General features: G+C 44.1%; 9 protein-coding genes and 2 pseudogenes across 12 annotated transcripts; 6 read left to right on the forward strand and 5 right to left on the reverse strand.

Annotated features, from left to right (window-relative positions):
• Positions 1-19,657: 19,657 nt before the first annotated feature.
• Positions 19,658-42,848, forward strand: LOC311143766 (uncharacterized protein; the record flags this gene model as incomplete). Its single annotated transcript, XM_084179645.1, has 6 exons — positions 19,658-21,522; positions 34,486-34,675; positions 36,752-36,950; positions 40,203-40,801; positions 40,967-41,112; positions 42,029-42,848. 6 exons carry the CDS (start codon positions 19,658-19,660, stop codon positions 42,846-42,848), a joined length of 3,819 nt encoding a protein of 1,272 aa, XP_084035771.1.
• An 8,193-nt stretch (positions 42,849-51,041) lies between these two features.
• On the reverse strand, positions 51,042-54,635 carry LOC311143981 (translin-like). Its single transcript, XM_084179890.1, has 6 exons — positions 54,469-54,635; positions 54,038-54,131; positions 53,574-53,670; positions 53,249-53,364; positions 52,912-52,991; positions 51,042-52,743 (listed from the first exon to the last, which is right to left on the reverse strand). The coding sequence occupies exons 1-6, from the start codon at positions 54,532-54,534 to the stop codon at positions 52,513-52,515; spliced, it is 684 nt and encodes a 227-aa protein (XP_084036016.1). The 5' UTR covers positions 54,535-54,635; the 3' UTR covers positions 51,042-52,512.
• A 5,980-nt stretch (positions 54,636-60,615) lies between these two features.
• Positions 60,616-73,234, reverse strand: LOC311143767 (high affinity cGMP-specific 3',5'-cyclic phosphodiesterase 9A; the record flags this gene model as incomplete). The annotated part of the gene is made up of 14 exons (XM_084179646.1): positions 60,616-60,816; positions 61,105-61,251; positions 61,429-61,533; positions 61,800-61,902; positions 62,014-62,081; positions 62,175-62,267; positions 62,386-62,508; positions 62,864-63,041; positions 63,899-63,958; positions 69,407-69,549; positions 69,674-69,776; positions 71,360-71,411; positions 71,569-71,718; positions 73,147-73,234. The coding sequence occupies 14 exons, from the start codon at positions 73,232-73,234 to the stop codon at positions 60,616-60,618; spliced, it is 1,614 nt and encodes a 537-aa protein (XP_084035772.1).
• A 2,311-nt stretch (positions 73,235-75,545) lies between these two features.
• On the forward strand, positions 75,546-91,220 carry LOC311143929 (MKI67 FHA domain-interacting nucleolar phosphoprotein-like; annotated as a pseudogene). Its single transcript, XR_014615554.1, has 6 exons — positions 75,546-75,747; positions 80,600-80,725; positions 84,953-85,061; positions 89,273-89,484; positions 89,625-89,687; positions 90,568-91,220. The product of XR_014615554.1 is annotated as an MKI67 FHA domain-interacting nucleolar phosphoprotein-like (transcript).
• A 15,591-nt stretch (positions 91,221-106,811) lies between these two features.
• Positions 106,812-212,200, forward strand: LOC311143315 (CLIP-associating protein 1-B-like). Its single transcript, XM_084179145.1, has 38 exons — positions 106,812-106,898; positions 108,428-109,128; positions 142,708-142,786; positions 143,040-143,143; positions 143,463-143,554; positions 150,552-150,627; positions 151,054-151,151; positions 155,937-156,007; positions 179,943-180,166; positions 180,263-180,355; positions 180,481-180,626; positions 181,098-181,233; positions 181,462-181,532; positions 181,645-181,704; positions 182,415-182,492; positions 183,915-184,082; positions 184,615-184,661; positions 184,776-184,949; positions 187,528-187,635; positions 189,068-189,232; positions 194,308-194,411; positions 194,886-194,909; positions 195,355-195,466; positions 195,625-195,757; positions 196,200-196,263; positions 196,572-196,735; positions 196,999-197,077; positions 197,422-197,565; positions 200,018-200,164; positions 201,878-201,984; positions 202,824-202,962; positions 203,269-203,518; positions 203,841-203,900; positions 204,100-204,290; positions 204,593-204,721; positions 204,901-205,107; positions 207,829-207,945; positions 209,767-212,200. Exons 2-38 carry the CDS (start codon positions 108,934-108,936, stop codon positions 209,851-209,853), a joined length of 4,443 nt encoding a protein of 1,480 aa, XP_084035271.1. The 5' UTR covers positions 106,812-106,898; positions 108,428-108,933; the 3' UTR covers positions 209,854-212,200.
• An 11,379-nt stretch (positions 212,201-223,579) lies between these two features.
• On the forward strand, positions 223,580-273,108 carry LOC311143769 (transcription factor CP2-like protein 1; annotated as a pseudogene). Its single transcript has 6 exons — positions 223,580-223,679; positions 226,018-226,144; positions 226,292-226,401; positions 226,538-226,680; positions 227,366-227,415; positions 273,071-273,108. The product of its transcript is annotated as a transcription factor CP2-like protein 1 (transcript).
• Positions 235,249-269,669, forward strand: LOC311143753 (sterile alpha motif domain-containing protein 9-like). Its single transcript, XM_084179629.1, has 4 exons — positions 235,249-235,339; positions 264,524-264,577; positions 264,682-264,764; positions 265,023-269,669. Exons 3-4 carry the CDS (start codon positions 264,741-264,743, stop codon positions 269,559-269,561), a joined length of 4,563 nt encoding a protein of 1,520 aa, XP_084035755.1. The 5' UTR covers positions 235,249-235,339; positions 264,524-264,577; positions 264,682-264,740; the 3' UTR covers positions 269,562-269,669.
• A 2,260-nt stretch (positions 273,109-275,368) lies between the features above and the next one.
• On the reverse strand, positions 275,369-299,389 carry LOC311143752 (sterile alpha motif domain-containing protein 9-like). Its single transcript, XM_084179628.1, has 4 exons — positions 299,109-299,389; positions 286,289-286,343; positions 286,112-286,182; positions 275,369-281,014 (listed from the first exon to the last, which is right to left on the reverse strand). Exons 3-4 carry the CDS (start codon positions 286,133-286,135, stop codon positions 276,473-276,475), a joined length of 4,566 nt encoding a protein of 1,521 aa, XP_084035754.1. The 5' UTR covers positions 286,136-286,182; positions 286,289-286,343; positions 299,109-299,389; the 3' UTR covers positions 275,369-276,472.
• A 77,417-nt stretch (positions 299,390-376,806) lies between these two features.
• Positions 376,807-382,277, forward strand: LOC311143447 (sterile alpha motif domain-containing protein 9-like). The gene is made up of 2 exons (XM_084179263.1): positions 376,807-376,890; positions 377,149-382,277. The coding sequence occupies exons 1-2, from the start codon at positions 376,867-376,869 to the stop codon at positions 381,691-381,693; spliced, it is 4,569 nt and encodes a 1,522-aa protein (XP_084035389.1). The 5' UTR covers positions 376,807-376,866; the 3' UTR covers positions 381,694-382,277.
• A 4,949-nt stretch (positions 382,278-387,226) lies between these two features.
• On the reverse strand, positions 387,227-407,684 carry LOC311143996 (sterile alpha motif domain-containing protein 9-like). 2 transcript variants are annotated; one of them, XR_014614461.1, is made up of 5 exons: positions 407,417-407,684; positions 400,202-400,256; positions 400,013-400,083; positions 387,429-387,510; positions 387,227-387,289 (listed from the first exon to the last, which is right to left on the reverse strand). XR_014614461.1 is itself a non-coding variant. In XM_084179908.1 (4 exons), the coding sequence occupies exons 3-4, from the start codon at positions 400,034-400,036 to the stop codon at positions 389,572-389,574; spliced, it is 4,566 nt and encodes a 1,521-aa protein (XP_084036034.1). In that variant the 5' UTR covers positions 400,037-400,083; positions 400,202-400,256; positions 407,417-407,684; the 3' UTR covers positions 388,537-389,571. The 2 variants fall into 2 exon arrangements, 1 of the variants encoding a protein (XP_084036034.1); XM_084179908.1 differs by lacking the exons at positions 387,227-387,289; positions 387,429-387,510 and adding an exon at positions 388,537-394,113.
• Positions 407,685-434,760: 27,076 nt separating this feature from the next.
• gli2a (GLI family zinc finger 2a) lies at positions 434,761-522,011 on the reverse strand (the record flags this gene model as incomplete). Its single annotated transcript, XM_084179188.1, has 13 exons — positions 434,761-439,301; positions 439,499-439,853; positions 441,500-441,778; positions 444,520-444,684; positions 445,700-445,849; positions 448,749-448,874; positions 449,095-449,205; positions 450,706-450,907; positions 453,950-454,151; positions 464,769-464,948; positions 469,747-469,952; positions 479,037-479,142; positions 521,897-522,011. The coding sequence occupies 13 exons, from the start codon at positions 522,009-522,011 to the stop codon at positions 436,948-436,950; spliced, it is 4,551 nt and encodes a 1,516-aa protein (XP_084035314.1). The 3' UTR covers positions 434,761-436,947.
• Positions 522,012-576,716: the final 54,705 nt, after the last annotated feature.

Consider the following 576,716-nt stretch of genomic DNA (forward strand, 5'->3'; position numbering starts at 1 on the left):
GAAGAGAGCCTTTGAAACAGGAGGTTTATTAATAAGCAGACTAACATCGGTAGAATTTATATTCATATTTTTTTCTCGTGTGAAGTCAAGGACAGAGCAGTCAGATACACCAAGGGTGGTGATGTGATGGAAGACATGAATGATATTAATCACTCTAGACAGGATCTACTGTAGGCCCCCCTTCTCCCTCCTCTCCTTCTCCCTCACTGCCCCTATCTCTCTCCATCTTTCTCTCCTTTCTCCACTCTCTCTCTCCATTCCCGTCAGTGATATGAGTGAGTAATTCTGCCATCTGTTCCTGAGTAAATTTTCCCTTATTACCCTCTCTTTGTTTATCGACAACACTCCTGGGATTAACTCTCTCGTTCTCTCTCTTTATCTCTTGCTCCCTCATTCTCTCTCCTATCTCTCTCTCAATCTCTCTCTCTCACACTCTTGCTGTGTCTCTCTGTCTCGCTCTCTCCATCTCACTCTCTCCGATTCACCCTGTCTCTCTTTCTCGATCTCTCTCCGCCCTCTCTCTCTCCCTCTATCGCTCTCTCTTTTTCTCTCTTTCATGCTTCCTCTCCCATGCTACCTACCATCTTTCGTTCATGCTCCATCATTATTTGTTTTCTCTCTACCTCTCTCGCTTTCTCTGTTATCCCATTTCCCATGCCACCCTCCTCTTCCTCCTCCTGCTCCTCCTCCTCCTCCTCCTCCTGCTGCTCCTCCTCCTCCTGCTCCTCTGTTTCCTCAACACATATTCTTTCCACAAAGCTTTTATGTTCCCCCCTTCCCCTCTCCCTCTCCACCTCTCTCTCTCTCACTCTACCCCCGGCTCTCTCTCCTACTCTCTCTCTCTCTCTCTCTCTCTTTTTCTCTCTCTCAGGAGATTTATCGTGTAGGAATGGTCACACTCATCTCACAGAGGTCCCTAGATTGTTTTTGTTATTGTTACCGTTGCCGCGGTGGTGTCGGTGTTGATGTCATTACCCCCTGTAGCAGTAACAACAACAAAAATAGGAAAACACTGTAGAGGCGACAGCCGAGCCAAGAAGCCTCACTACTACACTACACTACTGCCTGGGCTTACAGAGACATCTACCTGAACCCAAATACTGTACTATACTGGATCAGATCAGGTTGTTTTGTTTTCATCAGCCTGGAAAACAACAAGGTTTTGATTCCATTGCATTATACATTTCTATAAGGCATAAGGCATATTTAAATGAGACAGCAAACATACATATTTGATTTCAAGTAGTTTATCAACAACAAGAAACATACAGATGTAGGATCGTATTTGATCACCCTGTTGCAGGAGAACTTTCCTGCAATGCCGTGTATTTTAGGTTTAAAAAGGCTTCTGAAGTTTGTAATTTCCACTTTGAAATTTCAGACTTGATTTTCCCTCATGAAAAATGTATCAACCCCTACAAAAATGTCCATGAATTATAATCCACATAATAATTCACATTTCCTGTTGCTGCAGGATTATTTTCCTGCTGTAGCAAACTGGCTCAAATTAAGATCCTATATCTGTAGTTCCCAACGCCGGTCCCTGAGTACACCCAACAGTACACATTTTCCGGGGTTACAACAAAAATGTGTGCTGTTGGGGGTACTCGAGGACTGGAGTTGTCCATTGCATTAAATATTTCTATAGGGCTTATTATTTAAATGAGACAGGAAACATATTTGATTTGAGGTAGTTATCAACAATCAGGTCCTGTGTTTATACAACGAGCCATTGAATTGTGATACTCTTGCATATAAACTAGGAATTAAATGCCTCATTGACAGAGCGCCCCAAGCCCTGAGCTAGGATAGTGTGCTTCATTTAAAAAATGGTGCAGCTCTTTGTCACAGAAATGCCAAAAGTGTCCGAAGACGAGGGACGGGAGCGCGGCCACCATCTCTGCCTCCTGTTGTCCATGCAGCTGAACAGACCTGGGTCCAAAAAGTGAACACTATCCGAAATCGTTCAAATACTTTGAGCGATTGGTTTAGCCTGTCTGGAATGCCTGATGGGCGTGTGTATAATTTCATGACAATTCTATTGTTTCCATTTCGCCAGGCAAGCTCAATAAAACACAGCTGAAGCATTTCAAATGATGTCAAATAGTATTTGAACCCAGGTGTGCAACGGACAGAGCCCAGGGTTTTATATTCTGTAATCTAATCAGGGTGATCACAGGAGAAGAAGAACAGCCTTCAGGGATGGAAGAGAGAGAGGACTGCTGCCTGCATGGCCAACATTGATTCATAAGTCTATGTTTTCATTCAGAGTCCCGGCGAGGAAATCAGCTTACTATTGGCTTATGTTACATGATATACTGTACAGCAGCCATGCTCCCTGCATGCCTACTGCACTGTCACATGTGGATAGGAATGATTATATTACCAACAAGACAGTAGCATCTTCATCTCACTAAGGGCTGTCTGACTGTCTGCCTGCCTCTCTCCAGGCCTACTGTACTGTATTCATCAGCTTATGCACTGTCACATGTGGTTAGCAATTATTAGGCTACTGTACAGTACAGTACCATGTCATTAAGGGCTGTCTGTCTGGAACTCGATGGACTGTTTGATTGCGTAAGAGGGGAGAGCAGTCTGCAAATGGGAAAAAGGGCCCATAGGGCTCTGGTCAAAAGTAGTGCACTATTTACAGAATAGGGTGCCATTTGGGACACAGACACTGTTATTGGGTTGGCTGCTATTTACAGTGGGGAAAAAAAGTATTTAGTCAGCCACCAATTGTGCAACTTCTCCCACTTAAAAAGATGAGAGAGGCCTGTAATTTTCATCATAGGTACACGTCAACTATGACAGACAAAATGAGAAAAAAAAATCTCCAGAAAATCACATTGTAGGATTTTTTATGAATTTATTTGCAAATTATGGTGGAAAATAAGTATTTGGTCAATAACAAAAGTTTCTCAATACTTTGTTATATACCCTTTGTTGGCAATGACACAGGTCAAACGTTTTCTGTAAGGTTTTCACACACTGTTGCTGGTATTTTGGCCCATTCCTCCATGCAGATCTCCTCTAGAGCAGTGATGTTTTGGGGCTGTCGCTGGGCAACACGGACTTTCAACTCCCTCCAAAGATTTTCTATGGGGTTGAGATCTGGAGACTGGCTAGGCCACTCCAGGACCTTGAAATGCTTCTTACGAAGCCACTCCTTCATTGCCCGGGCGGTGTGTTTGGGATCATTGTCATGCTGAAAGACCCAGCCACGTTTTATCTTCAATGCCCTTGCTGATGGAAGGAGGTTTTCACTCAAAATCTCACGATACATGGACCCTATTCATTCTTTCCTTTACACGGATCAGTCGTCCTGGTCCCTTTGCAGAAAAACAGCCCCAAAGCATGATTTTTCCACCCCCATGCTTCACAGTAGGTATGGTGTTCTTTGGATGCAACTCAGCATTCTTTGTCCTCCAAACACGACGAGTTGAGTTTTTACCAAAAAGTTCTATTTTGGTTTCATCTGACCATATGACATTCTCCCAATCCTCTTCTGGATCATCCAAATGCACTCTAGCAAACTTCAGACGGGCCTGGACATGTACTGGCTTAAGCAGGGGGACACGTCTGGCACTGCAGGATTTGAGTCCCTGGCGGCGTAGTGTGTTACTGATGGTAGGCTTTGTTACTTTGGTCCCAGCTCTCTGCAGGTCATTCACTAGGTCCCCCCGTGTGGTTCTGGTATTTTTGCTCACCGTTCTTGTGATCATTTTGACCCCACGGGGTGAGATCTTGCATGGAGCCCCAGATCGAGGGAGATTATCAGTGGTCTTGTATGTCTTCCATTTCCTAATAATTGCTCCCACAGTTGATTTCTTCAAACCAAGCTGCTTACCTATTGCAGATTCAGTCTTCCCAGCCTGGTGCAGGTCTACAATTTTGTTACTGGTTTCCTTTGACAGCTCTTTGGTCTTGGCCATAGTGGAGTTTGGAGTGTGACTGTTTGAGGTTGTGGACATGTGTCTTTTATACTGATAACAAGTTCAAACAGGTGCCATTAATACAGGTAACGAGTGGAGGACAGAGGAGCCTCTTAAAGAAGAAGTTACAGGTCTGTGAGAGCCAGAAATCTTGCTTGTTTGTAGGTGACCAAATACTTATTTTCCACCATAATTTGCAAATAAATTCATAAAAAATTTGATTTTCTGGGGAAAAAAATCTCAATTTGTCTGTCATAGTTGACGTGTACCTATGATGAAAATTACAGGCCTCTCTCATCTTTTTAAGTGGGAGAACTTGCACAATTGGTGGCTGACTAAATACTTTTTTCCCCCACTGTATATAGCATTTGGCTACTCTGTGCTCATGGAAAAAAATCATACAAAATAAGAAAGGTGGCAGTGGCTGTGCTATCTATGAGTGCCCAAATGGCAGTTGCACCCTATTCCCTATATAGTGCACTACTTTTGACCAGAGCCCTATGGGCCCTGGTCCAAAATAGTGCACTATATAAGAAAAAGGGTGCCATTTGCAAGGTAACCTACATATCACCTCATTCCCTGTCTGTATTATTCATAGAGTCAGTTAACAACTCAGACTGGTGAAATATTCATGGCAAAGTAATGAATGGCCTCCGCCCACTTACCGTCCAGGAAGAGAACAGAGACATGCCCAGCCTTCACCTGAGGTGTAATCAGTGATGTGAAACGTTCTGCACAACGCAGATAGAAATAAAATGAATAGAGCCGACACGATTCCGTATTATATCAATCATAAAATCATATCTGTTCTACACAATACATTTGTATGTGATCGTTCTGTAACGTTACATTCTCCTGAACAGGCCTGTGCACTACTACACAGATAACCTTTTCACACTGACCCGTACTGTGCTGTTCTGGCTCATATATTTTTCTTTCACATTGTCCTTTCCAGCACGGTTCAAGCAACTATGGTGGATTCGTAACCAGACAAGCACAGCACTTGACTTGGCTCAACTCAGCACAATAATGAGAAAAGGGTAACACAGTATACTCTTTGAAAAAAAGGTGCTATCTAGAACCTTAAAGGGTTATTTGGCTTTCCCCATAGGAGAACCCTTTGAAGAACCCTTTTTGGTTCCATGTAGACCCCTTTCCATGTAGAACCCTTTCTACAGAGGGTTCTACCTGGAACCAAAAAGGGTTCTCATATGGGGACAGCCGAATAACCCTTTTGGAACCCTTTTTTCTAAGAATGTAGAGTGCCCTTCTCTGTGCTCTGAGTCTAAACTACACCCCCTCTACACAGCCTCTCCTCCCCATGGCCTTGTAGTTCACACATATCCCAGGGACATGTTTCCTAATTAACTTCAGACTTCCACATTAGACCTTTGATGTTGCCAGAACGCTACTATGCTAGTCGTATATATACCCTGGTGGTGCTCGGTAGAGAGACTCTGTAGATAGTTGTAGTAGGTGTTGATGACTGCTGAGCCTGGGATGATTCTTATTAACCCACATTTCTCTGATTGATGAGAGGGGAGAGAGGTGGGGAAATGGAGGTTATTCCTTATTTTTTGTCTCCTGGCATCTCGCTCTTGCTCTCGCTCAGGCTCTCTCTCTCTCATCTGGTTGAGTATTCTGTCTCCTCCTACTTTGAAGAGTGTTCATCTGTCTGCACCTACAGTAAGGATGGCTTGTCAGGATCCACTCACCCCTTCCCTCCACTTCTCTCTCTGTACCCTCTCATCTCTCCTACTTTTCCCCTCCCTCCTCTCCTCTCCAATCCACGCTCTAATTTCCTCTCATTCCCTTGCCTTCCCTCCTCTCTCTCTCTCCCCATCCACCTCTTTCCCTCCCCTCCTCTACTTTCAACTCCCCTCTGTCTACCCTCTCCTTCCCTCCTTCCTCCCTCCTCCCCCCTCCCCTCCTCCCCCCTCTCCTCTGCTCTACGGCTGACAGGAGACTGACAGGTACTCCACTTCATCAGGATCCCAGGATCTTATTACCCTGCCTGAACCTATATCAGCCTCCTGTGTTTGACTATTTAATCAGCCTCTCCTGTTTACATGTTAGTCATTTAGCAACCGCTCTTATCCAGAGCTACGTACAGTTAGCCATTATACTCAGTGTACTTAGTGTCTGTGAAGGCGTTGTGTCCTATGTGCTCGTATTAGAAAAAGAGAGGCCGGAAGAATCAGCCATTTAATAAACCTGTGTAATTTCAGTGCTTTCCAAGGGCAATTAATGTTATTTCATATATAGACCTACATCAAGCTCACCATTTCATTGGTGTAAGTTCAGCTATGCAAGGCCTACAATTAAGCAATAAGCCCCGAGGAGGTGTGGTATATGGCCAATATACCACGGCTAAGGGCTGTTCTTATGCACAGCGCAATGCGGAGTGCCTGGACACAGCCCTTACCCGTGGTATATTGGCCATATACCACAAAACAAACCTCAGAGGTGCCTTATTGCTATTATAAACTGGTTACCAACGTAATTAGAGCAGTAAAAATAAATGTTTTGTCGTACCCGTGGTATACGTTCTGATATACCACGTCTGTCAGCCAATCAGCATTCTAGAACCACCCAGTTTATAATGCGTTTTAAATTATTAGATTCCATCAGTAACTGTTTAGTGCATATGGTTTGTTTTAGTGAAATTATCTGGAAATTGATTCCCTCAGTGAGACCAGTATTCCATTGAAGGGTCATGTGAATGAATGGTCGTGTTACATGGTGTCCAAGGCTTCCAGCCTATCGGATTTCTACAGGATCAGATCAGATGCAATCTCTGGGATTAATATTCACCGCTGGATCCTTACCCTCAGCCCGCAAGACAGACAGTTTGTAGAATCGAACGCCACCATGGCCACTCTGTTGTTAGCCTAGCGGTTAACAGTGTTGTGCCAGTAACTGAAAGGTTGCTGGTTCGGATCCCAGAGCTGACTAGGTGAAAAGTCTGTTGATGTGCCCTTGAGCAATGCACTTAACCCTAATTGCTCCTGTAATTTGCTCTGGAGAAGAGTGTCTGCTAAATGACTAAAATATAAATGCATGTGTTTTTAAGAAGAGTGGTATTCCACCCTGCTTTTGTAGTATTAGAGCTTTATTCAGACTGTATGGAAATAGAGGCAGGAGACAGATCAGGAGGAAGCAGAACATGTGGAAGTAGGGATTGAACCCACGACTATATCGGGGCTCTAATAATGTGCTAACTGTCAGGAGTGTTCCCACTTGACCATACATGCTCTCTAAGATAGAGCTTGTCTTACTGACTGACTGACTATCTGACTGACTGACTGACTGAATGTCTGTCTGACTGACTTTCTGACTGTCTGACTGACTGCCAGTCTGCCACATACCAGCAGATCAGATCAGTCATCACAGGAACCTGGTCTGAGTGAGTTAATTCCTAGTGGAGCAAAGGGCCTCAACAGTGCATCTCCAGTGAACCTTGTTCTGGCATTTTTTTTTACTTCAGTCCTGGTAGATTACTAGCCTCATTTACTGAAGGACACTGCTGGTACTGGTGCTCCAGTGACCTAGGAATGTTACTGCACCTGTATAATGGCAACTTCCCCGTACGTCTGTCTCTGCTTATTGTAAAGCACATCATGAAAATACCGTTTATGGTATAGGTGACACACCAGTGGATAGACCTAGATCACATGTCAAACTCATTCCACGGTGGGCCGAGTGTCTGCGGATCTTCGCTTCACCCTTGTACTTGATTGATCAATTAAGGTCACTAATTAGTAAGGAACTCCCCTCACCTGGTTGTCTAGGTCTTAATTGAAAGGAAAAACCAAAAACCCACAGACACTCGGCCCTCTGTGGAATGAGTTTGACACCCCTGGCCTAGATGATACATGTATTTGTACTGTTATCCAATGCCCAATATATTGCATTCACTGACGGTAGGACAATCTGGATAAGAGATTTTGCTGAATTATCAAATGCAGGTCTAAAAGTTTAAACATGTCTCATAGTCCAGTTACCTCTCAACCTTTTAACCATCCACATAGCTGTCCTACTTCCTAACTCTTGTCTTGACCATACATTTGTCATCAGAAGTCAATGTTATTATGGCAGCAGTGACACATGACACAGTCATTGAGAATCAAATCAAATCAAATTATATTTGTCACATGCGCCGAATACAACAGGTGTAGACCTTACAGTGAAATGCTTACTTACAAGCCCTTAACCAACAATGCCGTTTTAAGAAAAATACGTGTTAAGTAAAACATTTATAAGTAAAAAATAAAAAAATAAGACAAATAGAAAAATAATAAATAATTAAAGAGCAGCAGTAAAATAACAGTAGCGTGGCTACTTTGAGTGCCTTGCAAAAGTATTCATCCCCTTTGGCGTTTTTCCTATTTTGTTACATTACAACATGTAATTTAAATGGATTTTTATTTGGATTTCATGTAATGGACATACACAAAATAGTCAAAATTGCTGAAGTGAAATGAAAAAAATAACTTGTTTAAAGAAATTCTAAAAAATAAATAACGGAAAAGTGGTGCGTGCATATGTATTCACCCCCTTTGCTATGAAGCCCCTAAATAAGATCTGGTGCAAACAATTACCTTCAGAAGTCACATAATTAGTTAAATAAAGTCCACCTGTGTGCAATCTAAGTGTCACATGATCTGTCACAAGATCTCAGTATATACAGTGGGGAGGACAAGTATTTGATACACTGCCGATTTTGCAGGTTTTCCTACTTACAAAGCATGTAGAGGTCTGTAATTTTTATCATAGGTACACTTCAACTGTGAGAGACGGAATCTAAAACAAAAATCCAGAAAATCACATTGTATGATTTTTAAGTAATTAATTTACATTTTATTGCATGACATAAGTATTTCATACATCAGAAAAGCAGAACTTAATATTTGGTACAGAAACCTTTATTTGCAATTACAGAGATCATACGTTTCCTGTAGGTCTTGACCAGGTTTGCACACACTGCAGCAGGGATTTTGACCCACTCCTCCATACAGACCTTCTCCAGATCCTTCAGGTTTCGGGGCTGTCGCTGGGCAATACGGACTTTCAGCTCCCTCCAAAGATTTTCTATTGGGTTCAGGTCTGGAGACTGGCTAGGCCACTCCAGGACCTTGAGATGCTTCTTACGGAGCCACTCCTTAGTTGCTCTGGCTGTGTGATTCGTGTCGTTGTCATGCTGGAAGACCCAGCCACGACCCATCTTCAATGCTCTTACTGATGGAAGGAGGTTGTTGGCCAAGATCTCGTGAAACATGGCCCCATCCATCCTCCCCTCAATACGGTGCAGTCGTCCTGTCCCCTTTGCAGAAAAGCATCCCCAAAGAATGATGTTTACACCTCCATGCTTCACGGTTGGGATGGTGTTCTTGGGGTTGTACTCATCCTTCTTCTTCCTCCAAACACGGCGAGTGGAGTTTAGACCAAAAAGCTATATTTTTGTCTCATCAGACCACATGACCTTCTCCCATTCCTCCTCTGGATCATCCAGATGGTCATTGGCAAACTTCAGACGGGCCTGGACATGCGCTGGCTTGAGCAGGGGGACCTTGCGTGCGCTGCAGGATTTTAATCCATGACGGCGTAGTGTGTTACTAATGGTTTTCTTTGAGACTGTGGTCCCAGCTCTCTTCAGGTCATTGACCAGGTCCTGCCATGTAGTTCTGGGCTGATCCCTCACCTTCCTCATGATCATTGATGCCCCACGAGGTGAGATCTTGCATGGAGCCCCAGACCGAGGGTGATTGACCGTCATCTTGAACTTCTTCCATTTTCTAATAATTGCGCCAACAGTTGTTGCCTTCTCACCAAGCTGCTTGCCTGTTGTCCTGTAGCCCATCCCAGCCTTGTGCAGGTCTACAATTCTATCCCTGATGTCCTTACACAGCTCTCTGGTCGTGGCCATTGTGGAGAGGTTGGAGTCTGTTTGATTGAGTGTGTGGACAGGTGTCTTTTATACAGGTAACCTGTTCAAACAGGTGCAGTTAATACAGGTAATGAGTGGAGAACAGGAGGGCTTCTTAAAGAAAAACTAACAGGTCTGTGAGAGACGGAATTCTTACTGGTTGGTAGGTGATCAAATACTGATGTCATGCAATAAAATGCAAATGTATTACTTAAAAATCATACAATGTGATTTTCTGGATTTTTTCGTCTCTCACAGTTGAATTGTACCTATGATAAAAATTACAGACCTCTACATGCTTTGTAAGTCAAATACTTGTTCTCCCCGCTGTATACACCTGTTCTGAAAGGCCCCAGAGTCTGCAACACCACTAAGCAAGGGGCACCACCAAGCAAGCGGCACCATGAAGACCAAGGAGCTCTCCAAACAGGTCAAAGACAAAGTTGTGGAGAAGTACAGATCAGGGTTGGGTTATAAAAAAATATCAGAAACTTTGAACATCCCACGGAGCACAATTAAATCCATTATTAAAAAATTGAAAGAATATGGCACCACAACGAACCTGCCAAGAGAGGGCCACCCACCAAAACTCATGGACCAGGCAAGCAGGGCATTAATCAGAGAGGCAACAAAGAGACCAAAGATAACCCTGAAGGAGCTGCAAAGCTCCACAACGGAGATTGGCGTATCTGTCCATAGGACCACTTTAAGCTGTACACGCCACAGAGCTGGGCTTTACTAAAGAGTGGCCAGAAAAAAGCCATTGCTTAAAGAAAAAAATAAGCAAGCAAGTTTGGTGTTCGCCAAAAGCCATGTGGGAGACTCCCCAAACATATGGAAGAAGGTACTCTGGTCAGATGAGACTAAAATTGAGCTTTTTGGCCATCAAGGACAACGCTATGTCTGGTGCAAACCCAACACCTCTCATCACCCAGCATCATGCTGTGGGGATGTTTTTCATCGGCAGGGAATGGGAAACTGTTCAGAATTGAAGGAATGATGGATGGCGCTAAATACAGGGAAATTCTTGAGGGAAACCTGTTTCAGTCTTCCAGAGATTTGAAACTGGGACGGAGGTTCACCTTCCAGCAGGAGAATGACCCTAAGCATACTGCTAAAGCAACACTCGAGTGGTTTAAGGGGAAACATTTAAATGTCTTGGAATGGCCTAGTCAAAGCCAAGACCTCAATCCAATTGAGAATCTGTGGTATGACTTAAAGATTGCTGTACACCAGCGGAACCCATCCAACTTGAAGGAGGTGGAGCAGTTTTGCCTTGAAGAATGGGCAAAAATCCCAGTGGCTAGATGTGCCAAGCTTATAGAGACATACTGTCACGGTTTCGGCCGAGGCTGCTCCTCCTCCTTGTTCGGGCAGGTTTCGGCGGTCGTCGTCCCCGGAGTACTAGCTGCCACCGATCTATGTTTCATGTTCGTTTGGTTTTGTCTTGATGTTGTACACCTGTGTCTAGTTAGTCCTCATTAGTGTCCTATTTAGTTCTCGTTGTGTGTGTTGGTGTTGTGTGTGATTGCTCTTCTGTTTTGGTGTTCTGAGCTACGTACTTCCCTCCGTTGTGTGGAGAGGTTTTCGCACATGTTAGTGCGCCTTTTGTTTGACGCCTGTGTGCGCCTTTATTTCGCCTCCGGGCTGATTGTGCTCGTTTACTACGTGAATAATTCACTAAAGTCTTTTTGACTTAGCTTCTGCGTCCTGCGCTTGATTCCTGCACCACACCCACCTTCAGCACCCCTTGACACATACCCCAAGAGACTTGCAGCTGTAATTGCTGCTAAAGGTGGCTCTACAAAGTATTGACTTTGGGAGGGGGGTGAATAGTTATGCACGCTCAAGTTTTCTTTTTTTTTTGTCTTATTTGTTGTTTGTTTCACAATAAAAAATATTTTGCATCTTCAAAGTGGTAGGCATGTTGTGTAAATCAAATGAAACAAACCCCCCAGGTTGTAAGGCAACAAAATAGGAAAAATGCCAAGGGGGGTGAATACAAAAAAATACAAATAAAAAATACGTTCACAAGCCACTGTACAGGGGGGAAGGGTACCGAATCAATGTGCGAGGGCACAGGTTAGTCGAGGTAAATGAGGTAATATGTACATGTGGGTAGAGGTAAAGTGACTATGCATAGATAATAAACAGAGCGTAGCAGCAGCGTAAAAATAGGGGGTGGGGGGGACAATGCAAATAGTCCGGGTAGCCATTTGATTAGCTGTTCAGGAGTCTTATGGCTTGGGGGTAGAAGCTGTTAAGAAGCCTTTTGGACCTAGACTTGGCGCTCCGGTACCGCTTGCCTTGCGGTAGCAGAGAGAACAGTATGACTAGGGTGGCTGGAGTCTTTGGCAATTTTTAGGGCCTTCCTCTGACACCGCCTGGTATAGAGGTCCTATGATGGCAGGAAGCTTGGCCCCAGTGATGTACTGGGCCGGACGCATTACCCTCTGTAGTGCCTTGCGGTCGGAGGCCGAGCAGTTGCCATACCTGGCGGTGATGCAATCAGTCAGGATGCTCTTGATGGTGCAGCTGTATAACTTTTTGAGGATTTGAGGACCCCATGCCAAATCTTTTCAGTCTCCTGAGGGGGAATAGGCATGGTGGTGGTGGAAGAACCAAGACATTTTCCTGTGTGTGGATATTGTCTAGTTTCTAGCCACTTCATCTTAGTGCAGAGTGACTGAGGCTGAGCCTTCAAATCTCCAACTGGCCAGGTTTTGTCTGTGTTTTCAGGCTCAATGCCACCTACTGTCACAGGCTGTTGCATACTGTACAGAGCTTGGCTTGCACATACACCACCACAGATCCCACCCAAGTCTGGTACTGAGAAGTCAGTGAGGGGAACACTGAACACATCACCTTACTTCACGTCACACCAGTCCACACCTCACCAGTAGCACTGTGACCATCCCATGGTGTCCCAGAGTGAGGGACGGCCATTCCCTGCTCTCCAGCTGGGTTTGGCTGGTGCTTCCTGTCACTCACACAGTAGTCACACAGTATGGAGAATTAGCCTAAAAACACCTGCTGGGCCATCATAGTGGTCCATGATGTGTAGACCGACAGACACAGAGTATACACATGAGCACACATGCACATGTGCGAGCATGCACTCACAAGGGCAAGTATACACATACAATCACACACACACACGCTAGTACAAAAGCACATACAAAGACAGGCATTTTCAGACACACAGACACACACACACACATACACATACACACACACACACACACACACACAGAGAGAGACAGTCCCTGAGCCATTATTCCTGACAAAGTGGTTTTCTCCTTCTTGGTTGTCCTCCAGGGCAGGGAGATGATGTGAGACAGGCAGACTCACGTGTGTGTGTGTGTGTGTGTGTGTGTGTGTGTGTGTGTGTGTGTGTGTGTGTGTGTGTGTGTGTGTGTGTGTGTGTGTGTGTGTGTGTGTGTGTGTGTGTGTGTGTGTGTGTGTGTGTGTGTGTGTGTGTGTGTGTGTGTGTGCGTGCGTGCGCGTGTGTTTCTGGTCTCCTGGATAGGAACGGCTGGAGGAGGTGTCACAACTATCTGGCATGTTATTATCACATAATTATAGACTGGGTAAGAGTGCTCAGTGGGTTAATGCTCAGTGGGATACTGATACACACAGACAGACACACACACGAAAAGTAATTCATACACTATAGTCAACTCAATGGGGCAGTGGCATCCTGTCATATGGTACAGTGATGTGATCTCCAGAGCAGCGTAGTGAAAGCGTCCTCAATATCACATGAGATAAGAGGAGAAGGGGGAAACTGCAGGGGATGAGGGATTTATACCCTTACTGGATAAAAAAAGACTTTCTGACGCCTGTCCAAAGAGACTACACACACAGCTGCAATATTTCAGATGAGGATATTCTTAGTGTGGTTAGCAGGAGGTGAAGTGAGCAGTACCACCGTGGTTCTAAAGATAGATGAAAGAAGCTACTGGGCTTCAGCTCCTTTGTGTGTGTGTGTGTGTGTGTGTGTGTGTGTCAGCTCCTCTGACGCTGCTGCTGCCTCACGTCCTACAATCTATAGGGGGAGGGTCCGCAGGGGGCGGGACTACAGGGGACCTGTCACTTATACCAGGGGGTGGGGCCAGGCACTTGGCTATCACAAGCACTTGGCTTGTCAAACCTCAGGCTTTCGCTACTCCCTTCTCCACCCTCCCCACTACCTACCAATGGGGTTGTCACAAATTGAAACTGGCTGGCTTCTAAAAAAAGTAACATGTGCCGTCAGTGACTGTGCTGTGCTGCTTTTAGACTCCCTGTCTCTCCCAGGTAGCTAGGATGATTGAGGATGCAGAGATGTGTGTGCCAAGGATGGGATAGGGTCCTTTGGAATGGAAGTCATAGGAATATATTCTAGAGGCTTGAAGCAAGATTAGAACTGGGTAAGCTTCTGTGATATTTCTGCTACTATTTGGGTGATCCTTTCAGTTCTTTAGAGTTGTCTGTTAGATGTAGTTTGACAAGAGATGTGTGGTTTCGACTGTCCTGGTTTGTCTTGTATTTGTGCAGTTTTATCATGGTGGAAAATGTTGTGTTATGTTGTTTAATTATTCAGCTTTGAATCTCAGTGGTTGAATTGCAGTGATGAGAGTTGGATGTGTGAACATCAATGTGTGTGTGTTTCCCTGAACTAGTAATCAAACTCTAATGATGTTACTCACTTACGGCTAATTCAGTAAAGTTCGGCTTGTTTTACAGTATCAAATACATCTAGAAGTATCTCTATCGCTCGATTTCTCTCTCTCTCTCTCTCTCTCTCTCTCTCTCTCTCTCTCTCTCTCTCTCTCTCTCTCTCTCTCTCTCTCTCTCTCGCTCGCTCTCCCCCGCACTCCCCCACCCCCACCCACTTGTGCTGTGAATTGCCAGGGACCTCACGGTACGGTTTTATCATGATACGATATGTACTGTGATTCTCAAGATTCTATATGTATTGCTGAAAACAAATTGGCTTCCTATTGAAAAAGAAGATGGAGAAGAAGCTATAAAGGAAAATACTGGTGTTTTGGTGCAGGTACAGCCAACTAGCGCAAAAAGAATATTGCGATATTGTCAAAATGATACAATACGATATATCATCAAAAATAATATCCCAATATGTAACTATACATTTTTTCCCCCATCACTACCTCATAGAAGACAGAAATACTAGTTTCAGCTGTTTCTGCTGGTTTGTTTATTTGACTCTATTGAGTCCACTTATTGATGGACTTGTATCTCTCTCTTCTTGCTCCAGGCCAAGACTGTCTGGGTATCTGGATGATGTCATCTCTAGACTAGACACACTGGTGTTCTTCACTGAAGACAGACTGTGAAGAAGCCAAAGAGGCTGTGTGTTTGGGATAGAGCCAATGACCAGGAGGCTAAACTGAAGGAGAACAAGGCCACAGAGACTTGATTAAAATGGGGTAAGTTTAGACTGCTACTGGGCTTAACTGGTGGTGATTGGAGGATTGGGTTACCAACCTGATAGATCACTGGAGTATGATGCTTGAGGTTGTTGTGTAACCTCCTGAGAGCTAGACACACACACTGACTCACCTAGGTGATCATACACACACACACACACACACACACACACAGAGATGCACACACACACTGAGACACACATACACACACAGACACACTGAGGAGTGCTAAGAAGAGATCAATTACTATCTTGACCTGATATTATCAAATGCGACTAATAAAACTTGAAACTTGGTGTGACGCAGTAGTATTTGGAGAATTACTTCAACCATCATTGAAAGGAAGTCACCTTCCAGAAAAAAACTAAATATTCCCATATAGTGCCTTGCAAAAGTATTCATCCCCCTTGGCATTTTTCCTATTTTGTTGCATTACAACCTGTAATTTAAATTGATTTTTATTTGGATTTCATGTAATGGACATACACAAAATAGTCCAAATTGGTGAAGTGAAATGAAAAAAATAACTTGTTTCAAAAAATTCAAAAGAATAAATAACGGAAAAGTGGTGCGTGCATATGTATTCACCCCCTTTGTTATGAAGCCCCTAAATAAGATCTGGTGCAACCAATTACCTTCAGAAGTCACATAATTAGTTAAATAAAGTCCACCTGTGTGCAATCTAAGTGTCACATGATCTGTCACATGATCTCAGTATATATACACGTGTTCTGAAAGGCCCCCCACCACCAAGCAAGCGGCACCATGAAGACCAACGAGCTCTCCAAACAGGTCAAAGACAAAGTTGTGGAGAAGTACAGATCAGGGTTGGGTTATAAACAAATATCAGAAACTTTGAACATCCCACGGAGCACAATTAAATCCATTATTAAAAAATTGAAATAATATGGCACCACAACAAACCTGCCAAGAGAGGGCCGCCCACCAAAACCCACGGACCAGGCAAGGAGGGCAGTAATCAGAGAGGCAACAAAGAGACCAAAGATAACCCTGAAGAAGCTGCAAAGCTCCACAGCGGAAATTTGAGTATCTGTCCGTAGGACCACTTTAAGACGTACAATCCACAGAGCTGGGCTTTACAGAAGAGTGGCCAGAAAAAAGCCATTGCTTAAAGAAAAAAATAAGCAAACACGTTTGGTGTTCGCCAAAAGCCATGTGGGAGACTCCCCAAACATATGGAAGAAGGTACTCTGGTCGGATGAGACTAAAATTGAACTTGTTGGCCATCAAGGAAAACGCTATGTCTGGCGCAAACCCAACACCTCTCATCACCCCGAGAACACCATCCCCACAGTGAAGCATGGTGGTGGCAGCATCATGCTGTGGGGATGTTTTTCATCGGCAGGGACTGGGAAACTGTTCAGAATTGAAGGAATGATTGATGGCGCTAAATACAGGGAAATTCTTGAGGGAAACGTGTTTCAGTCTTCCAGAGATTTGAGACTGGGATGGAGGTTCACCTTCCAGCAGGACAATGACCCTAAGCATACTGCTAAAGCAACACTTGAGTGGTTTAAGGGGAAACATTTAAATGTCTTGGAATGGCCTAGTCAAAGCCAAGACCTCAATCCAATTGAGAATCTGTGGTATGACTTAAAGATTGCTGTACACCAGCGGAACCCATCCAACTTGAAGGAGCTGGAGCAGTTTTACCTTGAAGAATGGGCAAAAATCCCAATGGCTAGATGTGCCAAGCTTATAGAGACATACCCCTAATAGACTTGCAGCTGTAATTGCTGCAAAAGGTGGCTCTACAATGTATTGACTTTGGGGGGGGGGTGGGGGGGGGGGGGGTGAATAGTAATGCACGCTCAAGTTCTGTTTTTTTGTCTTATTTCTTGTTTGTTTCACAAATAAAAAATATTTTGCATCTTCAAAGTGGTAGGCATGTTGTAAATCAAATGATACTAACCCCCCAAAAATCTATTTTAATTCCAGGTTGTAAGGCAACTAAATAGGAAAAATGCCAAGGGGGGTGAATACTTTCGCAAGCCACTGTATCATTTACGGACTAGCTCCTCTCCTCTATCATATTAACTGGGGCCCTCTTCTCCTCACAGAGTATCAGTATGACTGATTTACTATGGAGCCGGAGGAGATTAAATACACCCTGGTTAGTGGCAGTGACAGTAGGAGCAGAGAGAGCAGGGAGAGTCGAGGCCCCTAATAAAGCCTGCCTCACTGTGTGCCTTTAGATTAGCAGTAATTCAATCAGAAAGGGAGAGTAAAGCTTCAGAGACATTGGTTCTTACACACACGTACGCCACGCATGTACACACACACATACACACACACACACACACCTAGGAGCCGCTCGCACGCTTATCAGACATACGCAAATGAAGTCTGTTTATTCACATCAGCGCTTTTTTCTAAGAAAAGCGAGAGATACACACAGGCGAGAACACACACAACACGGGGCAAAAAGTGCTTTCACAAGAATGATTGACAACGACAGCCTCTAGCGCTGAAAGGATCCACTTGCCTGCATACATTTAGATGCAGAGATAAATAACAGAGCCTTTGTCAAGGCACGTAGCTCATTCAATCCAGCCTAACAAATTATATTGGAGGACGCCTGATGTTTTTCCAGGAGCAGAGTTTTCAATTAAACCTGAATATCATCCTTTTACCTCCAGCATGTTAGGAATATTAATACACTTATTATCTACCATCAGCTATTGTTTTTCTCTAGCGCCATAGAGCATTGGTAAATAAACCTAATCTTATTGCATTCATCTATGCATCAGGGAGGGATGACGATTCTGCCTAACGCAGCACTGTTTCAGTGACCCTGATTTGTGTTGAAGATTACAGAGAGGTAGCTAGCTACCTATATGGATGGCCCTGTCCTGGCCCCCAGCCATGCAATTTGTACTAATTACAGCGAGAGAGAGAGGAGTTAGTCCACTACGCAGCACTATTGCTCTCTTTCATTCTTTCTCTTCTCTCTCTCTCTCTCTCTCTACCTCTCTCTGTCTCTCTCTGTCTCTCTCTCTCTCCCTGTCTCTCCCTCTCTTTCTCTCTCCTCTCTCTGTCTTTGTGTCTACTCTTTCCTCTCTCTCTCTTTCTCTCGCCCTCTCCCTATCTCCTCTCCTCCTAATCCACTGCTCCTCTGATTAGTAGAATGGGTGCCGAAGGCGAACTGCAAAGTGGCAGTCTTTATTACTGTCCGTTCAGCTTCATGTTTTATTTTCCTCCTCTTGTTTTTCATCATGGCCTGAGCGGAGAGAGAAGGGAAATAAATCCGTTATTTTATTCATTGCTGCGGAGCGAAGACATTTTTAGATAATTCATGCGATTATTCAAGTTAAGGGAAGGAACCACGCATCAGGGACAATGAGATTGTGTGGAGGAGGGGACAGTGGTTATCCACATGGCCAAAACCACAGTATCAACATCAGTGTTGTAGTACTCGAGTCCTGTCTCGAGACCACATATTGAGTGTCTTGGTGTCAGATAACTTTTTACTCGGTCTCAGACAATGAGGACACATAATTTCTTCCCTAGACCAGCCAAGACCAGTGAAAAACTCATAATTATCAGCTTCCATTCAGTCAGCGCATAAGAATTTCCTTGATTCGCTGGTAGGGAAGAGTGGGGAAAATTGTTAGAAAGTTGCACGCTCACTATTAGTAATGGGAGACCGGGGGAAGTTGTAACATATTTTGTCTATTATAGACCTGTTTGGGTTAGTAATCATTTGTAGAGTGGCTCTCTATTTGCCATCAGCATGCATTTTTTCGTCATTCTGAATGTCTAAAGAATCTACATGTTCTTCTGAACTATCAACACAGAAATACTGGACATTTTGAACTGTTATTATGGTATCGATTTGACACAATTACAATTGACACAATTACAATCATGGTCTTGAATTTGACTTTTTCTGGTCTCAGTCTTGACTCGGTCTCGGACCCCTCGCCCCCCTCCCGGTCACGGTCTTGACTCGGTCTCACCACCTCTCCGGTCTTGGTTTTGACTCGGACTCTATTTGCTCCGGTGTTGATCTTGAATCGGTCTCGAACACAACACTGATCAACATGTTTTTGAAAATAATATTTATCTCATTCATAACATGTACTGTATGTACATTATGGAATGTATTTGCCATTTCAAGGATTATCTCAACAACCCTCAGTGTCTGTCCTTCAAATGAAATTCCTGAAATGTATTAGTACAGCTCACGTACAGATGCACTGTGGCAGTGTGTGTGTGTGTGTGTGTGTGTGTGTGTGTGTGTGTGCATCTCCCAGCTCATTCCCCTGTGTCTCCTCTCTGTCCTTTAGGGCCAGTTTCCCGGAGCCTCTCTCTGAAGTATGGTGGCTCATACTGCAGCCATGCCGGACGTGAAGGCCCCTTCACCATGTGATTACTCCTCAGCGGGCTTCTCCCCCGGCCACGGCCCCGCGGGCTACACCTGCACCGCTGGTCTCACCATGGACCTGGAGCCCTGCCTCAGCCTCACCGACCTGCCCCTTCCCCAACCCCTTTCTGGCTTCAGAGGCCACAGCGTACCCCCCTACCCTCCTTACCCAGGCCAGTTCCCCATCATACCCCGGTGTAACAGCAGTGCCCTGTTGACTAACCTTGGCCTCCGTTACTGCTCCACCAACAGTGTGCAGCACCCACCCAGAGGTCCTGACTCTGGGCTGGGGTTGGGGTCAGGGTTAGGCCTGGGGCCAGACCACGCAGGGCCCTGTGGGAACATGAACCCAGGCAGCGGGACTAGACTCTACCGCAGCATGGAGAACCTGAACTGGAGTCATTCTGTGTCTGAACCAGGCCTCTACTCTTCCCCCTATAGCGCCCCCTACAGGGGCAGCATGGACAGTGAGTTCATCTTCCGCTGCACTGCCACCAGACACTGGTACAATGGGCCTCCAGTGGGGACAGGGCCCCAGGGCTACAGTCCTGAGAGCCTGGCCTTCTACCCCAACGCTCGCCTGGGGGGAGGTCTGGGAGGTCTGGGGAGGAAGGAGCTGCCCCTCTTCCACCAGTGGCTGTTCCCTGTCGTGGATGACTGGGGGGTGAACGCTACCACCAACGCCAGGAAGGGGTTAAGGGAGAAGCTCCGCCTCCAGAGTGCCCGGGCAGCGGCGGAACCCCTGAAGCCTCTTCGACCTCAGATAACCCCAGGCAGTACCACTCCCATCCTGGGGGGGTGCTCAGAGAGGGACTTGTCACCCTACCAGGGGTACGTTGAGAGACACCTGTGTGTCCGGCGCCTCACCAGCCCTGAGGAAATCAAGAAAGAGGTTCTGAGACGCCTGCAGCTCCACCGGCAGAACAGCACCCCGAACCTGGCCCTCCACGCCTCCCATGAGACCCCTCAGACCCCGGACATGACCAAGTCCTACACCACCGATTCCATCTCTGTCACTGGGAGTAGTGCAGAGATAATAGCCGAACGCAAGAAACCCCCCATGGGCCGCCTGCACATCCCCACCTTTGAGGAGTTTAAGAGGATGCGGCAGAGAGAGGGAGACAGTGGACAGACAGAGAGCCAGGGTAATTCTACTACAGTAACAGCTTCAATAGACCAACAGCCAGAGCCTGGTACTGGCAGTCAGACCCCAGGAACAGGCAGAGACTGTAAGACTCAGACAGCTAGATTGGGATGGCGAGACTCTCAGTCTCCCAGTGTGGGAGAGAAGGAGGAGGAGAGGGGGAGCGGAGGGAGGACAGGTAGTGGAGAGATGGAAGAGAGGGGGAGCGGGAGGAGGACAGGCAGTGGAGAGGCCAGGCAGAGTGACAGCTCCCCTGGGGCTCCCCCACCACCACCCTGTCATCCAGACATAAGAGCAGAGGAGAGTGTGATGGTGGTTGCTCCAGCTCCCACAGCCAGTACTACCAACTCAGCCACTCCCATCTTTACCGGCCCTACTCCCCAGCCAACAGCCAGCATTCAGACCACAGTCTCTACAATGGCTATATGTACCGGCCCTACTCCCCGCTCTCCCCTCCAGCCCTCCAGTCAGACCCGGGGGGAGGGGACCATGGACCATACCCAGGCCCAGAACAGCAGGCCCAGTGTGGAGCTCACTGTCCCCTTCCCTCCTCCACGCAGGGAGAGTGCTGAGGGCCCCTCCAGCTGCTGCCCAGCCCTGCTCCTGGACAGGACTGATCTCTCCAGCTACGGAGCCAAGATTTACAAGATGAAGGATGGCTTTATCGGATCAGCCTTGGACCTCATTAAGAAGAGGTTAGTAAGAAGGTGGAGTTAGGGGTAGTTGTCATCATCAATATGATCATCAATGGGTAATATTGTACAGTAATGAGCTGTTTATCTAACTCAGTTTGACTCCTTATCTTGTGCTACTTACTTTGTGGAAGTTATGCATACTCAGATGAAAGGTACAATTCTAAATGAAATGCAATATTGAACCTTAGCCATGTAAAGAAATCATTAACTAGAAAACCCATTTATTTACTAGTTTGTCAATCTGTGTAGTCTTCATTTAAGATGAACACATGCTTTTGATAAAAAGCTTGTTTTGAAATCTTGTAATGCTCTTTGATGGCTAAGTTGAAACTCATGGGTTCCCAGCAAACATGACCCCATTGACCCATGTGGGTATTCGGTGGGCACGGGTTAGCCCACACCAAGCCCACATCAGAGCCCAACACAGGCTAGCCCACACCAGCCCGACACTGGGTAGCCCACAACAAGCCCAAAGCAGGCTAGCCCACACCAAGCCCAACACTGGCCAGCCCACACCAAGCCCAACACAGGCAAGCCTACACCAGCCCAACACAGGCTAGCCCACAACAAGTCCACACCAGCCAAACACAGGCTAGCCCACACCAGCCCAACACAGGCTAGCCCACACCAGCCCAACACAGGCTAGCCCACACCAGCCCAACACAGGCCAGGCCACACCAGCCCACCACAGGCCAGACCACACCAAGCCCAACAGGGGCTAGCCCAGACCAAGCCCAGCTAGAGGCGGGGGCTCATTAGAATATTTGGGAGCGTGGTTTGCACACAGTTCTTTTTGTGCAAACGTTACTGAGTGTCACGATCGTTATGAGATGAAGCGGACCAAGGCGCAGCGTGATAAGCGTACATTCTTTATTGCGTACACAACACGAACAAAAACAACAAAACGATACGTGAAGTCCTAGGTTATACACAAAACCTTACGGAACAAGATCCCACAATAAACTGGTGAAAACAGGCTGCCTAAGTATGGTTCCCAATCAGAGACAACGAGCTACAGCTGTCTCTGATTGGGAACCACCCTGGCCAACATAGAAATAAACGATCTAGAACAAAACCCATAGGAAACTAAACATAACAAGTCCACACCCTGGCTCAACATTTAAGAGTCCCCAGAGCCAGGGCGTGACAGTACCCCCCCCCCCCCCCCCCCCCCCCCAAAGGCGCGGACTGCGACCGCGCCAACCAAACACAACAGGGGAGGGGCCGGGTGGGCATTCCGCCTCGGAGATGGATCCGGCTCCGGGCGTGACCACCACTCTCCCTCTACCCCCCCGTAGCACCCCTGGTCTGGTCTGGCCCCGCTGGCCGGAGCTGGACTGGACACCGGAGGAGCGGATTGCTCTGGCTCCGGCGTGGAGCAGGCACCGGTGGAACAGGCACGGACCGTGCCGGACTGACGACGCGCACCACTGGCTTGGTGCGGGGAGCAGGAACGGGCCGGACCGAGCTGGCGACGCGCACCACTGGCTTGGTGCGGGGAGCAGGAACGGGCCGGACCGGGCTGACGACGCGCACCATTGGCTTGGTGCGGGGAGCAGGAACAGGCCGGACCGGGCTGGCGACGCGCACCACAGGCTTAGTGCGGGGAGCAGGGACGGACCGTACTGGGAACACACACCACTGGCCTTGTGCGGGAATCAGGAACGGGCCGGACCGGACTGGTGACACACACCACTTGCTTGGTGCGAGGAGCGGGACTGGGTTTCCTCATAAACCTCCGCTCCCTCTGCTGCCTAACCAGTTCCTCTCGCCGTGTCTCCACACTCTCCTTCTCCCTCGTGACCAGTGGCCCCCGTAACCTGGCGGCCTCCTCTGCTAACCTGCTGAACCGCTCTATCGCGGCCTCCTGCTGCCTCGTCGTCCACGGCGTGAGCCCCCCCCTAAAAAAATTTTGGGCTTGTCTCTCCCCTGTGAACATGGCCTCCATGGCTCTCGCCAGACTCTCACTCCTCTCCTCCCAAGTCCATCCTCTCTCCTCTTCACGCTGCTTGATCCAGTCGTGGTGGGATCTTCTGTCACGATCGTTATGAGATGAAGCGGACCAAGGCGCAGCGTGATAAGCATACATTCTTTATTGCGTACACAACACGAACAAAAACAACAAAACGATACGTGAAGTCCTAGGTTATACACAAAACCTTACGGAACAAGATCCCACAATAAACTGGTGAAAACAGGCTGCCTAAGTATGGTCCCCAATCAGAGACAACGAGCTACAGCTGTCTCTGATTGGGAACCACCCTGGCCAACATAGAAATAAACGATCTAGAAGAAAACCCATAGAAAACTAAACATAACAAGTCCACACCCTGGCTCAACATTTAAGAGTCCCCAGAGCCAGGGCGTGACACTGAGTTTGCTGTTCCTGTTTAAGTGTTCCGTTGTGTGATGCCCAATTTTTCTTTATCTTGTACACTGCCAATGATAAAGTCTTTAAAAATACTTAAATAAGTGCATGTGATATATGACAAACTTAAAATGTTATCTTGTAAAAAATATTAACACAACATGCAACAATTTCAATGATTTTACTGAGTTACAGTTCATATAAGGAAATCAGTCAATTGAAATAAATAAATTAGGCCGTAATCTATGGATTTCACATGACTGGGCAGAGGTGCAGCCATGGGTGGGCCAGGGAGGGCATAGGCCGACCCACTTGGGAGCCAGGCCCACCCACTGGGGAGCCAGGCCCAGCCAATCAGAATGAGTTTTCCCCACAAAATAGCATTATTACAGACAGAAAGACTCCTCAGTTTCATCAGCTGTCCGGGTGGCTGGTCTCAGACGATCCCACAGGTGAAGAAGCCGGATGTGGAGGTCCTGGGCTGGCGTGGTTACACGTGGTCTGCGTTTGTGAGGCCGGTTGGACGTACAGCCAAATTCTCTAGAACAACGTTGGAGGCGGCTTATGGTAGAGAAATGAACATTCAATTATCTGGCAACAGCTCTGGTGGACATTCCCACAGTCAGCATGCCAATTGCACTCTCCCTCAAAACTTGAGACATCTGTGGCATTGTGTTGTGTCACAAAACTGCACATTTTAGAGTGGCCTTTTATTGTCCCCAGCACAAGGTGCACCTGTGTAATGATCATGCTGTTTAATCAGCTTCTTGATATGCCACACGTGTCAGGTGGATGGATTATCTTGGCAATGGAGAAATGCTCACTAACAGGGATGTAAAAAAATGTTTGCACAAAATTTGAGAGAAATAAGCTTTTTGTGCCTATGGAACATTTCTGGGATCTTTTATTTCAGCTCATGAAACATAGGACCAACACTTTACATGTTGCGTTTATATATTTTTTCAGTATACAGTGGGGAAAAAAAGTATTTAGTCAGCCACCAATTGTGCAAGTTCTCCCACTTAAAAAGATGAGAGAGGCCTGTAATTTTCATCATAGGAACACGTCAACTATGACAGACAAAATGAGAAAATAAAATCCAGAAAATCACATTGTAGGATTTTTAATGAATTTATTTGCAAATTATGGTGGAAAATAAGTATTTGGTCATTAACAAAAGTTTCTCAATACTTTGTTATATACCCTTTGTTGGCAATGACACAGGTCAAACGTTTTCTGTAAGTCTTCACAAGGTTTTCACACACTGTTGCTGGTATTTTGGCCCATTCCTCCATGCAGATCTCCTCTAGAGCAGTGATGTTTTGGGGCTGTCGCTGGGCAACACGGACTTTCAACTCCCTCCAAAGATTTTATATGGGGTTGAGATCTGGAGACTGGCTAGGCTACTCCAGGACCTTGAAATGCTTCTTACGAAGCCACTCCTTCGTTGCCCGGGCGGTGTGTTTGGGATCATTGTCATGCTGAAAGACCCAGCCACGTTTCATCTTCAATGCCCTTGCTGATGGAAGGAGGTTTTCACTCAAAATCTCACGATACATGGCCCCATTCATTCTTTCCTTTACACGGATCAGTCGACCTGGTCCCTTTGCAGAAAAACAGCCCCAAAGCATGATGTTTCCACCCCCATGCTTCACAGTAGGTATGGTGTTCTTTGGATGCAACTCAGCATTCTTTGTCCTCCAAACACGACGAGTTGAGTTTTGGTTTCATCTGACCTTATGACATTCTCCCAATCTTCTTCTGGATCATCCAAATGCACTCTAGCAAACTTCAGATGGGCCTGGACATGTACTGGCTTAAGCAGGGGGACACGTCTGGCAATGCAGGATTTGAGTCCCTGGCGGCGTAGTGTGTTACTGATGGTAGGCTTTGTTACTTTGGTCCCAACTCTCTGCAGGTCATTCACTAGGTCCCCCTGTGTGGTTCTAGGATTTTTGCTCACCGCTCTTGTGATCATTTTGACCCCACGGGGTGAGATCTTGCGTGGAGCCCCAGATCGAGGGAGATTATCAGTGGTATTGTATGTCTTCCATTTCCTAATAATTGCTCCCACAGTTGATTTCTTCAAACCAAGCTGCTTACCTATTGCAGATTCAGTCTTCCCAGCCTGGTGCAGGTCTACAATTTTGTTTCTGGTGTCCTTTGACAGCTCTTTGGTCTTGGCCATAGTGGAGTTTGGAGTGTGACTGTTTGAGGTTGTGGACAGGTGTCTTTTATACTGATAACAAGTTCAAACAGGTGCCATTAATACAGGTAACGAGTGGAGGACAGAGGAGCCTCTTAAAGAAGAAGTTACAGGTCTGTGAGAGCCAGAAATCTTGCTTGTTTGTAGGTGACCAAATACTTATTTTCCACCATAATTTGCAAATAAATTCATAAAAAATCCTACAATGTAATTTTCTGGATTTTTTTTCTCAATTTGTCTGTCATAGTTGACGTGTACCTATGATGAAAATGACAGGCCTCTCTCATCTTTTTAAGTGGGAGAACTTGCACAATTGGTGGCTGACTAAATACTTTTTTCCCCCACTGTATATGTATGATAGTAACAACTTTGTTGTCTTTCTGATACAATCTATCAAGTTCCCTTAATACCTTTAAGGCTTGAAAATAATCAAATTTATGCATTGAATTAAATTGTAATAAATACATTCTAATAAAATTAATTCCTATTAAATTGAAAAAGCGCATCGGCCCAATGTGGGCAGCCTACATGGGGCCAATGTTTTTGCTGGGAAAAGATGGCCATATTTCAGGCAAAGTGAGTGCTGCCTTCACCAGATATGGGCTGGCAACACTGGGTAAATGTCTTGGGGGCCGATGTGGAGCCGATGAGCAAAGGCGCATTGGCCCAATGTTGGCAGCCTACATTGGGCCAATATTTTAGCCCGCATTGGGCCCACATCGTGCTGGGGTGTGCTGTAGTGTTTTTCTGCAGGGGCGACATTAGAGTTAGTGTTGGCATTGATTAATCACAGCTTATTGTGAACAGATGTTGGAGCAGACAGGTTTGGCTACCAGAGGAGACTGTTGTGGCTGTGCCAGGGTCTCCCATTTCCAGTCTGACACATCATCTCCATAGCAGACCTACCTGGGTTCAAGTAGGATTTGTAATCTTTCACATACTTTGAGGGTTTGTCTTGAGCCTGATGGATAGGGTATGCACTTTTGGGACTATTGCATTGGTTCCATTGCACTAGGGTAGTTCCAACAAGAACGTCTTAATACCGTTTGAACCCAGGTCTGAGAAGAGTTAAACTAGAGAAGAGTTAAAGGAGTGTAAGTGTCAGTGGTGACTATGAGAGAAATGGATAGCCTTGTATTCTTCTTTCTCTCATGTCATAAATGGCCCTCTCCCTGACAGTCAAAGTCAGGGTGCTCCACTGTGCTTGTTCTCACCCATAGATATCACTGTGTCTCTCACCTCTCTCAGACAGTGCTATAGAGGTGATGATGGATGATACAGACTGCAGACTGAACTGCATGATACCACAGAAGATATACAGTGCCTTGCAAAAGTATTCATCCCCCTTGGCGTTTTTCCTATTTTGTTGCATTTACAACCTGTAATGGATTTTTATTTGGATTTCATGTAATGGACATACACAAAATAGTCAAAATGTCTGAAGTGAAATGAAAAAAATAACTTGTTTCAAAAAATTCTAAAAAATAAATAACGGAAAAGTGGTGCGTGCATATGTATTCACCCCCTTTGCTATGAAGCCCCTAAATAAGATCTGGTGCAAACAATTACCTTCAGAAGTCACATAATTAGTTAAATAAAGTCCACCTGTGTGCAATCTAAGTGTCACATGATCTGTCACATGATCTCAGTATATATACACCTGTTCTGAAAGGCCCCAGAGTCTGCAACACCACTAAGCAAGGGGCACCACCAAGCAAGCGGCACCATGAAGACCAAGGAGCACTCCAAACAGGTCAGGGACAAAGTTGTGGAGAAGTACAGATCAGGGTTGGGTTATAAAAAACTATCAGAAACTTTGAACATCCCATGGAGCACAATTAAATCCATTATTAAAAAATTTAAAGAATATGGCACCACAACAAACATGCAAAGAGAGGGCCGCCCACCAAAACTCACGGACCAGGCAAGGAGGGCATTAATAAGAGAGGCAACAAAGAGACCAAAGATAACCCTGAAGGAGCTGCAAAGCTCCACAACGGAGATTGGAGTATCTGTCCATAGGACCACTTTAAGCCGTACACGCCACAGAGCTGGGCTTTACGGAAGAGTGGCCAGAAAAGCCAAAAGCCACGTGGGAGACTCCCCAAACATATGGAAGAAGGTACTCTGGTCAAATGAGACTAAAATTTAACTTGTTGGCCATCAAGGAAAACGCTATGTCTGGCACAAACCCAACACCTCTCATCACCCCGAGAACACCATCCCCACAGTGAAGTGAAGGATGTTTTTCATCGGCAGGAACTGGGAAACTGTTCAGAATTGAAGGAATGATGGATGGCGCTAAATACAAATAAAGGAAATTCTTGAGGGAAACCTGTTTCAGTCTTCCAGAGATTTGAGACTGAGACGGAGGTTCACCTTCCAGCAGGACAATGACCCTAAGCATACTGCTAAAGCAACACTCGAGTGGTTTAAGGGGAAACATTTAAATGTCTTGGAATGGCCTAGTCAAAGCCCAGACCTCAATCCAATTGAGAATCTGTGGTATGACTTAAAGATTGCTGTACACCAGCGGAACCCATCCAACTTGAAGGAGCTGGAGCAGTTTTGCCTTGAAGAATGGGCAAAAATCCCAGTGGCTAGATGTGCCAAGCTTATAGAGACATACCCCAAGAGACTTGCAGCTGTAATTGCTGCAAAAGGTGGATCTACAAAGTATTGACTTTGGGGGGGTGAATAGTTATGCACGCTCAAGTTTTCTGTTTTTTGGTCTTATGTCTTGTTTGTTTCACAAGAAAAAATATTTTGCATCTTCAAAGTGGTAGGCATGTTGTGTAAATCAAATGATACAAACCATTTTAATTCCAGGTTGTAAGTTAACAAAATAGGAAAAATGCCAAGGGGGGTGAATACTTTCGCAAGCCACTGTACTATATAGGTGGTGTGTTTGCCAGATAGGAAAGCTATGTGACATTCTGTACATTCAAATATTACACTCCTCACACATGTTGGACATGGGGCATAGGGGACAAGGGACAGGTGGAGGTTTAATCGTTTTTCATCCTCATGCTTAGGAATTGCTAGAATTTATGAGGTAGCTTTTACCAAGTGTATTATTACATGTATGTAGGCAATTTTGCTAATATACAGTATGTATATATTCGAACACTACATTTATTCTTAATGGGTTTTAATTTGACCTCCGTTACGTAGCCGTGATCTTTGTGAATATTTTATTAGTATAAAGTTGGTAATTAAAAATGAATCATTTTCTAATGTTATGCGTGTACCCCAAGGGTCTAGTTTTAACCACTGTTTCTCTCGACTCCACTAAACAAGTCTTGTGTTAGCGCTCCTCTGTGTCCCATACAGACTTACGATCACAATGGCTATCGAACTGTGGCTAGTCTGATGGGTTTTTCACAATGCTTTTCCCATGTATTATACTGGAGTGTACACCTGATGGGATGGTGGAGCAGGAATCTATTAACGGTGGGAAGTTCTAGAACAGTGCTCTTGGGTGTGCTTAGTGTGCATTAAGATGTGGTCGCTCTCGCTCTCTCCTATTGACAAATACACAGGTTAGGTTTGGGTGTGTTTTTCTTTATCCTAACAGGGCCTTTAATATTTAAAGACATTAACAGAGAGATTACAGAGAGAGTCACCATCCATGTTTAGAATATACAGTATGGATTCCTTATGAACAAACATGATATGGCTATATGGCGACTATATACTAATTTCAACATCACATTATGCCGCAGGCAGAGACAGTGCCTTCGGAAAGTATTCAGACCACTTGACTTTTTCCACATTTTGTTACGTTACAGCCTTATTCTAAAATTGATTAAATTGTTTTTTTCCCTCATCAATCTACACACAATACCCGATAATGACAAAGCAAAAACAGGTTTTTAGAAATGTTTGCTAATTTATACAAATAACAAAAACGGAAATATCACATTCACATACGTATTAAAACCCTTTACTCAGTACTTTGTTGAAGCACCTTTGGCAGCGATTACAGCATCGAGTCTTCTTGAGTATGATGCTACAAGCTTGGCACACCTGTATTTGGGGAGTTTCGCCCATTATTTTCTGCAGATCCTCTCAAGCTCTGTCAGGTTGGATGGGGAGCGTTGCTGCACAGCTATTTTCAGGTCTCTCCAGAGATGTTCGATCGGGTTCAAGTCCGGGCTCTGGCTGGGCCACTCAAGGACATTCAGAGACTTGTCCCGAAGCCACTCCTGCGTTGTCTTGGCTGTGTGCTTAGGGTCATTGTCCTGTTGGAAGGTGAACCTTTGACCCAGTCTGAGGTCCTGAGCGCTCTGGAGCAGGTTTTCATCAAGGATCTCCGTTCATCTTTCCCTCATTCCAGACTAGTCTCCCAGTCCCTGCCGCTGAAAAACATCCCCACAGCATGATGCTGCCACCACCATGCTTCACCGTAGGGATGGTGCCAGGTTTCCTCCAGACGTGATGCTTGGCATTCATAATGGCCAAATAGTTCAATCTTGGTTTCATCAGACCAGAGAATGTTGTTTCTCATGGTCTGAGAGTGTTTAGGTGCCTTTTGGCAAACTCCAAGGGGGCTGTCATGTGCCTTTTACTGAGGAGTGGCTTCCGTCTGGTCACTCTACCATAAAGGCCTGATTGGTGGAGTGCTGCAGAGATGGTTGTCCTTCTGGGAGGTTCTCCCATCTCCACAGAGGAACTCTAGAGCTCTGTCAGAGTGACCAGAGTGACCAGAGTGACCATCGGGTTCTTGATTTCTTTCCTGACCAAGGCCCTTCTCCCCCGATTGCTCAGTTTGGCCGGGCGGCCAGCTCTAGGAAGAGTCTGGGTGGTTCCAAACTTCTTCCATTTAAGAATGATGGAGGCCAATGTGTTCTTTGGGACCTTCAATGCTGCAGAAATGTTTTGCTACCCTTCCCCAGATCTGTGCCTCGACACAATCCTGTCTCGGAGCTCTACGGACAATTGCTTCAACCTCATTGCTTGTTTTTTTCTCTGACATGCACTGTCAACTGTGGGACCTTTATATAGACAGGTGTGTACCTTTCCAAATCATGTCCAATCAATTGAATTTCCCACAGTTGGACTCCAATCAATTTTTTGTAACAATCCATTTTAGAATAAGGCTGTAATGTAACAAAATGTGAAAAAAGTCAAGGGGTCTGAATACTTTCCTAAGGCTCTGTATCATACACAGTCCATGAGCTAATAAATTAAGTTTCAGGTTATTACCCCACATGCATCATCTACAGGCTGACAGGTAATATCTGGAAGGAAAGGTTTTATTGACAGTTATTCCAACTGGAAGGAAGGATACGCACCAGTGTCTGGTTTTATTGCCTCTTTCTAGGCTATATCCAAATGGCACCCTATTCCCTGCATCAGGGTTCCCTAATAGGCATCCCGCATACCAAATTCAACCCGCAGGTGATTTTATTGGGCCCACCAATTTTTCAGAGCAAAAATAAATCAAATAAAAAATAATGATAATTTATATAATTTTTGTTGTTGGGCAGAAAAGACTGTAAAATCACCAGGAAATCACCTCAAAGTGATTTTAATTTAGGAAATCTGTTCCCACGTATTCCCACACATAAATAGAGATGCATATGTGATCCTATTCAAATGTAATCAAGGTTTGAAATGTCAAATACTATATCTGTTTGGGATTCTTGAGGTCAGTTTGCAGTGTACAAATTATTTATAACTATGTTCCGGCCCCCTCGACCATCCACTCAATAAAAAATCGGGCCACGGATTAATGTAATTGGGGACCCATGCCCCACATAGTGCACTACTTTTGACCAGAGCCAAATGGGAATAGGGTGCTATATAGGGAATAGGGTGCCATTTGGGATGCAGTCCTAAAGAAGGGCCATATTAATTATTCCTGTTATGCCCATGGCACCTGCACCATCTGAAGATTAAGGGTTCGCTTTGTTGTTGCTTTGTTGCATTTTAAAGACTTCAAAACATTAGCAAATGCTAGTGACTGTTGCTAGTGTGTAGGTCAGTTGGTGTGTGTTTGTGTGTGTGTGCATACGTATGTGTGTATGTGTGTGCGTGCGTGTGCGTGTGTGTGTGTTACTAATGGGAAGTTCGGCTCTTTTTACTGACTCTGATCTTTTCAACTCGTTCAGTCAAAAGATTGAATCTTTCGACTCATTTCGTTAATTTGAGTCAGTAATGCCCAGAGCATGCAAGACCCTCTACCGGCGAACGATGAACTGAAAACTCGAAACAGTGATGATTCTACACGCCTCTCGTTCACGTCATTCAACATGTTCAATCCGACCTGCTTCACCGAGCAGCGCAGAGCTGTTGAGCAGAGTTGTTGTGAAGGAAGTTGTCAAGGAAGTGAGTTGGTGTTTATACAGGACCTCCCGCCCCCACCTACCGTCAACCAATCATGTCAATGCGGAGCTATACGGAGCTATACGGAGCCTTCCGCATTGTTACAACATTTGAGAGGCGCACTGTGATGTGGTACAGAGCTTGATTTGGCCTCTGCATGCCTCAAGAGGCTCCGCAATTGCGTCACACCCTCCATACAAAGCATAAATTGGCTTTTAATCCTGCTGTAGAACTCATTGCAGCCAGCAGGTCAAACGAACGACTCAAATTAACGAGTCACTCCGAAAAACGAATCATGAGCATTGAGTCAGTAAAAAAAAAATATTTAAAAAATAACAAATCGTTCGCGAACTGAAGATCACTAGTTCGTGTGTCTGCTTGTGATCGTGTGGGTCTCTGCAGGTGTGTGTATTTTCTCTGATTGTGTTTTCTCTGATTAGTGTGTAACGGCAGCGCAGTCAGATTTTACTCTGGTTTGAGACGTCAGCAGTAGGAGATCTCTGGATTATTTGTATGCTAATGACGGGTCCATGACGAGTTGAGTACTAATGAGTTAGAGAGGGAGGCTTCAGACAGGGGGTCTCAATGTACTGTTTAGAATTAGAATAATAGAATACACAAGGTGCAATTTTGAAATTTGGTTGTGCATCAGCAGTCACTCAATTGGCTGATGTAAAAAAAAAAAAATGGATTGGTAAATTAGTCTAGTGGCCAGCTATCTAAACTTGTAGTAAGCATGGTCTAATTACCGACCGGCCTGGGGCCCATTGATCATCAGTTATCATATTAAAAACTGCAAACATTTGCCTCCACCCAGTGGAAAAATGAGTAGAATTGCATGAAATTAGTTATACAATTGCAAAATCTTCTCTCCACACCATGGCATAATCTGTAGAATTGCAGTAAACTTGCTTTAAAACTGCAAAATATTCTGTATGACCCATGGCAAAATGGGCAGAATTCCAAGAAATTAACTTTAAAATGTAATTTGCTTGCAAGGTGGGGAGGGGGTATGGATGTGGGTACGCATACCCAAGAGCCACTGCGGCCCCTCATGATGACTTACGTCAAAGTTGCCCATCCCTGAAATACACAAACAAACATGATGTAAATAATGACTTTCACGCATTGATGATTGACAGAAATGAATAAAATGTAGAATATTGCAAATGATTAGAGTACAATTTACATCCCTGGCCAAATTGCTAGGCTATTTTCTTGCCAGCAGAGATACAATTAAATGGAGCTTTGGGAAGGAAATTGTGATTTTCCTTCTCCATTGTCTGTGTAGTGCAGTCAATCACAATGTGACATGTGAACGGACGGCATGATTGTGGCAGGCAGACTGATCTGTTCTCATGTTCATTCAGCAGTTAGCTCATACTGTGTGTGCGTGTGTGTGCATGTGTGTGTATGTGTGTGTATGTGTGTGTGCATGCGCACATACATGCATGTCTGTATGGAGAGAGCTCAGGAGCAGGCAATGTCCTTGGGTGCGTACACACACAAGGCTGATACATGCTCAGAGCATGGCTGGTCAGCACTCAAAGGAACCAGAGGCAGACAGAGAGGCAGATGTGTGATGCATGTAGAGAGCTGTAGAGTGAGGGAGGTAGCATCCTGCCATCCTGCCCAGTGGTCCAGGAGTTCAGGTGTTAATGGGAATTGATGCGTCAAATTACCCAGCCCCTGAGCCCCTCTGCTGGGGAGAGAAGAAGGAGAGGAGGGGGAGAGGTCCCTGGAGAGGGAGAGAGGGAAGGGAGGAGGTGGGGGGAGGTCTGATAAAACTGAATGATTTGGATGGTGGGAGGAGAGGAGAGAGGTGCCAGGAATCATAATTCTATCCTCTGCCATTCTGCCGTCTCTAACACCCCTCATCTCTTCCCCTCGCTCCCTCTCTCTCTCTCTCTCTCTCTCTCTCTCTCTCTCTCTCTCTCTCTCTCTCTCGCTCTCTCTCTCTCGCTCTCTCTCCCCTCTCTTCTTTCCCTCTTTCTCTCCCCTCTCCCCATCTCTCTCCACCCCCCCCCCCCCCCCTCTCCCTCTCTCTCTCTGTCTCCAGCTGCAGTGCAGAGATTGCAGCGGCGGAGGCCCCCGTCAGGCTGTCAGGTGACCAGGACGACAGCACTGACATCACCGCTCCCCCGCCGGACTGTCACTCCTCTGCTGTTTCCATGACAACCACGACGGCCTGCGGAGCGGAGTCTTGCGATGAGCCTGTAGCAGAAAGAGAGGAACTAGCTGCAGAATGTGTAAGGAGAATCTCTCGCTCTCTCTCTCCCTCCCCCTCTACCTCTCTCTCTCTCTCTCTCTCTCTCTCTCTCTCTCTCTCTCTCTCTCTCTCTCTCTCTCTCTCTCTCTCTCTCTCTCTCTCTCTCTCTCACTCACTCCATATGCTGGGGATAGTGGTGGGCTGTAGCACACACACAGACAGGGGCATGTGAGAATGGTTAGGGAAGAACAGAACAGAATAGAGGGATTGCGTATCTAGGCAGGCAGGCGGACTACATACACACACACACAGCCAGGCAGGCAGAGGTATGTGATGAGCCCCTGACAACTGCAGGCATGCAGGCATGCAGCTACTGCCTCAGTCTCAGCGTCTTCCTCCCAGCTCAGCTCTGCATCTGCCTGGGAACAGGACTCCGCAGAGAGAGAGGATTGAAGAGCAGGTTCATGGTGGTAACTAACTGGGCTTCTTCATCTAATCTTTGTGCTGTGCTGCTCTGCTGGCTCGGCTGTCTGTCTGGTCCTCTCTGTGTGAAACGCAGCTACCCAGCCGCTAGCCGTCCGTCAGTAGCTGTCGGTGCATTGTGTTAATTTGTGCTATAATCCGAGCAACACGTCTTAGCCTCTGCTGGGGTTGAGGTTACAGCAGCATCATCGACAGCCAGGGTCGTTGGGTTTATGGCCGTCATGTATTTTGTATGAGGAAGGATGCTATAGGTGAGAACGAATGCTAACGTTGTATATTCCAACCTTGCTTTTTGCTCATAGTCATTGTTGCTGTTGCATGCACTGGTTTATTAAATGCATGGAGAATGGCTGTGCATGTTTCCAGTAATGGCCAACTGCAATTCATTAGTACCCGCATTGAACTGCGTCATTAATTGTTCTGTGCGATACTAGAGCCTTAGCTACATGTCTTATTTCCCATCCTCATCTTGTTGGATATGAAAACTTACCCCAATGCCCTTCAGTTTTATCCACAGTCATGTTGTTTATCATGTAACGGTCTGCAGCTATCTGTTGTTTATCAAGCTGATGCTAGGAACCACAGAATCTAGACATTAGCAGTTTGGGGGCCGATCAATGATGACCTGTCAATCAATGAGCTGCTATCACTCAATGCTGTCAATCCCCTAATGATGCTGAATGTGCGTCTGTAGAGAGTTGAGGGGTAAGGGGTGAAGGTTCAGGGGTTACGAGTCAGTCTGATGACCTTTCACCCGATCCATAGTTCCATAATGAGGCCCACCATGATGTATGCAGGAATAATTTGACAGACACCAACGCAATCCACCCAATCCATCCTTGAACAGCACCTAGCATTGGTGCCATTGTGTCAAGCTGTTATGCGTTGTTGGGAAATTCCATTGTTTATCTAAAAAGGATAGACTCTTCCTGTTGTCTCTGCTATTTGGGATATTTTCTGCAATCTCAAAGGCTTCCCTTGCATTCCTATTCCCTAGAATTCCCATTCCATTCCATTCCAAGGCTTCCCAAGTCATTCTGTGAAGGAAACAGATACAGATATGTGCCCTTAGTCTGTCTGTCTGTCTGTCTGTCTGTCTGTCTGTCTGTCTGTCTGTCTGTCTGTCTGTCTGTCTGTCTGTCTGTCTGTCTGTCTGTCTGTCTGTCTGTCTGTCTGTCTGTCTGTCTGTCTGTCGGTATGTCTATCTCAGTACATTCAACAATGAGAGCCTCTCAGAGTCAAGAGTGTCATGTTTAAAGTACAGTCTGTGTCTCAGGATATTAAACACAATTTCATTAGTCAAACCTACCAGGTTCAGAATGGATTAATATCTGTTGCAATTCAGCCCATGATGGCACCATTAACACGGGTAGTCTATGCTACAGAGAATGCTCTCTCAGGCCCCTGAGTGTATGATACAGTGAACCCACTTCCTATAGCCTCTCACATGACGCTTACATCTCTCTTTATTTCTCTCTCTCTCTCTCTCTCTCTCTCTCTCTCTCTCTCTCTCTCTCTCTCTCTCTCTCTCTCTCTCTGTCAACCTCTCTCTATCAACACTGACCATGCCTCTTTCAGCCAATAGCAGATGACATGTACAGTTGATTGACAGGTGTGTCTCTCCAATCAGCATTACTCTGGCCTGGGCTGCAGGCGCTCCAGCTCAGACGCAGCCTATGAGCCGGCCGAGTCGGTGAGGGCCCAGCGCGAGTGCCGCCTCCGGCCCCACTACAGCGACCCCATGCCAGCCGATGCCACCAAGCGCAAACATCTGGAGATGAAGATCGCTGCAGCTGCACGCCTCCACAGCCAGCGTCGGGACAGGGACAGTGGTGAGGGGAGCTACATATCAAAGATCCCTATTCAGCCCATATCAAGCATCCCTGTTCAGCCCATATCAAACATCCCTGTCTAGCCCATATCAAACGTCCCTGTCTAGCCCATATCAAGCATCCCTGTTCAGCCCATATCAAGCATCCCTGTCTAGCCCATATCAAGCATCCCTGTCTAGCCCATATCAAGCATCCCTGTTCAGCCCATATCAAGCATCCCTGTCTAGCCCATATCAAGCATCCCTGTCTAGCCCATATCAAGCATCCCTGTTCAGCCCATATCAAGCATCCCTGTTCAGCCTATATCAAACATCCCTGTTCAGCCCATATCAAACATCCCCGTTCAGCCCATATCAAGCATCCCTGTTCAGCCCATATCAAGCATCCCTGTTCAGCCCATATCAAACATCCCCGTTCAGCCCATATCAAGCATCCCTGTTCAGCCCATATCAAGCATCCCTGTTCAGCCCATATCAAACATCCCTGTCCAACCCATATCAAATCAACAGTCTAACTTAATCATAATCACACATTATCCTCAGGAATAGTATTTCCTAACACAAGTCTCTCTTCGTGTGTTAATTCCCCTTGACCAATCCTGACAACGCACCATTCCACAAAACTACCCACACGAGTCATCACACTCATCCTTCTCATCCTACTTACCGTTTGGGCAGTCTTCCCAGCGGCCTTGTCTGGCATGGAGCCCATGTTGTGCAGTCTAACAATGAGCCAGGTTAAGAAACCAACACCCACATGAACCCAACCTCAGTTCTACTGCCACAAACGTTATTATTCTTGAATGTGACCTCACTTACTCTCTCTAAAGTGCTGTCCTCATCTTTACATTATGGACCTCAACACTGCAGTGTGACTGTCTCTTTGCTATTGAAACATTCTGAATCACTTATTTAGAGCCTCAGCCCCCTCTCTGTTTTCCTCAGATTGTGTTCAGGGCAGCCAGCTGAATCACTGTAAAGGAGCTAGCTATCAAGTAGGATTTTAAATGGCAATCTTCAGAGGCCCTTACACTAACATACCCTGCAATTTTAAGATTGGGTCTGTTTTGAAGAGTAGGAGCCTATTAGTATTGTCTCTTCAGGATAGGGCTGCTGTGTCGAGTTATATAACAACATATTGTAGTTTTCTCAGAATGTTTGTGACCTTTCACTCCTCAATTCCCTTATTGATAACAGGGTAACACCCTGCACCCTCAACACAAAACTATCTGGCATGTTAGGGCATGTAAGTCTATATGCTATATGACAGGTTTTGGCATAAGGTCAAAACTGGCTCACAAGTGATTTTTTATTTTACCCCTATATACAGTACCAGTCAAAAGTTTGGACACACCTACTCATTCCAGGTTTTTATTTTATTTTACTATTTTCTACATTGTAGAATAATAGTGAAGACATCAAAACTATGCAATAACACATATGGAATCATGTAGTAACCAAAAAAGTGTTAAACAAATCAAAATATATTTTATATTTGAGATTCTTCAAAGTAGCCACCCTTTGCCTTGATGACAGCTTTGCACACTCTTGGCATTCACTCAACTAGCTTCATGAGGTAGTCACCTGGAATGCATTTCAATTAACAGGTGTGCCTTGTTAAAGGTTAATTTGTGGAATTTCTTTCCTTCATAATGCGTTTGAGCCAATCAGTTGTGTTGTGACAAGGTAGGGGTGTTATACAGAAGATAGCCCTATTTGGTAAAAGACCAAGTCCATATTATGGCAAGAACAGCTCAAATAAGCAAAGAGAAACGACAGTCCATCATTACTTTAAGACATGAAGGTCAGTCAATCCGGAACATTTCAAGAACTTTGAAAGTTTCTTCAGGTGCAGTCGCAAAAACCATCAAGCGCTATGATGAAACTGGGTCTCATGAGGACCGCCACAGGAATGGAAGACTGCTGCAAAGATTGCTGCAAAGAAAACACTACGAAAGGACACCAATAATAAGAAGAGACTTGCTTGGGCCAAGAAACACGTGCAATGGACATTAGACCAGTGGAAATATGTCCTTTGGTTTGGTCCAAATTTGAGATTTATGGTTCCAACCACCGTGTCTTTGTGAGACGCAGAGTAGGTGAACGGATGATCTCCGCATGTGTGGTTCCCACCATGAAGCATGGAGGAGGAGGTGTGATGGTGTGGGGGTGCTTTGCTGGTGACATTGTCTGTGATTTATTTAGAATTCAAGGCACACTTAACCAGCATGGCTACCACAGCATTCTGCAGCGATACGCCATCCCATCTGGTTTGCGCTTAGTGGGACTATCATTCGTTTTTCAACAGGACAATGAACCAACACACCTCCAGGCTGAGAAAGGGCTATTTGACCAAGAAGGAGAGTGATGGAGTGCTGCATCAGATGATCTGGCCTCCACAATCACCCGACCTCAACCCAATTGAGATGGTCTGGGATGAGTTGGACCGCAGAGTGAAGGAAAAGCAGCCAACAAGTGCTCAGCATATCTGGGAACTCCTTCAAGACTGTTGGAAAAGCATTCCAGGTGAAGCTGGTTGAGAGAATGCCAAGAGTGTGCAAAGCTGTCATCAAGGCAAAGGGTGGCTATTTGAAGAATCTCAAATATAACATATATTTTGATTTGTTGAACACTTTTTTGGTTACTACATGATTCCATATGTGTTATTTCATAGTTTTGATATCTTCACTATTATTCTACAATGTAAAAATAAAGAAAAACCCTGGAATGAGTATGTGTCCAAACTATTGACTGGTACTGTTTATTTTAGGAAATGTGTTTCTAAGTATTCCCACAAATAAAAAAATATGTGTGATTGTGTCTCAATGTAATCAAGGTATGAAATGATAGTTATCTTCAAATTCAATCTCTTTTTGGGCTTACTTGTATTCAATTTGCAGTGTACAAATTATTATAATTACTGTATGTTCCGACAAAAATCGGGCTGCGGCTGAATCTAGTTGCCTACCCCTGCCATATGGTAATGTTGACCTTATACTATTGACATTATTGCCAGAACAGGGGTCAAACCTTAGAGGTGAGGGGATGGTGTGGGGGTAAGATAGTTTTTTACATATCTGACCATGTTATCCATTTATATAATTTTGCGTTACAACAATGCGGGATTGATTGGAGACAGGGAGGTCTCTTGTACACCTGTTAACAATGACGTGTGACTTGAATCTAGCCCATAGGCATATTGTGTGTTTATAAACATTGGTTGGTCTAACCTGTGTGTGTGTGTGTCCCATAGCACCTGCCTCGGTGCGGGTGCGCTCTGAGCCCCGCGGTGAGGAGCGTCTTGGGGTTCTGGGCGTGACAAGTGCTGGGCATAACCGCTGGAGCACTGTGAGCAGCCTCAGTGCCGACAGCGGTGTGGTGGGCCTGTGTGATGACCGCGACGATGACGATGAACCCCGGAGAGTACATCGCAGTGGAGGGGCAGAGGTAGAACGGGTGGACAGTGGGATTGGACCCTGCCTGGCCCGCGGCTGGAAGAGACCCTCTAACTCCCTCCGGGCCTGGGAGGCCCAAAGACCCTGCCCAGACTGTGGCCAGAGAGACGGGCATGGGGTGGCCCGGACGGACGGGGAGGGTACCAGTATGTGTGAGCGCTGCTCCAAGTTGAGGACGGAGAGGAAGGAAGCCATCTTGGAGTTCCTGAACACTGAGTCAAGCTACGGGGAGGACCTGAGGATCATCAAGGAGGAGTTCTACTGTCCCATGCAGAGTGCCGGGCTGCTGACCTCAGAACAACTGACTGTGGTGTTCAGCAACGTTCAGGAGCTCATAGACGTCAATGAACGCTTCACTGAACATCTGCAGGACAGCATCGATCAGGCCTTCGACCAGGTGAGGTGACACTTTTGAACCTAGACCACCAGTCAGCTCAACAAATGTTTAAAATTATCATGCCAATCTCATAGGCAGCAAATCGTTACATCCATGGCTCTGAATTTGAGTTGTGGTTACACAGTGATCAATGTAATCATTGTCATTGTTGTTGTTCCCTTTCAGGGAGATGAGGACCTCCTAACAGTGTGCATTGGAGAGATTTTCCTGGAGTTTGTCAACATGCTGCCAGCCTTCCAGACATACTGCCTGCAGCAGTCCATCTCTGTCAACATGCTCAACACCTTGGAGAAGGAGAAGGAACTGCTCAGGTAAAGACTGTGTAAAAGTGCACTTCAAAGACAAATAAGGGAACTTTGGTTTTTATTTTTCCTAATTCAAGATTGAGATCAAGATAACATTTACACCAAATGTATTGTATAGAACATTTCCACTGACCAGAATTCTCTGCGCTCTTGCCCTCTTCTGTCCTCCGAGGACTGGAACAATAACTTTGAACCCTAAGTTCCCACTACGCTGTGTGGAACTTAGTGGAAGAGACGGAAAGTTATCATTAATTCATAACTAGTCCTATTTTGAGAACGGTGCTGAAGTCAATACTTTTTTTAGATCCAGCCAACTACATCACATCTCACCCATAATGACTCAGCCTGCCTTGTCTTCCCACTGGGCACAGATATCAGTTCAACGTCTAGCTTTGATTTACATATGGTTGAATTGTCAACTAACGTGAATTCAACATGAAATCAACAAAAAATGTCACCATGTCATTGGATTTAGATTTAAAAAATATGAATTTCCCTTACGTTGATGACTTTCTTTTAAATCACATTGAATTGTTTTGTTGAAATGACGTGGAAACAACGTTGATTCAACCAGTTTTTGCCCAGTGGGTTGTGATTCCCACTTCTCTCAAATTTTGAATTAGGTCTGAGACTCTCTGGCCTACCATTGCAATTAAACAGTATGCTAATATCATTCTCTGTCTCTTTATTTCTCTTTCTCTTTCTCTCTCTCTCTCCCTCTCTTTCTCTCTCTTTCGCTTTCTCTCTCACTCTTTCTCCCTCTCCCTCCCTCCCTCCCTCCCTCTCTCTCTCTCTCTCTCTCTCTCTCTCTCTCTCTCTCTCTCTCTCTCTCTCTCTCTCTCTCTCTCTCTCTCTCTCCCTCTCTCTTTCTCTCGCTCTCTCTTTCTCTCTCTCTCCCTCTCTCTCGCTCCTCGCCTCCCAGGATCTTCCTGGATGTCTCCCAGAATGACAATACAGCCCTGCGGCGTATGAACCTGCGGTCCTTCCTCATGGCCCCCCTCCAGAGGGTCACCAAGTACCCCCTCCTGCTGAGCCGCATCAGCAAGGCCACCACAGAGTGCCACCCGGACCACGCCCGGCTCCGAGAGGCCAAGAGCCGTGTAGAGTCACACCTGGAGCACATCAACATGAAGACCAAGCAGGAAGGAACCCTTACCTGGTCGCTGCGTTCCTTCCGCCGTGACAGCCGCAAGAACCGCGAGGTCATCAACATTGAGATGCGAGAGATGTCCATGAAGACGGTGGGCTGGGCCAGGGAAAACACACGCTTCGTCATGGAGGGGCCCCTGCAGCTCTCCCAGCCCGCAGACGGACAGTGGGTGAAGAAGGGCAGTAAAGGCCTCAAGTTCCAGAACGTCCAGAGCCTGCTGATGGTTCGTACGCAGCGGCCTGGGGAGGGGCTGTCTCCGACGGACGGCGGGGCTATGGTGGAGCAGCAGGAGCACGGTGTGTGGGATGGTGTGATGGTGCTCATCAAAGACAAGAGCAGCGGCAAGTTCACTGTGCTCAGAGAGCCCATCCGCCTAGCCAACTGTGTGGTGTCGGCCGACCCTGACTGTGAGGACACCTTTGAGGTGCTGGATATACGGAAGGAGGCCTTTGTTTTCAGGGCATCTGACAAATCCCGCACGCAGCAGTGGTTCCGGCAGATCAAGAGGTATACCCGTGACCTGGGACCATGGAGGAAGAGGCGTAACGCGCTCCCCAATATCATGATAAACACAAACCAGGGCAGGTCCTGAGACTGAACCCTGGGGAACACTGTTTTACTCTTTGGCTGGATACCAGTGTAAATAGACGTACTACTCCTGCAAAAAGAACTGACCATGCTTCTGGATGGTGGACCAATTGTTTCTGAAGTTTTAGTGTGGGGCTTGTCTGAGACTTGTGAGGTTCCATGTTATGATGAGGATAGCACTTTTTTCTAAGAAAAACTACAAGTGCACCATATTGTAACGAAACGTATGAAGATATACACTGGACAAAAATATAAACGCAACATGCAACAATTTCAAAGATTTTACTGAGTTACAGTTCATATAAGGAAATCAGTCAATTGAAATGAATTAATTAGGCCCTAATCTATGGATTTCACATGACTGGGAATACAGATATGCATCTGTTGGTCACAGATACCTTTAAAAAAAAGGAAGGGGTGTGGATCAGAAAACCAGTATCTGATGTGACCACTATTTGCATCATGCAGCGCGACACATCTCCTTCGTATAGAGTTGATCAGGCTGTTGATTGTGGCCTGTGGAATGTTATCCCACTCCTCTTCAATGGCTGTGTGAAGTTCATCAAAAAGAAAGGAGGACCAAGACACTCTTCATATAATTAATTAAAATGCCTTTATTTGTATGGCATGTTCAATGGAAACAAAGTTTAAAAACTCAGATGCGAAGTTGCTGGATATTGGCGGGAACTGGAACACACTGTCGTACATGTCGATCCAGAGCATCCCAAACATGCTCAATGGGTGACATGTCTGGTGAGTATGCAGGCCATGGAAGAACTGGTACATATTCAGCTGAATTGTGTACGGATCCTTGCGACATGGGGCCATGCATTATCATGCTGAAACATGAGGTGATGGCGGCGGATGAATGGCACGACAATGGGCCTCAGGATCTCGTCACGGTATGTCTGTGCATTCAAATTGCCATCGATAAAATGCAATTGTGTTCGTTGTCCGTAGCTTATGCCTGTCCATACCATAACCCCACCGTCACCATGGGGCACTCTGTTCACAACGTTGACATCAGCAAACCGCTCTCCCACACGTCTGCCATCTGCCATCTGCCATCTGCCCAGCACAGTTGAAACCTGGATTCATCTGTGAAGAGCACACTTCTCCAGCGTGCCAGTGGCCATCGAAGGTAAGCGTTTTCCCACTGAAGTCAGTTACGACACCGAACTGCAGTCAGGTCAAGACCCTGGTGAGGACAAGCACGCAGATGAGCTTCCCTGAGACAGTTTCTGACAGTTTGTGCAGAAATTATTCGGTTATGCAGACCCACAGTTTCATCAGCTGTCCGGGTGGCTGGTCTCTGACGATCCCGCAGGTGAAGAAGCCGGATGTGGAGGTCCTGATCTGACATGTGGTTTGCGGTTGTGATACTGCCAAATTCTCTAAAATGATGTTGGAGGTGGCTTATGGTAGAGAAATGAACATTCAATTCTCTGGCAACAGCTCTGGTGGACATTCCTGCAGTCAGCATGCCAATTGCATGCTCCCTCAAAACGTGAGACATCTGTTGCTTTGTGTTGTGTCACAAAACTGCACATTTTAGAGTGGACTTTTATTGTCCCCAGCACAAGGTGCACCTGTGTAATGATCATACTGTTTAATCAGCTTCTTGATATGCCACACGTGTCAGGTGGATGGATTATCTTGGCAAAGGAGAAATGCTCACTAACAGGGATGTAAACAAATTTGTGCAAAAATTTGAGAGAAATAAGGTTTTTGTGCGTATGGAAAATATCTGGAATCTTTTATTTGAGCTCATGAAACATTGGACCAACACTTTACATGTTGCGTTTATATTTTTGTTCAGTGTAGTTCTTAGCTTCTGTCAAAAAAACGATCAGCCACTTGGATAACCAAAAAGGAGACTTGGTTGGTTGGGAACACTGCCGGCCTTGATTGTCAAAACGGTTTGCTCTTGAAGAAAGATAAGTGTTTTCATATACTGACTAACAAGGTGTCTGTGTTGAAAAGCATGGTTGAAGTTGATGATTGAAAAACAATTAAAATGATTACTCTGTAGTGTTCATGAAAATGCACAAATGAGTGAAAAACTATGTTAAGTTATACAATGGAGACGTGGACTACAGCTCAGTAAAAAAAAGACAGGAACTTTAGTTTTCATTTACCTGACCAAGGTAAGTCAAAAGCACTGGGCTCCTCCCTCTTTTATTTTTTGCCCTCTGTGTCAGTAGCACTGTCCACTGCCAGGAGAGAAGAGCAGCTATACGGCATCCATATAAGAAAGTCACTCAGTTGTCAGACAAAACTCCCTAATACCCCATGAGACTTCCTACTATGGATGCCAGGCAGACAGTGTCTGTCAGACACATTGGGTGGACATACTTATATCACTGGGCTGGGTTCAAGTCACAAAGCAGCAATAATTTGTGCAATTTTTGCTATTTATTTTTGTTTCTTCACATCTGGTCAGACTTTGTAATTGTGGTAAATCGAGAGCTTATTATCCCACCTATGAGTGGCAGTGATGTTATAGACACAAATGCGCTACAGAGGTTAAGACCCTAGAATAATGTGCACTTTAACTTCAATTCTAGGCCTGGTTTTGCCCGTACCAGTATTTTCAACTGCTTATTCAAACTCTCAAAGCCTTTACCTGATACTGAATGTGGTAGTAGAGCATGGCCAAAGTGGAGGTGGAAAGGCCTCAAACACTGGTTGGTCAACCTGGACCATGAGTTAAGTAGCTAAAGCGAACAGTAGCTCCACTCAAATGTCCCCACAGTGCGCTGTTCCACGACAAGCAGATGGGGAAATTATGAGCTTTTGTGCCTTGGGTATTTATTTCACTCTAAATTAACAAAAAGTATTTGTTCTGTTGTCAGTCACAGTAATGTTAATAAAATGTTGAGGATCTGGAAATGGTCACAGAGTCAGACTGCCCTCTGCCCCTAGGTAGCAGAAGTTACATATAGCCTGGTTATACCAGTCTGAACACTGCATTTACCAATCTGGATGCCAGAATAGACCTTACAGGCAATACTTATCACTCCATCTGGCTACTAGTGTTACTACATTATTACATCATAGTTTACCTGAGCCCTTATCTCAAGTGTGACTTCCCTACTTCTAACATGTGTTTTTGTGTCGGATGTTTTTGAATCTGATGGTTCTTCTTTCTGTTTGATGCACTTTATAATTAAGACTACAAACTAGATCCAGAGAATGGTGTGACTGTCACTCTCCAACAACGCTACAATGGCTTGCGAAAGTATTCACCCCCCTTGGCATTTTTTATATTTTGTTGCCTTACAACCTGGAATTAAAATTGATTTTGGGGGGGGTTGTATCATTTCATTTACACAAGATGCCTACCACTTTGAAGGATGCAAAATATATTTTTTTGTGAAACAAACAAGAAATAAGACAAAAAAACAGAACTTGAGCGTGCATAACTATTCACTCCCCCGAAGTCAATACTTTGTAGAGCCAGCTTTTGCAGCAATTACAGCTGCAAGTCTCTTGTGGTATGTCTCTATAAGCTTGGCACATCTAGCCACTGGGATTTTTGCCCATTCTTCAAGGCAAAACTGTTCCAGTTCCTTCAAGTTGGATGGGTTCCGCTGGTGTACAGCAATCTTTAAGTCATACCACAGATTCTTAATTGGATTGAGGTCTGGGCTTTGACTAAACCATTCCAAGACATTTAAATGTTTCCCTTAAACCACTCAAGTGTTGCTTTAGCAGTATGCTTAGGGTCATTGTCCTGTTGGAAGGTGAACCTCCGTCCCAGTCTCAAATCTCTGGAAGACTGAAACAGGTTTCCCTCAAGAATTTCCCTGTATTTAGCGGCATCCATCATTCCTTCAATTCTGACTAGTTTCCCAGTTCCTGCCATTGAAAAACATCCCCACAGCATGATGCTGCCACCACCATGCTTCACTGTGGGGATGGTGTTCTCGGGGTGATGAGAGGTGTTGGGTTTGCGCCACACATAGCGTTTTCCTTGATAGCCAAAAAGCTAAATTTTTGTCTCATTTGACCAGAGTACCTTCTTCCATATGTTTGGGGAGTCTCCCACATGGCTTTTGGCCAACACCAAACGTGTTTGCTTATTTTTATCTTTAAGCAATGGCTTTTTTTCTGGCCACTCTTCCGTAAAGCCCAGCTCTGTGGAGTGTACGGCTTAAAGTGTTCCTATGGACAGATACTCCAATCTCCGCTGTGGAGCTTTGCAGCTCCTTCAGGGTTATCTTTGGTCTCTTTGTTGCCTCTGATTAATGCCCTCCTTGCCTGGTCTGTGAGTTTTGGTGGGCGGCCCTCTCTTGGCAGGCTTGTTGTGGTGCCATATTCTTTCCATTTTTTTATAATAGATTTAATGGTGCTCTGTGGTATGTTCAAAGTTTCTGATATTTTTTTATAACCCAACCCTGATCTGTACTTCTCCACAACTTTGTCCCTGACCTGTTTGGAGAGCTCCTTGATCTTCATGGTGCCCCTTGCTTAGTGGTGTTGCAGACTCTTGGGCCTTTCAGAACAGGTGTATATATACTGAGATCATGTGACAGATCATGTGACACTTAGATTGCACACAGGTGGACTTTATTTAACTAATTAGGTGACTTCTGAAGGTAATTGGTTGCACCAGATCTTATTTAGGGGCTTCATAGCAAAGGGGGTGAATACACATGCATGCACCACTTTTCCGTAATGTATTTTTTTGCATTTTTTGAAACAAATTATTTTTTGCATTTCACTTCAGCAATTTGGACTATTTTGTGTATGTCCATTACATGAAATCCAAATAAAAATCCATTTAAATTACAGATTGTAATGCAACAAAATAGGAAAAACGCCAAGGGGGATGAATACTTTTGCAAGGCATTGTATCTGCAGTTCATGAATTCAAAAGCTTTATTCTGTCTGTTGTATTGTTTATTTAAAGAACTCTTTATGTTAGGGAAACGTATAAGACCCCAGCTGACTACATACAGCAGGTCAAGGCAATACTTATCAACCAAATCTAACCTATGTATACTGTTCAGTCTGATTAGGTTTAGTCCAGGAGTAGCACAGGTCAATGAGGTAGTTAATCTACTTTGGGGCAGAGAATGGTGTACAGAGTAGACTACTGCCTATCTCGTACTGTTCATCACCTTCCAATGGCGTTACCACTGTTACAATCATAGAATTAGAATCTCATTATATTTCTAGAACCCCAATCTATTACTATGGTTAGAATTCTTTCAGCTTCCATCTTGTTTCACTAAATTATTACTACCGTACAGTATATGAGAAGACTGATGCTGTGTAACAGTTTGAAAATACCCTTTTCAATATCCTAGACCTGCTGAACTGTCAAATGTTTTTCCTCTGTATTTTAAAGACCTAATGTAATATTTCCTTTATGTAAGATATTGTGAATTATATTAAAAAATGACATGTTAAATACATATGTCATTGTACATAACCCATTTCCACTTATTGCTATCCATTGGCATCCACTGTGTCTTGAGGTAAGTGATATTCTGAAATACTGAACAAGGTGTTCTCTTATGCAAATGAGGCTTGGTTCATTCAGGAAAGGTACATGGCAATTGCAATTACAGTGGCTTGCAAAAGTATTCATCCCCCTTGATATTTTTCCTATTTTGTTGCCTTACAACCTGGAATTAAAGTGGATTTTTTGGGGGGGTTGTATCATTTGATTTACACAACATGCCTACCACTTTGAAGATGCAAAATATTTATTCTTGTGAAACAAACAAGAAATAAGACAAAAAAACAGAACTTGAGCGTGCATAACTATTCACCCCCCCAAAGTCAATACTTTGTAGAGGCACCTTTTGCAGCAATCACAGCTGCAAGTCTCTTGGGGTATGTCTCTATAAGCTTGGCACATCTAGCCACTGGGATTTTTACCCATTCTTCAAGGCAAAACTGCTCCAGCTCCTTCAAGTTGGATGGGTTCCACTGGTGTACAGCAATCTTTAAGTCATACCACAGATTCTCAATTGGATTGAGGTCTGGGCTTTGACTAGTTTCAGATCTTTTTTTATAACCCAACCCTGATCTGTACTTCTCCACAACTTTGTCCCTGACCTGTTTGGAGAGCTCCTTGGTCTTCAAGGCGCTGCTTCCTTGGTGGTGCCCCTTGCCTAGTGGTGTTGCAGACTCTGAGGCCTTTCAGAACAGGTGTATATATACTGAGATCATGTGACACGTAGATTGCACACAGGTGGACATTATTTATCTAATTATGTGACTTCTGAAGGTAATTGGTTGCACCAGATCTTATTTAGGGGCTTCATACAAAGTGGGTGAATACATATGCACGCACCACTTTTCCGTTATTTACAGTGAGGGAAAAAAGTATTTGATCCCCTGCTGATTTTGTACGTTTGCCCACTGACGAAGAAATTATCAGTCTATCATTTTAATGGTAGGTTTATTTGAACAGTGAGAGACAGAATAACAACAACAAAATCCAGAACAACACATGTAAAAAATGTTATAAATTGATTAGCATTTTAACGAGGGAAATAAGTATTTGACCCCCTCTCAATCAGAAAGATGTCTGGCTCCCAGGGGTCTTTTATACAGTTAACGAGCTGAGATTAGGAGCACACTCTTAAAGGGAGTGCTCCTAATCTCAGTTTGTTACCTGTATAAAAGACACCTGTCCACAGAAGCAATCAATCAATCAGATTCCAAACTCTCCACCATGTCCAAGACCAAAGAGCTCTCCAAGGATGTCAGGGACAAGATTGTAGACCTACACAAGGCTGGAATGGGCTACAAGACCATTGCAAAGCAGCTTGGTGAGAAGGTGACAACAGTTGTTGCGATTATTCGCAAATGGAAGAACAACAAAAGAACTGTCAATCTCCCTCGGCCTGGGGCTCCATGCAAGATCTCACCTCGTGGAGTTGAAATGATCATGAGAACAGTGAGGAATCAGCCCAGAACTACACAGGAGGATCTTGTCAATGATCTCAAGGCAGCTGGGACCATAGTCACCAAGAAAACAAAAGGTAACACACTACGCCGTGAAGGACTGAAATCCTGCAGCGCCCGCAAGGTCCCCCTGCTCAAGAAAGCACATATACAGGGCCGTCTGAAGTTTGCCAATGAACATCTGAATGATTCAGAGGAGAACTGGGTGAAAGTGTTGTGGTCAGATGAGACCAAAATCGAGCTCTTTGGCATCAACTTAACTCGCCATGTTTGGAGGAGGAGGAATGCTGCCTATGACCCCAAGAACACCATCCCCACCGTCAAACATGGAGGTGGAAACATTATGATTTGGGGGTGTTTTTCTGCTAAGGGGACAGGACAACTTCACCGCATCAAAGGGACGATGGACGGGGCCATGTACCGTCAATTCTTGGGTGAGAACCTCCTTCCCTCAGCCAGGGCATTGAAAATGGGTCATGGATGGGTATTCCAGCATGACAATGACCCAAAACACACGGCCAAGGCAACAAAGGAGTGGCTCAAGAAGAAGCACATTAAGGTCCTGGAGTGGCCTAGCCAGTCTCCAGACCTTAATCCCATAGAAAATCTGTGGAGGGAGCTGAAGGTTCGAGTTGCCAAACGTCAGCCTCGAAACCTTAATGACTTGGAGAAGATCTGCAAAGAGGAGTGGAACAAAATCCCTCCTGAGATGTGTGCAAACCTGGTGGCCAACTACAAGAAACGTCTGACCTCTGTGATTGACAACAAGGGATTTGCCACCAAGTACTAAGTCATGTTTTGCAGAGGGGTCAAATACTTATTTCCCTCATTAAAATGCAAATCAATTTATAACATTTTTGACATGCGTTTTTCTGATTTTTTTTGTTGTTATTCTGTCTCTCACTGTTCAAATAAACCTACCATTAAAATCATAGATTGATCATGTCTTTGTCAGTGGGCAAACGTACAAAATCAGCAGGGGATCAAATACTTTTTTCCCTCACTGTATTTTTTAGAATTTTTTGAAACAAGTAATTTTTTTCATTTCACTTCACCAATTTGGACTATTTTGTGTATGTCCATTACATGAGATCCAAATAAAAATCAATTTAAATTACAGGTTGTAATGCAACAAAATAGGAAAAACACCAAGGGGGATGAATACTTTTGCAAGGCACTGTAGCATGTTGTTTGGACAGAAGTCTCCCTTTTCAGTGAAAAGTGCTTCTTGGACATCAACTAGGACAAAAAAAATAATATATACATAGTAGTATGTAGAAATATTTATTTGTAACATTTTCTAATTCATCAAAAATACACAATATTCCTTTAAATCAGGTGGAATTGTTTGTAAGGAGTCACAAATAAAAAAAAGAACAAAGTACAACAATACAAAAAATTATATTTACTATAATTCAACTACAGTAAGGTACATATGCAGTAGATGCATGGAGTGGCCCTAACAATGTATCAAAATCTATATTTTAAGACAGAAAGCTTTTCCATGAATGAAGTACAGTATTTTCCTCCGTCTCTAGCTGACACTGCCATGTCTGCTTTGAGGAGAATGCCGTTCTAACCTGAATGGGGATAGATCTCAATTGTATTTCCTTGATTCCTCATATCCTTTCTCCTCACCTTCTCACATGCAACGAATACAACAGGCATAGACTTTACTGTGAAATGCTTACTTACGAGGGGGTGTGGCAGATATCCAATTTGTAAGTCGCTCTGGATAAGAGCGTCTGCTAAATGATGTAAATGTAAATATCAAAACTCTTCCGAGAACGACTCAGGTAGGATAGACATGACTATCTTCAACGAAAGGTGGCTATCGATGAGGGGAGGACACTTCCGTTCGCTTACTAACGAATTGACACCCTCCTCGACCACTTATTGGTTTCCGGGTCACGCAGAGGACGGAGGAGTCGAGGAGAGGATGGTCTTTCGCCCAAAAGAGAATCTCACTGTGATTAGTCTTGTCCTCTCCTCCTAGGAAGAACCTAAATTGCCCACTCCTCAAAACCCATTGGATGAGAAAGCCAGAGGTGTCGTCCCTCTGACCTTCTCCAATGGGTTTTGAGAAGGAGGCGAGGAGAAGGCAATTGAGCTTCTCCCCTAGTCTCCTTGCATCCCTCTGATGTTTTGTTTATTGGTTGTTTGAACATTTTGAGATATCAACCCTGAACAGAACAATCAGAGACCAAACTAGCTAAACGCAAATTACTGTCATATCAGGTGGCTTATGGCAGACAAATGGCACAAAATCATTATTTATTTGCTCATGAACTAAAAACAAAAACGTTTTAAACATGGTAGTTAACGCGTTCTCTTTTCTTCTGGGTGGAGATTTACACCCAGTCAGCACCCCCTTAAATGAAATTAACAACAATAATTCATACAGCAGTACAACATTTATGAACAGCAAAAAACACTGAAACATAATAACAGGCATATTACAGTATGATGTTGGACATTAAAGTGAACATTTCCAAACGCCAGTAATCAAAATGGAACAACCACTCCCCTTCAAACTGTGCCTCTATATCAAAGGCTTTCCAACCCCACTGACAAGACTGTCATTCATCACATGCACTTCTCCACACGCGCAAGTCTAACCTCCTAATTCTGCCATTCAGCAGGTCAAGACTCCACTGTCCCAGTTATGGAGAGGTCAGGTGCCAGCCTAGGGTTGAGCCCCAGTCCAACACCCTCCATCTCCACCACCACCCCCCTCAGCTCTACTTGTCGCCCCCAGCCTCCTGCTCTTTGGTCAGGCCGCGGATAGACAGGTCGTAGACCACCTCCTCTATCTTCTTCACGTCGTACTTGAGACCATCGTAGCGCTTCCTCAGGGGGTCGTTCTTGAGGTTGAGCAGGCGGAAGCCAGAGTCCAGCTCGTTGATGAAGTTGGAGATGCGGAGGGGGCGGCCATAGTCCCCTGCTGTGACGCTGTTCACCGCCAGGCGAGACTAGAGAGGACAGACACAGATGATTTTATACATGTAAATAATCCATCCAAAAAGTAATCATATATTAGCGAAAAAAAACATGTACATTTTGCATAAACCAATGTATTGATATATTAAAATGGTATTGTCTGATGTAATATAATTTAAGAAGCCACAATTCATTCTCACCAGTTCACTGGCCATGATCAGCACACCTGCCAGGTAATCCTCAACATCCAGGTGGAATCCCTTCTCTCTCACCACCTCGACTGCAAGAAATAGGGAAAATGTATGACCACCACAGCACACTACCTGACGGCTGATTGACTGTCTGAGAGGACAGTCTGCGAATGCACCCATTGCCTTGAAAAAAGTTAAACTCAAGGCAATGGGTGCATTCGTATTAGCTTGCCTAGTGCACATGGTGGGCAGAGATTTACCAATGGAATGGTCTAAAATATTCAAACTCCATCCACCGGGGCACCAGGAAAGCTAAAAAAAGGCACCGAAATGAACTGATACCTACTTCCTAGTATTTGTGCCACTTCATCACGTGTCACCAGAGACTCACTCTCCAGGTAGACCACGAACGCTGCCAGGAAGGCCAGGCGCTGCAGAACAAACCTCCAGTGCTCATGGAACCTAGAAGCAGAGTGGAGGATGGAAAATGACGTGTTAGTTTGTCCTTTCAATAACAAGGAGAGAAGACACAGACAATATCACTCCATAACTTCACGTGGTAATACAGATACTTGAAATGTCCCTTGAATTTCATTCTGTTGACCGGAAACTGTGAATAAGTAGTTGCGAATAAGTAGCCAACTTCAGATTCACCCATGTGTAGGGCCTACCTGTAGTACTGCTCCACTGGGAACTTGGTTTTGAGTTCTCCAAGGTGCGTCCTGACTGTACAAAACAGTTCCTTGGCCTTTGCGCACTTACTGGGAACTTGTGTGACAGACAGGGGGACAAGAAAGAGATGTTTATGTAGCTACCTGTAGTACTGTTCCAGGGGGAATTTGGTTTTGAGCTCTACAAAGTACATCTGGACTGTGCTTAACAGTTCAAGAGCAATTACACACTTACTGGGAACTAGTGTGACAGGACAAAACAGAAACAGTTATGTCAAGGTGATGGAGACCTGCAAAGCAATGAGTCAGTCAGGAAGGTAAGCAATCATTTGTGATAGTCCAGCCTCGTATTCACTGCTTTAAACAGAAGAAAACAGTGAGGACTACCTTAACTGGTTACAAAACGTTTAGCTACGGTGCACTAATTAATAACTAACTTACACCCCATGTGATTGGGCACTCACTCTCTTTGAAGCCAGATGGTTGATGGACACTTTGGAGCAGGGTCAGGATCTCCCTCGCCGTCTGTTCCAGAACCTGTACCACTTTTTTTATGTCCTGCAAGAGAACATCCGCCGTTAGTTAGCAAGACATCTGTATTAGTTATGATTTTGAAAAAACGAAATGCATGCATGTGTGTCCTATCAGCGGCCCTGACGTTAGTTAGCTAGCTAACTTATATATCAAATGTCTGCAAAACATACATCGTGCACAGTGTTTTCCATACAGTGCATTTCTAAATGGATATTTTGTTAAATTCCTCACGTTCAATGCAAACCTTACTGACTGTATAACTGACTGCGAGTCAATTGCTAGCTTTGCAGTTAGCTAGTTGCGGTTCGGTGCTAGCTCGATTTACAAAAACATTAGCAGTTTGTTGATTGATTAACATTACCTCTCTTATTTCTTGATCCGCACTCAGAAAAGCCTGAATGTAGCTGAACATTTCCGTGACAGACATATTACACAAATTATTGTATTTTGCAAAACGATATGCTAGTTTGCTTCTTTCTGCACAATGAATCAAAATAGTTGGTAGTTAAATCCCAGAGGCGCAACATCGCGAGACTTCTGGGAACGCTTGCGAAACAGACCAAGCAGACCAGGTCCGGATTTGGGGTTTGAGCAGTCAATGAGAGAAGTGAAAAAGTATTCCTTAGTTGTTCATTTCTCGAAATCTAAAGGTACGATCTAGATTCGAGCCAATGTCTTAAGTAGTTTAGCATGTTATTACCCCAGCCTCGTGAAAGTGACACGTTTTAATTTGTCAAAAACATATTTAGTGCCTGACTTGACGGCTTGCACATGCGCAGTTTGGCGCGAGACGACTGTTGCCAAAGATAATGGACATACTCCGCGTTAACAATTTTTTTATTTTTTTATTTCACCTTTATTTAACCAGGTAAGCCAGTTGAGAACAAGTTCTCATTTACAACTGCGACCTGGCCAAGATAAAGCAAAGCAGTGCGATAAAAACAACAACACATAGTTACATATGAGGTAAAACATAAAGTCAAAAATACAACAGAAAATATATAAACAGTGTGTGCAAATGTAGCAAGATATGGAGGTAAGGCAATAAATAGGCTATAGTGCAAAATAAATACAATTAGTATTAACACTGGAATGATAGATGTGCAAGAGATGATGTGCAAATAGAGATACTGGGGTGCAAAATAGCAAAATAAATAACAATATGGGGATGAGGTAGTTGGGTGGGCTAATTTCAGAAGGGCTGTGTACAGGTGCAGTGATCGGTAAGGTGCTCTGACAACTGATGCTTAAAGTTAGTGAGGGAGATAAGAGTCTCCAGCTTCAGAGATTTTTGCAAATCGTTCCAGTCATTGGCAGCAGAGAACTGGAAGGAATAGCGGCCAAAGGAGGTGTTGGCTTTGGGAATGACCAGTGAGATATACCTGCTGGAGCGCATACTACGGGTGGGTGTTGCTATGGTGACCAATGAGCTAAGATAAGGCGGGGATTTGCCTAGCAGTGATTTATAGATGGCCTGGAGCCAGTGGGTTTGGCGACGAATATGTATTGAGGACCAGCCAACAAGAGCGTACAGGTCACAGTGGTGGGTAGTATATGGGGCTTTGGTGACAAAACGGATGGCACTGTGATAGACTACATCCAATTTGTAGTCTATTTGTAGAGTGTTGGAGGCTATTTTGTAAATGACATCGCCGAAGTCAAGGATCGGTAGGATAGTCAGTTTTACGAGGGCATGTTTGGCAGCATGAGTGAAGGAGGCTTTGTTGCGAAATAGGAAGCAGATTCTAGATTTAGTTTTGGATTGGAGATTCTTAATGTGAGTCTGGAAGGAGAGTTTACGGTCTAACCAGACACCTAGGTATTTGTAGTTGTCCACATACTCTAGGTCAGACCCGTCCAGAGTAGTGATTCTAGTCGGGTGGGCGGGTGCCAGCAGCGTTTGATTGAAGAGCATGCATTTAGTTTTACTAGTGTTTAAGAGCAGTTGGAGGCTACTGAAGGAGTGTTGTATGGCATTGAAGCTTGTTTGGAGGTTTGTTAACACAGTGTCCAATGAAGTTCCAGATGTATATAAAATGGTGTCGTCTGCGTAGAGGTGGATCTGAGAGTCACCAGCAGCAAGAGCGACATCATTGATATACACAAAAAAAAGAGTCGGCCCAAGAATTGAACCATGTGGCACCCCCATAGAGACTGCCATAGGTCCAGACAACAGGCCCTCCGATTTGACACATTGAACTCTATCTGAGAAGTAGATGGTGAACCAGGCGAGGCAGTCATTTGAGAAACCAAGGCTATTTAGTCTGCCAATAAGAATGCGGTGGTTGACAGAGTCGAAAGCCTTGGCCAGGTCGATGAAGACGGCTGCACAGTACTGTCTATTATCGATCGCGGTTATAATATCGTTGGAAATCGTTTTCCACAAAGCGAGAATGCGGTCTGCCTATCCTTTCTTGGGATTGGTGGATACATCTCATTATTGTAATCCTGGTTTGAATATTCGATGAGGGTTGTTAACCGCCTGTATTCAATGGAGAGAGACGCTATGATACTAGCCTCATGTCATGAATATGCATAGCCATCTCGAGACAACTCCGATATAAAGTGTTTTTTCTCAAAATTGCCAAGATGTCTACTTATATCAGTACACTCGTAACAATTTAAGCATTACGAAACTTATATTAGATCAAATAAACATCACATAGCAAATAAGCCATTCATTTTTGTGTTTAACAAATTCGACACTCATTGACCTCCATACAAAAACTCCTTGCTTGGTGGGCGAAAAAATGCCACCTGATCTCTGCCATTACCCAATGCGTGCGCATGGGTCCTTCGTAAATGTGTCGCATTGAGATGTCATAATTTTTCTACATCATCGATTGTTCACCCGTTCTTATTATTGCCGCATTCACGTTCTAGTCGGAACTAGGAAAGTCATACATTCCGAGTTTCCTAGTTCCGACTAGCACATGAACGCGGCATATAGAATATAGAATTGGCATATAGAATTTCTCCTTTGCCAAGATAATCCATCTACCTGACAGGTGTGGCATATCAAGAAGCTGATTGAACAGCATGCTCATTACACAGGTGCACCTTGTGCAGGGAACAATAAGGCCACTCTAAAATGTGCAGTTTTGTCACACAACACAATGCCACAGAGGTGTCTCAAGTTTTGAGGGAGCGTGTAATTGCCATGCTGACTGCAGGAATGTCCACCAGAGCTGTTGCCAGAGAATTGAATGTTAATTTCTCTACCATAAGCCGCCTCCAACGTCGTTTTAGAGAATTTGGCAGTACATCCAACCGGCCTCACAACTGCAAACCACGTGTATGGCGTCGTGTGGACGAGTGGTTTGCTGACGTCAACGTTGTGAACAGAGTGCCCCATGGTGGCGGTTGGGTTATGGTATGGGCAGGTAGCTTAGTGGTTAAGAGCGTTGTGCCAGTAACCGAAAGGTCGCTGGTTGTAATCCCCGAGCCAACTAGGTGAAAAATCTGTCGATGTGCCCTTGAGCAAGGCACTTAACCCTAATTGCTCCTGTAAGTCGCTCTGGATAAGAGCGTCTGCTAAATGACTAAAATCTAAATCTAAAATCATATAGCACAATGTTTTTTTTACTGCAGTTCCAAATGTCGTCACTAGTTACCACAGCCACAAAGTCATAAACCTCGCCTATTTCTACAATTTATCTTCTTAAAATTTGATTTTAAACCTAAACCTAACCCTAACCTCAACCACACTGCTAACCTTATGCCTAACCTTAAATTAAGACAAACATATTTTTGGGGGGTTTTCATGAATTTGTAGCCAATTTTGACGTTCAAATCAAATCAAATCAAATTATATTTGCCACATGCGCCGAATACAACAGGTGTAGACATTACCATGAAATGCTTACTTACAGCCCTTAAACCAACAATACATTTATTTCTTAATTAAAAAAGTAAAATAAAACAACAACAACAAAAAAGTGTTGAGAAAAAAAGAGCAGAAGTAAAATAAAATAACAGTAGGGAGGCTATATACAGGGGGGTACCGGTGCAGAGTCAATGTGCGGGGGCACCGGCTAGTTGAGGTAGTTGAGGTAATATGTACATGTGGGTAGAGTTAAAGTGACTATGCATAAATAATTAACAGAGTAGCAGCAGCGTAAAAAGATGGGGTGGGGTTGCAATAGTCCGGGTAGCCATGATTAGCTGTTCAGGAGTCTTATGGCTTGGGGGTAGAAGCTGTTGAGAAGCCTTTTGGACCTAGACTTGGCACTCCGGTACCGCTTGCCGTGCGGTAGCAGAGAGAACAGTCTATGACTAGGGTGGCTGTAGTCTTTGACAATTTTGAGGGCCTTCCTCTGACACCGCCTGGTATAGAGGTCCTGGATGGCAGGAAGGTTGGCCCTAGTGATGTACTGGGCCGTACGCACTACCCCTCTGTAGTGCCTTGCGGTCGGAGGCCGAGCAGTTGCCATACCAGTCGGTGATGCAACCAGTCAGGATGCTCTCGATGGTGCAGCTGTAGAACTTTTTGAGGATCTGAGGACCCATGCCAAATCTTTTCAGTCTCCTGAGGGGGAATAGGCTTTGTCGTGCCCTCTTCACGACAGTCTTGGTGTGTTTGGACCATGTTAGTTCGTTGGTGATGTGGACAACAAGGAACTTGAAGCCCTCAACCTGTTCCACTACAGCCCCGTCGATGAGAATGGGGGCGTGCTCAGTCCTCTTTTTTTTCCTGTAGTCCACAATCATCTCCTTTGTCTTGGTCACGTTGAGGGAGAGGTTGTTATCCTGGCACCACACGGCCAGGTCTCTGACCTCCTCCCTATAGGCTGTCTCATCGTTGTCAGTGATCAGGCCTACCACTGTTGTGGATCCAGTTGCAGAGGGAGGCGTTTAGTCCCAGGATCCTTAGCTTAGTGATGAGCTTTGAGGGCACTATGGTGTTGAACGCTGAGCTGTAGTCAATGAATAGCATTCTCACGTAGGTGTTCCTCTTGTCCAGGTGGGAAAGGGCAGTGTGGAGTGCAATAGAGATTGCATCATCTGTGGATCTGTTGGGGCGGTGTGCAAATTGGAGTGGGTCTAGGGTTTCTGGGATAATGGTGTTGATGTGAGCCATGACCAGCCTTTCAAAGCAAGTCATGGCTACAGACGTCAGTGCTACGGGTCGGTAGTCATTTAGGCAGGTTATCTTAGTGTCCTTGGGCACGGGGACTATGGTGGTCTGCTTGAAACATGTTGGTATTACAGACTCAGTCAGGGACATGTTGAAAATGTCAGTGAAGACACTTGCCAGTTGGTCAGTACATGCTTGGAGTACACGTCCTGGTAATCCGTCAGGCCCTGCGGCCTTGTGAATGTTGACCTGCTTAAAAGTCTTACTCACATCGGCTACGGAGAGCGTGATCACATAGTCATCCGGAACAGCTGGTACTCTCATGCATGCTTCAGTGTTGCTTGCCTCGAAGCGAGCATAGAAGTGGTTTAGCTCGTCTGGTAGGCTTTTGTCACTGGGCAGCTCGCGGTTGTGATTCCCTTTGTAGTCTGTAATAGTTTTCAAGCCCTGCCACATCCGACGAGCGTCAGAGCCGGTGTAGTACGATTCAATCTTAGTCCTGTATTGACTCTTTGCCTGTTTGATGGTTCGTTGGAGGGCATAGCGGGATTTCTTATAAGCGTCCAGGTTAGAGTCCCGCTCCTTGAAAGTGACAGCTCTACCCTTTAACTCAGTGCGGATGTTGCCTGTAATCCATGGCTTCTGGTTGGGGTATGTACGTACGGTCACTGTGGGGACGACGTCATCGATGCACTTATTGATGAAGCCAGTGACTGATGTGGTGTACTATTTGTGGCTGTGTGCTATTTAGTGGAAACCAGTTTCCAAATTATCAAGATAATTAAAATGTATACATTGTACAATGTACATAAATTGCGGAATAATATGAAATATGAATATAACGAGAGGAAATATTTGTTGTGTTCATTTATTTGTCTCGAAGTAGAACACCTAAAAATCTAAAAGTACAATAGAAGCAAAAACATATTTCATATAATATCTCTGTTATTTCTGACCTTTTTATACATTATCAATATGAAAAACATCCATATCCACTAGATGGCAACCATAGTCCAGATTTTCAGTGAAGACAAATCCACTCAGCTTTATCCCCATTTTTCAGTTAGACAATAGCACCTCTGGTCTTTCGTTTAAGCATACCACTAATAAAAAAACATAACTGAACACTGATTCTTCGTATGTCTTGAATGTGATATTGTGTATTTAACCATTATTCATATACAAATATTTTTGAAAAACTGAATACATGCAGTGAAAAACATTTATGTAGCAAAACACAGCAGACAACTCTTGTAATACGACATAGTGAATACCTTGTTTCTACAAAGACCAAAGGAACCATATAAGTGCTTCAATTCACACAACACAAAGCCCTATTTGTGACACAGTCAGTAATGTTACAGCAATGTCTTTTCCATTGTTTGGTTGGTTACTCCTGGTTATTCTGTAGACTAGCCTATTAGCAGGCCATCACAGTGTGGCTGGATTCAAGGCATTCCCAGCCTCTGACAGACTATCTGCTGTTTTTTGAGGGTTCTGAGGTGTAGTATCCTTGTTCTTGGCTGCGGCTGCCTTGTCGCTCTGTGCTCGGATCAGTTTCTCTCTCTCTAAGGCTTTCTCCATCTCTGTGTAGTAGTCCAGGGCCTTACGCACCGGGTCTATGATGTGCTGCTGCAGGGGCACAGAGAGATAAGGGTTCTGGATATGTTTACACAAATATGGCAGCTAGGCAGTGCTTGAGTTGTGCAAGTGCCAACCAGTACAGAATACCGGCACGGCTGCACCTTGCATTTTCTACTGCTTGAGTAACGGCACCCTTTTTCACTCTATAATATTCACTCTCAAATATGAATGAGTACCAGTACCTTTTGATTCCACTTCATGCACAGCAGCTAGGGGATGAAGTTGCATTACAGTGAAGCTACATTAGTGTAGTGGTTGTAGACCGGGAGCTCTTACCTCCAGGCAGGGGAAAAGGTTAGCCAGCTCAATGAAGAGGGGTAAGAGGACAAAGCCGATGAAGCCTGTCTGAGAGGACGGCTTGGTCACCTTGTCCCTGTCCATGAACGGGGTGACAGGAAGACCCTCCAGCTTCTCCATGTCACTCTGAGGGAGGACAGTTGAGAGCAGGACTTAATTAGTATTACATTGTAGTAGGCTATTTCTATGATACACTGTAGCATACCATTTAGAATGAAGCAGTGTTTTAGCCACGCATTCTATGTTGTATGCTAGTAGTTATATTGGAACATAACCAATATCTGTGTTGTGGTGCTTAGTTACCTGGTTGTAGAACTCCTGCAGGAGGCAGTCCAACCAGGGCTCAGCCACGTCCATAGGACGTGCTTCGTTGGAGATGTCACTCACTTTGATCATGATCATCATCAGCTGGAGGGAGACAGGGGGATATACATTTCACTTTAATCCAGTCGGGAAGAGCCCCAGGCTGGTTCCCTATCAGCACTAGTAGATACCAAGATTCTCTCATCTGATGTTGCTAGGCAACATGGCTGTAGACTCCTATGGTACCATGGCAACATCTGACTAAAAAGGGACAGGGAGTACCAGGATGACATTTACGTGACACCTCATAAACACTGGGCTAAACATAGGACTATTTCATAAACATACTGTTTATTCATACTCTTTCTTACCACGTCTCTGTGGTCCTTGTTGCTGAAGTCGAAGACAGGCAGGATGGACTTGAACTTGTTCAGGATCTCGTTATGTCTCGTCATGTCAGTGGCCAGGATGCATCTAAGAATAAATGAAATGCCTTGAGTTGATGCACTCTCCACACATTACGGTTAGATCAAAGTAAACATATATTTGTGGTGGTGAAGAGAATGCGAATAAATACATTCTTACTTGATTATGCCCTCTCTTATCCGTTTATACTGTTCAGTTGTCAGATTTCTGAAAATGTTGTTTTCATTCTGTAAAAAGATAAACACTTTACTGTCATCTAAAAAGTTGACCCACACACACCATAGCCCAACTCCAGTTACCCATGCCAATACCACCCATACCTTCTCCAGGATCTCAAAAGCCACAGCACAGTGGTGGTTCTCAAGGGGGGAGATGTCATTGTAGCGCAGGGCCAGTTCAGTACGAGCATTTATCTGAAAGATAGAGCTGATAGTGAGCTATCAATTCACGAATGCAGGCACACACACACACACACACACACACACACACACACACACAACTGTATCTGTGGTGGTCAGATAGATAGGTCACCTGGTAAGCGTTGTTGTATCCCGTGTGGTCAAGGTCGTGACAGACTGCAGAGGTCAGCATGGTGAGCAGGTCAATGCTGTCAATCTTACTTTTCAGGTCCGTCAGCCAGATCAGCCCGTACATCTATCAGAGAATAAAGAATCGCAAGAGGAGCAGTCCAGAGAGAACACAGCTCAATGATGGATAATTGCTATAACATGAATCCACACAAATTATATTAATACAAAACATTGACATTTGTTTTTGTTTAATGCAATGTCTTAACCGGCAAACCTCTGAATGATTATATTGAGTCTATTTCTTAAATCGGTTGAGGGGCCTGGATGTGCTAACCAATCAGGGTTTAGGGTGATTGGATAATTTGATGATTGCACAAAGGAATGGGACTCTACATGATTGCCCCTGACGACCCTCTTTTTCTCTCTCTTTCACACACACACACACACACACACACACACACACACACACACACACCCACCATCTGGGTGACACAGAAGCAGTGTTTGAAGTTGTGGAAGGGGATGTTGTTGTAGCGTTTGTACACCTCATACAGGAACTGGTGCAGCACCTCAGGCTCAATGTTAAAGGTGGCGATGAAGTCCAGGTCTGTGTACATGACCTGCAGTAGAACCATGATCTCTGCATCCTCCCACTGCCTGCACACACATAGCAGGACAAGTCAAGGGTCAAGGGTCAAATCATTAATTTTTAGGAGGTCATAGCGGTACTAAGTGTAACCTACTGTATGTTTCATATGTAGCAATAACCACTTTCATGTGCCCTTTAGTGCCCTGGCCAAGGGTTGATAAATATGCTAAAGTGATGGATTAATAGATTTCTGGACGCAGTAGCTGCAGATAAACTGCCATTTTGACTAATCTCTGTACGGGTCTAACAAACAGTTACCTGGAATAATTAATCATGTTCGCTCAAAGAACAGTTTTGAAAGTGGTCCTAGTGTAAATGTCACAAAAATATGGGTTCTTGTATGGTAGCTTTAGTTTTTTCCCCAAGTGGCCAATATATATTCCCTTTTTTGAAGTGAGGCCTCCATCTTGTTATGTTAGTTCTAAAAGGCCCTGAAGTAATACTTAACCAAACTGGACTGAAAGCTGTGACGTGCATGTCGTCCACATAATGCATCCTTCAAAAGCGCCTGTGTTAATGAAGCTTGTTATGAAGACCTCCTTTTGATTGGCAAACCCATAGCAGACAGCCATTCATATTGATATGAGCCTGTAGGACAGATGAAAGGGGTGAATAACCCCATCCTCTTCAGAGGTGCTGGCCGCCCGGCTCCCTGTCTCTCCCTGTCTCTCTTTTGAAGCAGCAGGTGCAGATGCTGTTTGTTTATCACACCACAGAGACATTGCTCAACCCTCTCACCTCCCACGCACAACCAGCACTCACAGGACCCTGTCTGTAGTCTCTCTGTAACTCCTACTGTGTAAGAAAGTCCATTAGTACATTTTCTAAGGAAAGTGGAAAAAAGGCAAATAGATGGGGAACTCACCAGTTGTCAAAAGTTGGGGTCTTGAGGTACTGTCTGACTTCCTCTGATACCTCCAGGGAACTATGGAGAATAGAAAATTACTATTCTGTTATTTTCATCTCAAATTTTTAGAACATGATATCCAAATTGTGATCTCAATTGCAACACCACTTTCACGACTTCCGCCGAGGCTGCCTCCCCTCCTTGTTCGGGCAGGCTTCGGCGTTCGTCGTCACCGGCTTACTAGCCACTGCCACTCCATATATCATCATTCCATTTGTCTTGTCTTGTTAATTACACACACCTGGTTCTTATCCCCTCATTAGTCCATGTATAAGTGTTCCCTCTGCCCCCCTTGTCCTTGTGGGTGATTTGTTATTTGTGAGAGTAGTGTAGCTCGGTAGAGCTCCTCACACTTTGCATTGCCGGGGTAGATATGTCCCCTGTGCCTGTATATTATTGGAGTATCCCTTTCCGTGTTTTGCCAGGGTAGATAGTTTCCCCTGTGCCTGTTTTCGTGTGTCGCTATCCAGCGCTATTTGTGTACGATGGAATAAACTCTGATTTCAGTGATTACCCTCCTGCGCCTGACTCCTTCTATAATATGCCATTTAGCAGACGCTTTTATCCAAAGCGACTTACAGTCATGTGTGCATACACAGGTATGGGTGGTCCCGGGGATCGAACCCACTACCCTGGCGTTACAAGCACCATGCTCTACCACCCGCTATGGAGTCAGCGGGAGAAGAGTGCATGCCTGGAGTCGTGGCACGGGTCCAGGAGCATTCCACGATGCTGGCCAGCTTCGAGACCAGCTGGCCAACCGGATCCAGTCACCTACACCCCAGCACCCGGAGAGATCCAGATATCCCAACCATGGGCGTTCGACGGGACGGCGGCGCTCTGCCAAGGATTCCTCCTCCAACTGGAGCTTTACTTCTCCAGCATCAGGCCGGCGCCATCGGAGCGGGAGAAGGTGTCCGTCCTCATTTCCTGCCTCTCTGGGAAAGCCCTGGAGTGGGCCAACGCGGTTTGGAATGAAGGAGGAGCCACGTTGGAGGACAACGGGGAGTTCGCTCGCCTCTTTCGGGCAGTCTTCGATCACTGCCCGAGGGTCAAGAGGCGGTCGAGCGGCTGATCCACCTGAGGCAGGGGATGAGGACCGCAAAGGACTTCGCGTTGGAGTTTCGGACTCTGGCAGCGGGGTCCGGGTGGAACGAGCGGGCCCTAATCAACCATTTCCGGTGCCATCTGCGGGAGGACGTCCGACGGGAGCTAGCCTGCCGGGACACCATGTTGTCTTTCACAAAACTGGTGGACATGGCCATCCGTTTGGACAACCTGCTGGCAGCCAGAGGACGTCCTGGTAGGGGTCTGCCCGTTTCCACCCCGGATGACTCGGATCCTGAGCTGATGGAGCTGGGTGGAGCCGCCGTCCGAGAGAGTGGAGGACGACAGCGACAGTGCCACTCTGGTGGCACGAAGGGACAGTACACCACACGTCGTAGTCAACGCTCTTTTGGGCCTGGAGGCGGCAGGCAGGGCACTCTCGCATCACCCCAGGTATCGAACACCCACACTCGTTCAGAGCCTGCTGCACACTGTACCCTACCTATCCACTTTCCCGATCACATGGTAGTTCCCCAGTGTAAGGCGCTAGTCGATTCAGGCGCAGCTGGGAACTTTATGGACAGGGCATTCTCACGCCGTCAAGGCATTTAATTGGTTCCCCTATCCATTCCACTCCCCATCAGAGCACTTGATAGTCGACTATTAGGGTCCGGGTTTGTAAAGGAAGTCACTGTACCAGTCACCATGATCACCCAGGAGACTCATTGTGAGCAGGTAACTTTTTCGATTATTGAGTCTCCTGCTTTCCCTGTGGTATTAGGTATCCCTTGGCTAGCACTCCACAACCCCACCTTCTCATGGCCGCAGAGGGTTCTCACGGGGTGGTCGCGAGAGTGTCAGGGTAGGTGTCTAGGTGTTTCCGTTGGTGCAACCACTGTGGAAAGTCCAGACGGTACCTCCACCATGCACATTCCCCCCAAATACCATGATCTGGCGCACACGTTTTCTAAGACACAGGCAACAAAATTACCACCTCATCGGGCGGGGGATTGCGCGATAAACCTTCGGGTAGACGCTGTACCTCCCAGGAGTCATGTGTACCCCCTGTCGCAGGCTGAAACGGAGGCTATGGAAACATACGTCACTGAGTCCCTGGGCCAGGGCTATATACGTCCCTCCACTTCACCCGCCTCCTCGAGTTTCTTCTTTGTGAAGAAGAAAGACGGCGGTCTGCGACCGTGTATTGATTATCAATCACTGAACAAGGAGACTATAAGATTTAGTTATCCTCTCCCCCTCATTCCTTCAGTGATTGAGTCAATGCATGGGGCACGCTTCTTCACCAAATTAGATCTCAGGAGTGCATACAACCTGGGGCGTGTTCGGGAGGGGGATGAGTGGAAGACAGCATTCAGCACAACCACGGGGCATTATGAATACCTGGTGATGCCCTACGGTTTGATGAATGCTCCATCCGTCTTCTAGTCCTTTGTGAACGAGGAGTTTCGGGACATGCTTGGTCGCGGTGTGGTGGTCTACATCGATGACATCCTGGTGTATTCCACTACGCGCGCCGAGCATGTGTCCCTGGTTCGCAAAGTGCTGGCCCGACTGTTGGAAAATGACCTTTATGCCAAGGCAGAGAAGTGTATGTTTTTCCAGCAGTCCGTCTCCTTCATCGGATACCGCATTACCACCTCAGGTGTGGAGATGGAGGGAGATCGCATTTCAACCGTGCGTAATTGGCCGACTCCAACCACGGTTAAGGAGGTGCAGCGCTTCCTTTGCTTTGCCAACTACTATCGGAGGTTTATCCGGGGCTTTGGCAAGGTCACAGCTCCCATTACCTCCCTATTGAATGGTGGGCCGTCCCGGCTCTGCTGGTCTGCTGAGGCTGACCTGGCCTTCAGGAGACTGCGGGGTCTGTTCACCTCAGCCCCGGTACTGGCCCACCCCGATCCATCACTACCGTTCGTAGTGAAGGTGGATGCGTCCGAGGTAGGGATAGGCACTGTCCTATCCCAATGCTCGGGCACGCCACCCAAGCTCCGCCCCTGTGCCTTCTTCTCTAAGAAGCTCAGCCCGGCGGAGCAGAAATACGACGTTGGTGATCGGGAGCTGTTGGCTGTTGTCCACCCTTTCCTCATCTGGACGGACCACCGTAACCTGGAGTACATTCGGGCAGTGAGGAGGCTGAATCCTCGCCAGGCCAGGTGGGCCCTATTCTTCACCCGGTTTGATTTTACACTGTCATACATTCCGGATACGAAGAACGTGAAGGCAGATGCACTGTCCCGGCTGTATGACACAGAGGAGAGGCTCAGAGACCACACCCCCATACTCCCGGCCTCCTGCATTGTGGTGCCGGTAGTATGGGCAATGGACGCGGATATAGAGCAGGCATTACGCACAGATCCATCTCCACCTCAGTGTCCAGCTGGGCTGCGGTACGTGCCTGCTCTTATCCGTGATCGTCTGATCTTCTGGGCACACATGTCACCCTCCTCTGGTCACCCAGGTATGGGTCATAGTGTGCTGCCTGATCGGAAGTACTGGTGGCCTACCTTGGCTAAGGACGTGAGGGTGTATGTCTCCTCCTGCTCGGTGTGCGCCCAGAGTAAGGCACCTAGGCACCTCCCAGCAGGTAAGTTACAACTTTTACCAATTCCACAACGACCATGGTCTCACCTGAGTGTTGATTTCTTGACTGATCTTCCCCTCTCCCAAGGTAACACCACCATCCTGGTCGTTGTGGACTGCTTTTCCAAGTCCTGCCGCCTCCTTCCTCTGCCCGGTCTCCCCACGGCCCTGCAGACTGCGGAGGCCCTGTTTACTCACGTCTTCCGGCACTACGGGGTGCCAAAGGATATAGTGTACGACCGAGGTCCCCAGTTCACGTCCAAGGTTTGGAAGGCGTTCATGGAACGTCTGGGGGTCTCAGTCAGCCTGGCCTCTGGGTTCCACCCCGAGTCAAATGGGCAGGTGGAACGGGTAAATCAGGATGTGGGTAGGTTCCTGCGGTCCTACTGCCAGGACCGGCCGGGGGAGTGGTCGGTGTTCTTGCCATGGGCAGAATATGCCCAGAACTTTCTCCGCCACTCCTCTACTAACCTAACGCCATTTCAATGTGTTTTAGGTTACCAACCGGTTCTGGCACCGTGGCACCAGAGCCAGACCAAGGCTCCTGCGGTGGATGACTGGTTTTGGCGCGCGGAGGAGACGTGGGACGCTGCCCACGTTCACCTCCAGTGCGCTGTGCGTTGTCAGAAGGCCAACGCTGACCGCCACCGCAGTGAGGCCCCAGTCTTCGTACCGGGGGATCGGGTCTGGCTCTCGACCCAGAATCTGCGCCTCCGCCTGCCCTGCCGGAAGCGGTTTGTGTGGCCGTTCATAGTCCTGAGGAGACTCAACGAGGTCACTTATAGGTTATTACTTCCACCTGATTACCGTATTAACCCCTCGTTTCATGTGTCTCTCCTCAGGCCGGTGGTGGTTGGTCCGCTCCAGGAGTCTGAGGTGCGGGAGGTCCCTCCTCCTCCTCTGGACATCGAGGGGGCCCCGGCGTACTCTGTCCGTTCCATCCTGGATTCGAGGCGTCGGGTGGTGGCCTTCAGTACCTCGTGGAGTGGGAGGGGTACGGTCAGGAGGAACGGTGCTGGGTCCCGGTGAAGGATATCCTCGATCCCTCCCTGTTGCGGGATTTCCACCGTCGCCATCCGGCTCGCCCTGCTCCGCGTCCTCCTGGCTGTCCCCGAGGCCGGGGTCGGCGCGCTGATGGAGCTGCGCGTCAAGGGGGGGGTATTGTCACGACTTCCGCCGAGGCTGCCTCCCCTCCTTGTTCGGGCAGGCTTTGGCGTTCGTTGTCACCGGCTTACTAGCCACTGCCGCTCCATATATCATCATTCCATTTGTCTTGTCTTGTTAATTACACACACCTGGTTCTTATCCCCTCATTAGTCTGTGTATAAGTGTTCCCTCTGCCCCCCTTGTCCTTGTGGGTGATTTGTTATTTGTGAGAGTAGTGTAGCTCGGTGGAGCTACTCGCACTTTGGATTTATTTTTCTCATTTTGTCTGTCACAGTTGACGTGTACCTATGATGAAAATTACAGGCCTCTCTCATCTTTTTAAGTGGGAGAACTTGCACAATTGGTGGCTGACTAAATATTTTTTTTCCCCACTGTATGTCCCCTGTGCCTGTATATTATTGGAGTATCCCGTACCGTGTTTTGCCAGGGTAGATAGTTTCCCCTGTGCCTGTTTTCGTGTGTCGCTATCCAGCGTTATTTGTGTACGATGGAATAAACTCTGATTTCGGTGATTACCCTCCTGCGCCTGACTCCTTCTATCACACTCATCACAACCACTATTCAAGTCCAATGGAGTCTGGATAAGAGTGGCACAGCCTATTCATCTGATGTCACATGGTCTCTATCAACAGTGAGTGTAAGTAAACCTGCCTCATCTGCAGGAACTTTTCCCGTACATGTTCACATTCCTCTCTGGTCTTGCGCAGCGATCTCTTGTGGTAGAAAGGAGAGGGCTTCTGTGTTCCCTCAGATAGCTCTTTGAATAGGCCCAGCCAGCTGAGATGTTCAACACTCTGTGGAGACACAGATACACTAGGCTAGGCAGACACAGTGAACTTACATGATACTGGTATATGAATGAGCCTTTACACATAATTTATCAAATGATATCTGTACAGCATCAATAACACAACCTACCTCAAGTTTCTCCCGGAATGACTCCACCTGTCTCTTCATCTCATACACGACTGCAGGAGTCTCACCAGCCTCAATCAGGATCTTCTTCTCCAAGCCCTGCAGTCTGGGGTACAGGACATATGGCCTTCCTGACTCACACAGCCCTGCAGTCTGGGGTACAGAACATATGGCCCTCCTGACTCACACAGTCCTGCAGTCTGGGGCAATGTTCCCTCTAAGCTGCGGGTGTGCACGGGCACACAGCTCCCGGGACTGCCGCAGAAGAAATATCAGCCCGCGCAGAGAAGCACAAGATTGAACTTCACTCAACTTTCTAGAGTTTTCACCGTTACTCTGGGAATTGTGATTTAATCAATGCAATATTAGCCACTTTCAAGGCAATATACCGAAACAAAACTAACTATGCAAGACTTAGTATGCAAAACGAACTATTATTATCAGGATGTGGGTAGGTTCCTGCGGTCCTACTGCCAGGACCGGCCGGGGGAGTGGTCGGTGTTCTTGCCATGGGCAGAATATACCCAGAACTCTCTCCGCCACTCCTCTACTAACCTAACGCCATTCCAATGTGTTTTAGGTTACCAACCGGTTATTGCATTGACAGGCATGACTCAGGCCCGTACTCTACACAGACCGGTGCGCCATAACCAATCAGAGCTGCAGTAGGCCTAAATGCAAATAGACCATTGCCATACAGTATATGGATCTGTACCATTCACTTTGAACTGGACTGTTTTTACAGCATGAGCAGTCGTGAGTAGATGCACTTGTTTTGAGATCAAAGCGAGAGCCTTATGTAGCGACGTGTGGACATTTGTACATTTGTTCATGTCATTTTCTAGTTAGTGAGTTATTAGCCCAGTTATATATCATTTGTAGTCAGCAATGGGGGAGTGACTGCTTCCTACAAGAGCACAAAACGTGTGCATTTCTAGACATCTTTGAAAAGCGAGTCACATAAAGAGCCTTTTTTTGTCTTAAGGGGCAGTGTTGTATTTTAAGACAGGCTTGAATAAGCTAAGTAGCCAATAGGCAGAGTACCCCATAATTTGTCTGATTCTCTGTAATAATGGTATAGGAATAATGATGCATTTTATTTTGTAAAGTGGTTTCTTGCATCAAACAACACAACAACATTTTCAGTCACCTCCTTCTCTGAAGGACAAGTGGATAAACAGGTTAATGTCAAGCCCTGCATGTTTTCTTTTCAAAAAGTCTGATGGAATGTAGGCCTACATTGAACACCACACATTGGCTGCTACTGTAGGCTGAATGATACAACAGATATTTCCATGGTCAAATGTTATGGGATGCATTTTCTCCATTGTTTTTGATGGTATGCCACTCTGGTAGGCCTACATTATGATCAAATAGCCACAGTAGCCTACTTGACCACTGTTAAAACTAACTTAAAGCGGGTACAGCCTCAGTGTTCACACTAAAGGTGCGCCGGAAGTTGCACAGAATTTTCACAACGTTGCAGTTTGCGCTCAGCAGACCTGAGATTTGCTCAGTGACTAAAAAAATTAGAGGGAACATTGGTCTGGGGTACAGAACATATGGTCTTCCTGACTCACACAGCCCTGCAGTCTGGGGTACAGCTTGGTCCCTTACGTGGTATGACAGTTTCAGAACGGGCCCCAACCTTGAGAATGGTCACTCCTGTATACACCATGTCAGCCTTACCTTTTCTCCATGGAGGAGAGATCAAATCCTAGTGCCACAGCAAGCTCCACACCTGCAACATGAGGTACACAATTAAAATATGAACATCAATATACACAGTACACAGGCCCTAATGAAACAAAAAATAGTTACAACACAATAACAATGTAAGTAGGCCCACTGTCAGCCAATGTCTCTGGCGCCATGGCAGAGAATACCTAATGGCTCACTGTTGCAGTCAGCAGCCACCACCTCTAGCTTATAACAGGAGTTAGGACTGTTGGGCTCCAGGCGCGGGGAGATGTTGATGATGTTGCCCTTAGGGTTGTACAGCTTCAGAATGTCATGGGGTCCTGCCTCAGCTGCAGAGCAGAACAGATCTGGAAAGTAACAAACACACACACATGCATACAAACACAGACAACATTTTAAATTGTTCTCCTGTGAAAATAGCTCAGGCAACCAAGAGCTATTTTTGCCAATACTCAACACTTCAATCAATACTAGTTTTTCAGAGTCGAGTTTTGCAATCAAACACCCAATCAAAACACACACACATACCGCCTAGAGCTCTCTCTGTACAGCAGGTGAACAAAATACTACAAGGTTTTTATGGCCAAGCTTTTGTCAATGCCATTCATACACACAAAGATTAGAAGAGAGGGAATATTATTGCCCGAGGCAGCTCTGTAAAGGGGTAATCTAAAGCTATCAATCACACTGTGTCTGTGCCTAAATAGATGGGCAAAACATCTACTAAAGGAAGAACAGGGAGATGAAAATAAGAGGCGAAATGAGACGGTAAAGGATTCGAGAGATATGCTCGGTCAATTTCAAACCCACAATCAATTGCATTTTATAATTGCATTTTATATCAATGCTATGTTTGTGAGCTCCAAAGAGGTTTATAGGCAGTCAAATCTATAGGCAATAGGCAGAATCTTTGAAAGAAAATTAATTCTCATTACATTAGCATATATGAGATGTATCTCAAGCTATTTGATCACTGAATTCAATTACAGCCCTTTATGCCTGTCCTTGGTACTATTTGGAAAATAATATTATTGAAATGTTATGTATTTATTTATTTGAATAGACTTTCAATAGCCCCTTCCCTATATCTCATTAGAGTAACAACCCACAACAACTGTGACATAATGTAGTACTCTCAACAACCCTCACATCAATACGTCACATCTCTAGACTCAGTTCTAAAGATGCCATATGTACACCATATGTTAGCTTTGACGCAAATGCAAGTGCAAAGTGTTGTTGTCAGCTGCACCTGTGTCTGTCTCTACCCTGCTGAAGCATCAATCATGCACTATTTCTCTCTATCGATACAGAGACTGTCTGCTTATTATGCAATGGATCTCTCTTGTTGAAGACATGGATTGCATGTCTTTGCATCTTCTGATGGATTACACTTACATAACTATTTTAGGTCTCAGTGCTTTACTTGAGTTTTGATCCATTGTTTGATCTGGTAGAGAAGCAATGAAAGTGCTATTAACCTTTCCCTTTATGTACTTTTTTCTTTCAAATCAAAATCAAAGTTTGTTGGACGTGTACACAGTATAGCAGATGTTATAGTGGGTGCAGCGAAATGCTTGTGTTACTAGCTCCTAACAGTGCAATAGAATGTCAAACAAGTACACAAATCATAAATAATTCAGAGGTTTTGAGAGGTTTCTCATATCAGAGTAATGAGTTCAAAAACAAAATCATGCTCCAGACAAAAAAAATATAATTTTTATGACATTTCAAAGATACCAAAATAATAAGGTGATATTATTTGAATTGCCTACCTTTGACATCCTGGGCAGGGCAATCAACTGGAAACTCTGCCTGCTCTGGTCTCCCATTCACAGTAAAGTAGATGATTTTTGTTGCCATATCAGTGTTTTAAAGCCACTGCCCTCACTGTTCAATTATGTTCTGAATTTCAATTTAGTAGAGATCTATTCCACCTCCCCCTCCCTCCCTTTCTCCCTCTCCCTCTCTCGCTCTCTCACACACATCCTCCTCCTTCTGCTCTATACCGCTTCTCCTTCACACAAATTCAGACAGCTGATGTTCTGAAAGAGCTGAAGAATCTGGACCCCTACAAATCAGCTGGGCTAGACAATCTGGACCCTTTCTTTCTAAAATTAGCCGCCGAAATTGTCGCAACCCCTATTACTAGCCTGTTCAACCTCTCTTTCTTAACGTCTGAGATCCCCAGAGATTGGAAAGCTGCCGCGATCATCCCCCTCTTCAAAGGGGGTGACACTCTAGATCCAAACTGTTACAGACCTATATCCATCCTGCCCTGCCTTTCGAAAGTATTTGAAAGCCAAGTTAACAAACAGATCACCGACCATTTCGAATCCCACCGTATCTTCTCCGCTATGCAATCTGGTTTCCGAGCTGGTCATGGGTGCACCTCAGCCACGCTCAAGGTCCTAAACGATATAATAACCGTGATCTATAAAAGACAGTCCTGTGCAGCCGTCTTCATCGACCTGGCCAAGACTCTGTCAACCACCGCATTCTTATTGGCAGACTAAATAGCCTTGGTTTCTCTAATGACTGTCTCTCCTGGTTCACCAACTACTTCTCAGATAGAGTTCAATGTGTCAAATCGGAGGGCCTGTTGTCTGGACCTCTGGTCGTCTCTATGGGGGTGCCACAGGGTTCAATTCTCGGGCCGACTCTATTCTCTGTGTATATCAATGATGTCGCTCTTGCTGCTGGTGACGCTCCGATCCACCTCTACGCAGACGACACCATTTTGTATACATCTGGCCCTTCATTGAACACTGTGTTAACAAACCTCCAAACGAGCTTCAACGCCATACAACACTCCTTCCGTAGCCTCCAACTGCTCTTAAACACTAGTAAAACTAAATGCATGCTCTTCAACCGAACGCTGCTTGCACCCGCCCACCCGACTAGAATCACTACTCTCGGCGGGTCTGACCTAGAGTATGTGGACAACTACAAATACCTAGGTGTCTGGTTAGACTGTAAACTCTCCTTCCAGACTCACATTAAGCATCTCCAATCAAAAGTTAGATCTAGAATCGGCTTCCTATTTCGCAACAAAGCCTCCTTCACTCATGCTGCCAAACATGCCCTCGTAAAACTGACTATCCTACCGATTCTTGACTTCGGCGATGTCATTTACAAAATAGCCTCCAACACTCTACTCATCAAATTGGATGTAGTCTATCACAGTGCCATCCGTTTTGTCACCAAAGCCCCATATACTACCCACCATTGTGACCTGTACGCTCTTGTTGGCTGGCCCTCACTACATATTCGTCGCCAAACCCACTGGCTCCAGGTCATCTATAAATCACTGATAGGCAAATCCCTGTTTTATCTTAGCTCACTGGTCACCATAGCAACACCCACCCGTAGTATGCGCTCCAGCAGGTATATCTCACTGGTCATCCCCAAAGCCAAAACCTCCTTTGGCCGCCATTCCTTCCAGTTCTCTGCTGCCAATGACTGGAACGAACTGCAAAAATCTCTGAAGCTGGAGACTCTTATCTCCCTCACTAACTAGTTGTCAAAGTGGCTTACCGATCACTGCACCTGTACACAGCCATTCTGAAATTAGCCCACCCAACTACCTCATCCCCATATTGTTTTTTTGTTGTTGCTAATTTGCACCCCAGTATCTCTATTTGCACATCATCTTTTGCACATCTATCATTCCAGTGTTAATACGAAATTGTAACTATTTTGCACTATGGCCTATTTATTGCCTTACCTCCATAACTTACTACATTTGCACACACTGTATATATATTTTCTGTTGTATTTTTGACTTTATGTTTTGTTTACCCCATATGTAACTCTGTGTTGTTGTTTTTATCGCACTGCTTTGCTTTAGCTTGGCCAGGTCGCAGTTGTAAATGAGAACTTTTTCTCAACTGGCTTACCTGGTTAAATAAAGGTTAAATAAATAAATAAAATACCCTCCCTTTGCAACAGTTGAATCTGATGATGCTATGGATTTCCATAAACATTACACTTCTCATATGATATACATTTTATTCAAAGTGATATTGCAACTATTTTTCGGTACTCACTATTTTCCAAAATGTCATAGTTATTGTGAATACATTTGTTGTGGTCAAGAAAAGTATTGCTGTCTTGATACCTCCAATACGATAGATGGCGCTGTCTCACATTTATTTGTTGAGTCTAGTCACGTGGGTTAAGGAAGTCTGGAAGAAGAAAACATGTTTTCTGTCTCGCGAGTCGTTTTATTTCTGTAAAATAATCAAATAAGTGCCATGACAGAAATTAAGGCACCGGCGGCTACTAAGCAGGCTAAAGCTTTGTTGGCTTTGAACCCGAAAGAGGAGGCTGAATTCAAGAAGAAAGTCCAGGAGGTGAAGAAGCGACCCAACAAGGTTGGTTTGCCCAAATTGCACGCGACAGTGCCACTGGCCTAAAATCCACATCATGCACGTGGGACCAAGCTCTATACATGTTATTCTAGACAATATATGTGTTAGTTTATCCAACCACATTGTTTCTATAAGAGATGTGATTTCCTCATTAGCCTGGTAGCTAGCTAACAGTAGCTAACTCCTGGCTAGCTAACTAAACTAGTTAAACATCACCCAAAGTTCACTCGCGAGACTTCCGGGAACGCTTGCGAAGCAGTCCGGGGTTTGGGGTTTGAGATGTAAATGAGAGAAGTAAAACATTCTTCCTTAGTTGTTAATTTTCTTGAAATCTAAAGGCACAACCTAAATTCGAGACTGTCTTAACATTTACATTTTAGTCATTTAGCAGACTCTCTTATCCAGAGCGACTTACAGTTAGTGAGTGAATACATTATTCGTTTATTTTGCTAAAAAACATTTCATACAATTTTTCATACCCCCGTGGGAATCGAACCCACAACCCTGGAGTTGCAAACGCCATGCTCTACCAACTGAGCTACATCCCTGCCGGCCATTCCCTCCCCTACCCTAGACGACGCTGGGCCAATTGTGCGCTGCCCCATGGGTCTCCCGGTCACGGCCGGCTACGACAGAACCTGGATTCGAACCAGGATCTCTAGTGGCACAGCTAGCACTGCGATGCAGGGAGGTCTGAACGAACATGTTTATTACACCAACCTCGTGAAAGTGACAAACTGACACGTTTTCGTCAAAAACTACTTTATATAATTTGGAAGTCGCTCTGGATAATTTGTAAGTCGCTCTGGATAAGAGCGTCTGCTAAATGATGTAAATGTAATATAAGGAGTGCCTTTGACTTGAAGGCATGCGCAGTTCGGCGCGAGGCGACCACTAGACCTGATGACGTGTTTCTGCACATGAGCTTAGCTAACCAATGTCGCCATGACATCGCCTACAAGCGTGATCAGGGATTTCTATAGGAGAAGCAGTTTTAGCCTATCTTCATACTGTACTGTCTGGCTCACGCTCTGTGGCGTCGCCAGAATGCAGATGTTTCAGGGATACAGTATTTTCAACCTAACTTCTGTTTCCCCTGAAAAACGGTTGTGGAGACTCCGCTCATATGTATTTTTACGCCTGCTACGTTAGGTTACCCAACATTCCAAATCAAATGTTATTTGCCACATGCGCCGAATACAACAGGTGTAGACATTACCGTGAAATGCTTACTTACAGCCCTTAACCAACAATGCATTTTATTTTTAATAAAACGTTTAAAAAAACAACAAAAAATTGTTGAGAAAAATAGGGCAGAAGTAAAATAAAATAACAGTAGGGGCGGCAGGTAGCTTAGTGGTTAAGAGCGTTGTGCCAGTAACCGAAAGGTCGCTGGTTCTAATCCCCGAGCCGACTAGGTGAAAGATCTGTCGATGTGCCCTTGAGCAAGGCACTTAACCCTAATTGCTCATGTAAGTCGCTCTGGATAAGAGCGTCTGCTAAATGACTTAAAAAAAAAAAAAAAAAAAAAAAAAAAAATACTATATACACTGGGGTACAGGTGCAGAGTCAATGTGCGGGGGCACCGGCTAGTTGAGGTAATATGTACATGTGGGTAGAGTTAAAGTGACTATGCATAAATAATAAACAGAGTAGCAGCAGCGTAAAAATATGGGATGGGGGGGCAGTGCAAATAGTCCGGGTAGCCATGATTAGCTGTTCAGGAATCTTATGGCTTGGGAGTAGAAGCTGTTGAGAAGCCTTCTGGACCTAAACTTGGCGCTCCAGTACCCCTTGTCGTGCGGTAGCAGAGAGAACAGTTAATGACTAGGGTGGCTGGAGTCTTTGACAATTTTGAGGGCCTTCCTCTGACACTGCCTGGTATAGAGGTCCTGGATGGCAGGAAGCTTGGCTCCAGTGATGTACTGGGCCGTACGCACTACTCTCTGTAGTGCCTTGCGGTCGGAGGCCGAGCTGTTGCCATACCGGGCGGTGATGCAACCAGTCAGGATGCTCTCGATGGTGCAGCTGTAGAACTTTTTGAGGATCTGAGGACCCATGCCAAATCTTTTCAGTCCCCTGAGGGGGAATAGGCTTTGTCGTGCCCTCTTCACTCTCTTGGTGTGTTTGGACCATGATAGTTTGTTGGTGATGTGGACACCAAGGAACTTGAAGCTCTCGACCTGTTCCACTACAGCCCTGTCGATGAGAATGGGGGCGTGCTCAGTCCTCTTTTTTTTCCTGTAGTCCACAATCATCTCCTTTGTCTTGGTCACGTTGAGGGAGAGGTTGTTATCCTGGCACCACACGGCCAGGTCTCTGACCTCCTCCCTATAGGCTGTCTCATCGTTGTCGGTGATCAGGCCTACCACTGTTGTGTCGTCGGCAAACTTAATGATGGTGTTGGCGTCGTGCCTGGCCATGCAGTCATGGGTGAACAGGGAGTACAGGAGGGGACTGCGCACACACCCCTGAGGGGCCCCTGTGTTGAGGATCAGCGTGGCAGATGTGTTGTTACCTACCCTTACCACCTGGGGACGGGCCATCATGAAGTCCAGGATCCAGTTGTAGAGGGAGGTGTTTAGTCCCAGGATCCTTAGCTTAGTGATGAGCTTTGAGGGCACTATGGTGTTGAATGCTGAGCTGTAGTCAATTAATAGCATTCTCACGTAGGTGTTCCTCTTGTCCAGATGGGAAAGGGCAGTGTGGAGTGCAATAGAGATTGCATCATCTGTGGATCTGTTGAGGCGGTATGCAAATTGGAGTGGGTCTAGGGTTTCTGGGATAATGGTGTTGATGTGAGCCATGACCAGCCTTTCAAAGCACTTCATGGCTACAGACGTCAGTGCTACAGGTCGGTAGTCATTTAGGCAGGTTATCTTAGTGTCCTTGGGGACAGGGACTATGGTGTTGCCTGTAATCCATGGCTTCTGGTTGGGGTATGTACGTACGGTCACTGTGGGGACGACGTCATCGATGCACTTATTGATGAAGCCGGTGACTGATGTGGTGTACTCCTCAATGCTATCTGAAGAATCCCGGAACATGTTCCAGTCTGTTCTAGCAAAACAGTCCTGTAGCTTAGCATCTGCGTCATCTGACCACTTTTCTTATTAACCCAGTCACTGGTGCTTCCTGCTTTAGTTTTTGCTTATAAGCAGGAATCAGGAGGATAGAGTTATGGTCAGATTTGCCAAATGGAGGGCGAGGGAGAGCTTTGTATGTGTCTCTGTGTGTGGAGTAAAGGTGGTCTAGAGTTTTCTTCCCTCTGGTTGCACATTTAATATGCTGGTAAGTTTCCCTGCATTAAAGTCCCTGGCCACTAGGAGCGCTGCCTCTGGATGAGTGTTTTCCTGTTTACTTATGGCCTTATACAGCTCATTGAGTGCAATCTTAATGCCAGCATTGGTTTGTGGTGGTAAATAGACAGCTATGAAAAATATAGATGAAAACTCTGTTGGTAAATAGTGTGGTCTACAGCTTATCATAAGATACTCTACCTCAGGTGAGCAAAACCTTGAGACTTCCTTTGAGTGATAGCATTGATCTAACTTAATGGTAGTATTTATTTATTTATTTAGTTAGTTAGCTAACTACTACCCAGCAGGTCCGACCCGGTTGCTTACAACTGCACTAGGATCGGATAGCATTCCTGTGTATTCATGGTTTGCATGTTTCGTCACAATATTGTTTTGAATGTTCGTTAAGGACATCCCTGACTGAGCATTCTACTCCATGCATTGTCAATGAGCGCTGATGAAGATTTCATCAAAAGTGCATTACTGTGGCTTGGAAATACAATGATATTCAAAATGAGGCACATAACTAGTAGGGAAACCTTTTGTCATCATTTTGATGTCGCCAGATTGACTTAAGATGCAGTATAACAGTAGCTAGCTAGCTAAGACTGAGGGGTGGCTTCCGGATTTCAGCTAGCTAACGTTAGCATTGCTAGCTTTTTTTGACTAACTTTTCTAGCTGATGACAACATTTCCATCTGTCTCAAGTAAATTTGATGACAATGGTGGCAAAGTTATTTCCTACTAAATATTTGACTACTTTAACAATGTCATTGTATTTCCAGGCACTATAGTGTAATTTAGACAACAGTAGTTAGCCTCCAGCCAGAATGGCTGGGTTTATCACCACTTTAGGGCACCACTATGGCACCACCGGTAAAGGGCAGCTTGAGAACGTTCTTAACAATGGCATGAGGTGACAGAGGTGCAACCTAAGAATATTAATCCTTAAGTCTATTGATGCACCCATGCAACAATCTAATTAACATGATTTTAAAAATCGCCATCAAAATCCAACAATTTAAGATGGATCTTTTTTTGCATGGGCTGCGTCTCAATCCACTGCATCCACCTATGTCTGCCTTCGGCATCTGCAGTGGAAAGTGAAGTCGGTACAGCCGATGTGCCAACTTCTGTCTGAACCGTTTGGGCTATAAACTAATATGATCTGCTCTACAACCCCCACAAGTGTCACAAGACTCATCTGATAGTAACCCATACAAATTAATGGAAGTTTTGAGGTAGTTTTGTGCGACCCCCGCGGAGAGGCTATAGCACATCCCTTGTGGAAACAATGTGGTTGGATAAACTAACAAATCTATTGTAGGAAAACGGCAGTATACTTAAACTAGCAGTCGTTCAATTTATTCGGTTTAACAGTTGGGGGATAATGAGACAATTAGTAGTATTCTCATCCCTGGATTGAGGTACGTTTTCCGAGCCATATCTCATGCCGGATCCGCTCTAGTGCAGCTGTAAGCAAGCGGGTTCTGCTGGCTAGCTAACTACATTTTACATAATGTTCTGCCTTACCCACATTTCCTCTTTTTTTACAGGGACAACAAAGTCCAGGTGTGATTTATGTTGGCCATCTTCCCACTGGGTTGTTCGAGCCTCAGCTCAAATCCTACTTTGAACAGTTTGGAAAAGTTGTCAGGTTACGACTGGCCAGGAGTAAAAAGGTACAAAAATTGAAATCCATTATCTTGAAAATGTAAGAATGGGATGTGTTGTGTGATGCTCAGGTGTGAAGAATGGCACCGTCTGAAAATTACCTCAGATGTACCAGTTGTCTGTGGTGAGAGAACTGTGCTGACAGTATTGTGGTACGTTAAGCTTATTGCCTGCTTTGTATAGCAGTGTGATTAAACCAATGTCCCCACATTAGTGTCGTGACGTGACTTACTTTAATGTATGACTTATTTATCGAATCACCTAACTATGTTTAATTGTCACTCGATTAAATTAATAATGTAACAATTAACTCATTAGGAATTTGGGGCACCACGGATAAGTCGTTTAACGAGTTACCATCTCCCGAATTAAACTCTTAGAAGGTAAATGTTTTATATCGATAAGTCACTTATTAAATAATTACCTCTTATCAGTCTCATTCTGAGCGTCGCATAATCCTTGAACCTGCAAGAACCCTAACCTTATTGATGAATCAGCAATACACAAATTGGCTTAATTATTTATTTACTAACTAAATAATAACACAATGCAAACACACACACAGGTTATTGATAACTAACGTAATACAATGAAAACAGGTCCCTAGTGGACTGGACTAACAATAGCATGAATGCTTGGGTAGAAGGAGGGTCAGAGTGGAAGGGAGAGACACAGATTCAAACGATTGTGGTTACTTTGTAAACTACGCTACACGGAAATACAAATGCTGAAAACCCCACTAAACGCTAATTCGGATTAGAAACGCAACATGTATTTACGTGTAGCTGTCATCGATAGTTGAGTTGATGATGTAGGACTCTGGTTTGCCCGCCAGAGATCCCAATGTACTTTGTAGAGTTTCTGGTCATAGTGGTGGTTAGAATGGATACTTCAGATGTACCAGTGGTTGTCTGAGAGGGATTGTCCTCTCGTGTCTTTAGTTAAGTTCTCTAGACGACTATACATGCCAGCTGCAGACTGAAATAAGGTCTAGTGCATTGTCTTCTTCTTCACCTTGTGTAGAGGTTGAGAGTTTGAGTTTCTCAATTTAAAACGTGTGAACTAACATCTCACGTTTTCTGGTCTAACCATTTTGTAACGTGTAGCTTCAGCTTCACGCTTCTTGGTCTTGTAGAAATTCAACCATTTGCAACATTTGGCTTATACCGTAGTATGCTTGGTCTTCCTTTGGTAATGGAGTTGTAGTTTTAAACCATTTTGTAACGTGTAGCTTCAGCTTCATGCTTCTTGGTCTTGTAGAAATTCAACCATTTGCAACATCCGGCTTATACCGTAGTATGCTTGGTCTTCCTTTGGTAATGGAGTTGTAGTTTTAAACAATTTTGTAACGTTTAGCTCACGCTTCACGTCTGCTGGTCTGAGGTTAATTTCGTCACAAGGCTTATTATGCACTCGGGGTGTTTGTGCTCATCTGGGTGTGGCCACTGACTGAGAACAAATCAATATGGAAAACAATGATTTCATCTAGAATGCTAAAATCACATTGTTATCGTCACAAAAGTATTATTATACTTAATCATTCGTTTTATACAACAATTAGATGCAAACCTCGTAACTGTGAAGTGTACCCCCCCAGATATAGTTATGTTGTTCCATCATCTTTAATGACATCACAACATAGTAACAAATTTGACATGATTGTTCTTTAAGTCCCCACCAACCATTTCCCACATTCTTTTAAGTAGTAATATTGTTTCATTATCCACTTTTGGATGTTGGAGTCTTGGCGGGAAGACTTCCTTTGTTAACAAAGGGGTCCTTTCTCCCAATACTTCATGGCAAGGAAGAGAAAGTCTGCACGGTATTTACGACCGGTCATAAAACTGGCCCCCAGGAAAGGGGGTGTTCAAACCTTTGCCCAGCCGGCATGTTTAATCCTCAACCCATGAGGGCAAGTCATGACAACAGCCATTGACTCATGGAAACAGCCATGCGCCAATCAGATGTGGAGACCATTGTTAGAGTTCATATTGGGAGGTGATACAGGCTAAATTATTTGATGTTATACCACAGCATTGTTGAATACAAGTTTCTGATTGGCTAGAATGGGCATTTAAACCAGATATTGGGACAGTTGGATGTCCTGATTTAGAGAACGACAGATATGGATTTTTTTAAGGCTGATGCCGATACCGATTTTTGGGGGTCAAGGAGGCCGATGGACGATATTTAATATTAAATTGGAAGAATTGACCAAATTTCCCAACATCCATGTATGCATTAATGCATCAGTTTTAAAATCAAACAAATGTGACTTTGTTTTTACCAATCTAACTATGTAACATAATGGTAATGCTTTTATTTGAATGGTAAATCTCTTAATAAACTGGGTAAATTAAGATGGCATATGCCTACTCACAATACAGGTGAATGCATATTCAATAGGAGTGTGTGCATACATTGAGTCATTGAGCTTGTTTTGGCTGATCAGTGGAGTCTATGGTGCCACAGATGACAAACAATCTGTTTGCCTTCCATTTGGGGCTTCTATTAGCCTACTGATTAACAACATTTGCAAAGAAGAGTCACTCCAGCATGTCACGCGTGTACGCCTGTATGGAAGGACATCATATAGGCACTATCTATCAAGAAATGGGTGGGTTGTAACTTGATCCTACTGCTACGATTGGATAGAGCGAGGATTTAACTCCGCTCCCTTTAACGTCTCCTCACATCTCCCTCATCGCTCATATCACTTGCTGCTGTTTACTGCTACTATGAGAACTAGCTCAATGACGATGACATTTGCTACGAAGCCATAAATATGCATAATATCTAACAAGGAGAGCGAGGGTAGGAAAAAAGATGAAACGACGATGCACCTTCTGTCTGAATGACTCAAATCTGCCCATAGTTTGAGAAGTTAGAACGCACACTGCTCTACAGCTTTCTTGGTACATAAACATGCAGGAAGATTCTTAGGTAGCTAAACCTATTGGCAACCTTTATTTAGGCGTTTTAAAACATTTCCTTCTTTAACTATTACGACAATCATCTAATCCGAATATCAACTAGATTTATGGATACGATTGTGGCTGGTCAGATCAGCACACCAGTAAACTAGCAAGTCAGATGGCTCGTTGCTGAAAATGGTGCATGTTCAAAATCATAACCAGCTAATGTTAGCTAGCTACGTTGGCTATTAGCACCTATCTGATATCTTAGAACCATGCTTATCTAGGCAGCTAGCTAGCATAGTAGCTAATATAGCTAGCTACCTAACACCACAGTTAGTTAGCTATGTGACCCATTAACAAAGATTACGCTATCTTCTTAGGTAGCTTGCGTATTGCATGCATGTCTGGGCACATCGACAGAAGCCTTATTATTAGTCAATTAACTAAACGAATATTTGTAACAGGAGTTTGATATGTCAATTAATCAATTTCTCAATACTGCACCTTTCTGTTGGAGAATGAGCTAGCTTGCTGCTGCTGATTTTCCCTGCAAGACATTTCTCTGCATTTTGCAGTGCTCGTGGCTCAGGTGGTGAGTGGTGGCTGGCATAGCAGTAGCTTTGCTATGTAGAGGGACTATCGGCAAAGCTGATAGAGAAGGGCCAATAGACTAGAAAATGCCAATATCAGCCCGATTTATATCGGCTCGGCCGATTATCGGTCGTTCTCTGGTCCTGATATCTGAATATAACGGGACACCTAATCATGATGCAATATAAAGCACTGCATACAGACCATACTTGTTACAAAAAGCTAAACCAACAACCACACAAACTGAAATTGGATACATTGGAACTCCGGTCCAACAAGGAAAGACTTAGCTAACTGATTTGTTTTTGAAGAGACTTATTTCTCCGGTCCTTCAATGTTGCAGTCATGTCGCAAGTGGTGATCTGCTGTCAAATCCTCCTACATGTTCCTAGTTTGACCAGCTGTTTTCAGCAACTGATATTTTTTTTGATTTGGTTGTTATATTGTCAGGTTTGCTAACAAAAACTATTTAGTTAGCTTCTAGCCTAGTGTCTCTAGCAACCAAAATATGCTTTAAAAAAATAGAATTTCTACTGGTAAATGTGTGCTTTAGTATTGTTTTCTTTGTCAACTCTGGTATAAGCTGGATAAACGCCTCCGTTTTGTACATTACCTTAGAAAAATGAACTCCGCAAAGGGACTCGGCGCTGCGTCGTCCATTATTTCCAAGGTAATGCTTAGAACGTTGGCGTTTAACCCTTACATAACAACATTCTCCTCTCACAGACAGGTGGAAGCAAAGGCTATGTATTTGTGGAGTTCGACTATGATGATGTCGCCCAGATCGTTGCTGAGACCATGAACAACTACCTGATGGGCGAGAGACTGATCAAATGTAAGTTAGGGACTATGTTATTATTAATAATGAGAAATACCTGGAGAAAGTCGGACCTCTCTGAAATGAAAATGGATGGCCCTCCCTTCTGCATTTTTTTTTTTTTAAGAAGCATTTGACTCGCATCCTGAAGTGCCACTGTAAACAGCAGTCATTGGTTAGGCAGCACAAAAGGGTTTACATCAGCAAGAGCAGTACAGGCTGGGGCTCATGATTGAGAACGCCTATCTATTGCATTTTATAATGCAGTTTAGCCTAGTTTTATATTCACCATCCCAGCAGCACAAAAACTCGAAGGAAGTACATTTTCTTAGAAATATAACTTTGCCCATGCATGCTCTTCGTATAGCCTAAGCCTATTGCCTATAGTTTAGGCTATGGGGAATTTTTTAAAGACCACACTAGGCACACTTGATATAGCGTGCCCAGCAGAGAATCAGGGATGAGGGCACACATCGAGATACTATAATAAACAACAAATTCTCAAACCCTGAGCAATATGACATTTAATCAATTACAAATTACATGACCCGCCCCTGGACTAAATTAAAAAATACTAAACCCTCCCCCTGACTGAAATTGAAAAAGCATGACCCGCCCCCATTTTCCTCAGGGTAACAATTATGCACACTTCGACCGCTCCCTTATCTGAAGAAATAAGCCACCTTTTCACTCATTTAAACCTAGAATCATATGTTCAGGTTTAACATTTGCCCCTAGCTCTTGATGTCTTGTAGTGTGTGTGCATGCATGTTGTGGGAGGAGAGCAGCAGACACATTTCCGTTTCACCAGAGCTGGACAGTGGCGGCTCCTGAAAAAATTCTCAGGAGGGGCAATTTTTCTGATGATTTAGGTGACCTACACACATTTAAAAAAAAGATATGTCCAGCAACAACATGAAGACAGGGGCAGCATATAAGTCAATACCAGAAGCATTTATTGACTGATCTCAAAAGTGTTGGCTTACCAGGGTTGGTGGAGCCCTCAGTTTCATCTTTGCCTCGCAAAGCTAACTCAAACACTCCGCAAAACTTCACACACTGGATTAGCCGGCTGAGGATGTGGCGGTTCTTGCTAATGTCGTAGTAAATATATTTGTTATAGTGAATATGGAATATGATATGTTGAGTAAAATGTTGTGCTAAGATCTATTTAGGTCAGGAGCTGGTTATAAGTTCTGTTCCTATCCAATAACAATGGACAAAAGGGTCCTATCTTGTCAGCCTTGTCAGCAGGTGGCCAAGGACAACACCCACGCCATAGGCCTCTCAGTTCTTCCAACTCACGAGTTCTTGCTCTGAGGACACACACACACACAAACACACACACACACACACACACATCATCACTGTTAAACACACACACACACACACACACATCATCACTGTTAAACACACACACACACACACACACACACACAAAAATCCCCTCTCTTAGGCTGAACATTTGAAGACAGAGAACCCGACTCAGAGCCAATGCAACAGTGACAGTAGCCTGGAGGTGACCTCGCCCAACTCATCAGGACCAATCAGAAGATCAGAACTACTAGATTGAACCTACTTCATTTATTGCATAAAATGTCTGCACACAATGTTTCGGGGCTCTCTTCAGATAATAATAATAATAATAATAATAATATGCCATTTAGCAGACGCTTTTATCCAAAGCGACTTACAGTCATGCGTGCATACATTTTTGTGTATGGGTGGTCCCGGGGATCGAACCCACTACCTTGGCGTTACAAGCACCATGCTCTACCAGCTGAGCTACAGAAAGTGGATACTCATGGATGCGCATTGCAATTGTAAAATGTCAACACAATTGGAGACACCACGTCATTTTTGGAGACATGTTATTGACAGTAAACTATTGTAGATGCGACTGCTAACTAAATAAAACATTTTAGCTGGCTAGCTAATCATCTTAGCTAAATGTGGGGCAAACAATTCAGTTATTTACCGTTAATTTGAGGGATTGGGGTGAAAGAAATCGAGTTACATAGTGATACTTTACGATATACTGTATTGACAATATCGCAATATTTTAGCGCTAGTTGGCTGTACCTGCACCAAAACACCATTATTGTTCCTTCATAGCTTGTTCTCAATCTTTTCACATTGGGAGCCAATTAGTTTTCAGCACTTTTATTTCCATGACTGATCAAAACTCGTTCTCATGGCTTTCTGATCCCTCTGCAACAGACATATGGTGCGCAATAAAATCACAGTATCGAATCGCAATACGTATAGAATCATGAGACTCGCAATGCTGATGCATATATCTTATCGTGAGGTTCCTGGCAATTCCCAGGCCAAGTTCATTTGCCACAACAAATCTCTTCGCTAGCAAACGCGATGTCTTCTCCAAAACGACAATGTGTCTCCAGCAATGTTTACTTTTTTGACGTTCTATGGCATCTCCACTTTCCAAGCATATATGACCACATGTAATATTTTGGTAAGTGATGCAAATAGTGAACTATGTAGGGCCAGGATGTAAAATATATGTAGCTGCAGCAATTTCTCTTATCTGATATGGTAAGTAATGGGGCTTAATTTATAGCTCCCTAAGAGTTTGACGAACGGGTCCGTGAACGCGATTCCAGATATATTTACCTCTGAATAAACTGCCTTTATTACACCATATCCACATCCAGTAAACTTGTGATTATCAACACTAACCTCATCGTTGTGGCGGCGGACAGCTAGCCTGTATCCCTCGTCATCCAGTTGAGTGAGTGGCAATGTCTTTTTTCGTTCGTACCAATTTTTGGAAAATCCTCGGGTGTAGGACTTTCCGCCTTTAGTAGAAACCTGTTGAATTATTAAATTTGGTCTGGGAGGTCCTAATTGTTTCGTTGCCAATTTATCTTAATTTGTTCGCCGACAAAAAGGAACTTCTTTCAAAGACACAATCGAGTTGGACTGAAGCCTAGCCATTTTGATAGTAGTAGTGAATTGATTGAGGCTGCTACCTGGTCTTTTCTTAGTTACGTTCATTCGTGGTTACGTTATGTATGACGAAAGCGCGTAAGTGCAAGCCCACAGACACCCATAGAGAATGTATTGAAAGCTTTGAAATGTGAAAAAAATAGATTTTACATGACAGGCTATGAGAGACTTCTGGGCGATTTTCAACCTGACTGAAATCGCCCAAAAAACGGGCGGGGCCATTTGAAGCACGACTTTAGCCTGATTTGACATTTAGTGGCTGTCAGATCAGACGTGAACACTGATAACTGCTGTTGCCGTGATATAATTTTTTATAAATTTATAAAAAAAAATTATATATATTTTTTTTTTTTTTTTTTTTTTATAATTGATTAGAAAAAAAATCCCTTCCTTTTCCCGTTTGGCAGTGCGTCGCCCATATCGCCCTATTGAACAAGCCGTCCCTGGAATAAACTGCCTTTATTACACCATATCCACATCCAGTAAACTTGTGATTATCAACACTAACCTCATCGTTGTGGCGGCGGACAGCTAGCCTGTATCCCTCGTCATCCAGTTGAGTGAGTGGCAATGTCTTTTTTCGTTCGTACCAATTTTTGGAAAATCCTCGGGTGTAGGACTTTCCGCCTTTAGTAGAAACCTGTTGAATTATTAAATTTGGTCTGGGAGGTCCTAATTGTTTCGTTGCCAATTTATCTTAATTTGTTCGCCGACAAAAAGGAACTTCTTTCAAAGACACAATCGAGTTGGACTGAAGCCTAGCCATTTTGATAGTAGTAGTGAATTGATTGAGGCTGCTACCTGGTCTTTTCTTAGTTACGTTCATTCGTGGTTACGTTATTTATGACGAAAGCGCGTAAGTGCAAGCCCACAGACACCCATAGAGAATGTATTGAAAGCTTTGAAATGTGAAAAAAATAGATTTTACATGACAGGCTATGAGAGACTTCTGGGCGATTTTCAACCTGACTGAAATCGCCCAAAAAACGGGCGGGGCCATTTGAAGCACGACTTTAGCCTGATTTGACATTTAGTGGCTGTCAGATCAGACGTGAACACTGATAACTGCTGTTGCCGTGATATAATTTTTTATAAATTTATAAAAAAAAATTATATATATATTTTTATTTTTTATTTTTTTATAATTGATTAGAAAAAAAATCCCTTCCTTTTCCCGTTTGGCAGTGCGTCGCCCATATCGCCCTATTGAACAAGCCGTCCCTGGAGCTGGACTAATAAAGTTCTATTGCATTCTCCAGGTCATCTGGTTCCTGCTGAGAAGGTGCATGAGAAGCTGTTTGTGGGATCACAGAGAGCATTTAAGAAGCCCATGCAGCCTGCTGTGGCTCGCTACAACAAGAGACACACACCAGAGGAGGTCAAGGAGATGACCGGACGACTCCTACATAAAGAGTCCAAGCTCCGCAAAAGGCTGTCAGAGAAGGGAATAGACTATGACTTCCCAGGGTTTGTAAGTGTTGAATTTGAATCATCATCGGTTCAATATATATTTATTTTTAGTATATTCCTGACTTTTTAAACAATTTGAATGTATTGAATTTTAACTTGCATTATTTTCTTGTAGCATAATTGTAAACTCTCTTTTTGAAGGCTTCTCAAGTGCCACAGAAGAAAATGTTAGATGACACTGTGAATGAATCCACGTGTAGTGAGGTAAGGACAATTCATCTGAACTAGGCAACACTTTTGTAAATGCCTACATCAAAGTACAAGATTGTATTTTTGCTGCATATAGCTATGATTTTGGCACAGTCTGAAAATCTGGCGGCAGGTAGCTTAGTGGTTAAGAGCGTTGTGCCAGTAACCGAAAGGTCGCTGGTTCTATTCCCCGAGCCGACTAGGTGAAAAATCTGTCGATGTGCCCTTGAGCAAGGCACTTAACCCTAATTGCTCCTGTAAGTTGCTCTGGATAAGAGCGTCTGCTAAATGACTAAAATGTAAATGTAAAATTACCTTTGATGTACCAGTTGTCTGGGGTGAGATAACTGTGCCGACAGTATTGTGGTATGTTAAGCTTATTGCCTGCTCTGTATAGCAAGGTGATTAAACCCATGTGCCCACATTCACTAAGCAAAGTAAAGTATTCTTGCACTCCGTAAGAATTAACATCAAATCAAATCAAATTTTATGTGCCACATGCGCCGAATACAACAGGTGTAGACATTACCGTGAAATGCTTACTTACAGCCCTTAACCAACAATGCATTTATTTCTTAATAAAAAAGTAAAATAAAACAACAACCAAAAAGTGTTGAGAGATAAAAAGAGCAGAAGTAAAATAAAATAACAGTAGGGAGGCTATATACAGGGGGCACCGGCTAGTTGAGGTAGCTCCTCACTTCCTTCTAGGAAGGACTCCTCCGTCTCCTCTTCCTCAGAGGATAAATCTTCGTCTGACTCTGCTCCTTCTTCATGTTTGCCTTTAGAATTTTTTTAGGGCGGGGAATCATTGGAGATGCTAATAGCGAAATGGAAAACGTTGTTTCTCTGTGTTGTAAGGTTCTCTGTGTTAATGATGTCTGTTTCTCCTCAGGATGTGACTCCAGTGTGCACCCCCTCAGTCCTGGACAAGAGGAGGTCCATGAAGATCAACGATGATGACAGCGATGACGAAATCATCATCAAGAATACCCCCGCCCTAAAAAAAGTCTAAAGGCAAACGTGAAGAAGGAGCAGAGTCAGACAAAGATTTATCCTCTGAGGAAGAGGAGACTGAGGAGGAGTCCTTTCTAGAAGGGAGTGAGGAGCCCACAATGTGTGAAGAGCGCTCAGGGGACGTAGAGACTGTCGTATAAGAAGGAGGAGCAGAGTGAACGAACGTCAACGCCTGTCGTTTAAAGGACAATAACTCCATTAAATTGCCTTGCTTGTAAAGCAGATACATTTTTACAAGGTGGTTGGTTGGTCCTATACAATTGCCCAGAGGAGAATGGCTAGAGAGCCAATGACTGTTTGACAGTGTTAGAACCTATGCACCTGTATAGCACCTCCTAAAGTCCCACAGCCAGGGCCTAAAATTAACACCTGCCAAATGTGGGTAGATTTTGGCATTGGCTTGTAAGAGTTCTATTTCACCAGCCCGGTTGGGGGTGGTCAGGGCTCCACAGTGCAAGCATTTCACTCGCATTTGTGAATTAAAATAGTAATTTATATAAAATAAATGCCACAGTAGCTGTTTTCAAAGTATTTCCACCGTTTTGTTTCATAGCTGTTAAATTAATTCACAAAGTCAAAGAACTAGCTACGAATCCAGGGTTTCACCGCTGTCACTCGGTTGCGTCATTGCCATTAACGTTATCAACGTTCTACAGATGTCGCAGCTTATTGATGTCTGACTGATGGTTAATGCCATGTCTTTCTGAACAGGAGCTAGTGACTTTTTTGTCAAATTTACGCTATAGTGGCCTGGAAATACGATGACATTGCTAAAGTAGACAAATAATTAGTCAAAAACAACTTTGCCATCATTATGTCAAGTAGTTATTTTTTTTTAAATGGGCTGATATGCTTGATCCATTTTTGCAACAGCTCTACCCCCCAGATTGCTGAATCATATTGAATCACCTGACGATTATATCTGGTACTATCCCCAAGGTTTGGAAGGCGGCCCATGTACTCCCCCTTCACAAAGGTGGTGACCCTTGTGACCTAAATAATTATCGCCCTATTTCTAAACTTTCTTGCCTAGCTAAAATATTAAAATCCTTGATTAATTCTCAACTAAGATCTTTCTTATCTTTGAAATGTATTCTAAATGGACATCAGTCGGGTTTTAGACCAGGTCATAGCACTATCTCTGCTGCATCCCTAGTTATAAACGATGTGTTTAACTGTATGGATAAAAGGCAACATTGGGCTGCCCTCTTCATTGACCTGTCAAAGGTGGTCCTCTGTAGCTCAGCTGGTAGAGCACGGCGCTTGTAACGCCAAGGTAGTGGGTTCGATCCCCGGGACCACCCATACACAAAAATGTATGCACGCATGACTGTAAGTCGCTTTGGATAAAAGCGTCTGCTAAATGGCATATTATATTATTATTATTATATTATAAAGGCTTTCAATACTGTTGATCACTCACTGCTATTTCAGAGGCTTTCATCAATTGGCCTAGACCAGCCTGCATGTAACTAGTTTAAAAAGTACTTGACAGGTGGACCTCAATGTGTATCTACTGATGGTGTTAAATCAGGTTTCCTGGATATTACGAAAGGTGTCCCACAGGGGTCGATACTGGGTCCTGTACTTTTTACTGTTTACATTAACAATATCGACTTGTCTGTAAGAAACTGTAACCTGCACTTGTATGCCAATGATACTGTTGTGTATGCTATTGCCCCCACGGTTGACCAGCCTCTATCTGAACTACAGTCTGTCTTCATTGTATTACAGAAAATCTTTATTGGCCTGAAATTAGTATTGAATGCAGGTAAAACTATTGCGCAAGTTCTCCCACTTAAAAAGATGAGGGAGGCCTGTAATTTTCATCATAGGTACACGTCAACTATGACAGACAAATTGAGAATAAAGAATCCAGAAAATCACATTGTAAGATTTTTTATGAATTTATTTGCAAATTATGGTGGAAAATAAGAATTTGGTCACCTACAAACAAGCAAGATTTCTGGCTCTCACAGACCTGTAACTTCTTCTTTAAGAGGCTCCTCTGACCTCCACTCGTTACCTGTATTAATGGCACCTGTTTGAACTTGTTATCAGTATAAAAGACACATGTCCACAACCTCAAACAGTCACACTCCAAACTCCACTATGGCCAAGACCAAAGAGCTGTCAAAGGACATCAGAAACAAAATTGTAGATCTGCACCAGGCTGGGAAGACTGAATCTGCAATAGGTAAGCAGTTTGGTTTGAAGAAATCAACTGTGGGAGCAATTATTAGGAAATGGAAGACATACAAGACCACTGATAATCTCCCTCGATCTGGGGCTCCACGCAAGATCTCACCCCGTGGGGTCAAAATGATCACAAGAACGGTGAGCAAAAATCCCAGAACCACACCGGGGGACCTAGTGAATGACCTGCAGAGAGCTGGGACCAAAGTAACAAAGCCTACCATCAGTAACACACTACGCTGCCATGGACTCAAATCCTGCAGTGCCAGATGTGTCCCCCTGCTTAAGCCAGTACATGTCCAGGCCCGTCTGAAGTTTGCTAGAGTGCATTTGGATGATCCAGAAGAGGATTGGGAGAATGTCATATGGTCAGATGAGACCAAAATAGAATTTTTTGGTAAAAACTCAACTCGTCGTGTTTGGAGGACAAAAAATGCTGAGTTGCATCCAAAGAACACCATACCTACTGTGAAGCATGGGGGTGGAAACATGCTTTGGGGCTGTTTTTATGTAAAGGGACCAGGATGACTGATCTGTGTAAAGGAAAGAATGAATGGGGCCATGTATCGTGAGATTTTGAGTGAAAACCTCCTTCCATCAGCAAGGGCATTGAAGATGAAACGTGGCTGGGTCTTTCAGCATGACGATGATCCCAAACACACCGCCCGGGCAATGAAGGAGTGGCTTCGTAAGAAGCATTTCAAGGTCCTGGAGTGGCCTAGCCAGTCTCCAGATCTCAACCCCATATAAAATCTTTGGAGGGAGTTGAAAGTCCGTGTTGCCCAGCGACAGCCCAAAACATCACTGCTCTAGAGGAGATCTGCATGGAGGAATGGGCCAAAATACCAGCAACAGTGTGTGAAAACCTTGTGAAGACTTACAGAAAACGTTTGACCTGTGTCATTGCCAACAAAGGGTATATAACAAAGTATTGAGAAACTTTTGTTATTGACCAAATACTTATTTTCCACCATAATTTGCAAATAAATTCATTAAAAATCCTACAATGTGATTTTCTGGATTTTTTTTCTTCTCATTTTGTCTGTCATAGTTGACGTGTACCTATGATGAAAATTCAAATCAAATCAAATCAAATTTTATTGGTCACATGCGCCGAATACAACAGGTGCAGACATCACAGTGAAATGCTTACTTACAGCCCTTAACCAACAGTGCATTTATTTTAAAAAAAAATAAATAAAATAAAACAACAACAAAAAAAGTGTTGAGAAAAAAAGAGCAGAAGTAAAAATAAAGTGACAGTAGGGAGGCTATATATACAGGAGGGTACCGTTGCAGAGTCAATGTGCGGGGGGCACCGGCTAGTTGAGGTAGTTACAGGCCTCTCTCATCTTTTTAAGTGGGAGAACTTGCACAATTGGTGGCTGACTAAATACTTTTTTCCCCCACTGTATATTTGTTCTCTAGAGCGCATAAAAATAACTGATTTAAGCATATGTTCTTTGGATGGTGTCCATATTGATGATCGTGTCCCTGCTTACAAATATCTGGGCATCTGGATAGATGAAAAGCTGTCTTTTAAAAAGCATATTGATGAGTTTAGTAAAAAACCTGAGAATAAAAATGGGCTTCTTCTATAGAAATAGGACCTGCCTCACTAAACAGTGGAAAGCAGATTTTTCAGTCGACGTTGCTATCGGTCCTAGACTATGGCGATGTCTATATGAATGCATGAATATAATTTTTGTACTCATCACTGCATTCTCTCAGAATGTTGGTTGGCCCTCTTTGATGTCATGAAGGTTGATACATTGCTATGTTGTCATTTATAAAGCCCTTTTACAAAAAGTCCCACTGTACCTAACATTTTTACTTAACTTTAGACGTACAAGTTACCACACCCGGTCTCAGGGATGGTTAACCCTGGAAATTACTTTGGTCTCTACGGAGTTAGGTAAATCAGTTTTTAGTTTTCTTGCACCATATTTGTGGAACAATCTTCAAAATGTTCTTAAATTTGATGTTTTGGTGCCTCTAGGGCAATTCAGAAGGCTGATTGAGGACCTTATTTTTGATGAGTGTGTTTGTTTTTTATGACAATGTTTTTCTTTCTACTTGCATTTTGTATTCATATTGATGTGTATAATTTATGTAATTCAGTGCTCATCTGTAAAAGAGACCTTGGTCTCAGTATGACTTTAGCTAGCAAAGCTCGTCAGAAATACAGTAGCTAACATTAGCTAGCGATGCTAACGTTAGCTAGCTAAAATGTCGGTGCTCCCCACTCAATCTTAGCTAGCTAAAGTTATACTGCATCTAAAGTCAATCTGGAGACATCACAATGATTACAAGCTTTTCCTACTAGTTATTTGCCTCCTTTTGAAATGTCATCGTGTTTCCAAGCCAAAGGAATGCACTTTCGACTAAATCTTCATCAGCACCAATTGAGACTGCATTGAGTAGAATGCTCAGCTAGGCATCAATCCTAAAACGAACGTTCAAAACAATATTGTGACGAAACGTGCATCCATGAATATAGCCTATTCCACCTCACGCTGCAACACTGCTTGGATGGGGCTCTAGTATGGTCATATATTTGGCAGGAGGTTAGGAAGTGCAGCTCAGTTTTCACCTCATTTTGTGGGCAGTGTGCACATAGCCTGTCTTCTCTTGAGAGCCAGGTCTGCCTACGGCGGCCTTTCTCAATAGCAAGGCTATGCTCACTGAGTCTGTACATAGTCAAAGCATTCCTTAATTTTGGGTCAGTCACAGTGGTCAGGTATTCTGCCACTGTGTACACTCTGTTTAGGGCCAAATAGCATTCTAGTTTGCTCTGTTTTTTTGTAAATTCTTTCCAATGTGTCAAGCACTTATCTTTTTGTTTTCTCATGATTTGGTTGGGTCTAATTGTGTTGCTGTCCTGGGGCTCTGTGGGTTCTGTTTGAGTTTGTGAACAGAGCCCCAGGACCAGCTTGCTTAGGGGACTCTTCTCCAGGTTCATCTCAGTAGGTGATGGCTTTGTTATGGAAGGTTTGGGAATCGCTTCCTTTTAGGTGGTTGTAGAATTTAACGTCTCTTGTCTGGATTTGGATAATTAGCGGGTATCGGCCTAATTCTGCTCTGCATACAGTGGGGAGAACAAGTATTTGATACACTGCCGATTTTGCAGGTTTTCCTACTGACAGAGCATGTAGAGGTCTGTAATTTTTATCATAGGTACACTTCAACTGTGAGAGACGGAATCTAAAACAAAAATCCAGAAAATCACATTGTATGATTTTTAAGTAATTAATTTGCATTTTATTGCATGACATAAGTATTTGATACATCAGAAAAGTAGAACTTAATATTTGGTACAGAAACCTTTGTTTGCAATTACAGAGATCATACGTTTCCTGTAGGTCTTGACCAGGTTTGCACACACTGCAGCAGGGATTTTGGCCCACTCCTCCATACAGACCTTCTCCAGATCCTTCAGGTTTCGGGGCTGTCGCTGGGCAATACAGACTTTCAGCTCCCTCCAAAGATTTTATATTGGGTTCAGGTCTGGAGACTGGCTAGGCCACTCCAGGACCTTGAGATGCTTCTTACGGAGTCACTCCTTAGTTGCCCTGGCTGTGTGTTTCGGGTCGTTGTCATGCTGGAAGACCCAGCCACGACCCATCTTCAATGCTCTTACTGAGGGAAGGAGGTTGTTGGCCAAGATCTCGCGATACATGGCCCCATCCATCCTCCCCTCAATACGGTGCAGTCGTCCTGTCCCCTTTGCAGAAAAGCATCCCCAAAGAATGATGTTTCCACCTCCATGTTCTTGGGGTTGTACTCATCCTTCTTCTTCCTCCAAACACGGCGAGTGGAGTTTAGACCAAAAAGCTATATTTTTGTCTCATCAGACCACATGACCTTCTCCCATTCCTCCTCTGGATCATCCAGATGGTCATTGGCAAACTTCAGACGGGCCTAGACATGCGCTGGCTTGAGCAGGGGGACCTTGCGTGCTCTGCAGGATTTTAATCCATGACGGCGTAGTGTGTTACTAATGGTTTTCTTTGAGACTATGGTCCCAGCTCTCTTCAGGTCATTGACCAGGTCCTGCCGTGTAGTTCTGGGCTGATCCCTCACCTTCCTCATGATCGTTGATGCCCCACGAGGTGAGATCTTGCATGGAGCCCCAGACCGAGGGTGATTGACCGTCATCTTGAACTTCTTCCATTTTCTAATAATTGTGCCAACAGTTGTTGCCTTCTCACCAAGCTGCTTGCCTATTGTCCTGTAGCCCATCCCAGCCTTGTGCAGGTCTACAATTTTATCCCTGATGTCCTTACACAGCTCTCTGGTCTTGGCCATTGTGGAGAGGTTGGAGTCTGTTTGATTGAGTGTGTGGACAGGTGTCTTTTATACAGGTAACGAGTTCAAACAGGTGCAGTTAATACAGGTAATGAGTAGAGAACAGGAGGGCTTCTTAAAGAAAAACTAACAGGTCTGTGAGAGCCGGAATTCTTAATGGTTGGTAGGTGATCAAATACTTATGTCATGCAATAAAATGCAAATTAATTACTTAAAAATCATACAATGTGATTTTCTGGATTTTTGTTTTAGATTCCTTCTCTCACAGTTGATGTGTACCTATGATAAAAATTACAGACCTCTACATGCTTTGTAAGTAGGAAAACCTGCAAAATCGGCAGTGTATCAAATACTTGTTCTCCCCACTGTATATGTTTTTGCTGTTGTTCTTTGTTATAGAGCCAAAAAGATTGGAGAAGTGGTTTATCCACACATCTCCGTTTTGGATAGATAACTCTTTGTGTTGTTTTAGTGATTCACCATAGTGAAGGCGTAGACTCAGGTTTTCTGGGTCTCTATGTTTTTGGTTGGATAGGTTTCTCAATTTCTTTCTGAGGTTTTTTCATTCTTCAAAGCATTTCTCATTGTTAATTTTCTAAGGTTTTCTGCTTGAAATATTTTGATTTGATAGGGAAGCTGATAGGTCAAATTTTCTACTGCCAAGTTTACACCTTCACTATTAAAGTGAAATGTTTTGTCCAGGAAGTTGTCTGAAAGGGATTGAATTTGTTGTTGCCTAATTGTTTTTTGGTAGGTTTCTACACTGCTCTCCTTCAATCTATAGCATTTCTTAATATTGTGCAGTTCCTTTGTTCAGGTAGACTGTGATTTTGCTGTGATCTGATGGGGGTGTTAGTGGACTGACTGTGAACGCTCTGAGAGACTCTGGGTTGAGGTCAGTGATAAAGTAATCTGCAGTGCTACTGCCAAGGGATGAGCTGTAGGTGTACCTACAGTGCCTTTGGAAAGTATTCAGACCCCTTGACTTTTTCCACATTTTGGTAGGTTACAGCCTTATTCTAAAATGGATTAAATTGTTTTTTTTCGCCTCATCAATCTACATACATACCCCATAATGACAAAGCAATAACAGGATTTTAGACATTTGAAATGAAAAACTGATATCACATTTACATCAGTATTCAGACCCTTTTCTCAGTACTTTGTTGAAGCACCTTTGGCAGCGATTACAGCCTGGAGTCTTCTTGGGTATGACGCTACAAGCTTGGCACACCTGTATTTGTGGAGTTCCTCCCAATTTTCTCTGCAGATCCTTTCAAGCTCTGTCAGGTTGGATGGGGAGCGTTGCTGCCCAGCTATTTTCAGGTCTCTCCAGAGATGTTCGATCGGGTTCATGCCCGGGCTCTGGCTGGGCCACTCAAGGACATTCAGAGACTTGTCCCGAAGCCACTCCTGCGTTGTCTTAGCTGTGTGCTCAGGGTCGTTGTCCTGTTGGAAGATGAACCTTCGCCCCAGTCTGAGGTCCTGAGCGCTCTGGAGCAGGTTTTCATCAAGGATCTCTCTGTACTTTGCTCCGTTCATCTTTGCCTCGATCCTGACTAGTCTCCCAGTCCCTGCCGCTGAAAGACATCCCCACAACCATGCTTCACCGTAGGGATGGTGCCAGGTTTCCTCCAGAAGTGACGCTTGGCATTCAGGCCAAAGAGTTCAATCTTGGTTTCATCAGACCAGAGAATCTTATTTCTCATGGTCTGAGAGTCCTTTAGGTGCCTTTTGGCAAACTCCAAGAGGGCTGTCATGTGCCTTTTACTGAGGAGTGGCTTCCGTCTGGCCACTCAACCATAAAGTCCTGATTGGTGGAGTGCTCCAGAGATGGTTGTCCTTCTGGAAGGTTCTCCCATCTCCACAGAGGAACTCTAGAGCTCTGTCAGAGTGACCATCGGGTTCTTGGTCACCTCCCTGACCAAGGCCCTTCTTCCCCTATTGCTCAGATTGGCCGGGCGGCCAGCTCTAGAAAGAGTCTTGGTGGTTCCAAACTTCTTCAATTTAAGAATGATGGAGGCCACTGTGTTGTTGTGGACCTTCCATGCTGCAGAAATGTTTTGGTACCCTTCCCCAGATCTGTGCCTCGACACAATCCTGTCTCGGAGCTCTACGGACAATTCCTTCGACCTCATGGTTTGGTTTTTGCTCTGACATGCACTGTCAACTGTGGGACCTTATGTAGCCTTATTCCAAAATGTCTGTGTAGCTCAGTTGGTAGAGCATGGCGCTTGCAACGCCAGGGTTGTGGGTTCGATTTCCACGGGGGGCCAGTATGAAAAAAATAAAAAATAATGTATGCACTCACTAACTGTGAGTGTGCTAGCTGTGCCACTAGAGATCCTGGTTTGAATCCAGGCTCTGTCGTAGCCGGCCGCGACCGGGAGACCCATAGGGCGGCGCACAATTGGCCCAGCGTCGTCCAGGGTAGGGGAGGGAATGGCCGGCAGGGATGTAGCTCAGTTGGTAGAGCATGGCGTTTGCAACGCCAGGGTTGTGGGTTCGATTCCCACGGGGGGCCAGTATGAAAAAATAAAAAAAATAATGTATGCACTCACTAACTGTAAGTCGCTCTGGATAAGAGCGTCTGCTAAATGACTAAAATGTCAATGTAAAATGTAGACCGGTGTGTGGCTTTCCAAATAATGTCCAATCAATTGAATTTACCACAGGTGGACTCCAAGTTGTAGAAACATCTCAAGGATAATCAATGGAAACAGGATGCACCTGAGCTCAATTTCGAGTCTCATAGCAAAGGGTCTGAATACTTAGAAAAAGTCAAGGGGTCTGAATACTTTCTGAAGGCACTGTACCATAAGAGTATCCTCGAAGCCTACCATTGACTATGTACAGACCCAGCATGCGACAGAGCTGCAGGAGTTGTGACCCATTTTTGTTATTTTGTCATAGTTGTGTCTAGGGGGGCATATTTGGGAGGGAATACTGTCACCTCCAGTTAGGTCTTTTTCCCCCTGTGTGCTGAGAGTGTCAGGTTCTTGTCCAGTTCTGGCATTTAGGTTGCCACAAACTAGTACATGTCCTCTAGGATGGAGAAGCTGTCATCTTTAAAGTATTCGGATTCTATTGGGGGGATATAGGTAGCACACATGAGGATCATTTCCTTATTAATTTCTAGCCAGATGTAAAATGTTTCTGTTTTGACTAATTTAATAGTGGGTTGGGTCTGCTCTATACCAAATGACCATACCCCCTGAGTCTCTTCCCTGCTTCACACCAGGTAGTTTGGTGGATGGGACTACCAGCTCTCTGTAACCTAGAGGGCAACCAGTGGGTCCGTCTCCTCTATACTATATTTCCTGTAGGATGACAATGTCTGTATTTCCAATTTCTTTGATGAAGTCTGGGTTCCTGCTCTTTAGGCCAAAGGCAGATTACCTAAGACCTTGTATATTCCAGGATGAGATAGTAAAAGCTTTGTGTTCCATAGTGTCTAGTGTTGTTTTTGTTTGCTTTAGGCCCGGACCATTACAGTAGGTGTGAGCAGAGCATGTTGAGCATCTGATACATAACTCTTAGGTCGCAGGATGGGGCTTGAGGGGGTGCATTAGTGGGGGTTGGGCCTGTTGCTCTGCTCACGGCCTGGGCATATGTGTGGCTGTCATGTTAAGGTCTTTGCTGCAGGGGCAGGGAGCATGGGGGGGCAGAAGGGGCTTAGGTCTGATCTGGGGGGGCCTATATAGGGTGTGTTCAGGGTTTGTTTGGGGTGGTCTCAGCTGGTTGTAGTGTGGCTGGTGAAGCTGTGGTCTGGGTGTAGATCCTCTTGGCGTGGTTTCTCTTGGTGCAGGTCCTTCGGGAGGGGTTCTTGCAGGTTGTTACGGATACAGGTATCCTGTGTCTTTTTGTGTTTCCTCTCCTTCTGCCCTAATAACAGGTGTCCTGTATGTTCCTGATTGGTGGTCGTTGAGGTGTCTGCTGATTGCTAAGGTGGACCAATCAGTGAACATTCCTCTGCATTGCACCACCTGTTGCTGGTTTTTCAATCACACATCCCATTGTATAAAAGCCGGTCAGTTGTGTTTGTTGTGAGAGAGAGAGACTATTTCTGTATGTGAGTATGGATACTGTGGTGTCCTGTTTTTTGTTTACTCACTAAGTTGCTGGTTACTCTGTTTGGTAATTTTGTTAGAGACTAATTTCTGTATGTGAGTATGGATACTGTGATGTCCTGTGTTTAGAGTACTCACTAATTTGCTGGTTACTCTGTTTGGTAACTTTGTGTGTTTCTGGGAAAAGGGGAAGTTAAGCAAGCTGCCCTTGGGCCTACATTACCCGTAGAAAGAACTGTCTATAAACACTAGTTAGACCTGAGCGGACCACCCCCTGTACTTTTGTATGATTAGCAGTAGCTTAGCGGTTCTTGAGGCAGGCAAGATCAGTTTAGGTTTTTTTTACACTATTGTTTCATTTCTTGGGTCCTGCTCAGCCCTTTTTCCCAAACCTTTACCGTGTGTTCACAAATAAACATTTTATGTTTGACGGTAGTTTATGGTTGTCGTGTAGTTTTTCGTTCTCACTGTTCCATGTCATCATCCTAATTTGCATGAATTATGTTACGGGTCTCATGTCCATCCACCCTAGACGTTTAAAGCCACGGGGTTCGTAACACAGGTCTTGGAGGGTGTCTCTCTGGGCGGGGTGTCTGTTGCTCCTGTGTGAGGTGCTGGGGCTGCGGTTGAGGGTGATGTACTTCAGGGTCCTGGCAAAAGTTGGGATTGCTGCCTTGTAGAGGTGGACCTGGTCGTAAAGGCTGTTCAAGTCCAGGGTGGAGTGATGGGCAAGGTAGACATTAGGTTTTGAGGCACAATCCTGGGAAATGCTTGCGTTCACCCGCTGAGTGGTGGCAAGGTACATTTATTTTCGTGGTAGCAGGGTGGAGATAACCACTTGTGCGTTGGGGAAAGTGGAATACGCTTTTTCAATCACTCCCTTGAGTGCTGTGGCCACCCTTTCCTGCTTGGCCCTCAGCTCGTTTGTGCCCGTGTGAATTATAATATGGCTGGGGACCCTAGTCTGTCCTCTGACAACAGCTCCAGGGCATGCCTAGTGTTTGGGCACCAGAGTTTAGCCACTTTGTGTTTGGGAAAAGGTTTATTCTCTTGAATGTATTTGCCATTTGAGTCAATGAGGAGCACAATTTCTGGCATTTGTGTGTCCCTAGTGGATGTGTGGGGGTTGTCAGGAGAGCTATCTGGGGAGCTGACAGGGGGGCTGTTAGGAGTGGATGGGGTCTGTTGGGTTGGTGGGTCCTGTGTTCTCTGTCCCATTGTGGTGTTGAGGTTGTGATCCGGGTCTGAGGTGGGCTGTTCTGCTGGCTTCTCAATCTCACAAGCACAAACATGAATCGAGTCGTGACCACGGTAACCTCCCGCCCTTAAAGGGGCAGGTGAACATTTTTGTATCATCTGATATTTTGATTAAAAGACTCGGGTCACAAAAAATGAAATTAAACAATATACCACATGACTTCTTACTAGTAATACATTTATTGTTTTAAAAACGTTACGAAGCATGCTCATCAGTTTTCTTTTTTTTTTTGTGTGTAATTTGAGCGAAAAATATATTTTGGCTTGTAAGAAAAATCTGAGTGGCTGGTACTGTAGATTTTTTTATCTACCTGCCACAGTGGCTGGTGGACCAAAAAGTAAATTTGATGCCCTGCTCACAGTTTTACCATAAGGTGAAATGAATTCTCAACAACAAAGCATCATTTTTACTTGTGTCCTGCCTGAGGTGACTCTTAAGTGAGCCTCACCTTTTTATAAATATAACAAACCATGAGAAAATACCCATTCTCAATATTGGTCATGTCACATTTGACATTACATGGACTCTAGCCATACCGACTAAAAGTAATACTATTTTTAGTCCGTATGGAAACTTGGACTCTTGCTGCTCTTATTCATCTGCAGTTATGTTTGATAAGGTTTATTTGTCAATGTGCTTTGATATTTTGGGTTTTCAAATCAAAATGTATTTGTCGCATACGCAGTTTAGCAGATGTTATAGCGGGCGCAGCAAAAGGCTTATGTGACTAGCTCCAAACAATGCAGTAAATGTCAAAGAAGTACACATCTTTTGATAGGCTATATATTATTTTACAAGAAATCAAGAAATGTCAGAACGAATCCAATTAACAACCAAAATAGCACTGTAACAGTAAACCAAATGCAATTTATACACACTGGATCAATTTACACGAGATATACTAAGAATATGTACAGCAGTAGACACTGTATATTAGTGCGCTATGTCAATAATCCAGTATATAAATAAATGCGGTGTGTATAAAGTGTAACTAAAATGCAATTTCGAATACGGTGTTTTAATACACAGTACAAAACCCCATGGCATCTGGATAGGATTGCAGGAAATTAGCTTCCGGACCAGAGTCCGGAATATAAATATATGTGAATGTTGTGTAGACAGCATGTGAATAGAAAAGTTGTGTACAGTCGTGGTCAAAAGTTTTAAGAATGACACAAATACTAATTTTCACAGTCTGCTGCCTCAGTTTTGATGATGGCAATTTGCATATACTCCAGAATGTCATGAAGAGTGATCAGATGAATTGCAATTAATTGCAAAGTCCCTCTTTGCCATGAAAATTAACTTAATCCCAAAAAAACATTTCCACTGCATTTCAGCCCTGCCACAAAAGGACCAGCTGCCATCATGTCAGTGATTCTCTCGTTAACACAGGTGAGAGTGTTGACGAGGACAAGGCTGGAGATCACTCTGTCATGCTGATTGAGTTAGAATAACAGACTGGAAGCTTTACAGGAGGGTGGTGCTTGAAATCATTGTTCTTCCTCTGTTAACCATGGTTACCTGCAAGGAAACACGTGCCGTCATCATTGCTTTGCACAAAAAGGGCTTCACAGGCAAGGATATTGCTGCTAGTAAGATTGCTCCTAAATCAACCATTTATCGGATCATCAAGAACTTCAAGGAGAGAGGTTCAATTGTTGTGAAGAAGGCGTCAGGGCGCCCAAGAAAGTTCAGCAAGCGCCAGGACCGTCTCCTAAAGTTGATTCAGCTGCGGGATCGGGGCACCACCAGTGCAGAGCTTGCTCAGGAATGGCAGCAGGCAGGTGTGAGTGCATCTGCATGCACAGTGAGGCGAAGACTTTTGGAGGATGGCCTGGTGTCAAGAAGGGCAGCAAAGAAGCCACTTCTCTCCAGGAAAAACATCAGGGAAAGACTGATATTCTGCAAAAGGTACAGGGGACTGCTGAGGACTGGGGAAAAGTCATTTTCTCTGATGAATCCCCTTTCCGATTGTTTGGGGCATCCGGAAAAAAGCTTGTCCGGAGAAGACAAGGTGAGCACTACCATCAGTCCTATGTCATGCCAACAGTAAAGCATCCTGAGACCATTGATGTGTGGGGTTGCTTCTCAGCCAAGGGAGTGGGCTCACTCACAATTTTGCCTAAGAACACAGCCATGAATAAAGAATGGTACCAACACATCCTCCGAGAGCAACTTCTCCCAACCATCCAAGAACAGTTTGGTGACGACCAATGCCTTTTCCAGCACGATGGAGCACCTTGCCATAAGGCAAAAGTGATAACTAAGTGGCTCGGGGGAAAAAAACATCTGAATTTTAGGTCCATGGCCAGGAAACTCCCCAGACCTTAATCCCATTGAGAACTTGTGGTCGATCCTCAAGAGGCGGGTCGACAAACAAAAACCCACAAATTCTGACAAACTCCAAGCATTGATTATGAAAGAATGGGCTGCCATCAGTCAGGATGTGGCCCAGAAGTTAATTGACAGCATGCCAGGGCGGATTGCAGAGGTCTTGAAAAAGAAGGGTCAACACTGCAAATATTGACTCTTTGCATAAACTTAATGTAATTGGCAATAAAAGCCTTTGACACTTATGGAATGCTTGTAATTATACTTCAGTATACCATAGTAACATCTGACAAAAATATCTCATAACACTGAAGCAGCGAACTTTGTGAAGACCAATACTTGTGTCATTCTCAAAACTTTTGACCACGACTGTACAGCAGTAGTTCTAGGATGAGCCATGACTAGAATACAGTATACACATATAAAGTAGGTAAAACAGTATGTAAACACTATTAAAGTGACTAGAGTTCAACTAATCTATGTACAGCCCTCTCTAAGATTCAGGACAGGGTACTGGCCGGAGGATTGCTAGTGATGACTGCTTAAGAGTCTGATGGCCTGGAGATAGAAGCTGTTTATCAGTCATCTGTACAGTCTCTGTCTTCTAGATGGTAGCTGGGTGAACAGGCTGTGGCTGAGGTCCTTGATGATCTCCTTGGTCTTCCTGTGACACCGGGTGCTGTAGATGTCCCACTGCCCAATGATGCGTTGGGCAGTGGTGGAAAAAGTATGCAGTTGTCACACTTTAGTAAAAGTATAGATACCTTAATAGAAAATTACTCAAGTAAAAGTAAAAGTCACCCAGTAAAATACAACCTGAGTAAAAGTCTAAAAGTATTTGGTTATAAATATACTTAAGTATCAAAAGTAAATGTAATTGCTAATATATACTTAAGTATCAAATGTAAAAGTATAAATCATTTAAAATTCCTTATATTAAGCAAAGCAGACACAACCATTTTCTTGTTTTTAAAATGTACAGATAGCCAGGGGCACACTCCAACACTCAGACATCTATACTTTTACAAACAATGCATTTGTGTTTAGTGAGTCTGCCAGATCATAGGCACGACCACGAGTTCTCTTGTGTGACCATTTTCCTGTCCTGCTAAGCATTCAAAATGTAATGAGTACTTTTGGGTGTCAGGGAAAAATGTATGCAGTAAAAAGTACATTATTTTCTTTAGGAATGTAGTGAAGTAAAAGTAAAAGTTGTCAAAAATATAAATTGTAAAGTACAGATCCCCCAAAAACGACTTAAGTAGTACTTTAAAGATTTCTACTTAAGTACTTTACGCCACTGGCGTTGGGAAGATCTCGCCACCCTCTGGTGAGCCCTGCAGTTGCGGGCAGTGCAGTTGCCGTACCAGCATCTAGAAGTTTGTGAGGGTCTTAGGGGCCAAGGCAAATTTCTTCAGCCTCCTGAAGTTGAAGAGGCGCTGGTCCTCAGTGATGTGCACGCCGAGGAACTTTACGCTTTTTAGCCTTCGATGTGGATGGGCGATCTGTATATAACATATGATTTGTAATAAATATAAAGCTTCAATATTGGGTTTGGTCACATCCATAGTAATGCCACGACAGCCATCAATACTATGTCAAACTATTCTCTGTTTAGGCCACACGATGTCGCTGTAGACTCGTGGCATACTGGCTTGACAGGTTTCAGAGCAACGGAGTGGGAGTCAAATGGGTGGCACCATTTCGCCTCCCTTTAGTTATAAAGCTGCTGAGTTGCTGTAGCACTCTCTTCAAATGAAGAAATGGTGCATTCACGCAAGTAGTAGCTACATCGATCGCCATATAATCCAGGAAAGGAAATATATTTATCTAGTAGTGAACAACAGAAATGTGCATGCGTCAATTTCCAAGTGCCAAAATCCTCAGATTGACGCGTGCGCATGACAATCCCATTCTTTGTCCACCAAACGGCATTCCGGGGTGGAGACTGAGGTGCCTCGATGCTACTGTCATAACCCGAAAATATTTACAAAGCTGTCAAAGACTTCATATATTTGTGTTGCTCTTTCTGAACAGGGTATGGTAAGTACGAAGATAAACCTTTTCAAATGTATAATATATGCATGCTTTCATTCAGAGTAGTTGCTCACATTGTGTGTTGTGGTAGCTGAACTAGCTTTGTGTGATTGGACGTTTAGCTAGATAATCAATGAAAAAGGGCTAGCGCCATCTAGCTTGCTTGCTAGCTAGCTAGTTCAAATAAAGGGTATCTACTGTAGCGGTTGACTCCGGTCCATAGCTACACTTGTCAAAATATGCGGTTGTTTTGAATGTGTTTCCATTGAACTATTGCATTTTTGTTTTATTTGAACCAGATAGCACCTGACTAAGTAATAGTTAACTGTTTAACAATACGAGCGAGACAAATGGATACGGCTGCTGTTAGCTAGCTGTCAGCCAAGCAGATAAAACAACTATCTAGGCAACTGTACAAGGCTACTGTACAAAGATTCAAGCACAAGGATGTGTGTCAGAATTGTATCTGTTCATTCATTCTAGCTAAACGTTTGCTTTCTCTGACGTGCATTCAGACAGTGTAAATAACAAAACAAAATAATGGTGCCTTACATGTCTTACATTTGTTGTATGACTGCTTAGGTTGTGGGTAGCTTTAGGACAACTACGTTGTGTCCCAGAGCTAGGTTGTGGGTCTGACAGTCTTTGTTTGAATAATCCTTTGTGAGTGTGCTCTGTCTATTCATGCATCTGACACTACCCACAAACTGAGAATCATGATAATAAAACCGTACAGTTTACATGAAATGAGTTGCTATTGCCAGGTCCCAAAACTCCCATTGCTTAACAACTACCATAGGAGTTAGCAAAACAACACAGACTCACCGCTACATTTACAGATATCTATTTTACAGTTATTTCATTTAAGATAAACTTCATGGTTCTTAGTATGTGGGTAATGTCAGACTTTCTGGCAGTCAAATCTTTAGCCCCTTACCAGTTGGGCATATCTGACCACACAAATGTATTGTCCAGACAGAGACATATTCTATATTCTATGTACTATTTAATTTTTTAATTTTTTATTTAACCATTATTTAACTAGGCAGGTCAGTTAAGAACAAATTATTATTTACAATGACGGCCTACACCGGCCAAATCTGGGTGACGCTGGGCCAATTGTGCGCTGCCCTATGGGACTCCCAATCACGGCCGGTTGTGATACAGCCTGGAATCGATTGCGCCACTCGGGAGCCCAATTTTAGGAGAAGTAGGCATTCCTTGCTGGCAGGTCACGTCATACACAAACAAAGCCATCTTATTTGCAGTGAACAAGCTGTCAGCATGTCAAAGAGAGAGCAAGTGGTGTGAAAACAAAGCCATCTTATTTGCAGTGAACAAGCTGTCAGCATGTCAAAGAGAGAGCAAGTGGTGTGAATGTTTTTCAAATGACGTGTCAACGGGTTGGGGGCTCCCGTGAACTCTTCACTGACCCCAGTTGCCATGGCGGCAGGTTGTGTAGCATTTACTATTTTGAAGACAGGAGGGTGGGATTGTGTTAACGGTCTCCACTTCTCTATTCTTGACCCCTGTAGGGCTTCCTGGGAACCAGGGACCACTAAGTTATGAAGCTCTTCCCTTCCAGACCTTCCCTGCTCTCCATCTCCAGTTACTGCCTGAGCCTTACCCACTGCTGCTCTCACATCCACCATCTCTGCTCAGCCTGGTACTAGCAGCTTGGCTCAGACTCACTTCATCACAAAGAATAAAAAAAGAGAAAGAGAGCGGGAGAAGAGAAGAAAACCCTTCCCAGCTGCCATCCAGACACACATGGTGCATAGTTGCCATTCTCTAGAATCCATCTATCCCCGTGGCCCAGCCTCCAGCACACATCACATAGCCTAGCCTAGCCCAGTGCCTGCCCAAGGGATATAAATAGGCTGCACCAGCTAGTGTGTGGAGTGTGCGCTTGTGTTTCCTTTTTTCTCTGGGTCATACATACGACCAGGAGGGGTCACACCCATTTGTTTTCTGTCTTCCCACTGCCTGGAGCAGTGTTAGTTAGTGGTGGGACCGAGGAGAGAGTGACGAGGCAGAGACCATGGAGGTCAATATGGAGTATTGTCTGGCCCAGGTGGTGCAGAAAGACCTGGGGCGGAAGGTGCAGGTGGGACAGGAGCTCATAGATTACATTGTGGATAAGGAGAAGTCCCAGGACCTGGAGCAAGACCAGACGGCTCTGGACAGGATGGTGGACGGCATCGCTACCACCTGGGTCAACTCCTCCAACTTCAAGGTAAGAAGGGTATTCATACCCTTTGACGTATTCCTTATTTTGTTGTGTTACAGCCTGAATTCAAAATGGATTAAATTGATTTTTTTTGTCACCCATCTACACACAATACCCCATAATGACAAAGTGAAAACATGTTTTTAGCAAATTTATTGACAATGAAATGCAGAAATATCTCATTTACATAAGTATTCACACCCCTGAGTCAATACATGTTAGAATCACCTTTGGCGACGACTATAATTGTGAGTCTTTCTGGGTACATTTCTAAGAGCTTTGCACACCTTGATTGAACAATATTTGCACATTATTTTAAAAAAAAATCTTGGTTGGTTGTTGATCATTGCTAGACAGCCATTTCCAAGTCTTGCCATAGATATTCAAGCCGATTCAAAACTGTAACTAGGACATTCAGGAACATTCAATGTCGTATTGGTAAGCAACTGCAGTGTATATTTGGCCTTGTGAATTTGTCTCCCAGTGTCTGTTGGAAAGCAGACTGAACCAGGTTTTCCTCTAGGATTTTGCCTGTGCTTAGCTCTATTCTGTTTATTTTTATCCTGAAAAACTCTCTAGTCCTTGCCGATGACAAGCATACTTGAAAATATGGAGAGTGGTACTCAGTAATGTGTTGTATTGGATTTGCCCCCAACATAAGACTTTGTATTCAGGACATGAAGTTCATTTCTTTGCCACATTTTTGCAGTTTTACTTTCGTGCCTTATTTCAAACAGGATGCATGTATTCCTTCTTTTCACTCTAATTTAGGTTAGTATTGTGGAGCAACTATAATGTTGTTGAACTTCAGTTTACTCCTATCACAGCCATTAAACTCTAACTGTTTTAAAGTCACCATTGGCCTCATGGTGAAATCCCTGAGCGGTTTCTTCCTCTCTGGCAACTGAGTTAGGAAGGACGCCTGTATCTTTGTAGTGACTGGGTGTATTGATACACCATCCAAAGTGTAGTTAATAACTTAACCATGCTCAAAGGGCTATTAATGTCTGCTTTTATTTATGTATTATTATTACCCATCTACCAATAGGTTCCCTTCTTTGCAAGGCATTGGAAAACCTCCCTGGTCTTTGTAGTTGAATCTGTGTTTGAAATTCACTGCTCGACTGAGGGACCTTACAAATATTTGTATGTTTGGGGTACAGAAATCAGGTAGTCATTCAAAAATCATGTTAAACACTATTATTGCAGGGGCCTCCCGAGTGGAGCAGCGGTCTAAGGCACTGCATCACAGTGCTTGAGGTGTCAATACAGACCCAGGTTCGATCACAGGCTGTTCACAACCGGCCGTGACCGGGAGTCCCATAGTGTGGCGCACAATTGGCCCAGCGTCGTGTGTCCAAACTTTTGTCTGGTACTGTATGTAGCCTATGTTATGTGCCTGGGACAAGCGGAATTAGAATGGCAGTACGGCGTTTTACCTTAATCCTTCCTTCCAAATTCTAGAAGAATCACTTCTCCTGAATAACGTGAGATGCATTGCACCTTAACATAAACTTAATTGTTTTCCTTAAAAAACAGATATTCATGCAAAAAGATTGCTAATATTTTGGAATTCTTTCATAGGCCTATGACTTATCTATCCCAATTGTGAGGACATCAGCAGTCCAATTTGTCAATGCGCCTTTTCTTTCCCAACTGTCTGTGTGGATATTTCCTTGTTTTATTTACAAAGCTGGTGATTTCTTGTTGTGATACGTAGTTTATTTTATGCTGGTACCTCTGAGATCTCAATCTAAACAAAGCCATACTTGCCCTGGCCTACATAGTTTAGTGGGTCTCAGACCTTTGTGTCTGCCCTGTTTTGCCTCCTTGCAGTCTCTGTGTTTAGCTGTTTCTGCCCCAAGCCTCAGGCCCTCTGACCTGGTAAACTAAGGCAAAGCACTCCCAGGCTCTCCACCCTCCCCGCCTGCTGTTTCTGGCACGGCTAGGAGGTGGTCTTTAGGACCTGAAAGCTGTGTTGCTACAGAGAGAGAAAGAGAGAGAGGCCTAATTGGAGCTGCCCTGGCCTGGTTACTGCTCAGATGAAGGAGCTCTATAGAGGTTGAGTGATGACTAAGTGAGAGGGGTTCAGGCATGGGGTTCCACAGGGCCAAAGAAGGTTGTAATCACTTTTTGATTGCAGCCCAGATGGTCCGCAATACATATTGATCCTTCACAGTGATGACACTAGTGCTGTGTCACAGGTTAAAGGGATGTGCTTCCAAATGTCCTCCTTTTCTCCACATCCTTGTTTTGGTGAAATGTTGTATGTTTTAGTGTGCTTCAAAAAGCTTCAGGGTGGTCACATCAGCTGATGTATTCCTTGTCAAGGTCATATGGAGAAGTTGGAAGTCTCCATTGTCTGGTAGTGTAATGATTTCTCTGCTGTGCCTCTGAAAAGCATGCAGTGGCTGGACCTCAGAGCGACGCTTGCCTGGATGCAGACTGTGGCTGATGGGCAGAGTAATGTGAAAGTATTTGGGTAGAGCCAGAGGGAGAGAGTGTGTGTGTGTGGGGCATTCTCCGTAAATGGTGGATTGGGGGACATGCCTGAGAACATTTTAAGGTCAGACTAAGTAGTGCAGGCTTTATGGTCACTGACATCTCCCAATACATTGCTCTGTAGCCTAACCAAAGGATAACCACAGCTTTTCACTTGAACCTAGAACTAGGCCTATATCTGGTCCTGTCATCACTACAGGCCTGTTGTTTTTCTCAATTGAATGGAAAAATATCATATGTAATGGATTGAACAAGGGGTCCTATAGGCATACCTTCCAATCCCTAACAGAAGAATAGTGAATCTCTCCTCCTGCTCTTCTACATGTTGCCTAGTCCTAACCTGCCAACATAGTAACTGACACTGCTCTAGCTTAGCTGGTAATGTGTGATGTGTGCGGAATTAATGTAGTAGTACAGTAGTATTTAGTCAAAGATTTTTATAACTAAACCAAGAGACCACAGCTTGTCATTTCCAATGGGAACAAATTAGTCATGGTGGGCAGAGCCAAGCACATGCTAGCGAGATCCTATTGGCGCGTTCTAGTATGCGTCTGCATATTTCCGTTAGGGAACGCCTACTCTGTGAAGTGCGAGTGTGTCATAACTCAATTCGCCATTGCACTCCTTCTAAACAGCACTATAAAAAAAAAAAAAACTTTTGCAAAGGGTAAAGTCTACAAAATGTAGTCCACTCTGTTCATAACAGATTGTAGTTTTGGGAACAGAAAACTGTATTGAGATAAAATGTTTAATTGCTGAGAACATTTGCAGAATGTCGGCCAAAATCCATCTTGTTCCGTCTTCTCTCACTGCCCGCCAGTGGGCTCCTCTCACTACCATATTTGGTATTGAGTGGAAACGCCAACCGGATGCTTCACATTTATACATCCAGTGAAATATCTGTCTCATTGTTCTCTCTGTGATTTAGTCCTTCATTTGGCAGACTGTCCCATTAAGACTTAGAGGGAGGGCAGGGATAACAACAGTACATGTCTGTCCTCTCAGCTCACAGTGGACTTCATCATGATTTATACATATGTAATGACGACCTACAGGCTAACAACCGAGGGAGAGCTGTGATCAGTGTGGTAGTAGTTGACATTTCCTTTCTCACAATGGTTTCTCTGCTGCAGTCTTTTTTTTTTATGTCTCTGCCGTACAAGGGTGTGTCTGTGTAGACCCAGCAGCCTTGCCTCACTTCAACGCTAAAACAACATTTAACATGTAATGGTAGACCTAATGATAGTTTGATGCAGGTGCGTCAGATGTTGAAAAAAAGATCACAAAAATGGGAGCAGTATTTTCAAAGGCATATTACACTGTCATTATAGCAGCTAATCCTGAGGCTACTCCAGGCAAGATTAATGTATGTGTGTGTCTGATGTCTGTGCACTGTGGCCTGTCAGAACATAGGCCTGCTTGCGGTACTGTGTGTTTACGTTTGGTACAGTGCTTGCTGGCCCTGCTCTCCTGCTTGTCTGGCGCTGCAGTATCCAAACTCAGGATCACGTCTTCTTCAGCAATCGGCACCTGACACTGCTAAGGCTTTTCTGCCCTGCTCCAATCCACCAATCCACCAAAACACTGTAAACCCCTCCACTAAAACACACTAATAATCTCCTTTACCAATCCACACCAAACTCCTGTTGCTCTATTTATATCCGTTTTGCTACCCAAAGCAGATTCAATAGCTCTGGGAAAAATACTCAACCCCAAGCTCAGCAAAATAAAATATAAGCTCTAGCCCTTGTCTCACATTTTTATCATTTTTAAATCTAAGCAGGATAGGGCTCCAGTCTGTATTACTTTTCTCAGCCATCAATCTGCCACTTGCACTGTGTAGCACACTGTAGCCCTGGGCAACCAGGTAAGCTGGGCCGTCTCTCTGACCAAATCAATGACCTCACAGAATCAGCTGTTTGATGAGGCATGAAGAAACCAGTCAGACAACACCGGCTCAATGTCTCCACTCAGCCTCCCTACCTCCCCTACCCTCCCTATCTCAGTGGATGGTTCAGCCGTCCTCTCTCTCTCTAGCCTCACTCTCTCCCTCTAGCCTCTCTCTCTCTCTCCCTTTAGCTTCTCTCTCCTTCTAGTCTCTCTCTCTCTTCCTCTAGCCTCTCTCCCTCTCTTTCTCTGACTCTCACTCCCACTCTCTCACTCCCCTCTCTCTTCCCCCATACTTCCCTCTCTGTCTCCCTCTTTCGCTCTCGCTCCCTCACTCTTTCTCTGCCTCTCTCTTACTCTCTCTCTCTTACCCATACGTCTCTCTCTCTCTCTCTCTCTCTCTCTGTCTCTCTCTCTGTCTCTCTGTCTCTGTCTCTGTCTCTCTCTGTCTTGTTCAGAGACACCCCAGCAGGAACCCTGTCTCTCTCTAGATTTGGGCTGAAGCATTGTCACCCTGTGCCAGGGTGTTTGAAGTCTCTGTCTGCACTGTGACACTGAGCTGCCCTGTGGGCCCTGGTCAAAAGTAGTGCACTATAGGGAATAGGGTGCCATTTGGGACAAATACCCTGTGTCTTACAGGCTGCAGCAGCGAGAGAGATGTTGGCTTGCTAGCTGGTGTAGTCCTGTCCTCTGGCTGGAGGAGTCCTGTGTGTCACCCCCCACTGTACCTCTCTCTGAGGATGATCTGCCAGAAGAGAAGAGGACAGAGGACACAAATGTCACAAAACCATTATAGTGGCTGGCTGATATTGGCCTTGTAGCTGTACTGACATGATATACAGTATGCACTGTCAAAATCGGGATAAGCCAATAAGCCCTGTGGCTACATTTTGAAGGTGTATTCGCATTAAGTTGTCACTCTGAAGAGACCTCTTAAATCATACAAACCTGAGGCAAACTCTTCATCTGGCACTGGTCCAACGCACCCTCAAACCATGTTCTATCTTGGCCAGGTCGCAGTTGTAAATGAGAACTTGTTCTCAACTGGTTTACCTGGTTAAATAAAGGTGAAATAAATAAAATAAATAAAAATGTATTCTACAAACTAGTTCCTCAATAATAATAATCATGCAATGCTGCTTGTCCAATGTTCTGCATTGCTAATGCTAATCCAGTACTGCTACTTGTCTTTCCCCTCGGGATGTTATTTTATGATGGATGGCATTTGTCATGGAAAGCTGCTCCTTCGTTTAGCTCAGCTGCTGTGGTTCACAGTTCCACTTGGCTTCAGGTGGTGAGGCAAGGAGATGAACATGTCCCTTGTTTGAGTGACGGGAGCAGTCCAGTAGGCCTCTAACCTTTCCCCAAAGCCTGTACTAATGCTCTGGTCTTAATTGACCTTGTATGATATGTACTGTAGAGAGCAACACAGACCTATGTGTGGCTTACTGGCTTTTTTGTCACTGTAATATGATGCACTCTGTACAGCACAGCAGCAAGCCCAGCCTTTTCTTCTTGGAAACCTGACTAGCAGACTGACTGACTGACTGACTGACTGAAGCTAGCACATGCTGACTACTGTGGGACAGGGACAGGTAGGACTGTAGGGTTCAGTACTGAAACCTCTCTGGGGTCATGTCAACCCACTGAGGAGGACTTTGTGCCGGTAGAACCAAGACAAACATAAGCCTGTGTTTAAAAGTTAATCCAAAATATTTCCTTGTTATGTTTTGCGAAACCATAGGAATGCACAGAGCACCAGTGTAAGAATTAGGCAGAGGAAGGCTGAGTGGACACAGTCCCTCTCTGTGTTCTTCTTGTAATGTAGTGTAGCTATTTATTTGGTGCAAACAGGCATTACACTGTAAATACTGATGTGTGGTTGGAGGGAGCACAAGGCTGCAGTCAATGATGTTTACATCCACGGTCATCGCGGGGGGGGGGGGATTTAGGTGCTCTATCTTAGCCTCCTGTCCTCTGCTCTGGGCCTCCACACAGCAAGCACACACTGACAGTCTGTCTTTCTGTCTCTACCCCCCATCTGAGCCAATGCACTATTTGAAGACTGCCATCCACCTCCATCTTCTCTTGTGAGATTCCTCTTAACCCTGTCGGATGCCTAGCCCCCCTATGGCAGTCCTTCTGAATCATATTTAATTTCTTTAGCTAGCTACATTCTGTCCTTGTTCTCTGAACTGAAGTTATTGGATGGATGATCATATTGTATCTTGCTGCAGTGTGTTTGTCTGCATCCATGATCATATGTGTGAGTGTGTAGTACAGTGCCTTTGGAAAGTATTCAGACCCCTTGACTTTTACAGCCTTTTTCTAAAATGGATTTTTTTGAAACAATCCTCAGCAATCTACACCCAATACCCCATAATGACAAAGCGAAAACAGGTTTTTAGAAATGTTTTGCAAATTAAAAAAACAAGAACTGAAATACCTTATTTACATAAGTATTCAGACCCTTTGCTATGAGACTCGAAATTGAGCTCAGGTGCATCCTGTTTCCATTGATCATCCTTGATGTTTCTACAACTTGATTGGAGTCCACCTGTGGTAAATTCAATTGATTGGACATGATTTGGAAAGGCACACACCTGTCTATATAAGGTCCCACAGTTGACAGTGCATGTCAGAGCAAAAACCAAGTCATGAGGTCGAAGGAATTGTTCGTAGAGCTCCAACACAGGATTGTGTCGAGGCACAGATCTGGGGATGGGTACAAAACATTTCTGCAGCATTGAAGGTCTCCAAGAACACAGTGGCCTCCATCATTCTTAAATGGAAGAAGTTTGGAACCCCCAAGACTCTTCCTAGAGCTGGCCGCCCGGCCAAAACTGAGCAATCGGGGGAGAAGGGCCTTGGTCGGGGAGGTGACCAAGCACCCGATGGTCACTCTGACAGAGCTCTAGAGTTCCTCTGTGGAGATGGGAGAACTTTCCAGAAGGACAACCATCTCTGCAGCACTCCACCAATCAGGCCTTTATGGAAGAGTGGCCAGACGGAAGCCACTCCTCAGTAAAAAGGCACATGACAGCCCGCTTGGAGTTTGCCAAAAGGCACCTAAAGACTCTCAGACGATTCTCTGGTCTGATGAAACCAAGATTGAACTTTTTGGCCTGAATGCCAAGCATCACGTCTGGAGGAAACCTGGCACCATCCCTATGGTGAAGCATGGTGGTGGCAGCATCATGCTGTGGGGATGTTTTTCAGTGGCAGGGACTGGGAGACTAGTCTGGAATGAGGCAAAGATGAACGGCGCAAAGTATAGAGAGATCCTTAATGAAAACCTGCTCCAGAGAGCTCAGGATCTCAGACTGGGGTGAAGGTTCACCTTCCAACACGACAATGACCCTAAGCACACAGCCAAGACAACGCAGGAGTGTCTTTGGGACAAGTCTCTGAATGTCCTTGAGTGACCCAGCCAGAGCCCGGACTTGAACCTGATTCGAACATCTCCGGAGAGACCTGAAAATAGCTGTGCAGCGACGCTCCCCATCCAACCTGACAGAGCTTGAGAGGATCTGCAGAGAAGAGTGGGAGAAACTCCCCAAATACAGGTGTGCCAAGCTTGTAGCGTCATACCCAAGAAGACTCAAGGCTGTAATCGCTGCCAAAGGTGCTTCAACAAAGTACTGAGTAAAGAGTCTGAATACTTATGTAAATGTGATATTTCAGTTTTTTATTTTTAATAAATTAGCAAAAATGTCTAAACTTTTGCTTTGTCATTATGGGGTATTGTGTGTAGACTGATGAGGGAAAAATATGATTGAATCAATTTTAGAACAAGGCTGTAACGTAACAAAATGTGGAAAAAGTCAAGGGGTCTGAATACTTTCCGAAGGCACTGTATCTAGCCTAAGTGCCTGTTTGTGTGCTGTGCAGCAGGTTTTAATGCCGGTGCTGCTGCGGTAGTGGTGTTTAAGGCGGCAGCGCTGTACTGTGGTGATGTGGAACTCCAGCGAGAGCACAGTCAGGCTGGCAGCAGGACAGCGCCATGATGGGGAAGACACAGAGGGGAGGAGGGGATAGCATGGGGATGAGGATGGAGAACGGATGAGGAGAAAGGGGACTGGAGTATGTCTTAATGAACATGCTGCTGGACTGCTAGTGTGTCTCTCTCTGGCAGCCTGCCAGTCTTTCTCTCTCACTCGCTCGCTTCCCCCCCACCCACCCTCCCCTTTTTAACCCTGTCAAGGCATCATCTCTAGGCTAAACACAACCCAGAGTCATGACAAGCTCTTTGTTGTCAGAGTATCCCTGCTGCGGTCTCATCTGTGTCCTGTTGTGCTGCATCTCTGCTTTGTCTGTCACTCCTCTTTGTACTGTTAATATTTAATTTGGGCTGTTATTTAGTCTGTGGGGTAGTTTATTTGCTGAGTTAAGCAGCATTGCACATCTCAATCCCAGGCATGCTTACATTTTCCTTATCCATTGCATTTTTAGGGTATTTGGTGGCTGTGTCAAAGCATTATGCTGGAGGGGAAGAAAACCAATTTTGAAAAGTAAGCAACCATTCAATGTTACCACAGCAGGCGAATATGGTATCTCCTTGGCAACCAGACAAAAGAGATGGGAAAGGATAGGCATTAACTCACTCAGTCCTGCCCTCAGATGCTCATTATAGCCCATTCAGAGATGATTGGGGAACATTTTATCATATTATTCATCAGGCCAATTAGAGAAAGGTTTGGTTTCCCGTGAGATTAATCTAAGAAGATAAATCTCTATTAAAGGGTAGGTAAGATAAATGTAACCAAATGTAACATATGGATTTGCATTAGTAGACACATTAAAGTCCCAATGCAAAGTTAGACCTGACTTTACTATTTCTCAAGTTAATACATAACAACGATCAGAATGCCCGAAAATGTTTTTGTGGCGTGTGACATAAAATGATGGCGTACCCGGCAACTTCAAATACAGTGCATTTGGAAAGTATTCAGCCCCCTTGACTTTTTCCACATTTTGTTACGTTACAGACTTATTCTAAAATGGATTAAATCGTTTTATCCCCTCATCAATCTACACACAATACCCTATAATGACAAAGTAAAAAAAGGTTTTTAGAAATGTTAGCAAATGTATTCAAAATAAAAAACTGAAATCGCAGTTACATAAGTGTTCAGACCTTTACTCAGTACTTTGTTGAAGCGCCTTTGGCAGCTATTACAGCCTTGAGTCTTCTTGGGTATGACGCTACAAGCTTGGCACACCTGTATTTGGGGAGTTTCTCTCATTCTTCTCTGCAGATCCTCTCAAGCTCTGTCAGGTTGGATGGGGAGCGTCGCTGCAGAGATGTTCAATCAGGTTCAAGTCCGGGCTCTTGCTGGGCCACTCAAGGACATTCAGAGACTTGTCCCGAAGGCACTCCTGCGTTGTCTTGGCTGTGTGCTTAGGGTCATTGTCCTGTTGGAAGGTAAAGATCGTCTGTCCTCTGTTGCAACACTCACTACCGAGTTCCAAACTGCCTCTGGAAGCAACGTCAGCACAAGAACTGTTAGTCGGGAGATTCATGAAATTGGTTTCCATGGCCGAACAGCCGCACACAAGCCTAAGATCACCATGCTCAATGCCAAGCGTCGGCTGGAGTGGTGTAAAGCTCGCCCCCATTGGACTCTGGACCAGTGGAAACGCGTTCTCTGGAGTGATGAATCCCGCTTCAACATCTGGCAGTCCGATGTTTGGCGGATGCCAGGAGAACGCTACCTGCCCCAATGCATAGTGCCAACTGTACAGTTTGGTGGAGGAGGAATAATGGTCTGGGGCTGTTTTTCATAATTCAGGCTAGGCCCCTTAGTTCCAGTGAAGGGAAATCTTAACGCTACAGCATACAATGACATTCTAGACGATTCTGTGCTAATCAACTTTATGGCAACAGTTTGGGGAAGGCCCTTTCCTGTTTCAGCATGACAATTCCCCCGTGAACAAGGTGAGGTCCACACAGAAATGGTTTGTCAAGATCGGTGTGGAAGAACTTGACTGGCCTGCACAGAGCCCTGACCTCAACCCCATCGAACACCTTTGGGATTAATTGGAATGCTGACTGCGAGCCAGGCCTAATCGCCCAACATCAGTGCCCGACCTCACTAATACTATTGTGGCTGAATGGAAGCAAGACCCCGCAGCAATGTTCCAACATCTGACCAACTCCATATTAATGCCTATGATTTTGGAATAAGTTGCTCGCACAGGCAGGAACGCACAGAACATAAAGAAAGGAAATATCAGCAGATATGAAGTAGAGAGGGCGGATACTTACCGATTGACGGCAGAGTTGGCTACCAAAGAAGAGCCAAGAAGAGGCAGGAGAGGCCGTTTCACCGGCCGAGATAGTCAGCTAATCTAATAGCGATATAGTGAGGCAAATCCAAAGGAGATAGAATCCAAAGGCAATTGGGCACAGGCGACGAGGGGAAAAGTCAACAATAAGACAGCGATCGGAGGAAGGCTCCAGCAGATGGAAATGATCAAAACAGCACAGTCCGCTAGCTACTTTAGTGCGCTAGTACTAAACCAAGGTTGAAAAACTCCAGAAATAACTTAATAAAAATGTAAAAATCCCAAAACATAACTCTGTTTGTAGTTATAGGTAACCAGATCGTGACTGCACACTGTGTTGTTACTTTGGTGAGTAAAAACGTATGCTTCTAAAAGGAAAGGCGGCAGGTAGCCTAGCAGTTAGAGTATTGGACCAGTAACCAAAAGGTTGGTAGTTTGAATCCCTGAGCCGACAATGTGAAAAATATGTTGATGCGCCCTTGAGCAACCATATACTACACACTTGTACATGTGTGAAACAGGACAAATAAAAGCACACACCAAATTACTATTATTATTAAAATGTAGAGCATTTGATTGCTAAATCTGGGAGTGAGTGAAGTGATAGTAATGTGAAATGGGTTGAATTTCCAATGTGTTTTGTTTGTCAGTGAGGCTTCTTACCGTACTGTACAGTACAGTTCTCCATCTCCATCAGGCCCTTTGTTGATTAGAGAGAGAACCTTTGAGTGTAGCTACTGTAGTGCTGCAGTCCGTCACGACTCAATATGACTCAAGCACAGCTGAACGTGCCCTTTGACTATCTAATAGCATTTTCTACCCCTCTGTATCAGAGATGTATAAATTCTGACACTGTACAATATAATCCCTGTTTATATGAGATGTACTGTACCTTCTGTTTTATAATAATTGGAAACCGTTGGAAACATTTATTCATAAACTCCTCTCTGCTCTAAGCCTACTCCCTGGCCTACAGGCTCCATTTCTGGAGAGCTGAACAAGAATTGAAAAGTTGAGAACTGTTTGTAATCTGAGAACAGCAAGAGGAACTGCCCCACCCTACCTTCAGGCTATGCTCAAACCCTACACCCCAACCCGAGCACTCTGTTCTGCCACCTCAGGTCTCTTGGTCCTCCCACTCCTACGGGAGGGCAGCTCTCGCTCAGCCCAGTTCGAACTCTTCTCTGTCCTGGCACCCCAGAATCCCTGCCCATCTATGCCTGTGATATGTGGTTGTCCCACCTAGCTATCTTAAGATGAATGCACTATCTGTAAGTTGCGCTGGATAAGAGCGTCTGCTAAATGACTAAAATGTATACATGTAAATGAATGCACTGTGAATTGCAGGGTGTCTGTGGCCTGAAAGAGGGGCCTAGCTTGAGGCCCTGAGTGGCTGATCAGATGAGTGTCAATAAGCATGGCCCCTCTCCTATCCTAAACAACAGGTCCCTGTGTGTAGGCCCCCCTGTCATGGACCCTATCTAAAGGCTGTCTTTCCATCTTTGTTCCTCTGTTGTGTTGTCTTGTTTTGCTGTAACCCAGTGTTTGCCAAATCCCTTCCTCTCAACTCAATTCAATTAGGGTATACAAGCTATCACTTGATTACAACCGCAGTTGATTCATGTAGCATATGTTTTTTTCGTGTGAATGATTTATCATGCATGAAATCAAATCAAATCAAGCTTTATTTATACAGCACATTTCAGACATTGAATGCAACGTAATGTGCTTTATAGAGGGAAAAAAACAAATTAAAAACAATGAAAATAAAAGCTGGAATATTACTACATAAAAAACTAAACAAAGACACAAACCGAACAACTAAAAAGCAGAGATGTTTTAAGATCTCTTTAAAATATGTACACAGTTTCGGCCCCACCTCAGGTTCTCTGGCAGGCTATTCTAGAGGCTGTGGGAAAAATAATTTAAGGCTGCCTCTCCATGCCTCTTGGTCCTAGGCTTTGGTGTAGTTAAAAGGCCGGTGCTAGAGAACCTGAGGGACCTACTGGGTACATAACTTTAAAAGCATGTCTGACATGTATTGGGGTGAACAATTGTGGATTGATTTAAAAACCAATAGAAGAATCTTAAAATTAACTCTAAAACTCACAGGCAGTCAGTGCAGAGACCTTAAAACCAGTGTAATGTGTGCTCTCCGTTTGGTCTCGGTCAGTACCCGTGCTGCAGCATTCTGTATGGCTTTCTTAGGTAGACCAGACAGAAGAACATTACAGTAGTCAAGCCTGCTTGTAATCAAAGCATGGATGAGTCTCTCTGTATCAGCCTGAGAGAGAAACGGCCGCACCATGGCAATGTTCCTCAGGTGGTGAAAAGCTATTTTGGTCACATTCCTAATGTGTGATTCGAAATTTAATTCAGAATCTAAAATAAGACCTAGGGTTTTTGCCTGGTGTTTTATCTTTATTGCCTGTGAATTAAAATGTTCGGCTGGATTCTCTATATGTGCTTTTGCTCCAACAATAAGTACCTCGGTCTTGTCTTGATTTAGCTGGAGGAAGTTGTGAGCCATCCAAGTATTTAAGTCACTAATACAGTCTAATAATTTATCCGTGGAGCTAAAATCCTCTGGTGACACGAATGTAAAATTATGTATCGTCTACGTAGCAGTGAAAATCAATGCTGTGCTTTCTGATAACGCTGCCAAGGGGTAACATATATAAACTGAACAGTACCGGACCCAAAATTTAACCTTGTGGAATGCCACGTGATATGTACAGTGGGGAGAACAAGTATTTGATACACTGCCGATTTTGCAGGTTTTCCTACTTACAAAGCATGTAGAGGTCTGTAATTGTTATCATAGGTACACTTCAACTGTGAGAGATGGAATCTAAAACAAAAATCCAGAAAATCACATTGTATGATTTTTAAGTAATTAATTTGCATTTTATTGCATGACATAAGTATTTGATCACCTACCAACCAGTAAGAATTCCAGCTCTCACAGACCTGTTAGTTTTTCTTTAAGAAGCCCTCCTTTTCTCCACTCATTACCTGTATTAACTGCACCTGTTTGAACTTGTTACCTGTATAAAAGACACCTGTCCACACACTCAATCAAACAGACTCCAACCTCTCCACAATGGCCAAGACCAGAGAGCTGTGTAAGGACATCAGGGATAAAATTGTAGACCTGCACAAGGTTGGGATGCGCTACAGGACAATAGGCAAGCAGCTTGGTGAGAAGGCAACAACTGTTGGTGCAATTATTAGAAAATGGAAGAAGTTCAAGATGACGGTCAATCACCCTCGGTCTGGGGCTCCATGCAAGATCTCACCTCGTGGGGCATCAAAGATCATGAGGAAGGTGAGGGATCAGCCCAGAACTACACGGTAGGACCTGGTCAATGAACTGAAGAGAGCTGGGACCACAGTCTCAATGAAAACCATTAGTAACACACTACGCCGTCATGGATTAAAATCCTGCAGCGCACGCAAGGTCCCCCTGCTCAAGACAGCGCATGTCCAGGCCCGTCTGAAGTTTGCCAATGACCATCTGGATGATCCAGAGGAGGAATGGGAGAAGGTCATGTGGTCTGATGAGACAAAAATAGAGCTTTTTGGTCTAAACTCCACTCGCCATGTTTGGAGGAAGAAGAAGGATGAGTACAACCCCAAGAACACCATCCCAACCGTGAAGCATGGAGGTGGGGATGCTTTTCTGCAAAGGGGACAGGACGACTGCACCGTATTGAGGGGAGGATGGATGGGGCCATGTATCGCGAGATCTTGGCCAACAACCTCCTTCCCTCAGTAAGAGCATTGAAGATGGGTCGTTGCTGGGTCTTCCAGCATGACAATGACCCGAAACACACAGCCAGGGCAACTAAGGAGTGGCTCTGTAAGAAGCATCTCAAGGTCCTGGAGTGGCCTAGCCAGTCTCCAGACCTGAACCCAATAGAACATCTTTGGAGGGAGCTGAAAGTCCGTATTGCCCAGCGACAGCCCCGAAACCTGAAGGATCTGGAGAAGGTCTGTATGGAGGAGTGGGCCAAAATCCCTGCTGCAGTGTGTGCAAACCTGGTCAAGACCTACAGGAAACGTATGATCTCTGTAATTGCAAATAAAGGTTTCTGTACCAAATATTAAGTTCTTCTTTTCTGATGTATCAAATACTTATGTCATGCAATAAAATACAAATGAATTACTTAAAAATCATACAATGTGATTTTCTCTCACAGTTGAAGTGTACCTATGATAAAAATTACAGACCTCTACATGCTTTGTAAGTAGGAAAACCTGCAAAATCGGCAGTGTATCAAATACTTGTTCTCCCCACTGTATTTTCTCTGAGTTATGTTCACCAAGGGTGACAAACTCTTGACCGGTTAAATAGGTCCTAAACCAATTTAGAACTGGACCGGAGAGGCCAACCCACCTCTCCAGTCTGTCCAGAAGGACATCATGGTCAACATTGTCGAATGCAGCACTTAAATCTAAGAGTACAAGGACAGAGAGCTGTACAAGGACAGAGAGCTGTACAAGGACAGAGAGCTACAAGGGCAGAGAGCTACAAGGACAGAGAGCTACAAGGACAGAGAGCTACAAGGACAGAGAGCTACAAGGACAGAGAGCTGTGTTGGTTCTAAGATCATTTACCACTTTAACTAAGGCTGTCTATTATACTTACATCCGAACTGGTTCTCTAGCAAATTAGTAAGATTGTCTCACCCAATGTTCAAGAATGGCCTTTTTCCCTTTATTCAGATTACAACCTCTCACTTTCAGTTATTTGAAAAGGAAATCATCTCCCAAATATCACTATTTCTAAAACAAGCCATAGAAAGTTGGTTGCAATTTCAATTTAATCCTCCAGAAATGACAGAACAAATAATGCAACAAATATTGTGGTTAAACTCAAATATACTAATAAAAAAAAAAAAACATTATAGATTGCAAAATAGTTTGGAAGAGATTTTTGACGTACCGATTCCATGGCATAGTGTTTATGAACTGATATGCAAAACGACGCCGGATTCAAAACTTAGAATTTTTCAATTTAAATTATTATACAAAATTCCTGCTACCAATAGAATGTTATTTATATGGGGGATACAATCTTCCCAGCTCTGCAGATTTTGCTGCGAAGAAACAGGAATCATTAGTTCATATGTTTTGGTACTGTCCATTTGTAGCTTGTTTTTGGACACAGGTCCAGGAATGGCTAGTGGATTGCAATATTTACCTGGAGCTAACCCTGCAGATAGCACTACTGGGTGATCTGAAAAGTCAGTCAATTGATCAATAATATAATAATACTTTTAGCAAAAATGTTTATTTACAATCTGTAGAAACAATGAGAATAGAAGGGTTCAGAACTTTTGTAAAACAGTACAGTTGAAAAATATATGGCAAATAGAAATCCAATATGGATGGGTGGTGTTGAATGGAGTTGAAGGATGGGACTAATAACAACTAACAACAACTAATAACAAGGTAACTAATGTAAAGCATACTGTGTCCATAATAAGTATATAGGTTATAGGTTGAGAGCTTTTGTGAAAGAGCACAGTTAGAAAGATATGGCATATAGAAACAAACCGGATGGACATCATGAAAATGATCTGAGAGGTTGAGGGTAGAGGAAGTTCAGGAGTAAAAGCAAACAAAATATAATTATTGTAAAATTGACTGTGTCCATAAAATGTATATAGTATGTATAAGCTGGAAGTAGAGGCATAAGCATTGTTGTTCACGAGTTTACTCCATTTAGGGAAGGGGTGGTGGGGTTGGAAAGTAATAAAGGGAAATATATTCTTAAAAAGGATATGTATGTATGTGTGTGTGTGTGTGTGTGTGTGTGTGTGTGTTTGTACAGTGAGGGGAAAAAAGTATTTGATCCCCTGCTGATTTTGTACGTTTGCCCACTGACAAAGAAATTATCAGTCTATAATTTTTGTCTCTCACTGTTCAAATAAACCTACCATTAAAATTATAGACTGATCATTTCTTTGTCAGTGGGCAAACGTACAAAATCAGCAGGGGATCAAATACTTTTTTTCCCTCACTGTATGTATATGTGTATTTGCGAGAAAAGACAGAGGATGGGGGATTGGAAGTGATGCAGATAATTACATTGATGGAAGTTACAATCTATCTGCAATATTAAAGCTGATCTATCCCCTAAAGGGAAAAAAAAGGAAAAAAGGCTGTCTCTGTGCTGTGGTGGGCACAAAAATCAGATTGGAATTTAAAAAGAATACAGTTGGCACTTAAAAAACCATTTAGCTGTTTAAACACCAATTTCTCCAGAATTTTGCTTAAGAATGGAAGGTTAGAGATTGACCGAACATTGCTAAGCGCTGAAGAATCTAGATTACTTTTCTTCCTTTTCTTTTAAAAGTGCTGGTTGCTCCCACAGCAAACCAAAGTTGTCACAAAAAGAGCCATTCCTGTTTGCCTCGTTCAGGGCAAACAGTTGGCTGAAATGTTCCGAACCCCTTCGGTAGCACGTGATGGGGCCTGAGATAATTATTCTCTTCCCTGTGCTAGGGAGGGTGTTTCAAAAATGTTTGTAGTCTTCCCTTAGTACCTCAGATCACTTAAAATGAAGGTTGTTAAAACCTACGTGCGTGACGATGGTGTCAGTATTGGAGTAGTTGTCCAGAACCGTGGACAGGGGGGAGGTGATGTCATGGACACAGGCCCCTGGGTGACAGAGGACCTTGGTCGGTCCACAGATCGTAGGCAGGCCAACATCTCTCACCATCGATCTGCCCACAATGATGGTGGTCGTGCTGGAATCCGATGGGGAAGCGACCTGCTAAACTGTGGTGGCCGTGGGGGAGGGTGACACTGGGCGGCCGCCGGCTGGTGGTATACACCCAGGATTCGTGCTGACTCCCGGGGCTGGTAGGTCCGTCTCAAGCGGTGCAAAGCTGTTTGATAGCTGAATCCGATCTTCTCGAATAGATAAGGGGTGGCCAGACTGCCTCCCCGATTTCCTATGCCTTGCGAGTGTCCTGTCTCCCATGGGCCACGGAGTTGAATTTAACATCTGTCCGTTGGATTGGGACAGATCAACGCCGCCCGACTCAGACTCATCGACAGCTTTCCTACACGAGCCATTTAAAATTAGATTTGGTTTGCCTGGGTTACAGTAAGGTCGGTGTACTTAGAAAGCAGGTTATCCTTTTCTCGCAGCCGAGCTAACAGCTAGAGGATCTCTTCCCTAAGCTGCATGATGGTGGTGCATGTAGGGCAGACAAATCCATGTCCATTTTCCAGTTCCACCTTACCTTCATCTTGTGATTGTGTGGAAATCATTAGCCTGCTCCGTTTTCATGATGGCTAGCAGCTAACTGCTACTAAACAGGAATCCGGGACACAAACTTGCGGTCCCAGCCGTAAAGGCTGACCGCGTCGCAGAATCCGTAGCAATACAAACTTTAGCTATGATTTTAAAAACAATTTTAATTAAAACAATTTCATAAAAACATCATACAGAGTGTTCTGTTGCACGCTTTGATGACGTCTGTTGGTTTTCTTAGGGAAGATCTATATCTTCTTCCCTTGTCTAGGTCATCGGTATTCAAACTCTGCTACAGTACAGAACAGGTGACACTCCCTGACATTCTGCTTCTCCGTTGTTGTTTGAGTGACAAGAGGATCTGTCAGTGTCAATCAATCACTCCAGCCAAACTTTGATATTTTATTTTCTCTCTGTCCTCCCTTCTTGTGATGAACAATACATCTGTCTGACTTGAGTGCTCAGCACACTCCACTGTGTTTTCTTAGGCTTTGTGGCAGCCTCTCCTTTAGCAATTGGATTACCACAGCATTGCAAAGGGCCAGGTTGGTCTGCTTTGAAGTAGAAACCAGGCCCTAACTGACTCAATAGGCAGACTGGCTGTCTCTGAACCTGCTCTGCCACTGATAAACAGGGCTATAGTGGAGAAGGGCCTGTCAAGGCTGCACTTCCTGAGATACTGATTCTACTGAAGACCAATGCAAATAGTTATTGACCCTTTGTGCAGATTAGATGTTTCTGTTCAAATGGCTTTTAGGAGAACACCTTCCGTTAATCTTCTGGATTCAGTCCTTCTCCCTATAATTTTCCTCTGTATCTATTCGATCTATATCACATTGTCAGAGAGTTGTTCCGTTTTTCCCAGTCAGCCTTACTGAGGAAGTGAGTATCGGTTAGGCTAGAGCTGCTGTGTCATGGCAGCTCAACACAGCTGGCACCACTGTCCTGCTGATCAACAACAATATGATACTGTAACTGTACCACCATTCTACTGATCGACTCACATCTGTCTGTATAGCACAAGGTGTCTTCATCCCAGAAGAGATGGAGGGAGGAGAGGGATAGAAGACAGTTTATAGGCCTAAGGATAAAACGTTCCAAAATTGACGCTTGTCATCATTGGCATCCTTCCATCAGTCGGGGATGTTTGGGAATACAGCAGCAAGGTGACCGCTGTAGTTATGATGCTAGATGTGGATGGGCTTTACAGTACATTGTGAGAGAATCTGTGCTCAATTTGAGCCGTATCCTGCCGGAACAGGATCTGGTACCTCTCAGTTTTGGACTGTTTCGTTCCGGAACCCATTTGCCAGGATCCGGTACCTCTCTTGGCATGAACAATTCACTGTTTGCAATGTAAAAATTCGAATACAACCTATCAGAGTTAATTCAAGTTACCTCCTCTGTAATTCTCCTGCCCCCTAAAAAATTGTAATGTGAAAATGTGTGTGATAGTCTAAGAATTGATTCGAGCCTGCAACTCTCATCTCTCCAGCGTTGCACTTCATCATTTATTTCCTTATAGGATTATAGGGGAAGGGAAGGGTGCTGGAGGTTCCGCAGCACCCCTGATAAATGTAAATACATTTGCCAAAGTTATAGAATTACTGTTGTCTGTTCAGAAAGAAATTAAATAATTCAGGATACTACACCAGGAGTAGGCCTATAATTTAGCCACAGAGGACCAATAGCTTGTTTTAAAAAAATTGCCTAGCTGTGGATTGTATGTAGCCCAATCACAAGGCATATAGCCTTGGAACGCACTGCAAATCTGTCAGTGAACAGCATGCAGCCAAAACAGGCCTTTCGCAAGGTTAGTGCGTATGGCCCAGTACATCTCTGGGGCCAAGCTTCCTGCCATCCAGGACCTCTATACCAGGCGGTGTCAGAGGAAGGCCCTAAAAAAAAGACTCCAGCCACCCTAGTCATAGACTGTTGTCTCTGCTTCCGCGCGGCAAGCGGTACCGGAGCGCCAAGTCTAGGTCCAAAAAGTTTCTTAACAGCTTCTACCCCCAAGCCATAAGACTCATGAACAGCTAATCATGGCTACCCGGACTATTTGCATTAATTATTTGCTATTTTTATTTTTTTCTTAACTGCATTGTTGCTTAAGGGCTTGTAAGTAAGCATTTCACTGTAATGTCTACATCTGTTGTATTTGGCGCATGTGGCAAATACAATTTGATTTGATGTCAAATACAATCGCGGGTAAACAGACTGGAAAGCAAATGGCTCCTGCTGAAAATAGAAGACTAATATGCCTGTAGCCTACCAAATATGTTATCAACTTCCAAATAGGCCTATTAAGCGAACAGCATTGTTTTACAAAGTAAAACAAGAGAGAGGCTTGCATCATTGAAGGAGTCAGTGGAACTGGAAAGTTTTTTAAAGACTAATTTCCTCCTCATATTGTACAATATGTGTGTCTCCACACAATTAGGCCTAGGCTATTGATGGCTAAATTCTTCAAATAGACACCCTTTGCCTTGATTACAGCTTTGCACACTCTTGGCATTCTCTCAACCAGCTTCACCTGGAATGCTTTTCCAACGGTCTTGAAGGAATTCCCACATATGCTTAGCACTTGTTGGCTGCTTTTCCTTTACTCTGCCGTCCGACTCATCCCAAACCATCTCAATTGGGTTGAGGTTGGGGATTGTGGAGGCCAGGTCATCTGATGCAGCACTCCATCACTCTCCTTCTTGGTAAAATAGCCCTTACATAGCCTGGAGGTGTGTTGAGTCATTGTCCTGTTGAAGAACAACTCATAGTCCCACTAAGCCCAAACCAGATGGGATGGCGTATCGCTGCAGAATGCTGTGGTAGCCATGCTGGTTAAGTGTGCCTTGAATTCTAAATAAATCACAGACAGTGTCACCAGCAAAGCACCCCCACACCATAACACCTCCTCCTCCATGCTTTACGGTGGGAACTACACATGCGGAGATATTCCGTTCACCCACTCCGCGTCTCACAAAGACACGGCGGTTGGAACCAAAAATCTCACATTTGGACTCCAGACCAAAGGACACATTTACACCGGTCTAATGTCCATTGCTCGTGTTTCTTGGCCCAAGCAGGTCTCTTCTTCTTATTGGTGTCCTTTAGTAATGGTTTCTTTGCAGCAATTCGACCATGAAGGCCTGATTCACACAGTCTGAACAGTTGATGTTGAGGTGTGTCTGTGACTTAAACTCTGAAGCATTTATTTGGGCTGCAATTTCTGAGGCTGGTAACTAATGAACTTGTCCTCTGCAGCAGAGGTAACTCTGGGTCTTCCATTCCTGTGGTGGTCCACATGAGAGCCAGTTTCATCATAGTGCTTGATGGAACTTTCAAAGTTCTTGAAATGTTCCGTATTGACTGTCCTTCATGTCTTAAAGTAATGATGGACTGTCATTTCTCTTTGCTTATTTGAGCTGTTCTTGCAATAATATGGACTTGATCTATTACCAAATAGGGCTATCTTCTGTTAGCTGGACCTGAGGGACAGGCTGTGTGTTATAGACACTGGACTCAACCATTTTATCATCAAAGTGTGAATTCATGGTTTGAAGATACATAACAGTATGAGTGTGTACTGTAGCTCCTAGCTAGCATATTTGCAATGGTCTCAACGACTATGGTTAAATGAGCTGGGGCTTCATGCGCTAACACTAACACCTAAACTCCGTTATCAACAATACACGTGATAGGCGGCTAAGAGCTAACTGTCCTAACCAGGGTTGGGGAGTAACGGATTACATGTAATGGATTTTTTTTTAACTAACTGTAATCCGTTACATTACCAGCAGAAATATCGTAATCAGATTACCGATACTTTTGAAAAAGTAGATAATTACTTCTAGGATTACTTTCAAATTTAGAAGGGATGTTTGCAGAAAAAGAAAATGTCCATGAAACAATTGTGTGTTTTCTTAATTACCTTTCATATTAACGTCAGTCATTAACCGAAAAAGTGCTACTTTGATCTTCCCGCCTGAGCAACATACATGGTCACAAAATAAAAAGGTATGGCGTTTCAAATAACTATTTGTGTTCAAAGAAGAAAAGGGCAGGAATGTACCAGTTCAATGCAAACTATGTTTGCCCACGGTAAAGCTGCTATCGACGTCCAAAGACTCGACTTCGAACCTGAAGAAACACTTGGAGGTAAGGATGACGATTGGCAGGTTTGACGAGTTAGCTTGCTTAGCTAGCTAGTCTCTAGGGACAGACAGGTTGTCTTCAATGTTACCAATGTTCCAGCATAGGTCAGAGATTTCAGAGAGGACTAGCTAGTTAGTCAGATTTCTAGGTAGCTAGCCTGTTTAGTTTGCTAATTTGCTTGCCAACTCTCCTACACTATGTGGTATGGTGCTCACTTAAGGTTGCTCTGTCGGTTGCTAGCTACTGTAGTTAGCAAGATATCATATCAAGTATGCTATTGTGCTAATTTAACAATTTCGCTAATTATATCTATTTTAACTAAGAAATCAGTTGTAGATAGTTAAAAGCCTGTATTATTCAATCATAACTCAAAGTATAATACTGTATTAGTCCATCTATTTAAAAAAATTTTTAGACAAACAATATAAACCACCATAGACATCCTTGCATCCACAGCTTTGTCCATGTGTGAGTGGTTACATGGTCCAACCCCAGCCCTGTGTTTATCAGACGGGCAGGCTATAGAAAGTGAAACATATGTTTCAAAAGGGTCGACAAAAGTTGGGTAAAGCTACAATCCTTAATTGAAACAATAACAAGGTGCTCACTCCACTGTTATTTTACTTATACTGTAGTGTCATAGTTAAGTAGTTACATTTTGTTTTTTCAGAGGATGCAAAACAATCAATGGAAGACCCTGAGCAGGAAAAGGCAGCCATATGACATGGAGGAGTGCAGAGATGCACAGCCATCTACAGATGGCCAAAAAGGGACATCTTGTACACCATTGAAACAAGCAAAACTACAGCCAGGAGGACCACACACCTCACAAAGCCGTGTTAAAGCACCTGGTATTTGACTTCATCATAGAGGATGTGCAACCCCTTTCACTAGTAGAGGTGACTTCATTCCGCAAGCTAGTAGAAGGAATCAGTGGTGGGAGAATGGTCATGTGTATAAGGTAATGTGTGGAGTATAATTGAAAATGGCGCCGGAGAGGATGGCTGCTGTTTTATGGACTCTTAACCAACCGTGCTATTTTGTGTGTTTTTTCGCATTGGGTTGTAATTTATTTTGTACATAATGTTGCTGCTGATGTCTCTTATGGCCGAAAAGAGCTTCTGGACATCAGAACAGCGATTACTCACCTTGAGCTGGACCCAAAAAAAAAAAATTATGAGTCGGACGAGAAGGATTTGCTCCAGACACCCGACAGGGCCCTCATCCCCATCATTCGCAGTAGAAAGAAAGGGAGATATATTGCGGAAGGAGATCGGGGTGCTTGCTAAGGAGCCGGCGACGAGTGGCTAATCTGCCTTTGCCATTGATACTATTGGCCAATTTACAATCTCTTGATAATAAAGTGGACGAACTACAGGCACGAATATCCTACCAACGGGACATTAACTGTAATATCTTATGTTTCACTGAGTCGTGGCTGAACGAAGACATGAATAACATACAGCTGGCAGGTTTTACACTGTATCGGCAGGATAGAACAGCAGCCTCTGGTAAGACAAGGGGTGGCGGTTTATGTATATTTGTAAACAACAGCTGGTGCACGATATCGAAGGAAGTCTCAAGGTTTTGCTCGCCTGAGGTAGAGTATCTCATGATAAGCTGTAGACCACACTATCTACCAAGAGAGTTTTCATCTATATTCTTCGTAGCTGTCTATTTACCACCACAAACTGATGCTGGTACTAAGACCGCACTCAATGAACTGTATAAGGCCATAAGCAAACAGGAAAACGCTCATCCAGAGGCGACGCTCCTAGTGGCCGGGGACTTTAATGCAGGGAAACTTAAATCAGTTTTACCTCATTTCTACCAGCATGGTAAATGTGCAACCAGAGGGGGAAAAAAACTCTAGACCACCTTTACTCCACACACAGATTGGCCGGGATAAAAAGCTCTCCCTCGCCCTCCATTTGGCAAATCTGACCATAATTCTATCCTCCTGATTCCTGCTTACATGCAAAAACTAAAGCAGGAAGCACCAGTGATGAAGCAGATGCTAAGCTACAGGATTGTTTTGCTAGCACAGACTGGAATATGTTCTGGGATTCTTCCGATGGCATTGAGGAGTACACCACATCAGTCACTGGCTTCATCAATAAGTGCATCGATGACGTCATCCCCACAGTGACTGTACATACATACCTCAACCAGAAGCCATGGATTACAGGCAACATCCGCACTGAGCAAAGGGTAGAGCTGCCACTTTCAAGGAGCGGGACTCTAACCCGGAAGCTAATAAGAAATCCCGCAATGCCCTCCAACGAACCATCAAACAGGCAAAGCGTCAATACAGGACTATGATCTAATCGTACTACACCGGCTTCGACGCTCGTCAGATGTGGCAGGGCTTGCAAACTATTACAGACTACAAAGGGAAGGACAGCCGCGAACTGCCCAGTGACACGAGCCTACCAGACAAGCTAAATTACTTCTATGCTATCTTCAATTACTTAACTCCAACACCATCATTTAAGTTTGCCGATGACACAACAGTGGTAGGCCTGTTCACGACAACGGCGAGACAGCCTATAGGGAGGAGGTCAGGAAAACAACCTCTCCCCCAACGTGATCAAGACAAAGGAGATGATTGTGGACTACAGGAAAAAGAAGAGGACCGAGCACCACCCCATTCTCATTAACGGGGCTGTAGTGGAACAGGTTGAGAGCTTCAAGTTCCTAGGTGTCCACATCACCAACAAACTAACATGGTCCAAGCACACCAAGACAGTTGTGAAGAGGGCATGACAAAACCTATTCCCCCTCAAGAGACTGAAAAGATTTGGCATGGGTCCTCAGATCCTCAAAAGGTTCTACAGCTGCACCATCAAGAGCATCCTGACTGGTTGCATCACTGCCTGGTATGGCAACTGCTCGGCCTCCGACCGCAAGGCACTACAGAGGGTAGTGCGTACGGCCCAGTACATCACTGGGGCCAAGCTTCCTGACATCCAGGACCTCTATACCAGGCGGTGTCAGAGGAAGGCCCTCAAAATTGTCAAAGACTCGAGCCACCCATAAGACTCCTGAACATCTAATCAAATGGCTACCCAGACTATTTGCATTGCCCCCCCCCACCCCTCTTTTAAGCTGCTGCTACTCTCTGTTTATTATCTATGCATAGTCACTTTAATAACTCTACCTACATGTACATATTACCTCAATTACCTCGACTAACCAGTGCCCCCACACATTGACTCTGTACCGATACCCCTTGTATATAGCCTCGCTATTGTTATTTTTACTGCTGCTCTTTAATTATTTGTTACTTTTATTTCATATTATTTTATATTGTATTTTTTTTTTTTTTTTTTCTTAAAACTGCACTGTTCTATTCGGCGCATGTGACATAACATTTTATTTTATTTGTAGAAAGACTTTGATGCAACGAATTGAAAGGGAATTTGAATCCATGAAAGAAGCTCTCTCCACCAAACTCCAGAGCGTAAAGTCAGTCTGTACAACAGCAGACATCTGGTCTGCCCATAACAGAAGCTTCTTCGGCATTACATGGCACTGAATCGAGGAGGACACCTTGGAGAGGAAGTCAGCTGCTTTAGCTTGTGCGAGACTGATAGGACGTCATACCTACGATGTGATTGCTGCCAAGTTAAGTGAAATAAATACATGCAGACTTTAAAATTCAGCACAAAGTGAGGGCCACAGTGACAGACAGTGGAAGCAACTTTGTAAAGGCATTCCGGGAGTTCAGTGGAAATGAAGAGGAGCCAGATGGGACGGATGATGGAGTGAGGTTTGATGTGGGTGCCGTTCTTGAGGAGATTGAGCAAGAACCAAACGTTTTTCTCCTTCCACATCAACGTTGTGAGGCACACGAAAATTGTACAGAAGTGCAACGTCTAAATGTTCCAGCATTTGGAACAAAGCACACAGGTCCATATTAGCTTCAGAGGCAATAGAGGACATTGCAAGCATGAAAGTAACTGTGCCATGTGTGACAAGATGGAGCTCAGAGTACCGTGCCATCTCCAAACTCATAGCCCTCACAGATGACCAGCTGGGGCAAATCTGTGAAGATCTGGGTGTTAGCAGCAAACTACATCCTTGTGAGATTGCTTTTCTCAAGGAGTACAATACAGTCCTACAGTCATTCTCTATTGATCTTCTTCAGGGAGAGAATAAGTGTTTTCTTGGCTTTCTTATCCCAACAATCCTAAACTTGAAGTCTAAGCTCTCAGAGAAAATGCCTCTTGCGACATTCTCTGCACACATCATCACTGCGGTCATTGAGGCTATAGAACGCCGGTTTGGACCTATGCTAAGCAGCCATGAAGCAAAAATGGCAACTGCTACTGTGCCAAGGTTTTGACTGTGTTCGCTCAACCCTGGAAAGAGAGAGGAGATGCAGAGCACATTAGTTCAGTGCCCCAGTTGAGTGCCTTTTCAGCTATGGTGGAAACCTGTTTACCCCTCAGCGAAACAGGATGTCTGATGCTCATCTAGAGTATGTCCTCTTGCTGTGATACAACAGCAATTTCTGCCTTTAATCATCTGAGTAGGCTAGCTTCAGAATAGGCCTACTGCAATGCCATGTCTGATATGTGGTTTTATTGCACCTAGCTGCACTTTTTTTGCTTAAACTTAAAAAACTACTTGGTGGACTAAATGTGTGATTTACACTGCATGTTGTCAAAAATAAATAAAAACGTTTTTTAAATATTTATATTTCTCATTTTAGTCATTTAGCAGACGCTCTTATCCAGAGCGACTTACACTAGTGAGTGCATGCATTTTTATACTTTTTTGTACTGGTGTCCCGTGGGATAAGTGTTTAGCACCATCCATGTTGCTGTGTTACTTAAGCCCTTACTTATACCTGGTTTTAACATGTATCCTTTGTCCTTCACATTGTGTTTGTGCCCACATTTTTAGACAGGTGTACATGATTAAAAGTCGCATTGTAGTCTGACTGTGATCAGATCTTATAGGTGTAAATGGACAAGATCAGGATGAAGGATGCATGTTAGAGGCAGGGATACAGGGCTTCAATAAATTTTTGTCACAATGTTTTGTGATGTTCTAATGTGGCTCTGCTTTGTGGCTCAAAAATCCTGCAATAAATGTTGTGAAATTGTTGCTAATACTCTTTTTTTTAAATTTATTTTAACGTGTTTTACGAGTGAAGTAATCCAAAATTAACTGAAAGTAATCAGATTATGTTACTGAGTTTAGGTAATCCAAAAGTTACGTTACTGATTACAATTTTAGACGGGTAGCTAGTAACTGTAACGGATTACATTTAAAAAGTAACCTACCCAACCCTGGTCCAAACCCAACAAGCAGGTCCCAGCTCCAACATCTTCTAGCACTGCAATTTGCACACTGATTAGGCCAACACAACAACTGATTGTCCTGTCAGCGGTTGGAATTCCAATCTTCTATCTCAGATGCCCCACCATGACCTCTTTATGAGTGACCTTTAACCCTGAGGTCAGTGGCTATCTATTATCAGCCTTTAGACTTGGGATTCCCCCAAATGTTTGCCCTTTACCACCTAACCCCACTGACCTCAGACATAAGTGAAACTGTTTCTTACAAGGCAGGGTATTTTGGCTATTTCGGGAAACACAGACAGGTGCCCGAGGTCCCTTCCCTTGTCTCTCTCAAAGTGAAAGCCCCCCGCTGCCACTTGCCATCCTGACCTACAGAGACCACACACTGAGGAAACTCACGAACACATGGACATACTTGACACACACACGGGTAAGTCTACGTCAGAGAAAAGGAAATGGTCTGCCTCGTCTATAGGGACTGGTTGTGGATGTTTGTGGTAATTCTGCCTGCCCCCCTGACTTCTGTTATGGGTTGGTCTTAGCTAGTCAGGGCTTCATTCCTGTCCTTCTGTCTCAACAGGTAGCCACACTTCCACTACCTCATTCTTTACCTTCTAATAGTATTCTCAAAGGTTTCCTCTAGCTACCAAACACATGATACCAGCAAGACCCAAACTGTTAGGCTACAACAGTTAGCCCATCTTCTCCATAAAAGAGACTTCTTTGTTCGAAAACATGAATGGTGTTTGTTTGTGAAAGGTTGACCAAATATATCCCCTGTTCTTCTTGTTTGGTTCGAAGGTTCATTGGCTTTCCATGGGCTCGCCAATGCTTAGCCTATTTAATGGCTTGGGCCAAACTTGAGTGAGTCTGTTTTGTCCAATTTTTACCTGCAAAACTAGTCACTTTAAGACAAGTTCTCCCAGAGTAGAGGCAGTCAGATCAGGCTGTAGCACCCAGATTTCTGTCATGTAGTGTCAAACATCCTGAATGAGCTGCTGCCTGGTTGTGTTTGGAGGCCATGTTTGTTGCCTTCACTTCCAGCAGAACATTTGTCATAATGTTGCAGACTGTTGCCTTTTTCTATCCTGTAGGACCGGTCTGTCCCGTTGCTGGAGCTGTGCTTCCGCTGTTCATGTGTGTGTGTATCTATCCCTGTGCATGTGTGTGAGGGGAATGTGTGTTGTCACTCTGTCCTCAGCCCCAGTCGACCCAGCCTGGTCCTACCCTACCCTGCCCCGCCTGGTGATGGTGTGTCAGTTTCAGTCACTGACTCTGCCTCTGCCCAAAGATTAGGCTTGGAGCAGGGAGGGGGAGAAGACGAAGGGCTTCTGCTGCCACCGTTGTGTGTGTGTGTGTGTGTGTGTGTGTGTGTGCATGTGTGCTTATGTGTGTGTGTGAGAGTTGTGTTTGCCGTGTTGTCAGAGGCTACCCTCTAACTCAGCTTTTCATTTATCCTGCGCTCGTACACCGACAGATTGTCACAGAGGAGCATAATACTTGTTATGCAATGATGTTATTGTTTGTTGGCCTGCAAACCCTCTCTATCGTCCCTTCATCATAACAGTGTGTTTTTACATAGTGTCAGTGTGTTGTGTGTTTGTGTTCATCATGGGCTATCATGCTCACGTTGCTACGGATCCTGCCTGCAGTAACTGGTCCCATGAGCACCTCCAGAACATCAGAACACTGGTCTCTTACACACTGTTTGCCTAGAAACACCAAACTAGCAGAACATTGATGTCCCATGGTTTGGGCCTGATACATAAAAAAAGATATAGCGTTTATATGAATCTCTATGGCCTCTCTCTGAAACCGCTACCTCTGCCTCCAGCACCCATCTCTCTACTAAATTATGTGAAATGGAGGAGGTGTGGTGAATGTAACTGGTGGATGGTAGTGACCTGTCTAACAGGCTAGTGTTTGTTCTGTAGGGATGTTCTAGGGATGGTTGTACAGCCTCAGGCAGGAGCAGGGATGTGGCTTTTACTAGCTGCAGTAGTGTGGATGTGTGGAGAGGCACAGAGCCAGGGCTAAAGCCTCTCTGCACACACGCAGATACACACCGCTTATCTGGAAGCCCCTGTCCCATGTAATATCTCATCTCGATCTGAGATGTGACCACAACACAGCACTGGGGAATGGCTGAGTCTAGTGCATATGCATATAGGGCCTAAGCATTAAGAAGACACATTGGAGCTTAAGTTCAAGCAGAACCGTCAACCTTTAGATAAGACTTCTATGTCCAGTAAACAAGCAATACTAGAGCTATAGCCGTAGTATCTCTCTGTAGTGCTGCATTCAGCAGAGGGAGGATATGATAGGTAGGCTACTCAGCTAGGATTCTATATAGCTGGAGGAGGAGGCTCTTATTTCACTGTTTTCACTTCAGGAATTCAAGCATTAACAGGAGGAGGCAGGGAGCATCGTATGTGTGAAGTGGACTGGAAATACTGCCGTCTGTGTGCATTTTCCTATCTGTGTGTGTTTTCCTTTATTTTTTTGTCATTTAGCAGACACTCTTATCCAGAGCGACTTACAGGAGCAATTAGGGTTAAGTGCCTTGCTCAAGGGCACATCAGCAGATTTTTCACCTAGTCGGCTCAGGGATTAGAACCAGCGACCTTTCGGTTACTGGCACAACGCTCTTAACCACTAAGCTACCTGCTGTCTGTCTGTCTGTCTCTGTCTCTGTCTCTGTCTGTGTGGGGTGTGTTTATATGTTTTGTTAATGCGTGTTTACTAGTTTTTCCTTGACACTGCTTTAGGACTGCTCTCCCTCAGGCTCCTGAGTACTGCCTGCTGACTAGCCTAGCTATCGCTGAGTCACTGTGCTGGGCTGCTGGGAACAACACACACAGTAGCTGTAGGATAATATTATCAGCATCACTCACTACAGCCCCCGGCCCCAAGCACTGGTCTAGGATCAGACCAGTCAACCCTCAGCTCTGACTCCAACCAGGGTTGTGCTAAGAACACAAAACTGATCCAGAATCAGCTGATAAATATTTGATGTGAGGGAGAGAAGGAGGGTCAGGCATCCAGAGTAATGACAGGGTGCTATGTGTTAGGTAACTACCATGTAGCTCTGCCTCTAGGCTCTGTCTGTCTGGAAAGGGACAGGTTGTCGAACTGGCTGGCTGTCCTCTCCTCTCCTCCAGCCATTCAACCACTCAGCCCAGCTGTTTCCCTGACTCATGGAAAATCACTGCAGTGAGAGCCCACAGTGTGTGTGGGGTGGGAGGGGGGTACGTGCGTATGAATCTGCATTACGTCCTGTCTGATCTAATGTGCTTCCTACTGTCTCAGCAGACACTGTGTGTGTGTAGTGTGTGTGCGTGCGTGTGTGTGTGTGTGTGTGTGTAGTGTGTCAAGCCACTGGAAGTAAAATAAAAGAGAATGGGCTTTGCCTGGTCCAGCCACATCAGAGGAGAGTGGAGGGGGAATCCTTATTTTCCATGACTCACAGGGATGAATAGCAGACATGTTTGAGTGAATGCGATGTCATTAAGTGTCCATTGTAATACAGATGGCTGATGGATTTTGGCAGAAGAGGAAACCACCCATCTCCCTCTACTAATGGAGAACACATCTAGCTGGCTATACCAAGCTAGCACTACTGGCTGGGGCCGCTTGCGTTGTGTGGCATGTCTTCATGCTATTAGGATGGGCATGGACTCCTCTGATGTCCCCTTCCTTGTTTATCTCTGACATATAAAGATCTACTGTGTGTAGGACTGTAGGTGCTGCTTGTCATATAATTGTATGAGTCATTTGTCCTCTTATCCAGTTGATGGCAGTGATGCCAACTCTGTGTTGTTGTTTTTACCGCACTGCTTTGCTTTATATTGGCCAGGTCGCAGTTGGAAATGAGAACTTGTTCTCAACTGGCTTACCTGGTTAAATAAAGGTGAAATAAATAAAATAAAAAGCCAATGTATGCTAGAGATGGCTACAGCATACAGTGGTGGAGAGAGAGCTGCAAGTTTAATGGGGACGAGGGTCCCACAGGGACTGAGATGACCTTATTTTACCAGTGTGTCATCAGATAGGATGGCCACCAGCCTCAATATATCATGTAGCATATTTCTCTGGGTGGGGATCCATACTCTGCTCCTTGCTAGTTAGCCAAGGTGGGACAGACAGTTCTGGGAATTGTCTAATTGTATTGTAGGTCAGAATTGATTTGGGCTGACGGGAGAGGGGAGAGTGTACATTCTGCTCCTATTCTGTCTTTATTCTTCATCCCCACCTCCTGTGAACTTTTAAAACAAACAAGAGAAATAAAATAAATAGGGTAAAGCAAATTAACCTGAATGCAGGGAAAGTAGAACAATAGTCCCAGTCAGTCTGCCAACTTGTCTCAGAACATCAACATCCTCCTGGTGAAAGTCATTGAGAGGGTAAATAACAGAGAAGGCCATGTTGAAATGAAGTGTAGAGCATTCATGATGATGGAACAAATCCCTTCTATGTTTACCAGCCCTGAGCCAGGGGGAGACTGGGGGAGACAGGAGGGGGGAGGGGGTAGCCATCTGTCTGTCTGCAGGGACCAGTGAGTAGGAGGGGTCTGTCTCTCAAACTCAGGGTGGAGACTAGAGAGAGGACGCACACACGCACACACGCTCATACACATACACACGCTCATACACACACACACACACTCATACCCACACACACTACCAACAGGCAGGAAGGGGGCACTGCAGCAGCCATCCTTCATCTGCCTCTCCCCATGATGACCCTGCCTCCCGGCACTATTGGCAGACACCCAAGTCTGACATTGTGTGTGTCTATGTGTGTAGATGAATACAGGGAGAGGGTGTGTGTGTGTGTGTGTGTGCATGTGAGTGTAATCATACGCTTATGACAGCAATGGGGTAAGCAGATTCTGGGGTGAGTAGTTTCTGTCCATAGAGGGAATCTAAATTCTGCTCTGAGAAGAGACTGAATGTGGTTGAAATCAGAGATGCAGTTTGGGGCTCTCTTAAAGGTCTGACTCTCTGTACTGTTGTCCTCCCCTCTGGCAGTCCAGTTTTAGTTCTCTCCTCCAGGCCTTTTGTTTCAGGCTTGTCATCAGTATAATTACTGTAATTCCGTTTTGTCTGCGTCTGAGAACAAAGGATCAGGATTATGCCCCCAGAGCAGACATGCCTGCTGCTGGTAGTGTTCAAGTAAACCTTAACCAGTCTCTAGCCTAAATTAAGGAAAGGATATCTGTTAAAGTTGTGCAGCATAAGGAAGCTGACTGTTTACTGTTAAATTTGATAACATGGACCAGGGTTCCCCAATATTTGTTGTGTTTTTATTTTATTATTGGACATAAAAAACTAAAAACACCAGTAAATCAGCTCCAAATGATTTACATTTTTAAAATATTTTCCTAAGTATTCCCACGCGTAATAAAGAGATATTATTGTATACAAATGTAAGCTAGGTTGAAAATTATTGTTTTAGTCTAAATCTGTTTGGGCTTCTTGTGCTCAATTTGCAGTCTACAAATTATTTATAATTAAATTCCGGCCCCCTGACCATCTGCTGAAGAAAAATATCATCCCATGGCTGAATGTAGTTGATGATCCCTGTTTCTGTATTGATGGCTGGTACATTCCACATACCAGTAGATGGCAGTGTTCTTCAACGCAGTTCGGATCTTTCTCAGTGTGACATGTTATTTACAAGATTAGGTTCCAAAAATTGCACCATGGACTGAGCAAGCTCAGGTGATGCTTATGTGTCGTTATGGTGTTAGCAGGGCTACTCTCACTAGACGTTCATTGAGCAGCTCTCTCACCCCATGACAAGGAAAGTTAAATAAATTGGGGGGGCAGTGCACTTAGCTTACATCAGCCATGGTTTTTCCCATGGTGGGTGGCAATTTTTAAAATGATTTTTCAATGGCAGTGCTGTCCTAAAGTTTAATAGGTCAACATTACAAAAGTTTCAGAGTGGCAGCATCATCCATTGTCCTTTTATGAGCAGATAAAGTGAGAATATTTCAGTTTACCCACAATCCTTTGCAACAAGCATTTGCATATTGAACTCAATCAGAAGGAAGAGGGTTTTAGGATAATAATTTTGGTAAAAAATGATGATGTTATTGTAATTTCGATGTAGTTTATTTCATATTTTGTATTTTTATATTTATTCAAAATTCCCTCCTTTTGTGTTTTCCAGGTGGCTTTGCTAGGAATAGACCTTTTATCTGCCTTAGTGACACGGTTACAGGACCGATTTAGGAACCATGTGGGAACAGGTAAGATTGTGTCATTTTATTATCTTAAAAAAGATAACTTTCTTCATGGTTAAATTAGTTCAAATAAAAATAGGTTTAGGTTTCTAGACAAAATGTCTGACAAAAAAACACTGTATTGGATTCCTGCATAGACTAGGCTATTGAGCTGCATTGGATTTTAACTCCTCGTTCACACCTTTAGATAACAATGCTACCTCTTCCCTGTCTTCTCTTCTCTCCTCTGTGTCTCCATCTCTCTCTCCTGTGTCTCCAGTACTGGCCAGTCTGATAGATCGTCTGGGTGATTCCAAAGACCAAGTCAGAGACCAAGATCAAATCCTGCTGCTGAAAATCATGGAGCAGGCTGCCTCCCCACAGGTACGTACACACACACACACACACACACACACACAGCCTCCCCACAAGTGGAGCTTTCCTGGGCTAACCTGTACACACAGACGAGCTATTGACAAACCATGATCATAGGATTACCCAGCTTTCTCGTGGTGATACTACAGTACTGTCAAAGGTCAATCCCACAATCTCAAATTAATAAATTCCTAGTTTATTGATTTCTGAATCCCTAGTACCCTTTGATTCCTGACTCGATTGTATGTTAATTTATATGATCCTGATCCATGATAAAAAAGTGATTGATTGTTGACCTGGTACAAATATCCTGTCCTCTCCTCCCCAGTACGTGTGGGACAGAATGCTGGGAGGCTTCAAACACAAGAACAACAGGACCAGAGAGGGAGTGTGCCTTTGTCTCATCTCAACTCTCAACATGTAAGACTGCCTGGCCTCTCAATCACACATCTTTAAATCTGTCTTTCCTTACTATACAACGGATGGGTATTAGAGCGATTAGTTACCGGAGTGTAACTCCAGTTCTATGAGTGGAGCGGAGCCCCATAGGGGAGCTATGCTCCTAGTGGTTTACCCTCTGCCCTAGGGCAGAACAGCCTGAAGCAAATTTATGCACACACCTACAGCCAATAGGAGTACAGGTGTCCCTATATAAGGAACCCGGTTCCCTCAATCTGCCTCCCGAGATATTATCTTCAGCGAGACTAGAGAGGGTCGGTAGGGCCTTAAGTCCTATGGGGCTCCGCTCCACTCATAGAACTGGAGTTACACTCCGGTAACTAATCGTTCTATATCGTGGAGCTCCGCCCCATAGGGGAGCTATGCTCCTAGTGGTTTAAGGCGGAGCGAAACGCTCCAAAATGTACTCCCTGCCGAGCCTAACACTTCCCATTAAAAAATGAAAAAATGTCAAGCCCAGCAATGGCTGCAACCAATTCCCGCAGTACTGCGACTAAGAACCCATTAAGGCGTCACAATATACCGCGTCATTGGTTATAGACCCGCCCCATCTATCTCAATGGCAATGCCAATGGCTAGTGGGCAGATCATCAGAATAGACGCCATGCTAAACTGTACCAGCAGCTAGCCGTGCCTCAATATTCTGTGTTCAATACATGTCTCTATGTACTAACCCTGAGTCAAGAGACATGCTGACATAACACGTTTTCCTAACCAAGGCGGACCTGATTGGAACCTGTCCAAGGTCCTGCTCTGTCCTCTCTTTTTTAGCTCAAAATCGCCTTTCAGCTCTGCTGAAAGCCGACCGAGCTAAAGAGTTGGAAAACCGTGCCATAATATGTTCCTTCTAATAAAAGCGGATTTATGAACATGGTCACAATCCTGCTTTCTTTCTCTGTTCCTTCTCAAGATCTCCCTTCAGCCACGCTGAGTACAGATCGAGCCAAAGAGTTAGAAGACATATCCAACAGATAGAAACGAATAAAAGGAGACGGTGTTGACCAAGACGCCGCTCTACAAATATCCACTACCTCTGTACCTCTGAAGAGGGCAGTAGAAGCTGCTACTCCACGAGTGGAATGCGCTTTAATACCCTGAGGCGGTTGTTGCCCCGCCGCCTCGTACGCCGTCTCAATGCCTTCACAAAGCCAATGAGACAATCGCTGTTTTGAAAGTGGTCTACCCAATGCAGCCGCACCGTGACACACAAACAGCTGAGGCGATGACCTAATCGCTGCTGTGCGCTCAACGTAACACGCCAAAGCGCGTACTGGGCACAGACAATGAAGCTTTTTCTCACTCCTCTCCCCATGGGGAGGGGGATAAAAAGCCCACAGTTCCACGGTCTGTGATCTATATGCACTGTTAATAACCTTCGGCACAAATGCCGGGTTGGGACGTAACACCGCTCTGCTCAAATCGCCATTAATGGCAAGGCAGTCGTGTCTCGTCGACAGTGCACTCAAATCACTGACCCGCTTAGCGGTAGTCAAGGCGAGCAACAGCGCCGTCTTGATAGACAGCATTTTGAGGGGTATTTGATTCAATGGCTCGAACGGCGACTTACATAGCGCTTCGAGAACCAAAGCCAAATCCCATCGGGGCAGCGTAGCTCTAGGCATTGGCCTAAGCCGTCGCGTTCCCAATAAAAAACGTTTCACCAATGGATGACTAAACAGGTTCTTCCCGTTAAACCCTTCATGACCAGCTGAAATTGCCGCTGCAAACACTCGAATGGTGGAGGGCGATTTCTGCTTATCAAACATAAACTGCAGGAATGAGAGCACACTCTCTACCTGACAGCTCATGGGGTCTACGTCCTGTGTGTTACACCACTGTGAGAAAACATTCCATCTGCTCGTGTACATCCTGGAAGTGGAACTGGCCCTAGCGCTCTGTATGGTTCTGATCACTGCATCAGATAACCCACGGCGCTTTAACCTGTCCCGTTCAGGAACCAAGCCCTCAGTGGTTGGCCGATTATGGGCCACTGCCCTATCGAGCCTCCCGCCTGGCTCAACGCGTCTCGTCGATGTAGAATTGTCCAAGGTGGCACAATCAACATCTGACTCATCTCTGCAAACCACGGAGCCCCCGGGCGATCGGGCGCTATCAGTATCACTGTTAGCTCCTCTGATCTCACCCTGGCCAGCAGTGGGAGAATGCAAGACAGCGGAGGGAATGCATACAGGAGAACTTTCGGCCACGGGCAGTGCGCGAATGCGTCTCTTCCCAATGGCGGCTCGTCCTGTTGTCTCAGGGAGAACCATAGGGGACACTGTGCGTTCACACGTGACGCGAACAGATCCACCTCGGCTCTCCCGAATTGTTCCCAAATTTGGAGAACAATGTCTGGGTGCAGACACCACTCGTCGTCTCGAGGACCCCCTCTTGACATGAGATCTGCCCCTACGTTCAAGTAGCCCGGAATGTGCGCTGCTCTCAACGAGCGAAGGTGCTTGTGAGCCCACAGCCACAATTCCTCTGCCGCCCTGTGGAGGGCAGGAGACCTGACCCCTCCCTGGCGATTTATGTGAGCTACTGTGGTCCGGTTGTCTGACCAAACCAGCACATCGCGACCCCGAAGGGTAGACGCGAAGTGGTTCAGAACCAGTCGAACCGTTTCCAACTCCAATAGGTTTATGTGCCGACCTGATTGAGGCCATGCACCACCTATCGCTTGAGACTGACATGTCCCTCCCCATCCAGTCAGACAGGCATCTGTATACACTGGAATGTAGGATGACACCCTGCCCATCGGGACTCCGTGCGTGAGAACGCACGGGTTCCTCCAATAGTCCAGGTCTGCTCTTAGCGAGAGAGGAACCACCACCAACCGATGACGTTGACGCACTGGGTCTAGTCTTAGTTGGGCGAACCACCGCTGTGTTCTGCGCATGTGCAGAAGCCCCAGCGGTACCACAGAGTGGGCTGCCGACATGAGACCCCAAAAGTGACATGATCGATAGCGCCGTTACTGTGTGATTCGGACGACACTTCCTCAGGGCTAGTACCAATGCTGCCCTTCGAGGGTCCGAAATTCGCGCCCTCATCATTACAGTGTCTAGCTGTAGTCCCAGGTAGACTATCTGATGACTGGGCCAGGGTGCGCTCTTTTTCCAATTCACAGCGAACCCCAGACGCGTGAGATGAATCACTGTCTGTGTCGTGTGCATGAACGCCAGCTCTGCTGACGGGGCGAGAACTAGCAGGTCGTCTAGGTAGGCTAATATCCTTATCCCTTGACGACGCAGCGGTTCCAATGCCGCCTCCACACATTTGGAAAAAGTTCGAGGTGCCAGGGCGTACCCAAACGGCATCCTCGTGAACTCGTACGCCACCCCTTGAAAGGCGAACCGCAGAAACTTTCTGTGGCGAGATTGAATCGGCACATGAAAGTACGCGTCCTTTAGGTCTATGCTTGTACAAAAGTCTCCCTTCTGGACACATTCCAGTAGACGTTTTGTCGTCAGCATTCGGAAGGGCCGTTTGGTTATGCTTTCGTTTAGAATGCGTAAATCCAAAATCGGCCTCACTCCCCCCGTCTTTTTGGGCACTAGGAAATAAGGCGAATAGAGCCCTTTGTTCCTCTGCTCTCGGGGAACTACTGTGACCGCCTCCTTCGCCAAAAGTTCCGTGATCTCTGACATCAGAGCGGCTACTTTGTCCGGCGTTTTCATCACCGTTTCCACTACTCCCCGAAACGGGGGTGGGGTTCGGCGGAATTGGAGGGCATAACCCTTCTCTAACGTCAGTTCTAGCCAGCGTGAGAGGGTACAGCTTTGTCGCCACTGCCAACAATGCAGAGAGAGCGGGCGTGCACGAAGCTGTGGTACATTCAGTAGGAAGGACCTGTATTCCTCTATGGCCCTCGCCGCCGCTATTCCCCAGCACTGAGTTGGTGGAATAGCCCAGGGTGGGCCCCCCTCGAAAGGGAGAGGAAACATCAGCTGGTTCTGTGTGAGTCGGAGGCCTTGATACGATAGTTACGCCTGTAACTCCAGTAATCCGGCCCTCCGTGAACGCAGCACGGTTCTGAACTGCGCTGTCTGAGGCATTAACCTGAGACGGCGCGCTCTCCCCGAATAGCGATTGCATCATCACGTCATTGTCTGACTGAGACTGTCGCTTGCCTTGAGACCCATCCATTACAGCACTCATCTGAGTCTGAAAGGTGTGATCTCCGACTGGTACCACACGGTGGTGCCATAATACCTCTTTACTGGTCTCATGCGTCTGCTCTACAACACACTCAGTGAGTGGTGGGCTGCGCTCAGAGCCATGGGTATTGATACGTTCATGATAGACCGGAGGCGTCCATACCTTGGTTACACCTGTAACTCTGGTAATCCCGCTCCCCGTGAACGTCGCACGGGTCTGAACTGCGCCGGCTGAGGCATTAGCCTGCAGCAAGGCGTTCTTCCCGGCTAGCGGCTGCGCCTTCATGTCACATTGGGACATAGGCAGCTGCCTGCTATGTGAGACCTTTACTACAGAGCTCCTAGGAGTCTGTAGTAAGTGATCTTTATTAGGTAAGCTAAGGCTGCGCCCTGCTACCTCTTCCCTTTTCCTCTCCTGAGCGCGCTCAGCAACGCACTCTAGGTGGGTTGAGCTACACTCAGGATGGTGGGGGGATACCATAGAACGTGAAGTGTTCTGTACCTTATGGAATAAATGTCTTTCATTGACAATGTCAGTGAGACTCCGCTCTTTATTCACATAAAATAAAACGCCCTCCACGCCCTGAACAGTGGGGTGGGGGGGAACAGTAGGCTCTTGAGCGTCGTACGCCGGGCCATCTCCCGTTCTCGCCCCCTCGCCCCGTCACAAGTGCCGTCTCTTCTGGGAGGCCTTTCGGTGCTGCCAGTCCGGCTTCGTGACAACCTCTCTGGTCGGCGGGACCGCTGCTGCCACCTTCGCTGCCGGAGGGGCCGAGCCCGCTCTCTTGCCGCCTTCGGTGGGCGCCTGCCGCCTGGCCCGTCGCCTCCCTGCTCTGCTGGGGGCGTTCGAGGTGGACGGAGCTGTCGGGGCTCTGCCGGCTTTCATCGCCAGTGGCAGATGTCTAGCCAGATGCCTCCTCTCCTCGTCCAGCTTGGCAATCCTTTCCGTGGCGTCTTTCACAGCGAGGCCAAATAGCCCTTCGCTGGAGACGGGGGCGTTGAGCAATGAAGCTCTATCAGTCTCCTTCATAGCTGTCATGGACAGCCAGAGGTGTCTTTCCATGACCACCGAAGTGGCCATGGTCCTGCCCGCACAGATGGCTACCGCCTGTGTCAGGTGGAGAATGGCTCCAGAAATCCTGGAGGCCTCCTCCACCTCCTCGCTAGTCAACTCAGACCTTCCTGTCGTAAGACGGGATAGGGAGGCTGCGAGGATGGCGATGTTGTTTGCCGCCGCTACGCTCTGAGCTCCCAGCGTGAAGGATTTCTCAGCCAAAGTGGCTGTGAACCTGTCCTTCTGCGCTGGCAGAGTGGCCTTCTTGGAGGCGGCCCAGGGACTCGAACCCGGCACTAAGAACGCCGTCATGGCGCCTTCGAGCCTGGGGATTCCCCTAGCTGCCCACTCGTATCCGTTCACTCTGGTGAATGGGGTGTACGCCCTGGCCGGCGAACGCGCCGCCAGGGGTGTCCCCCACGAGCCCTCGACATATTTACCAAGGGAGGGCAATGCTGGAGCCATTGGCTCCGCTGCTCTCCTTGGCTTAGAGTAAGGGCCGCCCTCCATCAGATCCACCTCCATAGGGAGGGGAGCTGGGGGTAGCGCAATCTCCAGTCGTTTGGTCGCCTTCTCAATGAGTTCCGGAAAGTCGGAACGCAGAGAGGCTGCTGCGAAGGACAGGGCTTCTGACCTAACAGAGCCCATGACGTCATCGCACAAGGATCCCTCAGACCTCACGCTCTCTGCTAGAGAGGGGGTCTTGAAGGCAGGTGCCGGAGTATGAGATTGTCCCACTGGAACATCCCTCTCGGCGCCCTCCTTGTCATCCTCCGATTCTGCACTGTCCTCAGATATCTCCGAAGCGGAGGCGAGTGTGGACAGGGCATCATCCAGAGGGACGTCCTCTCTAAAAAACGCCCAGCGCTGCTTCCTCTCCTTCACAGGAAGGAGGGCGCAGGAGGCGCAATTAGGAGGGATGTCGAGACCTTCCTTGGCGTGTTGCGGTCCCAAGCACACGAAACATAGGTCGTGGGGGTCCGTAACGGCCATGGTAGTACATCGACAAAGGGCCCTGAAAAGGGCCTTTGGGGGTGGATATGATGGTGTGCTCATTTTAGGAAGACGTTGATGGCTGGATATCAACGACAAAAATCTTCCTGAGTCTTCTAGGCTTCTTCTCTAGTCCAGTCGCTGAAGATAATGGGAGGCAGATTGAGGGAACCGGGTTCCTTATATAGGGACACCTGTACTCCTATTGGCTGTAGGTGTGTGCATAAATTTGCTTCAGGCTGTTCTGCCCTAGGGCAGAGGGTAAACCACTAGGAGCATAGCTCCCCTATGGGGCGGAGCTCCACGATATAGAACTGTCAGCTGATTTATTTTAACATTGCTAATGTTTTTTATCATTAGTGCGTAATGGACAGGGTAGAATTCAATATTCATTTTTAGATTTCTGGTTTCTAATACTCTGGTAGCAATGGACATTTTGCTAACTGCCAAGAAAATGGATGAGCCTAGATTTGATTTAAAATATGACAATATTATCTGATGTGTATCATAGTGAATTATACAATTATATTATGGTAAGGTCTTTACTGTCAGGAGTCTTAATTTTTTTGTGATGCTATAGCTAATGCTTACCTATGATGTCATTGACATCCTGTCTTTTTATTTTTAATTTTGTTTTTAAAAAATGTTTAGGGGGTAGATCAGCTTTAATATTGCTGATAGATTGTAACTTCCATCAATGTAATTGTCTGCATCACTTCCAATCCCCCATCCTCTGTCTTTGTTCTTCCAGGTACGGAGCCCAAGGCTTAACCCTCAGTAAAATAGTCCCTCACATATGTAATCTTCTAGGAGATCCCACCAGTCAGGTATGTACAGCCTGTTTGTGTCCCACTCTGTTTGCTGTGTCATGAATGAGTTTATTAAGTTGCTGGCCAGCGAGAGAGAGAGCTCTAGCACAGACAAAGGAGTCGACTGCAGCAGCATTTTACCATAGGGACATGGAGCCCCCTAGTGGCTGTACAGAGATGTACAACCACAACATAACAGTGCCATCTGCTGGTGGAGGCTGGCGTAGTGTTTCTCTACACAAACTGTATTTTAAGAGCAGTAAACATATCAAACTAGTGGGCGCATAAACATCTATAAAGCGTTTTCAAGTAATGTGGCTGAAACAGGGTTTATATAAGTTACTGATAATTGCATTCTCCAGCTAGTTGTTACAGACAGTTCTGTCATGATCCAGTCTAAGAACGCTAAAATGACCTTTGAACGTTACCCCCTGTTGTCCTCAGGTGAGAGACGCAGCTATGGGCTGCCTAGTGGAGATCTACAGACACGTGGGGGAGAGGGTGAGGATGGACCTTAGCAAGAAGGGCCTACCACAGTCACGGTACGATGGACCTTCTACCTCTGTCTGTCTGTCTGTGTGTCTCTTTCTCCTCTCTCTCTCTCTCTCTCTCTCTCTCTCACTCTCTCACTCTCCCTCTCTCGCATTCTCCCCCCTCACTATTCATATTTCTTTCTCCCTCTTCCTCCCCCTCTCTTACTGTACCGAATGTGTAAATGGGTCAGGTATAGTGCTGATTCAGCAGCCTTCCCAGCACAAGGCTGTGTATTAGGAAGTTAGGTTGTGATCATAGTGAAAAACACAGAAGTAGAATAAAGCAATTCTGTTTCTTTGGTATAAAGGCCTATACCATTACCATTTTGTATATGCAGAATCTTTCATATTGAAGTGCTTATTGTACACTTTCTCTGATTCTTTCAACAGCCTACAGAACACTGTAGACCAGAACACTGTAGACCAGAACACTGTAGACCAGAACACTGTAGACCAGAACACTGTAGACCAGAACACTGTAGACCAGAACAATGTGAAAGAGGTGTTGGTCTCATGTAAAGGAAACCACCTAGGCTAAATTATCTGTTAATGTCAAGTGTTAGATGTGTTTCATTCAAGCTTACTGTATAACACTGACAATGCAGATTCTTTAAATCAAAAGTGAATGTCTCACTTTTCTGCAGTGTCTCCCTGAAAACTGATAATTTCAACAGGCCATTAGTCCCTAGTGTCCAGCTATCCACATAAAGCCTCATAGCCTCTGGCAGCCTCAGACCATAACCCCAGAATGGCTGTCTAGTGTCTTCTATCAGTGGTCATAATCTACTGATCGCTCTCATCCAGCTCTGCCCTGGCCTGCAGTGTTTAATAAAGAACACTCCACCATAACCACTAGCTAGCTAGCTGCCCTTTCACTGTGGCTGTCAGACCTCCAATTACCTTTCCCCTGTGAGAAGTGAAGCACCATGGGTAATATATAACGTTACCGCTGCCGCACCAGCCTGCCTGTGTCTGTGGAGTGGATGTAGGGGAGGGATTGAGTACATGGTAGCCAGACGTCAGTCTTTATTGAATGAATCCATACACCAATACACTTGTTATTGGATTAGACCGTCCGCTGTACTGTGATGCCTCATTGGAGAACAGCTGCTGAGGAGAGCTTGGACGCAGGCCTGCGATAGGCTAATCTTGGCCACAGAGGCTCTTGGGTTGCCCTTGAAGTCTCTCAGTGATATGATACTAAGTGATACCACAGTATTTAATCATGATGGTAGTGGGAGTGACCGGGACAATTTTGATGACTCAGCCTGGCCTCCAGCTAAGTGCCTGCATTGTTGAGTGGGGAAGGGAAGCAGATTGATTCATTCCCATTTGTCTCTGTGGTTTGAGAATTAAAGGGGAACATCTGTTCTGACCGGGCCATCTGTCTCTCTGATCGTCCCCCCATTTAGTTTACTGCTGCCATTTTTGGTCCTGGTATTGGTTATCCTACCCACTCTTCATTGTTTTTTAGCTGGTATCACAAAACTATTTCCCAGACCCAAAGGGAAGAGATGCCTCTTTATAAAGGGAACTTGAAGGGGCAGGGTTGGAAGAGGGGTAAGCTCATTTGGTCTCCCTTTAGGAGTGCTTCCTCTGCTCATGATTAGATTTGGGCTGGGGTGTAGGCCAGGGAGGGTGCTGAGGCTCTCTAGTGCCCACCTGTGCCCTCCTTCTGTCTATAGGCACACTCTTAATCCAGTTACTCCAAGAGATCCATGAGCAATTAAAATGGAGATTAGTTAGATCCAGTTAAATACTAACTAAGCCTTCATCTCCTTATGTTCAGAGGAGATTCCACCGGCCAAAAACCTTGTTTTTACATTTTAGTCATTTAGCAGACGCTCTTATCCAGAGCGACTTACAGTTAGTGAGTACATACATATATATTTTTTCATACTGGCCCCCCGTGGGATTCGAACCCACAACCCTGCCGTTGCAAGCGCCATGCTCTACCAACTGAGCTTTGAATACGTCAAAGTCTTCCACAGTTAGATAAAATGAATGTGATTTAAATTAACTGTCCAGTAAAAATCTCACTTTTAAAATTGAAATAAGGTTTTACTCGGATGAATATTTTTTATGATCGCTATACGTCCACACCATTCTGTTGGGGTACGACCACACCAGGGTTTCCGTTAGCCGGTAATTGTCGTCTTTTGGCCGTAAAAAAAATATAATGAAAAGCCGATAAATACAATTGTTGCCGGCCAAATTGACCGGGAGAAAAAACAAAGCACTTCAAACAAAAGACAATAAAAAAATGTATACTCGTAAATGATGGTTATGAAATAAACCAAAACTTGTTTCTCAGAATTGTAGCAGGTTGGGAACTCTACAAACAATGTTTCTCTCAGAGAATGAGAACGGTAAATGACTATATGCCTAATTAGTAATACAATGCACTAACAGAAATTAATGTAACCAAATGATGGGTATTAACGGTTACGGTACATTTACTACTTGTGACATATGTAATGTGGAATTTGTAAAAATAAACAATCAAAGAACAAACAATTCACATGAAACAATGAATGCGCAAAATTGGCAGGAGACAGCTGAGTGGATTCTGGAGCGCTGAGTGCATGCATTCTGGAGAGAGACAGGCCTCTGGGCTATTTTCGCCACACACCCCTCCCTTTCTTCTTGTCTCAACATTTTAAATTATACACAAGACACATTAACTTCACACATATTTCAGATGCTTTTAAAAAAAACTGACAGCCTCAACTCAATAATCAGCTAGGCCTTTTGCCACACACGCTGCCTATGAAAGACTACCTCAAATGCCATTTCTCTCCTGTTCTATTGGTTTTCATATCAACTTTCTTTCATTGTCCAGAAGACAAATGCACAATCCTAGTCATTAGCAACCCATCCTAGTTGTTACATCTTTAAATTCACCCTCTTTCTAAGTTTCTAGCTGAGATTTTCATCTGTCATATACCGCTTGCATCAGGTGTTCTGTTTAGAAATATGTTTTCCCTTTTGCGAATTGCATTTTGGCAAATGTTTGAAAATTACATTTTATTGGCTGCTTCATTACAGGAGTTGCATGTTTTGTTAAGATTAATTACCGTAATCTAATTGTGATTTCGGTCATGCTGAGAACCGTGGGTGGACGCCCTAATGTGTTACACACGCAATGCATGAGTGTCCGGTAAATTTCTGAAATGGCCGATAAATTAAAATCTTCCCGGTTGTCTGGCGCCACATGTTACTAACGGAAACCCTGGACCACACCATTCCAACACAGAAAAGCTGCTTTTTAAGGTACTTAATAAATAAAAATAGGAAGGAAAACTATTTCATTTATATTGTAATTAATTATAGGTTATATTTCATAGAAATCTGGAAACACTGGACAGTTACTTTAAATAACCTATGTTGCGTACAGTGTGAGTGTCATTCTAATTCCGTCAATTTAACGAACTGCCGTCTGTGGGAAAAGGGCTGGGGATATTGGCTTAGAACTGCTTGCGATGCCCCTTTATACTATTCCAAGTATACCAAACATTAGGAACACCTTCCTAATATTGAGTTGCACCCCCCCCCCCCACCCCCCCCCCCCCCCTTTTGCCCTCAGAACAGCCTCAATTTGTCAGGGCTTGGACTCCACAAGGTGTCGAAAGCGTTCCACCGGGATGCTGGCCCATATTGACTCCAATGCTTCCCACAGTTGTGTCAAGTTGGCTGGATGTCTTTTGGGTGGAAAAACCCAGATGCGTTGCAGTTCTTGACACAAACCGGTGCGCCTGGCATACCATACCCCGTTCAAAGACACTTAAATATTTTGTCTTGCCCATTCACCTTCTGAATGGCACACATACACAATCCATGTCTCAATTGTCTCAAGGCTTAAAAGTACTTATTTAACTTGTCTCGTCCCCTTCATCTACGCTGATTGAAGTGGATTTAACAAGTGACATCAATAAAGGATCATAGCATTCACCTGGGCAGTATGTTATGGAAAGAGCAGGTGTTCTTAATGTTTGGTATACTCAGTATATGTGTATGTGAATATAATGAGAGATGCAAATTGTGTAAAATTGCATTAGAATGTAAAAGGATTTAGCTGCCTACTAGACAAGTTCTTGTTAACTGTGTCTACGCAGCATTTTCACTAATTGACACCACAAGTTCCTGGCTCATTTTATCAGTGTAATGCAGTGATAATAAACCCTACATCTTTAGTACATCATACAGTACATCTATACATTTTGTTGATTTGAGTTTGCAGAGAACTCTAGCTTAGAAATGTGTGTGTTGTTAACATTTGTTAGTTAAAGACCGCTTTCAACACAGCAGCTGAGCCAGTCCTGACATATTGAAGTTCTTCAGTCACTCTTCCTGTTTGAATTGATGTCTCTGGGATATTTAGATATTGTCAACGTGATACGATACGATATATCGTCATAAATAACATCCCGATATGTAACTGTATCGAGTTTCTTCCCCCCATCCCTAGTCTATTATTGGTCTAGTTTGGCTCGCCATTCTTCTGAACAGGCCAGGGGGAAATGTTCTCTCTGACAGGTAGAGATCGATACAGTCAGTTGAATCAGCGAGTTTCAGCGATTCATCTTCCTGTCGCTCTCTGTTTCCTGACCTGTTTTCTCTCTTTTCTCTTCTCTTCCTTCCTTTCCTCTCCTCTTTAGGTTGAGTATAACCTTCTGTAACTCTCCTCTTTAGGTTGAGTATAACCTTCTGTAACTCTCCTCTTTAGGTTGAATATAACCTTATGTAACTCTCCTCTGCAGGTTGAATATAACCTTCTGTAACTCTCCTCTGCAGGTTGAATGTAATCTTCAGCAGATTTGATGAAGTCCAAAGATCTGGGAACATGATCCCATCCTCAGGTTCAGGTGAGTGATGCAGCTGCTGCTTCTGGACCCCTGTTCTGTTGATTCATGGTTATTACCATGGCTTCTCGGGGTGGTTGTGTCTGTCTATGTTTGCTTCCTGTGTTCCTCTCTCTTTCCTGTTCCTGTGTATTTTGTATGCACTTCTAGTTTCTGGAACCTTTTGAAGGATTCCAAATACGGTCTTATTGACTGATGTTGACTAAGCTGAAAGTCGTTTTTCATGAAGCTATAGGGCTCTGTAGTGATGGCTATGAGGAGATCTACCCCATCTTACACACGACTTTGTGTCTCTCTAGGCAGGATATTTAGGCACATTTCTATTTGGGGCAAGGGAATTAAACACAACACAACTGGAGCTCATTCTTTACATTTCTCTTTCTCTTTTTAAGTTGAGGCTTTTTTCTACCAAAAGCAGGCAGTGATATGGCAAAACAAGACAATATCAGTCTCTAATGTGCTTTTGTACAGATATTGCACCACTTCTGTTTGTTTGTTGTTGTTGTTTTCTCATCTGTGTGAGAGAACTAGGCCAGCAACTATGCTTAGAAACTGAGTTCCTCTCTCCCACGTTTGTATTCTCACTCACTCCTCAATCTTTCCCCAGCTTTCTCTCTTCCCCCCCTCTCTCACCACTTGTTTTCCATCCTCTCCTTCCTCCCCACTTGCTGTTCGCACCATTGTGGCCTGGCTGTCTCCTGCCCATGTTAGGTCCACTCTCCACAGCCGTCATGCCAGTGTGTGGGTTAGTGTGTTGGCGAGAGGAGGCCTGAGGGCCAGGCGGACAGCCTGGGGCTTGAGTAGAGGAGTTTCCCCACAGGAGGGCAGCCTCCTCTGGGCCTCAGATGTCGCATTCCCTCAGTGTAGCCAAGCCAGATCCTATCAGCCTCACTGTAATCCCTTCGTGTCTGTGTGTGTGTGTGTGTGTGTGACTGTCCTTGTGTGTGTCTCAATGTGTGTTTCGTACAATTTCAGTGTTCACTGTCAGTGTGTAAGTGGAGCTGTGAGTTCTCTTTGCAGTGTCGTGGGCAATGGCTCGCTGACTCCATCACATTCTAGCTGACTGGGTATAGTGTTTGTTTGCAGGACAGGTAGAATGGCTGAGCTGAGGAGAACTGTGGAAACTGCTCAGCATTTAGGAACTGTTTTCCATGCCCTCTGTAACTTCTCCCTCAAGGACAATTACTATAGACTTTACTGAGAGAGACAACAGATCTATCATGGCAATCAAACCACCCTGAGAGGTAGCACAGTAAATATATTCTATTTAAGTTAACCATAACTTTTCTGTTTTATTGTGCATCATAGCATTAACAACCCACTCTGTCTGATTTTGCTCAATGTTGATCAGAGTCCAACTGTTCAAAGAGAGGAAACAGCTCTCTCTGTGTAAGGGCTTTGTTGCTTCCACCCCCTCACTATTTAAACTCATATTTCCAGATTACGTTCAGGCTCACATGGTTTTGATGATGTTTTCATTGGAAAGGGAAAAGTAATAGATGATTCATTACATGACAGTTATTAAACTATTCATTATGCACTTGGCGCTGTCGTTTTGTTCTCCCCTAACGCTTCAACTCAAATTAGGCGATGACTAAGATTGCCCCCTTAGCTTGCAACAAGGAGCTCCGCTCTCGACTCTGAGGGAAATAGTTTCTGTGTGTACATAAACAGCAGAGGACAGGAGTGCAGTCAACAGAACACAACATGGTAATGAGGGCCTTTCATTGTAGAGACATGGGTCATATTCATTAGGCACCAAACAGACTGAAACCGGGAGGGACTACCTGAACTTGACCAATAAGAAATGCTTGTTGTTGCAAAACATTTTACTACAATGTGTTCTAATGAATACTACCCTGGCCCTGTGCTGTGCAGAGATGTGTGGGCCCGCTAGCCGTTGCCTGGAGACACAGATTGGGGTCAAAATGCTCTCTGCTAGTCGGTGAAGTGAAGGAGTAGCTGTTCCTTTCCTTCTGACGAGATTAACCTCAGCCTCTCCTCAACAATCTGTATTACCCCAAAGGAACACAGTAGAAATGTCGCTAACGGGCTGAAACCAAAGGAAAAGGCATTGATTGTTTGTTAGGGTCATTATAAATAGTGTTCTGAATTGCAAGCCCAAACATTTGTCTCCCTCTCCCTGGGCCAGTTTGGTTAGAGCAAGGAGATAGACTGAGTACTTCTTCTACTGTCGGGAAGAAAACGTATACAGCATCTCCCTCCACAAGAGTACACTTCAGAAAATGATTGAATTTCATCTCTAACTGCAGTTGTAATCTGTATTCCCCAAAAGGGCATACATATGCTGCAAGTAGACCATGCTCCAGTTCAGTTGACGTGAAATAGGAGCATTAGCAGTTAATCATCCTGGGATAGAGATATGATGGAATATGATGTTGGACTGTCCTGACTCCTGAGGTGTCAGCACTGGACTTTCCTCCTGGAGAGGTGAAAGGTTGTGGTATGTAGGGTGCTTGGCTGCTGTCTGATTGTGGCTGTGAATCTCATAAAGACTTACTGTAAATGTCACATTTGCTGCAACATTGTGATTTGGCCTAAATCTCCAGATTACTCTTGCAGAAGGCTTATAGGTACTGTTGAGATGATACACGTATGAGATAAAGATACAGACAGAGAAGCCATCCATTGACTCCGTTTGTGCTGCTTGTCTCACTGTATGTTCACCCTCAATGATGTCCCTTTGTTAAATCTCATGCCAAAGTTACATGGTAGGAGTAATGTTTTTCAGCTGAAAGCCCAAATGTTACTCCTCTGCAAAATGAGGGGGCCACTGCAGCCTGAGCCTCTTGTTCTGGAGAGGGAGAGGGATGCCAGCGGTATCGGGTGCAGTAGTCACAAGACTAGAACTGGAGGAAGGAAAGAGAAGGGAGGGAGGGGATGGAGAGAGGAGAACAGGGAGAGAGAGAGAGGCACATGCAGACGTAAAGCAACATTCTCCCTGCCTGTTCACTCACTCTCTTCTCTCTGCTCTGCGTGGAAGGAAGGCTTTGCACTATGACAACCGGGGAAGGTAAGAGCATGAATGGAATGGACTCTTTAATGTGAAGGGCAGAACACACAGGACTCAGGGGCTCAGAGGCTAATGGTTGTAGCACTCTTCTCTCTCTCTCGCCTGGCCTATTTAGAGGTGCTACAGGGGGGTGGGGGGGCATAGGGCAGGCAGGCAGGCAGTGTTTTGCAAGGGAGAGAATCATATGAACCCTTTCATGATTTTTCTACTTAATTTGTATCTTTCTTGTAAGACAATGTACCAATTTGAGATTGTAGGCGCAGTTCATATTGCCCAGACAGTGAACAGTGGGTTGTTGTATTCCAACACTCTTAATAGAGAAGGATTGTTGTTGTTTACTATGTGATTCATTCTGACTCTGGGAGTTGTTATTATGATAAAACAGACCACTGTTTTGGTGTGTAGTTTATATAGCCTATATCACACTGCTAACATTTCAAACATTAAACATTGTATTTCACGCCTCTTTGCCTCCCTGCAGTTTAATGTGAGAAATGTTTCGCCCCCTCAGCCTGCTGCTTAATGAGTCTGTTTTGGGTTCTACTGTTCTGATGATAAGATGCTGCGTGGTCGGTCACTGTTCGCTCAATCTCACTGTACCTGTGTCTAACTTCAGATCATCCTGTACAACAAGCAGTATTGAGGGCACTTTAAGTAAAACGTATTTTACTTAATAGCCTACCTAGGGTAAATATCTCTTATTGAGGTCTCCTCCAAGATGTCTCTCTCCCTCTTCACAACAGGAGGCTGCAGTGCCCCCAACACTTTGTGACGTCTGTGTCATTTTTTTTGTTGCAGGATCATTTATAGAAGTCATATACATAATGCAGTGAGAGGACTGAAGGATGGCTCTCATAGGAGTGTTATTACTAACTCTGCCTAGGTGATGGGTCCTAGCCAAGTCACAGTGAATTATGCTGTAATTATAATGTGTCAGCTGGTGCTTTGGTTAGAAAGCATCTTTGTTGTGTTAAATCCTGGGGGTTCCATGGTACGTTAGCTCATGTTAAGACTGTTTATCTCCTACAAGGTCCTGTGGGTGTGTGTGGGTGTGGCATGCGTGCGTGTGTGTTATGTAAACACTGCATACTAGAGATGGCCTACTTGTCTTTTCCACAAGGCTCGGCTCTGATGAAGCAGAAGAAAGGTTGTTACCTTCCCTTGATTTCACAGCTAAGACCATGTACCTGTTATAATAGGTTATGAGTCACACCTCACCTGCTACTGCTAGTCTCGTGGTGCCGACTGGGAGCGCAGTGTGTGAGCTGCCTTAAGTGGGGGTGTGTGTGTGTGTGTGTGTGTGTGTGTGTGTGTGTGTGTAAGGTTCTTGAAAGGGACATTAAAGGAGAAGGGGGAGCGATGGTTAACACAGACCAGAGAGGGAATTCAGATTCAAAAGAAAGCCTTTTAATCACATCACACACTCAGTGGATCGCACGGTGCAAGCTGCGACACACACAATGGATGCTGCAGCTCTGTACAGCATAAAGAGATCATGGATGGTGGTGTGTGTTAAGGGCTCCACACAGTCAACGCAACGGATTCGATTGAGCTTAGTTTGTGTAGCTCTCTACGTACTTTTGTGCGGTGGAATTTTTGGAATGCGACGCAGACTGTGAAATCACTGTGGCGAGACCTTTGAAGAGAGTCTGTTAATGGCTGTACTGTTATGTAAACACTAGAGTTCAGTCAGTTTTGTGCTGAGTCTGACGGTGTTGGACCCTGGTGCATTGACCTGCTCAGGTAAGATGGCCCACCCCTGTCTCTGTCTTTCCTCCCTGTGGTGACTGACGACGGCAGGTTGGATTTAGTGCTGTTTTCTGCTCTCTTAAAATGGCACAACCACCCAATGGCCCAAACAGCTCTGCACTTAACACTGGTCAGTGACTCATAAGCTGTTTGTTGTGTGTGTTTGTGTGACTGAGGAACTTCATGGGGCTGGCTGTCATGCATCAGGTCAAGCTGCTTTTTGCCCTGTCATGAAAGCTTTGTGTTTGTTCCCTGAGGCAGAAGACATTTGGAAGGAAAAGCTTAGCACATATTATTATCCAGCAGCTTTTTGATGAAAGCTATCTCTGTCAGACAAGCTAGGCTACGGCCGGGCAATAGATAATCACACAGTTGATCCTGGGTCCTCCCTGGAAGACTCCATCTTGTCTGTTGTGAAAGAGAGCTGAAAGCTCAGATGGGGTTGGTCAATATTATGGTGATATTATCTTGGCTAAGATTAGAAACTCTTCTCGAAGTGTGTCTCACACACACACACACACACACACACACACACACACATACACACACACAGGCTACGATTTACTCAAGCAATCTGTTCTTTTGACTTCCGATTAATACCACCACCATATGTGGATCTGAATCCTAATACAAACCCGATCCTTCATATGCGACCTCTGTCTGGACGCTTGGATCAGATTCTATTCCTCTGAAGTGGTTTTTATGCACATGACCTGCCGTTACCATGACAATCAAATCAATCAAATGTTATTTGTCACATGCTTTGTAAACAACAGGTGTAGACTAAAAGTTAAATGCTTACGGTTTGCTACATCAAGAGGCTACATCAGAGTGAATGCGCACATTTTATATGGGTCACATTCCAGTCACTGTGGCAGAGTACCATTCCAGTGCTGGTCACTGGGGCAGAGTTGGGGTGGTGGCAGGGTGTACTTAACTTAGAGCCTAGACAGCTGTGTGTGTGTGTGTGAAGGGTGGACGTAACACCAGAGGCCTGGTGAGAATAACCTGTACCCATTCATTGACTTCCAAACATGTAGGCCAAATGCCAGAGCTAGTATGCAAGCATAAGTAGCCTAATTGTCCACGGGGATAGTCGAGAGAGTTCAAGGACAGAGTGATGCATTCAAAGCTCTGTTTATTCAAACCAACCATTTGTTATGGCTTTTATTCTCTCAAAGACTCCCTATCACATCCCCATCACTGTTGTTGGGAAATGTGATACATAAATATGGACATGCATGTGGTTCATTAGATAAGAGATAAAACTGTTTGTTTTGATAAGATGGATCTTGAATTATGTAATATTTTTTTGATTACAGAGACCGAGCAAGAGAGACTGAAATCACTTACAATAAACAAACTGTCTGAATGTCCCTTTTGTCCACTTCATACTCTGTCCATGAGGGTGCCAACCAAGTGGATTCTGTGAATAGCCATCTGCCCACATGGACCTTGTAATGAATGGATGTCTTTGAGGTCTGTGTAAGGGTGTGCAGGACCTTCTTGCGAGGGCATGGGCGGCTCTGCCAAAGCTTAACTAAAGGTTTTTGCCACCCATCAGGGAAAACAGTCAGTGCATGTTACCAGCTGGGTTTTTACATGTCCTACTAATCTGCTCTTCAGACAGTTTTCATCAAGTACGTGTGTTGTTGTCTGATGTAAAAGTGTTGATCTTCTAAATTTCTCCCAGCTTCAGCACAGTTTTCATTTGATCTGTGTGTGTGATGTGACACGTGCGTGTGTGTGGGCCGACGCAGGCCCGGCTCGTGTTCCACATTCCTCAGCCCACGTGTGAGAAAACGTCTCAAATGCAAAACAAGCAGTTGCTACTTGCACAGTTTTAACAGTAGCAGTCAAAGCACTGTGACTCTGCCTCTGTCCCTCTCTCTCTGCTCATCCCTCTGCTGCCTGCTCAGAGGAAATGGCTTCTGATATGTAACATACGGCTTCATTGCCTTCGTATCACTACTTTTCTGCTCTCTGTCATCAGAAAGAAATGAAGTCTTTGAGTCAGTTACACATTAACTATTGGAGCCCTAAGACAGACAGTCACATTAACTAGCTGTTGAATGTCATTACCTCCCTAGTGGCGCATGCGATGCAGTGCTAGCTGTGCCACTAGAGATCCTGGTTCGAATCCATACTCTGTCGTAGCCGGCCGCGACCGGGAGACCCATAGGGCGGCGCACAATTGGCCCAGCAACGTCCAGGGTAGGGGAGGGAATGGCCGGATGTAGCTCAGTTGGTAGAGCATGGTGTTTGCAACGCCAGGGTTGTGGGTTCGATTCCCACGGGGGCCAGTATGAAAAAATAAATAAAATAATGTATGCACTCACTAACTGTAAGTCGCTCTGGATAAGAGTGTCTGCTAAATGACTAAAATGTAAAATGTAATTAGCTGAACTCTGCCCTGCTCTACTGCCACTACAGTCATGTTTATGCTTCCTACAGGGAGATAACAGGAAATGAATGCTGTTGACAGTAGGGGGGTGCACAAGAGACAAATTATGTATAAGATACAGTGGGGAGAACAAGTATTTGATACACTGCCGATTTTGCAGGTTTTCCAACTTACAAAGCATGTAGAGGTCTGTAATTTTTATCAACTGTGAGAGACGGAATCTAAAACAAAAATCCAGAAAATCACATTGTATTATTTTTAAGTAATTAATTTGCATTTTATTGCATGACATAAGTATTTGATACATCAGAAAAGCAGAACTTAATATTTGGTACAGAAACCTTTGTTTGCAATTACAGAGATCATACGTTTCCTGTAGGTCTTGACCTGATTTGCATACACTGCAGCAGGGATTTTGGCCCACTCCTCCATACAGACCTTCTCCAGATCCTTCAGGTTTCGGGGCTGTCGCTGGGCAATACGGACTTTCAGCTCCCTCTAAAGATTTTCTATTGGGTTCAGGTCTGGAGACTGGCTAGGCCACTCCAGGACCTTGAGATGCTTCTTACGGAGCCACTCCTTAGTTGCCCTGGCTGTGTGTTTCGGGTCATTGTCATGCTGGAAGACCCAGCCACGACCCATCTTCAATGCTCTTACTGAGGGAAGGAGGTTGTTGGCCAAGATCTCGCGATACATGGCCCCATCCATCCTCCCCTCAATATGGTGCAGTCGTCCTGTCCCCTTTGCAGAAAAGCATCCCCAAAGAATTATGTTTCCACCTTCATGCTTCACGGTTGGGATGGTGTTCTTGGGGTTGTACTCATCCTTCTTCTTCCTCCAAACACGGCGAGTGGAGTTTAGACCAAAAAGCTCTATTTTTGTCTCATCAGACCACATGACCTTCTCCCATTCCTCCTCTGGATCATCCAGATGGTCATTGGCAAACTTCAGACGGGCCTGGACATGCGCTGGCTTGAGCAGGGGGACCTTGCGTGCGCTGCAGGATTTTAATCCATGACGGCGTAGTGTGTTACTAATGTTTTTTTTTGAGACTGCGGTCCCAGCTCTCTTCAGGTCATTGACCAGGTCCTGCCGTGTAGTTCTGGGCTGATCCCTCACCTTCCTCATGATCATTGATGCCCCACGAGGTGAGATCTTGCACGGAGCCCCAGACCGAGGGTGATTGACCGTCATCTTGAACTTCTTCCATTTTCTAATAATTGCCCCAACAGTTGTTGCCTTCTCACCAAGCTGCTTGCCTATTGTCCTGTAGCCCATCCCAGCCTTGTGCAGGTCTACAATTTTATCCCTGATGTCCTTACACAGCTCTCTGGTCTTGGCCATTGTGGAGAGGTTGGAGTCTGTTTGATTGAGTGTGTGGACAGGTGTTTTTTATACAGGTAATGAGTTCAAATAGGTGCAGTTAATACAGGTAATGAGTGGAGAACAGGAGGGCTTCATAAAGAAAAACTAACAGGTCTGTGAGAGCCGGAATTCTTACTGGTTGGTAGGTGATCAAATACTTATGTCATGCAATAAAATGCAAATTAATTACTTAAAAATCATACAATGTGATTTTCTGGATTTTTGTTTTAGATACCGTCTCTCACAGTTGAAGTGTACCTATGATAAAAATGACAGACCTCTACATGCTTTGTAAGTAGGAAAATCTGCAAAATCGGCAGTGTATCAAATACTTGTTCTCCCCACTGTATATAGCCGGCCGCAGCCTAACACATGAGACAAAACATAGAAGGGTATTATACAAAGAACGGTAGGACTATAATTTCACTAAGTTATGTTGCTGAAGCTATGGCTGTGCCACTCAGACCCCTAGGTGAAAAGTTGATGCACTGACCCCTCTTACTGCCCATGTTACAACCATAGGAGTACCAGTGAGAGAATATCCAATATCCATCATCTGTCTTGCCATATACCCAGGGGATATCTCAAAGTTCTATCAGTGTTCAATTAACCGACGTTGTCCTTCAGCCTGATGTATGGCCTTCCTCACTGACAGATAGATGGCTGCTGTCTTTCATTTCAACCTTTTGAGTGACACTTCATTAGAACTATATGCTCCTCTGTAGACAGACAGACAGGCAGGCAGACAGCGAGATAGAGTAAAAGGGAGAGAGAGAAGGGGGAGAGAGAGAAAGGCAAAGAGAACGAGGGAGAGAGTGAAGCAGAGAGATCAAGAGAGAGACTGGCTACTGTGAAGTTTGACCTCTGTGTGTTTAGTTATATTGAGGTCATATATAGGGCTGTTGCCGTGACCGTATTACCGTCACACCGGCGGTCACGAGTCATGAAGGTAGTCAAATTCCATTTGAACATTTAGTCACAGTAATTAGGCTTCTCCAAGCTCTGATGCTGCTGATGGTCATTAGTAGCCTACCAAACTTGCTAATTGTCTGGTACTCAGCACTCTATTGTCCCTCTAATCACTCTGACATCAATGAAAATCTAATCGAAAATCTAGTCAAAAACTTAATGAAAGCCAATGAGCTCATTTCTATAGGCTATGCAATTGTGTGAGAAAATATAGTGATGTCCTTTGTTAAAAAGAGGATGATCCCATCAGCTTTCTGTAGGCTTACTATATTTATTTCTCAACTTTCCTAATATTAAGCACATTGCTTATCTTTACAACATGAGTATAGACTACCTGGCTGGCATGAAAATGAACCACGGGAAAAGCGTCCTCCATTCACTATTTAAGTGCATAGATGACATGTATTTTTTCCCGCTGCCCCTGTTTCGAGACAGGTGCATGATAATGGTCCATTCTAAATCCAAACAAATTTCACACATATTATTTAGTATATGTGAAGACAAGATTAAATCAAGAATAGTCTGATGGGTGACAATATGTCTATCACTTGTGAATGATGCCCAGCTTAAGGCAAGAAACAACACCTCATGTAGCCTAGCCCATAGGTCTATATCAGGGGTGTCAAACTCATTTTAGCTCGATGTGGCCCACATGGAGGAAAATCTATTCCCAAGTGGGCCGGACCGGAAAAATCATGGTATATATATATATAACTTAAAAACAACAACTTCAGATTGTTTTCTTTGTTTTAATACGATCAACATACAACATAAAGCTGGAACCTGAGGACAGTGTGTCCAAAATAGTACAAGCACAACATCACTATTAATCATAAAACACGTCAAGTTTATTTGAAAATTCTAAAGAAAAAGAACACACAAACACACAATGCCTCAGTGATTAACAGAACTGTTTCACAGATCACAGAACTATATCAGGGTGTCATTTCTCAGGCAGAAATGTAGATAAAAATAATGAAATCCTGTTCCCCAAACAAGTGCAAGAACCACAGAGTCAAGAATAGGTTAAATATACAAATAAAATAAAATCAATTAAAAACAATAGCACATCAACATAAAAACATATAAACATAAAGCTGGAGCCTGAGGACAGTGTCCAAAAGCACAACATCACTATTAATCATAAAACACCTCAAGTTATTTGAAAGTTCTGAGGACAAAGAACACACAAACACACAATGCCTCAGTGATTCACAGAAGTATATCACAGATCACAGAACTATATCAGGGTGTCATTTCTCAGGCAGAAATGTAGATAAAAATAATGAAATCCTGTTCCCCAAACAAGTGCAAGAACCACAGAGTCAAGAATAGGTTAAATATACAAATAAAATAAAATCAATTAAAAACAATAGCACATCAACATAAAAACATATAAACATAAATCTGAAAGCGTTGCTCAAACTCCCGTAACAGTCCCGTTATTTTATCTTTGAACCGCTTCATGTCTGCCACATGTTGGGTCGCGCACACATTTTTCAGACAGGGGAAGTGAGCTGCATCACCACCGGCAAGTTGTGTCTCCCACAATGACAGCTTCAACTTGAAAGAACGTATGCTGTCATAATACTGCGTGACAACTTTGTTGTGCCCTTGCAGCTGTTTGTTCAAGTTATTCAGGTGCTCTGTAACATCCACCATAAATGCAAGGTCCTGCATCCATTCTGCGGAATGAAATTCTAACACTGGTTTGCCCTTTTCTTCCATGAACTGTTCAATTTCTTCTCGTAAATCAAAGAAACGCCTCAGCACAGCACCTTGGCTTAACCATCTTACCTCAGTGTGGTATGGCAGGCCATAGATGTGGTCTTTCTCTCTGAGAAGGCTGTCAAACTGACGGTGATTCAGGCTTCTGGATCGGATGAAATTAACAGTTTGGATGACCACCTTCATGACGTTATCCATCTTTAATGACTTGCAACACAAAGCCTCCTGGTGTAAAATACAGTGAAAAGTCAAAAAATCACGTCCTCCATTTGCAGATTGCACTTTCTCTCTGAACTTTGTCACAACGCCTGCTTTTTTCCCGATCATTGAGGGCGCACCATCTGTAGCCAGGCTGACAGCGCGGGACCAGTCCACTCCGACCCTGTCCAGCGCGCCGACGAGTGCGGTAAAAATATCAGCTGCTGTCGTTGTATCTGTCATCGGCACCAACTCCACGAACTCCTCGGTGACGGTCAATGTGTCATCAACTCCGCGGATGAAAATGGCCAGTTGTGCAACATCTGTAATGTCCGTGCTTTCATCAATTGCAACCGAAAACGCAATAAATGACTTTACTTTTTGCTTCAACTGGCTGTCCAAATCCACTGAAAGATCTGAAATCCTGTCTGCAACTGTGTTTCTTGTCAGGCTGATATTTGCAAAAGCCTGCCGCTTTTCAGGGCACACAATCTCCGCTGCCTTCATCATGCATGTTTTTACAAATTCACCCTCACTAAATGGTTTTGAAGCCACTGCGATTTCATTAGCAATGAGGTAGCTAGCTTTCACTGCAGCGTCACTGATGTCTCGGCTGTGAGTAAACACAGACTGCTGTTTCTTCAGACCCGCCAACAGTTCATTCACCTTCTCTCATCTCCGCTGTCCTTGAAAGTTGTCATATTTGTCGGCATGAAGACTCACATAGTGGCGACGAAGGTTATATTCTTTCAGCACTGCATCATGCTCTGAACACACCAAACATACAGCTTTCCCATTCAATTCCGTGAATAAATAGGATGACCATTTTTCTTGGAACACTCTGCACTCTGCGTCCACTTTTCTCTTTTTTGACAGAGACATATTGGGGCAATGAGGGTGCCAAAGCACATAATGTTAAAAGTAGAAGCCGTAATAAATATCGCGGGCAAAACAAAGTAGCTCATTGGCTGCACGTGCTTGACCTACTTGCTCTGCCCCGGTATAAACAGTTTGCTTGCTTAACACAATTGCTATTGCGCCATCCAGTGGACGCAATTGGAACAGCAGTTTATTTAATTGAAAAATTGCAGCGCATTTTTATACTTTACATTTTTAATATATTTTTTTAATCATCTCGCGGGCCGGATTAAACCCGTTTGCGGGCCTGATCCGGCCCGCGGGCCGGACGTTTGACACCCCTGGTCTATATGTTTTGATAAGGTTTGTATCACAACTAAAGTGGCCAAATATTTTCTTAAAATGAAGCACATTAATCCGCTTTACAAGGGGTGTAGAGCCTAACTGGCATAAGCAGCGCGTGAGTTTCAAGTTTAGGGAAGGTAATTTTCACCATAAAAATGCACCTTTATAATAAAAGCATTACATGCATAATCGCATTTGTGGTCACTTTTGATAATGGTGTTTTCCCGCTAATGGAACGTTCATGCTTATAGCCTACTGCCGTGTGCGCATTGCTGCGCTTATAATGTGAAGAAATGGCCTAGTAGTTTATCAACATTTAAAGCTAAACGTTCTGATCTGTTGCGTCAGCCACATTGCGTAAAAAATGTTGTTGTTTTTATGCTAGTGATTGTATTCATTTGGGATCTATCGCATCCCACAACTGTCCCAGACTGTTTGGAATATTTATTTCTCGAACAGAATAGAATAGGTCAACTTTTGTACTATGGGGGATAGTAGATTGACATAGGCTAGTGCTTTTGCTGTTCGTTAGGCCTACTCATCTTGTTGGCTGACGAAAAGTAAATGTGGACAGTTCTTCCAATATCTTCAATATGCACCTCAGAATTGGATAAGGACGCGCTCAGTTGCATCCCCGATGTGTCTGTCTTCACTTGTAGCCTGTGAGAAAGACCCTATCACGTGATGGACAGCCATTTGAATGAGAGGTGCTTCGGAGCACGCAGCACTCAGGGAGAAGGGCACAACACAGCACTTTGGGCCAAGGACGCAACGGCCACTGGCCACAAAAAGCATGGATTTCTTTAGGGTGCTGCTGTGAAATTCAAGGTATTATCAAGTGCTTGTCAAATTGTGAATGAGAGACTAATGAAGTGTGTACAGCCTGCGCAAAAAACAAAGCAGAGCTCATGCCTTTCAAGCGACTTTTTTCAAATCATCATTAGTCGCGTCATGCAGCCTTACAATGTATTAAAAATCTAAACATACAGTGAGGGGGAAAAAAGTATTTGATCCCCTGCTGATTTTGTACGTTTGCCCACTGACAAAGAAATGATCAGTCTATAATTTTAATGGTAGGTTTATTTGAACAGTGAGAGACAGAATAACAACAAAAAAATCCAGAAAAACGCATGTCAAAAATGAATCAGAAGGTTTCTGGCTCCCAGGTGTCTTTTATACAGGTAACGAGCTGAGATTAGGAGCACACTCTTAAAGGGAGTGCTCCTAATCTCAGCTTGTTACCTGTATAAAAGACACCTGTCCACAGAAGCAATCAATCAATCATATTCCAAACTCTCCACCATGGCCAAGACCAAAGAGCTCTCCAAGGATGTCAGGGACCAGATTGTAGACCTACACAAGGCTGGAATGGGCTACAAGACCATCGCCAAGCAGCTTGGTGAGAAGGTGACAACAGTTGGTGCGATTATTTGCAAATGGAAGAAACACAAAAGGTACTGTCAATCTCCCTCGGCCTGGGGCTCCATGCAAGATCTCACCTTGTGGAGTTGCAATGATCATGAGAACGGTGAGGAATCAGCCCAGAACTACACGGGAGGATCTTGTCAATGATCTCAAGGCAGCTGGGACCATAGTCACCAAGAAAACAATTGTTAACACACTACGCCGTGAAGGACTGAAATCCTGCAGCGCCCGCAAGGTCCCCCTGCTCAAGAAAGCACATATACAGGCCCGTCTGAAAATGTTGTCCCACTCCTCTTTGCAGATCTTCTCCAAGTCATTAAGGTTTCGAGGCTGACGTTTGGCAACTCGAACCTTCAGCTCCCTCCACAGATTTTCTGTGGGATTAAGGTCTGGAGACTGTTTCAGTCTTCCAGAGATTTGAGACTGGGACGGAGGTTCACCTTCCAGCAGGACAATGACCCTAAGCAAACTGCTAAAGCAACACTCGAATGGCCTAGTCAAAGCCCAGACTTCAATCCAATTGAGAATCTGTGGTATGACTTAAAGATTGCTTTACACCAGCGGAACCCATTCAACTTGAAGGAGCTGGAGCAGTTTTGCCTTTGATGAATGGGCAAAAATCCCAGTGGTTAGATGTGCCAAGCTTATAGACACATACCACAAGAGATTTGCAGCTGTAATTGCTGCATAAGGTGGCTCTGCAAAGTATTGACTTTTGGGGAGTGAATAGTTATGCACACTCAAGTTTTCTGTTTTTTTGTCATTTCTTGTTTGATTCACAAGAAAAAATATTTTGCGTCTTCAAAGTGGTAGGCATGTTGTGTAAATCAAATGATACAAACTCCAAAAAAATCTATTTTTATTCCAAGTTGTAAGGCAACAAAATAAGAAAAATGCCAAGGGGGGTGAATACTTTCGCAAGCCACTGGAGTGTAGCCCACAGCCATTAGGCATAGCCAGATCAGGACCTAACATAAGGATAACTCAGAGTATGCTATTCTGTAATAGACTAAATTTTTTTCATATCATGCTTCTTTAGACCTGTCTAAAATAAATAATGGATTTATTGTGAAGGTGTAGGCTATATTACATGGATTTATTATACTTTTTTAAATGTAGATGTTCCAAAGGTCTGCATCAGTGGCTTGTAGGCTATGTGTGGAAGCCAGGAGATGCTAAATGTGTTCATTTTAATTAATGTCAATTACCGTGAGACCGACAGTTATTTGCTTGACAATCACCGGCTGACAAAATGTTGTGACCGCCACAGCTCTAGTCATATAACCCAGGCCATTGAAATGGCTGCAGTGTGTCCCACATTACAAATGTGTCTCTGTGCTGTGATAACATTTCCCAAAAAGAATGGCCTTTGTTTGTTCTCTGTCCACGGTATTTTAGAGCCTGTGTGTGTTTTTCCCCTTTCAGATCTGCCCTTTTAGTGTCCCTTTTGTCGTAGCAGAGTCTGAACCCAAGCATTTAGTGTACTGCCCGGGTCTGAACTAGGCCTGGGATTATATCTTGTTTGTTAAATGGTTTTCACCAATGTCATGGCTCAGAATAAATTCTATGTTGTCTGAACTTGAAGACATAACTAAATGTCTGGAGCATTTCCACTAACCCTGACTGTTATGATGATGTTGCTTGCTCTGTAGCCCCAGTCAGTCTGTCCACCACTATGATGTCTTTTTTGTCCAACTGTTACATTGGAAATTCATCTTCTGCTCGGCTCTCAACTCCCCCATACAACCCTAAAACACACATATTTGAGAGGAGTACAGTTAAGCTAGTTTTGCCTTGCTTTAAGAGTACAACGGTAGAATTAATAGGTGAACTCATGAATCATCACAACATGCTAATCAAATCAATCAAATTGTATTTATCACAAGAGAAATAATACAAAAATAATAACACAAGGAATAAATATGCAATGATTAACGATAACTTGGCTATATACACAGGGTACCAGTACCGAGTCGATGTGCAGGGGTACGAGGTAATTGAGGTAGATATGTACATATAGGTAGGGATAAAGTGACTAGGCAACAGGATAGATAATTAACATTAACAGCAGCGTATGTGATGAGTCAAAAGAGTTGGTGCAAAAAGGGTCAATGCAGATAGTCTGGGTAGCTATTGGTTAACTATTTTAAAAAATGCACACATGTATGTAAAATGTGTGTATAAATACATATAAAAAGCTGTAAAAAACATGTTTATTTTTGTCCTCCGAAGAGGAGTGGTGGATGGGCCTTAATTTATATACAGTGGGGAGAACAAGTATTTGATACACTGCCAATTTTGCAGGTTTTCCTACTTACAAAGCATGTAGAGGCCTGTAATTTTTATCAACTGTGAGAGACGGAATCTGAAACAAAAATCCAGAAAATCACATTGTATGATTTTTAAGTAATTAATTTGCATTTTATTGCATGACATAAGTATTTGATACATCAGAAAAGCAGAACTTAATATTTGGTACAGAAACCTTTGTTTGCAATTACAGAGATCATACGTTTCCTGTAGGTCTTGACCAGGTTTGCACACACTGCAGCAGGGATTTTGGCCCACTCCTCCATACAGACCTTCTCCAGATCCTTCAGGTTTCGGGGCTGTCACTGGGCAATACGGACTTTCAGCTCCCTCCAAAGATGTTCTATTGTGTTCAGGTCTGGAGACTGGCTAGGCCACTCCAGGACCTTGTGATGCTTCTTACGGAGCCACTCCTTAGTTTCCCTGGCTGTGTGTTTCGGGTCGTTGTCATGCTGGAAGACCCAGCCACGACCCATCTTCAATGCTCTTACTGAGGGAAGGAGGTTGTTGGCCAAGATCTCGCGATACATGGCCCCATCCATCCTCCCCTCAATACGGTGCAGTCGTCCTGTCCCCTTTGCAGAAAAGCATCCCCAAAGAATGATGTTTCCACCTCCATGCTTCACGGTTGGGATGGTGTTCTTGGGGTTGTACTCATCCTTCTTCTTCCTCCAAACACGCCGAGTGGAGTTTAGACCAAAAAGCTCTATTTTGGTCTCATCAGACCACATGACCTTCTCCCATTCCTCCTCTGGATCATCCACATTGGCAAACTTCAGACGGGACATGCGCTGGCTTGAGCAGGGGGACCTTGCGTGCGCTGCAGGATTTTAATCCATGACGGCGTAGTGTGTTACTAATGGTTTTCTTTGAGACTGCGGTCCCAGCTCTCTTCAGGTCATTGACCAGGTCCTGCCGTGTAGTTCTGGGCTGATCCCTCACCTTCCTCATGATCATTGATGCCCCACGAGGTGAGATCTTGCATGGAGCCCCAGACCGAGGGTGATTGAAAGTCATCTTGAACTTCTTCCATTTTCTAATAATTGCGCCAACAGTTGTTGCCTTCTCACCAAGCTGCTTGCCTATTGTCCTGTAGCCCATCCCAGCCTTGTGCAGGTCTACAATTTTATCCCTGATGTCCTTACACAGCTCTTTGGTCTTGGCCATTGTGGAGAGGTTGGAGTCTGTTTGATTGAGTGTGTGGACAGGTGTCTTTTATACAGGTAACGAGTTCAAACAGGTGCAGTTAATACAGGTAATGAGTGGAGAACAGGAGGCCTTCTTAAAGAAAAACTAACAGGTCTGTGAGAGCCGGAATTCTTACTGGTTGGTAGGTGATCAAATACTTATGTCATGCAATGAAATGCAAATGAATTACTTAAAAATCATACAATGTGATTTTCTGGATTTTTGTTTTAGATTCCGTCTCTCACAGTTGAAGTGTACCTATGATAAAAATCACAGACCTCTACATGCTTTGTAAGTAGGAAAACCTGCAAAATCGGCAGTGTATCAAATACTTGTTCTCCCCACTGTATATAAAGCTGTCATCACGGCGAAGGGTGGCTATTTGAAGAATCTCAAATATAAAATATATTTTGAATTGTTGAACACTTTTTTGTTTACTACATGATTTGTATATTTTTTAACTAACTATTTAGCAGTCTTATGGCTTGGGGGTAGAAGCTGTTCAGTGTGCTGTTGGTTCCAGACTTGGTGCATCGGTACCGCTTGCTGTGCAGTAGCAGAGAGAACAGTCTTTGACCATTTTTAGGGCCTTCCTCTGACACCACCTGGTATCGAGGTTATGGATGGCAGGGAGCTCAGCCCCAGTGATGTACTGGGCTGTACGCACTACCCTCTAGCGCCTTGCGGTCAGATGCCAAGCAGTAGCCATACCAAGCGGTGATGCAGCCAGTCAAGATGCTCTAAATGGTGCAGCTGTATAACCTTTTGAGGATCTAAGGGCCCTTGCCGAATCTTTTCAGACTCCTGAGGGGGAAGAGGCGTTGTCGTGCCCTCGTCACAACTATGTTGATGTGTGTGGACCATGATAATTCCTTAGTGATGTGGACACCAAGGAACTTGAAGCTCTCGATCTGCTCTGTTACAGGCCTGTCGATGTGGTTGGGGGCGTGCTCAGGTTGTTGAGGTTGTTGTCCTGGCACCACACTGCTAGGTCTCTGACCTCCTCCCTATAGGCTGTCTCATCGTCGTCGGTGATCAGGCCTACCACCGTTGTGTCGTCTGCAAACTTAATGATGGCGTTGGAGTCGTGCGCTGCCACGCAGTCGTGGGTGAACAGGGAGTACAGGAGGGTGTCTGGGATGATGGTGTTGACGTGAGCCAGCCTTTCAAAGCATTTCATGGCTACAGATGTTAGTGCAACGGGGCGATAGTCATTTAGACAGGTTACCTTGGCGTTGTTGGGCACAGGGACAATGGTGGTCTGCTTGAAATATGTAGGTATTACAGACTGGGTCAGGAAGAGGTTGAAAATGTCAGAGGCCCTTACTTGCTTTTCTTAACCAGAGGAGATTAACTTTACGATGAGAGCCAGCACTCTGTTGACTTTACCACAGTCTTGTCTACAACACTCTGAACATTTACCCTTTACTTGGCCACACTTTAGGATGAATACTTTGCCTCTGCTCTTTTTCAGTGGTTGCTCATTCCTGTCTGCTCACCCTGGCAACCATGTAGCCAATCATCTATCATGGCCCTTAAGTAGGAGAGACCCCACTGGTACGGTAGCTCCTTAGGGACACACTTAGTTCCACCTCCCAGAGGAAAGCATTTTTACTTTGTTGGCTGTCTAATACGCAGGCAGGCTCAAATTAATTAATAGATCCTTTCAAGCACAGAAGGATCTTCATTAATGATCAGTGTTTTCTTATTGAAAGGAGTGGAGAGTTTTTGTGATCTCTTATCATTGTCTGACCAGGCAGAAGAACTCTGGTCCTCTGTGACACAGGATCAACCAAGAGTCTCAGTCACAGCTGTACTATGGTTACTTTACCAACAGAGTGGATGCGAGCTCCTCCCATAGCGGGCTATCCTAGTCCCAACATTAGATTCACATGGATTTTAAATTGTCAAACGCTTTAGTCATGGTTATTATTATTCAGTGCTGCATGAGGTATATAGGCGTGTGTGTGTGTCTATGCGTGTGTCTAAGAGTGCGAGGGATGGGGGAGAGTGTTTTGGCTGAGCGGTCCCTGTTGACTCTTTATAGTCGTTCCCATATTGAGATATCACTGTAATGATATTGTGCAATTTGTGCTGAACCATTAGCCTCTAGCCCTCATACTTCTGTAAACTGCTGGCTAGAGTGTCAGGTTCGTAGACTGAGAGACTGACATACCAATCTTGGGGAATGAGTTGTTGAAATCACAATGACACTTTCCCCTAGCCTGGTCCCAGATCTGTTTGTGCTGTTTAGCGAACTCCTATGGTCATTGCCATGCCAAGACAGCACAAACATATTTGGGACCAGGCTAACTCCCCACAGATTAGCTGAGTTCTCAGAGTACCTGGAGCCTGACACAGTCAGAACCGGACAGGAGCAGCTTTCCTGGAAGGAACTAAAGAAAAGCCCTTGTGTCAGGGTGCCTTTAGTCTGTCCCTGCAGCTTAGGACAGACAGGAGAAAAGCATCTCCTGAGCTTCAAAAATCCCCCAAATAGAAATCTGTGGCCCAGGGATTACCAGTGCTGCCTGCCATGCAGTTAGGATGCTGGGTGGGGAGTGAAATTAGGATTCTCATCTGCTTCTGCAGTCACTGGAGCCTGCAGCTAGTGGACACATTATTTAGTGTGCTGTATGTATTCTGTGCTTATGGCAGTCTCCCTCAGTGAGTTCTTATGACAGTTTGTTTTGTCATGCTGTCCTTTTAGTAATCATAACATGAGAATGGCCCACCAGTACCTCATTATTCCTCTCAGAGAATGCCGTAATAACCAGTTTATCTTGGCAGGGCAATCACTTGACCCCCTCTCTACCTTCAAATCAAATGTTATTTGCCACACGCGCCGAATACAACAGGTGTAGACAATGCAAATAGTCTGGGTAGCCATGATTAGCAGTTCAGGAGTCTTCATCATCCTATCTTTGTTTCTTCATTCTCTCTGTTCTCTCTATTTCCTCCGTCTCCTCTCTCTATCTTTAGAACTCTGTTCAGAACAGTACATTGTCAAGAACAGTACATTGTCAACCAATTTTCAGTAACATTCCTGAAGTCTGAGAACTGTGAGCTATTTTGGTCCTCCTGAACTGTCTCGTCTGGCTTCTTTTCTCTTCCATGTAGTTGTCTGGCTAGCTAGTAGTTTCCTGCACAATATTGTTTTCTAGCTAGCAGTCAGAATGGGGTCTGTGCTGTTAGGGAGGTTTAACAGTGGAAGAGAGAGGATGCATCCCAAATGACACCCTATTCCCTATGTAGTGCACTACCTTTGACCAGGGCCCATAGTGCACTACATAGGAAATAGGGTGCCATTTGGGACCTAGTCAGAGACTGTTGCAGTGCGGCGGACACTTGAACCGTTGAACTTCCTGAAGGATACAGACTGCAGTCAGACAACTTCCTGTGAAGATGGATAGGGCCGTACAATGATGTGAATGTGTCTCTGTGGGGAGACAATGCAGTGTTTCACCTCAACCAGCGGAGGGAGCCAGAGAGGACAACCTATCTCCATGACATCACCTGTTATACCTCCTCTATCATCAATGACACTTATGAACTTACCTGTCTGCTACCCCACTCTCTTCCTTTGAGAATTCAGCCTAGGAAATAGGTAATACTCTGCACATTAATACAGGAAGCCTACATACAGGACTGTCCAGCTTACAGTAATCATATCACTGGGCAGAGCAGGCATGATCTCATCGAGGCATGTGGATTACTAACACGACCCCTGCTCTGCCACAGGCACAGCTAACGACCAAGCTACTGCCCCCAGAGATGGCAGACGCGTGTGTGTGTGTGTGTGTGTGCGTGAATATGCGTGTGTGTGTGCATATGCGTGTGTGGGTGTGTTCCCGTAGGGCGTGTGAGTCAGTCGCGTGTCTCTGCAGGCTGTGTTAATTGGTCCCTATGTGTGTATAAATCAGCTCGACATTTGTGTCAGCGTTTGATCAAGTGCTGCTGTGACTGCTCTGATCAATAAACTAAATGCATCATCGTGTTTTGCTCTTTCGCTAAAGGTGTTTCGGTAAATTGCCTTGCTGTTTAAAGCTGGTATTTACATGGGTTATCTCAAACGTCTTGTGCTCAAATTCTGTGAAATTCGTCATGGATCTTGTCTCAAGGAATGTTTCTATTTCAGCTATCTAAAAACTCTCTGCAGATAATTTAACGATCAGTTAAAAACGGATGGAAGATGTTCACTCAATGAGATGTTGTTGAATAAAGCTGACATTACTGCTAGAAAATGATTGATCCATCCCACATGCTGCAGTCCCCTGTTTTCTCTCTGGTATCGTAATGTTACTAGACTCAGTGGAAAGCAAATGGAAGGTGTGCCGTCAATGAGATAGATGTTGTTGGATGAAGCTGACATCAGGATTGAGCCTTTTCACATGCTTTTTACAAGCTGCTGTCTCCTCCTGATCTCTTTCATACAATAATGCTAATCTCAGTCCTTACTGTATTGACTATTTTCTCATAACGATAATGCTAGCCCCCACACTCAACACATTAACTGGAGAGCCAGGGGGTCAATAACTAGTGTCTACTCACTGTTTTATCTCTGGGTGGGTGAGATGGTGACAGTGTGACTACTGCGTTTCACAGCATGCTAACCAGGCTTCAGGGGAAAATAAAGCCAACATAATGTTGAGCTACCATAGTGTTATGGTGTGGCGTGCGGTGCCGTACACAGTACAAATAATTAATTTACATCATATTCATACATTCATACAGTCATTCATATGCATTATGCAGTGTAAATAGCGGTGGGACTATAAACAGTGTTTATGTCCTTGGCCAATGACCACCAGGCTAGGTTTCTTTGTTTTTTCCTCACCCAACGGCCTGAATAAACAATGATTGGTCTGAGATGACATCACAGGTGCTGGCCCCTCCTCTCCTCTCTGTGGTCGAGAGTCAGTGTCCCTATGGACATGTCACATCATGCTGCCAGCATCCTCCTGCTACACACACACACTGCTGTTTTTGACAGCTAACCCTTGACCAGAAGGGCTTAAGGGGGAAGCTGGTCTAGCACTGTGTCATCACAGAGCTGCACATGCACCCTCACACAGGCACGCGTCATGCAGACACACACACACACACACACACACACACACTGTTAATCCAGAAGCCTGGTGAGGAAAATGCTTTAGTGAATGTGCCATAAATCATGCTGCTGAGGAAGCTGGTGTGTAAGAAGATCTGTGCCTGTAAGAACCTGCTGCTATTATCTCTTCTCTTCCTGTGGTGTGTCTCTCTCTCTCTCTCTCTCTCTCTCTCTCTCTTTCTCTCGCCCTCTCTCTCCATCCATTCCTCTCACACTACCTACTGTCATTTCAGCAAATGTTTTCCTCCTCTTTCCCCCAATTTATCTGCCTTTCTCAAATGTATCTCTCTCTCTCTCTCTCTCTCTCTCTCTCTGTGTCTCTCTCTCTCTCTGTGTGTCTGTCTCTTAGACTTAATAGATATATCAGTTTCATGGTAATTACAGGTTAGCAGTCTAGTGGAGGGATGGAGCGTTGTGAGAGGAGGATGAGTGGGAGATGGATCAAAATCAAAGTGGTGAATGGGCGTTTCTCTCTGTGTGCCTGTTGCTTTGTTTATGGAGCTATTGTCTTTTAGTGTGAGTGGTGTCTTGTTTTGCTATCTTTCAGAATGATCACTACTATTGTGATCTGTACAGACTAGCATACATTAGTTAATGGCCTACTGTGTGTTTGGATTGTTCCTAAAAATGGTTTATTATTGTCTGTTGTGGGCATTTGTCTTACGTGCTGAGAAGAATAGCTTTGGGATTATTTTCTGTAATGAAAAGCGCTACACAAGTTAAATAAAAAATAAAATAATAATGATAATAATTATTATTATTATATTGCTGCCGGCTCTAAAATAATGCTGGCTTGGCTCGAGGCATCTCTCCAGGATCATATTGTCCCTGTATTCATAATCCCTTGTGTAAACTGGAAAACTGGAGAGGTGACAGAACGGCTTGTATTTGTGTAACAGTGACAATCCAGGCTAGCTACACTCAACACTGCAGATGGGTGGGTTCAGGCAATCACACTCTCAGCCAAAAGAACAGTGTCATCTTCAGTAGGGTTGCAAAATTCTGGGAACCTTCAATAAATTCCCTGGTTTTCCAGAATTCCTAGTCTTCAGTAGGCATGACTTCAGTAGGCACAAAACATAAGAAAACTGTCAGAAAACCGAGTGAAACTGGGACGTACTGGGGTAGCTGTCCATTATAAAATGTTTGTTTTCGTTTCCCTATGGTGTGTCCTAATGAACATGGTGGTCACAAATGCAGAGAGGATATGACTTCAACCTGGATTAACACCACTGTTCTTCTCACTCTACCTTGGCAGATAAGAACTTTGAAGATGAGGACTCTGTGGACGGGGGCCGGTCCTCCTCCTCCGCATCGTCCTCCAAGGCGCCCCCCAGTGGGAGGAAGACTGTAGCTGCAGCTTCTGTCCGGAGACCCAGCTCTGCCACTGGACCCGGCAAGATCTCAGCTAAAGATGCTGCTGCAGGTGCTGTTGACGAGGAGGACTTCATCAAGGCTTTTGAAGAGGTTCCTACTATCCAGGTAACCTGCACAGATAGGGGCGACGTGTGTGTTTACAGTATAAATTGCCATCAACCCCAGTCTGACTCCTGTCCTTGTCTCTTCTCTCCTCTCCAGATCCACTCCAACAGAGAGATGGAAGACAACCTCTCCAAGGTCCGGGAGGTTCTGTCTGATGACAAAAACGACTGGGAGCACAGAGTTGTCGCTGTAAGGACCAAACACACAAATGATCAGTCTCTAAATGAACATTTCAGCACCTCATACTGTGTATTCTTGCAGTCAGAAACGATGGTTGTAGCGTAATATTGTTATTTGTGTTTCCTTTTTTCTAGCTGAAGAAGGTGCGTTCTCTGCTCCTGGCTGGAGCACTGGATTATGATAGTTTCCCTCAGCAGCTCCGTCTTCTGGAGGCCCCTCTGAAGCTGTCGGCTAAAGACCTGAGGTCCCAGGTGGTACGAGAGGCCTGCATCACACTGGGGTAAGGACCTGCAGACAAAACAGCTTTCAACCTCTGTCTTCCACTTCTATACCAAGTGGAGTTAACTACACTGTTAAACCTATCTGTTCCAAGAGCTGCTGTCTCAGACTCGGGTTGAGTATGGTTGACCTGGAGATGTAGACCGTGATTAGAGATGTAGCAGCTCAGTGAAACTGGTGGAAAGCGCCTGGTCTCGCCTGGCCTGGTTTGTCAATCCATCAACCTGATGCTCTTTATATGTGTATCTTGACTCTCTGCTCTGTTGCATGTCATCACTACCACATTAGGAGCACATCACTGACTGACAATTAACAACTCTGAGTCTGGAAAACGTGTAGGCTGCTACTACTACTGCTCCATATCTAAGTACGGGTACACTAGTCTAGAACCTCAAATCAAATGTTTCTGTGGAGATTTGAAAACTGATTGATATTGATTTGATGTCTTGAATCTCTCCCCTCTCCTCTTCAGATACCTGTCCACGTTGCTGGGCAACAAGTTTGACCACTGTGCAGAGACCCTGATGCCCACACTGCTCAACCTGGTGCCCAACAGTGCCAAGGTCATGGCCACGTCTGGGGTGGCAGCCATACGCCTCATCCTCAGGGTGAGTACTGTACACACACATATGCACAGGCAATCATAAATGTCAGGGGTTGACCAACAGTAGATGAGTGTGATTCATGCATTTGCCACTGTAAAAAAACATTTTGTTATGTATTTATACTCAGTCGGAATGATATCTGGTTGCAAGATGATGTGTTGTTAAGACACTGGGAGGTGTGAAATAAACTGTATTGGAAGATCTCTGGGACCTCCTCCTCTTCTCTTCCAGCACACACACTACTCACGGCTCATCCCCATCATCACTAGTAACTGCACGTCCAAATCAGTGGCCGTCAGAAGGTAACGACTCAAGGATCTTCTGTGTGATATATTATTTTGTGTGAAAATCTTCTAGCTTTTCCTGAGGTTTCCCTTATAATGTGTTAACTCTCATCATGTCTTCTCTCTCCAGGCGCAGTTATGAGTTCTTAGAGCTGTTATTACTAGAGTGGCAGACGCACACACTGGAGAGGTAAGCACACACCCTTTCAGCATCCACGCTGCATGCTAATACTATTTATCCAGGACATAAACACTAACAACAGACTGTAGCATGCTTGTCTGCTTTTCTGCTCAGGATCCAACCAGTGTTTGTGTACGGATGTAGAATCTTAATTTTATCTCCCTGTTGCAGGAGAACTGCAATGCAGGATATTTAAAACGTGTAGTGTATTTGAGGTTTAAAAAGGCTTCTGAAGTTTTTCACTTAGAAATTTCCCTTACGAAAAACATATCAACCCCTAAAACAATTTCCATTCATTATAATCCACATAATAATTCATATTTCCTGTTGCTGCTGCACTTTAGATTTCCCCCTCTCCTCTCCTCCTCTTCTCCTCTCTCCTCACTTCTCTTCTCCTCTCTGGCGTGTGACATTTACTTTAAGTAGTTGGGTGTTGGTTGACTGGGCGACTGATGATCCCTAGTTAAATTTATGATGCTGGAGGGCTGGAGCGAGCCACGACAACCCTGCTGAGATTTTAAAACGCATGTAGAAAGCGTGCTGTGTGGTCACTTTCCCCCTGTGGAGAAGGAGAGTGGAGAATAGAAAAAGAGAGGAGTGTATACTGAAGTCTCAGGGGAAATGAGGAAGTCTGTGTGTCCTCTCCATTGGTGTAGTTGTGGTTTCCTGGCTGCTGTACCTGAAGTTGTCTCTGTCATGTTTCCCTACTATCCCACCAGGCACGTGACTGTTCTGACTGAAACCATCAAGAAAGGGATCCATGATGCTGACTCAGAGGCCAGATCTGTCGCGAGAAAGTAAGTTCTTTGGTTGTTTATTTTTGTAAATTAGTCAGAATTTGTCCTCAATTAATTAATCTTAGCAGTTCTGTAACAAGTAATATATTGCTTTATGACTGCATGACCGACAGAAGTGGATGACGATATGGAATAATATGCTATCTGTCTGTGTCTCTGATTTTACTACTAGTGATCATTTGAAAAAGTATTCATTCTTCTGGATTTTTTATTACATAGCATTGTCTCATATGTCACTTTCTCCGGCGATGATGTACACTATATATACAAAAGTATGTGGACACCCCTTCAAATGAGTGGATTTGGCTATTTCAGCCACACCCGTTGCTGACAGGTGTATAAAAAAAAATTAAACGTGGCACCGTCATAGGATGCCACCTTTCCAACAAGCCAGTTCGTCAAATTTCGGCCCTGCTAGAGCTGCCCCGGTCAACTGTAAGTGCTGTTATTGTGAAGTGGAAACGTCTAGGAGCAACAACGGCTCAGCCGCGAAGTGGTAGGCCACACAAGCACACAGAACGGGACCACTGAAGTGTGTAGCGCGGAAAACTCATCTGTCCTCGGTTGCAACACTCACCATGCGCAATGCCAAGCGTTGGTGGAAGTGGTGTAAAGCTTGCCACCATTGGACTCTGGAGCAGTGGAAACGTGTTCTCTGGAGTGATTAATCACGCTTCACCATCTGGCTGTCCGACGGAAGAATCTGGGTTTGGGCGGATGCCAGGAGAACGCTACCTGCCTGAATGCATAGTACAAACTGTAAAGTTTGGTGGAGGAGGAATAATGGTCTGGGGCTGTTTTTCATGGTTCGGGCTAGGCCACTTAGTTCCTGTGAAGGGAAATCTAAACGCTACAGCATACAATTACATTTTAGACGATTCTGTGCTTCCAACTTTGTGGCAACAGTTTGGGGAAGGTCCTTTCCTGTTTCAGCATGACAAGGCCCCCGTGCACAAAGCGAGGTCCATACAGAAATGGTTTTGGTTGAGATCGGTGTGGAAGAACTTGACTGGCCTGCACAGAGCCCTGACCTTAACCCCATCGAACACCTTTGGGATAAATTGGAACGCCGACTGTGAGCCAGGCCTGGTCGCCCAACATCAGTGCCCGACCTCACTAATGATCTTGTGGCTGAATCGAAGCATGACCCCGCAGCAATGTTCCAACATCTAGTGGAAAGCCAGAAGAGTGGAGGCTGTTATAGCAGCAAAGGGGGGACCAACTCCATATTAATGCCCATGATTTTGGAATGAGATGTTCGACAAGCAGGTGTCCACATACTTTTGATATGTTGTTTATTCAGAGTCAGGTGTGCTGTCATATGAGTCATTTGCTGACAGTTATGTTAATCTACTGATACAAGGGGCTGTGACCTTCATGTGACCTCTGACCTTGTCTCCCCCCTCCCTCCCTCACCCATAGGTGTTATTGGGGTTTCCATGGCCACTACAGCCGGGAGGCGGAGCATCTGTTCCAGGCCCTAGAGTCGACCTATCAGAAGGCTCTACAGTCCCACCTGAAGAGTTCTGACAGTGTCGTGTCCCTCCCCCAATCAGACCGCTCATCCTCCTCCTCACAGGAGAGCCTCAAGTAAGATATCCCTTCTCCTTCCTCCTCCCTTCATCCGTCCACACTTTCCTCCATCCCTTCCACAGCATAATATTTCTGAGAAATGTTGCCATGATTCATGATGATGTGTTGAAAGAGATTTAAAAGCGTAATTAACATTGATTTGAAGACTGCACTAATGGATATGTCTGCCTCATGGACAGCAATCATAATCAGATTAGGAAAACACTGGGAGTGATTTTATTGGTTGATCCAGTTTAACAATCCCCCACTGAGTGTTGACCATTGATCTCATATACCATGATTCACCAGCACAGTGTTTGTTATGATGAGTCTGGAGTTGGGATTTGGACAGAGTGATGTCATTTTCCTCTAAGACTGAGGATGGTTTTCCTGCATCATCATCAGATGGGTCCGAGCCCTGTACTGATGTCCAGACCTAGGCCTATGACTTTGTCTTGTTTTGATAGTTTGATACACAGTGATGCTGGGCTGTTTGTCAAAAATCTGTTGTTTGTTAACCTCATAGTGGTGTGTCCTCCTGTCTCTTCAGCCGGCCCCTGTCTGTCAAGAGTGCCATAGGAGGCAGCATGACAAGGGGTAAGAGTACTACTAAAAGTATTTGTAATTTCTCAAAGTGTGTGGTGTATTCCATGCCAACTCTTTTATATGTATTTATAATCTGTTGTTATTTCAACCTCTCCCCCATGGCAGGTAAGATGGTGAGTTCCAGGGTGAACTCCAACTCCGGCGGTTCTCTTCAGCACTCCCGTAGTGATATCGACGTGAACGCTGCGGCCAGCGCCAAGTCACGCCTGGTCACCGTGCCCTCCGCTTCTCCCTTCAGCTCAGCAGCTGCCCTGCCCCCAGGCTCCTACGCCTCACTAGGTAAAACACACACACACACACACTACCCCACTCCCCAGGGCCATCTATGCCAGGCCCTAACAACCCCACACACACCAAACAGCATTTCAAAATATAATGGTCACTGGATGTCAGTTCTGTATCAGTCATTTCTCAAAGTCTCCACAATGTCTTAATTACGTTATTTAGAAGAAATGTTAATCTGAAAACCACTGGCTTTTATGGCCAGAGTGGATATGTTAATTAATGTGATGGTTGTTAGTAAGACATCGTTAAGCTGTGCTCTGAAGAGAAACATACAAAAAGGCCAAAAGTTTTGTCTGTAAACTAATTAAACCCAACATGACAAATGGCTGCCTATAATCACTCAAAGATATGGCTACTGACCTTTAGATAAATATTCAAGACTTTGATAACTAATGATGAACAACTCTCCACGTACCCCCCCCCCAATTTGATACTGAAGCGTGCTGCAATCCAGATGCTGTCCCTCTGTTCTTGCCCTAACACTTCCCTGTGGAGTTTACTGCTTGCTGTCCATTACAAATTAGACCTCTTTCTCCCACCCACTCACTCACCTCTCTCTCTCTCTCTCTCTCTCTCTCTCTCTCTCTCTCTCTCTCTCTCTCTCTCTCTCACTCACCACTATCTCTCTCTCTCTTTCTCTCTCTCTCTCTCTCTCTCTCTCTCTCTCTCTCTCTTTCTCTCTCTCTCTCTCTCTCTCTCTTTCTTTCTCCTCTCTCTCTCCTCTCTCTCTCTCACTCACCACTCTCTCTCTCTCTCTCTCTCTCTCTCTCTCTCTCTCCTCTCTCTTTTTCTCTTTCTCTCTCTCTCTCTCTCTCTCTCTCTCTCTCTCTCTCTCTCTCTCTCTCTCTCACTCTCACTCACCACTATCTCTCTCTCTCTCTCTTTCTCTCTCCTCTCTCTTTTTCTCTTTCTCCTCTCTCTCTCCTCTCTCTCTCTCCTCTCCTCTCGCTCGCTCGCTCCTGCCTAACTGGTACTAATGTCTAACTCTATACCTCTTCTTCCACTCGCTCCCCTCAACCGCCGCCCCCTGCTTTGCTTTATGCTCAAAAGATGGCACACCCGGTAAAATTGATACTGGTAAGATTGTGTGTGTTCTGCGTCTGTCGGGGACAGTCAACTGCTCGACTGGCCCCCCTCCCTCCTGTCTGTCCTCTTTTCCGTGTTGTCTAAACACCAACGTTCCCCCCCGCTGGCCATCTGTGGAACTCTGCATGAATGGACTGTCTGCATGGTCCTTCTGTCCCCTACTAAACACCTTACTGTTAGTGTCCCCTGGAAGTCACTTTCCAGAGGTTGTTAATCAACCTTTAGGTACTGATTTGTAGACCTCATATTGCCTGGAAACTCTTAACTTAACCGATAGTGCACTACTACATCATTCTGACCTATTTAGTATGGTATATCTGGTAGGTCTGCATGTTTGACCAACATGGTGATAATTATTGATTACTGACGACAGACCGGGTTAGATAGCTATCAGCAGTCTACACAGCACACCATAACACCTCTCCTCTCCCGCACGTTGTACACAACTCATTTTGTTATCCTCCTTACTCGTTATTCTTTACGTTTTGTACTGTTTATTAGTGATTTGCGAAGGGAAAGGAACCTGTGATGTGCGTGTAAAGGTTAATGTTGCATGCAGTGAAACTCGCCCACCCTGTGGTCTCTGTCTGTGTGTGAGTGGTCTGAGTTAGGGGTCAGAGGTCGCTGAGGTTTAGTCTTGCCTGCCTCTCAAGGTGATCGTCTCCCTCTTGGTTTTCTACTTTTAGTCCCCGGTATCTACATGTACTCTTATTATTATCTACATGTCACTGAGACTTTCTAGACCCAAAGTGTATTTGTTTAAAGAAAGGGCTGTCCCCTATCCTGTTGTGTAATGCGGTTGTTCTAGAATCTAGTGCAACGTTTTCTGACTAAGGAGGACCTCGCCTATCAAACATCTTCCGCCCACATTCTATCAAAGAGCTTGTGAAGACTGTCTGATAATAGGAGTTATTATTGGCGAAGGTGTTCCTTAATCTAGGGCCAAGTTCCAGCTGTGTAGCGTTTGTGTGTCTGTACTTGGTGAAAATTAGAGGCTGGGTGGAAAAAATTTAAAGCTGCTTCTTTTTTTTTTTACACAGTCCAAAATTAGCAGACATTTGAACACCCCAATCAGTTTCTCAGCGTCAGTCTGTGTTGTCCTAGCTTTTAGGAACATTACTTGGTTGGATTGCAAGTATGACAATACTAGAGACATTTTATTTGGGATTTTGCAAATTAATATCTTACATTGTGTATAATATGCACAATTTGACATACTCCAAAGCAAGGTGTGTTGGGTCATGATGTTGCTAGTTGCATCTGTGTTTCAGAACACTCTCTCCTCTCAGTCAGGTCTTTTGTCACCATCTGTTTATAGTCGTTTCTTTCAGTGTTGTGTTTTGTGTTGTGGTGAACTGTGGTGCACAGCTGCCTGGATACAGTATCATTTGTAATGTAGTGTCTTCAACACTCTCACTAACTCCCTGTGTTTGTCCATCTCTCCCTGTGTTTGTCCATCTCTCCCTGTGTGTGTTGTTGTCTCCAGGTCGTGTGCGTACGAGGAGAACAAGCTCCGGCAGTGCTGTCGGAGCCAGCGCTACTGTGACTGACAGCAGGGGTCGCAGCCGAGCCAAAATGGTGTCCCAGTCCCAGCGTGAGTACACACACACACACACACACACACACTGTCAGCAAAATTTCTCCCTCACTGCACACTGTCTGAACTCAGGGAAGCCAGTCCACATTTTCATCTCCAGTCTCTTTCATGTAAACCCTCAGTATGACGTTTAACCTGCCTGCTGTGAGGTCATACTAGGTTCCCCTTCAGTTTCTCTCGTCAGTCTGTGTGATGTTTTACCTCATAAACGTAGCATCCTGAAGGGACTTGGAGCCACTGTTATTTACTGCACCCTTTCACAAGATGTATTTGTGTCGTGTGTGTGGTTTTTCTCTCTTTGCGTCTGTGAAGCCTTGATGAGGGGCTTCAATGATTATTGCACGTGTAACATGACATGCACAGTTAACATCTGGCCCAGTGCATGCTGGGTAAACACTACTTCCTGTCACATTGACCGTTTAATTTTCATGCCCTGTTCTGCCGCTCGCTACCATAACAACCACAGGATCCAGATCTGCTAACCCCATTGGGGGTGGTAAGGCCCGAACTTCATCCAATCAGAGTAAAGCGTCCAGTCCTTAGTCCCGCCCCTTCCTCCTCTGCAGATCTCTGCATGTCAATCAACTCATTCTTTTAGTTTTTAGACTCATAATGTCATACCAGCATGCTCCATTCAACTCAAGTGTCTGTATTATAATACCTTATTTTATAGTCTCACAAGCTGTTTGGAGTTTGCGTTGTCTAATACGTGGTTCCTTCCGTATTGCCTTATTATCTTAAATTGTTGATTGTTACATTTCGTCGTTAATATTGGTTGTTGTCCAATGTCGTTAATATTGGTTGTTGTCTATGTCCTCTGAACTGTTTTCGTTGTTGTTGTAATCACTGGTTTGTTTTCCCAAAGCCCAGTTACACCCTGGATTCAACCCCATCTTGTTTGTTAGCTGTTTGTCTGTCTCTATTTATCTCATCAAAGCTGAAATCCCATATCTATGTTATCCACCTAGTAGGATATACAGAGAATGTCATTGTCCCATTATCTCAAGTGTTGGTTAGACATTCTGTGGTTATTCCCCTCAGAATCACCAACCCACTCTAAACACACAGAGACACTGTATGTGCCCAGTTGGTGTGTGGCGCTAGCAAAGCCAAGGTCGTGGGTTCAATTCTCACTGGGATCACATACACTTATTATGCACTCAATGTACTAGAAGTCGCTTTAGATAAGTGTCTGCTAAGTGTTATTACTACAATAAAAGCAACATATGCAATTAGAAACATTGAAGTAATTAAATATTTCCCCAAAAAGAGGGAGAGAGTATGAGGGAATTCAGCTTTGAGCCGTGACAGAACCTTCCCAGCATGCCATGGAGAGGTGCGTCGCTTGCTGTGACCCATCATATCTTCTCTGAAAGAGTGTAACGTCTCACTCTAAGACTGTGGGTCCTGTGTGTTATCCTTCCTGCAGCTGGCAGTCGCTCCAGTTCCCCTGGCAAGCTGCTGGGCCACTCGTCTGGGTACGGGAGGATCAGCAGGCCCCCCTCAGCCTCCAGAACCCCTGCAGACAAGAGGAGCAAGGTCCCCCGCAGCCAGGGCTGCAGTAGAGATTCCTCGCCCAACAGACTGGGCCTAGGTAAGGGACATTTACATGACATCACAATATCCGCATCATGCAAGTAAACACAACATAGAGCATGCATGCACTCTATACACTAGGAAAAATACATTTGTCATTTGCTAGCAACGCACTTAGTAACTAAGTAACTGCTTTATTAAACAGTGCATAGTATAACTGACACACCGGATGCACGTACATACAGTGGGGAGAACAATTATTTGATACACTGCCGATTTTGCAGGTTTTCCTACTTACAAAGCATGTAGAGGTCTGTAATTTTATCATAGGTACACTTCAACTGTGAGAGACGGAATCTAAAACAAAAATCCAGAAAATCACATTGTATGATTTTTAAGTAATTCATTTGCATTTTATCGCATGACATAAGTATTTGATACATCAGAAAAGCAGAACTTAATATTTGGTACAGAAACCTTTGTTTGCAATTACATAGATCATACGTTTCCTGTAGGTCTTGACCAGGTTTGCACACACTGCAGCAGGGATTTTGGCCCACTCCTCCATACAGACCTTCTCCAGATCCTTCAGGTTTCGGGGCTGTCGCTGGGCAATACGGACTTTCAGCTCCCTCCAAAGATTTTCTATTGGGTTCAGGTCTGGAGACTGGCTAGGCCACTCCAGGACCTTGAGATGCTTCTTACGGAGCCACTCCTTAGTTGCCCTGGCTGTGTGTTTCGGGTCGTTGTCATGCAGGAAGACCCAGCCACGACCCATCTTCAATGCTCTTACTGAGGGAAGGAGGTTGTTGGCCAAGATCTCGCGATACATGGCCCCATCCATCCTCCCCTCAATACGGTGCAGTCGTCCTGTCCCCTTTGCAGAAAAGCATCCCCAAAGAATGATGTTTCAACCTCCATGCTTCACGGTTGGGATGGTGTTCTTGGGGTTGTACTCATCCTTCTTCTTCCTCCAAACACGGCGAGTGGAGTTTAGACCAAAAAGCTCTATTTTTGTCTCATCAGACCACATGACCTTCTCCCATTCCTCCTCTGGATCATCCAGATGGTCATTGGCAAACTTCAGACGGGCCTGGACATGCGCTGGCTTGAGCAGGGGGACCTTGCGTGCGCTGCAGGATTTTAATCCATGACGGCGTAGTGTGTTACTAATGGTTTTCTTTGAGACTGTGGTCCCAGCTCTCTTCAGGTCATTGACCAGGTCCTGCCGTGTAGTTCTGGGCTGATCCCTCACCTTCCTCATGATCATTGATGCCCCACGAGGTGAGATCTTGCATGGAGCCCCAGACCGAGGGTGATTGACCGTCATCTTGAACTTCTTCCATTTTCTAATAATTGCGCCAACAGTTGTTGCCTTCTCACCAAGCTGCTTGCCTATTGTCCTGTAGCCCATCCCAGCCTTGTGCAGGTCTACAATTTTATCCCTGATATCCTTACACAGCTCTCTGGTCTTGGCCATTGTGGAGAGGTTGGAGTCTGTTTGATTGAGTGTGTGGACAGGTGTCTTTTATACAGGTAACGAGTTCAAACAGGTGCAGTTAATACAGGTAATGAGTGGAGAACAGGAGGGCTTCTTAAAGAAAAACTAACAGGTCTGTGAGAGCCGGAATTCTTACTGGTTGGTAGGTGATCAAATACTTATGTCATGCAATAAAATGCAAATAAACTATTTAAAAATCATACAATGTGATTTTCTGGGTTTTTGTTTTAGATTCCGTCTCTCACAGTTGAAGTGTACCTATGATAAAAATGACAGACCTCTACATGCTTTGTAAGTAGGAAAACCTGCAAAATCGGCAGTGTATCAAATACTTGTTCTCCCCACTGTAGCATACAGCACATGCTGATAAATAATACCACACTGATGAGGGCCATGTATGTGTCAAAACATACCGATATGCCCAACGTCGTCATTGCACACTCCCATCTATCTAGTGATAAACGTAGATACAGTACACCAAGTCTGTCCTTTTGAAGCTCAGATATACATGGTCTTGGTTTCCTGTTCATAAACACAAAACAAGGAAACACAATGAACACAAAAGATAAGTCTTGAAAGCAATGGACCTTTTGCACTCAAATACTGGATGATAATGCTGAATGGCAAAGAACTGAATGGCAAAAGGCAAGGAGGGTGAATGGGAAGAGCTTGTCTTTCAGCTTCTACAGACTATAACTGTCTCTCAGGGTTAGCAGCTAAGTAGAACTGTGTTGTTTTGGTAGAGGTCTCTCATCTTGGTAGTATTTCTATCTTCCAGGCATGTCACATCATTGGGGTGGTACATCCTCTTTCAGGAAAGTGGATGAGCCTCTGTAGGGCTAGTCTGGTCATCAGCAGCCCAGCTTATGTCCTTCCAGTCAGTCTGAGTCACTGGCTCTTCTCTGACTCTGTCCTATCGCTGTGATTGATTGGTCTGTGTATTTCTTAAATGCCAGGACTGACCAACCAGCTCTCTCCATCTTGGCTTGCTATCAGTGTGCTGTCTGAGGTCACCCTCTTGTCTGTCAGTCTGTTGTAAATAATACCATCATCTCTGAGTTGGGAAAGGTGCCTTTTTTACATCTGTCCATGGATGAGATTTAAAAATGATGGATACACAAAATTAACAATTACATGTAATGAAAGTTTCCCATTGATATGTAGTTGGTTTTCTTCTTGTCTTTTTTCATCATTTGTTTTGTCTTTTTATTATAACAATAACTGAATATAACGGTTTGTCTTTAATTTCCTTTGGTGATATTACCATATATTTCTATACCCTCTTAAATTTTTGTTCTTTTTTTTCTTTCTGTTTTTCTTTTGTATGTTAACTCTGTATATCTGTTGTAAGCTACGGTCATACCAATCATATTTTCACAGACAACCTTGTGAAATAAGAAAAACATTTAAAAACTGACTTGCGCTAACGTAGGTGTCTAAAATCTAACCTGATGTCCAGCGTACTCCAACCCACCACCACGCTCCAGAGTCCTCCTACCCCTCTCCCCCCAGTCCCCAACCCCAGCCCCAACCCAGGCCTCACCTCACTAACCCCAAACCTGTGTTCTACCGTCCTACTGACAGCCAGGCTGTGTGGTAAAGCTCTTGTTCCTGGTACTCCTCTCTCCTCCTACAACACGCTAGCAAGGAGCCGTATCCCCCGGCCCAGCATGAGTCAGGGCTGCAGCAGGGACACATCTAGGGAAAGCAGCCGAGACACCAGCCCTGCTCGGGGCTTCAAGCCTCTTGGTGAGTACCACGACCAACCGGACACCAGGAGGCCTCTTGGAAGCAGCAAGGCCCACTAGTACACACCCCTCAGTCTCTTAGTCCCCCTCCTCTAGACCCCTACTCTCTGTCCCAGCCTCTCTCTACACCCCAGGACATCTAGATAGAAGATCCCCCTCTAGAACGAATGGGTATAGACCTCTTCTTTTGCCTGTTCTGATCTAGTCTGCATGCACTAACCCTCTCAAAGGTTCAGGAATATAATCACTGCACTGTCTTCTGTCTGTCTTGTTGGGAATGCTCCAAATGTTATCCTATATCAGTATGTTTCTGTGTCTTTGTATGTGTAATAAATTACCACCAAAATGTAAAGATCACAAAAATCTCTGGATGTTCAAGATTCTGTTTGAACTTTTTGCTCCAATGACTTATGTACGATAACTTATTCGGCACATCTCATAATAAATCCACATCAAGAGGCAGAGAAAAAAGGCAGTGACTACAGTAAACATTGTACTGTATGCATCATCGTATTCAATGTCCATAGCTGACCTGCTTCTCCGCTCTTTCCTGTGCTGCTGTCATATCACAGGAAATGACACAACTTTGTCACTGCTTTGTCATGGGGGACAGAGGGGGAAAAAAGCAACAAAATAGTGGGACAAAGTGTGAAACCCCCCCCTACCCTATGATTGTTGTAGATGTGGGCAGCAGGTAGCCTAGCAGTTAGAGCGTTGGGCCAGTAACTGAAAGGTTGCTAGTTTGAATCCCCGAGCTGACTAGATTAAATCTGCCCTTGAGCAAGGCACTTAACCATAATTGCTCCAGGGTAGCCGTCAATAATGGCTGATCCCTGGCCATGACCCCACTCTCCGAAGGTGTCTCAGTGGGAGTGGGATATGCAAAAAACACACTTGCATTTTACAACACACACACGTACATGTGTGAAACAGGACAAATATAAGCACCCCCTGTTTGGCTGGTTGGTCATAGCCATAGTAGATGAATGCAGCGAGGCGCTGAGCCTTAGTCGTCTACAGAGGACGGTATCTGTCGTGTATGTGTCACTAACGCCCCGGGTGTCACCCACCTGTCCTGTCCCTTGCAGCCTCCCGACGTACCTCCCGCTCTACCAGCGCCTTATCCACAGCTGACCCCCACAGCCAGTCAGGTGACCTGCATGCCCCACCCCTTTCCCCGTCCCCCATATTAGCGACAATGCCAGCATGTGTCCATACGTTGTACTGTGAGGGCTGTGCCCACCCTGCTGTGCCCACCCTGAGGCAACATTTATTCAAACTTTTGAAGCTTGTAATGGTCTTTACTTTTCATTGAGGAGAAGATTTGTCATATTATGTGTTGTGATCATCTGCTTCAATATTATGTTTTGTGATTTTATTTTACAAAGCTTGTGTTGTCTCATACTGCATAATCATGATATCCCCATCCATATGATTTTCTCCTTGTTAGTGACTTTTTGGATGTTGTATAATGTATTTGTACTATTGTGTATTAAGTATCTCATATCAGATTTGTTTTATTTTCCCGTCTGCAAGTGTCAGCTTATTTTTTCTTCATTTTTCATGAGGTGTTTCAAACAAGCACCAGTCATTCTGTGGTGATTTCTGTTGGTGGTTGGCACCTCTTCATCTTTATTTCAGCATTCTTTTTTTTTCATTTATCAGTCAAGCTTTTTGGCGTTTTCGTTTTCAAGCTTTTTGGTGTTTCAGTTTCAAGCTTTTTGGTGTTTTCATGCCAAACTCTTTAATTTCTTTACCCCGCAAACCCCATCATGTCTTACATGGGATTTGATTACCATATTCTGAGGTAAGTCCATGTCATCCATTCCAATGGCTTTCTCCTCTGTTTCCTCTCTCACCCCTCTACCCTCTCTTTCCCCCCAGACCGATTTGGTTTGATCCACCAGGCCCGCATTTCTGCCTCGGTGAACGCCATGAGAGTCCTCAACACTGGCACTGAGGTGGAGGCTGCTGTGGCTGATGCACTGGTAAGTCACCAATCAACTCTTGCCAGTTCTGAAGACATCACTACCGTTTGTCTCAAGGTAGAGTGACAGTTAGTCAGCCCCTCATTTACAGAATGTTAGTTAATGGCCGAGGGATTGATGTGGAAGCTGTATGCAGTGTTTGGATATTTGCTGTCGGCCTTATTCAATCTAATGATTCCCAGGGGTTTTTGCCTGTTTAGCATTTGACAGAAAATAACTTCATTAAGAAGTCAAATGTAATGACATGACATTATCAAGAGTGCTCGCGTTTGTTTGTGTATGACTATCAGAATATATATGGGGGATAAACTTAGACAGCAAGTAATTCAACATTGCTAATGTGTAGAGAAATTCATTTAAAAATGTATTGTCTTACTCCCAAGCAGGACAGCACTCATGTTTTCCCTTGACAGTTTACACCCCATTTAAAATATACCTATTTTCTTCTTCCTCCTTGGTTGTCTGTATCTTCAGCTATTAGGAGACTCCAGAAATAAGGTAATTGTCCAATTTGTGTACAGTTTGTTGATTAGTGAATAGAATGAATATAATTTACAAAGATCATACAGGCCACATTTTATCACTAAATGTTACCGTTAGGCCAAAAGCTTAACCTGCAGATTTGATTTATTATTCAATTAAATATCCCATATTATGATTAACAGTATGCATTCTTATAACATAATTTAATAATCTCATTGCATGTCCATATCAATCATGATAAATCAAGAGTTGGAACAAATTGCATCGCTATACCTCATTCATTGCGAATGGCAACCTAATAGAAATTGTGCATCGTAGCTCATCAAATCCTACATCATGGCTGAGTTTGAGTGACCAAGCTTTTCCTACAGAGTTTTAGTCTGTCTGTCCCACTTCGCTCCTGGTCCTATGACCTATGAACTCACCATTAACCCATCCCTCCCCATTCCCTTCCCAACAGCGGAAGCCTATGAGGCGGCGCTATGAGTCTCCTGGTATCTATTCTGATGATGATGCTAACAGCGATGCGTCCAGCGCCTGCTCGGAACGCTCGTACGGCTCCCGGAACGGAGGTATGTGGTCCTGTGTTACTCAGTTGGTAAGAACATCGCACTAGCAACACAAAGGTAGTAGGTTCAATTCCCACTAGATTTACATATATACTAAAATGTACGCACTCACTTTGGATAAAAGCGTCTGCTAAATGGTATATATTATTATCATGATCTAGGTATCCCTCACTACCTACGTCAGACAGAGGATGTGGCGGAGGTACTCAACCACTGTGCCAGCTCCAACTGGTCTGAGAGGAAGGAGGGACTGCTGGGACTGCAGAACCTGCTCAAGAGTCAAAGAATACTCAGGTCAGCCCAGGGCAGGGGGGGTGGACCTTTTACAAAGGAATCTATAAGGATAAAGTAAAGGTTTGTGTTTAGAAGGTAGAGTTTGGAGAAGGTAGAGTTTGTGTTTAGACTGTTGTGCCAGCTGTGTTCTTTCATATTTCATGGTCATTTCCTTTTTGAAAACTTCCACCAACTTTTAAAGAGGCCAGCATATCAAGAGTCCTGCAGGGTGTTTCTTTTTATAGCTTTACTTAATTGAGGGAGAAATGACTTTGTGAGCAGCCTGCAGGTATAAATCCGCCCGTCAGATGGTGCAGTTAAAAATGAATTTCAGACAAAGCAGTTTGTCTGCTATCTGTGAGTTTCCCTGTCAGGCCTCCAGCGGTTTACGTCAAGCCTCGCTGTCTGTTATGTGTGTCTATGTTTATTAATGTGTTCCGGCGGATGCTGTTGTGTGTTGCAGCCGAGTGGAGCTGAAGAGACTATGTGAAATCTTCACCAGGATGTTCGCAGATCCACACAGCAAGGTAGGTGACAGGATGTTCAGCTGTGTTGTTTGAACGTTTCATATCAATACAATTATACACTCATAACTTTTACTTTTGAAATTCAAAAACCAATTGCTTAGCAGTGATTTGTCTGAAAACTAATTGAGTGTGTTTTGTTGCATGGCCTGCTTTGGTGTGGATGTTAACAACAGCGAGTAAGTGTGTGTTTTTATTCTCTCAAATATCTACTATGCTATATACTATTATATTGCCTGTGTTATTACTTATAAAGATGCTATGTTTTCAGGTGTTGATGGTAGCTCTGTGTGTGTGTGTGTGTTCCTCAGGTGTTCAGTATGTTTCTAGAGACTCTGGTAGACTTTATCCTGGTGCACAGAGAGGACCTGCAGGACTGGCTGTTCGTCCTGCTCACCCAGCTACTGAAGAAGATGGGAGCTGACCTGCTGGGATCCGTACAGGCCAAGGTCCAGAAGGCTCTGGACATCACCAGGTATGGACTTCTAAATCCCCCCTCCGATAACATCTCTAACCATTTTCACACTATCATGCCGACCCAAACCAAACTGTGTTGACTTGGATATTTTATTTTTTATACAGTCCTTTTCAGCACTGTTCCAGCAACTTTGGTGGATTAGTAACTAGGCCAGCTCATTACAGCTGTTTTTGGCTCAGTCATGTGAAAATACCATTTTGAGTGTAATTTCGCTCATTCAATTTAGTAACTAATATTGTTTTCTATTTTGTTCTCCTCAGGGAGTCTTTTCCGTTTGATCAGCAGTTTAACATCCTGATGAGGTTCATTGTGGACCAGACACAGACACCCAACCTCAAGGTACAGTATGCAGAGAATGTCACATAACTAGATTATTCTCTGTTTGTTTTGGGGGTTGGCTCTGGGTCTAAGAATTTATGATTTCAAATACCAGTAATCTACAGTACAATGGTGATATTGTCAAACATTTTAAAAGTAAACTTGCTGAATGCTAAATGCCTGTGTGTATCGTGAAGCTAAACCATGTGTGTATCGTGAAGCTAAACCATGTGTGTATCGTGAAGCTAAACCATGTGTGTATCGTGAAGCTAAACCATGTGTGTATCGTGAAGCTAAACCATGTATGTATCGTGAAGCTAAACCATGTGTGTATCGTGAAGCTAAACCATGTGTGTATCACACAGGTGAAGGTGGCCATCCTGAAGTACATAGAGTCACTGGGAAGACAGATGGATCCTACAGACTTTGTCAACTCCAGTGAAACTCGACTGGCTGTATCTCGCATCATTACGTGGACCACAGAACCCAAGAGCTCTGACGTCAGGAAGGTATGTCTCAGTGGGAAGTAGGAACTACTACTTACTGTAGGTATCTGCTGCAATAGGTCCTGTAGTCCCTATGGTCTGCTCAATAAGGACTAGCTGAACCACATGCTGTCTAGGCAGATTGCTATGCTAATACTTTATTGTTAATAGTACAGCAGCTGGATTAGCCTACTTCCTCAATCAAATTCAGTTTGAACTGTTTTTAGGATATATTCACTTGGATTAAGTCTGTTATCATTTGCTGTTAAATCTTAGCAAACTCAGAAACCATCCTTTAGAGGAAATGCATTCAATAGTTTTTCAATGTTATCCATATTACGATCTAATTATGTACTGTAGCTATCTATCCACTGGGTTTTACCTCCTTTGAATTACTACAGATTTTCTGTTTGTATTTGTTGATGTTCTAAACGGTTGTCAACGATGCCATGTGCCACCAGGAATGACCTTGGGTTAACAGACTCTATCTCCCTGTGCTGTGGCTGGACGTGTATACTGTTGGGCTGTTTGTTTTTCCCACTACTAGTTCCAAATTAAGTCCTCAACTAGCTAGTTTTTTAACCCAGTAGGGTACTAAAAACGGTAGACAAAAAATTATCTTTGATGGGAGGGGGAAATAAATACTTTTTTCATGCTTTTTATTGTTTTATAATAGAAACAAACGTTATATACCTCAACTGCATCCCACAGGAGGACCCGGCTTACAGCTATAACCATGTCTAGGTTTATAGTAGTGTACTACTATAAACATCTGCTTTCCTTTGTCAAAACTACAATACCCATAATTCTACCCCCCTGCCACTGTGCCCCAGACCCTTCATAACTGGGTGGTGGAGGAGCTATCAGGCAGGTCCGGTACTGCAGCCTTACTGTCCCAGCAGGCCGGGGAGGGGCACCTGGAAGAGAGGTGTAAGCAGGTAGTGCCTCATCAACCAATCACTGTCCAACACCAAGCACGCACCGCCCGCCAAGCCACACCGACACCTAACTGCCTCAACGAGTGGGAAACGATCTCAAGTGTGGCCTTGCCTCTCCACCTCACCTTTACGCTCTCTAGCCCTTTCTATCGCTCGCTCTAACCTACAGTAGCTATTCCTTGCGACTTTGATTGCAGATAAATGGACTGGTTTGAGAGTGAAAATACTTTTGTTGGCCAACAAAACACTACTACAACACAACACAGTATTTATGTAAGGATTATGAGAATGGATTGTTGCTTTGTTTTTTCAAAGTGAGAGTTCTACCGACCGATGTCATTGCTAAATAACAATGTGAAAACTTGAATGCTGTTTTTCCCTCTTCTGTTCTGTGTGCCTAACACATCTTGTCTGTTTTGAACCACATTAACGCCCTCTCCATATGCATGCTAACATGGTAGTTTGTAGTAGAATGAATGACTTGATTTAACATTGTGTTTATTAAGGGAATGTCTCAGTCCTTGTTAGATGCAATATCTTACCTGCCAGAAGTTAGATTTTCAGAATGTAATATTTTGTTTTAAAAGCATGATGTCTCTTACCACAAACATATAATGGACTATATTAAAGCTATAGTTGCAAAAACTTGTTTGATAATGTGATCAACGGTTTTTCTGTACTGTTTTAGTCAGTATATAACACTACTCACTGTGTACATCCAAGTCTCTCCACTGGTAGGGGTACCTGACAAACTGACATAGCTCCTAGTGGAGCAAAGGGCTTCACTGTAGGAGTACATAAATACATAACCCCACCTAACACACGGTTTACTGTACCTGTCCCCTCTGTCCTCCAGGCATCCCACCTAACACACTGTTTACTGTACCTGTCCCCTCTGTCCTCCAGGCATCCCACCTAACACACTGTTTACTGTACGTCTGTCCTCTGTCCCCCAGGCGGCCCATAACCCACTATTGACTACTGTATGACCCTCTGTCCTCTGCCCCCCAGGCGACCCATAACCCACTATTGACTACTGTATGTACCTCTGTCCTCTGTCCCCCAGGCGGCCCATAACCCACTATTGACGACTGTATGTCCCTCTGTTCTCTGCCTCCCAGGCGACCCATAATCCACTATTGACTACTGTATGTACCTCTGTCCTCTGCCCCCCAGGCGACCCATAACCCACTATTGACTACTGTATGTCCCTCTGTCCTCTGTCCCCCAGGCGACCCACAACCCACTATTGACTACTGTATGTCCCTCTGTCCTCTGCCCCCCAGGCTACCCATAACCCACTATTGACTACTGTATGTCCCTCTGTCCTCTTCGGCCCATAACCCACTATTGACTACTGTATGTCCCTCTGTCCTCTGCCCCCCAGGCGGCCCATAACCCACTATTGACTACTGTATGTCCATCTGTCCTCCAGGCGACCCATAACCCACTATTGACTACTGTATGTCCCTTTGTCCTCTGCCCCCCAGGCTACCCATAACCCACTATTGACTACTGTATGTCCCTCTGTCCCCCAGGCGGCCCAGGTGGTGCTGATATCTCTGTTTGAGCTGAACACCCCAGAGTTCACCATGCTGCTGGGAGCCCTGCCCAAGACCTTCCAGGACGGGGCCACCAAGCTGCTCCACAACCACCTCAAGAACTCCAGCAACACCAGCAGCGTGGTAAATGAATACAACCAGGGATAAGATCTGTTTTACACTAGCAGCCATGTCTATTTTGGTGGGGTGATTTGAAAGATTTAGCTTTTTAACCTACAGTGCCTTGCAAAAGTATTCATCCCCCTTGGCGTTTTTCCTATTTTGTTGCATTACAACCTGTAATTTAAATTGATTTTTATTTGGATTTCATGTAATGGAAAAGTGGTGCGTGCATATATATTCACCCCCTTTGCTATGAAGCCCCTAAATAAGATCTGGTGCAACCAATTATCTTCAGAAGTCACATAATTAGTTAAATAAAGTCCACCTGTGTGCAATCTAAGTGTCACATGATCTCAGTATATATTCACCTGTTCTGAAAGGCCCCAGAGTCTGCAACACCACTAAGCAAGGGGCACCATGAAGACCAAGGAGCTCTCCAAACAGGTTAGGGACAAAGTTGTGGAGTACAGATCAGGGTTGGGTTATAAAAAAATATCCGAAACTTTGAACATCCCACGGAGCATCATTAAATCCATTATTAAAAAATGGAAAGAATATGGCACCACAATAAACCTGCCAAGAGAGGGCCGCCCACCAACATTCACGGACCAGGCAAGGAGGGCATTAATCAGAGCGGCAACAAAGAGACCAAAGGTAACCCTGAAGGAGCTGCAAAGCTCCACAGCGGAGATTGGAGTATCTGTCCATAGGACCACTTTAAGCCGTACACGCCACAGAGCTGGGCTTTACGGAAGAGTGGCCAGAAAAAAGCAAACACGTTTGGTGTTTGCCAAAAGGCATGTGGGAGACTCCCCAAACATATGAAAGAAGGTACTCTGGTCAGATGAGACTAAAATTGAGCTTTTTGGCCATCAAGGAAAACGCTATGTCTGGCGCAAACCCAACACCTCTCATCACCCCGAGAACAGTGAAGCATGGTGGTGGCAGCATCATGCTGTGGGGATATTTTTCATCGGCAGGGACTGGGAAACTGGTCAGAATTTAAGGAATGATGGATGGCGCTAAATACAGGGAAATCCTTGTGGGAAACCTGTTTCAGTCTTCCAGAGATTTGAGACTGGGACGGAGGTTCACCTTCCAGCAGGACAATGACCCTAAACATACTGCTAAAGCAACACTCGAGTGGTTTAAGGGGAAACATTTAAATGTCTTGGAATGGCCTAGTCAAAGCCCAGACCTCAATCCAATTGAGAATCTGTGGTATGACTTAAAGATTGTTGTACACCTGCGGAACCCATCCAACTTGAAGGAGCTGGAGCAGTTTTGCCTTGAAGAATGGGCAAAAATCCCAGTGGCTAGATGTGCCAAGCTTATAGAGACATACCCCAAGAGACTTGCAGCTGTAATTGCTGCAAAAGGTGGCTCTACAAAGTATTGACTTTGGGGGGGTGAATAGTTATGCACATTCAAGTTTTCAGTTTTTTTGTCTTATTTCTTGTTTGTTTCACAAGAAAAAATATTTTGCATCTTCAAAATGGTAGGCATTTTGTGTAAATCAAATGATACAAACCCCCCAAAAATCTATTTGAATTCCAGGTTGTAAGGCAACAAAATAGGAAAAATGCCAAGGGGGGTGAATACTTTCGCAAGCCACTGTATTTCTGGGGTAGACTAGTTAATTCACTTGTATCTGATCCAATGGTTTCATTCCATTTGGTCATGATCTTCGATATTAAGTTTTGTCATTCCTCAACTTGTTTTTCTGTTTCTCAGAGTTCTCCCAGCAACACTATTGGGCGGACCCCACCCCGCCACACCCCCAGCCGGACCAGCCCCCTCACCTCCCCGACCAACTGCTCCCATGGTGGGCTGTCTCCCAGGTACGTACCTCCCTTCTGTCAGACCTTTATCTACAGTGATTGTGTCATTGTGTCTCCTAATGCATGGCTAAACCACAGAGCGCTGGTTGAAGTCTTGTTCTTCTTTACCGTGCATTCGAATACTCTTCTCTTATTAATGCATGCCGACCTCTAACCTAACCTCAACTCAGATCAGACTGTAGTTTCTTTTTCTCTTTTCTCCTCCCTCTGCTGCACTCTTCTCTTTTTCTTTCTCTCTTTTTCCTTCTTTCTCTCTCTCTTCTCTGTGTGTGTGATCCCTTGTGTTGTTGCCCCTGCCCCGTTCTCTCCCTCCTCCTTCTGTCCGTCCTTCCCTCGTGGCCGTGCTGTGCTGTGACCACAGTCGGTTGTGGGGTGGGTGTTGGAGTGGCGATGGGCTGTCTAAGCACCCCCCTCCCCCTCATCCTCCTCCGCCTCCCTCCACCCCCTCCGGCCCCGCCCTCAGGGTCCTCCGCAGAGCGTACTCTCCCAGGTAACACTCCTAGGGACGGGGCCTCAGGGTCCCAGGAGGGGCGGGACAGGAAGTCCTCCCAATTTCCCTCGACCAATAGGGATTCCTTGCTTCAAGTCACAGGACGCGTTATGGCATCCAGTCTTCTCTGGATAGTTATCTCTCCCTTCTTAGTTATAGCATCATGCCAATCATCAATTGTCAGAGCTGCATCCAAAATACATATTTTACCTACAGCAATGAATATGAGCCCTGGCATGGTGTAAGACTAATACAACTAGTCTCTTCGTGTGAGTATTTGTCTCTGTTTGTTTTTGTCCTGACCACCCTGTATATAACCCATCTCCCCTGTCGTCCTGTGTCTCCTCAGTATGTTGGAGTATGACACAGAGAACATGAACTCTGATGAGATCTACAACTCCCTGCGAGGAGTCACAGAGGCCATCCAGAGTTTCAGCTATCGCAGCCAGGAGGACCTCAACGAACCAAGAGGGAAGAGGGACGATGCTGTGAGTCATTACCTCAGCTCTGGAAATGAAACTGACTGACTGATTAATTGACTGATGTTGGGGAAGGAAACGGACGTCAGCGAGAAGCACAATACAAAATGGCTAATTGTTAAATCAAGAGCAGGATTTAGGCTAATGTGTTCCTTCCTGTTTCTTCCTCGCTGGTTATCACAGCCATTTTCACATGCAGAGTAACAATCAATCATTCACGTTAATCTATAAAGCTCTTTTTACATCAACAGTTGTCACATCCTTAAGACATCAAAACTGACTACCGCTATGTTTCTTTTCTATCTCTCTCTTCAGGTGGGGCGTGAAGTTGTGGCGTCCTCCCCAGGCTCTGATGCCCGTTTGGGGCTGGATGTGGTGGAGGGTGGGCGTACAGCCCTGGATAACAAGACCTCCCTCCTCAACACCCCGTCTCCCCGCTCCTTCTCCGGGCCGCGGGCCAGGGAGTTCGCCCCCTACGGGTATGGGGACACCATCACCTCATCCTACGACAAGAGTGCCCTAAAGGAGGCCGTGTTCGACGATGACGTGGAACAGTTCAGAGACTGTGAGTCACCTTTGACCTCTGCTTGACCCTTAACCCTGTGACGCCACCTCCATGTTGACCACCTCTGATCCATCCTGTAATGTCATGACATGATGGTGTGACATCTTCAGGTTTTGGCAACACAAAGAAATAATAGATTTGGCCCATTCTAGTGTTACATGGTGGCTGAAACGAGATTGATAGAATGAATGTTAAGACCAAAAACATTGGGAATAGAATAGCCCTTTATCTGCAGTGAATAGTGAGTCTGCTGGCTATAGTCAGTCCTCCTCCCTCCTGATTGTCCTCCTTCCTCCTCTCCCCCTCCCTCCCTCCTCTACAGGCCGTCGGCAGGACGGCAGTGGTGAAAACAAGATGGTGCTGCCTAAGGGCTTTGCTCCTGGTAAAGACGCACTACTCCATGACTGTTGTTTTTTCCTTTCGAAAGTTTTTCATTGCTGTTTCCATTGCCATCCATTTCAATGTCTTGAGTGATTCCCTGTCACTTTTCCTTTTGCTTTCGTGGGGATACTAGCTCGCTAAGTATGGCTGAGGCGGTATATGGGCCGTACCACTCACCCAGTCTGCTGTCCTTTCCTCAGGTTCCCAGGACCACTCAGACCTTGTGGCAGACCTTCTAAAGGAGCTGTCAAATCACAACGAGCGTGTGGATGAGCGTAAGGGGGCCTTGGTGGAGCTGCTGAAGATCACACGAGAGGACAGCCTGGCCGTGTGGGACGAACACTTCAAGACCATCCTCCTACTGCTCCTGGAGACACTGGGGGATAAAGACGTAGGGATCCTATACTCCTATAGCTCTGATTATGCAGATCGCTGCTATTTCGAAGGTTTTACTTGCAATGATTGTGATTGTGGCAAACACATGCGTACAGAATAACTAGACAGCAGCTGTACTACCAAATAGATTATTTATTAAACTGCTAACTTGAAAGCCTCTCTAAGGCTTAAAGGTTTTGGTTTGGGTGTAGATGTGGGTGGGTGGTGGGCATGCATGCATGGTTGCAAGAAGGCTGTACAGTATGCGTATGTTTGGAGGTTTAATGGACACTCATTCTTCGTCTTCCCTCCATGTAGCACACCATCCGGGCCCTGGCTCTGCGGGTTCTGAAGGAGATACTGAGAAACCAACCGGCCCGCTTCAAGAACTATGCTGAACTCACCATCATGAAGACCCTGGAGGCACACAAAGACTCACACAAGGAGGTACAACTCCTGATATTCCTTACATTTATATTGCTCTATGGTCTTTTACGCAATAGGCATCTGAAAAAACAATGATGTCCCCCAAGCCTCAGTACTAGGACCTCTCCTGTTCTGTCCTGTTCTCTCTGTACACACCATATACAAAGGCATCATGAGTGATCTCTTCCCTTTCTGTCCAGGTGGTGCAGGCAGCGGAGGAGGCAGCCTCCACCCTAGCCGGCTCCATCCACCCAGAGCAGTGTATCAAGGTGCTGTGTCCCATCGTCCAGACGGCTGACTACCCCATCAACCTGGCTGCCATCAAGATGCAGACCAAGGTGATAGAACGCATCACCAAGGAGTCCCTCCACCAGCTGCTTCCTGATATCATACCAGGACTACTGCAGGTGAGAATCTGGTCCTGTTTGGCATTATGTGAGTGTTTGGTAACACAGTGCAGTCAAAACATGATTTTCCTGTGTTTTATATATATTGCCACACTATGAGGTTGGAATAATACTGTCAAATTGTGAAAATTATGATAATGTCCTTTTAGTGTAAGAGCTGTTTGAAAATACTGCCTGAAATGTCAGCCTGTTTTGGTGGGATAGAATGTTTGCCTGCATGGTGACCTCACCAGGTGGTAAATGAGTTAATAGACAAATAAGAAAGAGAGTTCCAAACCTCTCTGCCAATAACAGCTAGTTTTCCCCTCCCCACCCAGACCACTTCCTGACAGTCCTAGCAAAATTCTTGCTTGAGAAATTGCTCTTTGCTAAGAAGCTATTTTTGTATATTTTTTACCATTTTAATAGAAAACAATCACAGTAAGGTTCTTAATTGTTACCCAGAAATGATTTGATATTGAGATAAAAACGGCTGCATTGGACCTTTAACACCAAGGTTGTGGGTTCAATTTCAGCATGGATCAATAAAAGTGTCTACTAAGTGGCATATACACTGCTCAAAAAAATTAAGGGAACACTAAAATAACATCCTAGATCTGAATGAATGAAATAATCTTATTAAATACTTTTTTCTTTACATAGTTGAATGTGCTGACAACAAAATCACACAAAAATTATCAATGGAAATCAAATTTATCAACCCATGGAGGTCTGGATTTGGAGTCACCCTCAAAATTAAAGTGGAAAACCACACTACAGGCTGATCCAACTTTGATGTAATGTCCTTAAAACAAGTCAAATTGAGGCTCAGTAGTGTGTGTGGCCTCCACGTGCCTGTATGACCTCCCTACAATGCCTGGGCATGCTCCTGATGAGGTGGCGGATGGTCTCCTGAGGGATCTCCTCCCAGACCTGGACTAAAGCATCCGCCAACTCCTGGACAGTCTGTGGTGCAACGTGGCGTTGGTGGATGGAGCGAGACATGATGTCCCAGATGTGCTCAATTGGATTCAGGTCTGGGGAACGGGCGGGCCAGTCCATAGCATCAATGCCTTCCTCTTGCAGGAACTGCTGACACACTCCAGCCACATGAGGTCTAGCATTGTCTTGCATTAGGAGGAACCCAGGGCCAACCGCACCAGCATATGGTCTCACAAGGGGTCTGAGGATCTCATCTCGGTACCTAATGGCAGTCAGGCTACCTCTGGCGAGCACATGGAGGGCTGTGTGGCCCCCCAAAGAAATGCCACCCCACACCATGACTGACCCACCGCCAAACCGGTCATGCTGGAGGATGTTGCAGGCAGCAGAACGTTCTCCACGGCGTCTCCAGACTCTGTCACGTCTCTCACATGTGCTCAGTGTGAACCTGCTTTCATCTGTGAAGAGCACAGGGCGCCAGTGGCGAATTTGCCAATCTTGGTGTTCTCTGGCAAATGCCAAACGTCCTGCACGGTGTTGGGCTGTAAGCACAACCCCCACCTGTGGACGTCGGGCCCTCATACCACCCTCATGGAGTCTGTTTCTGACCGTTTGAGCAGACACATGCACATTTGTGGCCTGCTGGAGGTCATTTTGCAGGGCTCTGGCAGTGCTCCTCCTGCTCCTCCTTGCACAAAGGTGGAGGTAGCAGTCCTGCTACTGGGTTGTTGCCCTCCTACGGCCTCCTCCACGTCTCCTGATGTACTGGCCTGTCTCCTGGTAGCGCCTCCATGCTCTGGACACTACGCTGACAGACACAGCAAACCTTCTTGCCACAGCTCGCATTGATGTGCCATCCTGGATGAGCTGCACTACCTGAGCCACTTGTGTGGGTTGTAGACTCTGTCTCATGCTACCACTAGAGTGAAAGCACCGCCAGCATTCAAAAGTGACCAAAACATCAGCCAGGAAGCATAGGAACTGAGAAGTGGTCTGTGGTCACCACCTGCAAAACCAGTCCTTTATTGGGGGTGTCTTGCTAATTGCCTATAATTTCCACCTGTTGTCTATTCCATTTGCACAACAGCATGTGAAATGTATTGTCAATCAGTGTTGCTTCCTAAGTGGACAGTTTGATTTCACAGAAGTGTGATTGACTTGGAGTTACATTGTGTTGTTTAAGTGTTCCCTTTATTTTTTTGAGCAGTGTATTATGTTATTATATAGAATGCGGGTGGAGGGGGCATTGCGGGGGGAAAGTAGAAACATCCTTACAGTATCTGCACATATATCTGTTCATGTTGATATTTGGACTGTGGGAACAGTTATTTGTACCTGGAAATGTTTCTATGTAGGTGTGGAGTTGTGTATGGAGTGGTGGACAGACGGCAAAAGCCTCAATCATATTATGACTGCATAGCAAAATAAGTGTTTCTCTGTTTTCTTAGATCTAAATTTGTTTTAGTTCTGCAGATGACTTTGTTTAGAACTGTGAATGCAGGATTAGGGAATTTAAAGAAAATAAAGTTGAAAAATCCTTGGTAGTTTCTAGGCCTACACCATATTTGTTCATGTTCATATTTGGACAGTGGGAACAGTTTGCTTTATTTATACCTGGAAATGTTTGCCTGTACTCGGCCCCTGAGCACACACCTCTGCCACTCCTCCCACGTTCCCAATGACCTGTGGGCCACTCAGTGTGTATACGTGTGTGTGTGTTCACTCTTGTTTCTCCGTCTGTGTCTCCTGCTGGCAGCCTGTCCATTAATACTGATCATCGGTCTATCTATCTGTTCCCAGGGCTATGACAACACGGAGAGTAGTGTTCGCAAGGCTAGTGTGTTCTGTCTGGTGGCCATCTACTCCGTGATTGGAGAAGAGCTAAAACCACACCTGCAGCTACTCACGGGCAGCAAGGTACACTATCCACCACTGTCATGTGCTCGATCGCCATCTCAAAGTCCTGACAGACAGACCGACAGACAGACAGACACTACACCACACACTACACACACACACCAGTGTTAATTTTGGCAGCTATTTTAGATTTAGCTTTAGTCTTAGTCACATTTAGGTCATTTCATCATTCTTAGTTTTAGTTATTATCAGTCGAGTAAAACTCTGGATAATTTTTGTCTAGTTTCAGTCAATCATTTTTGTCATGATTTAGTCAATGCATTTTCCATAAGGTTTTGCATTTAGGCCAAGAAGTTTATTCCTTTGCTGTTTTTTTTTGCAGTATTACTTTAGTGCCTTTTTGCATACACAGGATAGGATGCATGTTTTGGAATATTTTTATTCTGTATTTTTTTATTCTACTTTTCACTCTGTCATTTAGGTCCTTATTGTGGAGTAACTACAATGCTGTTGATCCATCCTTAGTTTTCTCCCTTCACAACTATTGAACTCTGTAGCTGTTTTAAAATCACCAATGGCTTTATGGTGACATCCCTGAGCAGTTTCCTTCTGTCCTGCAGCTCAGTTCAGAAGGACAACTGAGTGTACAAAACATTAGGAACACCTGCTCTTTCCATGACATAGACTGACCAGGTGAATCCAGGTGAAAGCTATGAACCCTTATAGATGTCACCTGTTAAATCCACTCCAAGGATTTGTTAAGCCTTGAGACAATTGAGACATGGATTGTGTATGTGTGCCATTCAGAGGGTGAATGGGCAAGACAAAAGATTTAAGTGCCTTTGAACGGGGTATGGTAGTAGGTGCCAGGCACACTGGTTTGAGTTTGTCAAGAACTGCAACGCTTCTGGCATTTTCAAGCTCAACAGTTTCCCGTCTGTATCAAGAATGGTCCACCACCCAAAGGACATCCAGCCAACTTGACACAACTGCGGGAAGCATTGGGGTCAACATGGGCCAGCATCCCTGTGGAATGCTTTCGACACCTTCTAGTCCGTGCCCCGACGAATTGAGGCTGTTCTGAGGGCAAAAGGGGGTGCAACTCAATATTAGGAAAGTGTTCCTAATGTTTTGTACACTCCGTGTATATTTGTTGTGTCTGGGTGGTTTAATACATCATCCACAGCATAATTATTTACTTGACCATGAGATATTCAATTTCTGATTTGTTATTGTTACCCATCTACCAATCACTGCCCTTCTTTATGAAGCTTTCGAAAAGCTCCCTGGTCCTTGTAGTTGAATCTGTGCTTGAAATTCAATACTTGACTGAGGGACCTTACAGATGTTGTATTTCATGTCAACCGCTATTTTCTGAGTCCATGTAATTTAGTAAGTGATTTGTTAAGCCAAATGTTACTCCTGAACTAATTTAGGCTTGCCTAAACAAAAGGGGTGAATAATTTTGAGACAACTATATTTTAGTTATTTAATTTGTATTAATTTGTTAACATTTGTAGAATAATCTTTTCACTTTGACATTATGGAATATTTTGTGTAGATCAATGGGAAAAAAGATTGACTAAATCCATAGCAATCCCGCTTTGTCACGCAACAAAATGTGAAAAAATCCAAAGGGGTTGAATACTTACAATACCCACTGTAGCTCCAATCTGATTGGTCTAGATCAGGGGTGGGGTCAATTCCAGAGAAAGCAAACTGAAAATCCTGGTATTGGAATTTGACTGATTTGAAATGGAATTGACCCCAACCCTGGTCTAGACAACAGTGCCATTATTACCTCTCTTACCACTTCTCCTTGCTCCACCATGATAATAACAATGTTTTAACATACAATATAATATAATGTTCTTCTTGCAGATGAAGCTGCTGAACTTGTACATCAAGAGGGCCCAGACGACCAACAGCAACAGCAGCAGTTCCTCGGATGTGTCCTCACACAGCTAACTGTAGGAGGGATCGGCCTGTCTGTACTTTGCATCTGAATTAGGGGATATAGGTTCTGTCCCAAATGGCACCCTATTCCCTGTATAGGCCACTACGTTTGGGCCCTGGTCAAAAGTAGTGTACTATATTGGGAATAGGGTGCCATTTGGGACAGAGACATAGTTGTGCCTCTTCCAGACCTCTCCATTCCTGAGATTCTCTTCTCTCCTTCACCACGCTGGACTCCTCTTTTGCTCCCAGCTTTTTCTTTATTTTCTCTCCAGTGAATTTGTCCTTTCATTTGTCATCAGATTTCTTTCTCCCCGTTTTGTAGATTTTTTGTTATTTTAAAAGAGGTCTGGGTATAGGGTGGTTTAACGCTTTTTGACTTCTCTATAAGAGTGAATGGGAGTCAAGCTACTGTACATATGCGTCAACCCTCTATTTTGCTGTCATTTTTTATAATCTAACTTTGGATGCTTATTTGGTTGAGCATTCAAAAAGTAACTGGAGGAGATAGGCGAAACCAGGAGTTATGATATGGTCCAATAACAATGATATGGTCCAATAGCAAATAACACCCTGAAATTGATTCAGAAGAAGAAGAAAAACACATCCCTTCAAAATGCAGTTGTACTGTAGTTGAACGAATGAATTCCTTCACATTTAACAAGGAAGGCCCATTGAGGTCAGAATACCTCTTTCCCATGGGGACCACATGGCATTCAGTTTGTGATAAACTAAGAATCATATGGCTGGCCCAGTGATGATACAAAGCCCTGATATAAACCAGGCTGAAGACTTGGGTTTGGGAACATTGAAAACCAAATATGGCAGCAATTGAAATTAGTAGAATGAGTAGTAATCTCACTGTTTTTCTTTATAAACTGAAGGATGGTGTCATAAAATCCTATAAACATTTTAATTTGAACATTTTAATTTGAACATTTTAAGTTAGCCAATTATGAAGCCTCACTTACGCCCAGGTAGGCTAACACTATGTTTTATTATTATTATTATCTATTAGTTTGGGAGAATTTACGGCGGAAACATTGTCAGAGGCCAACTTGCAGCTAATAGCTTGTCTCTAACCTGAGAAAAATCCCCTGAATCAATGAAGTGAAATTGAATGGATCCCTCCCAACTCATAAAATTAGAATGAGTGTTCTCAACCTACTCAATGACCATGTTGCTAATGATGTCAGACACTGAATGGATGGGCCATTATCAGTCATGACAACAAACAACGTTGTCAGTAAAAACACTAAACAAATCCAAAGTGTCACATTTATTTATTCCCCCCCTTTTTCCACCTGTGTAGCCAGATTATGGCATTTTACTTGTTAACTATGATGCTGCTGCTTATAACGTGTACTTGTCTGATAAGTAAAAACCCTACACTTGTAGATAATGCAAACGCTACAGGCTCGGTTTCGGAAGGAGATCAGTGCATTCATTGAGACAGAATCTAAAGAAACTACAGGCTGGTTTCCCGGACACAGATTAATCCTAGTCCTGGATTAGAAACTATTCTCAATGGAGAATATCAATTGAAAGTGTGTTTTAGTCCAAATCTTAATCTGTGTCCAGGAAACCGGCCCTACCAGGCCTTATGTTCATTTTCCACAGTAATATTTGGATCACTTGTACTGTTGAAAGGAGAGGATGGATGTACATACAGAAGCTCTCAGATCTTAAAAATGTGAAACCATTACCCCATGAACTACACTAAACAAGCTTGCAAACAGATACAAAAATATTCACCATGATGATGCGAATATAAGTTGTTTATAATAATACAGTATTACACACTTCTTCTCGTCACCTTCCCTTCACGTAACTACAGCTTTTGCAATAAAGAAAATACCATGATGAGCAAACTTAAGTATTTTGTACATAACTTTTGATCAATCACTGCTTCGCAACTTTCATGAAATGAAATAAAAAGATTGGCTATCACTTTTTTGCTCATTAGCGAATTAGCTTGCATGTTTTTGGGCAGCACATCCACTTGGTGCTGCCTTAAATCGATGGGTCCTGTTTTGGCTATTGAAGTGCACTTGTAACCTCATCAGTTTGGTCAGCCTTTACAACAATTAAGTTATTATTTTGGTAGGGGAGGAAGACACCTAGCCGCAATACACTCACGGAGCTCTGTAAGTTGACCAAAACTTAACAATGTCTCTGTCTGCCCTAGAAAATTATGTACACTGTACAGGGCATAACCGTCTCAAGATGCCAAGCAGACATGTACAGTACTGTAAAAGCATCCTAGTTCTCCTTTAGTACAGTACTACATATTTGGGCATGTGGCTTTGTAAGGTACACTGTGTGTGTGCCTTGGTACTTAACCCTCCCGTTGTCCTAGGGTCAAAATGACCCGCCACTGTGTTGAACCAACTTTATTTAATTTTTATATTTTTGGGATCATTTGTGAGAAGGAGGCAGTGAGACTTTAAAGAAAGTATCACTGCCTCCTTCTCACAAATGATCCAAAAAATATAAAAATTAAATAAAGTTGGTTCAACACAGTGGCGGGTCATTTTGACCCTAGGACAACGGGAGGGTTAAGTACAGTATCTGGCAACTATTCCCATCTGCTGAACAGTTTCAAATCACTTTTTTTAGTTTTTTTAGTTATTCTTATCAAATGGGGCCATCATCCTTTTACAAGTATGTTAGTTTTATTTTATTGCGTGTGAGGGAGAAGCCAGTAATTTTGGAACAGGCATAAAGTACTGTATTGGCTGATGACCCATGAAGATCTGGCTCATTTACTGTCCACATTATCTACTGATGATGATCACTAAGAGAAGGTATTCCTAGCAATCTGTTCACTATGCATGTCATTATTTGTGTTTGTTTTGTCATGTAAGATTCATATCTGTATTTATATAATTGTTTTTTTGTTTTTCATGACAACTTGTACAGAAGGGTTTCGTTAACATCCACCTGTGATAGATGATTTGCAACAATGTAAATTTGTTTGCTCTAGAAATAAACAACCATGAAAGTTGATTCACTTGTTATAATATACTTTATATAAGTTGGTCTTTCTAGATTTAGTTGATCCACTTTGACTCAAGTGGCAGCAGTATCAGTAGCATTGTTTGCAGGTGGATTGCTCAGTCTCCCATTCATTTACAGAGTTGAGTGCCGAGGTGTGCTTAGTTCTTCTGTCTAAATATTAACATTAACCCACCGTTTTAGCCAAATTATTTTACATGAAGATAGTTCTGACTGTGCTTGTCATCAGACTGTTATTCAATAAACTCCAGAAAAATAAGATTAGATTTTAGGCTACCACTACTACGGGGCAGGGGAGGTGTGTCAGACTGTGGCACCCTAATCCCTATATAGTGCACTACATTTGACCACAGCCATATGGGTCCGGGTCAAAAGTAGTGCACTATATTGGGAATAGGGTGCCATTTGGGACATATTCAGTGAGTCCCAGTCTGCTTCTCAAAGGTCATGTAAGGTATGCTAATAAGTTGAAAGTGATGTCATACCGGGTATATACAGTGGGGGAAAAAAGTATTTAGTCAGCCACCAATTGTGCAAGTTCTCCCACTTAAAAAGATTAGAGAGGCCTGTAATTTTCATCATAGGTACACGTCAACTATGACAGACAAATTGAGAAAAGAAAATCCAGAAAATCACATTGTAGGATGTCTTCTTAAACACAACATAGAGCATGCATGCACTCTATACACTAGGAAAAATACATTTGTCATTTGCTAGCAACGCACTTAGTAACTAAGTAACTGCTTTATTAAACAGTGCATAGTATAACTGACACACCGGATGCACGTACATACAGTGGGGAGAACAAGTATTTGATACACTGCCGATATTGCAGGTTTTCCTACTTACAAAGCATGTAGCGGTCTGTAATTTTTATCATAGGTACACTTCAACTGTGAGAGACGGAATCTGAAACAAAAATCCAGAAAATCACATTGTATGATTTTTAAGTAATTAATTTGCATTTTATTGCATGACATACGTATTTGATACATCAGAAAAGCAGAACTTAATATTTGGTACAGAAACCTTTGTTTGCAATTACAGAGATCATACGTTTCCTGTAGGTCTTGACCAGGTTTGCACACACTGCAGCAGGGATTTTGGCCCACTCCTCCATACAGACCTTCTCCAGATCCTTCAGGTTTCGGGGCTGTCGCTGGGCAATACGGACTTTCAGCTCCCTCCAAAGATTTTCTATTGGGTTCAGGTCTGGAGACTGGCTAGGCCACTCCAGGACCTTGAGATGCTTCTTACGGAGCCACTCCTTAGTTTCCCTGGCTGTGTGTTTCGGGTCGTTGTCATGCTGGAAGACCCAGCCACGACCCATCTTCAATGCTCTTACTGAGGGAAGGAGGTTGTTGGCCAAGATCTCGCGATACATGGCCCCATCCGTCCTCCCCTCAATACGGTGCAGTCGTCCTGTCCTCTTTGCAGAAAAGCATCCCCAAAGAATTATGTTTCCACCTCCATGCTTCACAGTTGGGATAGTGTTCTTGGGGTTGTACTCATCCTTCTTCTTCCTCCAAACACGGTGAGTGGAGTTTAGACCAAAAAGCTATATTTTTGTCTCATCAGACTACATGACCTTCTCCCATTCCTCCTCTGGATCATCCAGATGGTCATTGGCAAACTTCAGACGGGCCTGGACATGCACTGGCTTGAGCAGGGGGACCTTGCGTGCGCTGCAGGATTTTAATCCATGACGGCGTAGTGTGTTACTAATGGTTTTCTTTGAGACTGTGGTCCCAGCTCTCTTCAGGTCATTGACCAGGTCCTGCCATGTAGTTCTGGGCTGATCCCTCACCTTCCTCATGATCATTGATGCCCCACGAGGTGAGATCTTGCATGGAGCCCCAGACCGAGGGTGATTGACCGTCATCTTGAACTTCTTCCATTTTCTAATAATTGCACCAACAGTTGTTGCCTTCTCACCAAATAAAATCCAACTAAAATCAAATAAAATTTTATTGGCCACATGCGCCGAATACAACAGGTGCAGACATTACAGTGAAATGCTTACTTACAGCCCTTAACCAACAGTGCATTTATTTTCAACAAAAAAGTGTTGAGAAAAAAAGAGCAGAAGTAAAATAACAGTAGGGAGGCTATATATACAGGGGGGTACCGGTGCAGAGTCAATGTGCGGGGGCACCGGTTAGTTGAGGTAGTTGAAGTAATATGTACATGTGGGTAGAGTTAAAGTGACTATGCATAAATAATTAACAGAGTAGCAGCAGCATAAAAAGATGGGGTGGGGGGGCAGTGCAAATAGTCTGGGTAGCCATGATTAGCTGTTCAGGAGTCTAATGGCTTGGGGGTAGAAGCTGTTGAGAAGTCTTTTGGACCTAGACTTGGCACTCCGGCACCGCTTGCCGTGCGGTAACAGAGAGAACAGTCTATGACTAGGGTGGCTGGAGTCTTTGACAATTTTGAGGGCCTTCCTCTGACACCGCCTGGTATAGAGGTCCTGGATGGCAGGACGCTTGGCCCCAGTGATGTACTGGGCCGTACGCACTACCCTCTGTAGTGCCTTGCGGTCGGAGGCCAAGCAGTTGCCATACCAGGCGGTGATGCAACCAGTCAGGATGCTCTCGATGGTGCAGCTGTAGAATTTTTTGAGGATCTGAGGACCCATGCCAAATCTTTTCAGTCTCCTGAGGGGGAATAGGCTTTGTCGTGCCCTCTTCACGACTGTCTTGGTGTGTTTGGACCATGATAGTTCGTTGGTGATGTGGACACCAAGGAACTTGAAGCTCTCAACCTGTTCCACTACAGCCCTGTCGATGAGAATGGGGGCATGCTCAGTCCTCTTTTTTTTCCTGTAGTCCACAATCATCTCCTTTGTCTTGGTCACGTTGAGGGAGAGGTTGTTATCCTGGCACCACACGGCCAGGTCTCTGACCTCCTCCCTATAGGCTGTCTCATCGTTGTCGGTGATCAGGCCTACCACTGTTGTGTCGTCGGCAAACGTAATGATGGCGTTGGAGTCGTGCCTGGCCATGCAGTCACGGGTGAACAGGGAGTACAGGAGGGGACTGAGCATGCACCACTGAGGGGCCCCCGTGTTGAGGATTAGTGTGGCAGATGTGTTGTTACCTACCCTTACCACGTGGGGACGGCCCGTCAGGAAGTCCAGGATCCAGTTGCAGAGGGAGGTGTTTAGTCCCAGGATCCTTAGCTTAGTGATGAGCTTTGAGGGCATGCGCTTTGAGGGCACCAAGCTGGTTGCCTATTGTCCTGTAGCCCATCCCAGCCTTGTGCAGGTCTACAATTTTATCCCTGATGTCCTTACACAGCTCTCTGGTCTTGGCCATTGTGGAGAGGTTGGAGTCTGTTTGATTGAGTGTGTGGAAAGGTGTCTTTTATACAGGTAACGAGTTCAAACAGGTGCAGTTAATACAGGTAATGAGTGGAGAACAGGAGGGCTTCTTAAAGAAAAACTAACAGGTCTGTGAGAGCCTGAATTCTTACTGGTTGGTAGGTGATCAAATACTTATGTCATGCAATAAAATGCAAATTAATTAATTAAAAATCATACAATGTGATTTTCTGGATTTTTGCGTCTCTCACAGTTGAAGTGTACCTATGATAAAAAATTACAGACCTCTACATGCTTTGTAAGTAGGAAAACCTGCAAAATCGGCAGTGTATCAAATACTTGTTCTCCCCACTGTAAGCCTGTAGCAGGGTGCTGGCCAGCAAACTTATGAGAGAGCTAGCAGACCTACCTGTGGAAGTGACAGACCAGAGTGCCGTACCCAACTCCCATTATCTGTTTCTTGTTATACCATAAACGCCGCACTGGAAAACATGTTGTTTTGGCACAACCAGCCCGAGCCCTACCATCAGCATTCAACTGCAAGTTATATTCGGTAAGTGGACATCTCCAATCAGGAAACGTTTGTATTTTTTGAAGACATTTTTATCATCAGAAAGGTTTGGTGCAATGGAGAAAAACGTGACTTTTTTTTCTTAAATTCTTAATTTCAAGGGGACTGAAAGTAACAATAATTGTTTATTAGCGCACTAAGGCCATGACATCCTCAATTTATTAAACTTCTTTGACTATTTTCATCATTGTCACACTTGAGTCTTGCTTGCATGATCTTAGGCCAAGGCCTTGCAAATGAACCTATTCCAATGCACTTCGGATATAAATATAACGTGCAATGTGATTATGCACCTTGGCCAAGAGGTGCTGATAAGATAGAAAGCTCTGGCTGACCATTGAGAAGCCTCTGACTTATTTGTGCTTTGATAAATCTTCTAATAATCAACCACACCTTTCCCTCCCCTCTTTCTCTGCTCTCTCTAGAGATACTTTGGCACCTTTCCTCAAACACGATGAGGAACGACACTCAACAGAAAATAGCGCCAAACTGTCTCCTTTTCAATATGTTCTATGTGCAGCCACCTCGCCCGCTGTAAAACTGCAAGAAACTCTGACTTATCTAAGCCAAGGTAACTGTCTGTCTGTCTTTCTTACTAAATGCATATGTTGTTGGATGGGATTGAAGAACTCATGTCATGTCATTGAGTGTAGGCCCACTCAGAAGAACATTCTCCCTCAGCACAGATAAAATGTGGGGGAAACATCACTATTAAACAAAGCAACAGCATCACATACAACTTCAAGCTCATCTTTAGGAAAAGGAAGTGAATGTATTGGTCATTCGCTCCTTGTTTTTTTTGTTTTTTTTACTACCCACACAAGATGACACATTTCTGTAAATCTTTTTCAGCTTATTTATGCAGACACACAATTCCCCTTTAAATAGTCCCACATTAAGAATCTTACATTTCTAAATATTCAATTTTTGATATTCCACTTTAGTTATTCCACTTTAGTTTATGAAATCTTTAACTGCGTTTTCCCACCTTGTTCTCATCTTCCTATTCTCTCTTGTGGTCTAATTTACCATCATCCATTGGATTTTTGTATTATATATTTATTGGTTCAGTATATATTGCCTATTAGATGGCCATTTACCCAAAGTTACTAGATTAGTTACACATTTCAGTTAATGGAATTGGAAACTATTGGTACACTAGAAACAAATAATTCAAACACATTTTTTAGAAGTTAGTAGTCTACTATGTAAACCTACCTGACTAAAAGATAACTATATGTTTATATGATATGATTATTGCGCAGAAGCACTTGCTTGCTAGGATGGATATTGTAACAGTAAATTGCAAAGTAAAGATTAGCAGCTTACAATTGGCGGGCTCAATGTGGTTGAAAACTTGTAGGGGTACTGCAAGAGCTCTCCAGGGGCTCCGCCTGACTTTTAAAGTGTTTTAAAAAGAAAAGGTGTTTCCTTGAATACATTCCTATTCCTACACTGCCCATTCCCTGATTAATTGATTTAAAATTTTTCAATTTTAATCAGGTTTGTTTTAATGTTTTAAAATGTAGGTCAGTCCTACAAAATCTGTATGCTTAACAGAAAACTAGTGGAGTATAAAGATATAAGCAGCAAATGTGTAAAGGTAGGTTAATTGTATTGTGTATGTATTTTTGACTTTCATGTGACATATTCCCTGACCTTTTCTTCTTTATCTGTTTATATGTATTCTCCATTTCCTGAAACTGTCAACACACAGGTGACTCCTCAACCCTCTTCTTTCCACTTCGGGGGTTGGGCGGTTGCCATCTTTGAAAACTTCTGAACTTAGACACCACTACACACGCAACTCAGTTCAGCTCACCCTACAACACACCAGCTTTGTCACACAACACATCACTTACCTTCAAGTTGTCTTTCTTGTTTTCTCTTTTTACATACGTTTATCTTACGTACAATTCTGCTTTCTGGGACTTATTCATAAAGTTTTGACATCTTTTTACACTGTTGAAATGTATTTATTTTATTTTTCAAATGTGAAATGTAAATCAAGAATGTTTATCTTATAGCAAGGAAATTAGGACAATCCTTTGTTTTATATCTTCAGTAAGACACTTTTTGTTTGTTGTAAAGGAAACCTTGTTTAACTTTATTTCATTATTTGAAAAAGAACAAGTGGTATATTGAAGATGCCATTGGTTTATGAATAACACCCATTAGTACAACTCAAGTTGCCACTGTATGCACATTTTGTTGCAGGTTGTTATAATATGTTGGATCTACAGTGAGGGAAAAAAGTTTTTGATCCCCTGCTGATTTTGTATGTTTGCCCACTGACAAAGAAATTATCAGTCTATAATTTTAATGGTAGGTTTATTTGAACAGTGAGAGACAGAATAACAACAAAAAAATCCAGAAAAACGCATGTCAAAAATGTTATAAATTGATTTGCATTTGAATGAGGGAAATAAGTATTTGACCCCCTCTCAATCAGAAAGATTTCTGGCTCCCAGGTGTCTTTTATACAGGTAACGAGCTGAGATTAGGAGCACACTCTTAATACACATAGTATACACCATCCAACGAAATGCTTACTTTCAGGTTCCTTCTCTACAATGCAACAACAATAAGAAGTAATAAAATATAAGAATACGAACATAAAGTAAATGGCTCAGTAGAATAGAACATGTCAGCGTTCCAAACGGGACATTATTTGTCTTTTTACCTAAACATGCAAAGGCCATCAGATAGAATTCATAGCAAGCAGCCTCTATAGCAAAATGTGTAGAATAGCATGAGATTAGATATAAAACGGCACATTTTTCTCTCTGCCCCATGGCAAAATGTGTAGAATTGCAGGAAATTTACTTTAAAACAGCTACATTTTCTCTCAGCCTCATGGCAAAATATGTAAAATATCATGAAGATTTGCTTTAAAACTGCAATGTTTTCTCTTTGCCCCATGGCAATTTTTTTTTATTGCGGGAAGTTAGCATAAGTATAATACAGGAAGGCACAATTTATAGTCCAATATTTACGTGTTTTGAGGAAGGGAGGATTGGGGGGCAAGTTTTTAAATTGTGCACTATTTAATTAGCTATTATAATAAGAGTCTGGTTGCAGCAGGTAAGTGTGTGTGTGTGTGTGTGTGTGTGTGTACACGTTTTACTATACTTGTGAGTGCCAGAAGTAGTCACAAGAATAGTAAACTAACTAGAATTCAGAGAAGTGAGGAGGCTATTTTAGGCTTAGGGGTTAGGTTTAGGCTTAGTGGATGTGGGTTGTGTTTGTGCATGTGTGCTAACTCCTCACCTATCTGGATGAATTGAACTATTTCATAGACTTGAATTGTTGATCTTGAGGCAAATATAGGACATATCTATATATACACTACCAGTCAAAGGTTTGGACACACCTACTCATTCAAGGGTTTTTCTTTATTTTTACAATTTTTTACATTGTAGAAAAATAGTGAAGACATCAAAACTATGAAATAACACATATGGAATCATGTAGTAACCAAAAAAGTGTTAAACAAATCAAAATATATTTTATATTTGAGATTCTTCAAATAGCCACCCTTTGCCTTGATGACAGCTTTGCACACTCTTGGCATTCTCTCAACCAGCTTCATGAGGTAGTCACCTGGAATGGATTTCAATTAACAGGTGTGCCTTCTTAAAAGTTAATTTGTGCAATTTCTTTCCTTCTTAATGCGTTTGAACCAGTCAATTGTGTTGTGACAAGGTAGGGGGGGTATACAGAAGATAGCACTATTTGATAAAAGACCAAGTCCATATTATGGCAAGAATAGCTCATATAAGCAAAGAGAAAACAACAGTCCATCATTACTTTAAGACATGAAGGTCAGTCAATACTGAAAATGTCAAGAACTTTGAAAGTTTCTTCAAGTGCAGTCGCAAAAACCATCAAGCGCTATGATGAAACTGGCTCTCATGAGGACCGCCACAGGATTGGAAGACCCAGAGTTACCTCTGCTGCAGAGGAGAAGTTCATTCGAGTTACCAGCCTCAGAAATTGCAGCCCAAATAAATGCATCACAGAGTTCAAATAACAGACACATCTCAACATCAACTGTTCAGAGGGGACTGTGTGAATCAGGCCTTCATGGTCGAATTGTTGCAAAGAAACCAATACTAAAGGACACCAATAATAAGAAGAGACCTGCTTGGGCAAAGAAACATGAGCAATGGACATTAGACCGGTGGAAATGTGTCCTTTGGTCTTGAGTCCAAATTCAAGATTTTTGGTTTAAACCGCTGTGTCTTGAGACACGGTGTGGGGGAATGGATGATCTCTGCATGTGTATTTCCCACCGTAAAGCATGGAGGAGGAGGTGTTATGGTGGGGGGTGCTTTGCTGGTGACACTGTCTGTGATTTATTTAGAATTCAAGGCACACTTAACCAGCATGGCTACCACAGCATTCTGCAGCGATACGCCATCCCATCTGGTTTGGGCTTAGTGGGACTATCATTTGTTTTTCAACAGGACAATGACCCAACACACCTCCAGGCTGTGTAAGGGCTATTTGACCAAGAAGGAGAGTGATGGAGTGCTGCATCAGATTACTTGGCCTACACAATCCCAGATCTCATCCCAATTGAGATGGTTTGGGATGAGTCGGACGGCAGAGTGAAGGAAAAGCAGCCAACAAGTGCTCAGTATACAGTTGAAGTCGGAAGTTTACATACAGCTTAGCCAAATACATTTAAACTCAGTTTTTCACAATTCCTGACATTTAATCCTAGTAAAAATTCCCTATCTTAGGTCAGTTAGGATCACCACTTTATTTTAAGAATGTGAAATGTCAGAATAATAGTAGAGAGAACGATTTATTTCAGCTTTTATTTATTTCATCACATTCCCAGTGGGTCAGAAGTTTACATACACTCAATTAGTATTTGGTAGCATTGCCTTTAAATTGTTTCACTTGGGTCAAACGTTTCAGGTAGCCTTCCACAAGCTTCCCACAATAAGTTGGGTGAATTTTGGCCCATTCCTCCTGACAGAGCTGGTGTAACTGAGTCAGGTTTGTAGGCCTCCTTGCTCGCACACGCTTTTTCAGTTCTGCCCACAAATGTTCTATAGGCTTGAGGTCAGGGCTTTGTGATAGCCACTCAAATACCTTGACTTTGTTGTACTTAAGCCATTTTGCCACAACTTTGGAAGTATGCTTGGGGTCATTGTCTATTTGGAAGACCCATTTGCAACCAAGCTTTAACTTCCTGACTGATTTCTTGAGATGTTGCTTCAATATATCCACATAATTTTCCTTCCTCATGATACCATCTATTTTGTGAAGTGCACCAGTCCCTCCTGCAGCAAAGCACCCCCACAGCATGATGCTGTCACCCCCGTACTTCACGGTTTGGATGGTGTTCTTCGGCTTGCAAGCTAACCCCTTTTTCCTCCAAACATAACGATGGTCATTATGGCCAAACAGTTCTATTTTTGTTTCATCAGACCAGAAGACATTTCCCCCAAAAGTACGATCTTTGTCCCCATGTGCAGTTGCAAACCGTAGTCTGGCTTTTTTATGGCGGTTTTGGAGCAGTGGCTCCTTCCTTGCTGAGAGACCTTTCAGGTTATGTTGATATAGGACTGGTTTACTGTGGATATAGATACTTTGTACCTTTTTCCTCCAGCATCTTCACAAGGTCTTTTGCTGTTGTTCTGGGATTGATTTGCACTTTTCGCACCAAAGTACGTTCATTTCTAGGAGACAGAACGCATCTCCTTCCTGAGCGGAATGACGGCTGCGTGGTCCCATGGTGTTTATACTTGCGTACTATTGTTTGTGTAGATGAACGTGGTACCTTCAGGCGTTTGGAAATTGCTCCCAAGGATGAACCAGACTTGTGGAGATCTTGGCTGATTTCTTTTGATTTACCCATGATGTCAAGCAAAGAGGCACTGAGTTTGAAGGTAGGCCTTGAAATACATCCACAGGTACACCTCCAATTGACTAAATTTATGTCAATTAGCCTATCAGAAGCTTCTAAAGCCATGACATCTTCTGGAATTTTTCAAGCTGTTTAAAGGCACAGTCAACTTAGTTTATATAAACTTCTGACCCACTGGAATTGTGATACAGTGAAATATAGGTGAAATAATCTGTCTGTAAACAATTGTTGGAAAGATTACTTGTGTCATGCACAAAGTAGATGTCCTATCCGACTTGCCAAAACTATAGTTTGTTAACAAGAAATTTGCGGAGTGGTTGAAAAACGAGTTTTAATGACTCCAACCTAAGTGTATGTAGACTTCCGACTTCAACTGTATGTGTGAACTCCTTCAAGACTGTTGGAAAAGCATTCCAGGTGAAGCTGGTTGAGAGAATGCCAAGAGTGTGCAAAGTTGTAATCAAGGCAAAGGGTGGCTATTTGCAGAATCTGAAATATAAAATATATTTTGATTTGTTTAACACTTTTTTGTGTTATTTCATAGTTTTGATGTCTTCACTATTATTCTACAATGTAAAAATAAAGAAAAACCCTTGAATGAGTAGGTGTGTCCAAACTTTTAACTGGTACTGTAGGTAGGTAGATAGAGCAGCGGAATTAAATTCAGTATGAGTCGTCAGGCAAATGTAGGACGAGGTCTCAGGTCAGCCAAATTGAATCATTATCTACAGTCCAATCCCATTGGAAATCCTTATTTGCACTAGTCTTATCAGCACAAATCATTACTAAATGACCCAACTCTTGTTCTCTTCCACGTTTGTGTGACACTTTAGTATTAAGGCTGTTACTCTCATCTCTTATCTTTTTAGGCGATTGTTTGGAGGCAGTGGGCAGTCAGTGGGTGCTATAGCTACTCATTTCAAGGGCTGTTCTTCTTTTTGACATGTTGCACCTTGTGCCATCGTCCTCACCGCAGGACACGCTGCAGTGGCTTCAGCGTCACAGGTTCTCGCCTTTCTGTAGGATCTTCTCCAGCTTCTCAGGTACTCTATAGTGTGTGAGCTCATTTTCTAAGTGGGCTGCTCATTTGACGACTACACAGAGCAGGTCTTTGCCGAGAAGCTGCTTAAGTACCAGTCCCTCGTGGTACGCTTGGACAGCTTTGTGTGTAGGTGCAAGCTGGTGGCACTGATATTCAGCAGTCTCGGCCAGGTACACAGGCTTGCAGTGCTTGGACTCCAGATTGCGGGCCTGACAAAAACTAGGGCAAAGCAGTTAGCTAGGTACCTCTCTGTTTCAGCTGTCGTGGGCAGCCTAGTTGTTTGGAGAAGTAGGTGCTTTCTGTACCCTTGAGTGCCATGCATACAGGGACCTTTGAAATGTTTGGATCCTTTTTTTGTAAATTTGATTGGTGGATTCAAATAAAGTATTTAAAGTGTGTGTGATTCATCTAATGTAAGACTTAACCTATTGTTTGTTTGTTCCTGTACATTGTTGCCAGAACATCCATTTGCTTGAGAATGTTAGGCCTGTTTCTAAAAGTATCAGCTGTCTTTGTATCTTTTTGTTTTGATGCCTAGGGGTTGATGTCTGAAGGACTTTTCTAGTGAAAATGAAAGATATAGGTTAGAAAATGTACACTGCTCAAAAAAATAAAGGGAACACTTAAACAACACAATGTAACTCCAAGTCAATCACACTTCTGTGAAATGAAACTGTCCACTTAGGAAGCAACACTGATTGACAATACATTTCGCATGCTGTTGTGCAAATGGAATAGACAACAGGTGGAAATTATAGGCAATTAGCAAGACACCCCCAATAAAGGACTGGTTTTGCAGGTGGTGACCACAGACCACTTCTCAGTTCCTATGCTTCCTGGCTGATGTTTTGGTCACTTTTGAATGCTGGCGGTGCTTTCACTCTAGTGGTAGCATGAGACAGAGTCTACAACCCACACAAGTGGCTCAGGTAGTGTAGCTCATCCAGGATGGCACATCAATGCGAGCTGTGGCAAGAAGGTTTGCTGTGTCTGTCAGCGTAGTGTCCAGAGCATGGAGGCGCTACCAGGAGACAGGCCAGTACATCAGGAGATGTGGAGGAGGCCGTAGGAGGGCAACAACCCAGTAGCAGGACTGCTACCTCCACCTTTGTGCAAGGAGGAGCAGGAGGAGCACTGCCAGAGCCCTGCAAAATGACCTCCAGCAGGCCACAAATGTGCATGTGTCTGCTCAAACGGTCAGAAACAGACTCCATGAGGGTGGTATGAGGGCCCGACCTCCACAGGTGGGGGTTGTGCTTACAGCCCAACACCGTGCAGGACGTTTGGCATTTGCCAGAGAACACCAAGATTGGCAAATTCGCCACTGGCGCCCTGTGCTCTTCACAGATGAAAGCAGGTTCACACTGAATACATGTGACAGACGTGACAGAGTCTGGAGACGCCGTGGAGAACGTTCTGCTGCCTGCAACATCCTCCAGCATGACCGGTTTGGCGGTGGGTCAGTCATGGTGTGGGGTGGCATTTCTTTGGGGGGCCGCACAGCCCTCCATGTGCTCGCCAGAGGTAGCCTGACTGCCATTAGGTACGGAGATGAGATCCTCAGACCCCATGTGAGACCATATGCTGGTGCGGTTGGCCCTGGGTTCCTCCTAATGCAAGACAATGCTATACCTCATGTGGCTGGAGTGTGTCAGCAGTTCCTGCAAGAGGAAGGCATTGATGCTATGGACTGACCCGCCCGTTCCCCAGACCTGAATCCAATTGAGCACATCTGGGACATCATGTCTCGCTCCATCCACCAACGCCACGTTGCACCACAGACTGTCCAGGAGTTGGCGGATGCTTTAGTCCAGGTCTGGGAGGAGATCCCTCAGGAGACCATCCGCCACCTCATCAGGAGCATGCCCAGGCGTTGTAGGGAGGTCATACAGGCACGTGGAGGCCACACACACTACTGAGCCTAATTTTGACTTGTTTTAAGGACATTACATCAAAGTTGGATCAGCCTGTAGTGTGGTTTTCCACTTTAATTTTGAGTGTGACTCCAAATCCAGACCTCCATGGGTTGATAAATTTGATTTCCATTGATAATTTTTGTGTGATTTTGTTGTCAGCACATTCAACTATGTAAAGAAAAAAGTATTTAATAAGATTATTTCATTCATTCAGATCTAGGATGTGTCATTTTAGTGTTCCCTTTCTTTTTTTGAGCAGTGTATTTTAAATGTGAAATCACCCATGAATGGCACTCAGATGACTGTCAGACACATCTACAAATCTATAATTGTTTCTCACTTTCTAATGCCAAAGGCCTTTGGAGAGAATAACCCAATAATTTTCTCTCTTTGTGTGTCTTTGTTCCTCCAAAACGTCATCAGACCAGTTTGGAAGTGACTGTGGATCTTCTGTGAATGGTACTGACCTGTTGAAGATGAGCAGAGAGGACCTGATCCAAATCTGTGGTCTGGCAGCTGGCATCTGACTGTTCAACGCCATCAAAGGAAGATGAGACTAGACTATAGTTACAGGAAAGGTACCTATAACAGACCAACAAAATGGCAACACTTGACATCTTCACATGTTTAGTGCTTTGTTCAAGTGTATAGCTCTATATCTAAAAAAAGGACAATTCCTGTGGCATCCACTGTGCAGGTGTATAAAGCCCCACCTCACCATCTATGTGTGTCAGCAACAGGCCAAGAATCAACCACAGACCAGGAATCAACCACAGACCAAGCCAGGGGGGGAGAGGGTAGGTCTCCGTATTACATCCCACAGAATCTCTGTTGAACATTCCTCTTAGTCCAGGACTAGGCTGGAAAAAATCTGTCTCTCTGTTTGGGAAACCAGCCCCATATTTTTTAACTGATTATGATCTCTTCCCTCCCATGTCCACAGTATACCACACTCTCTATCTAGAGGACCTGACACTGTGGGACCTCTCAGAGAAGATGGCTCTCCTTTACAATATAACTCCCCAGCAGATCAGCCACATCTACAGACAAGGACCTACTGGGATCCACGTGCTGGTCTCTGATGAGGTGAGAAAGTGTGGAAGCAGAGTTGGATTGGTTTTAATTTATGAGACCATTTTTGTGTGTTTCTATCAGTGAGTAGTGGTAAGGGCGGGGAACAGTGAGGAGTGCTAGCTAGGGTTTATCTCCTCCAGTTGTTAGGTTATCTCCTCCAGAGGCCCTGGGTTGGTTGTTTGTCCCCCTGTGCCCTGGGCTGGCTTAGGTCAGGATGGGCCCACGAATCTCACTAATGGCCCTGTGTAAAAGGCAATTGCAGGGAACATCACTCATTAACGACTGGTAGGGAACAGGGGAATGTAGGCCTATGGATGCAGGATCAACTCTCGCTCAGGTCTGGCTGTTATGGCCATGGCTGTTTCCATGCACTTGATGATGATGTCTAGTTACTGATTGACTGATAGATATTTGGGGCCTCTAGTCTCTAAGCTCTGGGGCAACATAGCAAGAAGGGCCCTTGAATACATAACACTGGTCATAATACTGTGAAGTAGATGATACTACCAGCATCAACCGAAACCCAGATGAAGGCAGCCATCTGTCGAAACGTTGGTTAATTAATTAATTAATCAATTGGATCGGAGCAATAGAATGTGGGGACCTTCTTTTTCTTTCTAACTACCAGAATCATACCAATAGAGAGAAAGATACAGTATGTCATTTTAATATCACATAACAAACTAATCTTTCTCAGATGGTGCAGAACTTCACTGAGGAAACAAGCTTTGTTATTAGCACTGAAAGGTAATATATTTCCCTCACTTAAATGCACATAATCTCATCATGTAGATATTCAATTTTGATATATATATATATATATATATATATATATATATATATATATATATATATATAAAGCCTAATAGTTTGTCCTGTTTGCCTTCTATTTGCAGATGAAATTTATGACGGCTACCATGTTGTGTTGAAGTGACTAGAGGAAAGGTCTGGAGTGGAGTGGATGGTTTCAGATCACTGTCCAAGTGTCTGGAACCTATAGGGCTTGTTGAGGAGCATTAGACTTTGTAACATTAAACGGTGCAATTGTATAGATTGTTCATAGCTCACCCTATATCTAATTTTTCTGTCCAAACACTGCAATAACAGTAAAAATCCCCTTGAGACAGCTATTTAGTTTACATTTGTATTTTTTTGTATTTTCTAAATTAAGTTATTGATTAATTTTGATGAGATGTATAATTAGTTTTTAAAATATGGTTTATTTAAAATACCTTTATTACTCCTGCAAAATTGACATGTTTTTTAAATCAATACCATGAAAGTCAATATAAAGTCATGTTTGTGAAATGTATCATAAAGTGCTGTTCAAAGAAATCCAAAATACTGTATACTACGTTGGCCTTCCTTTGGTACAATCTGTAGTTGTTGATTTGTTTGATGTTACATATTAGAAGGCTAACATTAGTTTCTGCGGTATCAGTACATATGGTATTATAAATTGAGTGGGGACCAACTGTTTTGTTGGGGTCACACTAAAGTATTCACTCTTTGTTTGCTTCGTACCACAATTGCTTTAACGATTTAAATATTTGAGCTAAAAGAATCCAGACAAATATTTAAACCCCCAATACAGACTTACAGATAAGGCAAATGAACAGATAATATAGATGTCATAGCTGTATGATGTTTAGCTAATGATTCTATTCTGCTTCTGTTATTTATCTCCCATTTTATGTAACATTTTATGTACAGCATATCAGTTCTTCCAGATCCCTGTCCTGAAATGTAAATGGCTTAATATTGTCCAACATGTTAAGGAAAGTATTACTGCCCCAATGTTTCAATTTCAATGAAAGACAATCGTACATTTGGACTTGACTGCGATGATGTGATTTCACTCAACATAAAGTATTTTGCACTGCTCTGTACTATTCTTCTGAGTTCAGTTTCTTATTCAATTAAAAACAAAAAACAATGTATTAAGTGAGAAGTAGGTCATTGGTCTGAAGCCGAAAAAGATTAGATAATAAATTCACATGAGCACCACCATGCCTACTCCACCCATGCTCTACCAAGGTTTTACAGCACACATATTTGGCCTACTACAGTAGCTATGTTGGTCTATTGTACTTTAAACAATGTATATGTAGGTTGATTAGGATTCAAACCTTCTCAAACAGCCTAATTTATACTCTTAGAGGAGGTGCTCCCACAATAATGTGATTTGTACTGCATACAAGTTAAAGTATTGGAATCTTGACACACGACACCAATCCCGTTCCACTACCTTTTCATGTTTTGTTTTTGTATTATAGGAACGCAAGCTTAGACCATCAAGACCATCATGCCACTGTAGTAATGTACTGCCTGACTGTATTTCCTTCACCTTTATTTTAGCAATACATGAAATTGAGAAAAAATTATATTTCATAACATCTTTTTTTGGTCAGTAGGGGCCAACATAACAACAGGTGATGGTTTGTTGGAGACTGACACTCATATAGTGCCTTCGGAAAGTATTCAGACCCCTTGACTTTTTCCACATTTTGTTACGTTACAGCCATATTCTAAAATTGATTAAATTGTTTTTTCCCCTCATCATACTACACATAATACCCCATAATGACAAAGCAAAAACAGTTTATTTTTATATTTTAAATTGACATATACATTTACATAAGTATTCAGACCCTTTACTCAGTACTTGGTTGAAGCACCTTTGGCAGCGATTACAGCATTGAGTCATCTTGGGTATGATGCTACAAGCTTGGCACACCTGTATTTGGGGAGTTTCTCCCATTCTTCTCTGCAGATCCTCTCAAGCTCTGCCAGGTTGGATGGGGAGCGTTGCTGCACAACTATTTTCAGGTCTCTCCAGAGATGTTAGATCGGGTTCAAGTCCGGGCTCTGGCTGGGCCACTCAAAGACATTCAGAGACTTGTCACGAAGCCACTCCTGCGTTGTCTTGGCTGTGTGCTTAGAGTCGTTGTCCTGTTGGAAGGTGAACCGTCGCCCCATTCTGTGGTCCTAAGTGCTCTGGAGCAAGTTTTCATCAAGGATCTCTCTGTACTTTGCTCTGTTCATCTTCCCCTCAATCCTGACTAGTCTCCCAGTCCCTGCCGCTGAAACACATCCCCACAGCATGATGCTGCCACTACCATGCTTCACCGTAGGGATGGTGCCAGGTTTCCTCCAGACGTGACGCTTGGCATTCAGGTCAAAGAGTTCAATCTTGGTTTCATCAGACCAGAGAATCTTGTTTCTCATGGTCTGAGAGTCTATAGGTGCCTTTTGGCAAACTCCAAGCGGGCTGTCATGTGCCTTTTTACTGAGGAGTGGCTTCCGTCTGGCCACTCTACCATAAAGGCCTGATTGGTGGAGTGCTGCAGAGATGGTTTTCCTTCTGGAAGGTTCTCCCATCTCCACAGAGGAACTCTAGAGCTCTGTCAGAGTGACCATTCGGTTCTTGGTCACCTCCCTGACCAAGGCCCTTCTCCCCCGACTGCTCAGTTTGGCCGGGTGGCCAGCTCTAGGAAGAGTCTTGGTGGTTCCAAACTTCTTCCATTTAAGAATGATGGAGGCCACTGTGTTCTTGGGGACCTTCAATGCTGCAGACATTTTTTGATACCCTTTCCCATATCTGTGCCTCGACACAATCCTGTCTCTGAGCTCTACGGACAATTCCTTCAACCTCATGGCTTGGTTTTTGTTCTGACATGCACTGTCAACTGTGGGACCTTATATAGACAGGTGTGTGCCTTTCCAAATCATGTTCAATCAATTGAATTTACCACAGGTGGACTCCAATCAAGTTGTAGAAACATCTCAAGGATGCTCAATGGAAACAGGATGCACCTGTTTCCAAACAGGATGCACCGATCAATTTCGAGTCTCATAGCAAAGGGTCTGAATACTTATGTAAATTCAAAAATCTCTACAAACCTGTTTTCGTTTAGTCATTTGTGTGTAGATTGCTGTGTTTTTTTTTTTTAATTAATCAATTTTAGAGTAAGGCTGTAACGTAACAAAATGTGGAAAAAGTCAAGGGGTCTGAATATTTTCTGAAGGTCTATAGAGGCTGTCTGCATTCCTGATTTCTGTAACTGTCAGTTTACCTGTGTAATATTGACATGAGTGCAGAAACACTTGTTTTGCAAACATGGTCCTGTTTTATCAAATGCTGTGCTGATCAATGGGCAGTTCATTACCTCTGTCAAATGAACATGTACACTGAACAAAAATGCAACATGTAATGTTTTACAAGATCCCAGAAATGTTCCATAGGCACAAAAAGCTTATTTTTCTCAAATGTTGTGCACAATCCCTGTTAGTGAGCATTTGTCCTTTGCCAAGATAATCCATCCACCTGACAGGTGTTGCATATCAAGATGCTGATTAAACTGCATGATCATCACACAGGTTCACCTTGTGCTGGGGACAAGAAAAGGCCACTCTGTGCAGTTTTGTCACATGACTACATTAAAAGATAAATACAGTAGGCTACATAGGCCTATATATTTAAATCATATTGAAATCAATTTCATGTTCAATAAATGTAGATTTGTTTAGCTAATTGTAGGCTACTGTATCAAATGTCTGCCTCAATTTCATGATGTGTAGGCCTAACAACATGTGCGCAATGATGCGCCAAATATTTGATTTAGTGCATAGCCTAAGCATTAGAATAATCAGCCTCAATATTTGCAGCCATAGGTGATAATTTATTTCTAGCAGCTGATCCGTCGTCAGTATCTAATGTTAAGGTAAGATTTGAATGGAGAACACTGATCCGAGAGCAGCGCTGTTCTTTCGATCCTATCAGTATCGACACATGCTTTAAAGACGCACTCATTTAAAGTTCTCTGTACGTGGTGTTTTGAGAAACGTGAGTTCTTCGACTGTTATAGAAACAACAAATCGTTACAACACTTGTAAGCTTAAGTTCCATCGCTATCGGGAAAATGGGCCTTGGCTATTACGTCATAGACATGGCTATTTGTATTCATGCAAAACATATGGATTCTCCCTTTGAAGAGGGGAGGGGGGTGAAGTTCACAACAATTTCTTATTGTTTTACACTAATTCAGTTAAGTCAGATGTTTGCCATCAGACCGCCCTCCCCTTGAGTTTAGCTATGTGTATGTCTTCTGTATCCTTCCAGATCTTTCTCCTCCTTTTGACAAAATATTTTCAGCACCGACCATTATAAACGTCATTTTGCTTACTGGGTTCAGATCGTAGGGAACACACTGAAAAGTAACTTGACACTGTAGGTCAGTCAGCATTAAAATGGCATGAAGCCAGCTACAGTATCTAGCCAGTTTGACTGTCAAAAATCTGGTATGGTGGTGTGGTTCTCGGTAACGGCTGGACGGATCATAACGAGAGGAGGGGAGTGTAATAATCTCAATGTATTTAATATAGATGAGATTTACAACAAACTGCAGCTCCAACTACTAAAAGCACAGGTCAGGGTGCACTGTATAACACAGGAGCTGTGAAAGAGTAGGTGGATGGTCTAAGGCAGGGATGGGCAACTGTTGGCCCGCAGGCCGCAGGCGGACCAATAAAACAAATATATACACTACTGGTCAAAAGTTTTAGAACACCTACTCATTCCAGGGTTTTTCTTAATTTTTACTATTTTCTACATTGTAAAATATTGGTGAAGACATCAAAACTATGAAATAATATATGGAATCATGTAGTAAACAGAAAAGTGTTAAACAAATCTACATTTATTTTATATTTGAGAATCTTGAAATAGCCACCCTTTGCCTTGATGACAGCTTTGCACACTCTTGGCATTCTCTCAACCAGCTTCACCTGGAATGCTTTTCCAACAGTCTTGAAGGAGTTCCCACATATGCTGAGCACTTATTGGCTGCTTTTCCTTCACTCTGCCATCCGACTCATCCCAAACCATCTCAATTGGGTTGAGGTCGGGGGATTGTGGAGGCCAGGTCATCTGATGCAGCACTCCATCACTCTCCTTCTTGGTAAAATAGCCCTTACACAGCCTGAAGGTGTGTTGGTCATTGTCCTGTTGAAAAACAAATGATAGTCCCACTAAGCCCAAACCAGATGGGATGGCGTATCGCTGCAGAATGCTGTGGTAGTCATGCTGGTTAAGTGTGCCTTGAATTCTAAATAAATCACAGACAGTGTCACCAGCAAAGCACCATAACACCTCCTCCTCCATGCTTTACAGTGGGAAATACACATGCGGCGATCATCCGTTCCCCCACACCGTGTCTCACAAAGACACAGCGGTTGGAACCAAAAATCTCCAATTTGGACTCTAGACAAAAGGACATTTCCACCGGTCGAATGTCCATTGCTCGTGTTTTTTGGCCCAAGCAAGTCTTTTTTTATTATTGGTGTCCTTTAGTAGTGGTTTCTTTGCAGCAATTCGACCATGAAGGCCTAATTCACACAGTCTCCTCTGAACAGTTGATGTTGAGATGTGTCTGTTACTTGAACTCTGTGAAGCATTTATTTGGGCTGCAATTTCTAAGGCTGGTAACTCTAATGAACTTATCCTCTGCAGCATAGGTAACTCTGGGTCTTCCATACCTGTGGCGGTCCTCATGAGAGCCAGTTTCATCATAGCGCTTGATGGTTTTTGCGACTGCACTTGACGTTCAAAGTTCTTGATATTTTCCGTATTGACTTAATGTCTTAAAGTAATGATGGACTGTCGTTTCTCTTTGCTTATTTGAGCTGTTCTTGCCATAATATGGACTTTTAGCAAATAGGGCTATCTTCTTTATACAACCCCTACCTTGTCACAACACAACTGATTGGCTCAAACGCATTAAGAAGGAAAGAAATTCCACAAATTAACTTTTAAGAAGGCACACCTGTTAATTGAAATGCATTCCAGGTGACTACCTCATGAAGCTGGTTGAGAGAGTGCCACAAGTGTGCAAAGCTGTCATCAAGGCAAAGGGTGGCTATTTGAAGAATCTCAAATATAAAATATATTTTGATTTGTTTAACACTTTTCTGGTTACTACATGATTCCATATGTGTTATTTCATAGTTTTGATGTCTTCGCTATTATTCTACAATGTAGAAAATAATAAAAATTAAGAAAAACCTTTGATCATCAGTTATCATATTAAAAACTGCAAACATTTGCCTCCACCCTATGGCAAAATGTGTAGAATTTGCAGACCCACAAGCCACTGCGGCCCCTCATGATGAGTTCTGTTTTTTGGTGGCCCCCACCCCCATCAAAGATGCCCATCCCTGGTCTAAGGGCACTCGTTAGGTATCGTGATGTTGACTATTCACTGTTTTCTTCACACCTGACACAACCTCACAGTTCCTCTGTAGCAGTGAGGTCATTCTGGTCACAAGGGGTACAGAGAAAGGGAGTACCAGAACCAGACAACTTGGTAACAATGCCACTTCATGTAGGACCGGCCAGCGGTTCTCAACCTTTTCTGTTCCGGGGACCACCAAATCACTGTCAAAAGCTCTTGAGGACCACCATTCGGTATTTCTTAGCATAAAATATCTTGTCTGTCAAATTTTGTCAATTTTATCAGTGAAAGTTAACAGATTAAAGGCCTACTATTATTATTATAATAAACAATTTACATTGTGAAAAGCAACGTAAAATTGCTTATAATACCGTTAATACTCCCAGCTGTTTTTAAAAATATATATATATAAATTCGCTGGGCTACAGTATCACAATTTGATCTATGGTTATTACAGAGTATTCCAGGATTGCATTTGTCATCGCAAAACAATATAGTTCAAATTAGTCATACAATCAGGTTTCATGGTACATTATTGAGCAGCATACAGTAGGCTATCCTCTCACCAATGTCCCAAACTTGGCTTTCAGCTTCGTCCAGCATGCCTGTCCTGTAGCTGGTTAGGATCCTGTGGCCAGCTTATGAGGACAAAGAATGATCTGCAATGATGGTCTGAGCTTTCAGCTTCAAGGTTGTAGGCTGTTTGCTGGGTTAGTCTTCATTTGAATAAATTCAAAGTAGATTCATAGTCTGGATTTCCATATAATTTGTGTAGAGAAAAGGGATAGGGCACAGTACAAGTTTCAAGTTCTTTAGTCTTATGTATGGGATAGGCATGGTATACATTGTAAACGAAATGCTTACTTGCAGGTTCCTTCTGGACAATGCAACAACAATAAGAAATAGTAAAAAATAAGTATATTAACATACAGGTCTACAACATGGGCGCATATCCCCTCCTTTCAACACAGATGAAAAAGAGAAGACGGAGAGAGAGTACCACTGGGATGATTGAGATACACCCCAAGTTAAATTTCGGTTCAACTGAAAGGTTCCGAATTTGTAAGGAGGAAGCTGAGGAAAGGGATTGCCCAGAGAAGACAGACAGCTAAAGCCGCCACCCGAACGCAGTTTCAGTATAACGGATGATCCTTTAAAATAACTATTTTAACAGTCTTTGAAAATCTTTCATATTTCTAATTATAGTGTTACATTGAACTTGGCCACAACAACTTCTTATTGTTTTACACTAATTCAGTGAAGTCAGATGTTTGCCATCAGACCGCCCTCTCCGTGATATTATTTGTGTCTTCCGCATCCTTCCAGATCTTTCTCCTTTCGACAAAATCTTTTCAGCACCTACCGTCGTTTCTTCTCACCACAGAGACCAGCAAACTATTTCATGTTGGAATCTGTCAGCAAAGCTATGATCATGAGTGGTACGTTTGCATGACGTTTTACATTATAATATAGCCTCTGATATAATTATAATTTACATAAAATATGTTTTATGTTCAGTCTGATATCTATCCTCATTTGACATCGACGAGCCCTCGCAATTATGTTGTCCATTATCTGGATGTGACATTTCTATAAGCCTATTATTATTAATGACATTAAAACGTCTATTTGAACCGATTTTCATGTATTATGGAAATCAAGGACATGTTGCAGATTGAACTACTGTAGCCAAACATATACATTTACGTTTTAGTCATTAAGAAGACGCTCTTATCCAGAGCGACTTACAGTTAGTGAGTGCATACATTTTTCTACAAGAAAAGTGTTACACTACACTCTTAGAAAAAAAGGTGCTATCTAGAACCTTAAAGGGTTCCTCGGCTGTCCCCATAGAGAACACTTTGAAGAACCCTTTTTGGTTCCAGGTAGAACCCTTTCTACAGAGGGTTCTACAAGGAGTGTTCTTTTTAAATAGTTAAAGCCACAACCCTTAATTCGTGTTTCAGCCAAAATGCAGCCCCACCACTTGTTTACTCCAGGTATTAAATTAACCCAGGTGGAGCTAAAACCCAGTACCTAGTTTTTTTTAAAAGTAGGCCTATGTAATGAAACATTTTTGTCCACATTACATTTTCCACAGCCAACAACACCTGTAAGCAACAGCAAAATCCGACAACCCCATAGTAGAATAGTTTACCAATTCACTTATTCAGCCTGTTGCATTCTATGCAGGGGAGGCCCTAGCCTTTTTGGGGCCCTAAGCGAGATTTTGTTGGCGTGCAAAACCTTGCTTGCAAAACATCTTAGTGGCCTCCCCTTTTGACGGGAGAGAAAAATGTAAGTTCTAAGGTTAATTTCCTGCAATTCTACCGATTTTGCCATGGGGTGTATAGAAATTGTAGAAGTTTTAAAGCTAATTTCCTGCAATTCTACAAATGTTTCCACAAATTATTCCATGTTAATAATATCTTTGTGAGAGTGACTAACAAAATCAATGGGGGCCCCCTGGAGGTTAGGGCCCCTGGGCACGTGCCTTGCATGCCCGGTCGGTAGTTGGCTATGATTATTACAAGTTTAGATAGCTGGCTAGACTAATTTATCAATCTAAAAATTGTTAGCTGACATGGCTTATTGAGGGACTGTCAGTGACTGACACAACCAAATGTCGAACTTGCACCTTGTGTATTCTACTATTCTAACTCTCAACAGTAAATTGAGACCCCAAGAATTTAGTCAAAAATTGCTTTATTTTGAAGGAATGCCGTTGATTTGACAGCATGCATATGGGCAGTTCGGCATGACCCGACCATTAAACCCGATGACGTGTTTCTGCACATGAGCTTCGCTAGCTAACGTTGCCATGACAACTCCTACAGGCGTGATCGAAGATTTCTAATGGAAAAACTGTTGTGTATGGATATTCTAGTTTTTCCCTTTAGGGCACCTGTAACGCCCACCTGCTTACATACATTGGAATGCTTGGAATGTTTTATCCTGTGAAACGCATTAAACAATGCCGACGTTAGTTTTTACTCCCGTCTCATGTCCTGTCCTTATATTAGTTGTATAAGTAATACAGTGTGCTATACAACAAAACTGGCGACGAGGAAGAAACGTTCTCACGTTTGTGTTCATTATTTTTGGTAGAAAGTCTGAGTTTAATTCGTTTTTTTACTGTAGAAAGACGCAAAGTAAACGTGGAGCTAGCCAGTCGAGTGATGCTAGCTAGCTTCTGATGTCACAGCAATGAGAGCCTCGAGGAAGAGGAAGAGGAAGAGTTTCGCTGTGGGAGAAAGTGGAATCACTGCGAGTAAAAAACAAGCCAAAAAAAGGGTCTGGGAGTAAGGGACCGTCTAAAAAGTGTGACAAAGAAAAATAATAAGCTAAATGTCTGCACTGGTTGGAAATATAAGAACATTTGATGAATCTGTCATGTTCAATGGAGTTCTTACACAGAATGTTTTGAGTACTTTGTGTTGGCAAATGGAATTAAAGCAGATGTAGTTGTGCCAACATTTTTGACTGTTATGTGAGGAAAAACATTAAATCTACTGCACAGCCTAGTAACGCCTGAAAAACCTGGTGATAAATCATATGATGAAATTGTTTCCGGTCACTAATTCTAACTGGCTGAACCAGTAGAACCGGGGCGCAGGTACCTACCCACCCTTTTGGCCTTGTCTGCCTTATACGGTGAGGGAAAAAAGTATTTGATCCACTGCTGATTTTGTACGTTTGCCCACTGACAAAGACATGATGGGGCGGCAGGTAGCTTAGTGGGTAAGAGCGTTGTGCCAGTAACCGAAAGGTCGCTGGTTCTAATCCCCGAGCTGACTAGGTGAAAAATCTGTCGATGTGCCCTTAAGCAAGGCACTTAACCCTAATTGCTCCTGTAAGTCGCTCTGGATAAGAGCGTCTGCTAAATGACTAAAATGTAAATGTAAATGATCAGTCTATCATTTTAATGGTAGTTTTATTTGAACAGTGAGAGACAGAATAACAACAAAAAAATCCAGAAAAACGCATGTCAAAAATGTTATAAATTGATTTGCATTTTAATGAGGGAAATAAGTATTTGACCCCTCTGCAAAACATGACTTAGTACTTAGTGTCAAAACCCTTGTTGGTAATCACAGATGTCAGACGTTTCTTGTAGTTGGCCACCAGGTTTGCACACATCTCAGGAGGGATTTTGTCCCACTCCTCTTTGCAGATCTTCTCCAAGTCATTAAGGTTTCGAGGCTGACGTTTGGCAACTCGAACCTTCAGCTCCCTCCACAGATTTTCTATGGGATTAAGGTCTGGAGACTGGCTAGGCCACTCCAGGACCTTAATGTGCTTCTTCTTGAGCCACTCCTTTGTTGCCTTGGCCGTGTGTTTTGGGTCATTGTCATGCTGGAATACCCATCCACCAGGTTGTACGCGCTCCTGAGATCCAATTTTGTGAAGAATCGCGCCCCGTGTAATGACTCCGTCATACTAGCAATCAGAGGGAGTGGATAGCTGTATTTGATTGTGATCTGATTGAGACCACGGTAGTCAATGCACGGGCATAAACCACCATCCTTCTTCTTCACAACAAATTAACTTGATGACGCAGGGGAAGTGGCTGTCTCAGAGATTCGGTGACATATGTCTCCATAGCCGCCATCTCCTCCTGAGACAGAGGATACACATGACTTCGAGGAAGCGCAGCGCCTACTTGGAGGTTTATCGCACAATCCCCCTGTCGATGGGGTGGTAATTGAGTCGCCTTCTTTTTACAGAAGGCGAGAGCCAAATCGGCATATTCAGGTGGAATGTGCATGGTGGGAACTTGGTTCGGACTTTCCACCGTCGTTGCCCCTACGGAAATACCTACACACCTCCCCAAGCACTGATCAGACCATCACTTGAGAGCCCTCTGTTGCCATGAAATGTTGGGGTCATGAGAAGTTAACCAGGGAAGCCCCAACACCATGGGAAACGCAGGAGAATCGATCAGATACAAACTAATTTTCTCCTCATGGCCCTCCTGCGTTTTCATCCTGAGAGGCGCTGTGACCTCCCTAATCAACCCTGACCCCAAACGGCGGCTATCTAGGGCATGGATAGGGAACGGCACATCAACTGGAACAATAGGAATCCCTAACTTATAAAATTCCCAGCTGCGCCTGAATCTACTAGCGCCTTATGCTGGGAATGAGGAGAAACCTCGGGAAACACAACTTTAATACACATATGCGCAACAGGGAGCTCTGGTTGAGTTGGGTGCCTACTCACCTGGAATGGCTCATCAGTGCGCTGCCTACTGCCTCGACTCCTAGGAGACCCTCCCCAGCACCGACCAGCAGTGTGTCCTCTGCGGCCACAGTTGGTGCAGGGGACGGCCCCTCTCCTGGTCTCCCTCATACCAGCACCTCAGAGCTCCATAGGGGTCGGCTCGGAAGTGCTGGGGGATGGAATGGACGGCCCCGGATCCGGACGTCCGCGGGTAGCCAACAGGGTATCCAGGCGAATCGACATGTCCACCAGTTGGTCCAGGCTTAGGTTGGTGTCCCTGCAGGCCAATTCCCGACGCACGTCCTCCCTCAAGCTACATCGGTAGTGGTCGATGAGGGCTCTCTCATTCCATCCCGCGTTGGCAGCCAGCGTCCGGAAGTCCAGTGCGAACTCCTGCGCGCTCCTCCTCCCCTGTCTGAGGTGGAATAGATGCTCACCCGCTGCTTTACCTTCTGGTGGATGATTGAATATCGCCCTAAAGCAGCGGGTGAACTCCGCATAGTTGACAGTAGTGGCGTCTATTCCCCCCCCACTCGGCGTTGGCCCACTCCAGCGCCTTGACGGACAGACAGGAGATGAGGGCGGACACGCTCTCGTATCCCGAGGGTACCGGGTGGATGGTTGCCAGGTAGAGTTCGACCTGGAGCAGGAAACCCTGACACCTGGCAGCTGTGCCATCATAAGCCCTCGGGAGCGAGAGCCGAATCCCACTGGACCCCGGAGGTGAAGCGATGGGTATCGATGATGGTGGTGGTGTAATCGGAGGAGGTGTAGGCAGACCTCCTCTCTCCCATCGCTCCATGGTGTTCACTACACGTTCCATGGCGGTGCCGAGAGCCTGGATCATGGCCGCTTGTTGTTGCACGCGTTCTTCCATTGATCCTGCTGGCACCGCTGCTCCTGCTGACTCCATGTCACTGGTGTGTGATTCTGTCATAAGCATCAGTGAATGCGGGGGGTGAAGTCAAATGCAGGACACAGAGCTTACTGGAAATGTACTTTACTCGAAAGTAACCAGAGTATAAACAACCTCCAAAACAGGGAGGAAAATAACCTGCACAATAAACTACTGCCGATGACGAAAACAATCACACACAAAACACAATGAAAGACAGAGGGTTATATAGGGAATACAATGCAACATAATTGGAAACAGGTGTACACAATCAAGACCAAACAAGTCAAACACAGAAACATAGATCGGTAGCAGCTAGTACTCCGGGGACGACGAACGCCGAAGCCTGCCCGAGCAAGGAGGAGGGGCAGCCTCGGCTGAATCTGTGACATCTATGGTCAGATTAGGCATATTTAACAGGATTATCATACAAGATAAATGTCTAGCGGGTGACATGTAGGCCATTTTATGCTCCAATAATAGTATGGATACTGCATGTGGAACTCTTAGGGTTAAATCATGGTACAAAACTATTGATGCCGAATCCTGCACCGCCTGAGCTGCAGCTACCACAGACTGTAAACATAGAGGCATTGCTACCTGGTCTAACCTAGATGAATAATATGCAATGGGTTTGTTTTTCTCACCATGTTTCTGAGTCAAGACCGATGTCATATATCCCTCCCTACAGTCCACCGTTTGAGTAAAAGGCCTGTCATATCTAGGAAAAGCTAAGACTGTTTGGGAAGTTAGCAACTCTTTTATCTCTATAAATTGTTCCTCCGCTTCGGAGTTCCAAATGATTTTATCATGGCCTGCCATTGCCTTCCCATAGATAAGATCACTTAATTTACCAGTATGCAGTGCATAATGTGGTACCCAAGCTCTACAGTAGTTTATCATTCCCAAAAAGCTCATCATTTGTTTCTTGTTTAACGGTTTTGGCGCTTCAAGTATAGCAGTTTTCCTGGATGAGTTTAATGTTCGCCCCTCCTGAATTATGGTATGTCCTAAGTAAATTACCTCGCTCTGCCAGAGTTGAAGTTTCTTTTTGCTTACTTTGTGTCCCTGCTCTGCCAGAAAGGTCAACAATTGGATTGTATCTGTTTTACATCCCTCTTGAGTGGGATTAGCCAATAGAATATAATCTACCTAAATTAACATTTGGCTTCCTTCCTGAGGTTCAAACTTTCCCAAATTCCTGGTTATAGCCTTGCTCTCCCTCCCCGCTCACTACCATGTTATCCCGTACCACATACAGTGGGGAAAAAAAGTATTTAGTCAGCCACCAATTGTGCAAGTTCTCCCACTTAAAAAGATGAGAGAGGCCTGTAATTTTCATCATAGGGACACGTCAACTATGACAGACAAAATGAGGAAAAAAAATCCAGAAAATCACATTGTAGGATTTTTAATGAATTTATTTGCAAATTATGGTGGAAAATAAGTATTTGGTCAATAACAAAAGTTTCTCAATACTTTGTTATATACCCTTTGTTGGCAATGACACAGGTCAAACATTTTCTGTAAATCTTCACAAGGTTTTCACACACTGTTGCTGGTATTTTGGCCCATTCCTCCATGCAGATCTCCTCTAGATCAGTGATGTTTTGGGGCTGTCGCTGGGCAACACGGACTTTCAACTCCCTCCAAAGATTTTCTATGGGGTTGAGATCTGGAGACTGGCTAGGCCACTCCAGGACCTTGAAATGCTTCTTACGAAGCCACTCCTTCGTTGCCCGGGCGGTGTGTTTGGGATCATTGTCATGCTGAAAGACCCAGCCACGTTTCATCTTCAATGCCCTTGCTGATGGAAGGAGGTTTTCACTCAAAATCTCACGATACATGGCCCCATTCATTCTTTCCTTTACACGGATCAGTCGTCCTGGTCCCTTTGCAGAAAAAAAGCCCCAAAGCATGATGTTTCCACCCCCATGCTTCACAGTAGGTATGGTGTTATTTGGATGCAACTCAGCATTCTTTGTCCTCCAAACACGACGAGTTGAGTTTTTACCAAAAAGTTCTATTTTGGTTTCATCTGACCATATGACATTCTCCCAATCCTCTTCTGGATCATCCAAATGCATTCTAGCAAACTTCAGACGGGCCTGGACATGTACTGGCTTAAGCAGGGGGACACGTCTGGCACTGCAGGATTTGAGTCCCTGGCGGCGTAGTGTGTTACTGATGGTAGGCTTTGTTACTTTGGTCCCAGCTCTCTGCAGGTCATTCACTAGGTCCCCCCGTGTGGTTCTGGGATTTTTGCTCACCGTTCTTGTGATCATTTTGACCCCACGGGGTGAGATCTTGCGTGGAGCCCCAGATTGAGGGAGATTATCAGTGGTCTTGTATGTCTTCCATTTCCTAATAATTGCTCCCACAGTTGATTTCTTCAAACCAAGCTGCTTACCTATTGCAGATTCAGTCTTCCCAGCCTGGTGCAGGTCTACAATTTTGTTTCTGGTGTCCTTTGACAGCTCTTTGGTCTTGGCCATAGTGGAGTTTGGAGTGTGACTGTTTGAGGTTGTGGACAGGTGTCTTTTATACTGATAACAAGTTCAAACAGGTGCCATTAATACAGGTAACGAGTGGAGGACAGAGGAGCCTCTTAGAGAAGAAGTTACAGGTCTGTGAGAGCCAGAAATCTTGCTTGTTTGTAGGTGACCAAATACTTATTTTCCACCATAATTTGCAAATAAATTCATAAAAAATCCTACAATGTGATTTTCTGGAGAAAAAAAATCTCAATTTGTCTGTCATAGTTGACGTGTACCTATGATGAAAATTACAGGCCTCTCTCATCTTTTTAAGTGGGAGAACTTGCACAATTGGTGGCTGACTAAATACTTTTTAGTCGGTGTTTCAGCTACGTTCAACTGAGTCATAGCGTCTCTTCCTAGCAGATTAACTGGACATAGGCTTGATATCAGTACAGGTTTGCATGCTCCTCCTCCTGAATTTTCATGTTTTAAAGTCACAGGAGCTGATAATCGCTCTATAAATTGATGACCTGAGGCAGATCGTACTAGGATTTTTTCCCCCATTAATCCTAATCCCTTCGGGCCTGTCGACTGCACAGATCGCTGTGCGACAGGCCCCTGTGTCACACAAGAATGTAATCTCTTTTCCCAATACTGTTAAGGTGAGGTATGGTTTCTGTTCTTGCTGCAGAGCTAATTCAATTGTTGCCAATTCAAAAACTTCACACGTATCGTTCTGTATTTCGTCTTGGCATTTATTCCTTAACTCATCCTTTTTTGTCTATATCTGTACAGCTAGTCCCTATCTTAAATTCTTCTACCTAGATTTCTATTATTATTATCATCCTGGTCTCATTACTGAATCCATGACCTAGGTAATAGCTGTTTCACATTAGATTGTGCCTTTTTCTGATTACTGCAGCCCATTGCATTAAGTTAGTTTCAAATATCAACTTGTTGTTTAACAAATCTAGAACCTACATAAAGTTGGTGCTATCACGTCAGCATAATATTTAAAACTACCTACACTTCACTTAACATAATACTATAGGAGACTTCCATCAATCCTGGAAAAAAACTCCCACTCAGAAGACACTAGATAATACCATGTTTCATTAAGTTCTCTACACCTTCTACTATAAACCTATAACCCCTTTCTAGTACTTTAATCATCACAACCTATTGTTTAATAACTTCATAACATACCAAAAATATCTACTTCTTCATAAGCCTAATAGTAACAACTATCTCCCATTGTTCAACATATCATAAACAGATTATCGTTTTTAGAATTAATGAACTGTCTGCATAACTCACTGTTGTTTAATCAAACAATATAATGTAATAATAATAATTACCAATTATCAAAAAACGTTCCATATTCAACTATCTAGACATGTTCTTCATATCATCCCAATACGTCCTACATATCTCAATATAGCCCAACCATCACTACTTTCTTTCACCCTGAAATCATGTCATTAGTAAATTGTCTCCACAAAATTTGCGATCCTTGCAAAGCAAGGTAAACAACTACTTCCATGTCGCATAGCAAGTTACGTCACCACTCTAAACGTCACTAGTTCGCAACACTAACTAGCTAGCCCTTTCATACCAACCATTCAACCTCCTATGACTTCCTTTTCCACAGCAACCATTGATCCTCGTACACCTAACGTAACCCATAATATCCCTTACAGCGCTCTATCATAAGGTTTAAAAACTAACGTAACAACATTAACCATCCTAAATTGCTGTAGTAACCTTATGTTTGGTTCAGTTTATCACCAATCCTCCATTATTAGAATACATCAGATCTAGGTAAATATCCTTTCTAAGTAGGCTAGAAGTAACACCAAACACTTGCTGTATTTTACCATCATATATTGAATTCATATCCATATTCAATTCGATAGTCCACATTACAACTATTTTCTCAGTAGTTTTTAAACTATCAACTCATTCAGCAACACAAAAATAATTATTTTACTCCCCCCACTATTCTTGTTGAATAAGTGAGTCGTTACTAAAATTCCCTTACTATATTACCTCTGCTTCCGAAATGATAGATAGTCCTCTGTAGCTCAATTGGTATAGCATGGCGCTTGTAACGCCAGGGTAGTGGGTTCGATCCCCGGGACCACCCATACATAAAAATGTATGCACACATGACTGTAAGTCGCTTTGGATAAAAGCGTCTGCGAAATGGCATTTTATATTATATTATTATTATAATGATTGATCTTATTTCTATCACATGATCTATGTACTGTCTTCCACCCTCCACGTACGTCTACGTGTTTTGGCGCGCAAGCCAGCACTTATATATTCTTCCACTTTTACCTAATCTCTAGTAATCAATTACCCACACATAACATTCATCATATTTTAGTATATTCATATCAACTAAACCATTTGTATTTCTAGTGATTCTTTATTGCCACAAGTTAGTTTACCATAATCTAGTTCCAATCGGAACAACAACGTTAATTACCTAGACCCTGCCCCCTCAGTCATAAAATCCTCCCAGAATCCTATAGACTGGTCACTATTCCCTGAACTAACATCTCACACTATTTTATGACAAGCAGTGTTTTTACAAACCCCAAGATATCATTATATCAACCACTTATTGTCCAAACTTCAGATTAACTCATTCCCATATTCACACGACTTTCATATCACATTCACACAACGTTATTTCCCAACACTCAATCAATATTTGCACAACCTACAGGAATATTTTCTTCTATAATAGTGCCCAAATTTGAAATGTTAACCATATCAACATTTGACATTTCACTTATGGTCAATTTTACCATAATCTCAATTTCCCAAATGTACCGAAAAACAATGTGTTGACGTCATATGATCAACCCCGTACGTACACGTGACCTTTTTCTCCAACCAGGATACCCCTATAACTATCTCATACATTAAAGAGTCTTCTTTCTACTGAGTAATCTTGATATTTCTAGAAAATCTAATACATGAAGGGGTTTACCCTTTACGGTTTACTGTCGATAATTCTAGAAAATCTCATACATTAAGAATTCTTCCTCTTATACATTAGAGAGTCTACAGTAACAAGTATCCCCCTTATAGTTTCTATTGGTAATGGCCTCTACTACCCTGAATCATTTTGGACCCACTTCTTAATCGGATCTCACACCCGGCGCCGTTTTATATTTATCCAGAATACTGGCGCATGGTTTTCTCTAGATAAACGTCTAAAAACTGTGTACCTGATGAATCCCTTTCGGATTATCGACGGATTACTACCCTCACTACAGCAGATTTAAACTGTTAATTTTTTCCTACTGCAGTTTCAAGATATCAATCCCCCCAAAATTCATGAATAAAAATCACTGACCTTATCCTTGCAGCTGGGATATCAATCTCAATTTTTATGATCTCGTCACAGTTTCTGTCGTCCACCAGTTTTGCCACCGGCCTGTAAAGAACCCCCAATCACAGAGGCCAGGTTTTAGTCTATACGGATGTATTATCCGTCTGTGCACGGTTTTCGGTGTCCCCCGGAACGACAGAAAACGGATTTTGAGATCCGGCTCGAAGGACCAATTGTCATGAGAATTTCTATCTCTAATAGTTACTAAAGCTTTGAATAATTCCCAGAGGGTGTAAGGCTCTGGTTTAATAATGAATTAAACAAATTCTCCAGTCTGCAAGGGATCAGCCATTTTTATTTCAGAGAGCGCTCTGGCGCCAAAAACACACAAAACAAACAGCAGTTTCTAGGTCCCCCTTACTATGGAATGCTCATCTTCAACAGTTTCTAACATCTTCCCTGTTAGTGGTTCTATTTTCTTATAACTCTAACACAGTTTACACATTTATACACTATCGGGGTGGAACACTTTAGTCATTAAAATAAACATACAAATTCATCTATCAATCCACCCTTTGACAAAAATGTTACACCCTCAGGATAAATGTATTTACATCTATCAGTACCAGATTCAGCAATACCATCTTCAGGTGACAAGGTAGGGGTGGCTTCCGGTAGAGGGCAGGTATACAAGATGGCATATTGAATACACAGCGATAAAAATCACCTCAAGATAAAAACATAATATTCAATATCAGTAAGTTATACTAAATATTAACATTTCATATATTCGAGGGTAATAACATTCAATCTGGATAATAACACAAAACAAATTATAAGGCTAGAGAAATTTATCGACAAATATTGCAACAACACTAGAGATCCACTAGAGATCCAAATATTGCTGTGCCACTAGAGATCCTGGTTAGAATCCAGGCTCTGTCGTAGCCGGCCGTGACCGGGAGACCCATGGGGCGGCGCACAATTGGCCCAGCGTCGTCCAGGGTAGGGGAGGGAATGGCCGGCAGGGATGTAGCTCAGTTGGTAGAGCATGGCGTTTGCAACATCAGGGTTGTGGGTTCGATTCCCACGTCGGGCCAGTATGAAAAAATTAAAATAATGTATGCACTCATAAGAGCGTCTGCTAAATGACGTAAATGTAAATGTAAGAACAGATAGATAGCAATAAAAACTGTAACATAGTGGCTCAGAATAAATTAGAGGAAAAACTAAAAGAAATTGAGAAACTTATTCAAGAAAGATCAAGTGTAATATATTATAAAAATAAAGCAAACTGGATGGAATATGGGAAAAATGCACCAAATTCTTTTTTAATCTTCAGCATAGGAATGCTACCAAAAATAATTTACTGAAACTGGTTACAAATGACAGTCACCCATGATTCACCAAATTATATTTTGAAGGAGGAAACAAAGTACTTTAAGCATGTGTTTTGTTTCAGTCGCCTCCATCTCCTCTAACTGAAGCTAATTGTAGAGATTTTTTTCTATTGATAATGTAAAATTAACAGCCAAGACTTATGTGAAGGTGAAATCACAGAGGATGCAATTAAAGACTTTAAGTCCTAGAAAACTCCAGGGTTGGATGGCATACCAGTCGAGGTATACCAAACCTTTTTTTATATACTCAGAGGACCGTTATTAGCATGTTTTAACCACTCCTATGTAAATGGTAGATTATCAGACACTCAAGAAGAAGGTCTGATTTCATTATTACTGAAACAGGATACAAGTGGAAAATACAAAGATCCAGTCCATTTAAAAAACTGGAGGCCCCTTACACTTCAGTGTTGTGATGCAAAAATTCTAGCAAAATGTATAGCTCATAGAATTAAAAAGGTATTGTCGGACATTATTAATTCTAATCAGACAGGTTTTTTACATGGAAGATACATTGGAGATTATATAAGGCAAGTACTGGAAACAACAGAACACTATGAAAAATCTGGGAAACCAGGCCTGCTATTCATAGCAGACTTTGAAAAGGCATTTGATAAAGTACGACTGGGGTTTATATATAAATGCCTGGAGCATTTCAATTTTGGAGAATCTCTTATAAAATGGGTTAAAATCATGTATAGTAACCCTAGGTGTAAAACAGTAAATATTGTCTATTTCTCAGAAAGTTTTAAACTGTCAAGAGGAGTGAAACAAGGTTGTCCACTATCAGCATATCTATTTATTATGGCTAATAAATGATCTCACTCCAATAAATGTTAATAGAAAGTTAGCAAAAATAGATAAGATCTTGCTACCATGGAAAGGTAAATACCTGTCAATTTGTGGAAAAATCACCTTGATTAACTCTTTAGTACTATCCCAGTTTACCGATTTTCTTATGGTCTTGCCTACGCCTAGCGAACAGTTTTTTAAAAATTATATGAGAAAACAATATTCCATTTTATTTGGAACGGCAAGCCAGACAAAATTAAACGGGCCTATTTATATAATGAATATGAATTCGGAGGACATCAATTATTAAATATTAAAGCATTAGACCTATCACTAAAAGCTTCAGTCATACAAAAGTTATACTTAAATCCGAACTGGTTCTCTGGCAAATTAGTAAGATTGTCTCACCCAATGTTCAAGAATGGCCTTTTTCCCTTTATTCAGATTACAACCTCACACTTTCAGTTATTTGAAAAGGAAATAATCTCCCAAATATCACTATTTCTAAAACAAGCCATAGAAAGTTGGTTGCAATTTCAATTTAATCCTCCAGAAACGACAGAACAAATAATGCAACAATTATTGTGGTTAAACTCAAATATACTAATTGATAAAAAACCTTTGTAAATTATATCATCGGTAGGACTGGTGGAATTATGTCGCACATGCAGCTAACAAAAGCATATGGAAATGTCTGCTCTACCCAAAATTACAACCAAATAATTGCAGCATTACCGCAAAAAAAGTGGAAGGGGGAAAATGTAAGGAACTTGTCTGTCGGCCTTGCATTAAAGAACATAATTGGTTAAAGAAAACTGTGATAAATAACAAAGTATACTAGTTTCATTTAAGGACCAAAGGATTGACAGCCGTCCCATATATATTGCAAAAATAGTTGGGAAGAGATTTTTGACGTACCGATCCCATGGCATAGTGTTTATGAACTGATACGCAAAACGACGCCGGATTCAAAACTTAGAATTTTTCAATTTAAATTATTATATACAATTCTTGCTACCAATAGAGTGTTATTTATATGGGGGATACAATCTTCCCAGCTCTGCAGATTTTGCTGCGAAGAGACAGAATCATTAGATCATTTGTTTTGGTACTGTCCATTTGTAGCTTGTTTTTGGACACAGGTCCAGGAATGGCTAAAGGATTGCAATATTTACCTGGAGCTAACCCTGCAGATAGCATTACTGGGTGATCTGAAAAGTCATAGTCAATCGATCAATAATATAATAATACTTTTAACAAAAATGTTTATTTTCACAGTACAATTGAAAAATATATGGCAAATAGAAATCCAATATGGATGGTGTTAAGAGATAGATGGGTGGTGTTGAATGGAGTTGAAGGATGGGACTAATAACAACTAACAACAACTAATAACAACAAGATAACTAATAATGTAAGCATACTGTGTCCATAATAAGTATATAGGTTATAGGTTGAGAGCTTTTGTGAAAGAGCACAGTTAGAAAGATATGGCATATAGAAGCAAACCGGATGGACATCATGAAAATGATCGGAGAGGTTGAGGGTAGAGGATGTTCAGGAGTAAAAACAAACAAAATATAATTATTGTAAAATGTATATAGTATGTATAAGCTGGAAGTAGAGGCCTAAGCATTGTTGTTCACTAGTTTACTCCAATTAGGGAAGGGGTGGTGGGGTTGGAAAGTAATAAAGGGAAATATATTTTTAAAAAGGAAATGTATATGTATGTGTATATATGTATGTATGTATGTATGTGTAAATATATATGTATATATATACAGTGAGGGAAAAAAGTATTTGATCCCCTGCTGATTTTGTACGTTTGCCCACTGACAAAGAAATGATAAGTCTATAATTTTAATGATGGTTTATTTGAACAGTGAGACAGAATAACAACAAAAAAATCCAGAAAAACGGATGTCAAAAAATGTATACATTGATTTGCATTTTAATGAGGGAAATAAGTATTTGACCCCCTCTCAATCAGAAAGATTTCTGGCTCCCAGGTATCTTTTATACAGGTAACGAGCTGAGATTAGGAGCACACTCTTAAAGGGAGTGCTCCTAATCTCAGCCTTTTACCTGTATAAAAGACACCTGTCCACAGAAGCAATCAATCAATCAGATTCCAAACTCTCCACCATGGCCAAGACCGAAGAGCTCTCCAAGGATGTCAGGGACATGATTGTAGACCTACACAAGGCTGGAATGGGCTACAAGTCCATCGCCAAGCAGCTTGGTGGGAAGGTGACAACAGTTGGTGCAATTATTCGCAAATGGAAGAAACACAAAAGAACTGTCAATCTCCCTCGGCCTAGGGCTCCATGCAAGATCTCACCTCGTGGAGTTGCAATGAGGAATCAGCCCAGAACTACACGGGAGGATCTTGTCAATGATCTCAAGGCAGCTGGGACCATAGTCACCAAGAAAACAATTGGTAACACACTACGCCGTGAAGGACTGAAATCCTGCAGCGCCCGCAGGGACCCTTGCTCAAGAAAGCACATACAGTGGGGAAAAAAAGTATTTAGTCAGCCACCAATTGTGCAAGTTCTCCCACTTAAAAAGATGAGAGAGGCCTGTAATTTTCATCATAGGTACACGTCAACTATGACAGACAAATTGAGAAAAAAGAATCCAGAAAATCATATTGTAGGATTTTTAATGAATTTATTTGCAAATTATGGTGGAAAATAAGTATTTGGTCACCTACAAACAAGCAACCAGAAACAAAATTGTAGACCTGCACCAGGCTGGGAAGACTGAATCTGCAATAGGTAAGCAGCTTGGTTTGAAGAAATCAACTGTGGGAGCAATTATTAGGAAATGGAAGACATACAAGACCACTGATAATCTACCTCGATCTGGGGCTCCACGCAAGATCTCACCCCGTGGGGTCAAAATGATCACAAGAATGGTGAGCAAAAATCCCAGAACCACACGGGGGGACCTAGTGAATGACCTGCAGAGAGCTGGGACCAAAGTAACAAAGCCTACCATCAGTAACACACTACGCCGCCAGGGACTCAAATCCTGCAGTGCCAGACGTGTCCCCCTGCTTAAGCCAGTACATGTCCAGGCCCGTCTGAAGTTTGCTAGAGTGCATTTGGATGATCCAGAAGAGGATTGGGAGAATGTCATATGGTCAGATGAAACCAAAATAGAACTTTTTGGTAAAAACTCAACTCGTCGTGTTTGGAGGACAAAGAATGCTGAGTTGCATCCAAAGAACACCATACCTACTGTGAAGCATGGGGGTAGAAACATCATGCTTTGGGGCTGTTTTTCTGCAAAGGGACCAGGACGACTGATCCGTGTAAAGGAAAGAATGAATGGGGCCATGTATCGTGAGATTTTGAGTGAAAACCTCCTTCCATCAGCAAGGGCATTGAAGATGAAATGTGGCTGGGTCTTTCAGCATGACAATGATCCCAAACACACCGCCCGGGCAACGAAGGAGTGGCTTCGTAAGAAGCATTTCAAGGGTCCTGGAGTGGCCTAGCCAGTCTCCAGATCTCAACCCCATAGAAAATCTTTGGAGGGAGTTGAAAGTCCGTTTTGCCCAGCGACAGCCCCAAAACATCACTTCTCTAGAGGAGATCTGCATGGAGGAATGGGCCAAAATACCAGCAACAGTGTGTGAAAACCTTGTGAAGACTTACAGAAAACGTTTGACCTGTGTCATTGCCAACAAAGGGTATATAACAAAGTATTGAGAAACTTTTGTTATTGACCAAATACTTATTTTCCACCATAATTTGCAAATAAATTCATAAAAAATCCTACAATCTGATTTTCTGGAATTTTTTTCTCTAATTTTGTCTGTCATAGTTGACGTGTACCTATGATGAAAATTACAGGCCTCTCTCATCTTTTTAAATGGGAGAACTTGCACAATTGGTGGCTGACTAAATACTTTTTTCCCCCACTGTATACAGGCCCGTCTGAAGTTTGCCAATGAACATCTGAATGATTCAGGAGAACTGAGTGAAAGTATTGTGGTCAGATGAGACCAAAATCGAGCTCTTTGGCATCAACTCAACTCGCCGTGTATGGAGGAGGAGGAATGCTGCCTATGACCCCAAGAACACCATCCCCACCGTCAAACATGGAGGTGGAAACATTATGCTTTGGGGGTGTTTTTCTGCTAAGGGGACAGGACAACTTCACCGCATCAAAGGGACGATGGACGGGGCCATGTACCGTCAAATCTTGGGTGAGAACCTCCTTCCCTCAGCCAGGGCATTGAAAATGGGTCGTGGATGGTTATTCCAGCATGACAATGACCCAAAACACACGGCCAAGGCAACAAAGGAGTGGCTCAAGAAGCAGCACATTAAGGTCCTGGAGTGGCCTAGCCAGTCTCCAGACCTTAATCCCATAGAAAATCTGTGGAGGGAGCTGAAGGTTCGAGTTGCCAAATGTCAGCCTCGAAACCTTAATGACTTGGAGAAGATCTGCAAAGCGGAGTGGGACAAAATCCCTCCTGAGATGTGTGCAAACCTGGTGGCCAACTACAAGAAACGTCTGACCTCTGTGATTGCCAACAAGGGTTTTGCCACCAAGTACTAAGTCATGTTTTGCAGAGGGGTCAAATACTTTTTTCCTTCATTAAAATGCAAATCAATTTATAACATTTTGACATGCGTTTTTCTGGATTTTTTTGTTGTTATTCTGTCTCTCACTGTTCAAATAAACCTACCATTAAAATTATAGACTGATCATGTCTTTGTCAGTGGGCAAACGTACAAAATCAGCAGGGGATCAAATACTTTTTTCCTTCACAGTATATATATATATATATATATATATATATATATATATATATATATTTGCGAGAAGAAAAAAAACATATGGGGGAATGGAAGTGATGCAGACAATTACATTGATGGAAGTTACAATCTATCTGCAATATTAAAGATGATCTACCCATCCCCCCCCCCCAAAAAAAAAGTAACAGCGACTTCAGGAAGTACAAAAGGAAAGTGCATATAATGGAGCACACAGAGGATTAACAAAGTGATACCCTGTCTGAAGGGGAAGAATCTTTTCAGGTTTTGTCTCTTTCAGACAATGGACACGGATACTGGGTAACACCGCTACTGGATGGAAAAGCAGTACGGATGCAAGTGGACACTGGAGCAGTCATATCTTTGCTGTCTGAGGCTGTATACAAGGAGAAACTACACCACCTCACACCACAGCCCACGAAGATGATGCTGAAAACATGCACTGGTGAGACTGTTCCAGTAAGAGGAAGCGTGATTGTTACAGTGGAGAAGGTAAAGCTACCACTCTAAATCGTGAAAGGCAACCATCCAGCTTTGCTAGGATGCACATGGCTGGAAAATATCAAACTAAACTGGCAGAAAATTCACAAAGAGGACACAAACCTACAAGGAATATTGAGGAAACACGCGGATGTGTTCAATGGAGAACTTGGCAGTATGAAGGACATAACAGTTAAGCTGACCGTGAAACCAGACAGCAAGCCAAAATGCATCAAAGCATGTCCCATACACCATAAAACCAAAAGTTGAAACTGAGCTAAACAGACTAGTCGAAGTAGAGGATTGGATCCAGTGAATGTTAGTGAATGGGCTACACCCGTTGTTCCAGTCATAAAAAAAAGATGGATCACAGACTCTGTGGCGATTTCAAAGTCACCGTTAACCACGTCTTGACTGCTGAAAAATATCCACTACCCCTCATTGACGACCTCTTTTCTGGTTTAGCTGGAGGACAGAAATTCAGTAAGATAGACTTATGTCAAGCCTATCTACAGATTTATGTGGACCAAGGTTCACAAGAACTGTTGACCATAGTGACTCACAAAGGATTGTACAGGTACCGGAGGCTTCCTTTTGGAATCACCTCAGCTCTGGCCTTGTTTCAGAGAGCTATGGACCAGATACTGAGCGGGCTCACTGGGTTCCAATGTTACCTCGATGATCTACTCATCACCGGCAAAGACGAGCAGGAGCACCTGAGAAACCTGAACGCTACACTACAGAGACTGGAGGAGTACGGTCTGAGGGTCCAGAAGGACAATGCACGTTTTTCCGGCCTTCTGTTGAGTACCTGGGCCACGTCATCAACAGTTCGGGGCTCAACACGGCACCTTCAGAGGTGAAGGCCGTCGCGGAAGCTCCATCCCCACAGAATGTGAGTCAGCTGCGATCATTCTTAGGACCACTAACGAACTACGCAAAGTTTTTGCCGAACCTAGCTAACATGTTAAAGCCACTGAACAAAACCAAACCGTGGAAGTGGACAGACAGATGTGAGGAGGCCTTCAAGAAAGTTAAAACAGCCTTAGCTCAGTCAGAGGCCCTCACCCACTTCAACCCCAACTTGCCATTACAGTTGGCATCTGACACATCGCCTTATAGCATTGGTGCTGTTGTCTCACACATCATGCCATCAGGTGAAGAAAGGCCAATTGCTTTCTCATCGCAGACCTTAAGTAAAGCCGAGAGCAATTATGCACAGATAGAGCGTGAAGCACTCGCCATCGTGTTCGGAGTTAAGAAATTTCATCAGTTTCTGTTTGGCCGACAATTCACACTGCTGACGGACCATAGACCCCTCACCTCCATCTTTGGTCCCAACACTGGCAATCCGTCACTCACAGCCAGCGCATGTAGCGATGGGCATTACTGTTATCTGCTCACCAGTACGATATCAAGTACAGAAGGTCTGAGCAGCACTGCAATGCAGACGGCCTCTCAAGGCTTCCCTTACCTGTCATCATACCGCCGCCACTGAGAAGGCAGGTGCTTGCAGAGCTCCATTCAGGGCACTGGGGCATGGTGCGAATGAAGGAGATTGCACACAGCTACTTTTAGTGGCCTTGTTTGGAAGCAGCTATCGAAGAAAAGGCTGAGTCATGTTCTGCATGTGAAAAGATGAGGAACATGCCTCAGCTAGCGCCACTACACCCATTGGACTTTCCAGAGGAGCCTTGGCAGCGAACCCACAGACTATGCAGGCCCACTGGAGGATCGTATGTTCTTAGTCGTAGTTGACGCACACAGCAAATGGCCTGAGGTCACAGTGATGAAGAGCACCTCAGCGGAGAGAACCATCGAAGTGCTACAGTCAATCTTCAGTCGCTTCGGATTGCCAATGCAACTTGTTAGCGATAATGGCCCCCAACTGGTGTCTGAAGAGTTCCAGTCATTCATGGAAGCAAATGGAATTCAACACATCAAGTCAGTGCCGTATCACCCTGCAACGAACGGCCTCACTGAAAGATTTGTCCAGACGATGAAGCAAGCTTTAAAATCATCAGAAGGGAATGGGTCCCTCAATAGGCGCCTAAACACCTTCCTGTTGACCTACAGAAACACACCCCATGCTACAACCAAAGTGGTACCCGCGTCAGCCATGATGAAAAGACAGCTTCACACTTCCTGAGACCTCCAAAGACTAAACAGGTTGTACAGACACAACAGAGAGCACAGGTGGAGAGATAGAGCAAAGCAAAAGACAGAAGCTTCAGAGTTGGAGAGGGAGTTCTTGCTCGGAACTACTGCAAAGGGCCAAAGTGGATGCCAGCAACAGTGGTCGCACAAACAGGCCCTGTGTCCTACACAGTTCACACACCGGAGAAGATCATCTGGAGGAGACACGTGGATCAATTGTTGCCAGGAACCAACCTCAGAGATGACTCATGTCAAGTGACAAACCAAGATCAGCTACTGGAGACCTACCATGACTACGAGCCATCACCTGAACATCCGCTGCAGCAACCTACAAATTTGGAAAGTGCTCCAGACTCACCTGAACCAGCCAGAGTGCCTAGTCTGGGTAATGTTGAACCCCAGTCTGGGCATACACCATCACCACTCAGACTCAGAGACAATGCGACTGTAGACTCACCTGTATGTCGTCATTACCCTGCAAGAGAAAGACGACCCCCTGAAAGGTTGAACATTTTGTTCATACTAACCTCCGACATTGGGGCAGTTCAGAAAAGGTTATTCTGAAAAGTTCCTTTATTTACATTAAGATAACTGTTATGTTAAAAATAAAATAATATGCAAAACAGTGAATATTTACTTTTTCCTTATGAGGCATCAAAAGTAAAGGGGGAGGAATATGTTGTGTATTGATATTCTATTTTGTTCCTTTAGGGCACCTGTAACGCCCCCCTGCTTATGTACATTGTAATGCTTGGAATGTTTTGTCCTGTGAAACGCGTTAAACAATGCCCACGTTAGTTTCTACTCCCGTCTCATGTCCTGTCCTTATATTAGTTGTATAAGTAATACAGTGTGCTATACAACAAAAGGAGTTTCTACATACAGTGTCTTCAGAACGTATTCATAATCCTTGACTTATTCCATATTTTGTTGTGGTACAGCCTGAATTCAAAATGGATTAATTCCAAAAAAATTCTCACCCATCTACACACAATACCGCATAATGACAAAGTGAAAACATGTTTTTAGAAAGGTTTGCAAATTTATTGAAGTCAAAACTGTAACCCGGCCACTCATGAACATTCACTGTCTTCTTCGTAAGCAACTCCAGTGTAGATTTGGCCTTGTGTTTTAGGTTATTGTCCTACTGAAAGGTGAATTAATCTCCCAGTGTCTGGTGGAAAGCAGACTGAACCAGATTTTTCTCTAGGATTTTGCCTCCATTCCATTTCTGAAAAACTCCCCTGTCCTTCACGATTACAAGCATACCCATAACATGATGCAGCCACCACTATGCTTGAAAATATGGAGAGTGGTACTCAGTAATGTGTGGTATTGGATTTCTCACAAGAAAACACTTTGTATTCAGAATTAAAAGTGATTTGCTTTGGCACATTTTTAGCAGTATTACTTTTGTGCCTCGTTGCAAACAGGATACATGTTTTGGAATATTTTTATTTTCTACAGGCATCCCTCTTTTCCCTCTGTCCATTAGGTTAGTATTATGGAGTAACTACAATATTGTTGATCCATCCTCATTTTCTCCTATCACAGCCATTAAACTCTGTAACTGTTTTAAAGTCACAATTGGCCTCATGGTGATATCCCTTGAGTGGTTTCCTTCCTCTATGGCAACTTAGTTAGGAAGGACGCCTGTATCTTTGTAGTAACTTCACCATGCTTAAAGGGATATTCAATGTCTGCTTTTTTTTTACCCATCTACCAATAAGTGCCCTTCTTTGCAAGGCATTGGAAAACCTGGTCTTTGAAGTTAAATCTGTGTTTGAAATTCACTGCTCGACTGAGAGACCTTACAGATAATTGTGTGTGGGGTACAGAGATGGGGTAGTCATTCAAAAATCATGTTAACACTAGGCCAATGGCCACTGACGTTTGATTTTGTAACCTGCTCCTTCCCTGACTTTTCCTAAATGTTTGTATTTTACATTGCTCATTTGTCAGAATTTTAAAATCACAAACAGAAAAGTATTGAGCCTTTTTACCTGTTGTTTTCCACACCTATTCCCAATTTAACCCGCCAAGACAATGCGCTGTAGGACATTGATACCCAGCCAGGTGCTAATGTGTCTCTCTGGCCTCACTGAATGAATGACAAATGGATGAATGGGTGTTAATTGTGCGTTACTTCACAATTGAATTTAAATTAGGCCTAACTGAATGATAAGAAGGGTGAAGAGGTTGATTTAATTTAGAAAGACAATAGTGTAATGGTAAGTTTGTGTTATGCCTATTTATCAGCGTTGGCGCTCATGTTTATAGCAAATAATTTGACCGCGCACCTTGCAGGTTGATACCATTCTCTTTTTCGTTTTACTTAAAAGAGAATGGTAATGATTGTTTTATTTACTAAAACGCTATTACTAATCACATTTATTATAATGGAAACGAAAACATGCTACATGTTGCAGTAGGCCTTTAGAATAATGCAAAACAAATCGTTGACTCTATCCAAGTTGATGAGCAAGGGAAACAAATGATGCCAGTCAGCCGGCCCATCGAAACTACACCTAAACTGTACCGAAACTCATTTCACATATAATAATAAGAGTTAGCGTATTGACACGATTAAATTAACAATAGTCTGATGAGTGACAGTATTATCAGTTGTCAAATTGTACATGAAGAGATGGGCGCATCTTGTAATTGACAGATGCAGGGAAAGGAGCATCACTTTATCAAATCCTCCTTCAGTCACATGCAGGTAAAACGTTTTGATTTCTATATAGTATCAGAAAGAACATATTCTGCAGTTTCTATGACAGTTACCTTTGTCAAATAACTCTCAAAATTAAAGAGGTGCAGCTCTATTTTCAAATGTCACTTTTTCCAAGAATATCTGCGCTGTCGATGCGTTCAGCACATGACCACTAGCAGTGGCAGCAATGCTCTGGCTACTAAGCAGACTAGTAACATAATAAACGGAAAATTTGCTATTCTGTTTTCTTTTAAATACATTTTCTTATTTCCACAATGTTTGCTTTAAACCCGGCAAAACAAAATGATAATGGACTTCTTTGTGATGGACTTAAACTAGTGGTTTTTTGTTTTTACTTCTAGCATAGAGCAGGGCTATTCAACTGTTACCCTACGAGGTCCAGAGCCTGCTGGTTTATTGTTCTACCTGATAATTAATTGCACACCCCTGGTGTCCCAGGTCTTAAATCAGTCCCTGATTAGAGGGGAACAATGAAAAAACGCAGTGGACCAGAGTTGAGTTTGAGGGGCCTAGAGTAACATAAACTAATGAAAATGCTATTATGTTACCTAAGACCTTTATAAAGACAACCAAATTATTATTCTTCCAATAGCATATATGAAACGTTATTATTAGACTGTTAGAATGTTGATGTGTCATTGGCTGGAAGTGTGGAAAATTGGCTTTAGGCCTACATTTCTCTCTAGGACTTTGTAGAATTATACAAAACATATCCTTGTCTTTATCTAAAAAAAAATATATATATATTTCCACTAATATTTCTTCATGCAATTCATGCTTTACAATAGTTTATGCACTATTTATCAAGCCTAGGTGCTTATGTTTGCGTACCTTGCGGGTTGATATGCATCTAACGCGTACAGTGGGGAAAAGTATTTAGTCAGCCACCAATTGTGCAAGTTCTTCCACTTAAAAAGATGAGAGAGGCCTGTAATTTTCATCATAGGTACACGTCAACTATGACAGACAAATTGAGAAATAAAAATCCAGAAAATCACATTGTAGGATTTTTAATAAATTTATTTGCATATTATGGTGGAAAATAAGTATTTAGTCACCTACAAACAAGCAAGATTTCTGGCTCTCACAGACCTGTAACTTCTTCTTTAAGAGGCTCCTCTGTCCTCCACTCGTTACCTGTATTAATGGCACCTGTTTGAACTTGTTATCAGTATAAAAGACACCTGTCCACAACCTCAAACAGTCACACTCCAAACTCCACTATGGCCAAGACCAAAGAGCTGTCAAAGGACACCAGAAACAAAATTGTAGACCTGCACCAGGCTGGGAAGACTGAATCTGCAATAGGTAAGCAGCTTGGTTTGAAGAAATCAACTGTGGGAGCAATTATTAGGAAATGGAAGACATACAAGACCACTGATAATCTCCCTCAAAAATCCCAGAACCACACGGGGGGACCTAGTGAATGACCTGCAGAGAGCTGGGACCAAAGTAACAAAGCCTACCATCAGTAACACACTACGCCACCAGGGACTCAAATCCTGCAGTGCCAGACGTGTCCCCCTGCTTATGTCCAGGCCCGTCTGAAGTTTGCTAGAGTGCATTTGGATGATCCAGAAGAGGATTGGGAGAATGTCATATGGTCAGATGAAACCAAAATATAACTTTTTGGTAAAAACTCAACTCGTCGTGTTTGGAGGACAAAGAATGCTGAGTTGCATCCAAAGAACACCATACCTACTGTGAAGCATGGGGGTGGAAACATCATGCTTTGGGGCTGTTTTTCTGCAAAGGGACCAGGACGACTGATCCGTGTAAAGGAAAGAATGAATGGGGCCATGTATCGTGAGATTTTGAGTGAAAACCTCCTTCCATCAGCAAGGGCATTGAAGATGAAACGTGGCTGGGTCTTTCAGCATGACAATGATCCCAAACACACCGCCCGGGCAACAAAGGAGTGGCTTCGTAAGAAGCATTTCAAGGTCCTGGAGTGGCCTAGCCAGTCTCCAGATCTCAACCCCATAGAAAATCTTTGGAGGGAGTTGAAAGTCCATGTTGCCCAGCGACAGCCCCAAAACATCACTGCTCTAGAGATCTGCATGGAGGAATGGGCCAAAATACCAGCAACAGTGTGTGAAAACCTTGTGAAGACTTACAGAAAACGTTTGACCTGTGTCATTGCCAACAAAGGGTATATAACAAAGTATTGAGAAACTTTTGTTATTGACCAAATACTTATTTTCCACCATAATTTGCAAATAAATTCATTAAAAATCCTACAATGTGATTTTCTGGATTTCTTTTTCTAATTTTGTCTGTCAGAGTTGACGTGTACCTATGATGAAAATTACAGGCCTCTCTCATCTTTTTAAGTGGGAGAACTTGCACAATTGGTGGCTGACTAAATACTTTTTTTCCCCACTGTATGCTAAATGGGACACCTGGTAACCTTCTCAACGTTCTCTAGTGGGCACTTATAGGCTAAAAGGCCTGGCAGTTCTAATGTTAAGCGCTATTATTGCACACAGAGTCCATGCAATTGTTAAGCAAATTTTTACTCCTGAACTTATTGCTATAAAAAAGGGGTTGAATACTTATTGACTCAAGACATTTCAGCTTTTCATTTTAAAACGTTTCCAAAAACATAATTCCACAATTTAATTATGTGCTTTAGCGATTGCCAATGGTGTTGAATGCATAGGGAAGACCGGGGCTATGTAACTGGGGCTAAGTGTAGCCTATTCACAGTACATAATGCTTGGTTGGCTGGATGCCAGTGGAATGTTTTTGTTAGACATTCAAGTCATCAATATGTTGCTAACTTATGTTTAGACTTCAGAGTTTGTGATCTAGCTAATGATTAGCCCAATGGGGTAAATGTAGATGGGAAACCCTCAGCCTATTTATTTATAGCCACTATGCTGCATCAGGTGAAAGTGCTTATTGCTAAATAGCACACCTGCCTGATAATATGGACAAATATGTTATTGGGATCATTTTATATTTTAGATGTCAGCATCATTTAATTTTCATTTATTTTGGAGTAGAATGTCCTTTTAAAAAGTCACCAAAACTGACCTTCTCACAGTCATTCTCCCCCCAAAATGACATAATTAATTGAAATGTCCATTGAACAGAAGTAGGGATTGTACCATTATTACCTGGTATTTACTCAGAAATGATATGGTCAAATGGTAATTACAGTACGTATTTTATAAGCTATTCATTATTTGTTTATTTGGGATTCATTACAACTGCATATTTGTACCATTTTGGTTTTTTTCTTAGACGCCCAGCTCCCTTCTTTTGTGATTTGCAGACCGCGTGTCACACCCTGGTTCTGGGACTCATTATGTTGAGCCAGGGTGTGTGCAGTCTATGTGGTTTTGTTCTATGTTGGGTGTCAAAGTGTTGTATTTCTAGGTTTGGTCATTGACTCCCAATCGGAGGTAACGAGTGTCAGCTGTCGGCTCGTTATCTCTGATTGGGAGCCATATTTATTCTGTATGTTTTCTTGTGGGCATTGTGGGTTATTGTTCCGTGTTTCAGTCGTTGTACTGTGGACTTCACGAGTCGTCTTTTGTTTTGTATTTCGGTGCTTTTTTCAATTAAAGTCATGTTCGTTCAACGCGCTGCGCTTTGGTCTCCTTCACTCCTAGACGATCGTGACAGAATAACCCACCATAAAGGGACCAAGCAGCGCGTCCAGGAGCAAAGGGTCTGGACATGGATGGAACTGTTGGACGGTAAAGGGTCCTGGACTTGGGAGGAGATCCTGGATGGTATGGATCGCCGACCATGGAACGAGACGGTGGAGAGGCGACGGCGAGAGGAGCAACGGCATCGGCAGGGCCATCGTCGGAAGGACGAGAGGCAACCCCAAAAAGTTTTTTGGGGGGGGCACATGGCTTGGGCGACTGAGCAGCAGGAGGCTGCCACAAGGCAGATTCAGAAGGCTACCAGGTTAAGGGGGCTGACGGAGGCAGAGAAGGGACGGATTCAGGAGGCTACCAGGTTAAGGGGGCGACTGGGAAAGGCAGGGAAGGAAGGTGTAGAGGCACGGCGAGAGGTACTGGGGTGTGTAACCAGTCCGGTCCGGCCCGTTCCTAATCCCGAGGTACAGCCAGTAGTGTGTGTCCCCAGTACGGTACGGCCTGTTCCGGCCCCTCGCACTAAGTGTACGGTGCGCGTCGCCAGCCCAGCCCGGCCTGTTCCTGAGCCTCATACGAAGCCTACGGTGCGCGTCGCCAGCCCAGCCCGGCCTGTTCCGGCCACTCGCACCAGGGATACGGTGCGCGTCGCCAGCCCAGCCCGGCCTGTTCCTACTCCACGCACCAGGGATACGGTGCGCTTCGCCAGCCCGGCCCGGCCTGTTCCGGCCACTCGCACCAGGGATACGGTGCGCGTCGCCAGCCCAGCCCGGCCTGTTCCTACTCCACGCACCGGGGATACGGTGCGCTTCGCCAGCCCGGCCCGGCCTGTTCCGGCCTCTCGCACCAGAGATACGGTGCGCGTCGCCAGCCCAGCCCGGCCTGTTCCTGCTCTCCGCACTAGGCCTTATGTGCGTCCCCAGGGTCCAGCATGCCCTGTAGCTGCTCTCCGCACTAGGCCTTATGTGCGTCCCCAGGGCCAAGCATGCCCTGTTGCTTCTCCCCGCACTAGCCCTGAGATGCGTGTCCTCAGCCCGGTACCTCCAGTTCCGGCACCACGCATCAGGCCTACGGTGCGTCCCCAGGGCCAAGCATGCCCTGTTGCTTCTCCCCGCACTAGCCCTGAGATGCGTGTCCTCAGCCCGGTACCTCCAGTTCCGGCACCACGCACCAGGCCTACGGTGCGCCTCAGACGGCCAGAGTCTGCCGTCTGCCCAACGGGGCCTGAACTGTCCGTCTGCCCAACGCCGCCTGAACTGCCCGTCTGCCTAAAGCCTGCAAAGCCGCCCGTCTGCCATGAGCCATCAGAGCCGTCCGCCAGACCAGAGCCGCTAGAGCCTTCCGCCAGACAGGATCAGCCAGAGCCTTCTGCCAGACAGGATCAGCCAGAGCCTTCTGCCAGACAGGATCAGCCAGAGCCTTCTGCCAGACAGGATCAGCCAGAGCCTTCCGCCAGACAGGATCAGCCAGAGCCTTCCGCCAGACAGGATCAGCCAGAGCCTTCCGCCAGACCGGATCAGCCAGAGCCTTCCGCCAGACCGGGTCAGCCAGAGCCTTCGGCCAGACAGGATCAGCCAGATCCGTCAGCCTGCCATGAGCAGCCAGATCCGTCAGCCAGCCATGAGCAGCCAGATCCGTCGGCCAGCCATGAGCAGCCAGATCCGTCGGCCAGCCATGAGCAGCCAGATCCGTCGGCCAGCCATGAGCAGCCAGATCCGTCGGCCAGCCATGAGCAGCCAGATCCTTCAGCCCGCCATGAGCCGTTCAGCCAGGATCCGCCAGAGCCGTCCAGCCAGGATCCGCCAGAGCCAGCCAGCCAGGATCCGACATTGAGTCAGGTACTGCCCCTTAGTCCGGTGCTGCCCCTTAGTCTGGTGCTGCCCCTTAGTCCGGTGCTGCCCCTTAGTCCGGTGCTGCCCCTTAAACCGGTGGGGGTCATTTGGAGGAACCTACGTAAGCGGGTAGTGACGATGGTGGGGTGGTGGTCTAGGCCGGAGCCAGAACCGCCACCGAGGAGGTATGCCCGCCCAGCCCTCCCCTGTTTGGGGGTTTTGAGGCGCGGTCGCAGTCCGCGCCTTTAGGGGGGGGTACTGTCACACCCTGGTTCTGGGACTCATTATGTTGAGCCAGGGTGTGTGCAGTCTATGTGGTTTTGTTCTATGTTGGGTGTCAAAGTGTTGTATTTCTAGGTTTGGTCATTGACTCCCAATCGGAGGTAACGAGTGTCAGCTGTCGGCTCGTTATCTCTGATTGGGAGCCATATTTATTCTGTATGTTTTCTTGTGGGCATTGTGGGTTATTGTTCCGTGTTTCAGTCGTTGTACTGTGGACTTCACGAGTCGTCTTTTGTTTTGTATTTCGGTGCTTTTTTCAATTAAAGTCATGTTCGTTCAACGCGCTGCGCTTTGGTCTCCTTCACTCCTAGACGATCGTGACACCGCGGCTACATCTTGTCTTACACAGAGTAGCTGCTAGGGGGCCTACATTCATAGCCTGAATCGGAACTGAATTGTTTCATTTCACTTTAATTTGACTTTGCGATTTAATCTGTTCATTGAAATTGTTTGTGCCTCGGGCATTATTCAAAACAAATTTGGAAGCGATTGGATCAGTGAGTGTGCAACACCTTGGTTACAATGTTTGTGGTGGGATCCTTTCACAGTTTCACAATAATATAGTCTTCCCCTCCTTGTTTTATGTTTACAGCAACACGGCAGCACAGCCTTTATGCGGGCATGGTGAAGACAGAAATCAAATTGGGTAAATCAAGTTTTGTTGGTTTAACTGCGTATGTCTCTGGCCTATTCAATGGGTGACTATATTGAATTTCATGTAATGGAATATAATGTTGAACTGTTTTTCAGCTTCTCTATAAGTTTGACTGAGGAACCACTTCAGTGAAAAGGATCCAAAGGATTTCAGTATGGCTGAACAAGTCCAAATCAAGGTATATAACAAAGAATAAATAAACTCTCCACAATATGCTGTCTTCTCAGAAACACCATAGACTACATTCAGAATCTGGGGTTGTCTTTCACATTTTTTTCTGCTTGGTTTATACAGTATACACATCGGTTATGCTCTGCTTGTGGTCATAGCTTTAGATGGGATAAAACACTGTTAAATCAGCTGTGAATAATCTTATTGTTAACATCTATATACAGTGGCATATACATTTGAATGAAATCAGACTATTTTATTTCAGAATGAAGATGACAAACCAACTGACCTGCCAGCTGAGATCAAGGATTGGAATAAACATCAAGTGAAACAATGGGCTCTCAACGAGGCTTGTATAGACAGTGAATCTGCAAATATCTTGCTTCAGCAGAACATTAATGGGCCCAGTCTTTTACTTTTAGAGAAATCTGATTTACTAGAGGTGGGTGTCACACTGGGGCCTGCAAAGTTGATCATTCACAAGAGAGATGAGCTTTTGAAACTTAAGAAAGTGCAGTTGAGTAACCCAACAACAAATCAGTCTGGTAGACCGTGCAAGCCGTACCCTTTTCATCGACACCATGATGCCTACCGATACAAGGCGAACAGGATTCTTGATGTACCAGAATCAGGTGCATCAGACTATATTGAACCCTGTCATGAATATAAAGGATACATCCATATGTCAGAGGCAGCTGTGGAGAGCAAAATGAACAAGTTCACTGATGAGGTTATTCGATTTGCAGCAGCCTGCATGAATAGTCGCACTAATGGCACCATACATTTTGGAGTTGGTGACAAGCCAGACTTTGTTCATGGACAAGTTTTGGGAGTTAGCGTCCAGGACAAAGAGGCATATGTCAATGCTCTGCCACAAGCCATTGAGGGTCATTTTGAGTATAAACATATCCAGGCAGCCAAGATGTGCATCAAACCACCTCGATTTGTTGAGGTTCTCAATCCCGATATGACATCATCAGAGAAGTATGTGATAGAAGTGGACATCGTGCCAGACTTTGTGATCTGTCAAGAGAACATCTATCATGTTTTCAGCTTGGATACAAGGAAATCAAAGAGGAAGTCCAAAAGCAAAGAAATGGAGAAAGAAGAGAAAAAACTATTCTTCATTTGTGATAGTAGCAGCAGCAGCGATATCCTTGCACTAACCACTTTTGCCAAGACGATGGAAGAATACAATAGATTTGTCTGCAATGTGTCACAGCTATCACAGCTAAGAAAACAAGCGGAGGTAAATCGCCTTAGTGTGGTTAAGAGTAGTGTCCAGGGCTCCAGACTAAGTGAAATTATAACAGGTGGATCCCAATCCTTAGACAAATCCCACTTCGAGCGGTATGTGATAGTGACCAACAAATCACATTTAGTTCAATTGGAATCCCTGGGATTTCTTCTTGAACTGAACCCAACTGCTGTTTTGGACTTTGACCCAGAGTCGACAAAAAATGGATTGATGAAGCACTTTGAAGACCAGAGTACAATAAATGTCCACTTGCCAGTACAATATAAAATCACAGAGGCTGTCGAAGACATTGCTAGCAAGCTAAAACTGACTCGAAACACCAGCTGGATCCTCTGCAATGGGGGTATCGAAGGAGAGGTCCCCTCAGATGTAGATGACTGGTTGATAGAGAAAGGAGCGTCTGTACGAAATGTGATTTCATTCCTGTGCCGGAAAGATGTGCTACCACACAAGAGATTCCTGGTTATTTTCATATTGTTCTCTACTGTGAGTGAGAAAATGGACCCTCTACTTGAGACTTTCAGCACATTCTGGCAGGAGCTCAAAGGAATAGAGCAAATACTTTGCATCTGTGAAAATGAAGAAGCATTCACCTGCTGGAGGGACCTGATTGAATCACGCTATGTATTAGACATTAAAACAAGATCAATCTATGAGCTCAGTTTTGCTGAGGTTAACGGCACCGTCCTCAGCCTGTGGTCAGACAACCGGAAATCCAGCCGTTTCCTACCCTGTGGAGGAGGAAGCAAAGTGCTGTTCAAAAAGAAAGAGGAGAGCAGCCTGGACACCCTGAATGTTCTGTGTGTAAACCAGTGTGAGGGTGGAAATGAAGACAAGGCCCTTATCCAGGAGAAGTTCTACAAAGGAGGAAAGGTGTCATGGTGGAACTTCTATTTCTCTGAGCAGCCAGGATCCATGCCATTCATCAAACGGGACAAGTTCGACTTAATCATGAACACTGTCCTACCAGCTTTGAGTTCTTTGAGAAAATCTTGTGTGTCCTTCAACCTTTTCCATGTTCCAGGATGTGGTGGAACTACACTAGCCATGCATATATTATGGGCACTGAAAGACAAGTTCCGTTGTGCTGTTCTGAAGGACAGAACTGCTGATCATGCTGTTGTTGCCGAGCAAGTGGTCAAGTTACTGATGTATGACACAACAGAGCAATCGTCCCGGATTCCTGTGTTGCTCATGCTAGATGACTTTGAGGAGATGGATGACGCGTATGATTTGCAGCAGCTCATTGAGAAGGAATGTGTCAAGAGGGACATTGGATCTCGGTCCCCACAGGTCATTCTACTCAATTGCATGAGGGCTGAGTCTTGGGAGAAGACTGAATCAACTGAAGACACTGTGTTCATTGGCAATAACCTCTCTGAAATGGAGCAGAGGCAGTTCGAGAAAAAACTGGAGGAGATTGAGAAGACCTACAAGAATGCAGACACATTCTACGCTTTCATGATCATGAAGAAGAACTTTTCACCCGAGTATATACAAGGTGTGGCTCGCAACACCCTAAAGAGCTTCAACATAAATCACAAACATGGACAACTCATTGCTGTTCTGGTCTTGTTGAATGTCTACTGCAAGGGTGCAACGCTCTCAGTCTCTCTCTGTGAAGAGTTTCTTGGGCTCCAGACCAAGCCACATAGTGGATCCTCCGATGTTAAGGCTGGATTTGGGAAGTTTTCCACTCTAGTGACCTGCTGCACAGAGGAGGCTAAGGTTGTATTTGAGGCAGTGAGAATGATCCACTCAAGCATGGCCATGCACTGTTTGCAGGAGCTTACGACCAACAGTGTAACCAAAGCTGAGATTACCGATCTACTGCTCACCACAGACAAGCTTTATGAGTGCGTACAGGGCAAAGACAAACTCATGAAGGATGTTCACACCATGTTAGTGAAAAGACATCACTCAGTCAAGGGTGAAGATTCTCAGTTCTCACCTCTCATCCAGGATATTGCAAAGGAGACACCAGGTGTTGAAGAAAATGTGCTATTCAATGCAGCCAAGCGCTTTGAAAAAGATGCCGTCATCTCTCAGCTTCTTGCCAGATACCAATACCTGAAGAAAAGGGATTTCAGGGAGGCGAAGGACTGGGCAAAGAATGCGAAAGATCTTTCCAGGGATAACTCCTACATTTCTGACACATCTGCGCAAGTTATCAAGCATGAGCTAAAGAGTGCCATACAAAGTGACAAAGAAGATCCCATAAAACCTGAAAAGCTGAAAGGCTATCTCAGAATGGCCCAGTCAGCAACAGAGGCCTTCAGGGAAACGCAGGAAATTGCAAAGAAGGAGGCTACTCTGAGAGTACAAAACAAGAGAGACAACAGCCCTTTCAACACTGCAGGGTGCCTTGGAGAAATTCAGGTTGCAGTCATCATTATCGAAATACTGGAAAAAAGTCCAGTGTTTTCTTCAGGCAATGTCCATCATGATTTTCTGAGTGAGGTTCTCTCTGGCAGGATTACAATCCAAGATGTTGCAAGGAACGATTCCAAACATCACAAACATGCCTCGTATTACTGCGTTCTCCATGAATTTGAAGATCTTCTGTACAACCTCAGACATAACATGAAGAAGCACTTTGATTTTCTTGACAGCTTTTATGTCAACTTGGGTCCCAGGTTCACCCTGAAAGACAGTCGAGAGGAAAGAACTCGACAGGAGCTCTTCCGGTGCTTTAATCGATACAGTGACCTCTTTTGCAAGATGGATTCCAAAGAATTGATTAAAAACAAGAACCTGAGCATCATGCTCCAGATTCACAAGGGAAGGCAATTTTTGGAGATGAGAAAAGCTGATACTCATTCTGGGATTCTAAATTGTCTCTCTAATGGTACCCCAACTGACGTGATGGTAAAGATAGTCCGGCAGTATGCCTTCATTCTGAGTAATACTCCTGAAAGGAGTGTTAGAGATAAGGTCAACCTCATCTATGCCAATGTTGTGCTAAGCTGTGTCAAACCTGAATCTCAACACCTTCGCCCGTATAAGATCCTCATTGATCTTCTTTGCCAAGTTCTTCAAGGTCAAATTCCATATGGTGAAAGTTTGGCATTGCACTTCATTGCTGTAGCTCTGTTGTGGCCACAACATATATTTATGTCACAAACTGTGGAGTCTCAGAAGTTGGGAAGCTATGTGTCACAGATGAGGACATCATTCTGGAACGAGATGAAATCAGTGTTGAATGGAAAGTCGCCTGTTGTCCATTTCTTCTTGGGGAAGAAGCAGGGCTATGACCGTTTTATCCACCTTGGAGAAATTGAGAGGTGTGTAAGCCCACAAGAAAACTTTGCTTCGCTCTGGGAAAATGGCAAAATATGGAAGCACGAGAGGGTCAAGGAGCTCCTTTGCAGGGTGACAGGACGGGTACAAAGAAAATTCATTTTGGCAGATACCAGGAACTCAGGCTCAAAGATTGAAGTCATTCCAATGTTCAAAACCCAGCTTTGTGGAATATTGGAGGGAGCAAAAGTGTCATTTGTAATTGGTTTCTCAATGAAGGGCCCACTGGCTTATGACATCGATTGAACATCCAGAACAGCCTAATTGATGCAAAGTCAGACACAAATGACCAAATGATCATAAAAAATGTGTCATCTAGAAATTATTCTGAAGAGATTCTATAAAAATCACAAAACTGGTTTACTTTTGAAATGACGTTTTATGGTCTAATTGAGCTGCCATCTGCAGCGTTTATCTTGAATGTGATCTCCGCGAACGCGTTAACATTGCTTTGAAAATATGTGTTGTCTACAAGCGTGATTGGATTGAATCCCGGCCTAAGTCTTAAAAATTGGTTCAACATTCAAACCTACTGTTAACTTGAACTAACACTCACACTTTACTCCCCCCCCCCCCCATTAGCTCTGACTTTGCTGATAGCTACTTTGAGGAAAAATGGACATACTACGACTGTGATATGTGGTTGTCTTACCTAGCTATCTTAAGATGAATGCACTAACTGTAAGTCACTCTGGATAAGTGAGTCTGCTAAATGTACTGTATACATGATCTAATCTGGGTTTTTGTCACATTGTTGCAATGTAATATCTCTAGCAAAGACTCCAGGATGAATTTCTTTCAAGCACAGAATATTTAGTTTTAAAATTGAGTAAGGAAATATTACTATTTTACCATTTACTATTACTACTACTGTATAGGTGTTCCACTTTTATTTTACTGATGTACTGTTTTACAGTTTTTATTTGGTTTTACCATTGATTTTACCATTTACTGTTAGTACTATATCCATTCCAATTTTGATTTACTGTTTGTACTGTGTTACTGTTTATATTTACTTTTACATTTGGTTTTACCATTTAGTATTACTGTTATATGCATTCCAACTTTATTTGACTGTTTTACTGTTTGTTTTTAAAGTGTTATTGAAATCATTATTTGATGTTTATATGTGCAGTGCAGCTATCCACCAAAACATTTTCATTCATGCACTGATGTTTTTAAAACTATTATTTGTTAAAATAACTCCAAAGCACTCAATATAATAACCATGTAGTAAATACTCCAATTATGTTTCCTGAATAAAAATTATATTGACTTATTTGTTCTGTATTAAATGCCAAGATTATGGTGTGTTACAGTAACCATATAATCAGTAAGGTGACCATCACTGCCATAAAAAGGTGTAAAGTTCAAGCATACTAGAACTCTAATAATATATTGATGCAATAACTCAGCTACAATAACATTCAAATAGCTTAATGGTGTGACAGATTCTCCAGACCGAACTTCCACCTGTTAGTCTTACTCTCATATCAACCCTCCTATACTGTATCTTCTATTTGCTTCAGGTTTGGCTGATTTTGGGGTTTGTTCATGTACTATGGCCTTTCTACATTTGATATTACAGATTCTATATATTCAACAATGCAAGAAGACACATTGATGCAGTGACTATAATCAAAGATCCAGCTTATCATGGTGACATGAGGATTTTTCAAATATTTCACAGTATCTAAAATTGGTGTTCCAATTTATCTACAGTACTGCAATAAGGTTACAGCCACTGAGCCACATAATGTTATTTGTAGTGAATGGCTGTCCCACTACATTGAATGAAGTGAGTCAAATCTGACTCTCAAATTTCCCAAACTAGCCTACTGATCAAATGTGTGCATTGATTAATTCTGTCAATAATTTGCAGACATCACGTTGCGGTCATGTTCATTCAGAGCAAAATAATGAGGCGTCCTTCTTTCTTTGAATAAGGAAGCACTGCCCAAGTCTGACACATGATGGCACCTTGAGCAAAATAGAAGATTACTTTATTGTCCAATTAAATGTAAATTAATTCCCCTTCTGCCTTTAGAACCAGGGGTTTTGTGTGCGTGTTCAAAACTGCAGTGGCAGGAAATGTACCTATAACACACCAACAAAATGGCAACACTTCACATTTTCACATGTTTAGTGCTTTGTTCTAGTTTATAGCTCTATATCTTAACAAGCCAATTCCCATGGTGTCCTCTGTACAGGTGTATACAGCCCCGCCTCACCATCTATGTGTGTCAGCAACAAGCAAGGAATCAACCACAGACCAAGCCAATGGGGGACAGGGTAGGTTACATCCCTTGTTACATCCCACAGAATCTCCATTGAACATGCCTCTTAGTCCAGGACTAGGCTGGAAAAAATCTGTCTGTCTGTTTGAAAAATATGTTTTGCTGATGAGGATCTCTTCCGCCCATGTCCACAGTATACCACACTCTCTATCTAGAGGACCTGACACTGGGAGACCTCTCAGAGAAGATACATCTCCTTTACAATATAACTCCCTAGCAGATCGGCCACATCTACGGACAAGGACCTACTGGGATCCACATGCTGGTCTCTGATGTAGTGAGAAAGTCTGGAAGCAGAGTTTGATTGGTTTTTATTTATTTATGAGACCATTTTTTAAAACAAACACAGCAAAAGACATGTAGAGTTCAGATTAAGGATATTCATATGAGGATTTGCTTTAGAACCTCAGATTGGGCTGTTACAGTATGGCCCTCTCCTTGGACCTTCTCTTCCAATGCATTTTGAGGAGGAGGGGAAGAAAGCGGATGCAAGGAATCAAGGAAAATTGGGAAAGAGCCATGGAGAAGTACTAGGGGTTGCGGTCATGGGTAGTGTGTTTCTATCAGTGAGGAGTGCTAGCTAGGGTTTAAGGTCGTCATGTTGTTAGGTTATCTCCTCCAGAGGCCCTGGGTTGGTTGTTTGTCCCCCTGTGCCCTTGGCTGGCTTAGGTCAGGATGGGCCCACGAATCTCACTAATGGCCCTGTGTAAAAGGCAATTGCATGGAAACTCACTTATTAATGGCTGGTAGAGAACACAGGAATGTAGGCCTATTATTTTATCATTTAGCAGATGCTCTTATCCAGAGCGACTTACAGTTAGTGAGTGCATACATTTTTCATACTGGCCCCCCGTGGAAATAGAACCCACAACCCTGGTGTTACAAGTGCCATGCTCTACCAACTGAGCTACAGGAGGCCTATGGATGCAGATGCGAACTACAACAGGATCAACTCTCACTCAGGCCTGGCTGTTATGGCCATGGCTGTTTCCATGCACTTCATTATGATGTCTAGTTACTGATTGACTGATAGACTGATAGCTCTGGGGCAACATAGCAAGAAGGGCCCTTGAATACATAACACTGGTCATAATACTGTGAAGTAGATGATACTACCAGCATCAACCGAAACCCAGACCGAAACCCATCTGTCGAAACGTTGGTTAATTCATTAATAAATAAATTGGATCGGAGCAATAAAATGTGTGGTGACCTTCTTTTTCTTTCTAACTACCAGAATCATACCAATAGAGAGAAAGATACAGTATGTCATTTTAATATCACATAACAAATACATATTTCTCAGATGGTGCAGAACTTCACTGAGGCAACAAGCTTTGTTATTAGCACTGAAAGGTAATATATTTCCCTCACTTAAATGCACAGAACCTCATCATGTAGATATGCAATATATTTAAAAAAGTAAAATAATATGTCCTGTTTGCCTTCTATTTGCAGATGAAATTAATGACGGCTACCATGTTGTGTTGAAGTGACTAGAGGAAAGGTCTGGAGTGGAGTGGATGGTTTCAGATCACTGTCCAAGTGTCTGGAACCTATAGGGCTTGTTGAGGAGCATTATACTTTGTAACATTAAATGGTGCAATTGTATAGATTGTTCATAGCTCACCCTATATCTAATGTTTCTGTCCAAACATGGTTCTGTCTGTTTTACTTTTTGGTATTTTTATTTTTGTATTAAGTTATTGATACATTTTGATGAGATGTGTAATTCATTTATAAAACATGGTTCATTTTAAATACCTTTATTACTCCTGCAAAATTGACATGTTTTTTTTAAGTCAGTACCATGAAAATCTATATAAAATCACTCAAGTTTGTCAAATGTATCATAAAGTGTTGTTCAAAGAATATACTACATTATTGGCCTTCCTTTGGTACAATCTGTAGTTGTTGATTTGTTTGATGTTACATATTAGAAGGCTAACATTAGTTTCTGCGGTATCAGTACATATGGTATTATAAATTGAGTGGGGACCAACTGTTTTGTAGGGGTCACACTAAAGTATTCATTCTTATACTTACTTTGATTTCATCTTCAAATTATCATATCTTTCCTATCCACATGGTTTCTGTTTATTCAAAAGTGGCTTGTTTTGCAATACTACAGTGTTTCAAAAGTGATGCAAACTCTTTGTTTGCTTCGTACCACAATTGCTTTACCTATTTAAACACATTAATTAAAATAATCCAGACAAATATTTCAACCCCCAATACAGACTTACAGATAAGGCAAATGAACAGATAATATAGATGTAATAGCTGTATGATGTTTAGCTAATGATTCTATTCTGCTTCTGTTATTTATCTCCCATTTTATGTAACATTTTATGTACAGCATATCAGTTCTTCCACATACCTGTCCTGAAATTGAAATAGCTTGATATTGTCCAATATGTTAAGGAAAGTATTACATTTTAATGAAAGACAATCTTAAATTTAGACTTGACTGCCATGACAGTGATGATGTGATTTCATTCAACATCAAGTATTTTGCACTGCTCTGCACTATTCTTCTGAGTTCAATTTATTATTCAATGGCATGTGTTATAAACAAAATAAACTCTGTCACTCTGTTCCAACTAAAGAAAGCACAGGTCAGGGCCCAGAGAACACTTGTATGACACAGGAGTTGTGAAACAGTATGTGGTTGGTCCAAGGGCACTTGTTAGGTATCATATTGTTGTTTTCGTTTCTGTTCACCCCTGACACATCCCCTCAGTTCCTCTGTAGTAATAAGGCTAAGTCTTATACTAAACTTGTAGGCTATCCTCACACCAATCTGTCCTCAACTTGGGCTTCAGCTTTGTCCAGATTGCCTGTAGCTTAGGATGGGGCCAGTCCAGGTACAGTAGGTCCTGGTGGTTGTCAGTCACCAGCCTGGCCAGCCCCAAGGTCAGACTTGACAACATGATTGGACATCTCACTCTAGTGCATTTCTTTTTATGTACTCTGTTCATTTTTGTACACTTTATATCTTGTCAAAAAGTATGTTGTACATTGATAAATAGCAATAGAGTCAGATACACATTTTGGTAAATGTATGACAAAATGTATCTTTCTCTGTTTAGTATTAAGCTTATGGCACTTCCTGCGACAAACATCTCAAAAAAGTTTTTCTTATAGACATAGCAAGGCATCCTACATCGTTGGCCTGAAGGGAGAGTGTGGATGGAAAGAAGGTCCGTGATGATGGCCTGAGCCAAGGTTGTTCCTGTGTATTTAGGCTTTCCTTACACCAATCTCTCCCTAACTTGGTCTCTAGTTTACCCAGCATGCCTGTAGCTGGTTAGGATCCTGGGGCCAGTCCAGGTAGATCCTGCTGGTGGTTGTCAGTCACCAGCCTGGCCAGCCTCAAGGTCAGACTTGACAACATGATTGGACATCTCCCTCTAGCACATTTCCTGTGAAGTACTATGTTCACTTTTGTACCACAACACAAAAGGTGTGGTGAAAGTATGTTGTACATTGATAAATAACAAAAGAATCAGGAACATATTTTGATCAATGTTTGACAAAATGTCTCTTTAGTGTTATCATTAATAAGCTATTTGTATTTTATTGTAACAGAGTTATTGCATCAATATATTATTATATTTTGCACATGCTTGAACTTTACACCTTTCTATGGCACTTGTTGATAATGGGGTACCTCACCCTACTTCATCTAAAATAAGGGACACCCCAGGAGACAAATTATTACTATAACACACCATGTTATTTTACATGTGGCATTTAATAGAACAAATACATCATTTTTATTCAGGAAACATCATTGGAGTATTTACTACATGTTATGATATTGAGTGCTTTGGAGTTTTTTGAACAAACAATAATTTTTACAAACATCAGTGCATTTAGAAACACATGTTGGAAATATGTTTAAGTGGAAAGCTGCACTGCACATATGAACATCAAAGATTGATATCGATATCACTTAAACAAACATATATACAAAATATTAAACAAACATATATACAAAATACAAACAGTAAAACAAAATTGGAATGCATATAGTAGTAATACTAAAACCAAATACAATAGAAGTAATATTTCCTAACTACATTTTAAACCTAATTGTGCTTTAAATAAATACATCCTGGAATCTTTGCTAGAGATATAACATTGCAACAATGTAAAAAATAAATCCAGGTCAGATAATGTATAATGTTGAACAAATTGTTAAGACTTAGAATTTAGCAATATTTACCTGGAACTAACCTTGCAGATAGCATTACTGGGTGATCTGAAAAGTCATAGTCAATCAATCAATAATATAATAATACTTTTAGCAAAAATGTTTATTTTTAATTCACAATCTGTAGAAGCAATGAGAATAGAAATGTTCAGCACTTTTGTAAAACATCACAGTACGGTTGAAATATATATGGCAAATAGAAATCCTATATGGATGGTGTTAAGAGATAGATGGGAGGTATTGAATAGAGTTGAAGGATGGGACTAATAACAAATAACAACAAATAATAACAAAGATAGCTAATAATGTAAGCATACTGTGTCCATAATAAGTATATAGGTTGTATGTTGGGAGCTTTTGGGAAAGAGCACAGTTAGAAAGTTAGAAGAAGTTCAGGAGCAAAAAAAAATAAGAAATTTAAAATTAATAATAAATATATATATATAATAGAATTATTGTAAAATTAACTCTGTCCATAAGGTGTAGATAGTAAGTATAGACCGGAAGTAGAGGCCTGGGCATTGTTGTTCACTAATTTATTTTTTGTGTGATTTATACAGAATCTCTACAGAATATTTTCAAGATGACAGTGACTGATATCGCATAATTTGTGTCTGACTTCATATCAATTGGGCTCTTCTTCAATCGATGTCAAAAGCCAGTGGGCCTTTCATTGAGAAACCAATGAAAAATGATACTTTTGATCCCTGCGATTTTCCACAGAGTTGACTTTTGTACATTGCATTGACTTCTATCTTTAAGCCTGCGGTCCTGGTATCTGCCAGAATGAATTTCCTTTGTACCTCTCCTGTCACCCTGCAAAGGAGCTCCTTGACTCTCTCGTGCTTCCATATTTTTCCATTTTCCCAAAGTGAATCAAAGTCTTCTGGTCTTACACACCACTTGATTTCCCTAAGGCAAACTAGGCGACCATAGCCCAGCTTCTTCCCCAAGAAGAAATGGACAACAGGCAACTTTCCATTGATCACAGATTTCATCTCATTCCAGAATGATGTCTTCATCTGTGACACATAGCTTCCCAACTTCTGAGACGCCACAGGTTGTGACATAAGGATATGTTGTGGCCACAGCAGTGCCACGGCAATGAAGTGCAATGCCAAACTTTCACCATATGGGATTTGACCTTGAAGAACTTGGCAAAGAAGATCAATGAGGATCGTGTAAGGGCGAAGCTGTTGAGATTCCGGTTTGATAATGTTTAGCACAACATTAGCATAGATGAAGTTGACCGTTTCTCTAACATTCCTTTCAGGATTTTTACTCAGAATGAAGTCATACTGCTGGACTATCTTTTGCATCATGTCAGTTGGGGTATCATTGGAGAGGCAATTTAGAATCCCAGAATGAGTATCAGCTTTTCTCATCTCCAAAAATTGCCTTCCCTTGTGAATCTGGAGCATGATGCTCAGGTTCTTGTTTTTCATCAATTCTGTGGAATCCGTCTTGCAAAAGAGGTCACTGTATCGATGAAAGCACCGGAAGAGCTCCTGTCGAGTTCTTTCCTCTCGACTGTCTTTCAGGGTGAACCTGGGACCCAAGTTGACATAAATGCTGTCAAGAAAATCAAAGTGCTTCTTCATGTTATGTCTGAGGTTGTACAAAATATCTTCAAAATCCCGGAGAATGTAGTAATACGAGGCATGTTTGTGATGTCTGGAATCGTTCCTCGCAACATCTTGGATTGGAATTCCGCCAGAGAGAACCTCACTCAGAATGTCATGACGGACATTGCCTGAAGAAAACACTGGAATCTTTTCCAGTATTTCGATAATGATGACTGCAACCTGAATTTCTCCAAGGCAACCTGCAGTGTTGAAAGGGCTGTTGTCTCTCTTGTTTTGTACTCTCAGAGTAGCCTCCTTCTTTGCAATCTCCTGTGTTTCTCTGAAGGCCTCTGTTGCTGACTGGGCCATTCTGAGATAGCCTTTCAGCTTTTCAGGTTTTATGGGATCTTCTTTGTCACTTTGTATGGCACTCTTTAGCTCATGCTTGATCACTTGTGCAGATGTGTCAGAAATGTAAGAGCTATCTCTGGAAAGATCTTTCGCATTCTTTGCCCAGTCCTTCGCCTCCCTGAAATCCCTTTTCTTCAGGTATTGGTATCTGGCAAGAAGCTGAGAGATGACAGCATCTTTTTCAAAGCGCTTGGCTGCATTGAATAGCACATTTTCTTCAACACCTGGTGTCTCCTTTGCAATATCCTGGATGAGAGGTGAGAACTGAGAATCTTCACCCTTGACTGAGTGATGTCTTTTCACTAACATGGTGTGAACATCCTTCATGAGTTTGTCTTTGCCCTGTATGCACTCATAAAGCTTGTCTGTGGTGAGCAGTAGATCGGTAATCTCAGCTTTGGTTACACTGTATGTGGTTGTAAGCTCCTGCAAACAGTGCACGGCCATGCTTGAGTGGATCATTCTCACTGCCTCGAATACAACCTTAGCCTCCTCTGTGCAGCAGGTCACTAGAGTGGAAAACTTCCCAAATCCAGCCTTAACATCGGAGGATCCACTATGTGGCTTGGTCTGGAGCCCAAGAAACTCTTCACAGAGAGATACTGAGAGCGTTGCACCCTTGCAGTAGACATTCAACAAGACCAGAACAGCAATGAGTTGTCCATGTTTGTGATTTATGTTGAAGCTCTTTAGGGTGTTGCGAGCCACACCCTGTATATACTCGGGTGAAAAGTTCTTCTTCATGATCATGAAAGCGTAGAATGTATCTGCATTCTTGTAGGTCTTCTCAATCTCCTCGAGTTTTTTCTCGAACTGCCACTGCTCCATTTCAGAGAGGTTATTGCCAATGTACACAGTGTCTTCAGTTGATTCAGTCTTCTCCCAAGACTCAGCCCTCGTGCAATTGAGTAGAATAACCTGCGGGGACCAAGATCCAATGTCCCTCTTGACAAATTTTTTCTCAATGAGCTGCTGCAAATCATACACGTCATCCATTTCCTCAAAGTCATCTAGCATGAGCAAAACAGGAATCCGGGGCGACTGCTCTGTTGTCTCATACATCAGCAGCTTGACCACTTGCTCGGCAACAACAGCATGATCAGCAGTTCTGTCCTTCAGAACAGCACAACGGAACTTGTCTTTCAGTGCCCATAATATATGCATGGCTAGTGTAGTTCCACCACATCCTGGAACATGGAAAAGGTTGAAGGACACACAAGATTTTCTCAAAGAGCTCAAAGCTGGTAGGACAGTGTTCGTGATGAAGTCGAACTTGTCCCGTTTGATGAATGGCATGGATCCTGGCTGCTCAGAGAAATAGAAGTTCCACCATGACACCTTTCCTCCTTTGTAGAACTTCTCCTGGATAAGGGCCTTGTCTTCATTTCCACCCTCACACTGGTTTACACACAGAACATTCAGGGTGTCCAGGCTGCTCTCCTCTTTCTTTTTGAACAGCACTTTGCTTCCTCCTCCACAGGGTAGGAAACGGCTGGATTTCCGGTTGTCTGACCACAGGCTGAGGACGGTGCCGTTAACCTCAGCAAAACTGAGCTCATAGATTGACCTTGCTTTAATGTCTAATCCATAGCGGGTTTCAATCAGGTCCCTCCAGCAGGTGAATGCTTCTTCATTTTCACAGATGCAAAGTATTTGCTCTATTCCTTTGAGCTCCTGCCAGAATGTGCTGAAAGTCTCAAGTAGAGGGTCCATTTTCTCACTCACAGTAGAGAACAATATGAAAATAACCAGGAATCTCTTGTGTGGTAGCACATCTTTCCGGCACAGGAATGAAATCACATTTCGTACAGACGCTCCTTTCTCTATCAACCAGTCATCTACATCTGAGGGGACCTCTCCTTCGATACCCCCATTGCAGAGGATCCAGCTGGTGTTTCGAGTCAGTTTTAGCTTGCTAGCAATGTCTTCGACAGCCTCTGTGATTTTATATTGTACTGGCAAGTGGACATTTATTGTACTCTGGTCTTCAAAGTGCTTCATCAATCCATTTTTTGTCGACTCTGGGTCAAAGTCCAAAACAGCAGTTGGGTTCAGTTCAGGAAGAAATCCCAGGGAGTCCAATTGAACTAAATGTGATTTGTTGGTCACTATCACATACCGCTCAAAGTGGGATTTGTCTAAGGATTGGGATCCACCTGTTATCATTTCACTTAGTCTGGAGCCCTGGACACTACTCTTAACCACACTAAGGCGCTTTTCCTCCGCTTGTTTTCTTAGCTGTGATAGCTGTGACACATTGCAGACAAATCTATTGTATTCTTCCATCGGCTTGGCAAAAGTGGTTAGTGCAAGGAGATCCCTGCTGCTGCTACTATCACGAATGAAGAATAGTTTTTTCTCTTCTTTCTCCATTTCTTTGCTTTTGGACTTCCTCTTTGATTTCCTTGTATCCAAGCTGAAAACATGATAGATGTTCTCTTGACAGATCACAAAGTCTGGCACGATGTCCACTTCTATCACATACTTCTCTGATGATGTCATATCGGGATTGAGAACCTCAACAAATCGAGGTGGTTTGATGCACATCTTGGCTGCCTGGATATGTTTATACTCAAAATGACCCTCAATGGCTTGTGGCAGAGCATTGACATATGCCTCTTTGTCCTGGACGCTAACTCCCAAAACTTGTCCATGAACAAAGTCTGGCTTGTCGCCAACTCCAAAATGTATGGTGCCATTAGTGCGACTATTCATGCAGGCTGCTGCAAATCGAATAACCTCATCAGTGAACTTGTTCATTTTGCTCTCCACAGCTGCCTCTGACATATGGATGTATCCTTTATATTCATGACAGGGTTCAATATAGTCTGATGCACCTGATTCTGTTACATCAAGAATGCTGTTCGCCTTGTATCGGCAGGCATCATGGTGTCGATGAAAAGGGTACGGCTTGCACGGTCTACCAGACTGATTTGTTGTTGGGTTACTCAACTGCACTTTCTTAAGTTTCAAAAGCTCATCCCTCTTGTGAATGATCAACTTTGCTGGCCCCAGTGTGACACCCACCTCTAGTAAATCAGATTTCTCTAAAAGTAAAAGACTGGGCCCATTAATGTTCTGCTGAAGCAAGATATTTGCAGATTCACTGTCCACACAAGCCTCGTTGAGAGCCCATTGTTTCACGTGATGTTTATTCCAATCCTTGATCTCAGCTGGCAGGTCAGTTGGTTTGCCTTCCTCTTCATTCTGAAATAAAATAGGCTGATTTGATTGAAATTCATATGCCGTATAGATGTTAACAACAAAATCATTCACCATTGAGCAGGTTTACTCAACATTTGGTGGTGTTTTAGCCCATATTCAGCTATCACCACAAGCCAAACATAACAGATGTGTATACTGCACAAAGCAAGCATGAAAAATCTTTAGAAAATCATCAGATTCACATAATACATATGTGGTCTCTGGTGTTTCTGAGAAGGCAGCATATTTTGAGGATATTATACAAATTGATGATTGCAAAGTGCGTTTTATATACAGTAACAGTCAAAGGTTTGGACACACCTACTCATTCCAGGGTTTTTCTTTATTTTTACTATTTTCTACATTGTAGAATAATAGTGAAGACATCAAAACTATGAAATAACACATATGGAATCATGTAGTAACCAAAAAAGTGTTAAACAAATCAAAATATATTTTATATTTGAGATTCTTCAAAGTAGCCACCCCTTTGCCTTGATGACAGCTTTGCACACTCTTGGCATTCTCTCAAACAGCTTCACGAGGTAGTCACCTGGAATGCATTTCAATTAACAGGTGTGCCTTGTTAAAAGTTAATTTGTGAAATGTATTTCCTTCTTAATGCGTTTCAGCCAGTCAGTTGTGTGGTGACAAGGTAGGGGTGGTATACAGAAGATCGCCCTATTTGGTAAAAGACCAAGACCATATTAAGGCAAGAACAGCTCAAACAGCCCTGCAGATAACATTACTGGGTGATCTGAAAAGTCATAGTCAATCGATCAATAATATAATAATACTTTATTTTATATTTATAATCTGTAGAAACAATGAGAATAGAAAGGTTCAGAACCTTTGTAAAACAATAGAAATCCAATATGGATGGTGTTAAGAGATAGATGGGTGGTGTTGAAGGATGGTACTAATAACAACTAACAACAACTAATAACAACAAGATAACTAATAATGTAAGCATACTGTGTCCATAATAAGTATATAGGTTATATAATTGAGAGCTTTTGTGAAAGAGCACAGTTAGAAAGATATGGCATATAGAAGCAAACCGGATGGACATCATGAAAATGATTGGAGAGGTTGAGGGTAGAGGAAGTTCAGGAATAAAAACAAACAAAATATAATTATTGTAAAATTGACTGTGTCCATAAAATGTATATAGTATGTATAAGCTGGAAGTAGAGGCCTAAGCATTGTTGTTCACTAGTTTACTCCAATTAGGGAAGGGGTGGTGGGGTTGGAAAGTAATAAAGGGAAATATATTTTTAAAAAGGAAATGTATATGTATGTGTATATATGTATGTATATATGTATGTATGTGTATGTACAGTTGAAGTCGGAAGTTTACATACACTTAGGTTGGAGTCATTAAAACTCGTTTTTCAACCACTCCACAAATTTCTTGTTAACAAACTAGTTTTGCAAGTCGGTTAGGACATCTACTTTGTGCATGACACAAGTAATTTTTCCAACAATTGTTTACAGACAGATTATTTCACTTATAATTCACTGTATCACAATTCCCGTGGGTCAGAAATTTACATACACTAAGTTGACTGTGCCTTTAAACAGCTTGGGAAATTCTAGAAAATGATGTCATGGCTTTAGAGGGTTAAGGACAACAAAGTCAAGGTATTGGAGTGGCCATCACAAAGCCCTGAACTCAATCCTATACAAAAGTCGTGGGCAGAACTGAAAAAGCGTGTGCGAGCAAGGAGGCCTACAAACCTGACTCAGTTACACCAGCTCTGTCAGGAGGAATGGGCCAAAATTCACCCAACATATTGTGGGAAGCTTGTGGAAGGCTACCCGAAACGTTTCACCCAAGTTAAACCATTTAAAGGCAATGCTACCAAATACTAATTGAGTGTATGTAAACTTCTGACCCACTGGGAATGTGATGAAATAAATAAAAGCTGAAATAAATCATTCTCTCTACTATTATTCTGACATTTCACATTCATAAAATAAAGTGGTGATCCTAACTGACCTAAGACAGGGAATTTTTACTAGGATTAAATGTCAGGAATTGTGAAAAACTGAGTTTAAATGTATTTGGCTAAGGTGTATGTAAACTTCCGACTTGAACTGTATGTATATACAGTGGGGAGAACAAGTATTTGATACACTGCCAATTTTGCAGGTTTTCCTACTTACAAAGCATGTAGAGGTCTGTAATTTTTATCATAGGTACACTTCAACTGTGAGAGACGGAATCTAAAACAAAAATCCAGTACATCACATTGTTTGATTTTTAAGTAATTAATTTGCATTTTATTGCATGACATAAGTATTTGATACATCAGAAAAGCAGAACTTAATATTTGGTACAGAAACCTTTGTTTGCAGTTACAGAGATCATACGTTTCCTGTAGGTCTTGACCAGGTTTGCACACACTGCAGCAGGGATTTTGGCCCACTCCTCCATACAGACCTTCTTCAGATCCTTCAGGTTTCGGGGCTGTCGCTGGGCAATACGGACTTTCAGCTCCCTCCAAAGATTTTCTATTGGGTTCAGGTCTGGAGACTGGCTAGGCCACTCCAGGACCTTGAGATGCTTCTTACGGAGCCACTCCTTAGTTGCCCTGGCTGTGTGTTTCGGGTCGTTGTCATACTGGAAGACCCAGCCACGACCTATCTTCAATGCTCTTACTGAGGGAAGGAGGTTTTTGGCCAAGATCTTGCGATACATGGCCCCATCCATCCTCCCCTCAATACGGTGCAGTCGTCCTGTCCCCTTTGCAGAAAAGCATCCCCAAAGACTGATGTTTCCACCTCCATGCTTCACGGTTGGGATGGTGTTCTTGGGGTTGTACTCATCCTTCTTCTTCCTCCAAACACGGCAAAATGGAGTTTAGACCAAAAAGCTCTATTTTTGTCTCTTCAGACCACATGACCTTCTCCCATTCCTCCTCTGGATCATCCAGATGGTAATTGGCAAACTTCAGACGGGCCTGGACATGCGCTGGCTTGAGCAGGGGGACCTTGCGTGCGCTGCAGGATTTTAATCCATGACGGCGTAGTGTGTTTCTAATGGTTTTCTTTGAGACTGTGGTCCCAGCTCTCTTCAGGTCATTGACTAGGTCATGCCGTGTAGTTCTGGGCTGATCCCTCACCTTCCTCATGATCATTGATGCCCCACGAGGTGAGATCTTGCATGGAGCCCCAGACCGAAGGTGATTGACCGTCATCTTGAACTTCTTCCATTTTCTAATAATTGCGCCAACAGTTGTTGCCTTCTCACCAAGCTGCTTGCCTATTGTCCTGTAGCCCATCCCAGCCTTGTGCAGGTCTACAATTTTATCCCTGATGTCCTTACACAGCTCTCTGGTCTTGGCCATTGTGGGGAGGTTGGAGTCTGTTTGATTGAGTGTGTGGACAGGTGTCTTTTATACAGGTAACGAGTTCAAACAGGTGCAGTTAATACAGGTAATGAGTGGAGAACAGGAGGGCTTCTTAAAGAAAAACTAACAGGTCTGTGAGAGCCGGAATTCTTACTGGTTGGTAGGTGATCAAATACTTATGTCATGCAATAAAATGCAAATTAATTACTTTAAAATCATACAATGTGATTTTCTGGATTGTTGTTTTAGATTCCGTCTCTCACCGTTGAAGTGTACCTATGATAAAAATGACAGACCTCTACATGCTTTGTAAGTAGGAAAACCTGCAAAATCGGTAGTGTATCAAATACTTGTTCTCCCCACTGTATATATATATATATTTGCGAGAAAAAACAAACATATGGGGGATTGGAAGTGATGCAGACAATTACATTGATGGAAGTTACAATCTATCTGCAATATTAAAGCTGATCTACCCCCTAAAAAAAATAAAAAAAAATAATAATAAAGAACAGCTCAAATAAGGAAAGAGAAACGATAGTCCATCATTACTTTAAGACATGAAGGGCAGTCAATCCGGAACATTTCAAGAACTTTGAAAGTTTCTTCAAGTACAGTCACAAAAACCATCAAGCGCTATGATGAAACTGGCTCTCATGAGGACCGCCACAGGAAAGGAAGACCCAGAGTTACCTCTGCTGCAGAGGACAAGTTCATTAGAGTTACCAGCCTCAGAAATTGCAGCCCAGATAAATGCTTCACAGAGTTCAAGTAACAGACACATCTCAACATCAACTGTTCAGAGGAGACTGCGTGAATCAGGCCTTCATGGTCGAATTGCTGCAAAGAAACCACTACTAAAGGACACTAATAATAAGAAGAGACTTGCTTGGGCCAAGACACACGAGCAATAGACATTAGACTGGTGGAAATCTGTCCTTTGGTCTGATGAGTAAAACATTTGAGATTTTTGGTTCCAACAGCCGTGTCTTTGTGAGACGCAGAGTAGGTGAACGGATGATCTCCACATGTGTGGTTCCCACTGTGAAGCATGTAGGAGATGGTGTGATGGTATGGGGGTGCATTGCTGGTGACACTGTCGGTGATTTATTTAGAATTCAAGGCACACTTAACCAGCATGGCTACAGCAATACGCCATTCCATCTGGTTTGCGCTTAGTGGGACTATCATTTGTTTTTCAACAGGACAATGACCCAAAACACACCTCCAGGCTGTGTAAAGGCTATTTGACCAAGAAGGAGAGTGATGGTGCTGCATCAGATGACCTGGCCTCCACAATCACCCGACCTCAACCCATTTGAGATGGTTTGGGATGAGTTGGACCGCAGAGTGAAGGAAAAGCAGCCAACAAGTGCTCAGCATATGTGGGAACTCCTTCAAGACTGTTGGAAAAGCATTCCTCATGAAGCTGTTTGAGAGAATGCCAAAAGTGTGCAAAGCTGTCATCAAGGCACAGGGTGGCTATTTGAAGAATATACAATATATTTTGATTTGTTTAAGACTTTTTTGGTTACTACATGATTCCATATGTGTTATTTCATAGTTTGGATGTCTTCACTATTATTCTACTGGTACCAGTCAAAAGTTTGGACACACCTACTCATTCAAGGGTTTTTCTTTATTTTTTACTATTTTCTACATTGTAGAATAATAGTGAAGACATCAAAACTATGAAATAACACATATTATTATTCTTTTTTAAAATTAATTCCTTGTTAAATACCTCCATTTGGCCTTGTTCAGCCATACTGAAATCTTTTGGATCCTTGTCACTGAACTGGTTTCTCAGTCAAACTGAAGGAAAAGTTCAACATTATATTCCATACATGAAATGCAATATAGTCACCCATTGAATAAGCCAGAGAGAAATACAATAAAAAATGTTAAAAAAGTGATTTACCACTTTGTTTTCCGTCTTCACCATTTCCGAATTGCTGCTGTGTTGCTGCAACATGCTGTAAAACATAAAACCAGGAGAGGAAGACTATATTATTGTGAAACTGTCAAAGGACACCACCACAAACATTGTAACCAAGGTGTGGTGCACTCGCTGATCCAATCGATTTAATGCCCCTCATTACAGACACAACCAGTTTCAATTAAAATATTAAATCATGAAGTGAAACAAAAGTGAAATGAAGCAATTCAGTTTGGATTCAGGCTCTGAATGCCTACTATAGCAGCCACTCTGTATAAGGCAAGATGTAGCCGTGGTTGTGAAAATCTGGTTGGTGCAGGAGAGAACAGACAAAACCGCAAATGTATATCTGATTTAAAAAATGCATTACTTTTACCATGTCATTTCTAAGTACCAAGTAAATACAATATTTACTGCTGTTCAGTAGTCATTTCAATTAAGATTAATAGACCTTTTGCACAACGTAGCAACACCCACTTCCGCTCAACTTCCTACCTGATACATAGCTTCCTTTTTTTTTTAGTCATTTAGCAGACGCTCTTATCCAGAGCGACTTACAGGAGCAATTAGGGTTAAGTGCCTTGCTCAAGGGCACATCAACAGATTTTTCACCTAGTCGGCTCGGGGATTAGAACCAGCGACCTTTCGGTTACTGGCACTATGCTCTTAACCACTACGCTACCTGCCGCCCTTCCTCTCCTGAATGTAGCCATACTAGCCTCGAAGTCGCTTGTTTTATCATTAATATACTGAGGTAATCAGTATATTAATATAATCATATTTCTATCATACAGTGAGGGAAAAAAGTATTTGATCCCCTGCTGATTTTGTACGTTTGCCCACTGACAAAGAAATGATCAGTCTATAATTTTAATGGTAGGTTTATTTGAACAGTGAGAGACAGAATAACAACAAAAAAATCCAGAAAAACGCATGTCAAAAATGTTATAAATTGATTTGCATTTTAATGAGGGAAATAAGTATTTGACCCCCTCTCAATCAGAAAGATTTCTGGCTCCCAGGTGTCTTTTATACAGGTAACGAGCTGAGATTAGGAGCACACTCTTAAAGGGAGTGCTCCTAATCTCAGCTTGTTATCTGTATAAAAGACACCTGTCAACAGAAGCAATCAATCAATCAGATTCCAAACTGTCCACCATGGCCAAGACCAAAGAGCTCTCCAAGGATGTCAGGGACATGATTGTAGACCTACACAAGGCTGGAATGGGCTACAAGACCATCGCCAAGCAGCTTGGTGAGAAGGTGACAACAGTTGGTGCGATTATTCGCAAATGGAAGAAACACAAAATAACTGTCAATCTCCCTCGGCCTGGGGCTCCATGCAAGATCTCACCTCGTGGCGTTGCAATGATCATGAGAACGGTGAGGAATCAGCCCAGAACTACACGGGAGGATCTTGTCAATGATCTCAAGGCAGCTGGGACCATAGTCACCAAGAAAACAATTGGTAACACACTACGAAACCTTAATCACTTGGAGAAGATCTGCAAAGAGGAGTGGAACAAAATCCCTCCTGAGATGTGTGCAAACCCGGTGGCCAACTACAAGAAACGTCTGACCTCTGTGATTGCCAACAAGGGTTTTGCCACCAAGTACTAAGTCATGTTTTGCAGAGGGGTCAAATACTTATTTCCCTCATTAAAATGCAAATCAATTTATAACATTTTTGCATGCGTTTTTCTGGATTTTTTTTGTTGTTATTCTGTCTCTCACTGTTCAAATAAACCTACCATTAAAATTATAGACTGATCATGTCTTTGTCAGTGGGCAAATGTACAAAATCAGCAGGGGATCAAATACTTTTTTTCCCTCACTGTATTTCTGTTTATTGTGTCTCTTAGCTAACTAGCTATTAACGCGCTAACTAGTAAGGTGGCTAGCAAATAGCCAACACCCCCCTCCCTTACCAACCATGGCACTGTTTTACACAAGGTGCTTGCAAGAGCTGCCAAAGATAACAGTGACGGATGTACATCATCTGGCCAAGACAAGTAGCAAAGCACCGACCTCCAAGTCCACTCTGCCAACCCTGATGTTCTAGCAGTGTCTGAATCTTGGCTTAGGAAGGCCACCAAAAATTCAGAAATGTCCATTCCGAACTACAACATTTTCTGTCTAGATAGAACTGCCAAAGGGGGCGGAGTTGCAATCTACTGTAGAGATAACCTGCAGAGCTCTATCATACTATCCAGGTCTGTGCCCAAACAGTTTGAGCTTCTACTTCTAAAAATCCACCTTTCCAGAAATAAGTCTCTCACTGTTGCCGCTTGCTACAGCCCCCCCTCAGCCCCCAGTTGTGCCCTGGACACCATATGTGAATTGCTTGCCCCTCATCTATCCTCAGAGATTGTACTGCTTGGTGACCTAAACTGGGATATGCTTAACACCCTGGCCGTCCTACAATCTAAACTAGATGCCCTCAATCTCACACAAATTATCAAGGAACCTACCAGGTACAACCCTAAATCCGTAAACATGGGCACCCTCATAGATATCATCCTGACTAATTTACCCTCTAAATACACCTCCATTGTCTTCAACCAGGATCTCAGCGATCACTGCCTCATTGCCTGCGTCCATAATGGGTCCGCGGTCAAACGACCACCCCTCATCACTGTCAAACACTCCCTAAAACACTTCAGCGAGCAGGCCTTTCTAATTGACCTGGCCCGGGTATCCTGGATGGATATTGACCTTATACCGTCAGTAGAGGATGCCTGGATGTTCTTCAAAAGTGCTTTCCTCTCCATCTTAAATAAGCATGCCCCATTCAAAAAATTCAGAACTAAGAACAGATATAGCCCCTGGTTCACCCCAGACTTGACTGCCCTTGACCAGCATAAAAACATCCTGTAGCGTACTGCATTAGCATCGAACAGCCCCCGCGATATGCAACTTTTCAGGAAAGTCAGGAACCAATATACACAATCAGTTAGGAAAGCAAAGGCTAGCTTTTTCAAACAGAAATTTGCATCCTGTAGCACTAACTCCAAAAAGTTTTGGGACACTGTAAAGTCCATGGAGAATAAGAGCACCTCCTCCCAGCTACCCACTGCACTGAGGCTAGGAAACACTGTCACCACCGATAAATCTACGATAATTGAGAATTTCAATAAGCATTTTGCTACGGCTGGCCATGCTTTCCACCTGGCTACCCCTACCCCGGCCACCAGCTCTGCACTCTCCGCTGCAACTTGCCAATGATCCATTCTTATTGGCAGGTCAATGTGTCAGATCGGAAGGCCTGTTGTCTGGACCTCTGGCAGTCTCTATGGAGGTGCCACAGGGTTCAATTCTCGGGCCAATATCAATGATGTCGCTCTTGCTGCTGGTGACTCTCAGATCCACCTCTACGCAGACGACACCATTTTGTATACATCTGGCCCTTCATTGGATACTGTGTTAACAAACCTCCAAACGAGCTTCAATGCCATACAACACTCCTTCCGTGGCCTCCAACGGCTCTTAAACGCTAGTAAAACTAAATGCATGCTCTTCAATCGAACGCTGCTTGCACCCGCCCGCCCGACTAGAATCACTACTCTCGGCGGGTCTGACTTAGAATATGTGGACAACTACAAATACCTAGGTGTCTGGTTAGACCGTAAACTCTCCTTCCAGACTCACATTAAGCATCTCCAATCCAAAGTTAAATATAGAATCGGCTTCCTATTTCACAACAAAGCCTCCTTCACTCATGCTGCCAAACATGCCCTCGTAAAACTGACTATCCTACCGATCCTTGACTTCGGCGATGTCATTTACAAAATAGCTTCCAACACTCTACTCAGCAAATTGGATGTAGTCTTTCACAGTGCCATCCGTTTTGTCACCAAAGCCCCATATATTACCCACCATTGTGACCTGTACGCTCTCGTTGGCTGGCCCTCACTACATATTCGTCGCCAAACCCACTGGCTCCAGGTCATCTATAAATCACTTCTAGGCAAATCCCTGCCTTATCTTAGATCATTGGTCACCATAGCAACACCCACCCGTAGTATGCGTTCCAGAAGGTATATCTCACTGGTCATCCCCAAAGCCAACACCTCCTTTGGCTGCCATTCCTTCCAGTTCTCTGCTGCAAATGACTGGAACGAACTGCAAAAATCTCTGAAGCTGGAGACACTTATCTCCCTCACTAACTTTAAGCATCAGTTGTCAGAGCAGCTTACCGATCACTGCACCTGTACACAGCCCATCTGTAATTAGCCCACCCAACTACCTCATCCCCATATTGTTATTTATTTTGCTCATTTGCACCCCAGTATCTCTATTTGCACATCATCTTCTGCACATCTATCACTCCAGTGTTAATACTAAATTGTAATTATTTTGCACTATGGCCTATTTATTGCCTTACCTCCATAACTTACTACATTTGCACACACTGTATATAGATTTTATATTGTGTTATTGACTGTACGTTTTGTTTTATCCCATATGTAACTCTGTGTTGTTGTTGTTTTTAATCGCACTGCTTTGCTTTATCTTGGCCAGGTCGCAGTTGTAAATGAGAACTTGTTCTCAACTGGCTTACCTGGTTAAATAAAGGTGAAATAAAATAAATAAATAAAAAAGTCATCTTCCTTGCTGTTTCTGTAAACTCTGTTATGTTGGACGCGTTAGATTAAATTTAAACAAGGCCATATACCCTTAATAGAAAAGTTTAAACCCATATTGCTGTAATGAATTTAGTGGCTGTTGCATGTTGCGCCAGTCACTTCTGTTTGCTGGTCGTGACATATGTTGAGTTATTTTATAGTCTAATCATTTTATTTTTATATCCCCACGTAGGTTGTCCTGAAGCCCTCTGAGCCAGTAACAATGACACAACATCACTGTTCATGTGTTGCTGGCACTGCATTATGCAACCACACAGTTACATTACTATTCCAGTCTGCACACTATTCCCAGATGGGAACACCAGTCGTCCCACCTGTGCACAGCTGCACAGAGGCTGAGCAGCAGTGGCATAAGCCAAGGACTATGGTATGTTTTAATAGCTATACCACATATCAACATCATATGGTTATAATCACATCATAATGCTAAGAAATGATTTAATGAAAACTTAAATCGTCTCATGATTAGATTTAGAATAGTGCCCTTGTACTGTCTTTTTACAGGGTCTGAAACATGGGCCCATAGGCAAAATGACCATCACCAAGCCCACCAAAAAGCGCATGGCAGAAGGAGGGATGAGGTGAGTATTCCCTAATAGACAGTATAGTAGGTAGTAGCTGGTCATGTCCTATTACACTTTGACTATATAACATTTCAGGTGGTTTCAAGTACATTGTTTAGATTGGCTAACCACAGTGGCTGCTTTGCTTTGCAGAAGTACACTCTACAGCCCCCTTCATGGACCGCTCCCTGACCTCTTAGTTCTCCAGGTAGAAGAGGCATACAAGAACTTTAACCCTCTATCCAAGCCATTAATCTGCAGCATGGGGATGTCTGCTGAAAAGCTTTTAGTCGACTCCCACTTTGGAAAGGTACAAGTGGGGAGCCTCCTGTCTGACCAGCAGCCTCCACACACAACGCGACACATAGTTCCCCATAAGTTCAAGGTCAGCTCTACATCACTGGGTTGGAGTGGTGTGACTTTGTTGTCTGTGCACATGAGGACATTCTGGTCGAGAGAATACATAGAGACCCAGTGGTGTTCTCACTAATTAGAGAGAAGGGTGATTGGTACTACTTATATGTGTACATGCAAAGGTTCTTAGGCAAGAAAGACTAAATAACTACGGACAGGCTCCTTTATCTTTCAATTAATGAAAGAGAAACAAACCAACAAATCTGTCTGTGCAATTCATTAATTAATAAATAATTTAAAATAATTCAGTTACATTTTTTCTGTTCTCTTGTCACTGTAAATAAAACCTTTGTGTTTGGAGTATAAGCAGTGGTGTTTATTATCAATAAATGGACTACGGGGTGTTAGACAATGTGGATGGTCACAGCATAAAAAGGAAAGATGCATTGGAGTAGTAGCTCATTGCTCCTTGGCCCATGCCTTCACAAGAGGCCCACACTGGTAGTTTGTGAGAAGGCAAGCCACAGCCCAGATGTTGATGTTGCTCTTCTTCATTTCCTAACTTTCAATGAAGAACTAATAACGTTAACATTAGCACTAATGTTTGCAAGCTAAAGAGACAAAAAAAAGACACAGAACACAAGAATAGAATTACAAAAATCACTAACTGAACGGATAAACACAATTTTCAACAAGAATGATAAAAAAACGCTATAGAAATTTGATTATATTGTGATGACCTGACTAGATCATAAAAGAACAACTGTCCAGACAGAGGATTGAGTTTACGAATGGACGGTTTATTAAACCAACTTTACACAGGCTACTGTTTGGCCGTAGCCCACGCCAAATAAATGAAAGATAACCCACAAGCCAATCGTCACCTTCTCTTGTCAAGCCCAGACGTAAAGAGAGAGAGAACAAAGGCTAAACCTGGTCTTAACTTCCAATGCTCCATCCCCCTGCCCAACCCCCCTCCACGCCACTCCGCCAACCGCCAGGATGCCCGGCATCAGAACATTCCAGGCATTCCCGTGATTGGCAGATAGCAGGTTGATTGACATGTCGGACCCCGCGAACACTGGGTACTGGTAGGTACAACACAACCATCTACTAGTCTAACACATAACACACAGCTGTCTGTGCGGGTCTCTACACAGCCCCCCCACCACAAAGTCCCTCGTCCCCGAGGGAACAAACAAAGTCTCTGAAGCGACCCGGAGGTCTCCTTTGCCTGCGTGGCTGTGATGGCCGCAGAGTGCCCCTCTGGGAACCAGGGGATGAAGGCAAGGACATGGGGGACAAGGAAGCGGGAACGGGTAATACAGTCCGTGGCTCTGGGGAACCACGCGGTGACACAGGGGGAGTGGGCTGTCTGGAGCCTTGTCTGCGGCACCTGGGGGTGGGTGCCTGGAGAATGTCATTGCCAGAGAGGGGAATTGTGGGGGTTCCTGGGGTTTGGGGAGAAGAGGCCCCTCTATATGGGGCTAACCTGTCCCGGTGCAGTGTCACCTTTCTCCCCCTGGGAGGAAGCTGCACCCGGTAAACAACCTCCCCTACCTTCTCCAGGACACTGCAGGGTCCCACCCAGTGACTGTCCAACTTGGGGCATCTGCCTTTTTTCCTTAGCGGGCTGTAGACCCAGACCAGCTCCCCAGCCACAAAGTGCCTTCCCCGGGTGTACACGTCATAGTTCCTCTTCTGCCTCACACCTGCATTCAGCAGCTGCTCTCTGGCGAAGGTGTGGGCTGTCTCCAGGCGGTCCTGGAGTCTCCGGGCATACTCCGGCCCCGGGGAAACATGAGGGCTATCCAGGGGCCGACCAAACGCCATCTCCGCAGGGGTACGGATCTCTCTCCCCAGCATGAGGAGGGCAGGCGTGCAGGAGGTGGAGTCTTGGACAGCGGAGCGGCATGCCATGAGGACCATAGGCAGGTGCTTGTCCCAGTCACGCTGGTGTTTGGAAGAGACGATGGCCAGCTGCTGTCCAAGCGTTTTGTTGAAGCGCTCCACAAGGCCATCACTTTGAGGATGGAGAGGAGTAGTGCGGGTCTTGTGCATACCCAGCCTCTCACACATGGTGGCGAACACACGGGAATCAAAGTTTCTGCCTTGGTCGCTGTGGATGGACTCTGCAGCTCCAAACCTGCTGAACATCCCCGCTGTCAGGGCGTCGACGATGGTCTCTGCCTCCTGGTCAGGCAGAGCATAGGCCTCGGGCCATTTTGTGAAATAGTCCATGGCCGTGAGCACCCAGCGGTTTCCACTGTCTGTGGTGGGGAACGGCCCAACTACATCCACTCCCACCCTCTCCATGGGAGCCCCCACTGGGAACTGTTGGAGCTGAGCATGAGAGCGGCCTGGGGGGCCCTTTCTCGCTGTGCAGTTGTCACAGCGGCGGCAAAAGTCTTCCACATCCCTCTTGTGCTGCCCCCAGTAAAAGCCCTGACGGAGGCGGTGCAGTGTTTTTGTGACCCCAAAGTGTCCAGTCCCCACCCCCCCATGAGTACTCTGGAGCACAGCCTCCCGCAATGCTTTTGGGACCACCACCTGCCACCTCTCCTCCCCCGTAGCTGACTCCTACCATGCCCGCTGTAACACGCCATCAGCCAGCCGCAGTCGCTCAAACTTTGACCACAACCCTTTGGTCGCGAGTGAGAGCGCTGTCACCTCTTCCCATGGTGGCCTCACCTGCGCCTCTACCCAGTGTAGCACTGGCTGTAGGTCTGTGTCCCGTCCCTGCTGCTGCCCCCATTCAGCCACGTCGACAGTCTGCAGCTCACAGCAGACAGGCCCGCTCGCCCGACACACTGTGGCACAGACCCCCTCCTCTGCACACAGCTCTCTCTCCCGTCCCTCTCTCCGTTCACAGTGGCGGCAGCCGTCTGCAGTACAGGGCCGACGGGACATGGCGTCGGCGTTGGAGTGGCGTGCCCCTGCCCTCTGCACCACCGTGAAGTCATACGGCTGAAGCTCCTCCAACCAGCGTGCCACCTGCCCCTCTGGCTCTCTGAAAGACATGAGCCACTGGAGAGCAGAGTGGTCAGTCCTTACAGTAAAGGGCAGACCACCCAGGTAGTACTTGAAGTGTTTGACGGAAGCCACAACAGCCAAGAGCTCCCGCCGGGTGACACAGTAGCGGCGCTCATGTTTGTCAAATGTTTTGCTGAAGTACGCCACCGCTCTCTCCCCCTCTGGCCCCACCTGGGCCAGCACCCCACCCATGCCCACATTGCTCGCGTCTGTGTCCAGGATAAAGGACAATGTGAGGTCAGGGGGGGCGAGCACGGGGGCCTCGATCAGTGCACGTTTGAGGGTGTTGAACGCCTCCTCACACTCCACTGTCCAAGTGAAAGCCTTGTCCTTCGGCAGCAGGCGGTTCAGTGGAGCAGCAACGCTTGAGAAGCCCCGTACAAACCTCCTGTAGTACGAGGCCAGGCCCAGGAAGCTCTTCAGCTGACGCTGGTCGGTGGGGGTGGGCCAGTCTCTGACAGCCGCTACCTTGTCCTCCATGGTGCTGATCCCCTCCTTCCCCACTCGGTGGCCCAAGAAGGACACCTCTCTCCTCATGAAGTGGCACTTCTCGGGGTGGAGCTTCAGACCTGCGGCAGCCACCCTCTCCAGCACACACCGTAGCGCCCCCAGGGCTGACTGGAAGGAGCTGCCATGGGCCAGGATGTCATCGAGGTATACCAGACACTGCTGTCGGGGGATGCCATCCAGCACCCTGTCCATCAAACGCTCAAAAGTAGCTGGAGCGTTGCACAGGCCAAAGCACAGGACCTTGAACTGCCAGTGTCCTCTGTTAGTGGAGAACGCAGTTTTGGCTCTGGCCTCTGGGGAGAGGGGCACCTGCCAGTAGCCACTGCAGAGGTCTAGTGAGGAGAACCAGGAGGACCCCCTAACCAGGTCCAGCGACTCATCGATACGTGGTATGGGGTATGAGTCCTTCCTGGTTACCTCATTCAGCCGCCTGTAGTCCGCACAGAACCTCAGCTTGCCCCCCTTCTTCGGAACCATGACGACTGGCGCCGCCCAGGGGCTGTCTGAGGGCTCAATGAAGTCTGCCCGCTGCATCTCCAACACAGCCTTGTCTGCCGCCTCCTGGCGTGCCAGCGGGATACGGCGGGGACGCATCTTGATAGGTCGAGCATCACCTGTGTCGATCTCATGCTGCACCAGATGAGTCTGACCCACCTCTTCCTCACTCAGCGCAAAGCTGTCTCTGAATTCAAACAGCAACTGCCTCAACCGTTCCTGCTGCTCGGGGTCAAGACCAACACAGTTCCTCCCCCATATCTCCCTCACTGCAGACAGTGTCCTCTCCCCTCCCATCTGGGGTAGCTGGGCTGGGGGGGCGCGGCCCGGGCTCACAGAGGACTGTGTCGTGGAGGTAGCTGGGGGAATGTAACGCAACGCCGTAGGTGACAGGGGGGCTGGGGAAAAGTCACACCCAGATGTGGGGGAGGGGGGGCAGCCATGAGTCTCTGCTGCTTTAACTGTTGGAGTAAAGGGTTTGTTGGGTTGAGTGAATGTGACATTAGGGGCCATGGTGACCTCTGGCCCTCCCTGGAAGCTCAGTGTGCCCCTATTTAGGTCTAACTGGCAGCCTGTGCTCCTAAGAAAGTCCAACCCCAGGATACAAGGGTCCTGCACAGCCGCCACCCACACAGGATGACGCACAGTCCTGCCCCCTACTGTCAGAGTCATTATTCCCTTCCCTTTCATGGGTGCCAGCTCACCTGTGACTGTGCGGAGCTGCACAGTTGTAGGCTCACACTGAGTCCAACCTGGCACAATATCTGGCCTCACCAGTGTTACTGTGGACCCAGTGTCCACCAGGGCGGAGCAGGGCACCCCCTCCACAGTGACAGGGACATGACAAAAGTCCCCAACACAGGTCCGGCCCACCACAACAACAGGCTCCATCCGCTTGCCCTCGTCTGCTTCTGGGGGAAGTGGAGCCTTGCTTCCCCGTCTGTGCCGGTGGGCTCCTCCTGAAGAAGATGGTGGTTGGGATAGAAAGCCAGGGGTCCGCACTACCCGGTCTATGCGGACCCCGAGCCGTTTCCCTGAGCTCTGGGGGACATGGGGCAATCTCGGCGCAGATGGCCTGGCTGGCCACAACCCCAGCAGACCCTGGGACCAGGGCGTGTGTTTCGTGCCGCCTGTAGCGACACAGCACGAATGAGTTCTGTCATTTCAGCCACCCATGCAGGCTTTTCCGGCTCCGGGCTGCTCTGCCCCCCAGCTCGCACAGAGGGTCTGTCTCCCTGCACCCCCACCAAAGCCCCAGCTGAAGCCCCAGCCCACACCAGCTCCCTCTCCAAAGCCATCTCCAAGGCTACCTGCAATGACTCAGGATGAGCCAGCTGGGTCTGTATGCGCAGCTCCGTAGGAGAGAGCGCCTGTATGAACTGGTCCCGTGCTAGCTCGCTCTGCACGGAGGGGGGCATGTGAGCATATGCCCGCCGAGAGAGGCTCTCAATGTCATTAGCTAGCATCCGTAGAGGCTCTTCAGGCTGCCTGCGTCTATTACTCAGTTCGGAGCGCAGTAGCCCGGGCTGTACACACTGTCCATAGCGCCTCCTCAGTGCTCCCACTAAAGCACCATAATCACGTCTGTCCTCGGGGCTAATCAATATCAAACAGGCCAGAGCTTCATCCGTGAGGCATAAAGCCAACTGCAGTGCCCTATCTTCATCCGACCACCCCCTAAAATGAGCTAACAGTTCAAACTGAGCATGAAAAGCTTCCCAATCCGCCTTACCGGAATACTTCGGGGTCTTAACGGATACGGACGCAGCCGGGAACTGGGCGCCGCCATGTTTGTTTACATCCTGAGCCCCAGATTCCTCGTCCCGTCCCGCCGCGTCGACGTCACCCCTTCGGTCCGCCCACCAGAATCCGCGCGAAACACAGTCGACGAAGCACTCATGCCCGCTTCAGCCGCCATCACTCTAACGTCCTCCCTCAAGCGGCCTCTGGGCTCCGATGCCCTGGCGATCTCCTCAGCCAGAACCCCCGACGTCCATGCACACGCACCTCCTTGGCCATAATCGTCCCCTACCTCCACCTTCACTTTCGGATTCCCTCGAAGCATCTTCAACCCCCGTTCTCACCTACGGTAGCTAGCCACAGAAGTCAGCTAGCTAGCTGGCTAACTTTTATCAACGTTTTTACTTCTGACACCCATGTGATGACCTGACTAGATCATAAAAGAACAACTGTCCAGACAGAGGATTGAGTTTACGAATGGACGGTTTATTAAACCAACTTTACACAGGCTACTGTTTGGCCGTAGCCCACGCCAAATAAATGAAAGATAACCCACAAGCCAATCGTCACCTTCTCTTGTCAAACCCAGACGTAAAGAGAGAGAGAACAAATGCTAAACCTGGTCTTAACTTCCAATGCTCCATCCCCCTGCCCAACCCCCCTCCACGCCACTCCGCCAACCGCCAGGATGCCCGGCATCAGAACATTCCAGGCATTCCCGTGATTGGCAGATAGCAGGTTGATTGACATGTCGGACCCCGCGAACACTGGGTACTGGTAGGTACAACACAACCATCTACTAGCCTAACACATAACACACAGCTGTCTGTGCGGGTCGCTACAATATTAATATACTGAGGTAATGATAAAACGAGCGACTTCGAGGCTAGTATGGCTACAATCAGGCTGACAGGACGCGATCGCGAGAGGAAGCAGGCGTTGCTACGTTGTGCAAAAGGATTCTTAAGAAATATAACGTAAGCCCACGTAAAACAAACTGCCTTTTAGTTCAAATATGTTTAAACATGTTGATCTCATGGACTGTCCATCCTTACATCCATACCAGCTCTATCGATCAATTTGAGAGTGGTTACATTTCTCCAGACCCATTTCTCAGCTTTAAAGCAAGTGTGGCAGGACTGCATCTTGGCTGCAACACGAATTAAAGAGGGTTGAGGCATTAATTATTAAAAAACTAGTGTAGGTCACCACTTTTCTTATAGTTTAGGCATAATATGTTATGGTTCTCAACTTTAATCTGTATCATGTCATTGATTTTCATAATGCACGAAAATCGGTTCAAATAGGCGTTTTAATGTCATTAACTATATAAATGTATGTAATATCCGGATAATGTATAGCCTAACTGCGAGAGATATTCGATACATCAGACTGAACATATTTTATAATGTAAAACGTTGTCTATGTTGCCTATAACGTTATGTAAAACTGCAAACTTACCTTTCATTATTATAGCTTTCCTGACAGCAACATTAAATAGTTTTCCAGTCTCAGTGGTAAACAGAAACGATGGTCGGTGTGGAAAGGGTTCGATTATGTCGAAAGGAGAAGAGACATAAGAATGCGGAAAATGGGGAGGCGGTCTGTTGGCAATTTGACAAGCATCTGACTTCGCTGAATTATAGTGTAAAACAATAGCAAATCGTTGCAAACCAATTAAATTGAACACTAGTATAGAAATATTAAAGATTTCCAAAGACTTAGTTGAAATAGGTATTTTAAACGAGTATGTGATAACTGAAAAAAACAGAATGCGGGGGTGTGCTTTAGCTGTCCATCTCTTCTGGACAAGATTAACCTTTCCCACAATTCGGCGCGTTTCAGTTGAAACGAAACTTAATTTGGGGTGTATCTCATTCTTCTCCTCATCGCTACTGATCTGAAAAGTGAGGATATGCACTCTTGATGTAGACCTGTATTGTGTCTTATCCCCTGTTCTCTACATTTTAGTCATTTAGCAGACGCGCTTATCCAGAGCGATTTACAGTTAGGGAATGCATACATCTTTCATACTGCCCCCCCGTGGGAATCGAACCCACAACCCTGGCGTTGCAAGCACCATGCTCTACCAACTGAGCTACAGGAGGCCAGTACACAAATGATATGGAAATCCAGACTAGACATCTACTTTGCAAACATATAAGCTTGATATTTGCTGATATATTTCACTCATGCTGAAAGCGCAGACTTTTATTTGCAGACCATTCTTACCCTCCACACTCCCTTCAGGCCAACACTCAATGCCTTGCTACTGTATGGCTAGACATTTTTTGATATTTGTCCCAAGCAAGTGCCATAATAAATATATGACAGATTCTCAGGTAACTCCCAAATCAACCCTGTATCTTTTATTTGCCTCAGGTTTTAGGAGATTTTCTTTTGGTTTGGTTATATATGTAGGCTACTATGGCCTTTCTGCATTTGATAGGCAGATTCTGTATTTTCAACATTGATGCAGTGACTATAATCGAAGAACCAGTTTATCATGGTGACGAGGATTTTTGAAATACGTCACAGTATCCAACATTGGTGCTCCAGTTTACCTATAGTACAGCAGTAAGATTGCAGCCAGCGATCAATTGTTCTTTGTGGTCCCATTTAATAAAGTGAGTCAAATCTGACTTGTACATTTCCAAAACTTCTGATCAAATGTGTTCATTGTTGGATTCTATCAATAATTAATGTTGGCCTCAGAGGCATAATTTTTTCTTTGAATAAGGACGCACTGCCCAAGTCTGACAGATGATGGCGCCTCAAGCACAAGAGGAGAATAACAGGTACCCTAAAAGAAGAAGACCGGAAGTGACTTTTTCATAGGAGGTTAGGATAATTTAGGCATAAGGTTAGGAGAATGAATGTAGCAGGTTAGGAGAATTAGGTTAAGGCTAGGAAAAGTGTTAGGGTTTAGGGTTAGCTAAAATACTCACCTAAACTGTTAGGAAAATCACTTCCAGTAGTAGCTGTATCCAAGTGCCGTGAAAAGAGTGTGCCCCTTATATGCAAGGTCCAGCCATAGAGATAGATAGAGGACTCATCTTCATATATGTGCCATTATAACATCTGTGACAGCATGAGCAGCGCCATTGAGGCGACAACCCATAGCAATCCCCACACAATTGACTACTTTAAAATGGTGGGTGATGGCAATGTCCAATAGCAATGGCAATGTCAATGCTAAAACTAGTTATATCCATGAAGAGTCCTTTATCTATCTCTATGGGTCCAAGATAAATTCAAACACCCTTTTCATGCCACTTCGATACAGCTACAACCGGAAATGGCTTTTTTGTAGCAGGTTATAGGACAATTAGGTTAAGGTTAGGAAAAGGGTTAGTGTTAGGGTTAGCAAAAAAATGCTCTCCTAACCTGCCACGAAAATCACTTCGTGTCATAGCTGTATCGATGTGGCATGAAAAGAGTGTGTCCCGTTTTGTGTGAGTGTTCAAAAAGGATTGTATATGCATTATTCCTTTGCGTTTTACAACATGTAAGTCACCTATGACAAGTAACTACTCATCTATACAAATAGACAATAACTAAGTGCCCTCGGTCATTACTGAACCAAGATATTTCTAGACCAAAATTAAATACTACTGAGAGCCAATCTCCCAAATATGGACAATATATAGTTGGAGGCTTTGAGAGGGTGGTAAGACTTTTGATGGTAGCCTAAGGGACTCAAAGGTGTGGTGACCTGATGATTAGCAGTGATATATAGTCCATACATTACGGTGGCAGATGGCTGCAATCGGAGAACCTCATGGGAGGTGGCATCTCCCTGTGCATGCTGGGACATTGTAGACTGTGGCAGACTTTTGAGGACCGCAGGGTCACTGCACAGAATATGTTGGCTGATCAGACACAAAGAGATACAAAGGCCAGATTTCCTTAGCATTTGCACCAATTGGGGACAAAACACCTGTTAAATTCCCTTTTGAAAATAGGTGCAAACATAGGGGAAAGCTTAGTAAATCTGGCCCATATTCTTCTACCTGTGTCCTCTTCCCTCCTCTCAGTACCTGACTGGATGGATGACAGAAAGGCGTGTGGTTGGTCCTCCTGGGAACCCTGTCACCTGCTAGGTCTCCCTGTTTATGGAGGTCTGGAGACACCTGCTCAATATGGATGTGGTGGTAATGGCCAACAATGTAAATATGTATGTCTATGGTCATGACTGAGGTCTCCATCATGCTCAGGAGATTGAGAGCTGTCAGAATGATATTAAGATATCAAATGTGTCTGTGAATGACAGTATTCTCTAGTACAGGGTTTCCCGAACTTGTAGCTGGTAGGCTGTAGGCTGTGTGAGTCTGAATCAGAGAGTACTTAACACATGATAGAGCTATTATTTAAGATTCCTCTAGATTGATCAAAATGACAAGTAAAAATAGTTTGGGATTTGTAAGTCTTTATTTCACTGACTTCAAATTGAATTATCAGATTTTCTAGCAACAAGACTCCTGAGATATTGTCTTTTTTAGGGAAATCTCTTGTTTGTGACAGACTGTTCGGTTCCGAGATTCGTTCTAGGGTCTAAAACAAATATGTCCAGCTGCGTCTTACAATATATGCCACTGAAAAACGACACATCACAGCAGCTCTAAAGCATTCCAGAGATGATCCATCTCCTCTTACACCAGCATAACTCACAGATCTTCATCTGACACTGCTTAGGTCGTACTACAGTGGCTTGCAAAAGTATTCACCCCCCTTGGCATTTTTCCTATTTTGTTGCATTACAACCTGGAATTAAAATTGATTTTTTGGGGGTTTGTATCTTTTGATTTACACAACATGCCCACCACTTTGAAGATGCAAAATATTTTTTCTTGTAAAACAAACAAGAAATAAGATAAAAAAACAGAAAACGTAAGCGTGCATAACTGTTCACCCCCCATTGGATTGAGGTCTGGGCTTTGACGAGGCCATTCCAAGACATTTAAATGTTTCCCCTTAAACCACTCAAGTGTTGCTTTAGCAGTATGCTTAGGGTCATTGTCCTGCTGGAAGGTGAACCTCCGTCTCAGTCTCAAATCTCTGGAAGACTGAAACAGGTTTCCCTCAAGAATTTCCCTGTATTTAGCGCCATCCATCATTCCTTCAATTCTGACCAGTTTCCCAGTCCCTGCCGATGAAAAACATCCCCACAGCATGATGCTGCCACCACCATGCTTCACTTTGGGGATGGTGTTCTCGGGGTGATGAGAGGTGTTGGGTTTGCGCCAGACATAGTGTTTTCCTTGATGGCCGAAAAGCTCAATTTTAGTGTCATCTGACCAGAGTACCTTCTTCCATATGTTTGGGGAGTCTCCCACATGCCTTTTGGCGAACACCAAACGTGTTTGCTTATTTTTTTCTTTAAGCAATGTCTTTTTTCTGGCCACTCTTCCATAAAGCCCAGCCCTGTGGAGTGTATGGCTTAAAGTGGTTCTATGGACAGATACTCCAATCTCCGCTGTGGAGCTTTGCAGCTCCTTCAGGGTTATCTTTGGTCTCTTTGTTGTCTCTCTGATTAATGCCCTCCTTGCCTGGTTCGTGAGTTTTGGTGGGCGGCCCTCTCTTGGCAGGTTTGTTGTGGTGCCATATTCTTTCAATTTTTTAATAATGGATTTAATGGTGCTCCGTGAGATGTTCAAAATATCAGATATTTTTTTATAACCCAACCCTGATCTGTACTTCTCCACAAATGTGTCCCTAACCTGTTTGGAGAGCTCCTTGGTCTTCATGGTGCCGCTTGCTTGGTGGTGCCCCTTGGTTAGTGGTGTTGCAGACTCTTGGGCCTTTCAGAACAGGTGTATATATACTGAGATCATGTGACAGATCATGTGACACTTAGATTGCACACAGGTGGACTTTATTTAACTAATTATGTGACTTCTGATGGTATGCTTCAGAGAGTAATTTCTCATGTGGAAAGGGAACTCATATACATACTGTCCATGATGATAATGGCAGATATTCAGTAAAAAATTGGATCTGCAATGACTGATCTTAGCTTCACATGCTTATTCTTTGAAATGATTGATTGGATGTTCTATATGTATTTTTCAGAGATACTTGGTGTCTGTATCTACTCTTTGTAACTCATGGGTTGTATCTGAACAAAACCCCAATCTGCTTTTTCCTCCAGTTTCTCATTTAAATAGAAACATTCTACTCCTTCACCACTAGAGGGCATATCAGAGCTGCTCTACAGTGAAGTACCCTGGCTATCTTTGGCTGGCACATGAACGAGCACTCAAGTTGGCCTGAGCTGTTGTAGAGTGAAAGAAAACCATTTTCCCTTCTTCACACTCTTTCTCAGCCATTGTTTGCCGTCCTGCTTAACGTTTTTACATGCAGAATTGAAAGGCGCGTGTGTGTTCTCTCAAGGGCCAAGCCATGAAAATGACCCTGATCGTCTTGCATCATTTCTGCCTTAAACTGCAGCTGTCCACTCAGTGTTAAAAAATTTCTGTATGGCTGGCTGGCTGAACGCATGAATGACAGGCTGGCTGAACAAATGAGTGACTGGCTGGCTGAAGGAATGAATGACTGGCTGGCTGAAAATAGGAAGAATAACTATTTCATTCTGGGATTTTCCCCGGAGACCGTTGTTTGTTTATTTTCTATCATGCACATATTTTTTTGGTACAGTGATTTAGGGGGCATTTAATATGATACTGTTCTCATGGCAGTCTACTTGAATTTTTAAAATCCTAATTGATTGAAATATGGCATTTTTATGTTTGTAATATGCAGCATTTGTAGAGTAATTACTCACATAAAATGTCCCAATTTATGCTGTATTCACCATTACAGAGTGCATGCACTGTTCTCTCAGTTTAAATCCAAATAAAGTCCAGGCCAGTTTCCCACAACCCTTCAGTCACCCAGAGAGCAGCCAGCAACACAATGCTCCTCAAACGCTCTTAAAATACATGACCTCATTGACCTCTTTGAATTATAACCGCTAAGATGCCTGGCCCTGGCTGTAGCACAATGTGAGGCGTGTGATTGTGTTTTAATTCTAATGGCAAACTAAAAGATGGCTTCCTCTAAGAGAGAGAGGGGAGCTGAGATGGGTGGATTTATGGGCCTTGTCCTGGCCGCCGGCCTCACATCCTCTCTGATCTGCTTTTACTCCGACGACCCCTGACCTCCAGAGTCATTAGTGTAAGGGTTGGGGTGAGGTGTGAACCAGGTGCGGTGCAGGATATACAGTAGGCAGTAGGCAGAGATGGTGAAACAAGGATCTTTACTGGTGGTCCCGAAGCCAAAATACAAAATAACGGACTTATCACGATAAAAGAAAGGCGGAGCAAATAAGTCTCCAAAAACCGGCTGACAGCCAAAATACGAAATACTACCTAAGACTGAAACAAATAATGAAACAGGGAGAACACTTCTCAAGTACCTGTACATAGATCTCCGATCAGACACTGAGTAGTACTGTCAGAGTGGTGTAGGTGGATGAGTAGGAATCAGGCGCAGGAAACCAGGAGGACTTCAACAGAACTTTACTAAAGTCCAAACACAAATATCAGTCGCCAACCCAACCGGGTGGCGCGAACAATTACGCACGAAAACACAGTGCGGAAACAACAAGAAAAGCGCACACAGTGCGAGCTCTCGAAAATACACAATAACGAGAGAACAAACTCGTAGAAGCAGGCTGACATAAACAATCACGCATAACACCTGACCCAAACACACGAAACTAAATAAGGGAACAATTAAGACACAAATAAGGGACAGGTGTTATGAACAGACAAAACCAAATGAACATGAAACATAGAACGGTGGCAGCTAGTACTCCGGAGACGACGACCGCCGAAGCCTGCCCGAACAAGGAAGAGGAGCAGCCTCGGCCGAAACCGTGACAGTACCCCCCCCTTGACGCGCGGCTCCAGCCGTGCGCCGACCCGGAGCTCGGGGACGACCCGGACGACGCGGAGCAGGGCGCGCAGGATGACCCCGATGGAAATCGGTCAGTAGGGACTGGTCTAATACGTCCCTCCTTGGCACCCAGCACCGCTCCTCCGGGCCGTACCCCTCCCACTCCACGAGATATTGAAGACCCCCCATCCGGCGTCTAGAATCCAGGATGGACCTCACGGTATACGCCGGAGCCCCCTCGATGTCCAACGGGGGCGGAGGAGTCTCCTCAATCTCAAAGTCCTGGAGTGGACCAGCTACCACCGGCCTGAGGAGAGACACATGGAACGAGGGGTTAATATTTTTGTAATCAACAGGTAGTTCTAACCTATAACTCACCTCGTTCAATCTCCTCAGGACTTTAAATGGCCCCACAAACCGCCGACCCAGCTTCCGGCAGGGCAGGCGGAGGGGCAGGTTTCTGGTTGAGAGCCAGACTCGATCTCCAGGTGCGTACACTGGCCCCTCACTGCGGTGTAGGTCGGCGCTCGTCTTCTGTCGACGTATGGCACGCTGCAGATGGACGTGTGCAGCGTCCCACGTCTCCTCCGAGCGCCGCACCCACTCATCCACAGCGGGGGCCTCGATCTGGCTCTCATGCCATGGTGCCAGAACCGGCTGGTACCCTAACACACACTGAAAAGGGGTTAGTTGGGTGGAGGAGTGGCGAAGAGAGTTCTGTGCCATCTCGGCCCAGGGCACATATCTCGCCCACTCCTCCGGCCGGCCCTGACAGTATGACCTCAGAAACCTACCCACATCCTGGTTGACACGTTCAACCTGCCCATTACTCTCCGGGTGGTAACCCGAGGTAAGGCTTACCGAAACCCCCAACCGTTCCATAAATGCTCTCCACACTCTAGAGGTGAACTGGGGGCCTCGGTCAGACACTATATCCTCGGGTACCCCGTAATGCCGGAAGACATGGGTGAACAGAGCCTCTGCGGTCTGTAGGGCAGTGGGTAGACCCGGCATGGGAAGGAGACGACAGGCCTTAGAGAACCGATCCACAACGACCAGGATGGTAGTATTCCCCTGTGAGGGGGGAAGGTCGGTAACAAAATCCACCGAGAGGTGGGACCAGGGTCGTTGTGGAATAGGCAGGGGTTGTAACTTACCCCTGGGCAAATGTCTGGGTGCCTTACACTGGGCACACACCGAACAGGAGGAGACATAAATCCTCACATCCCTAGCTAACGTTGGCCACCAGTACTTCGTGCTAAGGCAGTGCACTGTCCGGCCGATACCCGGATGGCCAGAGGAGGGGGACGTATGAGCCCAACAAATGAGGCGATCGCGTACCTCGAGCGGAACGTACGTCCGACCCACAGGACACTGTGGAGGACTCGGGTCGGTGCGTAACGCCCGCTCGATCTCACCATCAACCTCCCACACCACCGGAGCAACCAGACAAGACTCCGGTAGTATGGGCGTGGACTCAACTGACCTCTCCTCTGCGTCATACCGCCGAGACAGAGCATCTGCCTTCCCGTTCTGGGACCCAGGGATGTATGTGATTTTAAACACAAACCGGGCTAGGAACATAGTCCAGCGAGCCTGGCGAGGATTCAGTCTCCTAGCTGCCCGGATGTACTCCAGGTTACGATGGTCAGTTAGAATGAGGAAAGGGTGTTGAGCCCCCTCGAGCCAATGCCGCCACACCTTTAGGGCCTGTACCACGGCTAACAGCTCCCTGTCTCCTACGTCATAATTCCGCTCCGCCGGACTGAGCTTCTTTGAGTAAAACGCACAGGGACGGAGTTTAGGTGGAGTGCCAGAACGCTGGGAAAGAACGGCCCCTATCCCGGCCTCTGACGCGTCCACCTCTACTTGGAACGGTAAAGAGGGATCCGGATGCGCCAACACCGGCGCCGAGGTAAACAGGTCCTTCAGTCTCCCAAATGCCCTGTCCGCCTCAGCTGACCACCGCAAGCGCACCGGACCCCCCTTTAACAGAGACGTTATGGGAGCTGCCACCTGTCCAAAACCCCGGATAAACCTCCGGTAATAATTCGCAAAACCCAAGAACCGTTGCACCTCCTTCACAGTGGTTGGGGTCTGCCAATTACGCACAGCTGACACCCGGTCTACCTCCATCTTCACCCCTGACGCAGATAACTGGTAACCCAGAAAGGAGACCGACTTCTGAAAAAACAGACATTTCTCTGCCTTGACATATAGGTCATGCTCCAACAGCCTCCTCAATACTCGGCGCACCAGGGCTACATGCTCAGCACGGGTAGGACTATACACCAGAATGTCGTCGATGTACACAACTACTCCCTGTCCCTGCATGTCCCGGAAGATCTCATCGACGAAGGATTGGAAGACTGAGGGAGCATTCATCAACCCATATGGCATGACTAGATACTCGTAGTGTCCGGAAGTCGTGCTAAACGCTGTCTTCCATTCATCGCCCTCTCGAATGCGCACCAAGTTATATGCGCTCCTAAGATCCAATTTTGTAAAGAACTGCGCACCGTGCAGTGACTCCGTCATAGTCGCAATCAGAGGAAGTGGATAGCTGTACTTCACTGTGATCTGATTGAGACCGCGGTAATCAATACACGGGCGCAGACCTCCATCCTTTTTCTTCACAAAAAAGAAACTTGAGGAAGCGGGTGAAACGGAGGCCCGTATGTATCCCTGTCTAAGAGACTCAGAGATGTATGTCTCCATAGCCTTTCTCTCCTCTTGAGACAAAGGATACACATGGCTCCGCGGGAGAGCTGCTCCTGACTGGAGATCTATCGCACAATCCCCCCGTCTATGAGGCGGCAGCTGCGCCGCCCTAGTCTTACTGAACGCTAATGCCAAATCCTCATACTCGGGGGGAATCTGCAGTGCTGGCATTAGATTCGGACTCTCCACCGAGGTCGCCCCTATGGAAACACCCAGACACCGCCCCTCACATTGAGCAGACCACCCTTTAAGAGCTTTCTCTCGCCACCTAATAATAGGGTCATGAGTCATCAACCAGGGAAGACCCAGCACTACCGGATACGCAGGAGAGTCAATCAGATAGAGCTGAATTCTCTCCTCATGACCCTCCTGCGCCATCATCTGAAGGGGTGCTGTGACTTCCCTAATCAACCCAGACCCTAACGGACGGCTATCTAGGGCATGGACGGGGAAAGGCTTATCCACTGGAAGGAGGGGAATCCCTAACTCTATACAGAACTGGCGATCTACAAAATTCCCAGCTGCGCCTGAATCTACCAGCGCCTTATGCTGGGAACGAGGTGCAACCTGTGGGAAACAAACAGGCAAGGTTAGGTGCACGACAGAAAGCTCTGGGTAAGCAGGGCGCCTACTCACCTGGGGGGACCCCCCAATGCGTGACCTGCCATCTCCCTCACTGGAGGACCCGCCCCAACACCTAGCCGCGGTGTGCCCTCCACGACCACAGTTGGTGCAAGGGCCGGGTCCCCTCGGGCTCCTCCTCCTCCGTTCCCTAGCGCCAGCACCTCCGAGCTCCATAGGGCTCGGCTCGGAGGTGCTGGAGAGTGGAATGGGCGAACCCCCCCCTCCGGGACGCCCACGGGTGGCGAGCAGGGTATCCAGCCGGATGGCCATGTCGACCAGCTGGTCGAACATCAACGACGTGTCCCTGCACGCCAACTCTCGCTGGACGTCCTCCCGGAGGCTGCAGCGGAAATGGTCGATATGGGCCCGCTCATTCCACCCTGCATCAGCCGCTAGGGTCCGAAACTCCAAGGCAAAGTCATGGGCGCTCCTCATCCCCTGTCGGAGGTAGAATAGACGTTCCCCCGCCGCCTTCCCCTCTGGTGGATGGTCGAACACAGCACGGAAGCGGCGGGAGAACTCCGCATAGTTCGTGGTAGCGGCGTCCATTCTCCTCCACTCGGCGTTGGCCCACTCCAACGCCTTGCCGGTGAGACAGGAGATGAGGGCTGAGACGCTCTCGTGTCCCGAGGGCGCCGGGTGTACGGTGGCGAGGTAGAGCTCCACCTGCAGCAGGAACCCTTGACACCCGGCAGTGGAGCCGTCGTACGCCCTCGGGAGCGAGAGCCGAATCCCACTAGGTTCCGGAGATGAGACAGGAGGGCTGACCGATGGGGCTGGTTCGGTTCGTGGAGGTGTGGGAACCCCGCTGGTCTCCCATCGGTGCAGCGTATTCATCACCCCCTCCAGGGCATGACAGACCTTGTTGATGCGGTCCTCCTGACCACGAAGACGTTCAGCCATCTCGGCTGTCGGCGCGGTCGCTCCTGCTGATTCCATGGAAGTGATGCGTGATTCTGTCAGAGTGGTGTAGGTGGATGAGTAGGAATCAGGCGCAGGAAACCAGGAGGACTTCAACAGAACTTTACTAAAGTCCAAACACAAATATCAGTCGCCAACCCAACCGGGTGGCGTGAACAATTACGCACGAAAACACAGTGCGGAAACAACAAGAAAAGCGCACACAGTGCGAGCTCTCGAAAATACACAATAACGAGAGAACAAACTCGTAGAAGCAGGCTGACATAAACAATCACGCATAACACCTGACCCAAACACACGAAACTAAATAAGGGAACAATTAAGACACAAATAAGGGACAGGTGTTATGAACAGACAAAACCAAATGAACATGAAACATAGAACGGTGGCAGCTAGTACTCCGGAGACGACGACCGCCGAAGCCTGCCCGAACAAGGAAGAGGAGCAGCCTCGGCCGAAACCGTGACAAGTACAGTCGTGGTCAAAAGCTTTGAGAATGACAAGTATTGGTCTTCACAAAGTTCGCTGCTTCAGTGTTATGAGATATTTTTGTCAGATGTTACTATGGTATACTGAAGTATAATTACAAGCATTCCATAAGTGTCAAATAAGTTTATTGACAATTACATTAAGTTTATGCAAAGAGTCAATATTTGCAGTGTTGACCCTTCTTTTTCAAGACCTCTGCAATCCGCCCTGGCATGCTGTCAATTAACTTCTGGGCCACATCCTGACTGATGACAGCCCATTCTTGCATAATCAATGTTTGGAGTTTGTCAGAATTTGTGGGGTTTTGTTTGTCCACCCACCTCTTGAGGATCGACCACAAGTTCTCAATGGGATTAAGGTATGGGGAGTTTCCTGGCCATGGCCCCAAAATGTCGATGTTTTGTTCCCCGAGCCACTTAGTTATCACTTTTGCCTTATGGCAAGGTGCTCCATCATACTGGAAAAGGCATTGGTCGTCACCAAACTGTTCTTGGATGGTTGGGAGAAGTTGCTCTCGGAGGATGTGTTTGTACCAATCTTTATTCATGGCTGTGTTCTTAGGCAAAATTGCGAGTGAGCCCACTCCCTTGGCTGAGAAGCAACCCCACACATGAATGGTCTCAGGATGCTTTACTGTTGGCATGACACAGGGCTGATGGTAGCGATCACCTTATCTTCTCCGGACAAGGTGTTTTCCGAATGCCCCAAACAATCGGAAAGGGGATTCATCAGCAGTCCAATCCCTGTACCTTTTGCAGAATATCAGCCTGTCCCTGATGTTTTTCCTGGAGAGAAGTGGCTTCTTTGCTGCCCTTCTTGACACCAGGCCATCCTCCAAAAGTCTTCGCCTCTCTGTGCGTGCAGATGCACTCACACCTGCCTGCTGCCATTCCTGAGCAAGCTCTGCACTGGTGGTGCCCCGGTCCAACAGCTGAATCAACTTTAGAAGACGGTGCTGGCGCTTGCTGGATTTTCTTGGGCGCCCTGACGCCTTCTTCACAACAATTGAACCTCTCTCCTTGAAGTTCTTGATGATCCGATAAATGGTTGATTTAGGTGCAATCTTACTAGCAGCAATATCCTTGCCTGTGAAGCCCTTTTTGTGCAAAGCAATGATGACGGCACGTGTTTCCTTGCAGGTAACCATGGTTAACAGAGGAAGAACAATGATTTCAAGCACCACCCTCCTTTTAAAGCTTCCAGTCTGTTATTCTAACTCAATCTGCATGACAGAGTGTTCTCCAGCCTTGTCCTCGTCAACACTCTTACCCGTGTTAACGAGAGAATCACTGACATGATGCCAGCTGGTCCTTTTGTGGCAGGGCTGAAATGCAGTGGAATTCTTTGGGGGGGATTAAGTTCATTTTCATGGCAAAGAGGGACTTTGCAATTAATTGCAATTCATCTGATCACTCTTCATGACATTCTGGAGTATATGCAAATTGCCATCATCAAAACTGAGGCAGCAGACTCTGTGAAAATTAGTATTTGTGTCATTCTCAAAACTTTTGACCACGACTGTACTGCTAGACATAGAGAAACTAGCAGAGAAAACTGAGCAAGGGAACACAGGGAAGTGAGGGCATAAATACACAGGTGAACCAATAGACACAGGTGACACCAATAGGATGATGATTAGTCCCTACTGTGAGTTTATTTCACCTTTATTTAATCAGGTAAGCCAGTTGAGAACAAGTTCTCATTTACAACTGCGACCTGGCCAAGATAAAGCAAAGCAGTGCGATAAAAACAACAACAACACAGAGTTACACATGGGATAAAACAAAACATAGAGTCAATAACACAATAGAAAATCTATATATAGTGTGTGCAAATGTAGTAAGTTATGGAGGTAAGGCAATAAATAGGCCATAGTGCAAAATAATTACAATTTAGTATTAACACTGGAGTGATAGATGTGCAGAAGACGATGTGCAAATAGAGATACTGGGGTGCAAATGAGCAAAATAAATAGCAATATGGGGATGAGGTAATTGGGTGGGCTAATTACAGATGGGCTGTGTACAGGTGCAGTGGTCGGTAAGCTGCTCTGACAACTGATGCTTAAAGTTAGTGAGGGAGATAAGTGTCTCCAGCTTCATAGATTTTTGCAGTTCGTTCCAGTCATTTGCAGCAGAGAACTGGAAGGAATGGCGGCCAAAGGAGGTGTTGGCTTTGGGGATGACCAGTGAGATATACCTTCTGGAACGCATACTACGGGTGGGTGTTGCTATGGTGACCAATGATCTAAGATAAGGCAGGGATTTGCCTAGAAGTGATTTATAGATGACCTGGAGCCAGTGGGTTTGGCGACGAATATGTAGTGAGGGCCAGCCAACGAGAGCGTACAGGTCACAATGGTGGATAATATATGGGGCTTTGGTGACAAAACGGATGGCACTGTGATAGACTACATCCAATTTGCTGAGTAGAGTGTTGGAAGCTATTTTGTAAATGACATTGCCGAAGTCAAGGATCGGTAGGATAGTCAGTTTTACGAGGGCATGTTTGGCAGCATGAGTGAAGGAGGCTTTGTTGCGAAAATAGGAAGCCGATTCTACATTTAACTTTGGATTGGAGATGCTTAATGTGAGTCTGGAAGGAGAGTTTATGGTCTAACCAGACACCTAGGTATTTGTAGTTGTCCACATATTCTAAGTCAGACCCGCAGAGAGTAGTGATTCTAGTCGGGCGGGCAGGTGCAAGCAGCGTTCGATTGAAGAGCATGCATTCAGTTTTACTAGCGTTTAAGAGCAGTTGGAGGCTACGGAAGGAGTGTTGTATGGCATTGAAGCTCGTTTGGAGGTTTGTTAACACAGTGTCCAATGAAGGGCCAGATGTATACAAAATGGTGTCGTCTGCGTAGAGGTGGATCTGAGAGTCACCAGCAGCAAGAGCGACATCATTGATATACACAGAGAATAGAGTCGGCCCGAGAATTGAACCTTTTGGCACCCCCATAGAGACTGCCAGAGGTCCAGACAACAGGCCCTCCGATTTGACACATTGAACTCTATCTGAGAAGTAGTTGGTGAACCAGGCGAGGCAGTCATTTGAGAAACCAAGGCTATTTAGTCTGCCAATAAGAATGTGGTGATTGACAGAGTCGAAAGCCTTGGCCAGGTCGATGAAGACGGCTGCACAGTACTGTCTTTTATCGATCGCGGTTATAATATCATTTAGGACCTTTAGCGTGGCTGAGGTGCACCCATGACCAGCTCGGAAACCAGATTGCATAGCGGAGAAGGTACGGTGGGATTCGAAATGGACAGTGATCTGTTTGTTAACTTGGCTTTCAAATACTTTCGAAAGGCAGGGCAGGATGGATATAGGTCTGTAACAGTTTGGATCTAGAATGTCACCACCTTTGAAGAGGGGGATGATGCGGCAGCTTTCCAATCTCTGGGGATCTCAGATGATACGAAAGAGAGGTTGAACAGGCTAGTAATAGGGGTTGCTACAATTTCGGTGGCTAATTTTAGAAAGAAAAGGTCCAGATTGTCTAGCCCAGCTGATTTGTAGGTGTCCAGATTTTGCAGCTCTTTCAGAACATCAGCTATCTGAATTTGGGTGAAGGAGAAGCGGGAGAGGGGGGGCATGGGCAAGTTGCAGCGGGGGGGGGGGGGCGGGGGCTATATCTGTTTTTGTGCTGGTAAAGGGCAGTCAAGTCTGGGGTGAACCAGGGGCTATATCTGTTCTTAGTTTGGAATTTTTTGAATGGGCCATGCTTATTTAAGATGGAGAGGAAAGCACTTTTATAGGACAACCAGGCATCCTCTACTGACGGAATGAGGTCAATATCCATCCAGGATACCCGGGCCAGGTCAATTAGAAAGGCCTGCTCGCTGAAGTGTTTTAGGGAGCGTTTGACATTGATGAGGGGTGGTCGTTTGACCGCGGACCCATTACGGGCGCAGGCAATGAGGCAGTGATCGCTGAGATCCTGGTTGAAGACAGCGGAGGTGTATTTAGAGGGTAGATTAGTCAGGATGATATCTATGAGGGTGCCCATGTTTACGGATTTAGGGTTGTACCTGGTAGGTTCCTTGATAATTTGTGTGAGATTGAGGGCATCTAGTTTAGATTGTAGGACGGCCGGGGTGTTAAGCATATCCCAGTTTAGGTCACCAAACAGTACGAACTCTGAGGATAGATGGGGGGCAATCAATTCACATATGGTGTCCAGGGCACAGCTGGGGGCTGAGGGGGGTCTGTAGCAAGCGGCAACAGTGATATACTTATTTCTGGAGAGGTGGATTTTTAGAAGTAGAAGCTTAAACTGTTTGGGAACAGACCTGGATAGTATGATAGAGCTCTGCAGGCTATCTCTACAGTAGATTGCAACTCCGCCCCCTTTGGCAGTTCTATCTAGACGGAAAATGTTGTAGTTGGGGATGGACATTTCAGAGTTTTTGGTGGTCTTCCTAAGCCAGGATTCAGACACTGCTAGAACATCAGGGTTGGCGGAGTGTGCTAACGCAGTGAGTCACTCAAAATTAGGGAGGAGACTTCTGATGTTAACATGCAAAAAACCAAGGCTTTTACGGTTACAGAAGTCAACAAATGATAGCGCCTGGGGAGTAGGAGTGATACTGGGGTCTACAGGGTTAACCTCTACATCACCAGAGGAACAGAGGAGGAGTAGAATAAGGATACGGCTAAAAGCTTTAAGAACTGGTCTTCTAGTGCGTTGGGTACAGAGAATTAAAGGGGCAGATTTCCGGGCGTTGTAGAATAGATTCAGGGCATTATGTACAGACAAGGATATGGAAGGATATGAGTACAGTGGAGGTAAACCTAAGCATTGGGTAACGATGAACGAGATAGCATCACTGGAGGTACCGATTGAGCCGGTCTCCGCGTGTATGGGGGGTGGGACAAAGGAGCTCTCTGAGGCTGGTTGAGCGGGACTGGGGGCTCTACAGTGAAATTGTATAATAAGAACTAACCGGAACAGCAATAGGCAAGGCATAGTGACATGGGAGAGAGGCATAAAGCAATCACAGGTGTTAATTCGAGAGAGCTAAGACAACAACTGGTAATGGCAACGAAAGTTCGGGCTGAGGCTAAACAGATAAACAGGACAGATAAACAGGATGGGGGTACCGTGTAAAGGAACAGTCCAGCAGGCATCAGCTGTGCAGCTGAGTGATCATAAGTTCCAGTGAACAGCAATAGGTGAAACCGGGAGAAGTTCGAATGGCTGCTACAGCACAGGCGAGCAGGAAGCACGGCTGTTGATTGCGTGTGCTAGCGGGCCAGGGCTAGCAGATGGATCTTCGTGGTCGTCGCAACGGGAAGCCTGTTGAAACCACATCAGACGATTATGTCGGCAGACCAGTCGTGATGGATCGGCGGGGCTCCGTGTCGACACTAGGAGGTCCCGTCCGGTTGACAGAGAGGTAAATAGCCGGGAGATGGGCCTGGCTCGAGGCTAGCTCAAGGCTAACTGGTGCTTGCTTCGGGGGCGGTGGTGGTTAGCCAACAACATCCATTCGGTTGCAGCTAGCTAGTTGCGATGATCCGGTGTTAAGGTCCAGTGATTCAGTGATTCCAGCAGAAAATCCGATATGTTCTTGGTCGATAGCGCGCTGTGCAGACAGTGCAGACTGGCCGATAATAGTCCAGGCTAGAGCTGGCTGGTAGGTAGTGCAGGCCACAGACAATGGTGAAAACCGCTAACGGTGGCTAATAGCAAGTAGCTAGTTAGCTGGCTAGCTGGCTAGTTTCAACTGGAGGTTCTGGATAAAAAGGTACAATAAATAATAGAATCCGTTCCACATTGGGTGAGGCGGGTGGCAGGAAAGTATATTTAGTTGAAGGATGAAAAGTGTGATTGAGAAATATATACAAAAGGGACAAAAAACAAAAAACAGGCTATTTACACGGACACACTACAGAGTACACGACCGCACTGCTACGCCATCTTGGATTTCAAGGTGAGTTAGGAGGTGCCTAAGGTTGTCGGAGGATCACACCTAGTGGGTCGCTCCGGAAAATCGACCACGTCCTGTAACACATTAGAATGCTCTCTGAATGGTCTCATTGGCCCACAGCCCATCTCACACTGCTTGTTTTTCGAATCAAATTACTATATTTAACAGGGACACTAGCCACCGAGCCGCCTGGCCTGGCCGGGCCAACTCCAACCAAACACACATCTGTTTGAAATTGTGACTGGCAATTATTTTATATCATGTGGAAGTTTGTTTTTGTCCCCCAGCTCACTTTTGTTTGTTGTTGTTTGTTTTTCAGTAAATGTCTCTCTCTCTGGATCGCTGATGGCCAATACGTAGCGGGGATTCTGGCTCCTGGAACTGTGCTGTCACAAAGGCTAGTGGCAGGGCCGGACTACCGCATTTGGGGCCCCGGTCCCCGGGCCACCGACCTCCCAACCCCCCCTCAGCTAACTTACTGCGTTTCAAGAGAAAATGATGCAGTTTTAATTCAACACTTTTTGCAGACAGTCAGTAAGTCAGAGAGAGCCCTGGTCTGTATCGCTGCCAGATCACATGATGTCTTCATCTTGTCTGTCTGTCATTCATGGGTTTTAAAACATGGTCTGGTGGGAGAGGAGATGTATAGACTACACTGATATAAAATGAAATGTTTTATTGTTTTAGTCCACATTTGAATTTAAACAAGTTTATGTATAAAGCTACAGTCATGGCCAAAATTGTTGGCACCCCTGAAATTTTTCCAGAAAATGAAGTATTTCTCACAGAAAAGGATTGAAATTACACATGTTTTGCTATGCACATGTTTATTTCCTTTGTGTGTATTGGAATAACACAAAAAAAACAGGAAAAAAGCAAATTTGACATAATTTCACACAAAACTCAAAAAATGGGCCGGACAAAATGATTGGCACCCTTAACTTAATATTTAGTTGCACACCCTTTGGAAAAAATAACTGAAATCAGTCGCTTCCTATAACCATCAATAAGCTTCTTACACCTCTCACCCGGAATTTTGGACCACTCTTCTTTTGCAAACTGCTCCAGGTCTCTCATATTGGATGGGTGCCTTTTCCCAACAGCAATTTTAAGATCTCTCCACAGGTGTTCAATGGGATTAAGATCTGGACTCATTGCTGGCCACTTCAGAACTCTCCAGCGCTTTGTTGCCATCCATTTCTGGGTGCTTTTTGAAGTATGTTTGGGGTCATTGTCCTGCTGGAAGACCCATGATCTCGGACGCAAACCCAGCTTTCTGACACTGGGCCCTACATTGCGACCCAAAATCCTTTGGTAATCCTCAGATTTCATGATGCCTTGCACACAGTCAAGGCACCCAGTGCCAGAGGCAGCAAAACAACCCCAAAACATCTTTGAACCTCCACCATATTTGACTGTAGGTACTGTGTTCTTTTCTTTGAAGGCTTCATTACATTTTCGGTAAACAGTAGAACGATGTGCTTTACCAAAAAGCTCTATCTTGGTCTCATCTGTCCATAAGACGTTCTCCCAGAAGGAATTTGGCTTACTCATGTACATTTTGGCAAACTGTAGTCTTGCTTTTTTATGTCTCTGTGTCAGCAGTGGGGTCCTCCTGGGTCTCCTGCCATAGCGTTTCATTTCATTCAAATTTCGACGTATAGTTCGCGCTGACACTGATGCACCCTGAGCCTGCAGGACAGCTTGAATTTCTTTGGAACTTGTTTGGGGCTGCTTATCCACCATCCGGACTATCCTGCGTTGCAACCTTTCATCAATTTTTCTCTTCCGTCCACGTCCAGGGAGATTAGCTACAGTGCCATGGGTTGCAAACTTCTTGATCATGTTGCGCACTGTGGACAAAGGAACATCTAGATCTCTGGAGATGGACTTGTAACCTTGAGATTGTTGATATTTTTCCACAATTTTGGTTCTCAAGTCCTCAGACAGTTCTCTTTTCCTCTTTCTGTTCTCCATGCTTAGTGTGGCACACACAGAAACACAATGCAAAGACTGAGTCAACTTATCTCCTTTTTATCTGCTTTCAGGTGTGATTTTTAGATTGCCCACACCTGTTACTTGCCCCAGGTGAGTTTAAAGGAGCATCACATGCTCAAGCCAGCGCATGTCCAGGCCCGTCTGAAGTTTGCCAATGACCATCTGGATGATCCAGAGGAGGAATGGGAGAAGGTCATGTGGTCTGATGAGACAAAAATATAGCTTTTTGGTCTAAACTCCACTCGCCGTGTTTGGAGGAAGAAGAAGGATGAGTACAACCCCAAGAACACCATCCCAACTGTGAAGCATGGAGGTGGAAACATAATTCTTTGGGGATGCTTTTCTGCAAAGGGGACAGGATGACTGCACCGTATTGAGGGGAGGACGGATGGGGCCATGTATCGCGAGATCTTGGCCAACAACCTCCTTCCCTCAGTAAGAGCATTGAAGATGGGTCGTGGCTGGGTCTTCCAGCATGACAACGACCCGAAACACACAGCCAGGGAAACTAAGGAGTGGCTCCGTAAGAAGCATCTCAAGGTCCTGGAGTGGCCTAGCCAGTCTCCAGACCTGAACCCAATAGAAAATCTTTGGAGGGCGCTGAAAGTCCGTATTGCCCAGCGACAGCCCCGAAACCTGAAGGATCTGGAGAAGGTCTGTATGGAGGAGTGGGCCAAAATCCCTGCTGCAGTGTGTGCAAACCTGGTCAAGACCTACAGGAAACGTATGATCTCTGTAATTGCAAACAAAGGTTTCTGTACCAAATATTAAGTTCTGCTTTTCTGATGTATCAAATACTTATGTCATGCAATAAAATGCAAATTAATTACTTAAAACTCACACAATGTGATTTTCTGGATTTTTGTTTTAGATTCCGTCTCTCACAGTTGAAGTGTACCTATGATAAAAATTACAGACCTCTACATGCTTTGTAAGTAGGAAAACCTGCAATATCGGCAGTGTATCAAATACTTGTTCTCCCCACTGTACAGTGGGGGAAAAAAGTATTTAGTCAAATCAAATCAAATCAAATTGTATTGGTCACATGCGCCGAATACAACAGGTGCAGACATTACAGTGAAATGCTTACTTACAGCCCTTAACCAACAGTGCATTTATTTTAAACAAAAAAAAGTAAGAATAAAACAACAACAAAAAAAGTGTTGAGAAAAAAAGAGCAGAAGTAAAATAAAGTGACAGTAGGGAGGCTATATATACAGTAAAATAAAGTGACAGTAGGGAGGCTATATATACAGGGGGGTACCGTTGCAGAGTCAATGTGCGGGGGCACCGGCTAGTTGAGGTAGTTGAGGTAATATGTACATGTGGGTAGAGTTAAAGTGACTATGCATAAATACTTAACAGAGTAGCAGCAGCGTAAAAAGGATGGGGTGGGGGGGCAGTGCAAATAGTCCGGGTAGCCATGATTAGCTGTTCAGGAGTCTTATGGCTTGGGGGTAGAAGCTGTTGAGAAGTCTTTTGGACCTAGACTTGGCACTCCGGTACCGCTTGCCGTGCGGTAGCAGAAAGAACAGTCTATGACTAGGGTGGCTGGAGTCTTTGACAATTTTGAGTGCCTTCCTCTGACACCGCCTGGTATAGAGGTCCTGGATGGCAGGGAGCTTTGCCCCAGTGATGTACTGGGCCGTACGCACTACCCTCTGTAGTGCCTTGCGGTCAGCCACCAATTGTGCAAGTTCTCCCACTTAAAAAGATGAGAGAGGCCTGTAATTTTCATCATAGGTACACGTCAACTATGACAGACAAATTGAGAAAAGAAAATCCAGAAAATCACATTGTAGGATTTTTAATGAATTTATTTGCAAATTATGGTGGAAAATAAGTATTTGGTCACCTACAAACATGCAAGATTTCTGGCTCTCACAGACCTGTAACTTCTTCTTTAAGAGGCTCCTCTGTCCTCCACTCGTTACCTGTATTAATGGCACCTGTTTGAACTTGTTATCAGTATAAAAGACACCTGTCCACAACCTCAAACAGTCACACTCCAAACTCCACTATGGCCAAGACCAAAGAGCTGTCAAAGGACACCAGAAACAGAATTGTAGACCTGCACCAGGCTGGGAAGACTGAATCTGCAATAGGTAAGCAGCTTGGTTTGAAGAAATCAACTGTGGGAGCAATTATTAGGAAATGGAAGACATACAAGACCACTGATAATCTCCCTCGATCTGGGGCTCCACGCAAGATCTCACCCCGTGGGGTCAAAATGATCACAAGAACGGTGAGCAAAAATCCCAGAACCACACGGGGGGACCTAGTGAATGACCTGCAGAGAGCTGGGACCAAAGTAACAAAGCCTACCGTCAGTAACACTCTACGCCGCCAGGGACTCAAATCCTGCAGTGCCAGACGTGTCCCCCAGCTTAAGCCAGTACATGTCCAGGCCCGTCTGAAGTTTGCTAGAGTGCATTTGGATGATCCAGAAGAGGATTGGGAGAATGTCATATGGTCAGATGAAACCAAAATAGAACTTTTTGGTAAAAACTCAACTCGTCGTGTTTGGAGTACAAAGAATGCTGAGTTGCATCCAAAGAACACCATACCTACTGTGAAGCATGGGGGTGGAAACATCATGCTTTGGGGCTGTTTTTCTGCAAAGGGACCAGGACGACTGATCCGTGTAAAGGAAAGAATGAATGGGGCCATGTATCTTGAGATTTTGAGTGAAAACCTCCTTCCATCAGCAAGGGCATTGAAGATGAAACGTGGCTGGGTCTTTCAGCATGACAATGATCCCAAACACACCGTCCGGGCAACGAAGGAGTGTCTTCGTAAGAAGCATTTCAAGGTCCTGGAGTGGCCTAGCCAGTCTCCAGATCTCAACCCCATAGAAAATCTTTGGAGGGAGTTGAAAGTCCGTGTTGCCCAGCGACAGCCCCAAAACATCACTGCTCTAGAGATCTGCATGGAGGAATGGGCCAAAATACCAGCAACAGTGTGTGAACACCTTGTGAAGACTTACAGAAAACGTTTGACCTGTGTCATTGCCAACAAAGGGTATATAACAAAGTATTGAGAAACTTTTGTTATTGACCAAATACCTATTTTCCACCATAATTTGCAAATCAATACATAAAAAATCCTACAATGTGATTTTCTGGAGAAAACAATTCTCATTTTGTCTGTCATAGTTGACGTGTACCTATGATGAAAATTACAGGCCTCTCTAATCTTTTTAAGTGGGAGAACTTGCACAATTGGTGGCTGACTAAATACTTTTTCCCCCCACTGTATATACCCGGTATGACATCACTTTCAACTTATTAGCATACCTTACATGACCTTTGAGAAGCAGACTGGGACTCACTGAATATGTCCCAAATGGCACCCTATTCCCAATATAGTGCACTACTTTTGACCCGGACCCATATGGCTGTGGTCAAATGTAGTGCACTATATAGGGATTAGGGTGCCACAGCCTGACACACCTCCCCTGCCCCGTAGTAGTGGTAGCCTAAAATCTAATCTTATTTTTCTGGAGTTTATTGAATAACAGTCTGATGACAAGCACAGTCAGAACTATCTTCATGTAAAATAATTTGGCTAAAACGGTGGGTTAATGTTAATATTTAGACAGAAGAACTAAGCACACCTCGGCACTCAACTCTGTAAATGAATGGGAGACTGAGCAATCCACCTGCAAACAATGCTACTGATACTGCTGCCACTTGAGTCAAAGTGGATCAACTAAATATAGAAAGACCAACTTATATAAAGTATATTATAACAAATGAATCAACTTTCATGGTTGTTTATTTCTAGAGCAAACAAATTTACATTGTTGCAAATCATCTATCACAGGTGGATGTTAACGAAACCCTTCTGTACAAGTTGTCATGAAAAACAAAAAAACACAATTATATAAATACAGATATGAATCTTACATGACAAAACAAACACAAATAATGACATGCATAGTGAACAGATTGCTAGGAATACCTTCTCTTAGTGATCATCATCAGTAGATAATGTGGACAGTAAATGAGCCAGATCTTCATGGGTCATCAGCCAATATAGTACTTTATGTCTGTTCCAAAATTACTGGCTTCTCCCTCACACGCAATTAAATAAAACTAACATACTTGTAAAAGGATGATGGCCCCATTTGATAAGAATAACTAAAACAACTAAAAAAAGTGATTTGAAACTGTTCAGCAGATGGGAATAGTTGCCAGATACTGTACTTAACCCTCCTGTTGTCCTAGGGTCAAAATGACCCGCCACTGTGTTGAACCAACTTTATTTAATTTTTATATTTTTTGGATCATTTGTGAGAAGGAGGCTGTGATACTTTAAAGAAAGTCTCACTGCCTCCTTCTCACAAATGATCCCAAAAATATAAAAATTAAATAAAGTTGGTTCAACACAGTGGCGGGTCATTTTGACCCTAGGACAACGGGAGGGTTAAGTACCAAGGCACACACACAGTGTACCTTACAAAGCCACATGCCCAAATATGTAGTACTGTACTAAAGGAGAACTAGGATGCTTTTACAGTACTGTACATGTCTGCTTGGCATCTTGAGACGGTTATGCCCTGTACAGTGTACATAATTTTCTAGGGCAGACAGAGACATTGTTAAGTTTTGGTCAACTTACAGAGCTCCGTGAGTGTATTGCGGCTAGGTGTCTTCCTCCCCTACCAAAATAATAACTTAATTGTTGTAAAGGCTGACCAAACTGATGAGGTTACAAGTGCACTTCAACAGCCAAAACAGGACCCATTGATTTAAGGCAGCACCAAGTGGATGTGCTGCCCAAAAACATGCAAGCTAATTCGCTAATGAGCAAAAAAGTGATAGCCAATCTTTTTATTTCATTTCATGAAAGTTGCGAAGCAGTGATTGATCAAAAGTTATGTACAAAATACTTAAGTTTGCTCATCATGGTATTTTCTTTATTGCAAAAGCTGTAGTTACGTGAAGGGAAGGTGACGAGAAGAAGTGTGTAATACTGTATTATTATAAACAACTTATATTCGCATCATCATGGTGAATATTTTTGTATCTGTTTGCAAGCTTGTTTAGTGTAGTTCATGGGGTAATGGTTTCACATTTTTAAGATCTGAGAGCTTCTGTATGTACATCCATCCTCTCCTTTCAACAGTACAAGTGATCCAAATATTACTGTGGAAAATGAACATAAGGCCTGGTAGGGCCGGTTTCCTGGACACAGATTAAGATTTGGACTAAAACACACTTTCAATTGATATTCTCCATTGAGAATAGTTTCTAATCCAGGACTAGGATTAATCTGTGTCCGGGAAACCAGCCTGTAGTTTCTTTAGATTCTGTCTCAATAAATGCACTGATCTCCTTCCGAAACCGAGCCTGTAGCGTTTGCATTATCTACAAGTGTAGGGTTTTTACTTATCAGACAAGTACACGTTATAAGCAGCAGCATCATAGTTAACAAGTAAAATGCCATAATCTGGCTACACAGGTGGAAAAAGGGGGGGAATAAATAAATGTGACACTTTGGATTTGTTTAGTGTTTTTACTGACAACGTTGTTTGTTGTCATGACTGATAATGGCCCATCCATTCAGTGTCTGACATCATTAGCAACATGGTCATTGAGTAGGTTGAGAACACTCATTCTAATTTTATGAGTTGGGAGGGATCCATTCAATTTCACTTCATTGATTCAGGGGATTTTTCTCAGGTTAGAGACAAGCTATTAGCTGCAAGTTGGCCTCTGACAATGTTTCCGCCGTAAATTCTCCCAAACTAATAGATAATAATAATAATAAAACATAGTGTTAGCCTACCTGGGCGTAAGTGAGGCTTCATAATTGGCTAACTTAAAATGTTCAAATTAAAATGTTCAAATTAAAATGTTTATAGGATTTTATGACACCATCCTTCAGTTTATAAAGAAAAACAGTGAGATTACTACTCATTCTACTAATTTCAATTGCTGCCATATTTGGTTTTCAATGTTCCCAAACCCAAGTCTTCAGCCTGGTTTATATCAGGGCTTTGTATCATCACTGGGCCAGCCATATGATTCTTAGTTTATCACAAACTGAATGCCATGTGGTCCCCATGGGAAAGAGGTATTCTGACCTCAATGGGCCTTCCTTGTTAAATGTGAAGGAATTCATTCGTTCAACTACAGTACAACTGCATTTTGAAGGGATGTGTTTTTCTTCTTCTTCTGAATCAATTTCAGGGTGTTATTTGCTATTGGACCATATCATTGTTATTGGACCATATCATAACTCCTGGTTTCGCCTTTCTCCTCCAGTTACTTTTTGAATGCTCAACCAAATAAGCATCCAAAGTGTCACACCCTGGCTCTGGGACTCATTATGTTGAGCCAGGGTGTGTTCATTCTATGTGTTCTGTTTCTATGTTGGGTGTTCTAGTTCGTCATTTTCTATGTTTGACTGAGTGACTCCCAATCAGAGGCAACGAGTGTCAGCTGTTTGCTGGTTGTCTCTGATTGGGAGCCATATTTAACTGTCTGTGTTTCACTTTGGGTTTGTGGGTTTTTGTTCCGTGTTCGGTCATTGTCACCGTGGACTTCACGAGTCGTGTTTTGTTTTGTTTAGAAACTTTAACTAATTAAAGTCATGTTTGTTTCTCACGCTGCGCCTTGGTCTACTCATTACTACGACGATCGTGACACAAAGTTAGATTATAAAAAATGACAGCAAAATAGAGGGTTGACGCATATGTACAGTAGCTTGACTCCCATTCAGTCTTATAGAGAAGTCAAAAAGCGTTAAACCACCCTATACCCAGACCTCTTTTAAAATAACAAAAAATCAACAAAACGGGGAGAAAGAAATCTGATGACAAATGAAAGGACAAGTTCACTGGAGAGAAAATAAAGAAAAAGCTGGGAGCAAAAGAGGAGTCCAGCGTGGTGAAGGAGAGAAGAGAATCTCAGGAATGGAGAGGTCTGGAAGAGGCACAACTATGTCTCTGTCCCAAATGGCACCCTATTCCCAATATAGTACACTACTTTTGACCAGGGCCCAAACGTAGTGGCCTATACAGGGAATAGGGTGCCATTTGGGACAGAACCTATATCCCCTAATTCAGATGCAAAGTACAGACAGGCCGATCCCTCCTACAGCTAGCTGTGTGAGGACACATCCGAGGAACTGCTGCTGTTGCTGTTGGTCGTCTGGGCCCTCTTGATGTACAAGTTCAGCAGCTTCATCTGCAAGAAGAACATTATATTATATTGTATGTTAAAACATTGTTATTATCATGGTGGAGCAAGGAGAAGTGGTAAGAGAGGTAATAATGGCACTGTTGTCTAGACCAGGGTTGGGGTCAATTCCATTTCAAATCAGTCAAATTCCAATACCAGGATTTTCAGTTTGCTTTCTCTGGAATTGACCCCACCCCTGATATAGACCAATCAGATTGGAGCTACAGTGGGTATTGTAAGTATTCAACCCCTTTGGATTTTTTCACATTTTGTTGCGTGACAAAGCGGGATTGCTATGGATTTAGTCAATCTTTTTTCCCATTGATCTACACAAAATACTCCATAATGTCAAAGTGAAAAGATTATTCTACAAGTGTTAACAAATTAATACAAATTAAATAACTAAAATATAGTTGTCTCAAAATTATTCACCCCTTTTGTTTAGGCAAGCCTAAATTAGTTCAGGAGTAACATTTGGCTTAACAAATCACTTACTAAATTACATGGACTCAGAAAATAGCGGTTGACATGAAATACAACATCTGTAAGGTCCCTCAGTCAAGTATTGAATTTCAAGCACAGATTCAACTACAAGGACCAGGGAGCTTTTCGAAAGCTTCATAAAGAAGGGCAGTGATTGGTAGATGGGTAACAATAACAAATCAGAAATGGAATATCTCATGGTCAAGTAAATAATTATGCTGTGGATGATGTATTAAACCACCCAGACACAACAAATATACACGGAGTGTACAAAACATTAGGAACACTTTCCTAATATTGAGTTGCACCCCCTTTTGCCCTCAGAACAGCCTCAATTCGTCGGGGCACGGACTAGAAGGTGTCGAAAGCATTCCACAGGGATGCTGGCCCATGTTGACCCCAATGCTTCCCGCAGTTGTGTCAAGTTGGCTGGATGTCCTTTGGGTGGTGGACCATTCTTGATACAGACGGGAAACTGTTGAGCTTGAAAATGACAGAAGCGTTGCAGTTCTTGACAAACTCAAACCAGTGTGCCTGGCACCTACTACCATACCCCGTTCAAAGGCACTTAAATATTTTGTCTTGCCCATTCACCCTCTGAATGGCACACATACACAATCCATGTCTCAATTGTCTCAAGGCTTAACAAATCCTTGGAGTGGATTTAACAGGTGACATCTATAAGGGTTCATAGCTTTCACCTGGATTCACCTGGTCAGTCTATGTCATGGAAAGAGCAGGTGTTCCTAATGTTTTGTACACTCAGTCGTCCTTCTGAACTGAGCTGCAGGACAGAAGGAAACTGCTCAGGGATGTCACCATAAAGCCATTGGTGATTTTAAAACAGCTACAGAGTTCAATAGTTGTGAAGGGAGAAAACTAAGGATGGATCAACAGCATTGTAGTTACTCCACAATAAGGACCTAAATGACAGAGTGAAAAGTAGAATAAAAATATACAGAATAAAAATATTCCAAAACATGCATCCTATCCTGTGTATGCAAAAAGGCACTAAAGTAATACTGCAAAAAAAACAACAGCAAAGGAATAAACTTCTTGGCCTAAATGCAAAACCTTATGGAAAATGCATTGACTAAATCATGACAAAAATGATTGACTGAAACTAGACAAAAATTATCCAGAGTTTTACTCGACTGATAATAACTAAAACTAAGAATGATGAAATGACCTAAATGTGACTAAGACTAAAGCTAAATCTTTAGACTAAAGCTGTATATATAGCCTCCCTACTGTCACTTTATTTTACTTCTGCTCTTTTTTTCTCAACACTTTTTTGTTGTTGTTGTTTTATTCTTACTTTTTTTGTTTAAAATAAATGCACAGTTGGTTAAGGGCTGTAAGTAAGCATTTCACTGCAATGTCTGCACCTGTTGTATTCGGCGCATGTGACCAATAAAATTTGATTTGAAATCTAAAATAGCTGCCAAAATTAACACTGGTGTGTGTGTAGTGTGTGGTGTAGTGTCTGTCTGTCTGTCGGTCTGTCTGTCAGGACTTTGAGATGGCGATCGAGCACATGACAGTGGTGGATAGTGTACCTTGCTGCCCGTGAGTAGCTGCAGGTGTGGTTTTAGCTCTTCTCCAATCACGGAGTAGATGGCCACCAGACAGAACACACTAGCCTTGCGAACACTACTCTCCGTGTTGTCATAGCCCTGGGAACAGATAGATAGACCGATGATCAGTATTAATGGACAGGCTGCCAGCAGGAGACACAGACGGAGAAACAAGAGTGAACACACGCACATGTATACACACTGAGTGGCCCACAGGTCATTGGGAACGTGGGAGGAGTGGCAGAGGTGTGTGCTCAGGGGCCGAGTACAGGCAAACATTTCCAGGTATAAATAAAGCAAACTGTTCCCACTGTCCAAATATGAACATGAACAAATATGGTGTAGGCCTAGAAACTACCAAGGATTTTTCAACTTTATTTTCTTTCAATTCCCTAATCCTGCATTCACAGTTCTAAAAAAAGTCATCTGCAGAACTAAAACAAATTTAGATCTAAGAAAACAGAGAAACACTTATTTTGCTATGCAGTCATAATATGATTGAGGCTTTTGCCGTCTGTCCACCACTCCATACACAACTCCACACCTACATAGAAACATTTCCAGGTACAAATAACTGTTCCCACAGTCCAAATATCAACATGAACAGATATGGTGCAGATACTGTAAGGATGTTTCTACTTTCCCCCCGCAATGCCCCCTCCACCCGCATTCTATATAATAACATAATACACTGCTCAAAAAAATAAAGGGAACACTTAAACAACACAATGTAACTCCAAGTCAATCACACTTCTGTGAAATGAAACTGTCCACTTAGGAAGCAACACTGATTGACAATACATTTCACATGCTGTTGTGCAAATGGAATAGACAACAGGTGGAAATTATAGGCAATTAGCAAGACACCCCCAATAAAGGACTGGTTTTGCAGGTGGTGACCACAGACCACTTCTCAGTTCCTATGCTTCCTGGCTGATGTTTTGGTCACTTTTGAATGCTGGCGGTGCTTTCACTCTAGTGGTAGCATGTGACGGAGTCTACAACCCACACAAGTGGCTCAGGTAGTGCAGCTCATCCAGGATGGCACATCAATGCGAGCTGTGGCAAGAAGGTTTGCTGTGTCTGTCAGTGTAGTGTCCAGAGCATGGAGGCGCTACCAGGAGACAGGCCAGTACATCAGGAGACGTGGAGGAGGCCGTAGGAGGGCAACAACCCAGTAGCAGGACTGCTACCTCCACCTTTGTGCAAGGAGGAGCAGGAGGAGCACTGCCAGAGCCCTGCAAAATGACCTCCAGCAGGCCACAAATGTGCATGCTCAAACGATCAGAAACAGACTCCATGAGGGTGGTATGAGGGCCCGACGTCCACAGGTGGGGGTTGTGCTTACAGCCCAACACCGTGCAGGACGTTTGGCATTTGCCAGAGAACACCAAGATTGGCAAATTCGCCACTGGCGCCCTGTGCTCTTCACAGATGAAAGCAGGTTCACACTGAGCACATGTGACAGACGTGACAGATTCTGGAGACGCCGTGGAGAACGTTCTGCTGCCTGCAACATCCTCCAGCATGACCGGTTTGGCGGTGGGTCAGTCATGGTGTGGGGTGGCATTTCTTTGGGGGGCCGCACAGCCCTCCATGTGCTCGCCAGAGGTAGCCTGACTGCCATTAGGTACCGAGATGAGATCCTTAGACCCCTTGTGAGACCATATGCTGGTGCGGTTGGCCCTGGGTTCCTCCTAATGCAAGACAATGCTAGACCTCATGTGGCTGGAGTGTGTCAGCAGTTCCTGCAAGAGGAAGGCATTGATGCTATGGACTGGCCCGCCCGTTCCCCAGACCTGAATCCAATTGAGCACATCTGGGACATCATGTCTCGCTCCATCCACCAACGCCACGTTGCACCACAGACTGTCCAGGAGTTGGCGGATGCTTTAGTCCAGGTCTGGGAGGAGATCCCTCAGGAGACCATCCGCCACCTCATCAGGAGCATGCCCAGGCATTGTAGGGAGGTCATACAGGCACGTGGAGGCCACACACACTACTGAGCCTCAATTTGACTTGTTTTAAGGACATTACATCAAAGTTGGATCAGCCTTTAGTGTGGTTTTCCACTTTAATTTTGAGTGTGACTCCAAATCCAGACCTCCATGGGTTGATAAATTTGATTTCCATTGATAATTTTTGTGTGATTTTGTTGTCAGCACATTCAACTATGTAAAGAAAAAAGTATTTCATAAGATTATTTCATTCATTCAGATCTAGGATGTGTCATTTTAGTGTTCCCTTTCTTTTTTTGAGCAGTGTATTTTAAATGTGAAATCACCCATGAATGGCACTCAGATGACTGTCAGACACATCTACAAATCTATAATTGTTTCTCACTTTCTAATGCCAAAGGCCTTTGGAGAGAATAACCCAATAATTTTCTCTCTTTGTGTGTCTTTGTTCCTCCAAAACGTCATCAGACCAGTTTGTAAGTGACTGTGGATCTTCTGTGAATGGTGCTGACCTGTTGAAGATGAGCAGAGAGGACCTGATCCAAATCTGTGGTCTGGCAGCTGGCATCCGACTGTTCAACGCCATCAAAGGAAGATGAGACTAGACTATAGTTACAGGAAAGGTACCTATAACAGACCAACAAAATGGCAACACTTGACATCTTCACATGTTTAGTGCTTTGTTCAAGTGTATAGCTCTATATCTAAAAAAAGGACAATTCCTGTGGCGTCCACTGTGCAGGTGTATAAAGCCCCACCTCACCATCTATGTGTGTCAGCAACAGGCCAGGAATCAACCACAGACCAGGAATCAACCACAGACCAAGCCAGGGGGGGAGAGGGTAGGTCTCCGTATTACATCCCACAGAATCTCTGTTGAACATTCCTCTTAGTCCAGGACTAGGCTGGAAAAAATCTGTCTCTCTGTTTGGGAAACCAGCCCCATATTTTTTAACTGATTATGATCTCTTCCCTCCCATGTCCACAGTATACCACACTCTCTATCTAGAGGACCTGACACTGTGGGACCTCTCAGAGAAGATGGCTCTCCTTTACAATATAACTCCCCAGCAGATCAGCCACATCTACAGACAAGGACCTACTGGGATCCACGTGCTGGTCTCTGATGAGGTGAGAAAGTGTGGAAGCAGAGTTGGATTGGTTTTAATTTATGAGACCATTTTTGTGTGTTTCTATCAGTGAGTAGTGATAAGGGCGGGGAACAGTGAGGAGTGCTAGCTAGGGTTTATCTCCTCCAGAGGCCCTGGGTTGGTTGTTTGTCCCCCTGTGCCCTGGGCTGGCTTAGGTCAGGATGGGCCCACGAATCTCACTAATGGCCCTGTGTAAAAGGCAATTGCACATCACTCATTAACGACTGGTAGGGAACAGGGGAATGTAGGCCTATGGATGCAGGATCAACTCTCGCTCAGGTCTGGCTGTTATGGCCATGGCTGTTTCCATGCACTTGATGATGATGTCTAGTTACTGATTGACTGATAGATATTTGGGGCCTCTAGTCTCTAAGCTCTGGGGCAACATAGCAAGAAGGGCCCTTGAATACATAACACTGGTCATAATACTGTGAAGTAGATGATACTACCAGCATCAACCGAAACCCAGATGAAGGCAGCCATCTGTCGAAACGTTGGTTAATTAATTAATTAATCAATTGGATCGGAGCAATAGAATGTGGGGACCTTCTTTTTCTTTCTAACTACCAGAATCATACCAATAGAGAGAAAGATACAGTATGTCATTTTTGTCAAGGCTGAGGTGTATGTGGTGTGGGAGTCAGGCGCAGGACACCGAAGCTTAGTCCAACAAAGTTTACTTGTGAACCACAAGGCAAAGATACAAAGAACGGCCTCAAAACGACAGAGGCGAGCAATTACGCAACTATGCGTAAAACAACAAAACAGAGAAAAAAACACGCAGCACTACGGACAGGCGAAAAACAACACACAACCTAACCAATACAACACAGGCAACTTATAGAACACGTAATCAGACACAAACGGACTCAGGTGTGACAGACAGACAAAAGCAATCACACATAGAAACATTCAACGGTGGCAGCTAGTACTCCGGGGACGACGAACGCCGAAGCCTGCCCGAACTAGGAGGAGGAGCAGCCTCGGCAGAATCCGTGACAGTACCCCCCCCTTGACGCGCGGCTCCAGCCGTGCGCCGACCCCGGCCTCGGGGACGGCCAGGAGGACGCGGACCCGGGCGCGTGGGATGCCCACGGTGGAACTCTGTCAGGAGGGATGGATCTAGGATGTCCCTTCTAGGCACCCAGCACCGTTCCTCCGGACCGTACCCCTCCCACTCCACGAGATACTGGAGACCACTCATCCGGCGCCTCGAGTCCAAGATGGTCCGGACCCTGTATGCCGGGGCCCCCTCGATGTCCAAAGGGGGCGGAGGGGTCTCTCCTATCTCATGTTCTTGGAGTGGGCCAGCTACCACCGGCCTGAGAAGAGACACATGGAACGAGGGGTTAATATTCTTGTACTCAATAGGCAGTTGTAACCTGTAACACACCTCGTTCAATCTTCTCAGGACTTTAAAGGGCCCCACAAACCGCCGACCCAGCTTCCGGCAGGGCAGGTGGAGGGGCAGGTTTCGAGTCGAGAGCCAGACTCGATCTCCCGGTGCGTACACCGGTCCCTCACTGCGGTGGCGATCGGCGCTCGCCTTTTGTCGACGGATGGCCCGCTGCAGATGGACATGGGCAGCGTCCCACGTCTCCTCCGAGCGCCGAATCCACTCATCCACCGCAGGGGCCTCGATCTGGCTCTCGTGCCAAGGTGCCAGGACCGGCTGATACCCTAAAACTCACTGGAAAGGTGTTAAATTGGTGGAGGAGTGGCGGAGAGAGTTCTGGGCCATCTCTGCCCAGGGGATATACCTAGACCACTCCTCCGGCCGGCCCTGGCAATAGGACCTCAGAAACCTACCCACATCCTGGTTGACTCGTTCAACCTGCCCATTGCTCTCTGGGTGGTACCCCGAGGTAAGGCTCACCGAAACCCCCAAGCGTTCCATGAACGCCCCCCAGACTCTGGAGGTGAACTGGGGACCTCGGTCAGACACAATATCCTCGGGGACCCCATAGTGCCGGAACACGTGGGTAAATAGGGCCTCAGCGGTCTGTAGGGCAGTAGGGAGACCCGGCATTGGGAGGAAACGACAGGCCTTGGAAAACCGATCCACAACGACCAAAATGGTGGTATTCCCCTGGGAGGGGGGTAGGTCGGTCACAAAATCCACCGAGAGGTGGGACCATGGTCGTTGTGGAACGGGCAGGGGATGTAACTTTCCCCTGGACAAATGTCTAGGTGCCTTACACTGGGCGCACACCGAGCAGGAGGAGACATAAACCCTCACATCCTTAGCTAACGTTGGCCACCAGTATTTCACGCTAAGGCAGTGCACTGTCCGGCCAATACCTGGATGTCCAGAGGAGGGTGATGTATGAGCCCAATAGATAAGGCGATCACAAACCTCGAGCGGAACGTACGTCCGCCCCACAGGACACTCGGGGGGAGTAGGGTCGGTACGCAGTGCCCGCTCGATCTCCGCATCGACCTCCCACACCACCGGAGCCACCAGACAAGACTCCGGCAGTATGGGAGTAGGTTCAATGGACCTCTCCTCTGTGTCATACCGCCGGGACAGGCCGTCTGCCTTACCGTTCTGGGACCCTGGGATGTATGTGATCTTAAAAACAAACCGGGTCAGGAACATGTTCCACCTAGCCTGACGAGGGTTCAATCTCCTAGCTGCCCGGATGTACTCCAGGTTACGGTGGTCAGTCAGAATGAGGAAAGGGTGTTGAGCCCCCTCAAGCCAATGCCTCCACACCTTTAGGGCCTGGACTACAGCTAACAGCTCCCTGTCCCCTACGTCATAATTACGCTCCGCCGTGCTGAGCTTATTAGAATAGAACGCACAGGGGCGGAGCTTAGGTGGCGTGCCGGACCGTTGTGACAGGACTGCCCCAATACCGGCCTCGGACGCGTCTACTTGGAATGGTAAAGAGGGATCCGGATGCGCCAGCACCGGAGCCGAGGCGAACAGGTTTTTCAGTTTGACAAATGCCCTGTCCGCCTCAGCTGACCACTGCAAGCGAACCGGACCCCCCTTTAACAGGGACGTAATGGGAGCTGCAACCTGTCCAAAGCCCCGGATAAACCTCCGGTAGTAATTAGCAAAACCCAAAAACTGCTGCACCTCTTTTACAGTGGTTGGAGTTTGCCAATTACGCACGGCCGACACACGGTCGACCTCTATCTTCCCACCAGACGCGGACAACCGATAACCCAAAAAGGAGACGGACTCCTGGAAGAACAAGCATTTCTCTGCCTTGGCATACAAGTCATGCTCCAACAGTCTCCTCAACACTCGGCGCACCAGGGCTACATGCTCGGCTCGTGTAGAAGAGTACACTAGGATGTCGTCGATGTATACTACCACACCCTGCCCATGCATGTCCCGGAAAATCTCGTCAACAAAGGATTGGAAGACTCAAGGAGCATTCATCAACCCGTATGGCATGACGAGATACTCGTAATGACCCGAGGTGGTGCTAAATGCTGTTTTCCATTCATCCCCCTCCCTAATGCGCACCAGATTGTACGCGCTCCTGAGATCCAACTTTGTGAAGAACCGCGCTCCGCGTAATGATTCTGTCATAGTCGCAATCAGTGGAAGAGGGTAACTGTACTTAACCGTGATCTGATTGAGACTACGGTAATCAATACACGGGCGCAAACCCCCGTCCTTCTTCTTCACAAAAAAGAAACTCAAGGAAACCGGGGAAGTGGAGGACCGTATGTATCCCTGTGCCAAGGACTCGGCTATGTAAGTCTCCATAGCCGCTGTCTCCTCTTGAGACAGGGGATACACACGGCTCCGTGGAAGTGCCGCTCCTGTTTGGAGATCTATCGCACAATCCCCCTGTCTATGAGGTGGTAGCCGTGTTGCCCTCGTTTTGCTGAACACAAGTGCTAAATCCTCATATTCAGGGGGAATGCGCATTGCGGGCACTTGGTTCGGACTCTCCACCGAGGTCGCCCCTAAGGAAACACCTAGACATCTCCCTACACACTGGGCAGACCACTCCATAAGAGCCCTCTGTTGCCACGCAATGGTAGGATCATGGGCGCTTAACCAGGGAAGCCCCAGCACCACGGGATACGCAGGAGAGTCAATCAGATAAAACTGAATGATCTCCTCATGACCCCCCTGCGTCGTCATCTTAAGTGGTGCTGTGACTTCTCTGATCAACCCCGACCCCAACGGCCGGCTGTCTAGGGCATGAACAGGAAAGGGGGCTTCTACCGGCCGAAGGGGAATTCCTAACCTATAACAAAATGCACGATCAACAAAATTCCCAGCTGCGCCTGAATCTACTAGCGCCTTATGCTGGGAATGAGGTGCCACCTGTGGAAATCTCACAGGTATACACATGTGACCAACAGAGAGCTCTGGGTAAGTGGGGCGCCTACTCACCTGGAATGACTCCCCAGTGCGTGACCTGTTGTCCCCTCTCCCAGGAGACCCTCCCCAGCACCTGGCCGCGGTGTGTCCTCCACGGCCACAGTTGGTGCAGGGGATGGCCCCCCTCGGGCTCTCTCTCCTCCTCTCTCTAGCGCCAGCACCTCCGAGCTCCATGGGAATCGGCTCGGAGGTGCTGGAGGGTGGAATGGACGACCCCCACTCGGGACGTCCGCGGGTAGCCAGCAGGGTGTCGAGACGGATGGAGATGTCCACCAACTGGTCGAAGGATAGGTTGGTGTCCCTGCAGGCCAGCTCACGACGAACGTCCTCTCGTAGGCTACACCGGTAATGGTCGATGAGGGCCCTCTCATTCCACCCCGCATCCGCCGCTAGAGTCCGGAACTCCAGGGCGAACTCCTGTGCGCTCTTCTTCCCCTGTCGGAGGTGGAACAGACGCTCCCCCGCCGCCTTCCCCTCAGGTGGATGATCGAAGACAGTCCTGAAGCGGTGGGAGAACTCCGTGTAGGTGATGGTAGCGGCGTCTATTCCCCTCCATTCGGCGTTGGCCCACTCCAACGCCTTGCCGGATAGACAGGAGATGAGGGCGGAGACGCTCTCGTATCCCGAGGGCGCTGGGTGTATGGTGGCCAGGTAGAGTTCCACCTGCAGGAGGAACCCCTGACACCCGGCTGCAGAACCATCATATGCCCTCGGGAGCGAGAGCCGAATGCCACTGGGTCCCGGTGCTGAGAAAGGAGGACTGGCCGTTGGTGACGGGATGGTGTGAGAAGGCGTGGGCACCTCTCCCGTAACCAACCGGCGTAGAGTGTTGGACACCTCGTTCATGGCGGCCCCAAGTTGCCGGATCATGGTGTCTTGGTCGCTGATCCGATCCTCCAGCGACTTGGGTGCCGCCACTGCTCCTGCTGACTCCATACTGGTGTGTTGTTCTGTCAAGGCTGAGGTGTATGTGGTGTGGGAGTCAGGCGCAGGACACCGAAGCTTAGTCCAACAAAGTTTACTTGTGAACCACAAGGCAAAGATACAAAGAACGGCCTCAAAACGACAGAGGCGAGCAATTACGCAACTATGCGTAAAACAACAAAACAGAGAAAAAAACACACAGCACTACGGACAGGCGAAAAACAACACACAACCTAACCAATACAACACAGGCAACTTATAGAACACGTAATCAGACACAAACGGACTCAGGTGTGACAGACAGACAAAAGCAATCACACATAGAAACATTCAACGGTGGCAGCTAGTACTCCGGGGACGACGAACGCCGAAGCCTGCCCGAACTAGGAGGAGGAGCAGCCTCGGCAGAATCCGTGACAATTTTAATATCACATAACAAACAAATATTTCTCAGATGGTGCAGAACTTCACTGAGGAATCAAGCTTTGTTATTAGCACTGAAAGGTAACATATTTCCCTCACTTAAATGCACAGAACCTCATCATGTAGATATTCAATTTTGATATATATATATAAAGCCTAATAGTTTGTCCTGTTTGCCTTCTATTTGCAGATCTGGAGTGAAGTGGATGGTTTCAGATCACTGTCCAAGTGTCTGGAACCTATAGGGCTTGTTGAGGAGCATTAGACTTTGTAACATTAAACGGTGCAATTGTATAGATTGTTCATAGCTCACCCTATATATAATTTTTCTGTCCAAACACTGCAATAACAGTAAAAATCCCCTTGAGACAGCTATTTAGTTTACATTTGTATTTTTTTGTATTTTCTAAATTAAGTTATTGATTAATTTTGATGAGATGTATAATTAGTTTTTAAAATATGGTTTATTTAAAATACCTTTATTACTCCTGCAAAATTGACATGTTTTTTTAATCAATACCATGAAAGTCAATATAAAGTCATGTTTGTGAAATGTATCATAAAGTGCTGTTCAAAGAAATCCAAAATACTGTATACTACGTTGGCCTTCCTTTGGTACAATCTGTAGTTGTTGATTTGTTTGATGTTACATATTAGAAGGCTAACATTAGTTTCTGCGGTATCAGTACATATGGTATTATAAATTGAGTGGGGACCAACTGTTTTGTTGGGGTCACACTAAAGTATTCACTCTTTGTTTGCTTCGTACCACAATTGCTTTAACGATTTAAATATTTGAGCTAAAATAATCCAGACAAATATTTCAACCCCCAATACAGACTTACAGATAAGGCAAATGAACAGATAATATAGATGTAATAGCTGTATGATGTTTAGCTAATGATTCTATTCTGCTTCTGTTATTTATCTCCCATTTTATGTAACATTTTATGTACAGCATATCAGTTCTTCCAGATCCCTGTCCTGAAATGTAAATGGCTTAATATTGTCCAACATGTTAAGGAAAGTATTACTGCCCCAATGTTTCAATTTCAATGAAAGACAATCGTACATTTGGACTTGACTGCGATGATGTGATTTCACTCAACATAAAGTATTTTGCACTGCTCTGTACTATTCTTCTGAGTTCAGTTTCTTATTCAATTAAAAACAAAAAACAATGTATTAAGTGAGAAGTAGGTCATTGGTCTGAAGCCGAAAAAGATTAGATAATAAATTCACATGAGCACCACCATGCCTACTCCACCCATGCTCTACCAAGGTTTTACAGCACACATCTTTGGCCTACTACAGTAGCTATGTTGGTCTATTATACTTTAAACAATGTATATGTAGGTTGATTAGGATTCAAACCTTCTCAAACAGCCTAATTTATACTCTTAGAGGAGGTGCTCCCACAATAATGTGATTTGTACTGCATACAAGTTAAAGTATTGGAATCTTGACACACGACACCAATCCCGTTCCACTACCTTTTCATGTTTTGTTTTTGTATTATAGGAACGCAAGCTTAGACCATCAAGACCATCATGCCACTGTAGTAATGTACTGCCTGACTGTATTTCCTTCACCTTTATTTTAGCAATACATGAAATTGAGAAAAAAATATATTTCATAACATCTTTTTTTGGTCAGTAGGGGCCAACATAACAACAGGTGATGGTTTGTTGGAGACTGACACTCATATAGTGCCTTTGGAAAGTATTCAGACCCCTTGACTTTTTCCACATTTTGTTACGTTACAGCCATATTCTAAAATTGATTAAATTGTTTTTTCCCCTCATCAATCTACACATAATACCCCATAATGACAAAGCAAAAACAGTTTATTTTTATATTTTAAATTGACATATACATTTACATAAGTATTCAGACCCTTTACTCAGTACTTGGTTGAAGCACCTTTGGCAGCGATTACAGCATTGAGTCATCTTGGGTATGATGCTACAAGCTTGGCACACCTGTATTTGGGGAGTTTCTCCCATTCTTCTCTGCAGATCCTCTCAAGCTCTGCCAGGTTGGATGGGGAGCGTTGCTGCACAGCTATTTTCAGGTCTCTCCAGAGATGTTAGATCGGGTTCAAGTCCGGGCTCTGGCTGGGCCACTCAAGGACATTCAGAGACTTGTCACGAAGCCACTCCTGCGTTGTCTTGGCTGTGTGCTTAGAGTCGTTGTCCTGTTGGAAGGTGAACCGTCGCCCCATTCTGAGGTCCTAAGTGCTCTGGAGCAGGTTTTCATCAAGGATCTCTCTGTACTTTGCTCTGTTCATCTTCCCCTCAATCCTGACTAGTCTCCCAGTCCCTGCTGCTGAAAAACATCCCCACAGCATGATGCTGCCACTACCATGCTTCACCGTAGGGATGGTGCCAGGTTTCCTCCAGACGTGACGCTTGGCATTCAGGTCAAAGAGTTCAATCTTGGTTTCATCAGACCAGAGAATCTTGTTTCTCATGGTCTGAGAGTCTATAGGTGCCTTTTGGCAAACTCCAAGCGGGCTGTCATGTGCCTTTTTACTGAGGAGTGGCTTCCGTCTGGCCACTCTACCATAAAGGCCTGATTGGTGGAGTGCTGCAGAGATGGTTTTCCTTCTGGAAGGTTCTCCCATCTCCACAGAGGAACTCTAGAGCTCTGTCAGAGTGACCATTCAGTTCTTGGTCACCTCCCTGACCAAGGCCCTTCTCCCCCGACTGCTCAGTTTGGCCGGGTGGCCAGCTCTAGGAAGAGTATTGGTGGTTCCAAACTTCTTCCATTTAAGAATGATGGAGGCCACTGTGTTCTTGGGGACCTTCAATGCTGCAGACATTTTTTGATACCCTTTCCCATATCTGTGCCTCGACACAATCCTGTCTCTGAGCTCTACGGACAATTCCTTCAACCTCATGGCTTGGTTTTTGTTCTGACATGCACTGTCAACTGTGGGACCTTATATAGACAGGTGTGTGCCTTTCCAAATCATGTTCAATCAATTGAATTTACCACAGGTGGACTCCAATCAAGTTGTAGAAACATCTCAAGGATGCTCAATGGAAACAGGATGCACCTGAGCTCAATTTCGAGTCTCATAGCAAAGGGTCTGAATACTTATGTAAATAAAGTATTTTTTAATTCAATTTTTTAAAATACATTTTCAAAAATCTCTACAAACCTGTTTTCGTTTAGTCATTTGTTTGTAGATTGCTGTGGTTTTTTATTTTTATTAATCCATTTTAGAGTAAGGCTGTAACGTAACAAAATGTGGAAAAAGTCAAGGGGTCTGAATATTTTCTGAAGGTCTATAGAGGCTGTCTGCATTCCTGATTTCTGTAACTGTCAGTTTACCTGTGTAATATTGACATGAGTGCAGAAACACTTGTTTTGCAAACATGGTCCTGTTTTATCAAATGCTGTGCTGATCAATGGGCAGTTCATTACCTCTGTCAAATGAACATGTACACTGAACAAAAATGCAACATGTAATGTTTTACAAGATCCCAGAAATGTTCCATAGGCACAAAAAGCTTATTTTTCTCAAATGTTGTGCACAATCCCTGTTAGTGAGCATTTGTCCTTTGCCAAGATAATCCATCCACCTGACAGGTGTTGCATATCAAGATGCTGATTAAACTGCATGATCATCACACAGGTTCACCTTGTGCTGGGGACAAGAAAAGGCCACTCTATGTGCAGTTTTGTCACATGACTACATTAAAAGATAAATACAGTAGGCTACATAGGCCTATATATTTAAATCATATTGAAATCAATTTCATGTTCAATAAATGTAGATTTGTTTAGCTAATTGTAGGCTACTGTATCAAATGTCTGCCTCAATTTCATGATGTGTAGGCCTAACAACATGTGCGCAATGATGCGCAAAATATTCGATTTAGTGCATAGCCTAAGCATTAGAATAATCAGCCTCAATATTTGCAGCCATAGGTGATAATTCATTTCTAGCAGCTGATCCGTCGTCAGTATCTAATGTTAAGGTAAGATTTGAATGGAGAACACTGATCTGAGAGCAGCGCTGTTCTTTCAATCCTATCAGTATCGACACATGCTTTAAAGACGCACTCATTTAAAGTTCTCTGTACGTGGTGTTTTGAGAAACGTGAGTTCTTCGACTGTTATAGAAACAACAAATCGTTACAACACTTGTAAGCTTAAGTTCCATCGCTATCGGGAAAATGGGCCTTGGCTATTACGTCATAGACATGGCTATTTGTATTCATGCAAAACATATGGATTCTCCCTTTGAAGAGGAGAGGGGGGTGAAGTTCACAACAATTTCTTATTGTTTTACACTAATTCAGTTAAGTCAGATGTTTGCCATCAGACCGCCCTCCCCTTGAGTTTAGCTGTTTGTATGTCTTCTGTATCCTTCCAGATCTTTCTCCTCCTTTTGACAAAATATTTTCAGCACCGACCATTATAAACGTCATTTTGCTTACTGGGTTCAGATCGTAGGGAACACACTGAAAAGTAACTTGACACTGTTGGTCAGTCAGCATTAAAATGGCATGAAGCCAGCTACAGTATCTAGCCAGTTTGACTGTCAAAAATCTGGTATGGTGGTGTGGTTCTCGGTAACGGCTGGACGGATCATAACGAGAGGAGGGGAGTGTAATAATCTCAATGCATTTAATATAGATTAGATTTACAACAAACTGCAGCTCCACCTACTAAAAGCACAGGTCAGGGTGCACTGTATAACACAGGAGCTGTCAAAGAGTTGGTGGATGGTCTAAGGCAGGGATGGGCAACTGTTGGCCCGCAGGCCGCATGCGGCCCCCCTTTTGTAGGCCAGCGGACCAATAAAACAAATATATACACTACTGGTCAAAAGTTTTAGAACACCTACTCATTCCAGGGTTTTTCTTAATTTTTACTATTTTCTACATTGTAAAATATTGGTGAAGACATCAAAACTATGAAATAATATATGGAATCATGTAGTAAACAGAAAAGTGTTAAACAAATCTATATTTATTTTATATTTGAGAATCTTGAAATAGCCACCCTTTGCCTTGATGACAGCTTTGCACACTCTTGGCATTCTCTCAACCAGCTTCACCTGGAATGCTTTTCCAACAGTCTTGAAGGAGTTCCCACATATGCTGAGCACTTGTTGGCTGCTTTTCCTTCACTCTGCCATCCGACTCATCCCAAACCATCTCAATTGGGTTGAGGTCGGGGGATTGTGGAAGCCAGGTCATCTGATGCAGCACTCCATCACTCTCCTTCTTGGTAAAATAGCCCTTACACAGCCTGAAGGTGTGTTGGTCATTGTCCTGTTGAAAAACAAATGATAGTCCCACTAAGCCCAAACCAGATGGGATGGCGTATCGCTGCAGAATGCTGTGGTAGTCATGCTGGTTAAGTGTGCCTTGAATTCTAAATAAATCACAGACAGTGTCACCAGAAAAGCTCCATAACACCTCCTCCTCCATGCTTTACAGTGGGAAATACACATACGGCGATCATCCGTTCCCCCACACCGTGTCTCACAAAGACACAGCGGTTGGAACCAAAAATCTCCAATTTGGACTCTAGACCAAAGGACATTTCCACCGGTCTAATGTCCATTGCTCGTGTTTCTTGGCCCAAGCAAGTCTTTTTTATTATTATTGGTGTCCTTTAGTAGTGGTTTCTTTGCAGCAATTCGACCATGAAGGCCTGATTCACGCAGTCTCCTCTGAACAGTTGATGTTGAGATGTTTCTGTTACTTGAACTCTGTGAAGCATTTATTTGGGCTGCAATTTCTAAGGCTGGTAACTCTAATGAACTTATCCTCTGCAGCATAGGTAACTCTGGGTCTTCCATTCCTGTGGCGGTCCTCATGAGAGCCAGTTTCATCATAGCGCTTGATGGTTTTTGCGACTGCACTTGAAGAAACGTTCAAAGTTCTTGATATTTTCCGTATTGACTTAATGTCTTAAAGTAATGATGGACTGTCGTTTCTCTTTGCTTATTTGAGCTGTTCTTGCCATAATATGGACTTTTAGCAAATAGGGCTATCTTCTTTATACAACCCCTACCTTGTCACAACACAACTGATTGGCTCAAACGCATTAAGAAGGAAAGAAATTCCACAAATTAACTTTTAAGAAGGCACACCTGTTAATTGAAATGCATTCCAGGTGACTACCTCATGAAGCTGGTTGAGAGAGTGCCACAAGTGTGCAAAGCTGTCATCAAGGCAAAGGGTGGCTATTTGAAGAATCTCAAATATAAAATATATTTTGATTTGTTTAACACTTTTCTGGTTACTACATGATTCCATATGTGTTATTTCATAGTTTTGATGTCTTCGCTATTATTCTACAATGTAGAAAATAATAAAAATAAAGAAAAACCTTTGATCATCAGTTATCATATTAAAAACTGCAAACATTTGCCTCCACCTTATGGCAAAATGTGTAGAATTTGCAGACCCACGAGCCACTGCGGCCCCTCATGATGAGTTCTGTTTTTTGGTGGCCCCCACCCCCATCAAAGATGCCCATCCCTGGTCTAAGGGCACTCGTTAGGTATCGTGATGTTGACTATTCACTGTTTTCTTCACACCTGACACAACCTCACAGTTCCTCTGTAGCAGTGAGGTCATTCTGGTCACAAGGGGTACAGAGAAAGGGAGTACCAGAACCAGACAACTTGGTAACAATGCCACTACGTGTTGGACCGGCCAGCGGTTCTCAACCTTTTCTGTTCCGGGGACCACCAAATCACTGTCAAAAGCTCTTGAGGACCACCATTCGGTATTTCTTAGCATAAAATATCTTGTCTGTCAAATTTTGTCAATTTTATCAGTGAAAGTTAACAGATTAAAGGCCTACTATTATTATTATAATAAACAATTTACATTGTGAAAAGCAACGTAAAATTGCTTATAATACCGTTAATACTCCCAGCTGTTTTTAAAAATATATATATATAAATTCGCTGGGCTACAGTATCACAATTTGACTTGCACCTGATGATCCGTTTACACTCTTCATTGGTGTTTTACATTACGCGTATGAAGTTATTATAACGTTATTACCATAGAATTACATACAGAGTGAATTATAGGATCTATGGTTATTACAGAGTATTCCAGGATTGCATTTGTCATCGCAAAACAATATAGTTCAAATTAGTCATACAATCAGGTTTCATGGTACATTATTGAGCAGCATACAGTAGGCTATCCTCTCACCAATGTCCCAAACTTGGCTTTCAGCTTCGTCCAGCATGCCTGTCCTGTAGCTGGTTAGGATCCTGTGGCCAGCTTAGGAGGACTAAGAATGATCTGCAATGATGGTCTGAGCTTTCAGCTTCAAGGTTGTAGGCTGTTTGCTGGGTTAGTCTTCATTTGATTAAATTCAAAGTAGATCCCTAGTCTGGATTTCCATATAATTTGTGTAGAGAAAAGGGATAGGGCACAGTACAAGTTTCAAGTTCTTTAGTCTTATGTATGGGATAGGCATGGTATACATTGTCAACGAAATGCTTACTTGCAGGTTCCTTCTGGACAATGCAACAACAATAAGAAATAGTAAAAAATAAGAATATTAACATACAGGTCTACAACATGGGCGCATATCCCCTCCTTTCAACACAGATGAAAAAGAGAAGACGGAGAGAGAGTACCACCGGGATGATTGAGATACACCCCAAGTTAAATTTCGGTTCAACTGAAAGGTTCCGAATTTGTAAGGAGGAAGCTGAGGAAAGGGATTGCCCAGAGAAGACAGACAGCTAAAGCCGCCACCCGAACGCAGTTTCAGTATAACGGATGATCCTTTAAAATAACTATTTTAACAGTCTTTGAAAATCTTTCATATTTCTAATTATAGTGTTACATTGAATTTGGCCACAACAACTTCTTATTGTTTTACACTAATTCAGTGAAGTCAGATGTTTTCCGTCAGACCGCCCTCTCCGTGATATTATTTGTGTCTTCCGCATCCTTCCAGATCTTTCTCCTTTCGACAAAATCTTTTCAGCACCTACCGTCGTTTCTTCTCACCACAGAGACCAGCAAACTATTTCATGTTGGAATCTGTCAGCAAAGCTATGATCATGAGTGGTACGTTTGCATGACGTTTTACATTATAATATAGCCTCTGATATAATTATAATTTACATAAAATATGTTTTATGTTCAGTCTGATATCTATCCTCATTTGTCATCGACGAGCCCTCGCAATTATGTTATCCATTATCTGGATGTGACATTTCTATAAGCCTATTATTTTTAATGACATTAAAACGTCTATTTGAACCGATTTTCATGTATTATGGAAATCAAGGACATGTTGCAGATTGAACTACAGTAGCCAAACATATACATTTACGTTTTAGTCATTTAGAAGACGCTCTTATCCAGAGCGACTTACAGTTAGTGAGTGCATACATTTTTCTACAAGAAAAGTGTTACACTACACTCTTAGAAAAAAAGGTGCTATCTAGAACCTTAAAGGGTTCCTCGGCTGTCCCCATAGAGAACACTTTGAAGAACCCTTTTTGGTTCCAGGTAGAACCCTTTCTACAGAGGGTTCTACAAGGAGTGTTCTTTTTAAATAGTTAAAGCCACAACCCTTAATTCGTGTTTCAGCCAAAATGCAGCCCCACCACTTGTTTACTCCAGGTATTAAATTAACCCAGGTGGAGCTAAAACCCAGTACCTTGTTTTTTTTTAAAAAGTAGGCCTATGTAATGAAACATTTTTGTCCACATTACATTTTCCACAGCCAACAACACCTGTAAGCAACAGCAAAATCCGACAACCCCATAGTAGAATAGTTTACCAATTCACTTATTCAGCCTGTTGCATTCTATGCAGGGCAGGCCCTAGCCTTTTTGGGGCCCTAAGCGAGATTTTGTTGGTGTGCAAAACCTTGCTTGCAAAACATCTTAGTGGCCTCCCCTTTTGACGGGAGAGAAAAATGTAAGTTCTAAGGTTAATTTCCTGCAATTCTACCGATTTTGCCATGGGGTGTATAGAAATTGTAGAAGTTTTAAAGCTAATTTCCTGCAATTCTACAAATGTTTCCACAAATTATTCCATGTTAATGATATCTTTGTGAGAGTGACTAACAAAATCAATGGGGGCCCCCTGGAGGTTAGGGCCCCTGGGCACGTGCCTTGCATGCCCGGTCGGTAGTTGGCTATGATTATTACAAGTTTAGATATCAAATCAAATCAAATTTTATTGGTCACATGCGCCGAATACAACAGGTGCAGACATTACAGTGAAATGCTTACTTACAGCCCTTAACCAACAGTGCATTTATTTTTAACAAAAAAAGTAAAAATAAAACAACAAAAAAAGTGTTGAGAAAAAAAGAGCAGAAGTAAAATAAAATAACAGTAGGGAGGCTATATATACAGGGGGGTACCGGTGCAGATTCAATGTGCGGGGGCACCGGCTAGTTGAGATAGTTGAAGTAATATGTACATGTGGGTAGAGTTAAAGTGACTATGCATAAATAATTAACAGAGTAGCAGAAGCGTAAAAAGGATGGGGTGGGGGGGCAGTGCAAATAGTCCGGGTAGCCATGATTAGCTGTTCAGGAGTCTTATGGCTTGGGGGTAGAAGCTGTTGAGAAGTCTTTTGGACCTAGACTTGGCACTCCGGTACCGCTAGACTAATTTATCAATCTAAAAATGGTTAGCTGACATGGCTTATCGAGGGACTGTCAGTGACTGACACATGTCACGGGTTACAAAGCCAGAACCCAGAAGCAGACCAGGACAAGGTGAGTTGAAACGAAGGTGAGTATTTATTTAACAGATTTCAAAAGCGATGCTGAATAATCCAGGGAACAGAGCGGGCGGCGGAGATGAGTTGGTGGGGGTGCAGTGGCAAGTCCAATAATGGCTCGGCAGCCGCCGACCACCAGGCAGGGGTTGGGTGAAGGTTCCGGGTGAGTGACTGCAGATAGAACAAAACGGAGGTAAGTACACAGCAAGCCAACAAGGTGCAAAACCACAAAACTAACGCTAGAAGCTCCAAGGCTGATACACTGACAAACATACTGTTCATGGCTAACGATCCGGCAGGGAATGGATGTCAGGTCAGAGCTTATGAAGGTGATGATCAGGACCAGGTGTGCAGATCGCTGATGAGATGCAGGTGCGGTTAATCGGGAGATCTCCCGCCTAGCAACGTCGCCCGGCAACCAGGCAGGGAGCGTTCAAGAACCCTCAGGAAACTGGAGATTCCGAGCCGAAAAATGGAAACACAGGCAGGAACCGACTCAGGATGCAGGGTTCATGACAGTACCCCCCCTCCGACGAACGCCACCGGGCGGACTACCCGGAGCGCCAGGATGAAGGCGGTAGAAGTCACGAAGGAGGTCAGCATCAAGGATCTGACGCCGAGGAATCCAACTCCTCTCTTCAGGACCATACCCCTCCCAGTCCACGAGATACTGGAAACCCCGGCCCCGCCGTCTGGAATCCATAATGGGGCGCACCGTGTAGGCAGGACCACCTCCGATCATCCGAGGGGGAGGAGGAGGAGGCGGAGGGGGTAACAGAGGGCTGAGGAGAACAGGCTTGAGGCAGGAGACATGAAAGGTGGGATGGACTCTGAGCGTTCTAGGTAACTTGAGTCGAACTGCAACAGGATTGATCACTTTCTCCACCACAAACGGACCAATGAACTTCGGTGACAGTTTCCTAGACTCAGTCCGCAGAGGAAGATCCCGTGTGGCCAACCAGACCTTATCTCCGATGGTATAGGTGGGGGCGGGAATCCGGCGACGATTCGCCTGGAGCTGATACCGGTCAGAAACTCTAAGGAGGGCCTTTCTGGCCCGATGCCAGGTCCGGTGGCAACGACGAATGTGGGCCTGAACAGAGGGCACTGAGAGATCCTTCTCCTGAGAAGGGAACAAGGGAGGTTGGTAGCCATACAGGCACTGGAAGGGAGACATCCCAGTGGCAGATGTAGGGAGAGTATTGTGGGCATACTCAACCCAAGGCAACTGAGAGACCCAGGAGGTGGGGTTGGAGGAGACAAGGCAGCGTAGCGTGGATTCCATCTTCTGGTTGGCTCTCTCCGCCTGACCATTAGATTGGGGGTGAAACCCAGATGTGAGACTGACTGTAGCTCCAATGGCCAAACAGAAGGACTTCCAGACAGCAGAGGTAAACTGAGGACCACGGTCGGAAACTATGTCACTGGGCAACCCGTGGACCCTGAAAACCTCCCTAACCAGGATCTCGGACGTCTCAGAGGCAGAGGGAAGCTTGGAAATGGGCACAAAGTGGGCGAACTTGCTGAATCTGTCCACGATAGTCAGAATGACCGTGTTCCCCTCAGAAGAGGGCAACCCAGTGACAAAGTCCAGGGCCAGATGCGACCATGGTCGCCGGGGAATAGGGAGGGGGTGAAGTAGTCCAGAGCTGGGCCGATTGGCACTCTTATTCTGCGCACACACTGGACAGGCAGCAACAAACCTCCGAGTATCCTCTCCCATGGCAGGCCACCAAAATCGTCTGCGAAGTAACGCCATTGTCCGAGCCACGCCAGGGTGACAAGCCATCTTGCTGGCGTGGGACCATTGGAGGACAGCAGAACGAACCGACTCAGGCACAAACAACCGACCGGGTGGACCGTTACCGGGACCGGGCTGCGTCCGAAGGGCCGCCATAACCTCCTCCTCAATCTTCCACATAACTGCTCCCACGACACAGTTCCGGGGAAGAATCGTCTCAGTCTTGGCCCCACTCTCCTCCGTCTTGGAGAACATCCGGGACAAGGCGTCCGCCTTGCCGTTCTTAGATCCAGGTCGAAACGTCAGGGAAAAATTAAAGCGTCCGAAAAACAAAGCCCACCTGGCCTGACGGGAGTTGAGACGTCTAGCCGATTGCACGTAAGCAAGATTCTTGTGGTCAGTCCAGACAATAAACGGTTGCTCCGCCCCCTCCAACCAGTGGCGCCACTCCTCCAAGGCAAGCTTCACCGCGAGAAGCTCCCGGTTACCCACATCGTAGTTCCTCTCCGCAGACGAAAGACGACGAGAGTAGTAGGCGCAGGGATGGAGTTTACCGTCAGTGGAGCATCGCTGGGACAGGATGGCGCCAACCCCCACATCAGACGCATCCACTTCAACGACGAACTGACGGGCCGTGTCAGGTTGAGAGAGAATCGGTGCGTTGGTGAATCGCCTCTTCAAATCCAGGAACGCATGATCCGCCTCCGGATTCCAATTGAAGGTCCTGGTACTGGAAGTCAGGGCAGTTAACGGAGCGGCCACACGGCTGTAATCCCGGATGAATCTGCGGTAGAAATTCGCAAACCCCAGAAACCTCTGGAGCTGCAATCTCGTACCGGGCTGGGCCCATTCCAGAACCGCCCTAACCTTCTCCTGGTCCATCCTAATCTCTCCCCTGGAGATGATGTACCCGAGGAAGGATGTAGTGTGGGCGTGAAATTCGCACTTCTCGGCCTTCACGAACAGGCGATTCTCCAACAATCGCTGCAGAACCTGCCTGACATGCTGGACGTGGTTGGAAGGTTCCTTCGAGAAGATCAGAATGTCATCCAGGTAAACAAACACAAAGAGACCGATCATATCTCTCAGGACGTCATTCACCATACTCTGGAATACAGCTGGAGCATTGGTCAGTCCAAACGGCATCACCTGATACTCGAAGTGACCCATCGGTGTATTGAAACCCGTCAACCACTCGTCCCCCTCTCTGATCCGGACCAGGTGATACGCGTTGCGTAGGTCTAGCTTGGTGAACACAGTAGCACCCTGTAAGGAGTCGAAGGCAGAGCTCATCAAGGGCAGGGGATACTTGTTCTTAACCGTGATATCATTCAACCCCCGATAATCAATACACGGTCGAAGAGAGCCATCCTTCTTACCCACAAAGAAGAATCCTGCCCCCAGGGGTGATGACGAGGGACGAATGAGACCAGCAGCTAGGGACTCCTTGATGTAGGTCTCCAAAGCCTCACGTTCAGGTCGGGAGATACTGTATAACCGTCCCTTGGGATAGACAGCTCCAGGGAACAGGTTGATGGCACAATCATATGGTCGGTGGGGAGGGAGTGACAGAGCCCTCTGCTTACTGAACACTTCCCCCAAATCGTGATATGTCTCGGGAACCAGGGACAAATCTGGGGGTTTAGCCTCAATCACCTGACTGGGAACCGAATGGGAACAGGCAGTCTTGAGACAGTTAGCATGACAATCAAGGCTCCAACTAGTTACCTTGCCAGTCACCCAATCGAACGTGGGATTGTGTTCTTTCAGCCAGGGGTATCCAAGGACCAGAGGAACATGGGAAGAAGGCAGAATGAAGAATGAGATCACCTCAGAATGATTCCCCGACAACAGCATCTTAACCGGTTCAGTCCTCATCGTGATACGTGCCAGACTACTGCCGTTCAGAGTGGTAGCTTCAATGGCTTCCGGTAATTGCTCCTTGGAAAGCCCCAGCTGTTCCACCACTTCGGCATCAATAAAGCTTCCATCGGCACCTGAATCTACAAAAGCGTTAATCGCTAAGCTCTGATTCCTGTTCATGAGGGTAGCCGGGAAACGGGGTCTGACAGAGGTATTGAGAGGTTGAAACTGGCTCGCTAAAAGTCCTCCCAACTTTAGCGAGCCGAGCAGTTTGACGACCGCCGGGAACAAGTGGAGATGTAATGTCCCGAACTACCACAGTAGAGGCAGCAGTTGGTCTTACGTCTATGTTGGCGCTCCTCCTTGGTTAACCCGTGCCGCCCCACTTGCATGGGTTCAGAATCGGGAGGCAGGACCTCTCCACTAATCCTGTGTGGTGGACAATGATCGACGTATTCTGGTCCACCCCCCGACCCGACTGGGAACTGAGAAGCTGATCGATTGGACGGGCCCCATTGCTTCTCCCTCCTTCGCTCTCGAACTCGGTTATCCACCCGAATAGACAAGGCTACCAAGCTGTCCAGGTCACTAGGCTCCGGATAGGAGATCAACTCATCCTTGAGCTGCTCCGACAGGCCCTGGTAAAAGGCCGCTTGCAGAGACTCCTCATTCCACCCACTCTCCACAGCCAACGTCCTGAACTCGATCACGAAGTCGGCAACGCTGCGAGTTCCTTGGCGAAGCGAAAACAGGCGCCTAGCTGCGTCCATACCTCGGACGGAATGGTCGAATAGCTTCCTCATCTCGGCCGTGAACTCCTGGTATGAAGCCATGCAGGTGTCCTGTCGTTCCCAAACGGCTGAAGCCCACTCCAGCGCTCGACCACGCAGCAACTCAATAACAAAGGCTATCCTAGCCTTGTCTGTGGCATAAGAGTTGGGCTGTAGATCGAACACCAATCCACACTGCATAAGGAAAGAACGGCATCTTCCCAGCTCCCCCTCATATTTATCCGGCGTCGGAACCTTGGGCTCACGGAAGGACACAGCTCCAGAAGCGGCAGGCGAGATGGGTGAAACCGGTAGTGGGTTCTCCACCGGCAAACTGAGCTGGGCCTGGATCTTTGTCAGACTGGTAGAAAGGTTCCGAACTGACAACGCTATCTCCTGTAGTGCCGTGCTATGGTGTCCCAACATCTTCTCCTGATGGGTAATGGCATGGCGAACAGAGTCCAGGTCCGCTGGGTTCATTACTGGCCGGATCGTTCTGTCACGGGTTACAAAGCCAGAACCCAGAAGCAGACCAGGACAAGGTGAGTTGAAACGAAGGTGAGTATTTATTTAACAGATTTCAAAAGCGATGCTGAATAATCCAGGGAACAGAGCGGGCGGCGGAGATGAGTTGGTGGGGGTGCAGTGGCAGGTCCAATAATGGCTCGGCAGCCGCCGACCACCAGGCAGGGGTTGGGTGAAGGTTCCGGGTGAGTGACTGCAGATAGAACAAAACGGAGGTAAGTACATAGCAAGCCAACAAGGTGCAAAACCACAAAACTAACGCTAGAAGCTCCAAGGCTGATACACTGACAAACATACTGTTCATGGCTAACGATCCGGCAGGGAATGGATGTCAGGTCAGAGCTTATGAAGGTGATGATCAGGACCAGGTGTGCAGATCGCTGATGAGATGCAGGTGCGGTTAATCGGGAGATCTCCCGCCTAGCAACGTCGCCCGGCAACCAGGCAGGGAGCGTTCAAGAACCCTCAGGAAACTGGAGATTCCGAGCCGAAAAATGGCAACACAGGCAGGAACCGACTCAGGATGCAGGGTTCATGACAACACAACCAAATTTCGAACTTGCACCTTGTGTATTCTACTATTCTAACTCTCAACAGTAAATTGAGACCCCAAGAATTTAGTCAAAAATTACTTTATTTTGAAGGAATGCCTTTGATTTGACAGCATGCATATGGGCAGTTCGGCACGACCCGACCATTAAACCCGATGACGTGTTTCTGCACATGAGCTTCGCTAGCTAACGTTGCCATGACAACTCCTACAGGCGTGATCGAAGATTTCTAATGGAAAAACTGTTATGTATGGATATTCTAGTTTTTCCCTTTAGGGCACCTGTAACGCCCACCTGCTTACATACATTGGAATGCTTGGAATGTTTTATCCTGTGAAACGCATTAAACAATGCCGACGTTAGTTTTTACTCCCGTCTCATGTCCTGTCCTTATATTAGTTGTATAAGTAATACAGTGTGCTATACAACAAAACTGGCGACGAGGAAGAAACGTTCTCACGTTTGTGTTCATTATTTTTGGTAGAAAGTCTGAGTTTAATTCGTTTTTTTACTGTAGTAAGACGCAAAGTAAACGTGGAGCTAGCCAGTTGAGTGATGCTAGCTAGCTTCTGATGTCACAGCAATGAGAGCCTTGAGGAAGAGGAAGAGGAAGAGTTTCGCTGTGGGAGAAAGTGGAATCACTGCGAGTAAAAAACAAGCCAAACAAAGGGTCTGGGAGTAAGGGACCGTCTAAAAAGTGTGACAAAGAAAAATAATAAGCTAAATGTCTGCACTGGTTGGAAATATAAGAACATTTGATGAATCTGTCAAGTTCAATGGAGTTCTTACACAGAATGTTTTGAGTACTTTGTGTTGGCAAATGGAATTAAAGCAGATGTAGTTGTGCCAACATTTTTGACTGTTATGGGAGGAAAAACATTAAATCTACTGCACAGCCTAGTAACGCCTGAAAAACCTGGTGATAAATCATATGATGAAATTGTTTCCGGTCACTAATTCTAACTGGCTGAACCAGTAGAACCGGGGCGCAGGTACCTACCCACCCTTTTGGCCTTGTCTGCCTTATACGGTGAGGGAAAACATTATTTGATCCACTGCTGATTTTGTACGTTTGCCCACTGACAAAGACATGATCAGTCTATAATTTTAATGGTAGTTTTATTTGAACAGTGAGAGACAGAATAACAACAACAAAATCCAGAAAAACGCATGTCAAAAATGTTATAAATTGATTTGCATTTTAATGAGGGAAATAAGTATTTGACCCCTCTGCAAAATATGACTTAGTACTTGGTGTCAGAACCCTTGTTGGTAATCACAGATGTCAGACGTTTCTTGTAGTTGGCCACCAGGTTTGCACACATCTCAGGAGGGATTTTGCCCCACTCCTCTTTGCAGATCTTCTCCAAGTCATTAAGGTTTCGAGGCTGACGTTTGGCAACTCGAACCTTCAGCTCCCTCCACAGATTCTCTATGGGATTAAGGTCTGGAGACTGGCTAGGCCACTCCAGGACCTTAATGTGCTTCTTCTTGAGCCACTCCTTTGTTGCCTTGGCCGTGTGTTTTGGGTCATTGTCATGCTGGAATACCCATCCACAACCCATTTTCAATGCCCTGGCTGAGGGAAGGAGGTTCTCACCCAAGATTTGACGGTACATGGCGCCGTCCATCGTCCCTTTGACGCAGTGAAGTTGTCCTGTCCCCTTAGCAGAAAAACACCCCCAAAGCATAATGTTTCCACCTCCATGTTTGACGGTGGGGATGGTGTTCTTGGGGTCATAGGCAGCATTCCTCCTCCTCCAAACACGGCGAGTTGAGTTGATGCCAAATAGCTCAATTTTGGTCTCATCTGACCACAACACTTTCACCCAGTTCTCCTCTGAATCATTCAGATGTTCATTGGCAAACTTCAGACGGCCCTGTATATGTGCTTTCTTGAGCAGGGGGACCTTGCGGGCACTGCAAGATTTCAGTCCTTCACGGCGTAGTGTGTTACCAAGTGTTTTCTTGGTGACTATGGTCCCAGCTGCCTTGAGATCATTGACAAGATCCTCCCGTGTAGTTCTGGGCTGATTCCTCACCGTTCTCATGATCATTGCAACTCCACAAGGTAAGATCTTGCATGGAGCCCCAGGCTGAGGGAGATTGACAGTACTTTTGTGTTTCTTCCATTTGCGAATAATCGCACCAACTGTTGTCACCTTCTCACCAAGCTGCTTGGCGATGTTCTTGTAGCCCATTCCAGCCTTGTGTAGGTCTACAATCTTGTCCCTGACATCCTTGGAGAGCTCTTTGGTCTTGGCCATGGTGGAGAGTTTGGAATCTGATTGATTGATTGCTTCTGTGGACAGGTGTCTTTTATACAGGTAACAAACTGAGATTAGGAGCACTCCCTTTAAGAGTGTACTCCTAATCTCAGCTCGTTATCTGTATAAAAGACACCTGGGAGCCAGAAATCTTTCTGATTGAGAGGGGGTCAAAACTTATTTCCCTCATTAAAATGCTAATCAATTTATAACATTTTTGACATGTGTTTTTCTTGATTTTTTTGTTGTTATTCTGTCTCTCACTGTTCAAATAAACCTACCATTAAAATTATTGACTGATCATTTCTTTGTCAGTGGGCAAACGTACAAAATCAGCAGGGGATCAAATACTTTTTCCCTCACTGTACGGCCTTTACTGGTACATGCCCACCACACATCGGTTACAGGGGCTGTAAGGTTCAGAATTCTCTCCTGTGCTTCCGAACCTAAGTCAGTCACATTACTACTATTTCCAATTGACAATTCGTGATATCTTTGTTTCTCTTTACCCCCCATCTGGATGTCCCGCCCGGTCTCATATCCCCGTCCCCAAGTGTGTCCAGGAACAATCCGCCGTGGGGCCCGAACACAAATATGGTGGGGTATTATTCCATTCTGTTGCTTGTTGACATGTACCCCACACGTTGGCTACGTCCCTAACCCTTATTTTGAATCCTAAAGTCTGCCCTTCTCTGACTCCTATTTTGTAGGTCACTCGTCCTTGATGGTCAGTATGTTGGGTCGCTTCTCTTTTACTTCTTAACAATGGTAAGGGCATAGCGTAATTGGTGCGGGGTGGTGGTGGATCTTGACATATCAGGACCATTGCCGAGACTATAATGCAGTTCAGGGTTACTCATATTCCCAAAAACCGCCAATCCTCTCCTGCCCTTAGTCTTTCTGCTTGGTACCACCCCATACTCTCACCCTAAGAACACACTACAGTGATGATAAGTCGGGGTAGGAGATCTTCGTTATCAGAGGTGATCCCCAGACCCTATTGGTACAGTTCTTCTCTCTAACTCTGCGTAGTCCTCTCCTCCGTCTAGTTATCTTTAATCCTACCATCTACCATCATCCCCCCTGTTGACACATGGCTCTGCCCATGTGTCAATATTGCCACATCTCTAAACAATCACTTAGGTAATATTGGTAAATTATCCTTATGCAAATTCCCTCCTCCTTGACTGCTCCTATTTTCTCCCATTTGGTCACTTCCTTCATTGGTGCTCTCAACTGGCTCTCTATCAGTAATGTTTTATTAATGTTAATTTCTTCTTTCAGATGTAAGTATGTGGGTGCTTGTGGTTTGAGGCCTGCCTTATTCGCTTCCTCATCTGCCTTTCTGTTGTCGTTGCTTATGCTATTTGCACCTTTAGTATGAGCCTCACATTTATAAATAGCTATCTTCTCTGATAGGAGTACAGCATCTAAAAGTAAATTAACTGGGCATGTGTAACGGTTTTTCCAGAAGTGGTTACCATTCCCCTGTTTCTCCATTGTGCAGCAAATATGTGTACTGTATTAAATGCATAGGCACTATCGGTGTAAATAGTAACCTTTTTCCCTTTTCCCAAATGACATTCGCGAGTGAGAGCTACTATCTCAACCTGTTGTGCAGAATAATTTCTAGGTAAAGATTCAGCTTCCAAGACGTCTGTCTCTGTTACAACTGCATATCCTCTGTTACAACTGCATATCCTGTAGCATTCGTACCATCAGGGTTTTTTCTAGATGAGCCATCAACAAACATAGTCACTTCCCCATCTACTAAGGCTAGGTCTGTCAAGTCAGGTCTTTCAAGTCAGGTCTTGGCAATACAAGTTACTCAGTTTCAGTTATACAATTATGTGAGCTGCCATCTATTGCAATAGGAACCAGAGTGGAGGGGTTCAGAGTTGTACATCGTTCTATTGTCATAAGCGTCAGTGAATGCGGTGGGCGAAGTCAAACGCAGGACACAGAGCTTACTGGAAACGTACTTTACTCGAAAATAACCAGAGTATAAACAACCTCCAAAACAGGGAGGAAAATAACCCGCACAATAAACTACTGCCGATGACGAAAACAATCACACACAAAACACAATGAAAGACAGAGGGTTATATAGGGAATACAATGCAACATAATTTGAAACAGGTGTACACAATCAAGACCAAACAAGTCAAACACAGAAACATAGATCGGTAGCAGCTAGTACTCCGGGGACGACGAATGCCGAAGCCTGCCCGAGCAAGGAGGAGGGGCAGCCTCGGCTGAATCTGTGACATCTATGGTCAGATTAGGCATATTTAACAGGATTATCATACAAGATAAATGTCTAGCGGGTGACATGTAGGCCATTTTATGCTCCAATAATAGTATGGATACTGCATGTGGAACTCTTAGGGTTAAATCATGGTACAAAACTATTGATGCCGAATCCTGCACCGCCTGAGCTGCAGCTACCACAGACTGTAAACATAGTGGCATTGCTTGTGCTACCTGGTCTAACCTAGATGAATAATGTGCAATGGGTTTGTTTTTCTCACCATGTTTCTGAGTCAAGACCGATGTCATATATCCCTCCCTACAGTCCATCGTTTGAGTAAAAGGCCTGTCATATCTAGGAAAAGCTAAGACTGTTTGGGAAGTTAGCAACTCTTTTATCTCTATAAATTGTTCCTCCGCTTCGGAGTTCCAAATGATTTTATCATGGCCTGCCATTGCCTTCCCATAGATAAGATCAATTAATTTACCAGTATGCAGTGCATGATGTGGTACCCAAGCTCTACAGTAGTTTATCATTCCCAAAAAGCTCATCATTTGTTTCTTGTTTAACGGTTTTGGCGCTTCAAGTATAGCAGTTTTCCTGGATGAGTTTAATGTTCGCCCCTCCTGAGTTATGGTATGTCCTAAGTAAATTACCTCGCTCTGCCAGAGTTGAAGTTTCTTTTTGCTTACTTTGTGTCCCTGCTCTGCCAGAAAGGTCAACAATTGGATTGTATCTGTTTTACATCCCTCTTGAGTGGGATTAGCCAATAGAATATCATCTACCTAAATTAACATTTGGCTTCCTTCCTGAGGTTCAAACTGTCCCATTTAGCATACAGTGGGGGGAAAAGTATTTAGTCAGCCACCAATTGTGCAAGTTCTCCCACTTAAAAAGATGAGAGAGGCCTGTAATTTTCATCATAGGTACACGTCAACTATGACAGACAAAATGAGAAAAGAAAATCCAGAAAATCACATTGTAGGATTTTTTATGAATTTATTTGCAAATTATGGTGGAAAATAAGTATTTGGTCAATAACAAAAGTTTCTCAATACTTTGTTACAGTGGGGGAAAAAAGTATTTAGTCAGCCACCAATTGTGCAAGTTCTCCCACTTAAAAAGATGAGAGAGGCCTGTAATTTTCACCATAGGTACACGTCAACTATGACAGACAAAATGAGAAAAAACTATCCAGAAAATCACATTGTAGGATTTGTAATTAATTTATTTGCAAATTATGGTGGAAAATAAGTATTTGTTCAATAACAAAAGTTTATCAATACTTTGTTATATACCCTTTGTTGGCAATGACACAGGTCAAACATTTTCTGTAAGTCTTCACAAGGTTTTCACACACTGTTGCTGGTATTTTGGCCCATTCATCCATGCAGATCTCCTCTAGAGCAGTGATGTATTGGGGCTGTTGCTGGGCAACACAGATTTTCAACTCCCTCCAAAGATTTTCTATGGGGTTGAGATCTGGAGACTGGCTAGGCCACTCCAGGACCTTGAAATGCTTCTTACGAAGCCACTCCTTCGTTGCCCGGGCGGTGTGTTTGGGATCATTGTCATGCTGAAAGACCCAGCCACGTTTCATCTTCAATGCCCTTGCTGATGGAAGGAGGTTTTCACTCAAAATCTCACGATACATGGCCCCATTCATTCTTTCCTTTACACGGATCAGTCGTCCTGGTCCCTTTGCAGAAAAACAGCCCCAAAGCATGATGTTTCCACCCCCATGCTTCACAGTAGGTATGGTGTTCTTTGGATGCAACTCAGCATTCTTTGTCCTCCAAACACGACGAGTTGAGTTTTTACCAAAAAGTTATATTTTGGTTTCATCTGACCATATGACATTCTCCCAATCCTCTTCTGGATCATCCAAATGCACTCTCGCAAACTTCAGACGGGCCTGGACATGTACTGGCTTAAGCAGGGGGACACGTCTGGCACTGCAGGATTTGAGTCCCTGGCGGCGTAGTGTGTTACTGATGGTAGGCTTTGTTACTTTGGTCCCAGCTCTCTGCAGGTCATTCACTAGGTCCCCCCGTGTGGTTCTGGGATTTTTGCTCACTGTTCTTGTGATAATTTTGACCCCACGGGGTGGGATCTTGCGTGGAGCCCCAGATCGAGGGAGATTATCAGTGGTCTTGTATGTCTTCCATTTCCTAATAATTGCTCCCACAGTTGATTTCTTCAAACTAAGCTGCTTACCTATTGCAGATTCAGTCTTCCCAGCCTGGTGCATTCTACAATTTTGTTTCTGGTGTCTTTTGACAGCTCTTTGGTCTTGGCCATAGTGGAGTTTGGAGTGTGACTGTTTGAAGTTGTGGACAGGTGTCTTTTATACTGATAACAAGTTCAAACAGGTGCCATTAATACAGGTAACGAGTGGAGGACAGAGGAGCCTCTTAAAGAAGAAGTTACAGGTCTGTGAGAGCCAGAAATCTTGCTTGTTTGTAAGTGACCAAATACTTATTTTCCACCATAATTTGCAAATAAATTCATAACAAATCCTACAATGTGATTTTCTGGATATTTTTTCTCAATTTGTCTGTCATAGTTGACGTGTACCTATGATGAAAATTACAGGCCTCTCTCATCTTTTTAAGTGGGAGAACTTGCACAATTGGTGGCTGACTAAATACTTTTTTCCCCCACTGTATATACCCTTTGTTGGCAATGACACAGGTCAAACATTTTCTGTAAGTCTTCACAAGGTTTTCACACACTGTTGCTGGTATTTTGGCCCATTCCTCCATGCAGATCTCCTCTAGATCAGTGATGTTTTGGGGCTGTCGCTGGGCAACACGGACTTTCAACTCCCTCCAAAGATTTTCTGGGGTTGAGATCTGGAGACTGGCTAGGCCACTCCAGGACCTTGAAATGCTTCTTACGAAGCCACTCCTTCGTTGCCCGGGCGGTGTGTTTGGGATCATTGTCATGCTGAAAGACCCAGCCACGTTTCATCTTCAATGCCCTTGCTGATGGAAGGAGGTTTTCACTCAAAATCTCACGATACATGGCCCCATTCATTCTTTCCTATACACGGATCAGTCGTCCTGGTCCCTTTGCAGAAAAACAGCCCCAAAGCATGATGTTTCCACCCCCATGCTTCACAGTAGGTATGGTGTTATTTGGATGCAACTCAGCATTCTTTGTCCTCCAAACACGACGAGTTGAGTTTTTACCAAAAAGTTATATTTTGGTTTCATCTGACCATATGACATTCTCCCAATCCTCTTCTGGATCATCCAAATGCACTCTAGCAAACTTCAGACGGGCCTGGACATGTACTGGCTTAAGCAGGGGGACACGTCTGGCACTGCAGGATTTGAGTCCCTGGCGGTGTAGTGTGTTACTGATGGTAGGCTTTGTTACTTTGGTCCCAGCTCTCTGCAGGTCATTCACTAGGTCCCCCCGTGTGGTTCTGGGATTTTTGCTCACCGTTCTTGTGATCATTTTGATCCCACGGGGTGAGATCTTGCGTGGAGCCCCAGATTGAGGGAGATTATCAGTGGTCTTGTATGTCTTCCATTTCCTAATAATTGCTCCCACAGTTGATTTCTTCAAACCAAGCTGCTTACCTATTGCAGATTCAGTCTTCCCAGCCTGGTGCAGGTCTACAATTTTGTTTCTGGTGTCCTTTGACAGCTCTTTGGTCTTGGCCATAGTGGAGTTTGGAGTGTGACTGTTTGAGGTTGTGGACAGATGTCTTTTATACTGATAACAAGTTCAAACAGGTGCCATTAATACAGGTAACGAGTGGAGGACAGAGGAGCCTCTTAAAGAAGAAGTTACAGGTCTGTGAGAGCCAGAAATCTTGCTTGTTTGTAGGTGACCAAATACTTATTTTCCACCATAATTTGCAAATAAATTCATAAAAAATCCTACAATGTGATTTTCTGGAGAAAAAAAATCTCAATTTGTCTGTCATAGTTGACGTGTACCTATGATGAAAATTACAGGCCTCTCTCATCTTTTTAAGTGGGAGAACTTGCACAATTGGTGGCTGACTAAATACTTTTTTCCCCACTGTATGCCTTCATACCCCTCTCAGTCGGTGTTTCAGCTACGTTCAACTGAGTCATAGCGTCTCTTCCTAGCAGATTAACTGGACATAGGCTTGATATCAGTACAGGTATGCATGCTCCTCCTCCTGAATTTTCATGTTTTAAAGTCACAGGAGCTGATAATCGCTCTATAAATTGATGACCTGAGGCAGATCGTACTAGGATTTTTTCCCCCATTAATCCTAATCCCTTCGGGCCTGTCGACTGCACAGATCGCTGTGCGACAGGCCCCTGTGTCACACAATAATGTAATCTCTTTTCCCAATACTGTTAAGGTGAGGTATTGTTTCTGTTCTTGCTGCAGGGCTAATTCAATTGTTGCCAATTCAAAAACCTCACACGTATCGTTCTGTATTTCGTCTTGGCATTTATTCCTTAACTAAATTTTTTTGTCTATATCTGGACAGCTAGTCCCTATCTTAAATTCTTCTACCTAGATTTCTATTATTATTATCATCCTGGTCTCATTACTGAATCCATGACCTAGGTAATAGCTGTTTCACATTAGATTGTGCCTTTTTCTGATTTCTGCAGCCCATTGCATTAATTTAGTTTCAAATATCAACTTGTTGTTTAACAAATCTAGAACCTACATAAAGTTGGTGCTATCACATCAGCATAATATTTAAAACTACCTACACTTCACTTAACATAATACTATAGGAGACTTCCATCAATCCTGGAAAAAAACTCCCACTCAGAAGACACTAGATAATACCATGTTTCATTAAGTTCACTACACCTTCTACTATAAACCTATAACCCCTTTCTAGTACTTTAATCATCACAACCTGTTGCATTGATGTTTTAAAATATAAACCTATTGTTTAATAACTTCATAACATATAAAAAATATCTACTTCTTCATAAGCCTAATAGTAACAACTATCTCCCATTGTTCAACATATCATACACATATTATCGTTTTTAGAATTAATGAACTGTCTGCATAACTCACTGTTGTTTAATCAAACAATATAATGTAATAATAATAATTACCAATTATCAAAAAAACGTTCCATATTCAACTATCTAGACATGTTCTTCATATCATCCCAATACGTCCTACATATCTCAATATAGCCCAACCATCACTACTTTCTTTCACCCTGAAATCATGTCATTAGTAAATTGTCTCCACAAAATCCGCGATCCTTGCAAAGCAAGGTAAACAACTACTTCCATGTCGCATAGCAAGTTACGTCACCACTCTAAACGTCACTAGTTCGCAACACTAACTAGCTAGCCCTTTCATACCAACCATTCAACCTCCTATGACTTCCTTTTCCACTGCAACCATTGATCCTCGTACACCTAACGTAACCCATAATATCCCTTACAGCGCTCTCACGTTTCAGCAAGCCCCAATGGTTAACACCCACAGACAAAAAACATGGACATTCTTCCATTTTTTACTAGTAGACAAAATAAAACACACTCTCAAACAGCATTCTGCATTTACCTCTATCATAAGGTTTAAAAACTAACGTAACAACATTAACCATCCTAAATTGCTGTAGTAATGTCATGTTTGGTTCAGTTTATCACCAATCCTCCATTATTAGAATACATCAGATCTAGGTAAATATCATTTCTAAGTAGGCTAGAAGTAACACCAAACACTTGCTGTATTTTACCATCATATATTGAATTCATATCCATATTCAATTCGATAGTCCACATTACAACTATTTTCTCAGTAGTTTTTAAACTATCAACTCATTCAGCAACACAAAAATAATTATTTTACTCCCCCCACTATTCTTGTTGAATAAGTGAGTCGTTACTAAAATTCCCTTACTATATTACCTCTGCTTCCGAAATGATAGATAGTCCTCTGTAGCTCAATTGGTAGAGCATGGCGCTTGTAACGCCAGGGTAGTGGGTTCGATCCCCGGGACCACCCATACATAAAAATGTATGCACACATGACTGTAAGTCGCTTTGGATAAAAGCGTCTGCGAAATGGCATATTATATTATTATTATAATGATTGATCTTATTTCTATCACATGATCTATGTACTGTCTTCCACCCTCCACGTACGTCTACGTGTTTTGGCGCGCAAGCCAGCACTTATATATTCTTCCACTTTTACCTAATCTCTAGTAATCAATTACCCACACATAACATTCATCATATTTTAGTATATTCATATCAACTAAACCATTTGTATTTCTAGTGATTCTTTATTGCCACAAGTTAGTTTACCATAATCTAGTTCCAATCGGAACAACAACATTAATTACCTAGACCCTGCCCCCTCAGTCATAAAATCCTCCCAGAATCCTATAGACTGGTCACTATTCCCTGAACTAACATCTCACACTATTTTATGACAAGCAGTGTTTTTACAAACCCCAAGATATCATTATATCAACCGCTTATTGTCCAAACTTCAGATTAACTCATTCCCATATTCACACGACTTTCATATTGTCACGATCGTCAAACACAGTGGACCAAGGCGCAGCGTGATATGCGAACATACTTTTATTTATATTCACCCACACGAACAAAACAACAAAACGATACGTGAAGTCCTTGGTTTACAACACAAAACCAACACGGAACAAGATCCCACATCGGTGGAGCGGATTGCTTAGGCTCCGATGTGGAGCAGCTGACCGGTACCTGACCAGGCACCGGTGACCCAGGCACGGGCTGTGCCGGACTGACGACGCGCACCACAGGCTTGGTGCGGGGAGCAGGAACGGGCCGGACCGGGCTGACGATGCGCACCACAGGCTTGGTGCGGGGAGCAGGGACGGGCCGAACCAGGCTGACGAAGCGCACCACAGGCTTGGTGCGGGGAGCAGGAACGGGCCGGACCAGGCTGACGACGCGCACCCCTGGCTTGGTGCGGGGAGCAGGAACGGGCCGGACCGGGCTGACGATGCGCACCACAGGCTTGGTGCGGGGAGCAGGAATGGGCCGGACCGGGCTGACGACGCGCACCCCTGGATTGGTGCGGGGAGCAGGAACAGGCCGGGCCGGGCTGGCGACGCGCATCACAGGCTTGGTGCGAGGGACAGGAACAGGCCGGACCGCACTGGGAACACACACCACTGGCCTTACCCGGGGATCAGGAACGGGCCGGACCGGACTGGCAACACACCTCAGTACCTCTCGCCGTGCCTCTACATTTTCCTTCCCTCTACTCGCCAATGGCTCCCGTAACCCGGTGGCCTTCTCTCCTCATCCACTAACTCGCCCCTTATCTGCCTCCAGCAGCCCCGTCGTCCACGGTGTGAGCCCCCCCCTAAAAATGTCTTGGGCTTGTCTCTCCCCCGTGGATATGGCCTCCATGGCTCTCGCCAGACTCTCCATCCTCTGCTCCCAAGTCCAACCTATCTCCTCCTCACGCTGCTTGACCCAGTCGAGGTGGACATCCGCTAAAGTTACCTCCGGCGTGTACTCCTGGACACGCTGCTTGGTCCAGTATTGGTGGGATCTTCTGTCACGATCGTCAAACACAGTGGACCAAGGCGCAGCGTGATATGCGAACATACTTTTATTTATATTCACCCACACGAACAAAACAACAAAACGATACGTGAAGTCCTTGGTTTACAACACAAAACCAACACGGAACAAGATCCCACAAAACACTGTGGAAAACAGGCTGCCTAAGTATGGTTCCCAATCAGAGACAACAAGCAACAGCTGACACTCGTTGCCTCTGATTGAGAACCACCCCGGCCAACACAGAAACACATGAGCTAGATAAAGAACCTAGAACACAAATACATAGAAACTACACACCCTGGCTCAACATAACAGAGTCCCAGAGCCAGGGCGTGACACATATCACATTCACACAACGTTATTTCCCAACACTCAATCAATATTTGCACAACCTACAGGAATATTTTCTTCTATAATAGTGCCCAAATTTGAAATGTTAACCATATCAACATTTGACATTTCACTTATGGTCAATTTTACCATAATCTCAATTTCCCAAATGTACCGAAATACAATGTGTTGACGTCATATGATCAACCCCGTACACGTGACCTTTTTCTCCAACCAGGATACCCCTATAACTATCTCATACATTAAAGAGTCTTCTTTCTACTGAGTAATCTTGATATTTCTAGAAAATCTAATACATGAAGGGGTTTACCCTTTACGGTTTACTGTCGATAATTCTAGAAAATCTCATACATTAAGAATTCTTCCTCTTATACATTAGAGAGTCTACAGTAACAAGTATCCCCCTTATAGTTTCTATTGGTAATGGCCTCTACTACCCTGAATCATTTTGGACCCATTTCTTAATCGGATCTCACACCCGGCGCCGTTTTATATTTATCCAGAATACTGGCGCATGGTTTTCTCTCGATAAACGTCTAAAAACGGTGTACCTGATGAATCCCTTTCGGAATATCGACGGATTACTACCCACACTACAGCAGATTTAAACTGTTAATTTTTTCCTACTGCAGTTTCAAGATATCAATCCCCCCAAAATTCATGAATAAAAATCACTGACCTTATCCTTGCAGCTGGGATATCAATCTCAATTTTTGTGATCTCGTCACAGTTTCTGTCGTCCACCAGTTTTGCCACCGGCCTGTAAAGAACCCCCAATCACAGAGGCCAGGTTTTAGTCTATACGGATGTATTATCCGTCTGTGCACGGTTTTCGGTGTCCCCCGGAACGACAGAAAACTGATTTTGAGATCCGGCTCGAAGGACCAATTGTCATGAGAATTTCTATCTCTAATAGTTACTAAAGCTTTGAATAATTCCCAGAGGGTGTAAGGCTCTGGTTTAATAATGAATTAAACAAATTCTCCAGTCTGCAAGAGATCAGCCAGTTTTATTTCAGAGACCGCTCTGGCGCCAAAAACACACACAGTCCTTTTTAAATGCGTCCACACAAAGGACTTTGCTCCGCCCACCTTTTGGCGGCCTATAACTTTCCACAGTATAGAATGTTTCAGCAGTTTCTAGGTCCCCCTTACTATGGAATGCTCATCTCCAACAGTTTCTAACATCTTCCCTGTTAGTGGTCCTATTTTCTTATAACTCTTAACACAGTTTACACATTTATACACTATCGGGGTGGAACACTTTAGTCATTAAAATAAACATACAAATTAATCTATCAATCCACCCTTTGACAAAAATTTTACACCCTCAGGATAAATGTATTTACATCTATCAGTACCAGATTCAGCAATACCATCTTCAGGTGACAAGGTAGGGGTGGCTTCCAGTAGAGGGCAGGTATACAAGATGGCATATTGAATACAGAGCGATAAAAATCACCTCAAGATAAAAACATAATATTCAATATCAGTAAGTTATACTAAATATTAACATTTCATATATTCGAGGGTAATAACATTCAATCTGGATAATAACACAAAACAAATTATAAGGCTAGAGAAATATTGCAACAACACTAGAGATCCACTAGAGATCCAAATATTGCTGTGCCACTAGAGATCCTGGTTCGAATCCAGGCTCTGTCGTAGCCGGCCGTGACCGGGAGACCCATGGGGCTGCGCACAATTGGCCCAGCGTCGTCCAGGGTAGGGGAGGGAATGGCCGGCAGGGATGTAGCTCAGTTGGTAGAGCATGGCGTTTGCAACGTCAGGGTTGTGGGTTCGATTCCCACGTCGGGCCAGTATGAAAAAATAAAAATAATGTATGCACTCACTAACTGTAAGTCGCTCTGGATAAGAGTGTCTGCTAAATGACGTAAATGTAAATGTAAGAACAGATAGATAGCAATAAAAACTGTAACATAGAGGCTCAGAATAAATTAGAGGAAAAACTAAAATAAATGGAGAAACTTATTCAAGAAAGATCAAGTGTAATATATTATAAAAATAAAGCAAACTGGATGGAATATGGGGAAAAATGCACCAAATTCTTTTTTAATCTTCAGCATAGGAATGCTACCAAAAAGAATTTACTGAAACTGCTTACAAATGACGGAGTCACCCATGATTCACCAAATTATATTTTGAAGGAGGAAACAAAGTACTTTAAGCATGTGTTTTGTTTCAGTCGCCTCCATCTCCTCTAACTGAAGCTAATTGTAGAGATTTTGTTATATTGATAATGTAAAATTAACAGCCAAGACTTATGTGAAGGTGAAATCACAGAGGATGCAATTAAAGACTTTAAGTCCGAGAAAACTCCAGGGTTGGATGGCATACCAGTCGAGGTATACCAAACCTTTTTTGATATACTCAGAGGACCGTTATTAGCATGTTTTAACCACTCCTATGTAAATGGTAGATTATCAGACACTCAAGAAGAAGGTCTGATTTCATTATTACTGAAACAGGATACAAGTGGAAAATACAAAGATCCAGTCCATTTAAAAAATTGGAGGCCCCTTACACTTCAGTGTTGTGATGCAAAAATCCTAGCAAAATGTATAGCGCATAGAATTAAAAAGGTATTGTCGGATATTATTCATTCTAATCAGACAGGTTTTTTACATGGAAGATACATTGGAGATAATATAAGGCAAGTATTGGAAACAATAGAACACTATGGAAAATATGGGAAACCAGGCCTGCTATTCATAGCAGACTTCGAAAAGGCATTTGATCAAGTTCGACTGGGGTTTATATATAAATGCCTGGAGCATTTCAATTTTGGAGAATCTCTTATAAAATGGGTTAAAATCATGTATAGTAACCCTAGGTGTAAAACAGTAAATATTGGCTATTTCTCAGAAAGTTTTAAACTGTCAAGAGGAGTGGAACAAGGTTGTCCACTATCAGCATATCTATTTATTATGGCCATCGAGATGTTAGCTATTAAAATCAGATCCAACAATAATATCAAAGGATTAGAAATCCAGGGCTTAAAAACAAAAGTGTCATTGTACGCTGATGATTCATGTTTTCTTTTAAATCCACAACTTGAATCCCTCCACAGCCTCATAAAGGATCTAGATACATTTTCTAACCTCTCTGGATTACAACCAAATTATGATGAATGTACTATATTACGTATTGGATCACAAAAAAATTAAAAATGTACATTACCATGTAGTTTACCAATAAAATGGTCTGATGGTGATGTGGATATACTCGGAATACATATCCCAAATGAAATAAATGATCTCACTCCAATAAATGTTAATAGAAAGTTAGCAAAAATAGATAAGATCTTGCTACCATGGAAAGGTAAATACCTGTCAATTTGTGGAAAAATCACCTTGATTAACTCTTTAGTATTATCCCAGTTTACCGATTTTCTTATGGTCTTGCCTACGCCTAGCGAACAGTTTTTTTTTTAATTATATGAAAAAACAATATTCCATTTTATTTGGAACGGCAAGCCAGACAAAATTAAACGGGCCTATTTATATAATGAATATGAATTCGGAGGACATCAATTATTAAATATTAAAGCATTAGACCTATCACTAAAAGCTTCAGTCATACAAAAGTTATACTTAAATCCGAACTGGTTCTCTGGCAAATTAGTAAGATTGTCTCACCCAATGTTCAAGAATGGCCTTTTTCCCTTTATTCAGATTACAACCTCACACTTTCAGTTATTTGAAAAGGAAATAATCTCCCAAATATCACTATTTCTAAAACAAGCCATAGAAAGTTGGTTGCAATTTCAATTTAATCCTTCAGAAACGACAGAACAAATAATGCATCAAATATTGTGGTTAAACTCAAATATACTAATTGATAAAAAACCTTCGTAAATTATATCATCGGTAGGACTGGTGGAATTATGTTGCACATGCAGCTAACAAAAACATATGGAAATGTCTGCTCTACCCAAAATTACAACCAAATAATTGCAGCATTACCGCAAAAAAAGTGGAAGGGGGAAAATGTAAGGAACTTGTCTGTCGGCCTTGCATTAAAGAACATAATTGGTTAAAGAAAACTGTGATAAATAACAAAGTATACTAGTTTCATTTAAGGACCAAAGGATTGACAGCAGTCCCATATATATTGCAAAAATAGTTGGGAAGAGATTTTTGACGTACCGATCCCATGGCATAGTGTTTATGAACTGATACGCAAAACGACGCCGGATTCAAAACGTATAATTTTTCAATTAAAATTATTATATACAATTCTTGCTACCAATAGAGTGTTATTTCTATGGGGGATACAATCTTCCCAGCTCTGCAGATTTTGCTGCGAAGAGACAGAATCATTAGATCATTTGTTTTGGTACTGTCCATTTATAGCTTGTTTTTGGACACAGGTCCAGGAATGGCTAAAGGATTGCAATATTTACCTGGAGCTAACCCTGCAGATAGCATTACTGGGTGATCTGAAAAGTCATAGTCAATCGATCAATAATATAATAATACTTTTAACAAAAATGTTTATTTTCACAGTACAGTTGAAAAATATATGGCAAATAGAAATCCAATATGGATGGTGTTAAGAGATAGATGGGTGGTGTTGAATGGAGTTGAAGGATGGGACTAATAACAACTAACAACAACTAATAACAACAAGATAACTAATAATGTAAGCATACTGTGTCCATAATAAGTATATAGGTTATAGGTTGAGAGCTTTTGTGAAAGAGCACAGTTAGAAAGATATGGCATATAGAAGCAAACCGGATGGACATCATGAAAATGATCGGAGAGGTTGAGGGTAGAGGATGTTCAGGAGTAAAAACAAACAAAATATAATTATTGTAAAATGTATATAGTATGTATAAGCTGGAAGTAGAGGCCTAAGCATTGTTGTTCACTAGTTAACTCCAATTAGGGAAGGGGTGGTGGGGTTGGAAAGTAATAAAGGGAAATATATTTTTAAAAAGGAAATGTATGTGTATATATGTATGTATATATGTATGTATGTATGTATGTATGTATGTATGTATGTATGTGTATATATATATATGTATATATATACAGTGAGGGAAAAAAGTATTTGATCACCTGCTGATTTTGTACGTTTGCCCACTGACAAAGAAATGATAAGTCTATAATTTTAATTATAGGTTTATTTGAACAGTGAGACAGAATAACAACAAAAAAATCCAGAAAAACGGATGTCAAAACATTTAAAAATTGATTTGCATTTTAATGAGGGAAATAAGTATTTGACCCCCTCTCAATCAGAAAGATTTCTGGCTCCCAGGTGTCTTTTATACCGGTAACGAGCTGAGATTAGGAGCACACTCTTAAAGGGAGTGCTCCTAATCTCAGCCTTTTACCTGTATAAAAGACACCTGTCCACAGAAGCAATCAATCAGATTCCAAACTCTCCACCATGGCCAAGACCGAAGAGCTCTCCAAGGATGTCAGGGACATGATTGTAGACCTACACAAGGCTGGAATGGGCTACAAGTTCATCGCCAAGCAGCTTGGTGGGAAGGTGACAACAGTTGGTGCAATTATTCGCAAATGGAAGAAACACAACAGAACTGTCAATCTCCCTCGGCCTAGGGCTCCATGCAAGATCTCACCTCGTGGAGTTGCAATGAGGAATCAGCCCAGAACTACACAGGAGGATCTTGTCAATGATCTCAAGGCAGCTGGGACCATAGTCACCAAGAAAACAATTGGTAACACACTACGCCGTGAAGGACTGAAATCCTGCAGCGCCCGCAGGGTCCCCTTGCTCAAGAAAGCACATACAGTGGGGGAAAAAAGTATTTAGTCAGCCACCAATTGTGCAAGTTCTCCCACTTAAAAAGATGAGAGAGGCCTGTAATTTTCATCATAGGTACACGTCAACTATGACAGACAAAGTTCAATGGAGAACTTGGCAGTATGAAGGACATAACAGTTAAGCTGACCGTGAAACCAGACAGCAAGCCAAAATGCATCAAAGCATGTCCCATACACCATAAAACCAAAAGTTGAAACTGAGCTAAACAGACTAGTCGAGAGTAGAGTATTGGATCCAGTGAATGTTAGTGAATGGGCTACACCCGTTGTTCCAGTCATAAAAAAAGATGGATCACAGACTCTGTGGCGATTTCAAAGTCACTGTTAACCACGTCTTGACTGCTGAAAAATATCCACTACCCCTCATTGACGACCTCTTTTCTGGTTTAGCTGGAGGACAGAAATTCAGTAAGATAGGCTTGACATAAGTCTATCTACAGATTTATGTGGACCAAGGGTCACAAGAACTGTTGACCATAGTGACTCACAAAGGATTGTACAGGTACCGGAGGCTTCCTTTTGGAATCACCTCAGCTCTGGCCTTGTTTCAGAGAGCTATGGACCAGATACTGAGCGGGCTCACTGGGTTCCAATGTTACCTCGATGATCTACTCATCACCGGCAAAGACGAGCAGGAGCACCTGAGAAACCTGAACGCTACACTACAGAGACTGGAGGAGTACGGTCTGAGGGTCCAGAAGGACAAATGCACGTTTTTCCGGCCTTCTGTTGAGTACCTGGGCCACGTCATCAACAGTTCGGGGCTCAACACGGCACCTTCAGAGGTGAAGGCCGTCGCGGAAGCTCCATCCCCACAGAATGTGAGTCAGCTGCGATCATTCTTAGGACCACTAACGAACTACGCAAAGTTTTTGCCGAACCTAGCTAACATGTTAAAGACACTGAACAAAACCAAACCGTGGAAGTGGACAGACAGATGTGAGGAGGCCTTCAAGAAAGTTAAAACAGCCTTAGCTCAGTCAGAGGCCCTCACCCACTTCAACCCCAACTTGCCATTACAGTTGGCATCTGACACATCGCCTTATAGCATTGGTGCTGTTGTCTCACACATCATGCCATCAGGTGAAGAAAGGCCAATTGCTTTCTCATCGCAGACCTTAAGTAAAGCCGAGAGCAATTATGCACAGATAGAGCGTGAAGCACTCGCCATCGTGTTCAGAGTTAAGAAATTTCATCAGTTTCTGTTTGGCCGACAATTCACACTGCTGACGGACCATAGACCCCTCACCTCCATCTTTGGTCCCCACACTGGCAATCCGTCACTCACAGCCAGCGCATGCAGCGATGGGCATTACTGTTATCTGCTCACCAGTACGATATCAAGTACAGAAGGTCTGAGCAGCACTGCAATGCAGACGGCCTCTCAAGGCTTCCCTTACCTGTCATCATACCGCCGCCACTGAGAAGGCAGGTGCTTGAAGAGCTCCATTCAGGGCACTGGGGCATGGTGCGAATGAAGGAGATTGCACACAGCTACTTTTAGTGGCCTTGTTTAGAAGCAGCTATCGAAGAAAAGGCTGAGTCATGTTCTGCATGTGAAAAGATGAGGAACATGCCTCAGCTAGCGCCACTACACCCATTGGACTTTCCAGAGGAGCCTTGGCAGCGAACCCACAGACTATGCAGGCCCACTGGAGGATCATATGTTCTTAGTCGTAGTTGACGCACACAGCAAATGGCCTGAGGTCACAGTGATGAAGAGCACCTCAGCGGAGAGAACCATCGAAGAGCTACAGTCAATCTTCACTCGCTTCGGATTGCCAATGCAACTTGTTAGCGATAATGGCCCCCAACTGGTGTCTGAAGAGTTCCAGTCATTCATGGAAGCAAATGGAATTCAACACATCAAGTCAGTGCCGTATCACCCTGCAACGAACGGCCTCGCTGAAAGATTTGTCCAGACGTTGAAGCAAGCTTTAAAATCATCAGAAGGGAATGGGTCCCTCAATAGGCGCCTAAACACCTTCCTGTTGACCTACAGAAACACACCCCATGCTACAACCAAAGTGGTACCCGCGTCAGCCATGATGAAAAGACAGCTTCACACTTCCTGAGACCTCCAAAGACTAAACAGGTTGTACAGACACAACAGAGAGCACAGGTGGAGAGATAGAGCAAAGCAAAAGACAGAAGCTTCAGAGTTGGAGAGGGAGTTCTTGCTCGGAACTACTGCAAAGGGCCAAAGTGGATGCCAGCAACAGTGGTCGCACAAACAGGCCCTGTGTCCTACACAGTTCACACACCGGAGAACATCATCTGGAGGAGACACGTGGATCAATTGTTGCCAGGAACCAACCTCAGAGATGACTCATGTCAAGTGACAAACCAAGATCAGCTACTGGAGACCTACCATGACTACGAGCCATCACCTGAACATCCGCTGCAGTAACCTACAAATTTGGAAAGTGCTCCAGACTCACCTGAACCAGCCAGAGTGCCTAGTCTGGGTAATGTTGAACCCCAGTCTGGGCATACACCATCACCACTCAGACTCAGAGACAATGCGACTGTAGACTCACCTGTATGTCGTCATTACCCTGCAAGAGAAAGACGACCCCCTGAAAGGTTGAACATTTTGTTCATACTAACCTCCGACATTGGGGCAGTTCAGAAAAGGTTATTCTGAAAAGTTCCTTTATTTACATTAAGATAACTCTTATGTTAAAAATAAAATAATATGCAAAACAGTGAATATTTACTTTTTCCTTATGAGGCATCAAAAGTAAAGGGGGAGGAATATGTTGTGTATTGATATTCTATTTTGTTCCTTTAGGGCAGCTGTAACGCCCCCCTGCTTATGTACATTGTAATGCTTGGAATGTTTTGTCCTGTGAAACGCGTTAAACAATGCCCACGTTAGTTTCTACTCCCGTCTCATGTCCTGTCCTTATATTAGTTGTATAAGTAATACAGTGTGCTATACAACAAAAAGAGTTTCTACATACAGTGTCTTCAGAACGTATTCATAATCCTTGACTTATTCCATATTTTGTTGTGGTACAGCCTGAATTCAAAATTGATTAATTCCAAAAAAAATCTCTACACACAATACCGCATAATGACAAAGTGAAAACATGTTTTTAGAAAGGTTTGCAAATGTATTGAAGTCAAAACTGTAACCCGGCCACTCATGAACATTCACTGTCTTCTTCGTAAGCAACTCCAGTGTAGATTTGGCCTTGTGTTTTAGGTTATTGTCCTACTGAAAGGTGAATTAATCTCCCAGTGTCTAGTGGAAAGCAGACTGAACCAGATTTTTCTCTAGGATTTTGCCTCCATTCCATTTCTGAAAAACTCCCCTGTCCTTCACGATTACAAGCATACCCATAACATGATGCAGCCACCACTATGCTTGAAAATATGGAGAGTGGTACTCAGTAATGTGTGGTATTGGATTTCTCACAAGCAAACACTTTGTATTCAGAATTAAAAGTGATTTGCTTTGGCACATTTTTAGCAGTATTACTTTTGTGCCTCGTTGCAAACAGGATACATGTTTTGGAATATTTTTATTTTCTACAGGCATCCCTCTTTCCCCTCTGTCCATTAGGTTAGTATTATGGAGTAACTACAATATTGTTGATCCATCCTCATTTTCTCCTATCACAGCCATTAAACTCTGTAACTGTTTTAAAGTCACAATTGGCCTCATGGTGATATCCCTTGAGTGGTTTCCTTCCTCTATGGCAACTTCCTCCTTCTCAACGTTCTCTAGTGGGCACTTATAGGCTAAAAGGCCTGGCAGTTCTAGTGTTAAGCACTATTATTGCACACAGAGTCCATGCAATTGTTACGCAAATTTTTACTCCTGAACTTATTGCTATAAAAAAGGGGTTGAATACTTATTGACTCAAGACATTTCAGCTTTTCATTTTAAAACGTTTCCAAAAACATAATTCCACAATTTAATTATGTGCTTTAGCGATTGCCAATGGTGTTGAATGCATAGGGAAGACCGGGGCTATGTAACTGGGGCTAAGTGTAGCCTATTCACAGTACATAATGCTTGGTTGGCTGGATGCCAGTGGAATGTTTTTGTTAGACATTCAAGTCATCAATATGTTGCTAACTTATGTTTAGACTTCAGAGTTTGTGATCTAGCTAATGATTAGCCCAATGGGGTAAATGTAGATGGGAAACCCTCAGCCTATTTATTTATAGCCACTATGCTGCATCAGGTGAAAGTGCTTATTGCTAAATAGCACACCTGCCTGATAATATGGACAAATATGTTATTGGGATCATTTTATATTTTAGATGTCAGCATCATTTAATTTTCATTTATTTTGGAGTAGAATGTCCTTTTAAAAAGTCACCAAAACTGACCTTCTCACAGTCATTCTCCCCCCAAAATGACATAATTAATTGAAATGTCCATTGAACAGCAGTAGGGATTGTACCATTATTACCTGGTATTTACTCAGAAATGGTATTGTCACGATCGTCGACAGATGAAGCGGACCAAGGCACAGCGTGATAAGCGTACATTCTTTAATTGGTGTACACAACACGAACCAAAACAATAAACAAACGATACGTGAAGTCCTAGGTTACAACACAAAACCTTTCGGAACAAGATCCCACAATAAACTAGTGAAAACAGGCTGCCTAAGTATGGTCCCCAATCAGAGACAACGAGCTACAGCTGTCTCTGATTGGGAACCACCCTGGCCAACATAGATCAACACGATCTAGAACCAAAAACATAGAAAACAAAACATAGAAAATCCACACCCTGGCTCAACATATAAGAGTCCCCAGAGCCAGGGCGTGACAGTACCCCACCCCAAAGGCGCGGACTGCGACCGCGCCACACAAACACAAGGGGGTAGGGGCCGGGTGGGCATTCCGCCTCGGAGCCGGATCCGGCTCCGGGCGTGACCACCACTCTCTCGCTACCCCCCCGTAGCGCCCCTGGTCTGGTCTGGCCCCGCTGGCCGGAGCTGGACTGGACACCGGTGGAGCAGATTGCTCAGGCTCCGGTGTGGAGCAGCTGTGGAGCAGGCACGGGCTGTGCCGGACTGACGACGCGCACCACTGGCTTGGTGCGGGGAGCAGGAACGGGCCGGACCGGGCTGACGACGCGCACCACTGGCTTGGTGCGGGGAGCAGGAACGGGCCGGACCGGGCTGACGACGCGCACCACTGGCTTGGTGCGGGGAGCAGGAACAGGCCGGACCGGGCTGGCGACGCGCACCACTGGCTTGGTGCGGGGAGCAGGAACAGGCCGGACCGGGCTGGCGACGCACACCACAGGCTTGGTGCGAGGGACAGGAACAGGCCGGACCGGGCTGGCGACGCGCACCACAGGCTTGGTGCGAGGGACAGGAACAGGCCGGACCGGGCTGGCGACGCGCACCACTGGTTTGGTGCGAGGGACAGGAACAGGCCGGACCGGGCTGGCGACGCGCACCACAGTCTTGGTGCGAGGGTCAGGAACAGGCCGGGCTGGACTGTGGAGACGGACTGGAGGTCTGGAGTGGAGAGCTGACACAACCCGTCCTGGCTGAATGCCTATTTCCACACAATCTGTGTGCGGCATCAGCACAGGACGTACAGGGCTGTGCACTCGTACTGGCACTACAGCACGTGGCACTGGCGCAGGATATCCGGGACCGAGGAGGGGTACTGGAGGCCACGAGCGTTGAGCCGGCACACTCCGTCCTGGCTGCATGCCCACCTTAGCACGACACGTGCGTGGTGCTAGCACAGGACGTACAGGACTGTGCCGGAACACTCACGGCACAGTACGTGGCTCTGCATAACACGGAACCTGCCCAGTCTCACGCTGCCTAGCCTGAGTACGGGGAGTTGGCTCTGCTCTACCTCTAGGCTCCGCCAACCACCCTTCCAGCCCCCCAAACCTGATGGCCTCCTCTCCTAGTCAGCCGATTCGCCCTGTAGCTGCCTCCAGCCGCCCCGTCGTCCACGCCGTGTGCCCCCCCCCCCAAAAAATGTATTGGGGTTGCCTCTCGCGTGTCCGTCGTCGGCACGGTTGGCGCCGTTTCTCCTCTCCTGCCTGGGCATTTACTTTTGCCCATGGCCCTCTGCCCGCGAATATGTCCTCCCAAGACCACCATTCGCCCACCTGGGACATCGCCAACTTCTCCTCCTGGGCACGCTGCTTGGTCCTCTGGTGGTGGGATCTTCTGTCACGATCGTTGACACATGATGAAGCGGACCAAGGCGCAGCGTGATAGGCGTACATACTTTTATTAGTGTACACACAACGAACCAAAACAATAAACGATACGTGAAGTCCTAGGTTAAATACACAAACCTTCCGGAACAAGATCCCACAATAAACTAGTGCCAAAAGGCTGCCTAAGTATGGTTCCCAATCAGAGACAACGAGAATCAGCTGCCTCTGATTGGGAACCACCCTGGCCAACATAGAAAACACGAACTAGAACACAACATAGAAAATAACACATAGAAACTCCACACCCTGGCTCAACATATAAGAGTCCCCAGAGCCAGGGCGTGACAGATATGGTCAAATGGTAATTACAGTACATAATTATAAGCTATTCATTATTTGTTTATTTGGGATTCATTACAACTGCATATTTGTACCATTTTGGGTTTTTTCTTAGACGCCCAGCTCCCTTCTTTTGTGATTTGCAGACCGCGGCTACATCTTGTCTTACACAGAGTAGCTGCTAGGGGGCCTACATTCATAGCCTGAATCGGAACTGAATTGTTTCATTTCACTTTAATTTGACTTTGCGATTTAATCTGTTCATTGAAATTGTTTGTGCCTCGGGCATTATTCAAAACAAATTTGGAAGCGATTGGATCAGTGAGTGTGCAACACCTTGGTTACAATGTTTGTGGTGGGATCCTTTCACAGTTTCACAATAATATAGTCTTCCCCTCCTTGTTTTATGTTTACAGCAACACGGCAGCACAGCCTTTATGCGGGCATGGTGAAAACAGAAAACAAATTGGGTAAATCAAGTTTTGTTGGTTTAACTGCGTATGTCTCTGGCCTATTCAATGGGTAACTATATTGAATTTCATGTAATGGAATATAATGTTGAACTGTTTTTCAGCTTCTCTATAAGTTTGACTGAGGAACCACTTCAGTGAAAAGGATCCAAAGGATTTCAGTATGGCTGAACAAGTCCAAATCAAGGTATATAACAAAGAATAAATAATCTCTCCACAATATGCTGTCTTCTCAGAAACACCAGAGACTACATTCAGAATCTGGGGTTGTCTTTCACATTTTTTTCTGCTTGGTTTATACAGTATACACATCGGTTATGCTCTGCTTGTGGTCATAGCTTTAGATGGGATAAAACACTGTTAAATCAGCTGTGAATAATCTTATTGTTAACATCTATATACAGTGGCATATACATTTGAATGAAATCAGACTATTTTATTTCAGAATGAAGATGACAAACCAACTGACCTGCCAGCTGAGATCAAGGATTGGAATAAACATCAAGTGAAACAATGGGCTCTCAACGAGGCTTGTATAGACAGTGAATCTGCAAATATCTTGCTTCAGCAGAACATTAATGGGCCCAGTCTTTTACTTTTAGAGAAATCTGATTTACTAGAGGTGGGTGTCACACTGGGGCCTGCAAAGTTGATCATTCACAAGAGAGATGAGCTTTTGAAACTTAAGAAAGTGCAGTTGAGTAACCCAACAACAAATCAGTCTGGTAGACCGTGCAAGCCGTACCCTTTTCATCGACACCATGATGCCTGCCGATACAAGGCGAACAGGATTCTTGATGTAACAGAATCAGGTGCATCAGACTATATTGAACCCTGTCATGAATATAAAGGATACATCCATATGTCAGAGGCAGCTGTGGAGAGCAAAATGAACAAGTTCACTGATGAGGTTATTCGATTTGCAGCAGCCTGCATGAATAGTCGCACTAATGGCACCATACATTTCGGAGTTGGCGACAAGCCAGACTTTGTTCATGGACAAGTTTTGGGAGTTAGCGTCCAGGACAAAGAGGCATATGTCAATGCTCTGCCACAAGCCATTGAGGGTCATTTTGAGTATAAACATATCCAGGCAGCCAAGATGTGCATCAAACCACCTCGATTTGTTGAGGTTCTCAATCCCGATATGACATCATCAGAGAAGTATGTGATAGAAGTGGACATCGTGCCAGACTTTGTGATCTGTCAAGAGAACATCTATCATGTTTTCAGCTTGGATACAAGGAAATCAAAGAGGAAGTCCAAAAGCAAAGAAATGGAGAAAGAAGAGAAAAAACTATTCTTCATTCGTGATAGTAGCAGCAGCAGGGATCTCCTTGCACTAACCACTTTTGCCAAGCCGATGGAAGAATACAATAGATTTGTCTGCAATGTGTCACAGCTATCACAGCTAAGAAAACAAGCGGAGGAAAAGCGCCTTAGTGTGGTTAAGAGTAGTGTCCAGGGCTCCAGACTAAGTGAAATGATAACAGGTGGATCCCAATCCTTAGACAAATCCCACTTCGAGCGGTATGTGATAGTGACCAACAAATCACATTTAGTTCAATTGGACTCCCTGGGATTTCTTCCTGAACTGAACCCAACTGCTGTTTTGGACTTTGACCCAGAGTCGACAAAAAATGGATTGATGAAGCACTTTGAAGACCAGAGTACAATAAATGTCCACTTGCCAGTACAATATAAAATCACAGAGGCTGTCGAAGACATTGCTAGCAAGCTAAAACTGACTCGAAACACCAGCTGGATCCTCTGCAATGGGGGTATCGAAGGAGAGGTCCCCTCAGATGTAGATGACTGGTTGATAGAGAAAGGAGCGTCTGTACGAAATGTGATTTCATTCCTGTGCCGGAAAGATGTGCTACCACACAAGAGATTCCTGGTTATTTTCATATTGTTCTCTACTGTGAGTGAGAAAATGGACCCTCTACTTGAGACTTTCAGCACATTCTGGCAGGAGCTCAAAGGAATAGAGCAAATACTTTGCATCTGTGAAAATGAAGAAGCATTCACCTGCTGGAGGGACCTGATTGAAGCCCGCTATGGATTAGACATTAAAGCAAGGTCAATCTATGAGCTCAGTTTTGCTGAGGTTAACGGCACCGTCCTCAGCCTGTGGTCAGACAACCGGAAATCCAGCCGTTTCCTACCCTGTGGAGGAGGAAGCAAAGTGCTGTTCAAAAAGAAAGAGGAGAGCAGCCTGGACACCCTGAATGTTCTGTGTGTAAACCAGTGTGAGGGTGGAAATGAAGACAAGGCCCTTATCCAGGAGAAGTTCTACAAAGGAGGAAAGGTGTCATGGTGGAACTTCTATTTCTCTGAGCAGCCAGGATCCATGCCATTCATCAAACGGGACAAGTTCGACTTCATCATGAACACTGTCCTACCAGCTTTGAGCTCTTTGAGAAAATCTTGTGTGTCCTTCAACCTTTTCCATGTTCCAGGATGTGGTGGAACTACACTAGCCATGCATATATTATGGGCACTGAAAGACAAGTTCCGTTGTGCTGTTCTGAAGGACAGAACTGCTGATCATGCTGTTGTTGCCGAGCAAGTGGTCAAGCTGCTGATGTATGAGACAACAGAGCAGTCGCCCCGGATTCCTGTTTTGCTCATGCTAGATGACTTTGAGGAAATGGATGACGTGTATGATTTGCAGCAGCTCATTGAGAAAAAATGTGTCAAGAGGGACATTGGATCTCGGTCCCCGCTGGTCATTCTACTCAATTGCACGAGGGCTGAGTCTTGGGAGAAGACTGAATCAACTGAAGACACTGTGTACATTGGCAATAACCTCTCTGAAATGGAGCAGTGGCAGTTCGAGAAAAAACTAGAGGAGATTGAGAAGACCTACAAGAATGCAGATACATTCTACGCTTTCATGATCATGAAGAAGAACTTTTCACCCGAGTATATACAGGGTGTGGCTCGCAACACCCTAAAGAGCTTCAACATAAATCACGAACATGGACAACTCATTGCTGTTCTGGTCTTGTTGAATGTCTACTGCAAGGGTGCAACGCTCTCAGTCTCTCTCTGTGAAGAGTTTCTTGGGCTCCAGACCAAGCCACATAGTGGATCCTCCGATGTTAAGGCTGGATTTGGGAAGTTTTCCACTCTAGTGACCTGCTGCACAGAGGAGGCTAAGGTTGTATTCGAGGCAGTGAGAATGATCCACTCAAGCATGGCCGTGCACTGTTTGCAGGAGCTTACAACCACATACAGTGTAACCAAAGCTGAGATTACAGATCTACTGCTCACCACAGACAAGCTTTATGAGTGCATACAGGGCAAAGACAAACTCATGAAGGATGTTCACACCATGTTAGTGAAAAGACATCACTCAGTCAAGGGTGAAGATTCTCAGTTCTCACCTCTCATCCAGGATATTGCAAAGGAGACACCAGGTGTTGAAGAAAATGTGCTATTCAATGCAGCCAAGCGCTTTGAAAAAGATGCTGTCATCGCTCAGCTTCTTGCCAGATACCAATACCTGAAGAAAAGGGATTTCAGGGAGGCGAAGGACTGGGCAAAGAATGCGAAAGATCTTTCCAGAGATAGCTCTTACATTTCTGACACATCTGCACAAGTGATCAAGCATGAGCTAAAGAGTGCCATACAAAGTGACAAAGAAGATCCCATAAAACCTGAAAAGCTGAAAGGCTATCTCAGAATGGCCCAGTCAGCAACAGAGGCCTTCAGAGAAACACAGGAGATTGCAAAGAAGGAGGCTACTCTGAGAGGACAAAACAAGAGAGACAACAGCCCTTTCAACACTGCAGGTTGCCTTGGAGAAATTCAGGTTGCAGTCATCATTATCGAAATACTGGAAAAGATTCCAGTGTTTTCTTCAGGCAATGTCCGTCATGACATTCTGAGTGAGGTTCTCTCTGGCAGAATTACAATCCAAGATGTTGCGACGAACGATTCCAGACATCACAAACATGCCTCGTATTACTACATTCTCCGGGAGTTTGAATATATTTTGTACAACCTCAGACATAACATGAAGAAGCACTTTGATTTTCTTGACAGCATTTATGTCAACTTGGGTCCCAGGTTCACCCTGAAAGACAGTCGAGAGGAAAGAACTCGACAGGAGCTCTTCCGGTGCTTTCATCGATACAGTGACCTCTTTTGCAAGACGGATTCCACAGAATTGATGAAAAACAAGAACCTGAGCATCATGCTCCAGATTCACAAGGGAAGGCAATTTTTGGAGATGAGAAAAGCTGATACTCATTCTGGGATTCTAAATTGCCTCTCCAATGATACCTCAGTTGACATGATGCAAAAGATAGTCCAGCAGTATGACTTAATTCTGAGTAAAAATCCTGAAAGGAATGTTAGAGAAACGGTCAACTTCATCTATGCTAATGTTGTGCTAAACAGTATCAAACCGGAATCTCAACAGCTTCGCCCTTACACGATCCTCATTAATCTTCTTTGCCAAGTTCTTCAAGGTCAAATCCCATATGGTGAAAGTTTGGCATTGCACTTCATTGCCGTGGCACTGCTGTGGCCACAACATATCCTTATGTCACAACCTGCACCTGTGGCGTCTCAGAAGTTGGGAAGCTATGTGTCACAGATGAAGACATCATTCTGGAATGAGATGAAATCTGTGATCAATGGAAAGTTGCCTGTTGTCCATTTCTTCTTGGGGAAGAAGCTGGGCTATGGTCGCCTAGTTTGCCTTAGGGAAATCAAGTTGTGTGTAAGACCAGAAGACTTTGATTCACTTTGGGAAAATGGAAAAATATGGAAGCACGAGAGAGTCAAGGAGCTCCTTTGCAGGGTGACAGGAGAGGTACAAAGGAAATTCATTCTGGCAGATACCAGGTCCGTAGGCTTAAAGATAGAAGTCAATGCAATGTACAAAAGTCAACTCTGTGGAAAATCGCAGGGATCAAAAGTATCATTTTTCATTGGTTTCTCAATGAAAGGCCCACTGGCTTTTGACATCGATTGAAGAAGAGCCCAATTGATATGAAGTCAGACACAAATTATGCGATATCAGTCACTGTCATCTTGAAAATATTCTGTAGAGATTCTGTATAAATCACACAAAAAATAGGTTTACTTTTGAAATTAAGTTCTAAGTCTTAACAATTTGTTCAACATTATACATTATCTGACCTGGATTTATTTTTTACATTGTTGCAATGTTATATCTCTAGCAAAGACTCCAGGATGTATTTCTTTAAAGCACAATTAGGTTTAAAATGTAGTTAGGAAATATTACTTCTATTGTATTTGGTTTTAGTATTACTACTATATGCATTCCAATTTTGTTTTACTGTTTGTATTTTGTATATATGTTTGTTTAATATTTTGTATATATGTTTGTTTAAGTGATATCGATATCAATCTTTGATGTTCATATGTGCAGTGCAGCTTTCCACTTAAACATATTTCCAACATTCTAAATGCACTGATGTTTGTAAAAATTATTGTTTGTTCAAAAAACTCCAAAGCACTCAATATCATAACATGTAGTAAATACTCCAATGATGTTTCCTGAATAAAAATGATGTATTTGTTCTATTAAATGCCACATGTAAAATAACATGGTGTGTTATAGTAATAATTTGTCTCCTGTGGTGTCCCTTATTTTAGATGAAGTAGGGTGAGGTACCCCATTATCAACAAGTGCCATAGAAAGGTGTAAAGTTCAAGCATGTGCGAAATATAATAATATTTTGATGCAATAACTCTGTTACAATAAAATACAAATAGCTTATTAATGATAACACTAAAGAGACATTTTGTCAAACATTGATCAAAATATGTTCCTGATTCTTTTGTTATTTATCAATGTACAACATACTTTCACCACACCTTTTGTGTTGTTGTACAAAAGTGAACATAGTACTTCACAGGAAATGTGCTAGAGGGAGATGTCCAATCATGTTGTCAAGTCTGACATTGAGGCTGGCCAGGCTGGTGACTGACAACCACCAGCAGGATCTACCTGGACTGGCCCCAGGATCCTAACCAGCTACAGGCATGCTGGGTAAACTAGAGACCAAGTTAGGGAGAGATTGGTGTAAGGAAAGCCTAAATACACAGGAACAACCTTGGCTCAGGCAATCATCACGGACCTTCTTTCCATCCACACTCTCCCTTCAGGCCAACGATGTAGGATGCCTTGCTATGTCTATAAGAAAAACTTTTTTGAGATGTTTGTCGCAGGAAGTGCCATAAGCTTAATACTAAACAGAGAAAGATACATTTTGTCATACATTTACCAAAATGTGTATCTGACTCTATTGCTATTCATCAATGTACAACATACTTTCACCACAACTTGTGGTAGGTGTTTTTGACAAGATATAAAGTGTACAAAAATGAACAGAGTACATAAAAAGAAATGCACTAGGGTGAGATGTCCAATCATGTTGTCAAGTCTGACCTTGGGGCTGGCCAGGCTGGTGACTGACAACCACCAGGACCTACTGTACCTGGACTGGCCCCATCCTAAGCTACAGGCATTCTGGACAAAGCTGAAGCCCAAGTTGAGGACAGATTGGTGTGAGGATAGCCTACAAGTTTAGTATAAGACTTAGCCTTATTACTACAGAGGAACTGAGGGGATGTGTCAGGGGTGAACAGAAACGAAAACAACAATATGATACCTAACAAGTGCCCTTGGACCAACCACATACTGTTTCACAACTCCTGTGTCATACAAGTGTTCTCTGGGCCCTGACCTGTGCTTTCTTTAGTTGGAACAGAGTGACAGAGTTGATTTTGTTTATAACACATGCCATTGAATAATAAATTGAACTCAGAAGAATAGTGCAGAGCAGTGCAAAATACTTGATGTTGAATGAAATCACATCATCACTGTCATGGCAGTCAAGTCTAAATTTAAGATTGTCTTTCATTAAAATGTAATACTTTCCTTAACATATTGGACAATATCAAGCTATTTCAATTTCAGGACAGGTATGTGGAAGAACTGATATGCTGTACATAAAATGTTACATAAAATGGGAGATAAATAACAGAAGCAGAATAGAATCATTAGCTAAACATCATACATTATATTATTTGGTAATTTGCCTTATCTGTAGTTCTGTATTGGGGGTTGAAATATTTGTCTGGATTATTTTAATTAATATGTTTAAATAGGTAAAGCAATTGTGGTACGAAGCAAACAAAGAGTTTGCATCACTTTTGAAACACTGTAGTATTGCAAAACAAGCCACTTTTGAATAAACAGAAACCATGTGGATAGGAAAGATATGATAATTTGTAGATGAAATCAAAGTAAGTATAAGAATGAATACTTTAGTGTGACCCCTACAAAACAGTTGGTCCCCACTCAATTTATAATACCATATGTACTGATACCGCAGAAACTAATGTTAGCCTTCTAATATGTAACATCAAACAAATCAACAACTACAGATTGTACCAAAGGAAGGCCAATAATGTAGTATATTCTTTGAACAACACTTTATGATACATTTGACAAACTTGAGTGATTTTATATAGATTTTCATGGTACTGACTTAAAAAAACATGTCCATTTTGCAGGAGTAATAAAGGTATTTAAAATGAACCATGTTTTATAAATGAATTACACATCTCATCAAAATGTATCAATAACTTAATACAAAAATAAAAATACCAAAAAGTAAAACAGACAGAACCATGTTTGGACAGAAACATTATATATAGGGTGAGCTATGAACAATCTATACAGTGGGGAAAAAAAGTATTTAGTCAGCCACCAATTGTGCAAGTTCTCCCACTTAAAAAGATGAGAGAGGCCTGTAATTTTCATCATAGGTACACGTCAGCTATGACAGACAAATTGAGAGAAAAAAAATCCAGAAAATCACATTTTAGGATTTTTAATGAATTTATTTGCAAATTATGGTGGAAAATAAGTATTTGGTCACCAACAAACAAGCAAGATTTCTGGCTCTCACAGACCTGTAACTTCTTCTTTAAGAGGCTCCTCTGTCCTCCACTCGTTACCTGTATTAATGGCACCTGTTTGAACTTGTTATCAGTATAAAAGACACCTGTCCACAACTTCAAACAGTCACACTCCAAACTCCACTATGGCCAAGACCAAAGAGCTGTCAAAGGACACCAGAAACAAAATTGTAGACCTGCACCAGGCTGGGAAGACTGAATCTGCAATAGGTAAGCAGCTTGGTTTGAAGAAATCAACTGTGGGAGCAATTATTAGGAAATGGAAGACATACAAGACCACTGATAATCTCCCTCGATCTGGGGCTCCACGCAAGATCTCACCCGTGGGGTCAAAATGATCACAAGAACGGTGAGCAAAAATCCCAGAACCACACGGGGGGACCTAGTGAATGACCTGCAGAGAGCTGGGACCAAAGTAACAAAGCCTACCATCAGTAACACACTACGCCGCCAGGGACTCAAATCCTGCAGTGAAAGACGTGTCCCCCTGCTTAAGCCACAATGATCCCAAACACACCGCCCGGGCAACGAAGGAGTGGCTTCGTAAGAAGCATTTCAAGGTCCTGGAGTGGCCTAGCCAGTCTCCAGATCTCAACCCCATAGAAAATCTTTGGAGGGAGTTGAAAGTCCGTGTTGCCCAGCGACAGCCCCAAAACATCACTGCTCTAGAGGAGATCTGCATGGAGGAATGGGCCAAAATACCAGCAACAGAAAACGTTTGACCTGTGTCATTGCCAACAAAGGGTATATAACAAAGTATTGAGAAACTTTTGTTATTGACCAAATACTTATTTTCCACCATAATTTGCAAATAAATTCATAAAGGTCCTCCTCTGTAGCTCAGCTGGTAGAGCACGGCGCTTGTAACACCAAGGTAGTGGGTTCGATCCCCGGGACCACCCATACACAAAAATGTATGCACGCACGACTGTAAGTCGCTTTGGATAAAAGTGTCTGCTAAATGGCATATTATTATTATAAAAAATCCTACAATGTGATTTTCTGGATTTGTTTTTCTCATTTTGTCTGTCATAGTTGACGTGTACCTATGATGAAAATTACAGGCTTCTCTCATCTTTTTAAGTGGGAGAACTTGCACAATTGGTGGCTGACTAAATACTTTTTTTCCCCACTGTACAATTGCACCATTTAATGTTACAAAGTCTAATGCTCCTCAACAAGCCCTATAGGTTCCAGACACTTGGACAGTGATCTGAAACCATCCACTCCACTCCAGACCTTTCCTCCAGTCACTTCAACACAACATGGTAGCCGTCATAAATTTCATCTGCAAATTGAAGGCAAACAGGACATATTATTTTACTTTTTTAAATATATTGCATATCTACATGATGAGGTTCTGTGCATTCAAGTGAGGGAAATATATTACCTTTCAGTGCTAATAACAAAGCTTGTTTCCTCAGTGAAGTTCTGCACCATCTGAGAAAGATTTGTTTGTTATATGTTATAAAAATGACATACTGTATCTTTCTCTCTATTGGTATGATTCTGGTAGTTAGAAAGAAAAAGAAGGTCACCACACATTTTATTGCTCCGATCCAATTTATTTATTAATGAATTAACCAACGTTTCGACAGATGGGTTTCGGTCTGGGTTTCGGTTGATGCTGGTAGTATCATCTACTTCACAGTATTATGACCAGTGTTATGTATTCAAGGGCCCTTCTTGCTATGTTGCCCCAGAGCTATCAGTCTATCAGTCAATCAGTAACTAGACATCATAATGAAGTGCATGGAAACAGCCATGGCCATAACAGCCAGGCCTGAGTGAGAGTTGATCCTGTTGTAGTTCGCATCTGCATCCATAGGCCTCCTGTAGCTCAGTTGGTAGAGCATGGCACTTGCAACACCAGGGTTGTGGGTTCGATTTCCACGGGGGGCCAGTATGAAAAATGTATGCACTCACTAACTGTAAGTCGCTCTGGATAAGAGCGTCTGCTAAATGATAAAATAATAGGCCTGTGTTCCCTACCAGCCATTAATAAGTGAGTTTCCATGCAATTGCCTTTTACACAGGGCCTTTAGTTTGATTCGTGGCCCCAGCCTGAGGCCCCACTGACCTAAGCCAGCCAAGGGCACAGGGGGACAAACAACCAACCCAGGGCCTCTGGAGGAGATAACCTAACAACATGACGACCTTAAACCCTAGCTAGCACTCCTCACTGATAGAAACACACTACCCATGACCGCAACCCCTAGTACTTCTCCATGGCTCTTTCCCAATTTTCCTTGATTCCTTGCATCCGCTTTCCTCCCCTCCTCCTCAAAATGCATTGGAAGAGAAGGTCCAAGGAGAGGGCCATACTGTAACAGCCCAATCTGAGGTTCTAAAGCAAATCCTCATATGAATATCCTTAATCTGAACTCTACATGTCTTTTGCTGTGTTTGTTTTAAAAAATGGTCTAATAAATAAATAAAAACCAATCAAACTCTGCTTCCAGACTTTCTCACTATATCAGAGACCAGCATGTGGATCCCAGTAGGTCCTTGTCCGTAGATGTGGCCGATCTGCTGGGGAGTTATATTGTAAAGGAGATGTATCTTCTCTGAGAGGTCTCCCAGTGTCAGGTCCTCTAGATAGAGAGTGTGGTATACTGTGGACATGGGCGGAAGAGATCCTCATCAGCAAAACATATTTTTCAAACAGACAGACAGATTTTTCCCAGCCTAGTCCTGGACTAAGAGGCATGTTCAATGGAGATTCTGTGGGATGTAACAAGGGATGTAACCTACCCTGTCCCCCATTGGCTTGGTCTGTGGTTGATTCCTTGCTTGTTGCTGACACACATAGATGGTGAGGCGGGGCTGTATACACCTGTACAGAGGACACCATGGGAATTGGCTTGTTAAGATATAGAGCTATAAACTAGAACAAAGCACTAAACATGTGAAAATGTGAAGTGTTGCCATTTTGTTGGTGTGTTATAGGTACATTTCCTGCCACTGCAGTTTTGAACACGCACACAAAACCCCTGGTTCTAAAGGCAGAAGGGGAATTAATTTACATTTAATTGGACAATAAAGTAATCTTCTATTTTGCTCAAGGTGCCATCAAATCAAATCAAATCAAATTTTATTGGTCACATGCGCCGAATACAACAGGTGCAGACATTACAGTGAAATGCTTACTTACAGCCCTGCAGCCATCATGTGTCAGACTTGGGCAGTGCTTCCTTATTCAAAGAAAGAAGGACGCCTCATTATTTTGCTCTGAATGAACATGATCGCAACGTGATGTCTGCAAATTATTGACAGAATTAATCAATGCACACATTTGATCAGTAGGCTAGTTTGGGAAATTTGAGAGTCAGATTTGACTCACTTCATTCAATGTAGTGGGACAGCCATTCACTACAAATAACATTATGTGGCTCAGTGGCTGTAACCTTATTGCAGTACTGTAGATAAATTGGAACACCAATTTTAGATACTGTGAAATATTTGAAAAATCCTCATGTCACCATGATAAGCTGGATCTTTGATTATAGTCACTGCATCAATGTGTCTTCTTGCATTGTTGAATATATAGAATCTGTAATATCAAATGTAGAAAGGCCATAGTACATGAACAAACCCCAAAATCAGCCAAACCTGAAGCAAATAGAAGATACAGTATAGGAGGGTTGATATGAGAGTAAGACTAACAGGTGGAAGTTCGGTCTGGAGAATCTGTCACACCATTAAGCTATTTGAATTTTATTGTAGCTGAATTATTGCATCAATATATTATTAGAGTTCTAGTATGCTTGAACTTTACACCTTTTTATGGCAGTGATGGTCACCTTACTGATTATATGGTTACTGTAACACACCATAATCTTGGCATTTAATACAGAACAAATAAGTCAATATAATTTTTATTCAGGAAACATAATTGGAGTATTTACTACATGGTTATGATATTGAGTGCTTTGGAGTTATTTTAACAAATAATATTTTTACAAACATCAGTGCATGAATGAAAATGTTTTAGTGGATAGCTGCACTGCACATATAAACATCAAATAATGATTTCGATAACACTTTAAAAACAAACAGTAAAACAGTCAAATAAAGTTGGAATGCATATAACAGTAATATTAAATGGTAAAACCAAATGTAAAAGTAAATATAAACAGTAACACAGTACAAACAGTAAATCAAAATTGGAATGGATATAGTACTAACAGTAAATGGTAAAATCAATGGTAAAACCAAATAAAAACAGTAAAACAGTACATCAGTAAAATAAAAGTGGAACACCTATACAGTAGTAGTAATAGTAAATGATAAAATAGTAATATTTCCTTACTCAATTTTAAAACAAAATATTCTGTGCTTGAAAGAAATTCATCCTGGAGTCTTTGCTAGAGATATTACATTGCAACAATGTGACAAAAACCCAGATTAGATCATGTATACAGTACATTTAGCAGACTCACTTATCCAGAGCGACTTACAGTTAGTGCATTCATCTTAAGATAGCTAGGTAAGACAAACACATATCACAGTCGTAGTATGTAAATTTTTCCTCAAAGTAGCTATCAGCAAAGTCAGAGCTAATAGGGGGGGGGGGGGGAGTAAAGTGTGAGTGTTAGTTCAAGTTAACAGTAGGTTTGAATGTTGAACCAATTTTTTAGACTTAGGCCGGGATTCAATCCAATCACGCTTGTAGACAACACATATTTTCAAGGCAATGTTAACACGTTCGCGGAGATCGCATTCAAGATAAACACTGCAGATGGCAGCTCAATTAGACCATAAAACGTCATTTCAAAAGTAAACCAGTTTTGTGATTTTTATAGAATCTCTTCAGAATATTTTCTAGATGACACATTTTTTATGATCATTTGGTCATTTGTGTCTGACTTTGCATCAATTAGGCTGTTCTGGATGTTCAATCGATGTCATAAGCCAGTGGGCCCTTCATTGAGAAACCAATGACAAATGACACTTTTGCTCCCTCCAATTTTCCACAAAGCTGGCTTTTGAACATTGGAATGACTTCAATCTTTGAGCCTGTGTTCCTGGTATCTGCCAAAATGAATTTTCTTTGTACCCGTCCTGTCACCCTGCAAAGGAGCTCCTTGACCCTCTCGTGCTTCCATATTTTGCCATTTTCCCAGAGCGAAGCAAAGTTTTCTTGTGGGCTTACACACCTCTCGATTTCTCCAAGGTGGATAAAACGGTCATAGCCCTGCTTCTTCCCCAAGAAGAAATGGACAACAGGCGACTTTCCATTCAACACTGATTTCATCTCGTTCCAGAATGATGTCCTCATCTGTGACACATAGCTTCCCAACTTCTGAGACTCCACAGTTTCTGACATAAATATCTGTTGTGGCCACAACAGAGCTACAGCAATGAAGTGCAATGCCAAACTTTCACCATATGGAATTTGACCTTGAAGAACTTGGCAAAGAAGATCAATGAGGATCTTATACGGGCGAAGGTGTTGAGATTCAGGTTTGACACAGCTTAGCACAACATTGGCATAGATGAGGTTGACCTTATCTCTAACACTCCTTTCAGGAGTATTACTCAGAATGAAGGCATACTGCCGGACTATCTTTACCATCACGTCAGTTGGGGTACCATTAGAGAGACAATTTAGAATCCCAGAATGAGTATCAGCTTTTCTCATCTCCAAAAATTGCCTTCCCTTGTGAATCTGGAGCATGATGCTCAGGTTCTTGTTTTTCATCAATTCTGTGGAATCCATCTTGCAAAAGAGGTCACTGTATCGATGAAAGCACCGGAAGAGCTCCTGTCGAGTTCTTTCCTCTCGACTGTCTTTCAGGGTGAACCTGGGACCCAAGTTGACATAAAAGCTGTCAAGAAAATCAAAGTGCTTCTTCATGTTATGTCTGAGGTTGTACAGAAGATCTTCAAATTCATGGAGAACGCAGTAATACGAGGCATGTTTGTGATGTTTGGAATCGTTCCTCGCAACATCTTGGATTGTAATCCTGCCAGAGAGAACCTCACTTAGAAAATCATGATGGACATTGCCTGAAGAAAACACTGGACTTTTTTCCAGTATTTCGATAATGATGACTGCAACCTGAATTTCTCCAAGGCACCCTGCAGTGTTGAAAGGGCTGTTGTCTCTCTTGTTTTGTACTCTCAGAGTAGCCTCCTTCTTTGCAATTTCCTGCGTTTCCCTGAAGGCCTCTGTTGCTGACTGGGCCATTCTGAGATAGCCTTTCAGCTTTTCAGGTTTTATGGGATCTTCTTTGTCACTTTGTATGGCACTCTTTAGCTCATGCTTGATAACTTGCGCAGATGTGTCAGAAATGTAGGAGTTATCCCTGGAAAGATCTTTCGCATTCTTTGCCCAGTCCTTCGCCTCCCTGAAATCCCTTTTCTTCAGGTATTGGTATCTGGCAAGAAGCTGAGAGATGACGGCATCTTTTTCAAAGCGCTTGGCTGCATTGAATAGCACATTTTCTTCAACACCTGGTGTCTCCTTTGCAATATCCTGGATGAGAGGTGAGAACTGAGAATCTTCACCCTTGACTGAGTGATGTCTTTTCACTAACATGGTGTGAACATCCTTCATGAGTTTGTCTTTGCCCTGTACGCACTCATAAAGCTTGTCTGTGGTGAGCAGTAGATCGGTAATCTCAGCTTTGGTTACACTGTTGGTTGTAAGCTCCTGCAAACAGTGCACGGCCATGCTTGAGTGGATCATTCTCACTGCCTCGAATACAACCTTAGCCTCCTCTGTGCAGCAGGTCACTAGAGTGGAAAACTTCCCAAATCTAGCCTTAACATCGGAGGATCCACTATGTGGCTTGGTCTGGAGCCCAAGAAACTCTTCACAGAGAGAGACTGAGAGCGTTGCACCCTTGCAGTAGACATTCAACAAGACCAGAACAGCTATGAGTTGTCCATGTTTGTGATTTATGTTGAAGCTCTTTAGGGTGTTGCGAGCCACACCTTGTATATACTCGGGTGAAAAGTTCTTCTTCATGATCATGAAAGCGTAGAATGTGTCTGCATTCTTGTAGGTCTTCTCAATCTCCTCCAGTTTTTTCTCGAACTGCCTCTGCTCCATTTCAGAGAGGTTATTGCCAATGAACACAGTGTCTTCTGTTGATTCAGTCTTCTCCCAAGACTCAGCCCTCATGCAATTGAGTAGAATGACCTGTGGGGACCGAGATCCAATGTCCCTCTTGACACATTCCTTCTCAATGAGCTGCTGCAAATCATACGCGTCATCCATCTCCTCAAAGTCATCTAGCATGAGCAACACAGGAATCCGGGACGATTGCTCTGTTGTGTCATACATCAGTAACTTGACCACTTGCTCGGCAACAACAGCATGATCAGCAGTTCTGTCCCTCAGAACAGCACAACGGAACTTGTCTTTCAGTGCCCATAATATATGCATGGCTAGTGTAGTTCCACCACATCCTGGAACATGGAAAAGGTTGAAGGACACACAAGATTTTCTCAAAGAACTCAAAGCTGGTAGGACAGTGTTCATGATGATGTCGAACTTGTCCCGTTTGATGAATGGCATGGATCCTGGCTGCTCAGAGAAATAGAAGTTCCACCATGACACCTTTCCTCCTTTGTAGAACTTCTCCTGGATAAGGGCCTTGTCTTCATTTCCACCCTCACACTGGTTTACACACAGAACATTCAGGGTGTCCAGGCTGCTCTCCTCTTTCTTTTTGAACAGCACTTTGCTTCCTCCTCCACAGGGTAGGAAACGGCTGGATTTCCGGTTGTCTGACCACAGGCTGAGGACGGTGCCGTTAACCTCAGCAAAACTGAGCTCATAGATTGATCTTGTTTTAATGTCTAATCCATAGCGTGATTCAATCAGGTCCCTCCAGCAGGTGAATGCTTCTTCATTTTCACAGATGCAAAGTATTTGCTCTATTCCTTTGAGCTCCTGCCAAAATGTGCTGAAAGTCTCAAGTAGAGGGTCCATTTTCTCACTCACAGTAGAGAACAATATGAAAATAACCAGGAATCTCTTGTGTGGTAGCACATCTTTCCGGCACAGGAATGAAATCACATTTCGTACAGACGCTCCTTTCTCTATCAACCAGTCATCTACATCTGAGGGGACCTCTCCTTCGATACCCCCATTGCAGAGGATCCAGCTGGTGTTTCGAGTCAGTTTTAGCTTGCTAGCAATGTCTTCGACAGCCTCTGTGATTTTATATTGTACTGGCAAGTGGACATTTATTGTACTCTGGTCTTCAAAGTGCTTCATCAATCCATTTTTTGTCGACTCTGGGTCAAAGTCCAAAACAGCAGTTGGGTTCAGTTCAAGAAGATATCCCAGGGAGTCCAATTGAACTAAATGTGATTTGTTGGTCACTATCACATACCGCTCGAAGTGGGATTTGTCTAAGGATTGGGATCCACCTGTTATCATTTCACTTAGTCTGGAGCCCTGGACACTACTCTTAACCACACTAAGGCGCTTTTCCTCCGCTTGTTTTCTAAGCTGTGATAGCTGTGACACATTGCAGACAAATCTATTGTATTCTTCCATCGTCTTGGCAAAAGTGGTTAGTGCAAGGAGATCCCTGCTGCTGCTACTATCACAAATGAAGAATAGTTTTTTCTCTTCTTTCTCAATTTCTTTGCTTTTGGACTTCCTCTTTGATTTCCTTGTATCCAAGCTGAAAACATGATAGATGTTCTCTTGACAGATCACAAAGTCTGGCACGATGTCCACTTCTATCACATACTTCTCTGATGATGTCATATCGGGATTGAGAACCTCAACAAATCGAGGTGGTTTGATGCACATCTTGGCTGCCTGGATATGTTTATACTCAAAATGACCCTCAATGGCTTGTGGCAGAGCATTGACATATGCCTCTTTGTCCTGGACGCTAACTCCCAAAACTTGTCCATGAACAAAGTCTGGCTTGTCGCCAACTCCAAAATGTATGGTGCCATTAGTGCGACTATTCATGCAGGCTGCTGCAAATCGAATAACCTCATCAGTGAACTTGTTCATTTTGCTCTCCACAGCTGCCTCTGACATATGGATGTATCCTTTATATTCATGACAGGGTTCAATATAGTCTGATGCACCTGATTCTGTTACATCAAGAATGCTGTTCGCCTTGTATCGGCAGGCATCATGGTGTCGATGAAAAGGGTACGGCTTGCACGGTCTACCAGACTGATTTGTTGTTGGGTTACTCAACTGCACTTTCTTAAGTTTCAAAAGCTCATCCCTCTTGTGAATGATCAACTTTGCAGGCCCCAGTGTGACACCCACCTCTAGTAAATCAGATTTCTCTAAAAGTAAAAGACTGGGCCCATTAATGTTCTGCTGAAGCAAGATATTTGCAGATTCACTGTCCACACAAGCCTCGTTGAGAGCCCATTGTTTCACGTGATGTTTATTCCAATCCTTGATCTCAGCTGGCAGGTCAGTTGGTTTGCCTTCCTCTTCATTCTGAAATAAAATAGGCTGATTTGATTGAAATTCATATGCCGTATAGATGTTAACAACAAAATCATTCACCATTGAGCAGGTTTACTCAACATTTGGTGGTGTTTTAGCCCATATTCAGCTATCACCACAAGCCAAACATAACAGATGTGTATACTGCACAAAGCAAGCATGAAAAATCTTTAGAAAATCATCAGATTCACATAATACATATGTGGTCTCTGGTGTTTCTGAGAAGGCAGCATATTTTGAGGATATTATACAAATTGATGATTGCAAAGTGCGTTTTATATACAGTAACAGTCAAAGGTTTGGACACACCTACTCATTCCAGGGTTTTTCTTTATTTTTACTATTTTCTACATTGTAGAATAATAGTGAAGACATCAAAACTATGAAATAACACATATGGAATCATGTAGTAACCAAAAAAAGTGTTAAACAAATCAAAATATATTTTATAATTGAGATTCTTCAAAGTAGCCACCCCTTTGCCTTGATGACAGCTTTGCATACTCTTGGCATTCTCTCAAACAGCTTCACGAGGTAGTCACCTGGAATGCATTTCAATTAACAGGTGTGCCTTGTTAAAAGTTAATTTGTGAAATGTATTTCCTTCTTAATATGTTTCAGCCAGTCAGTTGTGTGGTGACAAGGTAGGGGTGGTATACAGAAGATCGCCCTATTTGGTAAAAGACCAAGACCATATTAAGGCAAGAACAGCTCAAACAGCCCTGCAGATAACATTACTGGGTGATCTGAAAAGTCATAGTCAATCGATCAATAATATAATAATACTTTATTTTCTATTTATAATCTGTAGAAACAACGAGAATAGAAAGGTTCAGAACCTTTGTAAAACAATAGAAATCCAATATGGATGGTGTTAAGAGATAGATGGGTGGTGTTGAAGGATGGGACTAATAACAACTAACAACAACTAATAACAACAAGATAACTAATAATGTAAGCATACTGTGTCCATAATAAGTATATAGGTTATATAATTGAGAGCTTTTGTGAAAGAGCACAGTTAGAAAGATATGGCATATAGAAGCAAACCGGATGGACATCATGAAAATGATCGGAGAGGTTGAGGGTAGAGGAAGTTCAGGAGTAAAAACAAACAAAATATAATTATTGTAAAATTGACTGTGTCCATAAAATGTATATAGTATGTATAAGCTGGAAGTAGAGGCCTAAGCATTGTTGTTCACTAGTTTACTCCAATTAGGGAAGGGGTGGTGGGGTTGGAAAGTAATAAAGGGAAATATATTTTTAAAAAGGAAATGTATATGTATGTGTATATATGTATGTATATATGTATGTATGTGTATGTACAGTTGAAGTCGGAAGTTTACATACACTTAGGTTGGAGTCATTAAAACTCGTTTTTCAACCACTCCACAAATTTCTTGTTAACAAACTAGTTTTGCAAGTCGGTTAGGACATCTACTTTGTGCATGACACAAGTAATTTTTCCAACAATTGTTTACAGACAGATTATTTCACTTATAATTCACTGTATCACAATTCCCGTGGGTCAGAAATTTACATACACTAAGTTGACTGTGCCTTTAAACAGCTTGGAAAATTCCAGAAAATGATGTCATGGCTTTAGAAGCTTCTGATAGGCTAATTGACATCATTTGAGTCAATTGGAGGTGTACCTGTGGATGTATTTCAAGACCTACCTTCAAACTCAGTGCCTCTTTGCTTGACATCATGGGAAAATCAAAAGAAATCAGTTAAGACCTAAGAAAAAAAATTGTAGACCTCCACAAGTCTGGTTCATCCTTGGGAGCAATTTCCAAATGCCTGAAGGTACCACGTTCATCTGTACAAACAATAGTAGCAAGTATAAACACCATGGGACCACGCAGCCGTCATACCGCTCAGGAAGGAGACGCGTTCTGTCTCCTAGAGATGAACATACTTTTGTACGAAAAGTGCAAATAAATCCCAGAACAACAGCAAAGGACCTTGTGAAGATGCTGGAGGAAATAGGTACACAAGTATCTATATCCACAGTAAAACGAGTCCTATATCGACATAACCTGAAAGGCTGCTCAGCAAGCCACTGCTCCAAAACTGCCATAAAAAAGCCAGACTATGGTTTGAAACTGCACATGGGGACAAAGATCGTACTTTTTGGAGAAATGTCCTCTGGTCTGATGAAACAAAAATAGAACTGTTTGGCCATAATGACCATCGTTATGTTTGGAGGAAAAAGGGTGACGCTTGCAAGACGAAGAACACCATCACAACCGTGAAGCACGGGGGTGGCAGCATCATGCTGTGGGGGTGCTTTGCTGTAGGAGGGACTGGTGCACTTCACAAAATAGATGGCATCATGAGGATGGAAAATGATGTGGATATATTGAAGCAACATCTCAAGACATCAGTCAGGAAGTTAAAGCTTGGTCGCAAATGGGTCTTCCAAATGGACAATGACCCCAAGCATACTTCCAAAGTTGTGGCAAAATGGCTTAACCCTCACGTTGTCCTCGGGTCAAAATGACCACTGTTTACAAAGTGGCGGGTCATTTTGACCCGAGGACAACGTGAGGGTTAAGGACAACAAAGTCAAGGTATTGGAGTGGCCATCACAAAGCCCTGAACTCAATTCTATACAAAAGTCGTGGGCAGAACTGAAAAAGCGTGTGCGAGCAAGGAGGCCTACAAACCTGACTCAGTTACACCAGCTCTGTCAGGAGGAATGGGCCAAAATTCACCCAACATATTGTGGGAAGCTTGTGGAAGGCTACCCGAAACGTTTCACCCAAATTAAACCATTTAAAGGCAATGCTACCAAATACTAATTGAGTGTATGTAAACTTCTGACCCACTGGGAATGTGATGAAAGAAATAAAAGCTGAAATAAATCATTCTCTCTACTATTATTCTGACATTTCACATTCATAAAATAAAGTGGTGATCCTAACTGACCTAAGACAGGGAATTTTTACTAGGATTAAATGTCAGGAATTGTGAAAAACTGAGTTGAAATCTATTTGGCTAAGGTGTATGTAAACCTCCGACTTGAACTGTATGTATATACAGTGGGGAGAACAAGTATTTGATACACTGCCGATTTTGCAGGTTTTCCTACTTACAAAGCATGTAGAGGTCTGTAATTTTTATCATAGGTACACTTCAACTGTGAGAGGCGGAATCTAAAATAAAAATCCAGAAAATCACATTGTATGATTTTTAAGTAATTAATTTGTATTTTATTGCATGACATAAGTATTTGATCACCTACCAACCAGTAAGAATTCCGGCTCTCACAGACCTGTTAGTTTTTCTTTAAGAAGCCCTCCTGTTCTCCACTCATTACCTGTATTAACTGCACCTGTTTGAACTCGTTACCTGTATAAAAGACACCTGTCCACACACTCAATCAAACAGACTCCAACCTCCCCACAATGGCCAAGACCAGAGAGCTGTGTAAGGACATCAGGGATAAAATTGTAGACCTGCACAAGGCTGGGATGGGCTACAGGACAATAGGCAAGCAGCTTGGTGAGAAGGCAACAACTGTTGGCGCAATTATTAGAAAATGGAAGAAGTTCAAGATGACGGTCAATCACCTTCGGTCTGGGGCTCCATGCAAGATCAGTTTTAGATTCCGTCTCTCACCGTTGAAGTGTACCTATGATAAAAATGACAGACCTCTACATGCTTTGTAAGTAGGAAAACCTGCAAAATCGGTAGTGTATCAAATACTTGTTCTCCCCACTGTGTGTATATATATATATATATATATATATATATGTATTTGCGAGAAAAAACAAACATATGGGGGATTGGAAGTGATGCAGACAATTACATTGATGGAAGTTACAATCTATCTGCAATATTAAAGCTGATCTACCCCCTAAATTAAAAAAAAAAAATAATAATAAAGAACAGCTCAAATAAGGAAAGAGAAACGATAGTCCATCATTACTTTAAGACATGAAGGGCAGTCAATCCGGAACATTTCAAGAACTTTGAAAGTTTCTTCAAGTACAGTCACAAAAACCATCAAGCGCTATGATGAAACTGGCTCTCATGAGGACCGCCACAGGAAAGGAAGACCCAGAGTTACCTCTGCTGCAGAGGACAAGTTCATTAGAGTTACCAGCCTCAGAAATTGCAGCCCAGATAAATGCTTCACAGAGTTCAAGTAACAGACACATCTCAACATCAACTGTTCAGAGGAGACTGCGTGAATCAGGCCTTCATGGTCGAATTGCTGCAAAGAAACCACTACTAAAGGACACTAATAAGAAGAAGAGACTTGCTTGGGCCAAGACACACGAGCAATAGACATTAGACTGGTGGAAATCTGTCTTTTGGTCTGATGAGTAAAACATTTGAGATTTTTGGTTCCAACCGCCGTGTCTTTGTGAGACGCAGAGTAGGTGAACGGATGATCTCCACATGTGTGGTTCCCACTGTGAAGCATGGAGGAGATGGTGTGATGGTATGGGGGTGCATTGCTGGTGACACTGTCGGTGATTTATTTAGAATTCAAGGCACACTTAACCAGCATGGCTACAGCAATACGCCATTCCATCTGGTTTGCGCTTAGTGGGACTATCATTTGTTTTTCAACAGGACAATGACCCAAAACACACCTCCAGGCTGTGTAAAGGCTATTTGACCAAGAAGGAGAGTGATGGTGCTGCATCAGATGACCTGGCCTCCACAATCACCCGACCTCAACCCATTTGAGATGGTTTGGGATGAGTTGGACCGCAGAGTGAAGGAAAAGCAGCCAACAAGTGCTCAGCATATGTGGGAACTCCTTCAAGACTGTTGGAAAAGCATTCCAGGTGAAGCTGGTTGAGAGAATGCCAAGTGTTTGAAAAGCTGTCATCAAGGCAAAGGGTGGCTACTTTGAAGAATCTAAAATCTAAAATATATTTTGATTTGTTTAGCACTTTTTTGGTTACTACATGATTCCATATGTGTTATTTCATAATTTTGATGTCTTCACTACATTCTACAATGTAGAAAATAGTAAACATAAAGAAAAACCCTTGAAAGAGTAGGTGTGTCCAAACTTTTGACTGGTACTGTATATTACAATGTTTTTTTATCTATATAAATTAATTATTAATGTGATATCTTAAAAGCATTTTACTTTGATAATAATAATAAAAAAGAATATATACAGTATATACTGTATACTGTATACGTGTAAGAACACTGAATAGGCACAATGAGATACAATGTGCCACTAGAGATCCTGGTTCAAATCCAGGCTCTGTTGCAGCCGGCCGCGACCGGGAGACTCATGGGCGGCGCAAAATTGGCCCAGCGTCGTCCAGGGTAGGGGAGGGAATGGCCGGCAGGGATGTAGCTCAGTTAATAGAGCATGGCGTTTGCAACGCCAGGGTTGTGGGTTCGATTCCCACGGGGGGCCAGTATAAAAAAAATAAAATGTATTCACTAACTGTAAGTCGCTCTGGATAAGAGCGTCTGCTAAATGACTAAAAATGTAAAAAAAAATCCTCATGAAGCTGTTTGAGAGAATGCAAAAGTGTGCAAAGTTGTCATCAAGGCACAGTTATTTAATTTAATAATTATTTAATTTAATAATTATTTAATAATTATTTATTATTATTTTATTTATCAAGGCACAGGGTGGCTATTTGAAGAATATACAATATATTTTGATTTGTTTAAGACTTTTTTGGTTACTACATGATTCCATATGTGTTATTTCATAGTTTGGATGTCTTCACTATTATTCTACTGGTACCAGTTAAAGGTTGGACACACCTACTCATTCAAGGGTTTTTCTTAATTTTTTACTATTTTCTACATTGTAGAATAATAGTGAAGACATCAAAACTATGAAATAACACATATTGTTATTCTTTTTTAAAATTAATTCCTTGTTAAATACCTCCATTTGGCCTTGTTCAGCCATACTGAAATCCTTTGGATCCTTGTCACTGAACTGGTTTCTCAGTCAAACTGAAGGAAAAGTTGAAAAACAGTTCAACATTATATTCCATACATGAAATGCAATATAGTCACCCATTGAATAAGCCAGAGAGAAATACAATAAAAAATTTTTTTAAAAGTGATTTACCACTTTGTTTTCCGTCTTCACCATTTCCGAATAGCTGCTGTGTTGCTGCAACATGCTGTAAAACATAAAACCAGGAGAGGAAGACTATATTATTGTGAAACTGTCAAAGGACACCACCACAAACATTGTACCCAAGGTGTGGTGCACTCGCTGATCCAATCGCTTTAATGCCCCTCATTACAGACACAACCAGTTTCAATGAAAATATTAAATCATGAAGTGAAACAAAAGTGAAATGAAGCAATTCAGTTTGGATTCAGGCTCTGAATGCCTACTATAGCAGCCACTCTGTATAAGGCAAGATGTAGCCGTGGTTGTGAAAATCTGGTTGGTGCAGGAGAGAACAGACAAAACCGCAAATGTATATCTGATTTAAAAAATGCATTACTTTTACCATGTCATTTCTAAGTACCAAGTAAATACCAGGTAACAGAAATACAATCTTTACTGCTGTTCAGTAGTCATTTCAATTAAGATTAATAGACCTTTTGCACAACTTAGCAACGCCCACTTCCACTCAACTTCCTACCTGATACATAGCTTCCTCTCCTGACTGTAGCCATACTAGCCTCGAAGTCGCTTGTTTTATCATTAATATACTGAGGTAATCAGTATATTAATATAATCATATTTCTATCATACAGTGAGGGAAAAAAGTATTTGATCCCCTGCTGATTTTGTACGTTTGCCCACTGACAAAGAAATGATCAGTCTATAATTTTAATGGTAGGTTTATTTGAACAGTGAGAGACAGAATAACAACAAAAAAATCCAGAAAAACGCATGTCAAAAATGTTATAAATTGATTTGCATTTTAATGAGGGAAATAAGTATTTGACCCCCTCTCAATCAGAAAGATTTCTGGCTCCCAGGTGTCTTTTATACAGGTAACGAGCTGAGATTAGGAGCACACTCTTAAAGGGAGTGCTCCTAATCTCAGCTTGTTATCTGTATAAAAGACACCTGTCCACAGAAGCAATCAATCAATCAGATTCCAAACTGTCCACCATGGCCAAGACCAAAGAGCTCTCCAAGGATGTCAGGGACATGATTGTAGACCTACACAAGGTTGGAATGGGCTACAAGACCATCGCCAAGCAGCTTGGTGAGAAGGTGACAACAGTTGGTGCGATTATTCGCAAATGGAAGAAACACAAAATAACTGTCAATCTCCCTCGGCCTGGGGCTCCATGCAAGATCTCACCTCGTGGAGTTGCAATGATCATGAGAACGGTGAGGAATCAGCCCAGAACTACACGGGAGGATCTTGTCAATGATCTCAAGGCAGCTGGGACCATAGTCACCAAGAAAACAATTGGTAACACACTACGAAACCTTAATCACTTGGAGAAGATCTGCAAAGAGGAGTGGAACAAAATCCCTCCTGAGATGTGTGCAAACCCGGTGGCCAACTACAAGAAACGTCTGACCTCTGTGATTGCCAACAAGGGTTTTGCCACCAAGTACTAAGTAATGTTTTGCAGAGGGGTCAAATACTTATTTCCCTCATTAAAATGCTAATCAATTTATAACATTTTTGCATGCGTTTTTCTGGATTTTGTTGTTGTTATTCTGTCTCTCACTGTTCAAATAAACCTACCATTAAAATTATAGACTGATCATGTCTTTGTCAGTGGGCAAATGTACAAAATCAGCAGGGGATCAAATACTTTTTTTCCCTCACTGTATTACTGTTTATTGTGTCTCTTAGCTAACTAGCTATCAACGCGCTAACTAGTAAGGTGGCTAGCAAATAGCCAACACCCCCCTCCCTTACCAACCATGGCACTGTTTTACACAAGGTGCTTGCAAGAGCTGCCAAAGATAACAGTGACGGATGTACATCATCTGGCCAAGACAAGTAGCAAAGCACCGACCTCCAAGTCCACTCTGCCAACCCTGATGTTCTAGCAGTGTCTGAATCTTGGCTTAGGAAGGCCACCAAAAATTCAGAAATGTCCATTTCGAACTACAACATTTTCTGTCTAGATAGAACTGCCAAAGGGGGCGGAGTTGCAATCTACTGTAGAGATAGCCTGCAGAGCTCTATCATACTATCCAGGTCTGTGCCCAAACAGTTTGAGCTTCTACTTCTAAAAATCCACCTTTCCAGAAATAAGTCTCTCACTGTTGCCGCTTGCTACAGACCCCCCTCAGCCCCCAGTTGTGCCCTGGACACCATATGTGAATTGCTTGCCCCTCATCTATCCTCAGAGATTGTACTGCTTGGTGACCTAAACTGGGATATGTTTAACACCCTGGCCGTCCTACAATCTAAACTTGATGCCCTCAATCTCACACAAATTATCAAGGAACCTACCAGGTACAACCCTAAATCCGTAAACATGGGCACCCTCATAGATATCATCCTGACTAATTTACCCTCTAAATACACCTCCGCTGTCTTCAACCAGGATCTCAGCGATCACTGCCTCATTGCCTGCGTCCATAATGGGTCCGCGGTCAAACGACCACCCCTCATCACTGTCAAACACTCCCTAAAACACTTCAGCGAGCAGGCCTTTCTAATTGACCTGGCCCGGGTATCCTGGATGGATATTGACCTCATACCGTCAGTAGAGGATGCCTGGATGTTCTTCAAAAGTGCTTTCCTCTCCATCTTAAATAAGCATGCACCATTCAAAAAATTCAGAACTAAGAACAGATATAGCCCCTGGTTCACCCCAGACTTGACTGCCCTTGACCAACATAAAAACATCCTGTGGCGTACTGCATTAGCATCGAACAGCCCCCGCGATATGCAACTTTTCAGGAAAGTCAGGAACCAATATACACAATCAGTTAGGAAAGCAAAGGCTAGCTTTTTCAAACAGAAATTTGCATCCTGTAGCACTAACTCCAAAAAGTTTTGGGACACTGTAAAGTCCATGGAGAATAAGAGCACCTCCTCCCAGCTACCCACTGCACTGAGGCTAGGAAACACTGTCACCACCGATAAATCTACGATAATCGAGAATTTCAATAAGCATTTTGCTACGGCTGGCCATGCTTTCCACCTGGCTACCCCTACCCCGGCCACCAGCTCTGCACTCTCCGCTGCAACTTGCCAATGATCCATTCTTATTGGCAGGTCAATGTGTCAGATCGGAAGGCCTGTTGTCTGGACCTCTAGCAGTCTCTATGGGGGTGCCACAGGGTTCAATTCTCGGGCCGACTCTATTCTCTGTGTATATCAATGATGTCGCTCTTGCTGCTGGTGACTCTCAGATCCACCTCTACGCAGACGACACCATTTTGTATACATCTGGCCCTTCATTGGACACTGTGTTAACAAACCTCCAAACGAGCTTCAATGCCATACAACACTCCTTCCGTGGCCTCCAACGGCTCTTAAACGCTAGTAAAACTAAATGCATGCTCTTCAATCGAACGCTGCTTGCACCCGCCCGCCCGACTAGAATCACTACTCTCGGCGGGTCTGACTTAGAATATGTGGACAACTACAAATACCTAGGTGTCTGGTTAGACCGTAAACTCTCCTTCCAGACTCACATTAAGCATCTCCAATCCAAAGTTAAATATAGAATCGGCTTCCTATTTCACAACAAAGCCTCCTTCACTCATGCTGCTAAACATGCACTCGTAAAACTGACTATCCTACCGATCCTTGACTTCGGCGATGTCATTTACAAAATAGCTTCCAACACTCTACTCAGCAAATTGGATGTAGTCTATCACAGTGCCATCCGTTTTGTCACCAAAGCCCCATATACTACCCACCATTGTAACCTGTACGCTCTCGTTGGCTGGCCCTCACTACATATTCGTCGCCAAACCCACTGGCTCCAGGTCATCTATAAATCACTTCTAGGCAAATCCCTGCCTTATCTTAGATCATTGGTCACCATAGCAACACCCACCCGTAGTATGCGTTCCAGAAGGTATATCTCACTGGTCATCCCCAAAGCCAACACCTCCTTTGGCAGCCATTCCTTCCAGTTCTCTGCTGCAAATGACTGGAACGAACTGCAAAAATCTCTGAAGCTGGAGACACTTATCTCCCTCACTAACTTTAAGCATCAGTTGTCAGAGCAGCTTACCGATCACTGCACCTGTACACAGCCCATCTGTAATTAGCCCACCCAACTACCTCATCCCCATATTGTTATTTACATTGTTATTTATTTTGCTCATTTGCACCCCAGTATCTCTATTTGCACATCATCTTCTGCACATCTATCACTCCAGTGTTAATACTAAATTGTAATTATTTTGCACTATGGCCTATTTATTGCCTTACCTCCATAACTTACTACATTTGCACACACTGTATATAGATTTTATATTGTGTTATTGACTGTACGTTTTGTTTTATCCCATATGTAACTCTGTGTTGTTGTTGTTTTTAATCGCACTGCTTTGCTTTATCTTGGCCAGGTCGCAGTTGTAAATGAGAACTTGTTCTCAACTGGCTTACCTGGTTAAATAAAGGTGAAATAAAATAAATAAATAAAAAAGTCATCTTCTTTGCTGTTTCTGTAAACTCTGTTATGTTGGACGCGTTAGATTAAATTTAAACAAGGCCATATACCCTTAATAGAAAAGTTTAAACCCATATTGCTGTAATGAATTTAGTGGCTGTTGCATGTTGCGCCAGTCACTTCTGTTTGCTGGTCGTGACATATGTTGAGTTATTTTATAGTCTAATCATTTTATTTTTATATCCCCACGTAGGTTGTCCTGAAGCCCTCTGAGCCAGTAACAATGACACAACATCACTGTTCATGTGTTGCTGGCACTGCATTATGCAACCACACAGTTACATTACTATTCCAGTCTGCACACTATTCCCAGATGGGAACACCAGTCGTCCCACCTGTGCACAGCTGCACAGAGGCTGAGCAGCAGTGGCATAAGCCAAGGACTATGGTATGTTTTAATAGCTATACCACATATCAACATCATATGGTTATAATCACATCATAATGCTAAGAAATGATTTAATGAAAACTTAAATCGTCTCATGATTAGATTTAGAATAGTGCCCTTGTACTGTCTTTTTACAGGGTCTGAAACATGGGCCCATAGGCAAAATGACCATCACCAAGCCCACCAAAAAGCGCATGGCAGAAGGAGGGATTGGGTGAGTATTCCCTAATAGACAGTATAGTAGGTAGTAGCTGGTCATGTCCTATTACACTTTGACTATATAACATTTCAGGTGGTTTCAAGTACATTGTTTAGATTGGCTAACCACAGCGGCTGCTTTGCTTTGCAGAAGTACACTCTACAGCCCCCTTCATGGACCGCTCCCTGACCTCTTAGTTCTCCAGATAGAAGAGGCATACAAGAACTTTAACCCTCTATCCAAGCCATTAATCTGCAGCATGGGGATGTCTGCTGAAAAGCTTTTAGTCGACTCCCACTTTGGAAAGGTACAGGTGGGGAGCCTCCTGTCTGACCAGCAGCCTCCACACACAACGGGACACATAGTTCCCCATAAGTTCAAGGTCAGCTCTACATCACTGGGTTGGAGTGGTGTGACTTTGTTGTCTGTGCACATGAGGACATTCTGGTCGAGAGAATACATAGAGACCCAGTGGTGTTCTCACTAATTAGAGAGAAGGGTGATTGGTACTACTTATATGTGTACATGCAAAGGTTCTTAGGCAAGAAAGACTAAATAACTACGGACAGGCTCCTTTATCTTTCAATTAATGAAAGAGAAACAAACCAACAAATCTGTCTGTGCAATTCATTAATTAATAAATTATTTAAAATAATTCAGTTACATTTTTTCTGTTCTCTTGTCACTGTAAATAAAACCTTTGTGTTTGGAGTATAAGCAGTGGTGTTTATTATCAATAAATGGACTACGGGGTGTTAGACAATGTGGATGGTCACAGCATAAAAAGGAAAGATGCATTGGAGTAGTAGCTCATTGCTCCTTGGCCCATGCCTTCACAAGAGGCCCACACTGGTAGTTTGTGAGAAGGCAAGCCACAGCCCAGATGTTGATGTTGCTCTTCTTCATTTCCTAACTTTCAATGAAGAACTAATAACGTTAACATTAGCACTAATGTTTGCAAGCTAAAGAGACAAAAAAAAGACACAGAACACAAGAATAGAATTACAAAAATCACTAACTGAACGGATAAACACAATTTTCAACAAGAATGATAAAAAAACGCTATAGAAATTTGATTATATTGTGATGACCTGACTAGATCATAAAAGAACAACTGTCCAGACAGAGGCTTGAGTTTACGAATGGACGGTTTATTAAACCAACTTTACACAGGCTACTGTTTGGCCGTAGCCCACGCCAAATAAATGAAAGATAACCCACAAGCCAATCGTCACCTTCTCTTGTCAAGCCCAGACGTAAAGAGAGAGAGAACAAAGGCTAAACCTGGTCTTAACTTCCAATGCTCCATCCCCCTGCCCAACCCCCCTCCACGCCACTCCGCCAACCGCCAGGATGCCCGGCATCAGAACATTCCAGGCATTCCCGTGATTGGCAGATAGCAGGTTGATTGACATGTCGGACCCCGCGAACACTGGGTACTGGTAGGTACAACACAACCATCTACTAGCCTAACACATAACACACAGCTGTCTGTGCGGGTCGCTACAATATTAATATACTGAGGTAATGATAAAACGAGCGACTTCGAGGCTAGTATGGCTACAATCAGGCTGACAGGACGCGATCGCGAGAGGAAGCAGGCGTTGCTACGTTGTGCAAAAGGATTCTTAAGAAATATAACGTAAGCCCACGTAAAACAAACTGCCTTTTAGTTCAAATATGTTTAAACATGTTGATCTCATGGACTGTCCATCCTTACATCCATACCAGCTCTATCGATCAATTTGAGAGTGGTTACATTTCTCCAGACCCATTTCTCAGCTTTAAAGCAAGTGTGGCAGGACTGCATCTTGGCTGCAACACGAATTAAAGAGGGTTGAGGCATTAATTATTAAAAAACTAGTGTAGGTCACCACTTTTCTTATAGTTTAGGCATAATATGTTATGGTTCTCAACTTTAATCTGTATCATGTCATTGATTTTCATAATGCACGAAAATCGGTTCAAATAGGCGTTTTAATGTCATTAACTATATAAATGTATGTAATATCCGGATAATGTATAGCCTAACTGCGAGAGATATTCGATACATCAGACTGAACATATTTTATAATGTAAAACGTTGTCTATGTTGCCTATAACGTTATGTAAAACTGCAAACTTACCTTTCATTATTATAGCTTTCCTGACAGCAACATTAAATAGTTTTCCAGTCTCAGTGGTAAACAGAAACGATGGTCGGTGTGGAAAGGGTTCGATTATGTCGAAAGGAGAAGAGACATAAGAATGCGGAAAATGGGGAGGCGGTCTGTTGGCAATTTGACAAGCATCTGACTTCGCTGAATTATAGTGTAAAACAATAGCAAATCGTTGCAAACCAATTAAATTGAACACTAGTATAGAAATATTAAAGATTTCCAAAGACTTAGTTGAAATAGGTATTTTAAACGAGTATGTGATAACTGAAAAAAACAGAATGCAGGGGTGTGCTTTAGCTGTCCATCTCTTCTGGACAAGATTAACCTTTCCCTCAATTCGGCGCGTTTCAGTTGAAACGAAACTTAATTTGGGGTGTATCTCATTCATCAGAAGTGGCTTCCTCACTCTCCTCATCGCTACTGATCTGAAAAGTGAGGATATGCACTCTTGATGTAGACCTGTATTGTGTCTTATCCCCTGTTCTCTACATTTTAGTCATTTAGCAGACGCGCTTATCCAGAGCGATTTACAGTTAGGGAGTGCATACATCTTTCATACTGCCCCCCCGTGGGAATCGAACCCACAACCCTGGCGTTGCAAGCACCATGCTCTACCAACTGAGCTACAGGAGGCCAGTACACAAATGATATGGAAATCCAGACTAGACATCTACTTTGCAAACATATAAGCTTGATATTTGCTGATATATTTCACTCATGCTGAAAGCGCAGACTTTTATTTGCAGACCATTCTTACCCTCCACACTCCCTTCAGGCCAACACTCAATGCCTTGCTACTGTATGGCTAGACATTTTTTGATATTTGTCCCAAGCAAGTGCCATAATAAATATATGACAGATTCTCCAGACAGAACGTCTAGAGAATGGAGAATCTCAGGTAACTCCCAAATCAACCCTGTATCTTTTATTTGCCTCAGGTTTTAGGAGATTTTCTTTTGGTTTGGTTATATATGTAGGCTACTATGGCCTTTCTGCATTTGATAGGCAGATTCTGTATTTTCAACATTGATGCAGTGACTATAATCGAAGAACCAGTTTATCATGGTGACGAGGATTTTTGAAATACGTCACAGTATCCAACATTGGTGCTCCAGTTTACCTATAGTACAGCAGTAAGATTGCAGCCAGCGATCAATTGTTCTTTGTGGTCCCATTTAATAAAGTGAGTCAAATCTGACTTGTACATTTCCAAAACTTCTGATCAAATGTGTTCATTGTTGGATTCTATCAATATTAATGTTGGCCTCAGAGGCATAATTTTTTATTTGAATAAGGACGCACTGCCCAAGTCTGACAGATGATGGCGCCTCAAGCACAAGAGGAGAATAACAGGTACCCTAAAAGAAGAAGACCGGAAGTGACTTTTTCATAGGAGGTTAGGATAATTTAGGCATAAGGTTAGGAGAATGAATGTAGCAGGTTAGGAGAATTAGGTTAAGGCTAGGAAAAGTGTTAGGGTTTAGGGTTAGCTAAAATACTCACCTAAACTGTTAGGAAAATCACTTCCAGTAGTAGCTGTATCCAAGTGCTGTGAAAAGAGTGTGCCCCTTATATGCAAGGTCCAGCCATAGAGATAGATAGAGGACTCATCTTCATATATGTGCCATTATAACATCTGTGACAGCATGAGCAGCGCCATTGAGGCGACAACCCATAGCAATCCCCACACAATTGACTACTTTAAAATGGTGGGTGATGGCAATGTCCAATAGCAATGGCAATGTCAATGCTAAAACTAGTTATATCCATGAAGAGTCCTTTATCTATCTCTATGGGTCCAAGATAAATTCAAACACCCTTTTCATGCCACTTCGATACAGCTACAACCGGAAATGGCTTTTTTTGTAGCAGGTTATAGGACAATTAGGTTAAGGTTAGGAAAAGGGTTAGTGTTAGGGTTAGCAAAAAAATGCTCTCCTAACCTGCCACGAAAATCACTTCGTGTCATAGCTGTATCGATGTGGCATGAAAAGAGTGTGTCCCGTTTTGTGTGAGTGTTCAAAAAGGATTGTATATGCATTATTCCTTTGCGTTTTACAACATGTAAGTCACCTATGACAAGTAACTACTCATCTATACAAATAGACAATAACTAAGTGCCCTCGGTCATTACTGAACCAAGATATTTCTAGACCAAAATTAAATACTACTGAGAGCCAATCTCCCAAATATGGACAATATATAGTTGGAGGCTTTGAGAGGGTGGTAAGACTTTTGATGGTAGCCTAAGTGACTCAAAGGTGTGGTGACCTGATGATTAGCAGTGATATATAGTCCATACATTACGGTGGCAGATGGCTGCAATCGGAGAACCTCATGGGAGGTGGCATCTCCCTGTGCATGCTGGGACATTGTAGACTGTGGCAGACTTTTGAGGACCGCAGGGTCACTGCACAGAAGATGTTGGCTGATCAGACACAAAGAGATACAAAGGCCAGATTTCCTTAGCATTTGCACCAATTGGGGACAAAACACCTGTTAAATTCCCTTTTGAAAATAGGTGCAAACATAGGGGAAAGCTTAGTAAATCTGGCCCATATTCTTCTACCTGTGTCCTCTTCCCTCCTCTCAGTACCTGACTGGATGGATGACAGAAAGGCGTGTGGTTGGTCCTCCTGGGAACCCTGTCACCTGCTAGGTCTCCCTGTTTATGGAGGTCTGGAGACACCTGCTCAATATGGATGTGGTGGTAATGGCCAACAATGTAAATATGTATGTCTATGGTCATGACTGAGGTCTCCATCATGCTCAGGATATTGAGAGCTGTCAGAATGATATTAAGATATCAAATGTGTCTGTGAATGACAGTATTCTCTAATACAGGGTTTCCCGAACTTGTAGCTGGTAGGCTGTAGGCTGTGTGAGTCTGAATCAGAGAGTACTTAACACATGATAGAGCTATTATTTAAGATTCCTCTAGATTGATCAAAATGACAAGTAAAAATAGTTTGGGATTTGTAAGTCTTTATTTCACTGACTTCAAATTGAATTATCAGATTTTCTAGCAACAAGACTCCTGAGATATTGTCTTTTTTAGGGAAATCTCTTGTTTGTGACAGATTGTTCGGTTCCGAGATTCGTTCTAGGGTCTAAAACAAATATGTCCAGCTGCGTCTTACAATATATGCCACTGAAAAACGACACATCACAGCAGCTCTAAAGCATTCCAGAGATGATCCATCTCCTCTTACACCAGCATAACTCACAGATCTTCATCTGACACTGCTTAGGTCGTACTACAGTGGCTTGCAAAAGTATTCACCCCCCTTGGCATTTTTCCTATTTTGTTGCATTACAACCTGGAATTAAAATTGATTTTTTGGGGGTTTGTATCTTTTGATTTACACAACATGCCCACCACTTTGAAGATGCAAAATATTTTTTCTTGTAAAACAAACAAGAAATAAGATAAAAAAACAGAAAACGTAAGCGTGCATAACTGTTCACCCCCCATTGGATTGAGGTCTGGGCTTTGACGAGGCCATTCCAAGACATTTAAATGTTTCCCCTTAAACCACTCAAGTGTTGCTTTAGCAGTATGCTTAGGGTCATTGTCCTGCTGGAAGGTGAACCTCCGTCTCAGTCTCAAATCTCTGGAAGACTGAAACAGGTTTCCCTCAAGAATTTCCCTGTATTTAGCGCCATCCATCATTCCTTCAATTCTGACCAGTTTCCCAGTCCCTGCCGATGAAAAACATCCCCACAGCATGATGCTGCCACCACCATGCTTCACTTTGGGGATGGTGTTCTCGGGGTGATGAGAGGTGTTGGGTTTGCGCCAGACATAGTGTTTTCCTTGATGGCCGAAAAGCTCAATTTTAGTGTCATCTGACCAGAGTACCTTCTTCCATATGTTTGGGGAGTCTCCCACATGCCTTTTGGCGAACACCAAACGTGTTTGCTTATTTTTTTCTTTAAGCAATGTCTTTTTTCTGGCCACTCTTCCATAAAGCCCAGCCCTGTGGAGTGTATGGCTTAAAGTGGTTCTATGGACAGATACTCCAATCTCCGCTGTGGAGCTTTGCAGCTCCTTCAGGGTTATCTTTGGTCTCTTTGTTGTCTCTCTGATTAATGCCCTCCTTGCCTGGTTCGTGAGTTTTGGTGGGCGGCCCTCTCTTGGCAGGTTTGTTGTGGTGCCATATTCTTTCCATTTTTTAATAATGGATTTAATGGTGCTCCGTGAGATGTTCAAAATGTCAGATATTTTTTTATAACCCAACCCTGATCTGTACTTCTCCACAAATGTGTCCCTAACCTGTTTGGAGAGCTCCTTGGTCTTCATGGTGCCGCTTGCTTGGTGGTGCCCCTTGGTTAGTGGTGTTGCAGACTCTTGGGCCTTTCAGAACAGGTGTATATATACTGAGATCATGTAACAGATCATGTGACACTTAGATTGCACACAGGTGGACTTTATTTAACTAATTATGTGACTTCTGATGGTATGCTTCAGAGAGTAATTTCTCATGTGGAAAGGGAACTCATATACATACTGTCCATGATGATAATGGCAGATATTCAGTAAAAAATTGGATCTGCAATGACTGATCTTAGCTTCACATGCTTATTCTTTGAAATGATTGATTGGATGTTCTATATGTATTTTTCAGAGATACTTGGTGTCTGTATCTACTCTTTGTAACTCATGGGTTGTATCTGAACAAAACCCCAATCTGCTTTTTCCTCCAGTTTCTCATTTAAATAGAAACATTCTACTCCTTCACCACTAGAGGGCATATCAGAGCTGCTCTACAGTGAAGTACCCTGGCTATCTTTGGCTGGCACATGAACGAGCACTCAAGTTGGCCTGAGCTGTTGTTGAGTGAAAGAAAACCATTTTCCCTTCTTCACACTCTTTCTCAGCCATTGTTTGCCGTCCTGCTTAACGTTTTTACATGCAGAATTGAAAGGCGCGTGTGTGTTCTCTCAAGGGCCAAGCCATGAAAATGACCCTGATCGTCTTGCACCATTTCTGCCTTAAACTGCAGCTGTCCACTCAGTGTTAAAAAATTTCTGTATGGCTGGCTGGCTGAACGCATGAATGACAGGCTGGCTGAACAAATGAGTGACTGGCTGGCTGAAGGAATGAATGACTGGCTGGCTGAAAATAGGAAGAATAACTATTTCATTCTGGGATTTTCCCCGGAGACCGTTGTTTGTTTATTTTCTATCATGCACATATTTTTTTGGTACAGTGATTTAGGGGGCATTTAATATGATACTGTTCTCATGGCAGTCTACTTGAATTTTTTAAATCCTAATTGATTGAAATATGGCATTTTTATGTTTGTAATATGCAGCATTTGTAGAGTAATTACTCACATAAAATTTCCCAATTTATGCTGTATTCACCATTACAGAGTGCATGCACTGTTCTCTCAGTTTAAATCCAAATAAAGTCCAGGCCAGTTTCCCACAACCCTTCAGTCACCCAGAGAGCAGCCAGCAACACAATGCTCCTCAAACGCTCTTAAAATACATGACCTCATTGACCTCTTTGAATTATAACCGCTAAGATGCCTGGCCCTGGCTGTAGCACAATGTGAGGCTTGTGATTGTGTTTTAAATCTAATGGCAAACTAAAAAATGGCTTCCTCTAAGAGAGAGAGGGGAGCTGAGATGGGTGGATTTATGGGCCTTGTCCTGGCCGCCGGCCTCACATCCTCTCTGATCTGCTTTTACTCCGACGACCCCTGACCTCCAGAGTCATTAGTGTAAGGGTTGGGGTGAGGTGTGAACCAGGTGCGGTGCAGGATATACAGTAGGCAGTAGGCAGAGATGGTGAAACAAGGATCTTTACTGGTGGTCCCGAAGCCAAAATACAAAATAACGGACTTATCACGATAAAAGAAAGGCGGAGCAAATAAGTCTCCAAAAACCGGCTGACAGCCAAAATACGAAATACTACCTAAGACTGAAACAAATAATGAAACAGGGAGAACACTTCTCAAGTACCTGTACATAGATCTCCGATCAGACACTGAGTAGTACAGTCGTGGTCAAAAGCTTTGAGAATGACAAGTATTGGTCTTCACAAAGTTCGCTGCTTCAGTGTTATGAGATATTTTTGTCAGATGTTACTATGGTATACTGAAGTATAATTACAAGCATTCCATAAGTGTCAAATAAGTTTATTGACAATTACATTAAGTTTATGCAAAGAGTCAATATTTGCAGTGTTGACCCTTCTTTTTCAAGACCTCTGCAATCCGCCCTGGCATGCTGTCAATTAACTTCTGGGCCACATCCTGACTGATGACAGCCCATTCTTGCATAATCAATGTTTGGAGTTTGTCAGAATTTGTGGGGTTTTGTTTGTCCACCCACCTCTTGAGGATCGACCACAAGTTCTCAATGAGATTAAGGTATGGGGAGTTTCCTGGCCATGGCCCCAAAATGTCGATGTTTTGTTCCCCGAGCCACTTAGTTATCACTTTTGCCTTATGGCAAGGTGCTCCATCATGCTGGAAAAGGCATTGGTCGTCACCAAACTGTTCTTGGATGGTTGGGAGAAGTTGCTCTCGGAGGATGTGTTTGTACCATTCTTTATTCATGGCTGTGTTCTTAGGCAAAATTGCGAGTGAGCCCACTCCCTTGGCTGAGAAGCAACCCCACACATGAATGGTCTCAGGATGCTTTACTGTTGGCATGACACAGGGCTGATGGTAGCGATCACCTTATCTTCTCTGGACAAGGTGTTTTCCGAATGCCCCAAACAATCGGAAAGGGGATTCATCAGCAGTCCAATCCCTGTACCTTTTGCAGAATATCAGCCTGTCCCTGATGTTTTTCCTGGAGAGAAGTGGCTTCTTTGCTGCCCTTCTTGACACCAGGCCATCCTCCAAAAGTCTTCGCCTCTCTGTGCGTGCAGATGAATTACACCTGCCTGCTGCCATTCCTTAGCAAGCTCTGCACTGGTGGTGCCCCGGTCCAACAGCTGAATCAACTTTAGAAGACGGTGCTGGCGCTTGCTGGATTTTCTTGGGCGCCCTGACGCCTTCTTCACAACAATTGAACCTCTCTCCTTGAAGTTCTTGATGATCCGATAAATGGTTGATTTAGGTGCAATCTTACTAGCAGCAATATCCTTGCCTGTGAAGCCCTTTTTGTGCAAAGCAATGATGACGGCACGTGTTTCCTTGCAGGTAACCATGGTTAACAGAGGAAGAACAATGATTTCAAGCACCACCCTCCTTTTAAAGCTTCCAGTCTGTTATTCTAACTCAATCTGCATGACAGAGTGTTCTCCAGCCTTGTCCTCGTCAACACTCTTACCCGTGTTAACGAGAGAATCACTGACATGATGCCAGCTGGTCCTTTTGTGGCAGGGCTGAAATGCAGTGGAATTCTTTGGGGGGGATTAAGTTCATTTTCATGGCAAAGAGGGACTTTGCAATTAATTGCAATTCATCTGATCACTCTTCATGACATTCTGGAGTATATGCAAATTGCCATCATCAAAACTGAGGCAGCAGACTCTGTGAAAATTAGTATTTGTGTCATTCTCAAAACTTTTGACCACGACTGTACTGCTAGACATAGAGAAACTAGCAGAGAAAACTGAGCAAGGGAACACAGGGAAGTGAGGGCATAAATACACAGGTGAACCAATAGACACAGGTGACACCAATAGGATGATGATTAGTCCCTACTGTGAGTTTATTTCACCTTTATTTAATCAGGTAAGCCAGTTGAGAACAAGTTCTCATTTACAACTGCGACCTGGCCAAGATAAAGCAAAGCAGTGCGATTAAAAACAACAACAACACAGAGTTACACATGGGATAAAACAAAACATAGAGTCAATAACACAATAGAAAATCTATATATAGTGTGTGCAAATGTAGTAAGTTATGGAGGTAAGGCAATAAATAGGCCATAGTGCAAAATAATTACAATTTAGTATTAACACTGGAGTGATAGATGTGCAGAAGACGATGTGCAAATAGAGATACTGGGGTGCAAATGAGCAAAATAAATAGCAATATGGGGATGAGGTAATTGGGTGGGCTAATTACAGATGGGCTGTGTACAGGTGCAGTGGTCGGTAAGCTGCTCTGACAACTGATGCTTAAAGTTAGTGAGGGAGATAAGTGTCTCCAGCTTCATAGATTTTTGCAGTTCGTTCCAGTCATTTGCAGCAGAGAACTGGAAGGAATGGCGGCCAAAGGAGGTGTTGGCTTTGGGGATGACCAGTGAGATATACCTTCTGGAACGCATACTACGGGTGGGTGTTGCTATGGTGACCAATGATCTAAGATAAGGCAGGGATTTGCCTAGAAGTGATTTATAGATGACCTGGAGCCAGTGGGTTTGGCGACGAATATGTAGTGAGGGCCAGCCAACGAGAGCGTACAGGTCACAATGGTGGATAGTATATGGGGCTTTGGTGACAAAACGGATGGCACTGTGATAGACTACATCCAATTTGCTGAGTAGAGTGTTGGAAGCTATTTTGTAAATGACATTGCCGAAGTCAAGGATCGGTAGGATAGTCAGTTTTACGAGGGCATGTTTGGCAGCATGAGTGAAGGAGGCTTTGTTGCGAAAATAGGAAGCCGATTCTACATTTAACTTTGGATTGGAGATGCTTAATGTGAGTCTGGAAGGAGAGTTTATGGTCTAACCAGACACCTAGGTATTTGTAGTTGTCCACATATTCTAAGTCAGACCCGCAGAGAGTAGTGATTCTAGTCGGGCGGGCAGGTGCAAGCAGCGTTCGATTGAAGAGCATGCATTTAGTTTTACTAGCGTTTAAGAGCAGTTGGAGGCTACGGAAGGAGTGTTGTATGGCATTGAAGCTCGTTTGGAGGTTTGTTAACACAGTGTCCAATGAAGGGCCAGATGTATACAAAATGGTGTCGTCTGCGTAGAGGTGGATCTGAGAGTCACCAGCAGCAAGAGCGACATCATTGATATACACAGAGAATAGAGTCGGCCCGAGAATTGAACCTTTTGGCACCCCCATAGAGACTGCCAGAGGTCCAGACAACAGGCCCTCCGATTTGACACATTGAACTCTATCTGAGAAGTAGTTGGTGAACCAGGCGAGGCAGTCATTTGAGAAACCAAGGCTATTTAGTCTGCCAATAAGAATGTGGTGATTGACAGAGTCGAAAGCCTTGGCCAGGTCGATGAAGACGGCTGCACAGTACTGTCTTTTATCGATCGCGGTTATAATATCATTTAGGACCTTTAGCGTGGCTGAGGTGCACCCATGACCAGCTCGGAAACCAGATTGCATAGCGGAGAAGGTACGGTGGGATTCGAAATGGACAGTGATCTGTTTGTTAACTTGGCTTTCAAATACTTTCGAAAGGCAGGGCAGGATGGATATAGGTCTGTAACAGTTTGGATCTAGAATGTCACCACCTTTGAAGAGGGGGATGATGCGGCAGCTTTCCAATCTCTGGGGATCTCAGATGATACGAAAGAGAGGTTGAACAGGCTAGTAATAGGGGTTGCTACAATTTCGGTGGCTAATTTTAGAAAGAAAAGGTCCAGATTGTCTAGCCCAGCTGATTTGTAGGTGTCCAGATTTTGCAGCTCTTTCAGAACATCAGCTATCTGAATTTGGGTGAAGGAGAAGCGGGAGAGGGGGGGCATGGGCAAGTTGCAGCGGGGGGGGGGGGGGCTATATCTGTTTTTGTGCTGGTAAAGGGCAGTCAAGTCTGGGGTGAACCAGGGGCTATATCTGTTCTTAGTTTGGAATTTTTTGAATGGGCCATGCTTATTTAAGATGGAGAGGAAAGCACTTTTATAGAACAACCAGGCATCCTCTACTGACGGAATGAGGTCAATATCCATCCAGGATACCCGGGCCAGGTCAATTAGAAAGGCCTGCTCGCTGAAGTGTTTTAGGGAGCGTTTGACATTGATGAGGGGTGGTCGTTTGACCGCGGACCCATTACGGGCGCAGGCAATGAGGCAGTGATCGCTGAGATCCTGGTTGAAGACAGCGGAGGTGTATTTAGAGGGTAGATTAGTCAGGATGATATCTATGAGGGTGCCCATGTTTACGGATTTAGGGTTGTACCTGGTAGGTTCCTTGATAATTTGTGTGAGATTGAGGGCATCTAGTTTAGATTGTAGGACGGCCGGGGTGTTAAGCATATCCCAGTTTAGGTCACCAAACAGTACGAACTCTGAGGCTAGATGGGGGGCAATCAATTCACATATGGTGTCCAGGGCACAGCTGGGGGCTGAGGGGGGTCTGTAGCAAGCGGCAACAGTGATATACTTATTTCTGGAGAGGTGGATTTTTAGAAGTAGAAGCTTAAACTGTTTGGGAACAGACCTGGATAGTATGATAGAGCTCTGCAGGCTATCTCTACAGTAGATTGCAACTCCGCCCCCTTTGGCAGTTCTATCTAGACGGAAAATGTTGTAGTTGGGGATGGAAATTTCAGAGTTTTTGGTGGTCTTCCTAAGCCAGGATTCAGACACTGCTAGAACATCAGGGTTGGCGGAGTGTGCTAACGCAGTGAGTCACTCAAAATTAGGGAGGAGACTTCTGATGTTAACATGCAAAAAACCAAGGCTTTTACGGTTACAGAAGTCAACAAATGATAGCGCCTGGGGAGTAGGAGTGATACTGGGGTCTACAGGGCCTGGGTTAACCTCTACATCACCAGAGGAACAGAGGAGGAGTAGAATAAGGATACGGCTAAAAGCTTTAAGAACTGGTCTTCTAGTGCGTTGGGTACAGAGAATTAAAGGGGCAGATTTCCGGGCGTTGTAGAATAGATTCAGGGCATTATGTACAGACAAGGATATGGAAGGATATGAGTACAGTGGAGGTAAACCTAAGCATTGGGTAACGATGAACGAGATAGCATCACTGGAGGTACCGATTGAGCCGGTCTCCGCGTGTATGGGGGGTGGGACAAAGGAGCTCTCTGAGGCTGGTTGAGCGGGACTGGGGGCTCTACAGTGAAATTGTATAATAAGAACTAACCGGAACAGCAATAGGCAAGGCATAGTGACATGGGAGAGAGGCATAAAGCAATCACAGGTGTTAATTCGAGAGAGCTAAGACAACAACTGGTAATGGCAACGAAAGTTCGGGCTGAGGCTAAACAGATAAACAGGACAGATAAACAGGATGGGGGTACCGTGTAAAGGAACAATCCAGCAGGCATCAGCTGTGCAGCTGAGTGATCATAAGTTCCAGTGAACAGCAATAGGTGAAACCGGGAGAAGTTCGAATGGCTGCTACAGCACAGGCGAGCAGGAAGCACGGCTGTTGATTGCGTGTGCTAGCGGGCCAGGGCTAGCAGATGGATCTTCGTGGTCGTCGCAACGGGAAGCCTGTTGAAACCACATCAGACGATTATGTCGGCAGACCAGTCGTGATGGATCGGCGGGGCTCCGTGTCGACACTAGGAGGTCCCGTCCGGTTGACAGAGAGGTAAATAGCCGGGAGATGGGCCTGGCTCGAGGCTAGCTCAAGGCTAACTGGTGCTTGCTTCGGGGGCGGTGGTGGTTAGCCAACAACATCCATTCGGTTGCAGCTAGCTAGTTGCGATGATCCGGTGTTAAGGTCCAGTGATTCAGTGATTCCAGCAGAAAATCCGATATGTTCTTGGTCGATAGCGCGCTGTGCAGACAGTGCAGACTGGCCGATAATAGTCCAGGCTAGAGCTGGCTGGTAGATAGTGCAGGCCACAGACAATGGTGAAAACCGCTAACGGTGGCTAATAGCAAGTAGCTAGTTAGCTGGCTAGCTGGCTAGTTTCAACTGGAGGTTCTGGATAAAAAGGTACAATAAATAATAGAATCCGTTCCACATTGGGTGAGGCGGGTGGCAGGAAAGTATATTTAGTTGAAGGATGAAAAGTGTGATTGAGAAATATATACGAAAGGGACAAAAAACAAAAAACAGGCTATTTACACGGACACACTACAGAGTACACGACCGCACTGCTACGCCATCTTGGATTTCAAGGTGAGTGAGGAGGTGCCTAAGGTTGTCGGAGGATCACACCTAGTGGGTCGCTCCGGAAAATCGACCACGTCCTGTAACACATTAGAATGCTCTCTGAATGGTCTCATTGGCCCACAGCCCATCTCACACTGCTTGTTTTTCGAATCAAATTACTATATTTAACAGGGACACTAGCCACCGAGCCGCCTGGCCTGGCCGGGCCAACTCCAACCAAACACACATCTGTTTGAAATTGTGACTGGCAATTATTTTATGTCATGTGGAAGTTTGTTTTTGTCCCCCAGCTCACTTTTGTTTGTTGTTGTTTGTTTTTCAGTAAATGTCTCTCTCTCTGGATCGCTGATGGCCAATACGTAGTGGGGATTCTGGCTCCTGGAACTGTGCTGTCACAAAGGCTAGTGGCAGGGCCGGACTACCGCATTTGGGGCCCCGGTCCCCGGGCCACCGACCTCCCAACCCCCCCTCAGCTAACTTACTGCGTTTCAAGAGAAAATGATGCAGTTTTAATTCAACACTTTTTGCAGACAGTCAGTAAGTCAGAGAGAGCCCTGGTCTGTATCGCTGCCAGATCACATGATGTCTTCATCTTGTCTGTCTGTCATTCATGGGTTTTAAAACATGGTCTGGTGGGAGAGGAGATGTATAGACTACACTGATATAAAATGAAATGTTTTATTGTTTTAGTCCACATTTGAATTTAAACAAGTTTATGTATAAAGCTATGTTTATGTATGTGATTTACTAGCCTGACGACTCACACAAAATTCTTTGCTACATGCTTTAGTCTGAGACTGCCATCATTGAAGTCGGTTGTGGTGACATGGGGCGATTTAATAATCTCTAACTAGAGTATCAAAGCCAATGACACATTTTCAAACCGCCGCTTTACCCATGGCTCTGGCCCACAACCCATCGGTGTCTGGACCAATCAGACAGCTCAGAATGTGTTCGCATTCGGTGAAGGGTCGGGGAGGTACTCAGATCCAGACTCATTGCAGAGAAAAAACGAATGTCCATGGGCGTGCCATAGTGCTTGGCCGGAGCAAGGAGTCTGGGTAGCCAGGCAAGTGATTTACTAGGATAGGAGAGGCTGTATTCTTCTTGCATCTCATATTTGTTGCCTGTTGGCTGTTACCAACTATAGATAGTATTAAGCCATAAGTGTGAACATGTGTGCATGTGCATGCGTGCTGCGCACATGCTCTCTCTGTAACAGAACATCCCTCACATTCTTTCTGCCCAACAGTTGGATCATGTTTAAAGGACAATCATCCCAGTTAAGTCCTAACCTCATTTATTCTTCTTCCAGCTGGCTCTAAGACCAGAAACACCTGTGTCCTCCGAGACCTTGTTCAAACAGTGTACTTAAGGGACAGCCCAGGCCAGGCCATCACTCTCACAATATCCTCTGGTTATTCAGTGATAAAGATGTATTCCACAGATCTCTTTAGTCAATGGTGGATAGGGCCGAGGAGAGTGGTGGGAGAGGCCAATATCCCTGGACCTGGGAATCACGTTCCCTCTGCAACAACTGGCCCCATAATTGCTACATAATATAATGGGCGTCTTCCTGACCATTAAACTGGCCTATGATTAGTGGCTAAAACCCATAGCAATCATGGTGGATTTGTTCAAGAATGATTGCTTGGTCAAAAATATTTCACTTAATTTGTTTGACAACATACAGTGCACTCAGAAAGTATTCAGACCCCTTGACTTTATACACATTTTGTTATGTTACAGCCTTATTCTAAAATGGATTAAATTAAAAATGTTCCTCATCAATCTACACACAATACCCCATAATGACAAAGTGAAAACAGGTTTTTATGTAAGTATTCAAACCCTTTGCTATGAGACTCGAAATTGAGCTCAGGTGCATCCTGTTTCCAATGACCATCCTTGTGATGTTTCTACAACTTGATTGGAGTCCACCTGTGGTAAATTCAATTGATTGGACATGATTTGGAAAGGCACACACCTATCTACACTACCAGTCAAAGGTTTGGACACACTATGAAAAAACACACATGGAATAATGTAGTAACCAAAAAAGTGTTAAACAAATCAAAATATATTTTATATTTGAGATTCCTCAAAAAGCCACCCTTTACCTTGATGACAGCTTTGCACACTCTTGGCATTCTCTCAACCAGCTTCACCTGGAATGCTTTTTCAACAGTCTTGAAGGAGTTCCCACATATGCTGAGCACGTGTTGGCTGCTTTTCCTTCACTCTGCCATCCGAGTCATCCCAAACCATCTCAATTGAGTTGAGGTTGGGGGATTGTGGAGGCCAGGTCATCTGACGCAGCACACCATCTCTCTCCTTCTTGGTCAAATAGCCCTTACACAGCCTGGAGGTGTGTTGGGTCATTTTCCTGTTGAATAACAAATGATAGTCCCACTAAGCCCAAAACAGTTGATGTTGAGATGTGTCTATTACTTGAACTCTGTGAAGCATTTATTTGGGCTGCAATTTCTGAGGCTGGTAACTCTAATGAACTTATCCTCTGCAGCAGAGGTAACACTGGTTCTTCCATTCCTGTGGCAGTCCTCATGAGAGACAGTTTCATCATAGCGCTTGATGGTTTTTGCGACTGCACTTGAAGAAACTTTCAAAGTTCTTGACATTTTCAGTATTGACTGACCTTCATGTCTTAAAGTAATGATGGACTGTCGTTTCTCTTTGCTTATTTGAGCTGTTCTTGCCATAATATGGACTTGGTCTTTTACCAAATAGGGCTATCTTCTGTATACCCCCCTACCTTGTCACAACACAACTGATTGGCTCAAATGCCTTAAGAAGGAAATAAATTCCACAAATTAACTTTTAAGAAGGCACACCTGTTAATTGAAATGCATTCCAGGTGACTACCTCATGAAGCTGGTTGAGAGAATGCCAAGAGTGTGCAAAGCTGTCATCAAGGCAAAGGGTGGCTATTTGAAGAACACTTTTTGGGTTTCTACATGATTCCATATGTGTTATTTCATAGTTTTGATGTCTTCACTATTATTCTACAATGTAAAAAATTGTAAATATAAAGAAAAACCCTTGAATGAGTAGGTGTGTCCAAACTTCTGACTGGTAGTTTATATAAGGTCCCACAGTTGACAGTGCATGTCAGAGCAAAATCCAAGCCATGAGGTCGAAGGAATTGTCCGAGAGCTCTGAGACAGGATTGTGTCGAGGCACAGATCTGGGGAAACTAAGCAATCGGGGGAGAAGGGCCTTGGTCAGGGAGGTGACCAAAAACTCAGACAGAGCTCCAGAGTTCCTCTGTGGAGATGGGAGAACTTTCCAGAAGGACAACCATCTCTGCAGCACTCCACCAATCAGGCCTTTATGGTAGAGTGGCCAGATGGAAGCCACTCCTCAGTAAAAGGCACATGACAGCCCACTTGGAGTTTACCAAAAGGCACCTAAAGGATTCAGACCATGAGAAACAAGATTCTCTGGTCTGATGAAACCAAGATTAAACTCTTTGGCCTAAATGCCAAGTGTCACATCTGGCGGAAACCTGGCACCATCCCTACGGTGAAGCATGGTGGTGGCAGTATCATGCTGTGGGAATGTTTTTCAGCGGCAGGGACTGGGAGACTAGTCAGGATCGAGGTAAAGATGAACGGAGCAGGGTACAGAGAGATCCTTGATGAAAACCTGCTCCTGAGTGCTCAGGACCTCCGACTGGGGCAAAGGTTCACCTTCCAACAGGACAACGACCCTAAGCACACAGCCAAGACAATGCAGGAGTGGCTTCGGAACAAGTCTCTGAATGTCCTTGAGTGGCCCAGCCAGAGCCCGGACTTGAACCCACTCTAACATTTCTGGAGAGACCTGAAAATAGCTGTGCAGGGATGCTCCCCATCCAACCTGACAGTGCTTGAGAGGTTCTGCAGAGAAGAATGGGAGAAACTCCCCAAATACAGGTGTGCCAAGCTTGTAGCGTCATACCCAAGAAGACTCGAGGCTGTAATCGCTGCCAAAGGTGCTTCAACAAAGTACTGAGTAAAGCATCTGAATACTTATGTAAATGTGATATTAACATTTCTAAAAACCTGTTTTTGCTTTGTTGTTATGGGGTATTGTGTGTAGATTGATGAGGGGAAAAAAACAATTTAATCCATTTTAGAATAAGGCTGTAACGTAAAACAAAATGTGGAAAAAGTAAAGGGGTCTGAATACTTTCCGAATGCACTGTACTTTGGTTTGTGGGTTGCTCATAAGATTCCTGGAGAAAATGGTCAGTAATTATAATATTCATATGTTTATGATAAATATATGTTGTTTAAGATGAGAATCAGGTTTAGCTGTGAGGGCTAAATTCACTAACAATGATGTCCAGGGGAATGAACACCAGAATCTCTAGCTAGTGATAATGCCAGTCTCGTCCATCTGTTTTGACCCTGCACCCCCACCCATGTTGATGTGGCATGTGAGAATCCTTTCCCACCTAACATGGAAGGTTTTGACATGTTGCTAGTGCTAAAAGCCCAGATATTGGTGTGGGGTTTAGCACTTTGCTTAAATTACACTAAAAGGGGCTAGTGAGTGTCTCCTCTCTCCATCCCTATGTTTGCGAGTGTGTTTTTTTTTTTTGTTGCATGTGTTGGGGGCATCTAGATGATCAGTGTTTTGGGCATCTAGATGAAATAATGATCAGTGTCATTGTTGTGTATTAATCAGAGCTTGTTTTATTGTGTATTAATCAGAGCTTGTTTTATGTTGTCTTAATAAACCCCAAGTGCAACAGAGTCACTTAGGCTGATGGAGGGATATTGAACAACAGATGCTGATTTGCAAAGGGGCATATCATTAATAATTACAGGTGGATTATACAGTGAGATCCCACTGGGAATACACTGGTTTAATCAATGCTCTTTCCACGTCATTTCAATTAAATTACGTTGAACCAACGTGGAATAGACGTGGAATTGATGTCTGTGCGCAGTGGAATCTATGGTCCAAGTGCCACGGGGGTAGACCTCTTTAGCTTCAGTCAATGTGTGTGTGTGTGAGGAAAGATGTTTTAAGTAGTAAAATGAGCTGTCTCTATTTGCAGTTATCTATTTGTTGCTCGTCTTTCATTTGTTCATCAATTCGTGTGTGTACATTTTCATTCTCACATGTATGAGAAAAGTGAAAAAGGAGTAGTGAACGCTTTTACCCAAGACAGGCACTGCACTGGAGAATACCGAACAAGTGTCTTCCTAGAGTTCCCTGAAATCTGATTGGTTGTGAAATAACATGGCTGTCTTGGGGTATGCTGATTGCTCCTGCTAGAGTTGTTGTTACAGAGGCGGGTTTCCTGTTCCTGTGTGAGGGCAGGCGGGCATGCAGGCGGGCGGGCGCTCTGGGCGGATAAGCCTGTCAGCGCTGTCAGCGCTGTCAGCATCGCACCACAGCTGGGTGGGTACAAGTACTATTTGTAATCATTTCAAATACATTAGCTGGGCTTGATTGATGTTGCCTGTTGCAATGGAACAAATACAATAGTCGCAAAAGTGCGAACTCCACCCACCTGGCACTCCAGGCAGGCTAAAGCAAACGCTCAAAGTATTTGAAAGATTTAAAATAGTATTTGAACCAATGTCTGCATCGCACCACAGCTGGGAAACCTCGCTGTACAGCTGGAATCCATTTTAGGTAAATGTGAACTGCTGGCCACAGCACAGTGTTTTATTTAGCATTCCTTGTAAAGCCATGTTGGTGGAGAACTGAAGAGAAGGGCACACGAATGCGGAGATGTACACACACAGTACACACAAGATTTAAAGGCACATTGTTTTATAACTTCACAATTAACTGTGTGTTTGTTTTAGGGCGCATGTAAGTGGTTTGAAATAATGACCTTCCTAACTTCCACAAGAATAATACTCTCATATAAATTGGAAGCAAAACCACAAGGCCATGTAAAATGGTTTCTACTATTTTAACACCGGCCATGTAAGGGGTTATGTTTGCACTGTTATGTGCTAGCAGCTAGCTAAATCATCTGCTTTTATTTTCTATGGTGTCTTAGTTGTCTGCACATGTAGCTTGTTAAAGTGAATATCAATAGAAACATATTCAAGGCACCTCCGGCGATCACGATCTAAAATGCCTTCTGAACAAACCCCCAGGCATCGAGGCTCAGCTATCTCAGCTAGCTCTCTGACGCTCAGTAAATTTTTAATTACGTAGAAGATTTCCCATCTGTACCGCTAGGGCCTCTCCTGGGGGATGTTCAGTGGACTGTAGGATAGATGCCTTTCATGTTGGTGCATGGCACTAACCTGACTTGGGGTTGATGTATGGAGAGAGAGAGCCAATGAAACTCGGTTAAGCTCCTTATGATCCTTATGATAGTTAACTAACCCTTTTGTTGGTTTTGGAGATGTAATGTTGGTGGACTCGTTGAACCACCAGTGTCCAGTGGTTTCTCTATCATACAGTACCAGTCAAAAGTTTGGACACACCTACTAATTCCAGGGTTTTTCTTTATTTTTACTATTTTCTACATTGTAGAATAATATTGAAGACATCAAAACTATGAAATAACACATATGGAATCATGTAGTAACCAAAAATATATAGCCACCCTTTATATATATAGCCACCCCAAAGTCCATCATTACTTTAAGACATGAAGGTCAGTCAATACGAAAAATGTCAAGAACCTTTAAAGTTTCTTCAAGTGCAGTCGCAAAAACCATCAAGCGCTATGATGAAACTGTCTCTCATGAGGACCGCCACAGGAATGGAAGACCCAGAGTTACCTCTGCTGCAGAGGATAAGTGCATTAGAGTTACCAGCCTCAGAAATTGCAGCCCAAATAAATGCTTCACAGAGTTCAAGTAACAGACACATCTCAACATCAACTGTTCAGAGGGGACTGTGTGAATCAGGCCTTCATGGTCCAATTGCTGCAAAGAAATCACTACTAAAGGACACCAATAAGAAGAAGAGACCTGCTTGGGCCAAGAAACACGAGCAATGAACATTAGACCGGTGGAAATGTGTCCTTTGGTCTGGAGTCCAAATTTGAGATTTTTGTTCCAACCGCCGTGTCTTTGTGAGACGCGGTGTGGGTGAACGGATGATCTCTGCATGTGTATTTCCCAACGTAAAGCATGGAGGAGGAGGTGTTATGGTGTTGGGGTGCTTTGCTGGTGACACTGTCTGTGATTTATTTAGAATTCAAGGCACACTTAAACATTCTGCAGCGATACACCATCCCATCTGGTTTGGGCTTAGTGGGACTATCATTTGTTTTTCAACAGGACAATGAACCAACACACCTCCAGGCTGTGTAAAGGCTATTTGACCAAGAAGGAGAGTGATGGAGTGCTGCATCAGATGACCTGGCCTCCACAATCCCCCGACCTCAACCCAGTTGAGATGGTTTGGGATGAGTCGGATGGCAGAGTGAAGGAAAAGCAGCCAAGTGCTCAGCATATGTGGGAACTCCTTCAAGACTGTTGGAAAAGCATTCCAGGTGAAGCTGGTTGAGAGAATGCCAAGAGTGTGCAAAGCTGTCATCAAGGCAAAGGGTGGCTATTTCAAGAATCTCAAATATAAAATAAATGTAGATTTGTTTAACACTTTTCTGTTTACTACATGATTCCATATGTGTTATTTCATAGTTTTGATGTCTTCACTATTCTTCTACAATGTAAAAAATAGTAAAAATAAAGAAAAACCCTTGAATGAGTAGGTGAGTCCAAACTTTTGACTGGTAGTGTATATAACAAGTAACCACATTATTTATCCAAATACCTAAATTATACGATATGTGTGAGGACGATTAAAAATGGTCTGAATAGTTAGACAAAAGCAAACTGGTCACACCAGGTCTTGAGGTAGAAACATAAAAAGAAAAGGAATCACAATGAAAGACAAGAATATCTCCAAATATACACACACTTCATGGGATCAAGCTATTTCCAGGATATATACATTGGTTCATTCCCAACAATGTCACTGTGGTTCATCAGACCACTTCCCCCACAGTCAGTCTCGGTGTTAAAGGATATACATGAATGATTTGCCTGGCGGACTACTGTGCCATTGCATAGACCAGTGGAGCTGCTGAGGGAAGGACGACTCATAATAATGCCTGGAGTGGAACAAATGGAATGGCATCAAACACATAGAAACCATGTGTTTGATACCATTCCACCTTATCCGCTCCAGCCATTTCCACGAGCCTGTCCTCCCCAATTAAAGTGCCACCAACCTCCTGTGGTATAGACCCATCAAACTCAACTCTGGACCTCGAAGCCAGTTCCACTGCGTTTTTTCATTGTTCCCCTCTAGTCAGGGACTGTTTTAGACCTGGGACACCAGGTGGGTGCAATTAATTATCCCGTAGAATAGAAAACCAGCAGGCTCCAGACCTTGTAGGGTAAGCGTTGAATACCCCTGGTATAGACTATAGAGGGAAACAGGCTGTTTTGTTTGGGCAGCTGGTTTCTGCTGCATCATGACCTCTTCCTGTTTCCTGTACCATGTGACAGACAGGAGGATTCTGGGGGAATAGATGATCTCTGTGACATGCTTTATCAGGGGTAATTTACTTGCTGCAAATCCTTATCTGATCCATTCTTATGAGGACGTGAGAAAAGACACATTACAAAATTAGACCATGGCATGAATTTTTAAGTATCTATGAGTAGAAATGCTGATTTAGGATAATCTTTGCCTTTCAGATTATAATGAATGGACAGGGGGGATGTGATCCTAGATCAGCACTACTACTCTGAGATGCTTTATAAATATTGTCCCAGGAAGTAAATTAAGGGCAGAGGATATTTAACATTAGCACAAATACCTGAGGTGCCTCTAACCCTAAAACCCTGTTTCTCTATTATTCTAGCTGTTCAAACTGTCGTTTCAGTTCGTATTTTGGGGTATAATTACAATGGTGAAGTGATGAAAATAGGCACACAGGACAGCCCAGCAGGAGTTTCCATCCCCGCCCACTGTGCTCCACTCTGTTGAATCCCTAGTTTAGATCTCTGTCTCTCAGTCCCAGAACTAGGAGGTCACAGGGTCAGGGTTTGGGCGGGACACCGCTCAGCCTATTAGTGTGATTCCCCCAGAAGTAAAAACAGGGAAATTAGAGGGGTTTTATAGTTAAAGGGAGGTTTAAGGTAGGTTCTTGGGTTAGTGGCCTGGGTAAAGAAAGACACAAGTGAGCCAAACCAGTAAAACGTTAACCAAAACCAAACTGTCCCTACTTACAGTACTGAACTTGAACATTTTATATAACTCTTTGCTCAGATTATTTTTTGCCAATTGAACTCCCCCTCAACTTGAAGATTATAAAAAAATTATTAAACAGATTGTTTGGCTCAATTAAGCTCTTAAAAGTTGAGGTTTCCCTACGTAATGATTATAAAATTGTTTCTTACACTTTCCTAAGTTATAAGTCCTTACAACAGCAATTTCCTGAGGAAGATCATGTGGGTGGAGTGGTCAGGGGTGGAGTGGTGGAAGAGTGGTGATGGGTGTATCCATCCCAAAGGCCAATTACAACAGGAAAAGGAAATACATTCTAAACATAAAAGAAGGAACTCTGAGCCTCCCTGACCAGCTAGGGCTCCAACAGGGTCATTCATTCCCGCCTCTCCCCTACCTCTCACCCTCACTCACAGAAGTCTTCAATCAGCAATTCACAAATGCATTCTTCTTTAACAGCCCACACGGCTCTTGCCCCCTTCTAGCCATTGACCTCTCCAGTGCTTCGTCACAGTAGCAGCGTATATATGAAAGGTCACGGATCATAGCAAGGTCCTGTTTCTCTATGGTCTCTACCCAGAGTCAGGCCACAATGCAGCCCTTCATGGAAGAGCGTGCACATCCTCTGGGCTGAGACTAGGGTGATAATAACTTATGGTGTCAGACTAGAGCTATATAGTGTTGAATATGCTACTGCCTGGAGGCTTGGGTGACAGGCCCCTTTGGTGGAGAAGGTGCCCCTTGACGCAGGTCACATCCATCTGAGCTCAATGGACTGGGCTGTGTACAGGAAGTATTTGGAGAGAGAGAGAGCGAGAGAGCGAGAGAGCGAGAGAGAGAGAGAGAGAGAGAGAGAGAGAGAGAGAGAGAGAGAGAGACTGAGTGTGAGAGACAGAGAGAGAGAGACTGAGAGAGAGAGAGAGAGAGAGAGAGAGAGAGAGGGAGAGAGAGAGAGAGAGAGAGAGAGAGAGAGAGAGAGTCCAATCACTTTATTATGAAGACCTGCCCTCTCGGGTCAAATGTCAAAATGTGACACACTGTTGTTTCTAAAAATAGAATGAGATTCTTTCATTCACTCTCTGAGAGTACAGCCTCTTTTGATCTCCTTTTTTTTTGTGTGCTATTTAATGTTTTAGTAATGGATGTATGAAATTGCATGATTAGGTACCCATAAGCATTCATTTCGGATGAAAAAACCCAAATGTGACAAATTGGTGGATATAGCGTTTTGGAACGAAACTCTTCATATACAGTACCAGTCAAAAGTCTGGACACACCTACTCATTGAAGGGTTTTTCTATTTTTTTTCCTTTTTTTTTTTTTTACATTGTAGAATAATAGCGAAGACATCAAAACTATGAAATAACACATATGGAATCATGTAGTAACCAAAAAAGTGTTAAACAAATCAAAACATATTTTATATTTGAGATTCTTCAAATAGCCACCCTTTGCCTTGATGACAGCTTTGCACACTCTTGGCATTCTCTCAACCAGCTTCACCTGGAATGCTTTTCCAACAGTCTTGAAGGAGTTCCCACATATGCTGAGCACTTGTTGGCTGCTTCTCCTTCACTCTGCCATCCGACTCATCCCAAACCATCTCAAAATGGGTTGAGGTCGGGGGATTGTGAAGGCCAGGTCATCTGATGCAGCACTCCATCACTCTCCTTCTTGGTCAAATAGCCCTTACACAGCCTGGAGGTGTGTTGGTTCATTGTCCTGTTGAAAACCAAATGATAGTCCCACTAAGCCCAAACCAGATGTGATGGCGTATCACTGCAGAATGCTGTGGTAGCCATTCTGGTTAAGTGTGCCTTGAATTCTAAATAAATCACAGACAGTGTCACCAGCAAAGAACCCCCACACCATAACACCTCCTCCTCCATGCTTTACGTTGGGAACTACACATGCGGAGATCATCTGTTCACCCACACCGCGTCTCACAAAGACACGCCGGTTTGAATCGAAAATCAAAAATTTGGACTCCAGACCAAAGGACACATTTCCACCAGTCTAATGTCCATTGCACGTGTTTCTTTGCCCAAGCAGGTCTCTTCTTCTTATTGGTGTCCTTTAGTAGTGGTTTCTTTGCACTATTTCGACCATGAAGGCCTGATTCACACAGTCCCCTCTGAACAGTTGATGTTGAGATGTGTCTGTTACTTGAACTCTGTGAAGCATTTATTTGGGCTGCAATTTCTGAGGCTGGTAACTCTAATGAACTTATCCTATGCAGCAGAGGTAACTCTGGGTCTTCCATTCCTGTGGCGGTCCTCATGAGAGACAGTTTCATCATAGCGCTTGATGGTTTTTGCGACTGCACTTGAAGAAACCTTCAAAGTTCTTGAAATGTTTCGTATTGGCTGACCTTCATGACCTGTAGCTCAGTTGGTGGGTTTGTTTCCCACGGGGGGCCAGTATGAAAATGTATGCACTCACTAACTGTAAGTCGCTCTGGATAAGAGCGTCTGCTAAATATGCAAAATTTTAATTTTTAATTTTAAAGTCATGATGGACTGTCATTTCTCTTTGCTTATTTGAGCTGTTCTTGCCATAATATGGACTTGGTCTTTTACCAAATAGGGCTATCTTCTGTTTAACCCCCCTAACTTGTCACAACACAACTGATTGGCTCAAACGCATTAAGAAGGAAATACATTCCACAAATTAACTTTTAAGAAGGAACACCTGTTAATTGAAATGCATTCCAGGTGTCTACCTCATGAAGCTGATTGCCAAGAGTGTGCAAAGCTGTCATCAAGGCAAATGGTGGCTATTTGAAGAATTAGTTTAACACTTTTTTGGTTACTACATGATTCCATATGTGGTATTTATCTCTCTCTCTCTCTCTCTCTCTCTCTAAACATCCACACAGTATGATGCTGCCACCACCATGCTTCACCATAGGGATGGTGCCAGGTTTCCTCCAGACGTGATGTTCAGCCCACTTGGAGTTCAATCTTGGATTAATCAAACCAGAGAATCTTGTTTCTCAAGGTCTGAGAGTCCTTTACGTGCCTTTTGGCAAAATCCAAGTGGGCTGTCATGTGCCTTTTACTGAGGAGTGGCTTCCGTCTGGCCACTCTACCATAAAGACCTGAATGGTGGAGTGCTGCAGAGATGATTGTCCTTCTGGAAGGTTCTCCCATCTCCACAGAGGAACTCTGGAGCTCTGTCAGAGTGACCATCGGGTTCTTGGTCACCTCCCTGACCAAGGCCCTTCTCCCACGATTGCCGGGCGGCCAGCTCTAGGAAGAGACTTGGTGGTTCCAAACTTCTTCCATTTAAGAATGATGGAGGCCACTGTGTTCTTGGTGACCTTCAATGCTGCAGAAATGTTTTTGTACCCTTCCCCAGATCTGTGCCTCAACATAATTCTGTCTCGGAGCTCTATGGACATTTCCTTAGACCCCATGGCTTGGTTTTTGCTCTGACTTGCACTGTCAACTGCGGGACCTTATATAGACAGGTGTGCCTTTCCAAATCACGTCCAATCAATTTAATTTACCACAGGTGGACTCCAACCAAGTTGTCGAAACATCTCCAGGATGATCAATGGAAACAGGCTGCACCTGAGCTCAATTTCGAGTCTCATAGCAAAGGGTCTGAATACTTATGTAAATAAGGTATTTCTGTTTTCTTTTTAATACATTTGCAAACATTTCTAAAAACCTGTTTTCACTTTGTCATTATAGGGTATTCTGTGTAGATTGCTGAGGATTTTTTATTTATTTAATCCATTTTAGAATAAGGCTGTAATGTAACAAAATGTGTATAAAGTCAAGGGGTCTGAAAACTTTCCAAAGGCACTGTATATTCTATCTATCTATATCGATAGATAGATAGATAGATAGATAGATAGATAGATAGATAGATAGATAGATAGATAGATAGATAGATAGATAGATAGATAGATAGATAGATAGAGATATAGCCAACAGATCAAACATTGTGTGGGACATTGTTCTTAGGCTTATCATTGTCTCTTTCAACAACAAATGCAGTTCTCCTGGTGGATTTATTTGTATTATGTTGAGATACTTAACTGACTCCGCCCCACAAGCAATGATCTATTGTTTACACCCGACTGGGTTCAGTTTAACTGCTTAGTAACTTGACTCCCTTATACCATTAGAAAGTGGGAGGATTTTGAGAGCTGATGAAAATGTCTTACTATTAAAGCAGTGGATCTTGACTTGTGAGAGGAAGAGGTGCTTACCTAGTGGACTTTTGCCAGCAATATAAATCACCATAAGGACACTTATGCATTTACTGTATATTTTTACATTTTAGTCATTTAGCAGACGCTCTTATCCAGAGCGACTTACAGTTAGTGAGTGCATACATTTTTCATACTTTTTTCATACTTTTTGCACAAAGGGAAATGTCTTGAGATCAAAAAGTTGAGGCCTCTGAACCTAGTGTGAATTGTAATATCTGGTGGCATTGTTTCATGCAGTCCCTCAGCAGCTAAATGCCCTGCCCTCCCTCCTCTCTCTATTTCCTTCTCTCTCTCTTTTTCTCTCCTTCCTCCAGCTGCCCAGAGTCTACCAACTAGGGGACAGCTGAGTGGAGAGGGGTTATGGATAGAGAGAGAGAGAGGGACTGAGAAAGTGAGAGATAACAGCCCCCCTCCCCCTGAGACCTGTTCTTAGAAAACTGCATCTCTGTGTGGAATCACTGGAACCATGGGACCAAGCAGCATGGAAAACATGATTCTAGAATGTCACGCTCTGAGACTGCATGCCAGGCCAGGCAGGCCATCTCTTTGGACTATCTTCAGCGCTCTCTCTCTCTCTCTGAGTCTTGTATCACCTCGTTTGTGTTCTTGTCTAATTAGTTAGTGCCTTGTCCGTTACTGATCATCTTGGCTCCCGTGTTAACATCTTGTTCTCTGAGATCCCTTCTTACCCCGGGGCTATTTTTCTCCCATCTTTTCTCTGAGAGAATAAGGAATTCCAGTGGCAAGAGCAATCAGTGGCAAACATCAAAAGGATCCTCAGCAGAGTTCCGCTGCCTGTCAGAGTAAAATCATTTGTTCCCCCTTTCTTTACACTTTCTCCACGCGTCATCCCTTTTACAGCCCCCTTTCTCTCGCTCTCCTTCAACACACACTCTTTCTCTCTCCCTCTCTATCTCTCTCCTTTTTCCTTCTGTCTTTATTTCTGTCTTTCTGTCTTTCTTTCTTTCTTTCTTTCTTTTTATCTTTCACCACTGGTGCATTTTATGTGGTTCCTGAAAAACCTTTCCTCAGAGCCTGCCTGCCACTGTGAATTTTGGACAGCATGCCAGCTAACTTTAGAAATGGCTCTTTATGCGTTTTGTGTTTTCGGAGGATCCTTTTTTGTCTGGGTTTTCAGACAGAGGTTGAATTTATACCCTCGCGAACATTGTAAAAAAAAGCCTGTTTAAGTAAATATGTATTGTGAATGTATGAAAGAGAAGTGATCAAAGAGAAAACAAAGTTTTCCCTACATTATTTACTAGTAACCTATTATGTTTTTAACCACCACTCACCTTCATCTATGATAAAACGACCCAACCAAAACATGAACTAAGTAAACAATAGGCATAATTTCCGCTAAGCATCAAATGCACTGTTGGTTAAGGGCTGTAAGTAAGCATTTCACTGTAATGTCTGCACCTGTTGTATTCGGCGCATGTGACCAATACAATTTGATTTGATTTGATTTGAAATGCTGTAGCTAGATTATATTTTTCCAACAGCAAATACATATTTTTTTACATCAGCTAACACAAATATTAACTATAAACAGTAAAAAGGTGATGTATGTATAAATGATGTAAGAAACGTGTGGGCAGTGTTTAGGGGGTAGAATCATAAAGATCCTATGCAATTCTATGGGTAGGATCCCCTCAACATTCTAGAACAGTTGAACTCTGCTCTCTTCACAGTGTAAACATGAATCTAGAAAATAGAATCTAACTCTGACACGTCCAGTGTATTTTTGATCAAGATGAATTCTTTGACATGAGGATGGTTTTCATAGTGTCTAGAATTCATTAGGGTGAATTTGAATAACGACACTTTGCTTACATGTGTCCCAGAGGGACGAGACCATGTGATTTCAAAGGAGACACAACACAGGACTTTGGTTAAAACAGAAAAAACTGAGATACTGTATTTGATATGTACAAAAGCTATATACAACACACACACACACTCACACTGAGCATAGTAAAATGGATGGGCAGCATACCTGTACATACGGTAAGGCTACTTTAATTCCAGCAAGCAAACTAAAATAAAAACTGAGGAGGTTACGGTGTATCATTGTCCTTGATATGATTCGTAATCAAAGTAAAACGTTCCTTATTTGATTCCCCATATAGTCCATGTCTAGCTCAGGGAGTAGGTAGGGGTAATGAATCCACAAATTAGTGTGTAATCATGTCCACAGAGAACACATGGAGTACTAGCATATTCCTTTAGAGATCTGATTCATCCTAGACAGGCACAGGGTCTGTGTGTGCAGCCTGGTCTCATAGACTAGACGTAACATAGTACATGTAAATCAGGTACACTGAAATTAGGATGATATGTTTAATTTGGTATGGTTACATAAGAGAGAAGGTTTTTTAAGGCAAAAATTAAAGTAGGGTGGTTGGATAGGGTGGATGGGTAGGCGTATAACGCAAACGCTTAGCAACCCAAAGGTTGAGTGAATCTCATCACGGACACCTTTAGCATTTGAGCTAATTAGCAGCTTTTCAACTACCTACCACTTTTTAGCTACTTTGCAACTACTTAGCATGTTAGCTAACCCTTCCCCTAACCTTAATCCTTTAACCCAACTGCTAACCTTAACCCTAACCTTAACCCCTAGTCTAGCTAACGTTAGCCACCCAGCTAACGTTAGCCACCTAGCTAACGATAGCCACAACAAATTGGAATTCATAACATATCATACGTTTTGCAAATTTGTAACATATTGAACGAATTGCAAAATCGTAAAATATTGTACAAATTGCAATTCGTAACATATCATACGAAATGGATGATGGGCATCCACAAATTAATACATACCATACGAAACATAACATATCCTACTAATAGGAGTGTCCCGGACTTACATTTACTATGCTACGTCTACCCCTGAGTCCATGTTGGCGTGTCTCTCCACAGACTGACTTACACTGAGGCAGATCTCTGTCCTTTTCAATCATACAGTCAGTCTCACAAGGAGGAGAGTCCTTAGAGGGTTACTGTACAGCTTCTGGAGGGCACTTGGAAGATATTTTATACAGTATGACTGAAAGTGGCCATCTCCTGTACACTATGGCTGGATTCCTGTATACAGATTAAGCCTTGTCCTGGACTAAAAATCACTTTCAATCGAGAATCTCCACTCAGCATGGTTTTTAGTCCTTCATTAGGCTTAATCTGGGTCCACGAAAACCGTCTCTATCTTTGCATGGGATCCTGTTCCACTGCAAGCTCCTCTATACATGGATTGATGTTAACAATGTAGCATCACAATGTTCTATAGTTGCATCATATTATACTTAGCTTGCAATACTCAAGTCTCTTTAACATAATTTAAAGCACGTACCATACAGTATATCTATAAACATGATCAAAGGTCGTAATGAGAAAATTATTTGAATATTTCCATATGCCTTTTTACCTGGCAACATCGTTACATGTATGTACGTTTCATGAGTTCACATGTTATTCAAACTTTATCTATTTAGCAAGGCACTTTGTGAACTGCTTTCAGTGCACTGCTTTTTAAAGAGTAACAAACATCAACAAATACTGAGCAATGGACACTTATTTGCTGATGTATTTTTATACCCTGATCTATTCTTATTCGTAGATACAAAGTATGGCTTTTCAAAACAGTGATAATGCTCCTTATGCCTTTAAAATGTTCCTTATGTCTTTACTATACTTACTTTATCAACACAAACACTACTTAAAATGTACTTGAGCAAATATTACATATTACTGGATAAGCAAAGTCTCTATACAGGCCAGCGGAGATCAACATGCTCCTGAAGAGTACCATTTCCATAAGGTATTGTTACATATAATCAGTGCTTTTATAGTAAATTTTTCTTTGAAATGGTCTGAATACACAAGGGGGCATCCCAATAATATCTCCTTCCTTCCGAAGTGTGCACTCTTTCACTACTCCTCACAAAATTAAAAGCATTGGATTGGTGTAGGCATGGGCTAGAGGGAGTTTCCATACACCAATCATTTTCTTTCAACTCCATGAAGGGAAGTGAACAAGTGCACAGTTGGGGAGAAAGGAGAGATTATTGTGACACAGCCAAGGCCTTAGCTCATCATGTTGAGGAACTTGCTCTCCTCAGCCAGGGTGGTCAACATGGAGCTCATATCTCCGATAGCCATATTACCGATCCCTGCTGGCACAGAGGCCAGGGTCACAGAGTTACGGGGGGTTGTAAGCCTGGAGGAATTCTGGGACAGGCTGGTGAGGAGTCCGGGGCTGAGGGTCCCTGACATCAGGCTGGAGTGGTCTCCATCATCCAACATGGCGTCAAAGTCAATCTGGGCATGTTCCATGCCAGAGGTCGATCCAGAGGAGCCGGACGAGTCTACGGTGCTGGTGACCTGGTTGACCCCTGGAGACGCCATGGTAACAGTGGTGCCTCCCGGAGTCTGGCCCATGAAGGGGGACATGGGGGAGTTGAAGCTCACGTTGTGGTTGTTATTGGGTTCAAACATGTGGATCTGGCCGTCATAAAACATTGAAGCGTTGGAGTTTGAGTCTCTGTTATGTCTGCCGGTATGTGCTGTGGTGCCACCCGGCCTCTTTGGACTGGCCTCAGAGGTGTTGTGATTGAAGTCAAACTGAGGGAAACGGTTCTGCTGCATCATACTTCTGGACCCTGAGTGTTGTCTACTGCTCATAGACTTGGGCTCCATGGGAGGCCTGGGCTGCATCCCAGCTCTGTTCCCAGTATTGACGTCTTGCTGCTGAGATGGAATACTGTAGTTCTGCTGGTCAACCTGAATCAAGTGGGGGGCATAGCTTTCAACCGGAGTCCTTGACCTGGAGATCTGCGTATCAGGATTGTTGTGTGTAGCCATCACCCTGCCATTGGGCAGTGCCATGCCATTAAAGTTGGGTCGTAGGCTGCCATTCCCAGATCCAGAGTTAGGGACAGGGATGACCTCTTGACCGTATCCTTGCTGTGGACTCATCTGCTCAGTATAGTTTATGCTGCATGGCTGCCTCTGTTGCTGTTGGACAGAGTTGATCCTCTGAGAGTTGCTTCTCTGGGTGTAGCCTTGTAGAGCCATATTCTGGTTCATGGGAATCACCTGCTGGTTACTGTTACTACCCATACTACCCTGGAAATGCCCAAAGTTCTGTCTCTGCTGGACCATGGCCAGGTTGTTGTTTCTGAGGAGGTTCTGCTTGGTGAGTCTGGAGGTGGCTGTAGCATCCACAGTCCCTGAGCTGACCTCGTTCCACTGGACTGGCATGTTGTTCTTGTTGTTCATACTGTGAGAGGCTGGGTACTGCTGCTGCTGGGAGCCAGACCCAGGGCTCATCTGGTAGGGGGGTAGGGGAGCCTGGCCTGACCCAGACAGGGGCATGTTGGCATCCACCATGGCCATCCTCCTCTGCCCATAGAACTGCTGTTGGCAGGAGGTCATATTCCCCTGGACCTGGAAGCCCCCTTGTAATTGGCTGTTGGCGTAGTCGGCGGGGCCTGCTGATTGGCCAGGGCCAGTGTTCTGAGACCTGATGTACTGTACGACGTCATCAGGCAGCACCATGTCTTCATCCCCTGCATGGTCCAGCCCATCCACGGCCATGGTCTCCATCACCACGTTCTCTGAGATGCTGGGGGGCCGTGGGGCAAAGGGATGGTGGTGCAGGCTTCCGTCGGACCGCGTGTAGCTCTGCATGGCCAGGCCCCGGCGGTCGGCAGAGGGAGGAGGCATCATACTGTTGGGGTTCATACTATTCATGCTGTTGTAGCGCTGGACTCGTGGCAGGGACAGTGGGTCTAGGGTAGGTCTGCGGACAGGGTCGCTGGCTCGCCGGGGTAGGTTCCCAGGGACCTCGTGGGGCATCATGCTATGGTTACCGTAACCGATGTCGCTGCAGCGTCTGGGAACTGCTCCGGTAGGGGGGTGGAACAGTTGAGAGTGGGAGGAGCTTTCCCTTTCCTGGGAGTGGTCCCCGTACAGGGCCATCCTGGTCCTGAGGCTCATGCGCTCCATGTTGGGCAGAGGTGTAGGTGGAGCGCCCCCGATTGCGGCAGCGTACTTGGCCTTGAGACGGTAGTGCTGGGCTGGGGTGAGGCTGAGCAAACTAGATAGGTTTCCACCACCACCTCCACACTGGCTGGCCTCACTGGATCTCCGGGACAGGTCTGTGGAGATGGGGTCGTAGGAGTCGGCTGAGCTGATGTTGTTGTGGCGGTTGCTGAACTGCGAGGCTTCGGAGGAGCGGCGGCTGGAGTAGCAGGGGGAGATGCCAGAGGAACGCCGGCTGATGTAGGCTGAGCTGGTAGTGCTGGTGTTGCTGTCCCGGCGGCCCTGTTCGTTTAGCTGGTTCAGCATGGTCACCTCGCATGACGACAGGTCACCAAGTCGCTGACCAGGGTAGGGCCCGGGTGGAGCGATCAAATTGGAGTTCTCCAGAAGGGAACCTGAGGAACCAACAAAAGGAACCACATTATAACATATAAGGCAAAACCCCTTTCTAGGTTTCTAAGGCTTCTTCACATATTCCTCTCAACTCAATATTTCCTATTATGGATGTACTAATCCTTCAGCATTACTGCAGGTTCTTAAAAACAGTTGTTATCAAAAACTATATTGTTACAGTATAGAACTTCACACTTACCAACAGCAGGAATGGGAGGCAGCTTGGTGTTGGTGTTTCGGACCTGAGGTGCCTGAGGACCAGAGTTGGCCCAGGGACAAGAGTCCCTCACATTCTTCAGCCTCTCCTTCTTGATATTCTCCAGCTTAATGGTGACTCCTCTCCCTTTATGAAGCCCAAGCCCCACCCCCACTGAGTTGCGGGGGGAGAGGGTGGAGGAGTCCACCATGGGAGGATCGTCCAATGCACTAAGGTCCCCAAAGCTGCCCCCACTGTGCAGGGCCATCTCTACTCCACTGTCATTGTTGTGGGCACTGCCAAGTGGCGACGGCTCACTGCTACATGACGAGTGACCGCCAGGGCTGGATTGATACATCTGGAGAGGGGGACAGGATAGGTGGTTCAGGTTAGACACCGGATCAAGCCTATTAAGGTCTTTTCACATTACTGGGTAGGTTTGGTTCAGATTGGCATGATAGTGTGAAACGGGTATCACTGTCAGACAGGGCATTGTTGTTATAAAAAAGATGCTTAAAGTTACAATTTGAAATACTGGAATACAGTTGCAAAATTCTGATTAATAAATTATGTAAACTCTTTGCAAAACCACAAATTAAATGAATTATGTAGCCTAGCTATAGTTTCTTAATCTTATTTATCATAGAATTGTTGGATTCATTTACAAAGGAAACATGTCTATTAGTGGAGGGACGGGGGGATATTGTGTGTCTCATCATAGTCAAGTGTTGATAGTGGTTAATTCTGACACAGACTGAACTAGAAAGAGTCTTGATCACAGCTTGATCGCTGGCACTATTTGTTCGGCGCACATGCTGAACAGTCCCGTTGTTTGAATATTAATTTGATAATTACTTTTATCATGGCCTGACAGACAATACTGTCAGATCTCTAGGCCACAGAGGAATATAACTGAATAAAGTGTGTGTGTGTGTGTGGGTGTGTGTGTGTGTGTGTGTGTGTACAAAGGGGTCATTGAAGTATATAAACCCTGGATTGCTGATGCTATGTATTGGCCAATGAGAGGGTTTGAAGCCACCTGTCGGCCATATTGGCACTCCCCAGGAGAGCAGTCCTCCATAGGAATGAATGGAATTCTACAGTATTTCAATTAAATGTTTTAAGGACAAAATTACATGTATTTAAGTATTGTTTTGTTGTAGTGGGGGCAGTAACATTAGCACTTTCAAAAAATTATACTAAAATGTTTTTATACATTTTTATTTGTATGTTTGGCTCACATAACATAATTTAAAAGTAAGCATTAAGGTGTCTGCAATATAATAAACGTGGCAATTTTTTTGTTGTTGACATTAATAAATCAATTTCTATAGCTTCCAAAATATTTCTTACAACGTTGTGGGAGTGCTAAGATGGAGTCATGGTGGCTTCAAAACAGCCCCCCCCCCCCCCCCCCCCCCCCTCCTGTCGGTCATCTAGTGTATTTATAACTAAATGGGTAGATTTCACAGTACATCACAACATCCAACTGTAGCTAGTATACACTTTTAAAACAAGAAGCTCTTGGAAAGTGCTTGGTGGTAATCCTCTATTATTTCATACATGGAGGAACAGAGTAGTGCATTTCAAATGTATTGACGGTTGACGCAGAATTGACATGCAGAGTTAAAAAGCATTGAAAGGAACAGAAACAGTGGTGGTGCTCACCTCAGTGAAGCCTGTCCAATAGGGAAAGTGTTAAGGAAAGAGAAGCACATTCAAGCAGTGACCAGAGTGGTGAGTTAGGTTAGGAAGAGGATAGACCAGCAGCAGTTAAATTATCCATCACAGTTAAGTTAATGTGAAAGGTGATGGGATAAATGGTGAAATGCTTGCATTTGCGTCACAAGACTCAAATAACATAGAACATGTATGAATGATACTGTTAAGATAGCATTGATAGTTTTAAGTAGTTGTAGTTGATAGGATTTTGACAATAGTTAAAGTCAATGCTTTGTTAAAAGCAGTGGTTATGACACAATAAAATGTCACACCCAGTCTTACCATCGAGTTCTCAGTCTTGATAGACTTGACCTGCAAGCAGTCCTCCACTCCTCTAATGGTGCTGTTGGCCTCCATTTTTCCATCCATCCCTCTACCACTCTGTTTGGCGTTTGCCTCGTTCTCTCCATTCCCCTTAGGAGGACCCCTGGGGGGCACATCGCCACGTTGTTTCTTCGTGACGTGGGCCTCAGGTCCGTGGACCGTCTTCACATGCTTCCTGAGAGAGCTGGGGTCTGTGTAGCGCTTAGTGCACCCAGGGATTTTACAGATGTAGGGTTTCTGGGAAAAATAATTTTACATAATATCTTATTATCTGATGTTTAAGTTGATTACTGTTTTAATCCATTGTCTTCTGAAAATACACTACCGGTCAAAAGTTTTAGAACACCTACTCATTCAAGGGTTTTTCTTTATTTTTACTATTTTCTACATTGTAGAATAATAGTGAAGACCTCAAAACTATGAAATAACACATATGGAATCATATAGTAACCAAAAAACTGTTAAACAAATCAAAATATATTTTATACAGTGGGGGAAAAAAGTATTTAGTCAGCCACCAATTGTGCAAGTTCTCCCACTTAAAAAGATGAGAGAGGCCTGTAATTTTCATCATAGGTACACGTCAACTATGACAGACAAAATGAGGAAAGAAATTCCAGAAAATCACATTGTAGGATTTTTAATGAATTTATTTGCAAATTATGGTGGAAAATAAGTATTTGGTCAATAACAAAAGTTTCTCAATACTTTGTTATATACCCTTTGTTGGCAATGACACAGGTCAAACGTTTTCTGTAAGTCTTCACAAGGTTTTCACACACTGTTGCTGGTATTTTGGCCCATTCCTCCATGCAGATCTCCTCTAGAGCAGTGATGTTTTGGGGCTGTCGCTGGGCAACACGGACTTTCAACTCCCTCCAAAGATTTTCTATGGGGTTGAGATCTGGAGACTGGCTAGGCCACTCCAGGACCTTGAAATGCTTCTTACGAAGCCACTCCTTCGTTGCCCGGGCGGTATGTTTGGGATCATTGTCATGCTGAAAGACCCAGCCATGTTTCATCTTCAATGCTCTTGCTGATGGAAGGAGATTTTCACTCAAAATCTCACGATACATGGCCCCATTCATTCTTTCCTTTACACGGATCAGTCGTCCTGGTCCCTTTGCAGAAAAACAGCCCCAAAGCATGATGTTTCCACCCCCATGCTTCACAGTAGGTATGGTGTTCTTTGGATGCAACTCAGCATTCTTTGTCCTCCAAACACGACGAGTTGAGTTTTTACCAAAAGTTCTATTTTGGTTTCATTTTTTCTCAATTTGTCTGTCATAGTTGACGTGTACCTATGATGAAAATTACAGGCCTCTCTCATCTTTTTAAGTGGGAGAACTTGCACAATTGGTGGCTGACTAAATACTTATTTTCCCCACTGTATTTGAGATTCTTGAAATAGCCACCCTTTGCCTTGATGACAGCTTTGCACACTCTTGGCATTCTCTCAACCAGCTTCACCTGGAATGCTTTTCCAACAGTCTTGAAGGAGTTCCCACATATGCTGAGCACTTGTTGGCTACTTTTCCTTCACTCTGCGGTCCGACTCATCCCAAACCATCTCAATTTGGTTGAGGTTGGGGATTGTGAAGGCCAGGTCATCTGATGTAGCGCTCCATCAATCTCCTTCTTGGTCAAATAGCCCTTACACAGCCTGGAGGTGTGTTGGGTCATTGTCCAATTGAAAAACAAATGATAGTCCCACTAAGCGCAAACCAGATGGGATGGGGTGTCGCTGCAGAATGCTGTGGTAGCCATGCTGGTTAAGTGTGCCTTGAATTCTAAATAAATCACAGACAGTGTCACCCACAAAGCACCCCCACACAATAACACCTCCTCCTCCATGCTTTACGGTGGGAAATACACATGCGGAGACCATCCGTTCACCCACACCACGTCTCACAAAGACACAGTGGTTGTAACCAAAAATCTCCAATTTGGACCGGTCTAATGTCCATTGCTCGTGTTTCTTGGCCCAAGCAAGTCTCTTCTTCTTATTGGTGTCCTTTAGTAATGGATTCTTTGCAGCAATTCGACCATGAAGGCCTGATTCACACAGTCCCCTCTGAACAGTTGATGTTGAGATGTGTCTGTGACTTGAACTCTGTGAAGCATTTATTTGGGCTGCAATTTCTGAGGCTGGTAATGAACTTATCCTCTGCAGCAGAGGTAACTCTGGGTCTTCCATTCCTGTGGCGGTCCTTATGAGAGCCAGTTTCATAATAGCGCTTGATGGTTTTTGCGACTGCACTTGAAGAAACTTTCAAAGTTCTTGAACTTTTCCGTATTGACTGACCTTCATGTCTTAAAGTAATGATGGACTGTCGTTTCTCTTTGCTTATTTGAGCTGTTCTTGCCATAATATGGACTTGGTCTTTTACCAAATAGTGCTATCTTCTGTATACCCCCCCTACCTTGTCACAACACAACTGATTGGCTCAAACACATTAAATGAATTCCACAAATTAACTTTTAACAAGGCACACCTGTTAATTGAAATGCATTCCAGGTGACTACCTCATGAAGCTGGTTGAGAGAATGCCAAGAGTGTGCAAAGCTGTCATCAAGGCAAAGGGTGGATATTTGAAGAAACTCAAATATAAAATATATTTTGATTTGTTTAACACTTTTTTGGTTACTACATGATTCCATATGTGTTATGTCATAGTTTTGATGTCTTCACTATTATTCTACAATGTAGAAAATAGTAAAAAATAAAGAAAAACCCTTGAATGAGTAGGTGTTCTAAAACTTTTGACCGGTAGTGTACATTATGTAAAACACAAATAAAACAAACAGAGAATAAGTTGACTAAATATTGGACATAGAAATCCTTGAATAGTGTAAACACAATTAACTTAAATGTGCATTAGTTTATTTAAATAGTGGCAGTGGGTAAATACATAGATGTAACTCACAGTATGTCTCTTAGTTGATTGTCTATGGTTGGGTGTTTATAGGAGCCTTACCTCATTGGAGTGAGTTCTGTTCTGGTGCTTGGCTCTGTCTGAGGCGTTGGAGAAGGCTTTGTTGCAACCCTCGTGTTCACAGACATAAGGCTTCTCCCCTGTGTGGGACCTCAGATGGGTCTTCAGGTTCTCCAGGCGAGAGTAGGCCTTACAGCACCCTTCAAACTAGAGAGAGAGAGGAGGGAGGGAGGCATGGAAGGAAAAAAGGATTGATGGAAAGAGGGAGGGAGAGAGAGAAGAGAGAGAGACAGACAAAGGTCAGCGTTAGCAATAGCCTCAGAGACTCTGACATCTATCACACAAAATAATTTGCTCTTTGAGAAAAGGACTATTAAAAGAGACTGACATATACCACAAAAAAGTATTTGCTCTTTGAGAAAAATGACTATTAGAAGTATTTAAGCAAAGCGCCAGACATCATGGAACACTTTGTTGAAACAAAGCAGCTGAGCTGTTCTGTGTTTAGCTTTGGTATGCTATGCATTGTTATGTGGTATGATTTGGTATTCCTTCAGAGTGTGCTGTGCTGTGCACTGTGGGTAATTGACAGAGAGTGTGAGATGGGATCAAACTAGATTAGCTCAAATGTGGACATAAAAGACCTGAGATCCTCCCTTCAAAAACACAAGACTTGGTAGAGAGGGAGATAGCTGGGGTGAATGAGATGCATGTGGGATTTAGTAACTAAACTATACAGTAGAGTAGATCTTAATAAGGACCAATGGCCCCCTAGTCCTCTTTACACTTTAATAACTAACATCCTCCTCTCATGTCAATCAGCCTTGTGAAGTCTTCTCTTCTCAGAAGTTCTCTTTTAATGGACTCACAAGCCCTCATTATTGAGCTTTGAAGCTGAAGAAACTACACACAAAAATGTTATCATGAGTGAATCAGTGCAACAGATGAGGCCCTTAGTAAAGGCCCAGAAGACTATTCTATGTGGAGTGGATGGATTTCTGCTGGTGAGAAACAGGCTTTGAGTGGAAAGCTAAATAACCATTTTAGGGCTTTGGTCTATAGTTATTATAGGGCACGAAGCAGAATCATAACCAGAGGTAGGACTTATAAATATGTGTGATAGTTATGTGAGTGGCTTATCTGTGACCTATAATAGAAGGCTCTGGGCTTCTTGGGAGAATGTGTACATGCCCAGGTGCATGTTGGGAGTTGGAGTTCTTACTGTGCATTTGTGTGGCTTCTCTCCAGTGTGTCTCCTCATGTGGACCACCAGCATGTACTGAGCCTTGAAGGGCTTCTGTTCCCGAGAGCACTCATCCCAGCGACACACAAATTCCTTCTTCTCCCCATGGATGTGGTCATTGTTGATATGCTGCAGAGAGAACAGGGGAACATGGGGTTACATGGGAATAAAACACATGGAAGTAAAACAGAGCAGGAATGTCCATGTATCTCAACCTGTCTGGGAGATAGACATGAACCTCATTTGTTTCAGGATATGATATTCTCAATCAACAAGATGTCAGATTTGTTTATGTCTTTAGAAATGTCCCCTTCTTGCTCATTTGAGGTGGGATGGTGTGTGTGTTGTTGTGTGTGTGTGTGGAGGAGACGTTGAGTCAGCAAAGAGCTTGTGAGAGCAGACCTCCCAACCATCCCTCTCTGAGTTCCCACCAGAGTGGAACAACCTTCTTCCCTTCCCTTCCCCACACCAGACCATGAGTGACAACGCCATCCATCATGGCTGACAGTAAGTTTCCATTCGTCACGTTGTAGACAAAGGGTTGTGATGGGTTATTGGTGGGACTGTTTTGTCAGGCCCTGCGTCACACACACACACACACACACACACACACACACACACACACACACACACACACACACACACACACACACACACACACACACACACACACACACACACACACACACTATCCTGACCTGTCTTCCTGCCACACTTGAGATTTACACACATCTCCTCTCTCTCACTTTGATCAGGAAACCAATGGTGTGTAACATACCATGTGTACACTACTCTGAGATGTCCATGCTTGAATGGTTGATTTTATTTTCTACCTGGAGATACATTATCTGTCTGTTTGTCTGTACTGTACAAACTGAACTAGGGATGGTATTTTAAAATGTTAGTCGTCACAGACATGGTTGAAAGTTCGTCAAAGGACCTTGGAGACATGCATCAATTTTTGCGTGAGCGTTTCAAAAACATATGACAGTGATTGGACAAAAATGTCTAAAGTTACATTCCATTCAATTACAGAAAACGAACTGAGAATCAAACACAGAGTTTCTGTTTTAGGGGAACTGCCTGTCTTTCATTTAAGTGTGTGGTCAGGAGGGCAGGAAGACTCATTCTGATGTATTGTCTAGGCATGCAAGGCCACTTGGTAAGATTACCCTGCTTAGTGCCTATCCCTCCATTTCCACTGAGCCAATAATTACAGTATATCCCATCCCTTAGGCCCAGACCCCCAAATACTCATGCTACACACATGCACACACACACACACACACATACACACACACACACACACACGCACGCACGCACGCACGCACGCACCCACGCACGCACACACGCACGCACGCACGCACGCACACACACACACACACATACACACACAAACAAACAACCACATGGAAAATATTCACACACCCAGACAAACCACTTTGTTTCCTAGGGACCTTTACCCTCACTGTACCCTACTAATGTGGCCACTTTGTCACAAGCCAGGGCCCTGGTCAAAAGCAGTGCACTATATAGGGAATAGGGTGCCATTTAGGATGCAGTCGTCCACCCACTGACTGGGTTAGTGGTTGACAGTCCGGATCCTGCCCAGTTCTTTTTCAAAGGAGGAGTGGATGAACAAGTGAAGTGTGTGGCCTGCAGCAGGCTTCCATTTTCAGCCATGTACTCTTCATACCATACTGAAACCATAATTTGGGGCTATTGGGGAAGGATTACTTTGGGTAAATATAACTTAGAAGTTCTACGCCATAATTGAGTGTATTATTTTTCAAGGTGAGTGATTTCACTTATATGACTGGTGAGAACAGTACAGGGGGTGTGTACTGGAGGGATAAAGTCCTATCAAATAGTTGGCAGCAGACTCTCATTTATTACATCTACAGATGTCTACATCTACGTTGGTATGTAATTAGAAGTTACTGTAACAAGAGACTCATTCACAGAAACATTCATTATTTTATAACACAGTATTTACAATGGACATTTACTGTTACTGTTTTTCTGCTTACCTTCCTTGCTGCCTTTCCCTTATTCCATTATTCCAGTGAGTTGTGGTATGTGTTCTGCTTCACCATGTCCATCCACACCCCACAATCCACACCACCAGGCCCTAGCTCTGTTTCCTAAACCCCTCAATCCCTGACAGAGCAGCAGAGTAGGGGGAATGGATCCTGGAACTAACTGGGGCTGGTCTGGACATGCCCTCTGTCAAGACAGACTGGGGCAGGGGGGCTGGGTGGCGGGAGGATGGTGGAGAAGTGAGAGGGTGGGGGAGGAGAGGGGAGCAAAGGGGGTAAATGGGATTCTAAGGTGGCTCTACTCCTGGACTTTCTTTGTCAGGACAGACTGGAGGGTGGAAAGGGGGGAGAAAGGGGCTCTAAGGTGAATCCACTCCTGACCCGTAACGCTGGGAGTTAGAGACCTCATTCCAGACTCAGCTCAGAGACTCCCAGTCTGGGTACTGGACTGACAATCCCAGTTAATCACAGCCTGTTAGAGTATAGTAGAGAGGGCTTCATCAGGGGTTCCTTAGGGAGGAAAGGAATAGAACAGAGTTCCAGAGCTCTGAGCATGACGATGGATTTACTGCCATGCCTCTAGGGTTCAGAGGTCAGCGGTGGCTGAGAGCCAGGGGTTGGGGTCACATCTGCAGGGGCGTTAGAGCACCTCCGTCTCCTCAGTCAGAATCAACAGGCCTCATTAACCCTGCGCGTGTCCGTCACAGGAAAGGATCAGTTACTACTGCCTTGACTGGTTACATATTAAACCTGACTGGACTGACACTTTAATGAGGAGCAGAGGAGGCCGTTTTGAACATTAAAAAAAGGGGGAAATGGGAGGGTGTCTTTCAGACTTCTTCCTGTATCTGTGTGCCTCTCTCTGCCCTTAAGCTTTTGTCTACTGAAAGTCACAGGCATACCCCCTGACTGTAGAGGCACCAGCAGGCCCCTACTCACAGATGTCCTAACTCTATGTGGTCACTAAAGATCCCTTAATAATAACTCACATGAACGAGCTGGTCCTGGGTGTCGTACTCCTTGCTGCAGCCGTCCCAGTGACAGTTGGTCTCATAGACAGCCTCTGGCTCCTGCTTCCATTCCTCTTTATCCTCACTCAGGTCCAGGACATGCTCCTGTGGACCAGAGGACTCAGTCAGAGAGGGGTTCATGACTGTCTTATGTGCATGCACGTACACAGTTTGTCTATGTGTTGACAATAGCATGTACAGTATATAGCCAACTATACTGAACTATTCTGCGTTTGCTTATCTGTTTCCTAATGATCTAAGATTGCTTTTGCGCAACTCACTCTAAAGATAAGAAAAGCAAAAAAGAGGTTGTGGGGTCCCATACCTGAGAGCATGGTGATATGGGCCGGGGTCCTTCTGCTTCTGTCTTGACCTTGTGCCTCTTGGTGATCATGGGGTTGACTGTGCTGCTCACCGCCGGGTCACCACCAGCATTCTGCAGGAGAGAGAAGGAGGTAGACGTTAGAGAGAGACAGACTATACCAGCCTTCTGAAGGACATACTGTAGAGAAAGTAGAGGTTAGGTAGAGTGGTCCTTAATGGCTCAGTTGGTAAGAGTGTCAAGTTCAATTCACACAGGGATTATATACAAAATGTATGCACTCACTGGATAAAAGTGTCTGCTAAGTGGCCAAATAGAAGGAGTCAGAGATACAGTGCTCTGGAGTGTGAAGAGACAGAGGCAGAGTTAAGATAACTCAGAGCAAAGTCAGAGCGACATCACAGTATTGTTCTTGGCGCTGGCTGACTGGCTCTGTTCTATGGTAACATGATGATGTGAGGGTTGGTTGGTTCCAGAGTCAACCAGAGCCAGCCAAGCACCAGGTTCAGGGCCCATAACTCGTATAGCAACCGGACACAGAGACTAAACAGTTTAGACTGCTTTATGAGAGTCAGCTAGGGGAAATATGAAAAGAGAGAAATTATTATCCACACTGCAACGCTCAGAGCTTTGATCCTCCGACCAACTCTCAACACAACAGACAGACAGGCCTTTTTAAGCCTCAGTCACAGACTCTGTGGAGGAGACGCTCAGTGTGAGTGTGTGTGTGAGTGAGTGAGTGTGTGTGTGTGTGTGTCTGTGTTTAAGCATCATAAAAAAGGATATGAAGTGAGGGTTGGGGGTCAGTGAGGAGGGGTCTCTCTAGTCTCCAAATCCCACCCAGCCACTACAGTACAGTACAGCGCTGACTGTGCTTCAGGGCCCCCATGCTTTCACTAACACCGACTTCAGTGGCTGGAAACCAGGATAAATATGGTTCTGATCACTGTCAGTGGGGTGGGGGGGCGAGGGGGATTCAGCTCAGTGTGTGTGTGTGTATATCTCTCTCTCTCTGTGTGTGTGTGTGTCTTTGTGTGTGTATCTGTGTGTTTGTGTGTACATTGGTGTACTAAAATTGACATAGTGATGGAATTTATGGGTGTCTCTGTGTGTGTGTGAGGGGGTGATGGTAGATGAGGGGGAAGTTTACATTCATAGAGACCATATTGTATACAATAGGTTGATAAAGGAGACAGAGGAAACACATCTAAGAACTGAGACAGATAAAAACTGCTGCTAATGGGAGGGAGTCATCCTCCAGCTCATAGCTGTGCCATCTCTAGCCAAAAACACTTGACAGTTTATGACACTCTTGGGCTGGATTCATTTAGCATGCCATCATTTTATCCATAACTTAACATAATTTACTAAGTGTACTTTGGACACTATATAGCCTACATTCCATTCACATTAGAGATCTTTGGTTTCTGTGTTATAGCTGAATGGATTTTATCCTTACCCCTCTCTGGGTATTCACAATTCATAGAATTGCATATAAAACATGAATTATAGGATCTCTATGACTACATCGACATGCGCGTCACAATTAAACCAGTGTTTGTGAGATATCAGACAGATATGTGCAGATATCTCATGTAAGACAATGCTACTCACCTGGTTGGACTCAGAGCTGGAGGTGTTGTGGGTGGTGTTGAGGGTGGAGGCTGTCAGGGCGTGGGCATGCTGGCGGGCAGCGAAGGAGGGCGATGGCTGGATTAGGGGAGGGGTATGGCCGAACGCACTCAGGCCTCTCTGCTGGTTGAGCAGCTGCTGGTAGGCCATGGGGTTGATGGGGTGGGGGAAGGTGAACGACGGACTGGGAGATGAAAGGACAGGACAGTTATTAACGGATGCACTCCATTTGAAGTACAACAGCAAATGCAATAACTTTAATAACTTAGTTAAATAGATAACATACGTTTTAAAACTGTGCAGATATTATATGACTGACTGTTGTATGTGGAGCCCTATGTGTGGATTGTTTAAAGTAATACATAAGCTCTAGAGATGTATATGTGTAGAACAGTTGTTGTGTACACTATATATACAAAAGTATGTGGACACCCCTTCAAATGAGTAGATTCGGCTATTTCAGCCACACCCGTCGCTGACAGGTGTATAAAATCAAGCCATGCAATATCCATAGACAAACATTGGCAGTAGAACGGCCTTGCTGAAGAGCTCAGTGACTTTAACGTGGCACCGTCATAGGATGCCACCTTTCCAACAACTCAGTTTGTCAAATTTCTGCCCTGCTAGAGCTGCCCCCGTCAACTGTAAGTGCTGTTATTGTGAAATGGAAACGTCAGCCGTGAAGTGGTAGGCCACACAAGCTCACAGAACAGGACCGCCGAGTGCTGAAGCGCGTAAAAATAATCTGTCCTGTTGCAACACTCACTACCGAGTTCCAAACTGTCTCTGGAAGCAACGTCAGCACAAGAACTGTTAGTCGGGAGCTTCATGAAATGGGTTTCCATGGCTGAGCAGCCGCACAAAATCCTAAGATCACCATGCGCAATGCCAAGCGTCGGCTGGAGTGGTGTAAAGCTCGCCGCCATTGGACTCTGGAGCAGTGGAAACGTGTTCTCTGGAGTGATGAATCACACTTCACCATCTGGCAGTCCCATGGACGAATCTGGGTTTGGCGGATGCCAGGAGAACGCTACCTGCACCAATGCATAGTAAAGTTTGGTGGAGGAGGAATAATGGTCTGGGGCTGTTTTTCATGGTTCGGGCTAAGCCCCTTAGTTCCAGTGAAGGGAAATCTTAACGCTACAGCATACAATGACATTCTAGATGATTCTGTTTCCAACTTTGTGGCAACAGCTTGGGGAAGGCCCTTTCCTGTTTCAGCATGACAATGCCCCTGTGCACAAAGCGATGTCCATTCAGAAATGGTTTGTCAAGATCAGTGTGGAAGAACTTGACTGGCCTGCACAGAGCCCTGGCCTCAACCCCATCAAACACCTTTGGGATGAATTGGAACACCGACTGCGAGCCAGGCCTAATCACCCAACATCAGCGCCCGACCTCACTAATGCTTGTGGCTGAATGGAAGCAAGTCCCTGCAGCAATATTCCATCATCTAGTGCAAAGCCTTCCCAGAAGAGTGGAGGCTGTTATAGCAGCAAAGGGGGGACCAACTCCATATTAATGCCCATGATTTTGGAATGAGATGTTCGACGAGCAGGTGTCCACATACTTTTGGTCATGTAGTGTATCTTATACAGTTGAAGTCGGAAGTTTACATACACTTAGGTTGGAGTCATTAAAACTTGTTTTTCAACCACGCCACAAATGTATTGTTAACAAACTATAGTTTTGGCAAGTCGATTAGGACATCTACTTTGTGTATGTCACAAGTAACTTTTCCAACAATTGTTTACAGACAGATTATTTCACTTATAATTCACTGTATCACAATTCCAGTGGGTCAGAAGTTTACATACACTAAGTTGACTGTGCCTTTAAACAGCTTGGAAAATTCCAGAAAATGATGTCCTGGCTTTAGAAGCTTCTGATAGGCTAATTGACATCATTAGAGTCAATTGGAGGTGTACCTGTGGATATATTTCAAGGCCTACCTTCAAACTCAGTGCCTCTTTGCTTGACATCATGGGAAAATCCAAAGAAATCAGCCAAGACCTCAGAAAAAAAATAGTAGACCTCCACAAGTCTGGTTCATCCTTGGGAGCAATTTCCAAACGCCTGAACGTACCACGTTCATCTGTACAAACAATAGTACACAAGTATAAACACCATGGGACCACGCAGCTGTCATACCGGTCAGGAAGGAGACGCGTTCTGTCTCCTAGAGATGAACGTACTTTGGTGCGAAAAGTGCAAATCAATCCCAGAACAACAGCAAAGGAACCTTGTGAAGATGCTGGAGGAAACAGGTACAAAAGTATCTATTTCCACAGTAAAACGAGTCCTATATCGACATAACCTGAAAGGCCGCTCAGCAAGGAAGAAGCCACTGCTCCAAAAGCCAGACTACGGTTTGAAACTGCACATGGGGACAAAGATCATACTTTTTGGAGAAATGTCCTCTGGTCTGATGAAACAAAAATAGAACTGTTTGGCCGTAATGACCATCGTTATGTTTGGAGGAAAAAGGGGGCAGGCTTGCAAGCCGAAGAACATCATCCCAACCGTGAAGCACGGGGGTGGCAGCATCATGCTGTGGGGGTGCTTGGCTGCAGGAGGGACTGGTACACTTCACAAAATAGATGGCATCATGAGGAAGGAAAATTATGTGGATATATTGAAGCAACATCTCAAGACATCAGTCAGGAAGTTAAAGCTTGGTCGCAAATGGGTCTTCCAAATGGACAATGACCCCAAGCATACTTCCAAAGTTGTGGCAAAATGGCTTAAGGACAACAAAGTCAAGGTATTGGAGTGGCCATCACAAAGCCCTGACCTCGATCCTATAGAACATTTGTGGGCAGAACTGAAAAAGCGTGTGCGAGCAAAGAGGCCTACAAACCTGACTCAGTTACACCAGCTCTGTCAGGAGGAATGGGCCAAAATTCACCCAACTTATTGTGGGAAGCTTGTGGAATGCTACCCGAAACGTTTGACCGAAGTTAAACAATTTAAAGGCAATGCTACCAAATACTAATTGAGTGTATGTAAACTTCTGACCCACTGGGAATGTGATGGAAGAAATAAAAGCTGAAATAAATAATTCTCTCAACTATTATTCTGACATTTCACATTCTTAAAATAAAGTGGTGATCCTAACTGACCTAAGACAGGGAATTTGTACTAGGATTAAATGTCAGGAATTGTGAAAAACTGAGTTTAAATGAATTTGGCTAAGGTGTATGTAAACTTCCGACTTCAACTGTACCTGATGCCGCTGACTGACAGGTGTCCGTAGGAGCTGCTGGCTGCGGAGCTGGAGCGTGAGTTGTTGATGTAGGCCACCAGGGAGTTGGGCGAGGTACGGATCATGGTCTGCAGGTCAATGCTGGCGTCTGAGAGAGGGGAGATGGACAGGGCTCGCTTTCTGTTCAGCCTGGGGGTCAGTCTGGGGCTGGAGAACCGGGACACTGCAGATAGAGAGCACAATCAATCAATCAATCAATCAAACATATTTATAAAGCCCTTTTAACATCAGCAGTGCTTTGCAGTACCCAGCCTAGACCCCAACGAGAAAGCCGATATACACAACATTTTAGTGACCCTTTCTCCCTACCCTGATTATGTGTTACAATAATTGTGGGGGAAGAAAATGTCACTAGTAGTATACTCCCACAGCATACTAAAAAGTAAGGACACAGAGGTCAGTCAGTCAGTAAACCCCCAAAGAGTTACAGTTTTAAGATGAAAGCAGAAGAAACATTCCTTGTTTATCCAGAGGTGCTCTAGTAGAGCTCATTCTAGTGCTAGTCTAGCCTAGACTAAGGTACAGTCCCCCTCAGTCTGTCGATGGCTGTACCAAATGGCACCCTATCCATATATAGTGCACTGCACTACTTTTGACCAAAAATAGTGCACTATATAGCTAATAGGGTGCCATTTGGGATTCAGCCTATATCTCTCTCCATCATCTCTCTAATACAACCCCAACCCTCCTCCTCCCCTTAACATTCACATCCTCTTATGCATAATGAATCACTCCCAATAATTTGCTGTAATTACCGTGATAAGAATCTCACCCAGTCAGTTGTATTTCAGCATGTTAAATGGAAGCAATTTAAACAAATTGATTTGAGAATACCATTAAAAGAATAAAGCATAGCTACAAAAGGTAGAGGTAAACCCAGAGAGTCATGGAGGGCTTTTACCAAGCTGTTTTTGGAGCATGAACATTACAGTAAAAAAAAACTTCTTATTTTTTTCCCACTAACTGTTGATTTGGTATTTTGTGTCAACTTTGACCCTTTTGGAATTAATTCCCTCAGGTTGTGTATTATAATCATCATTATTCTGTAAGAATGTATGCAGACATCCTTAACCGCGTAGTCATGAGTTCTGTGCATGTAATTCTGACCTGAATTGAGCATGTAGTCCCTTTTACAGGCTACATAAAACAGTTCCAGGTGGTCAAAGACATTTGGAAAGATGTCTTTCAGGGTTGTCCAAAAAGTAAATTGTATTTTTCTTTGGTGGCATTGGGTTTGAATCTGTTCCGGTGGCAATGGGTGACAGCTAGGGAGAGAAAGAGAGAGACAGAGGTGGTGGTAGGGGGTAGTGGCTAGCAGAATATGGGGTAAGGGTAGGGGGTAGTGTTGGCCAGCTGCTGTGGGCCAACAGGTGCTGAGTATTAGCCCTGGTGTGATGTGGCATGGCGTGACAGGACACAGACCAGGGCAGAGGGGTGGGGGTAGTACTGGTCTGGGATGGGGGGTTATTAGGCCTAACAGGGGGCATCATCAGAGGCGCTGGCAACAGGAAGTTCTTTAATAGCTCCCATCACACCTCCCCAAAACACACGGACAGACGCACACACCACCACCTGACAACATGTCAAACACACCACTGTCCACCTGCAGCCAATCCTCTGACCCTTTATTGGGTAAATTAGTGACGCTTTCTTCCAGGCCATATGGATCCAGAGACCACTATACCTATCCAAACCTACGGCTGTAAAAACTGTAGTCTTATACATTGTGTGTGTGCGTGTGTGTGGGTGGGTGTTGGGGCATGCGCACGTGTGTGTGTGTAAAAACTGAAGTCTTATGTTTTCAGACTATTATGGTGCTGAGTTGTAAAACAAAAGGCTCATGTGCTTACTTAGAGAGCTGCAGGACTTCAGAGGGACTCTGGCTGCTCTACGAAAACTCAGCTGTAGAGATGTAAGAGATATAGAAGAACACTCCTAGGGACCGATTGTTGATTTTGCCAACTCTTTCATAAATGAAGCTAATAAATAAATGTGTCATGTATCATTAGGCGTATTTTGCGAAAGAGAAGGGGGGATTCTCGGGGGAGAGGGGGAGTAGAGAGAGGGGGTGGAGTGGGGAGAGGAGAGGGTTGCTATCCGGATACGAAGGTGGTTTATAGTATACTCTTTAGTGGCGCAGTGGTCTAAGGCACTGCATCGCAGTGCTAACTGTGCCACTAGAGATCCTGGTTTGAATCCAGGCTCTGTCGCAGCCGGCCGCGACCGGGAGACTCATGGGCGGCGCACAATTGGCCCAGTGTCGTCCAGGGTAGGGGAGGGGAGTGAATGGCCGGCAGGGATGTAGCTCAGTTGATAGAGCATGGCGTTTGCAACGGCAGGGTTGTGGGTTCGTTTCCCATGGGGGGCCAGTATATATATAAAAAATAAAAAAAAGGTATTCACTAACTGTAAGTCGCTCTGGATAAGAGCATCTGCTAAATGACGTAAATGTCTTTAGAAAGGCTTTTTGCATCGAGTCTAATGTCTCTTTCTCTCTTGCCTGGGACTGGGCTGGCCCATTGTGGAGCTGCCGTGTGTTTGTCTGTGTGTGTGTGTGTGTGTGTGTGTAGTGCAGCGGTCTTATTCATCTCTGCTCACCACAGAACAGAACTGAACCTCAGGGGTGATTTGCTTATTAATGTGCCACTTTATAAAGCAGGAAACTAAACGGAGTACGGCTCACAGCCTGGCGAAGCTGGCGCCTGCCTCACCCCCTGGGCACCCTTCCCAAAAGACAGCCTCATACCTCATACCCCAACCCCCAAACCCCTCCATACCCCTAGCCCCAAACATGGTCTCAACATCTTCACAAAAGACTGCTTCACCCCCCAAAACCCCATCCCTATATCCTCAGACATACTGTAGTAATAACCCCCTAAACCCACCATCCCAAACCCCTACCCCCAGACATTGTCTCAACCCCCTTCATACTTCAGGCCTCCTGTAGCTCAGTTGGTAGAGCATGGCGCTTGCAACACCAGGGTTGTGGGTTCGTTTCCCACGGGGGGCTAGTATGAAAAATGTATGCACTCACTAACTGTAAGTCACTCTGGATAAGAGTGTCTGCTAAATGACAAAAATTTAAATACCTCCAACCCCAAAATACCCATCCCCAGAAAAACTGTAGTCTCTCCCTATTCAATTTAGTACAACTTTTTGTATCCACTCATGAGTCCCTAGTTAAAGTGTTAGTCAACAGTGTGTATGAGAGCGTAGCGTTTGCTCTTCTAGCCTGGACCTGGAACACCAAGGATACACTCCTCCACTGGCACCCCATGTTAGAGACACAGCGCCTGAAGACAGCCCCAATTTATTAGTGCGGCAGGTAGCCTTGAGGTTAGCGTGTTGGGCCAGTAACCGAAAGATCGCTGGTTCGAATACTGGAGCCGACAAGGTAAAAAATATGTCACTGTGCCCTTGAGCAAGGCACTTATCCCTAATTGTTTCAGGGGCGCTGTATAATGGTGACCCTGGCCGTGACCCCACTCCCTGGGGGAGTTGGGATATGCAAAATAAACACATTTTCCTTACACACTTGTGTGTAACAGGACAAATATAAGCACCCCCCTGAGGTCACTGTTGTGTCTGCTCTGCCTGAGGTCATTCAGGCAACACACACAGTGATGGAGTGTTTTATCGATGGCGGGGCTCTAATTTAGGGGTACACCAGGTTCTGGCAGCAGGGAGTGAGAAACCACATGTGTGAGGAGGTGGCGTGGCGCTGGCCGAGGGATATGTCCTGTTCTCTAGGTCTAGGACTGTCTCTGTGGGAGCAGAGTAGAGCACAGGGAGGGTTGGCTATAATTGGGGGATCTGGACTGATATATAGGCTCATAATTACAGGCACTTGTGTGCACATTAACAAAAAAAACTAAAAGGGGGCTGAGTGATTATTTTAAGCATCTCCGTTGCTGTTTTGATGGAAATGGCTTTGTGGAAAATCTGAATACTGTAATTGAAGGGTAGTAATCCTTAATCCTTTACCCCCCCGTCCCTCCCAGTACAGCCCCCAAACTAAAGCCCCCCGAATGAGAGTTGGCACAGGTTCCACAAACAGCACACAAAGGTAGTCTCCCTTTGTTCAGTGCAACAGGCTTTAGAGGCCTGTAGTTAGTAGTTAGCCTGAGAGAATGATATTACAATGGGATGTAGGGTCTCTTTATCTGGGTTCTGTTTTCCCATCAGGAGAGCCAGTGGAGCCCTGTGGAGGGCCTGGCTTTGTTGGATGATTTAGTAAGGAGTGTTGATTCACTACCTCCGCTTCTCTCTCTCTCTCTCTCTCTCTCTCTCTCTCTCTCTCTCTCTCTCTCTCTCTCTTTCTTTTTCTTTTTCTTTCTTATGGTCACTGTACAGTGGATCCACTACCTCCACTACTCTATCTCTCTCTCTTTCAGATGACCCCAGACTGAGGTAAAGTAGGCTGGGTCATGCGTTGGTCCTCCGAGGCGATGGAGAGAGGCCCAGCGCGAGGCCCATTCTCCCTCCCAAACTACACCACAGCCTGGGTACCAGCCAGCCAAGAGCCCCAGCCCAGCCCAGCCACCCCCGATCCCCTCTGCTCTCCTCCGAGTGGTGAGGAATGTTTATTTTTCCTGGTAAATCTCGCTAATACCATCACTGCACATTTTATTAGAGGGAGCTCACTGCGATGATTCCCCTATGAGCCCCCAGTGTCCTGCTAAAGCCAGCTGTGTGTTTGTGTGTGTGCGCACACACACTACTGCCAGGTGCTCATGTGTGCTCATACAGTAAGTGTTTGTGTATGTAGTCAGAGGGACTGGACAAGACCCTCCTCCTTCTCTGTCCTCCCTCCCTCCCTCCTCCTCCCCAAACACTAAGATCTCTTTTTCCTCTGACTGCATGGCAGACGTTTACTTTGGCAGCAGCTATTGTCATGGGACCTTTGAGTTTATTTTCCCGGCAGCAGGGTCCTATGCTGTTAGTTCTCTACGAGCCTCCCCCCTTGTTCAGCCTTGTTTGACGCGTTCCTCAGTGAGCTTACTATTAAGACATAATGAACTGTAATCTGTAGGATTTACAGTATTTAAGTTTACACTGAAAGGGGTGCAAATGCTGATCCAGCTAGAGCAGGGGTGGCCAATAAATTTGTCTCGAGGGCAACATCGGAATGAAAAAATTGAGCAGAGGGCTGAACAGATCTTTTCCGGATCTATCTATCTATCTATCTATCTATCTATCTATCTATCTATCTATCTATCTATCTATCTATCTATCTATCTATCTATCTATCTATCTATCTATCTATCTATCTATCTATCTATCTATCTATCTATCTATCTATCTATCTATCTATCTATCTATCTATCTATCTATCTATCTACAGTGGGGGAAAAAAGTATTTAGTCAGCCAACAATTGTGCAAGTTCTCCCACTTAAAAAGATGAGAGAGGCCTGTAATTTTCATCATAGGTACACGTCAACTATGACAGACAAAATGAGGAAAAGAAATCCAGAAAATCACATTGTAGGATTTTTAATGAATTTATTTGCAAATTATGGTGTAAAATAAGCATTTAGTCAATAGCAAAAGTTTCTCAATACTTTGTTATATACCCTTTGTTGGCAATGACACAGGTCAAACGTTTTCTGTATGTCTTCACAAGGTTTTCACACACTGTTGCTGGTATTTTGCCCATTCCTCCATGCAGATCTCCTCTAGAGCAGTGATGTTTTGGGGCTGTCGCTGGGCAACACAGACTTTCAACTCCCTCCAAAGATGTTCTATGGGGTTGAGATCTGGAGACTGGCTAGGCCACTCCAGGACCTTGAAATGCTTCTTACGAAGCCACTCCTTCGTTGCCCGGGCGGTGTGTTTGGGATCATTGTCATGCTGAAAGACCCAGCCACATTTCATCTTCAATGCCCTTGCTGATGGAAGGAGGTTTTCACTCAAAATCTCACGATACATGGCCCCATTCATTCTTTCCTTTACACAGATCAGTTGTCCTGGTCCCTTTGCAGAAAAACAGCCCCAAAGCATGATGTTTCCACCCCCATGCTTCACAGTAGGTATGGTGTTCTTTGGATGCAACTCAGCATTCTTTGTCCTCCAAACACGACGAGTTGAGTTTTTACCAAAAAGTTCTATTTTGGTTTCATCTGACCATATGACATTCTCCCAATCCTCTTCTGGATCATCCAAATGCACTCTAGCAAACTTCAGACGGGCCTGGACATGTACTGGCTTAAGCAGGGGGACACGTCTGGCACTGCAGGATTTGAGTCCCTGGCGGCGTAGTGTGTTACTGATGGTAGGCTTTGTTACTTTGGTACCAGCTCTCTGCAGGTCATTCACTAGGTCCCCCCGTGTGGTTCTGGGATTTTTGCTCACCGTTCTTGTGATCATTTTGACCCCACGGGGTGAGATCTTGCGTGGAGCCCCAGATCGAGGGAGATTATCAGTGGTCTTGTATGTCTTCCATTTCCTAATAATTGCTCCCACAGTTGATTTCTTCAAACCAAGCTGCTTACCTATTGCAGATTCAGTCTTCCCAGCCTGGTGCAGGTCTACAATTTTGTTTCTGGTGTCCTTTGACAGCTCTTTGGTCTTGGCCATAGTGGAGTTTGGAGTGTGACTGTTTGAGGTTGTGGACAGGTGTCTTTTATACTGATAACAAGTTCAAACAGGTTCCATTAATACAGGTAACGAGTGGAGGACAGAGGAGCCTCTTAAAGAAGAAGTTACAGGTCTGTGAGAGCCAGAAATCTTGCTTGTTTGTAGGTGACCAAATACTTATTTTCCACCATAATTTGCAAATAAATTCATAAAAAATAATTCAATGTGATTTTCTGGAGAAAAAAAATCTCAATTTGTCTGTCATAGTTGACGTGTACCTATGATGAAAATTACAGGCCTCTCTCATCTTTTTAAGTGGGAGAACTTGCACAATTGGCGGCTGACTAAATACTTTTTTCCCCCACTGTATGTATGTATCTATCTATCTATCTATCTATCTATCTATCTATCTATCTATCTATCTATCTATCTATCTATCTATCTATCTATCTATCTATCTATCTATCTATCTATCTATCTATCTATCTATCTATCTATCTATCTATCTATCTATCTATCTATCTATCTATCTATCTATCTATCTATCTATCTATCTATCTATCTATCTGAGATCACTGGGTGAGACCACTCATAACATCACACGCCACACACAATAGATTTACAAAGGGCTTTAGGGAATGAGGCCCAACTGGCCTCTGCCTGGTCTGGTGGAAACGTTTGTGTCTGCTATTGGTCTATGTTGTTTTAGTGGAGACTGTTTTTTCAGCATGCGTGTCGGCCTGCCGGCCGGCCGGCCCATCACATGCAGCCGGTGATGAACGCGTCAGAGCACGCCATTGGCACGGAGGCACACTTGGCATTTCGGCACAGCCCACGCTAACCAACAGACTGACGGACAGCAGGAGGATCTGTCAGTGTTTGTTTTGTAGGCCTGTCGGAGCAGACTGCATGTAGCCTATATGGCACCCATGCCTCAATCAGTCACACAGTGGGCGGAGGAGAGGAGCAGAGAGCTACTGGGGTGCGTCCCAAATGGCACTCTATTCCCTATACTGTATAGTGCACTAATTTTGACCAGGGCCCATAATGTGTTCTTAGAGAAAGCATTACTACTTAGCTACCTACTCCCCTTCACTCTCTGCAGAGCATAAGGCCTCAACAAAGGGATCCAAAACTGAGAATGGGTATGCATACAGTCAGATTACTGATCAGATTATTGACTGTTCTCATTAATTGTATTACGGTATACAATTGTCAACGTACAGTATACAGTACCACGCATGGGCACAGGGATGCATGGTCTGTCCTAAGCAGCTATCTCTGGTAAACTGGACAGCATTAGGGTGATATGTTTAGTGTAATTTAGCCATGTTCTTGAGAAAAGACCAAGGTTAACATGTCTGGGTTATAGCTCTGCTTAATGGCAAATGTTAAAATGTACAGTAAATCCATACATTTAGCCCCATGGAACTACGAGAACACCTGACTGTCTTAAAACGTTACTGTACGCCCGGCACTAGGGCTAGTATGCAGAATTTTCCATGAACACATTTCTCCCTTTTAATAACGATCACAATTTTTTAAGCCCACTCTCTCATGTCTGCAGTACTAATAGGAATCATTGGGAAGGGAAAAGAACCAGCCATACTATAACTTTGGGTTCACTGAGGACTCAGCTCTTGTGGTAGGTCCAGTGAATTTATTAGAGCATAAATTGATTTTTAAATATGCATATTAATTTATTTTATTTTATCAGCGCTAGGCTTCCAAAACAAACGTAGCGGTCTCGATGCATATGTATCGCCCTCTCTGCCGTTAAATGAGGCTCTTTATTCAGCCAGGACGTATGCTGAGACGCTGAGCCATTAGGTGGCTGGCTGGGTCAATACAGAGCCTGTGTGTGTCTGTGGAGCTGCTAGTCTCGCTAAACCACACTAACGGAGAGCTTCAAGCCAGAGAGTGCCCAGGACACTGACCACATCAAAGTCAGCCAGGTTTGAGAAGGAGAGAACACCAAATAAACCTGCCAGGGGGAGGTGAGGAGGCGAGGGGGGGCGGGGGAGGTGAGGAGGAGGAGAAGGCCCAGTCCTGTGCTGTGTGAGTCGGTGTCTGTGGGTGTTTGAGCAAACAGCCTCCCCAAACAACTGTGGGAAGCCAGCAGCAGTGGCGGTCACGCCGGGAGAGAGGAGTGGGGAGATGGATGGAGGAATGGAGGGACGGAGTAGTGAAGGAGGAAGGCAACAACCTCTATGCCCAAATCTGCATGCCCTCCCCCTCTTCATGTTTGATTTAGTGATTGAGGGGTAATTTAAACGGTTCATTTCAAGGTGGATCCTGCGCTGGCAGGGATCATGGCGGTAGCATTTTCCTAGCATGCACATGAGGATTGGTACGTTAGCGTCACGCAGGGTGGATGGAGAGCGTGACAGGAGGTGCAAACACCGTTAGATGGTAGATGGCTCGCTCTCGCTCGTTTCCCTTGGGTGGTTTGAGACAGGATAAAAGTGACATGGATACCAAACCGGGAGCCTGTGCCAGGCAGGCAGCGAATGTATGTGTTTGATTATCGAAAGGCATCGAAATGCTTACTTTCATGGACAGTTTAGTTTAGTTTACCACTCTGTAGCACTGTATTGCTCATTCATACAGCCAACTGGAAGGTTATATTAGGCCTTACTTACTTATCACTCTGGGACTGGCAGCAAGGCTTTGGTGCCTCACCATATGTCTGACCTCTCCTATGAAAACAGGGTTGTTCACCACTTCTCTTCTGTCACACTGTCACTAAATCTCCCCTGCCTGCCTGCCACTATCCCTGCCGTTAGATTGCAAGAGCAGAGCAGGGACCACAGATTTACAGTATACCTGCCATAACACTGACTGAGAAATAGAGAAGAGACAGATATAGAAGCCCTGGCATCTGCTGCTGCCTGCAATATAGTACATCCACTGCCAACTCTCTCTCTCTCTCTCTCTCTCTCTCTCTCTCTCTCTCTCTCTCTCTCTCTCTCTCTCTCTCTCTCTCTCTCTCTCTCTCTCTCTCTCTCTCTCTCTCTCTCTCTCTCTCTCTCTCTCTCTCTCTCTCTCTCTCTCTCTCTCTCTCTCTCTCTCTCTCTCTCTCTCTCTCTCTCTCTCTCTCTTTGCCCTTTTAAGGTTACCACTGTGGATTTGTAGGATGTTACTCATAACAGTGTAACACACCTGAAACACTATGTGACTAGCTGTGTAAATGAGAGGCCTGTGTTGGGAGAACAGTGGTGGGCCTTTCTGTGTTTATATACGCCCCCTGCTACGACTCAGGGTTTTTATAAGTCCAGGAAAGCTCCTCTTGCTTTGATGTGGAGAAGTCTATGAAAAGCACTTAGTATTTAGTAGTGTGGCATATGGATACTTCATAATTTACACAGAGTATACAAAACATTAAGAACACCTGCTTTTTCCATGACATAGACTGACCAGGTGAATCCAGGTGAAAGCTATGATCCCTTATTGATATCACCTGTTAAATCCACTTCAATCAGTGTAGATGAAGGGGAGAAGATAGGTTTGAGAAGGATTTTAAGCCTTGAGACAATTGAGACATGGCTTGTGAATGTGTGCAATTCAGATTTAAGTGTCTTTGAACGGGGTATGGTAGTAGGTGCCAGGCACACCAGTTTGTGTCAAGAACTGCAATGCTGCTGGGTTTTTCATGCTTAACAGTTTCCCGTGTGTATCAAGAATGGTCCACCACCCAAAGGATATCCAGCCAACTTGACACAACTGTGGAAAGCATTGGAGTCAACATGGGCCAGCATCCCTGTGGAACGCTTTCAACACCTTGTAGAGTCCATGCCCTGAAAAATTGAGGCTGTTCTGAGGGCAAAGGGGGGGTACAACTCAATATTAGGAAGTTGTTCCTAATGTTTGGTACACTCAGTGTATGATACAGCTAGCAGTGAGGTGGGAGAGTCACTGTGACCTTGGCTGCATCTGGTCAAAAGTAGTGCAGGGGTAGGAAACCCTGGTCCTGTAGGGCCACAGGCACTTCATGTTTTGCTTTAGACCATGTGATGAATTTAGCCAATTAAGGTCAGTGAGGTGATTGGTAGAATCAGGTGTGGTGTCTAGTTGGGAAAGGATCCTGCAGTGCAGTGGCTGTTGCACTCCAGGACCAGAGATGCCAACCCCTGATCTAGGGAATCGGGTGTCATTTGGGGTACACCCCAGGAAGGTGCGTTGCAGGATTTCAGGGTCACTCACCGTCCACAGGGCTGATGTAGTCGGGCAGGTGTGCTGCTGCGGTCGCCCCGGTCTGCATGATGAGGTCTCCGTAAGTGCTCCTGCCACTAGCCATGAGGTGGTAGTACTCTGTAGGGTTGGCACCTGGAGGGGGAGGGGGCAGGCTGAACAGACCATGCTCCTTCAGGTGCTCATGGGTCACTGTAGGACAGAGATGGAGAGAGGGGTGAGATGAGAGACACAGGTCAACTAATGAACAACTGACGGGGACAGGGAAGACTGACACAGGAACAGACAGAGGGGGGGGGGTGAAATGAGAGGACGCAGAGACAAAGAGACAGACACTGACAGAGACAAAAAGAGTGAGTAGATGAAGTGACAGACGGAGAGACAGAGAGGAACAGACAGGGTGCATTGCTTCACAGGTTTGAAGATCTATGGTACAGAAGATGCCTGGAGGGCAAAAGGCTTTTGATAAAAGATAGGGGAAGTATTTGAGGTTTGCTGCAGTGTCAATGACCCAGGGGAGTAAACGAAGAAGAGAAAGAAGGAGGGAATAGAACATTCCTGCTCTTCTCCTGTCTCGCACATAAATTCATTGAGACAGATTACCGCACGCACTCACACACACACACACACACACACACACACACACACACACACACACACACACACACACACACACACACACACACACACACACACACACACACACTCACTCACTCACTCACTCACTCACTCACTCTCACACACACACACACACACACACACACAGCCATAAAATGGCATCCATAGTGGTAGAGAAGGGAAACCCTTGAGCACAACGGAAATATTGATGTAAAACATGTTAACACCTGCACCCAGTAAACCCACATTTAAAAGTGTCACAAGCTATAAGAGTGAGATATAGATTTGTTTTCTTTCCTTTTGCAGCGAGCCACTGTGGCCTATAGCCATAACTGTGGCCTCCTCCCCGTTTCCTGCTCTCCGTTTGCCCCTGCGGATATATCAGGGGCTAACGTCTCTACTGTTAGAGAAAGGAGGAGCGGAAGAAAGGAGGGATGGAAGGATGGATGGAGGTTTGAGCTCCCTTAAAGGGCCTAATGCAGGGGTGTCAAACTCATTTTGCCCCGGGGGCCGCATTCGGTCTTCAAAGAGGTCCAGATGGCTGCACTGAAAATGTGTTATATTTCCTCGCCGTAAAAATGTACAAAAAATTGTCCTCTATCCATAGTTCTGATGCTCTCTGACTGTCTAGCTTTCATTTAGGTGATTATTAGTGAGATGGACACAGTCAAGAAACTATATGAATGTAGGTCCATTATCATTTCTACACAGTTTCGATTTGGTTTTAGTAATTTTAAAGTATATGTTTTTACTCCAACCACCCCACGGCCGTATGTTTGACACACCTGGTCTAATGTCACTACTGTTATTTAGATAAACTGAGGGGAAGGAGGGGTGGAGGTTTGAGCCCCTTTCCTCTGCAGTGCCTAAACCACGGGCCACACCAAAACGCTCCTATCAAGACTAATTAGGGCTGGCTGTGGTAAAAGAGAACAGGCGTGTGTTTGTGCTGGCCAGGAGGCCCACAGAGAAGCTTTAGTTTCTCCTCGCCTGCCGAATCACATAACCACTTCCAGTAGCTGCTTTGTGTGGACTGGATAGACAGACTGAGGATGTTGGAGGGTAGTGGACTGGACAGACAGACTGAGGATGGTGGAGGATATTGGACTGGACAGACAGACTGAGGATGGTGGAGGGTAGTGGACTGGACAGACAGACTGAGGATGGTGGAGGGTAGTGGACTGGACAGACAGACTGAGGATGGTGGAGGGTAGTGGACTGGACAGACAGACTGAGGATGGTGGAGGGTAGTGGACTGGACAGACAGACTGAGGATGGTGGAGGATATTGGACTGGACAGACAGACTGAGGATGGTGGAGGGTAGTGGACTGGACAGACAGACTGAGGATGGTGGAGGGTAGTGGACTGGACAGACAGACTGAGGATGGTGGAGCGTAGTGGACTGGACAGACAGACTGAGGATGGTGGAGGATATTGGACTGGACAGACAGACTGAGGATGGTGGAGCGTAGTGGACTGGACAGACAGACTGAGGATGGTGGAGCGTATTGGACTGGACAGACAGACTGAGGATGGTGGAGGGTAGTGGACTGGACAGACAGACTGAGGATGGTGGAGGGTAGTGGACTGGACAGACAGACTGAGGATGGTGGAGGGTAGTGGACTGGACAGACAGACTGAGGATGGTGGAGGGTAGTGGACTGGACAGACAGACTGAGGATGGTGGAGGGTAGTGGACTGGACAGACAGACTGAGGATGGTGGAGGGTAGTGGACTGGACAGACAGACTGAGGATGGTGGAGGGTAGTGGACTGGACAGACAGACTGAGGATGGTGGAGGGTAGTGGACTGGACAGACACAAGGACAGGAGCATGGTGGTGAAGGGTAGAGGATAAAACCAGTAGTCGTCCCGGTGAAACCAGCTCATCGGCCAGGGAATTCAACAGACAGAAGGCAGAATGAGGAGGCTCTCTCTCCTTTACATGGTTTGGGGTGACCCTACACTGCTGTAACAGACATATAGTAGACATTGACAATACTGGCTATAAAGGGTGTGGATGTTTCCTATCCTTGGAAGATCTGTCAGTTTCCTGATGTAACCAAGTTGATATGCTGATAAAATGGACTGATTCTATAGCTCCACAACAACATAGGAAAAAGAAGAATCTCCGGGACAATTAACAGTAGTGTCCAGGCATTAGGTTACTAAAACTACACTCAAACAAGATGTCTACAACTACTTTACATGTATTCTATCTCTAGGATTATCTACAGTATTCTCTGATAGGCTCCCCGGTTACACAACTTTATTTATGTTCATTCAAGCTTAATGACCTCCATTTTCTGACATACTTCTTTGCCACTGCTGCCACTTTATCAGTGACAGAATCTCTTCCGCATTGCTTCTTCTAAAAGCCACAGAGCCATTAAAGTCGACAGGGGAGTACACTCAGTGATTTATTTGTGGGCCTCTAAGACAGCTCTATCTCTCAGCCTTTGTAGCCTCTCAGGCAGCTCTCTCTACTCTCTTCAACCTGTTGTTGTAACAGGGTCGTGAGGACAGGCCTGTCATCATATGAGCTCCATACAGGGGAGGGAAATGTGCTTTGTTAGTCTTTGCTAATTTCCATAGTTTCCGATACCCAAACATTTGTTCACAAACGTATACACACGTTCTAGCACGTGCATGTGTACACATACACTATTTCTTTCTCTCTCTCGCTCTCTCTTTCACACTCACGCAAGCACGCACACATTCATGCACACACATGCATGCAAACACACACACAGTATACACTTAATTGATAATGCCAGAGAAGCCGGTGTTTGGAGGATAAATTGGCACGCACGGGTGCCAATATATCCTCCAAACACTGGCTTCTCGGGCATTATCACTTTTATACAACGGGTTACCAACATCTAATGATTTACATTTTTTCATTAAAAACGTTTAAAAAATGTATTCATACTATTTCATCCTTCCACAAGATATAGTCCCGACACAAATCTAGGGTTGCTACCCAAGCCGGCTAGTCGTTCGTTCTATCGGTTTGGTTGCCAGAGACGCGACCCAGTCGTTAAGTCTTTTTGTTTTGTATCTATGGACGCGACCCAGTTGTTCGTTCTAAATGTTCTATTGCCATACTGGCTGGCAACGTTCTTATCCCTTGCTTGCTAGCTAGTCAACTACGGCTAATTTACAGTCACGTCAAACAGTGCAGCCAGAATAACAACAAAGTAGCTGCGTTTGCATTTGTTTAAGCTGTTTTCTAGTGATATTTCTTTGGATACATCCATAACAATGAGCTAATGATGCACTATTTCACCTGGCATAGAAAATGTGCTCTCTTGTCAGGACACTTGTTCAGCGGAGCTAGCCAACAACACAGCTAACACAATCACTTCAAACTGAAGCTGGAAAGATTGCAAACTAGCTACATTTTGTTTAGTTTGACCTGTTTTTAAATTGAAATGTCTTTGTATATATACATAAACTTTATGCTGATTCATGATTTCGACTGGCTGAGAAAAGCTGCCTGCCTGTCTGTCTCGTCCTGACTCCCAACACATTCATTACTACGGGACAGCTGGAGATCGAATGTCAATACTGAAACAATGTTGCAAATATCAAAGAGACAGACAGCAAGATGTATACAAATCTCCACTATTGAAAACCAATTGCTAGTCTAAAAGGAAATGGGAGATAATGTCTAGATGCTTTTTACAGTGGAGATCAAGTTTATAAATTGACTGGCTGGGCTGATGAAACAGTGGATTGCGCAGTCAGATGGAACAGAGTAAATAGGCATTTCAACGTCATAGCTTTAGCCGGTGGTAACTTGTGGAATAGACACCGGTTGGAATGCGGTTTTAACCAATCAGCGAATCAGGATTAGACCCACCCGTTTTATAAACCATACACATCCCATTACATGAGAGGATGAAAGGAGAACGTTTTAATATAGCAGAGTGTATTAGGTGTTGGACTAATTTTCACAGTATGGTGGGTAATCTGGTGTGTAAACAACATAACAACATATACCCAGGTGTGTTCTGGGAGATGTTGTGTTCCAGACATTCTCTCTCTGTGTTTATAGCGAGAACTATCCATTAAGTGTTATTTCCCTTAAACACAGCCTGATCCTCTCATCTCACCTCCTTAATGCTGAACCAAATATGTCTGTAAATCTATCACTACACACCCTTACATAATGACTTCCGAACTATATCTGTCTTATTCTTAGCATTTGTATACATATCACATATAATCTGACAGATATGGGCTGTGCTTTGACATAGAAAATACTATGCACTTTTAAAGATGTGTTCTTTCTTTTAATGCTCTGTTACAGTAAGCTCCCTTATAACTGCCAGGAGTTTGTATGTGTGTCTGTGCATTTGTGTCTCACCTTCTGCAGGGCTGAGTCCGCGGGCAGCAGAGATCATGGAGAGGGTGGGGCTGCTGTGCATGGAGCGGAGGTAGTGCTCCATGTGGGGGTTGACGTAGGGGTGAGGGGGGCTGAAGGGGGAATCCCCCGTCCCTGCTGTGTGGGGAGACAGACGGATCAGAGAGATGCCGTCTGAGATGACCGGGCTGCCTGCTAGGCCATGAGGTCTGGAGAGAGAGAAAATTAGTTAATACCAGAACTAGAGTGAAAGAGACAACCATGCACAAGCACATTGCTGTTTAAAGTGAATACCTTGAAAGAGTTGTGCAAAACAGTGTTTTATAAAACAGGATTTTTGTGAATGTTAGTGGTTTTCATGTACTGTATGTCTGCCATTCAGGTCTGTCCCTGAAAACATGTAAATCTCAATCCAGATCCACTACTATTGTTCTTGTTCCCCCATTCCTGATGTGTCATAGTGATCCCCTCTTGTACCGCTCCTCAGACTTAGGCCTGAAGCAGGGAACAAGTTGAGACTGAGGTTCTCAGACTACACTCCTATGACAAAGCCTACTGTTTGGGTGTCTGTTTGGGTGGGCACAGCCAAGGTGTCTCTCATATTACTACTTAGCCCTGTTACGAGTCAGCACATCCATCCGGATGTAACTGTAAAAAACAGAGGCGTCTCGTCAGCCACCTTCAAGCTACCAGATTAATAGAACAAGATACTGTAACTGAAGTTGAGTCATTGATAATATAGCCCACAGGTCACAGTCAGTGGGATATAAATGTGTCATCTGTTGGCAGGTAACTAGCAGGTCTGCTTGTAGAAACACAGCCAGGAGGCTGCTGTAACTCTTGATAGCTGATAGCTACCCCCTGAAGCCAGAACAGAACACTGAATAAAGTACCGGCTGTCTGCTGGCCGCTGGCACAGTTCTTTGAACTGTTTTGGGCAAAGCTAGTTATTTGAAGGGGCATGCTACTCCTTGTGTTAATATGGTTGTTGGGTCTAATTGAAACCTCTGTGTGTGGTGGGCCAGGCCGTATAGCACCTGGAAACAAGTGAAGAGGAGAAGATGTCAGGTTTTGAACAAAGCAGGCCAGTACCACGTCCTCACCTCTCCACTCTCTGTTTGTCTGCTGCTATAGAGGCCTACAGGCTTCTCCTATACTACAGGCTGCTTCTCCTAACCAAGGAGTAGATGTGTCAGGAGATGTTTTTAAACAAAGCAGGCCAGTACCACGTCCTCACATTTCATTAGTCTCCAAATTACCACTGTAATGAGTCACAGTATGCTGTCCATCGGGGGAGGGGGGAGGAGAGGGTTGATGAGGTGGGGCGGGAAATGGGGGTGGATAGGGGAGAGTGAGGGAGAGTGGGACGGTGAGGTGGGGGGGAGTGGGGACGGTGGGGTTGGGGGCTCATAGTACCAGACTTGAGTCTGCTCAACTGATGAGTTGCAGGGTGGGCAGGCAACACACAAAAACAACTAAAATGCTCTTGCTTTGAAGAAAAAAGTATTTGAAGCAGAAATAAGCTAGTATACACAAATATGTTTTAACATCCATTAGTTATAATGATAAGAATTCATAATAGATACTACTTGGAGCCTAGACTTACAACACAGTTCCATATCTCAAGTATAGTAAATGCTGATATGTGCCAGGAGTACATGAGGTAAAGAAAATAGTTGAAATACTGATATCAATCAATCAATCAATTTTATTTTATATAGCCCTTCTTACATCAGCTAATATCTCGAAGTGCTGTACAGAAACCCAGCCTAAAACCCCAAACAGCTAGTAATGCAGGTGTAGAAGCACGGTGGCTAGGAAAAACTCCCTAGAAAGGCAAAACCTAGGAAGAAACCTAGAGAGGAACCAGGCTATGAGGGGTGGCCAGTCCTCTTCTGGCTGTGCCGGGTGGAGATTATAACAGAACCATGCCAAGTTGTTCAAAAATGTTCATAAGTGACAAGCATGGTCAAATAATAATCAGGAATAAATCTCAGTTGGCTTTTCATAGCCGATCATTAGAGTTTAAAACAGCAGGTCTGGGACAGGTAGGGGTTCCATAACCGCAGGCAGAACAGTTTAAACTGGAATAGCAGCAAGGCCAGGCGGACTGGGGATAGCAAGGAGTCACCACGGCCGGTAGTCCCGACGTATGGTCCTAGGGCTCAGGTCTCTCAGTTGGCTTTTCATAGCCGATCATTTAGAGTTGAAAACAGCAGGTCTGGGACAGGTAGGGGTTTCGTAGCCGCAGGCAGAACAGTTGAAACTGGAATAGCAGCATGATATGGCTTCTTCCATGATATGGCTTCTTCCCGTAAAATCTGTGGATTTGGGTAAACTGATCTCTCACTGAAATCCACAGGGACAAGAGGCTGGCAGAGGCTGGTTGTGGGTCTGAAAGGTGGGTCTGAAATGTTAGCATTCTTGGCAAGGCCTGGGTTCACCTCAGTCTCTCATTTATACCCCTCTCTGTATGGGAGCCAACCTGCACCCAACCCAACCCAACCCAACCCAGGCCTTGCTGCTCCCTCCGTTTCCAGTAAACGCCTACAGACAACCAGCCTTGTCTGAAGGCCAACTTTCTGCCGTCAATCCCTCCAATGGATGGCCCATAAAGAGGTCTCTGTTCTGTTCTGGGGGAGCTGAGAAGAAACAGACGCTCCATACACAAAGCCCAAGCTGATTCCCTCCCCTTGGAGCTTCCACATGGCGCGGGTCTAGAGGCCTGCGCAAGTTCCACAGATTAGTGTTCAGCTTCGCTGACGCTACGGGTTTCGTAAAACTGGCACCAGAGTGCTCTTATCTGTCTGAGTAATTTACTATGGACCGTGCTGGTTGGTCACCGTCCTTCATGTTTAGCCACAGTGTTCCCGGTTACCGCTGTGCTGTGGGGGAGCGTCATTTGGTGGCAGCGGTGGGATCTGTGGTGTGACGACCCCAAAGAGCCTTTAGATCCGGCTGAGGCTGCGGTCCCAAATGGCACCCTATTCCTTATATAGTGCACTACTTTTGACCAGAGCCCTATGGACCCTGGTCAAAAGAAGTGCACTAAATAGGGAATAGGGTACAATTTGGGACGTCAGCTGACTCGCCTGTGGTCCCGACCTCAGCCACAGAGGATCAACACAGAGTACACAAGTGAACATTTTCAAATGTGCCATTTCTTAATCAACATTTAAAGCCAGATAAGAGGCCAATGTTGTGTTTATATATACAGTGGTATTGGACTCCTTTCAAGTATTTGGAATATAAGTCGGTAAACTTAATTGAAACTGTGAAATTGAAATTGGCTAGTTTGTGGAGGCTGTGAATGCTCTCCCTTATGGCAGCCCCCTCCTAGATTGAAGCTTGAAGTGCAAAAATTATTAACAACAACTAACCTGACTGGTGCAAAATGAATTGGTCGTGTCCTACCTCCCAGACTTAAATGATTTAATTGATCAGAGTTCAAATGGAGAAATGACATACAATTGACACATACACCTTTCTTAAAGCCCTTGAATTCCTTTGTTTCAATTGTGAAGCATTTCTGAATGTATTTTTTTTCCGATGGGGTTCTTTGAGCTTCAAAATACCCCAGTAACACATCGCAGTTTTCACACATAATCATCATCAAAACCTTATTTGTCTGTCACGGTATGACACAGAACATGTTAACAAATACCATTAATCACACAAACTACCATGTGCATGTTTGAGTCTGTGATAATGAGGTGGAAGGTACTACACCTTGGCCTGTCAGGAGACAACAGACAGGAGACCTCTCTGACAGCTACTATTATTCAAGTCTTGTCAAACCGCCCTCTTTCTGACAAGATGTTACTTGAACTGTTTCTCCACAGACAGTCTTAGTCACAGACGGAGTATGTAGTGCAACAACCCTGAAAAAACGAGCCTGGGAGAGCAGTCTCTACATCAGAACCTGTCATTTAAAGAGAATTCCATCATACATAGCACCATGGGTGGTTACCAGACTAAACTGATGTAACTGAAGTGGTCCTTTGTAGCTCAGTTAGCAGAGCATGGTGCTTTCAACGCCAGGATAGTGGGTTCGATTTCGGGACCACCCATATGTAAAATGTATGCATGCATGACTGTAAAAGGCTCTGCATGGTCAATCCAATGTCTGCAGTGGCCATACAGCATTTACTGCGATATGGCCTCTGTAGAAGTCAGGGCATTCATATTTTGTGCGCTTCGTGTAGCAGAGCAGAGCTGTTGCGAAGGAAGTTTTCAAGGAAGTGAGTTTGTGTTTATACAGGACCTCCCGCCCCCACCTACCGTCAACCAATCATGTCAATACGGAGCTATACGAAGCCCTCCACATTGTTACAAGGGAGGTGCACGGTGATGCGGTACGGAGCTCGATTTAGCCTCTGCATGCCTCCGACCACATTTACGATTGAAGCATAAATTGGCTTTAAGTCGCTTTGGATAAAAGCGTCTGCTAAATGGCATATATCATTTATTTTATTATTACTATTATTATTATCATTATTAGATTATGAAGTCAATGGGAGAGGGGAAGACAGACAGTCATTTCGTTATCTTTGTCTGTAGCTATGTATATGTTGTAGGAGGAGGAGAAGGTGGAGAGAGTGATTCAAGCCACACAAACTACAGTACAGTACATTTCCACTTGAGGTAATTGTTGTTTGCTTCACTGTATGATTACCAGCTTATGTAGCTACTGTCGGTCATCCCCCTGTTGGATTCCTAGTGTGAGAAAAAGTGCATTTGGACAAGGGATTGCTTGTTTGAGCTTCAAAAACATATGAGTAAGTGCATTACTGTGTGTATGCATGTGGAGTCCAGGGGATAGGGGAGGGGGACGTTGCTGTGCGGTACTTTTGGTGTGGGGCAGGGCAGTAAATGGACATATGCTGGTTAGGGCCACCTGTACCTATTCAACACCTCTTCTTAAGTAGCCTTAGTCTAGTCTTTACTGCAACTCGAGGGTGTTGGAACAGGAAGCCTTTCTTTGGACCAACAGACAGACAGACAGACAGAGAGACAGATAGCAGCCTTTACCTCTCTTCCCCAACACTGAAGGTTATGTGAATTCAGGCATCCTGTTTCAGTGGATCTCTCTCTACTCTCTCTGCCTGGCTGTCTGGAACCACCAACAAGTTAGTATTTGCCTCTCTGGCATGTTATTCCCTACTGGCTCAGCAGATGAATTACGACGTGACACACTCTCGTCTGTACTTCTGGGCAGCCACTCCCATTGAGATAAATCACTGTGGCTGTGTGTCAAATGGCACCCTATTCCCTATATAGTGCACTACTTTTGACCAGGGCCTATAGGGCTCTGGTCAAAAGTAGTGCACTATAAAGGGGATCGGGTGCCATTTGGGATGCAAGCCGTGTTACCCCACAGGGGCTGGAGATGGGGCTGCATTGAGCTCCTAGTTGTTTTTGGGACTCTTCATCAGGATGCTGAGGATTTGGACTCAAACTTTGATGATATACTATTCTTTAACAAGAGGGCTCTGTGTACAGCAGACAAAGGAATGAGGATGACCTAGAAACATAGTGGAGACAGTAGCTAGTATGCAAAGACACACATCTTTAATTCTGATTCAAACCAAATTATCTCAGTCTTGACATTTTTAAACCATTGATTTGCAACAGCCTTTCATTTGATTGATAGCTGCTTCTGTCCTTTCATGAATGCATTCCTCGCAATAATTCATAGGAACTTTTAAATCCTCCCATTAGCACTGAGTGAAGGCTAGAACCAACATCGTAAAAAACTGAGGGTCAATGGACTGACACCCAATCAGCATGCTCAAGATCAACCCAATCTTCCTACGCTAACCAATCAGCTTGCTCAAGATTGGCTTCCCTTCTAACGCTAACCAATCAGCATGCTCGGGAACAGTACGCTAAACAAGCCAAACAAAGAAAAAAACAAATAGCTGATCTGGAAAATCCATTTAATCAAAACATTCCAAGCCCAGACTGATTGCCTGATAAACTGGACAGCATGTGTTTGCGTACAGGGCTGGTGCAGGCCGCAGCTCTACAGCTCCACCACACAAAACCTCAGGGCAGAATTCAGTTCAGTTCAATGCTGCAATTTGGATCCAACTCCCAAAAAGAATAAATAGCGGTCCTGCTGGTCTGGAATGAGTGGGGATCTGTTTTTTGCTTCCTCTCGTGTTGTTGTTTAGGTTCTGGGAACGGAAGGCTGTATTTTGGATACTAATTACCCCCTCCAACATGTTGGCAGAGAGGAGAGGCTGGCTTCCCTCTTCACTGACTTGTAGGTTCACACAGAGGATGCCCAATTCCACAATCCACTTTAGGCATACACTGCACATTATAAGCACTGTCTCAAAGCAAAGCTCTGTACTGTTACACTGCCTCAGAGCAAAGCTCTGTACTGTTACACTACCTCAGAGCAAAGCTCTGTACTGTTACACTACCTCAGAGCAAAGCTCTGTACTGTTACACTACCTCAGAGCAAAGCTCTGTACTGTTACACTGCCTCAGAGCAAAGCTCTGTACTGTTACACTGCCTCAGAGCAAAGCTCTGTACTGTTACACTGTCTCAAAGCAAAGCTCTGTACTGTTACACTGCCTCAGAGCAAAGCTCTGTACTGTTACACTGCCTCAGAGCAAAGCTCTGTACTGTTATAGTGCCTCAGAGCAAAGCTATGTACTGTTACACTGCCTCAGAGCAAAGCTCTGTACTGTTACACTGCCTCAGAGCAAAGCTCTGTACTGTTACACTGTCTCAAAGCAAAGCTCTGTACTGTTACACTGCCTCAGAGCAAGCTAGCCCTGTGCTGTACTGTTGAGGGATGAATGCATCTTTCCCCAAATTTCCCAATCTTTCTCCAAAGAATTTCTCCAAATTCCCCCAGTCCAGACCAGTGAAATGATCCAGGCATTTTACTCTTAGGTCTTTTGTGCATCTAGACATGAGTGCCCAAGAGGCCTATCTAGCCAGGTACTGACTGATGCAGCATCCCTCCCTAGGAACCCTGGTTCTGGTTCTGGTTCTTGTTCTTCCTGTCTCTTCTACACTGAGTATAGAAAGCATTAGGAACACCTGCTCTTTCCATGATATAGACTGACTAGGTGAATCCAGGTGAAAACTATGATCCCTTATTGATGTCACCTGTTAAATTCACTTCAATCAGTGTAGATGAAGGGGAGGAGACAGGTTGAAGAATTATTTTTAATCCTTGAGACAATTGAGACATGGATTGTGTGTGTGTGCCATTTAGAGTGTGAATGGGCAAGACAAAAGATTTAAGTGCCTTTGAACGGGGTATGGTAGTAGGTGCCAGGCGCACCGTTTTGAGTGTGTCAAGAACTGCAACGCTGCTGGGTTTTTCAAGCCAAACAGTTGCCCGTGTGTATCAAGAATCTTCCACCACCCAAAGGACATCCAGCCAATTTGACACAGCTGTGGGAAGCATTGGAGTCAACACTCATTTACATTTACGTCATTTAGCAGACGCTCTTATCCAGAGCGACTTACAGTTAGTGCATACATTATTCTTTTTTAAAAATTTTATACTGGCCCCCCGTGGGAAATGAACCCACAACCCTGGCGTTGCAAACACCATGCTCTACCAACTGAGCTACCTCCCTGCCGGCCATTCCCTCCCCTACCCTGGACGACGCTGGGCCAATTGTGCGCCGCCCCATTGGTCTCCCGGTTGCAGCCGGCTACAGCAGAGTCTGGATTCGAACCAGGATCTCTAGTGGCACAGCTAGCACTGCGATGCAGTGCCTTAGACCACTGCGACACTCGGGAGCACGGGTGGGCCAGCATCCCTGTGGAACGCTTGACACCTTGTGGAGTCCATGCCCTGACGAATTGAGGCTGTTCTGAGGGCAAATGGGGTTGCAACTCAATGTTTTGTACACTCAGTGTTTATGGAAACTAGTTATAAACAGAGCAGGAACTGTCCCATAGCTAGCTCTGTTCTGAGGTGCTGCCAGCTAGGCATGAAGGCAGCATCCATCCCTTTCTACCAGAGTAGGAATAGTCCCATAGCTGTAAATATGACAGCTCTGACAAAATGAACCATGCCCCTCATTATGTTTCAAGCAAACAGTGATGAAGGGTCTCAGTGCGGAGCTGTCTTGTTCAGGTAGACAGGAAGCAGAAGCCCTGACATACTGCAGTGCGGGTAACAAAGCGACATACACCACCGACATACGACACCGACACTTAATTTGCAGAGCAAGGTATACGTAATTAGGGTGATTTCGGCAAAGGCGGAGGAACAGACAGCTAAATCAGGGGCTTGATGAATTAGGGGAGCACTGTCAAGATCAAATCACATTAATCATGGCAGTCGGAGTAAGGACTCTGTTTTCAACTCCACTCGTCCTCCCCCCTGGTTTGTCTAGTGATGAATAGCTTTTCCACTGCAGGAACAAAGTATGTATCACCATCACCATCAGATCTGGGAATGCAAATGGTAGTCCCACAAACCTATTGATTTGTTTCATCCACCTGTTTGTGGTTTTTAAGATAAGCGGAGAAAGGAGAGGAGGCCTGGCAATGTTAAGCAGACCAAACTTTTTCTGGGACGGGAAAGAAATGTGTCAGTGTGGGTGGAGCCTGATTGACAAAAATAAACCAAATTTGGCCAAAGTTCTGTCTGTCTATCTTTCTTTCTTGATAGCCTCCCTGCCTGCCTGCCTGCCTGCCTACCTCCGTCTGTCTGCCTGTCTGCCTGTCTGACAGATCCCTCTCTGTGGATCTCCTCTAATGTGAAGAGGATGTCTCTCTGGCAATGCTCCCTAGCGTTTCAGCGCACCATGCCAGTGGGACCAAAGAGCTTTCCAAGTCCCACACCATGAAACGCAAGGAAGGGAGATACGAGCGGAAATGTTAACATTCTGTTGTATTGGTGCTAAACTGACTGGTTCTTTCTTTTCTCCTTTCTCTCGCTCAGTATCATCTGTCTTTAATATGGACCTGGCTTTCTCTCTCTCCGTTTGGAAAGGTTTCTCTCTCTCTGACTCAGATGAAAGGAGGGCGAGATGGCGGGACCACCGAGGGTAAATCACTACAGGGTGATGACTGATCTGCTCATTCACGTTCTTGTAAAGAACAGGACGCACTCCAGAAAAAATTTAAGTTGATTCTTTCATGTAATTAAAGACAAGGTTTAACAAACCGAAACAGAAGCCAGTGCCCAACATTTCAGCTAGATGCCTTGGCCATGAACACTCCCATTCTGCCCTCCTGTGCAACACAACTGGTTCGAATCTGAACTCAAACCACTTTATGAATTACTGAGTATGTTAGTCTTACTTACCCATGCATGGCGTGAAGGGGGTGTGGCTCGTAATGGTACCTCCCCTCGTGGTGACGCATATCGATTGGGATAGGTGTGTGAAACGTGGGGAAGAGATGGTGAGGACCTGTGAGAAGAAAGAGAGGAGAGAAGGGGGACAGAGAGAGGGAGGAGACAGGGCAAGGAGAGAGAGAAGAAAAGCACTTCATTAAAGATTTCCCAGTGAAATATTTCAACGGGTAAAAACCTAAAGCTATAATGCAGCAAACATGAACCACCTCAGAGGGCTGGCTGAGCAGTTTTGTGTCAAATATTGGCACTATCACACAGGAAGAAGAATGGCTAAATAAATAGTGGTCCTGAGGAATCCTACTACATCTCAGACATGAGAGATGACAAAGACCTGCTGCGATCCGGCCCTTTGAACTTGGTGTGAGTGAGTGTGTGTGTGTGTGTGTCTGTGTGTGTATGTGTGTGTGTGTGTGTGTGTGAGTTTGTGTGTGTGTGTGTGTGTGTGTGTGTGTGTGTGTGTGTGTGTGTGTGCGTAGAGGTGCCCATGTGAAGGAGAGCTACAGTCTGGATGTAAACAAGGAACGACAGCAGTGAGATGAAAACCTCTGACTCCCTGCTATACTGGAGATGCTCACCTCACAGGCAGCAGCTACAAGCAGCAGCTAAACCATTATTACCCTACACACTAGTAGTGGTTCATGGAAGAGGAGAGAGAGCACTTACTTGCTGTCCTGAGCTGGAATGACTCAAAAAAGAGCAGCAGCAGGCATTTCACCAAGCTAGCTAGCTAAGGATGATGTGCTCCTGTTCCATCCTCCATACCTCCACAGCATGGGGTGTAACTCTACCTATTTACAGTTCCCATAATACCGGTAATTGAAATGTTTAATTACAGTCTGGTCTGGATCGTTCGCCCTGGGTACTGTGTCCCTTAATAGCTCTCTATCTGTAAAGGGGGCGAAACACACAGTTATTTCATGATGAGTGTGTTTTTTATGTGAAAGACTAGAAAAATGCACACATTTCCTGCCATAAAAAGGTTCATAGCTCGGGGGACATCTTGTTAAAAACAACAGACCTTCATTAATTAGTGTGATGAATACGTCTGAGTCTGAGCCTATATAGACCCTCTTTAGCTCCCTCTCTACAGTACAGAGAAGAGCTCTGCTCCAAAAGAGCTCCCATTAAACACTTTCTAAGTTGTAACCAGTTCAGTTTCTGCTCCTTTAACATCCTCCCCTTTTAAATGTATGCTGAGTAAAATCAAAGCGTGGATATTCAGCAGAACATCCCACCCCAACAATTGCCCTGATTCTACTCCACAAATGGGAGTAAGTAAAAGCATCTGAGTTTTTATAACTGAATCCAGGCTAGTGTGTGTGTGTGTGTATTGCAGTGAGGAGAAAGAGGAGGAGGAGAAAGAGGAGGAGGAGAAAGAGGAGGAGGAGAAAGAGGAGGAGGAGAAAGAAGAGAAGGAGAAAGAGGAGGAGGAGAAAGAGGAGGAGGAGAAAGAAGAGGAGGAGAAAGAGGAGGAGGAGAAAGAAGAGGAGGAGAAAGAGGAGGAGGAGAAAGAGAAAGAGGAGGAGGAGAAAGAAGAGGAGGAGAAAGAGGAGGAGGAGAAAGAGGAGGAGGCCAGCTCCCTTGGGTTGGCTGGTTGGTCTCTGGGATCTCTGTATTAAGATTATTTGTGCAGCATCATGCGCTCCAGTGAGTCAGAGATGACCTGGGGAGCAGAGACCATAGGGGTCAGGGGTCAGGGTGCACAGATCATTATCTCCTGTGTGGGGGATAGGGTGATGAAGGAGATAGGGGGATGTGGAAGTAGGCAATGAGGGTGTGTGTGTGTGTGTGTGTGTGTGTGTGTGTGTGTGTGTGTGTGATTTCAAGGGGAAATTCTACCTGCATGAATCAGCATTCCTGGGTCATCACTAAAGCCACTAAAGCCCAGCAGAGCCCCCTGTCACTTTGATGGACAGGCACCACACTACAAAGCTTAGCCCACGAACAGAGCACAAACTGAGGCAAACGACAGAGGTTGTTGTGGCCTCATGTCCCAACTGGGAGGAAAAGGACTAAGGTTATAAGGACTGAGGCTAACCCACCACAGAGCTTTGCCTCTGAGCAGTGGTGTTTGAAGACATGACAGGAAACTTTCTTCTCTGAGCATGATGGCTCCTTCCTTGGCAGCCCTCTGTTTGATATGTACTTAGCTTCATTACTGCACAAAGACTCCTGAAGGCTCCTGAAGCCATGGCTAAGAAAACATGCCACTGTAACTCGACTCTGTCTGCCTGGAGGCCAACTTGGATGTTTTAAATGTTTTTCTTTGGGAACTGCAAACACAAAGCAAGACATTACTGGTAGTTAGTCGCAATTGAGCCTATTGTTCTCATGATTGCCTCTGTTGTACCGTATCCTAATTTGTGGGAACGATTTTGGACGTCTGCCAACGAGCCTCTCTCTTCCTTTATATGAAAGAGAAGACACATTCTCAAGTCAACTTGTACGTTAGAAGCAACAAAAAGCCACCCTGTAAAAACTTAATGGGGGGATGAGTGTGGGGAGAAGTTCCAGCGTTTATCCAAACATGTCTCCTGGCTCCCATCAATGCCTGATGCGAGGCAGGGAGAGTGGGCTGTTGAAGAGGATGGAGTGATTTGGAATGGGTCTGGATCAAGGAGGTCAGTGGTCCTCAGACTCTACTGGAGGTGGCATACACTAACTTCAAAACAAGAAAACAGGAACAACTTCCTCTTACTAGACAAAGTAAGGAGCCCCAGAGAGAGAGGAGCTGCTCTGATCTAGTGGGAAAGACTGAGCAGGCCTGTTCCATCACCCAGACAGCTGCATTGTTTCCTGGGCCACAGGGACAACAAGAGGCAGGTACAGGGGTTGGGTACATGGTACAGGGGAGGGTCCACAGGCACTGGACTGCCAGCTGTCCCCCTGGGTGAGCAGCAATGTAAACTCAGCAAAAAAAGAAAAGTCCTCTCACTGTCAACTGCGTTTATTTTCAGCAAACTTAACATGTGTAAATATTTGTATGAACATAACAAGATTCAACAACTGAGATATAAACTGAACAAGTCCCACAGACATGTGACTAACAGAAAGGGAATAATGTGTCCCTAAACAAAGGGGGGGTCAAAATCAAAAGTAACAGTCAGTATCTGGTGTGGCCACCAGCAGCATTAAGTACTGCAGTGCATCTCCTCCTCATGGACTGCACCAGATTTGCCAGTTCTTGCTGTGAGATGTTACCCCCCATTTCTGGGGGGAATGGCCCTAGCCCTCACCCTCCGATCCAACAGGTCCCAGACGTGCTCAATGGGATTGAGATCCGGGCTCTTCGCTGGCCATGGCTGAACACTGACATTCCTGTCTTGCAGGAAATCATGCACAGAACGAGCAGTATGGCTGGTGGCATTGTCATGCTGGAGGGTCATGTCAGGATGAGCCTGCAGGAAGGGTACCACATGAGGGAGGAGGATGTCTTCCCTGTAACGCACAACGTTGAGATTGCCTGCAATGACAACAAGCTCACTCCGATGACGCTGTGACACACCGCCCCAGACCATGACGGACCCTCTACCTTCAAATCGATCCCGCTCCAGAGTACAGGTCTCGGTGTAACGCTCATTCCTTCGACGATAAACGCTAATCCGACCATCACCCCTGGTGAGACAAAACCGCGACTCGTCAGTGAAGAGCACTTTTTGCCAGTCCTGTCTGGTCCAGCGACGGTGGGTTTGTGCCCATAGGTGACGTTGTTGCCGGAGATGTCTGGTGAGGACCTGCCTTACAACAGGCCTACAAGCCCTCAGTCCAGCCTCTCTCAGCCTATTGCGGACAGTCTGAGCACTGATGGAGGGATTGTGCGTTCCTGGTGTAACTCTGGCAGTTGTTGTTGCCATCCTGTACCTGTCCCGCAGGTGTGATGTTCGGATGTACCGATCCTGTGCAGGTGTTGTTACACGTGGTCTGCCACTGCGAGGACGATCAGCTGTCCGTCCTATCTCCCTGTAGCGCTGTCTTAGGCGTCTCACAGTACGGACATTGCAATTTATTGCCCTGGCCACATCTGCAGTCCTCATGCCTCCTTGCAGCATGCCTAAGGCACGTTCACGCAGATGAGCAGGGACCCTGGGCATCTTTCTTTTGGTGTTTTTCAGAGTCAGTAGAAAGGCCTCTTTAGTGTCCTAAGTTTTCATAACTGTGACCTTAATTGCCTACCGTCTGTAAGCTGTTAGTGTCTTAACGACCGTTCCACAGGTGCATGTTCATTAATTGTTTATGGTTCATTGAACAAGCATGGGAAACCGTGTTTAAACCCTTTACAATGAAGATCTGTGAAGTTATTTGGATTTTTACTAATTATCTTTGAAAGACAGGGTCCTGAAAAAGGGACGTTTCTTTTTTTGCTGAGTTTAGGTACACACTGCCCCAGCCTCCCCTCACACACTTTTGCACCCTGACACTCTCACTCTCCTCTGGCAGGACAATGCTGAATGTGTCTAGAACACACTCTCTCACTTTGCTCTCTGTAGACTCTACAGTAGTGTAGACGCAAACATAAAACTATGTAAGCCCAGACATAGAATAACTTGAATGGATAGAAGGGATTCTATTTCTATGTACATGAGCCTACAACTCCTACGGGAGGGCAGCGCCCGCTCGGCCCAGTCCAAGCTCTTCTCTGTCCTGTCACCCCAATAGTGGACCCAGCCTCCTCCTGAAGCTAGGCCAGTAGAGTCCCTGCCCATCTTCCGAAAAAACATCTGAAACCCTACCTCTTCAAAGAGGATCTTAAATAAATAATAATCCCCCCCAACCCCCCCACCCCAAAAAGGCTTTCTTAAACTAACACTTGCACTTTACTATTTTCCCCTTACTAGCTCTGACTTTGCTGATAGCTACTTTATTGAGGAAAAATGTACTTACTATGAGGAAGGCCCAAAAAATTGTCAAAGACTCCAGTCACCCAAGTCATAGACTGTTCTCTCTGCTACCGCACGGCAAGTCTAGGTCCAAAAAGCTCCTTAACAGCTTCCACCCCCAAGCCATAAGACTGCTGAACAATTAATCAAATGGCCACCCGGACTGTTTACATTGACACCATCCCCTTTGTTTTTACACTGCTGCTACTCGCTGTTTATTATCTATGCGTAGTTACTTTACCCCTACCTACATGTACAAATGACCTCTACTAACCTGTACCCCCGCACATTGACTCGGTACCGGTACCCCCTGTAAATAGCCTCGTTATTGTTATTTTATTGTGTTACTTTAAAAAATATATATATATTTATTTTATTTAGTAAATATTTTCTTAACTCTATTTCTTGAACTGCATTGTTGATTAAGGGCTTGTAAGTAAGCATTTCACGGTAAGGTCTACACCTGTTGTACTCGGCACATTTGACAAATAAAAATTGATTTGATTTGACTTGATATGTGGTTGTCCCACCTAGCTATCTTAAGATGAATGCACTAACTGTAAGTCGCTCTGGATAAGAGCGTCTGCTAAATGACTAAAATGTCAAATGTAAATGTGAGCCTCCAGTGCAGAAAGATTTAGTTACAGCCAGGATGTTCTCATCAGATTGTAGTTAGTGTCCGTGAAGCAGCTTATTGTCACTTCAAGGTTGTTGCTTTCATCTCTGTGGATCACTTAGTGGAGTTGATCCACCCACCTCATGGGAACATGCTTCTTAAACTGCGTTAACTTTGTTTGTGTTCATTTACATATCTTTGTACTTTCAACACCTTTAGATGTTCCATCATCATTACATGTTTGCTTAAATGTCTTTAAAAATATTAGTGAATCCCAACCCCCATAACAATGTTCTCAGATGTGCCAAACATCCAGACAACAACCTTTATTCTTGTTGTGGTCGGGTGTGATCTCACCCTAAACACAGAGACAGGTGTTATTAACAAAGGGTTTTTGTGTGTGTGTGTGTGTGTGTGTGACGCTCAGAGCGAAGGGAAAACATTCACATTTCATGTCCAGACACAGCCAGCAGTAGCAAGGATCAGATCAGGGCTCTACATTGAAGTGAAGAGGGTCTGCGTCCCAAATGGCACCCTATTCTCTGTATGGTTTACTGTTTTTGACCAGGACCCATAGGGCTTTGGTCAAAAGTAGTGCACTATATATAAGGAATAGGGTGCCATTTGGAATGCACCCAGGGGCTCATCCTCTAAGGAAGTACTCAGTGATAATAATAATATCCAGAGAGAGAGAGAGAGAGAGAGAGAGAGAGAGAGAGAGAGAGAGAGAGAGAGAGAGAGAGAGAGAGAGAGAGAGAGAGAGAGAGAGAGAGAGAGAGAGAGAGAGAGACCTAGCCTGGACAGGGTAATTAAAACAGCTTTTCTGTCTCGCTCTCTGAGAGAATGAGGGAGGAAGCTACGGCAGAGGGGTATGAGAGAGGGAGGAAGGAGAGGGGTAGGAGGGGGTTCCATTCAGACAGGAAATTCCAGCAGAATAAGTTGGCTGGGGTCCTAACTACACAGCACCATGCCAACGTCTACACACAACGAGCGAACGGCCCCGTCTCGTCCTGGCCTGTGCTGCACTGCACCATGGGAAGCAAAGCAACAGTCTGACCGGCCTAAGGCTACCGGTGGCTGGAGGAAAGATTTCGGTAGCTATCATACAATTTGTTTACACCAAGCTGAGGAGAAATACAGGGAGAGAGGCCTTTTTTTTTAGACGTCTATAGTACTGCACATCCATTCAACCACAACAGTTTAGACCCATTTGAGAGGTTAAACTGTTCTTATTGTGTATTTAGACTGACCTAGGACCATTATTACACACACAGCATGAACCAGCCAGGTTAATAAGCCTGTGTGGTTAGTCTGATCCTGGTCCAATTCAACACACACAGCAGGTTAATAGGCCAATGTATTAAGACTGATCCAAGACCAGTTTAACTTTCACAGCTCCAGGTTTAGTCTGTAGTGCTGACTCCTCCTGAGGCGTGGGCTTGCCATGGCGACAGAAGGATTAGGGGCTTACAGGAGAGCACGGAACAACCATACCACCTCTGATAGGAAGTATTAAGTGTGTGTATGTGTGTGTGTGTGAGAGAGAGAGACTGTGTGTGTGTGTGTGTGTGCTCTTCTCTTCACACCCCTCCCTCAGGGGCAGATGGTAAAATGATACATTTTATTGATAGGGGATTTGGGGCTAAAGGTAAATAGATTAGGTCAGGGCCTGGCTCCATAGCAACACGTGACATGAAGAACGGCTGTTTATCAGAGAACCTGTGTTTATTTTCTTTGACTGATTTGAAGTTTGAAGTCAGTGACTGGCTGCTAAGAGGCAGAGGAAGTTCACTTTAATGTTCAAATAAACATACAGTATGGAAAAGGAACATTGTTTTCAGTTCCAGCTCTGTTGACTCAGGGAAGTGGTTGAGTTAAATTATTTATTTGAAGATGTTGACGTCTCAAACGGTACATTGTCCATTTGATGACAGTTACAGCTTGGCTAGGGCATCCATATGCCGTCTTAAACAGTAAGATTGAGGGGGCTGAAGGGAGACTATGTAGGGAGGATGGGAGAATGTTCTTTGAAAATGTTTTTTATAGAGAGCACTCTTTATTCCACTTAAGATTCTTGGAAGGTGTTCATTAAATCATATCAGGCAGGTAAACTTTGTGTGAGAAGCACTGTATATAAATGTTAAACAATGTGTGTGTGTGTGTGTGTGAGAGAGAGAGAGTTGTGTAAACACAAACAGGAAACGAACTCAGGACACGGCTACACAACGCCTGATGAAGATCGGACACATCTGGGGGTGCCCATGGCAACCGGCTCTAAACACAGCCTGCATGATGGGCCTTAACAGCCAACACTCTCACAACACACACACACTCTCTCTCCCTTTCTCTTTCTCTCTCTCTCCCCAGCTGGCTTTTCTTTGCCTTCATCCGTCTCAGTCAAACAACAGGCCTAATCCAACCCAACTCCCAAGAAACTCAGTTTCAGCCAACCCCAAATCTGACTGCTCTTTGACCACCAGTCAGTATGATGCATCACCTATAGCTGAGCTGAGGTAGGGTGGGTCACTGGTCCTCTGGCGCTCTTAGTTGTCTTTAGAGCACTGTAATAAGACTAGGACCTCACCTCTCTTTCCCATATAGTAAGAGTTATAACAGTAGGGCCTGTATGTTATGGTAGTGTGTGGTCCAGGGGGGCAATGGCTGTAAGGGGAATGCAGCTATCAGCGTAGGGCAGACATGTCTTGGGATCAGGGGCTAATCACCGCCATGCATCACCCAGCTGGGAGTGGACTACATTATGCTGGGCATTTAGAGAACGGGGAGCTTGAGGGGGGCAGGTGGGGGGCAGCCGTGTGGCCTCACTGGCCTGTGATGTTCAAATCAAATCAAATCAAATTGTCTTTGTCACATACGCCGAATACAACAGGTATTCCCATGAAATGCTTACTTACAAGCCCTTACTTACAAGCCGAATACAACAGGCCTTACCATGGGTAGGTAACAACACATCTGCCACACTGATCCTCAACACGGGGGCCCCTCAGGGGTGTGTGCTCAGTCCCCTCTTGTACTCTCTGTTCACCCATGACTGCATGGCCAGGCACGACTCCAACACCATCATTAAGTTTGCCGACGACACAACAGTGGTAGGCCTGATCACCGACAACGATGAGACAGCCTATAGGGAGGAGGTCAGAGATCTGGCCGTGTGGTGCCAGGACAACAACCTCTCCCTCAACGTGACCAAGACAAAGGAGATGATTGTGGACTACAGGAAAAAAAAGAGGACTGAGCACGCCCCCATTCTCATCGACGGGGCTGTAGTGGAACAGGTTGAGAGCTTCAAGTTCCTTGGTGTCCACATCACCAACGAACTATCATGGTCCAAACACACCAAGACAGTCGTGAAGAGGGCACGACAAAGCCTATTCCCCCTCAGGAGACAAAAAAATTTGGCATGGGTCCTCAGATCCTCAAAAAATTCTACAGCTGCACCATCGAGAGCATCTTGACTGGTTGCATCACCGCCTGGTATGGCAACTGCTTGGCCTCTGACCGCAAGGCACTACAGAGGGTAGTGCGTATGGCCCAGTACATCACTGGGGCAAAGCTTCCTGCCATCCAGGACCTCTATACCAGGCGGTGTCAGAGGAAGGCCCTCAAAATTGTCAAAGACTCCAGCCACCCTAGTCATAGACTGTTCTCTCTGCTACCGCACGGCAAGCGGTACCGGAGTGCCAAGTCTAGGTCCAAAAGACTTCTCAACAGCTTCTACCCCCAAGCCATAAGACTCCTGAACAGCTAATCATGGCTACCCGGACTATTTGCACTGCCCCCCACCCCATCCTTTTTACGCTGCTGCTACTCTGTTAAGTATTTATGCATAGTCACTTTAACTCTACCCACATGTACATATTACCTCAACTATCTCAACTAGCCGGTGCCCCCGCACATTGACTCTGCAACGGTACCCCCCTGTATATATAGCCTCCCTACTGTCACTTTATTTTACTTCTGCTCTTTTTTTCTCAACACTTTTTTTGTTGTTGTTTTATTCTTACTTTTTTTGTTTAAAATAAATGAACTGTTGGTTAAGGGCTGTAAGTAAGCATTTCACTGTAATGTCTGCACCTGTTGTATTCGGCGCATGTGACCAATAAAATTTGATTTGATTTGATTTGATTTGAAATGCTTACTTACAAGCCCTTAACCAACAATGCAGTTTTAAGAAAAATAAGAGCTAAGAAAATATTTACTAAATAAACTAACGTTTAAAAAGTAACATAATAAAATAACAATAACGAGGCTATATATACAGGGGGTACCGGTACCGAGTCAATGTGCGGGGGTACAGGTTAGTCGAGGTAATATGTACATGTAGGTAGGGGTAAAGTGACTATGCATAGATAATAAACAGCGAGTAGCAGTAGCGTAAAAAAGACAATACAAATAGTCTGGTAGCCATTTGATTAGCTGTTCAGCAGTCTTATGGCTTGGGGGTAGAAGATGTTAAGGAGCCTTTTGGACCTAGATGTTAGCATTAGCATGCCGTCTCTGTAAGACTGATGACTGAGATGTTAGCATACCGTTAGCATGCTGTACCTTTGGGGACCAGAGAGGAGCGAGGGTCTCTGTAAGACTGATGGTCCGTCTGGTTAATCAGCTACCTGACCAGACTCTGATGGATGACTGGATCAGCTGACCTAACCCTGGTCTGATTCACTAATTACCTTAGTGCACAGAAAACTAAGTCTATTATCTCTACAGCAGAGATGGTGATAAAAATGGGTTGTCTGTTGAATTAAGATTGTGTGAATAAAATTGTCCTTCGACCCAATGCTATCTACAAGCTTACTTGTATTATTTTTTATTCTAACACAGTTTACAAGATTTGCAATTTCTCTATTCTTACTGAGTGCACATTTGTCTTAAAAAAAAAAATCATTGCTCTTCCTAACGGCTCTTCCTAATGCAACAACTAAGCAAAGTCTCACATCAAACCTCCCGAGTGGCGCAGTGGTCTAAGGCATCGCAGTGCTAGCTGTGCCACTAGAGATCCTGGTTCGAATCCAGGCTCTGTCGTAGCTGGCCGCGACTGGGAGACCCATGGGGCGGCGCACAATTGGCCCAGCGTCGTCCAGGATAGGGGAGGGAATGGCCGGCAGGGATGTAGGTAGGCATGGTGTTTGCAACGCCAGGGTTGTGGGTTTGATTCCCACGGGGGGCCAGTATGAAAAAATATATACATAATGTATGCACTCACTAACTGTAAGTTGCTCTGGATAAGAGCGTCTGCTAAAATGACTAAAAAACCCAGTGCGGGAACTCCGGCCATAACAGCTAGCGTTGTCTGACCCTTTGACCTCTGCATCACAGCTGATAGAAAAGCTGCCAGCTCATACAAAGAATGACCTCACAACCCTGATGATGGCATGGTCAGCACTGGCTCAGCCCCTCTCCCCTCACTAAAAGGGTATTTTTGAACGGGGAGAGGGGGAGAAACAGAGGAAGTGCCCTCCATAGCCAGACAATGCATTGGGGTGTTGTGGCTGGGGGTCACCCCGGGGTGAGGGCCTCCGGGGTTCTGGGCCTTAACGGGGGCCTGACAGGGGCGGGAGGGGCTGCGGGGAGTGTCTCAGAGAGAGAGACATATTCTGGACTCTATTAAACTGACACTGATAACACTAGGCTGCTGACACAGAACAAGAACCTGACTCACCTCCTCACAGAAAGCTCAGTGCCGTCCAACTACTCTTTGGTTTTTGTGTCAGCTTGCCGGGCTACGTCAACTGAAGGAATCAATGTCATATTTACATTAAAAACAACAAGCAGGGTCTTAAACCAGGAGAGTGTTGGCTACAGCTCCGTCTCCCACAGAGAGAAAGTGAGATGATTTATCGCCAGCCTTAATTTTATAGCATTTTTACAGCACAGACCCGCGCAGCCAGTGTGAAAGCCACTGAACTTTGGGAAGCATTCCCCCCCTCCCCTCCCTCCCTCCCTCCCTCCCTCCCTCCCTCCCTCCCTCTTTATACCTTTCCCCTCCACCTTTCCCGCTCTTTCTTTCTCTGTCCTTCTCTGCCCCTCTCTCCCCCCTTCTCTCTTTCTCACTCCCTCTCGCTCTCTCCCCCTTTCTCTGTCCGAGGGCCCAGTCAGAGATTAAGGCTCTTAATTGGAGCATCCGGGTTGGTTTATAGTGAGGCAGTCAGGGGTGGGGGAAAAACCAAGGCAATGCCCAATAGCACAGCATGGAAGGGCCCGGTCTCAAAAGGGGACAGTGGGGTGGGAAGGAGGATGGGGGAGGAGGAGGGAGGAGAGGACCTTTTCTCCCTGGACAATAGGGGTGCATTCTTGGGTTGTTAAGTGGATGTTCACTGGGGTGGTTAGGCTCTACCAGGCTCGACTGTATAACTCTGGAGCACCAGGATGAACCATGGGTGTGGGGGTTGGATGTTTGTAGGACTGGGTTAGGTTAGTTATAGGAAGGGGGTGATGGCTAGGTACAGAGAGGGTGTTGGAGGTTTGGCGGGTTTGGGTGAGAAGGAGGGGGTGATTCGGCCGGGTAATCACTAAATCAAATGGCAGCTAGCCGTCCTCTCACAACATCCTCGGTCCAGTAAGAGAAAAATAAACAGACTGACGAGCTTCACGCTGGAGTAGAGGAGGAGTGGAGTGGGATTGGGGGATGCAGGGATGGCGGGGGGGGCACAGAGCCAACAATGGCATTAATTAAAAGGCTAACCTCAGGATCGGCCAAGTAAACGTGGTCTTTTTCTTTCTGTCGTCTGTCATGGAGTGCTTGTGTAAGTAGACCAACCCTTCAGGCAGAAGAGCTCTCCTTACTCAAACACTATCAAACACTACAGAGAGAGAGAGAGCTAAGAGCTGAGAGCTCAATGCATCAACACACTGCCTACACTTCTCAGAGCACCCACAGTTCAGCATGGAAACCCATATCAATAGTGACTAAATGTTTTGGAAACCGTAGTGTTATCCAGATGTAGAAAGGTATGTGTATGGACCCTCCATACAAGTTTCAGTGGATTTATAGTAAATGTTTTTGAAATGTTGAACTGTACCAAAATCGTTTGTATTTTACTGAGTTAGATTCAGATGACATAATCTTGATTACATTAATGTTTTTAATCCAATAAACGGTAATACATCTTGATTCCACCAATGGGAGATGATTCTCTTCCCTTGAGCAAACTATAGCATTGAGAGGGCCATGTGGAAAGCGATAAGCCATCTCGCCATAGTTCAGAAGCCGGCATCTTTTGAGCTGGCTTCACGTACAAGGCGCAGCTGACATGTTTACTTGGCTGTAATACAAGTATAAAAGTAAAATAGACAGGGGTCTATGAGGAACACATGTTGCTTTCTTCAGCCCCTTCCTGGCTGGCAGAGAGGTCAAAATATTTAACGGTAGATTTACGTGGTAGAAGAGAAGGGAGGTTCATCTGTCTTAGTCTATATGTCCATCTTAATTAGTCTTCATTTAGTTTGAGTGGGCAGGCAAATCAAACACTGGAGAGTTCATACAACATTGCGAGTGACTTGACTAAAGCGTAGTGAGAGTAAGCCCAATACAGAGACCTTAGACACACACACAGCTACTAGTACTGGGGGATATGGGCTGACGTGTAGGGTGATATAGGGCCGAGGGTGAAGCCATGTAGAACTGGGGAGTCCATTTACAACTCAAGGAACATTTTTGTTTAAGATGTTACTTGTTAAGCACCATCCATGTTTGTTGCAATGCAGCTTCTCACTGAAAAGGCAGGTGAAAAAAAGAGCCAAGCCTCATGAGGCGAAAGACAGAGAGAGAGAGTGGCTGGGACATTACTCAGCTACAACAACAACCCTCATGATAACTAATCATCTGTCATCATGAGTCCAGTGACAATGGCTAGCTGCTACATTGTGTGATAAAATTAGCTGCTACTTCCCCAGTGTGTGTGACAGTCCCAGATGAGAGAGGAGAGTTCATTCACCTCAGAACGCGTCTGCCGGCATCTCCTTTATCTTCCCAAAGTTTGTGTGGGGCAAGAATAAATTGTATAAAAAACAATTTGCCACTATATAACTCTAATAAGATTGCATAGGCATACATATCAAGGCCCCTCAGAAAGAAAGGTCATATGTTGAAGTGTGTTTGGAGTCAAGCCCAAGAGTCAATTGTGAGTCCACTAAGTTTTCTGCACACACTCCTATAAGCCTTCTCTACACCATGGTAAATATTGTCAGACGAGGGCATGGCGAACCTCTGTCTTCTCTCCGTCTGTCTCTCAGATTGCAGTCTTTTCTGAGCAAAGAAGTGTCATATTGATCTTAGTGTGGTCTGGGGGGAGGCTGGTGTGTATGTGTGGTTTGGTGAGGGGGGAGGAACGGACGGGCCTTCCTGGGTAAACGCCCTAAATGGGTCCTAGACACATACAAACACACACGTACGCACGTGTAGCACATGAGTATGTGTGAAACTTACTCCTCAGCCTGAAGTGTCCCCACTTTCTCTGCAGAATAGCTAGCTTTTCGCATGGCGCGACTGGTAAGACACTTTCGCAGGGTGGTCACGTATGCTAGCAAAGCAGAGGTACTGGGTTCGAGCGTCGGTGTGAGCCGAATCAAGAGGAAGTGGTACTAGCTAAGCAAGCAGCGTGAACTCCTTTACACACACACAGCCCAGAGTGGGCTACCTTCTCTTTACCCCCTACCATTCAGAGACTGAGTGTGAACAGTGACAAAGACAACACCAGACAAACACTGCACTGTCTGGTGATAGAAAGGGTGCTACATGAGTGCTACTGAGTGTAACACTCGCTTAACGGGAGTGTGCCGGTACTCATGCATTTCCATCACTTTTGCCATCTCTTACATTGATGATTCAGTATTATTCAGTGATAATGTGAATCACTTTTCTGTTTGCTCCCCCGATCCAGTCATAGAAATAGAATCCCAGCATTCTAAGAATCAGAAACATTCTAATTGTAGTTCTATTGATCCAGTCAGACCCAGGTCCAAGTCTGTCAATCTGAGGTCCTCAGGAGGAAGATACAAATCAGTCTAACAACTATAGAGGTCGTCAATCTGCTAATAGAAGTCAACCCTCCTCCCACTGTCACAATGAAAGATTCATGCTAAGTATCCAGAATGAAGGCTTGATAATAGTAAATGATTTGTAAGGGGAGACGGTGAAGTAGAAGAGAGAGCACTGAGCCTGCAGCTGACACAAGTGTTTAAATTGTGAGTAGTGTGAGTGAATAGGCAGAGAGTGACAGTGAGAGAGGAGTGTTCAATAGGTGCTGTCACAGCTAACAGGAGGGTCATTATCCTGTAAAAATGAGCCAGGCATCAAACTAGACACCTTAATATGGTAATTACTCCGTTAATGACAGGTACAATTACTCTCTGGGAGAATGAGAGGTGAAAAGAGACGGAGGGAAGGCTGTGTGTGTGTGTGTGTGTGTGTGTGTATGTTTGTCCTCAGCTTGCACTATTCAGCCAGGCTTCGTAGTGACTAAACAGATTTTGATATGCATCCAATGGATTTTTGAATTCATATACTGTATATTTTTCTCTCAGCATCTGAAATCAATTAACTAGTATGTATTTACTATATACTGTACAGATATACCATTACAGTTCATCATTAGAACATTTCTAAACATATAAAAGTCAAAAATAAAAACCCTATCCTAGAGTAATCTAAATTACAGAAATGGTACATGGTTGCTTTGGAAAAAAGTTAAATCAAAATGTAATCTAAACTGTGATGACGTCAATACAATCAGGACTATCTACATGGTTGTGGCTGCCTTGCATGGCTCCGACACTTTGTAATACCTCCCCCCCTACACACACACACAGCGTGGCCAATGCACACAAGCATGCTCACGCACGCACACAACGTGGCCATCACCAGTGATAGAGCAGCATTGTAACTGAGGAGTATGTCATTAAGGCTTCAGCCCACATCTAAATCACTACCAGCCGGTGAGACCCTCTCCTCTACTACTGTTGTAATGAGACGTTTAGGGAACGTATCAAAGAGCACGGAGAGGTTTTATGTGTCCTATCAAGACTTAAAAGGACTGTCCTTAATGTTTATGTGGAGGTGAGGAGGAAAGGAATACAGCAGTGGACCTTAGTCAAGGCTGTTTGTGTGTATGTGGTGACAACATGGATGACACAATGTTGGTGTGTTGGATTCTAGCTTGAAATATACTGTACTTATTCATGTTACCATACTAGAACTTATTGATTACTTTACATGTATAAGAAATGTATATGTTGGGGGGTCAATGAAGGGTGAATAGGAACTATGTGTATGGAAAGTTACTGAGTGAGACAAGGGGAAGTGCAGAAAGTTAATATTCTGTTCAAACATGTTATTGCTGAATATTAATATTTCTAAGGAAGTAGGCAAAGAGCAATTGTCTAGTTTTAGTTCCTGATAAGGAAAGCCAGTTGCTGTGGAACTAGGACCATGAGGGTTGTGGAACTCAACTCGAGATGTCAACAGTTGAAGAGAGAAGACACTGCGGGGAGGGGGGGGGGTCACAGGGGCCCACCCCGAAGACCATCTGATTACAGTCCTATCCCACACACACACACACACTTCCACGCCCATGAGGGTCCTAGACTTAGGCAGGGCCATGACAATACCAGTAAGTGGAATCTACTGTGTTTTGGCCTAGTGACAAAGAGGGAGTGTTTATCTTAGACATGCAAGGAGATGACTCCGCCTAGTCGGAAGGTATAAATATATGCTTGTGTCTACAGCTAAAGCACACAGTGGGTTGAATAAACTTGGTTTGAGTTTTTTTAGTCGTCCTTTTGAGTTTTTACTCTGTTTGTTCAGAACCTAACAGGTGTCAATGCTTCAAGCTCTAGTCTCTTAAGTAGAGGACACACAGGACTGCCGAATCACCCCAAAATTAAGTGGCCAACCATCACCTGACTGTTGCCCCATCTTTTTGGTCTGTCCCTACCTTAGAGCGATGCAATGTAAAGTACTATACTGTACATTGACATACTGCACTTGAGACCTAAAGGTCAAGGAATGTATCCATACATACAGTAAGGCAAACACCTGGCCTCCTGACATTGGTTGGTTGGTTAGGATGGTTTTGATGGGGTTAAAACAGCACAGTGCTTGTTTTTCCAAGGCTCTGATTAAAAAAAGGTTTCCTTCCCACTCAAAGCAAAGAAAGCCCTCAATCTAAGCGCAACACATTGAAGTTTAACAATCGCCGCTGCCGCCTTGATGATGAGATGATCCACATGTGCCACAGATGTCTCCTAACTAATCCAAGTCGCAAATAGCACCCTATTCCCTATAAAGTGCACTACTTTGGACCAGAGCCCTATGGGTCCATGATCATATAGGCGGAATAGGTTGCCATTTGGGACGCAACACTTGTCAAGTTTTTCTTGTGGGTTGTACTGAGTGCCATATGTTGCCCCTGTGTTATTTTTAATTCTCAAAACTTTAAATAAGCCGACCACATGCTGCTCTCTCGACAGAGAGGAGCTCTCGTGTGACCGTGAAGTCATCATAGCTGCTGGATGTGGGAAATGAATGACGACGTTGCAGAAATCCACTGGTTGCTTTGATAGCCTCATATTTCATATTTTTCTCCAAGACGTATTATATTGCCAGAGCCACACACAGCTTAGCTCCACCACCACCACCACCTCACTCAAGAGCTGCTTTCTTTGTCTGACCTCAGCTTATTTTCCCCTTACGCTTAGGCCACTAACTCCTGGGCATTTCCTGCGTTTTACACCCATAGCTGGGGTGAAGTGGGGTGGGATGGACAGAGGTAGGGCTGTGGCGGTCATGACATTTTGTCAGATGGTTATTGTCATGCAAAAGACTGCCAGTCTCAAGGTAATTGACCGTTAACTAACATAAACCTGTTTAGCATCTCCAGGAACCATGCATACAAGACGCTAATGCACACCTTTGGTACATCTACATAAAATAAAGTTGAATAAATCAATTTAATATAGGCCTACACCATCACAATGAATCCATTATTTATTTTAGGCAGGTCTAAAGAAACATTATGATATGAAGATTTTTTTATCTCCAGAAGAACAGAATATGAGTTGGCCTACTGTATGTTATCTGGCTATGCTCCATGCCATAGGCTGTAGGCTTGTTCATTTAGCAGACAAGATATGCTTATAAGTCCCGTGCCATTATTTTATATTATATGATTTGAAAGTAAGAAGAATATAATTGAATTTAGATGAATAAAATAGAAAGGATATTTTTCGCGAGTGCGCATATGAAGTGGCTATGTTGAGTGTAAAAGTGATCATTTGAAACAGGTCCTATATGCTAGATTTAGCATTATTTGGCAACTTTAGTTGTGAATGATACGACTATAGGCTATTGATGATTTGAGAAAGTAGCAAAAAAGCTTGCGCTCTGTTCCTGCACACACTGTTCTCTCATCAAGTGATCATATTTTCACTATTCAAAATGTAATCTTGTCTTTACTAATATGTAAAATTAGTTTTTATTTAGAATGGTCCATTATCAAATGGGCAGGAACGAATAGTGAATAGAGGCCACTTTCCGCTGGTTCGTTTTTCTGGCTACCCCGGTTATTTCTCTCCACAGCATCAACCACTGTTTGATGAGCATGCAGCTTCTCGCTGCACGACAGGTGATATTCCGCCCATACTCTGTATGCCATGGACTCTCCAACCCTGTTTCCAGCATTTAGGAAATGGAGAGAGAGGAAGAGAAGGAAACGCACTGTGGTGAGATATTCTGTAGCTAAAGGTAATGTGTCAGCCTATTAATTATGAAAATATTAAAAATTCCCTTTTACTAGGCTATTCAAACTCAAATACAAATTCACTATAATTGTAGACTTAGCCGCCCTGCACAATCAATGAATCAACAGCATTACCTTGGCCTGTACGTTCTCTCCCAGACTCATGAATAGAAAGTTTGGAGCGTAGCATAAGGTAACCAGTCCATCCAGTATGCATAATAATACAGTCCAGATTACTAGAATTTGTTTAATTTTGGAGTGTAGGCTAGACCAATGTACCAAAGACGTCTTAAATCAGTTTTTGTTTGTTTTCTGCCGTGCATAATATGCGGTAGGCTATGTATTTTATAACGCACAATCGTTATTTTAATTCAGGGTTTTTTCAGGCTTGGGATCATAGGCCTATGCGTATGCATAAACTCTAATATGCTTATGGGTGTTTTGAATTAATCATCACCTTAGAAAGCGCTGTGCATTTCGTTGTGTTAGGCTTTGAAACAACATCCACAACAACCATGTTTTCCACTCAGTTTCAACCTGTTGTTGAACTTTCTTCAAATTGATCAATCACAGTGAGGTGAGTTTTAAAAGCACATACTGTTTTGATGATAAGGGTTTGATGTGATTTTCGATTGCATTTGCATTGATGTCAGAGTGGTTAGAGGGACAATAGAGCACTGAGTACCAGGCCCTTGGTGACCTGATGGTCGTTAGCGAGTTGGGTACTACCAGCAGATGTCCAGAGTGCATAAGAGGAGATTACCGTGACTCAACGGTCATGTGGAATTTTACTGCGGTCATGACTCATGACTGCCAGTGTGGCGGTAATACGGTCACCGCAACAGCCCTAGACAGGGGAGCGAGTGGGGAGTGAGTAGGGGAGACAGTGGAGCTTCATCCTGTTTCAATAGTTTGTATGATCCCGATCAAAACATTGTGCATTTACTAGCCTAATTAAAGGTATGTGGTGGAGCAATGGTGTGTGCAGGTCCTACTCGGGTGGCTCTATCACTGGGCATGAACAGGACCATGTCTGAAACCATGTATGCAGCCAGCAGCAATCTGATCTGCCCTGTCAGACCTGCAGGCCACCACGTGTCAGCTCCTATTAGGACCACTACTTGGTACTTGGTATCTATCACCCTAACCATGGAGTAAGTGAGCCCCTCCACCAGCCACCATAGCCCCACATTTCTACCCCCGGCCCCCCATAACAGCCCCCCGTCTCAGGAGACTTTACATGCACCGAGGCCTGAGATCACCTGACGTTATATGTACTGTAATATGACAAGGTAATGGATCCATTAACTGGGTGGAGGCAGAGAGAGAGGGAGAGTAGCAGAAACTATACCTTTTTTCCCTACAGAAAATACATTTGGTGCGCTTGAGGGGATAAGCCTAAGTAAGAAGTCACACAGAATTACTGATCTACAAATCACCTACAGTACTGCAGCATCCCCTCCTAACTCCTAATCAAGTTGAATGGATCTGCACAGTGCCTTGTTCAGGCCAATGCTTTTGAATGCTCTGCCTCACAACAGGAACATGTCTGCCTGGCTGCATGTTACAGTACATTTAAAACACTGGTGGTGACAATTACCCTTACTAACACAGTCCTTAACAAACACAGGGCCTATTTCCAGTTCAAAGTGTGACCTCTCCACACCTGTGCTACAAATCGTGACAAACAAGCAGCTGGTTAATGTGGACCTTTTTTCCATTGGTCCTGTAGGAGAGAAACTGGAGCCGTTCGATTCAGACCCATTCCCTTTCACCGTGTTTATGAGGGAAAATATTTCACAATACGTTTTATGTAAAACTTGAGAATACAGAACATTCTCGCCAAAGAGTTTCTTTTCTTTTCTTATACAATCAGTATGCACAACGTTTTGTAACTGGTGAAGGAGGACTGAAGCTGTCAGTTTCTGAAGGGATTTGTTTACATACCAACACTACTTCTGCTCTTTGACAGGTCTTTTACTATAAAGGAATAATGGTACAGCTTGTAAAATGTTGTAGTAAGGCTCCACTTTAGGCTACCCTGTTATGTTTGTTCTCATTGGAGCTGAGTTGTGTCAATTGGAAATGCAAAAATGTTTCGTACTCATGTTATTTCATCAGTCAAACTAGGTTTTCTTAGGGAGTTGAGGGCAATTACACTGTCTCTATTGGTCTGACAAGCTGCCATGTCGAGTTGTCCTGAACATGAGCTAACTAAACATACAGACAGGCACACAAGGCCCTATTTAGAGAATAATATAAAGCCTTGTCTAGTGTTAGTCGGTGCATGCACACCTGCAAAAACACTATTCACCGTTTCTCTTGACTTGCTAAAAGTTATATTTTCTGACAATACCATACAAGACTGTATTGAATAAATCTGTGTTAGACCTTTAAAGTGAACACAAATTGTACTTTTTTACATTTTGGTAAGTAGACAAGAACAAAATTCAGAGGGGCCAAACTAAATGTCAGATCTCCTGTGTAGCAAGTCATTTGCAGCTGCTGTAGGCCTACTAATGTTATTAAAAAATCCACCTCCAATTCTAATTGTCCTTGAACTGAAATGGAATTGCCCCCAACCCTGCACTGGGCAGTCCAGTATGTGGTTATGGAGTGATCATCAGGCCATGGAGTAGTATTGGGATAGCTCTGGCTCTATGTTCCTCCAGGCTGCATGCATGCGGCTTGCCTGGCTCTTGGCTGTTAGCAGCCCCTGACTGGCTCCCTCCGGACTGGCTCCCTCCTGACTGGCTCCCTCCTGACCCTCCAGGCCCAGACGCCTGCCTGTCTCTACCAGCAGAGAGAGACTGGCCTGACTGGCCTAGAGGAAGGAAATATTACCTGGAGCATAGCACTAAATGGCAAGGGACCCAGACACCCTGCAAGTGCTAATGATCAGGCAAAATGTTCATAACTGAACAAATAAAGAGAGAGAGAGAGAGAGAGAGAGAGAGAGAGAGAGAGAGAGAGAGAGAGAGAGAGAGAGAGAGAGAGAGAGAGAGAGAGAGAGAGAGAGAGAGAAAGACGAGTAAACTAAACTGTGGTCTCAGGAAGAAAAAAGTCCCTGAGACCTCTCAGCCTCTGAGCTCAGCTTCCTTCTGTCTGTGGATTAAGAAACTTCCTCAGTCATAATTAAAGGTTTATCCCCTCACAATGAAGAAATTAAACTGTAAAAACTCACCGGCTAAATTATTGTTATTCATGGGAGTTTAAAGAAGCAGACGCTTGAAATGTAAACATTCCCCCCTCTGCAGTTAAGTACACTGTATGGTGAATACAGCCGTGGGAATTTCAGAGCGAGCAGGAACTACAACTTTGTTGAATAAAAAGGATTTACTGAGCTCTTTCTTAAGTATCCAAACCCTCTCAGAGCCAAAGCTAACACTTGGAGAATGTACACATCCATAGGACATGTACTGTCTATACTTTACACATGTACATTCCTGCAAATGTACATGTCACATAGACTGCTTCCACACTGTTATAAACTGAGTTAGTGAACTCTCATTGTTTGGGATTCCACATGTTTGGAATCTGTATTTAGGAAATAACTGAATTAAACGTAACATACTGTAGATGCAGCTGTGTGCAACGCTGCAGTATGTGTCATTAAATTGAGAGTCGAGACCCTATTGGCCAGAACTGAAGTGGAATGTTGGCTCTGGGTCTTATATTCATCAGAGTCTATAACCATGCCACAACATGTCAGAGAGTACCACCTTGTTTACCATGACAGTTTGATGCCATCCTCACTATCATTGATAAGATAAAGACCTGTTCTGAGTCCCTTGATAAAGCAGTGGAATCAGGAGATTTGGAAGAGGTGGTGCGCGTGCATACGTGTTTATGTGTGTGTGTGTTTGTGTGTGTGGAGGTGAGGCGGGGACATCTTAGGGTGAGAGAGAGAGAGAAAGAGAGTGAGAGAGACAAGTCTGTATCTGCTGCAGCCGTGGGATGACCCTGTTGATCCTTTGAAGCCTGGGCCAAGAATGCACACGTATATTTCCTACTGTGGGAAATTACCTAGGCCACAACACAGACTTCACAGACTATACTGCTAATATACAGGCTTTACATTGTAAGTCATAACGCTTTGGAAAATTGTCATTTGACTGAGGTTAATAATGGGTCCAGTCTGGCTAACAACTCTAACCCCTTGTTCACCTGAACTGGTCACAGTGTCAGAATGGTGATAGGGAAGGCAACCCTTCCTTACTGTAATAAGTATACAGAGGGCATGACACTATCTACCACTAACACTATGTACAGCGTGTAAGGACAAAATGCATTTACACCGAACAAAAACGCAACATGCAACAATTTCAAAGAATCTACTGAGTTACAGTTCATTTAAGGAAATCAGTCAATTGAAATAAATTCCTTAGGCCCTATTCTATGGATTTCACATGACTGAGAATACAGATATGCATCTGTTGTTTACAGATACCTTTAAAAAAAGGTAGGGGCATGGAGAAAACCAGTCAGTATCTGGTGTGACCACCATTTGCCTCATGCAGCACGACATGTCTCCTTCGCATAGAGTTGATCAGGCTGTTGATTGTGGCCTGTGGAATGTTGTCCCACTCCTCTTCAATGGCTGTGCGAAGTTGCTCGATATTGGCGAGAACTGAAACACGCTGTCATACACGTCGATCCAGAGCATCCAAAACATGCTCAATGGGGTGACATGTCTGGTGAGTATGCAGGACATGGAAGAACTGGGAAATGTTCAGCTTCCAGGAATTGTATACAGATCCTTGCGATATGGGGCCGTGCATTATCATGCTGAAACATGAGGTGATGGCGGCGGATGAATGGCACGACAATGGGCCACAGGATCTCGTCACGTTATTTCTGTGCTTTCAAATTGCCATCAATAAAATGCAATTGTGTTCGTTGTCCGTAGCTTATGCCTGCCCATACCATAACCCCACCGCCACAATGGGGCACTCAGCAAACCACTCGCCCACTTGACGCCATACACGCTGTCTGCCATCTGCCCGGTACAGTTGACACCGGTATTAATCCGTGAAGAGCACACTTCTCCAGCATGCAAGTGGCCATCGAAGGTGAGCATTTTCCCACTGAAGTCAGTTACGACGCCAAACTGCAGTCAGGTCAAGACTCTGGTGAGGGCGACGAGCACGCAGATGAGCTTTCCTGATATGGTTTCTGACAGTTTGTGCAGAAATACTTCGGTTGTGCAAACCCAGAGTTTCATCAGCTGTCCGGGTGGCTGGTCTCAGACGATCCCGCAGGTGAAGAAGCTGGATGTGGAGGTCCTGGGTTGGCGTGGTTACACGTGGTCTGTGGTTGTGAGGCCAGTTGGACGTACTGCCAAATTCTCTAAAACGATGTTGGAGGTGGCTTATGGTAGAGAAATTAACATTAGATTATCTGGCAACAGCTCTGGTGGACATTCCTGCAGTTAGCATGCCAATTGCACGCTCCCTCAAAATGCGAGACATCTGTGACATTGTGCACATTTTAGAGTGGCCTTTTATTGTCCCCTGCACAAGGTGTAATGATCATGCTGTTTAATCAGTTTCTTGATATGCCACACCTGTCAGGTGGATGGATTATCTTGGCAAAGGAGAAATGCTCACTAACAGGGATGTAAACAAATGTGTGCATAAAATTAGAGAGAAATAAGCTTTTTGTGCATATGGAGAATTTCTGGGATCTTTTACTTCAGCTCATGAAACATGGGACCAACACTTTACATGTTGCGGATATTTTTTTATTCAGTGTAAATTCTATTTTAATGAAACATAGAAGGTATGAGGGAATCCTCATAAAATCTCCATACTTCCTAACCAAAGAGCTCACATGAAGGGATTTCACTCACTCCATTCCTACCCAGTTGTTATAAAAAAGACTATTTATTTTCCCCAAATCCATCCTTCTTCTCATCCTCCGACACTTTTCCCAGAGCTGTCTGATGTATGACATTACAAACTAGTTTTCCATAAGGCTGGTAGCGGCTTGTTTACATGTTACTCGGGACCATGACAACCATACATTGACTTCTCAAGGCTGTAGTATAATTACAGGGTGTACTATACTGTATATACTGTACTTTAACTAGCGATAGAAATGACTTTCTCAGAGAGGAGGAAATGTCGCTGCTCCATTGCATAGTGCTGGGGATATGTGCAGAACTGAACTGATTCTGCCCTCATGTGCACTACTCACCAAACAAGAAAAATGGAGGCGACTTCAATGCTACACAATGGAAAACATAAGGCATGGATTGGTTCTTGGATTGGCTGCTCCTTCCTTCCTGACCCTGTTCTAGGAGAACTGTATACTAGTCTCCAGCCAGGACAGAGTTGTGGTCTGGGATGCCTCTGTTTGTTTATTATTCCTGGGTCTGCTGCATTTACTCAGGCTACCCTATCTGCTTATTTTGCTGGTCACACAGTTTACTGTAGCCATGCCCTCTGAATGCCTGCCTGCCTGTGTCCTGTCCTTGGAGGGAGGCCAGTAGCCCTGGTGTCAGGGCCGTGGGCCACACTGGGCTTGTCTCCAAATGGCACCCTATTCCCTGTGGGCCCTGGTCAAGAGTAGTGCACTATAGGGAATAGGGTGCCATTTGGGACGTACCCGCTTTCTTGTTTCAGACATAATTCACCCTGCTGCTGCCTGCTGCATTGACCACAAAAATACTGGAAAAGTTTGATTTCACCCAATGTTTATGGAATTTCTTCTCCTACTCATCGTCAAGCTAAGCTGACCTGACGCATATTTTGGACAAAGGTAACCCAAAAAAAAAACATGTTAAATCCCTTCCTTGTATCTGTTTATTTGACTGGCTTTTACTTAGACAAAGTCTGTCTGTCTTATAGGTGCGGGTGATTGAATGTGTGATATGTGACTCTCTCTCTACTATAAGCCATCCATAATGAGGCTAATTGCTAATGGCTAATGCTGTGGTATTACCAGCCGTTATCAGCAGTGTAACCTTAGATCTGTAATTACCAGCAAACCAACTCCCCCAGCTTGAGGAGAAATTCTAGTGTCGCTACATATCAATTTCCGGTGAGCTTAACAGAGCTGCAACAGCATAGTCACAAAGCACTCTAATATTGGTGATGGCTATAGGCCAACAGCTCTTTTCTTTTTTAGGTGAAGTGTCAAATTAGTTAAGAACAGTAAAAAACTGTGATTTTATCAATTGAGGCAATAATAGATCTCTGGTCATTCACAATCAATTTTGGAATCAACTTTCCCCTATACTTTTCCCTACCACATTCTCAGAACAGATGGACTCCTCTGGCCTCAGCCTGTCCTGTGTAGCCTCTAGAAGGCCAGCCATATGAATAGCCTCTAGCCTATTTACCCCAGCTATAGGAACAGACCTGTTTATATAAGCACCCCTGTCTGTGTTTACAGTTTTACACACATTTGTGTTTAACTCCTCAGTGGTTTATTTTTGTTCACTTGAACTGTGAGCGTGAAGGGGTACATTAGCGGATGAAATCAGGCGTGGAAGGCTCTTAGTTCAGGTTGATAAGAGTTAGGGTTACAGAGGGTGAGGGGTGGGGGTCTGTTTAGAGGTCTACATTAAGCGGACATTCCAGTTTTCTTTATGTATTGGACCTTATTTTTGTCCAGATAGCTACTGTTATTATTTTGGATGTGTAAAACCCCCTCCATTTAGGGAAGGCAAAGGGCAGGGGTTGCCTATGTGGGGGCACCGGGGAGGAAAGGGGAGAACCAGAACTCTAAAGCCCGTCCAGGGCTGACCGACAGATCCACATCAGGTCCCCAAAACAGGAAATAGACATCTCAGAGTGGGAGGCCTGGATTAAACAGAGCATGCTGGGAACAGCGTGCCGATAAAGAGAAGAAGAAGAAGAAGAAGAGAGAGCGAGAGAGCGAGAGAGCGAAAGAGAGAGAGAGGGGGTGTCAGCTAATCCCCTAAAGCATCCATATATTGCTCTCAACTCCTCTTCCACAGCTTGTAAATGGCTAGGAATGTAACGTGTTGTCTTTGGACGCTGTATGTGCGTGTGTGTGTGGACGCCTCTGGTAAGGAGAGATTTATGAGTGCTAGGCAGACAGTGCCCAAAGCACAGTTTATTTTCTTTACTTTAACTAGAAGCTTTGAAGCAAGAGGCAGAAGAACGTTCCAAAGAAACAACCAATATCAGAGATGTATTTTCATTACAGAATGATTTATGCTTTATAACCACATTAGAGACATAGCTCTGTCAAAGTATTCTGCTCTGTCAATCTATAGAAAAGAGACAGTACAGAGACCATACTGTTACTTTAAACTTGGTCTGGTTCTCTATATGATGGCATTGATGTACTATACTGTGCTGATTTAATTAATTAAATGAAATACACTATTTCTATTCATTGTGATCACTGTAGTGTTCTAAACCTCTTAAATATTCATCTGAACTCAGCATAGGAATTTATTTACTTTATGTAACAACTATGCAGTGAAGTTTCTTTTTTAATTCAACTGTAAAATGTAAAACCCCTGTGTCCAATTTCAGGCAAGAGAACAGAAGTGATTTGGACCCTGTGCTGAAGCCTATGTAGGCAACAACTTTTTCAGACTTGAACTTGCTCTAATGACTACTGACAGAGGCAGAGTAACTTCTGCAACTCAGAGTCAAGGGAATGCATAAGTATAAAGAAATGTATTGAGCTGACTGCCCAGGACAGACTCTGTATGAACCTATTTTAAAACATATTAGATATGAAATATGACATATTTACTGTAAAATAAGATAGAATTTTAGGAGGATCTATACAGTTTGACAGAACATGACCATAAAAATAAAAACAAACGTCTTTCCCGCTCTGTAATGATATCTGTCTCTGTCTTACTGTGTTATAGAAGACAACAGTCAGTTCCTGCTAGTGTGAGGCGGATCGGATAGAGAGCGCCCTGACAGGAAAGCAGAATTGGGCCAAGCCAGTCAATAGCTTGGCCTTCCTGTAAGACCTGCCTGGTATAGTCTTCTCAGGTATCGGGTCTTAGCCAAGGCAGTATTGATACAATGTTGTGAAATAGATGACACTGGATAGAGTTGGTCCTTTCTTTCCCAACATGACAATATACTGGGGATATGAATGATAAATATATTCTGGGCTTTTCAAGTGTGTGTGTCATGCTGTTTTCGAAATAGTAGCGTCAATGGAGGTGGTGTAATAATAATAAGCCATTTAGCAGACGCTTTTATCCAAAGCGACTTACAGTCATGCGTGCATACATTTATTGATTTTTTTGTGTATGGGTGGTCCCGGGGATCGAACCCACTACCTTGGCGTTACAAGCGCCGTGCTCTACCAGCTGAGCTACAGAGGACCAAGACAGTTACCAGAACTATTTATCTCTTGCTTTGCCTTGTTTACTCTTTTTTAAGACAAAGGTTGTGTAGTAAGAGTAATGTTATGAATATCTTAACAAGTACACAGAATATTCCACTCATCAGGATATTTAATATTTGATCAGTTTATAACACCAGTGGAGGGCCAAGGAGTTAGTTCAACATATAAGGGAGGAGGTAGAGGTCAGATCTAAATGCAGTCAGCCCTGGCTAACCTCTGAGTCACCGATCCTCTATTCTCTCCCTGCCTTTTCATGGGGCCACAGAACCACAGCAGCGTAAGGGCCTCATTTAGGGGGAGAGAAAGAAAGAAAGAGCAGAAATCCCTCTCCCCTTTCTCAGGAAGATTAGTGTCTGTCCCTTTGGAGTGATGCTGCCTGCGGACGACCGGGCGGGTAGCCTTTTTTAGCCTTTTATTCGGGTCACATTTTTCTCTGCCAGCAGCCTGACCTCTCCAGAGCAAAGCAGCCCAGGGACCATGAGAGAGGCCTGGGGGAGAGAGAGACACACCTTGCTCCCCCTCTCACGCACACCTCTAAAGCCTTCTGCATGCTTCGGTCGGCTGGCGTAGCCAGTATACACTTCCTCAAAATAGTCAGAATTAATCTAAGATAACTCAAGAAATCTGTCATTTATTTTTATGCTTTTGCTGAGGAGATCTTAGTTGCGCAATTTTACATCTAACTAAGATGTTTGGTGCAGTATTTTTCAAGTGAAAAGATGTGCATGGAATTAAGTCGTCTACCATTGAATGACAACAAACACTTAATTGAAGAATCCCTACAGTTGAACAATGACCGACGAAGGGGCGTAGACTTCGGCTACTGAAATTCGCCTTGCCTCAAGATTTTTTGTTGTTGTGCACAAACAGCCGAATGAACCCTTGAGAAGACCAAAATGAACAAAAACGTCACAAAATGTCGTCATCATATATTCACGAACCGTTCATAACGGTTTCAGATGGGAAGGATGCGGATGCCTTAACCTCCCCATCACCCCTAGGAACCCATCTCACCCTGTCCATTACTCACTCACCATCGCTACGTACACCAGGGGCGTGATTAATGCATTGCTCCGTCCTTATCACTAGCTCACCACTCTCTTAATAAAACGCATTACACTAGACGGTCCCACTTCATCCATCTAGTGTAGTCACTAGACCCAGAGTTTAGCCTAGTGGAAACACTCTACAGTCCACATTTGTACAGCCAGTGTATATGGAGTCGGGGGAGGGACACAACAAGGCACAATGGTGACTGGTGAACTCTGAGGTTACATAAAGACAGAGTATAGAGTAGAAGGATGACAGAACAATCTAACGATGCACCCTGCTTACTGGAGGACAATGAAAAGAAAATGGGAAAACATCAATACTGTAGCTGTGTTCGAATACTCATACTAACAGCACTAACTGTACTTTTTGTGACGTAAATTGAGTATGTAGTAAGCTTATTGGTTATAGTATGCCAAAAGTTCCCGGATGTCGTACCACATTCGCCAAAAAACGAAGTATACAAGCAGTGGACAATATTTCCGTGCTTTTGGGGCCCATAATGCAATTCTTCCGAAAATGGGCGTGGCTTCACAACATTTTTATATTTGAAGAACATTTCGGAAAATATGCAGCCAAAGTCCAACGAGAGCGGATACAAATTCATTGCCTTAACTAATTATGATTAATGTTAAGAAAATGTTGATTAATGTTTTATTAAGTAAAGCCTTTTCAAATAAGTTACGTTACACGTTATGTTGAGTGACAATTTGTTAGCTACGCTATCCTTACGAACCACATACCATATCATTACAGCAGTTGCTTGTACTGCATGTACCGGTATGTTAGCTAGATACCTAACATTAGTTGGCTACTATTACATCAAACTTGCCAGTATTTTAACTATATGCTATCTAACTAACTACCCAACATTTATTGACTTGATTTTTCACGTCATTCTTAGCTTAGCTAAAAGGTATAGTCGTTGTGCGTTCTCAATGTACATTGTTAATGAAGTCGTAAGATGTCTAGCTAGTAATTTGTTAGCTATGCTAACAAGCTAGCAAGAAGTTGCATAGCAACAGCATCAACATCCGGTAGACAGGCGAAGCGCTAGAACACTCAACTGAAGGGATACCATTTGTTTACAGTATACTAAAATGAACAAATAGTATATACAGTGGGGGAAAAAAGTATTTAGTCAGCCACCAATTGTGCAAGTTCTCCCACTTAAAAAGATGAGAGAGGCCTGTAATTTTCATCATAGGTACACGTCAACTATGACAGACAAATTGAGAAAAAAAAATCCAGAAAATAACATTGTAGGATTTTTAATGAATTTATTTGCAAATTATGGTGGAAAATAAGTATTTGGTCACCTACAAACAAGCAAGATTTCTGGCTCTCACAGACCTGTAACTTCTTCTTTAAGAGGCTCCTCTGTCCTCCACTTGTTACCTGTATTAATGGCACCTGTTTGAACTTGTTATCAGTATAAAAGACACCTGTCCACAACCTCAAACAGTCACACTCCAAACTCCACTATGGCCAAGACCAAAGAGCTGTCAAAGGACGCCAGAAACAAAATTGTAGACCTGCACCAGGCTGGGAAGACTGAATCTGCAATAGGTAAGCAGCTTGGTTTGAAGAAATCAACTGTGGGAGCAATTATTAGGAAATGGAAGACATACAAGACCACTGATAATCTCCCTCGATCTGGGGCTCCAGGCAAGATCTCACCCCGTGGGGTCAAAATGATCACAAGAACGGTGAGCAAAAATCCCAGAACCACACGGGGGGACCTAGTGAATGACCTGCAGAGAGCTGGGACCAAAGTAACAAAGCCTACCATCAGTAACACACTACGCCGCCAGGGACTCAAATCCTGCAGTGCCAGACGTGTCCCCCTGCTTAAGCCAGTACATGTCCAGGCCCGTCTGAAGTTTGCTAGAGTGTATTTGGATGATCCAGAAGAGGATTGGGCGAATGTCATATGGTCAGATGAAACCAAATATAACTTTTTGATAAAAACTCAACTCGTCGGGTTTGGAGGACAAAGAATGCTGAGTTGCATCCAAAGAACACCATACCTACTGTGAAGCATGGGGGTGGAAACATCATGCTTTGGGGCTGTTTTTCTGCAAAGGGACCAGGACGACTGATCCGTGTAAAGGAAAGAATGAATGGGCCCATGTATCGTGAGATTTTGAGTGAAAACCTCCTTCCATCAGCAAGGGCATTGAAGATTAAACGTGGCTGGGTCTTTCAGCATGACAATGATCCCAAACACACCGCCCGGGCAACGAAGGAGTGGCTTCGTAAGAAGCATTTCAAGGTCCTGGAGTGGCCTAGCCAGTCTCCAGATCTCAACCCCATAGAAAATCTTTGGAGGAAGTTGAAAGTCCGTGTTGCCCAGCGACAGCCCCAAAACATCACTGCTCTAGAGGAGATCTGCATGGAGGAATGGGCCAGAATACCAGCAACAGTGTGTGAAAACCTTGTGAAGACTTACAGAAAATGTTTGACCTGTGTCATTGCCAACAAAGGGTATATAACAAAGTATTGAGAAACTTTTGTTATTGACCAAATACTTATTTTCCACCATAATTTGCAAATAAATTCATTAAAAATCCTACAGTGTGATTTTCTGGAATTTTTTTTCTCATTTTGTCTGTCATAGTTGACGTGTACCTATGATGAAAATTACAGGCCTCTCTCATCTTTTTAAGTGGGAGAACTTGCACAATTGGTGGCTGACTAAATACTTTTTCCCCACTGTACACTGCTAAAAAAAACAAAGGGAACACTTAAACAACACAATGTAACTCCAAGTCAATCACACTTCTATGAAATCAAACTGTCCACTTAGGAAGCAACACTGATTGACAATATATTTCACATGCTGTTGTGCAAATGGAATAGACAACAGGTGGAAATTATAGGCAATTAGCAAGACACCCCCAATAAAGGACTGGTTTTGCAAGTGGTGACCACAGACCACTTCTCAGTTCCTATGCTTCCTGCTGATGTTTTGGTCACTTTTGAATGCTGGCGGTGCTTTCACTCTAGTGGTAGCATGAGACGGAGTCTACAACCCACACAAGTGGCTCAGGTAGTGCAGCTCATCCAGGATGGCACATCAATGCGAGCTGTGGCAAGAAGGTTTGCTGTGTCTGTCAGCGTAGTGTCCAGAGCATGGAGGCGCTACCAGGAGACAGGCCAGTACATCAGGAGACGTGGAGGAGGCCGTAGGAGGGCAACAACCCAGCAGCAGGACTGCTACCTCCGCCTTTGTGCAAGGAGGAGCAGGAGGAGCACTGCCAGAGCCCTGCAAAATGACCTCCAGCAGGCCACAAATGTGCATGTGTCTGCTCAAACGGTCAGAAACAGACTCCATGAGGGTGGTATGAGGGCCCGACGTCCACAGGTGGGGGTTGAGCTTACAGCCCAACACCGTTCAGGACGTTTGGCATTTGCCAGAGAACACCAAGATTGGCAAATTCGCCACTGGCGCCCTGTGCTCTTCACAGATGAAAGCAGGTTCACACTGAGCATGTGACAGACGTGACAGAGTCTGGAGACGCCGTGGAGAACGTTCTGCTGCCTGCAACATTCTCCAGCATGACCGGTTTGGCGGTGGTTCAGTCATGGTGTGGGGTGGCATTTCTTTGTGGGGCCGCACAGCCCTCCATGTGCTCGCCAGAGGTAGCCTGACTGCCATTAGGTACCGAGATGAGATCATCAGACCCCTTGTGAGACCATATGCTGGTGCGGTTGGCCCTGGGTTCCTCCTAATGCAAGACAATGCTAGACCTCATGTGGCTGGAGTGTGTCAGCAGTTCCTGCAAGAGGAAGGCATTGATGCTATGGACTGGCCCGCTCGTTCCCCAGACCTGAATCCAATTGAGCACATCTGGGACATCATGTCTCGCTCCATCCACCAACGCCACGTTGCACCACAGACTGTCCAGGAGTTGGCGGATGCTTTAGTCCAGGTCTGGGAGGAGATCCCTCAGGAGACCATCCGCCACCTCATCAGGAGCATGCCCAGGCGTTGTAGGGAGGTCATACAGGCACGTGGAGGCCACACACACTACTGAGCCTCATTTTGACTTGTTTTAAGGACATTACATCAAAGTTGGATCAGCCTGTAGAGGGGTTTTCCACTTTAATTTTGAGGGTGACTCCAAATCCAGACCTCCATGGGTTGATACATTTGATTTCCATTGATAGTTTTTGTGTGATTTTGTTGTCAGCACATTCAACTATGTAAAGAAAAAAGTATTTAATAAGAGTATTTCATTCATTCAGATCTAGGATGTGTTATTTTAGTGTTCCCTTTATTTTTTTGAGCAGTGTAGTATGTAGTATATACTCATTAAGTATGTAGTATACAGTATGATAATATGGGTATTCGAACACAGCTTGTGTCTACACATCCCTCTTCCCTTGCCGGTGTGAAAGAGAATTTGCTACAGCCAGGCTAGGCCAGGTTTGCTTTAGTTTTGAATGTTTTACTGTCCTGGTGTTAAGTACCTGATCTGTGCACATGTTCCTACAACTGACGAACCACAACCTGAGAGACAGACCAATAACTCCTACAGACTAGAGGTCGTGTTGCAGCCTTCCAGCCTACACACCCACACATACACGCACGCACGCACACACACACACACACACTGTAAGAGCCTGCCCTGCCAGACAAATGCGGGCTGTCACAGAGAACGCGGGTGCACATTTAAAATCATTAACAAGGCCCGGCTAAAGAAACAGCCTGATGCATATCAAGGAACAGGCGGATTCATGCCAAGCCAACATCATCCCCTCCCCTTCTAGTCAGGGCCCCTTGCACTAAGAGCTATAGGGGCCAGACATACTTCCATTATGGTTTAAGAGTCATGGACTAAAATTTTAAGGGACATTTTTTTCACTGTATATGTCCATTCATATGTTATTGACATCTAATATGTGTCATAAAAATCTAGAATTTCCTCACTACACGCAAATACGAGTGTTTCTGCATCTCACCGGTAGAAACGGGCCATGTACATTTCATGGTTGTAAGCAAACCACAATATCCAGAATTCATAGCGATTTCAGGACGTAGTACCGCCCCTGTCGAGGTGGATCCAGCTGAGAATGGGTGTCAACAGGTAGCTAACATTACTCACTGGACCAGCCACTCGTTCATAGAACATCAGCTTGCGAATAACTATTTATTTATATTTTTGTGATGACAACACCTGTAAAGTTTAGTTATGGGGTGGTGCTCACTACATGGATGTGCAAACTACAAGCAAGCACAGGCTGCAGGGGTAAGATTTCATTGGTTACCTTACTAAGAAGTCGAGCAGAGGTAACGTAGCTTGCGAACTACATTTGTTTATATAAACCAAAATCTAGCTAGCTTTCATAATACGCAGGTTAGACATTCCAAAGCAAATCAATGTAATTAGCCAACTGCTATCTGGCAATGTGATTTGTAACTTTGCAAGCGAATGTTAGCTACGTTAGGTTATGTTAGCTACAGCCTACCGGACCGTATCTAACCGTTAGCTAGCTAACTAACTACCGCAGAGGCTAACGTGACTGGCCTATGTGTCTACTTACAGAGTCCGATCCCATCAACATCTGTAGTGGCATCAACACCAGGAACTATTTTAAGTCATCTTTGCTACTGTAAATCTTTCAATGACTCCATGATGAGCAAATAAATACACTGGAGCTAGGCATAAACATGGTCTGTGTCTTGTTGTCATAGTTGGTGTGTTTATAAGTAGACTACAACTTCTACTGTAGTTCTCTCTGTATTATGGAGGCTTAGTTGATTGTTTATGTAAAGCTTGAAGTCTAAATTTGAGAAAATCTGAGTTATTAGTAAGGAGGGGATGGTGTGGGTGACTGACTGGTGTCTGTTGGCGGTAGGTATTGTGTGTGAAGGTTAGTCAGCATGATCTATTGACACGAGGGGGATGGGTGGATATAGTACCTTGTTTGAGTGTGTATTGATGGAGACAAAGTTGTAAAATGTTGGCTAATCACTGACTACAGACTAATCCTGCTGCTGCTGATGATGACCTTGACACCAGCTTTAGTAGTAGAGATCCTGTAGATCCATTGGATGAAAGCTTTCAGCCGGGAACAAGCTCATGCTCAACATCATCTGACTCGGAAGAGGAAAATCATGCACAGGGCTGGCAAGAGCCAAAGTGTGAGTCCAAGGTCATGGAGCTCATGAAGTTCTGCCAGACAAGCTGCCATTGCCCAACATAAGACAAGGTTCAACAGCTGAAGAACATTCACGACCCTGCCTGGAACATTCAACCAACACAACATCCATATTCAGTTAGACTGATGTTATAGTATAATATAGAATGCCTAGTATGCTCACAATTGCATTGTGGTATAGATATTGCTAACTCTTTTACATACAGTGCCTTCGGAAAGTAATCAGACCCCTTGACGTTTTCCACATTTTGTTACGTTACAGCCTTATTCTAAAATGGATTAAATAAATAAAGATCCTCAGCAATCTACACACAATACCCCATAATGGCAAAGCAAAAACAGTAAAAAAAAAAAAAATGGCTTATTAAAAAAACCAAAATAATAATAAAAACCTTATTTACATAAGTATTCAGACCCTTTGCTATGAGACTCAAAATTGAGCTCAGGTGCATCCTGTTTCCATTGACCATCCTTGAGATGTTTCTACAACTTGATTGGAGTCCACCTGTGGTAAATTAAATTGATTGGACATGATTTGGAAAGGCTATATAAGGTCCCACAGTTGACAGTGCATGTCAGAGCAAAACCAAGCCATGAGGTCGAAGGAATTGTCCGTAGAGCTCCGATGCAGGATTGTGTCAAGGCACAGATCTAGGGAAGGGTACCAAAAAATGTATTCAGCATTGAAGGTCCCCAAGAACACAGAGTCCTCCATCATTCTTAAATGGAAGAAGTTTGGAACCACCAAGACTCATCATAGAGCTGGCCGCCCGGCCAAACTGACCAATCAGGGGAGAAGGGCCTTGGTCAGGGAGGTGACCAAGAACCCGATGGTCACTCTGACAGAGCTCTAGAGTTCCTCTGCGGAGATCGGAGAACCTTCCAGAAGGACAACCATCTCTGCAGCACTCCACCAATCAGGTCTTTATGGTAGAGTGGCCAGACGGAAGCCACACCTCAGTAAAAGGCGCATGACAGCCTTTTTGGAGTTTGCCAAAAGGCACCTAAAGACTCTCAGACCATGAGAAACAAGATTCTCTGGTCTCATGAAACCAAGATTGAACTCTTTGGCCTGAATGCCAAGTGTCACGTCTGGAGGAAACCTGGCACCATCCCTACGTTGAAGCATGGTGGTGGCAGCATCATGCTGTGGGGATGTCTTTCAACGGCAGGGACTGGGAGACTAGTCAGGATCGAGGCCAAGATGATCGGAGCAAAGTACAGAGAGATCCTTGATGAAAACCTGCTCCAGAGCGCTCAGGACCTCAGACTGGGGCGTAGGTTCACCTTCCAACAGGACAATGACCCTAAGCACACAGCCAAGACAACGCAGGAGTGGCTTCAGGACAAGTCTCTGAATGTCCTTGAGTGGCCCAGTCAGAGCCCGGACATGAACCCGATCGAATATCTCTGGAGAGACATGAAAATAGCTGTGCAGCAACGCTCCCCATCCAACTTGACAGAGCTTGAGAGGATCTGCAGAGAAGAATGGGAGAAACTCCCCAAACACAGGTGTGCCAAGCTTGTAGCGTCATACCCAAGAAGACTTGAGGCTGTAATCGCTGACAAAGGTGCTTCAACAAAGTACTGAGTAAAGGTCTGAATACTTATGTAAATGTAAAGTAGACATGGATTGCATTCAAGACTAAGTTTATTTGCTCTGGAGACCGAGGTGAGTTTACACAGCAGTATGCAGGAACAGTTATGGCAATGTATGACATATATTGTATACAGTTAAGAAAAATATACTACAAACGCCTATAATAAATATTACAGTTCTACAAAGGGAATACTTGCATATGGTGTGTTTGGTGGGTGCAGTGAGATGTTCGGAGTCACTTTGATACAAGGGGAGATTGTTGTTATGGACCTTTGACATCTCCTCTTGAGTCATCAACTTATTTGTAGCCGACATACTGTCCATCCTCCTGTAGCTCAGTTGGTAGAGCATGGCGCTTGCAACGCCAGGGTTGTGGGTTCGATTCCCACGGGGGGCCAGTATGAAAAATGTATGCACTCACTAACTGTAAGTCGCTCTGGATAAGAGCGTCTGCTAAAATGACTAAAATGTAAAATTGATAAATTTGTATAACAATTTCCAAAAATAATCTCTAGGCCACTAAGCGGTATTGTCTGTAAGAGAATTACAAAAACACTGTTATGGGAAATTGTTGTGTACTGTCTGTATTCCTACTGTAGCAGCACGATGCAGAATATTACACATCCTACAAACACACGTTAGCTAGCTAGCTATAACACACAGGTATAGACTAATACGAGTCATAAAGCCAAAAGTCATTTAATTACTCTTTGTCATCATCATCAAAAAATTTCTCCAGTTTTAATCCTAGTAAGATGCACTGAGGCAAGCTAGGCTAGCTAGCTACCTATAACATTACGCTACAGTACATTTTGGGTAAAGAAAACAAAGCTAGCTCAACATGGCTAGCTTGGCTTGTAGTGTTACTAGCAAGCCCTGTTATGGCCGAATCGATCACGAAATTATACTGTCCTGAATAACACTGCATCGTGTGAAAAGAGAGCTTATATTGCTAGCTAGCTACCAACAGCAAAACAACTTACTTGTTTGTCATTTGCCTTCCTGGTCTAGCTGGTCTAGGCTGCCGCCGCCAGTTGATCTTAGAGGATCTTAGATGTCTCCAGCACACTCCTATCCATGTGTGCAATGAAACTTCTATGGTCTGTCACAGACACACGATCCATCGGAATCTGACCATGGCTCCCCGTCGCTGCTTGCTGGTCTCGCATTTCTTGTACTTGTTGTCTCAACTCCTCTTCAGTGTATTCTGGCTCAAATTAATAGGGCAGTATGTCCCTATGTTGGTATGTAAAAGAACATCAAAAACTGCTTCATCGTCCAGCTTTTCTTGGAAAGAGGAATCATCAGAAGCAGCCATTGTAATTATTTAGCCATCTCAGATAGACAGTGCACGGTAACATACAGTGCCTTGCAAAAGTATTCATCCCCCTTTGCGTTTTTTCTATTTTGTTGCATTACAACCTGTAATTTAAATGGATTTTTATTTGGATTTCATGTAATGGACATACACTAAATAGTCCAAATTGGTGAAGTGAAATGAAAAAAAGTACTTTTCAAAAAATGCACAAATATTAATAACGGAAAAGTGGTGCATGGAAATGTATTCACCCCCTTTGCTATGAAGCCCCTAAATAAGATCTGGTGCAATCAATTACCTTCAGAAGTCACATAATTAGTTAAATAAAGCCCACCTGTGTGCAATCTAAGTGTCACATGATATGTCACATGATCTCTGTATATATATATATATATATATATATATATATATATATACACCTGTTCTGAAAGGCCCCAGAGTCTGCAACACCACTAAGCAAGGGGCACCACCAAGCAAGCGGCACCATGAAGACCAAGGAGCTCTCCAAACAGGTCACGGACAAAGTTGTGGAGAAGTACAGATCATGGTTGGGTTATAACAAAATATCCGAAACTTTGAACAACCCACGGAGCACCATTAAATCCATTATTAAAAAATGGAAAGAATATGGCACCACAACAAACCTGCCAAGAGAGGGCCACCCACCAAAACTCACAGACAAGGCAAGGAGGGCATTAATCAGAGAGGCAACAAAGAGACCAAAGATAACCCTGAAGGAGCTGCAAAGCTCCACAGCGGAGAGTGGAGTATCTGTCCATAGGACCACTTTAAGCCGTACACGCCACAGAGCTGGGCTTTACGGAAGAGTGGCCAGAAAAAAAAGCCATTGCTTAAAGAAAAAAATAAGCAAACACGTTTGGTGTTCGCCAAAAGGCATGTGGGAGACTCCCCAAACATATGGAAGAAGGTACTCTGGTCAGATGAGACTAAAATTGAGCTTTTTGGCCATCAAGGAAAATGCTATGTCTGGCGCAAACCCAACACCTCTCATCACCCCAAGAACACCATCCCCACAGTGAAGCATGGTGGTGGCAGCATCATGCTTTGTGGATGTTTTTCATCGGCAGGGACTGGGAAACTGGTCAGAATTGAAGGAATGATGGATGGCGCTAAATACAGGGAAATTCTTGAGGGAAACCTGTTTCAGTCTTCCAGAGATTAGAGACTGGGACGGAGGTTCACCTTCCAGCAGGACAATGACCCTAAGCATACTGCTAAAGCAACACTCGAGTGGTTTAAGGGGAAACATTTAAATGTCTTGGAATGGCCTAGTCAAAGCCCAGACCTCAATCCAATTGAGAATCTGTGGTATGACTTAAAGATTGCTGTACATCAGCGGAACCCATCCAACTTGAAGGAGCTGGAGCAGTTTTGCCTTGAAGAATGGGCAAAAATCCCAGTGGCTAGATGTGCCAAGCTTATAGAGACATACCCCAAGAGACTTGCAGCTGTAATTGCTGCAAAAGGTGGCTCTACAAAGTATTGACTTTGGGGGGGGTGAATAGTTATGCACGCTCAAGTTTTCTGTTTTTTTGTCTTATTTCTTGTTTGTTTCACAATAAAAAATATTTTGCATATTCAAAATAGTAGGCATGTTGTGTAAATCATATGATACAAACCCCAAATAAATCCATTTTAATTTAACATTTTAGTCATTTAGCAGACACTCTTATCCCGTGCGACTTACAGGAGCAATTAGGGTTAAGTGCCTTGCTCAAGGGCTCATCGACAGATTTTTCACCTAGTCGGCTCGGGGATTAGAATCTAGCGACCTTTCGCTTACTGGCACAACGCTCTTAACCACTAAGCTACCTGCCGCCCCAGGTTGTAAGGCAACAAAATAGGAAAAATGCCAAGGGGGGTGAATACTTTCGCAAGCCACTGTAGCTCCCATGAACCTGTAGGATCTAGTACTGCACCCGTTTTTGAAAAGCCTGCCTTCGAGGGTGGGAACACAATTGGACAAGGAAGTAGGGCTCTCGTCAGGCTGTAGTCTTTACAAAGCTCAGGAAAATTAGTCAACGTACATATCCTGCAATGACGTGGCAGCTAGGAACATATCTACTCGCTGCTAGCGTGATCGTGCAATTGGCGAAACACAAAGGCCACAATAATTGCTAAAAAACATGACTAAATAAATGTTTTGATCAGACAGCAGGCTCAATCAACCAATGACATCATTGGTTGAACTCTCCCGGCACGAAAATTCTAAAATACCGCTGAGGTGCATAATTATGTCTGAAACACCTCTCATCACTCATAATTATGTAGGAGACTGGAAAAACACCCCAAATAATGTATAGCGGTAAAGTTTCCCTTTAACTAGCAAGGCATGTCTCCATGAAACTGAAATTGAGTTTTGTTAGTAAGATGCTGATGTTCAACCTGCCAACATGTCCAGGGCAGGCCAGTGAAGGGAAAAGAGGTACTGTAGTTGGAACTTTGTTCATTTGTAATGACTTGGATGTTTTACCATTGAAGCTTATGCAGACATTAGAGCGCTTTTATTAGGCCTTTCACTGAGAGTGGTCTGATGATCCTTCAGTTAGTTACCCTTTGACTTAACAGTAGTTTCAATAGAGTTGAGTGAATGAGGCCATTGATATTGGTTACTTTGAGAAATATACTAGGAATAATACACTATCATATTGATTTATTCACATTATGCCCTATATCAGGGCTCTTCAACCCTGTTCCTGGAGAGCTACCGTCCTGTAAGTTTTCACTCCAACCCTAATCTAGCACACCTGATTCTAATAATTAGCTAGTTGATAAGCTGAATCAGGTTAGTTACAACTGGGGTTGGAGTGAAAACTTACAGGAGGGTAGCTCTCCAGGAACAGATTTGGAGAACCCTGCCCTATATTCATATTCCTGTTATTATATTCATACTAATTACAGGACCAGTGAAAAGACTGATCAAAAAGACAAAAACAAATGAGAAACATAGAGCTATAACTATGTAACGAAGTCAGTATGGGTGTAAATGTTCTACTTTCGCTGTTGCCAATGCGTGAATAAAGAATGTATGATGATTATAGTTTGGTGATGCAGGCCACCAAGCCATTCATTAAACAGTAAAAATGTACGACTGATAAGTTCTATTAACATTTCAGTGGTGGGCCCTCGCTAGATGTCTTTGTCCATCTCAGAAGGAAGGACTTCAGAGTCCAGTTGAACCGCTCCGCCATGCAGTCATTTATCATTTATAATGTTAAACCTCTGGAGGCGAAAACAAGGTCCTCAGTCCTCGTTATGGGGAGAGATCATCACATATACTCACTGATGATAACATGAGGTCTCATATTTAATACATGAGAGGTCTCTCTCCCTCTCTGTCTCTCTTTTTGTCTCTCTTCCTCTCTCTCTCTCTCCCTCCTTCCCCTCCCTCCCTCCCTCCCTCTTCTTCTTCTTCTTCTTCTCCTCCTCCTCTTCATCAGCACGCTGTTCCCAGCATGCTCAATTGACACTTTCTGTTTCTCTCACTCTTTCTCTCACACTCTCTCTTTTTTTCCCACCAGACCGGATGGACACCCACTACGGGTATCATCACATAAGAGTTGCCTGGCAGCTACTTTCCATGAAAATAAAAATAAACTATCCCACCTTTATATTACTTACAATATTATTGACAACTATCACAATTCTTTGGTCTATGTGGGTTTGAAGAATTGCAAGTGTCCGATATAGGGTACAGTACATTCCAAGACAATAAATATAATTAATATTTTTGGAAACAATCTTTCACCATTTCTTTGAAGAGGTGCCATTGAGGGCAGAGAGAAGCGTCCTATTTTTCTTAAATCTATTTCTCTAAACAATTAATGCTCATATGGCTTTGCTTATGGCAGGTCACCAAGCTTATCATTAAATATAACTTACCAATGCCACAATATCAGATACAGCTCATTAGCATATCAAAAGGTACTTCCCAGTCCTCGCCGGTGTCAGAGGAGTCTGATGCACTGTGTCGTCCACTGTTACCACAGACAGCTTTAGTAATTTACAATGTTTATACTCATGAGGTAAGAACAAGGTCTTTCACCCTCACTATAGTGTTTTTTTTTCATCACCCAGTCTCTGACATCCTTGAAACATGCAGTCCCTCTCCATATCTCTATTTTTATGAGTGGGTCAATAAGCCACTATGTAAAGCATACACCAACATGGACCACCGAAAGAAAAACAATACCTAAAGGCAATATCTGAAGCATTTTAAAATACACATATTTTACCTTCTGCACAATCAATTTCAGTCAAGAAGTATTTTATATTGAAAATATTTTCAGAATGAAAATATTGGAAGAATACTTCTGGAGATACCGTATGACAGGGGGACACCTATAATGTATTTGATTTGGGTATCAAAGAAGCTAACTTCTGACTGGGAGCACTGCTATTGTGAGAGAGTGGAGAGTGGAGAGAGGGGAGCAGTGGGAGGTTTGGAGAGGTATAGTTGAAGGTGGTAGCTCTTAGTCACAGTGCTGTAAAGTAAGTAAAAATACTTTGAAGTATACTTAAGTCGTTTTTTGGGGTATCTGTACTTTACTATATATCATTGACAACTTTTACTTTTTCTCCACTACATTCCTAAAGAAAATATGTTATTTTTACTCCCATGCATTTTCCCTGACACCCAAAAGTACTAGTTTTCGAAAGTTCAGGCAGGACAGCAATATGGTCCAATTCACGCACCTACTAATGTAACTCGTTGTCATCCCTATTGCCTCTGATCTGACAGAATCACTAAACACAAATAATGCTTTCATAAATTATGTCGGAGTGTTCCCCTGGCTATCCGTAAATATAAAAAACAATACAATTGTACTGTCTGTTTTTTTTCCAAATATAAAGAATTTGATGTATAGCATGTACTATTTACATTAACTCAAGTATGACAATTGAGTACTTTTTCCATCACTGTACTTAAGTACATTTAAAACCAGATACTTTTAGACTTTTACTCAAGTGGTATTTTACTGGGTGACTTCTACTTTTACTCAAGTATGACAATTGAGTACTTTTTCCACCACTGCTTAGTAATTCATACCTCTGGTCACTGTAGTGGGAGACGGTTTCTTTGGCAGGTCTGAGAAGCTGCTTCCAACCAGACCTGATCCCTTATGCTCCTTCTTCTCAGTGGCTGTCGGAACAGAGGTCTCCATGGTGGACAGTAGGGAGTCAGAGTCAACCTAGAGAAACAGAGAGGGAGAAGGAGAGATTAAAGCAAAACGTCGAAAGCCAATAAAAAGGTTATTGACACTCAATACATTTTTTACTAGGATATTTTGGAATGAGGAGGTGGTTTTGGTCACAACATATGGACACATGGACACACACACGCGCGCACAGAAAAAACACATTCACTGGTTGTATCATTCCATGTGTTTCCCCAGCAGTGCCCGAGTTGGCAACAAAGCGAGCTCTACAGATTTTACACTCTGTCCAACACTGTGTATAAAATTTGAGAAATTAATGAGAAAGACTCTGCTTGAGTTTTTTTCAAAATCCAAACTATTCAGTTCTCTTACATGAAGCAGACTTCTCTTAGGTAAAGCAGAGTGTTGCTGGTTGCCAGGCACTGTCTGGGGCACAACGACACAAAAGGAGAAATGAGTCTAGCTACCATATTACATAATCTAGCGTGTCTGGTCCTAGTCTTCTCTCTTGCACAGTTAAACTAAATTGAGATATTTAACATTTCGGCAGAGAATAAAAACAAAACGCCCATCCTTTTGTTTTGACTGCATGTCATAAGAAATATCCCTCAGGATATAGTTCACAAATAATACATGAACGTACTGTAACTACCATGTTTATACATAGTTTTAAGAGGTCACTCAATACGAAAACTTACACTGAAATACAGTGCCTTCAGAAAGTATTCACACCCCTTGACTTTTTCAACATTTTGTTGTGTTACAATGTGGGATAAAAATGTAATTGTCATTTTTTTGTCAACGATTTACACAAAAAACTCTGTAATGTCAAAGTGGAAGAAAAATCATGAAAAATAAAACACTAATATACCTTGATTAGATAAGTATTCAACCCCTTGAGTCAATACATGTTAGAATCACCTTTGGCTGTGATTACAGCTGTGAGTCTTTCTGGGTAAATCTATAAGAGATTTGCACACCTGGATTGTGCAACATTTGCCCATTATTCTTTTCAGAATTCTTCAACCTCTGTCAAATTTGTTGTTGATCATTGCTAGACAACCATTTTCAGGTCGTACCATAGATTTTAAAGCAGATTTATGTCAAAACTGTAACTTGGCCACTCATGAACATTCACTGTATTCTTGGTAAGCAACTCTAGTGTAGATTTGGTCTTGTGTTTTAGATTATTGTCCTGCTGAAAGGTGAATGTCCCAGTGTCTGGTGGAAAGCAGACTGAACCAGGGATATTCAATGTCTGCTTTTCTTTTACTCATCTACCAATAGGTGCCCTTCTTTGCAAGGCATTGGAAAACCTCCCTTTGTGGTTGAATTTGTGTTTGAAATGCACTGCTCGACTGAGGGACCTTACAGATAATTGTATGTGTGGGGTACAGAGATGAGGTAGTCGTTCAAAAATCATGTTAAACACTATTATTGCACACAGAGTCCATGCAATGTATTATGTGACTTGTTAAGCAAATTTCTACTCCTGAACTTATTTAGGCCTGCCATAACAAAGGGGTTGAATACTTATTGACATTTCAGCTTTTCATTTTTAATTAATTTGTAAAAATTTAGAAAAACATAATTCAACTTTGACATTATGGGGTATTGTGTGTATGCCAGTGACAAAAAATATATAATTAATCAATTTTAAATTCAGGCTGTAACACAACAAAATGTGGAAAAAGTCAAGGGGTGTGAGTACTTTCTGATTGCACTGTAGATACAGCTTTTTCAGTTTTTCAGTGTAATACGTTCCTAATGTCCTCATAGTAAAGATGTGACAAGAACACACGCTCAGCAGTCTGTCCTGAGCCACTATGACACCACTATGTCAACACATTTACATGTTTGTTTGAACGGCAGAAGACTTGGCAGCAAGCCATTTGTTTGAGTTTGTGGAACCTACACTATTATCATCGGCCAAGTGCAAACAAGTAGCGGTCTAAAGCTAAGAGAGAAGGTCATTCCATACTCTCACTAGGCACTAGCTTGTGGTCATGGTTATCCACACTGGTTTTACTATTTCGTGCGAGAACATGAGGGTTTCCTTATTGACAGTGTCCAAACAAACCTAATTGATTTAATTCATGATCTTATTAATCATGATTTCCCAACTGCCTACGAGAGATAACTTGTGCTATCTAATTAATGGGTCAGATATTGACAATTCTGTAGTTCTTTAGGACTACTCTTCAATGTAGTGTGACACATTCAATGTGGTAAAACACACTTAAAACAGCTCTGCTGTGGTGTCAAAGTGAAGTGACACAGGTTCCACACACTTGTTAACAGACGTGGGCACTTGGCAGTCAGAACTTTAAATGAATGCAACATATACTATGTTTTACACTGTTTATACCGCTGAACTCATATACTAAAAATGTTTAAATTACTTGACAGGTTCAGAGCTTAAGAAAACAAACAGCACTTACGCATGTTCTAGAAAAAAATTTCAGACTAAGTCAGAGCTCTCTCACTATTAACATTTTAACACCACAGGCTTTGAGTTATGGCATACAAAGTATTTGCAGTATTTTGGTATTTTAGAGACCAAATAGGAACTTCTCAACTGATGATACAATGTCTTTCCAAGAATTAGTCTATATGCTTTGGTAATACATTGATTAAATATGTATTTTCTGTTATACACTAGTCACTGTGAGCAGTACTCACAGAACTCGATCAAGTAATTGAATGTGTGCTCATGTATGAAGTATTCTTTATGGTTTCATGTGGTCCTCCAGCATGTTGTGTTCTATTGGAGGTAAGGTGGACCACTGGCTATTGGTATGACCCGTCAAAGGTGCCAGTCACCCATCCCGCTGCCCGTCACCGTGCCAAGGTAAGCCGATTAAGAGGTGGCCAGCTAACAGGTTTAGAAGGCATCTGTTTATAAAAGTTGTCTTCCCTCTAGCCATCTTGTCACTAAGGTTGACAACTCAATCATAAGACATTTCCTTTTTTACGATCACAATCCAAAGTGTTTTATTTAGGAATTGGCAACAAAGATGTTTGTTTAACAATCAAAGACAATCAAAGGCTCTTGGATGAGCCCCAGAGCACATCCTAAATCCTCAACATCAGTGTCTATCTGTGTTCCGTGGAAGGAACCCTAAAGAGGAGAGAGTTTCTTCTTGATAACATCACAGGAAGGCCAGAAGATCATCAAGGAGCTCAGCCACCCGAGCAACGGCCTTTTCACCCCGCTACCATCTAGAAGGCAGAGACAGTACAGGTGCATCAAAGCTGAGATCGAAAGACTGAAAAACAGCTTCTATCGCTAGGCCATCAGACTGTTAAATAGTTACCACTAGCCAGCCTCTGCCCAATACCCTGCCCTGAACCTTAGTCACTGTTACTAGCCGGCTATCACCTTGTACTCTACCATGCACCTTAGAGACTGCTGCCCCATTTACATAGTCATTGACCACTGGTCACTTTAAGAATTTTGACATACTGTTTTACCCACTTAATATGTACTGTATATTTTCTTTATACTGTATTCTAGTCATGGCTCATCCTATATAATTACTGATGTACACACCTTTTCTATTCATATACTGCCCATACTGTCTATACACACCATTATATACATTGCTACATTGCTAGTTCTGGTGTTTCTTTCTTTCTTTATATATATTTTTTGGATTTGTGTGTATTGTTTTGTATTGTTAGGTATTACTGCACTGTTGGAGCTAGAAAACATAAGCATTTCGCTGCACCTGCGATAACATCTGCAAAATACTGTATGTGTACGCGACCAATAACATTTTATTTGATTCATGTTTTCTAGGAACATCTGGCTGGCAACCGATTAATCTCAGTTGTTTTCTGCTTTTAAATCAAGCCAAGTATTGGTTTTTCAATTACCTTTCCTTTTCACTACCACAAATACAAATTAAGCCCCGAGTTCTGTATTAAACAGACACAAGCTTGTTCTGTTAAGTCCATTATTAAAAATGTAGGGCTTGGATCTTAGGGTACTGTAGGCTTGGTTAATAGAGCTAGAAAGTGTGTTGCTGGGATAGAAGCGAAGTGGCCCCAACTTCACCGCCATCCCATCCCCTCACAGCTCCACCTGCAGGTCTTAGGAGTCTATCTGCCCTATCCCTCCCTCCCTCCCCCATCAGTCCCTGTGACAGCGTGTCAGGTTCTGACAGGACAGTACAGGTGTCAGGAACTGAACAGACAGATGGCGGACGAGGAGAACAAACAACAAGAGGCCATTTCTTCTTCCCTTCTTCTGGTTGGCTGGTCAGACTAGTGCAGCGCGCCAACAGGATCATGGCACCCCGGCCTCCTCCACCCCACGTTACTAGAGGCAGGAGGCTCTACGGTGCTGGGTAGTGGGGATAATCCCCTTTACCGGACCCCCAGCCCCCCTTCTTGAATTTGTCCCTCTGCTGCCTCATACCCAATACCACACCTCTCAGTGAGCGAGCCTGAGCCTGGCCAAGGCTGGGTCATGGGATAGTAAAAAGCAGCTTCTTCCATCCATACTCGACTGTGCACTAACTACAATGAGAGAAGGCTTTTCCTGTTGTCATTCCCCGCCTCTGCTCAAGGTCCTCTAGTCCTGTTTTTATCATACTGCATTACACAAGTTTCTTTTTCAAAAGCCATAAACAAGTTGTATACATGTTACTTAATGCATATTATGTCATTATAGCGTGTCTGAGTGAGACAATCAACAGGAAACAAAGGCACAATTGGCCCAGCATCGTCCGGGTTTGGCCGGTGTAGGCCGTCATTGTAAATAAGAATTTGTTCTTAACTGACTTGCCTAGTTAAATAAAGGTTAAATAAAAAATTTAAAATTTAAAAATGTGAGAGTAAAGCGTGAGGAGGGTAGCAACAACCATAAACAAGTGAGAACAGTGGTTATGTGACAGTATGTCCCATATGGCACCCTATTCCCTATGTAGTGCACTACTTAGGGAATAGGATGTCATTTGGGACTAAGCCTGATCCTGCCAGCCTTTACTTAGCTAGATGAATCACCAGGACGTGCCACTTAACCACGACAAAGCCTTAAAACAGCACAGAGATGTAGCGGACAACTACGCTCTTTCTCTGCTCTCTCACACACACACTCTCTCTCTCTTCTTTAAGTCTCTCGATCCCTTGATCTCTACACTCTTTTCTCTCTCTCTTTCTCTCTCTCTCCCGATTGCTTTTGTTCGGAGACCTGGTGTGTGTTTTTCTTAGCGCCTCATTCAATTTAAAGTGTCTCCCTCTCTTCCACTTCCGTTTAACATCTCTTCTTTCACCAACACTGAAAGGAATGCAAACAGACATCACAGACAGCCCTCTTATTTGAAGATTCTCAGACTCCTCTCTGCCCTCCTTTTCCTATCTCAGAATGATGATGCTGGTAAGATGCTTTCTCTCCCTCTCTCTCTCTCTCTCTCTCTCGTTGGTACTGTTTCACTTGCTGGTGGACCGCTGTAGGGACAGGCAACCTGCCATTACAAAAACTCTCCCCTGTCCTGGCCTTAACAGAGCACAGTGAATGAACATAGTCATTCAGCTAGCTCAAAATCCAACCTATTTCCTCCTTTAAAAAACGCAAGGCCACCGGCTAATTCAGACAAAATACAGCTGTTCTATTTTCCATTGCACGGCCAGACCTAACCTAACTGCCTTGGCCAGACCGATGCTGACTTCCTTCTGACTTTGTAACATACAGCACCATGAAAAAACCTATAATTTAATCTTATTTTCACTTACCAACAGTTTCCCCTCCAAGGTCGCAACTGTGCATTTACTCTGGCTAACCTTAGCGATGATTTTACCACGACAACATAATGGTTTAGGCCTAGGTAGCTCCTCCCTTTAGACCTCCTTTAAGACCAAGTTCATGTTCAAACCCACACAGTGTTGAACATGAAATTGGCCCTTGAGTATTTTTTTCAATTCCATGAATGTGTATTACCCTCCTATTTATTTTACCTCAGAGATACATAATGTGCTTATCCTATTTACTGTTGTTCTACCTAGAAGTTGCACTTGTGCCCAGTGTACTCTGGATGCCCTCTGGACCCTGAGGACATGTGGCGTTACAGGACATTCCTCATTACAACCCACAGAGTACTTACAGTACTACAGTACTTATGTATCAGCAGGACAAACAGCTCAGATTGTTCTCTCTCTCTCTCTCTCTCTCTCTCTCTCTCTCTCTCTCTCTCTCTCTCTCTCAGGGGTAACATCTGGGGTCAAGGCACTCACACAGTGTGTTATTCTCAGTACTAACCTCTTCAATCGTAATAATTCAATCCCACTGCTACAGTGGTTTGGCTAGTGATGAGCCCCTGTATAATTTCTGTGGTTTTCATCTCATTCTACACTCAAGATGTTTTAAAAATGGATTTAGTCTATGCTCCAAGCCTTTCCAGGAGCCATGTTTCACGTTAGGCCTATGAGGTTGATGGCACACAGAGATGTCTCTGTTATACAAGACAAGCTGGGGTTAAGACAAAGGCACATTCTAGATGGGTCAATCACTGTCTTCAGAAAAACATATACCCCTGCAAACCTTTGAAGCCCTGGTTTAAAAAGGGCACATGTTTAAATTTGGTGAAAAAAGACCTGGGAGCCTTCATTAGTCATGTGCCTGACTCAGATCCAGGAAGGAATATCTGTTGTATGACATGTCATATAGATAGGCATCCTCCTGGTCAGTGAACCGGGAAAGGAAACTATTACCCTAACATGTTCACAAAGGAAGACTGAGTGAACCGACAGTAGATTATGGGAAGTTTGAGCACAAACGCTAGAGGAAGGCCATACTAACAGTGAAGAGAAACAGCGAAAGGTAGCATAGATTCAGTGTGGATTCCCAGTCTAAGAAAGTACTACTATTACTGCCGTAACATGTTCACATACAGTTGAAGTCGGAAGTTTACATACACCTTAGCCAAATACATTTAAACTCAGTTTTTCACAATTCCTGACATTTAATCCTAGTAAAAATTCCCTGTCTTAGGTCAGTTAGGATCACCCGTATTTTAAGAGAGAATTATTTAATTCAGCTTTTATTTCTTTCATCACATTCTCAGAGGATCAGAAGTTTACATACACTCAATTAAAATTTGGTAGCATTGCCTTTAAATTGTTTAACTTGGGTCAAACGTTTCGGGTAGCCTTCCACAAGCTTCCCACAATAAGTTGGGTGAATTTTGGCCCATTCCTCCTGACAGAGCTGGTGTAACTGAGTCAGGTTTGTAGGCCTCCTTGCTCGCACACGATTGAGGTCAGGGCTTTGTGATGGCCACTCCAATACCTTGACTTTGTCGTCCTTAAGCCATTTTGCCACAACTTTGGAAGTATGCTTGGGGTCACTGTCCATTTGGAAGACCCATTTGCGACCAAACTTTAACTTCCTGACTGATGTCTTGAGATGTTGCTTCAATATATCCACATCATTTTCCTTTCTCATGATGCCATCTATGTTGTGAAGTGCACCAGTCCCTCCTGCAGCAAAGCACACACACAGCATGATGCTGCCACCCCCGTGCTTCACGGTTGGGATGGTGTTCTTCGGCTTGCAAGGCTCCCCCTACTTCCTCCAAACATAACGATGGTCATTATGGCCAAACAGTTCTATTTTTGTTTCATCAGACCAGAGGACATTTCTCCAAAAAGTACGATCTTTGTCCCCATGTGCAGTTGCAAACCGTAGTCTGGCTTTTTTATGGCAGTTTTGGAGCAGTGGCTTCTTCCTTGCTGAGCGGCCTTTCAGGTTACGTCAATATAGGACTCGTTTTACTGTGGAAATAGATACTTTTGTACCTGTTTCCTCCAGCATCTTCACAAGGTCCTTTGCTGTTGTTCTGGGATTGATTTGCACTTTTTGCACCAAAGTACGTTAATCTCTAGGAACGCGTCTCCTTCCTGAGCGGTATGACAGCTGCGTGTTCCCATGGTGTTTATACTTGCGTACTATTGTTTGTACAGATGAATGTGTTACCGTCAGGTGTTTGGAAATTGCTCCCAAGGATGAAATAGACTTGTGGAGGTCTACAATTTGTTTTCTGAGGTCTTGGCTGATTTCTTTTGATTTTCCCATGATGTCAAGCAAAGAGGCACTGAGTTTGAAGGTAGGCCTTGAAATACATCCACATGTACACCTCCAATTGACTCAAATGATGTCAATTAGCTTATCAGAAGCTTCTAAAGCCATGACATAATTTTCTGGAATTTTCCGAGCTGTTTAAAGGCACAGTCAACTTAGTGTATGTAAACTTCTGATCCACTGGAATTGTGATATAGTGAAATATAAGTGAAATAATCTGTCTGTAAACAATTGTTGGAAAAATTACTTGTGTCATGCACAAAGTAGATGTCCTAACCGACTTGCCAAAACTATAGTTTGTTAACAAGAAATTTGTGGAGTGGTTGAAAAACAAGTTTTAATGATTCCAACCTAAGTGTATGTCAACTTCCGACTTCAACTGTATATACCCTATTCACTATAAGTGCACTACTTTTATCCAGAGCTAGGTCAAAAATAGTGCACTACATAAGGAATAGAATGGTGTCCACTAGATCCTGTGTCTTGTTCTTAGTAACTGGGAAGCAATCAGTCAGTCACTCAGAGGCCATGTTTCTCCAGTGATCCCCAGAATGAACAGATCTACACAGAAAGACAAGTCCTGTGGATGAGCTGTTCCCTGTTACCCACACTCCCCACCACCACTCCCCACCACCACTCCCCACCACCACTCCCTGCTAGTAAATGTAATATCCTGTGGTTAATCTCTTTGTCTCCCGACCAATATAAAACAGATGTGGAGACTCACACAAAGCCTACACACAATCACCCAAGGAATTTCCTAACTGTTGGTTATTTAACTTCTGCTTGATGTTAGCTAACGTTGATCATTTCAATTTATCTCTATATAATTACATAGGGGTTTGTGTGTTGGGGAGATTTTTGTTATGTAATGCTCTGGCCATGCAGTAACAAGCACATTTGGGCACTTTATCAAGTTGTGTCATGTATGGTCAATGAAGTGGTCATCTGCTCAGGACAGGAGATCCCCTTGTCTTTCCTTCCAGAGGACAAACCATAGATGATCATATAATTCTATGGGAGAAACCCCAAGCTCATATCAGCTGTCGTTTGTGCCACATTGCAGAGTTGGCTTCTTTCTCCTAGTAGCATTTGGGGCCTGGTCATTTATCCTAAATGTGTTGTTAGCACTCACTCTCAACAGTTACAGCTGTCAATACCCTCACCAGGCCCCTTAGTCGATGGTGGGTGGTGTGGGCGGTATGGTGGGTAGCATATGTGTGCATCCCTTTAAATCAAAGTTGGCAAAAATCTAAAGTTGCCATTTGTCGTTCTAAGTTTGTCTATGTAATGGTGACGTCCACATTGTTATTACAAGAGATTATGATTCCAGGATAAGTGCTTTTGAAACTAGACTGTATCTCTGTACTGAGTGCGTGTGTGTGTGTGCATGCGTGCATGCTTGTGTGTGTGGTGTGAGTCGCCAGTGTGTCAGCTGTTTCTCAGATTGGATGCCTTGGTGACAAGAAGGGGACAGCCCTGGCTGTTGTCTGTGTGTGTGTGTGTGGGGGGGGGGGGGGTCAGAGCTCTGTACCACCAGCTGCCCAAACACACCAAGAGGTGAGAAGAGATTACTTTACTTGACTAGACTTTACTTCTTCAGTTGTCAGAATGTGTCCGTCTTCCGTATTGAGCGTGTCACTGGTACTTCCTGTTTTGAGTTTTTGCTTGTAAGCAGGAATCAGGAGGATAGAGTTATAATAATAATATGCCATTTAGCAGACGCTTTTATCCAAAGCGACTTACAGTCATGCGTGCATACATTTTCTTTTAGGTATGGGTGGTCCCGGGGATCGAACCCACTACCCTGGCATTAAAAGCGCCATGCTCTACCAATTGAGCTACAGAGGACCAGCAAATGGTCTGATTTGCCAAATGGATGCGTCTCTGTGTGTGGAGTAAAGGTGATCTAGAGTTATTTTGCCTCTAGTTGCACAGGTGACATGCTGGTAGAAAGGAGGTAAAACGGATTTCCGTTTTCCTGCATTAAAATCACCGGCCACTAGGAGAGCTGCCTCTGGGTGAGCATTTTCTTGTTTACTTATGGCCCTATACAGCCCTATGAGTGCGGTCTTAGTGCCAGCATCGGTTTGTGGTGGTAAATAGCTACAAAAAATATAGATGAAAACTCTCTTGGTAAATAGTATGGTCTACAGCTTATCATAAGGTATTTTAACTCAGGCGAGCAGAACCTCGAGACTTTTATGCCATAACTGCCTGCTGATGCAACCAAAACCAGCACACATCGTGCAACGGCATTATATTTGACAGTCTTACATGTTTCCAGTTACATTCAAAGAGAAAATGAAGACAAAGGCAGCATGTACACATACCATCATCATCCCATCCTCTTCTCTCTCTCTGTAATGCGAGGATTCCAAGACAAGAGCAACCTCAACATAGACTGAACCCAGAACCAGAGTCTTGTTCTGAGTCAGAGAGAGGCCGATGCAATGGCGGCAGGCAGACAGCGAGTGGACATGTGTTTGGGAGGGAGGAGGGGTAGAAGAAGGGGAGAGATTGCTAAAGACTACCACATGGTTTCTTAGCAAGCAGCTCAATGCTTTCATTGCTTTCAGCTCATCTCCCAGTCTATTACAGAGGAGTCTGTGGCCTGGCTGAGAGTCAGGGAGTTAATATTTTTCATTATATGAAACGTAATAAGAAGAGCCTAACCAGCCAACCACCCCTCAGCTCCTATGGGTAAGTCAACAAGTCAACTTTGCTTTGTAGCTATGGGAGGCCTTCGGATAAATCACAACTTACAACTGACACTTCTCGCCTTTCTCAAAACCCCAATGTTGGAAGCACAAACAGAGCATGCATGCACAGCACACACACACTGTTGAATGTGCTACATGTGCTGCCAGTGCCTCTCGCTGCATCAGATTAAAGCCGACGGCAAACACTCGAGACAATGCTGCATTGTCTGGGAGTCCATGTCAGTCTTAAGAACAACCAACACAGTGAATCTGTTCATTCATTGGCAATGGAGAGGAAGATAGGAGAAGACAATGATACTCTGTCTGGGCTGCTGCCAGCTACTGTGGAAGGAAGGTTTCCCTGATACAACAGCAGATCAAGTTGTTACTCTAGGTAACCTGCTATAGGAGGTCATTAGCAGCAGGATCAAGGGAACCTCCTCAGATGAGCCACGGTGAGCTCAGGTCTCTCCAGTCTCCGCCAGGCTTGGTGTTGGTTCAGAGCGGTAAGACGAACAATAACTAAGGAGAACCAGCCACATGGTTCGGCTACATTTTGGTGCCAGTAGACCAGAAAAGCTTGACTAGTAGTGTACTGGTAACATGGGATGTAATACCAACACAACCAGTCATTTTTTCAAGCCATGTAGCAGGTTGAGCAAAGTGGGCCTGTCCAGTTGTGGTTATCGCTGTGCTATTGCAGAGCTCTGCAGCTTAAACCCAATGGTTTATTTTAGGGTGAAGTAATTAAATAAATGTTGTGTCATCCCCTCCACAAACTGGACAACTTCCTTTGACCTGCAGAATCACTGCTAAATGCCTGTGTTTGAAGAACTCTGGCAGGGGGCTGGGTATCATGTCAAGATGTCCTGGTGTTGACACATATATAACACAGTGTAAATTGTATACATTATTTAATCTGTTGAAGTTTCATTCCGTCCTCCCTCAGAGAACAGCTTGGACATGTGAAGGTAGGCTGAGTCCAGAGGCCCCAAAGTGGCACCCTATTCCCTATGTAGTGCACTTCTTTTGACCAGGACCCTGGTCAAAACTAATGCACTATAACGGGAATAGGGTGCCATTCCGGATGCTCCCTTGAAGTCCAAAAGCCCCCAAAATATCCCCACTTCAGTGCCTGTGATTGTGATTGACTGGGACAATTTGGTGAAATAAATGGATAGGCCTAAAGGAAATAGATCATTAGGCCTTGTTGCATGACTAACAGAAACCTGGAAATAGTGTTTCATCAAGAGAAACCAGGTCCCTCATAATTGTAGTCTAGCTTCTTGCCTTTTGATGAGGGGGACTCACTGTGCCAGCCACCTCCCATGATTGATGACATCAATCGCGATGGAAGGAGGTTGTCAGTGATTTTACCATACAGTACTTAAATGGCTAGTTAAAACCACATCGGGCTCGCTCCTTTACTTCTACAATGACATATGGCTTTTACAAAGGAGTAGGCCATACGGGTTTCCATTTTATTTTGATAACAGAAGTCAATTCTCTCAACCCAGTGATACCTCACTTTCTATGTGACTGTGTGTCTCATTCATGGCTGGCACTATGAGATGGAGAAGGGGGCGAGGTCGGATCTAAGTGCTCTCTCCTAGCCAACCCTGTAGGAGATGGAGGGGATGAGAGGGGGATGAGGGGACAAGGCCAGTCAGGGCAGGCTGCACTGCACTCTCTCTCCTAGACCGGATATCATGTGATCCTATTTAACCCCAGACACTTGAGAGAGAATGAGCCGGATGCCTCGAGGGTGTGGGACAACGGCCACTAAAAAGCCTTGATTGTGTCCTCTTGCCATCCAAGCCAACACAGAGAGGAACTCAAAGAGGGACCCTGAAAATAAATGAATGTAGCTACTCTGCCGGCTGTCGTCACTTTAGTCGTCTCTCTGTGTTTCTCCCCACTTCTCACTTTGCCCCCCCATCTCAAGTACAGGCTCGTTGTAAGAAGAGCAAGGCGCGGCCGACTAGACTAACTCAACACGTAGCTGCCTTTTTACAGCTCCCTAAATGGCCATTAAATTCCCACCAATTGAGCTCCAGACATGAGTGTACTTCAGCCACCCTCCACAGCTCCCCCCAGGCTGGGCTGAAGGAAGGCTGCAAGGTCCTGCGAGACGCTCAGTATTGTCCCACAGGCTCAAAGTGGTGTCTCTGATAAGTCTAGAATGATGATGCTCTTTTCACTCTATGGCAACCACTCGTTGTACAAAACGTCAGGGATATACTTCATGTAGATAGAAGGGAAATAGTATTGACCTCAAAAACGTGTTCCAAAACATACAGCAGGCCTAACAAGACTGGTGGGAAGTTGGCATGTTCATTTTCCTTTACAATAATGAAAATATGAAAATACAGTTTAAATGCACTGTAGGGCATTTTGTATACGAATCAACCATCAACATTTTCACTGTATCTAAACTGTGTTGTTTAAAATCATAATGGCCTAATATAACCATGTATTTTGGCAATCAAAACAAACACATAACTGTGGGAAAGCAGCCTTCTGGGAAACATGTCATCTATGGAGAGATGAACCAGCTGTAGTTATTTCATAAGCACAACAACAATTATTTCCTAAGCACAACAATTTTCTAAACTTAATATCAGATACAATGACCCTTCTCTAGATTAGTGAGCAGTTAAAGACATGCTCCGGTACGTTGGTGACTACTATGTTTTTTTTTTATACCTCCCGCTTTGGGCTGGATGTGTCAATGTGTAGTTCATACATGCATAATCTATGAGCAGAATTACTTTCTTACCTCAATTAACACAAAATCCCTAGTTTGAAAGCAATTGTTTTTCTAGAAGCTATGCTGTGCCATTTCCCTACATTTTCCCCCACGTGGGCCAGCCCCCTAGCAATTCGAGTTCAACCAATGAGCTTCAGCCCCTTGCTATATGAGTGACCGCTAGCATCTGCCGGGTACCCAACAACTGGATGTTCCGGTTTTCAGGGGAAATAGAAAGAGAGCCTGTGACACGACATCCGCTTTTGGACATTAACAAGGTGATTTAATCTGTAATAGTTATTAATCTGTAATAGTTGTGACTGAAAATAATATATATCATGTGTATCGGACATGTTTGAGCACTATTAAACCAAATGTTTAAAAAATGTAATCCATCCAAATGTGTATATAAAAATCCAATGCTTTTAAAAATGTATTTGTAACAAAAATGTATTTGTAACAAAATTACTTTTGTCCTCCGATGAGGGACCCTGAAAATAAATGAATGTAGCTACTCTGCCGGCTGCCGTCACTGGATGGGCCCCCCCAAAAATATAATAATAAAGCGTTGCTTCATCTTAATTCCTCCTCCACATTTACTGGATTGGTTGAACAGTGCAAATGAGAACCTCCCCCGACAGTTTTTTTCCCCTTCTCGTCAAACCAGTATGTAGGGATCTAGTTTCAGGCGTTTACTTTACGCCTGCTACGTTAGGTTACAGCTAGCAAGATGCTCATGATGCACCCACAACAGAAAGAGAGAGAACAATGACGTGGTGCTCATATCTGCACATACAGTATGTGACGTAGTACTCAATGTTCAGGGACCACTTTTGGCTCGTGAGCACTACTTTCAGAACTACTGGCTAGAAAGTATACAAAAGTACCGGAGTATCCCTTTAAGCTTTAGGGGGACTGCAATCTAGGAATGCCATGCAGTGGTAAATTAAATGGCTTCATTAATACAGTACAGTGTCTTAGCTCACTGAGGTGAGAGAGGGAGAAAGGAGAAGACCCTATTATTTTCTAAACTTTTGAAATCTCTCCATAGGGGGAGGGGGTCTGTCCACCTCCTCAGAGTCATTCAAACATTATTTTCCTCTTCTCCCTTCTGCACGCTAGACTTCATCGGTATTTGTCTTTTAACCCCCCCCCCCCCCCCCCCCCCCTTCCAGTATTCGGTTCATTACATTTTCCGAAGACTTCCAGAGAAGAAAAGGAGCAGATCAATAAAGTGGGTCTAGATGTGGAGAGACGTGTGAAAGAGAGAAACGGAGGGAAACGGGGAAACAGAAAAGCGAGGCTGGATCTGGCTCGGGAGATGAAAGTGACATCGCAACCATGGGTTTCAGAGCCCAGAGAAGGGAGCCCAAAGCAGGGCCTGAATAAGCTGAATAGCCCCATCATTTCTTTACATCCTTTCACTCTCCCTGGGCCTGACTGCTGGAACTCTTCATTCAGCACAATGGCAAATGCACTAAACCTTTTTTCTTATGCTAATGATCCCTCCAACTGCATGGGCATCATCATATTAAATGAAAAACACACTCATGGTGCATGCACAGAGATATACACCATGCGCAACGCAGAAATACACACCATGTGCAACGTAGAAATACACACCACCAAAAATGCTTTTGGCAAAAGTCTGAGATTTTTCCTGAAATTCTTACTTTTTTCTTACTCTTCATTTCTGTAATTTCACTGTTTTCTTTTCACTTTATTCTCCAGAGAAAATCCTATTGTTCCTTTGTAAAACCCTGCAGTTTTAACATTCTTCGGTATGACATAAAATAACTTTAATATGACTTTCATCAGATTTAACATTGAATTGATGAAAGTCAATGATTAAGGAATTTATTTTACCTTTAAGCTATATCCTATGAAATGACACACAATTTTATCTGAATGCAGACCAAAGCAAGGAAGAAAATGGTGCTCATATTATTAGTTCAGGCGTGAGCCTAGGGATTATTAGCACACACTCTAAATGGGTAAAAGCCAACCGCAAATATAGGTGTTTTTACACAGCACAAAAGCGTCAAGTGTTTGTTGATTACTCAGGCTACAGTGCAAACAAGCTAACTCAGAATCTTTCAACAATAAGTAGGCTACACATTTCCTACTGGCCAGGGAGATCCAAGAAGGTGGCCTTAATTCTACAGCATGCCAAGCACTTGAAGCATTTATTTTTGAAATCTTTATTTGCAAGTGTTTAAATGAGAGGGATCTTGAAATAGTCTGTACACAGAGTGAAGTGAGAGCACGCTTAAGCACCTACCTATCACTTTCTTCGACACTATCAACTACCTTTAGTCTGTCTAGCACAATTAAATTGGAATGTAGCCTACGCTATATTTGTCTATCAGAATGCACAAAAAATTATGGTCGGGCTATTGGACAATATTTGAAAACACATAAACCTTCTATAGAGGTTATAGCCTCTCACAATTAGTCCTTCAATCTCAACTTTCAGAAATATGAACAAAATGTATTGCAAAATAAAAGTTATTGACTACACTGAACTTTGAACAAACCTTTTGGACATCGTAAAAGATGGTGAGTGATCACAATAGCTCTACTACTCTGAGGCATTTTTCTGCAGCTTTCTGATCACATATGGATCAAGTTGCAGGACAGAATTTTTTGGATTCCTATGTCAGATAAATTCAAAGTGCAAATGAGATGTGGAGTTAGCCCTAACTCCATCCGTCCTTTGACACGCAAGATTAAGCTATGTGACTGCAGGATATTGGTTTAAATTTAAACACATATATTACATTCAGCATCAAGAGTGGTCAAATAAGAAAATAAGAACAATTGGAATTGTAAAATGTCTCCAAATAAGTGTGCGGTTGTGAAAGCTGTCATCCAGGCTACACTACAACAAAAACTTTTCTTACCTTGAATGATTTCTTTAGACCCGGGTACTGTTGTTCACTCTGTCCGATGATTCTCCGCAAAGAATCCGAGAACTATAGGACTAAAACTGTACCTTTTCAATCAAAAACGCTTGGATAGGATATGTCCCTTTGAAAACAATCCATTGAGGTACACTTCAAGAAAAGTTAGACATTCTACTCAAAGTTCCGGGCACGGCATCCCTCGGATAACTAATTTAATTCGGAGGAGCGCATTTATACTCGCATCTAACTTTTACAATCCATCACACTCCCTTTAGCGCTTTTTCATATGAAAGCGCATTGCGTGTTTTCGCTGAAAGACTAGATTTTAATCGACAGTTGTTCTAGACATGAGGTGGTGAGATATTCAGGCTGATCTGTTTTCAATCCGATCCCCTCTTTCTCTCCCTCCTCTACTTTCACTCCCCTCCACCTCCTCCCTGCTCCCTGGTGAGTTGGGCCATTTGCTGCTCCAGATGGGCCGGGCTAACTCAATCCAGCAGTTGGGTTTGGGGAAAAGTTAGATAAAGTTTAATTATTGTTCGATTTCACGGACAGGAAACCTTTGTGGGAGACAGTTTTTGTCAGAGACACTTGGCCTATTCAATTGAGAATACGATATCATTGCAACATATTAGTATATCACCCAACTGAACTACTCGCCATGAATAATTATTTGGCCTTCATATATTTTTGGTAATTGATATATCTTTCCCCGTCTCCAGTTGTCTTGGCATTATAGCAGTAACACTGATACAAATCAATTTGGAGACGAACCTTCCACATAGCCTACACATTAGACATATTTTCCGCTATTATCAATGGGCTTGGCACTTTTAAAAAAATTTAGCAGGCCTTTCTGATACATTTGTCTGAGCAACATGCTGTCTGTGAGTATAATGGTTTTCCTTTTCATTGTATGGATAATAGGGTAGTCAAAACAAAAGCTGTTTTCTGGACTATTTGTCAGATTAAGTCTCATAATACTAATGAAAAAGAAAAATAACAGAATGGTCATGTCAGCCTTTCCCTATTATCAGACAACTACTCAAAAGCTTGGCACATCTTGGAGTGTGGATTTGACCCCTGCTCAGCAATTGAACAGAGATATTGAGAGAAAGTAAACAGCTCCTTCTTGTGGACAACTAGAATGCAACAGTTGGATTCAATAAAGATATAGTCAGGGGTAATGTGAGTGAGTGAGTGAGTGAGTGAGTGAGTGAGTGAGTGAGTGAGTGAGTGAGTGAGTGAGAGAGAGAGAGAGAGAGAGAGAGAGAGAGAGAGAGAGAGAGAGAGAGAGAGAGAGAGAGAGAGAGAGAGAGAGAGAGCCAGAGATGTTCACAAGTCTTCGAGGTAGAGTCCAAGTCAAGTCTTTTAGGGTCAAGTCTAAGTCAAGCCAGAAGTCCCTTTTGGCAATGGCTTTCTGCTTGCTGTGGGTTAGGTCTATAAACCTTGTAAATTATTTTTAGAGACTCCCTTCATTAGTCCATACTTGTATGAAAGAAAGCACATCAGGCACTATTTAAATCAAAATAAAATTCCTTTTAAAATGTAGACATTTTACATGAATAAAAGTAACTGTACCGGATATGAAAAAAAGCTAACATAACATTTTAAAGTGCATGGTATTTTGTGGCAGACATTGTCTATATTTCACTTCATTCTGTCACACAAACAGAAAATCTGTAGGTGAGGGAAGATAAATGACAAGTATAAATGTAAACTAAAATGACTGACAACTGTTCAATAACTGCACTACTAAAGTGTTCTATATACCTAAAATATACTTACTGACCTGGACAATTAACAACAGAAACACAATTTTCTATAACAAGTAGCAAATTACGTCCTGTGCCCTAAGACAGAGAACATTTCTGTTGCAGACAGGTTACATTTCAGAAAGATCAAGTTTGTCAGCGTTCTTGCGCTGAGCCTGGCACGATGAGGGCACATGATGAGGCCTCCATGACTAAACATTCTCTCCACTGGGGCACTGGTGGCAGGCACAGCCAACACTGTCATTGCTACCTGCTTGAGCCTTGGAAAGTATTTCGCATGGATTCTCCAAAAGTCCAAGCAATCAACTTCATTTTCATCAGAAGATACTTGAATGTAGCGAATAATCTCTGCTCTGACAGATGACTTTATGTCTCCTTTCTTCTTGCTGATCTTGTTGCGGTAGCCAGAGAACAGTCTGGAGGTTTTGGCAGGTGGTTGTTCTTCTTTTTCTCCACTACTGCTCTCCGTAACGGTGACTTTCTGTGCCTCAGCCAAAACAAGGTCTGAAATAAACTCATAAAATTATGTATATAATCAAGAATAGAACAGGATACATTATACATGAAAACAAATCATTATTATTTGAATGCAAGTGGCATAGAAAACGTTGCATGTTGCAATGCATTGTACCTACCAATCAGACTCTCCTTCAATTCAGCTTTATCTTCATGTGGTATGAGGACATCATGATCAAGCCAGAACAGGCAGAAAAATGGGTCCAGCAGTGCAGCCATTATGTAGACATTGTCACCAAATGGACGTTTTGTTGCCTGTTCATCCGAGTGCTCCATTCTGACATTCACAAACACCCCATGGAATCGGCAATAGCTCCAATAGCTGGCTCCATTCCCTTGGTGATAAGCAGAGCTCCTTGTGTCCTTGGGCCTCAAGTAGAGTACTGAGGCTTTGTTGATTCAGATTGGTGACTGCTTTAACAAGCCGGAGGATGGAATTCCATTCCATCCAAACTCAGCTTCAAATGCTTCTTTCAGACCACAGGTAGTATGTAGTAAGCTGCAAAGTTTAGTGACCTTAGCCATCACACTGTTTATGATTTTTGTTTCCTTTAGTCCATCTCTAATCACCAGTTGTAATGAATGGGCAAAGCACTGTAAGCGCTGTTGCCTGCAGTTGGTTTGGATAGCTTCAACATCAGCATTGTACTCTTCACCAAATTCTTCCCATAGGCTGGGGTTATCCACATCATCATCTTCATCATGATCATTGCTTGCTTTGGGGAAACAAACTGTGAAGGCCTTTTTTTTTTCAAATGTATCACTGATTCTTTCCCCAGTGTGTGACCCTGTGAATCTATCACAGCTCAACAGAACTGACTCCAGTCTGGGAGTTTATTTCTCTTCCATGGCCATGTAATGGGCCGTTACGCCCATGAAGCCCCTCATGGTCATGTCAGTCCATATATCTACAGTGACAGACACTGATTCTGTCTTCTCTAGGGCACTTTTGATTGTAGCCTCTTTGTTCAGTGTTAAGTCATGCAGGTGCCTGGTCAACATGGGCCTACTTACTGGTCTATATTTGTCATCTACCACTGACATGAAATGCCTAAAGTGAGGGTTGTCCACTAAGGACATAGGCAGGTAGCAGGAAATGATCAGGTCTTGCAGTATAGCCTCTGTTATGGCCTTCTGCCTGGGGTGGCCCTAGCTGTACACATGGACACCTGTGGTGGTCAAGAATGAGTCAATGCTGCTCTGTCCTTCTGCCCCTGCGCTGGCCACCTTTGCTTTGCAGAATTCAGTGAACCTGCAGATGAACAACATGATGGATAGTTGTTGCTGACTTGAGATGGAAGTACAAGGACACAAACAAATATATATGGCCTATTGGATTTTTCAGCAGAAATGTCCAAGAAGTTGCATGCTTTGAACTCTCATTTTATACTAAATTACTTCCTAGGACCAGGCTACAACAGAAAGTATATTAAATCCCATAGTGATATGCATATCGCTGAGATGTAATTTAATAATCTCTGCTAACAAGTAGGCCTAGCTATCTAACAACCCACCTCTTAACCTTTCGAGAAATATTCTACAGTAATACATTTCCAGTTAGCTAAAAGATGACACACAAGAAAGCTAGCTATATCAAGCTGGCATCTGCTAAACAGGCTATTATTAGTCTAACCACATTGTAACGTTGTTAGCTAGCTAGCCTAACTGACCTTTCGCGGTGAGTTTTCAAATGTCGGATGAAGTTAGATGTAGTTGCGCCAGCATCTTCAATGTTAATTCCACAAGTTTTGCAAACAGCATTTCGTTTTTTGCCACTGGCATTATACTGCAGGTTCTTGTAACCAAATTTAATAATGAAAGCCTCACCACCTGATGATATTGTTGTTGATTACAATTGTTTAGCCGTAGTACAACAGTGACGTACAAATGACGCAGACGTTCTAGAACGCTTTTCAGCGCTCTGTATTAAACTACTATATCTGTTTTACAATGCCGCCTGTTCCATGTTATCTGACAGAATGCACAGCAAAAACGTATCCCAGTACTGACTTGCATTGTTCCCGAATCTCTCATCTAGAGTCCAAGTCAAGTCTCAAGTCAATTGATCATGAGTCTAAGTCAAGTCTCAAGTCAATTGATCATGAGTCTAAGTCAAGTCGCAAGTCATTTTCTTTGCGATTTAAGTGCGACTTGAGTCCGAGTCTCAGACTTGAGTTTCCATCTCTGGTAATAGCGGTTAGTGAGTGTCAGGCCTGGCTGGTTAGGGCCCTGTGGTGTGTCCACCTATTGTTACTCTGTCTTCGGGCACAGCATGCCTGGATGCCCCCTCTCAAAACCATGCTTTGCATATGAGCCCACTCTGTGCCCCCGCTGGTCTGTATAAAACGGGGTGAACACCAGCGTCAGGCAATTTACCTTTCTCCTGTGCCAGCGGGTCCTACAGCCTGGAATTTTAATGAGCATGTTGGGTTTCTCATCTCAGGAACTAAACAGCAGAGAGACAAGGAAGAGAGGCTTTATAGAGCTTCATAGGCCATTCATAAAGTGTTCATAAGCACTACAGATGCTTCATAAAGTCTTCATAAGAACTGCCTAGGTGCTTAGCAAATGAGAGGCATCGGCAGACTAACAGCAGTTTTGATAGTGAGTGAGATCACTTGTCGCTGATGATGTAGTCACATGATCTCATGCATTCTTTCAGCATTACACAACCCTCATGTCAAGATGCAGATCTAACCAAAACATAATCAATCAAAAGTTTTTGTGGTCATGTACGCTGCTCAAAAAAATAAAGGGAACACTTAAACAACACAATGTAACTCCAAGTCAATCACACTTCTGTGAAATCAAACTGTCCACTTAGGGAAGCAACACTGATTGACAATACATTTCACATGCTGTTGTGCAAATGGAATAGACAACAGGTGGAAATTATAGGCAATTAGCAAGACACCCCCAATAAAGGACTGGTTTTGCAGGTGGTGACCACAGACCACTTCTCAGTTCCTATGCTTCCTGGCTGATGTTTTGGTCACTTTTGAATGCTGGCGGTGCTTTCACTCTAGTGGTAGCATGAGACGGAGTCTACAACCCACACAAGTGGCTCAGGTAGTGCAGCTCATCCAGGATGGCACATCAATGCGAGCTGTGGCAAGAAGGTTTGCTGTGTCTGTCAGCGTAGTGTCCAGAGCATGGAGGCGCTACCAGGAGACAGGCCAGTACATCAGGAGACGTGGAGGAGGCTGTAGGAGGGCAACAACCCAGCAGCAGGACTGCTACCTCCGCCTTTGTGCAAGGAGGAGCAGGAGGAGCACTGCCAGAGCCCTGCAAAATGACCTCCAGCAGGACAAAAATGTGCATGTGTCTGCTCAAACGGTCAGAAACAGACTCCATGAGGGTGGTATGAGGGCCCGACGTCCACAGGTGGGGGTTGTGCTTACAGCCCAACACCGTGCAGGACGTTTGGCATTTGCCAGAGAACACCAAGATTGGCAAATTCGCCACTGCGCCCTGTGCTCTTCACAGATGAAAGCAGGTTCACACTGAGCACATGTGACAGACGTGACAGAGTCTGGAGACGCCGTGGAGAACGTTCTGCTGCCTGCAACATCCTCCAGCATGACCGGTTTGGCATTGGGTCAGTCATGGTGTGGGGTGGCATTTCTTTGGGGGGCCGCACAGCCCTCCATGAGGTAGCCTGACTGCCATTAGGTACCAACATGAGATCCTCAGACCCCTTGTGAGACCATATACTGGTGCGGTTGGCCCTGGGTTCCTCCTAATGCAAGACAATGCTAGACCTCATGTGGCTGGAGTGTGTCAGCAGTTCCTGCAAGAGGAAGGCATTGATGCTATGGACTGGCCCGCCCGTTCCCCAGACCTGAATCCAATTGAGCACATCTGGGACATCATGTCTCGCTCCATCCACCAATGCCACGTTGCACCACAGACTGTCCAGGAGTTGGCGGATGCTTTAGTCCAGGTCTGGGAGGAGATCCCTCAGGAGACCATCCGCCACCTCATCAGGAGCATGCCCAGGCGTTGTAGGGAGGTCATACAGGCACGTGGAGGCCACACACACTACTGAGCCTCATTTTGACTTGTTTTAAGGACATTACATCAAAGTTGGATCAGCCTGTAGTGTGGTTTTCCACTTTAATTTTGAGTGTGACTCCAAATCCAGACCTCCATGGGTTGATAAATTTGATTTCCATTGATAATTTTTGTGTGATTTTGTTGTCAGCACATTCAACTATGTAAAGAAAAAAGTATTTAATAAGATTATTTCATTCATTCAGATCTAGGATGTGTTATTTTAGTGTTCCCTTTATTTTTTTGAGCAGTGTATGTTTTGGACTGTGAACTAACTATTCATTCTTTTTCACGTTTATTGCATTAGGTACAAATGTCAACACACTTTGACATAGTCTTTCCTAATTTAATTAAATCTAAAACAATAAATCACAACATATTTATTGTTCTGTTCTGTTGAGCTATTTAAATACAGAGCAGCAGGGATCCTTCTGGCTGCTATAGACTACATTTGTTATTAAACTACAAAAAGTTGCGTATAAATGACGTTTAATGTATTTTATTGCATTGTTCACAGTATGATTCTTTGTGTTTCCAACTGAGAACCGTCAAGATGTGTCTGATTCTTTGAGAGAAAGCATAAGTTTGTTATATCACATCTCTGTCCTGTACACACACACACAGACACAGACACGTACACAGACACACACGCAAAGTTGTCTCTGACAATATTCAAAAGCAGCATTATTAAACCAGTGATCAAATTGTAAACAACTCCATAGTCTTACGTGGTGTACTGTACGTAGAATACCTACTCTGGATGAAATTGTTCTGTGGGCATAAACAGAGAATTTTAGATGCTTGATGGAAAAAGTACATTCTTATGAAAACAAGGCCATCTAGTGGTATAAAGTGGTATTACCAGGTTATAGGTCTGTTTCAGTGGAGGTTGCTGAGGGGAGGACAGCTCAAAATATTGGCTGGAATGGAGTAAATGGAATGGTATCAAACCCATGTATTTGATACCATTCCATTCACTCCGTTCACTCCATTCCAGCCATTACACTCCATTTCAGCCATTATTATGAGCCGTCCTCCCCTCAGCAGCCTCCACTGGTCTGTTCGCCTGATGACTCAATTCCACTACCCTATTGATCGCTCTAGAAGAAACGCTAGTGGGCATGGCGTTTGGCCGGAGCAATGTGGATGGGTAGTCAGGCTATAGGCCTGTACCAAGCAGCTGACCATTGGCGTCGTTATGGGTGGGCTTCCGCGGCCCCATTATAGTGAATGGAAAAATGACCATCTTCGTGGTCAATCTTTGTGTAAATATATATATTTTTAGAAGACAATCATCAGCAATAACTGCTTCTAATACACCAGATGTATGTCCTTGAACCGATTATTTTAATATCACACACAAAATAAGTTATAATTGAGTTACTAATGGCAGCCTTCTGTACCCCGGTCGGCCTTTAACTTGAGTTACTCAATGAGAGGGGGCAACACTGAGCTAGGGGGCAGCACAGAGCTGCACATGATATGTCTCCATGAGACGCCATCTTAACCGATTTCATTTGGCTTCAATGCGCTATTGAGTCTTCATATATAAATGAATGGTGTCACGTGAGCGATGGCTTAGGGGTGTGTGCTTAGCACCCACCTGTACTCCCTGTTCACCCATGACTGCGTGGCTGGGCACGACTCCAACACCATCATTAAGTTTGCCGACGTCACGGCGGCTGTAGTGGAGCGGGTCGAGTGCTTCAAGTTCCTCGGTGTCCACATCACTAAGGAATTACCATGGTCAACACACACCAACACAGTCGTGAAGAAGGCACGACAACTCCTCTTCCCGATCAGGAGGCTGAAAGGATTTGGTATGGGCCGCACCATTGAGAGCATTTTGACTGGCTTCATCACCGCTTGGTGTGGCAACTGCTTGGCATCCGACCACAATGCGCTACAGAGGGTAGTGCTTACGGCCCAGTACATCACTGGGGCCGAGCTCCCTGCCATCCAAGACCTCTATATCAGGCAGTGTCAGAGGAAGGCCCTACAAATTGTCAAAGACTCCAGCCACCCAAGTCATAAACTGTTCTCTATGCTACAGCACGGCAAGTGGTACCGATGCACCAAGTCTGGAACCAACAGGACCCTGAACAGCTTCTACCCCCAAGCCATAAGACTTCTAAATAGTTAACCAAATAGCTACCTGGACTATGTGCATTGACTCCCTTTTGCACTAACTATTTTGACTCATCACATATGCTGCTGCTACAGCTTATTATCTATCCTGTTGCCTAGTCACTTTACCCCTAACTATATGTACATATCTACCTCAATTAACTCGTACCTCTACACATCGACTCTGTACTGATTTATTAGGATCCCCATTAGCCGACGCCAATGGCGAAAGCTAGTCTTACTGGGATCCGACACATAACATGTTAAAAACATTAACATGTAGCCGGCCGCGACCGGGAGACCCATGGGGCGGCGCACAATTGGCCCAGCGTCGTCCAGGGTAGGGGAGGGAATAGCCAGCAGGGATGTAGCTCAGTTGGTAGAGCATGGCGTTTGCAACGCCAGGGTTGTGGGTTCGATTCCCACGGGGGGCCAGTATGAAAAATAAAAAAACATAATGTATGCACTCACTAACTGTAAGTCGCTCTGGATAAGAGCATCTGCTAAACGACTAAAATGTAAATAATTTTTCCACCTCTCCCACACTAACAAACTTCAAACTTGCAATGCTTTTCTTACATTATAAATTTTTTTTATGCTAGAGTATGATGGCTCACTGTTCATTGGTGGCATTTCCTGCCTAAGTTTGCCCATTTTGCCAATGAAGTAATCATTAAAATAATTGGCAACATCAAATGGTTTTGTGATGAATAAGGCATCTGATTCAATAAAAGATGGCTTAATTTAAAGTATTACAACTTTTTTTTTTCCATCATTCTTTATATCATTGATCTTTGCTTCATAATACAGTTTTTTCTTCTTTTTGTTGAGTTTAGTCAAATCATTTTTCAATTTGCAGTAAGTGAGCCAGTCATATGTGCAGCCAGACTTATTGGCCACTCCTTTTGCCCCATCTCTTTCAACCATACAGTTTTCAATTCCTCGTCAATCCATGTAGCCTTAACAGTTCTAATAGTCCGTTTCTTAACAGATGCATGTTTAACAATAATAGGAAGAAGCAATTTCATAAATTCATCTAGTGCAGCATCTGGATGCTCCTTATTAATCACATCAGACCAACAAATACTTTTAACATTATCCACATAAGAGTCACAGGCTCACAGCAAAATCGTTTGTATGATCTCTTACACATTATTTTAGTCCCAGCTTTTGGAACTTTGGCTTTCCTGGATTTAGCCACTATATTGTGATCACTGTAGAACTTTGTTCTACAGTGATCACAATATAGTGGCTATATCCAGGAAAGTAGTGGCTATATCCAGGAAAGTATTAGTAAAAATGTGATCAATACATGTGGATGATCTTGTTCCTGTAGTGTTTGTAAACACCCTGGTAGGTTGATTAACAACCTGAACTAGATTACAGGCACTGGGTACAGTGAGAAGCTTCCTCTCGAGCGGACAGCTTGATGAAAACCAGTCAACATTCAGGTCCCCAAGAAAGTAGACCTCTGTTTACATCACATACACTATCAAGTATTTCACACATATTATTTAGATACTGACTGTTAGCACTTGATGGCCTACATAGCACTTGCTATAGCACTTAGTACCCTGTGTATATAGCCAAGTTATTGTTACTCATTGTGTATTTATTCCTTGTGTTATTATTTTTCTATCATTTTTCTCTCTGTATTGTTGGGAAAGGCCTGTAAGTAATCATTTCACTGATTCTGATTATATTTTAATTTTGTCCATTCATATAGTGAGTGATAAAGCCAGTTTGGCATGTTTAATTCGTTTTCTTCCAATGAATCTGGCTTTAGCGTGTGAACGGTTTGGCTATTATCTGTTATGACCCCACACATGACAGCTAAGACTCCCAGGAACATATATGTGCCTTCTGTTTCCCTCTACAACGTTCACAAGTTGCTCATGACTCGTTAGAAAGGATTTTGACAAAACTGCACAGAATGACGTGGGGGAATTAATTGAATGCGCAAACATATCTTCTGTTCTAAGAAAGATGAAATACACAATGATTGCATGATCTTCCTTCTGTTTTCCTGAATTTCCAATTCCTGTACGATGCATTTCAATCACTTGAAAGCATCCAGGACACTCAAAATAGCATAATATGTTACGTTTGGTATGGTTACATAAGACAGATGGTTACTTAAAGCAAACACGAAAGTAGGGTGGGTGGTTGGTTGGTTGGTTGGTTGGTTGGTTGGGGTGGATGGGTTAGAGTATAACGCGAACGTCTAGCAACCAAAAAGTATGCGAGTTCGAATCTCATCACGGACAACTTTTGCATTTTAGCTAAAATTTTATGTAAAATGTTGGTCCCATGTTTCATGAGCTGAAATAAAAGATCCCAGAAATGTTCCATATGCACAAAAAGCTTATTTCTCTCAAATGTTGTGCACACATTTGTTTACATCCCTGTTAGTGAGCATTTCTCATTTTCCAAGATAATCCATCCACCTGACAGGTGTGGCATATCAAGAAGCTGATTAAAAAGCATAATCATTACACAGGTGCACCTTGTGCTAGGGACAATAAAAAGACACTGAAATGTTCAGTTATGTGACACAACACAATGCCACAGATATTCCAAGTTTTGATGGAGCGTGCAATTGGCATGCTGACTGCAGGAATGTCCACCACAGCTGTTGCCAGAGATTGAATGTTCATTTCTCTACCATAAGCCTCCTCCAACGTCGTTTTAGAGAATTTGGCAGTACGTTCAACCGGCCTTACAACCGCAGACCACGTGTAACCTCACCAGCCCAGGACCTCCACATCCGTCTTCTTCACCTGTGGGATGATCTGAGACCAGCGACACGGACAGCTGATGAAACTGTGGGTTTGAAAAACCGAAGAATTTCTGCACAAACTGTCAGAAACCGTCTCAGGGAAGCTCATCTGTGTGCTCGTCGTCCTCACCAGGGTCTTGACCTGACAGCAGTTCGGTGTTGCATTTTATCGATGGCAATTTGAATGCACAGAGATACCATGACGAGATCCTGAGGTCCAAATTCGTGTCATTCATTCGCCGCCATCACCTCATGTTTCTCGATCAACGTGTTTGACAACGTGTTCCAGTTCCCGCCAATATCCAGCAACTTTGCACAGCCATTGAAGAGGAGGGGACAACATTCCACAGGCCACAATCAACAGCCTGATCAACTCTATGCAAAGGAGATGTGTTACACTGCATGAGGCAAATGGTGGTCACACCAGATATTGACTGGTTTTCTGATCCACGCCCCTACCTTTTTTTAAAAGGTATATGTGACCAACAAATGCATATCTGTATTCCCAGTCATGTGAAATCCATAGATTAGGGCCTATTGAATTTATTTTAATTGACTAATTACCTTATATAAACCGTAACTCAGTAAAATCTTTGAAATTGTTGCATGTTGCATTTATATTTTTGTTCAGTGTACTTACTACTTTTTTAGCTACTTTGCAACTACTTAGCATGTTAGTTAACCCTTCCCCTAAACCTAACCCCAACCTTAACCCTTTTAGCTAACCCTTCCCCTAGCATTAACCCTTTTAGTTAACTCTTCCCCTGACCCTAAACTTAACCGTAACTCCTAACCTAGCTAACGTTAGCCAGCTAGCTAGAATGAATAACATATCATATGTTTTGAAATGTGTAACATATTGTACGTTTTGCAAATTCGTAACATATCATACAAATCGGTGATGGACATCCACAAATTAATACATACCATATGAAACGTTACATACAATACCAAATGGAGTGTCAGATTTACGTACAGAATAATACGAAATGCTCTGAGACCAGGTTTATTCAGTGGAATGCACTGTATTTCGGCATTAATAATAAAATATCAGAGAACTGAACCATCTACCTCCTGCATCTGCATCTGGGTCATATCCTGAGTCGTGATAGAGAGAGAGAGAGAGAGAGAGAGAGAGAGAGAGAGAGACACACAACTACGACAACATAACCAACAAAAACGGGTCAGAACTCCTGCAGCTCTGTCGGACGCTGGGTATGTTCATAGTCAATGGTAGGTATCGAGGGGACTCATACGGTAGGTACACATATAGCTCATCTCTTGGCAGTAGTACTGTAGACTACTTTACCACTGACCTCAACCCAGAGTCTCTTAGAGCGTTCACAGTCAGTCCACTGACACCCATATCAGATCACAGCAAAATCATACTCTACTTGAACAGAGCTACAGTGCCTTGCAAAAGTCGTCATCCCCCTTGAGGTTTTTTCTATTTTGTTGCATTACAACCTGTAATTTAAATCGATTTTTATTTGGATTTTATGTAATGGACATACACAAAATAGTCCAAATGGGTGAAGTGAAATGAAAAAAATAACTTGTTTCAAATAATTTGAAAAAATAAATAACAGAAAAGTGGTGCGTGCATACAGTGGGGGAAAAAAGTATTTAGTCAGCCACCAATTGTGCATGTTCTCCCACTTAAAAATATGAGAGAGGCCTGTAATTTTCATCATAGGTACACGTCAACTATGACAGACAAATTGAGAAAAAAAAATCCAGAAAATCACATTGTAGGATTTTTTATGAATTTATTTGCAAATGATGGTGGAAAATAAGTATTTGGTCACCTACAAACAAGCAAGATTTCTGGCTCTCACAGACCTGTAACTTCTTCTTTAAGAGGCTCCTCTGTCCTCCACTCGTTACCTGTATTAATGGCACCTGTTTGAACTTGTTATCAGTATAAAAGACACCTGTCCACAACCTCAAACAGTCACACTCCAAACTCCACTATGGCCAAGACCAAAGAGCTGTCAAAGGACACCAGAAACAAAATTGTAGACCTGCACCAGGCTGGGAAGACTGAATCTGCAATAGGTAAGCAGCTTGTTTTGAAGAAATCAACTGTGGGAGCAATTATTAGGAAATGGAAGACATACAAGACCACTGATAATCTCCCTCGATCTGGGGCTCCACGCAAGATCTCACCCCGTGGGGTCAAAATGATCACAAGAACGGTGAGCAAATATCCCAGAACCACACGGGGGGACCTAGTGAATGACCTGCAGAGAGCTGGGACCAAAGTAACAAAGCCTACCATCAGTAACACACTACGCCGCCAGGGACTCAAATCCTGCAGTGCCAGACGTGTCCCCCTGCTTAAGCCAGTACATGTCCAGGCCCATCTGAAGTTTGCTAGAGTGCATTTGGATGATCCAGAAGAGGATTGGGAGAATGTCATATGGTCAGATGAAACCAAAATATAACCTTTTGGTAAAAACTCAACTCGTCGTGTTTGGAGGACAAAGAATGCTGAGTTGCATCCAAAGAACACCATACCTACTGTGAAGCATGGGGGTGGAAACATCATGCTTTGGGGCTGTTCTTCTGCAAACGGACCAGGACGACTGATCCGTGTAAAGGAAAGAATGAATGGGGCCATGTATCGTGAGATTTTGAGTGAAAACCTCCTTCATCAGCAAGGGCATTGAAGATGAAACGTGGCTGGGTCTTTCAGCATGACAATGATCCCAAACACACCGCCCGGGCAACGAAGGAGTGGCTTCGTAAGAAGCATTTCAAGGTGCTGGAGTGGCCTAGCCAGTCTCCAGATCTCAACCCCATAGAAAATCTTTGGAGGGAGTTGAAAGTCTGTGTTGCCCAGCGACAGCCCCAAAACATCACTGCTCTAGAGGAGATCTGCATGGAGGAATGGGCCAAAATACCAGCAACAGTGTGTGAAAACCTTGTGAAGACTTACAGAAAATGTTTGACCTGTGTCATTGCCAACAAAGGGTATATAACAAAGTATTGAGAAACTTTTGTTATTGACCAAATACTTATTTTCCACCATAATTTGCAAATAAATTCATTAAAAATCCTACAATGTGATTTCTGTAAAATATTTTCTCATTTTGTCTGTCATAGTTGACGTGTACCTATGATGAAAATTACAGGCCTCTCTCATCTTTTTAAGTGGGAGAACTTGCACAATTGGTGGCTGACTAAACACTTTTTTTCCCCACTGTATATATTCACCCCCTTTGCTATGAAGACCCTAAATAAGATCTGGTGCAACCAATTACCTTCAGAAGTCACATAATTAGTTAAATAAAGTCCACCTGTGTGCAATCTAAGTGTCACATGATCTCAGTATATATACATCTGTTCTGAAAGGCTCCATAGTCTGCAACACCACTAAGCAAGGGGCACCACCAAGCAAGCGGCACCATGAAGACCAAGGAGCACTCCAAACAGGTCACGGACAAAGTTGTGGAGAAGTACAGATCAGGTTTGGGTTCCAAAAAAATATCAGAAACTTTGAAGATCCCACAGAGCACCATTAAATCCATTATTAAAAACTGGAAAGAATATGGCACCACAACAAACCTGCCAAGAGTGGGCTGCCCACCAAAACTCACGGACCAGGCAAGGAGAGGCAAAAATTAATCAGAGAGGCAACAAAGAGACCAAAGATAACCCTGGAGCTGCAAAGCTCCACAGCGGAGATTGGAGTATCTGTCCATAGGACCACTTTAAGCCGTACACTGCACAGAGCTGGGCTTTACGGAAGAGTGGCCAGAAAAAAGCCATTGCTTAAAGAAAAAAATAAGCAAGCACGTTTGGTGTTTGCCAAAAGGCATGTGGGAGACTCCCCATACATATGGAAGAAGGTACTCTGGTCAGATGAGACTAAAATTGAGCTTTTTGGCCATCAAGGAAAACGCTATGTCTGGCGCAAACCCAACACCTCTCATCACCCCGAGAACACCATCACCACAGTGAAGCATGGTGGTGGCAGCATCATGCTGTGGGGATGTTTTTCATCAGCAGGGACTGGGAAATTGGTCAGAATTGAAGGAATAATGGATGGCGCTAAATACAGGGAAATTCTTGAGGGAAAACTGTTTCAGTCTTCCAGAGACTTGAGACTGGGACGGAGGTTCACCTTCCAGCAGGACAATGACCCTAAGCATACTGCTAAAGCAACACTTGAGTGGTTTAAGGGGAAACATTTAAATGTCTTGGAATGGCCTAGTCAAAGCCCAGACCTCAATCCAATTGAGAATCTGTGGTATGACTTAAAGATTGCTGTACACCAGCGGAACCCATCCAACTTGAAGGAGCTGGAGCAGTTTTGCCTTGAAGAATGGGCAAAAATCCCAGTGGCTAGATGTGCCAAGCTTATAGAGACATACCCCCAAGAGACTTGCAGCTGTAATTGCTGCAAAAGGTGGCTCTAAAAAGTGTTGACTTTGGGGGGGGGGGGGGGGGGGTGAATAGTTATGCACGCTCAAGTTTTCTGTTTTTTTGTCTTATTTCTTGTTTGTTTCACAAGAAAAAATATTTTGCATCTTCAAAATGGTAGGCATGTTGTGTAAATCAAATTATACAACCCCCCCCAAAAATCAATTTTAATTCCAGGTTGTAAGGCAACGAAATAGGAAAAATGCCAAGGGGTTGAATAGTTTCGCAAGCCACTGTATGCTCAATCATGAGGAATCAAAGCCAAAGGAACTGAATAATATGAAGGAGTGCTATAGATGGAAGGAAACTAGTGTGGAAATCTACCCAAAAACTATTAGGCAACAACAAATTAAATCCCTGCTAGACAATTTCCTAAAATGTTTCACTGTAATAGTGAAGGTGTAAACTTGGCAGTAGAAAACCTAAACAGTATATTTGACATCTCAGCTTCCCTATGAAATCTAAAAATGTCATGCAGACAACCTACGAAAATGAACAACAATGACAAATGGTTTGATGAAGAATGCAAAAACCTAAGAAAGAAATTGAGACATATATCCAAACAAAAACATAGAGACCCAGAAAACCTGAGCGTACACCTTCATTATGGTGAATCACTAAAATGTTGAGCCAGGGTGTGTAGTTTCTGTGTTGTGTTTATTTCTATGGTGAATCTCTATTATGTGTAGATCTATGTTGGCCGGTTTGGTTCCCAATCAGAGGCAGCTGTAGCTCGTTGTCTCTGATTGGGGACCATACTTAGGCAGCCTTTTGGCACCAGTCAGTTGTGGGATCTTGTTCCGTAAAGGTATGTTGTTTGTATGCTACCTTGGACTTCACGTTTCGTTTGTTGTTTTGTCGGGTGTTTAGTCGTTAATAAATATGAATGCATATCACGCTGCGCCTTGGTCCTTCTTGTTCATGAACGATCGTGACAGATATGCATATCACTATGGGATTTAATATACTTACTGTTGTAGCCTGGTCCTAGGAAGTAATTTAGTATAAAACGAGAGTTCAAAGCATGCAACTTCTTGGACATTTCTGCTGAAAAATCCAATAGGCCATATATATTTGTTTGTGTCCTTGTACTTCCATCTCAAGTCAGCAACAACTATCCATCATGTTGTTCATCTGCAGGTTCACTGAATTCTGCAAAGCAAAGGTGGCCAGCGCAGGGACAGAAGGACAGAGCAGCATTGACTCATTCTTGACCACCACAGGTGTCCATGTGTACAGCCAAGGCTGTATGGGAAGAATTTGGTAGCTATCCAAACCAACTGCAGGCAACAGCGCTTACAGTGCTTTGCCCATTCATTACAACTGGTGATTAGAGATGGACTAAAGGAAACAAAAATCATAAACAGTGTGATGGCTAAGGTAACTAAACTTTGCAGCTTACTACACACTACCTGTGGTCTGAAAGAAGCATTTGAAGCTGAGTTCGGAGCCAATCGTAGTATCCCTGCTGCTGTGTCTACCAGATGGAATTCCATCCTCCGGCTTGTTAAAGCAGTCACCAATCTGAATCAACAAAGCCTCAGTACTCTACTTGAGGCCCAAGGACACAAGGAGCTCTGCTTATCACCAAGGGAATGGAGCCAGCTATTGGAGCTATTGGACATTTTGGACCCTTTTGTCCAGGCCACCGACCTTACTCTTGGGGAGAAAGTGGTGACTCTCAGTGCTGCCCTTCCTTGTGTACTGTCACTCAACTATCATCTGCAAAGTATACTGAGCACAAGTCGTCACCTAGTCAGTCTAGTAAAAGCACTGCAGCAGTCCCTCAAACGCCGATTCCATGGGGTGTTTGTGAATGTCAGAATGGAGCACACGGATGAACAGGCAACAAAACGTCCATTTGGTGACAATGTATACATAATGGCTGTACTGCTGGACCCATCTTTCTGCCTGTTCTGGCTTGATCATGATGTCCTCATCCCACATGAAGATAAAGCTGAATTGAAGGAGAGTCTGATTGGTAGGTACAATGCATTGCAACATGCAACGTTTTCTATGCCACTTGCATTCAAATAATAATGATTTGTTTTCATGTATAATGTATCCTGTTCTATTCTTGATTATATACATCATTTTATGATTTTTTTTCAGACCTTGTTTTGACTGAGGCACAGAAAGTCACCGTTACGGAAAGCAGTAGTGGAGAAGAAGAAGAACAACCACCTGCCAAAACCTCCAGACTGTTCTCTGGCTACCGCAACAAGATCAGCAAGAAGAAAGGAGACACAAAGTCATCTGTCAGAGCAGAGATTATTCGCTACATTCAAGTATCTTCTAATGAAAATGAAGTTGATTGCTTGGACTTTTGGAGAATCCATGCGAAATACTTTCCAAGGCTCAAGCAGGTAGCAATGACAGTGTTGGTTGTGCCTGCCACCAGTGCCCCAGTGGAGAGAATGTTTAGTCATGGAGGCCTCATCATTCGCCCTCATCGTGCCAGGCTCAGCGCAAGAACGCTGACAAACTTGATCTTTCTGAAATGTAACCTGTCTGCAACAGAAATGTTCTCTGTCTTAGGGCACAGGACGTAATTTGCTACTTGTTATAGAAAATTGTGTTTCTGTTGTTAATTGTCCAGGTCAGTAAGTATATTTTAGGTATATAGAACACTTTAGTAGTGCAGTTATTGAACAGTTGTCAGTCATTTTAGTTTACATTTATACTTGTCATTTATCTTCCCTCACCTACAGATTTTCTGTTTGTGTGACAGAATGAAGTGAAATATAGACAATGTCTGCCACAAAATACCATGCACTTTAAAATGTTATGTTAGCTTTTTTCATATCCGGTACAGTTACTTTTATTCATGTAAACTGTCTACATTTTAAAATGAATTTTATTTTGATTTAAATAGTGCCTGATGTGCTTTCTTTCATACAAGTATGGACTAATGAAGGGAGTCTCTTCAAATAATTTACAAGGTTTATAGACCTAACCCACAGCAAGCAGAAAGCCATTGCCAAAAGGGACTTCTGACTTGACTTAGACTTGACCCTAAAAGACTTGAGACTTGACTTAGACTTGGCCCTAAAAGACTTGAGACTTGACTTGGACTCTACCTCGAAGACTTGTGAACATCTCTGAAATATACAACTCTTTAACATCATCCTCAGCTCTGGCATGTTACCCAATATTTGGAAACAAGGACTGATCACCCCAATCCACAAAAGTGGAGACAAATTTGACCCCAATAACTACCGTGGGTTATGCGTCAACAGCAACCTTGGGAAAATCCCCTGCATTATCATTAACAGCAGACTTGTACATTTCCTCAGCGACAACAATGTACTGAGCAAATGTCAAATTGGCTTTTTACCAAATTATCATACGACAGACCACGTATTCATCCTGCACACCCTAATTGACGATTAAAACCCCCAAAACAACGGCAAAGTCTTCTCATGCTTTGTTGATTTCAAAAAAGCTTTCGACTCAATTTGGCATGAGGGCCTGCTATACAAATTGATGGAAAGTGTTATGGGGGAAAAACATACGACATTATAAAATCCATGTACACAAACAACAAGTGTGTGGTTAAAATGGACAAAAAACACACATATTTCTTTCCACAGGGCCAGGGGGTGAGACAGGGATGCAGTTTAACACTCTTCAACATATATTTCAACTAATTGGCGAGGGCACTAGAACAGTCTGCAGCACCCGGCCTCACCCTACTAGAATCTGAAGTCAAATGTCTAATGTTTGCTGATGATCTGGTGCTTCTGTCCCCAACCAAGGAGGGCCTACAGTAGCACCTAGATATTCTGCATAGATTCTGTCAGACCTGGGCCCTGACAGTAAATCTCAGTAACACAAAAATAATGGTGTTCCAAAAAAGGTCCAATTGCCAGGACCACAAATACAAATTCCATCTAGACACCGTTGCCCTAGAGAACATAACAAACGATACATACCTCAGCCTAAACATCAGCGCCACAGGTAACTTCCACAAAACTGTGAATGATCTGAGAGACAAGGCAAGAAGGGCCTTCTATGCCATCAAAAGGAACATCAAATTCGACATACCAATTAGGATCTGGCTAAAAATACTTGAATCAGTTATAGAACCTTTATTGCCCTTTATGGTTGTGAGGTCTGGGGTCCACTTACCAACCAAGAATTCACAAAATGGGACAAACACCAAATTGAGACTCTGCATGCAGAATTCTGCAAAAATATCCTCAGTGTACAACGTAAAGCACCAAATAATGCATGCAGAGCAGAATTAGGCCGATACCCGCTAATGATCCAAATCCAGAAAAGAGCCGTTAAATTCTGCAACCACCTAAAAGGAAGCGATTCCCATAACAAAGCCATCACCTACAGAGAAATGAACCTGGAGAAGAGCCCCCTAAGCAAGCTGGTCTTGGGGCTCTGTTCACAAACACAAACAGACCCCACAGAGCCCCAGGACAGCAACACAATTAGACCCAACCAAATCATGAGAAAACAAAAAGATAATTACTTGACACATTGGAAAGAATTTACAAAATAACAGCGCAAACTAGAATGCTATTTGGCTCTAAACAGAGAGTACACAGTGGCAGAATACCTGACCACTGTGACTGACCCAGAACTAAGGAAATCTTTGACTATGTACAGACTCAGTGAGCATAGCCTTGCTATTGAGAAAGGCTGCCGAAGGCAGACCTGGCTCTCAAGAGAAGATAGGCTATGTGCACACTGCCCACAAAATGAAGTGGAAACTGAGCTGCGCTTCCTAACCTCCTGCCAAATGTATGACCATATTCAAATCAAATCAAATCAAATTTTATTGGCCACATGCGCCGAATACAACAGGTGCAGACATTACAGTGAAATGCTTACTTACAGCCCTTAACCAACAGTGCATTTATTTTTAATGAAGTAAAATAAAACAACAACAAAAAAGTGTTGAGAAAAAAAGAGCAGAAGTAAAATAAAATAACAGTAGGGAGGCTATATATACAGGGGGGTACCGGTGCAGAGTCAATGTGCGGGGGCACCGGCTAGTTGAGGTAGTTGAAGTAATATGTACATGTGGGTAGAGTTAAAGTGACTATGCATAAATAATTAACAGAGTAGCAGCAGCGTAAAAAGATGGGGTATATTAGAGACACATACAGTATTTCCCTCAGATTTCCCACAGACCCACAAAGTATTCAAAAACAAATCCAATTTTGATAAACTCCCATATCTATTAGGTGAAATACCACAGTGTGCAATCATAGCAGCAAGATTTGTGACCTGTTGCCACAAGAAAAGGACAACCAGTGAAGAACAAACACCATTGTAAATACAACCTATATTTATGTTGATTTATTTTCCCTTTTGCACATCATTACAGCACTGTATATAGATATAATATGACATTTGAAATGTCTTTATTCTTTTGGAACTTTTGTGAGTGTAATGTTTACTGTACATTTTTTATTGTTTATTTCACTTTTGTTTATTATCTTGCTTTAGCAATGTAAACATATTTTTCCCATGCCAATAAAGCCCCCTTAAATATAATTGAAATTGAATTGAGAGAGAGTGTGTGAGGGTGCTTGGGTAACTGTGGGATTCTTTAAGCAGTTTGGCTCATTGGACAGGTCAGAGTCTATGTTTGAACTTGTTGAGTGGCATAGAGGTTTTAGGCAATACACTGTAGATGTCTGTGTTCCAGAGTAGAGAGACCCATAGTAGCTACTGTAATTGAAAACAGGCAGTGTCTGCTGTGGCAGGTGGGAAGGTGCAAGTTACCTGAATGTCTTTTATTGTATTTATATTGTATTGGCTTTTGAATAGAATTGACATGAGTGGACTCTTCTATTTTTTTTTTTTTTTTTACAACATTCCCCTTTGCATTTAATCTGAAAGTGAACCAGATTGATGCATTTAGCTGTTGAAATTCAAAAAAAATTATTCTGGGGGAAGATGTTTTTATTTTGTTTTATATATGTTTTGTTGTTGATATTTCTCTATAATACTACTAGCCACCTAGCAATTTTATAAAGTTGGCTTTAGCTAGCCCAGATAGGGTTCCAATCTCCCAACCTCATAACTAGCTACCAAGAAGCCATTTCAGGCTATCAATCAGGTTAGACTAGCTAGCTTGTCTAACTATCTTAGCTGGCATGCCTGCTGGCAAGGTTGGTAGACTTTAAAAGCAAGCAATAACTAAATGTACTGAATAAGGATCACATTCCTTTCAATCTTTTACCCAGATTTTAGCGGAGATGCAGAGAAGCATATTTCGTTTCTTTAAAAAAAGAACCACCAGCCAGGAGGATACAGACAGCTCAGGAGGTATGCTTAGATATACAGAAACATTGACATATTTGTGACATACTGTAGAATTAAGCATAATGATTATTTTTATTTATTTTTTACATTTATTTGTCAGGGACCTTGAAAACATGCCATTGCACCAGATTATGGCTCTAGATTCCAGGAAAAAGCAGTTTCGGGTGTTTGAAATGATACAGAATTCTTCAACTTCTGGACCACCCCCCAGCTAGCCTCGTGAAGAACACTGAGGTATAATAAGAACTGGAGACATTTTCATACGCCGATTCATGGACTGTCTATATATCCGGGTTGCATCTGGTTTATACGGACCGACATCACATGCGCACTAGCACTCAGCGTGCATATGGAGCAGCACGAGCAGCGACAACGTCATCACGTCATCAAAAACATAGCAGACATTGGGTGAATACAAATGTTACAGTTTTTTTGGATTGCTTACACACTAAAATTAAAAGTAGTACACTATTAGCAAAACCTTACACTCAAGAAGCAAAACATCAGCCCATATTTGCACAACTATAAGCACATTGTCAACCTTACACTTGTTGCAAAACTCTACACACAGTGATTTGCAAAACACTAAACACACTTAACATACATTACACACAAAAATCTATCATGAAGTCACATCCTTGCCATACCAAAACACTGACTGTCAAATTACCACACCGTCCAACCAATTGGTTCAACACAGTCATCAGGTGTGCAAACACTCGTTTGCTTAATTGTAGACACACCAATCAGGTGTATAAGCACTATAAAAAGCAGCAGGTGAGTTCATCGGTCTTCAAGCACAATGGAAAGAGTCAGAGAAAGAGTAAGACGAGGAGGAGGAGGAGGAGGAGGAGGAGGAGGAGGAGGAGGAGGAGGAGGAGGACGAGGACGACGAGGACGACAAGGAGAACGAGGAGGAGGACGAGGAGAACGAGGAGAACGAGGAGAACGAGGAGGACGAGGAGGACGAGGAGAACGAGGAGGAGGACGAGGAGAACGAGGAGGAGGACGAGGAGAACGAGGAGAACGAGGAGAACGAGGAGGACGAGGATGACGAGGAGAACGAGGAGAACGAGGAGGAGGAGGAGGAGGAAGGAGAGGAAGAGGAAGAGGAAGACAAGAAGGTGCTCAAAGAGGACCGAATCTGACAAATGAGATCCGCGCAACACTGGTTGACCACATTGTCAACCACGGCCTGACGCTGAGGGAGGCTGGACTGCGAGTACAGCCAAATCTAAGCCGATATACAGTGGCAAGTGTGATGAGAACATTTCGACTGGAAAATAGGTATTGTAAAAATATCATCATATCAAAAACATCTGCACGGTTTCAGTAACTGCTTACAGTACTATATTCTATGCACTATCAGCACTTCTGTTACCTTTTCCTGTGAAATTACTGTACTATTGTATACTGTTTTTTTTTCTACATAGGATTGAGGGTCAGGGACGACAAGGGGGAAGGCCTCCTATGTTCACAGAACAGCAAGAGAGGGAGATAGTAAACATGGTTTTGGCCAACAATGCTATAACACTCAAGCAGCTCCAAGCTAACATTGTCAATAACCACGCCATTTTCAACGATATCCATCAGGTCTCAACATCAACACTGGCACGCATCCTAAAAAAACAACATATTCAAATGAAGCAAATTTATCGAGTGCCTTTCGAGCGCAATTCCGAAAGGGTGAAACGACTGCGGCATGATTATATAGAGGTATGTATTCACTTTAGCAGTGTGATCTTGCATACTGTCTCATAATCTTTTACTGTACTGTAATATGTATACTAGATCTACACTGAACTACACAATTTTGCCTGACACTGTTTTTCAGAGAGTTTTACGAATGGATGGAGAGGAGATCCAGCATGAGTTCATTTACGTAGATGAGGCTGGGTTCAACCTGACGAGAACACGAAGGAGGGGAAGAAACATCATTGGCCACAGGGCTATAGTCAATGTCCCAGGGCAACGTGGGGGTAATATAACACTCTGTGCAGCCATTACACAGAATGGGGTCCTCCACCGCCATGCCCATATGGGCCCTTACAACACAGCACTCATACTTACATTCTTGGACCAATTGCACAACATAACAGCAGCAAATCAAATCGATCATATGCAATACATTGTTGTCTGGGACAATGTGTCTTTCCACCGCTCTGCTCTGGTTCAGAACTGGTTTCAGCAACATCCACATTTCACCGTCCTATATCTTCCACCATACTCTCCATTCCTCAACCCTATAGAATAGTTTTTCTCGGCATGGCAGTGGAAGGTATATGATCTCCGTCTCCAGGCTGAGGTACCCCTCATCCAAGCCATGGAGGAGGCCTGTGACCAGATGGAGGTAGCAGCAATGCAAGGATGGATTCGTCATTCAAGACGTTTCTTTCCAAGGTGTCTTGCTAATGACAACATTGCCTGCGATGTTGATGAAATTCTCTGGCCAGATCCAGCTAGGCGAAGAGACAATGTCTAGTTATTTTTTTAAAATTTTTTTGAACTTACAATACGTAAAGTGACGTTTGGTTACAGTATTATGAATCTCCATGTCAACATTTTGGGCGTGTTGAGAAATAAATGAGTTTCTTCAGTCTGCAACATTGGTCTTGTGTAGTGTTTGGTGAATTTACATTATATTTGTACTTTGTTGAGAGTAGCCTACTCTAATCATAGGGAAGTAGAAGTGCTAAAAGTGTTTTAGGTTTATCACAGCAGAGTGTAACTTGTGCAAACAGAGTATAGTAATGTGAAACGTGTGTGTTTCATATGGTAACAAAGTGTGGTTTTTAAAAAGAAGTGTATAGTTTTTACAAGAGTGTTTAATTTTGCAAAGGATCTGTAGTGTTTTGCTAATTGGGTGTGTGGTTGTGCTAATTGTGTGTAGTGTTTTGAAAACACGGGCCCTGTTTTGAAAATCGTGCTTAAGCAATCAAAAAAAACTGTAATATCTTCGGCTGTGAGTGATGGAAAAAAAATCTGCCTCAGCGACAATTATTTGAATAATTCAATGGATGTGTTGTGTACCAAGGTGAGGACTAAAGTGTCTTATTAGGATTTTTCAAATCTGACTTCTCTATGTGGCCGTATATGGAAATTGCCTTTCTGGGCCGGGCTTCAGTTAAACTGCAGTACTGAATCAAAAGGAGCAATCAAAACCGTGCTTCTAGACCGGAACCCTGGCCCCTTGGTCGAGAAGCAGGTTTCCCTAAATGGGAAGCCTGGTGAAGTCCATGGCACAAAATCAGTTAAAAAAGGGTGGGAACCTGGTGTAAATCAGTGATGCCTTGCAACACGCCAAACCAATCAAATGCCTTGCTTGGACGGAGGTGCTCACTAGATTAGAGTCGTAGGTGCAACAGAGCGTAAGGATGGCCATGAAATCGTTGATCAAAAATACAGTGAGTGTACAAAACATTAGGAACACCTGCTCTTTCCATGACATAGACTGACCAGGTGAATCCAGGTGAAAGCTATGATCACTTATTGATGTCACTTGTTAAATCCACTTCAATCCGTCTAGATGAAGCGGAGGAGACAGGTTAAAGAAGGATTTTTAAGCCTTGAGACAATTGAGCCATGGGTTGTGTGTCACGATCGTTTACGAATGAGAAGGACCAAGGCGCAGCGTGATAAGCATACATGTTTATTTACACGAATAAACACACGACAAAAACAACAAACGAAACGTGAAGTCCAAGGTAGCACACAAACATACCTCACACGGAACAAGATCCCACAACTAACAGGTGTCAAAAGGCTGCCTAAGTATGGTCCCCAATCAGAGACAACGAGCCACAGCTGCCACCACTTACTCTCCACCTCCCCGTTGCGCCCCTGGTCTGGTCTGGACCTCGGCGCGCTGCTTCCCCTCTCCTTCCTCCCACGAAGTACCAAGCCCTGTCTGGACCCTGGTGTGGGAGACCCCGAACCTGGAGAGGGGCTGACGTCTGGGTCTGGACTGGAACCGCTGACTGGAGCTGGACCCGACGACCGTGGATCGAACTGCTCTGGCTCCGGGGTGGAGCCGCTGACCGGAGCTGGATCAGGCACCGGTGGAGCGGACTGCTCTGGCTCCGGAGTGGAGCCGCTGACCGGGGCTTTACTGGACCCCGGTGGAGCGGATTGCTCTGGCCCCGGAGTGGAGCAGCTGACTGGTGACGGACCAGGCACTGGTGCCGGACCAGGACTGGACACACGCACCACTGGCTTGGTGCGGGGAGCAGGAACGGGCCGGACCTGGCTGATGACGCGCACCCCTGGCTTGGTGCGGGGAGCAGGAATGGGCCGGACTGGGCTGACGACGCGCACCACTGGCCTGGTGCGGGGAGCAGGAACGGGCCGGACTGGGCTGACGACGCGCACCACTGGCTTGGTGCGGGGAGCAGTAACGGGCCGGACTGGGCTGACGACGCGCACCACTGGCTTGGTGCGGGGAGCAGGAACGGGCCGGACTAGGCTGACGACGCGCACCACTGGCTTGGTGCGGGGAGCAGGAACGGGCCGGACTGGGCTGACGACGCACACCACTGGCTTGGTGCGGGGAGCAGGAACGGGCCGGACTGGGCTGACGACGCGCACCACTGGCTTGGTGCGGGGAGCAGGAACGGGCCGGACTGGGCTGACGACGCGCACCACTGGCTTGGTGCGGGGAGCAGGAACGGGCCGTACCGGACTGGCGACGCGCACCACTGGCTTGGTGCGGGGAGCAGGGAGGGCCGGGCCGGGCTGGCGACGCGCACCACTGGCTTGGTGCGAGGGACAGGAACAGGTCGGACCGGGCTGATGACGCGCACCACTGGCTTGGTGCGGGGAGCAGGAACGGGCCTGGCCGGGCTGGCGACGCGCACCACTGGCTTGGTGCGAGGGACAGGAACAGGTCGGACCGGGCTGGCGACGCGCACCACTGGCTTGGTGCGCGGGGCAGGAACAGGCCGGGCCGGGCTGGTGACGTGCACCACTGACTTGGTGCGAGGGACAGGAACAGGCCGGACCGGTCTGGCGATGCGCACCACTGGCTTGATGCGAGGAGCAGGAACGGGCCGAACCGTACTGGGAACACCCACCACTGGCTTAGTGCGGGAATCAGGAACGGGCCGGACCGGACTGGCAACACGCACCACTTGATTGGTGCGAGGAGCGGGACTGGGTTCCTTCATTAACCCCCGCTACTTCTGCTGCCTAACCAGCTCCTCTCGTCGTGCCTCTACACTTTCCTTCTGCTCCCTCTGAACCAATGACCCCCCTAATCTGGTGGCCTCCTCTGCTAAACAGCTGAACCGCACTATCGCGGCCTCCTGCTGCCTCGTCGTCCACGGCGTGAGCCCCCCCCTAATTTTTTTGGGGGATTTTCTCTCCCCCGTGATCATGGCCTCCATCCCTCTTGCCAGACTCTCGCTCATCTCCTCCCAAGTCCATCCTCTCGCCTCGTCACGCTGCTTGATCCAGGATTGGTGGGATCTTCTGTCACGATCGTTTACGAACGAGAAGGACCAAGGCGCAGCGTGATAAGCATACATGTTTATTTACTTGAATAAACACACGACAAAAACAACAAACGAAACGTGAAGTCCAAGGTAGCACACAAACATACCTCACACGGAACAAGATCCCACAACTAACAGGTGTCAAAAGACAACGAGCCACAGCTGCCTCTGATTGGGAACCACCCCGGCCAACATAGATCTGCACATGCTAGATCCAAAACATAGAAATCAAACATAGCAACACACAACACGGAAAATACACACCCTGACTCAACAAATACAAGTCCTCAGAGTCAGGGCGTGACATTGTGTGCCATTCAGAGGGTGAATGGGCAAGAAAAAATATTTAAGTGCCTTTGAACGGGGTATGGTAGTAGGTGCCGTAGATGCCAGGTGCACTGGTTTGAGTGTTTCAATAACTGCAATGCTGCTGGGTTTTTCACCCTCAACAGTTTGCCATGTATATCAAGAATGGTCCACCACCCAAAGGACATCCAGCCAACTTGACACAACTGTGGGAAGCATTGGAGTCAACATGGGCCAGCATCCATGTAGAATGCTTTCGACACCTTGTAGAGTCCATGCCCTGATTAATTGAGGCTGTTCTGAGGGCAAAAGGGGGTGCAACTTAATATTAGGAAGGTGTTCCTAATGTTTTGTACACTCAGTGTATGTCGGTGAACCGTACGACTGTAACAGGAACAAACATAACGTTTTGCAATGTGTACTACCCGGGGGGAAAACAGTGACGAACATAACACGTACCACCCCCTTCAACTGGCATGTGTTGGGAGGGTTCTTGAAATGTAACATCCAATCAAAATCTTGTGGACCAATCAACCCGTTTTTGTAATACAAAATTCTCCAGACCTCCAAGGGAGGCGTGATAACAATGTGATCCTCGCGTACTTTGTGCCACCTCAGATTTTTAGGGTGCATGATGCCCCTGCCTGCAGCTGACAATGCATTTGCAACTCAGGATACTCAGCCCTCTGTTTGCTCAATCTTTATTGTCAAGTTGAAAAGAACAGTGGTTTGTGTCTCAAACTGACCTGAGGAGTCACACAATCAATCAATCAATCGCGCACGCACAATACACACACACACACACACACACACACACACACACACACACACACACACGGTCAGTTTACTATCAGTATCAATGCCAGCTATCACATACATTTACATTTTCATCATTTAGCAGACGCTCTTATCCAGAGCGACTTACAAATTGGTGCATTCACTTTACAATATATATTTTTTAATGTATTAATTTCTTTTTTTTGGGGGGGGGGGGGGGGGGGGGGGGTAGGGGGAGGGTAGAAGGATTACTTTGATCCTATCCCAGGTATTCCTTAAAGAGGTGGGGTTTCAAGTGTCTCCGGAAGGTGGTGAGTGACTCCGCTGTCCTGGCGTCGTGAGGGAGCTTGTTCCACCATTGGGGTGCCAGAGCAGCGAACAGTTTTGACTGGGCTGAGCGGGAACTGTGCTTCCGCAGAGGTAGGGGGGCCAGCAGGCCAGAGGTGGATGAACGCAATGCCCTCGTTTGGGTGTAGGGACTGATCAGAGCCTGAAGGTACGGAGGTGCCGTTCCCCTCACAGCTCCGTAAGCAAGCGCCATGGTCTTGTAGCAGATGCCGGCTTCAACTGGAAGCCAGTGGAGTGTGCGGAGGAGCGGGGTGACGTGAGAGAACTTGGGAAGGTTGAACACCAGACGGGCTGCAGCGTTCTGGATGAGTTGTAGGGGTTTAATGGCACAGGCAGGGAGCCCAGCCAACAGCGAGTTGCAGTAATCCAGATGGGAGATGACAAGTGCCTGGATTAGGACCTGTGCCGCTTCCTGTGTAAGTGTAACCGGTGTGAAATGACTAGCTAGTTAGCGGTGCGCGCTAGTAGCATTTCAATCGGTGACGTCACTTGCTCTGAGACCTTGAAGTAGTTGTTTCCCTTGCTCTGCAAGGGCCGCGGCTTTTGTGGAGCGACGGGTAACGGTGCTTCGAGGGTGACTGTTGTCAATGTGTGCAGAGGGTCCCTGGTTCAAGCCCAGGTAGGGGTGAGGAGAGGGATGGAAGCAACACTGTTACATAAGGTAGGGTCATACTCTGCGAATGTTGTAGAGCATGAACCTACAGGATCGGGTCACCCCTTTGATGTTAGCGGAGAACGACAGGGTGTTGTCCAGGGTCACGCCAAGGTTCTTTGCACTCTGGGAGGAGGACACAACGGAGTTGTCAACCGTGATGGCGAGATCATGGAGCCGAGGTTCAGCTTGAGGTGGTGATCCGTCATCCACACTGATATGTCTGCCAGACATGCAGAGATGCGATTCGCCACCTGCTTATCAGAAGGGGGAAAGGAGAAGATTAATTGTGTGTCGTCTGCGTAGCAATGATAGGATAGACCATGCGAGGATATGACAGAGCCAAGTGACTTGCTGTATAGAGAGAATAGGAGAGTGCCTACATAGCTGTTCTGTTCCCCCACAACTTCAGGCTTGACCATTCTTTCAAAAATGTATCATAGGTATATGCCTCTGTCACCTCACCTGTGCATCCACAGTTTTAGTAGACCTTGTCATCCGTGATGTTCTTCAGTCTCTTGGGCATGATGCAGTCAGTAGCTATGTTTCCATTAACTTGTCCAGTGATTTGTTATCGACATTTAGAAAGTTTGCATAGAAAATAATATAAAGTTGAGATCTTTCTGGCTCACTAGTCACTACAATTCAGTAAGAAACACACAGAAATGTTGCAGTTACTTGCAAACATTTATTGGTGGAGAACTACCGCAATGTAGGCTACAACTATTTTGCCATTGTTTAACTCATGGTGACTTCCTGGTGTTATTGGCTGTTTTCCAGTGCTCGGTCAAACAGTGTTCTTGGCCAGAGGTGTGCAGTTATAGATTGCTGTGACGTCCTTGAGGGAGACCATTTAATATTTTTTTTTTTTTACATTTAAGTAATTTAGCAGACGCTCTTATCCAGAGCGACTTACAAATCGGTGCATTCAACTTAGGATAGCCAGTGTGACAACCACCCTATTGTTTTAAAAAACAATTTTTAATTGGGGGGTGTTATACTATTCCAGGTATTCCTTAAAGAGTTAGGGTTTCAAGTGTCTCAAGAAGGTGGTCAGTGACTCCGCTGTCCTGGCGTCGTGGGGGAGCTTGTTCCACCATTTGGGTGCCAGAGCAGCGAATAGCTTTGACTGGGCTGAGCGGGAACTGTCGTGTTTGGTTTACTATTCAATTATGCCCTGATTATGTTTATTATTGTGTTTTTTTTTTTGGTAAATATGAATACTGAAGGCTTAAATATTTACGGTGTATGGAGATTCCTGTTTATGATTAAGTGCTTATCATTTATAGCCTTAGCCTACCTAATGAAGTTGAAGGAACAGTGCACACCTAATATGGTTGCTAAACATCCCGGCAGGGATGTAGCTCAGTTGATAGAGCATGGCGTTTGCAACGCCAGGGTTGTGGGTTCGATTCCCACAGGGGGTATGAAAAATAAATAATGTATGCACTAACTGTAAGTCGATCTGTATAAGAGCGTCTGCTAAATGACTAAAATGTAAATGTAAACAAGCATGCTGTGAGCTGTGCCATGTTGCATTTGTATTTAGCTGTTTAATCAACTTGAAAAGTTCATTCAGCTAACACTTGTTTGTCATGTCAATTAACTTTTTGGTGTTGTGTAGGTCTACACATACTGTCCTTTATTCACTCTAACCTACAAATGGACATCCTGCACTTGTATGTAAGTAGGGCCTAAACCATTCTGCACTTGAAGACCATTTTGTTAAAGGAGAAGTTTACCCAAAATCCAGAAACTCCCAAGTGAATTCCATACATTGAAACTAGTTCAGTGGCGTTTGCCCTCTCCCCCCTCACTCCCTGGATTGCAGAACTTAGACTGCTGCAAAAACAGGTCACGTGACTCGTGACGTTGCTGGATACAGGCCTCGCTCTGCTCCTTTGTCAGTGAATGTATGATTCACAAATCTGCGAACTGTGGACAAATTCATTGTTTTATTTTAAAGCGTACGGCTGAATTAGCTATTTTTGTAAAAAGTACTATCGGTTTTGAATCAGTAAATGTGTACTTTTCCACCTAAAACATTTGCGATTATTTTACATCATTATTTTATGTAGCCGACTGCCACAGCAGCGGAGATGGGTAACAACCGCGCATGAGCGCCCTTGTTGGGGAAACCCTGCTCATGATATGGAGCTTGATGTCACAGTTTTATTTGGTGGAAGAAGGAGTGAAAATTGATAGGCCTATCGCATGTAAAGTTAGTTACGCAAAGTGGAAAAAGAGATGGAAACAAGAGCAAGCTGGTGTTCAGTCCCTGGCTACGCTTTATACAGGAAATCAAGGGAAGAAGGCACCAATTTTCACTCGGTAAAAGATACAAAGAGATGCAGAAGAGTGTTAGTAGCAATTAGAAATAGTAAATACGATGTACAAACTCCTGCAGCCAACCTTACATTGCTGTGTGTAGCAAGCACTTCAGTGCCGATGCATATGTGACAACCACCGATTCTCCGCCTCCCTGTTGCGCCCCTGGTCTGGTCTGGACCTCGGCGCGCTGCTTGCCCTCTCCTTCCTCCCACGAAGTACCAAGCCCTGTCTGGACCCTGGTGTGGGAGACCCCGAACCTGGAGAGGGGCTGACGTCTGGGTCTGGACTGGAACCGCTGACTGGAGCTGGACCCGACGACGGTGGAGCGAACTGCTCTGGCTCCGGAGTGGAGCCGCTGACCGGAGCTGGATCAGGCACCGCTGGAGCGGACTGCTCTGGCTCCGGAGTGGAGCCGCTGACCGGAGCTGGACTGGACCCCGGTGGAGCGGATTGCTCTGGCTCCGGAGTGGAGCAGCTGACCGGAGCTGAACTGGGCACCGGTGGAGCGGACTGCTCTGGCTCCGGAGTGGATCCGCTGACCGGAGCTGGACTGGACCCCGGTGGAGCGGATTGCTCTGGCTCCGGAGTGGAGCAGCTAACCGGAGCTGGATCAGGCACCGGTGGAGCGGACTTCTCTGGCTCCGGAGTGGAGCAGCTGACCGGAGCTGGATCAGGCACCGGTGGAGCGGACTGCTCTGGCTCCGGAGTGGAGCAGCTGACCGGAGCTGAACTGGACACCGGTGGAGCGGACTGCTCTGGCTCCGGAGTGGAGCAGCTGACCGGTGCCGGACCAGGCACCAGTGGAACAGGCACGGGCCTTGCCGGACTGGCTTGGTGCGGGGAGCAGGATGGGCCGTACCGGACTGGCGACACGCACCACTGGCCTGGTGCGAGGGACAGGAACAGGCCGTACCGGACTGGCGACGCGCACCACTGGCCTGGTGCGAGGGACAGGAACAGGCCGGGCTGGGCTCACGACACGCACCACTGGCTTGGTGCGAGGGGCAGGAACGGGCCGTACCGGACTGGCGACGCGCCCCACTGGCCTGGTGCGAGGGACAGGAACAGGCCGGACCGGGCTGGCGATGCGCACCACTGGCCTGGTGCGAGGAGCAGGAACGGGCCTGACCGGACTGCGAAGGCGGACTGGAGGTCTGGAGCGGAGAGCTGGCACAACCCGTCCTGGCTGGCTGCCCACCTTCGCACTACACGTGCGGGGCGCTGGCACAGGACGCACTGGGCTGTGCACGCGCACTAGTGACACAGCTTGTAGAACTGGCGCAGGATACGCGGGACCGAGGAGGCGTACTGGAGACCAGGAGCGTTGAGCCGGCACACCCCGTCCTGGCTGGATGCCCATCTTCGCATGGCACGTGCGTGGTGCAAGCACAGGACGTACAGGACTGTGCCAGCGCACTGGCGACACAGTACGTAGCTCCGCATAACATGGAGCTTGCCCAGTCATACGCCTTCTCGCGTGAGTACGGGGAGTTGGCTCTGCTCTAACCCTAGGCTCCGCCAACCACCCTCTTAGCCCCCCCAAAAAATGTTCTTGGGGCTGTCTCTCGGGCTTCTTCCTCGACCGGCTTCCTCTGTGCTGCCGTTGCTCCTCTCCTGCCTGGGCATCTACCTTTGCCCATGGCCCTTTCCCCGCAAATATCTCCTCCCATGACCACCATTTGCCCACCTGTGACATGGCAATTTGCTCTTCCTGGGCACGCTGCTTGGTCCTCGTTTGGTGGGATCTTCTGTCACGATCGTTCAGGTCAGAACGGGTCAGACCAAGGCGCAGCGTGATATACGTACATGTTTATTTAAATGAATAAACAACCGACAAAACAACAACCCAACGAAACGTGAAGTCCAAGGCAGCACAACACAACATACCTTAACCGGAACAAGATCCCACAACCCACTAGTACCAATAGGCTGCCTAAGTATGGTCCCCAATCAGCTGGCGATGCGCACCACTGGCCTGGTGCGAGGAGCAGGAACGGGCCTGACCGGACTGCGAAGGCGGACTGGAGGTCTGGAGCGGAGAGCTGGCACAACCCGTCCTGGCTGGCTGCCCACCTTCGCACTACACGTGCGGGGCGCTGGCACAGGACGCACTGGGCTGTGCACGCGCACTAGTGACACAGCTTGTAGAACTGGCGCAGGATACGCGGGACCGAGGAGGCGTACTGGAGACCAGGAGCGTTGAGCCGGCACACCCCGTCCTGGCTGGATGCCCATCTTCGCATGGCACGTGCGTGGTGCAAGCACAGGACGTACAGGACTGTGCCAGCGCACTGGCGACACAGTACGTAGCTCCGCATAACATGGAGCTTGCCCAGTCATACGCCTTCTCGCGTGAGTACGGGGAGTTGGCTCTGCTCTAACCCTAGGCTCCGCCAACCACCCTCTTAGCCCCCCAAAAAAAAATTCTTGGGGCTGTCTCTCGGGCTTCTTCCTCGACCGGCTTCCTCTGTGCTGCCGTTGCTCCTCTCCTGCCTGGGCATCTACCTTTGCCCATGGCCCTTTCCCCGCAAATATCTCCTCCCATGACCACCATTTGCCCACCTGTGACATGGCAATTTGCTCTTCCTGGGCACGCTGCTTGGTCCTCGTTTGGTGGGATCTTCTGTCACGATCGTTCAGGTCAGAACGGGTCAGACCAAGGCGCAGCGTGATATACGTACATGTTTATTTAAATGAATAAACAACCGACAAAACAACAACCCAACGAAACGTGAAGTCCAAGGCAGCACAACACAACATACCTTAACCGGAACAAGATCCCACAACCCACTAGTACCAATAGGCTGCCTAAGTATGGTCCCCAATCAGAGACAACGAGCTACAGCTGCCTCTGATTGGGAACCACACCGGCCAACATAGAAATACACATAATAGAACACCAACATAGAAATACCCAACATAGAACATACACACCCTGACTCAACATTTAAGCGTCCCCTGAGTCAGGGCGTGACAGGGATGGGTTGGGGCTCCGGCCCAGGTGCTGCTGCAGCCTCAGTTTCTAGAGCGGCGGCTGCCATCTGAAGTTCAATTTTCCTAATTCTTCGTCACAATAAGCTACTCTGGCTCAAATAAATAAGGTTAGACATTGACGCCCATCCAGTAGGCTACTTTTCCTCCTCACTCGTGACTCTTTCCTCGTCAGGCATATTCTTGGTTGTTTTTTTGTAAGAGAACTACACTTAACAAAACTATAAACGCAACATGCAACAATTTCAGTTACAGTTCATATAAGGAAATCAGTCAATTGAAATTAATTCCTTTGTCCCTAATCTATGGATTTCACATGACTGGGAATACAGATATGCAAAGAATGGTAGGGACATGGATCAGAAAATCAGTCAGTATTTGGTGTAACCATCATTTGCCTCATGCAGTGCGACACATCTCCTTTGCATAGAGTTGATCAGGCTGTTGATTGTGGCCTTTGGAATGTTGTCCCAATTCGCTTCAATGGCTGTGCGAAGTTGCTGGATATTGGCGGGAACTGGAACACGCTGTCGTACACGTCGATCCATAGCATCCCAAACATGCTCAATGGGTGAGATGTCTGGTGAGTATGCAGGCCATGGAAGAACTGGGATATTTTCAGCTTCCAGGAATTGTGTACAGATCCTTGCGACATGATGCTGTGCGTTATCATGCTGAAACATGAGGTGATGGTGGTGGATGAATGGCACGACAATGAATCTGTGACATCAAGCTCCATATAAGGGTGAACACGCACATGCACAGTTGTTACCCATGGCAAATATTTTAGGTGGAAAAGTACACGTTTCCTCACTCAAAACCGATAGTACTTTTGACAAGAATAGCTAATTCGACCGTACGCTTTCAATAAAACAATGAATTTGTCCAAAGTTTGCAGATTTGTGAATCATGCTATCACTGACAACGGAGCAGAGCGAGGCCTGTATCCAGCAACATCACAAGTCACGTGACCTGTTTTTGGCAGCTGTCTTAGTTCTGCACTCCAGTGAGAGCGAGGGGGAGAGGGCAAACTCCACTGAACTAGTCTCAATGTATGGAATTCTCCTTTAAGCCTGTCTGCCTTCCTTTCACCTCCCTTGGCCAAGGGTCCGCTATCTTACATGAAGCCTTCATATAAACGATGTATAGCCTAACAACATATTTTCTTCCGAAATAATTCATAAGCAAATATAGACAGTTATTGATGGTTTCAACAGTCAAAACAAAAACAAATGCTAACACTCATTTGAAAATGTATATTATCATGTGCATCATTTACTAGACCATCCCACTGGGCACAGACGTCAATTCAACGTCTATGGTTCAACGTAATTTAATCGAAATGACGTGGAAACAACATTGATTCAACCAGTGTGTGCCCAGTGGGATGGCTCTGAGATTACGGCGACACACTCTAGTGGGCAGAATTCTTGCATTTTGAGGTTTGATAATCTGCAGATCTTTAAGTGAGATCTGAGGCATAAATGTCTAGACTATGACTATGCTTTGGGATTCCAGTTTAGTCCTCCGGTCGAGTAGGAGCTACAAAACGCTCCAATAAACTAAGTGGAACAGGCCATGTTAACAGGGTTTATGTCCATTTCCTGGATCTTTGCTGCAGGTGGCAAATCACAGCGTTTGTTGTGGGAAGAGTTTATGTTGTTTGCACACTGCCACCACTTCAAACCTCTGGGAGGGAGGGGGAAGGGTTTTGTCCCCTCAAATGACTCACTAACCACTAAATGTCTCTCCCCCTTCTCTTCCCCCTTCAGGTCCATAGACTAGAGTCCTGTGAACATTGAAGACCCAGCCGGCCGGCCACAGGCTGCCAACACTGCAGGTTCAGTAAAGTAACAGTAGCAGTCAACCTGCAGCTGGGCCCTAGAGTAATCATGGGATTAAATAAGATGGGCAAGATAATAATAGGAGAGGAGAGGAGAGGAGAGGAGAGGAGAGGAGAGGAGAGGAGAGGAGAGGAGAGGAGAGGAGAGGAGAGGAGAGGAGAGGAGAGGAGAGGAAACTTCCCTTGCTCTCCCTCTTTCATGAGGTTCTGGGACTCAGTGTAACTTTTTGCGTACCTTTATCCCTCCCGACTATGCTTTCTACTCTCTCTCTCTCTCTCTCTCTCTCTCTCTCTCTCTCTCTCTCTCTCTCGCTCTCTCTGACTCACATCCCAGTCGTCTATTATTGCCCTCTGGTATCGTGCAAAGCATTTTCTATGGACCGTGTAACATACATCCTCCCCACTAATGACAAACTGGGTCTTTCTGAGAGGAGGGAGAAGTCTACAGAACTCTGTGAAGTCTGGCAATGACCCAGTAAAGTGTACCCTGTGTTCCCGTAAAGCATGGCATCATTAGGGGTTGGCGCTTGAAACCACAGTTTTAGAGCAGTGATGGTAATGATGTTTTATTGCTTTGTTGCTAAGTTTAGATTTCCAATGATTCACTGTCAACAGAGGTCAACAAGTGTGGGGTGTTGATATTACTGGTAACGAACACCAGGGGGCAGCAAGGAGCTGTTTGATGCCCATATTCCTACCATTGTAATACAAGTAAACTTCTTTCTCATTGTTTTCATTGGTTGTTGTTTTGATTTACTCTGATCAAACTGACTGATTTACATTTTTGATAGATGATAGTTGATGTAAAATATCTAATGATACACACACACACCGGTTGTGGTCTCATGGTAATTGTGTGTGAAACCTTGAGGTAGTTAGAGCAGAGGAGCAGAGCAGGGCAGAGAGCTGACAGTCACTGTAGGATACAATGTGCGTTATGTGCTGGGAGTGCTACTCTAGCCCGTGTCTTCTGTCAGAAAGACTCTGCAAGCCGGATTCACTGTTAACTCTTAGTATGTGTGCTTTGTAATCTTAGTTACATGTGGTTTGTTGACAATAACGCACACAGAACTACAAATTAACTAAAGAACACTGGAATGTTCATGAGGGAAGGATCTGTAGCTGCAGGTGACCGCTGACACCGGTGCTGAGCAGGCAGACTCTCTCACTGGCATGATGTCACACCCCAGCTCATGACTGAAGGCAGGGAGTTCTTCACAGTCACACAAAGATAAATGACCATGCACCTTGACCGCAGCATTGTCGGAAACCAAACTACAACTGAACAAATTGCCTGGTGACCCCTTGGCCTATACCTCCTCCGTGCTCACCCATTGACAGGTGTGTGAGTTACAACCAGACCTCCCTGCCCTCACGATTACAGCCCCCTACCACCCTCCTACTCCTCTTCCTCCTCACACTGTATGAGAAACCTTTTCCTCTGGCATGAGAGAGAGTGTGTATGTGTGTGTGTGTGTGTGTGTGTGTGTGTGTGTGTCACGCTCCTAACCTTTGACTCTATCTCCCCTCAGGCCCAACATAGAAAGCCCCAAACTTTCCTGATT

Source organism: Coregonus lavaretus, assembly GCF_964263955.1.
Source record: "Coregonus lavaretus genome assembly, chromosome: 16".
Taxonomy (NCBI): domain Eukaryota; kingdom Metazoa; phylum Chordata; class Actinopteri; order Salmoniformes; family Salmonidae; genus Coregonus; species Coregonus lavaretus.

Excerpts from the sequence above, each read along its gene's own strand:
- LOC311143752 (XM_084179628.1), bottom strand. The coding sequence starts at position 286,135 with ATGGCTGAACAAGGCCAAATGGAG. Across the intron at positions 281,015-286,111 it reads CTGAACAAGGCCAAATGGAG|AATGAAGAGGAAGGCAAACC; the intron begins GTATTTAACAAG and ends ATTTTATTTCAG.
- LOC311143447 (XM_084179263.1), top strand. The coding sequence starts at position 376,867 with ATGGCTGAACAAGTCCAAATCAAG. Across the intron at positions 376,891-377,148 it reads CTGAACAAGTCCAAATCAAG|AATGAAGATGACAAACCAAC; the intron begins GTATATAACAAA and ends ATTTTATTTCAG.
- LOC311143996 (XM_084179908.1), bottom strand. The coding sequence starts at position 400,036 with ATGGCTGAACAAGGCCAAATGGAG. Across the intron at positions 394,114-400,012 it reads CTGAACAAGGCCAAATGGAG|AATGAAGAGGAAGGCAAACC; the intron begins GTATTTAACAAG and ends ATTTTATTTCAG.
- LOC311143753 (XM_084179629.1), top strand. The coding sequence starts at position 264,741 with ATGGCTGAACAAGTCCAAATCAAG. Across the intron at positions 264,765-265,022 it reads CTGAACAAGTCCAAATCAAG|AATGAAGATGACAAACCAAC; the intron begins GTATATAACAAA and ends ATTTTATTTCAG.
- LOC311143315 (XM_084179145.1), top strand. The coding sequence starts at position 108,934 with ATGGAGGTCAATATGGAGTATTGTCTGGCCCAGGTGGTGCAGAAAGAC. Across the intron at positions 194,412-194,885 it reads CTGCTGTGGCTGATGCACTG|CTATTAGGAGACTCCAGAAA; the intron begins GTAAGTCACCAA and ends CTGTATCTTCAG. Across the intron at positions 205,108-207,828 it reads TCATACCAGGACTACTGCAG|GGCTATGACAACACGGAGAG; the intron begins GTGAGAATCTGG and ends ATCTGTTCCCAG.
- LOC311143981 (XM_084179890.1), bottom strand. The coding sequence starts at position 54,534 with ATGTCTGTCACGGAAATGTTCAGCTACATTCAGGCTTTTCTGAGTGCG. Across the intron at positions 54,132-54,468 it reads CGGATCAAGAAATAAGAGAG|GACATAAAAAAAGTGGTACA; the intron begins GTAATGTTAATC and ends GTTCTCTTGCAG. Across the intron at positions 52,992-53,248 it reads AGTGGCACAAATACTAGGAA|TCGAGGTGGTGAGAGAGAAG; the intron begins GTAGGTATCAGT and ends TATTTCTTGCAG.